Raw genomic sequence first — 576716 nt, 5'->3', positions numbered from 1 at the left:
AATTAATGTTTTCTCAAAAGGCTTGAAATATAATATTTATTTTTACCAACTTTTTTGTGTTTTCAAATTTTCATTTATTTTACATACAGTGGTTCTTTGTTTTGCATGTGATAAATATATATATATATTATTTCAATCGCTGGTGACAAAATTTAATACAGAACTCTACGAAAAATATATTTTGACAATTGCTTAGGGATGGAAAATGATTTTTTGAGAGTATCTAGCAGGAGGTGTATGCTCTGAGGAAATAAGAAAAATAAAATTAAGGAGAGAGAATTCCTAAAAAAGAGAGTAGTAGAAAGAAGGAGAGAGGAAAATGTTAAGTAATAGAGGAAGTCTCACATGAAAGAAGAACTTGCTTGGTGGCTGAAGGACATTTACATGGAGATTTCTTCCTTTTTAAATTCAAACATTTATTAAATGTTTAGGGCAAAGACATTATTCTGGCTATTGAGTCATAAATCCCTCAAAACGCTTATATTTTAGATAAGAGAAAAATAATAAATACAAAATCACGTGAATCAATAAGAATTTCAGACACCAATATTTAAAACATAAGACAGAGAATGATGGATATGGTTGATGTAAAAAGTGAGGCAGTGTAGTTAATGAAGAAAGACAGTCTAAAATGTTTCCACTGCTGCCCTTTTAAAGCACTCTCTCATTCCCCAACTTGTATGTTCTGCTACAAATTCGCATATTTCAAGCAACAGGGATGAGTTACCTGGTTAGGCCCATATTCTTGGGCCTTTTGTCTTACAAAAGAAAAACAAGGACAGGAATTGAGGCTGAAGTAATGATGAGACACAAGTCCTGAAACTGAGAGGAAAGCAATGAACTGCGAACTAGATAGTAGTAAATAAAGGATGACCTCAGTTGGTGTGATACATACACACACACACAAACACACATGCACACACTGTATTATTTTAGTTACTCTTATATCAAGACCACACTCTTCATTTAAGCAGAATTATGACATTGATAATAGTTTCCAATTATCTGACATCTTTTGAAGTATTTTTTACTTTTTTCATATTTACCTAATTTGTCCTATTTTTTAAAAATCTCTTTAGGTTTTATTGGAATTTTCTTATACTCTTAGTCACAAAATATTTTGACTGGTTCAGTCAGGACCTACATGTAACTCAAGTAGACAAACTGAGTTGTCTTTAGAGTGACATATGAAGATTTAGTTTTTTATTTTGAAAAGGTAATTAGAGGTTGCGGGGAGCAAGGCTTACATGAAGGAAAAATATGAAGAGCAGGGACTCTGTCTACTCATTGATGACCAAGATCTGATGGAAACAGGTCCTGAGATAGAGACCCAAGCAATGGTCAGAGTTGCTTTGTCATCTCCAGGGGATCACTTGTAGCCCATTGCTGTTGAAAAAGCCCATGCAATGATCACTGTGAACATCTTACTCCTCTTTGACAATCTAAATAGCTGCAGTTTATAATCATGTAGGGATAGCAACTTTGTCACTACTGTTGGTATTCTCATACAGGAGCTGACAGCTGTAGAAGAAGTGAGACTCTTAAGTGTCTTCGTAACGTTAGAGAGGCAGAAGTGTATTCGGAAAAGAAAGATGGTTCCTGGAAGATACTGCTAAGTGGCTGTAAACAGAGCAATGCTCTGTGGGTATAGGTGAGGCACTCTTTTGGAAACTCCTAGAAATAATAGGAGGACCCTTAAATATGATCTCAACTGTCTGGTAGGCAGTGCTAATTTTGGATGGTAATGAGGGACTCTAAGAATGACCATGCCAGCTGGAACAATACAAGGCAATCTTAATAATCAATAGGAAAACTGTGATTTTTTTTCCCAAAACAATATTAAGTTTTTCACAAAACGTTAACAACTTTATTAACAGTTATAAGATTACAAGGAAATGAAAAAACGTTAAACAAATATGGTTTTAGTATACTCTAAAGTAAAACTTCAGAAACATTACAATGTTTGATTTCTTTGTTAAAAAAAAAAAACTTGTCAAGAGTACTTTGAATAAAGATGGCTTCTTTTGTCACATGAATTACAATACAAGCAAGCATCCTCTCTATGTCTTAGTAAATAGAATTACTCCTTTTAAAATTTGAATCAGCTTCCAACATTTTATTCTGTAGCTTTTATTATCATGAAATATCTCTGAAAGTCCCTCTAATGTGAATTTTTTATCAACATTAGTTCCTTTGGGACATCTTGCCTCATTCTGTTGGTAAATTTGCTTTTGCTACATGCGTCTGCCTGCATATCTACACTAACAACAGTATTTTCAACATTCTTGAAAGCAGCCATTTTTTTTTTTCTGTAACTTCATTTGCATCCTACTTTAGTTTTATTTCCTCCCTTGTCATTTTTCATTTATTTGCTGCACTTCTATCTTTTTGGCCAATGGCCGTTTTCTAGTTACCCACTTTTGTAAATGTCACATCGATTTTTCACTGGGAAAGGAGGCAACACAACTACACACTTTGCTGTCTCAGATACTGTGCACCTGAGTAACAGACACACAGAAACTCATCACTGACAGACTATCAAAGAAGTGACAACTGTTCAGAGATTGTGATGTGCATCTGTTTCTTAGTAATGTGTGGACTGTAAGACTAACAGCAAAGTTTGTGCTTTATGTAATTACCCACAGGTAAGACAAAATGGTAAGTAAACTATGAATTGTGTTGTTGGGGGATTGGTATTTAACTAAACTGCAGTAACTAAAATGAATGCATATTAGAACCATGCAAAGCCAGAACTGCCTGTGTATGAGTGTGTTTGTGTGAACATATTTATCTATTTTTATTTTATGGTTTAAATAATTGACCTTTATTTCTCAGACAAAATATTGTTTTTTATGCTCCCTATTTTCTTCTACATTTAGGGAATTTTCCTCAGTTTTCTCTGTTTTGTGATGAGAATTTTATTTAGAGAATTAAATTTTTTGAAAATGTATATGGTAGACTTTTTTATTATTTCAACTTTTAGATTCAGGGGATACATGTGCAGATTTCCCCCATTAGTATATTGCATGGTGCTGATACAATTAAATATTGAATCATTCCTTACAGGAAACTTACAAGTTACTTCATTTATTTAAAATTATAAAAAGCATTTCACTATTAAATTAAATAGGTATTGTGTTTTTAAAATGAATTCCCAGATAGTTTATAACATGCTATTACTTTGTGGTGACATATTTTACTTTCAGCTTTTCTAACTAGTTATTTCTGATATAGGTAAGGGTAATATTTTTGTCAATGTACTGAACACAGTACAGTAGAATTAATAGATTTTTTTAAACTTTGTTGTTTTTTTTTGTTTTGTTTTGTTTTTTTTGGAGATAGAGTTTTGCTGTTGTTACCCAGGCTGGAGTGCAATGGTGCAATCTCAGATCACTGCAGCCTCCGCCTCTGGGTTCAAGCGATTCTCCTGTCTCAGCCTCCTGAGTAACTGGGATTATGGGCATGAGTCACCATGCCTGGCTAATTTTGTATTTTTAGTAGAGACAGGGTTTCTCCATGTTGGTCAGGCTGGTCTTGAACTCCCAACATCAGGTGATCTGCCCACCTTGGCCTCCCAAAGTGCTGGGATTACAGGTATGAGTCACCATGCCCAGCCTGTTTCTTATTTATCTCAAAATTTTAAAAAATACAGAAATATGTTTTTCTTTTATGTTTCTATAATTATAACTCATAAGTTATAAAATTCAAAATTTATAAATGCATATTTTTCCTATTTTATTGCATTGGCTATGATCTCTAGAATGATATTTTCATGGTCCTAAATTAAGTTTAAAATTTAATATTTTATGATTAAGTTGTTAAGTCATGGTTTCTAGTTGTGGTAAGAAAACTTAGTTTTATTATTAATTTTTAAATAATACAATAAAAATAATACAGTATATCAAATGTAGATACTTTTATCCTTTGTCTCATTAATGTTATATAACTATTTGTGTGGATTTTCTAATATAACTGTCTAAGAATACTGCTTCCCCACAGTATTTTTCAGGAGAAAAAGTTGCAAGTTGGCTCAGGATGCTTCTATTCGATAAGCTCTGTCCCATGTCTATTACAATGGTTTCAGTATGTACTTGATAGGATTCCTTAATTTATAACACAGACTCAGGATTTCCTTTTTTTTTTTTCTTTTTTCTTCTTCTTTTTTCTTTTTTTTTTTGAGACAGAGTCTCTCTCTGTTGCCTGGCTGGAGTGCAGTGGTGTAATCTTGGCCCACTGCAACCTCTGACTCCCTGGTTCAAGTGATCCTCCTGCCTCAGCCTCCCGAGTAGTTGGTATTACAGGCACACACCACCACGCCCAGCTAATTTTTGTATTTTTAGTAGAGACAGGGTTACACCATGTTGGCCAGTATGGTCTCGATCTCCTGACTTCGTGATCCACCCACCTCAGCCTCCCAAAGTGCTGGGATTACAGGCATGAGCCACCACACCCAGCTGCTTGGGATTTCCTTTGTGTGTTCAGAATGTAGTCATCAGAAAGGAGGAATAGAAGTCAGAAAATTTTTTTTCCATAAAACAGTCACAACATCAGAGAGTGGAAGAAAATAATACTAAAAAAACTAAGATAAGAAATGGCCAATACAATTGTTATGGTTTGGCTGTGTGTCTCCACCCAAATCTTATATTGTAGCTCCCATAATTCCACCTGCTGTGAGGGACCCAGTGAGAGATGGTTGAATCATGGGAGTGGATCTTTCCCGTGCTTTTCTAGTGATAGTGAATGGGTCTCATGAGATCTAATGGTTTTAAAAATGGAAGTGTCTCTACACAAGTTCTCTTTGCTTGCTGTCATCCATGTAAAATGTGACTTGCTCCTCCTTTTCTTCTGCCATGATTGTGGGACTTCCCCAGCCATGTGGAACAGTAAGTCCATTAAACCTCTTTCTTTTGTAAATTGCCCAGTCTTGGGTATGTCTTTATTGGCAGTGTGAAAACAGACTAATACAGTGAAATGGTACCAGTAGAGTGGAGTGCTGCTGAAAAGATACCCCAAAATCTGGAGGTTACTTTGGAACTGGGTAACAGGCAAATATTGAAACAGTTTGGAGAGCTCAGAAAAAGGAAAATGTGGTAAAGTTTGGAACTCCCTGGAGACTTGTTGGATGGCTTTGACCAAAATGCTGATAATGATATGGACAATGAAATCCAGGGTGAAGTGGTCTCGATGGAGATAAGGAACTTGTTGGGAACTGTAGCAAAGGTGACTCTTATTATGTTTTAGCAAATACACTGGTGGCATTTTGCCCCACCCTAAAGATTTTTGGAACTTGGAACTTGAGAGAGATGATTTAGGGTATCTAGTGGAAGAAATCTGTAAGCAGCTATGCATTCAAGATTTGACTTGGGTGCTGTTAAAGGCACTCAGTTTCAAAAGGGAAACAGAGCATAAAAATTTGGAAAATTTGCAGCCTGACAATGCAATAGAAAAAAAAAAAAAAACATTTTCTAAGAAGAAATTCAGGCCTGCTGCAGATATTTGCATAATTTACAATGAGCGGAATGTTAATCACCAAGACAGTGGGGAAAATGTCTGCAAGGCATGTCAGAGAGACCTTTGTGGCAACCCCTCCCATCACAGGCCCTGAGACCTAGGAAGAAAAAGTGGTTTCATGGGCCAGGCCCAGGGTCCTCCTGCTGTGTGCAGCCTAGGAACTTAGTTACCTGAATCCCAGTCACTTCAGCTGTGGCTGAAAGCAGCCAACATAGAGCTTGGGTTGTGGCTTCAGAGGTGCAAGCCTCAAGCCTTGCCAACTTCCACGTGGTGTTGAGCCTGTGAGTGCATAGAAGTCAGTAATTGAGGTTTGGAAACCTCCACCTAGATTTCAGAAAATGTGTGGAAATGCCTGGATGCCCATGCAGAAGTTTGCTATAGGGGCAGGGTGCTCATGGAGAAACTCCATGAGGGGGATCAGAGCCCCCACAAAGAGTCCCTAATGGGGCACTGCTCAGTAGAGCTGTGAGAAGCAGGCCACCATCCTCCAGACCCCAGTATGGTACATCCACTGACAGCTTGCACCATGTGCAGGGAAAAGCCGCAGACACCTAGCACTAGCATGTGAAGGCAGCCAAGAGGGAGGCTGTAACCTGCAAAGCCACAGGAGCAGACCTGCCCAAGACCATGGCAACCCACATCTTGCATCAGTGTGACCTGGATGTGAGACCTGGAGTCAAAGGGGAGATCATTTTGGAGCTTTAAGATCTGACTGGCCCACTGGATTTTGGAATTGCCTGGAGCCCCTTCATTTTGGCAAATGTCTCCCATTTGGAATGACTGCATTTACCCAATACCTGTACTCCCAATGTATCTAGGGAGTAACTAACTTGCATTGACTTTACAGGTTTATAGGCAGAAGGGACTTGCCTTGTCTCAGATCAGACTTTGGACTGTGGACTTTTAAGTTAATGCTGAAATGAGTTGAGACTTTGGGGGACTGTTGGGACAGCATGATTGGTTTTGAAATGTGAAGATATGAGATTTGGGAAGGACCAGTGGCAGAATTATATGATTTGGCTCTGTGTCCCCACCCAAATCTCATCCTATAGCTCCCATAATTCCCATATCTTGTGAGAGGGAGCCGGTGGGAGATGACTGAATCATGGGGGCAGGTCTTTCCTGTGCTGTTCTTGTGTTAGCGAATGGGTCTCACGAGAACTGATGGTTTTAAAAACGGGAGTTTCACATGTTCTCTCTTTGCCTGCTGCCATCCACATAAGTGTGACTTGGTCCTCCTTGCCTTCTCCCGTGATGTTGTGGCCTCTCCAGCCATGTGGAACTGTAAGTCCAATAAATCTATTTTTCTTTGTAATTTACCCAGTCCTGGGTATGTCTTAATCAGCAGTGTGAAACAGACTAATACAACAATTATTACCATACATATTGAAAAATGAACTATCTAGAAATAAGAAAAATTGGAATCTAGAAATTTTTGTCATTTATCTTCCTTTCAACACCTTCAAGTCACACTCATGAACATTTTCAAACTGTCTCTATCAATAAGTTTCACATTACATTTTACTTCTACAACCAAAATACTTTTACAATCATCATAGAAAGTACATAGAGTATTCTTTTAGATTTCTTTTCTTACAATTTTGGTCACCTTTTCAACTGTTTTACATGTATATCATTGTAGAATACACATATTAAGGGAAAAATAAGAACAATAAACACTGTTATACATTCTTGTTTTCTGTATACTTCCTTCCTCCTTTCATTTACACGTTATTTCCGAGCCAGTTATATGAAATTTTGGTTCCTTTTAAGAAGTTCCGTAACTGTAACTACACTATTCTACTGAAAGAGATCAAATGAAGAGACTAAGAGGCAGAAATGAAGTCCACACGCAAACAGCCCGGGCGGCGCCCTGACAGCCCGGGCGGTGCCCTGAACCTAGTTAAAGATCGACCCCGGACCTAACCGATTAAGGTTATCTATAGACTCCAGACATTGTAAGGACAAACGTTGTGAAAGTCTCTGTCCTGCTCTAATTACCAGTGTCTGCCACATATCTTAGTCCTGGGCCCAGTACAAACAATCCTCTATTTTGTCCCAACTTCCTGAGCCCCATATGCCTGCCCGACACAAACACATTAAGAAAAACAACACCTGGGAAGCTCCAATAAGGTTACAACCGTTTGTAAAAGCGCAGGAACCCATAAGAAGGCTGCTAAAAGCATAACTTAACATTAACATGTAAACCAATTGTAATGCTGTAGCCTAGAGAAATGCCTTGTTCCTCTGTAACCTGACAAGTCCTGTTTACCTCGAGCTATAAATAGCAAGCGCACGCATTGTTTGGGGCCCTCTTGTATGTTGTAGAACGGAGGGACCAAGTTGGAACTTGCATTAAAGATCCTTGCCGCTTGGCTTTGACTCTGGACTCTGGTGGTCTTCTTCGGGGAATAAACGGTCTGGGCATAACACTACTAAAAATTTCATTTTAACTACCGACACCACTGACTTAACATGAATTCAGTTTTAAAGAAAACATTGTTTTTTTGTTTGTTTGTTGCTTTGTTTTATTTATTTATTTTTTAAAAATCAGGTCTGTTTAATCACTCGTAGCTTCCTAAGTTGGGCTAGTGATTATTCTTATTAATATATTTGCACATTTACGTATATTTTGAGGAAACGTTGAAAACAAGTATGCTATGTAATTCATAGGGTCATATGACAGCTTTAAAATGTCATGTCTTAGATATTGCCATTAAAATTCAATTCAAGTCTTCAAGAGAGTTGACTAAATAAAATGAATTAAACCTAATATGGTTTGCAGATGGCTTGGCATATAGTAAATGCTCAATAAGTGGAAGCATTTATAAATAATTTAGGGTGGGAAATAATACTGTAATTCCCCTGGATATATGAGTTCCTATAATCAGATGCAGTTTACAGTTGTGTTCTTGTCTTCTAAAAATGTTTGAGACTATTTAAAATGTAAAATCTCTTAGTAGACTTGATAGATGTTAAAAGTCATTATAGAAAGTTAAAAAGTAAAATAAATCATATTCTTAATAATACTGAGAAAACTTTGTGGTATTAGTGATTATTCTTTTTCTCTCTCTTGGCTTTAGATATATTTCTACTCAGGTAAATGTATCCCATCCATCCATTCATTCATCCAACTTTTATTAAGTGATGACAATATGATAGTACTTGGTCTAAATGATATGAGCAGGCCTGTCTGAACTTGCCTTTTTTTGGTCAGGAGTATCCTTCAAAATAATTCAATTCTCTCTTACTCTTCATCCATGCCTCTTCCTTCATTCCTTCTTTACTGCAAAAACTTCCCTAGTAAAGAGTAAATATTGATAACCTTATGTATGCCTTCTTTCAGAATATGATCTGTAAACTCTGAATTTGTCCAGCGTGGCTAAATTATAAATTGAGATTTTGTATTTCATAAATTAATTAAATGATGTTGAAATCTTTGTGATTAAAAATCAGTACAGGTAAACGTTTTATTTCAACCTAGTACAAACATTTCTCACTCTCTTTTTCCCTTCCTCCAGCTGTACATGTCCCCTGCAAATGTGCCATTTCTCTTGTTCATTCTATTCATCTTTTATGCTGTTCATGAAAATGTTACATTTTATACCCAGTATTGTTCACACTCTACAAGGTTTTTATCACTTAGATAAAAGCAATCTACTTGATGCACAGCTGGTTTCCAGTATGATCTAATTGCTTTTGTGATATGACTAAGACACCTAATGCCACACAGAGCACTGCTGAGCTTTTTCACATATGTAAATTAAATTACTTGTAGATGAACTTGTTTTATAACATGTGTCTGAAAAGAGTTTCAGTTCATTTAGTCAGATACCTAACATCAAATCCTACTGAAAATGTGCCTGCAATGACTACATATTTTTCATTTTATATCTCATATTCCTGATGTATTTGAGTTTCTTATCACATATCTCTAATCCATAATATTTTAATGAATACAAATGTTTTAAATGTTCATACCAAATTTCATACATTTATCTTCGTGGTTTCTATTTTCCATTCCAATGTACTAATCAAAATTTGTAATCAAAAGAGTTTAACTGAGCTATACTTTCATCTGGCTTCCATAGCTATTTTGTTATTAATGTATGACATATTTAAAGTCCATGAATGTATAATTTGGAAAATTAGCTTTTTGGTTTTAATTTTACATCCCTCCACCATTTTCAAGATATCACATGCTGTCATCTTGCTCTAGATCATGTCTATTTTCACTTTTAAATTTAAAATTTTCAAGTTATACATTTTTATTAAATGACTACATTTTTTTTACATAAGTGAAAATTGTTCAGCTTACAAGGTATTTGGGGGGTAAAAAGAGACACATGGAGTAGCAATAAAATAAAATCATGGCTCTAAAATTTTCACATAATTTCCTTCATCTTTCATTTTAGAAATTGAGGTTTTATTTAAAAAGCATGTTTACTACATCCATGACTTTGTATTATCTTTGTCTAATGAAATATCAGGCAGAAACACGGGTCGGATGGGAACCAGTGGGAAAGGCCATTTTACAGATAAAGTGAAATAGAACTACTGAAAAAGCACTTAGTTCTAATATTTAAAATTAAGAGCCTGCATTGTTAGTGGGAAAAAAAAAAAACACATTTATAGAAGTGTAAAAGCCTTTCTATATAAAACTAGCTTATTTGACCCATATTTAAATGGACATATATTTCACACAATTATTCCATCCTATCAATGCAAGCATATGACATATTTGCTTGTAATTTACAAAAAAGAGGTAACTATAAGAATTGATTATTTTAGCGTAAAATCACTTAATGTAAGTTTTCAAGTTTTAAGAAGTGTAAAAATGTCTGAACTATGTGTAACAATAGAATAAATTAGATACTAATGAGTATTGGAAGCAATCAGATAGTCTAAGTAACTAAAATGGAACTAAAGATAGATCAAGAATATTGGTGAGAAAGATGCACAATTAGAAATTAGGTAAGAACAAACTACCATAGGATACATCAAGTAGAAGTACCAGATGAGAAAGTCCAATAGGGTATAATCACCATTAAAGAGCATAGAATAAATATGTTACATTTCTGCATTCTGAATGTAAAGCAAAGTTTTTGGAAATATTTAATAAATATGCAAAATGTAGTCATGACTGAAAGAATTCAGTCAACACATATTCCAAAATATTTGCTTTATTTTAAAAATCATTTGCCAGGAACGGTGGCTCATGCCTTTAATCCCAGCCCTTTGGGAGGTCAAGGTGGGTGGATCACCTGAGGTCGAGAGTTCAAGACCAGCTTGACCAACATGGAGGAACCCCATCTCTACTAAAAATGCAAAATTAACTGGGCATGGTGGTGCATGCCTGTATTCCCAGCTACTCAGGAAGCTGAGGCAGGAGAATCACTTGAACCTGGGAAGCAGAGGTTGCGGTAAGCCGAGATGGCATCATTTCACTCCAGCCTAGGCAACAAGAGTAAAACTCCATCTCAAATAAATAAATAAAAACAAACAAATAAAAGTGATTCACAAGAGATACATGGGAACCAAAAATTATAGAGAACATACATGAGAATAACAATGTTTAAAATAATCCATATAGATATTGAGATTAAACCATGTTCTAAAAGTAACCCTTTCTGTGTTGAATACAACATGAGACTACTAAAGTAGTTTAAATTTGCGAGAGTGGCATAAATTTCCCATTGTATATCTAGTGATAATCTATGAAAACAGAGAATATGGGTTAAACAAGATAGAGGTAAGTTCAGTGTAATCATAAAGCAATAAAATTATTCATCTATGTAGATACTCTCACCTCTTCTAAAGTCTCTTTTAGGACTGTAAATATATACAACATTATACAGGTAGCATTTCTTTTTAAGTTGTGTTTGTATGTGGTAAATATTTTACAAACTATTTTAATCAGACAGCTGAATGTTTAATTGTCCTCTAGATCAGTCCAGCATTGATCTTAAAAAGAACTGATGATGATTATGATGTGCTAGATTTCTCAGTTTACTATTGGTATGCTTTGGCTGTGTCCTCACCCAAATCTCACCTTGAATTGTAATAATCCCCATGTGTCAAGGGTGGGGCCAAGTGGAAATAACTGGATCGTGGGAGGGTTGGTGTTCTCTGATACTGTTCTTGTGGTAGTGAATAAGTCTCATGAGATCTGATGGTTTTGTAAATGGGCGTTTCCCTGCACAAGCTCTCTTGCCTGCTACTATGTAAGAAGTGCCTTTCTTCTCCTTTGCCTTCAACCATGATTGAGGCCTCCCCAGCCATGTAGAACTGTGAGTCCATTAAACCTCTTTTTCTTTATAAATTGCACAGTCTTGGGTGTGTCTTCATTAGCAGTGTGAGAACTGACTAATACATCTGTTCAATTAAATAATAATAATTTTCATGTTTAATATACATAGATATGAGTGGTTTGTCAGTATAAGCAAGAGAATTTTAAAAGATAAGAGCAATGACTGAATTATTACATACAATATTGCTTCAATTCTGATTCTTAAAGGCAAATAGTATTTTGGTTTATGTATAATACAGTTGTAAGTAAATCCAAAAAGCACTGAATGATGCCCCCACTATAAGCACAGAGTCTTCTAATACATAGCAGACTATAAAAGAAACATCCCAGAGGCCGGGCATGGTGGCTCATGCCTGTAATCCCAGCACTTTGGAAGGCTGAGGCGGGCAGATCACGAGGTCAGGAGATCAAGGCCATCCTGGCTAACATTGTGAAACCCCGTCTCTACTAAAAATACAAAAAGTTAGCTGGGCATGGTGGCAGGTGCCTGTAGTCCCAGCTACTCGGGAGGCTGAGTCAAGAGAATGGCGTGAACCTGGGAGGCAGAGCTTGCAGTGAGCCGAGATCGAACCACTGCACTCCAGTCTGGGCGATAGAGCAAGACTCTGTCTCAAAAAAAAAAAAAAGAAAAGAAAAGAAAAGAAACATCCTAGAATATTAAGGTGTATAAAACCTAGTTGAAGAAGTAACATAAAAGAGACCAGAAACGCCATGGCACAGGATCTATAATTGTATTGAATGTGATGATAGAGATGTGTGTGTGTGTGTGTGTGTGTGTTGGAGAGCTGTCAAAAAAGGCTTCTTAGAATTAGTACTTGAAATGAGTAGCTTTATCAACTGAAGCAGACAATGAAAACTGTAAAGTTCTCCTGGAAAATGAGGCAACAAAAGTAAGGCATTGGGCCATGAAGTAGCTTGGGACGTCTAGGCTAAAAGCAATTTTGTGCTGTTGAAAAAGAAAAGAGAGTCAGTCAAAATGAATTTGAGAAGGCCTGCAGGATCCGACTCTTTTCAAGTGTGGCAGTGTATGCCATTTGAGGAGTGTAGAATTTAGGAAATGGGAAGGTTATGATAAAGTTCAAACAGAGGATAACATGCTTATATTTAATTTTTAGCATCACAATTCTGGAATAAGTATGGAAAAGTGGACTTAGCACTTCTTTTCCAGTATCTGGCAGACTAAGAGTTATCCAAACAACTTTCCCCATTGATACAACTATAGTGTCAAATAAAATATAATAAAAATATAACATTGTTAACAAACAAGAACAATAATTTTGAAAGAGAAAAATGAAGATATCCTAGAGATAAGCAAGTGTTAGTGCCAACTTAAGCCCTAAGTATAGTGTAGTTGCCAAAAAAAAATAGTCTTGCGTTGTTACCTAGGTAATACCAAAGGACAGACGACAGGAGATAAGTATTTAGCTTTCACTTTTGTGTATGATGGAGTAGTTTGAATCTAACTGATCTTCAATTTAATAACAATTACAAAAGCAGAGAAGGGGCACATAGCCACTTGATGACACTGGGGAGCAATTAGGAAATGGAGTTAGGAAACAGAGTGACTGTAATGCTTGAAACAACAGAAACATACAATAGGCTCCACACTGATCCCCATTTGTCCTTGAGGTGACCTTCCAGTTTCTTCCATTCTAGTGACACAAACAGAGATGAGTGGTCTTGTTGGTCTGAGGAGACGACAGTTTGGAATTCACAGGTGCCAGAAGACTTGGAAATCAGAGAGCAAAATCCTGAGGCAACAGGACCAGAAGCTTGACATTTGGAGAATACATTAAATATTTGTATTTAACTTATGCCTAAGAATTAGAGGAAAGTTTTCTCTGGAGTCAACAGAGTGATTAGAGGTAGTTACAACGGAATCCAGCTGTGCTGTTCACCATCAGCAGGTCAGAGGTATTGTTTTCTGTAGACCTTACTTGGACTTTATGGGAAGTTGTCAGGAGGTCATTTAGGAGGGTTTTCTTCCAGAGGAAGTGTTCTCAGCCTAAAGAAGAGAATCACTGGAAGTAAGGTAGTAAAAGAGCATTCCAGAGGCTGTGCATTGTTCTTTAAAACTATAAGAATGTTTCTGACACTAGAGACTAACTTCCAAAAATTGGAAAATATCTCCACATACAAAAAAGACAGGTTTAAATACCCGTGAAGCCTGGAGAACTCCAATATCCAATCACAAGGCAATTGAGGCACTTTCTGTTCCGCACTTTTCCACTCTCGCTACAATTCCCTCTCACTCTGCTTGGACTCTGCCATGTAAGAAGTCTCACTATCCTGTGGCCTCTATGCTGGAGAGGAAACATATAAGCTCCTCAGTTAACTGCCCACCAATATTTAGCCAACAGCCAAGATTAATGGCAAGCTCTACAAGTGAGTCATCTAGGATATGTATCTAGCATAGTGGGCTCTAAAATACTACAGCCTCAGCTACCGTCTGACTACAATGACGGAGATATCAAATACATGAACAGTGCAGGCAAGGCTTCTCCAAATGTGTGACCTATAAAATCATGCACAAAACAGTTTTTTAATCACTAATTTTTTGAGGAAGTTTTGTACATCAGTAGTAATTAGAACAAGAAATCTCTGATCATCTGGATTATTCAGGAAATATTTGCTACCCATTGATGTTAAAGTTAGTCATATGATTCACTCTGGCCAAAGAAAAGACGTGAAATGAACTTGTACATTGGATTTTGCTTTCTTGCATCTCTGACTTTGTAATGAGAAAACAGTTGTGCCCCTTTCGATTGGACCACAGAATTAACACATTAGTAGCAGCAAGGACCCAAGCCCACGCAGACATACAGCCTGAAACACAGCTACCTATTCGATGCAAGTCTGCAGACATTAATAGTAATTCCTTACTGTTTTATTTCAATGAGATTATGTGATTGTTAGGCAGGATTTTTGCAACAATAGTTGACTGGTAACAGAACTCAATCTGAAAACAATATACATGTATTATTTGGAGTGGAGTTAAAAATCAGATGGGGGAAAACTATGGGTCAGTTAAGGTAATGAAGCAATGACGACTTAAAGCTTGTGATTTGGGAGGTTCCTACAAGAATTATAGCTACCTTTAAAAACTTACAACTTCTTCTTTGAAACAAAGGAAAGAAAGCAGTGATTCCAGAAAGCGAGACGGCTTTGAAAGAGGGCTGGGTTTCTAGGATAAAGGTTATAGACTGCGCATGATCACAGGAAACTATTGACACACATTTTAAACTTACCCAGAGAAGATATTACAATTCATGGCAAGCAAAATATACTGGGGACTCTAGCTAGTGACCTCATCTACATTCCGCTAGCTATTACATTTTTCTATCGGAAAGGTACATATTGTTGTAGCTCACAGACATGAAGCCTGATCTCATGTGGACTCTCCAACCTCCTCTTTATCTTAATTAAGGCAAGAAACTCTACTCTTTCCCTACTTTTGTAAGGTCAGAATATAGGCTGCATAACCATATTCTGTAACCAGTAATTGAACACATTTGTGTTATAATTATCCAGCACTAGTTTTAAAACTGACCATTAGACAGTCATAACTGTATTATGTAAGGTCTTTGCTACCATTAACAGATTGTAATTTCGTTCTTTGAAAGGGTAGCTTGATTTTAAGAGTAGTTGTCCTGAGAGAACTATTTTTTTTTTTACTTCTTAAACAAGTCTTGGGATTTTCCTATGCTAAGAAATAACAGATCCTCTCTTAAATGTGAAAGATGGCTTGAATGACCCATTTGTAAATGTTTGTGTTCAACTATAAAATACTTCCATTTGCAAGAGCTCAGACAGTTGCCCCCTGACTAATCAAAACTTAATTGTAGTAAAACTGAATATGCTAATTTTTTATTTTTGCATGTTAATTTTCATAGTAACACTACATAAATACCATGTTTTGACTTTAGGGCCTTTTATACTGACAGGGACTACGAGAGGGTTAATTTGGTTTTGTGAAAATAAGTAGACCTTACCTAATAGGACTTACTCCGGTCTAAAATTTTCTATTACCTAATTTCCTTTTAACCTCATTTATGGGCCTAATTATCAGAAAAAATATACACATAAAAAAATTTAGTGCAGCCTAAATTTAGTGCAGGGGCCTTAAATTATATTTGGATCAATATGAAAAAGCCACAAGAGAAAAAAAGAGATGGCCCTATGATGACAATAAAGATGGTTTCAGTGTGTGTTCATATTTATTATTTTGAAAACTTGGGATCATTTAATTAAGTCACCTTATCTTTTGCCTTAAATTCTTAAAAAGACAGCCATATTAATCTGGCCAAAGAATTACTTTGGAATTTTAAAAGTCTATTGATTTTTTTTCTTCTAAAATCTCTTCAATGAAATCTATCCTTGGAGAATTCTGTAAAAAGGGCAAAAGATGTCTTTGCAGTCTTGGCTCTTTCAGACACTTGGCAGTTTAATGACTCATTGTACTTATAAATGTCTCTGATTAAGCCCTTTTATTTTTATTCTGTAATTTAATTTATAACACTACATTTCACACAAAATTTTCTCATCCCTGCTACCTGATTTACTCACCACTAAGTATCCACTTATGGAGCTGATAGTCTCAAAAACATCAGATATGTTTTCTCTGCTTGGCCTCTGATAATCTTCCATAATACATCTGTTCTTTCAAATGAACAGTGATGTGATTTTTTGCGTATAAGATGTATTTAATATGGTGTGTGAAATCATTTAACTAAAAGTCAAACTTCAGTTGCAGATGCACTGATATTGATAAATATTACTAAAGAATGACAGCAAATATTAAGTGTATCGCTTAATACAACTTTATTTGGATCTTGTAGAGTGATGTAACATTGAATTGACTGTTTGTTTATTGGGGCATTAAAGTTTCCCAAAGTATAGTTTGTTATAGCAGATCAGAAAATGTGCAAATATGATTTTATATGGTATTCTTTTTACTGAGTGTTCAAATATACTGAGTGTGCTTCAAGTTGCAATAGACATGAAATTATGACACAAATTGCCAGACCAAAATATGATTTTCCAAAGAATAGCTATGAGACTTGGTTCGAAGACCAGTCAGTTCACCTATAGCTGAACCCCCTCACCTATTTTGAGAAAATAAAATAATCAAAGAAATTTCACAAATAAGTTTTCTTTGGTGAGGGCTTTTGCTTCACCTTTGAATCGGGTGTATGACTCCTACCTGGAAAATCTAGAGAACAAGGAATGTTTCAGTGGCAGATCCAAGGAATACCATTGCCATGGGATAGTTCTGCACTCTAGCAGTTTTCAGACTGTTACATAAATGTTTCCCAGGGATGAGAGTCTTGCATACTGGGGAGCAGAAGGAAGCTGGAGCTGTGACTCTTTATACCTGGGGACTGAGGAATGGGTCACAAATAATCAGCCACATCAAAAAACTTCAGGGGAGAGGGACCCAGCAGATATCCCTCCTGAAGGCCGGGAAGAGTTCTCTTTAACTATCTGCCAGACCCCAGAAGCTAGAAAGGACCTACAAATGAAGATTACCCCATTACTTTCCCTCTCCTCCCTCCCTCTATGCTGGATGTGATGGAAGACAGAATTGAAGCTGTGGAGAATCCACCTGAAACACAAAATATATTACAAGATTTCCACAATTATCATATTAGTACAAATTCATTTTAATAAATGTCAGGGCTCAGACTTAACTGGAGCTTCAAATCAAATGAATAGTAATTTGCTTTTCATAAGGGTTTTGATTCAACAGCCATTGAGTATTAGCTTTTGAAAAGGAGTACTATGCCTTACATGTTTGTTCTTCCCCTGATTATGCCTAACACGAAATAGATTCACCTTTAAGTGTTTGGTAACTGATCCACTCGTGGAGGCAAAATGTGGTTTAGAATAACTAAACATTCAAAATGGTAAAAGTTCACATTTCTAGTTTATATATATGCTACGAGGGAGGTTATTATTTTCCCCAGATTCAGAAAAGAAAATCAATGCTGAGAAACTTTAGTTTCCCCAAAACACATTTCTGGCAGAGCTAGAAGTGAACATTAGCTCGACTGACTTCAAAGTCTACCCCTTTTCCACCACATTGCATCAGGCATAGTGAGCCAAATTAATTAAATTACAAACCTACATATGCACGAATGTAGCAAATTAGAACAAAATCAAGCTGATCGTATAACATCCAGCTAGGTCCCCTTACAATATCTTTGATAACACACAAAACCAAACACCAATGTCCCTCGGAGCTTACCCATTTCATTGGCTTAAACAAAAGTACGTTTTAATTTGTGTGGTTTGTTACAAAACCAAGAAAATTATGGAACTAATTTGCCTTACAATATTTGTAACAGATAGAATCCATTCATTCACATCTGTATTCACTGATTTATTAAGTATTTGTTAGGTCAGCTATGTGTCCAGTACATAATTCTTTTCTCTAGAATTCAGCTGTGAACAAGATAAAAATCTCTCTTTTCATGTAACTTACATTTTTATGGGAGAGGCAGACAATAATCATAAATAAATAAACAAGCAAATAAGATTTTTAAGTGGAATTCAACTTAATAAAAGTTTTCCATTTAATAGATATTTTCAAAAACAGAAAATCATATTTAAATAAGTTTTAAAGCAGTTTTTTATTATATAAGGGTTAAAAGTGTTGATTCATTGATTATATATATTCGATCTTACTGAGAGAAAAGTACTAAAAGACAGTGCCTTCATATTATTCATGGATACTAACATACTTAATATTCTTAGCAGCAATATCTTAAAAGACCACAAGATGGTGACATTACTCTATACACGCAAATCTTTGACCGAAACGGTATAAACCTTCAGTTTTTCCAAAGTAGAACCTAAAGGTTTTACTATTCTTAAAACAAATATAGGATTTCAAAAGCAACTGTTGCAATTATGTTAAATAATGATTTTCCTATTTATATTTTTTAAAATCTATGAGCTATTTTAAAACAGCACTATGACTAAGTGAATCAACCAGAGATTTGGCAAACATTAAGGTTTCACTCTTAAAATTTGCTACCCGAATTATGGTGGCTTGTCTGTTACATTCACATACAAATTTTTTTCTCATCGTGGATTCGCCTTTTTTTGGACTTCCTTTGGTTGTCCTCGATAACAAATTGTAGAGTGGTTAAGTAGTTAAGTATATATCAAAACAACAAAATATCTTCACATCAAAAGAGATTGTTACATTGATGGTTTCTGTTTATATTAAATTACTTGTTTCAGGATGATATTTATAATTGTCATCAGCTAAGAATTCCAGTTAGAAAAACATTCCAAAATAAATACGTCTCCTCATTACATCGGATGTGTTCTTTTGTCTATTTATTGAATTGTCTGCATCAACTCCACATCCTACTTCACTCCTTACCTTCTCCTCTGAATCACAGAAGAATCCCTTTCTGAGATGGTCCTGCGTCAAAATCTGACAATGGGAGACTCTCAGTTGAGATCTGCAAAGAAAAGAGATAAACCCTTTTTTTGCAAACAAGGGATATGGATAAGTAGCAAATGAGAGGTTTGCAGCAATATCCAAAACAATTTCTGTAAATCATGCATCTCAGTGCTTACAGGCACCTGGGATCTGCAGGTTTTCCCAAGATTGTTCAGGGTAATAACATTTTGTATGGGGGTTCTACAGATTTTGCATTTGAGTGTTGTAGGCAGCTGAAATCATTGCCTGCAATGTAATTTTTATAACCTCTAGCAGCAACTTTTCTGACCTTTACTCCCCAGTCCAGTTCAATGGATGCATAAACCTCTAATTTCCTGTATTACAGCCAAACTTCTTGGAATACATGAAGTGCATCTGCTTTCTGCATTTAAGTCATACTAATATACTACCATAAAATTCCAAAGAAGTAAAATGAGAACAGACCATTTGAAACTGTTTCTATGTTTAAATTACCAAACTTAAGTGCATAAGATGACATAAGAATTTCAGAAGTATAGTTATAATAATAATCACAACCAACCCTTCTGTCAAAAACAAGCAAGGGACACAGATCCATAGTGGCTGTGAATTCCTGTTGGCAGTTCTGCAAGAGAGCTTTTCTGGATGATAAGGAGTGTTCCTTGGACTCTTATGCTTGTTTCCTGGGAGTCGTCTCCCAGTCCTTATTCTTTTTATTTTATTCTCTGGGTATTGTGTTTGTTGTTGTTGTTGTTGCTTTCTCTTCAGCTACATCTGAAAAGCAATGTTTCTTGCAAGTAGACATGTAGGAAATTTAGGCCATTGTACATCTTGAAGAGACACTCTTAATTCAGGCTGGTTGTGCTTTAGCAGTTTAATCCTCTCAAATATTATTGAAATTTTGTCCATTTTATTCATCTAAGTGTTGGAAATGTGCCAAGAGAAACACCCACACTTATTTTCACAACAAGGCTCTGTCTAAAGTTATCAGGCTATCTTGGGTGAGCCAAACTCAGTCATTTTGCTTTGAGCCATTTTCTTCAACTGACACATTTACTGGGATCACATTTATCCATTTAGAGTTTTTAATAAAGGGCATTATGAACACACCTTGAATTGAATTTTGCTTGTAGATTGAAATTTAATCAGTCTTTGTTGCTCAGAGTATTTTTAAATGAATCTTTAACTGTTTAGATATGCAGAGTTGTATCTTTCAGTATTGCAAGATTATCTCTAATAAATTGCATTTTCTAATTATTCGATGCTCAAGTATGAAAATACAGCTAAACTTTTATATTGTCTGGTATCCATAAACTTTGATATACTGTCTTTAATTATAATTATCCTCTTTAGAGTCTACATACAAAGGTATATTGTTTTTATTATTGAATATATTGTTTTGTTTAATACTTACAACTCTGTATTTTTTAATTCCTTTTTTGTCTTATTTTACTGGCCAGCAAACTCAGTACAATAATGAATGAAAATCATGTATTCTTTATTCATTCAATATGTTACAGACAAAACTATCAAAGTGCCAGCATTAGATATGAGGTTGGCAATAGGTTTTCACACAAACATTTTATAAAGAAAGTTTCTCTCTGCTCATAGTTAAAACAAAAAAAAATTGATTGCCCAATATAAACTCAGCTTTCTCATTGATATATTATGCTTTTAAACATTCTATGTTAAAGTAAAATGGGCCTATGATGTTTACTTCTTGAAAAGTCCTTGTCAGGATATTGTATCAAGGTTTTGCTGCTCTCATTAATGAGTTAAAAAGCTGTTCCTCTTTTCCTATTCTATGAAAGTCTTTAAGTTTGATATATTTTTTCCTTAAATGTTCAGTGCAATTCACTGGAAATGTCTTGAAATTTTTGAATTTTTGAAGATCTTACATTATGGTTTCATTCTGTATCAGTTTTTAAATCGAGATTTTCCCCACCTCTTTTTATTTGTTTTGGTAAGTTCTATATTTAAATAAATGCACGTGTTTTATCTAACTTTCCAGATTTATTAACTTATACTTGTTCATAAAATTATGTTTTTTTTTTTTTTTTTTTGGACGGAGTCTCGCTCTGTCGCCCAGGCTGGAGTGCAGTGGCCGGATCTCAGCTCACTGCAAGCTCTGCCTCCCGTGTTTACGCCATTCTCCTGCCTCAGCCTCCCGAGTAGCTGGGACTACAGGCGCCCGCCACCTCGCCTGACTAGTTTTTTGTATTTTTTAGTAGAGACGGGGTTTCACCCTATTAGCCAGGATGGTCTCGATCTCCTGACCTTGTGATCTGCCCATCTCGGCCTCCCAAAGTGCTGGGATTACAGGCTTGAACCACCGTGCCCTGCCACAATTATCTTTATAAATGAACACCCTTTGGTGATGTCTGCTTTTATGCTCTTGATATTAATTTAGAAATGTTTTCTTTCCTCTCTTTTTCCAGATCTAGTGATCTGGAGGCTTATTAAGTCTTAGTGACTTTTTTTGAACCAAATTTTGCCTTATTTGATGTTTACTAGTTTGTGTTGTCTATTTCATTAATTTAATTCATTAATAATTTTATTAATTTTTTTCACTTTTACTAATTTATTCTCTTACCTTTATTATTTTTCTTATTTTGTTTTCTTTGAGTACATTTTGCTGTTCATTTATATTGTTGACCTTCGGGTTTTCCTCTTTTCAAATATTTCTATTTTAGCTATACATTTCTGAAAGAAAGGAGTCAGAGGAGAAAGAGCTGTCAAAAATTAAGTGATGAGCTATGTAATAATGCTAAAGAGGTCAAGTAAGATAGGAAGAACTATTCAATGCACTTGATATTAAAAATTGTTGTGTACTCAGAAATATTTTAATGAGATAACTGATAATTCGATTATTGCTTCATCCATGATTAAATTCACTCCTTTTCTAGCAATCAAGCCTTGGCCCTAGATGGAAAATTCCAAAAGGTTATCAGTGGCCTCATTCAAAGCAAACCCTTGTCTCAGTAATGTTTGTTATCACCATATTTCTACTTTATTTGCACTAAATTGTTTGGCATAGAATTTTGTGGTATAGAAAAGTAAATCAATATAATTTTCTGAGCATTTGGGAATATTCTCAATAAAGCAATTCTAAATATATTCAGACTCTTTAAGTAAAAAATTTTATTTCTATGAATTAAAAATTCAGAATTATCTGTAATATTTTGTTTGGGAATATTTATTGACTATGTTAAATCAAATTTCTAAACATATTAGAGCTTAAAATGCAATAATATCATATTAACAATTAAAATCTAGATGAATATTTAGGTCATATGTAAAAATTTTACAATGATCTGTCTCTGTGATCTGAATGTGTCCTCTAAAATTCATATGTTGAAATTTGATTGCCAATGTAATGCAAATAAGTGAGGCCTTTAGGAGGTCGTTAAATCATGAGGGAAGAGTAATCATGGATGGAATTAAGGATCTTATTGAAAAATGTGAGGAAGTGGGTTTGCTCCCTTTTGCTCTTCTGCCATGCAATGACAGAATGTTCATGTACTTTTGCCCTTTCCAGCCCTTTCAAACTGTATTTCTTACAGTTTGATATTAGGGGGAAAAAATCTTCATTTTCTTATCTCTTGTACATGTTCACAAGACATGTATAAACATATTCATCCCTACCTTGTTGATAATAAAAGTGAGAAAGCAAGAAAAAAACACCAAAATTCTCACAAATAGAACAAAAAATGCTAAAACTTATATACTAAAGTATTTTACAGCTGCAAAAGAATTTTATGCAAACATTTAACAAGTATTTATTGATGTGCTATTGTGTGCTAGGTATTATTCTAAGTGCTGAGGACAATTAACAACACACACAATTTCTGTATTCTTATCATCTATGTTATAGTAAGCGAATATAGAGTATATGAAGAAAAGAATAATCTGTTTATTTTTAAATGATACACAATGTAGAGAAACACTAAAGAATGAACAGAAGTACAGACTATTCTTACAATCTATGTTATGGTAAGGGAATATAGACTATATGAAAAAAATCGATTTTTTTTTTAATGACACACAATGTAGAGAAACAATACAGAATGAAAGAGGTGCAGACTTGTGCAGCAGAAGTAGTGGAGGTGGCTAAATTAGAGTTCAATATTAAACCTTCACATCAATATTGAGTCACAGAAACAAATTACATAAAGTTAAACACGGTCTAATAATATTTATGTAAAATTTTAAGCTTGTGATATTATACATATTTATAGAACATCTATGCAAAGGAAACAGAAATACATTGTAAAAATTTGAAAGCATTTATCAGGTTAGTAAGCACTGGATTCATGAGAGTGGTTACATCTCAGAATAGCAAACTACAGGATTGGGTTTAGTTAAGGAAGACTTCAACTCTATCTGGGGTGTTTAACCTCTCCTCAAACAATATTTGAAGACATGACATAATTATTAGATACTGCTGAGTGAAAGATATTAATATATGAGTGCTTATTACTTTGTCCTCTTTTGTTTCAATATTTCGGTTGTATTTTGTTATAAAATCTTTATTAGCACCATGCTCTAGCTAACTGAACTAACCAGCCAAGCTTATTTTGTAATATAAACTTTAAAAGAACTAAATTTATGTATGCAGGTTTTTGGGTAAGAGTGTGATTAGAAGTTTCTACTTGTTATTATACATTATTTAAAGTTTATACAAAGATATGAATTGTTATTTCATTTGCGATCTCAAATTGATTGAACTAATGAGCTTCAAGGGGAGGTAAAGGGAGAACAGACAGTCCCATATGAACAAATCAGAACATTATAACCATAGTAGCACTAAATACTTGTATAATGCATGCCATGTATGGTGTACTCTTCTCATTTTACTTTTGTTAACCTGTTTAAGTCCCACTGTAGCCTATGAGGTAAATGCTACTCATGTCCCAATTTTACAGGTGAGGTCATGGTAGAGCTGTGTATGTAAAGCACTCACTAAAATTCTCAGGAAACATTAATCGCTAAAGAATGGTCATATTTATTATTGATATTGTCATTGTTGCTGGTGCGCAGATCATGTTTTCTTTAGCACTGATCTTTTGGTGTCGAGGCCCATTAAGGAAAACAAAGAATAATCAGGCTGACAGAATTGTAAAGGAAATATCTTTTTTTTTACCATAAATTCCTGATAGCTCATAAAATATGTAATTTCTTTTGTTTTGATACGTGAAAAGAAAAAAATGTGTTTATCTCTTGATTCTCACTAATACCTTTCCATATGTATCAGCTCCTGTACTACTACAGCCCAGCTCTTTTCCAATCCATTCTCCACACTGCCATCAAGTAGTTTTCTATCCTGTCAATCTCATTAACACTCTTCTTTTTAAAGCCTTGCAATTGCCTACTGGATAAATGTCAAGCACTTTTTCACAGCACACAAAGGTCTCCATGAATTTGTCTCAGAATTTCTCTTCAACTTTATTGTTCATGGATACCCTTTGAAAACTTCTACATCTGACATATCAAAGTCAGAAGTACATTGCTCAAATTTGTAATGCTATTTCATAACTTCCCGCCTTGGCAAATTTTGCTCTCTCTGCCTGAAAGTTATAAACACGTCTTTCTAAACTTAGTTCAAGAGTCTCCCCTGGAAAATCTCAAAAATAGTTAATTTATTTTCTCCATTGTCACATGCTGTATTTTGCATAGAAAAATATTTCGCACTTACAATAGTTTTTACTCAAAATTATTGTCTATCTAAAACAATAATTCAGTTTCCATGTTATGAGAGACTATCATTATCTTTAGGAAAGAGAACATTTATTCTCATAGGTTTAAAAAATGAAAATTTACGGCCGGGCGCAGTGGCTCAAGCCTGTAATCCCAGCACTTTGGGAGGCTGAGACGGGCGGATCATGAGGTCAGGAGATCGAGACCATCCTGGCTAACACGGTGAAACCCCATCTCTACTAAAAATACAAAAAATTAGCCGGGCGAGGTGGCGGGCGGCTGTAGTCCCAGCTGCTGGGGAGGCTGAGGCAGGAGAATGGCGTGAAACCGCGAGGCGGAGCTTGCAGTGAGCTGAGATCCGGCCACTGCACTCCAGCCTGGGCGACAGAGCGAGACTCCGTCTCAAAAAAAAAAAAAAAAAAAGAAAATTTACTTTTCAAGTAAAAGAATGTCAACTTTTGCCTATATTAGGAGAAACAAAAGAGAATGTTTCAAAAAAATTATTGCTTCTCTGGCTTAACATGAGTGAGTGCTATGCACTGGTGATATAAAGATAAATAAGGAAGTCCTTTCCAATATTCTACAGTACGTAGAATGGCATTGAATTGTACTTGCATGTAACTCATGAAAACGCATGCTGTTTTTAGGACCTAACATGCATGTAAATTATGACTCCGCTATATCTTCAAACAACAATAAAACATTAGGCAGTATGCACTTTCAGTCAAGTTAACTGTATGTATATTATACTCCAAGACACTACCATACATGTAACAGTAATGGATAAATTATAAAAAGTTAAAAATTATAAAGATATCATGCAGTCAAAAAACAAAAGAAGTGCAAGACAAGGGTGGGAACTGAGCTCATTATTTTAAGCCATGCAATTCCTTAAATTATTTCTTATGAAACAAAGCCAGATAAAATTGCCATGTTCTTCTGCTATTGAAAATTATATGAAGATGCAAAATTTTCTAGTATCACTGTTGGACAGGAAATTAGAATTGCTAATCTAAGATTTCATTCTGCACTAGAATTCCTAAACAATTGAGTGCAGTCAACCAAAAACTAAAAGATATGCAGAGTTTACAGAAAGTAAAAAGTCCCACTCCACTGAGCCTGAAAGAAAAAATTCCAAAATAAATAATCAAATCTAACAATGAGAATAATGATCAAAAATACTAACACTTGAAAGTTGCATTCATGCTAGATAAAATGAAAGTAACCAAAGTGTTTCAAAAGATAAAAACAGGAACAAATATGTTCCATCTGTAGAAAGCTAAATAAAATAATTGCATCATTAAAGAATCAACTCCAAAAGTGAAACGAGGGCAATTAAAAATGACATAAAAAGTGAATAGAGTGAATATCTAAAAAATCAACATATTATCTCTAGAAGAAAAACATTCAATAGAAGAGACATAAACAAAGTGAAAAAATAAATAAAAGACAATGAGGAATTTTCTTGGTGTGCAGTAATGAGAGACAAGTAACTTTTTAAAATATAAAGGAGCAGCTAAGAGACATAAAGGATAAATTGAGAGTCTTCAACTCTAATAGGAATCCAAGAAGCATGACCGAATGGTAGGACATCATTTAAAGAAACAAAAGCTCAGTGAAATACTTGAGTCTTGAGAGAAAACTTACATTCATCAGAAATTAAAAATAATCAATTATAAATGTAGATGGAGAAGAAAGTCAGATCGCCAAAAAGAAATGAGAGACAATTAGACTCTCAATATATTTATCAGCAATAAAAAATACTGGGAGACAAACGTATGATATCCTTAATGTGCCAAAGAAAAATAACTTTCCACTGAAATTTCTAATTTTGGCCACACTAACATTCAAGAAGACTGATAAAGATATTTTCAGGTATTAAAAAAATGAGAAAATTGATAGTCCCCAAATTCACACGGAAAGACTAATTAAAATATATGCTTGCCCAGGCACTGTGGTTCATGCCTGTAATCTCTGCACTTTGGGAAGCCAAGGTGGGCAGATCATGAGGTCAGGAAATCGAGATCATCCCGGTTAGCAGTGAAGCCTCATCTCTACTAAAAATACAAAAAATCAGCCGACGTGATGGCACGTGTTTATGGTCCCAGCTACTCAGGAGACTGAGGCAGGAGAATCGCTAGAACCCGGGAGGCGGAGGTTGCAGTGAGATGAGATCACGCCACTGCACTCTAGCTTGGGTGACAGAGCAAAACACTGTCTCAAAAAAAAAAAAGAAAAAAGTTTATATACACACACACACACACACACATACACACACACACACACACACACACACATATATATATATGCTTATACAAGAAGAAAACAGCCAAGATAGACAGGAGTAGTCATATGAATATCATGATGTAAAATGGCAAAAGAATTAGTTATTGATTTATGAAACATTGCATAGCTAATCAGAAACTAAAAAATATAAATGATAAAACTAACATTCTAATTAGTACTACTGGGAAGGGAATGGTTCAGAGTTAAAAGACTGATGTTCCTTCTCTTTTTTTTTTTTTTTTTTTTTGAGACAGAGTCTTGCTGTGTCGCCCAGGCTGGAGTGCAGTGGTGCCATCTCGGCTCACTGCAAGCTCCGCCTCTCGGGTTCACACCATTCTCCTGCCTCAGCCTCCCAAGCAGCTGGAACTACAGGCGCCCGCCACCATGCCTGGCTAATATTTTGTATTTTAGTAGAGACGGGGTTTCACTGTGTTAGCCAAGCCAGGATGGTCTCGATCTCCTGACCTCGTGATCTGCTCGCCTCAGCCTCCCAAAGTGCTGGGATTACAGGCGTGAGCCACCGCGCCCAGCCGATATTTCTTGTCTTTTAAAGATGGGAAAGAATAATGTTGCAAGATTTTAAATTGTGTTAAAAAACTTTGTTATACATTCCACACTTAAAGCTAAGTATTGTGATAGATAAATACTCTATCACTTCTAAAACAACAGAAGCATGAGAAAGAGAGTGAGAATACATATTCTGTCCAACCAAATTTATAAAACAAAAGAAAGTGACAAATTTAAAAAATATAACTGGGAAATAAACACAAAATAAGTATGTGTTTGTGTGTATACACACACAAACAAACACAAACAAGTGATATTTATCTATTTAAATAAGAAAATTAAAATAAAACTTCAGGCCTAATCTGAATCAAGACATATGATAAATCTACCTAAACAAGACAATATGGTAAATGTACATCTCACTGAAAAATATTCAGCAAAAAATCCAGAAAAATAATTTTTGAAAGAGTCAATGTAAGAGAATATAACACAGATCAATTTAGAAAATTGACATATTAACCTTAAAATGAGGGTAAATTTAATGTAAAATCAGAGAAGTGAATAGACAGCACATAACAATAAAAAGCGTAATTCAAACATTGTAGTGGGATCACTGGTGCTCACTAGTAGCTGGTGATCCTGTCTTTCTGGATATTGGGGTTTGTACTCCTCCCCTCCTTTACAGTGAGTCACTCCTCTGTGATTAATTCTAATCAAGGAAATGTGACACAAACCATGCAAGGTTCTTTAGCCTGGATCTCTGCTTGTTCTCACAACTTAAAAAAAAAAGTCTGGTGCGGTGGCTCATGACTGTAATTCCAGCACTTTAGGAGCCCAAGGCAGGAGGATGACTTGAACCCAGGGGTTCCAGACCAGCCTAGGTAACAGTGAGACTCTTGTCTCAACAAAAAATACAAAAATGAGTCAAGTATGGTGGCATGCACCTGTTGTCCTAGCCACTCAGAAGGCTGAGTTGGGAGGATTGCTTTAGCCTGGGAATTCCAGGCTGCAGTGAGCAGTAATCACACCACTGCACTCCAGCCCAGGTGAAGGAGCAAGACCTTGTCTCAAAAAAAAAAAAAAGATAACGTTTACCCAAAATCTTCAAAAGTGCAGACAATAGAAACATTGCATAGCGATAGATGTGGAATGCAGCTAAATAATTTTTGGTGAAAATTGTAAAATTGCAAATACATCTATTAATAAAATACGACACCCTGAAAAATGATTAAGTAGTCAACTCAAGAAGCTTGGAAAAGAACAAGAGTAAATCTAAACTTAAAAATGAAAGGAAAACATTTAAAGCAAACAGTATAAATTAATTTAAAAGAGCAGGAGGAAGATAAAAACATTAACACCTGATTTTAAACCTTTGCTAAAATAGAGAAAAAAAGAGTTATGACACATATAAGTTACATTACAAATAGAAAAGAAAAAAATGTACATGTAGTACATATAGAAAGGGGAAAAATTAAGAAAATTATAAGTAGCAGGGGAATTTTGAGTGTTCTCTCCTTTCTTCCTGGACTTGCTTTAGCACTAAATGGCAGAAATAAATATGAGTGATAAAAGGATATTTTATCAGTTCCTTGTGTGAAGTATGTCTAAAAGTATGCAGTATGACTATTATTGCAATCAGTATAGCCCTGATTGTTCAAAGTGTATAAGTTCATTCTCATATACGAGTGCGTAAAACCGTGATGTTTATATACTTACGTGTAAACATTTCTCTCCTGATTATTCGTCTATATATTTGAGAAAATTTTTTTTATTTTTTATTTTTCTGTTTCTTTTGAGGATGGGTTTTAATTTTATAACACCTCAAATCAAATCAAATGGTACATACAAACATAAAATAAAACCAAATGGTCCATACAAATAATTTTTATTGAAAATATTTGTATAGGGCCCGGCGCGGTGGCTCATGCCTGTAATCTCAGCACTTTGGAAGGCTGAGGAGGGGGGATCACAAGGTCAAGAGATCGAGACCATCCTGGCCAACATGGTGAAACCCCATCTCTACTAAAAATACAAAAATTAGCCCAGCATGGTGGCATGCACCTGTAGTCCCAGCTACTCAGGAGGCTGAGACAAGAGAATGCTTGAGCTCAGGAGGCAGAGGTTGCAGTGAGCCAAGATCGCACCACTACACTCCAGCCTGATGACAGAGAAAGCCTCCGTCTCCAAAAAAAAAAAAAAAGAGAGAGAAAACCATTTGAATACTACCTCCTACGTATCTCACAATATTTAAAGCATGGCCAGATACAAAACAGATGTGTTTTCATAAGTGAAAGTTTCATTCTAAGACGTATCACAACACTGAATTAAAGATTGAGAGGACATGTGGAAAATCCCTTTTGTCAAAAATTTTATTTTGTTAATGTTAGCATGCTAAGAGAGGATTAGTAAAAGTAGAATCTAAACTTTAAAACATTCATTTTTCAAAGCTAAATTGGCACTAAATTCAAAACAGTTTAATATATCATATCTTTCTGCTAACATATGAAAAATACGCTACTCTGTGGGCAAACTAGCACTATATGAAGCTTTTCCTCTGTAGTGTTCTACAAGCACTCTAGTAAACAACAAGCGGCCGGGCGCGGTGGCTCAAGCCTGTAATCCCAGCACTTTGGGAGGCCGAGACGGGCGGATCACGAGGTCAGGAGATCGAGACCATCCTGGCGAACACAGTGAAACCCCGTCTCTACTAAAAATACAAAAAACTAGCCGGGCGAGGTGGCGGGCGCCTGTAGTCCCAGCTTCTCGGGAGGCTGAGGCAGGAGAATGGCGTAAACCCGGGAGGCGGAGCTTGCAGTGAGCTGAGATCGGCCACTGCACTCCAGCCTGGGCGACAGAGCGAGACTCCGTCTCAACAAAAAAAAAAAAAAAAAAAAAAAAACAATAAGCTTAAGAAAGTTCCAGCTTCATGCGAGATGAGTACTATGCAAGCCCATAATACGCTATAAACTGAATACGCATCACAGAGTTTAAGTAGTTTAACAGCTAGGCTAGATATTTAAGGCACAACGTGATGCAAGGACAAGCTTCTAGCTTTAGTTATTTATCTTTAACAAGACTGATAACAAGATGATTCAGCCAAGCAAAAAACAATGTAGAAAAAAATGGACCAAAAGAAGATCAGGATTTCAAAATATCAGAGATATATACTTATGAAGAAACCAATATACTCACACTCAAATACATAATGTACAGGAAAAAAGGGTAGCTATCTAAATACGGGAAGAGTAAACCATGATGACAAAGATGCATAGTATCTTTTAATCAATATATAAAATGTTACAGTTGTAAATGTCTTGGTTATTTTCAACTCAATTTAACAAACATTAATAAGGCATTATCTGCCAGGCATTGTGAAATGTACTGGAGGCACATAGATGTGGAATTAGACTGAGGGTAGCAGAAAGCTCCAGTCAAGTAAGGAAGATAGGTAAGTGAACAAATACAATCTGAGTGCATGATGATATCACAGCTGAAATATGTTCACAGAATTATGCAGAATAAAAACAGATTTACTTTACCTAGGACTCAGGAAGACTTCCTAAATAGATGGTATCTGATCTGTGTTCTGAAGGGAAAAGTTTTTGCAAAGACACAGGCAGGTTACAAAGCATGGTGGGGTTAGTGGCCTCAGGCAGAGAGGCATTCCACCTAGTGGGTCACAATTGTTCACGACTCTGTATTACTGTTTTGACCATAACCTTGGGTAAGATATCACCTTACCTGAGCTTTGATCATCTTATCTGTTAAGAGAGGACTGCAATGCTTTTAGGATAGTTTTAAGGTTTAGAAATCATGCATGTAAAAGCACATCATAAAACAATAATTAACAATAAATTAATAATAGCTATAATTCATTAAGTGATTAATATTTTAAAAACTAAAATTAACACTTTTTAAATTTAATCATATATAATTCCAATTACAACCCTGCGATTCAAATTATTATCATCCCCATTACAGAGGTGTAAACTGAGTGTGACTGGAGTGTGATTTGCATATGAAACTCTTGAAATTTCTTTGCTCTTAAGAGAAAATCCCCACCCATCATCCAGCCTGCAAAGCCCTCCATGAACTGCTCTGCCTATCTTCCCAGCCCTTCTCATTTTTGACACTTGAGCCTTACCTGTGAGTGGCCTTTACACATGAGCTTCTCAGTGTACCAAGCTCTTTTATGTCAGATCATCTCACCTACTGTTTCCTCTGCCTGGAATGGTTGCCTCCTCCTCTTCACTTAGCTAGTCACTTTTACTCTTAATTCCAATTTCATACACACTTCCTTCTCCTTGAAGACCAAAACAGATTTATCTATTAAAATAATCTGGGATAAGGTTGGGCACGGTGGTTCAAGCCTGTAATCCCAGCACTTTGGGAGGCTGAGGCGGGTAGATCACCTGGGGTCGGGAGTTCGAGACCAGCCTGACCAATATGGAGAAACCCCGTCTCTACTAAAAATACAAAAATTAGCTGAGTGTGGTGGCACACGCCTGTAATCCCAGCTACTCGGGAGACTAAGGCAGGAGAATCATTTGAATCTAGGAGACAGAGGTTGCAGTGAGCCGGGGTCGTGCCACTGCACTCCAGCCTGGGCAACAAGAGCAAGACTCCATCTCAAAAAAAGAAAGGAAAACAGGCCGGGCGCGGTGGCTCAAGCCTGTAATCCCAGCACTTTGGGAGGCCGAGGCGGGTGGATCACGAGGTCAGGAGATCGAGACCATCCTGGCTAACACGGTGAAACCCCGTCTCTACTAAAAATACAAAAAACTAGCCGGGTGACGTGGCGGGCACCTGTAGTCCCAGCTACTCGGAGGCTGAGGCGGGAGAATGGCGGGAACCCGGGAGGCGAAGCTTGCAGTGAGCCGAGATCAGGCCACTGCACTCCAGCCTGGGCGACAGAGCGAGACTCCTCCTCAAAAAAAAAAAAAAAAAAGAAAGGAAAACAATTTGGGTAATTAATTGTTAAACATTAGCACGATCAGAATCACCTCTGCCATAATTCGATTGGGGAGGAAAATGTTAATCCTATTTTTCACTGTATCTGCAGTATCTAGCACTGTCCTTTGTTCATAGTAGAAGCTCAACAAATATTTGTTAAATAAATGAATAAATGTTTGGAAAGAGCACAGCCATGTCTAACTCCAAAAGTTGCATTCTTAAACCACAAATAATTGATTGCCTGATGCTAGTACTTGGAAGTCATTATTACTGCAATGTTTAAAGTTTGCTTATTGGAAATTTAAAATACTTTCTAGAATATCTGATAGATGAAGTTTTTATTGGCAAAAGCAGACAAGAGAAGGAAAAATGAAGAGAAATGAGTGAGATAGAAAAGTCACCTTCATTTAAATCTGATGACAGCAGAAATGGTCATTTAAAACAGTGCTACCTAGCAGCAGTTGAGACTTTCAGAAATAGAGATGAGGAAAAATATGGTTCAGCAACAAATAAGCAAAAGTTAGAAACATTGGCATGTAGAAGCAGGGTAAGAGGCCTCTAAGAAAATCAGGGTTCCACAATAAAGACAAATCAATAACAAGAGATACCTGTGATATTTGGTATGTGGAGTGGGGGAAAAAGAAGATGAAGAGGTGGCAGAAATAAGCGACTCAGAGTTTCTTGAAGGAGAGGATATATTATTAGACAATGAAACTACATCAGGATCCTTTTCAATAAATTAAGTTACAGAGCCTTCTCTGTGCCCATTTATCTCTCTGTACCTAAAGCTATAAATATACAACAAGTTTATGATATTATATCTTAGCCGTTCAGAAAATGCACATGGATGTATGTGTGTACGTGTGTGTGTATACCTGAATTTTTGAAGCAGATGTTAAATTATACTATTATATGTTGAATAGGTCAAGAAGCCTGAGGCACATATTATATGTTTTTAAAAATTTATATTTAAAATTAAAATAAAAACACTCACGCTCAGAAATTTCAACTGGTATTCAAAAGCCCTTGTCATGTATGTGTAAAACTCAGCTCAGCCTACTGTTGAGAGAGGTTATTGCTAATGTACGTATCCACTTGAGTGAGACATGGGCTGCCAAGATAATCAGTTAAATGTTCTTGTTGGTGTGTTTGTAAGGGTGTTTCTGGATGAGATTAACTTTTGAATAAGTAGACTGGGTAAAGTAAATTACCCTCCCCAGTGTGGGTGGATCTCATTCAATCCACTGGAAGCCTAAATAGAACAAAAGCCATGGTAAGGGGGAATTCCCTCTCTGCCTGATTGGTTTTCATGTCTTCTACACTTGGACTGAAATTACACCATCAGCTCTCCTGGGTCTCCAGCTTGCAGACAGCAGATTGTGCAACTTCTCTGCCTTCATGACTGTGTGAGACAAATCCCTAAAATAAATAACATAAATCTCTTTGTCTAGCTAGCTAGCTGGCTAATCCTATTAGCTCTGTTTCTCTGGAGGACCCTGGCAAATAGAGGAGCCTCATACTTAATAGCTGTGACTTTCCTGAATTCCAGGTAATCTAGAGAGGGCAAAACCACTCTGTCTTAAGGATATCTAGAGATTCTTGAACTTCCAATGCCTACCAACTCCTTGGACCAAGTGAATAAACTTATACTCAGGGTAATGCAAAATACACTCATCCCACTTCTGAAGTCGGTCTCCAGATCGGTCTCCAGATCCTTTTTTCCATTACAGCCAGCATCCTCTAATAAGTTGTGTTATTTTATCAGAGATAGTAGAAAAGCATTGTTTTGATTCTCCCCTCATTATCTATAGAGGCTTTGTCCAGTAGTCTTTCAAATGTTACAAAATTTTTAATGTAATAATTTATAGATTAAGCATTTGCAAATATTTTAGTTATTAAAGTACTCTCCTGCAAGACAAGGAAAGAGAAAGATAAGCCAGCCTAGCTAACCGTAGACATCTACCCGTCATTCTGGTGAGAAAATTCACCTTACATTCAAATCCAAATCCAAAGGTCTTTTATGTAATCCTGGATTTCATATACTGATACTTCATTATAGATTTTTGTTCCTATGTTTTTGAGGAATATTGGTCCGTAGTATTCTTTTCTCATAACGAAACTACCTTTTCAAAACTTATAACTGAAGGAATTATAACAGTGAAAGAGATCAGACCTAACTGACTCCATCTTTCTTTTAACCTTTAAACTGTCCTTGTTCTTTCCTAGCCATAGGCCAAATTAACCTAGGGAAGGAATTTAGTTTATAGTTTGACTCTGAAATAAAATTGATAATAGCACTTTCCCGAAAAGACTCCCTTCTTGCGTTGGGACCAGTCTGCTTTCTTAAGACTAACAAATTATCTATAAGATTAGAATTTATGGTTTAGGGCTCATGCAGCCTCTGGCTGCAAGAGTCTGAACTTCCCCAAATTGCTCCTAGGGATAACATCACTATTGTAAAACCTAAGATCAGTGCTTGAGATATTTTGCAGACCCTGCACTCAATTGATCAGCTGACACCACTCAGACCAGTAATCCGACTCAGCTGGTTCTATGATCCCACCCAGGAAGAGAAGATAGCAAGAAAACCTCACTTCAAGCCCACTATGATTCTGTCTCCAATCTGACCAATCAGAACTTCCCACTTCCCAAATCTCTACCCACCAAATTATCTTTAAAAATTCCAACCCCCAAATGTTCTAGGAGACTGATTTGTGTAGTAATAAAATTCCGGTCTCCTGCACAACTGGCTCTATGTGAATTACTCCTTCTCTATTGCAATTCCCTGTCTTGATACACTGGCTCTGTCTAGGCAGTGGACAAAGTGAACCCATTGGGTGGTTACAACAATGTTTTTATCTAGTTTTGGTAATTAGGTAAGCCTGGCATTATACAATGAGTTAGAAAGGTTCTAATTATCTTCAGTTTATTTAACTCTTTTAAAGGATTCATCAGTGAGACTATCCATGAATGGAGTTTCCTTTGTTCAGTTTTAAACTCAAATTCAATTTCTTTAATCAGTGTAACACTATTCATTGTATGTTTCTTCTTAGTGAGTTTTTTTTAACAGTTTGTGTCTTTTCAAGGAATTGATCTAGTTTAAGCTTTTGAAATTATTGGTATAGAGTTGTTTATAATATTTTCTTATCAATTTGAATTACTGTAATGATTCTTTGTCTTCATTCCTAATAATGGTAATATAAAATCTCTGTATCTCTATTTCTGTCAATCTGGCTACAGATTTACCAATTTTATTAATATTTTTAAAGATGTGGCCAGGCGCAGTGGTCACGCCTGTAATCCCAGCACTTTGGGAAACTGAGGCAGGTGGATCACCTGAGGTCAGGAGTTCGAGACCAGCCTGGCCAACATGATGAAACCCCATCTCTACTAAAAATATAAAAATTAGGCAGGTATGGTGACACACACCTGCAATCCCAGCTATTCGAGGGGCTAAGGCAGGAGTATCACTTGAACCTAGGAGATGGAGCTTGCAGTGAGCCGAGATCATGCCACTGCACTCCAGCCTGGGTGACAGAGTGAGACTCCATCTCAAAATTTAAAAAAAAAGATTTTCTTACTTCTGCTTACTTCAACTTTCACTTGCTTTGCTTATTCCAGTATCTTAAGATAAAAGCTAGATAATTGATTTGAGTCCTTTCTTCTTTTCTTCTAGAAGTATTTTTTGCTATAAATTTTCCTCAAGTCACTGCTTTAACAGAATACTACACGTTTGTATATTGTATTTTCACTCACTTCAGTTAAAAAATGTGTGATTTCCGTTGTGACATTCTAACAAAGGACAAAGTTTGTTGATTATTTCCTAAATATAGACAGTTTTCACGATGTTTTTGTTACTGATTTCCAGTTTAATTTTATCATCATTTGAGCTTATACTTTGTATTATTTTCAAATTACTAAGGATTTTTGTAGCTCATTAAATGGTTTAGTTGGAAGTTGCATGTGTATCTGAAAGGAAGGTATATTCTGCTCCTGCTGGGTGGGGTGTCATTTAAATATCAGCTATGCCACTAGTCAGTCCCGTGAACCAGATCTGTTCTCACTTCAAAGCTACAAGAGAATAAAGGCAAACAAAAGAAAATTCACTTCTACTTGGGTTACTGCTGAAGACGTTAATACTTTTCCATTTTCGGTCAACTCTTATTTCCCTTCAGAGTTCTTAGGCCGTTATTTTTCTTTTGCTGGCATTGCAACACTCTTTTAAACTGTAAAAAATTTAATGAAAGAAAACTAATGGCATTTTAACAATATTTTGTGAATACTAGTTACAAATCAAGCCCTAATGCAGATTACCTCATTTACTCCACATAAAAAAAGTGCCATTATTCACTATTAATTATTTATCCCCATTTTGCAGATAATAATGTGGGTTTTAAACAATTAAATAACTTAACCAAACTCCTTCAGTTAAAATTAAAAAGAATTCAGGATTGAGCATAGGTTACTGCCCAATAATGTCTATCTATATTCTTATTGTTAAAGCAAACTGAAATCTGGCCTGAGAAATCCTCTGTATTTCCATGCATGAGTCCCTATAAACAAGCCATAACACATCTTAGTAGATAGGCAGACTGAAACCCTAATGAAGGAGTATGCTTTGGTAATAACAACTTAGTATCAGCCAACCCTAGCAGACATACTTCAACCACTCACAGGTAGCCGACTGTTTAAGTCATTTTCAAATAAGGCAAATGCCAAGCTGTAACCAATCCAGCAGTTTGTTTACCTCATGCTTGTTTTCTATACATTATTATCCTTGTTCTGTCCATAAATTGGCTTCAACTATGCAATATCCATGGAGTCTCTCTCAAGCTGCTGTGATTCTGGGGACTGCCCAATTCACAAATTATTTTCTTTTTCTGGTTCAATTAAACTCTGTTAGATTTGATTTGTCTAAACTTTTTCTTCAAACAGATCTGGTGTCACAAGCGGGATCCGAGGCAAAATTCCAGCAACCTCCAGGAATGCCAGGTGACCAGAAGAGGTGCCCACAGCACTAGTTATGTTCACTGCTCCTTTGATTGCAACTGGAGGTCATAGATGACATTTCTCTAGGATTCTGACCTTCATTTATTTGTGATCTGAGCTCTGAATTTATTTGAACAATGTTCAGACTGAACTGGGTACAGAATCAAATTACATTTGATAATTAACTGGATGGGATTTAGTTTGAAGCCTTAGGTAAGTACTCTTACTATTGATACTGAGTTTGTCTCAATCCAATGAGTCTGGGACTCCAACTTCTGGGACTTCAGCTAATTTTATATACAAAAATTATGGGCCCAGAATGTGTGCATCATTAGAAAAATGGGTTAACCTTATTAGACAAAACTTAGAATCAAGATAGCCACAATGGAGGACTTTTAATTTGGATAAAATTGTTAATTTTGAGGCATATTAAGAAAAGGAGATCAAAAACCCCCACAAAAACCTTGCAATGTGTTCTTTCATTGGTGTGCAGAGGCCTCTAAAAGACTAAACGAATCAAAACTTTTTCCTTAAAAAATTCTTTGCCAAAAGCAAATGAACTAACCCCAACTGTTCCTTCTCTTTGTCCATTTCTGCCTGCATATTCTGACACCACTGACCTTTTTGCTAAATTATCTTTTCACTCGGAAGATGATGAAAAAAAGAGAAATTAGACAGATACCTAACAAAGTAAGGCCTTCTGATCAGCCAGGCCCATCTGCTGTAACCACTCTCTCTCCATGGTCTAAAACCGAGCTTAGAGCCATTGGAAAGTACTTCCCTGATCCAAGAGGAACTTCTCAAAAATTTCCTAGGAATTTAGGATCCTCATGGTAGGTTATGATCCAGGACTTCCTGACCTTTATCAATTTAATCACTTGATATTGAGGCCTGATAAAGCTTGCAAATGGATGATAGCAGCAGAATGGGATAAACCTGAGGAGGATGTTAAAAACCCCTCCAAAACCTTTTCATGAGAAGGAACAAAAAGAGTTAGAAAAAATGCTAAAATCCTCTTAAATTCAATTTCTAAATTTTCCACAAAAAGTCGATCAGTCCATCATGAAAACAAAAACAGGATGAACCAGTTTCAGATTATAAACTCTGTAGAAACACTGTTAGAAACACTTGTTTGTGAAACATTCTGGGCTCAAAGTTCAGCAAGGAATATTTCCTGCAGGAACAGAAATGGCATTAACTGTTCCATTCATAAGTAGATTCCATTTTGAACTTAGTAATTTAATTAAAAATATAAACTGGGATGAGAAGTTATAGATATGACTAAATTAGTGGCCTTAACTGAACATTTTGAGAGGACTCTAGAGCCAGAAAAAAAACCAAAAGATTAACAAACTTAAATCTCTTTAATTAGAACAGTTACAGGGACTGGGACCAAACAGACCTTCCCATTCTCCTTTTAAATCACAACCAAGACGTCCTAGAACAAGAAATTCTTTGCTCTAAGATGTCTGCTTTATTCGCAAACAACTAGGACAGTGAAAAAGAGATTGTCCCCCTTTAGTAACAGTCCAGCCATAAGCCTCCCTTTAGGCCAAACTGTTTTGCCACTAGAGGAAGCCCAAGAGACCTTTGATTTGATGATAACATTGATGCAGCTCCAAGGGATTCTGTGATAAATTGCTCCCCATTATACCCTTAAATAAACATGGAGAAACAGAGGGTAAAATAAATGGGGAGTCATGTAAAGTCCTGATGGATACTAGAGCTATTCTATCTATAATCAATCCCACTTTAATAGGCCAACAAATTCCTTGGAGTAGAAAGGTCGTTTCTGTGGTAGGCGTTTCAAATCAAATTCAAGAGATTCCAATATCTGAAGTTGGGGCTCTTTTCAGAAAAACACTCCTTTTTACTATGTGAAATCACTCCAGCAAATTTGCTAGGGCAAGACTTACTTTCAAAGCTAAAAGGGCACATAAAATTTTGCTTAGAGGGAGAAAAAATATTAGAGTTTCCTGAGTCTTCTGAACCAGAATTGTTATGCTGTCTACAGGCGAAATTGATAAGAACAAAACTCAGGCTTGCAATACCCTGATCATTCAAAAATACCTGAATCTTCATGGGCCTCTTCTTCAATTGATATAGGAAGAATTAAAGTGTGGAACCTATAAAAGTCCAAATAGACCATTCTACACTTTTGCTTAAATTATCACAATATCCACTAAATCCTGAAGCAATTTAAGAGCTCTCACCAGTCATAGAAGATTTAATTAAACAAGGACTTATAATTTCATGCACCAACCCTTGTAACACTCTGGTCCTACCAGTTAAAAAGCCAAATGGATGAGGTGGGAGATTTGCTCAAAATTTAGGGGCAAGCAATAAAATTGTACTATCAAGATTTTCTGTAGTCCAAAATCCTAATACTCTATTATTTAATGTACCCACGGATGCCAAGTGACTCATGGCAATAGATATTGCTTAGTCTTCTTTAGACTGCTTGTTCATAAAGAGCATCAACACTTGTTTGCCTGCTAGAAAACATCAGCAGTACCCCTGGGCTCTAATGCCACTGGGGTTTACCAAAGCCCCTTCCTATTTTTCATAGGCATTGCATCAGGACTTACTACACTATAGTTTCCTTAAAAATCCTACCCTCATTCAGGAGGTAGGTGACTTCTTGTAATACTCTCCCACTAAAGAGCAGAGTGCTCTGAAATGGACTGTTTGCCTTTCACAGCAACTCTCACATAAAAGTCACAAGGCTTTTATGGAAAAACTTCAGTTTTCAGAGAAAGATCCCACTATTTGGGACATGACTTGACTGCTAAAGGGATTTCCCTCTCACCTAAGAGAGTACAAACTATTCAGTTTTCCTCAACCTGCAACCAAAAGACAACTGAGAGGTTTTCTTGGACTTGCAGGATGTTACAGATTCTTAGTTCCAAATTTTTTCTTAATGGCCTCATCATTGTATGAGTCTACTAAAAATGTTGCACCAGAGGCTTTACTTTGGGAAGACAGTCATGAGCAGACTTTTAGCCAAGTGAAATTGACTTTACAACAGCCTTCAGCTTTATAAATTCCAAATTACACTAAACCTGTTACCTTGTTCATTTATGAACGTAACTGTCAGGCATTAGGAGTTCTTAGTGAAGAACATGGGGAAAAACATAGGCCAATTGCATATTATATCCCAGAATTAGACCCAGTAGCTAAGGCATATCCTAGTTGTTTAAAAGCAGTAGCAGCAGCAGCCAAGCTGTAAAAGCTTCATCTGATCTGGTTTTAGGAAATGAACATAATTTGCAAGTCCTACATGTTGTGGAAAGTCTACTAAATTCCAACAAAACCCAATATTTTTCAGTAAGCAGACTAACATCTTATAAAATACTTCTCCAATTTCCTAGTCTTTGTCTAAAATGTTCAGTACATGTAACCCTCCTACTCTGTTACCTCTGCCTAACAATGATGAAGACCATAATTGTGTAAGGATAGTGTCAGAAATAGTTACTTCTCCTGTTGACTTATGAGATGCTCCATTGGGTAATATTGAATTAACACTTTTTATTCATGGGTTCTATGCCAAAAACTCAGAAGGAAAATATCAGGCAGGGTGTGTTGTTGCCACTTACAATAAATAAATAGGGAATGGAATTCTTCCTCAATTTAAGTCAACTCAACCTACAGAGCATTTTGCCCCCACCCAAGCTTGTCATGTAAGTAAATACAAGTGAGTAAATCTTAATATGGATGGCAGATATGCTTTTGGAGTAATTCACAATTGAGACATAATATGGAAACTATGAGTTTCTCACTTTTAGTGGGACGCCCATCAGAAATGGACTCCAAGTAGATAAACTCATTTTTGCTATCTTGTTACCATAATAGATCACCCTTACTAACATTGAAGCTCATACCTATAGATCTGAACCTATGTTGGTTCAGGGAATGATTTATCACATGTTTATGCTAAATCAGCTAGTGCTTAAATTGTTTGGATATGCAATCTGAATAAACCCCATAAGATTAATACAAGCCAACTCCCTTGCGGTGACCTATTTAATAAGCAGTGCAATGTACCTGATTTGGAAAAACAAAATTTGTATCTTAAAAAATGTAAATTTAATGTTAAGTGCAGGCTCACAGAGGGGCTGGACAGGCCCCGGTTCTTCCTGAGTTTTTGAAGCTTCTGTTCTTAAAAGCTCTGCATTCCACAACTTTTCATTAAACAGACAAAATAATCTAAATTATGAAATAAGTACAGTTTAGGTGATTGTTCCAAAATTGCTAAAATGGTCTATAACAATGTTTGGCTTGTCAAACAACTTCATGTGCTTTTTTTTTTCTTATTTTCTGTTGCTCTAATCCTTTCCTTTTCCCTACAGGAAAGTCCATGGGACCATATGCAATGGATGGCTTTAGCTCAAGATTATGCTCTAACGCAAAACCATTAATTGTTGAGTTAGTGAGTTAATGCCAAAAAATCAAGAAACTTACACTGATGCCAGTGCCTCTCCACATTCCCAATGACAATCACTTTGAAACTCCAAGGGAAGACTAAAAAGCTATCCTTGATATTCTAAACACTACTGCTACTTGCTTTCCTGCATTCACTAAAAACAGCACTCTATTATATTTTAATAATCTGATTATTACCAAATATAGAAAATAAATCCAAGTGATGCCTGCAAAAGGTATGTTGTGCTTCCTGACATCACATACTCAAGATCTGGGAATCATCTATGTGGTTACAATTATTTGCTTGGATTAAATTCAGTTGGGTCTCTTTTGACTAAATGTGGAGATGTATATATATACACACACACATATGCACACTAAATGTGGAGATATATATCTCCACATTTATATATATATGTCTCCACATTTATGTGTATATACACACACACACACATAAATGTGGAGACATACATATATAGAGGAATATATATGTATATAGAGAGGAATATATAAATGTGTGTGTATATATATATCCACATTTAGTGTGCATATACATATGCTCTTACAACCTAACACTTATAGGGAGCCATAGAAAAGTGAATTTCATACCAGCCCTTGTTCAGGAACTATGCAGATTTATGAGCAAACAAATCTAACTGACTCCTGATCAAATGCAACTAGGTGACCCTCTTCTCCAATCTCTGAGGGCCTATATTGGATCTGCAGAAAATCTGCATATTTCATTTTTTACCTCCTCTCTGGTTTGGATCTTGCTATTTGACTTAGCTCACTCCTGCTTTCGAATAGCTTTCCCTGAAAATTCTCATAATGGGCAAGTCTTATGATCAGAAGCCAACACAATCAATAACCAAAATTATCAGTAGCATTGAAATAGACAAAGATGAGCTAGTTTCCACTGGGGAAAGATTCTAAGGAGGTTTCTGGGGGCTTGCTCTTCGAGTAGTGGGGTACCAGTTGTATTCAATTTAAAGCTAATCTATAAATTGAGAAAAATTGGATTTTCAGTGTATTAGTCTGTTTTCATGATGCTAACAAGGACACACCTGAGACTGGGTAATTTATAAAGGAGACAGGTTTAATGGACTCACAGTTCCACATAGCTGGGGAGGCCTCACAACTATGATAGAAGGCAAACGAGGAGCAAAGTCACATCTTACATGGCAGAAGGCAAGAGTGTATGTGCAATGAAACTTCTCTTAATAAAACCATCAGATTTTATAGTGAGATTTATTCACTATCACAAGAACGGTTAATAGTGAATAGTAAGGCTTATTCACTGTCATGAGAACAGCATGAGAAAAGCCCATGATTCAATTACCTCTCACTGGTCCTTCCCATGACACATGGGAATTATGGGAGTCAAACTCCATGATTCAATTACTTCCCACCAGGTCCCTCCCATGACACATGGGAATTATGGGAGTCAAACTCCATGATTCAATTACCTCCCACCAGGTCCCTCCCATGACACATGGGAATTATGGGAGCTACAATTCAAGATGAGATTTGGGTGAGGACACAGCCAAATCATATTGTTCAGCTACTCAAACCTCCTATGGTTTCAGGTGGGTAAAAGCCACTTTCTGAAAGATAGAAAGTAACATATGTGTTCAACAGAAACACTTAAATATCATGCAGCTTTAGATCTTTTTACTCAAGGTAGGAGCCTATGTTTGGCATTTAACAAAACTCAATGTTATACTTCTCTCTCCCCTGATTTTGTTACTACAGAAAACTTAATTATTAATAAAAATGTGGCTGATACTGCTGTTTCCTTAGACACTGCCAACAAACACATTAACGAAACCTCCCAAGAGAAAATAACACATTAAATGTTTACAGGAACAATTAGCATTTGGTTTGCAAACATCCTAAATAATGGATGGCAAGCTTGGGATTTCCAAAGGTTTCTAATCTTTTTATTTATTCTAGTTAGGTCTCCAGGTTATTATGACTTGTGTTACCAGGGTAACAGTTAAAATGGATACCTCTTTAAATTAGACCACGTTACAACCACGGTTCTTAATCTCTATCACACTCCAAATAATGACTATGACCAATTAGACACTAATGCTGTTGAACTGCCTACATTGCCTGAGCTGTGGTTTGTTTAACATGGTTTGGTTCATTTCATAAAAACTCTTGTTAAGAAATACTCCTTTGTATTTTGATGTTATCTTTTTGATAGTCATGATAATAGTCCCTCTTGTGTTCTATAGCCTCTCAAGTCTTAAATGTTTTGTGTGCAGCCATCCGTTGAGAGTTAAATGGTTTCACTTTGACTAGGTCAGCAAGAACAGAAAGAATCATTCAGCTGGTGTTTAGCTGTGACTTGTGAACTCCATGCTGACATCAAAGAGGACTTGTGAACTTCATACTAAGACTACATAACACTTGTGAATTTCATATTGAGACAAAATAAATCATTTACGAAGGTGACGGTGAGTAAAGTCAATGCCTAAAGTTTGGTCAGTCTCTCTAAATCGAGAGGCTGAGCAAAAGGAGTGGATTGTTAAATCAAACTAAAATCTGGCCCAAGAAAGTATTCTTATTCTTGAGTCCTTATGGATGAACTGTAACCTAATTTAGTAGATAGACATACTCCTAACTGAGGAGGATGCTTCTATCCCAGCAGCCATACTCACAGAGAGCCACTGTTCAAACTGTGGTCAAATAAGGCAAATGCTGAGCTATAAACAATCTGGCTGTTTCTGTACCTCACTTCCATTTTCTGTACAACACTATCATTTTTCTGTATATAAATTTGCTCTGACCACATGGCATCCTTGGAGTCTCTTTGAATCTGCTTTGATTCTGGGGGCTACCTGATTCTCAAATCTTATTATGCATTATGTATTTTGCTTAATTAAGCTGTGTTAAATTTAAATTTTAAATTTTAAACTAAATTTAACATTGCCAAATTCACAACCTTTGGAAAGTTACCAGAAATCTTTCACATAACTACTCCTTAACCACTTTCACCTTCATCAGAATATAATCTTAAGCAGATATTCGAGAACAGCTAAAAAGAGTTTTCAAAATTATTTCTAAAAACCAGTTTCTTCTTGAAAATAAGTAGCATATTCCAAGTAAAATCTAATCTATCAATAGCAGTTTTTTTTTTTTTTTTTGAGACGGAGTCTCGCGCTGTCACCCAGGCTGGAGTGCTGTGGCCGGATCTCAGCTCACTGCAAGCTCCGCCTCCCGGGTTCACGCCATTCTCCTGCCTCAGCCTCCCGAGTAGCTGGGACTACAGGCGCCGCCACCTCGCCCGGCTAATTTTTTGTAGTTTTTAGTAGAGACGGGGTTCACCGTGTTAGTCAGGATGGTCTTGATCTCCTGACCTCGTGATCCGCCCGTCTCGGCTCCCAAAGTGCTAGGATTACAGGCTTGAGCCACCGCGCCCGGCCTCTCAATAGCAGTTTTAATATCATGTTCCTTCAAAGATACCTCATTAACTTTTTAAATAGTTAAATGAGGAAACAGTATGGCAACAGTGAAAATTGCATAACTTTAATGAGAGACTCATTAATACAGGCATATATTATCTATCTAAAAGGCTGATGTAAATACCAAATTCATATAAATAAAAATCACTGTCATCATTTAAATGTTCTATAAGTATAATTTTATAAAGGAGTTCTCTCTTTATAAAATAGATGTGTAATACCTCTATTCATGTCCCCTACTCTTTAGATAGCGATTTTGATGTTATATCTAAAATAACAGTTTGCACTTACATTGCATCCTAAGGTGCCATATTTTCTTACTGAATAATATGGCATGTCTAAAAGCTTTAATATTTTTCCTAGTTGAGTATTTTCCTAGTTAGTATTATTTTCTAAAACACTGTTTCTCTATAACAAACATGTTATGCCATAATTGAAGAAATCTGCTATCAACATACCTCAACTTCTAAAATATGACTCCCACTATAAAGATGAAACTCCTTTTGTAAAGTAAGCAATAACCTTTTTATATACTTGCTTTGAAAGTTTGAATTTTTCTAAGATTTTCCTTATTTCAAGAAAAATATTCTCTTTTTTGTGCTCAAATTACTAAAAACATCTATTTTATGCTTTAATTCATATGGGTAGCACACTAGGTAGTTACTTCTAGCATCTGTTTGTTACAAAGCTCAGTGTACCCTTAAGGCATACCCTTCATTAACATTGAACATAAAAAACACTGTTATTAAATTTGGCGGCATGGCTGAGAGCAGTGGCTCACGCCTGTAATCCCAGCACTTTGGGAGACTGAGGTGGGTGGATCATCTGAGGTCAGGAGTTCCAGACCAGCCTGGCCAAAGTGGAGAAATTCTGTCTCTACTAAAAATACAAAAATAAGCTGGGCGTGGTGGCAAGCACCTGTAATCTCAGTTACTTGGGAGGCTGAGGCAGGAGAAATGCTTGAACCTGGAAGGCAGAGGTTGCAGCCGAGATTGTTCCATTGCACTCCAGTCTGGGTGACTGAGCGAGATTCCGTCTCAAAAAAAAAAAAAAAACAAATTGGCCTGCATGAATAATACAGAAATCATGAATTTAAATTATTACTGATATCCAGAGAAAACGGGAATATCTCAGCCTTTAAACAAGAATTCCACTTTATTTCTAGAAAACGAAATTATTAAGTTGTAAATCAGAGCTGTGCCAGGGCACGAAGCTATTCTTGATCTTCAAACAACACTACAGTATTTCAGAAATACTGATTTATGTTGTATCTCCCCTCCAGAGAATCTTAAGTTTACTTCTGCAAGGCAATGAAAACCTTTTAAATGATATGTTTGGCATTTTCTTATTTTATAAACAGGCAGAATAAAATATGTAGCAGGTCCGGAAATACGCACCTGACCTAGCATATGTGAGTAGATGGATTCATGAACTACCATCAAACACTATAATTTAACACAGCTTCAGGGCAAAGCATGCTTTTTAATGATGTTACCTAATTTAAACAATTTTTTTCTCAAACTGCAAATGTTCCTACTATGCTTTTTGCTACTTTGGAACTGGAATTGTACCAGATTCTGTAGTCTGCATGTCTAAAAAAGTCACTGAGGTGTGGAAAATATGACTGTTATAATCATTTTTTATATCATTAACCTTGCCTGTAATGCTATCTTTCTTCCCATTTCTATCAAAATTGAACTAATTGTTCAATGGTTCAATTCACTGTGAGAATATAAAGCATCTGGGGGTTCTTGGGGTCAGGATAACCTGAGTTTTGATTACCTTTTGTCTACATGCTTGCAATGGGGAGAGTATAACCTTCGGCATCTTATTTCGCCTCTCAGAGCCTCAGTTTTCTGAGTTGGAGAGTTAAGCCCCTACTCACCATCATGAGTATGTGTCTAAAGTCTGCAAAACATAAAATCTGTTTTGCTCAGACTCATACAGCCCCAAATATCTGAATCTACTTTTCTTTTATATTTCCACCTCTTAATCATTGATTTGATACAGGAAAGAAGGGGTCCCTTACAACTTCTCAGAGCAGAGTCAATCAGGAAACAAACTTTTATTTGCTTAATCCCTGAATATTTAGGGCCTCTATGTTGCAGTGACTGAAATTAGATTCTTACCAGTATGCTTATATGTTACATAAAAATTATACAGCTGGACAAAGCAAGAGGGAAGCTCACCAAATCAGGTTCCTTCATGTACTCTCCTGTTTCCTCCTATTTCTCTGTCTCTTCCCTTTATCTGTTCTGATTCTCTCTTGCTAAAAACTGACTTATCCCATATGGCTGGAAACAGTCATGGATGATGCCAGAGTTCCATCCTCAGAGTTTCTTAAACTCTTGAAACCCCAGTTGACTTTCTGTTAATTGGAGTTAATAAGAATAATAATATTTATTTAATGAAAAGAAGCAGTACGTAGAGTATCTTGCTTCTTTGGCCTGGAGAAGCTTTTTGTCTAGCAAAACTGTCACATTAAGATAAATTGAAAAATTTGCTATTGACAAAAAAATAAATAAATTCTCTGCCTTATTCTTTCTCAAAAATAAAATCTGGACATTTTTCTTTGAGATTTTAATAACATTGAGTTAAATTAAATGCTGATATTTTAAGATGCTACTCTTATAATTGTCATTACTATATCCTACATTAATACATTAATATTCAATTCAACCCTAAAAATTTTATATACTGCAGTAGTGGAAAACTAAAATATCTACTACTGGAGAACAGAAAAGGTTTGGTTTACTTCTTTTTTTTTTTTTCTTTTTTTTTTTTTTTGAGACGGAGTCTCACTCTGTCGCCCGGACTGGAGTGCAGTGGCCAGATCTCAGCTCACTGCAAGCTCCGCCTCCCGGGTTCCCGCCATTCTCCTGCCTCAGCCTCCCGAGTAGCTGGGACTACAGGCGCCCGCCACCTCGCCCGGCTAGTTTTTGTATTTTTAGTAGAGACGGGGTTTCACCGTGTTAGCCAGGATGGTCTAGATCTCCTGACCTCGTGATCCGCCCGTCTCGGCCTCCCAAAGTGCTGGGATTACAGGCTTGAGCCTCCGCGCCCGGCCAGGTTTGGTTTACTTCTGCAGAAATCACAGTGAGATGTGAAAAGGCCTCAACATCTTTGCATATGAAAGCACAGACAACAGCATATGGTCATTTTATCACCAAACTATTTGATGTAATATTAAATTATCAACTTTGGTATTGTCCTTTTGTTCAGAAAGATTGAATTACACCACTGCACTCCAGCCTGGGCGGCAGAGCGAGACTCCGTCTCAAAAAATAATAATAATAATAATAGTGAAATAAAAAATTTCCTTCTATGTGAGTGCTTCAATCCATCATGGCTCTACACAGCTCTGAATACCTACTGAGAAAGTTGAGCTCAAAAGCACAATGACTTGAAGAAAATATTTAAGTGGTAGTAAATATTCAAGAGAGTCTCCTAAATGACTTAGGTGGAATGAAATAGAAATATGAAAAAGTGTAAAATGTTCTTCAGGCAACCTTGAATACATTAATTTTGTGGGTGGAGAATTAGGCTTACAACATATACATATAGATATGGATGTATATGGATAAGTCATACTCAGAGTTTCTTAAATTCAATTCTCTAAACTTCAGTTGGCTTCCTATTCCTATAGGTTGGTGCAAAAGTATTTGCAGTTTTGGACCATGAATTTTAAATCACTATATAAGAACTAGGTTCAAACACATCTTTACTAATCAAAATAGGAACCATTATAGTCAACACATTTTTGCCAACAACAAGAGTAAACTTGTTTACTCCTGTAGCATAAAAATCCATGCTTTGGGATTTGATGAACTCTTGGAAAGCATTTTCTGCATCCTGCTGGTTGTGGAAGCATTTTCCCTGCAAAAACTTGTTGAGATGCTTGAAGAAGTGATAGTCGGTTGGTGAGAGTTCAGGTGAATATAATGGAAGAGGCAAAACTTTGTAGCCCAATTCATTCAACTTTTGAGGCATTGGTTGTGCACTGTGTGGTTGGGTATTGTGGAGAAGAATTTGGCCCTTTCTATTGACCAATGCCTGCTGCAGACATTGCAGTTTTCAGTGCGTCTCATCAATTTGCTGAGCATACTTCCCAGGTGTAATGATTTCACCTGGATTCAGAAAGCTGTAGTGGATCAGACCAGTAGCAGACCACCAAACAGTGACCATGACCTTTTTTTAGTGCAAGTTTGGCTTTGGGGAGTACTTTGGAACTTCTTCTCAGTTCAACCCCTGAGCTGGTTATCACCGGTTGTATAAAATCCACTTTCTATTGCACATCACAATTCGATCAATAAATGGTTCATTGTTGTTGCAGAGAATAAGAGAAGATGATACTTCCAAACTGCAATTTTTTAAAATTTTTGCTCAGCTCATGAAGCACCCACTTACCGAGCTTTTTTACCTTTCCAATTTGCTTCAAATGCTAAAAGACCACAGAGTGGTCGGCATTGAGTTCTTTGGCAACTTCTCCTGTAGTTGTAAGAGGATCAGCTTTGATGATGAGGAGTGTAGTGGCCAGCCATCAGAAGCTGACTGTGACCAATTGAGAGCAATCATCGAAGCTGATCCTTTTACAACTACAGGAGAAGTTGGCAAAGAACTCAACGTCTATCATTCTCTGGTCTTTTAAATTAAAATCTTATTTTTAATGCTTATTTACTATCTGGGTCTTTTCCAATTAAGAAAGGGTTGTGATATGTTTGTTTCTAAAATTGTGGAATTTTTCTTATCTATAAATGCTCATATCTGATAGTTCAGGATTTCTTGCTTTTTAGGGTTTTACTGAAGTTTTAGGTTACTAACAATGAGAATTTTAGTTAACATGTAATTCTGTATACAAAATATGCCAGAAAGGGTACTGTTATTAGCGAAAAGAAAAATAATTTTGTCTAATTCAGAAATTAGCCAAAAGATAGTTCAAATTGCAGATAAAAAGATTATTTATGAAAGAATGTAGTAAGAAACCATTAAGTAGGAGAGAAAGATGTGGAAAAAGTTTAAATAATAAATTTTTTTTTAAAGCTGACATAAAATTTTAGGCATTTGGCTAATTAACATTTTCATAGTTAAAGCTCTTAGTTTTAATTCAAGTAAAATAAGAAGTATTGTAAAACTAATGCGTTGGCAATTTGGCAATTTTTTAAAAAATATAGTTAAGGCTCTTATTTGGCTCTGTGAATATTTTTTTGTTCCCTGTGCATTTCTAGTAAGCCATCATTTGTTTCATTTATCTGGAATTCCTAAGCTACCTTTCTGAAGCCCACAGGAATTAATGAAGCACACTAGCCTTGAAACCTTAAACTAACTTTCTAGATTTTAAGCTTCTTGATACTTTAAATGTGTCAAGTATGCTCTCATCAACAGAATTTGAGTCATATTTCTCTCTCTCTGCCTACTTTCTCCAACATTTGTAAACTATGGTACACACGTTGCTTCATAATCTGTCAAAAAGAAAACACTGATTCATTCCTTTTAACCCTCATCATGGGTTAAAGAGAACATTGCCAGGAGGCCTTCACTCTTCTAGAAGGACATCATTTTTTAGGTCCTTTTTCAATGGTTTAGAGTAAAAGAAGCAATGAATAGAAATGTATCCTCCGTGATAGGCTCTATAGCAAATTCTACTGTAAAGGCTACAGTTACACAACAAACTTTGAATTCTCTTGTGAAAGTTATGATAGAATTGGCTGAACAGAAGAGTGTTCGTGCAGTTGCTGGCACTTGTGGCCTTTGGAGAAATACATCAAATGAAGATTATAGAAATTCAGTGATAGGGGATTAACAAAGAGACTGCTTACTTAAGTGAGGAAACTCTATCTAGCTCATTCATTGATCTATTTGATTTTAGAAGGTTTGGTTTATGGAGACCTTGGGTAAGGAGACTACTCTGAACGCTTGCTATTATTCTCCCAATAGTCATAATGATAGTCTCCCTAGTGCTCTATATTCTCTCAAGGCTTTAAATGCTTGCATGCAGCCATCTCTAGAAAGTCAAATGTTCTCTCTTCAAATGGAATGACAAGAGCTGAAAGAAATGTGCAACCATGAGGACACCATAACATATAATAACATGCTGAGACTGGAAGCTCAAAATAATGGTAACTGAGAGTGGTGCTAAGGTCCTACATTTTGGTCACACTCTCACCTAAGTAAGAGCCTGAGTAAAAAGGGGGAATTTTTTTAAACTAAATCCTGGGACACCATGGTTTTGGACTAAGCTCATGTACTAGGCCCCAACAGACCAAACCAAACCAAAAATAGAGTTGCTTCTGCTAAGATTTTAAGGAAACACATAAATTCTAGAACAGACCAGGTTTTGTTTTTTCCTCCTGCAAATCTTTATAACAAACATTCCTGAACATAGTATTAGATATGAGTTCTAAATTTCCCTTCAAAGAATCAATATGTCACTATGTTCAGTTCTTTGTCTTCTACTTTTAAACATAACTTCCTCATAAAGCAACCTTTTTTGATCACCTGCTCCACCCTGACTCATTCCAATTACTGGCTCCGCCCTGACTCATTCTGAGCACCTGCTCCACCCTTATCTATTCCACTATGACTCTCGCCAAACCACTCACCCCATCACTCTCTTTAAATTAGCCAATCGAATTAGTTTACCCTGTGCTGTCTAATCCTAGCCAATAGGGGGACACAGCAGCAGGGGCCACATTCGTCCCAGGGATAAGAAGCCCTTCCCCTCCCTTTTCCAAGTGTGTGCTCACCATTGCTCCATCTTTGAGGGTGCACCCTTCTATAGAAGTACATTGCCTTGCTGAGAATTAAAAAGAAAATTTTATATTTGAGTGCTATTTCTTTTGCAGCACCGAAAGTTTATAAGAATTTGGGGGCTCATCCGGGATTACATTTCCCCTCTAGGGGTGGCCTCTGGTTCTCTCTTGAGGAGGCATGTCCCACCTCCTTATGGTGGCCTCAGGGGTGAGAAATCAGGACCCACCCAGTGTGAGGGATAACCCGCGCTCTCAGCAATGCACAAAGAAACTGGCCAGCAACCAAGGGTAAAGGATCCTCAGATACTGCAGCGATGACTCTCTGCACAGACCAAGAAAGGAGAAGCCACGGGAGCCGGTAAAGTACTTCCTTGGTGGCCAAATTCTGAAGAACTGAATGTGTGTGTGTGTGTGTGTGTGTGTGAATGATCACAAACAACCCTGCTTGCGGTGTTGTTCACGTGGATGATGACAAGTCCTACTTCTCGACGGAGGGAATGGATTCTTTCTGCGAGTGAGAAGTGTGCAAAGGACCTTAAGAGAGGGAAAGGGGGGAAACAAGTCAAACTTCCAGGACAGGCAAGGCAAGACACCCCTGGTTTGAGAGGTTGAGCCTTCCAGGGAAGACAAGGCAAGACATCCCGGTTTGAGGGGTTGAACCTCACACAAAACCCCCCTTTCCTTTCTTCTTGGGAGAAGAAAGTATCTCCACTCCTGCTGGTCCCTCCTCTAGGGGAAGGGGAAAGAGAGGGGAAAACAGCAGTGTAAGCAGTTGGCAGAGACGGAAAGATCAGCAGAGAGGAAAGGGAGAGAGAGAGAAAGAGATGGAGTCAAGGAGAGAGAAAGAGAGGCAGAGAGAGAAAGGAAGAGACAGAGACAAAGAGGGAGTCAAAGAGAGACAGGAAGAGAGAGACAGAAAGTCAAACAGAGAAAGAAAGAGAGAGATAGAAGGAGTAAAGAGAAAACAGTGTACCCTATTCCTTTAAAAGCCAGGGTAAATTTAAAACCTATAATTGATCATTAAAGGTCTTCTCCATAACCCTATAACACTCCAATACCACCTTGTTGTCAGTGTAAACAAGGGCAGAGCCTGAGAGCACTGAGGCCACTGACAACCCGTAGCCTTCCTAATAAAAAATCCTTAACCCAGTAACCTGTGGATGATCCAAATACATTGATTCTGTAGCAACAACTGCTTTGCTAACAGAAGAATGAGGCTATTCTGTTTAAAAAAAAAAAAGATGATTCAACATTAACCACTAAAAATTCCCTTAACCCAGCAGGTTTCCTACCAGTGTATCTAAATCTGAATTAACTACTATACAAAGGTCCAAACAGACCTAGGAGGAACTCCCTTCAGGACAGGACGATAGATGGTTCCTCCCAGCTGACTGAGATAAAAAGACAAAGTGGGTATGCAGTAATTGATAGGGAAACTCTTGTAGAAGCAGAGTTAGGAAAATTGCCTAATAATTGTTCTGCTCAAACATGTGAGCTGTTTGCATTCAGTCAAGCCTTAAACTACTTACAGAACCAGGAAGGAACCATCTATACCATTTCTAAGTTAATTTGGACTAAATGAGGTCTTATTAATAGCAAAGAATAATTGAAATCCCAGACTTACAAGGTTTTCAACAAAAGTAAATTTTGCTAAAAGTTAACAGTGTAACATGTATTATCCTAACTTCTAATCTTGTGGCCTTAGGCAGTCTAGTCCACAGACATGAAGGAAGTTCTTTTTAGAGAAGAATGGGGAAAAAAAGTGGGGGGAGGGGAATAATTTATATAAAAAGAATGTTATATGGTAAATTCTTGCCCTAAAACAACTAGTTGTTTAAAGAAAGGGATGTTTGCAACAAGTCAGAAGGTTGAGGCATGTTAAGTCATGAAAAAATTATAAAAGGGAATTTATGCAAGAAATGTTATATAATTTAAAACTAATTAGGCCTCCTGATGGTAAAACTATTGAATAAACAGTTTATGTGCAAGGTGTGGAAGAAAAGTAAAATATACTTTTGGAAAAAGGATTTAAGGAGGCATAAGAATGTGGATTTTTACCTACAATTAAAAGGTTAAAAAATTTTGTTTTAAAGGCTTAAGCAAGCTTTAAAATGTCAATTGTAAATGAAATTCCGTGTCTAAACCCATTGGCTAAAGTTAAAGGGGTGTCATCCAGCTGGGCGGATCACGAGGTCAGGAGATCGAGACCATCCTGGCTAACACGGTGAAACCCCGTCTCTACTAAAAATACAAAAACTAGCCGGGCGAGGTGGCGGGCGCCTGTAGTCCCAGCTGCTCGGGAGGCTGAGGCAGGAGAATGGCGTGAACCCGGGAGGCGGAGCTTGCAGTGAGCTGAGATCTGGCCACTGCACTCCAGTCCGGGCGACAGAGCGAGACTCCGCCTCAAAAAAAAAAAAAAAAAGAGTCTATAAAAATCTTACCTTATGGTCAGACGTTAAATTGGATAAATACGTCTATAAGGTTTTATTAAAATTGAGTTTAACATTAGTAACACGCTAATATAAAGGTGAAATTTAGCTTATTTGGTATAAAAATCATACAAGAAGCATTGTCAAATATAAAATGGTGTTTGGCTTTCTTTGGTATAAAAGCTAATGAAAATAGATGCTAAAGAAAATTTCTCAGTAAGAAGGCACACAGATTAGAAAGTCCACTGCTGATGTCCCCACATTTAAAACAAAAGATCAATTTCTTAGAAATTATATACTTGGTTTATCTTCCACTTTCCTTTCCCTCAAAATTAGAAGTCTTTTGGCACACGTACCAACCCTAGAATTTCCAATAAACCAGCACCAGTCTGAAGATCACGTTCTCATCAAAGGGTAGAAAGAAGACAAATTTGAGCCAGCCTGGGAAGGACCCTACCTTGTGCTGCTAATCACTGAGACTGCTGTATGTACAGCAGAAAGGGGATGGACATCACAGCCAAGTCAAGAAAGTGCTGCCCCTTTCAGAGTCATGGGCCATAGTCCCAAGGGAAAACCTTACCAAACTAAAGCTAAGAAAAATTTAACTCTCTTTCATCTATTCTATTACTCTTTCTTCTTTCCTTGCTCTATTGCTGACCATCTAGTTATTAACATAACCAAGTCAATTTTGCCTCAAACTATTGCATTTGATATTTGCCTTGTTGTACCCTGTGGGGACTTGCCAAGTCAAAGACATTTCTCTGCTTAAGAAAAGTACCTCTGTACCCCCGACTCTCCTCAGACTGGGCATTAGTGAATTGGGACCATTTAATCCAGGAATATTTCAATAAAGATCCCAGTGTCGACCAGGAATCTTGCTGCCCCGATGTAGAGCTTTTATGCCGTAGTTGGTCCAACCTTCTGTGGACCACTAAAGAGCAAGAATGGACTGCCCCAACTGGTTTTTGTCATTTCCTAAAACCATACATTCATTTTACCAGAAAGACAGCCCATCCCCCACAACTCTCAACTAAACCAGTACAATCCTACACAGGTTATTATCACAAAACCTCAAAGTTCTTCCCCTTTTCTAGGCCACTTCCCTTCTTTAAGACGGTTTTATGGTATAGGGGCTGAGGTTTCAGGGACAGACCCTATTGTATTCTTTGAAATGTGTTTATTTGATCCCCTACTGCCTGCACCTTCCTTTAAGCATTCTTCCAAAACCTCTCACAACGGAACAATTGCTTCTCCTCCATCCAATGTTAAGACCAAGATAGCTATCGTAGAAGTTAAAGACTTAAAACAAACTTTGGCAAGTAAGACAGGATACCAAGATGCAAATGCCTGGTTGGAATGGATCAAATATTCCATATACAGGTTAAACAAAAGTAATTGTTATGCTTGTGTTCATGGCAGGCCAGAGGCCCAGATTGTCCCTTTTCCACTAGGGTGGTCCTCCAGTTGACTGGGCGTGGGCTGTATGGTAGCTCTTTTCCAGGATTCTACAGCCTAGAGTAACAAGTCATGCCAAGCTCTCTCTCTGCTATATCTCGAAGTCTGGCACCTTGCGGGTCAGCCCCAGAGGGCCATCCAGCTTCCGTCTCCCAACACTAAGTTCACTTTGTGTCTCCCACAACCAGGAGAAAACTTACTGTTCCTTGGAAACATGAAGGGATGCACTGAGCTTAAGAATTCTCAAGCGCTTATCAATCAGTCAGCCCTTGTTCATTCCTGAGCATATGTGTGGTGGTGTTGTCGTGGACCTTTACTGGACACTCTGCTGAATAACTAGAGTGGCACTTGTGCCTTAGTCCAATTGGCTATCCCTTTCAACCTGGCATTTCATCAACCAGGGGAAGGAAAATAAGACATTGTAAAGCAAGAGAGCCCCTTATGGGTCTTTCGACTCTCACATCTATTTAAATGGAATTGGAGTCCCATGGGTAATACCAGACCAATTTAAAGCCCGAAATCAAATAGCTGCAGAATTTGAGTCAATATTTTGGTGGGTGACAATTAATAAAAATGTAAATTGGATAAACTACATCTACTACAACCAACAGCAATTTATTAACTATACTCGAGATGCTTAGTGTAGTTAATAAATTGCTTTTGGTTGTGGTAGATATATACATGCTGTTAAAGGAATAGCTGAGCAATTAGGGGCTGCTAGCCAGATGACTTGGGAAAATAGGATAGCCTTAGATATGTTATTAGCAGAAAGAGGAGGTGTTTGTGTCATGATTAAAACTCAATGTTGTACCTTCATCCCAAACAACACTGCCTCTGATGGAAGTAAAACAAACACATTGTAAGGTCTGACTGCTCTGTCCAACGAGTTATCCAACAACTCACAGGTAAATGATCCCTTTACAGGATGGCTAGAAAAGTTATTCGGTAAATGGAAAAGTATAATAGCCTCAATTCTTACCACCCTCACAGCCGTAATGGGTGTAATTATTCTTGTCAGGTGCTGTGTCATACCATGCATCCATGGGTTGGTGCAGAGGCTCATAGTGCAGAGGCACTTATTAAAACCTCCCTTAACTATCCTCCATCTTACCTAGAGAAGATTCTTCTTTTGGAAAATCAAGGAGAACAGCTAAGCCAGGACATGTTAAAGAAGTTTGAAGAGAAAGAGCTATAAGGAAAATGCAAGAGGAGAGAATTATTAGATATGAGTTCTAAATTTCTCTACAAAGAATCAACATGTAGTATGTACAATTCTTTGCCGCCTACTTTTAAACTTAACTTCCTCGTAAACCAACCTTTTTCAATCACCTGCTCTACCCTGACTCATTCCGATTACTGGCTCCGCCCTGACTGATTCTGATCACCTGCTCCACCCTTATCTGCTCACCCTGACTCCCGCTAAACCACTCATCCTGTCCCTCTCTTCAAATTAGCCAATTGGAATTAGTTTAGCCTGTGCAGTCTAACCCTAGCCAATATGGGAACAACACAGCAGCAGGGGCCAAGTGCCTCAGGAATAAGAACCCCTTCCCCTCCTTTGTCCAAGTGTGCGCTCACCATTGCTCCATCTGTAAGGGCACATCCTTCTATAGAAGTACATTGCTTTTCTGAGAATTAAAAAGAAAATTTCATATTCAAGTGCGATTTCTTTTGTGAAACCAAAACTTTATAACAATAGGTATGCACCCCTTGAAGTTTCCATTAAATCTTTTAACCAAATTCATTTCCTTTCACCTGGAGACCATCAAGCTTCAGATGATCATGCAACAAAGGTTCTGGCTAGTTTCAAGTGAAAACACCACCCCGGCCTTCAAGAAGTGACCCTGCCTCCACTAAACAGAGCAGGGTGAGAATTCTGTGATACCCAACAGGTTAGCCAGCATGAAGCAGTTACAGAGGAAAGGCCATCGGTCCCACTGCCTCCTGAAAAGATTTATAGGGATTACATCTCTCAGGGGAAAATGAGGTAGGAAAATATGGTCTGGAGACAGGGAATGCAAGGTAGATTAACACTTTAGCTATGACAGGAAATATCCTCTCCATAGGGCATACACTGAATAAATGACTTTGTAACTTTATTTCATCCTCTTCATTTACATAGGGTGTACACCAAGTAACCAATGGAATCCTCTAGAAGGTATTTGTGTAATGTAGCCCTTGAACCCGTATGGTTGGACCTACCCCCACAGTGTGGAGTGTATTTTCATTTTCAATAACTTTCTGCTTTTGTTGCTTCATTCTTTCTTTGCTTTGTGCATTTTGTCCAATTCTTTAAGACACCAAGAACCTGGACACCCTCCACCAGTAACAGTATAACATAACCACATTTATTTAAGAACGTATTCCAATATCAAACGGCAAATTTCAACAATGCAAAAACCGCAATAACTTTTGCACCAACTCCTAATTGGCATTAATAGGAAGATACATATGTATTTCTATAGACCAAGGAAACACGAAAGCTACAAGCAGTTGATTTTATGCCAGATGATACAACATACAGTAAAGAAAGACAGTAAAATGAGAAGAAATAAGATTATAGCAAAAAAGTCTTTGATTTGCATAAGATTTGACTTTTTAAGCCCACCAGTGACATTCTATAACTGTGGTGCAAGATTCTAAATTAATGTCTTTTATCTGAGTCTTTGATTGCACTTGGATTTTCAGTTTCATCTCCGATATAGAAGGAGAATGCAAATTGTAACTGATATCTTTAAAAAAAAGAAGAAAAGAAAAAGAAGAAAGAAGAAAGAAGGACGAAGGAAGAAGAAAGCCAGATAAGCTGAAAATCCATTACTTGGATAAAATAGTAAGTTGAGGTTGCAGGAAAACATTCACACTAAAATCTGGAAGGACAGGTAAATCTAAAGAGACACAACCAAGATGTATGTACATGGAACAGAAGCTGGGATCATAACTTGGTAAAATACTTTCATTGTAATTTTTACAAATTGCTAGACACTGAATGTAGAGTGGAAAAACTTCTGGGAGCTACAGTCTTGGGAGACCTACAAACTTGAGTTCTCACTGTGAAGATCAAAAGAAGGTTTCTGGGCTGGTTCTGTTGGGTGGTGGAGGTTGGGAGGGAGAGGGGCAGGCAATGGTGGGGGAAGAGAAACCACTGTGAAACATGTCCAGAACCTTCTCCATATCAAAGTCTAACTCTATAAGAAAAAGACTTTGCCAGAGCCTTATTCCTCTCACCACTTCTTCTTCTAGCCCTCCTATTTCATCTAAGTTACAGGGAGGTTGGGGGTGGGGGTGTGGCAGTATTAACAGGGGTCAGGGCTTGAAGGGTATACATTGAAAATAATACACATAGGGAAGCAAGTAGGAACAAGGGAAAAGAAAATGGTACCATTGGAAGAATACTTAGAAGGTCACAGCCCAGATACACAGACTCACTAAAACACAGATATATAACCTGAAGATTATAAAATGCAAAGGGAAAAAAGAATGAACAAAACAAAACAGAACATACAAGAAATGTGGGGTGGGACACAACTGTTCATGCCTGTAATCCCAGCACTTCGAGAGTCTGAGACAGGAGAATCACTTGAGGCCAGAAGTTCAATAACAGCCTAGACAATATAGCAAGACCACGTCTCTACAAAAAATATAAATAAATAAAAAATAAATTAGCTCAGCATTGTGGTGCATGCCTGTTGTCTTAGCTACTCTTGAGGCTGAGGAGGGAGGATCTCTTGAGCTCAAGAGTTCAAGGCTGCAGTAAGCTATGATTGTACCACTGCACTCCAGCCTGGGTGACAAAGCGTGATCCTGTCTCAAGAAAAACAAAACAAAACAAACAAATGTGGAACTGTATAAAAAGTTATAAAATAAATCTAATTTAGATACCAGAGGAGAAGAGAAAAAGAGAAAGGAGCAGAGAAAATACTTGAATTCTTATAGTAACAATGGTCAAGAATTTTCAAAAATTAATGACAGACATTAAACACAAATCCACAGAACTCAGAACACAAAACAGGATAAATACTGAACCTAGCCATATAATATTCAAATTGTATAAAACCAGAGAAGAGGAAAAATCTTGACAGAACCCAGTTTGCAGCGGGATGATGAGACGAGTTTCAGATGAGAACTCTTCTGTAATTGTTACACTGTTCCTACAAAGGCACCTTATACTGTTCCTCTATAGGCCTCTCATCTGAAAGCAGGCATGTAAGAAGAGAATAACATGAAGTACTTAAAATATCGAAAAAAAAAATCTAGATTTCAATAAGCAGTAAAGTTGTCTTTTAAAATGAAAGAAAAAATAAATATTTTTTGAAAACAAAAATTGAGGTATTTATCACCAGCAGATGTGCCTTGCAAGCAATGTTCAAAGAAGTTCCTGAGGGAGAAGAAAATAATATAGGTCTGAAATTTGGATCCTCATAAAGAAAGGAAGAGTGTTGGACAAGGAATAAATGAAAAATAAAATCTCTTATTTTTCATATTCTTTATTGACCTAAAATATTACCATTTGCTTAAAGTAATAGTAGTAATGATGAATTGTATGACTATAGTCAATAGATAAGTGAAGCACATGAGAAAAATATCACAAAGAGTGGAATGGTAGAATTGGTAAAACTCTGGTATAAGTAGACACATGGGGCAATATAGTGTTATTTAAAGGTGGACTTATGTTAATTTTAAAAGTATATTGTAAACTCTAGGGAAACCACGAAAAATTCTTAAGTATAATTGACAGAACTAAAAGGAGAAATAGACAAATTTATTACAGTTGGAGTCTTCAAAGTTCCTTTTATCAGTAATAAACAGATCAAACAGACAGAAAATCAGTAGATAGATGGAGACAGAGAAAGAGAAGGGGAGAGAGACAGGGATAATATGCTACAGTGGCTGTACCACTTACTAGCTTTGCTTTAATAGATATGTGATTTCCTATTATCTAAAGTTCAGTCTTGCTTTCATAAAATAGGAATCATAGCAGTACCTAATGATGTGTAGGGTCATCTGAGGGCTAAATAAAATATTCCGGGTAAACTACTTACCAGAGTGCTTGACACATAGTAAATTCTCAATGAAATATAACATCAGTATTCATATAAAAGCATTTTATAAATTTAATCCTAAAAATAAATGTCATTAATAATTGCTAACCTAAAAGCAATTATAACATTTTTCTACTCTCTTTTCAGCTTTATGACATTAGACTATTCAAGTTGCTCTGCTAGGCCCTTTCCCAAGAAGAATTAAAACACATGAGAAGAAAATAAATAAATGAGAAAAAATATGAATAACTAATACCTAAAATAGCTATTTGCCTTTAAGAACATGAAAGAAAAAATTATTTTGAAATAATGTTTTGCTAATATTAGAAAATTTAGAGTACTAATATTAGAAAATTTCCAAATATAACCTTAAAATGAATTAATATGAATTACAAGTAACCTTCAAAATGTATATCTTTGCATCTTATCAGGATAATAAATAAATATTATTTAGAATTTAAGGAAAGTATTTTTCACAGTAATTTATTTATTTATTTATTTTTATTATACTTTAAGTTCTAGGGTACATGTGCATAACGTGCAGGTTTGTTACATATGTATACTTGTGCCATGTTGGTGTGCTGCACCCATCAACTCGTCAGCACGCATCAATTCCTCATTTATATCATGTATAACTCCCCAATGCAATCCTTCCCCTCTCCTCCCTCCCCATGATAAGCCCCAGTGTGTGATGTTCCCCTTCCCGTGTCCAAGTGATCTCATTGTTCAGTTCCCACCTATGAGTGAGAACATGCGGTGTTTGGTTTTCTCTTCTTGTGATAGTTTGCTAAGAATGAGGGTTTCCAGCTGCATCCATGTCCCTACAAAGGATGCAAACTCATGCTTTTTTATGGCTGCATAGTATTCCATGCTGTATATGTGCCACATTTTCTTAATCCAGTCTGTCACAGATGGACATTTGGGTTGATTCCAAGTCTTTGCTATTGTGAATAGTGCCACAATAAACATACGTGTGCATGTGTCTTTGTAGTAGAATAATTTATAATCCTTTGGGTATATACCCAGTAGTGGGATGGCTGGGTCATATGGTACATCTAGTTCTAGATCCTTGAGGAATTGCCATACTGTTTTCCATAATGGTTGAACTAGTTTACAATCCCACCAACAGTGTAAAAGTGTTCCTATTTTCCACATCCTCTCCAACACCTGTTGTTTCCTGACTTCTTAATGATTGCCATTCTAACTGGTGTGAGATGGTATCTCATTGTGGTTTTGATTTGCATTTCTCTGATGGCGAGTGATGATGAGCATTTTTTCATGTGTCTGTTGGCTGTATGAATGTCTTCTTTTGAGAAATGTCTGTTTATATCCTTTCCCCACTTTTTGATGGGGTTGTTTGTTTTTTTCTTGTATATTTGTTTGAGTTCTTGTAGATTCTGGATATTAGCCCTTTGTCAGATGAGTAGGTTGCAAAAATGTTCTCCCATTCTGTAGTTGCCTGTTCACTCTGATGGTAGTTTCTTTTGCTGTGCAGAAGCTCTTTAGTTTAATTCGATCCCATTTGTCAATTTTGGCTTTTGCTGACATTGCTTTTGGTGTTTTAGACATGAAGTCCTTTCCTATGCCTATTTCCTGAATGGTACTACCTAGATTTTGTTCTAGGGTTTTTATGGTATTAGGTCTAACATTTAAGTCTCTAATCCATCTTGAATTAATTTTTGTATAATGAGTAAGGAAAGGATCCAGTTTCAGCTTTCTACTTATGGCTAGCCATTTTTCCATGCACTATTTATTAAATAGGGAATCCTTTCCCCATTTCTTATTTGTCTCAGTTTTGTCAAAGATCAGATGGCTGTAGATGTGTGGTATTATTTCTGAGGACTCTGTTCTCTTCCATTGGTCTATATCTCTGTTTTGGTACCAGTATCATGCTGTTTTGGTTACTGTAGCCTTGTAGTATAGTTTGAAGTCAGGTAGCGTGACGCCTCCAGCTTTGTCCTTTTGACTTAGGATTGTCTTGGCAATGCGGGCTCTTTTTTGGTTCCATATGAACTTTAAAGCAGTTTTTTCCAATTCTGTGAAGAAAGTCATTGGTAGCTTGATGGGGATGGCATTGAATCTATAAATAACCTTGGGCAGTATGGCCATTTTCACGATATTGATTCTTCCTATCCATGAGCATGGTATGTTCTTCCATTTGTTTGTGTCCTCTTTGATTTCACTGAGCAGTGGTTTGTAGTTCTCCTTGAAGAGGTCCTTTACATCCCTTGTAAGTTGGATTCCTAGGTATTTGATTCTCTTTGAAGCAATTGTGAATGGAAGTTCATTCCTGATTTGGCTCTCTGCTTGTCTGTTACTGGTGTATAAGAATGCTTGTGATTTTTGCACATTAATTTTGTATCCTGAGACTTTGCTGAAGTTGCTTATCAGCATAAGGAGATTTTGGGCTGAGACAATGGGATTTTCTAAATATACAATCATGTCATCTGCAAACAGGGACAATTTAACTTCTTCTTTTCCTAACTGAATACCCTTGATTTCTTTCTCTTGCCTGATTGCCATAGCCAGAACTTCCAACACTATGTTGAATAGGAGTGGTGAGAGAGGGCATCCCTGTCTTGTGTCAGTTTTCAAAGGGAATTTTTCCAGTTTTTGCCCATTCAGTATGATATTAGCTGTGGGTTTGTCATAAATAGCTCTTATTATTTTGAGGTATGCTCCATCAATACCGAATTTATTGAGCGTTTTCAGCATAAAGGGCTGTTGAATTTTGTCAAAAGCCTTTTCTGCATCTATTGAGATAATCATGTGGTTCTTGTCTTTGGTTCTGTTTATATGCTGGATTACGTTTATTGATTTGCGAATGTTGAACCAGCCTTGCATCCCAGGGATGAAGCCCACTTGATCATGGTGGATAAGCTTTTTGATGTGCTGCTGAATCCGGTTTGCCAGTATTTTATTGAGGATTTTTGCATCGATGTTCATCAGTGATATTGGTCTAAAATTCTCTTTTTTTGTTGTGTCTCTGCCAGGCTTTGGTATCAGGATGATGTTAGCCTCATAAAATGAGTTAGGGAGGATTCCCTCTTTTTCTATTGATTGGAATAGTTTCAGAAGGAATGGTACCAGCTCCTCCTTGTACCTCTGGTAGAATTCAGCTGTGAATCCATCTGGTCCTGGACTTTTTTTGGTAGGTAGGCTATTAATTGTTGCCTCAATTTCAGAGCCTGCTATTGGTCTATTCAGGGATTCAACTTCTTCCTGGTTTAGTCTTGGAGAGTGTAAGTGTCCAGGAAATTATCCATTTCTTCTAGATTTTCTAGTTGATTTGCGTAGAGGTGTTTATAGTATTCTCTGATGGTAGTTTGTATTTCTGTGGGGTTGGTGGTGATATCCCCTTTATCATTTTTTATTGCGTCTATTTAATTCTCTCTCTTTTCTTCTTTATTAGTCTTGCTAGCGGTCTGTCAATTTTGTTGATCTTTTCAAAAAACCAACTCCTGGATTCATTGATTTTTTGGAGGGTTTTTGTGTCTCTATCTCCTTCAGTTCTGCTCTGATCTTAATTATTTCTTGCCTTCTGCTAGCTTTTGAATGTGTTTGCTCTTGCCTCTCTAGTTCTTTTAATTGTGATGTTAGAGTGTCAATTTTAGATCTTTCCTGCTTTCTCTTGTGGGCATTTAGTGCTATAAATTTCCCTCTACACACTGCTTTAAATGTGTCCCAGAGATTCTGGTATGTTGTATCTTTGTTCTCATTGGTTTCAAAGAACATCTTTATTTCTGCTTTCATTTCGTTATGTACCCAGTAGTCATTCAGGAGCAGGTTGTTCAGTTTCCATGTAGTTGAGCGGTTTTGATTGAGTTTCTTAGTCCTGAGTTCTAGTTTGATTGCACTGTGGTCTGAGAGACAGTTTGTTATCATTTCTGTTATTTTACATTTGCTGAGGAGTGCTTTACTTCCAATTATGTGGCCAATTTTGGAATAAGTGCGATGTGGTGCTGAGAAGAATGTATATTCTGTTGATTTGGGGTGGAGAGTTCTATAGATGTCTATTAGGTCTGCTTGGTGCAGAGATGAGTTCAATTCCTGGATATCCTTGTTAACTTTCTGTCTCGTTGATCTGTGTAATGTTGACAGTGGAGTGTTGAAGTCTCCCATTATTATTGTATGGGAGTCTAAGTCTCTTTGTGAGTCTCTAAGGACTTGCTTTATGAATCTGGGTGCTCCTGTATTGGGTGCATATATATTTAGGATAGTTGGCTCTTCCTGTTGAATTTATCCCTTTACCATTATGTAATGGCCTTCTTTGTCTCTTTTGATCTTTGATGGTTTAAAGTCTATTTTATCAGAGACTAGGATTGCAACCCCTGCTTTTTTTTGTTCTCCATTTGCTTGGTAGATCTTCCTCCATCCCTTTATTTTGAGCCTATGTATGTCTCTGCATGTGAGATGGGTCTCCTGAATACAGCAGACTGATGGGTCTTGACTCTTTATCCAGTTTGCCAGTCTGTGTCTTTTAATTGGAGCATTTTTTCCATTTACGTTTAAGGTTAATATTGTTATGTGTGAACTTGATCCTGCCATTATGATATTAAGTGGTTATTTTGCTCATTAGTTGATGCAGTTTCTTCCTAGCCTCGATGGTCTTTACATTTTGGCATGTTTTTGCAATGGCTGGTACCAGTTGTTCCTTTCCATGTTTAGTGCTTCCTTCAGGGTCTCTTGTAAGGCAGGCCTGGTGGTGACAAAATCTCTAAGCATTTGCTTATCTGTAAAGGATTTTATTTCTCCTTCACTTATGAAGCTTAGTTTGGCTGGATATGAAATTCTGGGTTGAAAATTCTTTTCTTTAGAATGTTGAATATTGGCCCCCACTCTCTTCTGGCTTGTAGAGTTTCTGCCAAGAGATCTGCTGTTAGTCTGATGGGCTTCCCTTTGTGGGTAACCTGACCTTTCTCTCTGGCTGCCCTTAAGATTTTTTCCTTCATTTCAACTTTGGTGAATCTGGCAATTATGTGTCTTGGAGTTGCTCTTCTGGAGGAGTATCTTTGTGGCGTTCTCCGTATTTCCTGAATTTGAATGTTGGCCTGCCCTACTAGGTTGGGGAAGTTCTCCTGAATGATATCCTGAAGAGTGTTTTCCAACTTGGTTCCATTTTCCCCCTCACTTTCAGGCACCCCAATCAGACGTAGATTTGGTCTTTTCACATAATCCCATACTTCTTACAGGCTTTGTTCATTTCTTTTTCTTCTTTTTTCTTTTGGTTTCTCTTCTCGCTTCATTTCATTCATTTGACCCTCAATCGCTGATACTCTTTCTTCCAGTTGATCGAGTCGTTACTGAAGCTTGTGCATTTGTCACGTATTTCTCGTGTCATGGTTTTCATCTCTGTTATTTCGTTTATGACCTTCTCTGCATTAATTAGTCTAGCTGTCAATTCTTCCACTCTTTTTTCAAGATTTTTAGTTTCTTTGCGCTGGGTACGTAATTCCTCTTTTAGCTCTGAGAAGTTTGATGGACTGAAGCCTTCTTCTCTCATCTCGTCAAAGTCATTCTCTGACCAGCTTTGATCCATTGCTGGCGATGGGCTGCGCTCCTATGTAGGGGGAGATGTGCTCTTATTTTTTGAATTTCCAGCTTTTCTGCCCTGCCTTTTCCCCATCTTTGTGGTTTTATGTGTCTCTGGTCTTTGATGATGGTGACGTAGTGATGGGGTTTTGGTATAGGTGTCCTTCCTGTTTGATAGTTTTCCTTCTGACAGTCAGGACCCTCAGCTATAGGTCTGTTGGAGATTGCTTGAGGTCCACTCCAGACTCTGTTTGCCTGGGTATCAGCAGCAGAGGTTGCAGAAGATAGAATATTGCTGAACAGCGAGTGTACCTGTCTGATTCTTACTTTGGAAGCTTCCTCTCAGGGGTGTACTCCACCCTGTGAGGTGTGGGGTGTCAGACTGCCCCTAGTGGGGGATGTTTCCCAGTTAGGCTACTCAGGGGTCAGGGACCCACTCGAGCAGGCAGTCTGTCCGTTCTCAGATCTCAACCTCCATGTTGGGAGATCCACTGCTCTCTTCAAAGCTGTCAGAGTTGTTCCCGTCTGCACAGGCCGCTGCTGCTTCCCCTGTTGTTTTTTAGCTGTGCCCTATCCCCAGAGGTGGAGTCTACAGAGACAGGCAGGTTTCCTTGAGCTGCTGTGAGCTCCACCCAGTTCGAGCTTCCCAGAGGCTTTGTTTACCTACTTAAGCCTCAGCTATGGCAGGCGCCCCTCACCCAGCCTCGCTGCTGCCTTGCTGTTAGATCGCCGCAGACTGCTGTGTTAGCAATGAGGGAGGCTCCGTGGTCATGGGACCCTCCCGGCCAGGTGTGGGATATATTCTCCTGGTGTGCCCATTTGCTTAAAGTGCAGTATTGGGGTGGGAGTTACCCTATTTTCCAGGTGTTGTGTGTCTCAGTTCCCCTGGCTAGGAAAAGGGATTCCCTTCTCCCTTGCGCTTCCCAGGTGAGGCGATGCCTTGCCCTGCTTCAGCTCTCGCTGGTCGGGCTGCAGCAGCTGACCAGCACCGATTGTCCGCCACTCCCTAGTGAGATGACCCTAGTACCTCAGTTGAAAATGCAGAAATCACTGGTCTTCTGTGTCGCTCACGCTGGGAGTTGGAGACTGGAGCTGTTCCTATTCGGCCATCTTGCTCCGCAACCCCCACAATAATTTAAAGAGGAATTTCTGTTGGATTTATTCCTTAAACCCAAAATTTAACTGAAGTGTTTTTGAAAAATTTCTTAACACCATAAATTTTAGCCTAATTAAACCTCTCAAGGGGAAATACAAATAATACTTCAAGGAATATGGTATCTCTTCTTAGCTTGGATATTTATTTTCAGAAGTTTGCTTACAGTATGAAAAGGTAAGACAATGTTATGTGTCAAGCAAATGAACTTATACTTGAACACATTACTTAGAGTTAAAACACAATATATATTATTTAAGCAATTGTAAACTTGTTTCAGTAAAATTTAATGAAGTTTTATTTTAAGATGCCAAAAATATTTAAACCGAATGTTTTTTAATTCTCTGCCTGAAAGTCAGACATATAATAGAAATAATGTAACAAGAAGAAATAAATATCAAATGTCACATTTGAACATTCACTTTGGATTAGTATCGTTCATAAATATATTTTTAAACTCATATAATTAATGAAATTTTCAGGCCGGGCGCGGTGGCTCAAGGCTGTAATCCCAGCACTTTGGGAGGCCGAGACGGGCGGATCACGAGGTCAGGAGATCGAGACCATCCTGGCTAACACGGTGAAACCCCGTCTCTACTAAAAAAATACAAAAAATTAGCCGGGCGAGATGGCGGGCGCCTGTAGTCCCAGCTACTCGGGAGGCTGAGGCGAGAGAATGGCGTAAACCGGGAGGCGGAGCTTGCAGTGAGCTGAGATCTGGCCACTGCACTCCAGCCTGGGCGACAGAGCGAGACTCCGTCTCAAAAAAAAAAAAAAAAAAAAAAAAAAAAAAGAAATTTTCAAAATACATTTATTCTTTATTTTTATACTAAGTCGAGTAATGTACTCTCACAACATAATGTTAACAAAGTAAGTGTATTTTGATAAAGACTACAGTAATCAAAAAATCTATTTTAGTAATGTCTGCAGTGCCTAAAGTTGGTATAAAAATCATTGGTTATTACTGCATCAATATAAGAATTGATAAGTTATATTTATGATCAAGCTGTTAGAAATATATTGACTTAGGTCTTTTTCTCATAAATTCCTAGTAAATGTTCTTAAAAATAGCAAATTCCTTTTAGTTTCTCTAAAATTTAACACTTCAAATTATACATTTGCCTTTCATTTGCTGGCATCATGGTGTATAATTCCTTTTCACTTTCATTTAAAATCCTGACAGCCTCACCAGGATTCTTGCTCAAGATCAGAAATAAAAGGCTTAGAAAATCATTATATTGTCAGAGCCCACACAAAAGGTAAAATGGAGTGAGCTTGTTGTGAATGATGGAAATACCAGTGGGATATTTGTCTATGAACCAGAATTCTCAAAAAGTATCAAATATGATTTGTCCTTCAAAACCATTTTCTCTTTTGAGAGAAAAACAAACCAAATAAAGAGTTAGATAAGTTTGATCTTCACTAGTAAGTTAAAAGAACCCATTTCTATTATCTTCTATTTGAAGAACTATAATAATACAATTGAATAGTTATATTTCTGAATAGACTGAAGGCCATACTTGAAATACGTGTTTCTCTCCAATGACCAATGCTTTGTTTGCTGGGTGAATGTCCTGAAACAAAGTCAAAATAAAATATAACTTTTACAACAAATAGAATTTTTAGAGTTCTATATTGGACACACAAAACCATACATATTAACAAGAATATAACAACAAAATAGTAACTTTTTAGCTTCAAGTGGAATTTTTGAGTAAAAAGTGCATTTTTAAAATTTACTAGATATTATCAAATTATTTACCAAATTGTACCAGTTATACTCCCATTATCACGGTTTAGAAATCTGTGTTTCTCCATAATTCTACCAAAGCTTAATGTTAACAAATATTTTCACTTTTGCCTTTCTAGTGAGTGCAAAATAGTATCATTGCTTTATTTTGCATTTTCCAAATGTTCTAAATAATGATTGAACATTTATTCATAAAAAGTCACTCAGATTTTCTGTTACATATTTTTCTCATTTTTCTATTTTGTTGTTGAGTTTCTCATATTAATTATGAAATATTGTGTACTTGTCCTTTGTCAAATATAGTGTTGTAATTATTTTCCCTTAGTCTGCAGTTTTTCTATTAAGTTTTATTGTATCCTTCAGGAAAACATTTGTTAATATAGCCAAATTATTACAAATATTATTTTAGGATTGGAGACTTTGAGTCTTACTTAAGGAGTGCTTCACTGCCATAATTACATATTTTATTTTAAAATTTTTAAACTTTGTTTTTCTCATATCTCTTTTATTCATCAGAAATTACTTTCAATATGTTCTGCATGAGGTAGAATTTTAATATGTTTTTCCACATGTAAGAGCATTATTTCCTGCCCCATTGAATAATACATTCTTTGTTCACTGATTTGCAATGCTTCCTAATTCATGGGATTGAAGTTCCATTTGTCCATGAGTCTGTTTCTGTAAGTTTCATGAATTAAATTGTTCCAGTTAACCTTTCCCTGTGCCAGTACCAACCTGTGTGAATTGATAGAGCTTTGTAGTAGATCTTGAGAGCAAGAAGCAAATTCCTCCTCGAATTCTGGATATATTTTATCTGCCTCATTCAGTACCATGTTCCAGCTTTCTCCATCCTATTCTATGGTTTTTATACAAACTAATATTGGAATCTTACTTGGTAGACTTAGTTTTAGCATAGTTTTGAATTTACGGAAAAATTGAGCAGATAGTATACATTTCCCATGTACCTTTTTCCCTGCTCACAGTTTCACACATAATTAACATCTTACATTAGTGTGATACGTATGTTATAATGAATGAATATCAATACATCATTATTAACTAAATTCATAGTTTACATTAAGATTAACTTTTTGTGTAGTAAAGCTCTATGGGTCTTGACAAATGCTTAAAGGCATGAGTTCACATGACATTATCATACAGAATAGTTTAAATGTCCTAAAATCCTCTGCTTCGTCTATTCCTCCCTATACCTTTATATCACTAGCAACAATTGATCCTTTACTGTCTGTATAGTCTTGCCTTTTTCAGAATGTCATGTAGCTGGAATCATACAGTAGCCTTTACAGATAGGCTTCTATCATTTAGCAATGTACATTTAAGTTTCATAAATTTTTGGTGGCTTGATAATTTATCTATATAGCTAAAAAATCCATTGTTTGGATGTACCATAGTCTGTTTATCTATTGAAAATTATTTTGGTTGTTTGAAGTTTGGGACAGTTATTAACAAAGGTATTATAAAGACTCTTATGCAGGCTTTGATGTGGATATGTTTTCAACTCAGGTAAATACCTAACAGAATGATTGATGGATCATATGTAAGACTATATATAGCTTTGTAAGAAACTGCCAAACTCTCTTCTAAACGTGGCTGTATAATTTTGCATTCCCATTGACAATGAATGATAATTCATTTTGCTTAACATTTTTTGCCAGCATTGTATATTTTCAGTCTTGCTTTAAAAAAAAAAAAAGATTTTAGCCATTCTAAGGGGTGTTTAGTATTATGGTGTCTCATTGTTATTTTAAATTGCAATTCTCTAATGGCATATGATACTGAGCATTTTTTTTCATATGCTTATATGCCATCTCTGTCTGTTAGATATTTTGTTCATTTTTAATTAAATGGGGTCTTTTCTTGTTGTTGAGTTTTAAGAGTTCTTTGTATATTTTGAATATCACTCACTTATCAGCTATGTGTTTTGCAAATATTTTCTTCCAGTCTCTGGTATATATTTTTATTCTCTTAACAGTGGCTTGTGGAGTAGAATTTTAAAATTTTAATAAAGTTCAACCTACCAAATTTTTCTTCTGTAGATAGTGCTTCTGATATTGTATCTAAAAAGTGATTACCAAATTCAGTCAACCAATACAGGTCACCAAATTCAACCTAATTTTTTTCCATATTATCCTCTAGAAGTTTTATGATGTTATATTTCACATTTAGGTCTATGATCCATTTTGAGTTAAATTTTGTGAAACGTGTAACATCTGGTCTATCTTCACCATTTTATATCTATTCTAGCACTATTTGGTGAAAAGACAGTCTTTCCTCCTTTGACTTGCTTTTACTCCATCAATGATGAGTTTGCTATATTTGGGTACATTTCTTCCTGGGCTCATAATTCTATTCCATTATCTACCTGTATAGTCTTTCATCACTATCACATTGTACTGATTCATACTGATAGCTTTATCCTAAATCTTGGGGTATATTAGTTTTACCACTTTTTTATTGTATTAGCTATTCTGGATCTATAACATTTTCATATAAACTTTAGAGTCAATTTGTCAATATCTATACAATAACTTCTTTGTATTTTAATGAAAGTATAATGACTCTAAAATATAAAGTTGGAAATAACAGGTACTTTAACAATATTGTCTTCCTATCCAAAATATGGAATGCTGTTCCATTTGTTTAGTTCTTTATAAACTTATTTTGTTAGAGTTTTGTTGTTTTTCTCATAGATGTCATGCATATCTGGTTCAAATTACACCTAAGTATTTTAATTTTTTGGTGCTAATATAAAGGATATTGTGTTTTTAGTGTCAAATTCTGTTGTTCCCTGCTGGTATATAGGAAAACGATTGACTTTTGTATATTAACCTTGTATCCTATAATCTTGCTATAGTCACTTACTAGTTCCATGAAGTTTTTGTTGTTGATTCTTTGGCATTTTCTACATAGTATCTGAGAATATAGAAGTTTTATTTATTTCTTTTCAATTGGTATACATTTTCTTTTCTTGTTTTACTGGACTATCTACAATGTTGACTAAGACTGCAGAGAGGGGGTGTCTTGCCTTATCCTAAAGGTGGAAATATTGTTTCCTGCCATTAAGTATGATGTTAACTGTAGACTTTTGTAAATTCTTTTAAAAATCATGGTTCTGAAGTTTCTCTCTATTCCTAGTTTACTTAGAATTTTTATTATACATGTATGTTGGAATTTATCAAACTCTTTTTTGTATCTATTGACATGATTTTTCTTCTTTAGCCTGTCGATATGATACATTTCTTTAGTTGATTTTTGAATGTTGAATATTTTTATACTTGTAATACATGCTGCCTTGTCATGTATAATTATTTTTATACATGTTGGATTTGATCTGCTAATATTTTGTCAAAGATATTTGCACATATGTTCATAAGAGATTGGTCTGTTGTTTTGCTTTCTTTTAACAACACCCTTATTTGGTTTCAGTATTAGGATAATGTTTGCCTCATAGAATAATTTAAAAATTATTCCATCTGCTTCTACTTTCTGGAAGAGTTGCCATGAATGGATATAATCTCTTCTTTAAATGTTTGGTAGAATTTGTCAGTGAAAACTTCTGGGCCTGATACTTTTATATTTATTGAATGTTATTTAAAGTATTCTGCTATAATTTTTTAGATATAGTTTCACATATAGTTTCATATTGACAGATTGTCAGGTATTTACCTATTCTTGCATGCCTAATTAAACTCTACATGATTATAACATGTCACACTATTTGCTAGTATTTTTTCATCTAAGTAAATTAAACTTTTTCTATAGTTATTTTCTTTATTAGCTTGCTATCTAGTTCTGATGTTAGTATTACAGAGCTTCATAAAGTTTGCACTCTACTTTTTCAAATTTTTGAAAAGTTTATATAGAATAGATCTTATCAGTGCTTTGAAACTTTAGACATTTCACAAGTAAGACTGTCTGACTACAGTAACCAAAACAGCATGGTACTGGTAACAAAACAGATATATAAACCAAAGGAACAGAACAGAGACTTCAGAAATAACACCACACATCTACAACCATCAGATCTTTGACAAACCTGACAAAAACAAGCAATGGGGAAAGGATTCCCTATTTAATAAATGATGAGACTAGGCCCCTTCTTTTCACCTTATACAAAAATTAACTCAAGATGGATTAAAGACTTAAAGGTAAAACCTGGAACCATAAAATCCCTAGAAGAAAACCCAGGCAACACCATTCAGGACATAGGCATGGGCAAAGACTTCATGACTAAAACACCAAAAGCAATTGCAACAAAAGCAAAAATTGACAAATGGGATCTAATTCAACTAAAGAACTTCCACATAGCAAAAGAAACTATCATCAGAGTGAACAGGCAACCTACAGAATGGGAGAAAATTTTTGCAATCTATCCATCTGACAAAGGTCTAATATCCAGGATCCACAAGAAACTTAAAACAATTTACAAGAAAAAAACAAACAAACCCATCGAAAAGTGGACAAAGAATGTGAACAGACACATCTCAAAACCACAATGAGATGCCATCTCATGCCAGTTAGAATGGTGATTACTGAAAAGTCAAGAAACAATAGATGCTGGCGAGGCTGTGGAGAAATAGGAACACTTTTACGCTGTTGGTGGGAGTGTAAATTACTTCAACCACTGTGGAAGACACTGTGTTGATACCTCCAGGATCTAGAACCAGAAATACCATTTGACCCAGCAATCCCATTTCTAGGTATATACCCAAAGGATTATAAATCATTCTACTATAAACACACATGCACATGTATGTTTATTGCAGCATTATTTACAATGTCAAAGACTTGGAACTAAGCCAAATGCCCATCAATAATAGACTGGATAAAGAAAATGTGGCACATATACACCATGAAATACTATGTAGTCATTAAAAAGAAGGAGTTCATGTCCTTTACAGGGACATGGATGAAGCTGGAAGCTATCATTCTCTGCTAACTAACACAGGAACAGAAAACCAAATACTACATGTTCTCACTCTTACGTGGGTGATGAACAATGAGAACACATAGACACAGAGAGGGGAATATCACACACCAGGGCCAGTCGTGGGGTGGAGGGTAAGGGGAGGGGGAGCATTAGGACAAATACCTAATGCATGCGGGGCTTAAAACCTAGATGATGGGTTGATAGGTGCAGCACACCACCTTGGAACATGTATAACTATGTAACAAACCTGCAGGTTCTGCACATGTAACCCATAAATTAAAATAATTTTTAAAAAGTTAAAAGTTTTAGTGCATTGGAATTTTAAATCTATTTTTTGAAATAATTTTCATTGTATATATTACTATATGAAATAATTCTTTACATAGAATTTCTCAAATTTATTGACATAAACTTTTTCATCATACATAGATACACACACACACTCTCTTTATTGTGTCTTCAATTATATCTCCTTTTTTGATGTTGTTCCACATATTAATGGATCATCCCATAAAATGGCCTTTTGGCTAAGATCTAGTGTGGCATCTGTTCTCAGCAGTTTAATAAATTTTTTTTGTTATTACTTTATTTTCCTAATCAGCCTTGCTAAAGATTGTTCTATTATACTATCCTTTCTAAAGAATTTATCCCGGGTTTGGATGACCCTCAGGTACACATCATATATTTGTTTTATTATATTACATTTTATTAACCTCTGTTCTTATTATGCCCATTCTTCTATTTTTCTTTGGCTACATTTTTGTTCTTTTAAGTTACCTATATTAGATTCTTAGTTCAAGAAATTTTAATTTGTTCTTGTTGAAAACACAAATGTTAATTATGACTATAAATGTTCCAAAGTTTTGTTATGTGAAATTAATGCACTCATTATCATTTAATTCATTTGTGTGTATGTGTGTGTGTGTGACAGAGTTTCACTCTTGTTGCCCAGGCTGGAGTGCAATGGCAGAATCTAGGCTCACTGCAACATCCCCTCCTGGGTTCAAGTGATTTTCCTACCTCAGCCTCCTGAGTATCTGGGACTATAGGCACCCACCACCACATCCAGCTAATTTTTTTTATTTTTAGTATAGTTGGGGTTTCGCCATAGTTGGCCGGGCTGGTCTTGAACTCCTGACCTCAGGTGATCTACCCACAACCGCCTCCCAAACTGCTGATATTACAGGAATGAACCACCACACCCGGCCCATTTAGTTCTATTTTTCAAATTATATTTACTTTTTTCCCTCAAAAGCCTGACCTTTCTTTTTTAGATAACTGCAAACTTTACAACATATAGTGTTTTCTCACTATATTTGTTATTGGTTCATGTCTCATTTAGCTGCAATATCTCAAGTAATACAGTCTGTAAAATATTTATTTTTGAAATGTCTAGAAACATCGTTGTAAGAGCACACGTTATTTCTTTGTAAAGTATATGTTATTTGTATATAATATCATATATTTTCTATATTAGGCTTCAGATATTTACACATTTCTATTATACAAGCACTGCTCAAATCTTTATTTGTATTCTTGTTTTCTTTATCTCTTGTTTTTTTTTTTTTTTTTTTTTTTTTTTTGAGATGGAGTTTCACTCTTGTTGCCCAAGCTGGAGTGCAATGGTGCCATCTCGGCTCACAGCAACCTCTGCTTCCCGGATTCAAACCATTCTTCTGCCTCAGCCTCCCAAGTAGCTGGAATTACAGGTACCTGCCACCACGACCAACTAATTTTTTGTATTTTTAGTAGAGATGGGGGTTTACCATGTTGGCCAGGCTGGTCTCGAACTCCCAAACTCAGGTGATCTGCCCACCTTGCCCTCCCAAAGTGTTGGAATTACAGACGTGAGCCACCACACCTGGCCTATCTCTTGATTTTTATTAAAAATTTATTAAAATCTCTCCATGACTCTGAAATTAACAATTTATTAATTTTTTCAGATTTGACTTTTAAATATCAAAAGCATGTAATTAGGTATAGTCAAGTTCACAAATGTTATGTCTTTTTTGTAGATTCTTCATTTGACTACTATGTTGTAATCTTTATCATCAATTTTGTCTTATATTAATATTGAAACATTGGAATTTTTGGCAATGCTTCCCCATCCTCCCACTACACAGACTCTTTGGATTTATTTTTCTTGTAATCAGTTATCTTCTTAAACAGTTTTTTTCTGTAAGAGTCTATAAGTCAAAATTCACTTAGTGTTTTGTTACTCACAAATACATCTTTGTTGTTTCCACTCTTGGATGATAGCTTAACTCTCATAAAATACTTGGTTGTCTCTTTCCCCACATGCAGACAATATCATGGTAGAGTATTCTGCCATTCACTGTTAATGAGAAGAAAGTTTTCTATCTAATTATAATTTTTTATAGATAATGTGATTTCTCTGTGATATGTTTTAACATTTTTATTTCACTTTTAGTATTTTACTATTATACTCTCATTTTTTAAGTATGGTTTCATATTTACTTGATTGGCTTGGTACACAAAATTTATTTGCTTTGTGGACGTACAATTCCTTCAATTATACAAGATTATGAATTCTCATCCATTTATGTATTCCTTTTTCTTCTTTTGCTCCTTTTTCTTCTGTAATTTCTCATGTACAGTGTATTTTTGCTCAAAATATTTGCTACTACCTGCTGTGGAAGGATTACTTATGCATCCTGCAATATATCAGGCTTATCTATCCATGTGACTTGCTTTATTCAATGAAATTTGAGTAAGATTGACAAGTGCCACATTCTAACCAGAAGTATTAAAAGTGATGACATGGTTTTATCATGCTTTTTATAGACATAAGATCAATAGTGTCTTACATATGAGTTAGTCTATCAGCTTGGATTGCCGAGCAAGGAAAACATGGACAAACTGATTCTCAATGCACATGTTCCGTGAATGAGAACTCAATGTTTATTATTTTTATTGTGAATATTTCACAATACTTAGGTGTAAATTAGTTAAATCTGACTTGTAAACACCAATGAGACAAATGTTAAAATTTCTCAATCCATCCTCTTTTAAATCTTCCTCTCTGTATATTTTTATCTTTTTTTCTTTAAAGAGTTCCTCATTAACTACTAATCTAATTTTTCAGTGAAAGTCTATATAACAAAGTGATGGCATACTTCAAAGAATTTAATTAAAGATATTTAATGGGTCAGGCATTTATAGAAACACGGAAATGTCTAAGGAAATTATTACGATATGGTGAAACACCCAGTGAAAAGTAATAGCAGGGAGGTCTTACTATCTTAGGCCTGAAGAGACAAGGGAAGGGATTGGTTTATTGGAATCAGTTAGTACTAAAGCTGTGAAAGAAAGAGAAGCCCATCAAAACTATAAGCCTAGTCACAGAGGAATGCAACCATTGCCAGACTCTTAGGAGACAGTGGAAGTACAGAAAAAAATGCCTACTCTTTCTATCCTAATGGCTTCCAATCTACTGCCTAGCTTTCCCTGTGTCTGAACCCAAATCCAAGTGAAACTAAAACTCCAGATTATAGAATCCACAGAATTAATCCCTAAAAGCATAGAATATGAAAAAAAGGCAGATAATTTCTCTAGATTTGGGAGCATAGGGAAATAAATAGTCAGCACATTTTCCAATTTTTCTTATTGACCAAGTCCAATAAAGAAATTATTACATCTATTAACATTTTCATTTAATTTTCTTTTTTATTAGGTGACATTTTAGGTTATAAAGAACAAAAGCTGAATGTGCAGGATTAGACCATTGTTAAAAGGACAGTGGGTAGATGTCCAATTCGGCTATTACAAAATAATTCATGCTTAAATAACGTTTCTGCCAAAACAACTATAAAAGCAATGTAAAATACATAAAACACCCGTTCAAATGCATTGTAGATCAGCCAACACAGTCATAATATGCTCCATATTCATTTTTGATTAGAAATTAAGAGTATTTGCCAATTGTAAGTCTAGGATAACAGAAAATTAACATAAAGCCCCAATCCACCTGTGTTGAAGAAACAGAGATTTGCAATCTAGTATTTCCAAGGGGCTGGAAATGGAGGGAAGGAAACTGCTGAAAACTGAACCCAAAATTTTGCATGAAAATTTTCTTCAGAAAGTTTGAATGCTGAAGATGCCCATAGGAAGGACACACTTCATAAAACAAACTCTACAAACGACAAACACCAGAAAGCAGCAGCTGGGATGCTAAAGACCTGAGCGGAGGGTTTTTTTTTTTAATAGATGTAGAGCTCTGAGAAGACAGAAGTTTGTGTTCATGACCTACCAAGAGACTCTGGTGAAAGCTTAGGCTTTCAGATGAGGTCTTGGAAGGTTTATATTCTGAGAGCAAGGAAAAGCTGAAGTATACTAGCCATAACATAGGCTAAAACCTACTCTTGACAGTAATAATGACAACTTCAATAATAACTGTATGGTCTTAAAATGTTTTCTTATAAACTGTTGCTTGCAAGTAAGAATAAAGTCAGTAGTATCACTGTGGAAAAAATCAGACAACACCTTAAGAGAATAATCTAAACTAATTCAGCAGTGAGAGACAGATGGAAAATATGTGCCTTCAGATGTAATATGCTGTGAAAGATGTAACATCATCAATGCAGTTTTTCAAGCAAGAATGCATCAAGAAAAAAACAAATTGGGAACTTTTATTAATAATGGTTGAAAGAGTTGTATTCTTCAACAATATTGTCACAAAAGGCAAAGTAAAATTGTAGAAATGTTCCATAATTTGAAAAGTTTAAATGTCATGATCACTAACTGGTTTCTCACCCTAGACTGGTACTTGTACTACAGGGAAGACATGACATTATAGAGTGAACTGACAAAATTAGAGTTGAAAGAATAGATTAAATAAAAGTATTATAAATAATGACAATGTACTGCATTTGTTAACTGTACTTTTAATAGGTAATATAATATCTCTATTCATAGGAAATAGACACTGGAGTATTTAGGGACAAAGGGCTATAACATATTTCTACCTTAAATGGTTCAAAAAATATGTATATATTATAGAGACAATGTGTATGCTTTAAATAATAAAATGAAATAAAATATTAACATTAAGTTATACCAAATAGAATACATAAGTGTTCTTTGAAGCATTTTAATTGTTAAACTTTCTTATAAGTTTGAAATCACTTCCAAAAGTTTTTAAAATCAAATAATCTGATCTACAACAGCATTAAGAGGAGAGAAACCATAAGATTGATTAGGTGTAGAAAGGCTTTAGATAAAACTCAGCACCCATTAGAGATAAAAAGTGTCTGCATTCTGGGAGTAGAAGGGATATTGCTTGATCTGAAAAACTGTATTTACCAATCTCTACAGCTTACATCATATTCACAGGTGAACATACACTCCTCCTCTTAGATGAGGAAAAAGACAAGGATAACCACTGTCTCTACTTCTATTGAACTTTTTTTGTTTGTTTTTTTGTTTTTGTTTTTTGAGATGTAGTTTTGCTCTTGTTGCCTAGGCTGGAGTACAATGGCACAATCTTGGCTCATCGCAACATCGATTCCCCAGGTTCAAGCGATTCTCCTGCCTCAGCCTCCCGAGTAGCTGGGATTACAGGCATGCGCCACCATGCCTGGCTAATTTTGTGTTTTTAATAGAGAGGGGGTTTCTCCATGTTGGTCAGGCTGGTCTTGAACTCCCGACCTCAGGTGATCTGCCCGCCTCGACCTCCCAAAGTGCTGGGATTACAGGTGTGAGCCACCACGCCCAGCCTATTTAACATTTTACAAGAAGTCCTAGTTAAGAAAAATAAGAAGAATAGCAATTACACGTAAAGGTTGGTTAAAAAACCAAACCAAACAACAACAAAAAATGGTCCTAGTGCCCAGATCTTATCTTCAAAGGACAGGGTTCTTTGAAGAAATAATTGATTCTAGATCTGTGGAAGGGAAAAGTGAGGCTGCAACATCTTTTTGTCCAAAAATCAAGTGCTCAAAGACTAATAGTATCATGATACACGGAGATAGAAACTGGCTTGAAGTAACCTCCACTCACCAAATTTGGGTCAATTTCAGAACCAAAATGGACAACGAAATCAATGGATAATAACACAATGAATCAAAACAAATACACATGGATGGACAGTGATACTGAAAAGAAGTGTTGTAACCGAGTGAGTTGAGCGAGTTATAGAGAAACGCCACACTCTGAGACGAATACAGTCCTCTATTAGTCAGCCACGGAGAGACGGCTAGCGCTCAAAATTCTCTCCGCCCTGAAGAAGGGGCTAGATTTTCTTTTATGCTTTGGTTTAGAAAGGGGAGAGGGAGAGTCTAGTTAAAACAATCTTACAGAAGTAAAGTAGGCAAAAAGTTAAAAGGATAAATGGTTACAAGGAAGCAAACAGTTACAGGTGCAGGGGCTTTGAATCTATCACAAGGTGATAGACCAGGGGCTTTGGGCGTTATCAACCAGACACAAACGCGGGGGCTCTGGGTGCTATTAACTGGTGGAATTCCTGGGAACTGCGGATATAGCTTGCCACAGTATCTTATCAGTTAATTGCATTCTTGAATGCACTGGGAGTCAGCACAAATTAAGTCCTTGAGGAAGCGGGTGGGTAAGGGGCTGCAAGTCAAGGAGCCAAGATGGAGCCTGTCTGGCTCTCTCAGCTAAGGGAGAGGCAATTCAGGTTAAAACAAGGTAGGGTATCACAGAAGGACGAAAGGAAAAAAATATATGAGGTTGGAGTAAGCATATCCTAAGGAATGATAAAATCAGAAAGTCATTATTTGGCTGGGCACAGTGGCTCACGCCTGTAATCCCAGCACTTTGGGAGGGTGAGGCGGGTGGATCACGAAGTCAGGAGATCAAGACGCTAACACAGTGAAAACCCCTCTCGACTAAAAATACAAAAAATTAGCTGGGCGTGGTGGTGGGAACCTGTAGTCCCAGCTACTCGGGAGGCTGAGGCAGGAGAATGGCGTGAACCCGGGAGGCGGAGCTTGCAGTGAGCCGAGATGGCGCCACTGCACTCCAGCCTGGGCGACAGGGCGAGACTCCGTCTCAAAAAAAGGAAAAAAGTCATTATTTTATATCTGCTAATACAGTTTTAATGATTCAGACAGGGTAATTGATAGAACTTAAAGCCATTGGTGGTGTGTTGGATAAAAAGATATTTACAAGATCTCAGAGTATCATTTACATGTTACTTATTAACTACCAAGGAGAAAACGTCCCTATACAATGAAGAGATCTGGGTGTGACTCCTTGTCTGAAAGATACATGCTGAAGCAATTAGAAGCAAAATGTGTTGATGTCTGCAGCACTTATTTTGAGGAAGTGGGGAATGTAGAGCAGGTGGATAGGACGTTACTGATTGATAAATGTCTATGATGAGTATTCAGGTGCTCATTTTCCTGTTCATTCAACGTTTTGAGCATCCAAAATTTTTCAAAATAAAAGCCAAACGTTTAGAAAGTTAAAAGCAGACCTCTAAAATGATGTATGTTTTTTTCTTTGAAAGCTGATTTCTCAAATAAATTTGACATGGTCCAAACTAATTATCAAAGCATGAATCTTTTTAAGGATATTATTAATTGAAATTAAAAGCTGTGATAGTAACTATTGAAAATGAAGTGACTAGATTATGAGCAGGTTTCTTTTTTCACAGGGTCTGATCCATATTATTTCAAGTGTTTTGCTCTTTTGATTAGAAACATCAAGGTTTTATTTAATTGTATAAATTATGCCCCTTGCTTTAGAAACTAACAAAATAAATGGGAAAAAATTAATTACAAAATTGTCGGAATCAACCGTTGAACAGCAGGATACAAGCATCAAAAAATTAGCATTTTCATCTAATCATTCTAGAGACATCTGCTAATTTCAAATAGAGTCTATACACAGATATTATTTTCAAAGTATTTTTACACAAATTCTTAAATTTATATTAAGCCTTGTAACAATATATGGAATCAGTAAAGATTCTAAGAGAGACAATTGTTACCTCTCAACAAGAAATGAGGAGAGCTATGGCTTATTTACTCTGAATTCATATTCACAAAGAAGGTGGACACTTTGCAAAACAGATGTTATTTGCCTTATTTCTCATGTCTGGGAATGCTTCCAAAGCCTAAGTTATCTCAATTTGCTCAGAAAGAACTCATTTAGTGAAGTCTTGTAAGAATATACTTTTTCCTTCTTATCATTCCATTCTCACAAGCATGAAATAAAAATGCTTTTGTTATACTAAGAAATGTATGCAGTTTTCTGAATGTATTGTGAGGGTAGGGGTTGAATATTCCTGACAATCTCTCAAATATTCCTCTCCCTATTATGTAACCTACAAAAAGAGATTTATCACTTTTTTGTATTCACAATGTCTGGCATTGTATGAGGTTCTTAGTAAACATGTGTTATTAAAAATGAATTATATTCATGAAATATTTTTTCTAATAGGCTGTATCTCCTTTCAAGGTCCTTATGAGCAACATTACTCTCTGATTAAGTCATGATTACTTCAATTTCTCCTTTAACAAAATATATATTGAAAGTATATTGCTTTCTTACATTAGCCTGTCAGATCCTACATTAGCTTATGGATTTACAAAAATTATTAAGACATGGTCCCTGCCCTGTAGGGGATCTTAAATCTAAAAAGTAGAGAAACATGAAAACAGATCTTGGAAACACAATTTAGGGCAATAGAGGAAATATCAGCCAAGAACCATGGGGCCAAAATAATTGGTGAGAATATGTTTGTCCTCATTTCACATGTTAAGCTTCTTTTCCTTTGTATAAGAATTTGTTATTAAGATAAGAGCAGGCAGTCACCTTAAACAGTCACCTTAAACTTAAACACCGTAAAGGTCACCTTTAAAAAATCTTAATATTTAGAGATAAGCTAATATATATTATCAAAGATAAGAAGTAAAGGCTGAGGAAAGTTAATGACAAAATAAGAATCTAGAAAAATGATTACTGCAATTCACTATTGAATAATCTATACTTATTTCAATATCCTAATTTTTTTGTTTCTGTCAAATACAATCTATTCATAGGAATTTCTGTTAAAAAAATGTATTTGACACTTTTGAGTTCCTTGAATTCTTGCATTTGCTTGAAGCTAAATGTTTGTTCATTGTATTTTATCCAGTTATCAAATATTAGTGAGGTCAGGTGTATAGTAGAGGAAAGATCTCTTATCATAAATGCTGTTTAGGACCTCTGAAAATATCAAGTATTTTACTGATCATACAGACCTACCTCTGATATAAGGGGAAGTGTGAATGTCACTTTGACATTTTTTTTTTTTTTTTTGAGATGGAGTCTTGGTTTGTTGCCAGGCTGGAGTGCAGTGACGCATCTCAACTCACTGCAGCCTCCGCCTCCTGGGTTCAAGCGATTCTCCTGCCTTAGCCTCCCGAGTAGCTGAGACTACAGGCACATGCCACTACACCTGGCTAATTTTTGTATTTTTTTAATAGAGACAGGGTTTCGCCATGCTGGCCAGGATGGTCTCGACCTCCTGACCTCGTGATTAGACCACCTCGATTACAGGTGTGAGCCACCGTGCCTGGCCTCACTTTGACATTAACCAGGTACTCAGAAAAGTACATTTAAATGCTTGGGTGAAAAGAAATTCTTTGTGCCAAAATCCTGGGTTGCAAGAGAAAGTCTTGTCATTACAAAACATCAAGACTTTCAGGAAAGAAAATCAATCTCTAGGTGTGCTTTGTTTGTTTGTTTGTTTGTTTTTGTTTTTGTTTGTTTTTTCTTTCTTTTCTTGTCTTAAGGAACGAGGTATCCATAGCTTGCCTGAGGATAATCCTTCACCTGTGTTTGAGATTCACAACCTGCTCTCTCAGGGGTTTTACTCTAATAGTTTCAACTGCCAGTCAAATACCAGTCATTGCCAAACCTACATCTCTAGCTCTGAATTTTTTTCTGGAACCAAGACCCATGCATTCATGTGTCCTATTTGACATTTCTAATTGTATATTCTAAAGTCACCTAAATTCAACATATTAGTTTGAGGAAGAATTTTTAGTTGCAAGAAACACCGCTGACTCTAGGCAATTTAAATGTTCAATAAAATTTTTGAAATGGCTAGGGAACCTAAATTGAAACAAAATAGTTAAGAATAGTTACCAAAACTGTGATGTGAAATTATTTCAGTGAAGGAAACTTTGCCATCAAAACTGAGCAACACTATTGCAGTAAGAAAATGATTTTGCAGTTTCTACCACTATGACTATTACTACTGTTACTGTTACTATTAATACTACCACTTCTGCTGCTGCTATTCCTACTACTCTTAGGAGTAATACTTCTACTACTTGAGAGAAGAAAGAAAAAGAAAGGGATCAGTTCCACTGCTGGTTGCTTGTATTTCCGGCTGTAGAATCAAAGTTCCTTGCCAGAAATTATTGGAGCCAACATCACTTCTCTGTTTCCTAAACTATTTGAAACTAAGAAAATGTCAATTCCAACACCCAAAGTTTAATTCATTATCTCCCCTGCACTTTTCACTCCATTTCCTATTTTTCTAAATGCCATCACCTCGCAGCCACTCAAGCTACAAACTTGAAAACCATCTTTGACTCCTCACATTTCCAGTCTGTACTGGTCTTATATCTTAACCTTTTTAAGAAAAACATCTATCAAATCTAACTTCTTTTTTTTTTTTAATAAGAAAACCCTGTTAGTATTTGAATTCGGGTTCTCAAAATGTTTCATTTTGGTTATTGTCACAATTTAATTAGCTTTCTTCCTGACTCTAGTTATATTCCAGCAATTCATTCCTTACATGAATAGAATACTCTTTTAAAAATAAAAATATTTCTGGCTGGGTGCGGTGGCTCACGCCTGTAATCCCAGCACTTTGGGAGGCCGAGCTGGGCAGATCATAAAGTCAGGAGTTCAAGACCAGCCTGGCCAATATGGTGAAATCCCGTCTCTACTAAAAAAACACAAAAATTAGCCAGGTGTGGTGGTGCACACATGTAGTCTCAGCTTCTCAGGAGGCTGAGACAGGAGAATCGCTTGAACTCCGGAGGCGGAGGTTGCAGTGAGTCAAGACCATGCCATTGCACTCCAGCCTGGGTGACAAGAGTGAAACTCTGTCTCAAAAAAAAAAAAAAATAAGTAAATGAATAAATAAACAAATAAAAATATGTCCTAGTCTGTGACAGGTTATAATCCTTAAGTATCTCTACTAGCCTTACAGATAGAGAGTAAAATAACTAGGAAGTCTCCATTCAAAGCCATTGCCGTCTAGCTTTTACTTGTCTCTCAATCCTGTCACTAACCTAGTTCATGGAAATCACCACCACCAACAATATCACTGTCATTATCATCATCATTACCATTATGGCTTATATTAGTTCAAAGCATATTGGAATTCATACAGTTCTATTATCAACATGTTTTTGCACATGCTCTTCCACTGTTCCCTACTAAGTTTTATTCATCTTTCAAGCCTCATCTTAGATTTTACTTTCTCCAGAAGCCATATCTTAAAGCCAGCTTCCAATTACAAAACTGACTGCATTCGGTATCTTTTATTTCCAGAGCAGCAAGCACTTATTTTTATTTTCCTTTCCATCAGTTTCATGTATACAACCCTATGCCACGAGACTGTTAGCTTCTTGAAAGCTCAAACTGTGTCTTGATGGCCAAGACTCGTGACTTAAGTCTAACATTATTTCTTAATGCTATTGTTTTCAAATCATGATATTCATAGGTCACAGAATGCTTGATGGGCCAAGATGTAAGCAAAATAAGGAATGCCTTATTTTGGGGATGTATTTAGGGGCATGAGGTATTTAGGGGAAACATGCTGTGTAAATTAACTGTTATATAATATAAATATATTTTCATTTTTAAACAAGTTTGGGCATAGTATGAAGTAAATTACAAATTTGTATCTGTCAAACAATAAATGAGAATTTATTTCAATACTGAAGAGTCTGTGCCTATACAGTCTTATGGGGATACACTTCTGTCTGCTGTTGAGGGTTCTACATTGAAAAATTTAGATCATCCACATTGTCATCCCAGATTTTCTTCTCACCTTCTATTCTCCTAAATGGTGCATGTTCTTCTCATGTTCTTATTTTTATTATGCTCAGAAGAGTCTAGGGGTGAGGCAGTCTTCAGAGACTGGTGAAACATGGACTTCTAGAAAACATGAAAGTCCTTAAAGTAAAGCAATGTAATAAACTATAATTAAATACTTTACTTAATCTAATAAATATTCCTTTGAAATCAAAACATTAAAGATTTCTGTGATCCTCTGGAACATGATAGGAAATAAATCACTGTAAAAATGATTTGTAAAAGGCTACAAATTTTAAGATCATCACTGAAAAAGTTCATTTACGTCCTACAATTCTTACAGTTCTTCCACTTGCCCAGGAAGATTATGAAAACAAAGAATAATGGAGGTTACCCAAGGAACTCAGGGGTGCAACTTGACCTAGGTTTCAGACATCCATAATACAACAACTTTGTTAATTTAAGAAAAATCAACATGTTTCCAATTATACTGCTGGGTTTACGAGACAAGATTTTAAAAAACTATTAGATGAGGCCGGGCGCGGTGGCTCAGCCTGTATTCCCAGCACTTGGGGAGTCTGAGGCGGGTGGATCACGAGGTCTGGCAATCGAGACCATCTGGCTAACACAGTGAAACCCTGTCTCTACTAAAAATACAAAAATTTAGCCGGGCGTGGTGGCGGGCGCCTGTAGTCCCAGCTACTGCGGAGGCTGAGGCAGGAGAATGGCATGAACCCGGGAGGCGGAGCTTGCAGTGAGCCCACATCGCGCCACTGCACTCCAGCCTGGGCAACAGAGCGAGACTTCTCAAAACAACAACAACAACAAAAACTCTTAGATGACCTATAGAATATAAAGATTTTTTAAACATTAAATGAATTAAAGAATATCAGTGTTAATCATATTCTGAAATGAGTAGAATTAAGTAAATTCTCTTCCTTGTTTATCCAAAATATTATAGAAGTTATGTCATACAGTTTTTGTCTATTTTGTTCAGTTACTATATTACTTAAAAAACACTCTATTTCAAATCCCTTGGACCCTTTTCTTCTCACCAAATAACTGCAAATACACTCTGAGCTTTGTTTCACTTATTAGAGCTTTAATAACATTGCTCTACTTCATTATTTTTTAAAATTGTCACAGAAATATTTTACAAATAAATATATTCAACAGATATTTGCATTATCCCTCAAATGTATTTGGACTTTAAACAGTGCAATGAAATAATTCTGAATTAAGACTTAGGTAGGTAGTCTGTATTTCATTTGCAACTAGGATAATAATATATTCCTTGGGAAACATGGTTTACAGTGCCTGTGATTTCCTTTCTTGTACAACTAAATTTCATAGAGTTAATAACTGATTCATTTTTCTCTTGCTCAATTTTCTATAAACCTATACCCAAATTCTCTAGCTGCCCGATCATATTCAGTGTAGATCTATCAAATTTATTTCCCCTGAATATTCAAGCTCATCAGATAATTACTAGTTTTATTTTTTCCTATTTAAATCTGGAAAAATTACTCTTAACACCTGCTGCATGTTTGTAATCCTGAGATTTCTCTTTACGGTTCTCTCTTGTTGGACTGCCTGTTCACTATTTCTTATTGTCTTCTTTCTTTGTTTACTTCTTTATTTATATATAGTACCCTTGTAAGTATTTGCATAGGTAGAAGAAAAGTACATATCAAAGTCCTTGAATGTCCACACCTTTATTTTAACATCACATTTGAGTAATCCCTTGTTTGGATCCAGTATTCTAGGTTGCTATAAAGAATTTTGAAAACTTTGTCCATTATCTTTTAGTATGTAAATGTTATTTTTTAAAATACACAACATTTTTTATACTTTCTTAATATAAATTGCTTATTTTTTAAAGCAATTTATCATTAAAGCTTTTATCATGTCCACCATAATCCCTAGTGTTCTAAATATTCACAATTTTCTGGATTAATATAGGTTTTTCTCTAATTCAGATATTTTGTCACATAAAAACCATTTAAAACAAGAATCTCAAGAAGTGATGTAAGCAAGATGGTAGAATTGGAGTTTTCTACCATCATCCTCCCACAGCACAATGATTTTAACAGCTACTCACAGATGAGCATACCTTTGAGGGAGTCCAAGAGTCCAGCAGAGAAGTTCTACCACACCATGGGATCAAAAATATCCAAGAAGAGACACACTGGGGAGGATAAGAAAAATAATTCACTTTATCCATGTCACCTCATCCCAAGGCATCACAGCTCAGTACTGGACAGAGCACCTCTGTCCAGGATTTTTCTTATAAGAGAAAATGAAAACATAGAGAGTGATTGTCCAGCTGTTCTAGCTGTGTGAAGTCCTGCCCAAGAGGCCCACCTCTTTCTAACCACATCCAGAATCCAGAAGAGTGAGGAGATCAGCATAGCTGAATGGCTCGGAGAAGCTGTAAGCAAAGAAAAGAAGCAGAGACTAACAATAATAATGGCTTAAAACTTAACAAAGAGCCATGTAGCCTATTAAATTCTTTGTGGACTCCATCAGGAGGCCTTTCCATGAGCTGCTTGGAACACTTCTCCTGCAGACTCTCCCCAGAAACTGGCCCATAGGTGCCCCTGACACTTTGTGTGCTTCACCCTCTCCTTTGAAGTTAAGTTACTATCAGCTTAAAATAGACTGTTACGACTGTAAGATATCTTATGTAAGCCCCATGGCAACAACAAAACAAAAACTAGGCCGGGCGCGGTGGCTCAAGCCTGTAATCCCAGCATTTTGGGAGGCCGAGATGGGCGGATCACGAGGTCAGGAGATCGAGACCATCCTGGCTAATATGGTGAAACCCCGTCTCTACTAAAAATGCAAAAACTAGCCGGGCGAGGTGGCAGGCGCCTGTAGTCCCAGCTACTCAGGAGGCTGAGGCAGGAGAATGGTGGAAACCTGGGAGGCGGAGCTTGCAGTGAGCTGAGATCTGGCCACTGCACTCCAGTCCGGGCGACAGAGCGAGACTCCGCCTCAAAAAAAAAAAAAAAGTATATTAGATATGCAAAAGATAAATGATAGTGGATCAAAGCATACCATAATAGAAAATCATAAGATCACAAGACAGCAAAAGAGGGGAAAATAAACAAAAGAACAACAGAAGAGACAGAAAACAATTTTTAAATGCCAGTGTAAAATGCTTACTTATCAATAATTATTTTAAATGCAAATAAACTAAATTCTCGTGTCAAAAGACATAGAGTGGCTGAGTGAATGAAGAAAAATCAAGATCCAAAATATGTTGTTTACAAGAGACTAACTTCAGATTTAAGGACACATATAAGGTTATGTGAGATATGAAAAAAATAGCCCAGGTAAATCAAAACCAAAAGAGAGGAAGTTTGGCTACACTTATATCAAACAAAATAGACTGTAAGTCAAAAACTATAAAAAAAGACACGGTCATTATATAGTGATAAGATCGATTCATCAAGAGGATATATTAATTGTGAATATATATATATATGCATCCAACACCATAACACCTAGATATATAAAACAAATATTTACAAATCAGAAGGGGGAATAAATAGCAATATAATGATAACAGGGGAACTTCAATATCCCCATGTTCAACAATGAAAAGATAACACCAATAGAAAATCAACAAGGAAATACTGAATTTGAAATACATTTTAGACCAAATGGACCTAACAGACATATATAGAAAATTCCATCCAACAGAAGCAGAATACATATTCTTCTCAAACTTATGCAACATTCTTCAGGATAGATACGTTAGGTCATAAAAAAGTCATAAAAATTTATGAAGTTTGAATTTATATCAAATAGCTTTTCTGATCACAATGGTATGGAAATAGAAATCAGTAACAGGAAAATAATTTTTAAAATGCACAAATACGTGGAAATTAAACAACACACTTCTGAATAACCAATGTGTCAGAGGAGTCAAAAGAAGAATCAGAAAATATTTTGAGACAAATGAAAATGAAAACACAACATACCAAAACTTATGGGATGCAGTAAAAGCTATTCTAAAGGGAAAGTATGTAGTGACAAATGTCTACATACAGAACAATGAAAGAGCTCTAATAAACAACCTACCTCTATACTTCATAGAACTAGAAAAGGAAAAGCGAAATAGTCCAGGTTAGCAGAAGAAAGAAAATAACAAACATCAGAGCAGGAATAAATGAAAGAGAGGAGACAAGAAAAACAATAGAAAAGACCAACAAAAAAAAAAGTGTTGGATTTTTGAAAAGATAAACAAAATTGATCAATCTTTAACTACACTAAGAAAAAAGTAAGATAACTCAAATAAAATCAAAAATAAGAGAAATTACAACTGATATCACAGAAATGCAAAGAATCATGAGACTACTATTAATAATTAGATACAAAAAATTGGATACGCTAGAAAATATGGATAAATCCCTAGACACATACAACCTACCAAGATTTAATCTTGAAGAAGTAGAAAATCTGAATAGATCAATAACAAGTTAAGAGATTAAACTATCAGTCAACAATCTCCTAACAAAGAAAAGCCCAGGACAAGATGGTTTCACTCACAAATTCTACTAAATGTTTTAAAAAAAAATCAAGACCTGTCCTTCTCAAAATACTTTCAAAAAATTGGAAGAGGAGGGGACATTTTGAAAATAATTTTACTAATCCAACTTTACCCTTATAACAAAGCCAATAAGGATACTGCAATATAAGAAAATTATAGGCCAATATCCCTAATGAACATAGATGCAAAAATCCTCAATAAAATATTAGCAAATTGAATTCAAAAGCACATCAAAAGGGCCATACATCATGAACAAGTGAGATTCATCCCCGGGATTCAAGGATAGTTCAACATATGCAAATCAACAAATGTGATACACAGCATTAACAAAATGAAGGATAAAAACTATGCAATTCTCTCAAACGATAAATAAAAAGCATTTCACAAAATTCAACATCATTTCATGATCAAAACTTTTAACAAATTACAAGTTAAAGATATGTGTACTTCAATGTAATAAAGGCTATATATGACAAGCTCACTGCCAACATTCTACTCAGCAGTGAAAAGCTAAAATCTTTTCCCCTAAGATCCTGAATGTGAAAAGGATGCCTACTCTTTCCACTTTCATTCAGCCTAATACCGGAAGTCCCAGATACAGCAATTAGGCAAAAATAAGAAATGAAATAAAAGACATCCAAATCAGAAAGAAATAATGCAAATTGTCCCTGTTTGCAGATATCATTATCTTATATACAGAAAACCATACAGACTCTACCAGAAAAACTATTAGAACTAATGAAGAAATTTAGTAAAGTTATATTATAGTATACTAAATCAATGTACAAAATTTAGTTGTGTTTCTATGTAGTAACAACAAACTATACAAAAATAAAATTAAGAAAATGTTATTTACATAGCATCAAAAAGAATGAAGAGCTTACGAATAAGTTTAAACATGGAGGTGAAAGAGTTGTACATTAAAAATGATAAGACATTAATGAAGGAAATTGAAGAAAACACACATAAATAGAAAGATATCCTATGTTCATAAATTGGAAGAATTAATACTATTAAAATGCTCATACTGCCCAAAGTTATTTATGGATTCAGTGTGATTTGTATTAAAATTTCAATGGCATTTTTCAAAGAAATAGAAAAAAATCTAACGTTTGTATGGAACCACCAAAGACCCTGAACACCTAAGGCGATATTGACAAATAAGAGCAAAGCTGGATCTTCACATTCTCCTATTTCAAATAATATTACAAAGCTATAGTAATCAACAAAGTATGGTACTGGCATAAAAACAGGCACATAGAGAAATGGAACAGATTACAATGCTCAGAAATAAACTCACACATAAATAGGTAACTATCTTCGATAAAGGCACCAAGAATACCAAATGAGGAATGGATAGTCTCTTTGATAAGTATGTTGGAAAACTGGATGTCCACAAACGGTTTTGGATCCTTATCTTATATTAAATACAGAAAGCAACTCAAATGTTGTAGTTAAGTCTTCAAGAAGACCTAAATATATGAATTAATACCATAAAACTCCTAGAAGAAAATGTAGTGGAAAACCCATGAAATCAGTCATGACAATAAATTTTTTGAATATGCCATCAAAAACAAGTCAACAAAAGCAAAAATAAACAAGTGACCTACATCAAGTTACTATTGGATGAAAACAGCAAAGAAAACAACCAACAAATTGCAAAAGTAACTATGGAATGCAAAACAATTATAAGCCATGCGTCTGATAAGGGATTATATTTCAAATATGTAAAAATTTCATACAACTCAATGACAAAAAAAGCACAATTTTAAAAATGGACAAAAAACCTGAATAGGCATTTTTCTAAAGAAGACGTATAAATGTCTAACAGGTATATGAAAATTTGCTCAGCATAACTAATCAGAGAAACGCAAATCGAACCCAAAAGTAAAAGATAAATGTTGGCAAGGATGTAAAGAAAAGGGATCACTGTACACTACTGGTGAAAAAGTAAACTAATATAGTCATTATGGAGGTCTCGAAAAAATTAAAAATAAAACTACATTATGATTCAGCAATCTCACTACTGAGTATATATCCAATGGAACTAAAATTATGATTTTTCAGAGATATCTGAACTCCCCATGTTCACTGCACCATTATGCACAATAGTCAAGATATGGAATCAACCTAAATGCCCACTGATACGTAAAGCATAAAGAAAATGTGATATATGGACACAATGAAACGCCATTCAGCCCTAAAACAGAAGGAAATAATGCAATTTGCTACAAAATGAATGAACCTGGAGGATATCGTGTCAGACATATAAAAACAAATATTGCATAATCTCACTTATACCTTAAAAATGTAGAATGGTGATTACCAGGGGCTGGGGTTGGGGAAAATACAAAGATCTTAGTCAAAGGGTACAAATTTTCACGTATGTGATGAATAAGTTCATCACATATGAACTTATATGTATGTAAGCATAGTTCATCATGAAATATAACGTGTAACATGTTGACAATGGTTAATAATAATATATTGTATACTTAAAATCCACTAAGAGAATAATTTTAAGTGTTCTCACCACAAAATGTGGGAGTTGACTATGTGATGTGATGAATATGTCAATTAGCTTGATTGTGGTAATCATTTCACAATTTGTACACATAAATACAATTTGTATTTGTCAATTATAATTAAATAAAGCTGGAAGAATTTTTTTAAAAAATATACATACATACCTCCATATGTATGTAATTAAATGAATAATAATAAAGCAGAAATTCATGTTCCTCTTTTTAGGAATTTGTTCATTATTTTAATTCTTGGATAACATTTTCTTTTCATTGTTTTTGTTATCTTTTTCTAAAGTTGTTAAAACCAGAAATTGATCCACTATCTTATATTCTTTTCTTTTTTGAGATGGAGTCGCTCTGTCGCCCAGGCTGGAGTGCAGTGGCTCAATCTCGGCTCACTGCAAGCTCCACCTCCTGGGTTCACGCCATTCTCCTGCCTCAGCCTCCCGAGTAGCTGGGACTACAGGCACCCGCCACCACGCCCAGCTAATTTTTTTGTATTTTTAGTAGAGACGGGGTTTCACCGTGTTAGCCAGGATGGTCTCGATCTCCTGACCTCGTGATCCACCCGCCTCGGCCTCCCAAAGCGCTGGGATTACAGGCATGAGCCAGCGCGCCCGGCCCTCTATCTTATATTCTTGTTTCTCTCTCTCCCTCTGTGTCTCTCCCGTGTGTGTGCCCATGCGCACGCACACGTGCGCACGTGTCTCTGTCTCTCTTTTTTTTTTTTGTTCTACTTTCTTGGAAGTTATCGTTGACATTATCCTTTCAGCTTTCTATTAAATGTTACATTTCTGCTATCACATTTTTATTTCCAAAGCTTTTTTTTTTTTATCTTTTCTTTAATCCATTTCTTGCCAATATTACCCTGCTCTTCTTTGGATGATGCAATATTTTCTCTTATTCATTTGATAGTATCAGTTGGAGACCTTTTGTCTTTGAAGTCTTCTATTTTACATATGTCTCTTCAAAATTTTTTCTTTTCTGAGTTTTTGCATTCCAATCTTATGTTTTTGCTTGTTTTTGTGACATTAATGAATTTCCTTCTGAAACTTGTCTGTGTTTTCATCTTTAAGAGGGATGAAAAGATTGATTGGAGTGTATAAGGAAGGGACATTCCCATGATTGGCCTAGTTTAGAATTGGCAGATGGTGAGAGGAATTTTATGGGGCCACTTTTCCAAGGCAGGTTGAGGATAGATTGTTTTTCAGGACTAGTCAGTTTTTTCAGAGAAGGACACCTCCATTTGCTGTCTGGGAGAGGACAAATAGAAAGGGATTGACATGCATCCAGCTGCCTCTTCTCTGGCAGTAGAAATGTGATTACGGTGTATCTGAGTGCTTGGTGTCTGAGGGTCCAGGAGTATATTCCATTCAATTTCTCCAAAGAAGAAATTTTGTGTCTCTGTGAATTAGGCGAAAGAGAAGCGAAGGGGAGCAAGCGAATGAGTGTTGCACAGGACATAGGTGTCATGGCCCATTTAGAAGAAGTATTCATCAGCTCTGAATTATAATTCTCTGTAAATCTGCTATCACACAAATAACACCTGCTTTTGTAATTATCTCCTCTCTGCTTATACCACATACTTCTTCTCAAAACAGTTTCAGAAAAAAATTATTCTGAATTCTTCTTTCAACATTATCTTTACTTCCTTCACTGATATGCCTTTTCAATTGTCTCCCCTTCTTTTCTATCTAGGTGCAAATAGATTTCACGACAAATGCCACTCACAATGGATTGTAATGGCTGCTTGAAGGGCTAGGTAGAGAGGGGTCGTAAGGCTAATTCCAATTTAATAGAAAACAGTTCTGGGGTTGGTTAGTGATGTTCTCATAGGTCGAGGGAATGACAAGTCTCACAAAAATACTGTGCGTTTGCTGATACTGATCTAAACCGTTCACTCCAGAACACAAACTCTTCTAAGTTTAAATTCTTCCTCATTTTTATAGCCTATTTCTGATGCCGATTTAACAACTTTCTTTATTAAAACATGTAAAGACATGACATTGCCTTATCTGTAAGACACAATCACATTATCTGTAAAATGTGGGAAAATACCTTCCCTACCTATTTTGTAAGTTATTTATGAAAATCAAATGAGATAATATGTTAAAAAGAGGCATCTAAATTTCCACCATCATAAATTATTAATACTTTTGGAAGGTATAGGAAGATAACCATCTTTACTTTTCACAAGGAAGTATCTAGGACAAAGATTTTCATAGAATGGACATACAATAAATGTTGATTGAGTGGAATTGTTTTTTATAACTTGCTCTATAAATCCTTCTCTAATATTTTGACCTGGAGGTGGGGGAGTGTAGGAAGAGAGAGAGCGAGTGTGTTGGAGTGAATATTACTTCACTAGGCTCTAATCAATTAATTTTCATTTTGAAAAGTCACATATAATTGACAATGGTTTTTGGAATTTATCTTCTGCATATAATCTCCTGTTTCCTTGTTGGAAACGAATTGTGTCTGTCCCTATCTAACAAATTACAGAACAAAATGTGCTACACTGTGGACTTGTGATAAATAATAATTAATATTGATGAATTAGCCTGATAAATTATTACCTAACTAGCATCCCACAGGACTATGAAATGTGACTTGTTCTGAAGTCAAAAATAAAGGCTGCTAGTCCATTAATCCCTCTCGCAACACGCTCACATACAGACATCAATTTTATCCATGTTGGGGTAAAATGGTTTTCAAAACCATTAACCTATTTGGCAGCGTTCCACTATGCCATTTGCCAGCATGTATACCTGATTTGTTTTCAAGCTCGGCCTATTCTACCAAGTTGATAGCATTTCTACCAGAACGCTTACCTTAGGGACTTAAGATACAATATTAAAAATGATAAAAACCATATTCCAACTCAGTGTTTCATTGTAAAGCAGAAAGTCACATGCATATTCAAACTAAATATGACTACATTCCTTGATTCTCTCCAGGTCAATTCTGCTCCACTTTCTGCATTTTCAAATCACTCATAATGAATCACACTTTATTCATCCATTCATGCAAGAAAGCTCCTAATCATTCTCACATTTTGCTTCTCCTTGACGACCATATTTAGTCATGTACTGAGCATACTCATTTTTACCTCCCATATGTGTTTGGCACTATTGTTCTCAACCCCACTGTTGCTGACTTCCTTCAGGTCATTATGTAGTTTTAGAAGACAATAGCCATAAACTCTCACCTGTTCTTCTTCTCCATTTCTTCTCTTCAAATGATTGTCAATGCTGCACCAAATTCATCTTTCAAAAACATAGGTAAAATAGGATCATGCTCCTACTTAAAAGCCCCTGACGAATGATCACTGCTCAGAATAAAAATGACACATACTTCATAATCTGGCCCTAATCTATTTTAACAACACCCATATCTCTTTTCCCTTTTCATAAAAAACAATATTCCTGCCATATTAAATATTTCAGCACCTGGGTCTTTTACCCTGTCATTCCTTGGCATGAACAATATTCTTCTCTGTTCACTGTGGAACATATGCTATTAATCCCTCAGAAGCTTCCAACTGGTAGCTGTTGAGCAGACACAGTCTGCAGATGCAACCTGTTTTTTTCAAAAGTACAATCAAAACTAAAATTTTATGCCTTTAGACATGCTTTTACTCTTCAGGGTCCTTAAATCTTTACTATTCCCAAGTACCTATTCTGTCCTGATTCTCACATTCATATTCCCTGTCAAGCTTCAACATGCCTCTGCTTCTTCAATTATATAAAGAGGATAGTCAGTGACCACATAATTTGCCTTAGAACAATGTGTAGCACACAGTAAGGCCAGTGGACATTAGGAATAATGATAATATCATTGTTGTTATGATTAACATAACAATGTATCTTCTTACTGAATAATTTCACATTTTACGTTGACCAACCTTCTCCATTTTCTCAGCACTGTCCTAATTTTAGCACTGAAAGTCCAGCATGCAGAGAAATCCCTCAGTCTCTGGCAAACCAAGAAAGTTGTTCATCCTACTAATATCCTAAACAAGAACAATTATTTTCAGCCTTGGAATCGTTTTGTGCAGTATTCATGCTTCTTTTAGTAGATCTTGTACATTTTTGGTGTTTGTTATCATTTGTCTGTGTGCTCCCCCAAGATCTAATTATTGACTCTGTGTGTGTGTGCACATCCTCGATTCATAAAGTAACAACTTAGTTTTAGAAAAAATATAACTAAATGAACTTCGGAAAAGAATTCAAATGTCAAATCATGAGTCGCTGGTCTGGAAAAATACAGATTTGTTGAAGGCATATTTACTTTTAATAGGAGGGCTTTGGTCAATAATTTGTTGATAGAATAGAGGAAGCAGAAATTTATCTGGGTATATGTTCCTGCTGTTGATATGGATAAGTAAACCTGGATAGATCTATGAGTAGTGTAGCTGTTGCTTGAAATTTAGATTCTAGTTCCCAATATATTCAATTTTCCCTAGATATATGAGCCATACAGAAATTCTTATTCCCTCTGTATCATATATTATTTTCTTTACTCTGAAGAAACTGTTTAACTCTTCAAATGATCTATTCAAATTGTCAGATAATTTTCCATTGCTAATTAAGAAGTGCATTAGTTGCATGGTTAAAAAGATTACTTGGGAAAATATATATCTATGTATTTATAGCTTATAACTGTTAGGGATATGTATTAGTAAATAATAGACTAATCTATAAAACTCAATCTGTCAAAATTTATAAAATTAATGAAATAAAATTATTCTGAAGCTGAGAGACACAACAGTCATCTTTTTCTGCCACACTAGTAGAAGGTAGAAAAAATTTTTCTGTAAGACACAAGCCACAACTTTTTCTGAGGACAAGAAAATACAAGTCAATAGAGGGAGTTCTAGAGATTGACAATTGGGATATAAATCTGAATTACAGCTTACTGGCTATATAAACTTAAGAAAAATTACCTACCATCTCGGTAGCTCAGTTTACTCAGCTGTGAAATCTAGAAATGCCTATCTAGATTTCTGTAAATTAAATAAAATATTTCTTTTTTCTTTTTTCTTTTTTTTTTTTTTTGAGACCGAGTCTCTCTCTGTTGCCCCGGCTGGAGTGCAGTGATGTGATCTCGGCTCACTGCAACTTCCACCTCCCGAGTCCAAGCAATTCTACTGCCTCAGCCTCCCGAGTAGCTGGGACTATGAGCCACCACAACCGGCTAACGTTTGTATTTTTAATAGAGATGGGGTTTCACCACGTGGGCCAGGATGGTCTCGAACTCCTAACCTCATGATCCACCTGTCTCGGCCTCCCAAAGTGCTGGGATTACAGAAGTGAGCCACCGTGCCTGGACTAAATAAAATATTTCTCATTAAGCATTAAGTACCATAAATATCATGCAGCACCATCTTGATGAGTTACAGTAGTTATTACATTTATTTCTTTTGAATTTGTATTTCTAATGGCTGCAGAGACGTTTACATCCAAAAGTCACAAAACGTTCAGTGTTTCTTTCCTTCTATCTGTTTCAAACATCTATCATTACATTGATGACTTATATATTTTCAGATCCAACATGAATAACCACTTTAAATTTTAATTGAACTGTTAGCTTTTTCAAATTTTACTAAGTAGAATGAATTAGATACTAAGGAATAGTGGGGATTGAGAACACTGAGGAATACAAGCCTGTCCAAGGACATTCAAACTTAGTTCTGATTTTGGTTTTGAACTTGTTCCATCTAAAACAAGATAGATGTTTCAAATTGTACTTATTGAAATGGATGGAAATAATAGTGGTAATTGTAATCACATCATTTTTCAGATTAAAATTTATATTTATATTTATAAATGTTGTGGCTTTAGGGTTTTAATAAATTCCATCTTTAGTTTCTCTCCTACATTTACAACTGACTAGAAGATGTACGCATGAGGGAGAGAGATGAAGATCAAGATATAGCTTTCTAGACTGATCCATATAGTTTCCATGTATAGCTACAATGTGCTTAATAATCTCTCATTCCAGAATTTACTTACTCTCCCAAACTGTAGGCCTCATCCTTATACAGACAAAGCCTATCCAAGTCTGGGTTATCATATGACAAGGAAAGCAGATCACATTGTCTGTTCAATACCCACAGGGCACTAAGTTAATAACTCACTTCTATTCCCTTGGCATGAGAGAGTGAGAAAGTGTAAAAATATGAAGGCGTCCCATCCAAGCTTTTCCCTTTAGAAAACAGCATGGAAATTCTCTCACTTTTATGCATATATTAGTGGCGGAAAAGCGCCTGTCCCTAATAACCTCTGTGGTATTATTTGAACATCAGATGATTCAAAAAGGATCTGTGCTTTTTTAGTAATACCAACAAGGTATGATTAAAGGAAATTACTAATCCAACCAAATAGCAATACGATTAATTACTAACAGTAATTGTTATACTATCCTAATTAAGAAACAAAATAAGACAAAAGGAAGGTGACATGAATGATTTAAGGTTTCTAGAATATAAATAATATAAATACTCTGTGCTTACTATTACCTTAAAGAAAGTTCACACATCTTTTAGGTTGTTCAAAAAATAATAGCAGCTAATAGCCCATAATCATATCTTACTATCAGACAAAAATATATAAATTCAAAGCTTGCTGTTTGGGAGGATCTGAAAATGCAGTCCTAAAACTTCTATCATCTTGTCAAAGGGGAAATAGGAAATCAGGGAAAATGGGCGAGAAGAAGGGCTGGTTGTTCTTAAAGACGGATAATGAACACCTTCCTTGTGTGTAGTGTGGGTTTCTCATAAGTGCTGACATAGGAAAACACTCCAGGGATTTGGGGAAATCGGTGATCTAGTAAAATATGGTCTTTAGCTAAAGGTCAAATGAAATTGTACTGGAAACCTTGGGGATACTTTAAAGAGGGAGCTAAAGACAGGGGGCTGCTCATTAGAGCTTGTGCTTAAGTACCAGTTTCACTTTATCAGGGAAATTGTTCATTTGTCTGAAAATGTGACCTCTGTCAGTTTGCCAAGCAGGCTAGGCCCAGGGGTGATCTTAGGCTCACGTGAGCTTGCAGAAGTTAACGCTACCTGGGGACTACTTTCAAAGGACACTGCCAAGGTTAGCAGACTCAAAATCTGACCTTCCTCTTCTTCCTTTCCATTTATATCTGTTTGTAAAGTTCAAATAGTTCCTTTTATTTCCCCAAAAAAGAAAGCGCTTCAAATGCAATAAAATAATAAAAAGATTCCAAAGGGATGCAGCTATAAAAAGAGAAAGTGAAATAGAAATGTTTCATCTAGGAAAGCTGGTTATTTAGGGAAATATAATTCAGATGGCTAGGTAACAATTACCATATTTCTTAACCTAGATTACATTTAGCCTTAAAATTTTATGGCTACTACCTTTTAACCAGAAGCAAGTATTATTGCTAATGGATTAACGAAGGAGGAGAGAAGCTTTTCAATAGAATGCTTGTTATCCGGATAAGCTAATAATTAGAAATTCTTCAAACTGCCCAAATATTTAGACCTTCTTATCACATATCACAATTAATCTGCAACAGAAAAAGGAATTATGGGCCAGATTAAATGGCATGGATATATAATTATGAAAAAAATTGAATTTTAACAATCTGTGTTGAGCACCTATTGCATGCTGAGATTTCTGATGTCACTATATAAAATTATGCTTTTGAATCTATCTACTTGCTTAATATCAGTTCTTTCCTATAACTGTGTATGCTTCCAGAGGGAATGGACTTTGTCTTATTAACTGTTGTCTTACTGACATCTAGAGCAGCACTTAGTATAGTACCTGTTTGTATTATTTCTACATAGTACCTATTTATACTAGTTTACTCTTTCTTTAATGAATAAATACACGTGACACAGATATTAATATACATTATCTCATTCAATCATGTTGAATAAATACACGTGACACAGATATTAATATACATTATCTCATTCAATCATGTTAACAACCATGTGAACTAGCTGTTTGAAAAGTAAAAATGTTGATTTTTATTCTCCTAGTTAATGAGTGATAAAAAATGTAACTGTGACTTCTAATTCTATGGGCTTCTCACTATAAATAGAAAACATTTTTATTTGTAATAGAAAAGGCACTTTTATTTATACTGCTAGCATAGAGCCCTCAACAATTTTCTTAGCATAATTAAAATTACTGTGTGTCAAGCACTTTACTGGGAATTCTGCACACATTAGTTTACATATGAGTGGGAAAAGTAAGACTGAACAGTAAGAAATGTTTAGTATTCTACTACTTTAAACTTGCATACATAGCAATTTCACATGGTTCTATATACTATTAACTCCATTTTCCAGGGAGTTATTGAATGTTACAGATATTCAATAAATTATACAAGGTCCAATACCAGTGAGCAATAAACTTAAGATCAAAATCAGCACTAAATTGCAAATACCATGTTCTTTCATTTGTTTCTCAAATATGATTTTGGCTGTGAAATCCTAGGGGTGCTACAGTCAGGGCTAAACATGGCACAGTATTTTGGATATTCTCTTTCTTTTAAGATGAGCATGGATTTATGTAAAGTAACATGCAAAATGATATGACTACATGTCTATTTAAGGCAACAGAAGGCTTCAGAGACATTTTACACTGTATGGGATCACTCTATCAGGAATACTCTGTGAGGAAACTGTAAGAAGCAGAGTATACTCACTCCTGGAGCTTCCTTCCCTACCATTATTTTAGAGCAAATGCCCATGATGAGTTAGCCATTAAGCAACACAATTGTATAACCTACTGGGAACAAGAAAAAAAAAAAAGTTATTTTCTTTGGGAAAAGAAAAAACTACCTGTTATAAATGTCAATATGCAGTGATTTGCTTCAGATAGGGTAGCCAATGTTAAAGTAAACATTAAAATGTTTTCTAATCGTTGAGAAACGGATATAGATGGATGTGGTATATACTTAGGTAATATGTATTATTTTGGGAGATTAAGAAAGATTTTCTCTGTTTTTAATTGCATTCTATGTGCATTTTTTTCTTTCCCTCTCAAATTGTTTTTAATTGCCAAAAAATATATTTGCTGCATTTCTATTATGTTACACATCATTAAAATGAAAGAGTACTTCTGGAGAACTTTTAGTAATCTAAGAGGTAGTTTTTAATATCTGGTTGTTATTTAGGAATTTATGAAATCTCCAAATACCTTTTGATTTTTCATTTAAACAGTAAATGAAAAAGATTCAGAGACACAAAGTATATAAAAGTTACCCAAGAAGACACTGCTACAGAGAAACGGTGCAGTGACCCAGCTGTTATTTATATAAGTAATTATCTCAACTGATTTTTCAATGAAAAGCGTTGCTTTTCAATTAGAATTCTGAATGACATCATATAAATTATTTAGTGAACTGATTATCAAGATTATAGTCATCACATACTGCTTGCTGAGTAGCTTAATTTTCTTAAAATAACAGATATTCTCTACAGACACACAAAACATCTCTGACTCTTTGACCTCTGGGGTTTTTTATGTTGTTTGGTTTTGGTTTTTGTTTGTTGTCTTAAATTCTTATTTAATAAGCAAAGGATTATGCTGAAGAAAATTAATTTAGATGTAATTATATGTTTAACTGATTCCTCTACTGGTACTCAAATTTCTATTTGCCTCTTATTAAAGCAGTAAGAAAATGTCCACGCAGAAGTAACTATTCACACTAGCACTTCATTGGAATTGTATTAAGAAGTAATAAGGAGGGCAGCAATAGTGTTTGTTTTTAAGTGGATTATAATGTTATATAATGTGACTGAGGATAACTTCTATAATTCTTAATAGGGATAGGCAGATGAGTTTATTTTTTTCCCTTAAGAAGAAAAAAAAAAAATAAAGTCATGATTAGACTAAGATTTGAAAGGAGATAAATAGTACTAAGAAAGACCCAGTGCCTTGCACTACTTCACCAGCTGGAGCTAATTGTATTAGTTATGGTAATAGTGCCCTCCAGAGGAATTTTGCAGGAATTTGAAAGGCGAAGAAGAAACAGGGAAATAAAAGGCTGTGGACGTGATGAACTGAAATACAAGCTTTAAAAAGTAAATTAACATTTTAATTGTATGTAGATATTAATGTATCCTTTTGTTTAAATTTGATGCTAAAAGCTGACACTATATCTATGACTACAAATATCAACAAACATACAGTTTTTAATATTTTAGGCCATCTGTGAATATTTACATATTATATTCTTAATATAATCTGAAATACGTTATCCCTTTAAAAGGATATTTAGCTCGAGAAAACAGTAAAAGACTGAGATTCAAGAATTCAAAACCATGATCTTCTTACTTTTCCTTGTTGGTATTCGTTTGGCAAGTTCTTCCGAGTTTAGTGTAAGTAAATTGTAATTTTTTATTAGTATCCCAGAAATGAGGTAACATTATAAATTGCCATCATCAATTATTAGAAGTAAATTGAGACCTGGCGCAGTGGCTCACGCCTGTAATCCCAGCGCTTTGGGAGGCCGAGGCAGGCGGATTATGAGGTCAGGAGATCAAGACCATGGTGAAACCCCATCTCTACTAAAAAAAAAAACAAAAAAATTAGCCCGGCGTGGTGGCGGGCGCCTGTAGTCTCAGCTACCGGAGGCTGAGGCAAGAGAATGGCATGAACTGGAGAGACGGAGGAGCTTGCAGTGAGCCAAGATCGCGCCACTCACTCCATCCTGAGCGACAGAGCGAGACTCCGTCCCATAAATAAATAAGTAAATTGAATTGGGAAAACCCAAAGCACTAATTATGGATTGCAAGGCAAAATTATTATAGCACCACAAAGCATCAACAGGGTAAAAATAGATAATGAGTACAGGAAAAGGAAAATATGAGGCCTCCTTATCTTTGTCATTTAAATAAACTTTTTTAATTTTAGAGAATGCATAATGACTGTTTCACATGATAATTTATTGTTATTATCATCAAAACTGCTTTTGCTATTTTATCATGCTAGGCACTGAGGCAAATTCTGGGAAAAGGGAATTCATATTTTAATGATTTGATGGATTTTTACCTCACATGCCAGCATGGTTTTCTGCATTTGAAGTCTTGGGGGATAAAGCAGATTGGCAAAAAGCATTTGCCCTCAAGAATTTACTAAAATAACTGTAAAGAGCTGAAACTTTTATCTTCAAATATGATACCAAAGTTTTTCTTAGAGAAGAACCATGTTGGCATGGAAAAATACTTCATTCAGCTGCTTGGTGTAGGGGTGATGGCAAACATGAAAACTGATCATATTTAAGAAGCTCTACATGAGAAAAAGGGAAATTTTTTCTCTTTTTTTGCTCCTTAGAAAGAAAAGGGAAGCCGGGTGCGGTGGCTCCTGCCTGTAATCCCAGCACTTTGGGAGGCAGAGGCGGGTGGATTGCCTGAGCTCGGGAATTGGAAACCAGCCTGGGCAGCATGGTGAAACCCTGTTTCTACGAACAATACAAAAAAAAAAAAAAAAAATTAACTGGGCGTGGTGGCGGGCGCCTGTAGTCCCAGCTACTCGGGAGACTGAGGCAGGAGAATCAGTTGAACCTGGTAGGCAGAAGTTTCAGTGAGCCGAGATTGCGCCACTGCACTCCAGCCGGGCGACAGACGAAAGAAAGAAAGAAAAGAAAGGAAAGAGAAAGAAAGAAGAAAGAAAAAAGAAAGAAAGAAAGAAAGAGAGAGAGAGAGAGAGAGAAAGAAAGAAAGAAAGGAAAGAAGGGAGGGAGGGAGGGAGGGAAGGAAGGAAGGAAGGAAGGAAGGAAGGGGAAGGAAAAGGGGAAGGAAAAGGGGAAGGAAAAGGGGAAGGAAAAGGGGAAGGAAAAGGGGAAGGAAAAGGGGAAGGAAAAGGGGAAGGAAAAGGAAAAGAAAGGAAGGAAGGAAAGAAAAAAAGAAAGAAAGAGAAAGAGAAAGAAAGAAAGAAAGAAAGAAAGAAAAAGAAAGAAAGAAAGAAAGAAAGAGAAAGAAAGAAAGAAAGGAAGAAAGGAAGAAAGACAGAGAGAGAAGGGAAAAAAGATACTGGAAACAAAAGGAACAGAAAAGTGGACTGCCACTGCTACTCCATCAAATGGGGAAGCAGCAGAAATCATCAATGCTGAGGAAGTGCCCAAAGAGCCCCCAGAGGTTGCAGCAATATGAATTCTCCTTCTGATACTAAAATATTATTAAGTAAAGAAATTATTTATTTAATATTTCAGGTGTGAAGATAATAGGTAATTTATATAGCAGATACCAGTGGGTACACTGCCCAAGAATAACAAACATTACCATAATTGCCATATTTGTTTTATATGTATCTTTTATGTAAAAAAAAGACACATTTTGTGTATCTCTTTTATATAAAAATAAATAAATAAATAAATAGTTAGACTGGCACTTTGGGAGGTCAAGGTGGGCGAACTACTTGAGCCCAGGAGTTCAAGACCAGCCTGGGCAACAAAGCAAGACCCTATCTCTACAAAACACTTGCAAAACAGCCGGATGTGGTGGTGCACACATGTAGTCCCAGCAACTCAGGAAGCTGAATGAGGAGGATCACTTAAGCCTGTGGAAGTTGAGGCTGCAGTGAGCTATGATTGTGCCACCACACTCCTGTTTGGGTGACAGAGCATGATCCTATTTGTAAATAATCAATTAAATAAAGTTACAGCAGATTCTCATATTCTTCCCTCATTCTGCTTCCGAGTGGAAACCGCTATTCTGAAGTCAGTGTGTAAATCCCTGTAAATATTTTTTACACTTTGTATATGATTATATTCATATGTACATATGTGTACGTATACGTAACTCAAAAAATTGTGCTTAATGATCAGAATTCATATACTTGTTATACTATGAAGATATTTTACTTTTTCACTCAATATTATTTTCTTATTTTTTTGATATGTAAAGATCTAGTTCATCAATTTGCAGTTGCTCTTTAGTGCCTGATCTTATGAGTAAGCCATGATATATTTATCCCTTATATTGGTATACTGTTAGCCATTTATTGCTTTTTAATGTTACAAATGAATTTCAATGAATCCTTCAATATATCCTCAAACATCTTTGAGAAAGTTGTCCAGGTAGTTATCTAAAACATAATAATTTTACTTTTAGATAACTACCTTGGCAACTTTCTTTTCCATATTAATTATCATACCATCAAAGTATAATGACAGCTATTCCAATTATTATCATTTACTTTTTTCTTGTCATGTATTATTGGCTAGTACCTTCAGTGCAATGTTGAATAGAGATAGTGTTAGTAGTTCTCCTCTTTAATTCATTATGACTGTAATTGTTTTAAATATCTTTGACCAAGAATCATATTTGTTAGGTATTTCTGTTTATATTTTACTGATATTTCTTTCTTTCTAGTTCTGTTAGATAATTTGTATTAGGAGGAGAATGTTCTCATTCATTCTAAGTTTACTAAGACTTTTTATCTTGAATTAGTGTAAAATTTTAACTTTAAAAATATTTCCATATACTGAGAGAGTCATATGCTTTTTTTCTTTGAGTGTTAAAATGTAAAGAAATCTTAATATTTCCAATGGTAAAACATTCTTGGGTTAAAACTTATTATTCCTTATGAGATACTACCTGTTTTCTCTTTGAAATACTATATTTAGGATTTTTGTTTTTATGTTCAAAACTTTAAACTATAATTTTCCTTTGTCTTTGTTTGTTTGTTTTGGCAAACCAAGTTATAATAACCTCACAAAATAATTGGTCAGTTTCCACCATTTTCCACTCTGCATAAGTTTATATGCAATAAAGTATTTGTTCCTTCAATGTTTTGTATAGCTCATAAATGAAATTTTTTTAAAAAACTTCTGCTATATGTTGGAAGCCTTTGATCATGCTGGTTTTCATGATTTTGTTGATTAAATATTCTATATCCTAATCTTTGTTTTCTTTAGCAGTTTTTAAAGGATTGGGTTAAAAACTTCAAAATCTTAAAATATTATTGCATATTTTTAGTGTCTCATTTGAATTACTGTAACTTTTGTTCCATAAATTTTGAGTTTATATTACCAGGTTCATTAAGATTTAGGATAGATATTCCCTTCTGTTGAAAATTTGCTGCATCTCTAGAATATCCATATTTACTAATAATATTCTTTTTGCCTTTGGTTCATTTTTCTGTCATATTAATATAAACATCTCAATTTTCTTTTGATAATAAGTATCACCTGACATACATTTTTATATAAATTCTAAAACTTCTCTTTTAATTTTTCAATATGTTTTCAATATGTTCAATATTTTATATTGTTTACATATCATGTAGTATATTTCTTTACTGTCTATTTTGTCTCCCATTCTGGAAATTGAGTTTCCTGGGGAAAGAAATTTTTATTTGATTCATTGTTTACTAAAAGTGTCTAGAATAATGCTTGGCATATAGAAGATTCTCAAAAGATACCATGAATAAATTTTTCATAATGTATTTCACAAATTGCAAATAACCACAAATATAAATATAGCTTTATATTTTAATTCAAACTCAGGGTCATTTTTTTTTTTAATTTGGAAGGTATTTTATTTGTTATTTGTTATAATTATCAAAAATGTGTACTTATTTCTACATGTTATATGTGCAATATTTGCCATAATTTTTAAAACACTTTTTATCCATTCTTTTTCTTTCTTCTCCCATTTTACCTGATTTATTTTTCTTTCCTTTTCTTCCAGTGTTATTAATGTGTAATAATTTACATACTTATGGGGTACATGTGAATGTTTGTTACTTGCAAAGAATATATAGTGACCAAGTCAGGGGCATAGGTGTATCCATCACCTTGAGTGTTTTGCAGTTTTATGTTGGTATTATTTTAAGACCTCCCTTCTAGTTACTTTGAAATATGCATAATATCATTGCTAAGGATAGTGACCCTAGTCTGCCATCAAACATTTGAACTCATTTCTTCTAACTGTATGTTTCTATCCATAACCAACCTCTCTTCATCCCACATATATCCCCCAAACTTCATACTTCCGTAATCTATTGTTCTATTCTCTATCTCCATGAGATCACATTCTTTAGCTCCCACATGTCAATAAGAATATGTAGCATATGTCTTTCTGTGCCTGGTTTATTTCTTTTAACATAAATGACCTCCACTTCCATACATAATTGCTTCAAGTGACATTTTATTTTTTATGGCTGTGTAGTATTCCATGGTATATACCTATCACATTTTCTTTATGGATTCACTGTGGAATCCATAAACTGATGGAATCAACATATTCACTTATGGACACTTAGAATGATGTCTATATATTTGCTATCGTGAATAGTGATGCAATAAACATGCAACTGCAGGTATCCGTTTGATATACTTATTTCTTTTCCTTTAGATAGATACCTGGTAGTGGAATACTTGGGTCATATGGTAGTCCTATTTTAAGTTTTTTGAGAAATTGTCAACTGTTCCCCACAGTGGTTATACTGATTTACATTCCCACCATCAATATATATAAGGTTCCTTTTTTTCTACATCTTTGCCAGTATCTGTTGTTTTTGTCTTTTTAATAGTAACCATTCTGAGATGATACCTCATTGTGGTTTTGATTTGCATTATTTTTATGTTAGTGATGTTAAGGATTTTTTAATATACCTGTGGCCATTGTATGTCTCCTTCTGAGAAATATCTATTCATGTGCTTTGCCACCCTGTTAATGTGAATATTTGTGTTTTTACTGTTGAGATGTTTGAGTTCCTTATATATTCTGGATATTAGTCCCCTGATGGATGAGTAATTTGAAATTATTTTCTCTCATTTTTTAGGTTGTCTCCTCACTCTGATGATTGTTTCATTTGTTGTACAGAAAATGTTTCATTTGAGATAGTCTCATTTGTCTATTTTTGTTATTATTGCCTGTACTGTTGAGGTATTAGCCAACGTCATTGGTTGTCTAGACCAATCTCCTAAAGCAATTCACCTATATTTTATTCTAGTAGTTTTACAGTTTCTGGTCTTACATTTAAGTTTTTTATTCCATCTTGAGTTGACTTTTTATATAATGAGAGAAATAAGGGTCAATTATCATTCTTCTCTGTATGTGATTATCCAGTTTTTCCAACACCATTTATTGAAGAGGCTGACCTTTCCCCAACATATGTTCTCAGTGGCTTTGTGCAGACAAGTTGGTTGTAAATCCATGGAATTATTTCTGGTTTCTCTATTCTGTTCCACTGGTCTGTATGTCTGTTTTTATGCCAAGACTATGCTGTTTCCATTACCACAGCTTTGTAGCATATTTTGAAATCAGGTAGTGTGATGTCACAACCTTTCTTCTTTTTGCTCAGGATCGCTTTGGCTATTCAGGATCTTTTTTAGTTTCATACAAATTTTAGGATAATTTTTCTGTTTCAGTGAACAATGATGTTTGAATTTTGATAGAAATTGTATTAAATCTGCAAATCGCTTTGAGCAGTATAGTCATTTTAACAATATTCTGATCCATGAACATGAGGTGAATTTCCATTTGTTTGTGTCCTCTTCAATTTCTTTTATCAGTGTTTTGTAGTTTTCCTTGTACAGATCTTACATCACCTTGATTAAATTTATTCCTAGGTTGTTTTTTTTTTCTTTTTTATAGCTTTTGTAAATGGGATTGCCTTCTTGATTTCTTCTGCTGCTAGTTTGTCACTGGTGTATAGAAATGCTACTAATTTTTGTATGTTGATTTTGTATCCTGAAACTTTACTGAATCTTTTTACCAGTTCTAACAATTTTCAAGTGAGAATTTCTGTTTTTTGTAGATATAAGATTATATCATCTGTAAAGAGGGACTATTTGACTTCCGATTTGGATGTCTTTTCTTTTCTTGCCTAATTGCTCTGGCTTAGACTGATAGTACTATGTTGAATAAGAGCGGTGAGAGCAGATACTCTTGTCCTGTTCCAATTCTTAGAGAAAAAGCTTTCAACTTTCCCTCATTCAGTATGATGTTGCCTGTGGGTTTGTCATCTACGGCCATTATTATTTTAAATTATGATTCTTTTATGCCTAGTTTGTTGAGAATTTTTGCTATGAAGAGGTATTGAATTTTCTCAGATGCCTTTTTGCGTGTCTATTGAGATAATCATATGCTAATATTATGTGTCATATTGATTTATTTTTGTGTGTTGAATGAACCTTTTATCCCTAGGATAAATCTCACTTGATTATGATGTATTATATTTTGATATGCTGTTAGAATGGTTCTCTACTATTTTCTTGAGGACTTTTACATCTATGTTTATCAGAAATATTGGCCTATATTTTTCTTTTTTTGCTGTGTTCCTGCTTGGTTTTGTTATCAGGGTAATGCTGGCCTCATTAAATGAGTTGTTTTATAAACTGAATCTGTTTATCAGTTCTAAGAATTTTCAAGCAAAAATTTCTGGTTTTTCTAGATATAAGATTTTATTACCTGTAACAAGGGACTATTTGACTTCCAATTGGTATGCCTTTTCTTTTCTTGCCTAATTGCTCTGGCTTGGACTTACAGTACTATGTTGAATAAGAGTGGTCAGACTGGATACTCTTGTTCCATTTCTTAGAGAAAAGCTTTCAACTTTCCCTCATTCAGTATGAGTATGAGGGTAATGTTGGTCTCATGGAATGAGTTATGGAGAGTTTCTTCCTCTTAAATTTTTTGAAGTAATTTGAGGTAGGTTGGTTTTAGTTCTTCTTTATATATTTGCTGGGATTCCACAGTGAGTCCATTCAGTACTTGGCTTTTCTTTTTTCTTTTTTTTTTTTTTTTATTACTGATTCAATCTAGCTACTTATGGGTCTGTTCAATTGTTCTACTTCTTCCTGATTCAATCTTGTTACATTGTATGTGTTCAGAAATTTATTCATTTCCTCTAGGCTATCTAGTTTGTTAGTATATAGTTGCTCATATAGCTTCTGATGATCCTTTGTATTTCTGTGGTATCAATTATATATAATGTCTCCTTTTACATTTCTGGTTTTGTTTATCTGGGTCTTTTCTCGGTTAGTCTAGTTAGTAGTTAACCAATTTTATTTATCTTTTCAAAGAGCCAACTTATGATTTTATTAATCCTTGTATTTTTTAAGTTTTAATTTTATTTATTTCTGCTTTGATATTTATTATTTCTTTCATTCTGCTAATTTGGGGTTTGGTTTGTTCTTGCTTTTCTAGTTCCTTGAGGTGCGTTGTTAGATTGCTTATTTAAAATGTTTTCTTTAATGTAGATATTTATTGCTATAAACTTCCCTCTTAGCCTGCTTTTGCTGGGTCCCACAAGATATGGTATGCTGTTTTTTTCAGTTTCATTTGCTTCGAAAAAATGTTCTTAATGGTCACTTGGGAATATGTCATTTAATTTCTACATATTTGTATAGTTTCTAAAGTACTTCTTGGGACTGATTTCTAATTTTATTCCATTGTAGTCTGAGAAATTATTTGATATAATTTTGATTTTTTAAAGCTATGTTGAGACTTCTTTGTGGCCAAAAAAAGGGGTCAGTCCTGGAGAATGTTCCATGTGTGGATGAGAAGAATGTGTATTTTGCAGCTGTTAGATAAAATGTTCTGTGAATGTCTGTAAGGTCCATTTGGTAAAAGTCTAGTTTAAGTCTAAATGATTCTTTGTTGATTTTCTGTCTCTGTCTAATGCTAGTAATGGGTTATGAAGTTCCCCATTTCTATTGTATTGTAGTCTCTTTCTTTACATCTACTAATATTTACTTTATGATACAGTTTTGCTGTGTCGCCACCCAAATTTCATTAGAATTGTAGTTCTAATAATCCCCATGTGTCATGAAAGGGACAATTATTAGAATTGTAGTTCTAATAATCCCCGTGTGTCATGAAAGGGACCTGGCAGGAGATAATAGAATCATGGGGGTGGTTTCTTCCATCCTGTTCTTGTGAGAGTGCTCACAAAAATCTCACGGTTTTATAAGGTGCTTTCCCCACTTTTGCTCAGCACTTCTCCTTAGTGCTGCCATGTAAAGAAGGATGTGTTTTTTCCCCATCTGCCATGATTGTAAACTTCCTGAGGTCTCCTCAGCCATGCTGAACTGTGAGTCAATTAAACCTCTTACCTTTATAAATCACCCAGTCTTGAGTATGTCTTTATTAGCAGTATGGAACTGACTAATACACTTTATGAAACTGGATGCTCCAGTTATTGGGTGCATATATATTTAGAATTGTAATATTATCTTCCTGGATTGATGTCTTTATCATTATATAATGATATCCTTTGTCTTTTTAGTGCTTTTACTTTAAAGTTTGTTTTGGCTGATACAAGTTTTATTGCTTTTGGTTTCTGTGTGCATGGGTTATCTTTTTATACCCCTTACATTTTGTCTATATGTATCTATAGGTAGAGTACATTCTGGTAGGTAGCATTTAGTTGGTTCATGTTTTTTAATCCATTCAGCCAGTGTATATCTCTTAAGTTAATAATTTTATTTATTTACATTCAGGGTTATGATTGATATGTGAGGTTTTGTTTCTGTGATGTTATTAATTGTTTTCTGGTTGCTTAGTATATTACCTACTCATTTCTTTTTATCTTATTGATTGTCCTTATGGTTTACTGATTTTCTATGGTAGTACCATGTAAGCCTTTTGTCTTCCTCATTTATGTGTTTGCTTTACCTGTGGTTTCATATTTTCATGTGTTTTCATAATGGTAATAGTTGTTCTTTCACTTACAGATTTAGAACTCCCTTAAGCATTGCTCGTAATTCATACCTAGTGGTGGTAAATTTCCTTATCATCTGTTTATGTGGGAAACACTTTATTTCCCCTCATTTATGAAGGATAATTTTGTTGGATACAAAATCCTTGGGTGGCAGTTAGCAGGGTTTTCTTCTTCTTCTACTTTAAATGTATCCTCCCATTTTCTTCTGGCCTATAAGGTTTCTGCTAAGAAGCCTATTGTTAGTCTAATGAGATCTTCTTTATAGATAACTAGATGCTTTTCTTTTGCTGCTTTTAGAATTTTCTCTTTGTCATTAACTTTAGATAATTTGACTATAACGTGCCATGGAGAAGACCTTTCCACACTGTATCTAGTTTGGGATCACTGGACCGCCTATATCTGGAGATCTAAATTTTTTACTAGACTTGAGAAGTTTTCTTCTATTTTTTAAAAAAGGTTTTCAAACTCATTTATTCTGTCATCACCTTTTGGAAATAGCAATAATTTCTACATTTGGTCACGTTGTGGTATCCCATATATCCAAAAGACTGTTCATTCTTCTTATTTTTTCTTTATTTTTGTCTTACTGGGCTATTTCTTTTTCTTCTTCTTTCTTTTTTTTTTTTAATTATACTTTAAGTTCTGGGATACATGGGCAGAAGATGCAGGTTTGTTACATAGGTAAACATGTGCCATGGTGGTTTGCTGCGCCCATCAACCCAGCATCTGTATTAGGTATTTTTCCTAAGGCTATCCCTCCCCTTAACCCCAAACTCCTAACAGGCCCAGGTGTGTGATGTTCCCTTCCCTGTGTCCATGTGTTCTCATTGTTCAACTCCTACTTATGAGTGAGAACATGCAGTGTTTGGTTTTCTGTTCCAGTGTTAGTGTGATGAGAATGATGGTTTACAGCTTCATCCATGTCCCTGCAAAGAACATGAACTCATTGTTTTTTATGACGGCATAGTATTCCACAGTGTATATGTACCACATTTTCTTTATCTAGTCTTCCATTGATGGGCATTTAGGTTGGTTCCAAGTCTTTGCTGTTGCAAATAGTGCTGCAATAAACAAATGTGTGCATGTGTCATTATAGTAGAATAATTTATAATCTATAATTTCGGTATATACCCAGTAATGGGATTGCTGGGTCAAATGGTATTTCTGTTTCTAGAACCTTGAGGTATTGCCACGCTGTCTTCCACAATGGTTGGACTAATTTACACTCCTACCAACAGTTTAAATGCATTCCTATTTCTTCACATTCCCTCCAGCATCTGTTGTTTCCTGACTTTTTAATGATTGCCATTCTAACTGGCGTGAGATGGTATCTCATCACGGTATTTGAATTTCTCTAACGACCAGTGATGATGAGGCTCTTTTACATGTTTGTTGGCTGTATAAATGTCTTCATTTAAGAAGTGTCTGTTCATATCCTTTGCCCAATTCTATGGGTTTGTTTGTTTTTTTCTTGTAAATTTGTTTAAGATTCTTGTAGATTCTGGATATTAGCCCTTTGTCAGATGGATAGATTGCAAAAATTTTCTTCCATTCTTTAGGTTGCCTGTTTACTCTGATGATAGTTTCTTTTGCTGTGCAGAAGTTCCCATTTGTCAATTTTAGCTTTTGTTGCAATTGCTTTTTTCTTTCTTTCTTTTTTTTTGGTAATGAAGTATTTGCCCATGCCTTTGTCCTGAATGGTATTGCCTCAGTTTTCTTCTAACGTTTCTATGATTTTAGGTCATATGTTTAAGTCTTTAATCCATCTTGAGTTAATTTTTGTATAAGATGTAAGGAAGGGATCCAGTTTCAGTTTTCTACATATGGCTAGCCAGTTTTCCAAACACCATTTATTAAATAGAGAATCTTTTCCCCATTGCTTGTTTTTGTCAGGCTTGTCAAAGATCAGATGGTTGTAGATGTGTGGTGTTGTTTTGGAGGCCTCTGTTCTATTCCATTGGTGTATATATCCTTTTGGTACCAGTACCATGCTGTTTTGGTTACTGTAGCTTTGTAGTATAGTTTGAAGTCAGGTAGCATGATGGCTCCAGCTTTTTTCTTTTTACTCAGGATTGTCTTGGCTATATAGGCTCTTTTTTTGTTCCATATGAAATTTAAAATAGTTTTTTCTAATTCTGTGAAGAAAGTCAATAATAACTTGATGGAAATAGCATTGAATCTATAAATTTACTTTGGGCAGTATAGCCATTTTCATGATATTGATTCTTCCTATCCATGAGCATGAAATGTTTTTCCTGTTGTTGTGTCCTTTCTTACTTCCCTGAGCAGTAATTTGTACTTCTCCTTGAAGAGGTCCTTCACATCCCTTGTAAGTTGTAGTCCTAGGTATTTTATTCTCTTTGTACCCATTGTGAATGGGAGTTCACTCATGATTTGACTCTGTGTTTGTCCATTATTGGTGTATAGGAACGTTTGTGATTTTTGCACATTGATTTTGTATCCTGAGACTTTGCTGAAGTTGCTTATCAGCTTAAGGAGATTTTGGACTGAGACAATGGGGTTTTCTAAATATACAATCATGTCATCTGCAAGCAGAGACAATTTGTCTTCCTCTCTTCCTATTTGAATACCCTTTTATTTCTTTCTCTTACCTGATTGCCCTGGCCAGAACTTCCAATACGATGTTGAATAGGAATGGTGAGAGAGGGCATTTTTGTCTTGTGCTGGTTTTCAAAGGGAATGCTTCCAGCTTTTGCCCATTCAGTATGATAATGACTATGGGTTTGTCATAAATAGCTTTTATTATTTTGAGATATGTTCCATCAATGTCTAGTTTATTGAGTGTTTTTAGCATGACGGGGTGTTGAATTTTATCAAAGGCCTTTTCTGCACCTATTGAGATAATCATATGGTTTTTGTCATTGGTTCTGTTTATATGATAGATTATGTTTATTGATTTGTGTATGTTGAACCAGCCTTGCATTCCAGGGATGAAGCTAACTTGATCATGGTGGATAAGCTTTTTGATATGCTGCTGGATTCGGTTCGCCAGTATTTTATTGAGGGTTTTTGCATCAATATTCATCAGGGATATTGGCCTGAAATTTTCTTTTTTTGTTTTGTCTTTACCAAGTTTTGGTATCAAAATGATGCTGGCCTTATAAAATGAGTTAGGGAGGAGTCCCTCTTTTTCTATTGGAATAGTTTCAGAAGGAATGATACCAGCTCCTCTTTGTATCTCTGGTCAAATTCAGCAGTGAATCCATCTGGCCCTGGGCTTTTATTGTTTGTGGTAGGCTATTAATTACTGCCTCAATTTCAGAAGTTGTTATTGGTCTATTCAGGGATTCAACTTCTTCTCGGTTTAGTTTTGGGAGGTTGTATGTGTCCAGGAATTTATCCATTTCTTTTAGATTTTCTAGTTTATTTGCACAGAGGTGTTTATAGCATTCTCTGATGATAGTTTGTATTTCTGTGGGATCAGTGGTGATATCCCCTTTATCATTTTTTATTGTGTCTATTTGATTCTTCTCTCTTTTTTTCTTTATTAGTCTGGCTAATGGTCTATTTTTTAATCTTTTCAAAAAACCATCTCCTAGATTCATTTATTTTTTGGAGGGTTTTTTGTGTCTCTATTTCCTTCAGTTCTGCTCTGATCTTAGTGATTTCTTGTCTTCTGCTGGCTTTAAATTTGTTTGCTCTTGCTTTTCTCTTCTTCTTCTTTTTTTTTTTTTTGGAAATGGAGTCTCACTCTGTTGCCCAGGCTGCAGTGTAGTGGTGCAGTCTCGGCTCACTGCAACCTCCGCTTCCCGGGTTCATGCCATTCTCCTGCCTCAGCCTCCCGAGTAGCTGGGACTACAGGCACCTGCCACCATGCCCGGCTAATTTTTTGTATTCTTAGTAGAGACAGGGTTTCACTGTGTTAGCCAGAATAGTCTCAGTCCCCTGACCTCGTGATCCACCCACCTCAGCCTCCCAAAGTGCTGGGATTACAGGTGTGAGCCACTATGCCTGGCCTGCTCTTGCTTTTGTAGTTCTTTTAATTGTGATGTTACAGTGTCAATTTTAGATTTTTCCAGCTTTCTCATGTGGGCATTTAGTGCTACAAATTTCCCTCTAAACACCACTTTAGCTGTGTCCCAGAGATTCTAGTATGTTGTGTATTTGTTTTCATTGGTTTCAAAGAACTTATTCATTTCTCCCTTAATGTTGTTATTTACCCAGGAGTCATTCAGGAGCAGGTTGTTTAGTTTCCATGTAGTTGTGCAGTTTTGAGTGGGTTTCTTAATCCTGAGTTCTACTTTGATTGCACTGTGGTATGAGAGACTGTTTGCTATAATTTTTGTTCTTTTACATTAGCTGAGGAGTGTTTAATTCCAATTATATGGTCAATTTTAGAATAAGTGCTATGTAGTGCTTAGAAAAATGTATATTCTGTTGATTATGGTTGGAGAGATCTGTAGATGTCAATTAGATCCACTTGATCCAGAGCCGAGTTCAAGTCGTGAAGGGAACTCAGAGACCAGTGCCGGCGTGGGTCCTCTGTATGCTGAGCGCCGGTCCCCTGGGTCCACTTTTTCTTTCTCTATACTTTGTCTCTGTGTCTCATTTCTTTTCTCAAGTCTCTCGTTCCACCTAACAAGAAACGCCCACAGGTGTGGAGGGGTAGGCCACCCCTTCATCCTTGTTAGTTTTCTGTCTCATTGATCTGTCTAATATTGACAGTGGAGTGTTAAAATCTCCCACTATTACTGTGTGGAAGTCTAAGTCTCTCTGTAGGTCTCTTAGAATTTGCTTTATGAATCTGGGTGCTACTGTATTGGGTGCATATATATTTAGGATAGCTAGCTCTTCTTGTTGCATTGATCCCTTTACCATTATCTAATGCCCTTCTTTGTCCTTTTTAAACTTTGTTGGTTTAAAGTCTGTTTTATCAGAGACTAGGATTGCAACCTCCGCTTTTCTTTTTTTTTTTCTTTCCATTTGCTTGATAAATATTCCTCCATCCCTTTATTTTCACCATATGTGTGTCTTTGCAAGTGAAACGGGTCTCTTGAATACAGCACACTGATTAATCTTGACTCTATCCAATTTGCCAGTCTGTCTCTTTTAATTGGGGCATTTACATTTAAGGTTAATATTGTTATGTGTGAATTTGATCCTGTCATCAAGATGCTAGCTTTTTATTTTGCACATTAGATGATGCAGTTTCTTCATAATGTTGTTGGTCTTTATATGTTGATATGTTTTTGCAGTGGCTGGTACCGGTTGTTGCTTTCCATATTTTGTGCTTCCTTTAGGAACTCTTTCTTTTTTTTTTTCTACTCTTTCAGCCTATTTCTTTCTTTTCTTTAAAAAAAAATTACACTTTAAGTTCTAGGGTACATGTGCACAATGTACAGGTTTGTTACATATGTATATGTGTGCCATGTTTGTGTGTTGCATCCATTAAGTCATCATTTGCATTAGGTGTATCTCCTAATGCTATCCCTCCCCCCACCCCCACCCCACGGCAGGCGTGTGTGATGTTCCCCATCCCGTGTCCAAGTGTTCTCATTGTTCAATTCCCACCTATAAGTGAAAACATTTGGTGTTTGGTTTTTTGTCCTTGTGATAGTTTGCTCAGAATGATGGTTTCCAGCTTCATCCATGTCCCTATGAAGGACATGAGCTTATCCTTTTTTATGGCTGCATAGTATTCCATGGTGTATATGTGCCACATTTTCTTAATCCAGTCTGTCATTGATGGACATTTGGGTTGGTTCCAAGTCTTTGCTATTGTGAATAGTGCCACAATAAACATATGTGTGCATGTGTCTTTATAGCAGCATGATTTATAATCCTTTGGGTATATACCCAGTAATGGGATGGCTGGGTTCTAGATCCTTGAGGAATCACTACACTGTCTTCCACAATGGTTGAACTAGTTTATAGTCCCACCAACAGTGTAAAACTGTTCCTGAAACTGGGATCCCTTACTTCAGGAACTATTTTAAGGCAGGCCTGGTGGTGACAAAATCTCTCAGCATTTGCTTGTCTGTAAAGGATTTTATTACTCCTTCACTTATGAAGCTTAGTTTGGCTGGATATGAAATTCTGGGTTGAAAATTCTTTCCTTTAAGAATGTTGAATGTTGACCCCTACTCTCTTCTGGTTTGTAGGGTTTCTGCAGAGAGATCCGCTGTTACTCTGATGGGCTTCTCTTTGTTGGTACCCTGACCTTTATCTCTGGCTGCCCTTTACATTTTTTCCTTCTGAGGCTAATCTGCTATTTAATCCATTCACTGAGTGCTTATATTTTATTTCAATTATATTTGTAAATATCAAATATAGCTAATTTTGTTCTTTTTTCAATCCTCTTTTTGCAAATATTTGTATTTCTGCCTCATTTCTGTTTTATAGCATTTTGTTCTATCTTACATTTTGTTCTTTTGTGGTAATTTTTATGCCTTCCTTTATAGTTTTACAGGTTTTATACCCACTAGATTTGTTTTATAGTCTCAATCTAGCTCTATTATCTCAAGTTTGGCTTCTCTTTGTTATAACTGATGATTCATACATGGTACTTTTTTCATTGATTTCTGTTATGATCTATTTGTAACTGCAAGTTCCTTTTTAGCAAAATAAAGCTTGTATTTTATTTCCTATACCAAATATAATACAGCCGGGACTTTAAGAAGGTAGTTTTAGAGTAGTATTACTTATTTCCAAGAGTATCTCTGAATGAGGACAACTTTTTTTTTTTAACCTCTTGAACTGGGGATTTTTGCAGGACAGAGACAGGTATTTTTCCATATAACATCACCTGAGGCACAGGCTTAAGGTCTTGATTTCTCAAAGGGAGACATTTTTTCCTCACTTAAATTTACACCAGGATAAAATGTTTATTTTATTTTCTGCTGCAGCTGGAGGTCACAGTAGGTCTAATATTCCTTTATCTTTTGAAAAGCCCTTTGTAGCTTCAAGATTTATTGTAGCAGTCTGTTTTAACTCACATCCCTAAAGTGAACACAGGATCACTTTTGCTCCTAATCCCAGCTTTTGTCCCCTTTCTGTTTGTGCCACAGGGGTTTTCTTATCTTTCATGAGAACACAGATGATTCATCCATATTTTTCAGTGCCTCCACTTGTTTGTAGAGATAAAAGTTTCTGCATCACTTTAAATGGCAATTTTATGGAAAGAGGTTTTGCTGTTAGTTACTATACTAACAATGCTAGATATAAGTGAATTTTAATGGAAAATGGGGAATATGTTCAAACATATACGTGAGTGGACATGGTACAAAATAGAGAAAGCATGGCCAACATCAGTATTTTGAAAGTGCAAATAAACAAAACTATCACCATGGCCAACATCAGTATTTTGAAAGTGGAAATGAACAAGACTATCACCAATATTTACAGACATATTGTAGAGTTTTGTATATCCCCATAAGGCATATGATTGAGAGCGCAAGTCAATCTTCATTACCAAGACTAAGTATAGCTCTCTAAAGTAATTTAAAAATGACTCCAAATGATGGTACTGAATTACTGTGTTATAATAACCTACAAAAGGGAAAATAATGATTCTTATATTGATCTGTGAAAGAGAAAAACACGAATGCAGAAGTTTTAGGAATTCTTTTACATTATAATTCATAGTTAGCAACGGAATATAGTTAACTTGCAAGTCCTAGTACTATATTTCAATGTATTTTAAAAATAATTAAATTGAATTTTCAGTTAAATAAAAGATTGGAAAGTATAGCACACTAATATAATGTAATCCAATTTCTAATTACTATATTGATATAATGTGAGTTACCATATGAATGTAACAGACTCACACTGCACTAACTTTCATGCAACTTCACGCATTTAAAAAAATTGTCAGTAATACCCAACAACACATTTTAACAAAAAATGTGAACTTCATTAATTAAGCTTAGGTAATGTTACAACACTGTATTCCTGTGTGGGCTCTAGGGTAAATCACTCATTTCATTAGTTCTAATGAGGTGCATGTTTATTCATACACACACATTCATCTTATAATTTTTGTGGACTTTATAGATGAGTAAACAGAGATTAAGAGGTTAAAATTTTAAAAAATTTATGAAATTACAAAATAATTCTAGCAAAGCCAAGCTACCTAAGTAGGCCTCCTAACACTAGATAGAAGTTATTTTTATTAGACCAGTAATTCTCAGCGTCCCTGTAAATCTAGGGGTCTCAGACATCCTTTGAGCAAGTCCCTGAGGTCAAAACTACTCTCATAAAAATACAAAATGTTATTTGCCTTTTTCAATTTGTTGATATTTTCACTGATAGTACAAATGCCATTGTGGGTAAAGCTGCTAGCACCAAACATGGACGTGATTCCAGATTTTTCTAGTAGTTACCGTTTTCCTCACTGGCACACAGGAAATTTTTTCTTAAGTCAGTTTCATTAAGAATGAAAGCAGTAAAAATACTTTTTATATGAAGCAGTATAATCATTATCTTTAATAAAATCTCAACCTTTGAATGCATCTTGTTTTAACACACTGTGTAATTACATGGGACTTATACATAAAGTACTTTTGTTACATATCAAAGGATAATGATCGTGTCTAGAAAAAGCTAATGTTCATTGATTTTAATTGAAACTGAACTAACTCCCTTTCCCGGTAACGCTGTCCTCACTTGAAGAAATGACTAGCAGATACTAAGGCTATTGAGACTTGGGTGTGAGGTATTTGGTATTCTCCAAAATGAAATAAGTAACTTTGTTACTCAAGGAAAGCAATTTACTATAATTATTGCCAATAGCAAAATCAAATCCTTGAAGTAAAAATTTGAATTTTGTGAAGCCTGTACCCACCACTCTGAGCTTTATATGTTCCTAATACTTAAAGATTTAGGTCAGCAGTTACATTAACAAATGTGATTTGCTTTTTGATATTGTATAATAAAATGTGTCAACATTTGAAACATTGCATAACTTAATAAATCTGTATTTTCTAAATAAAATATGTTTGATATTACAAAATTACAAAATGAATGAGTAAAATATCCATTGCAAGATGAATTTTAATGTAATAGTTTAGGAAAAGTTTACTAGTACAGTTAGAGCTTCCATATTGCAACTATCATTTGAAAAACTGTCAATTGATGAATTTTGGTGAAATACCATATAACAATATCCATAATCATCTAAAAATACTTACTCTTTTCAACTACATATCTGAGTGATCCTGCATTCAAAACAATATGTTGCAGCAGACTGAATTCAGAAGCAGATATCGGAATCCATTTGTCTATTAAGCCAAACACAAACAAGTTTTGCAAAAATGTGAAAAAACCCTTCTCATTATTATTTTTTAAATAATTATTTGTAAAATTAAGTATATAATTTTTTTTGCCAAGCAATAGTTTATTATCGTTGCTTTAAAATAAAATGTTAAATACATATTTTACATTTTTCTGAATTTTAATTATTAATGTGGCAAATCTTAAGTCTTTTCAGAGCTTTTTATCTATTAGGGTATAAAAGGTGCCCAAGGCCAAAAAGTTTTGGGAAGGGCTGTATAGACTGAACTCCATGCCTTAAGAGGAAAATGAAGTCAATATATTCTTACAGAGAAGAGATACATGTCAAAGCAACAACATACACCTTTCATTCCAACTCTTCTGAGTCATCGGTGGTACTCTTAGATCTTAGGCGGGTAACAGCAAAATAAGGTGAGAATTCCAAATAATAAACTTTCTTTTTTTTTTTTTTTTTTTTTTTTTTTTTTTTTGAGACGGAGTCTTGCTCTTTCGTCCGGGCTGGAGTGCAGTGGCCGGGTCTCAGCTCACTGCAAGCTCCGCCTCCCGGGTTTTACGCCATTCTCCTGCCTCAGCCTCCCAAGTAGCTGGGACTACAGGCGCCCGCCACCTCGCCCGGCTAGTTTTTTGTATTTTTAGTAGAGACGGGGTTTCACCGTGTTAGCCAGGATGGTCTCGATCTCCTGACCTCGTGATCCGCCCGTCTCGGCCTCCCAAAGTGCTGGGATTACAGGCTTGAGCCACCGCGCCCGGCCTCCAAATAATAAACTTTCTAAGATAAATTTATAAAAGCCCTTTTATAGCATTGATCCCTTATCTTAGTTCTTGGAAGTAATGAAATAGGGAAGTTTAAACAACTAAATGAATACTAGTAACAGTTAAGTTGTATGAATTAAGTGTGTCAATAGTAAGTGTTAAAGGAAGAGATTGGAAAAACTGATTTTCCCAGTCACTCAAGGTGCTCAAACCGATCATGGGAACATGTAGTTTTATTTGTGTAGCAACTGATAAGATAAAATCAACAGAGACCAAAACTCCTTTCACAGTGTTATAGTGAATCATTAAACACGAAATGAGCCTCTAACCTTGCCCTGTTGGCATTTCTGCTAGCCAGAGAAATACAACTTAAAGAAGAACATATAAGGTAAGAAATGTAAATGTACACTGTACTATGAAATGTATCCTGAAATGAAGTTTTCAATATTAAGATTGCTTGATTTATGTAATCAGAAATGCCTGAATAATTATAAAATTATTAATTAATAAAGTTTAAATCCTGTAAACAAAGTCTTTCTGTGTGTGTGTGTGTGTGTGTGTGTGTGTGTCTGTCTGTCTGTCTGTCTGTCTGTGTGTGTATTTTAATTTCAATGATAGTTTTCCTGGATAACAAATTGTTGAGAGAATAGAGTAAAGCAAGAATAATTACTACATCTGCAGGTGTTGGGTAAAAATTGTTTCAGATAAGAAAATTTTAAAAGAAAATTACTACAATAATTAAATTGTTGGTGATCTTGGTTGAAAACTCTTCTGTTAGAGATGGCACCATCCCAGAAAGGTTAAATCATATGTTAAAGGTCAGTATCTAACTTCTAACTGGCCCAAAGTACAATTCAAGTTCAAAGAAAACAAGGAAGTAAATTAGAAACTGTAAAAACACAGATAATTATAAACATTTTAATCACAATTAGCATGTATAGTTGAAAAATTATAATTAGTGAGAGTAGACACTAAGCCCTGAAGAAACAAGTGGTGAGAAAATAAAGTGCTTGTTATGGAGCCATCAATTTAGATGTTTTTTGTCTATTAGTTTATGAAACTGGCTTTCATTTTTAATGTGTACTCCCATTTCCTGTAATTCCTCCATTTTCAAATAGAATTTCAAATTCAGAAACTCTAAATGTGACACTAGGCTTCACACTGAATTTGCTACTTTAATAATGTAAATTAGGTTTCTAGAAAATACAACAGAAAAAAAAACACAGAAAACTTTTAAAAATATTTAAAAGGCACTTATAAACTCTAATTTATTGAACATCCTGAGGATGTTTATGTGCTAAGTATTACAACAGACAAAAGAATGCCAAGAAAATTAAGACTGAGTCTCTGCCTTCCAGAACTTATATTCAGTAAGAGAATAAGGGAGAATTAAGCACAAGGTACAGTGTGATAATAACTATGAGAAGAGAGGGTATATTACATGAGTATAGCATAAAAATAGTGATTAAAAATACATTAGTTGTCAAAGTGATCTTGGTAAATTGAAATTGCTGAATTAAGCAAAATAATTTTATTCACTAAAGAAAATGTCAAGAAGAAAAATATATTTTCCCCCAAATTCTATAATCTGTAACAGGATAGAAATCTAACTGCCAGCCACTAAAGGTAATAAAATAACCATCAGCTAATAGCAAAGCCTAAAATAAAAATAAAAATAAAAGAATACTAAGATAATTCCAGTAAAGTGAGCTCTATTCAAACCATTAGTAGAAAATAAATTATAGAATCTAATATGTTAGATGGTTTAATACAGTGGAATCATGGGGGTTCTGGATAAATTGCTTAAAAGGTATAATAAAACAGAAAATTTAGTAAACAAGAACTTTTTCCTTACTTTTGGTAGAATTCTGAGCTTATCTCATACCTGCTTTCTGGGTCTCCAAATTACATTTATCCAGGAGATCCACAAATCCAATCATTTTCTCTCTATTTTACACTATCTCTAAAAGTGATTTACAAGTAAAGTGTTAATCACATCAGGAAAATACTCCAATTTCCAACCATTATTTAATCAGGTATGTCTTAGGCACTGCTGCAATGCTATCAAGTTGCTTCCAGCTGTGAAGAGTAACTAAAGGGAAGAACCCAATCTTGTCCAGGGGACACTTACAATATTTTTATAACAATGAACATTAATTTCAGAAGTAATTCAGAAGCAATATAGAGTTAGCATAGATTACTCATAATATTGGTGGCATCTTAAAAGGAAGAAGGCACAATTTTTGAAAATAAGCTTATTATAAAATATTATTTGTGAAATCAAAGATCGAGGTTAGATTTTTAGCTTTAGAATTCTTTTGCATGGCTCCAACAAGTTCTGTTCCTTCTGAGTCTCAATTTTTCAACTATAAAGAAGATGTATTTTTATTCACCCAATCTGTTTCACAGAATTTTTGTGAAGATCAAATGATAAAGCATGTGAACTGAAAAATACTTTAAGAGATTATGTGGGCATCTGTATTTTAGAAGCCTCAATTGAGGAATTACGGTGAGTCAGAAAAAATAGGAAAACTCGTAATAAAAAATAAACAAGTCGTAGTCTATTTTACATAATTCATGTTTGGGAGCATCTCTTACTCAGAAAAAACGTTCGATTTTTCATGTTTTAGAACCTCTCATTTCCAATGAATTCCAATTTTAACTCAGTCAGCGCTGCATTTTACACATTTTGATGTCAGTGTGATATAATTAAACACTGGGAAAAAACCTACTCCATAGTGAAAGATTTACTTTCTCAATATTTTATCATAAAATTGTTAGATTTCCTTTGAATATTTTTACAGCATTCTGTTACTTCATTTAAAAAATTTGTATTAAAAATTACCCAAGAGTGCTTTGAGAAGGAAAAACAATCTACTATATTCTCACAAGCAGAAATAAGGTCTTCCAGTTTTCAATGTTCCCATCTAAAATTTTTTAAAATTATACATTTTATTAATTATTATAATGTACAATTGGATGCACTGCATATTTAACTTACAATTTTTAAGGTTGCTAGTCTTTATACATTCAAATTTAGTGATAACAGAATTTTCCCTTTATCTAATACAGCATTATTTGCTTAACCATCTCTTTGTGGTTTGGTAAAAAGATTGCTCAAGAATTTTCACTATTACAAATCACTCTGATACTGAAATATTTATTGTAAGTTTTTCCATTTCATTACCATATTTTTTTATTTATAAATTCACAACTTAAGTTTCTAGAGTTGGAGCACCTAACCATTTTATGGACTACCTAGAGCAATCTTACCATTGTCACTAGTCTAATATTGCACAATTTTTTTGCAAAACCTCATTAGTATTGGCTTTCATGATTTTACAATTTTTGGTAGCTTATCAAGAATAAAATATATTGCCCTTTAAAAGAAGTTAAGCTTTTAGCTGAGAAATACATTTTAATTGCAAAGCTTTAGAAGTATGTTTATTTCAATCTGAGCCCTCCATAAGATTCATTGAACTTCTAAGAACAGTACCTTGATCATCTTTTGCAAAATCAACTCATAATGGGCAAAATTGAAGGTCAGAGAAAATCCTTAAATGGACAGTTGGGTGCTTCCAAAGCATGATAGCTGGCTGGCCTCTAGGTGGCTTCACAATGAAGCACAGCTGGTTAAATATACCAACTTTCAGGGTGAAAACTTAACTACATTGCAGACTTAGAAAGCTGATATTTTCAGCCCATCACAAGTGAATCTATTTCTCCTAAGAAAACACACAGTACTTCTGGCTGTAAGTCTGATGTATTATACTGAGTCCAATTAATATATTATGGATTATAATATTAGTGGTGTTTTAAAAGGTAGAAAGCACAATTTTCAAAAATATGCTTATTATAAAATATTATTTTGCAGTCAAAGATCTGGGTTACATTCCCAGATTTATAATCCTTTCTTGGTGGCTCCAAGCAAGTTCCATATTCTCTCTGACTCTCAATTTTTCAGGGGTAAAGAACATGTATTTTCATTCACCCAATCTGTTTACAGAATTTTTGTGAGGATGAATGATAAAGCATGTGAACTGAAAAGTACTTTAAGAGATTATGTGGGCATCTGTGTTTTAGAAGCCTCAAATGGGGAACTATTGTAATTTACCGTTAGCAATATGGCAGTCATTCAGACTGGATTTGTCTCGTGGACAGGTCTAGGAAAACTCCTCACCAGTAGGCTTACCTGGAGACTCATACTATAACCAAATGTTTGCTTGGCAGATTCTGGTGTATAAGAAGAGGAATATTATCATTTAAATATTTAATGGCAAGAGGCTATTATAACAAGAATAATTTATGTTTACATTTGAGATAGTCAATCTTATTTCCCAAACTATATCTCAATGGTCTGATGAAGGAAAATAATATGTTATATAAAACATAATGTGTACTCAATAAATTCTATACATTTTTCTCACTCCAAGACTTCTCCCAGATTTTAATATGTCAGTGTTCACTATTGATATCTAAGAGGAAAATCTCGTGAGTCCCATTTCCTAAATAGAATTTTTGGAGAAGTAGGCAGAACATCTATTAATATCTCTCGGAAATAGAGAACCAGGAAACCCAGGTTTGGATTACGGAATTATAATAATTGAAAGACTCCAGTTTTTTCTCCCAAGATAGATGTGTGAACATCTCCATTTTGACACGCCCAACATCTATCTATAGGAAGAGAAAAACAGGACAATTAGAGTCAGTGATGAAGCAGCTACTTTGTCTGGGGTATATGCCCTGGTGTTTGTTGTCGCGTGCCAGGAAAATTTAGGACAGGGACACACACCAGCAGTTTAGGAGTGGAGGTTTAATCGGCAGAAGAGAAAAGAAAGAGAAAGGGAAACAATTACCTCTACGGAGAGAGGTGTCTCCTAGCAAAATGACCCCCTGGTGGCCAATGCATCGAATTTTACGGTCGGAGGTTTGAGGAGGTGGTGTCTAATTTACATCGGGCTCACGGATTGGTTCCATCAGGTATGATGTTTACATAATACAGGCAAAGGGAAGGTTGGTCACTCCACCCTAATCTTATAATGCAAATGGACTTTCCAGTTGCTCGGCACCATCTTGTCTGCTTCTTACTGTATGTATTCCTGACAAAGGGAAAGGAAGGTGGAGCCGCCATCTTGAATACGTCTAGTCCTTAATTCCTGCCACATTCACGCGAGCAAGCTCCCAGCTTGCTTCTCTGTGTCTGCAGCTCAACTTTACAGGCTGCTGTTTGTTAGAAAACGATTTCGGACTGCTTTTCATTAAAAAGGAAAGCCTTACCAGGACTTCCATACTCTCACTATCTGCCTAAGTAATTTATTAACTCCTGTATCAGTGAGACTCAAATTACTGAATTGTTGAGAAGCAGAAACTACCTGGATTGTAAACCAAGGAAATGGTTCCTGAGAAATACCAACGGCACCTGAGAATGGAGCTGACACAGAGAAAAGCACAGGTGAGACAGGGAGAAAGAAAAACCAGTTTCTGGTGATGGTATTAAATTCTTAGCTCAAGCAGTGTCTCAAGTCAACTGTACCCTTGAATTTTAAATTTCTATAAACCTAGAAATATGTAAATTCTCTCCCTCTCTCCTCCTTCAATCAATTTGCAACTAAAATATGTTTTACCTATTAACATGGGCAGTATTTGGATAGAATTCTTCAGAGGTCGGGCGCGGTGGCTCATGCCTGTAATCCCAGCACTTTGGGAGGCCGAGGCGGGCGGATTACGAGGTCAGAGATGGAGACCATCCTGGCTAACACGGTGAAACCCTGTCTCTACTAAAAAATACAAAAAATTAGCCGGGCGAGGTGGCGGGCGCCTGTAGTCCCAGCTACGCGGGAGACTGAGGCAGGAGAATGACGTAAACTCGGGGCGGAGCCTGCAGTGAGCCCAGATCGTGCCACTGCACTCCAGCCTGGGTGACAGAGTGAGAATCCGTCTCAAAAAAAAAAAAAAAAAAAAAAAGAATTCTTCAACTTTGCATCTGTGGCTGATTTTTATACATTTCTATTACTAACCAATGCTCTTTAAGATAATCATATTTCTTATGTATGTAAAGTCATTTAACTATAGATGTATTTTCTCTGTGCTCTGACCGACTATACATTGTTTTTAGATGTATTACTCAATATAACTTTGTTTTACTGGCATGTGGGTTGTTTTACCCTCTGTACTACTTCCAGGCCTGATAATGAATTAAATGAAAAGGTTCCAAACATCTCCATTTATGCATATTTCTCTGATCCAGTAAGGTACTTTTTTTGTTATTAGGATTCTAGCGCATATTCTGTTTATCCTAAGCACACAAAACAGTATCTGGCACCTAATAGGCTTGAAAGTTGTTGGATTTCTTCTTAGACAATATCATCAATATTTTCTCTTCTTATGGCATTTGCTCTTTTTGGACTGTACGCTGTGCTAGAATATCTGTTATACTTCATTCCCTGCCACCACCCTTACTCAAGAAAAGATGTTTCTAAGGTGACTGATACTTTAAGAAATAAAGTTAATGAAACTGTTAGTGACTGGGATAGCATTATGTTTTTGACCTTTCAAAGGTATTTACTGTTGAATAAAAAGAACTACTTTCAGAAGAATGAATATCTAATGGTGGAATTTAATTGAAGATAGTTTGAGACTATAAACTCTATTTCCAACATAAATTATATTCATAAAGTAACTACATTTTCACTTTTTCTTTAAAAGTGATATTACTTGCTTCTCTTTCTCCCTGACTTCCACTACAAATATTTTCCTTTTCATCCTACTTATGGTTGTCCTAGGCCCTGGTTTAATCCATAAACTATATCTCATAAATTAGATTGAATAGCACTTTAAAGCAAGGTATTGTATAAACAGCTTCCTGGCCAAGTGAGAGATAGAGCCAAGATCAATTAGTAATATCTATCATGGACAGGAGTGACTGTTCACTACTAAATAAATTTGCTCCTCCAGATTTAGCCAAACATTTGTATGATACCATTAATGTTATTTGACCAGTATATATCTACATAGTCATTTAGCAACCAGAATTATAAATTAAACAGAAATTAGAGATTGAAATTCTTCTGGTAACTTTTTTTCATTGAAAAAGTGAAAACTCAGAAACATCTTACATTTCACAAAGCTAAATTTTCAGAAATAAAACTGTCCCTTTTAAACTTTTCTTTACAAACCCATCTTAACTTAAATAAGCTTCCAACTAATAAAGAAATACTAATAGTTCCTTTTAAAAAAAAAAAGCTTTTAATAATATCACAGTGAAAATAATATTTCCTTGAAGGAGGTAAAGGGTGATGCCCTGTACACAAATCTTAACTCTAACTAATTATAAGTTTAGTTCACTCAATGTAAGTAGATTTAGTCAGAAAAAAATCTGATTTTCTCCTGTCTCAAGCAAGCAAAATGTTAAGTTCACTAGTTTAGAAAATATAGGCTGGAACTGCTAATGATTAGCTTGTTCTTATTATGGTGAAAATAGATTTATACATTTTATGTACTATGTCTAGGTAACATAAAATGGCACATATTATGGAAGCAGAACAATTTTATTATTTAGTTGTACCAACAGAAAAAAAAAGTGAAATTGACAGAATTTTATTCCCAGTATAGCAGTGGAAAAACATTTTGATATTATGAATTTGCCATACATTATTGTCCTTTTTCATACTCCCAAAGAGAAAAAACATATTTGATTGAAAATAATAATATATTATTTTCTCATGAGGCATGATTTTTCTCATGTCCTCGTTCTTTTAGCCATAATCACGAGGAGCTTCTTGACATTTAGAGAAGCATTTCATTTCCAGAAGGTGGCGCTGTAGAATAGTTAAAAACGCAGGTTTGCTTTTCCTCAGAAACAAAGCAGATATTCCTTCATGAACATCCAAGTTAACTGCAATTCTGAAAAGAGTATTCAAATTAAATAAATGCCTTACTGCCCTTTCCTTGCTAACATTTTAAACTCAATATTTTCCTATGTCTGTGACCTAATTGTCTAGGCAAACTAGCAGTACAACAATTTAGAAAGTGCAATATTAAAAACAAAATAGGCAAAAATATTAAGGGATATGTTAGAAAAGTAGGCCAGGCTTACATCAGAAATACCAGCTTCTGCTTTGACTTTTAATAAAATTTATCTATAAATGTATTTGAATAACATTTCATGCCATATAATTATATCATACTCAAAATATATGTAAAATCAGAATTCATGTGCAAAATCAGATAATTAACTATAGAAATTAATGGATCTTCTAGTGATTATTTAAAATATTTTTGGCATTATAAAAACCTTAGGCTTTAATAAGCATATGGGAAAACTGAAGAAAGAGCAAAGAAATCAGGAAAGAGAGTAGAATTCCTTAATTCTTGAATTTTCTAGAGTTTTTAGAAATCTTTGCCTAGTAAAACATATGTAGTGTTATATATGTAATAAATTTTGACTACAGTAAATTGATCTGTTTTCTATGCAAAGACAGATGGAGAACATTTGTGATGTTGCCAGAGATTGTATTTATAGCACATTTATTTATTTCTGTAAGCAACAAGAACCTATTCAGTGGTCAAATGAAAACTATTATATTTAGAAGAGAAAAGTCCACTTAAAACTGTCAATTCATAGTTTTTTGGAATAATTGGAAATTTTAGTCATAATCATTTACATACTGGGAGCTATTTTTGTCTATTTGAGTCTTGTTGTTTACCAGTTGTTATATCACACAAACTACAAATGCATCTCTAGTAAAACTCTAAGCATGTGATAACAGTAGACATGACTAGAAATATACTTGAAATTCATCATGTACAATGTATTTAGTGTAGCCTATAGTATCACAAATACATCAATGAGTCTCACTCTTACTTTTATGAAATTATCTTTACAATGCACCATGGTTTAAAATATCTGTTGAAATGGAAGGCATAGATCCATCACTTAAAATTTGATGAGTCATGCTGTTATACTTAATCTGTTTTTCTTGAAATACATAACACAAATATTTGGATTATTAAAAATTAATAATAACCATAGCTTGATTTTTGTTAAATTAAGGCTTTTCTATAGTCTCGATTTACAATGTGTTATAGAAATATGCATACCACAGTCATTTTCAGGATTTGGGAAGATGTCTGCAAATTAAGCCAGTAATTTATCTTAAGAGGAAAGGAATGAAGATGCCAAAATTACATGTGACACTTTGTAATATTCATGTTTCTACTAATACACCATCTCTGAATGCAATAAACTCTACACAAGTATTTTTAAATGTATAAATGACATTTATTCTGTAAATTCTTCTTAAATTAGCTTTTTCCAGAAAAGACATATTCAGAAAGGGAACATTCAGTTAAGAAACTACAGGACATAAATTTTTCCAATATTAATGTTAGAAATTAAGCAGATCAAATATTCCACATCCTATCAATATTTTTACTTCTCAGGCAAATACAGAAATAGGTTATTACAACTCTCTGAGTATAATAACTTATGTACAGGATATAACTGAAACTATAGAACTAATGTGGTGCAAATTCTTGACACAATTTTGCTCAGTGAGCAAGGTTAGTCTATCATCCTACTGTAATCAAGCCCCATATCATCAAATTGACACAACAGTATATTCTCTGTCAGACAAATTACTCTTCACCCAAGACAGCATAATCCAACAAACCTATAAAGATGGAAATAATATATGACAATAATGTGGAGGAGAAAAACTAATATCTTTTCCTCACCTATCACAAGGCTCACAGCTAAGTCACCTATAATAAAATATTAACAAAATGCATATAAATGTATTGAATAAAAGTTTTGTGTGGTGTTGGAGCCTTCAGAAATGAAAACTCAAAGAAATAGACACTTGTGTATTTTATGGTAAATTCAATGAAGAAGTGGCTAGTCATGCAGGAACGTGGTTGAAGGATAAAAGGATATGTATAATCTAATGGTAATAAACTTGGGGGAACTAGCAAGGCTTGTTTGTTCAAATTTGACTCTGTGTCCCTGTGTCTTCAGAAACATATGCATTTCTTTTGTTTGTGTATGAGGAGGGTGCCTCTCCAGAGAAAAGTCTTATGACCTAGTTTGGAAGAAAGGCAGAGAATTCTTTTACAACCTACTTCAGGGGAGAAGGGCAGGAGAAGGTCAGAGAGTAAGTTTCCTGTTTCTGCTCTTTCCTTAAATGCCAAAATGCCATATTTTGGGGTAGCATGTCCTGAAGTCCATTAATATAAATGTCGACAGTGACTGCCTCTGGGAGGAAAGGTAGCACTTGTTTTGGAAGACATATGGGGAAACTTTCCCTGGGATGATGGAAATGTTCCATATCCTGACAAGATTAGACAGGTCTATGCACTTTTCAAAACTCATCAAGCTGTGCTCTTAGATCTATGCATCTCACTGTGTATAAACTGTATCTCAAGAAAAACGATCATATTCAAAGAATAGATTTTTTAAAAAGAACATTCTTAAACGCTGTGCTAAAAAAATTTAGGGGAAAGAAGGAAAATTTATCTCCTTGCTGCATCAGTTTTGTCTCCAGTGGGCAAGAAAATGAATAAAGAAATAAATAATTCAATAAAATAAAAAGCTTATTTGTAACACATATAGTCACAGTAGAAGTAATACAAAACAGATGTGGAAATACAAAAGGCACAGAAACAGGATCAAGACCTATTGACACTCAATTGTTAAAAAAATTGGTGCTTACTATAATCAAGAAGCAAAGGTATGTGAATAAAACACCGATTCTATATTATAGTAGGAGAGTAAAATATGTGTGTGTATATGTATATATATACACACATATTATACAAGTCAGAAAGATATAAATACCTCAAGATTTGTTTAAAGACCAATGCAATTTCAGAAGTACAGGAGAAGCTATTAAAAAGATCTTATCTAAATAACTTAAATCTTAAAAGGTAAAAATAGGCATAAAGGAAACTAGCACAGTGACAGCCACGCTCTGGAGTTGTAGCACAATGAAATCCTTGAAGGACTGTAACTATTTATGTGTTTCCCAAATGTCCACAAAGTAATTCCAGCTTGATCATCACTATCTCTTATGTTCTATATTCTAATTTGTGGCCATGATGGTAACACAGAGTGATTAGTGATAAAACTAGCCAATAACCAATCTGGCGGCTTCAACTAAATTTTTTTTTTTTTTCATTTTAAGACAGCAATTAGCCAAATCTTATCTTCTGCATCTCATTCCTCAGATTGCATGTTTCCATTTTTCTCTCACTCCAGCAACCCTATAAGACATAAAGCAGTGAGTATTTTCTGAGGCTGCTCCACACAGACAAACTTGAGTAAGAAAAAAAAAAAAAAAATGCCTCCTAAGAGCCTAGTGCTTAAAGTCGAGAAACATGAGCAGTTTACTTTAATCGACAGATTTGAGAATAGAAGAATATATGTTTTTCTTATTTTATTTTTAAAGAGTTAGAGGAATTTAAAAACCAATCCTCTGTTTTTGTGTACTTTATATTAGTTGTTGAATATTAACTTTACACTCACTTAATGATCTAAGGCAGATTGCTTTCCATTGTTACTGTTTTGTTTTCCTTTTCAGAATGGAACCCTAGACTTTATGAAATCACCTTTCCAGTGGTCCATCTATGACCATTGTTTCTTGGCTCTTTACCAAACCATGTGGAGAGCTGTAGGGATCTCTAAGATGTGAATCTGTGAAAGAATGTTTATTTAAGTTAATCTAATGATTAGTGGCATTAATATTCAATAGATGACTTCTTTATTTTCATATTCTGTAGGGACAGTTATTTATAAACATACATATTTTATTATAATTTTTAATATCAAGTTTTTGTAATATTTGAAATATTCTCATTTTGGACCTGTACCTAAAAATAGTCAGTTTGGGCTGGGCACGGTGGCTCACACCTGTAATCCCAGCACTTTGGGAGGCCGAGGCAGGTGGATCACAAGGTCAAGAGATTGAGACCATCCTCGCAAACATGGTGAAACCCAGTCTCTACTAAAAATAGAAAAGTTAGCTGGGCGTGGTGGCATGCGCCTGTAGTTCAGCTGCTCGAGAGGCTGAGGCAGGAGAATTGCTTGAACCCGGGAGGCCGAAGTTGGAGTGAGCCAAGATTGTACCATTGAACTCCAGCGTAGGTGACAGAGTGAGACTCCATCTCAAAAAATAAATAAATAAATAAATAAAAAATTAATCTCTTAATTTAAAAAAATTTAATTTTTTACTTAAATATTTTAAGAAAGAAAAAGGGCTGGGCACAGTGGCTCAGACTGGGTGCAGTGGCTCACGCCTGTCATCCCAGCACTTTGGGAGGCCAAAGCGGGTGGATCACCTGAGGTCGCAAGTTTTAGACCAGCCTGACCAACATGGTGAAACCCCATCTGTACTAAAAGTACAGAATTAGCCGGGCATGGTGGTGCATGCCTGTAATCCCAGTTACTCTGGAGGCTGAGGCAGGACAATCACTTGAACCTAGGAAATGGAGGTTGCAGTGAGCTGAGATCGCACCATAGCACTCCAGCCTGGGCAACAAGAGCAAAACTTCGTCTCAAAAAAAATTTAAAAAAAAAAAGGAAAAAAGAGAAATAGTTTCAGTCTATTCTGATTCTATTTTTTATAAGTAAATTTTTAAGAACAATAATTACTTGAATTTATGGCTACTGTAGGAGTTAATACAGTTTTAATCTAATTCTATAACAAAAGTACCCAAAATGCAGCCATGTAAACAAGACAACATTTCTCTCGTTTGTGTTTTTACTTTCTTTCTTTTATATCTAAGATGACAGCGAGAACCTGTAATACAGCTTTGCCATGTTCAGTGCAAGGCTTCCTCACTATCTCCCAACTGGTTGATGGTGTGTGCATTGAGGGCAGGAGAGCAGACAAGAGAGTGCACAGATAATTCTTTTAAGAGCACAACTAGAATAATCAGGCATCGTTCCTCTCCGTATTTCATTAACTACAACCAGTAACTTGCCCACATCTAGTTGAAAGAAAGGCTTGAAAAGATGGCCTTTGGCTGGTTAGCCATCATCAGGAAAGAAGAGGGTAAAGAATACTGGGGAAGAACTTGCAGTCTACCACCCAAATATCCAGGTATACAAGAAGAGCAAAAAGCACAGCTATCTTTTTTCAAGGCAATGATCAAACACCACTGGATAAGATTCCTGAACTTTTCAGCTATGGCAGTGAAATAATTTCCCTGATTATTGAGGAAGAATTATGTTATCTTGGAGGAATTTATTGACCCTTATTACTTATGGTTCCTATTTTCATTTCTCTGTGAGACTATTTGTCCATTACTGCTATAGCGACCATAACAGATTTGCCTGTGACCATCTGATTTATATTCATTGTTTTGGTGTAATGAAAATATTCAGTTGGGCCGGGCGCGGTGGCTCAAGCCTGTAATCCCAGCACTTTGGGAGGCCGAGACAGGCGGATCACGAGGTCAGGAGATTGAGACCATCCTGGCGAACACGGTGAAACCCCGTCTCTACTAAAAAATACAAAAAACTAGCCGGGCGAGGTGGCGGGCGCCTGTAGTCCCAGCTACTCAGGAGACTGAGGCAGGAGAGTGGCGTGAACCCGGGAGGCGGAGCTTGCAGTGAGCTGAGAACCGGCCACTGCACTCAAGCCTGGGCGACAGAGCGAGACTCCGTCTCAAAAAAAAAAAAAGAAAAAAAATAAAAGAAAGAAAATATTCAGTAAATGAATTATCTATTCTAAATATGTATCCATTTTATTCTGAGAAGTATTTAATTACCGTATAGTTTGTAAGAAAGAATTAGAAAATATTCTCTCCTTGGAGCTGCACATTTTTTGTGATGTATATGCTGCAAAACCAGTAGTGGGGCATAGGAGATACCTTAAAAGTCAAACACGGATTGACTTTTGCCGATCAGTGCAATTCTTTCAAAACCTTAGTATGCTTTTGGTCTAGTTGCTTCCATTCAGATCCATAGATGGATTATCCTACCCAAAGACCTAACCCAGACAATGTTGCTATGCATACAGACTATCTTTTTTTATTTACTGGTTTCTTTGCTTAGCACATTCTGCTCTCCTTCAATTTATGGGTGTCTACTTTGAAGCTACCTGAAAATATTAGTTCAGGCAGGAAAGCGTCACTCTTAGCCCAACCTTTGAAACTATAAAGCACTTCAATTAACTGAGAGGTTTTAATGTGAGCACTTGAAGAAGTCAGAGGCCTGTTTACTGCCAGGCCTCCTTTTTTAGAATCACCTCTAGCCTGGGTACATATTGTCACAGAACTTTGCACAAGAATCTTCCTCAGCAGTTCACAGAGGTTACCTGTTCTTTTGGCAAGTAATCTCCCTTTTTAAGGATTGCAAATGACAGTTTTATGAAATACTTTATCATAGACTAATGAGAATTACTAACTTTTTAGCCTGCAATATCTGTGTTCTCACCCACTCTCAATCCTTAGAATAAAGCTTCACTTTTTTATTATGCTAGAGTACAATTCTAGCAACCAAGTCATGTTTCATTTAAGATTAGATGCCATTAAAACACAGAAAGAGACCCTAAAACACAACATTTTATATAAGATAAAAATTTATGTCTCACTAAATATCAAGTGGTAGGTTGCTTGTCGTTGGCAGGACAGGACAACTCTTCCGTTCTCAATATGTGACTTCTGTCTCTGGATTCAGGGAAACAGCCTTTGCCATGCATGACACAACTATCGGAAAGAGGGAAAGGTTCCAGAATATTGTATGCTCTAATCTTTAGGGACAAAGCCTGAAGTACCAAATATGTTCTGTTTAAATTCCATTGTCTAGAGCTTAGACACATGGTCCTACCTCTCAAAAGGGAGGCTGAAAAAGGAAGTCTTAAGTTGGATGGCATGTGACCACTTGAAACTATTGTGGAAACGGGTTAAGAAAAGATACGGGATGACAACTCTCGGTTTGATGCAATACTGTTATTCAGAAACAAATCTAAATATTTAAGGCAGGAAAGATTCATTTAACACAAAGAATAAACTACTTTTTGCAATGATGATAGGAAGAGCCACAGTTGTGGGCTCTAGGCTGGAACACGGCACAGGAGAACTGACACACCCAGGGACTGAGATCACCACTGGAACTATTGCAAATGAACAATCCTCTATAAAAGCAATCTCAAAATTAGAAAGCCGGGAATCAGCTGTCACCACCACTTTTGCCACAGCTGCCTCTCAACACCAAGGGAAGTGAAGAATAGACACTGCAATATTGCTTTGAAAAACAAGTCCTTCCTTGCCAGTAGATGAAAGGGAAAGAAAGAAAGAAAAAGAAAGCAAAGGAAGGAAGGAAAGAAAGAAGAAAGAAGAGAAAGGAGAAAGGAAGGTGAAAGGAAGGAAGGAAGGAAGGAAGGAAGAAGGAGGGAAAGAAAGAAGAAAGTAAAGAGGAAAGAAAGAAAGAAAGAGAAAGAAAAGAGGAAGGTGGAAGGAAGGAGGGAGGGAGAGAGGGAGGGAAAGAAAGAAAAGAGAAAGAAGAAAAGGGGAGAAAGAAAGAAAAAGAAAGAAAGAAACTCCTTGCTCATACCTTTTACCTTGTACAAATACAACTTCGTGGTAGAACTAACTCTTCTCCTGACTCTCGACTGCAAAGGCATACGGGGAGTGTCATTTTTAGCTTTTCAGAATCTAGAGTCAGGCATGTCCACTTGGCAGAGGGTTGAAACATCCACCTCTGCTCCTGCTGAACAATGGGCACCACAGAAAAGCATATATTATTAAAGCATTATTTTTGTCTAAATGAATAATGAAAACAACAGATGATTGTTCAATCTACTCTATTATCTTGGATATATGGTGTACAACATGATATTTTGACATATACATTGTGGAGTGGCTACATAAAGCTAATTACTATATACATTTCTTCCCATACTTACCATTTTTTTGTAGTGAGAACACTTAAAATCTGTCTTACAAATTTTCAAGTATACAATACATTGTTATTAACCATAATGACTGTGTTGTACAACTGACCTCTTGAACTCAGTTCTCCTGTCTAACTGAAATTTTGTATCTTTTGACCAACATCTCCCCAATCTCCCTACCACAGCTTCTGGTGACCACCATTTTACTCTCTGCTCCTATTAACATTTTTAGATTTCACACATAAGTAAGATTATGTAGTATTTCTTTTTCTGTCTAGCTTACTTTACTCAAATAATGCCCTCCAGATCATCCATGTTGTCGCAAATGTCAGGATTTCCTTCTTTTTATTAAGGGTGGAAGAGGATTCTATTATATATATGTACTAATTCTACTTATAGAGTAATAGATGAATCTTTCATCTATGTTGATTCTCTGACAATGAATATCCACTTAAAATAAAATGATTGGTTCAAGTTTAATACAAAATGTTGAGTCTCAGGTTGTATAAGGTTTAGAAATATCAGTATAATATTTTGTTTATGCTAGACATTAAACAAATAGTATTTTGGAATGTCTAAAAGCTCTATCTTTATAAAGAATTTCATATTCTATTGATTCATTTTTTTTCCCTCTTAGGCTAAAGTGAATGAATAAGCAATTTACTTTTTAATAGAACAGCAATGCAGCTAGCACTTAATTTCTAAATAACTTGATCGAAACATTTTCCTTTCTCTGGCAGTGTCCTATATTTGAAATAGAAATATTCAAGTAGTTGAATTATTATCTGCATCTGCCTTCATTTGTTTTTCACCCAGCTGCTAACTAGGTTCAGGTCACTCTACTAAACAACAGAGTGGGAAATTGCTCTTGTAAGCTTCATAATAGCAGAAACCTTATGGGTCTTTTCCACCACATTATAACCAGTACTAGGCAGCTGCTAAGTACCCAGTAGATACTCTAGCAGAACTTTTGACTTAAAAAGTGAGATTCTAGGCCTGGCGTGGTGGCTCACGCCTGTAATCCCAGCAGTTTGGGAGGCTGAGGTGGGCGGATTATGAGGTCAGGAGATGGAGACCATTCTGGCTAACAGGGTGAAACCCCGTCTCTACTAAAAATGCAAAAAGATTAGCCGGGCGTGGTGGCGGGTGCCTGTACTCCCAGCTACTCGGAAGGCTGAAGCAGGAGAATGGCATGAACCCAGGAGGTGGAGCTTGCAGTGAGCCAAGATCGGCCACTGCACTCCAGCCTGGACGACAGAGTGAGACTCCGTCTCAAAAAAAAAAAAAAAAGTGAGATCCTGCTTTGAAATGGGTATATACGAATAACATTAAAAAGAGAATGAGATGGAAAATGTGGAGCATATATGAAATATGCAGGTAGCCAGCTTCGGAGTCTGGGTCACAACTCTTTATATTAAACTTTAAAGACAACTCTGCTAAGTTCTACCTACTGGCCGAGTGAGTTTTGAAAAATGTTTCCCAGGTTTTGAGCAAGACTACAGGCTGATGAGTAAGGATGCTTGTAGAACTCATCTTGTAGTGTGTGTTCTGAAAATTGAGGAATTTTGAACAAAGAAATTACATTAGTTTAGAGTGGGGGGAAATAAGCCTATTTGGAAAAAAATAGAAGGTTATATATAATTTGACATTGATTTCTTAATGTCACAAGCAGGAAAGTTTTAGAAGGCTGTTCACCATGACACTTAAAACTTTGCATCTCACAATAAAATGCATAAACAAAATAACCTGATTAATATTAACACAGTAGATAGGAAATCAAATAAACTTGCACTGTAAAGATTGATTTTTAAATAAAATTTGCTTTTCATTGTTGAAGCCTGATCATTATGTCTTAAATACTTTACCTAAAACATGGAGTAGACTACTACCGGGTAAAACAGAGGCTTTGTATGTTTAAATTTTAGACGTAAGACATAGCCATGAAAAAAGTAAATTTTAGAAAAAGCATAGTTGTTTCTGGATTTCACTTTTAATTGAAAGTTCTACTAAAATAGGTAAGCATACATGTTAAACAAGGAAAGATAAAATATTGAAGAACATATTTTCAAAGGAAACAAAGTACAAGGTACATTTTTGTACCCTTTCTTGTTAATGAATAATGACTATCAAACTGTTCTAACCTTAATCTTTCAGTTTTATCAAGATTAGATTGTTCCTTTTCAACCCAGTCCAGCTCTCATAAGTCCTCCTGTAAAATGGATGAGCCTACTTTAATGTGTGGTAAGAGATTTGTAGATCCAAAATGTTTCAATTTTTGAAAGGACTATTTTTCTTAAATAGTGGCTCATTTTAGGAATTAATTTAAAGAGATTTTTAAGGGTTTAGCATAAATGTATTTGGAAAAAAACACTACATGTAAAGCTATTTTTAAAGTCATCTATCTTCTCAGAGTTCCAAAGCTAAGAATTGCAGCTCAGGTTATTATTAAAATATAAAGTATGATTGTTTTCCTGTGTGGCATCACCCTCCACTTCTAGGTCAAGCTCCCATTGTTCTGTAACCTCTCACACCTTTGTAGTTTAGAACAGAAGGGGTACAAGGGTCGGGAGATGGTGTTGTACGATTGTGAACCTTCAATACTGTAAATATCTTTCCATGAGTAGCCCTGAAAGTGATATAATTTGCAACTTTCTCTTCTCTACCCTTCCATGTAAGAAATCATTCTTACATAAAACTAATATAAATCTAAAAAGAAGAAAAAAACAGCAACAACAAAAGGTTCCTACGACATATTTTGGAAACAAGAGTAATCCAATTTATTTGTATTTCCTAAAATTTTCTCCCAGTAAAGCAGGCCTGCTTCTGGCGGATCCTGTTTTACCTGGATTTAATTATATAATTTCTTGTATTGTCTCAGAGTCTCCACACATTGTTCAATTTCAAGAGCAGTACACCAAAACAATAAACTACCTAATCGACTTGCTAATCTTATAAATATTGTTTTATTTTGCTGTTTCTTTTCAAATGTTATTAGATTAAAAATATTTAAATTGAAATTTACTATGCGTCCTAAGGTTAAACAAAAAATGAATATCTTTCTAAATTAGAAAAAAATTGAACTTATTAAATTCTAACTAAATAAAGAAAATACCTCGATAGTTGAAACTCACAGAATGGCTAGAGTCCCTTTTTCAAGGGCTCACCTCTGCTCCTGCAAATTGAGACCACTGGTTTCACCACATCCAACCACCTCCATATTTAAATATATAATAACCTTAGCTGTACTTTGAGGGGAAATATGCTGACCTTACACATTTTTAAAAAAATATATTTTCGTTTGTATATTGCTGATCAGTATGTTTGGCCTGAATTCTGTTTAGCACAGAAAAGCTAATTTATTGTTAGGTTTTTGGCTTACATCCTCTATTCGTCAGTACAAACCTTTTTTTTTTTTTTTCCATATAACCCTTCAGGGTTTGATGAAAAATAGATTTCCAAACATGCCCAACCTGCCAAACAGGAATAAAAGCTTCCAGTGGAAGCATCGCGTTCCCTTGAAATAGAAGTGTTTTAGCTTGTGTGAGCGTATTTGACTCTTGAAAAGAAATGAGACCGTGTTTCATTTCAGGAAGATATATGCGTCAGGTAAGAAACTAAAACAAATAAACTTCCTATACTTAGCTACATAGCATGAGATTTCGATTCAAATATATCATTGAGGCAAAATAGCTCTTTAATTATACTGTGATACAAAAATGGTAGATGAATTTAAAATCAGAGCGAGTTTGTGCCGTATTTTGAAACAGAGATATCTGGCTTGTAAATATTCCCCCAAATCTACAACTAGAAGATTTATCTTTCCTGAATAAACTATTCTTTCTCTCTTTTCCCCTCTCCCTCTGCCTTTTTCTTTCTCTCTCTCTCCAGCTAGCTGACACCACAGATTGCATTTGATATCATACCATTTCATCGGCACCTTGAGCTAATTATTTCATTCATGTCTGCTGGTAGATTTTTCTTAGTGTACACTTTTAGTGTCTTGAAGCTCGTGCCACTAGCCTGTAGATGTCATCCCCATGGTGGCTCCCAGAGGAAATTCTTGTTAAATGGAAGGTGGAATTGCTTAACATATGGGATCCAAACTAGCAGCAACTCCTGCTGGAGAGAAGCTCTGTTCTATTTCCATTTCCTCCCTCAGTGCTGGGCTCCGTCTCTCTGCTGTCTGCCTCCCTCTTTATTGGTAGCTCCCTGAGACCAATGTGAACCTATTGTGTGTCCCAGTTGCTCCCTTATGTTCTTGTCTGATGAACAATTCTATTTCTGAAGCTTGGGATTAAGTTAGAGATAAGATACACCCCATTCTTTCAAAGTAATCATCATGTATAACTTGTACATAGTGATCACCTTTTTAAATGTATTAGCTAATGTAATTTTTGCATATTGGGAAACAGACTGAGAGCGAGGTTAAAGAACACATACCACTCATGTTGTTAATAATATTATTAAGAGCTTGGATTTTAATCAAGGTTTTCTTATTCCAACTCAAGGGCTCTTTCCCTGACATGTTATTTATTCTCCACGCATATCTATCTGCCATCTAAACCAGGTAAAAAGCAAGTTTGTGAATTGAGCATAAGAAAATAGCTTGTGTGACCATGTGTGAGCTGGCCAAAAAAAAACCAAAAAGAAAAAAACAAAAAAAACACGACAACTTCTACCTTCTATAGAAAGGGTTCATAGTAAGTAGGTGAGTCTTCACTGATTCATTGAATAAACAAGATCCTGTGATGCCATTGTGAACCCCAAGGCTATGGTTTCACTTTTTCTTCTGCCAGGCTGGAGTCATTTTAGTCGTGAGGAAGCTCTCTTCAAGGAAGCAAAACATGGTACAATTCTCTTAGAGCTTAGGAAGAAAACATGATGAAGTAATCATTTTCAATCTAGAAAAGCATCGTATTATATTTCTAACTAAATTATTGCTATTTTCCAAATGTATGATCTGATGAAATGGTATACAGATAATCATAGCAAAAGAAAAAAAGAATGATTAAATTATTTAGGCATAAATCCATGTTAACCATTATGAGCTCTTAGCAATAGACCTTTTATGACAAAACTCATGCATTTTAAATTATTATGATTTATTTTTCTGTTGGCTAAAATATTTTCAAGAGTTTTTCAGCTGTAAAGTAAGAGTGATGTGTATCTTTGAATTTCTTATGCAAAAATATGTATTTTTCTTGGCAACCTTATTTTTTATCTCAAAGTTTTTCTAATTTTATTGTGGTTTTTCACTGTGCAAGTTATTTAAAAATGTTTTTTAAGTTTAAAAACATGAGTTCTGTAACTTATCTTATTTTTACTGATTTTGACTGCATTGGGGACAGAGAAAACAGTCTGTACAATACTGACTTTGAATTATATTAAAATTAGCCAAATACATGATCAATTTTCATAAGCCATCTTGTCCTTAGAAAGGTGTAAATTCCAGTACTGGGTATAGTATCTTATATATGTTCATTTAATTAAGCTTGTTAATTGTATATTTTTGACTGATCACTCTACAAATGATGTGAGATTACTATTTCTTCCATTATAAATGTGGCTATAGCAGTTTCTCCTTGTAGCAATACAAACTGTTGCCATTTAGATTTCAAATGAATTATTTTTAAGTGTAAATCTGTGATATGCACCTGGTGAACTGAATCTTTACCTCATAAAGTGTTATTCTTTACCTTCTGAATTATTTTTTCCAATAGGTCTGTTTTGTCTTTTTAATGTAATGACATCAGTTTTTTGTTGTTGTTGATATTATTACAAATTGTGATACCTTTTTTCATCTTTTTAATTTTAAGCAGTCATTATCCTTATCCTTCAATTTCTGGTATATCTGTAACAGATCTCATTTGGCTTTTTTTCTTAATAAAAGGTAACAATCTATAGATTTTATATGACATAACCAATTTACATTTATGTGTTTCTGATATATACCTGTTCATTCCTTCCTCTTAGAGAACATTTATAGTTGTGCTTCAACTGAAGATAGGACAAGGCAATTGTCTGACTTCAGCTGATTGAAACCAGTGCCACCCTTTTCTCATCTTCTCTTCTCACTTAGGAACTTCTTCCAACTTGCTTGATGTTTGTTGTATTGTTATTGTTTTCATTCTTCTCTTTCTACCAGTAGAAAATATACCCTGTATTATCTGAATATACATTTATTATCTAAAAATTTAATATGCATTCTTCAAAAATCAAAATTTATATCTGTACTTTCTCAATATAAAAATTTTTAAAGTTGGATTGCTCGACCCCCACTTATATAGCATTATAGTCTAGTATTTAATTATATCTTACTTATTTTGCTTTCCAGATTAGAAATTGTTGTTATTGTTTATATAGTCAACATTCAGAATTAGCCACATATTTACTATCATGTTCACTCACCTCCCCTTCTGGTATTTTCAGACCTTCCCTGGGATAATTTTCCTTCCACTCTTAAGCACATTCTTTAAAAATTTCCATTAATGGTAATGTTCTAGAGATAAACAGGTTATGAGAACACATTTTTACTTTGTTCTGCTTTTCGAAATGCAGTTTTGTTGAGTATTGGCTTATATTCGTCATCTTTTTTCTTCCCCCGAGATCACATTGGCTTCCTCCTTTGTTGTGATATTTTTTCTTAGGTCCCATTATGATTACTTTCTTGTTACTGTGCATCTTTGAGTAGGAGTCATTTTTTTTTCTGGAGACAGCTATTTTTTGGAATATTGCATTTGAGAACAAAAGAAGAAAATCAGCTGTGTGAGCAGACAGGCTGAATTCAGATCTATTATTTCTGAACACTTTCTCATCAACACTCAGCCTTGTGAGAAAACTCTCTGGGCGTGGGGAGAAAAACCATCTACCTGGCTCACAGTGCACAGTGTCTTCTGCAGACTGAGATCAGCGTCACCACTCTTTTCTCTTCTGTCTTACCAGACTAATTACAGCTGTAAAAGTCTGCATGGAACATATGAACACTTGCTCATTCAGCAAGCCTTTTCCTCAATGATTTTGAGAATTCTCTTTCTTAGAGTCTTCATAACATTCTCATCTCATAGTACTGAAATAATTTTATAAGCATCAGCTTGATTATTTCATGGTTATGAGCATTTCTATATTTTTGCATATACACATATATAGCTATTTATTCAAACTCCAAGGAGAAAAGCCTTCTCCAGAATAATTAGTGGCAAATTTTTCTTTAATCTGTACTTTGGCCACTTGGGCTCTGGTTAAATCCCCTTCTCAAATATGTCCTTGATACTTGGTTTCTGATGTGAGAAAATTATTTTTTACATTTTAAGTATGTTCATTTATGCTTCATCATTTAAGAAAGTATGAATAAATCCAAAATTAAATGCAAAACAAATGTTTTTGTATGATTTATTGATAAAAGGATTCAATCTTTAGCAGATGGAAAAGGTAAACATATAAATATAAAGTTAATATTAGTTAATAAATTGAGCTGGTTATAAAATTCCAGAAGTTTCCATTAATTCATCTTAAAATACACACTTTTATCTGCTTCGTAAATGCCTATATATATTATAATTTACGTAAAAATTTCAATAAAATGGTCTTGATGCTTTTAGCCTACAGTTTTCTGTTACTAATATTGCCTTTCTTGCTTCATTTTGCATGTCGCTCTGTGTGTGTTTGTGTAGGTGTGTATGTTGGAGTAATATATTTGGCAATGCTTTTAACTTTGCTTTATTTTTTTTATGTGTTTCTGTTACAAAAACTATGCAATAGGCCGGGCACAGTGGCTCATGCCTGTAATCCTAGCACTTTGGGAGGCTGAGGTGTCCATATCACCTGAGGCCAGGAGTTCGAGATCAGCCTGGCCAACATGATGAAACCCTGTCTCTACTAAAAATATAAAAATTAGGCAGTTATGGTGGCAGGTGCCTGTAATTCCAGCTACTCGGGAGGCTGAGGCAGAAGAATCGCTTGAACCCAGGAAGCGGAGGTTGCAGTGAGCCGGATCGTGCCATTTTACTCCAACCTGGGGAACAAGAGTGAGACTTCATCAAAAAAAACAAAACAAAACAAAACAGAAACACTATGCAATAGAAAATTTATATTTGCATAATGTTCTTAATCCTATTAACTGCTTATATTTATCATCATTAGATGTCAGTGATCCTAGAGGGCCTGTTCTCTTTGCTATTCTTAAAACTACTTTTTATTTCCTATAAAAATAAAAAAAGCTACTTTTAATTTCCTATATTTCTGCTGAATATAATGTAAATGTTATCACATTTTGATTCCTCTAGTGTTTTGGAAAATACGGACGGTATTTTTCTCCACCTAGTAGGTCTATAATACTTAATAACTCTATAGACACAAACAAATATATATGAACTTTTTAAAAAAATTGATAGAAACAGAACAGCATATTTTATCCCCTTTCCTCTAGTAAGACAGAAAATTTACCATGCCTTTCAGTTTTAGCTGAAATATAATCTAAGACTCTTCATCTTGCTCATTAATATGGAGTAAATTTTGAAATTATTAAATTATATTTGCAATCATTATTTAGACCTAGTCAATGTTGACTGATTTTTAAAGAGTTACTATTAGTTCCCTCTTACTGAGTTCTTACTTTGATTAAAAATTTGTGGCCTGATGCACGTTACTCATTAGAAGTGCACAAAGGTTTGTGAGCACTTACATATGTTCGAATATGTTTTAGCTGCTCTTACATACAAAACACAAACTGAATTCTTGGTATAGAACATATTTACCTTTAGAACTATGTAGACATAGTTCCATTATCTTAAGGCAGTTTGTCTTTAAAAGTAAACTGTATGTCCAGATGGATTTTTCTTTCTCCTCCTCCTTTTTCTTCCTTCTCTCTTCCTCTCTCCCTCCCTCCCTTCTTCCTCCTCCTCCTCATTCTCTTCTTTTTCTTCATTTTTTTCATGTTGAGTAAATGCTTCATTTTGAAATTATCACAGTATACATATATTTTCTGGTTATGTAGATATGTGCCATATACATATGCAGATGTGATATGCATATTCAAGGTTTTCTTTTTTTGCCATCTTCAATGTTGGTTGTTTCTACTTTTTCTGATTTATTTTTAGGATTTCCATAATATAGTGATAGTTCTCCTTTCTATGAATGTTACAATTGTAGTATCACTTCTTATACATTTCTATCACTTGTTCCTCTTATTCTGTATTCATAGTATTTCTCAATTTTTATTTCAAAATTTAGTTTTCTGATGTATAAATTCTGCTTTAAGGAATATTTTAAATATGTGACTGAATTTTCAGGTTCTTCACATCTCAGTATCTCATTAAGCTCCATTTTATTGACATCTGCCTCTTATTCAATTTCTTTTTTTCATTTTGTTTTGCTACTTTTTAATTTTATAGAGTATTTAATAGAACACATGATTTCTTAATTTTATAAATCACATATAACTGTTTTTATAATAATTACTTCGTTATACATAGCATTTATTTTTCAGAAGTAAGATCTTTTATATCTTGATAAGCATTCACTTTATTTCTTATTTCTTATAGTATATTCCCACATCTATATTAACACATTTTTCCCAAGTACTCATCCTTTGAATTCTCTCCATTGATGACTCATAAATAACGTCTGCAGCTTATCTTGCCTGGTTCCTCTCATTATTGACCTGTTAGAGCATGTTTCTCAGATTTTCAACTAAAGGGATGGTAAATATGAACAGACTTCATCTGATTTCTGGTCACTAGCAGTCACTTAATTTCTCTAAATTCTGGACTTCATCTATATTGCTTTCATTGTCTGATTGACTATTTTGAGAAGGTATACATATCTAGGTAATTCTAGTCAATATGTAGTCCTTCTTTTGCCAGTAGTGAACTGTTTTTGTACTTTCTCATGGCATTTTTTGTATCCCAAATATTCATCCCCCATTCCTACGTGATGCACGTCACCATAGATGCGACATTTTGCATTAATGCAAATTTTAGTCTTAGAAAGCATGTAGAAAGCTAAGTGGCCATGTGGCCCTCCTTGCTACTGAAAGGTGTTGCTGTGCAACAGAGCAACCTTTTTAGAGTGGTGGAGGGAATTGATCAGACCCTGTATCTCTCAATCCAGCAGTAGCAGGAAAATGAACCATCTTTTTACCATTTTTTTCAGGCTGGCATATTTATTCTCCTCCAGATACTAAGCAAGTGCCAACCAGTACGTGTGGATGTTTTCCTTCCATTTCTGTTTAATCCATTTTGACTGACATATGATAAAAATTTAGTTGACTGAATGCATGTCAGTCTTTGTGGTTGGTAATGCTATTCTACCAATGAATTTTTTGTTTGCTTATTCAATTCATAAAATATTTGCTTAATTTTTTGAAATATGTTACCAGCCAGATACCGTTCTATAGCAAGTCAACTGTATTGGCGTTAAGTGTCTTGATTATTATTATTATTATTATTATTCTAAGATTAGAGGTATCATTAAGGATATTATTTCCTAAAACCACAGTCTATTTTACCAGCTTTTAATTTTATAATTTGTAACCTTTTTCAGGTTGTTGCAAAGTTTTCTGAATTTTTCTACCTATCTGTTCTTTCACTCAGCCTTCCCATACTAATTCATTTAACTCTTATACTACATTGATTTTTACATGAATTCCCACTGTTGTGTTTCCTATGCAGTGAATCATATGACATAATTCAGATACTTGTTTTAAATAGTGAAAATAAAATATGGTTATTCAAACAGTGCATATTAGCCATATTTTAAAAAGTAATTTTATGTGGTATATATCATTGTGTGTGCTGTGTTCTCAGAAGCATTAAAAAGTACCAGTATATTCACCTTATTATTGGTTTTACCTACATTTACCTTTCCAAAAAAATTCTAGCTCTTTCTCTAAATCATATTCATATCAAATATATCATTCACCATAACAATAACTTTGTCGAAGATTCAGTCGAAACTTAGATTTCTTTCTTTCTTTTTTTTTAAACAGAGTCTCACTCTATCACCCAGGCTGGAGTGCAGTGGTGCATATCGGTGCCCCAACCTCCACCTCCCGGGCTTAAACAATTCTCATGCCTCAGCCTCCCAAGTATCTGGGATTATAGCCGTGCATCACCACGCCTGGCAATTTTTTTTTTATTTTTTAGGAGAGATGGGGTTTTGCCATTTTGACCAGGCTGGTCTTGAACTCCTGGCCTCAAGTCTATCCTCCTGCCTCAGCCTCCCAAAGTGCTGGTATTACAGGTGTGAGCCACTGTGCCAGCTGAAACTTAGATTTCTTAAGAACCTATATCCTCATGCTAACAATTATGTTAGTATTAGACATCATTAAGTAGTTTTTCATATTTTTGATATTTTGAATAATCAATTCACCTATAAATTTTATTTTTTTGGTGAAAAACATCCACATGTTTCTAGCCACTAGAACAGCAATAGATACATCGGGGTATGTGTAGTTTATCTCCCGTCTCCTGCATCTGGCAGAGGGCAGTAAAGAAGCATTACCTCCCCTAAGTTTTCCTCATCCATACAAGTCTTCTCAAACCATGTCCTGGAAAGTGACTACCATGTACTGGAAAGTGACTACCATGTAATGAGATTTCATTTAAGAGCTATAACTATTTACCACTTTGGTTTCAGAACAATATTAGTTCTCCAAAGAAGAAACTATGATGGAATTATTTGTTTCTGCTACTTACTTACATTCACAGTGAAATATTCATAAAAACCTTTTGCATGAGTGGAAAATTTTGCTGCATTACATTGGTAACTAACAATAACACACAAAATGGAAATAAAGATGACAATATACATTCTTTTATTATTATCAGTTAAAATGCATAGAAGCAGTTAAATAAAACAGACAAAATTAATGGATTAAGGGATACATCCAAATAGCAATTATAAAATGATGTGGCTACTATTTGTCAGACACTGATAAGTTACTTTTTACTGATAAGTTACTTTTTTTTTTTTTTTGAGATGGCATCTCGCTCTGTTGCCCAGGCTGGAGTGCAGTGGCGGGATCTTAGCTCACTGCAACCTTCACTTCCCGGGTTCAAGCAGTTCTCCTGCCTCAGCCTCCCATGTAGCTGGGATTATAGGTGTGAGCCACCATGCCCTTCTAATTTTTGTATTTTTAGTGAAGATGGGGTATCACCACGTTGGCCAGGCTGGTCTCAAACTCCCAACCTCAGGTGATGCACCCACCTCTGCCTCCCAAAGTGTTGGAATTACAGGCATGAGCCACTGAGCATGGCCCAACAAGTTTTTGTTAAATAATAGTTATTAACACTATGGAAGGTAGTTATTAATATCTTTATTTTTATTAATAATGAATTTGAGATGTTAGAAATGTTTATTAATTTATCCAAAGATTAATTTATCATGCAGCTATTAATGAAGAGTAAAGATGAAACTCTCTTGAGCACATTTTTTTTTCTCATTAACCCCTGTTACCTTTGACTAAATGGTGCTGAAATTCTGCTGTAGTTTTGTAGAATTATGTTGAGCTTAGGGAATAACATTAAATGTGGCCCAAGGACTACTATTGTTTTCAAGGAAAATCTGCAGTGGCTTAGTTCCCAAGTGAGGTAAAACTTATGAGTTAAACCAATCCCAATGGTTTTGGACCAGTATTCTATAAAATGTAGGCTAGCTCTACAATGATCTATAGTTTTACTCTAATTCTAGACAATTTAAAATAACAGAAAACAGTCTATTGTGGGTACTTTATGGTTAAAAGATATGATGCTTTCTAAATATAAATCCCCTTAAGGGATAGTTTCATATTCCAAAAATGTAACTTTGACATGCCTGAAGTTGTTTACTAACATACCAACTCCTTTTATTATTATATTATATACATTTTAAAAGGCATTTAAATTAAAAATATAATTTTAAGAACTGCATCCGAAATGATTAGCATTTTTTTCCCATAAAAGCAAGAAGAGCGACAGAATCTCAATTTGAGAAATACAAAGTAGGACACATTCTTTCACTTGAGATTTAATCTATGCAAGATGTTTTGCTGATTTTTTTTAGGCTTCCTTTACACTCTTTTTGTAAGGAAGACTTGGCTCTCCCTTAGGACTCTGTTCTTTTGCAACACTCTAGTGGAAGCTCTTCCTTGTCCCATGCCTCACATACCAAGGAATAGGAGACAGGCCCACATTCTTCTAAATGACTGTTGACTACCAGGCCACTCCTTTTCAACACAGTATAAAATTCCACTCCTTGCAGTCCCCAGACATCCTTCTCTACTGCCCCATGTCTCTTCTACTTGCTGACCTCCTCTGACCTTGTTCCTCCACATCTGTTAGAGACTTTTCTGCTAGTTACACTTGGCTCAGCATTTTCATTTCACACACTAACTCCAGCCTTCCCAGAGAACTTCAAAGCCATTCAATCATGATTTTTCTAAATAAGGTCATTTATTCCTTTTAGTAATAAAATACTCATGTTTTTCCCTAGGCCCCTGGCAAACAAAATAAGAGACTGCATTTCCAGCCTTCCTGTTGTTATACATTTAGGGCCTATGAGATGTGAGAAGAAGTGATATCTGCAGTTCTCAATCAGGTCCTTAAAAGGAAGCAGCTTGCTTTTCACTTATTTTCCTCTTACCAGGACCACAGGTGGACAAAGTGAGATGGCAGTGGCTTATTATTTTTCTCCTACCTCTCAGACTATTCTGTACTTTTCTTGTTGGGGTCCATCCATCATTATATACCGATTGTCTCTTATACTGAGATTTTATTCTCGTATTGATATCTCTTCTTAATCTCTTAACCTTCTTTAAAAGAGGCTTATGGAATAAACTATAAGATATGTCACCTCAATTCAAGACCCACATGTAACAACTGCTTATTCAGCATCTTCATGTAGATTTTGTACAAGTCCTTCAGTTTCATACATCCAATGAATCATGCTACCTAATACTTTTTAAATTGATGATATTTGCAACTACACAAAATAAAGGCACAGCTTAATGTGCTATTAGAAATTGAACAACCTTGTAATCACCTCCCATGTCTAGAAATTTCCTAATGTCCAGAAAGCCCTGCTTACTCTCCCAAACACAATGCCCTTTCTCTCCCCAAGGGTAAACACTCTTCTGACATCACTTCTGTACTTTTCTATATAATTTCTTTAAGCAAGTGTTCATTCCTAAATTGCATGGCTTTATTTTCCCTTATTTTGGAGAGCAGGTATTTTAAAGTATTTTTTAATTAATGTATTTCTGCTCCATTAATTTTTTTCTAGAAATTTACTTGTTAAAGAAACCAAATTATTTTTTCTGTACAGATTTCCACCTGATTTAGTTTAACATGTCTCTGCCCTCTATATTTCCTGGGCATTGGTAATTAAATCTAGAGGCTTAATCAAATATATTCAAGTTAGAATTTTTGGCAAGATTTCTTCATGGTAGTTTTGAATTCTTTATCAGGAAGCACAAAACACCTGGCTGCCTCTCTTTTTGTGATATTAGCAGTCACCAATGCTTGATGCCTAGTTTTTATAATTCATTAGTTGCTGTAAAATATTGATAATGCAATTTCGTCACTTTCTTCATTTATTTATTTCTTTTCTACAAAGAGAAACTTTGCCTCATCTATTACTTATTTATCCAGTGACAGCTTTATTTTAGCTATGACAAAATAAATGTTTGATTGTTTACTTTATTAACCCTGCATTGTACAAAGACAATTAATTCATTGTGCATGAATGTGTGTCATGTGAATTCATGGATATAAACATATTTGAGGCCAGTAAGAGCCTCTCTGAGTTAGCTCCCAGGTTCTATTGAAGTACCCTCGTAGTCTTTGTGTCTTTCTTACTCACTAGAGTCACAGGACATCCCAGCTCATCGTATACATTATCTGCCCAAACCTGAAGTCAACTGGTCCACCAAGCAACCTTGCTTTCTTTTAGTAGGTAATGATGTTTGAGTGCCACAATCTGAATGTGAGGAATGCTCATTGTACTGAAATGAACATTACTTCTAGGCCTTCCAAGGAACGAAGTTATAAGAAATGACACACACAAACACACACACACAAACACACAGAGAGAGAGAGAGACAGAGAGAGACTCTGGGGATGCTAGAATTACTCATTTTTAAAATCCAGCATTACACACAAAATATTATTAGGATAAAAATTCTAATACAGTCACCTTTATGATTAATAAAAAGTTTTCTTAAAAATGCATACATGATTTTCATGTCCTCCACCTTTTATTAAAGTTGAACTGTGTCTATGTTGTCAGTTCACATAGCCATATTAAACTGTCTTCAATATGTCCCTTGTCTGTCTGAGGTCTCTAAGAGAACATGTTATATATTTAATTCTCACCAACAGTCTTTATGTTGATATATCTCTGTCATTTTGAGTGTCTGAAGCTTATTCTCCAGTATTTATTAATAAAAGTCCATAAGAACAATATTTCCTGAGTTCCTGCATGTTTCCTCAGTTCCGGAGCCATGACAGCTTGAGAAGCTTTAATTTTGAAGTCAGTTTATGTCCTTGGTTCAGTTTTCTTTTCTTGAATATCTAAAATATATCATATTATTTGCTTCTGTCACAAGGTGTTGCTGCCAAAAAGTCTGGTGACAATTTTCCTTCCCATAAGAATGTAAGACCATTTTGGTCTTTTTCACTGCTGTGACTCATGACCTAATACTTCGTAACAAAGTGCCTTCTCATGTCTTCACCAGTCTTCATTCACTTCATCTTTTTCCTTTTATATTGCACATCTTTTTAATCCTATTTATTTATTTTTGAGATAGAGTTTTGCTCTTGTTGCCCAGGCCGGAGTGCAGTGACGTGATCTCCATTCACTGCAACCTCTGCCTTCCAGTGTCAAGCAATTACCCTGCCTCAGCCTCCCAAGTAGCTGGGATTACAGGCGTGCACCACCACACCCTGCTAATTTTTTTGTGTTTTTAATAGGGACAGGGTTTCACCATGTTGGCCAGGCTGGCCTCAAACTCCTGACCTCGTGATCCGCCCACCTCGGCCTCCCAAAGTGCTGGGATTACAGTCGTGAGCCACCACGCCTGGCTTATCTTCTATTTTTCTTACTCCTGTCTTCTTATTTTTGACTTGACTGCCAAATTGATATCCTCTGTATGGAAACCAATTTAAGAACCTCCTCTTCCTCTTCTCAATCTGTCAGAAAAACTACTTCCTTCAAGTTAGCTTAGGAATCTTCTATTCTTGAAATCTTACCCCACTCACTTTGACACACTGAAATCTTCTTTTCCTAATGACATTGCTTACAGTTTTAATGTAAAAAAATTCTCTGAGCAGCAAATAAATTATTGAAAATAATTTTCCAATCCTCTCATTCATTACTAAGTGAACACTCAGTCAAACAAGATTTAAACAGAGGAAGGGGATCTGCATATTTGTTGCAGTAGACAAAGCAAACAGCAGCCACATCTTCTTATCAGTAAACGTTCTCATTGTCCTGGAATTCTCTTCAGGTTAGATTTGTCTGACAATAATTGAATCATTGTTTCTTCCTCAAATGCCACTAGGTTGCACTCATGCAGCCCCCATAGCCAGTGTCATATTTGAAGGGCTATCAGGATTCAGTCTGTGGGTTTCCTTCACTCTCCATGTCTTTCCCTGAAGCAAGCTTTATTCCCACAAATCATTTACCCCAAAGTTGTTATGTGAAAATAGGAGGCTACCTTTTTATTGTCTTATTACTCCTAAGACACACTCAGAGGCATTGAATGAATTACTGATTCAACTGCTTTATTATATTTATGGTTGAAAGTTTAACAATGCTTAGGAATCAAAACATTCTTGAAATCAGGTCTAATGTCCTGCACAAAATCATATTTGACATATTGCACATTCTAAACAAAAACATACCCAACATGCAAACCTCAGATATGTTCTTCATGAATTTTATTTTTGCTTTTTCCAAGGCAAAAAAAGCTTAATAATATTCTATATAAAATCCTACAAATAAATGGAGACTGTGTCTATTAAAGTGATTCCTATATTGTACAATAATAGAAATTTGTGTCTATGACCTACTTGAAAGCCAGAGCTGTATTTTATATTTTTTGTATTCATTTTTGTATTCCAAGTGCTCTGTACAGTGCTTGACATATATACTTAAAAACATCTACTGAATAAACAAATGTGCAAATGAGTAATAGGTGTGTGAATAAATAAATGTATTCTTTCAAGTCAGTATCTCTCAAAAATGAGAATAAATGACAGCTTTGAATTTTCCATATGCAAGAATCTTTAGGCAGTTTAATGGGAAGTGAAGCTTCTATCAGATTGTATGTGAATAAGAAAACATCAATTGTTCGCATAAAAGGGCAGCTAATCAAGACTGTAAAGATGAATGTTTTTCCCAAGCAACTCTTGTCTTCACTTAAATAAAAATAGTATCAGAGCTTACGTAAATAATAAAATGTTTACCTTATCACTCAATTCCAAATTAGAAATGAAAAAAGTGAGATAATGTAAGTAATAAAAGATAAATCTATCTATCTATCTATCTATCTATCTATCTATCTATCTATCTGTCTATCTATCTGGTTATTGTCTTCTCTATACACCAAATTGAACTGAGAAAGGTCAGATTTATGTCTTGCTAAAATATGATTTTCTGTGTGTGTGTCTGTGTAATACATACACTTGGTTCAGCAAGTGAGGAGATACTTGGGAATTTGTTGAGCAGATGAAGAGAGACTTGGGAATTTCAGAATATCCTTCCAGCTCAGAGCCCTCTCAGTAACCAGGTCAGCAGCCATAGTTATAGACTTCCCTTCCACCTCACTAAAAATACAGGTGGTTTAGTTCATTAAACATTGACACATCCTGTCTTGGCACAATCTCTATCTCCCATGACATTTATGTAAATTAAAACACTGGTGAATTTTATATTCCTAAAATTTGTTATCTGAAATAAAGATCATTTTTATTTAATCCCATAATTTATTTCTTCCACACTTCTCTCATCTTCCTCCTGTAGATATTCTTAGTAATGTGGGCAGGACTTTTGGATCAAGAACAAACATTCTCAGAAAGGTTCCTTTTTTGCTGTTCTTTTGTAAAATAAACATTTTTGTTCCTATTCTGAACATTAGAGTTATTTGAATGACACTTACACCTTTGTAGATTTAAAAAATAGAAGCAGCTGGCAGAGGCTGTCCTTTTCTTGATAGGTGCCGAAATTTTGTCTGTACTTTCTCTTTGATGCCAGATAAGTAATTAATTAATCCTCAAGAGAAACTGACCTCTTGCATGTTGAACTGAATACAAGGTTATAAGCAATTATGGTACACTAAGGAGTTGTCAATAATACCACCTTTCAAATATCACTGTTTGAATTGAGCTGAACTTTACAACCAATAATAGAGAGCTGTTTTTTTGTGTGGTCTTCTATACTTATTCTAGTCTCTGATTTTCCAGTTAATTTAGGAAATACCTTTCAGTTTATATATTGTATTTCTTTTCTATTGCTGCTGTAACAAATTATCACAAACTTTGTGGCTTAAAGCAACCCATTTATTACGTTTCGGTTCTGTAAGTCAGAAGTCCAACATGGGTCCCATTGTGCTAAGATCAAGATTTCATCAGGGCTGTATTCCTTCCTGGAGGCTCCAAGGGAGAGATCCCTTGACCATTCCAGCTTCTAGAGATGTCTTATGTTCCTAGCCATGTGGCCCCTTTCTTCATCTTAAAAGCCAGCAAAGTGGATTCAGTCCTCATATCACAGCAGTCTGATCTCTTCTCTCCTTCTCCCATTTTAAGGATCTTGGTGATTACACTGGGTCCAGTCAGATAATCTTTCCATTTTATGGTCAGCTAATTAGGAAACTTAATTTCATCTGCAGCCTTAAATCCTCTTTGCCAGGTAACTTACCATGGTCACAGGTTCCAGGGATCAAAACATGGGAATATTTGAGGGGACACAGTTTTGTCTATGAAATACATTTTCTATAGTTCTGCAGACTTACTTAAATCAGGGACTCTTAGACATGCCTTCTCAAATAGGTCACAGTTGCTCTTAAACTACATGTGTAGTCTGTTTCAAAGTCGAAGTGTATGACATTTAATTATTTTATATATTACTTCATAATGCAAAATGCAAACGTTTATTGGCTGGAACTAAATAACATTTTTGTTTATTTATAAACTAAGAAATATTGTAGCTTCTAGAATATGATGGTAAAAAGAAGATTGAAAATTATTAGAAATTTCTTAAAACAACCAAATTTAATATTAAGAAATGGATCTGGAAGAGGTTGTGTTTTTATTACATTTTCAGTATGAAAAGATATTTCTCATTCTCCTTTATCTCATGATAATGAAATTTTTTCAGACAGGCTTCTAACCCATTTCAAGCTTGCTGTGAGAAGTACTTGAAAAAAAAATGTTGTTATTAATAAAAATTAAAAAGTTTTTAACCCTTTTTAGTGGAGATAGTTGAGTTGAGTGAATACTCTGTTTCAGGGCCAAAATCCAGGCATGCTCTACATGTTATACTAGTATGTCATGTTCAACCGTGTCCCTCCTTTAATCCCTGTTTATAATAAATCTGTGAACATAAACTCAAACCTTAGGTAAGTTAATACACTTTTTTGTTCCTCCGTTTCTTTGCTCAGTGGTCGTAATAATATTATATATCTGACAGATTGAAGTGAGAAATGAACATGTTAAAACATATAAATATCTACATATATAAAGCATTAGCACAGAGTAGGTGCTCAAAAACTGTTAGGTATCATTAACAATAACAAGATGGTCCAGCCTAAAGGAGTCTTTAATTGCAGCATCAGACCACTGATACCTTATTTAAAGACCTTCCTGTGACTCCATAAAATTAAAAAAACTCAAGGTTTTGAAAAAATCAAAAATTGTAAAAGTCACTTTAATGTAGCTACATTTACCATAATAAACTACAAGGAACAAGTCAAGCTAAGAAAGAGCAGAACAGAATATTAAGTGTTGTTGTCAAAATTAAAGTCACAGCTGCTGACAAATTCTGAGTTCCATGACAGATGGTTGAAGGAGTACAATTTGCTCCAATGAAACATAGCTTATGCTAGAAACATCAAGAGAAAAATTGCCATTCCTGAAACGGGCGTTTCAGGTAGATAATGATATAGCTATGTGACTCATGAATTCTTATAACAGCTTTAAATAATATTTTGAGATTCATTTTCTGGTTAACACTTTATTATATACACCATTTGCATACATCTCTTGAAAATCGTTCCCAAATTTATCAGTTAGTTCAATTACTTTACTGAATATATAAAGTATAATAAATCTAATTCATTTATTTCTTAGGTGATTATGATTTTCAAAAAAATTTAAATGCCAGTATAATAAACATCAAATTGCATTGCAAAAAAGATTGATAAAGAAATGTTTGATAGTCATTACCAGAATTATCCTTTAAAAATTGTTTTTGTCTTTACCACATGCACACATAATTGTCAAGATACTTAATAAATCCATCAAAGTGAAGCAAATACTTCACAATTTCATTTTTCTCCTAACTGTGGTTTTTAAAAATTTGTTAAATAATATGGTCAAGAAAAGAGCATCTATTCTGAGTGAAGCAATGGACGAGACACTGAGTTATAAGTAAGAAAAACCAATAACAAATGTGGTCTGCTGATCTAATGGAAAGGTGAAATGGTACATATGTAATTACAGGTGTAATTATTAGTCCCAATGAGAAGTGTAAACTGTAGAAAATATACAGTAGTTTTACCTTCCCAGGGCATTCAGAAGGTTTCTTTGAAGAAGTAATATTTCAATTAAATCCTAAATAATGAAAAAGAATTAGCAAGGCAAGAAGTAGGATGAGTGTCCAGGATAACACCCTGGAAAATGTCAGTTATCAAAAATGAAGTCCTTTTGAGGAGCCAAAAGGCCAGGATGATGAAAAGGAGAGAATGAAACCGAGTAGCATAAGATGAACCTAGAGAGTGTGCAGTGTCACGTATCATTAAGGAACTTCCAAGTCAACTGAGGAATTAATAAACGTTATCCTGAGATAATAGGGAACCACTGAAAAACTATAACCAGTGGAGATATTTGGTTAATGTCTTAAATAAAACATACATAATTGGATTACTGTATAGGGCACAAAAATGAATTGCAGAAAATGGAAAAGGAGTCCCAGAGTCAATACAATATTTCAAGTGAAAATATGAAAGCTTTAAATGAGGACTATGGTAGTGATAGAGAGGGGAAGACAGATTCAAGATGTATTTCTGTAGTACACCCTACAAGGACTGGTGGATTATTGGATATAGAAGAAGAAAGATGAGGAAGAATTCAAAGGTGAAACTCTGGTTTTTGGTTTGAGCAACTGCGTGAATAATTGTGTCTTTTTTTGCCCCATAGAACACTGTAATAAGAGCAGATTCTTGGGTGAATTATGATTAGTTTTGGACTTTCATTTGGAGACTTAAACGATATCCAGATGGAGCTATTGATTAAGTAATAAGAAGAGTGGCCAAGGTTAAAGTCATTGACAAATGGATGGGATGGTAATTTAAACCACAGGAGGTATGAAATAATTTACAATAAAAGAATAATAGGGAAGAAAAAAAGCTCTGACAAGGATATGATGGAAAATGTATAATAGGAAAAAACAGAAACAAAAAAAAACATGGAAAGACTCAGAAAGTTCAGTGTCATGAAAAGCCAAAGTAAGAAAGCCAGAAATTACAAGTATGGTGAATGGTATCAAATTCTGTGAAAAGATAAATTCAAAAAGGACTGAAAACTGTCTTTTGAATTTACTAACGTAAAGTCAATTGATGAACTTAATGTTAGTAGTTTTAGGGAAGTATAAAAGGCTTTGCAATTATTTAGAGTTTTTGGGGAAAAGGAAAAAGTCTAGCTAACCATATTAAGGTGATTTGTTGTGGTGGATAGAAAAGAGTTAAAACTATGTCTATGGATGGGGTAATTGCTGGTCAAGAAGAGACTGTTAAGCTAATAAGAAAGAGACTTTATAGCATGCCAGCATGCTTACAGATTTCCCTCTGTACTCAAATGATAAGTGGATATTTAATAGAAAAAGGGGAATATTGACTTTGAATAGATTCATGAAACTTTCATTATAATTGAGGTGAGGTGAACTTATTTTTCTATCACAGGAGTTTTGTCAGTCTATCCAGTCAATACTTTCCTTTCAGACTCATAATGTTGTAAGACCTGATAGAGTTTTATAAAAAGTACTTAAGGAATTATTTCACTTGCTAAAAAAAAAGCCCACAAAACACTTGTTTATTGTTATTTATCCTATATCTATCTTACAAGCTCTTTTCTTTCAAATTAAATACTTTTTCTTTCATTTTATGCTTTTTCTAGGAAAATTTCTATCTTCTTTTGTATTATCAAGGAGATATTTGGAGCAGAGTCAACCCTCTCAGTTACATAAAATAAAAAATGGCATATTCTTGGCAAACAGATCCAAATCCCAATGAATCACATGAAAAGCAGTATGAACACCAAGAATTTCTCTTTGTAAATCAACCCCATTCTTCTAGCCAAGTCAGTCTGGGTTTTGATCAGATAGTAGATGAGATCAGTGGCAAAATTCCACACAACGAGAGTGAAATTGATGAAAACACCTTTTTTGTGCCTGTTGCACCAAAATGGGACTCAAAAGGGCATTCATTAAACGAAGCACACCAAATATCCTTGAATGAATTCACTTCTAAAAGCCGTGAACTCTCCTGGCATCAAGTTAGAAAAGCACCAGCAATTGGTTTTAGTCCTTCTGTGTTACCAAAACCTCAAAATATGAATAAAGAATGCCCCTGGGGAAGCCCCATCGGAAAACATCATGGTGCTGATGATTCCAGATTCAATATTTTAGCTCCATCATTGACAAGTTTGGATAAAATTGATCTACAGAAAGAATTAGAAAATGAAAACCATAACTACCATATAGGATTTGAAAGCAGCATTCCTCCTACAAACTCGTCCTTCTCAACTGATTTCATGCCCAAAGAAGAGAATAAAAGGAGTGGACATGTGAACATTGTGGAACCCTCTTTGATGCTTTTGAAAGGCTCTCTTCAACCCGGGATGGGGGAAAGTACATGGCAGAAGAACGTAGAGGTATGTATAATACATGTCAATCTACAAATATGAATCTGAAAGAATCATTCAATAATGTATTATGTTAATTTGGTGATGAAGGTAACTAACCTTAAATAGGGAAATCTATTCATATTACTTTTGAAAAAATATTTTCACAAATGATGTGTTCTTGTATTAAAGATTTTTTTTCTGAGAAAAAGGGAAATAAATTTTTTAAAATATCATCTATAAGGTTCCAGTTCCAGTTTCATCAAAACTATTATAAAATTTTCTTTAGTTTTAATTATGGTACTTTCATTTCATTGATAAAAATAGCAGAGTTGAAGGTTTAACTGATAATATTTTCTATTTTTTGTTTAGTGCACATACGCAAACACAAATATGTTTCATTACGTTTATATTTTAAGTCACATTGTAATGATTTGGAACTTTATATTATTATTGGTAGGAAAAAATGTCCCTTTACTCAGAGTCTCCTAATTTATACGATTAGCAGGCAACTTCTATCGAGATCATTCCAAGGGTAGGAAATTAAGTATTCATTGTGTGACTCATCTTAATGCTTTTATCACTAACTTTCCAATCATTTTAGTAACCAGAGCTTTTTTCTGCATTTGAAGACTTCTCTGTTTCTCTGCTTGAGTCTAGACACAAGTAAAATCAGAAGTAAATAATATTTATTTCTGATTTAAAAAAGAAGAAACATTATTGCAGCTGTAGTTTCCTGGGTGAGGCAGACGGGTTCTTTATTTAATACAACAACTATTTTTAAAATCCTTAAAATATATTGTGATATGCTATCCAGAATAATGCAAAGAAGAAAAGATATGATGCCTGAATTCAGGAATAGCATATTGCTCATGTTAACTTGCAAACAAATAATGGCAACATAGTAAAATAACAGGTGGAGTAAGTGCATAGGAAAAGAAACATCTAATTCTACTTCATTTGAATTCACTTGCAAAAGAGGTAGCACCTCAAAATATCTAAATTCAAATTCAGTGAATCTTGGCAAGGCTGTCTAGTTCTGATCATAATAGTGTAATAACTACTAAACTTTCCCTACTCTTAAAAACAACTATACAGTTAGACGAAATAAATGAAGCAGTTGCTTGAAGGTGTTGAATAGGCAGTACAGAACATAAATCCTTGAGAAAAGTGAGCCCTGTGATCATCTCAGTCTATGCCTGAGGGCAATTTCATGCTGCTGCGCAGGCTGGTGGAGCCCAATCTGAGCAGCAGTATCACTGACTGCGAAGGCACAGCCTGCAGTTCCAAGTTGCAGAAGCAGCAATGATTTGACAAGCAGAGTGCTAAAGAAGAGGTAGCTGTGAAATGGGTATGGGTCAGAGGTATAGAGAGGACTTACTGCTTGGCCAATATTAGGATATGCTTGCAAGGCTTAGTAGATAATGTCAGCTTTTGACTGAGAATTGGATGGCATTGTGTTAATTACACAGGCTTGAAATTACAAGGCAGAAATTTGGGCCAAATTAGAGAAGAGACTGAGATGAGCACTTCAGGCATTCAAATGAAGCTACAAAGCCATGTCTTAAGAGTAAAACTCATGCTCTAAAATGAATGCTGTATCAACCAAAATAGATGTGGCCTAACAACAACCAAAAGTCAGAATAATAAGGCAAATAAGACAAGAAGGATTTTAACTGCCTGCCAATGGAAAAAAAATTAATGATGATTCATAATGAGCCATCTACAATATTCAACATAAAATTAAAAATGCATAGATATGTAAAGAAGCAAGGAATTTTGGCTCTCACTCAAGAAAATAACTCTATCAGTCAAAAGAACCTCTGAGATAATCCAGATGTTGGAATTAACAGATGGGGACTTTAAATTGGTTATTAAAAGTATGTTCAAGTAGATAAAGTAAAGATGTTCATAATGGCTAGCCCAATGATGATCTCAGCAGGAAATTAGAAACATCAAGAAACAAATACACAAAAACAAAGGCCAAGTCCAGTGCTGGAAACAAAATATATGCAATAAAAAAGTTACTCGATGTGCTTAACAACAGATAGGAAAGAACAGGTGAAAAATAATAATTTTAAAGCAAAATAGTAGAAATTATCCAAACTGAAGTAGAGAAAACACAGGGATCATATAAATATGAGCAAGGGTTCAGAGACTTATGAGACAAGAAGCATAATATGTGGACAACTGGAATGCTAACAAGAGGAAAGAAAAATAGGGAGCAAAATTAATTTGAAGAAATAATGGTCAGGAAATTATTCAAATTTGATAGAAAATATCAAATTACAGATCTAAGAAGCTCACCACAACCCAAAGAATAAATAGAATAAATGCAAAGACAGCCACATATAGACATTTATACTCAAACATCTAAAAATTAAACGAGAAAATTATGGAAGGGGGCAAAAAGGGAAGAAAAGATTTTACACAGTAGGACAACAATGTGAATAAAAGGAAACTTCTCACTCGAAACAATGGAAGCCAGAGACAATAGAATGACATTTTTAAATCTTTGAAAGAAAATAAAACATACTTCATATCCACTGAGTATATATTTCAAATCCAAAAACAAAATAAAGACATTACCATAAACAAATGTTGAAAGAAATTAGTCAGCTAGCAGACAAATGAGAGTGCCAAATTAAATACTTCCGGTACAAGGAAAATGGACACCAGATGGAATCTAGGAAGGAGTGAAGAATAATAGAAATAGTAGTTGAATAATACAAATGACTACTTTAAATTTTTTGAAAGGCAATGTACTAAAGCAATACAATAGCATACTATTATAGGATTTATTGTGTATGTGGATAAAAGCTATTTGACAGTAATAACATAATGGGTGGAAGGGGGTTAAATGTTATTTTGCTATGTAAATTCATACATGTTAAATGCAATGGTACAGTAGTAACTCCAAGTAAACTGAGATATGTTAAGAGTGTATATTGTAATTCCTAGAGCTAGTATCATGAATTATTAAAAAAAAAAAAAGAAGAAAATCTAAAAATGCAGCAGAAGAATAAAATAAAATAAACATGTCAGGAGAAATAGAACAGAATAAAATAGAAAAGACAAATAGAAACAAATATAAATAAGACAGTCTTAAATCTAACAACTTCCATAAATATACTAAATGTAAATAGAATAAACATTCCAAACAAAAGGCAGGAATTGACAAATGAGATTAAAAACAGGAAGGACTCAATTACTGTCTACGAGGGACATAAGAAACAAAGGCAGAGATAGATTGAAAGTAAAAGAAACAAAAAGACTTAACATTCAATCAGGAAAAAATGCTTGCATGATAATTAATATCAAAAATATTATTTCAGGGCTGAGAAAAAAGGGATCATTTTGTAATGCTAAAATGGTCAATCAGGAAGAGATAATAAATTGAAATGTGTACATATCTAATAACAGAGTTTTAAAATGCATAAGACAAGAATGGTTTCTTTAATCCTACATGCTCTCTCTGACCAAGTTATTCATTCATATATTCCCAAGCTATTCATGTATATATTCCCAAGAAATGAAGCATGCATTCACATATTTACTTGTATATGAGCATTAATAGTTTTCTTTACAATACCAGAAAGCTAAAACCAACCCAGAGGTTCATTAATAGGAAGATGACTAAACGAATTGTGGAACAGTCACACAATGGAATACTACTAATCAGCAATAACAATGATAAACTACTGATATGTGTGATAGCAGAAATAATTTTAAAATATGTGTATCATTACCAAGAAGCTGCAAATAAAATACCGCATATACCTTATTTATGGTGATAGAAATCTGAATAACAGTAGTTACCAAATAGATATGCAGATTTATATAAAAAAGATATGGGGACATTTTCTAAAATGAAAGAAATGTTCTATATTGTCATTGGGTTATTGATAGCACAGTTTTATGCCTTCTACAAAACTCAAATTATATACTTAAGATCTATGTATTTTTCTATATGTAAATATTACTTCAATTTTTAAAAATCTAAAAAAAAATTTAAAAATGACATCTGAATGAAACTTCAAGACAGGATAAAACTGTAGAATTATTTAATATTTTCTCTTCACCAAATTATATTAATTTAGTAGTTTTTATTTTAAGTCAATAGGTTGTTCCATTCAGCTAGTGGAAGTACCTCAAGGCAGTAATACCAGTCTGGCCTCTTTTTGCAACAAAGTAAAAAAGTGAGTATTGGTATTTCATTAAACTTTGAAATTTTTGTGCCTAAATAAATTTGTGTATTTTGACATCACTGAACTGATTAATTTAGCATATAATAGTCAAAGTCCTGTAATTTCAGAACACACACACACACACAAATTTTTGACAAATTAGTTCATTAATCAACTTCTGTTAATGTTTTTGTTGTTTATAGTCAAATAGATGTTTTTCTCTTAAAAATTTGGTTAAAGTTAAATGTTTTATAAATTCAGACATGCACTTGTTTGTTGGTAGTTTGGTTTGCAATGAATTTTGTTGTTGTTGTTTAATGATATAAGTGACTAACACCTCTGGCTAACCCCCAAATTAACATAAATTTATCCTCCCTTCCTGGGGCAGTCTATATAGAATCATTATAGTTCAATCTTATCTTGAGTGGATTGGCAGAATATTGAATAAATGCGTGTATGTTAATTCATTGAGAAATGAATTTGATCACTAGCAGATATTCCAAAAAAATCACTGGTATTTTGTTAATCTAAAGATGAATTTATGATATAAACATAGACACCTTTTTTAAGGCCAATTTCTTATTAGCAATTAAAATTTATATAGTTCTACCTCTTCTATTGCTAAGGTTTCTGAAAGTTTTGAAAAACTAATGCATTCGACCAGTCATGGTGGCTCACGTACGTGTAATCCCAGAACTTTGGGAGGCCAAGACAGGTGGATCACTGGAGGCCAGGAGTTCAAGACCAGCCTGGCCAAAGTGGTGAGACCCTGTCTCTGCCAAAAATATAAAAGAAAAAAAAAATTACCAGGTGTGATGGCGTGCACCTGTAACACCAGATACTTGGGAGGCTGAGTCAGGACAACCACTTGAACCCGGGATGTGGAGCTTGCAGTGAGCTGTCACATCATTGCACGCCAGCCTGGGTGACAGAGTGAGACCCTGTCTCAAAAAAGAGAAATAAAAGGCAGGGCATGGTGGCTCATGCCTATAATCCCAGCACTTTGGGAGGCCCAGGTGGGTGGATCACTTGAAGTCAGGAGTTTGAGACCAGCCTGGCCAACGTGGTGAAACTTCGTCTCTACTAAAAATACAAAAATTAGCCAGGCGTGGTGACAGGAGCCTGTAATCCCAGCTACTCAGGAGGCTGAGGCAGGGGAATCACTTGAACCTGGGAGGTGGAGGTTGCAGTGAGCTGAGATCGCGCCATTGTACTCTAGCCTGGGCGACAAGAGGGAAACTCCGTATCAAAAAAAAAGCTAAGGCATTCATATTTTAATTCTTTGGTTTTAACTCAGTTTTGGCTGTTGTCTGAAATACAATAACTATACAGTTTTATAAGCTTTCACTTTCTACCAAATGATTATTTGAAATTAAATGTTTGAATCATTTATTTAGTCATTAATTTAAAGTCTATTTCATTGTAAATAACTAGCTCATGCATGGGAGATACTCATATTTAAAATAAACAAGTAAACAAAAAAGCAAGGTCCCTGCCTCATAAAACCTATAACCATGAGAAGGATTGAAAGGCTTACACACAAAAATACAAAACATTCACCTCAAATTTGCAAAAACAAATCACCTCAAGTTCAAGGAAATGTTCAATCTTTAATTAACTTCTTGCTCTAGTTTAAGGGAAACTAATTCGAAATAGTACTTAGGATTCCTAAATTAGGATCTTTAATGTTATCAATATTTATTCTTTCAGGAATAAGCTACTCGCTGTCACAATATGATAAGTGTAGCTATAAACTTGCTACTTTACTTCTAAAATATAGTTAACTTTTACTTTACCTTCTAAGCATGGCAAAGAACTGTCTTAATACTTTAAGATCACTCTTCTGAATAACTCTACTCACAGACCACATTATTAGCTCCTCCAGCAACTCTCTTTTTTAAAACACAATTTCATACTCTTACATGAAATATTTTTGTGGATGCAGTAGTGACATCAGAATACCTTATGTGATGATTTTCCAATGACTTATAGTGTACTTTCCAAGCTCTTTAATATAACTTTTCTAAATAGTTTATTTCATAAGAGTCATGAAAACTAAAATATACACCAAACAATAACTTTACAGTAGTGAAAAGAAGCCATAAGTTATATTCACACACTCTTTCCTTGTTTTCAATAATTTGTTTGTTGGCAAATATTTATAAAATGATTAAATGTATACATGCATAATTATTTTGTACACAACAGGATATTTACTCAAAAATAAGTATGTCTGAGGACCTACTATGTGGCAAGCACCCTTAATTCAAAAGAAGATCAAATGGAATTTGAGAGCTGTTTCAAAAGAGGGTCTCCAAAACTTTGATTTCTCATTGTAACATACTTTAAAGCCACATCTTTCAAATAAAAATGCCATATTCTTGTAACAAATATGATAACATGCCACAGCATATGAAAGAAGTTTCTGGCCCATGGTAGATGCTCAGCAAAGGTTTAGGAGAGAATGAATCATGAATTTGTGTTTTAAATTTAATTTCTTAAAATGGTAGAAACTGAAATCATGGACGCATTGAGAAGTGTCTTATTATATGGTAAATGCAATTCATAAGGCTCCTCAATCCCTAACTGGACTCTAGACCTTAATGGTAGAGTATAAAAATGAAGAGTGGCCCGTGTCCTCATTCTGAGCAGTGGCTCTCAAACTGCAGTTCCAGAGCAGCAACAGCAGCAGCTTACTTGGGAAATTGTTAGTAGGACAAGTCTGGGAGACCCTCCGCAGATCTACTGAATCAGAAACTAAGGGATGGGATCCAGAACACAAGTGGATATGGATGCACGCCAGGCCATTGGATGAATGTGTATTTCCTTACTCATTTGCCAGGCCCCTCATGGAGAAGATGTTTCTAGAGAATAAAGCATTGGTGCTCCACAAATAGCTATAAGGTTTGTGCAAAATTAACTGCAGTTTCTGCAATTTAGGAAGAGAATCATGAAGTTTAGATGTCAGCATAGTTAACATAAAAAAAAAACAAGACTTCATATTCACCCTCAGAAACATTTTAAATAGCTACTTGAAAATATCTTCATGTTATATTCTACATGTGGGCATAAAACATTGATCACAGAGAATCAAGCTATGGTAACATATAATGACATTATACTTTACATGTGTATATTGCTTTACAATCTGTAAATCTTTTATATATCTTTTCTATTGTAATAGAAAACCTTTGATGTAGATACTAACATCTACCTCAGTAAACCTTTGAGGTAGATATTAATATCATCACTTGTGCAAAAAAACTAGTCAAATAACTTGCCTCTGGCCATAATGTTACTAAATGAAAGTGCCAGGATCCAAAGTCAAGGTTTCTGGCTCCAAGAGTAAACTGTTTTTGCAATTCTTTGACTCATTTATATGTAATTGTTCAGAATATAAGAATTACTTTTAGGCTCTAATATTTGTGTAAAATTCAAGTAGTTGTGTAGTATCTAAAAATTTTAAAGAAAATGGAGAGACAAGAATAGTATTTACAAACTTGACAAGAACAAGAGAATTTATTTGCCAAAATTTCTAAATCAAAACAAGTGACTTGCAGCTTGACAAAATTAGGCGTGAAAGAAATCTAAGAGGAAGAACTCTGGCATTAAAAGCAATGTAAATGAAGCAAGTAATAATATTCAGAGTGAATCCTCACGTTTCATGTTATGACAATGAATTCTTAATTATTTCAAATGAGATGCTCCTGGGAAAGCCTAAGGAACAGTCTTTTACACTTGTTTTTGGTATAATTGCAATGTCTACCAATCTGGACTAGCTAGATGCACTGCACCACAAATCAATTACTGATTCCTTTCATGTTTTAAGTCTTATAGCAAAACATTACATGAAGTTTCTTATGATTATATTGTGAGCAATATGTTTTAAACTGTGTCTTGTAGGTCTTGTCCTAAGTATTTTTCTTAACATATATTTTTCAGAATCAGAGAAAGATATCATGCAGCTGACATTAATTTCAATTCTGGGAAGATCTGGAGCGCTACTACAGCATTTCCATATCAGCTCTTTTCTAAGACCAAGTTTAATATACATATTTTTATTGATAACTCAACACAGCCTCTTCATTTTATGCCATGTGGTAAGCAACTTTGCAAATAAGTCTACAAATCTCTACAAAGCTGGTACTGGCTACGTAGCCTTGAATTCAAAGTCTGAAATGATTTAAAAATAATATTAGCTACTGTTTTTCCCTGAAGTGAAATAAGAAGAAAACATCAGGGAGCCTTTTGTTAATATTTAAGGGAGGAAAGCAGAACTATTTTCTTCAAGAAGTATCTTCACATAGCTCACCCCACAATATTTTATCTTCCTGCTATAAAATGCTTAATAGCAAGTACAGCAGGTTTTTAATATATTAAAAAAATGAATTTCAAAAAGATTCTAGATAAAGCTGGTATTAAAGTAAAAATGGCTGCTTCTATCTAGTAGGAACAAATATTTCCTTGAAATATAAATAAATTGTGAGGTAGAATAGACATTGTTACACAGAATCTCTATTTCCATAATGAGGAATCTAGTAGCATGGTGTAACATACCTCCATCAGAATTAGCAAACCTATTGATTCAGTTTCTGGGAAGAAATCCAGGAATTTATATTTTATCAAATTTGCCTAAGGATTTTTACTTTTCTAAAGTTTTAGAATATCTGTAAAGTTCTTTAGTACCTTACTTCATTGTTATAGTCCACTATTTTGCAAAACAGTATTAGCTCTTTAAACATTTAGATTGCTATTAAGTGAGTTTCTACATATTAACAGGAAACTATTTCCTGACACATAATGATCCATTAAATATATTATTTTATTTATTAAGTACTGTTATTATTGTGCTTCTTTCTTACTCTATTCAAGGTTCTGAGCTAATGCAGATGACTGCAAACATAGCAGTATTATATTGGTATATTAGTCAAGACCCTCTTGGTTTGAAATGAAAAGAAACCAATTCCTGCTAGCTTAACCAAAAAAAAAAAAAAAAAAAAATGTTTTTAAAGAATATAGGGGCTGGTCACAATGGTTCATGCCTATAATCCCATCACTTTGGGAGGGCGAGGCAGGTGGATCCTCTGGGGTCGGGAGTTCAAGATCAGCCTGACCAACATGGAGAAGCCCTGTCTCTACTAAAAATACAAAAACTTCGCCAGGCGTGCTGGCACATGCATGTAATCTCAGCTACTAGGGGAGCTGAGGCAGGAGAATCGCTTGAACCCGGGAGGTGGAGGTTGTGGTGAGCCGAGATCGCACCATTGTACTCCAGCCTGGGCAACAAGAGCGAAACTTAATTTAAAAAAAAAAAAAATATATATATATATATATACACACACACACACATATATACATATATGGATTTATTATAGAATTCAAGTGTATAAATTTCAGCAGACAATTAGGAATATATGAAAAACAAATAGCCAAGCAGCCCAAAATTCCTGTATGCATCTTATTTCATTTCATATAATTGCTTCTCATATGTCTCTCACTCTCTGGTCACTCATATCCTTTGCTTATCCAAAACAAGTGGGAAGCCAAGCTACTAGGCTAGCTATCTACAGACAGTTCTGTATCTCTATGGGATCCAACTCCCAGTTCCTAAAAGCCAGATTCTGATTATTCAGCCAAGATCAATGGTGCTGCACTTTGATCCAGTCAGAAGGACCAAAGGTTGGGTCATGTTGTCTTCAGTTGCTGGCCACTATTAAATAGCATGTTCATGTAAGAGCTTAAAAGGGGAGATTATGGTATGTGAACATGAGAAGACAAATGACTTTACCCTATAGCATGTCTACATTTTGAGTTCTAAAGAAAAAGGTGGAGAGAGAGAAAGAGCAGATATTCATTAAAGTTTCTACAATATAGCTGTTCAAGATAGAACCTGGAGTAATTACTACATGACAAAGGAATAAGAACCAACGGTGGCTTTGGAGTCTGACTGATCTTGTTTAGAGTCTAGAGAACAACCAATTGTGGAGACTTGGAGTCATTAAGGGCACAGACCTTGGAGTAAACCGATATTGTTTAAGTGTGATACTTAACACTAACTGTGTATTCTCTACAAATTTGCATAGCTTTCCTGAAAATCCGTCAATTCATCTTTGAAACTTGGGATATAATACCTATGTAAAAGGTACAATAATCAAGAAATTACGTGTAAAGAACTTAATAGAGTAATTGCTTAGTAAAATATAGCTATTATTAATATTAATACTAACATTATATTCCAGAGTGAATATAACCTGCATAACACTTTTACATTTACTGACCATATTTGTCTATTTTTTTTTATGATAACTTCGCACCAGATTCTTGAGAAAAATAAATCATGCTATTATAAACCCTATTTAACAGATGAGGAAACTAGGTCAAAAAAGCAAAATAACTTATTCACATAGATCAACTAAAAAATGAAAAGTCTATATTATTTCCATGTCTCAGTGACAGAACATTGATAAGAACATCTCAATCATCACAGAATTGTCTTAATGTCATGGCATGAATATGAATATTAACTAGTATAAATGCCCTGAAAATATTCCAGTTAATTCAGAATCCTTTTATCATGCTGATACCCTAAGAAGGAGCAATACATCTCACTTAGGTTGAAAAATGGAAAGAATAAAGCACCCCCTGGAACTTTTGCCTGGCTATACTCAAGTTCCTGAGTGTATTTCCGAAGTCCCTAAGGGAAACTGCAGTAGATTTTGATGCAGAACTGCAGTGTACCAAGGGCTTTAACATGAGAAACACAATACCTAGCTTTGTTATATTACATGAATACCGAACTGATTGAAGGAATTGCAATCAACATTTTCCCCAAATATCTTTAAATCTAACCAAACTGATAAGTGAGATGAATCTCAGTTTAATTCCCCTTGATGAAGCTAGACAGTTACAATCCTTCGTACTGTGTTGGTCATATTTTGTGCTCAAAAACTTTTCTTAGTCAGTATGATACACTTTTATTGACTTTTATTATTATTCTTTGCCTTTAGCTAACTATCTCGTCAAAGATCTAATTGCAGAAATTCTGCATTTTTGTACAAATGACCAGTTACTGCCCAAAGATCATATTCTAAATGTATGTGGCTCTGAAGAATTTTTACAAAAGTAAGTATTTTATACAATTTTGATTATGTTATAATCTATAAATATTAAGTTACCACTTGTTTTGGTTTTGTTTTAAACAGACGTTATGCAGACATTATAGTCTTATAATCAGCATAATTACATCAATTTTACCCCCTTTGCAGTCAATTTGAAATTTTCTAAATCATATTAACAGTCTTATTCTTGACTTTATTTTGTTTTATGACTATTTATGAAAACAAATATTTAAATGACCTGTGACTAGGGTGACCAACCATTCCAGGTTGCTTAGAATTGAGGTAGCTCTCAGGATGTGGGAATTTCAGCTTTGAAACCAGTAAAGTCCCAAACTAGGACACGTTGCTCATCCTACCTGTAATAAAGCTTATTAGAACTGATCACAGCTTTTGAGAAATGTCTGTTCATATCCTTTCCCCACTTTTTGATGGGGTTGTTTGTTTTTTTTTTTCTTGTATATTTGTTTGAGTTCTTTGTAGATTCTGGATATTAGCCCTTTGTCAGATGAGTAGGTTGCAAAAATTTTCTCCCATTCTGAAAAGAAGACATCCATACAGCCAACAGACACATGAAAAAATGCTCATCATTACTCGCCATCAGAGAAATGCAAATCAAAACCACAATGAGATACCATCTCACATCAGTTAGAATGGCAATCATTAAGAAGTCAGGAAACAACAGATGTTGGAGAGGATGTGGAGAAATAGGAACACTTTTACACTGTTGGTGGGATTGTCAACTAGTTCAACCATTATGGAAAACAGTATGGCGATTCCTCAAGGATCTAGAACTAGATGTACCATATGACCCAGCCATCCCACTACTGGGTATATACCCAAAGAATTATAAATTACTCTACTACAAAGACACATGCACACGTATGTTTATTGCGGCACTATTCACAATAGCAAAGACTTGGAATCAACCCAAATGTCCATCTGTGACAGACTGGATTAAGAAAATGTGGCACATATACACCATGGAATACTATGCAGCCATCAAAAAGGATGAGTTTGCGTCCTTTGTAGGGACATGGATGCAGCTGGAAACCATCATTCTTAGCAAACTATCACAAGAACAGAAAACCAAACACCGCATGTTCTCACTTATAGGTGGGAACTGAACAATGAGATCACTTGGACTCGGGAAGGGGAACATCACACACTGGGGCCTATCAGGGGGAGGGGGGAGGAGGGAGGGATTGCATTGGGGAGTTATACATGATATAAACGTTATGCACATGTACCCTAGAACTTAAAGTATAATAAAAAAAAATAAATAAATAAAGTGAGGACTTAAAGCCTAAAAAAAAAAAAAAAGAACTGATCACAGCTAAGTAAATAAATTCTTTGGTGATAAGTACTTTTTTGGTTATAATAATACTTGTATGTTGATTAAATACTGATTTTTTAAAATCACAGGGGCCTTAAGTATAAGCATTATAACTTACTTTTTATAGAAGAGTTAGTTCTAAAACACCATTTCTTTGTTGAGGCAGCTCATTAAAAACAATTGGAAAAGTCTGTTCTCATGTATATCAACTTCAAATACTTATTTGATATAAAAATCATCTTTTAGTTTACCAAAATAACTATTTGCCTGAAATTCCTACAGACCAGCCTTGAGCAGATAATATAGCTTTAAGAAAACAAATATTTCTCTGCTGGTATTGTATAGTTATTCTAAACAGTAAAGTATTAAACACTAAAATGTTTAATACAGTAGATTCCTATTTATATATCCCCTTTGCATCTCTACAAGTATCTAAAGATTGAAAACCATCTCATGGAATTAAAAACGTATTTCTTTTGAAATTCTCATTGTCATTGTCATTGTTCCATCATGAATGTGCTTGAAATTATCTTTTGGGAAGTTTGATAAATTTGATGACATTCTTATTAGTAAATCCAGTTGTTTATTGTGTAATGTTAACAGTGAATGTCTTTTAAGACTAATGATTTTCTTTATTGTGGGAAAATAATATTTTATTATTTTAATAACAAAATATATTAAAATATTTCAATAACATTTTTATAATTATTATTTTATAATAATGATACGTTAAAAAAATAAATATTTATATGAAATTACATATATTTTGTTGCACTAAGTTCACAGATATTCCCTTTTCCTTTTTTATTTGAACTTATTAACACACTTAGTCACTGGTCTGCCACCTTCTCCCAGCATACGATTTTGACAGTAAATCCAATGAGCACAGGAAAGTATTTTAGCAAATTTAACCTTATATTGATTACTCATTAAAACTCATCTTTTGAATGTGCAGTTTTCCACATGTACATCTGGACTTTTCTTGGTGCCAAAACGTTAGATCCAAAGAGCAAAACATTGTCAAATATTTGCATTAAGTTTTAGCAGTAGGAAATATCATCCAGAAAGCAATTGTATTAAAGAGATAGAAATCTGGAAAAGTATAATGTGGAGAAAATGTACATACCTTGATTTAACCACTGTTTTAAATAGGTAAGTTATTCATAAATAGATGGCTCAATATTTAACTGATAAATATACATTTTAATGTTTTCATAGTCATTTAATCATATTAAAATTTCTTTAATTGGGTTTTATTAAGATAGAAAAGTTACCAAATGTTAATGTATGTTAAATATAGTCATTTATTCCCTAATGGACATTGAAACATTTGTGTATATCAAGGATTTGCATATTATTGAAGAGTAATAGCCTACTTGTATTGATAGAACTTAATGTGCAGAATATTTATTACTGTTTTTTCTAGTATATAAAGGAATATATATTAATCATTCAAATATTACTTTTAGTATATTCCTATGTAATTTGTCTAACATATATGTCCTTAAAGACTTGGAAATCTGTTCATAAAGTTCTTTATACAGAGAACACAGGTAGCATGTAATAAGTTAACAGTGCAATAAGTAAAAATTTAGACTCTAAAACTTACAGAATTATACTTCCTTTGAAGTATTCGGCTGGGGAAAGTGCTAATTTTCTGATAATACTTCAAAATAATGGTCAAATAGATCATGAAACATATAACTACAAACATAGCAGGGTTATATCGGTGTATTAGTTAAGACCCTATATTTCTCAGGGTTAGTGAGGTAATACATTAAAATCCTGAAAAGGGGGAAATGTAAATAAATATGACTATGAACCCAGATAATGCATATAGAAGTTTCACAATTATTCTGATATTAACACAGTGTTCTCAAACTTTAAAGTGTCACCTGAGGATCTTGTTAGAAAAAGAATTCTGATTTCAGTTGGTCTGGGTGAGGCCTGAGGCTCTTCATTTCTAACAAGCATCTGCTGATATCTATGCTGCTGGTCTACAGTCCACATTTCAAGTACTGATATATTAGAAGTCAAGAATAATGACTTAAGAACTTAGACTCTCCAAAAATTATCCTCTTTTCCAGAACAGTACATGGTATAAAAACTAGATCTAATCAACAAATTAATAAAGATGTTTATACCTTATAACATTGGAAAATTAAGAAAGATAATTTTCCTAGCAAATCAAAATTTCCTTTTTCATTTATCAATGATCACCACTATGCTTCTGCCTCTTCTGCTCCCCCAATGACCCTTTCTCACACTCTCATACCAGTCAGTCCAACCTCCTCAACCTCAGTTTCCCTTATCTACACATACTTTTCCTGTCACTTCTATGCCTACTCTGTCTCATGTCCCTGTTCTTGAAACTTCCATACAGTGCTTATTATGCCACAACAAACAAACAAGTAGATTAGAGGCATGGGCTTATCTGGTTGCCCTGGAACCTCCTAATGCTCAAGGGGTACAAGTGCTTTGATATGCGCCACTCAGTCTTAGCTTTTTAAAAGAATTCAAGGATGCTTGTACTCAGTATGGTCCTATTTCTCCATATGTTAAGATGGTATTACAGACTCTTTGTACTGAGGTCATTTTGCTTCCTTTAGACTGGGACCTTTTGGCAAAAGCTGTTCTAACTCCATCTCAGCATTTACAGTTCCATACCTGGTGGTCAGAGGAGGCCCGTCTGCAGGTTCAGCTAAATCAGGCTGATGTCATTCTAATTACTCAGGCTCAGCTCACATGCTCTGATAATTACTCTGATACTCCTGCCCAATTAGGTTTTGATGCTCTTGCCACAGAACAAGTAACAAAGGTGTGTATGAGAGCTTGGGATAAATTAGGCACCCCAGGTCAAGCTCCTGTGTCTTTTACTACTGTTAAACAGGGTCACAATGAATTGTGTCCTGATTTTGTGGCTAAATTACAAGATGCTGTTCAAAAATCTGTCTCTGATGAGCATGCTCAGGGTATTCTCCTTCATATGTTAACTTTTGAGAATGAGAACCATGAGTGTAAGACAGCCATGCGTTCCATCCAACGACAAAATGTACCTGATCATGAGGTGTTGCCTGCATATATTAAAGCTTGTGAAGGCATTGGATAGGAGACCCACAAAGCGATTATGTGGCACAGGCCATGAAGGACGGCAATCATACTGACTCGACTGATTCTTTTCTTAGAGCCTCCTTTAATTGCAGTCAACTTGGTCATACTCAAAAAAATCGCACTGTTAAAAAGTTAAAAGTGGACTAGCCGGCTCAAAAACACAGCCAAATGCTCCTGTTACTGTTTGCCCGCGTTGTCATAAAGGTAAACTTTGGGCAAGTACTTGCTGCTGTAAGTATGATATAGATGGAAATCTCTTGCCACAGAGCCAAGGAAACAGGAAGCGGGGCCAGTTCCAGGCCCCAGTATCAAATGGGACACCTCAGACTCAGACCAATGTTGAGTTTCCACTTCAAGCTGCCCCAACGCAGCCCCCAGCACAAACAAATTTACCTACAGCCAACACAGACAGGTCCCAGCCTCCTCTTCTATCTCAGTACAATGCTTGTCTACCTCCACAGTGAGGGGTGGGGCGGTCCATCTCTGTAGTACCATTCCTCTAAATTTTCTGCCTAATTCTTTGCCTTTAAATATAACTACTATTTTTGCAACTTATTTAACATTTATTTTAATTTAGTATCATAAAACCTTTTCTCTCGTTTAAAATATCCCATGACTCACTCATTCTTATTCTCCTTTCATTTTCTTGCTCTCTCTCACTTTCTTACTCTCACTCTCCCTGTCTGATTTTAAATAATACACTATATAATGAACACAGAGCAAATTAAAGAATCAGAACAGAAACTATCAATTTTGTCATAGGTTCATGGAAGCTTAATACAAAATTGTTAGCAGTATGAGAAATAACAGGAAAAAAAGAAATCATCTGTTTCATTAAAAAAAATTAAAAATTTTAATCATGTTCCTGTTCTTCAACTCCCGATTTCATTACCATGGAGAAAGGAGTCCATACTCTTATGCAATAGCTTGATCCCAGTCAGTTTTTCCAGTGAGCTCAAGGACGAGAACTATATATTTTCTTTCCCATTGAATGTAGCACAAATATGAGGTCCTAGAAAATGAAACTACTATTTCCTAGACTGTCCCTGCATCTCTCTTTTTTACAGAGTAACAATTGCACCTTCACCTATACTTGTAACCATCTCACATGAGTTTTTTCTTCATAAATACATTGATAATGCATGAAGTATAATGCTTCATAATTTTATCTCTTATTATTCTCTAGCCAAATATTTACTAGGAGTGCAGGTATTTGTTTCTCCATCCTAACCAAAAAACCACTCCTGTGATTTTCTTTTTTCTCTACAGCTGTGGTTTCTTTTTATGACTTATTTTCTTATTGATACACTGTAAATATTCATGAGGTACATGTGATATTTGAATATCTACATAGAATGTATAATGATCAAGTCAAGATATTTAGAATATCCACCACCTCAAACATTTATCATTTCTTTGTAGAAGGGGGTCACTCATATGTGGGAACTAAAAATGGTTATCTCATGGAGTTAGAGTGTAGAATTATAGTAATGAGGCTGGGAAGGGTGTGGGATGGGGAGAGGATGAAGAGAGGAGGGTTAATACATGTAAACATATAGTTAGATAGAATGAATCAGTTCCAGTATTTGGGAGCACAGTAGTTTGACTACAGTTAACAACTATTATTGTATATTCAAAAAAGCTAGAAGAGAAGATTTTGGCTTGTTTTTACTTAACATAATGACCTCTAGTTCCATCCATGTTGCTGCAATTGACAGCTTTCTTTTTTAAATAATTGAAGAGTATTCCATTGTGTATATATACCACATTTTCTTTATTTATTCATTCATTGATGAATACTTAGGTTGATTCCATATCTTGGCTAATGTGAATCATATTTCAACAAACATGGAGGTGCAGGTATCCCTTTGGTATACTAATTTCCTTTCTTTTGAATAAATACCCATTAGTAGGATTCCTGAATTGCATGGTAGTTTATTTTAGTCTTTTGCGAAACCTCCATCCTATTTTCCATAATGGTTGTAGTAATTTACATTCCCACCAACAGTGTATAAGAGCTCCCTTTTCTCTACATCCTTGCCAGCATTGATTAGAATGATCTTCCTATCTACTTGACAGTCTTGTTTTTCTCTCTGGGACTAGTAGAGACGATGCATTCCTTTTATTAGAGTACAAAAATAGTTTTACAAAATTAAATTCTTTTAATTAAAATTCTAAAATAATCCTTTTCAAAAAACTTCTATTTTTTTAAAAAAAAGTTCTAACTAATCTCATGACAATTTATATTAATTTGTTCTTTTCTTTGAGATGGAGTCTTCACTCTGTCACCCAGGCTGGAGTGCAGTGGCACAATCTCGTCTCACTGAAACCTCTGCCTCCTGGGTTCAAGCAATTCTCCTGCCTCAGCCTTCTGAGTAGCTGGGACAACATGTGCGTGCCATCATGCCCGGCTAATTTTTGTATTTTTGGTAGAGATGACGTTTCACCATGTTGGCCAGGCTGTTCTCAAATACCTGACCTCTATTGATCCACCCACCTCGGCCTCCCAAAGTGCTGGGATTGCGGGAGTGAGCTACCGCGCCCGACCCAAGTTATATTAATTTGTTCATTAAACATTTGATTATAAATTGAAATTGTCTTGTACTCAGAGTAAAAATAAAACTATTAATTACCAGTGAGAGAAAGACTAAGTCATAATACATACAGTTTGAAGTAATAGATTATACTCATTAGCAATAAAACTGCATTGTATATATTGCTGGGGAAGAAGAGTCTTTTTTCTTCTCAGTGAAATTAACGATTTCACTTAGCAAACTTGAACAAATTGATTACTTCCAGCAAATTTGTTACAGCCTAAGACTTAAAATATTAAAATTCATTCCAACTTTTAAGACTTACTTTGAGCAAAGAAAGAGATAAAGTGCATTTCTCTTTTACATAACTCTACTCCTCCACTTATAAAATCACAGAACCTTGTGGGAGGATAGAAAGGAACATATCATAACTTTGAGCTATCTCACACACAGTAAAAAAGTGTGTTCTGTTAATATATCATTCAATAAGAGTTTCTTGAATGACTTTAATTTCTTTTTTAATCTCCTTCATAGTGCTTTACCTAATATTCTATAATTAACTTTGGTTTACCTCTGCAGTAAATAGCTAATGACCACAAAAATAACACACCATACAACTTGCATTTGGTTTTAATTCAATAACTCTGTGCTAGAACAAATGTCCTCATATGTAGATATATACCTTCACTTGAGAGTGAAATCCCAAAGAAAGACCTTGTGCTAAGTAAAGTTTATTATTATTAAAAGCTACTTGTAAAAATGATAGCATATTTCAGCCCCAAGTTTTTTAAAAAGCTGAATTGCACAAGCATCATCAACTAATAAACTTGGTCAAAGGAATCTCAAAGCTGTTGCATGAGTGTTCCAAGAAGATATGGCAAATTACATGTGAATGTAGGTACATAATTTAATATTATTGTAGATATATAATACCAAAATGTAGCTGTCACATTATTTTTGTTACCCAAAAGCACTGTCTAGTTTTAGAAGCTAAGAATTATTAAATCTTCCCAATTTTGAATTAATAAAAGTTTAAATGACCCAATTCTCTGTTTTTCTTAAATAAAATAAAGTGATTAAAGAACTTTTGAATTACATATTACTTCAAATTAGCTGAAATCACATTAATAAGACAAAACATTGCTCATGTATTGTTTTTTATTTGTAAAGTCTGTAGTAGGATATTTCTCTGCTGGAGATTTTGTGGGCAAAAACAATAATAAAACTTTAGGATAGAATGAAATCTGCATATTTGATCTCCTGGTATAATGACTATGTCATAAATTTCGCATACCATACCCCCCACAAAAAGAGCTCCTTGGGACTTAGTGTATGTTTTTTGTGAAAGATACAAAGTGACAGTTTCACCACTGTTACTTTTTTTTACTGACTTTCTTAGTAACTTCATTTATATAGTTATGTTACTACTTGTCTTTTGTGACTGCTGTAACTTAGTAGGGAGAGCATTGCAAACTTGAGAGTTGTTGTAAAACTTTTCTCCAGATTAAAAAAAAAAATAACTTGGTGGCTGGGCCGGGGAAATGGCGGCTTCAGGAGAGAGTCGGACTTCGGGCAGCGGAGGCAGCACCGAGGAAGCCTTTATGACCTTCTACAGTGAGGTGAAACACATAGAGAAGAGAGACTCGGTTCTAACATCGAAAAATCGGATTGAAAGACTGACCCTCCTGGTGCCTCTTACTTCAATTTGAACCCATTTGGGGTTCTTCAGATAGATTCTGAAGTTACAGATGAGGAAACAAAAAAGAGGTTTCGGCAGTTATCCATCTTGGTGCATCCTGACAAAAATCAAGATGATGCTGACAGAGCACAAAAGGCTTTTGAAGCTGTGGACAACGCTTACAAGTTGCTACTGCATCAGGAGCAAAAGAAGAGGGCCCTGGATGTCATTCAGGCAGGAAAAGAATACGTGGAACACGCTGTGAAAGAGCGAAAAAAACAATGAAAGAAGGAAGGAAAACCTGCAATTGTAGAGGAGGATGATCCTGAACTGTTCAAACAAGCTGTATATGAACAGACAATGAAACTCTGCTGAGCTGGAAATTAAAAGGAAAGAGAGAGAAGGCAAAAAGATGCATGAAAGGAAACGACAAAGCGAAGAAGAGATTGAAGCTCAAGAAAAAGCCAAACGGGAAAGAGAGTGGCAGAAAAACTTTGAGGAAAATCGAGATGGTCGTGTGGACAGCTGGCGAAACTTCCAAGCCAATACAAAGGAGAAGAAAGAGAAGAAAAATCGGACCTTCCTGAAACCACCAAAAGTAAAAATGTAGCAGCCTGAGTGACCAGCTGGGGTCACAGGCACAGAACCTTCCCCCTGCTATCTCCCTTCCTGCTTCGAAGGACTCATTCTCTCCTCCCACTTCCACCCCAACATAGAGTAGAATTTGCTTTTTAGTCCATTTTGTTTTCAATGCAATTTAATATTGATCAGAGTAATTCTTTTGTACATTGAAATGAGGGGCTTGGTTTAAAAAACGACCTTCCCCTCTCCCTGCCCCTAGAACAACCAGGATTAGAAGGTGCCTCCATTGGTGCTGCCTTCTCTTCCCACAGCCTGTAACTCAGTGTTTTGTACTTCACTGAATTGTGATGGTTAGAAACTTCGTGGATAGTTTGTGGAAATCATCCGATTTAACATATTGCTTAAAATGGTGTTGCTGTGACTTCAGAGACAAGCCTGGAAGGGGCACCTTAGGAAGCCCCTTCACTTCAGTTGCTCGCTTCTGGGTGTGCTCCCTTCGAAGGCCCAGATGAGACAGGGAACACTTGTGGGTACACAGAGCGGCATCTGATGCCCTGATGCTCTATGGTGTTTGGCATGTGCCCTCGTCTACTGACCGATCAGCGTGGCATGAAGCCCACGCCACCCAAACCTTTCACTTTCCAAAGATCTAGCCGTCCTCCACCCAGTACCATGTCCTATCCTGTCTGCATTTGTTAGTGGTAATATTCTTTATGTATAATAAATTTTTATACCCCCCCAAAATAATAAATTCTTTGCAGAATGTTCAATTTTTTGAATTTTAAGAAATGCATATATACTATATGTATGAAGAAAAATAACCATATTTGAGTGAGGAGGCATGAGGGATAGTTGCCTTTTCATAGACTTGTGGGAAGTCTTAAGAAAAATAGTGCATTTGAGTATAAAGTTTCAGATCTCCTTGGTCCAAATCCCTCTTGAGTATTAGCTGCTGGTATCAATTTATGTCCCATACAGGATTTTTGTTCAAAAGCTTGACTCTTCTCTACTAACCACCTCATGCCTAAAAGCCCTAGTTTTAGGACTGAACCTATTCTTATCTCTCCAAGTCATAAAGTTTGACTTTTCCTATTCATAGCTCTCCCGAAGGCAAAATAACAATAAACTCAGGAGCTCTGGTTTAGTGAAACAACATATTGATCTTTGTCTATGCTGAGTCAGCTCCAAATACCACTTTGAGCACAAAATACATGGCTATTTTATTAGTTGCAAAGACCAGTTTACTCAAATTAAGGATATGGCAGATTTAACAATGTAGAAATTTTCAAGGGACACATACCAAATGTGTGTACATGTGCCAAATGTATGCACATACACATAGCTATCTGAAAAATATGCTGAGTAGTACTATAATACTAATATTATTTTAATATTTTGTTATATTCACCTTACATTCCTGACTTAGTTATCCCAAAGATTTTAAGTCCAGCTTAGTTACTGAGTTTTCTTAAATACCTTCAGAAGCTGTCAGCAATCCTTGTTTTCAATATTTACAAAATCAAATCGAAATAGTTTATTTTCTATACATGAGTTTAATATTTCACAATACACCTCTGTGACTACTTCTTGCATGTAAGAATAAAGAACATCTTAGCTTAATTCAAATTATATAAAATAAGGGTAGGTATTTATTCCAACAAAAGAGCATCGCTTTCAAATGTGGGTTTACAAGGAGCGGCTAGGGCAATGAGAATCAATATTCATAGTTTGAATGTTATTTAGGATGCTTTCTTGCTCATAAGACAAATTTGAGTACTTACTATTTTTTGGTGTTAAGATCATTAATCTCTCTTTACATAAACATATTTCCTCAGAAATACTCTAAAATAACATGAGCTATTTAGGAATAGGAAATAAGGGTAATTATGTGCAAGAATTCAGCCTCTCAGTGTTCATTTTAAATGACAAGTATACTCATAATAATTCCTAAGATAGTAACCAGCAGATAGATGGAATCAAATATGTGTAGAGAGAATAAATAATTAATATACAGAAAGTTTGATTTCCTAGGATATGGGAAGAAAAAGCCTAAACTTTTTATTGTATCATAGACATTCAGTTCGTTTAACAACCGAAGCTTCATAGATGATTATTAAATAAAACATAGGTAGTGCTCGTATTTGGCTTGTAACCAGATTGAGAAAAACACCTGGTGTGTACAACCTCAAATGAATAATTCCTGTGCTCATACTATAAGCATTGTAATTCCCAATATGGCCTGTTCTTAGAGCGCAACCCTTTTCTCCACATTACCCACCTTAGGGTCCATGCCTTTCATTTCTCTTTCTCTTGGTATGGTAACTTTTCTTCTTATCTTTTCTGATATCTAGAATTCTCCAACAAAAATTCATTTTTTATTTCACTTATTAAATTCCCACCCTTCTTTCGATTCTTTTTTGCTTTTTCTCTCTTTTCTTTTTCATTTTCTCTAGATAGCACCATTCGACAAAATTATCATATAGGCCACTTAAGAGTTTTAAATTTTCTACTAGACACAATGAAAAAATATATACAAAGAAACAGGTGGAAATAAATTTTAATAGTATAGTTTCTTTAACTCAATGTACCTCAAATATTATCATTTTAACGTGTAATCAAAATAAAATCATTGAGATGTTTCACATTATTTAATATGACAAGTCTTGAAAATCTAGTGTGTATTTTATGCTTATAGCATTTCTTAATTAAAAGTCGCCTCATTGCAAGTGATTAGTAGCTGCTTGTATTCACTAACCACTATACTAGACAGGATAGCTCTAGATCGTTAAACACAAACTGATCAAAATTGTGGTCTTGCCACATACAGTGGTAAAAGGAGTAGTTCACAGCTCTTAAAAAGTGTGATGGAAACTCTATGTCCTTTAAACAACAGCAGAGATTTAATCTTAACTGATAATTCTAGTACAACATTATTTTATGAAAATAATTTGACCTAGAATTCTAGAACTAACAATAAGCCAGCATTCAAGGACAATGTAAAAATAGACATTTTCAGAAATAAAAACATTTTACGTCCATAAATTATCTCTCTAAAAATTATTTAAAGATGTACTTCAGCAAAATAAACAATGAAGCCCTATGGAATACAGATCAATGGTTAACATAATTACTTAAAAAGTTCTAAAATATAGTTAAAAAAAAAAAGAAAGATATTAGTAGAGGCTCCTTTATCTATCTCTGCTTGCTTCACTTGCTGGATTAACATTCTTTATGTCCTTTGCAAAACAGAATGATTAAGGCCCATAATTCATTGTTTGTTCTAGAAGAGTAGCTATCAAACATTTTGGTCTCAGAATCCTTTGAGTACCCCAAAAAGAATTTTTGTGGACTTTGTCTATCAATATTTACCATGTTGGAAATTATAATTGAGAAATTTTTTAAGTACACATTTATTATTTGGATTAAAAATAATGATAAACTTATATGTAAATACACATAAAATATTTTTATTATAGATACTATATATTGCAAAACAAAAATAATTTGCGAGGAATGTAGCATTGTTATGTGTTTAGAAATCTTTTAAATGTCTGGTTTAATTAAGACCATTGACTGCTTTTCCCTTCAGTCTGTTGCACTATCATGATTGAGTGGATTTAACAAAATTAATATTTTTTACCATTTTATCTAGGATATTTTTAAGTGACACTGATTTTTATTTCCTACAAGTGCATGTACACCCGGGAAGTGTCTCTTGTAGCTCCAGGGTTTTGTAGACAACACTTGGAGAACTGCTTCTCTAGCATAATAGTTTACTGTAAAGTATATTATGCCCATGCACTTTTGCTTCTGTAAGTTGAGTTGTAAATGTACCTAGAGTCAGTTGTGTTTATTCCTGAACATTTTTATGCCAGTTCTATTGTTATTTTATTTAGGTAAGCAAATGAAGTATTTACAGAGTGATGAAATATGAGTGAACAAAGAAAGTCAGTGTTTCTATGAAAATTGAGTTAAAAATTTTAAAAGATAATTAATAAAGGAGAGCCATTAAAATCTATTGTTGCTGAATTCAATGTAGAGGAAACAACTTAAACTAGAAAAATAACTATAAAAATCTAAAGTGATTTTCCATTCAAGTTGTTCTTTGACTCTAAGATATTGCTCCACATTTAAGAAAGTAGAATAGGCAATTAAAGATAATTATTTATAGATTTGTTTTATATCAGAAAGATGACACAAAATTGTTATCAACTGACCCTTCATCCAATAGCAAAGACTTGATGCTAATATCAGAACTTTGGCTAGTGAGAGGCTATTTAGTTATGTTTAGTTTAAAAATAAACTATTTTTAAGATATGTGTCTTCTTTATAATTCCCAGCTTTAACTTTTTTGATCAATGAATCTATTACTTTTTATATTTCATCAAGTAAGTGATAAAAGAATCTGGAACTAATATTTGAAGTGATCTCTACTTGAGCAGTTGTAAGGTTCTAAGAGAGAACTGAATTGATGTCATATTAAGCTCTAAATTTTATTTCCGAGTATCTGTCACATAGTAATTAAATTGAGATTACCGTAGAAAAGCTTTAAGATATGTTTCATTTTCTTTAAAAAAGGCAACCACCAGAAAGTAAAAATATGTTTATGAATCTCAAGCCTCTAAAGATAAATAGAGAAAGAAGAGACTCAAAAATGGCTCAAATAATTCCAACACATGAAGGGAAATAATTCTAAAAGAAAAAATATAGTTAATATAAACCTAAAGTAATATAGCAGAGGGCATTACTATGTCTTGGATAGCTGAGACTTTTCTGATTAAAAGTCAAAGTCCCAAAAATGAATTAAAAGGAGTTTATAGACTAGAGACATGACTAAAATAAGATTCTCTCATTTATAACAGAAATATGTGTGTTGCCTATTTATTTCAGCCTACAAAGAAAGTGTAATAAGCTCTTGGTAATTATTTTTCCAGAAAAGGGGAAAGGGAAGAATTTTTCTTATCTCTTTTATTTTGTAGAGTTGAGTACAATTTGGATGTATCCCATGAGAATATATTCCTATAATATAATCTGAAAAAAAATTATAGAGAAAAAACACTTTTTCAACATCTGTTATTAACCCAAATCTAATAATTATGGTGCCAGACTCCATCATACACACACACATACAGACACACAAACACACGAGGACATACACAATGAAGCAAAGGTAAGGAAAGAGCTAAGACCTAGTTTTTGAAAGCAGTAAAACTGGCAGATGTAGCAAATAAAAATACAGGCTATTCAGTTGTATTTCAAAGTCATAGATATTTTTAGTATATGTTTCATGTATTATATTATGCATAGTTATATTAAAGGTATATATATACATATATATATACACACACACCTTTAGTATAAATATGTATCAAATACTACATGAAATATATACTAAAAACATTCATTGTTTCTCTGTAATTTGTATATACTAGATGTATTAGTAAGTGTTCTCTAGAGGGACAGAACTAATAGGACAGATGTATATATAAAGGGGAGTTTATTAAGGTGTATTGACTCACATTGTCACAAGGGGAGATCTCACAATAGGCCATCTGCAAGCTAAAGAGCAAGAAAGCCAGTCCGAGTCCCAAAACCTCAAAAGTAGGGAAGCTGACAATGTGGCCTTCAGTCTGTGGATGAAAATCCAAGAGTCTCAAAACTGAAGTACTTGAAATCTGACGTTTGAGAGCAGGAAGCATCCAGCATGGCAGAAAGATGTAGTCTGGGAGGCTAAACCAGTCTAGTCCTTCCACGTTCCTCTGCCTGCTTTTAATCTAGCCATTCTGGCAGTTTAGATCGTGCCCATCCAGATTAAGGATGAGTCTGCCTTGACCAATCTACAGACTCAAATGTTAATCTCCTTTGGCTACACCCTCACAGACACACCCAGGAACAATACTTTGCATCCTTCAATCCAATCAAGTTGACACTCAATATTAACCATCACACTAGACATCCAGTATATTATCTGGCAATTCTAGGAAAAAGTACACACACAGGTGGATGAAATAAAGAAAGTCAGTTTTAAGTAAGCACACAGTAGCCATACATGAGGCTAAAGTCATTGCACTGGTGTCAGAGTGCAGAATCAAGACTTCAACATACAGAGAAAAGGAATCTTTGAAAGCACTACTCTTAAGTCACTTCCCATAGCAGGAATAGGAAAACAGAGCTCTTAGCATGGAGTTGAGTAGAGGGAGATGAAAGGACAGGAACTTCAGTACATATGATAGATTGTGAGGATGGCCCTTGAAGCAGACCTTTGGGAAGGAGGAAGGGGAAATCGGCAGTTCCAAGAACAAGTGAAGAAAAGCAGGGGTCATGCCCTTTGTCTAGATTGGTCATGTAAACAACTCAGGGAACAGTGTAAGAGCCCTATGGATATCCCAGGGACAAGAATCTAGGTTAGACTAACAGTTGGGATAGGAATAGGCATTGAACGTATGTCATGAACACACTAACATTCACCATTTTGGCTAGTAGATAGGTAGGTACTAAGTTTTTTTAAGAATTAAAAACAACATGTTAAAATAGAAACATTTTAAAAGAATTTACTATATAGTATAGTACATTCTATATAATTATTCTACATAATAATTCTATATATTTTTGTTAATTCATTTTGCAGATTAATGGTCTATTTGTCTGGCATTGTTGGAAACAAGTTATCCCAAATATTTACTGAATTTTCCATATAAGTAAAATTAACATCTTAAGGACTACAAGTATCTCATATACTTTTTTTTCCTCCTGAAATCCTTCATATGTTTAAGGTCCTTTGAACAATGTGCATTAACATAACTCATCCTTTTCTCAATGACTAAGAGTCACCAGAGATATCAAAATTTAAAGCTGTAAAAGGGACTTATATAGTAGAAGCCCTTCATTTCACAAAATAATCAAATTGTGTTTATAAGCAATATGTTGCAAAATAGTAATTCATTGTGCTCTTCAGTTAATTTGTGCTTGGTAAATATTTATAGGAAAAAAAGAAAGAGAAAGGAATGGAGACAAAGAAATATAATAATGCCAGTAGAAATCTCTGAAATAGGTATAATTTTTTTGTTTATTCTGCTTGTCAACCCTTTGATGTAGACATTACTATTCCAACTCTACAAGAGAAAATACTGAGTTTCAGATAGTTTTAGTTTAATTGGCCTTCTTAAGGTCATCGAGCTCGTAAATCTGTCTCTAAAGCTCGTGACATTTTCACCACATCCCATTGCTTTGAGATAAGGTCCCCACACAGACATAATGGCATCAGTTAGACCACCCAGAAGCATGCTGTCATCAGCTTTGAACTCTGAGATGGCTGGGTAAAACTAACTTAGAATACGCAAAGTATTATTTAAAATTTATTGTGATAATTCTAAAGGTGTCTAATCATTTAATCATTTTCTAACTTATTAATGCACATAAAAATAATTTCACTATTCATCTATATCTATATATTTGTATTTCCTCTCATATTATTCATTTATACACAAAACATATAATGCATATATATTCACAACACACACACACACACGCACACACACACACACACACACACTCAGCTTACTTTTACCAAACTAAGTTCTAAAAATAAAAGAAAATGAAGTCAGAGAGGAAAACACATATTTGGGGATATTATGGGAGGATATGATTGTGTTCATTTTTTCTCTTTCAGCGATCACTCTTTGGGGAGCCACAAAATGTTTCAAAAAGATAAATCTGTTATTCAACTCCACCTGCAGAAAAGTAGGGAAGCTCCAGGAAAGCTATCTCGAAAGGTAAGACTTTCTTATCTTTGGTTTCAACTAGCAAATTGACTGTTTTAAGGACAGTATTTCTAATTTTTGAACTATTGCCAATTTGGAATTATATAGCTTAATTAATACATGTTTATTTAAATATGTTCACTGAAAAATGATGAAATATCTTATATAAATATAAATACCTGTTAATGATTTGAACTGATGCAATAACATGAACTCATTATTGCAATCTTAGTGTTATGGACTGAATGTTTGTGTCCCCCCAAAATTCATAAGTTGAGGCCCCAGGTGATAGTATTAGGAAGTGGGGTCTTTAGGAGGTATTTAGTTTTAGATGAAGTCATAAAAGCAGAGTCCTTATGATGAGGTGGTAAGTGCCCTTATAAAAAGAGTTTAGAGCGCTCTCTCTGTCTTTCTCTTTCTCTCTCCTCCTCCCTCTCTATCACTCTCTCCTTCTCTTTCTTCTCACTATGTTAGGACACAGCAAGAAGGAAGCTGTCTGCACACAGGAAAAGGGCCCTGACCCTGATTATAAACTTTGCAGCCTATAGAATGAAGAGAAATAAATGTATGTTGTTTAAGCCACCTGGTCTCTGGTATTTTGTTATAGCAGCCCAGTCTGACTAATACACTGAGTATAACAAATCTATTGGTTTCTTTCCAAAATCATTTGTGAGACACTTATTAAGGTTATCATATTTATACTTTTCACATATCTTCTTAGAAGTAAATGAAATAGAAAATGTAATGGGGAATCACTAAAAGCAGAAAAATAACTTGTTTTCTGTGAAGACTGTTTATGTCAACACAGCTTAAATTAGCACAGATAAACTTTCATAATATATATAATAAAGCTACCTAGAAAAGGATGACTATGCTTTAATGATACAGTTTCATGCTGTTAGATGTGAATTTTACTCCCTGTGTCATGTTGTGAGTTACTTCCAATTCAAATTACACAGTATGCAGTGAACTTTGATATTATGGCAGTTTTTGTCTGTAGAATCTTAAATTACTTACTTTAAGCAAAAATCCTCTCACCCTGTCATTTATATTAGTTAACAGATTTCCAGTGGATGATTTCTTTTTTTTCTAGTATGAAGTGTTTCATCATAAGAAAATTTCAGGTAGTACATTAGGTTGCAATATATCTACATGGAAAATAACATAATGAGGCCAAAAGAGAGTTGTTTAGAAATATTTTTTGGATCTTGTGTTCAACTTAGCTGCTGTTGACAGCTCCAAGGCTATACATCTGAAATCTCCAGGAAAACACATTATAAAATGCAAGTGACCCCGTCAGTTTTAAACTTAAGATTCTTCAAATTGCCCTCAATGTTGAGAAAAAATGCTGAAATCATCATATTTCATTGGAGCATGGGGGAAAAAGATAAAATATATGATTCTAATTTGGATGCTGCTAAAATAATAACTTATTGATAGTAATTAACAAATCACTAACATTTCAGACTCATGTAAATTAAGGTCTGTTTAAAAACTCATGTAACTCTATTATTCTGATACAAGGCATACATTTAATGTCTGAGACTTTAACATTTCTATCACATTTAATCCTTTCAATAATTCTATAAGGTAAACACTATTAAAAATAAGGAAACTGTATCACAGGGAGGAATCAAGACTTTCCCAAGATTAAAATCATGAAATTGATGGGCAGAGAAGGATAGGTTTGAGTACAGTCAGTGAGTCTTCAGAGCCCATGCATTCCTACCCACTTATATGGGAAATATGCTCAGAATTTGCAATATATTCTTAAAGGTTTTGGATGTGTGTTTCAGGTCAAAATTCTAGCTTTATGCAGCCACGTGTGCGTGTGTGTGTGTGTGTGTGTGTAATTTTTTTTCTACAGCTAATATCCATGTAGCTCAAAGTCTGGGGCATGACAGGTGATTAATAACTAACCATATTATGTATATATTAGGTACCAATTGATGTTCTTAGTGCTTTAAATGAATTAATTGATAGTAGCCCAAGAGCAAAGAATAAATACAACTATTTTTCTATCTTATAAAAATAAAAGAACTGAAAAGTTAAGAGATTATTTAAATCATCCAAAGTCTCACAGCTGGTAAATAAGGGTGATGAGATCAGAGCAAAAGTAATCTGCCTACAGATCACACTATTTGATAATGTTGACCAGTGCAGTTATATAGTGCAACTGACTCTGTCAATATTAAACTTAAGATTCTTCAAATTACCCTCAATGTTGAGGAAAAAAAAAATGAGATAATCATATTGCTGTCATCATCATTGTTATCATGTCCAGGGACAAGCATATTGTTATCTCTGGGTATATAATGTGTAGCTCTCATCAGAAATGCCTGTTTTTCAATATGCCATTTGGATCACAGTGGGAATTAAGTTACGTGGTTCTTTTTGATGCTTCACGATTCAACTTACAAGCTTGTCCATCCTATAATAAATATCACCAATTTTTGGATAATTCAACAACTCATGGGTAAAAAGTATAAATGCTTTTTCTTATCCACAACTTTTGCTAATATTGATGCTGTTGTTTAAAATGGATAATACTTGAACCCGGGAGGCGGAGGTTGCAGTGACCCGCGATTGTGCCACTGCACTCCAGCCTGGGTGACAGAGCTAGACTCTGTCTCAAAATAATAATAATAATAATAATAATAATAATATGGATAATACACCTGATGGCAAATGTATTTGTATATTTGTATATCCTCCATTCATGCAATAAGTATTTGCTATGTAACTGCTGTCTATTAGGCCCTATACTAATGTGTAGTTAGAGTAGTGAGCAATATCAATAGGATCTCAGCCCTCAGGGGTTCAGGGGATGCAAATGGCACCGATTTCCAATGAAAAAGCAATGGTAACTTCCATGCAGAATGTGAAAAAGGCATTCTGTATCTCCATCTCTGTAAGTCTTGATTTTTTTTTTTTTTTTGAGATGGGGTCTCGCTCTGTTGCCCAGGCTGGAGTGCAGTGGCATGATGTTGGCTCACTGCAACCTTTGCCTCTTGGGTTCAAGCAATTCTCCTGCCTCAGCTTCCTGAGTAGCTGGGATTACAGGCACATGCCACTATGCCCGGCTAATTTTTGTATTTTTAGTAGAGACGGGTTTCACCATGTTGATTAGGCTAGTCTCAAACTCCTGACCTCGTGATCCACCTGCCTCAGTCCCACAAAGTGCTGCGATTACAGGAGTAAGCCACCGCACCTGGTCCAAGTCTTGATTCTTTCAGGATTTTTTTTTTTTTTTTTGCATTGCATTTCAAGGGAGAAGATTATTATATTTTATTAAAACTTTAAGGATTTACATCCAGGAACTGGCATAAGTACTTTATACAGTATATACAACCTAATAACAATTGATTAATTTAACAAATAAAACTTGTCACATGCCATTCATAGTACTTGCCTTTTCTAGAATGTAGAGTTCACATCCTAGTTGAGAGACAGACAATAAACAAATGTATACAGTGAAGTCATGTAGAGGTATGTGCTCTGAAAGAATATATAGCCAGCTCTGAAAATTGAGAGCAGCACCTAATGCGGATGAATAAGAGGGGCTAGTGATGGTACTTGCTTTTCTGTCTAAATCCTGGAGCACACAGGCCTAGCTCTGATCTTTAGAAATGAGGAATATGGGCCAGGTGTGGTGGCTCAAGCCTGTAATCCCAGCACTTTGGGAGGCTGAGACGGGCGGATCACGAGGTCAGAAGATTGAGACCATCCTGGCTAACACGGTGAAACCCCATCTCTACTAAAAAATACAAAAAACTAGCCGGGCGTGGTGGCGGGCGCCTGTAGTCCCAGCTACTCGGGAGGCTGAGGCAGGAGAATGGCGTAAACCCGGAAGGCGGAGCTTGCAGTGAGCTGAGATTGCGCCACTGCACTCCAGCCTGGGCGACAGAGCGAGACTCCATCTCAAAAAAAAAAAAAAAAAAAAGAAATGAGGAATATGAAATTTGCTCATTTAGCCTTCTATAAAAAAGCAAAAATTCTGGTTTCATATTGCTCAATTTCACATGTTCACTTTTAGGCAAATTGTTAAATTCTCTGTACCTGAATTTCTTCATCTAAAAATGTGAATAATGATAGTTCTTACCTAATGTGGTTATTATGAGAACTCAATTGAGAAATATTATCAGGGGAAATAAAATATCGGGGAAATCCCACCCCCTAATATTAAACATGGGTTCTTTTCTATTTCCCTAAGTGTTGGCTGATCTGAGAAATCAAGGGAAAGAGTACCAAAGAGAGAGATTTTAAAGCTGGGTTTCCGGGGGAAACATCACATGTTGGCTGGTTCCGTGATGCTCCCTGAGCCGTAAAACCAGCAAGTTTTTATTAGCGATTTTCAAAAGAGGAGGGAGTGTACAAATAGGGTGTGGGTCACAGAGGTCACATGCTTCACAAGGTAATGAAATATCACAAAGCAAATGGAGGCAGGGCGAGATCACAGGACCACAGGAAGGGCCTAATTAAAATTGCTAATGAAGTTTCGGGCACGCATTGTCATTGATAACATCTTTTTTTTTTTTTTTTTTTTTTTTTTTTTTTTTTTTTTTGAGACGGAGTCTCGCTCTGTCGCCGGGCTGGAGTGCAGTGGCCGGATCTCAGCTCACTGCAAGCTCCGCCTCCGGGTTTACGCCATTCTCCTGCCTCAGCCTCCCGAGTAGCTGGGACTACAGGCGCCCGCCACCTCGCCCGGCTAGTTTTTGTATTTTTAGTAGAGACGGGGTTTCACCGTGTTAGGCAGGATGGTCTTGATCTCCTGACCTCGTGATCCGCCCGTCTCGGCCTCCCAAAGTGCTGGGATTACAGGCTTGAGCCACCGCGCCCGGCGTCATTGATAACATCTTATCAGGAGACAGGGTTTGAGAGCAGACAACCAGTCTGATCAAAATTTATTAGGCAGGAATTTCCTCATCCTAATAAGCCTGGGAGTGCTACAGGAGACCAGGGCTTATTTCATCCCTTCATCTCTGACCATAAAAGACAGCAGCCCCCAAAGCAGCCATTTCAGAGGCCTACCCTCAGGGGCCATTCTCTTTCTCAGGGATGTTCCTTGCTGAGAAAAAAAATTCAGCGATATTTCGCCTATTTACTTTTGAAAGAAGAGAAATATGGCTCTGTTCCGCCCGGCTCACCAGCAGTCAGCGTTTAAGGTTATCTCCCTTGTTCCCTGAACATTGCTGTTATCCTGTTCTTTTTCCAAGGTGTCCAGATTTCATATTGTTCAAACACACATGCTCTACAAACAATTTGTGCAGTTAACGCAATCATCACAGGGTCCTGAGGTGACGTACATCCTCCTCAGCTTAGGAAGGTGATGGGATTAAGAGATTAAAGACAGACATAGGATATCACAAGGGTATTGATTGGAGAAGTGATAAGTGTCTATGAAATCTTCACAATTTATGTTCAGAGATTGCAGTAAAGACAGGCGGGGGCCTAATAAATGTCCATGAAATCTTCACAATGTATGTTCTTCTGCCACGGCTTCAGCTGGTCCCTCCATTTGGGGTCCCTGGCTTCCCACAACAAAATATAAACAAAGAGCTTAAGTCAGTGCCTGCACCTAGTATGACTACCTAAGTATTAGCTATTGATGTCATAAAATTGGATGTTTCACTGTGTGCTATTTTGGTCCTTTACAATTAAAAATTCTAAAACATTATTAATGTTAATTTGCATTAAAACATTTAGAAATTTACTTATGATATTGCAAATATTGAGAGAGATGGACATTTTTGTGTTATGTCAAAATAGTATATATACTGCAGTATCATGACTTTTGTTGATATATCAACAATTTTAATAAATCACAATTTTTCTTATAAGCTTTCATACCCATAAGCCAGATAAATTTTAGTCTTAATTGAAATTTCTGTATGTAATAAGAAAATAAAAATAAACTGATAATTGGTTTGATTTTGAGGTAAGTTTTATAAAATTTTCTTTCTAAGACATGTATGATTTATTGATTAACTTAATATAACTGAAACAGTTTTATCAACTTGTGTCTCGTCTTCATTATTTGAATTGCCCTGTTTAAAATTTTCTGAATTGCCCTATTTAAAATAAGTAACCCTTGATTTGTATTTTTAATTTTATGTATACATCATAAGGAGATAGCAAATGTTCTCTCAGTTTTATTTTTTATAGTAGTGTCAAAATTCTCTGTAATTTTCAGGATTTCAGCTGTAAGTAAAACATTTATGAACAATTATAATTGTTCTAATAAAACTGTAAAATTGTATTGATAGTATTCTTTTTCACATAATACTAGGAATATGACTATCATCATTATATTAAGTTTGTTGATACCATTGCCTTGCAGTAGCTCCTTTAGAGCTTTCTAATTGTGCAAAGCTCAGTTCATCTTAGATAATATTTTTATTTTAAACTTGATAATATTATACTGAAATAGAATAATTTAATCCACATTTCAAGAGAACAAGAAAGTTCTTCTTAAAAAAAAAAAGCAGGCCAGGAGCAGTGACTTAGGCCTCTAATCCTAGCACTTTGGGAGGCCAAGGCGGGCAGATCACCTGAGGTCAGAAGTTCGAGACCACCCTGATCAACATAGTGAAACCCCATCTTTACAAAAAATAGCTGGACCTGGTGTTGCACATCTATAATCCCAGCTACTCAGGATGTTGAGGCACAAGAATTGCTTGAACTCTGGAGGCGGAGGTTGCAGTGAGCTGAGATCACACCATGGCACTCTGGCCTGAGTGACAGTAAGACTCCATCTCGAAAAATAAATAAATAAATAAATAATAAAAAGCAGGTTGATGATCTTTAGAAATCATCCAAGGTTTCAAAATTTTAAAGCTGCTACCTTGATTAGCTATGAAAAACTTAATATTTTTAAATTTGTTTCCTTTTTTATCTATCTCAAATTTGATCACAAGTATTGCCAACATTGTAGATATTAATCATAAAATCAAGATTTTCTTATAGCTCAGGGGAACATTCACAGAACATTTACAGGAATAGATTTTTGCATGAGAAAAAAGAATTTTTAACTTTTTCCTTTTTCCTTAAGGCCAAGGTGTGGCTTCAGCTTTAGGGAAAAGTTAAATGCACACTATCTTTCATGGACCATTACAGGAATTTTCCTCCAGGTTTTGTTTTTCTTCAAGATCTGTTAATAATTTAACCAAAAAATGTTTCCAATACATGTACCTTATGAAGTTATTTTTCCTCCATCCTATGGAGGTATTTAAATTTAAAAAAATTTCTAGTAAAAGGTACTAAGACAAATACCGAAAATATTTCTGGAAACCAAATAAATTGGTTTTTAAATGAATATGATTATGCTTTCCTAGAAATATGTAAATAAGTATATTCTTTATATTCTTGCTTTGATTTTAACTTCTAAAAGAAGGCAAGTGCCAAATATTACAGTTCAAATCTTACTTTTTTATTTTTACTCTGTTTTTCACTTTCTGTTTTCCCTCTTCTTTTACTATGCTTTTCATGACTACAGTTTAGCTTTCTCTGTCGCAGAAAAAAGTTGTCTTGTCACTATCACACTTTTTATTTTAGCTGTCCCAGTGACTCTATATGTAAATTTCTAGAAAGTTAGACTCACATCTTCGTTTCTCAGCCATTCTACATAGTGTTTCTTTTTCACAACATGTAGTCAAAATATTGTTTTATAACAGTGACCTTATTCTTTCCATCTAACTTAGCTTTCTTCTTCCTCTTCACAAAACAAACCAATATAAAAATTAATTTACCTTTGACATTGGGCCATATAAAGGTTTTCCTTCTGATGTTTACTGTCCGAATCTCTAATAGTCAGTTTTAAAAATAGACTGTGTTTATTGACACACAAGATTACATACACCCCAGGCATTAAGGGACTCACTCAGATCTCAACCTTAATGCCACTGTGTGGCGAAATAGTGCAATTATGATAAGACATACTGCATTCTCTGCCTACTTGCAAAGGGTTTTCATGAATGCCCTGTTTCAGGAGAACTAGTCAAGAAGTTAAGGTATGAGTGTGTGTGTGTGTGTGTGTGTGTGTGTTGTGTGCACACACATACAGGCCATAGGCATGATATTTTAAGATGAGTAGTTCATGCTTATATAGGAAGAAAACAAAAGGCCAACTAACTCCTAGAATTTATACCTACCAGTAATTGTCATTAACTAGCATAATTTAGTGCTCATGAAACGGAAAGCTCTCTTACACTGACATTTTGGCAGCAAGATGTGGTGAAGCTGAAAAATGAAGGAGTTGATTATGTGTCTGCTCGCCCATCTGGCAAAATGTCAGGTTTTACACTGCCATGGCACGCATGGCCTAAATATGAAAAAAAAAAAAAAAGTTCATGTATGTGGGAGAAGTGGTGCCTAAAAATCTGCCTTCCTACTTAGTAGGATAATTTAGTGTTTGACCTTGGTGATGCCATGATGTTTTTCAACTGTCTTTTAGGCTTATTCTTAACCAAAGCTAAGCTTTCTGCTTTACTTTTGAAAAGGCTTATATAGTAAAGGAGAGTCTTGTAAGGTCTTTAAGACAAAATATACACGTGATGAATGAGGGTTATCAAAATAAGTGAATCAAATGGCAGCAGGAAGTTACGGACCTATTTTTATCTGGTACTCATTTCTATTCACTCTATAAATATTAATATATTCTGCTGTCTACAGCATGAAGAGGACCACAGTCAGTTTCATCTGAACCAACTTCTAGAATTTATGCATATTTGGAAAGTATCCAGGTAAGACATTTTATATTTGTTGCAAGATTACTTTCTGATTGAGTTCTCAAATATCAAATCTCAATATTTTTCAGTTGATTGTAAAAACTGTCCTTTCACTGGGACTGAGGAAGCTAATGTTCTTTTAATAGGCACATTCTGTTAATAATTATCCATTCTTCAAAGTTATTCAGATATATTTAAAGAGCTGCTAACACTTTGCAGAACATTCTAACGTCCATTTAAAAAAATCTCTGCTGCTGGTTATTACATTTTCAAGGACTTGTTTTCCCGATTCATTTTGTGACTTTGGGTTTGCATATGTCACTTGAGCTCTTTGTAAAACAATTTTAATACTTTGAAGGTAACCATCTCCTACTTAATTTGTTTCTGAAACTCCCTGAAAATAAATGGTATATCATAAATAGAGGAGTGTAAATTCAAATAGGAAAACTGGAGTGAAAACAAGTGAACATATCCTACTTCATTCTTATATCTAAATGTATGCATGTATTATTTGGAAGAACAGACTTATCAGGTAGGTAAACTGGGAGTTTGGGTATATCTACAATTAAGGCTGTTGTGAGCTGAACCAGGAGAAAATGTAGTGTGGGAGATACAGGTCATACATCTCTAAAGTAAAGCCTGATATAACATATCAGCTAAATTTACAATAGCAAAGACATGGGATCAACCCATATGCCCATCAGTGATTGACTGGATAAAGAAATGGCACATATACACCATGGAATACTATGCAGCCATACAAAGGAATGAGATCATGTCTCTTGCAGGACATAGATGGAGGTAGAGGCCATTATCCTCAACAAACTAACGCAGAAACAGAAAACAAAACACCACACATTCTCACTTATAAGTGGGAGCTGAACAATGAGAACACATGTACACATGGAGGGGAATGACACACACTGGGGCCCATCAGAGTTGTTGGGGAGGGAGAGCATCAGGATAAATAGCTAATGCATGCAGGGCTCAATACCTAGGTGATGGGTTGATAGGTGCAGCAAACCACCATTGCACATGTTTACCTATGTAACAAACCTGCAGGTCCTGCACACGTTTCCTGGAACTTAAAATAAAATAAAATTGGCCAGGTGCAGTGGCTCATGCCTGTAATCCCAGCACTTTAGGAGGCCTAGGTGGGCGGATCACAAGGTCAGGAGTTCAAGACGAGCCTGGCCAACATAGTGAAACCTAACTCTACTAAAAATACAAAAATCAGCCAGGCATGGTGGCATGTGTTGTAGTCTCAGCTACTCGGGAGGCTGAGGCAGGAGAATCACTTGAACCCAGGATGTGGAGGTTGCAGTGAGCTAAGATCATGCCACTGTACTCCAGCTTGGGCAACAGAGTGAGACCTCATCTCAAAAAACAAATTGATTAATTAATTTAAAAAATAATAAAATAAAATTAAGTTTAAAACATGAATACAAATATGAGCTAAAATTGGTTTTAGTGACTCTGTTGGGTAATGATTTTGTGAAGTTATTATATATTTACATATATTATCTCATCTAATTCTTTCTAAAACTCTATGATAATGCATATTATCCTGTTTCAAAACTAAAGAAACTGAAGTTCTGAGAGGCTAAATAACTCTCCTAAGGCCATTCTGGTCATCAGTGGCAGGGCTACAATCAGGTCTGCCTGAAATATACAAAGGATATTTTCTTTCATTAAACTATTGTGTTTTTCCATGTGCCCTTCTCTGCCACCCTTCTCCCTAAAAATACCCATCTTCACTCCATAAAATCATAGAATGACTAAGACTAGAAAGGACTTTAGACATAATCTAACACAAATTTTCGTTTTATAGGTAATTACAGGATTCCACCATAGATTTCTGTTGTATAACATATAAACAAGGTCTGTAGTTTCCTTTTTCCAAAATAAATCTACCCGGGGGTGGGGGAAAGAGAGAGAAAGGCAGAGAAACAGACATACACCTCAAATATGAGAAGTTTTTCAAAAAGCAGGAAATCCTTGGGACACAAAGGACTATTTTGAAAGGGTTGGTGGAGGGTTGTTGCACCTTTTACGTCACTACTACCTGGGGGACAGAGAGGCAAGCAAAGGCTGTGAGAAGACAGTGAGAGAAGGAGGCTTTCATTCTGTTTTTGTCTTACCCCTGCCATAGCCTGCCCCCTAGCAGACATTGGATGGCCAGTGTGCAGTTGCAGGAGTCCAGAGGGTTAATGCAGGGCAAAGCAAAGTTCTGCTGTAGCAAGGAGTAGAGGAAACATGCCTGGGACAGCCTAGCTTCAGACTTTACGCCTCCACCCCTCCCTCCAATCCCAGGGCAGTGGATTACAGTCTGGGGTGATACCATCTCCCAGCGCTATTTCTTCTGTGGTAAGGAAACTAAAAACAGAAGTTCAAAAACTTGGCAACCGTCACACAAATATTTAATCCCATAGCCATGACTAAAACCAAGTATCTAACTCTCAGTCAGTGCTTATTCCACTTCCATCATGTTCTGACCCTTCCCCCCTTATCTTTCTCAAAGGGTATCTAACACAGAGACATTCTCAGCCTTATAAAGGCCACTGTAGAACTTTACTTTTGGGGTTACAACACTTCCCTGCCTGCCCTCCTCAGAACACCGTATTGGGTCATCAAAAAAATAAAGCACTGGATGGCAAGGGCTTTGATTTCAGCCCTTCTCTTTTATGACTCAACTTCCTCTTAGAAGTTGAGCAAATCACTCACCTTCACTAGTTCCTAGTAGTCTTTTCTATAAAATAGATACAATATCCAAAAACAAAGTGCTGAAGTGAGTGCATTCTTGGTGATACTAGTAGTTTCAGGTTTTATATAAAACACTGCCATTGCCCAAATCTTTAGTTATTATTTTCCTCCCCTTTCATTGACTTTTACATATTCTGTGCATTTTGTCTTTGAACTGACAGAGGGACTCCAACTAAAGTGATAATGTAAAAAAAATGAGAATGCAGCTACTGTAAAAATAATGGTGTATTTTTTCATGTTGCGTTTCTGAGTTGTGTGACTTATGATTCAATTTAAGTCAGGAGTTTTCAAGACAAATAAGAAGGTAAAGTCAATAATGTTTGGGAAAATAATTTTTGAACAGCGAAGCTCAGAAGAATTTCTGCTCAAATTGCATGGCTTCTCCCTAAGCATAGATAAAGCTGGAGCAGTAAGAGAAGCTTAGGAAAGAAAAATGCAGAGGTTTGGTGTCAGAGACAACCCCATATATTATAAATATAAGCCATTAATTCCAAATGCAATTATCTACAAGATTTTGCATACTTAATATTTCTTGATGTTAATATATGCCATTATCTGCTTATGAATCCCTTTGCAACTTACAGTTTGAATTAAGGTAGTTTTATATAATGATCAGCCTTTGAGAGGTTTGGTTAATTTATCATGAATTCTTTGGAGTTCTAAGACTTTCAAATATGTTTGTAGTCTATCAAGTTATACAAACTTTATGAGGCACCATTCTGGGATGTTTTTAAAATTATGTCAACAATAATCCTTTTTATACCATGCCTACGATAGTATCATGGGCAAAACAGAATTTGTGTGATAAATGTTTGTGCTAAAGATAATGTAAGTTTTCCCACCCAATTTTAAACAAAGTTTCTATTTTTTATTTTCCAGACAATGTCTCTTAACAGTCATCAAAAAATATGACTTCCACCTGAAATATCTATTGAAAACCCAGGTATTGATTTTTGTTACTTTCACCATCAATTCAGTAAGCATTTTTAAAGCACCTACTACTTTTCTAAAACTGCAAATTTTGAAGATGACAAAAATGAATAAATCAGAGGATCTACACTTGAAAGGCTTTCATTTCAACCTGGAAAAATAGACGAGTAGAAAGGCATATGCAGTAAAGTGCTACAGCCGCTGAGGAAAGACTGTATGTATACAAGATGCATAAGAAAGAATGGTCAGTTTTTTCCATTTGAGCCGAATGTTGACAAATGAGTACTGCATGTGTCTCCCAGCCAGAGAGGGGCATTGTGAAGGAAGGTGGGGAGTAGAGAAAACTTTCAGCAAAGAACAACATAAACAGAGGCACTTTGGGAGGCAGAGGCACGCAGATCACGAGGTCAAGAGAACCAGACCATCCTGGCCAACATGGTGAAACCCCGTCTCTACTAAAAATGCAAAAATTAGACGGGCATGGTAGTGGGTGCCTGTAATCCCAGCTACTTGGGAGGCTGAGGCAGGAGAATCACTTGAACCCAGGAGGTGGAGGTTGCAGTGAGCCGAGATAGGGCCATTGCACTCCAGCCTGATGATAGAGCGAGACTCAGTCTCAAAAAAAAAAAAGAGAGAGAGAGAGATCGAGAGAGAGAGAGAGAAAAGAGTCAGGAGCCAGCCTGGTGTGATTAGGAAATTATGACATTTGAAATGGCTGTTCAAATGTTAGAGGCTGGAAAAAAATCAGATGAAAGAAGCAGACAGGGGCCAAATTATGTAGGATCTTATGGACCTTTTATGGCCAATTTTATGATTTTCTACTTTGCCCGCTTATGACATGGAGCCATTAGGTAGAGTAGTAGAATGACTGATGAATGATTAGAAGGACATTTCATTAGCACAAAAAGATGATGAGGGCATGGACAAACACTCTACTATAGGGATGATATGAGGGGACAGATTCATAAGAAGTGAAAATGTGCAATTTATATAATTTGGTGACATTCTATGTGCCGAGAATAACTCAGAATTCCCTGGCTGCTTACTGACTCCGTGGAGACATCCATTCACTATAATAGTGAAGAGAGAAGGTAGCATGGCAGAGGAGTGATGAACTCAGTACAAGGCTGTGGCAATTTGGTCACCTATTGGGCACTGAAGCTGTGATCTCCATTAGGCAGATTATTTCTTACAGCTTCTTCTTCCAGGGAAGGTTTAGCCTTCCACAGATAAAACATCATATTATTACAGAATATTGTGAGTCAGGGAACATTTTTTAAACAAGTAATTTCTTTCTTTCTGTTAAATAATTGATTCCTGATATAAATAAAAGGGTACATATCTCAGATAATAACTATTTGTAATATCAATAACATTAAATATATCTGAAAATAATAAATTCTACTTATTGATATAGATATTGAAATCATATGTGACTTCCACATGAATATCTAAAGACATGGAGATTACAAATACAAGACTTATGTTTCTCCGTAAAGTATAATCCTCTCACCCTAATTCTATTTTTCCTACTCCAGCCTGGTCTGAGTCTGTAAGTTTAAAATGTGGAATGTGAAAAGAATCCACAATTAGCTTGTTTTAAGTCTCATAAAATGTTATGGTTACTACCTCTAATTCAGCCTTGTGAGAGTCATTCTTTCTCATGTAGAATGTGAGACTTACCAGGTTACCAGGATATATTAAGATTTAATTCCTAGAGTATTTTTGTCTCTTTACTATGTGTAGATATACTTTTGAGGTTATGGTAACCTACTCATGAATGAATTTTAGTTATCTAAATGTCTCAGCACTGCTCTCATTTCATAGATGTCTTTTTTCACACACAAATTATTGATAATTTATAACAGTTCTTAATTTCCAAATTCAGAAGCTTGATCTTATTACTTACGTATGAAGCCTCCTATATTTCTAGTTTGAAAGAAACGATCGACTATTGTAAATTTTTCTAATATGACCTAAAAGTTGGCAAAATACCAAATAAATACTGTCTTTCCATTATCATTGGCAAATAGCAATCATCACTCACAGCTAAATTATTTTATAAATAGGTCACAGTGTATGCGATTTTCCAGATGAACTCAATCAAAACAATGAGCTCTTTAAATGAGATTTTTGCCTATGAAGCATCAATAGTAAGTATCTTAGAAATGAGGGCAGACTATGATATTATCAGTTCACAATTTTGTGCTTTCTGTTTATTTGACAAGTACATTAAATAGCATGTCATCCTGTCCAAAACAGTGTCAATTGGAAAAACAATGTTTTTTTCATATCCCCCAAACTTGGATTATGACACATGATTTGAAAAAATAACAAGCATGCAGCTGAATAGGTCAGACATGAATATTATTGAATAATATGAATAAAGTACCAAATATTTTCTTTCCTCACAATTCTTATTTCAACATATTTTAGATGATACCCATTTTAGGCCAGGCATTCTGGTTATTATGTCAGATGGCTAGTTTTGTATGTGATTTACAAAGAGCTTTTTCACTAGACATTTTTTCCTCTCTTCTGTTCCATTAAAACCCTGAACTATAGAGAATATTTTTGAATTCATTCTGTATTCTTAATTTCATAGAAATTGAATAATATGAATCCAATAAGAATTTCAGAAAAATCAAGAATGGAAAAAAGAGAATCTCCCCCTGCCCAAAGGGTATTACTGAATGCTTACTTCATGTGAATTATGAAACTGTTTACTCACTGAAACCAAGAGAAATGGGAGTTCAAACCATACTCTGAAGTTGCCGATGATCTAGTTGGAGAGACAGCCTGTCCACATAAATAATATACATAATGGTGTCTACACAGAGCAAAGCAATATAAAACCAAATTGTAGCCTTGGAGAAAGAATCAACTTCTGATTTAAAATCACTTCTTCCTAGTAGTCTCTAATATGTTGTCTCCAAAATCTTTATTAAAATGCCAGTCAGGATCATGGTAGGAAATCCCTACCATGAATGACAAATTTACACTAGAATCTAGTAATTGTTGAATTTATTGTAAATTATATGGACCAGGGTTGAGGAAAATCAATTGATGTTTCAAAACTTGGTTTAGCTTCATGAAACATCTATCTAGTCAGAAAATAACTGAGAACCCCTAAGTCCTTCTCCATCTAGCCCATGACTCAGAGGCTATACCAAGTAGACAACCAGGAGAATATGACATCTCTAGTGTTCAGGTTTAAGTAACTCAGTGAGGAGGGCAAAATAATACTTATTTCATACTTGCTCAAGACCAAAATCTAACTGTATTCATCTAGAGAGAGAAAGAAAATTTCATATATGAGTAGAAAGAAAGAGGACACATAGGGATTTTATATTTAGCTTGTTTTAAACTGAAGCTCTCTTGGTTACAAGCAAATCTATTGTTAGATTTTCAGAAGTTCCAATTTCAAGCATAATTTAAGCCTAATTGTAGTCTAAGACAAAATTTAGGAGCAGAGATTCCAAAGTCAGATAAATGTATAAGTCAACCCTCCACCACTACGGAAGTTTTGTATTCAACCTTCCTCAGATTTATATGATTCATCGCTAGAGTGAGGATAATAAATATAATATAGTGATGTTTTAAATAATTAATGAAACAATGGATATAATGTTCTTAGTATAATATAGTGATGGAAGATAAAATGTTTTTAAGAAAAGATAAGTACCCATGTTGCTTTATTGTTATTATTGCTACCGTTTCTATCACTATCACTCAAGTAGAGGATTGTATAGGATCCAGAAGAAAATTTTCACAAAGTTGATTTGCATTCAGAATAGAACATAAGAAAAGGTGAGAAATGAGCAAAAAAGTGTAATAAAATCAGATAAAATTGATAGGTAACAAGGAGCAGTTGCAAGGTTGCAAAAGAAGTCAAGGAAATAAAGGCAATAAAATCAGAGCACAGGAAAATGAAGCACAATTGCAGAATTGTAACTAACCTTAGCAGAAATAAAGCATAGATTGAAACTACTAAAAGTCAAAGCTATCACGTATAGAACACTCTCAGACTTCGAGAAGTATAAAAAAATTAAAAGTAGATTCTCAAAGTAGAAGATAATCACTAGCCAACATAATTTGGGTTGCTAGTGAGATGAAGAACACTAGAGTGTTTTGTGCGAAGGAATAACATGATATGACATTCTACTGGTGATTTATGTGGTAAATTATATAATACATTAAGAACACACAATTAAAGAATAATAATAGAAAAGCACTCTTATTAAACAATAAGTTAAGGAACAAAATATTTTTGATATCATACCACCTGTTTGCCACTTCACGTCTCCTCTCCTCTATGTAAAAGGTCCTATTTGATGAAAAGTATTTTGTAGCTTTTCTTTATCATTTCATCACCAAAGTTTATATCCACTAGCAAGATAAGACGTTGATTTTCTTTCTGAGGTCTCCATGAATGGAATCAAACTATATGCACGTTTTGAGCCCTGTATCTTTCACTCAGTATTATTTGTGAGATTTATTCACCTTGTTCCATATGGTTGTTATTAGTTCATTTTCATTGTTGTATAATATTCCATTAAAAGACTGGACCTCAATTTATTTATCTCTCCTACTTGTTGGTGTATATTTGAAATAATATCAAGAGGTTTTCTAGAGCACTTACCTAGGGACATAGATTTACAAGGCAATACCAAACACTTTTCTAATAATATTTTACCCATTTCACAATATATGAGAGTTCCTGTTCTCCATTTTCCCGCCAACCTATAGTATAGTCCAAATTATAAATGTTTGCCAACATTAGGTATATGTAATGCTATCTTTGTATCAACTTTAATTTTTCTGACTCAAAAATTCATACTAAACTCATAAAATTCATGAGTGTTTAACCTTTTTAAAAAATGTAGTATTCAACTGCCTTCTTTTATAACTTACCTGTTCAAACTTCTGCTGACATTTCCACATTTCTGTAGATTTTTCAAATAGGTTTATGGGAGTTCTTTATATATTTACCCTTCCTTCAGTTATGTGTATCGTAAATGTCTTCTGCCATTTAGGGACTTTTCACTTTAATTATAATGTCTTATTTTATTAAGTCACTTTTCTTAAAGTTTGATTTATGTAAAATAAAATGCACCCATGTTAAGTGGGCAGTTTGACTAGTTTTCAAAATGTACATAATTATGTAACAACTGGAATGAAGACACAAGGTATTTCCATTACAAGAAAAAATGCCCAACTGCCTGTTTACAGTAAATCCCTCTCATCCCAGATTTCACACACCAAAAATTTATTTGCTCTCAATTTGGTTTTCTTTTGCCTTTACTTGACTTTTATATAAATGGAATCATATATACAATGTAAGAATTCTTGTGGCTCTACATCCTCACCAGTACCTGTTATTGTCAGTGTTTTAATTTTAGCCATTCTAGTGACTATGTGGCAATATTTCCTTCCGTTTCTAATCTGTATTCCCTCAATGGCTGATGATGCTGAATTCCTTTTCATGGAATTACTGCTCATTTATATATTTTCTGCTATCAGGTGCCTGTTCAAATCTTTTGCCTATTTTTAAAGCTGAACTATATATTCTCTTGTTATCAAATTGTAAGGGTCCAGAACGTTACCTGGATATCAATTAAAGGCCAGAGACAAGGAACCGTAAACTCTCTCCTGCACATGACTAACCACAATTGTAATCATTCTAATATGTTCCAGAATAAAGTTCATTGTGAGGTGTAGGACATATGTATTGAAAACATTGTCTCCCTGTCTGTGACTGGTTGTTTGTTTATTCGCTTGCTTGTTTATTTCATTTACATGCCATTCAGAAAGCAGAAGCTTTTAATTTTGGTGAAGTCCAGGTTTATTTTTACTTTACAGTTTATGCTTTCTTATCATATTTAATAAAGATTTGCTACAGAAGTTTGCATACTATATTTTTCAATACTATTTTTAGTTTTAGCTGTTCATTAATTCTATGATCCATTTCAAGTTACAGTTCTAGTTCTAGACTCCCTATTCTGTTTCATAAATCTATATGTCTATCCTACTACCAGTCAACATTGCCTTAATTACCATATGCTCATGGAAAGTCTTGGTATCAGGCAATATAAGTTCTCCAAAATCATTCTTGTTAAAAAAATTTTGGCTATTCTAAGTACTTTGCTACAATTGCATTGAATATATAGATTGATGTAAGGAAAATTGGTATTTTAAAAAATTATATTTTCTAATTCATGAGAGTTCAATTTAATCTGATCTATTTCTTCATCTACACAGTTTTCTTAAATCACTCAGCAATGCTTTATAATTTAGCATAGAGATTATGCATAGTTTATTAAAGTTATTTCATGTTCTTGTCTAATATTTTAAATAATACTTTTATATTATTTTCCAGTTGTTTGTTACTAATACATGGGAATAAAACTGACTTTCATATATTGACCTTATATACTATGTCTTCTTGAAATCACTTTTTATATCTAAGAATTATTTTTTGGATTCCTTAGGATTTCTACATATACAGTCATGTCATCTGTGAAATAATTTTATTTTTTCCTCTTTAGTCTACAGCCCTCTTATTTTTTTACTTGCTTTATTATTAATACTTGTTGAGTCTCCAATAGGATTTTACTAGAAGTAAAATCGCCGCCTTGTTATTTTGAGGGAGAACGTTACAGTCTTTTATCATTAAATGTAAAGTTACTTGGAGGTTATGTTGTAATATAAAAAGTTATCTTTTATTGGGTTGAAAAAGCTTCTTTCTATATCTGGTTTACTAAGAGCTTATATCTTGAATGGATTATGAGTTTTACTGAATGCTTTTTGTGCATATGTACAAATGCACATATGGCTTTTCTCTTTTATTCTTTTCAAATTTTAAAAATCTTTTTATTACTAGTATAATTATACTTACTAAGAATTTATAATCTGTTTCATATATTTCTAACTTGAATTAACTAATATTTTCTTAAGGATATTTGCATCTATATTTATGAGGGACATCAGTTTTTGTTTTTATTTTCATATAATATTGTTAGATTTTGGTATAAAAGTAATGCTGGCCTTGTAAAATATTAGATAAGCTATTACTATCCGTGCTTACAGTGGAGCCTGTGGTACCATGACATTTCCCTCCGTGTAGGATCCTGCTTCATCTTCAGCTTCTGACAGCTCCTGCTTGTCTGTGCCAAAGAGAAGGTCTCTCTAAACACTGTTGTCTCTCTCCCAGTGGTACTCCACCCTTGCTTATTTATTACTCAGTGCTAGACCTATTTTGGCAGTGGGGACAAGGGGAGTTCTGTGTTGTAACGAACCAATCACAGCCTTAGGCAGACTCTGTGTACTTGAGTCTCAGGACTAGGACTCTTGGAGCATTCCTGTCCCTCCTCCACATGGCGGTCAAACTCTGCCTTGTATCTGCAGTTAGTCATTCGCAGCAAACGAGAGTTTATTGCTCCTTGTCCCTGACCTCTAATTGGCATCCAGGTAAGATCTTGAACCCAAGACAAGTTTCCTGGCCTTTCGCCGGAAACAAAGTCCTTTTCCTTCTACCCTTCCTTCAACAGCAAAGGAGCTTCTCATCTATGTCCTACTTCTCTCCCAGAGACAAGACTGTTTTGCTTTTTACTTCTCCAGAAGCAAGGGGTTTTTGCCTGGGCTCAGGGAAACACAGGGTTTGCTGCTCCTCCCACTGCAGCTTAGAGTTTTGCTTCTTATGCAAAAAGGATCCACAGAAGTGGACAGAGCCCCATAACTGTCTCCCAGAAACAGCTGGTTACCTACACACCTGCACCACAGACTATGACTTCAGTTTCCTGCATGGCCTTCAGTATTTTCCCCAAAAAACTGGTAGGCGTCCTTGGAAAAAAGCTTGCAGGAGATTGTAAACTCACCATGTGTCTTGGGCTTCCTGGTATTCCAAACTGACATGCTAACTCACACCTGGCCTTTAAAAAATCTGTTAAATTTTAGCTAATTTCTTCCTACTCATGTGTATGGTGACCATCTCTTTCTCCTGTGGTCTGCCAAAGTTTGAACATTTTGTGTGCCCCAACTCTCTTTGGAGCAGTTTTCAGTGTGTAGTTTGGTTTACTTGGTCACTTTGTGACCTCAAATATCAGCGGGGTTCAGAAGAAGTTATAATTTTGTATATTATCTGGATTTTTTCTTTTCTTTCTTTTTTTTTTTTGAGGCGGAGTCTCGCTCTGTCGCCCGGACTGGAGTGCAGTGGCCGGATCTCAGCTCACTGCAAGCTCCGCCTCCCGGGTTTACGCCATTCTCCTGCCTCAGCCTCCCGAGTAGCTGGGACTACAGGCGCCCGCCACCTCGCCCGGCTAGTTTTTGTATTTTTAGTAGAGACGGGGTTTCACCGTGTTAGCCAGGATGGTCTCGATCTCCTGACCTCGTGATCCGCCCGTCTCGGCCTCCCAAAGTGCTGGGATTACAGGCTTGAGCCACCGCGCCCGGCCTATCTGGATTTTTTCATTGTTGCAGAGAGATCAATGTTCTATATTTTCATTTGTTTGTTTGTTTATTACACTTTAAGTTCTGGGATACATGTGCAGGAAGTGCAGGTTTGTTACATAGGTATACATGTGGCATGTGGCTGCACCCATCAACCCATCACCTACATTAGGTATTTCTCCTAATGCTCTGCCTCCCCTTGCTCCCCACCTCCCGACAGGCCTGATGTGTGATCTTCCCCTCCCTGTGTCCATGTGTGCTTATTGTTCAACTCCTACTTACGAGTGAGAACATGAGGTGTTAGGTTTTCTGTTCCTGTGTTAGTTTGCTAAATAAGAATGATGGTTTCCAGCTTCGTCCATGTCCCTACAAGGGACATGAACTCATCTTTTTTTGTATTTTAAGCCAAGTTGCATTTCAAAGCTGTTTTTAATCTTTAAGGAAAAAATAATTCATATTGGCACTAACTACTGAACCTGGAATGAAAAGCATTCTAAATTCTCAATTTGTTTCCAAACTCATTAATTGAATTTGATAATTTTCAGTATGTCTAATATAAATAGAAACTAATTAAAGTTTGTATAAAATTAGGAGATGGTACGCTGTTACATGGCTGTTTAAATGCATACTGCTTTGGTCTCCATCACAGCTGAATAAGAGATGGGAATAATCAACCACTTATGACGTTTTGTTTGGTTTTCCAGAAAGATGCAGGGGAGAAAAGATTGTTACCCATCTTTTCAAATGTTCAAAATATTTTTCAAGTATGCTTAATGAATTCTAAAGTGTTAGCATATGGTTCCTTCAAGGTTCAGGAAACATCCAATATTTCCAAAGATACGCTTGGAATGTACTACATAAAATAACATCATAACGTTGTTTTCGGGTTTTCATTAATCCAAAGAAGTTAGAAAGAATTTAGAGGCAGTCTAGTTAAATCCCATGCAATGCAAAAATCTTCTCTAAATATCCCTGATTGCTCATATACCTGAATCTGGAGCACCTTTCTACTCAAAAGGCAGCCTACACAGTTTTTGGACAAATAATTTTAAGAAAAACTAGAGAGTCAAAAGAACCTCTCTAGGTTTGCAACCATTTGTTCTCATTTATCATTTTAGAGCTACTTACAATAAATCTAATCCTCTTTTTACCTGAAAGACCATCAAATACTTGAAATGGTTATAATGTTTTATTTTTTTTCTTTTTTGCCAAGCTAAAATTTTGTAATACTATCAACTACCTTCACATTGATGTCTATTAAGCTATATAGTCTTCTGGCTTATGTCCCCCCACACTGCGTGCTCCATCTGTGACCCAAACTTTCTCCTCCATCATCAAAATAATAAAAGTTCTGAAATGTTACGCACCCAGTGTTCAACTTTTTTTTCTGTATCTATATTCTCTCTCAGGATAATCATATTCAAATTTCTGTCTGTGTATTGCCTCTATGAAAATGTTGCCCAAGTCTACCTTTGTTATTTCTTGAAATAGGGTGCTTACCCTACTGCATTTTGTATCTGTAGGGGATCTCATAATGCGAATTAGCCATCATAGGGTTTGTAAGTTTTAAACTGATATTCCCCTCGTACTCTGGTGTGTGTGTGCATGCATTTGTGTATATATATATATGTGTATTTGGGAAAAAACTCTGTAGGTTGGTATAGAAAAGTGTTTCTATACAATGATTGTGCATTTACTTCTGCTTGGGTCCAAAAATGTCACAATAGTCTAGTGTAATGTTTAACATAAATTCCTACTATGGTAGTCCAAGTTAATATTCTGGAGACACACAGAGCACAGACTAGAGTTCAGTTTCTCAGATAATCATTTTCCTTACTCAAGGACTGAGTAGAGAGAGGCTTTGTCAAAAGTGTTTCTGATCAGTAGAAATAGTTTTTCTTCTCCCATCTTTTACAGGTGGCTGCTATCCAATGTTTGAGAACTATTTGAGGATCTTAGCTCCAGTCCTGCCCGTTCCCCTACTTTCACCAAGTGATTTAGTCCTAAGATTTCAGCACGTTTCCCAGTGTTAGCAATAAACACCAATCTTACAGCTGAGGATCTACATCTAGTCTGATATTTCCTCCAGGCCATTGCAGCATCACTGTTGGAGTTACTGCTCAGGCTTGAAGTTCCCTCTAAATGTCTGCAACCCTAAGATTTATCCTACCTTTCTTATAGTTTGTTTAATGTTTATACACACACCATGTGGTGTGTGTATGTGTGTGTGGTGTAGTGTGTCTATATTTTCTCAGTCCACCAGTTGCTAGAGATAGAACTCCATTGCATTTCCTCTGGGAAGCTCAAAGCCTATGTATCAAAAAATACTCACATCATGATTCTACCAAAAATCTTCATTTTGTCTGTGTTTCTGCCATAATGAATAGCACCTGTATTCTTGGTTTCCAAAATTTGGAAATGAAATTTTGGAATCATCTTAAATCCAACCTTTCTGTTGGTTCTCATATCCAATTAATCACCAACTCAATTTTTACAATTGCAATATTTTGCTTCACATATTCTAGCAATCTCAGTTATGCATGAATATAATGATTATCTTCAGAATGTGAATATTAAATCAGATAAGTGGATCACGTAAGAAGTAGTGCAAGACTGGAGTAATAGATTGACTAAATCAGCTACCAGCCACCTAGTGACCCAAGTCAACCTGGTATTTAGTAATGTTTATGAATTTTCACAAACTCATGTATCGCACATATTTACTTAGAACAGAGGAATGAAAAAAATAAACATAGAACCTAATATGACTTTTCAGATTTTTATGATTTTCTAATTTCTATTCTATTAATTATCTGTGCATATACAGTGTCTTATTTCTCTTATAAACTGAAAGATTGGTGTGAATGAATAAAATTAACTAGTTAAACATTAAAATTTAGCCCTCATTATCTGCCAGGCACTATATTTCATATTTTATCTAATTTAATCTTTACAGAAACTTAATTATTATTCTCACTTCACAGAAGAGGGAGCCTAGGGACAAGAAAGTTAAATACTCTGATGATGGCCACAGGTAGAAAGGGGCAGAACCAGGATGTAAACAAACAGATCTTGACTTCAGAGCTGACAGTATTGTGTATGATGCTCTTCTGAGTGAATACTGTATTAACAGTATATTAATAGTAAGGTTGTTGTCCTTTGGTAATTTTCAAGTTATCAAGTACATTCTCAAATCTAGTATCCAAACTAAACTCCAGTTTGGATAATATACATTGAAAATGTAGTGGAACTCACTTTCTAGTTATGCAGAGTATGTGTCTTTTGATTCAATTTAATAATGAACTGGATCTGGTAGGCACATCACAATATTGACTTATATTGAGTTAACACATAAGTGAAATAAATGATTTTTTCCATTTGAATGACTCATAAATTTTTCTTCTCCATGTTATTATTGGGTAAATATATTTTTTAATCCATGAAAGACTTAAAATAGATCTCAACTAAATTGTATCTTTTTACTTTTAGCTCATTAATAAAATCTGTAGACAATTGTTGGAATCCTCATTTTGTCTTTTGTAGTATTAATTAGTTATTCTTCAGGTTTTTGTCATTGGTTTCAGGATTTGTAAAATTACATATCAGAGATACTGGCAACAAATTTAAAAGTGCATGTTATTTTTCCACAAAAGAAGCAAAGTATTATCCCATTAATATAAAACTTGCATTGTGTCTTTGTATTGACACTTTGTTAAGAAAATGTAAGGGGAATTAAAATCTTTTTATGCTGTGAACACATATCTTTGTATGCAAATAAAAGGAAGAACTCTGTTCCATCTCTTCTTAAAATAAGCTGTTGTAATTTTCCATTGGAATGACGGTGGTGCTGGTGACAAAACTGATGTTTTTTGAGAAAACACAATTGTTAATGATAAAGACAAAGAACATAAAAACATTGTAGAGTGAAACGTGATTCACACAGAATCAAAGAAAAGAGAGATTTCTCACTATAGTTAATGGCAAAACATGGAAAAGAATAAGGTCAAAACAGAGACGGTTTTTTAAAAATAAATGCTTGTTTAAGAACATGTGCAAATCTGAGATATAGAAGGGCTAATGAAAAATTCTTAGAATGGTGACCATAAAATCGCTATCTATCTTAAGGCCAGCCTGCATTGTTGATTTGAAGAATTTGTCTTTGCTATAGGCATATTGGGCCATTTTTGTGTTGCTATAAAGAAATACCTGAGTCTGGGTAATTTATAAAGAAAAGAGGTTGAATTGGCTCACAGTTCTGCAGACAATACAAGAAGTGTGGTGCCAGCATCGCCTTCTGGTGAGGGCCTCAGGAAGCTTTGCAATCATAGCAGAAGGTGAAGGGGATGCAGGTGTCTAACCTGGTGAGAGCTGGAGCAGAGGGAGGTGGGATGTGCTGCACAATTTTAAACAACCAGATTTTGTGAGAACTCGCTCACTATTGCAAGGACAGCACCAAGCCATTCAAGAGGGATCCACCCCCATGACCCAATGCCTCCCATCAGACCTCACTTCCAACATTGGGGCTTATATTTCAATATGAGATTCAGAGACGACAGACATCCAAACTGTATCAGTAGATTGTATTTGTCATCAGCGATTGTTTTGAAAAATCAGTCACTTCAAGGATGTGCAATCAGATGATTATCAAACACCTCAACACCACAACTGGCTGTCCAGAGTTTGTTCTGAACCCTGTGAATCTGATTTTCTAGTAAGTTTGCCCAACTATACCCTGATTCCAAACAATAGGTGTATTTTGAAACTCTCCTAGGGTTGACCATCATTACTTTGTTTTCATAGTGTTTTGTGGAAACCACAGACTTTGTCTAAGGCTGAGTTTCCCTGCTTTCCCCACACTTCTTCCTCCCTCTCTCTCTCTTTTCCTCTCCCTCTTCCTTACCCTTCCTCTCCTTCTACCTCTCTCTCTCATTTTGTTTCAAGTAATGTTAAATTAGAGCTAAGTTAGTAAGTTAGTGTTAAGTCAGTTCTAATTTTGAACATTTGCTCAGTGAAAATTAAAGCCCAGTTACAGGGTAACCAGAGTCTTGAGAACTTTCTTTTTATGTGAAAGCAAACAATCATATTTTATTCCACTTGCTCCTCAAGGAAAAGAAGAAGTTTGAGAATAAATTGATGTTCCCTCATTTATTTCAATAGATTGTAAGATGTGAATCTTGGTTATCTACAGGAAAACGTGGATAATATTATTGAACAAGTTAAAAAAATATGCAGTGTTCTAGGTTGTGTGGAAACCAAACAAATTACAGATGCAGTAAATGAACTAAGTCTAATTCTTCAGAGAAAAGCAGAGGTAAGTATATTCATTTATTACACAGTAGTTTTAAACCTGAGTTCAATATTTAATTAAGGAGAGTGAAATACTTTTTACTAACAACTGTATTTCTGTGTGTATGTTTGAGTCTGTGTGATTGTGTGTGTATCTGTGTGTGTGTGTGTGTGTGTGTGTGTGTGTGCTGCCAAACAGTATATTTCAATTGTTTGGGAGTGTTGGCAGCTTGAGTCTATTATGCCAAATAGATTTGATTAAACTATAAGGACATTGATTACACCTTTGAAGTTTGTAACCACCTTATAACTTCAGGTGGTACTGAAATCAATCCTATAATCCTACCTAAATGAACGTAATTATATAACATTCACATATACGTGTTTGTATAGATTGTTAATGGTTCTCACGTATACGAGTGTATACAGGCATAAGTGTCATGTTTGTATGGATAAGCACATTTATAAAAAAGAAAAGATCCATTTTTGTGCTATCTTTTGCGAATTTTGCAGTGCACACTGCTTCCATGATTCCTGTGTGACTTTCTCTGCATCCCACATTGTGGTTTGGTGGGCTTAAAAAATGGACATTATGTGATTTTCTTTTGAATTCTAAGAAATCTGATGTAGACCTGTAAGTGATTATTTTCCAAGAAAAACATTAGGACATCTGGTTACAATAAATTCATTTATCTTATTATTAATTTAGCAGATGATAAAGCAGAAAGATACGGTGATAATAATAACTAGTATTTGCTAGTCCATTGTAATATATAACATAGTTTGACATATGCATTACCTTATTGAATTTAATTTTTATTTTATCTCAATTTATGTTCATAGCAATGTCATAAAGTTGGCATTTTAATGTTCATTTCACTATTAAAACTCAACGCTTACAGTGTGTGTGTACGGAGAATTAATAAGTGGCAAAATACAGATTTGAACCTAGGCCCCTATACACGTTACAGTGCATGTGAAACTTTCTAAGATAGAGTGAATACATATAATCTCTATCTGCACGGTAGACAACAAGAAAGATTCTACTACTTTTGAATATGCCAGTCTTGGAATTTTCAAAAGATTGATTTACAATGTAGATAATCGTATTACTACATAGAAATAATCATGCTTACTGCTTATTGTTTCAAATAGATAAGTGGGTATGAAAATTCAGTAGTTTCTTAATGATGGGCTTTCTAGATCTTATTTAATCCAAAGTTTTGTGTGATTAGACAGTAAAAAAATGAATATAGAAATTTAAATACGTTCTTTATATGAACAATGATGATTTTGATGACTCATGGAGGTACACCACAAACATATTTTAAAGGTAAACATTGCTGAAAAGCTAAAAATGCAAAGCATTAAATAAATCAAAATTTAAATAATGTAATCAATAAATCCAGCAATTCAATATCGAAGACAGATTTGTGTTTATTTCCCTAAATTTTTCTTAAAAAGGAAACACCTTCTCTTTTACTTTCCAATTATAGAAGGAAACTGAGTAACTATGTAGTCTCCAAAACTGTTTTTGTATGTAGCTCTTAAGACCTAGGGCCTTTACAAGTAACAACAAGGTAAAACAATCTGATTTGATCACATATAGTATAATCATATTTTTCTATTCTGCATCAGAGTAAAAAAAATATACTGGAGCAGGGGCGTTCAATCTTTCGGCTTCCCTGGGCCACATTGCAAAAATTGTCTTGGGCCACATGTAAAATACACTAACACTAACAATAGCTGATAGGCTTTAAAAAAAAATCTCATAATGTTTTAAGGAAGTTTACATATTTGTAATATTTGTGTTGGGCCACATTCAGTGTCATCCTGGGCTGCATGTGGCCCACAGGCCGCGGGTTGGACAAACTTGTACTAGCGTCTTAAAAAGCATTTCACCAGTATGTTTCAAAAATAACTATTTTGATGAACTTAAAAACTTGGGAATTACATGATGCTGAAAAGGAGCTTTCTAATTGGTGATGTTAAGTCAGTATAACAAGGTAGTGAGAATTAACTTTGAACAGGCGGGTATTTCTCTTAAATTGTCACATTTTAGAAACATTACAAGCTCCCAAAGCTGATAAAATACATGAGATAAGATAATGCAAATATGAATTGGATTTAAGATCTACCAGTTTCTGTATAAACATCCTGTGGAAAATTAATTCACTTTTTGGAGTTTTAATTTTCCTCATGTTTAAAACAGAAAAATAAAACAGAATTTGCAGGGTTCTTCTAAGTATGGGAAATAATGTTAATAAAGGGCCCTGATGACAGTGTAGCTTAAATGAGATCATTGTTGTTACTGGAGGTATTAAGGATGGTGCTGCTGCTAGTTCTGGAGAATCTTTCCCACAAGGCCAATACGAAGGCTTTAATTCACACAAGCACCAGGAAGGTTGGCCCCTGTCATCTCATGGCCATCGATTACAACCAGCCTCCTGACAAATATGAACCATTGCCAGAGGAAGAGACCAGATGTGTGGATGTGGACACATCTTCCCATTTGTTAAGACTATTTTATTATTATTCTACTTTTATGTCCAGCTCTTGGTGAATTGGTGGACAAACAACTGATCAAACAATGAGGAAAATATAGTCTTAGGATGAAGCATTTTGAATGATGTTAGAGTATTGCTGGTTATAAAAAGTTTTATCTTCAAAACACTCATTTTCTGAAACTCCCTAAAAGAACAAAAATGACAATTTTTCAGAAATATCAAACTTAATATTTGAAGTTAAAAGAATTTTTCACAAAGGAATTGGGTATTTCATTGGAAAGCCATAAACAATTATCATACTCAAGAAAAACTCACCTTCACATTTCACTTTCCTTATGTACTAGTATAAACACAAAATTTTGTGTGATTTTTCTTTGAAACTTTTAAACTTGTAATATCTATTTATTCTATATTTTGATAAGACTACAATGATTTTCATGCAGAGAAATTAAGAAAGGAGTTAACAATCAGGAGTTTTATTTAATATATGTCAATAGATAAAATAGTTAAATATTCTGTAAAAATGGATCCTACTTATTTTGAGCAGACTGTTGAAAGCTCATTTATTCTACATCAGTTGCATTCATACTTTTGTTCATCTCTTTTTCCATCCCATTTGAATCGTGAGCCCACCTATGTAAGAATATGGGCACACATATTAAGCACATTTTACAGACTTTGTGCAGTAACCAGCTACGGTTAACAATGCCAAAGCAGTCTATCCACCCACCATGAAGTTGAGACTAAAGAAATGACAAATACAGGCCTTCTGCCAACAAACTGAAATTCGAGAAGCTTTTCTTTTTCTTGGCTGCATTTTTGGTCAACATACAAAGGACTATTTCCTGCCATACAGGGAAGTCATTAGGAGTGTATTAAATGTAAGCTTTGGCAAGATGAAGAATTATATGGCAAACATACTTGTACTCTATTTTATTCTCTGATCCAGCACTGGAAACAATTTGCATCCTTCAAATTATATTCCAGAACTCACATAATTTAATTTCCATTAAATGCTTACATAATAGGTGAACCACAAAGTGAAAATATGGTCTTTCACATCATGGTGTAGGTGGATGTCATGGTGATTTTCTAATGCAAGTCTATATTTCTGAATAAATTGAATTCTAGTTAAATCAGGCTAACATTTTTAATAATCTCACCCACATGGATAGGGTGGAAATCTCATATGTAGTTGTTAAGACTAGCAACTGATACTATACTCCAATTAAATATTTTACCTAATAGAAATGCTTCTGAAAAGGGTCATGCGAATGATGCTTCTAATTAAAAAGTTACATATAAATGTAATGACATTTTAAACATGATCGAAATGTTCGCTCTCTAAAAGAATACTGTAACAAATTTTTTGTTATGGAAAAACAATTATTCTCTAATTTATTTGTTTGAGAAATCTGGTTTTTAACTAATTGTATTTCCTTAAATGAAAGACTTGAAATTTTATATTTTTATTTTCACTTTTTTTAAAATTTTGAGTTTATAAATTTAAAATGTTTTATTGGCAATTAAAATGGATCTTATTAACAATTGTATTTCCTTTTGGGCTGAAACCATTTTTTAGGATGTTTATAAATCAACTTATACAGTTTTCATGATAGTTCAGTTACAACCAGCAAATCCTAAGCCACCAAAGTAATTCTAGGTTTCTAACAAGGATAAAAATAAGTAAATAAGGAAGGGCAGCACACTAATGGACATGAACCTAAAGAATAATGAAAATGGAAACAAAAAAAAAACAGGATTTCGGATTGTATTTTTTATTTAGGATATGACTCAATATATTTTATTTTTTCAAGTGTTTGACTATCAGAGTTTTAAAATTTTCCTAAGAAGGAGCAAAGAAAGAAAACTATTTAGTGAATCTATACTGATTTTATACACTTCAATTCAGTCTTCTTTTAGGTGCTGTCCAAAGCTTGCTGAATAACTGCTAGGAATAAGAGCTGGACACGGCATACAGAGAGAATTAGACATGCACGTTTATCAAAAGATTAGTCACTGTTAGATAAGGGGAATTGAGCTTAGACAATCTATCGTGGTAATTTCTCTTTTAAAAAAGTACCTACGTTGCTTATTACAATATTTAGAAAGTTTTTATTTCATCATACAATTTAAATTTATTCTGTTTAATAAGCAAATTGATATATGATGCCAAGAAATATTTTGTTGTTTTATCATGACAAGAAAATTATAATGTTTAGATTTTGGATGTTACCTTTTGATTATTTTGTGAATTTGTTGTGTGAATAACAAGTATAATTTTACATTTCTTTCAGAATTTTTATCAAAGTTCAGAGACTTCAGCAAAAGGTAAAACATACATGTACTCAAGTATTTTGAAATAAAGAAAAGAAAAAAATAAGTTATAGAATCCAAAATAATTTTTTTATCCAAATACTGTGGTAACACACAACACACACGCACACACACACACACACACACACACACACAGCCTTATGAGGAGAAAGATGCTTTTCTAAAATTCTTTTTATTAATGGAAGTGTTTATTCTGCAAGGGAATAAAAATCCACACTCTGTAAACTTTTAGCCTGATATTTTTTAAATAATGAGAAAAGTCTACAAAAAGATGTATAAATATTAAAATGCTGAAAATATCTTATAACCATTACAAGACATTGAGAATTTTACCATTTACCTAATTATATTTTGATGTAAGAAAAATTAGAAAAGTAGTAGATGTCTGTCTGCAAGGTCACCCACTTCAAATTTAAATTCCAGCTCTATATGAAAGACCAAGCTAATATAACAGGTAGGAGGATTTGGTTCTGGAATAATTAGTGTTTACAGAGGCTCTGAATCTATAAAATTGCAAGCCACGGGAGGACTTTGCCTCTATAGGAAACAGTAGGTGTGAGATTGCGTGGGATAGAGCAGAGTCTGACTTTTGGAATCAGGCAGAACTGGTTTTGAATTTCAACTCTCCCAACTCAAATCTCATCTGGTTTTGAATCAAAGATTCTACTTTCAGAGTCGGTGATTCTAGATTAAACTCTTTGATCTTGTTATCCTAATATGCATAAACAATGTAATAGGATTTAATGTGCAGGGTCTGGTCAGGATCATTCTTGGTTGTAGATGGTATTTGGCACAGGAATACTCTGAGTATCTGCAAGAAAACTGTCTGCCCCTCAGATGTTCAACTAACACACTTGGATTCAGAAAAATCCACTGGAAAGCAAATGAAAACCTCACCTGTCCTCCACACCCTTAACTGTTTCAGTAGTCATGTACAAAAGTATATCCTCTCAACTCTAATTCCCACCACTCAAAAGAAGACATTTAATTATGTTTGAGGAACTCCCCCATCTCACATCAAAAAGGAAAATAGGGTGGGAGAGGGTATAAAGAAACTTGTGCAAGTACAAAAACCCCTATTCTAGGTGTTCATAAAACTCCAGAACACAATAGAGGGAAGGAAGGAATGGTCACTCCCTGACAGTATTACTAGCAGAATCTCAGTGGTCGAACATGAAGTGATCAAGCTGGAGGTGTGTCTGTATGAAACTGATTCTCCTTTTCTATCAGGAATGTTGTAATGAGGTCTCCTCCCCCATATTCCTCCAGGGACTGGAATATGAGATCCCACAAAACTGTGCAGAAATGTTCCTGGAGACTTATATCCTATCATAAATCATGACAGGTTTTAATTGAGTCTAAATTGCACATAGATTGTCCTTGCCTCTTTATTTCATGGCACTGTAACTCTTTTCTAGAGTAAAATTAGGTGCAATAAACTCTTTTCCCGCCATATTTCACTACCAAGCCCTGTGTCTTGGGTGCTTAATACGATTCCATGATGTTATTGGAAATGTAGTCTCATCCAGAGTTCAGGAAGTAAAACATAATGCATCAGCATACATCTCTATGCAAACTTAAAGTAGCAAATTATATCCAAGAACCATGTTTCTGCACACAAAGCAAAAAGTAGAGTTTGAGTGATTAACCAAATGACTAAGTTTCCCCAAAAATATATGCTAGAGCTTAAATTAATACATTTATGATTTGTTTTAGATGTGTGTTCATTTGCACAATGTTGGGAATTCTTGAAAAGAAGTTCGTGCTTCCTGCTTCAGGATACCAAGAGTACAATTTGGAGACAGAGAAACAAGATGTTTCTATATATTTATAATTCTCTGCCTCCTGCTGTTCAGGAGAATCTCTGTTCATTGGCCTCCAGAGTTTGATGTGGCCTCTTTTAAGACTATTTTTACACTGCTTTACTCTTCTGCTTCATTAATTGCTACTGCTGACTTCTCAGAGATTTAATTACAGGTTTTCTTTTTCCTCTGCTTGTCCCCCCAGGCAGTTTCAACAGAGGGCACAATTTAAGAAATATAACAAATAAGGAAAGTTAATCTACCTTATATATTTTGTACAAATTTATGAATAACTAAGTGAAAAACAGCATATGTTAAACAACAACAAAAATATTTAATTATAGACAGAGCTACTCAGGCACAGACCGGATGTGGGAAGAAGCTCGGTGTCAAGCTGGCCACTTTCCTGAAGTATCCAACTGCCTGTGTGCTGGAATACTGTAGATTGTCAAAGGAAATATCTAGCTCTGTACTATTTTCATTTCCAAACAATTAGAAGCAAAAGGCAATTCATGTTTTTTTAACTTATAAATTGTTATTTCTGGAGTTTTCACTTAATTTTTTTTTTACTTAAGTTTACTTTGGGTAACTGAAACTGTGGAAAGCAAAAGTACTGTTAAGACTGAACTACTATATAGGGAATTGCATGTTTTAAAAACTTATAAATAATCGCGTGTGTTTGAATAAACAACTTTATTGACTAACAGCATATGGATTCATATCACAGCAGATTAAAAAAAACACACAAACAATTTCTGATGATGTGCTTACTTGTTCTCATTATCTACTTAGCTGCCAGAGAAAAACTATTAGCCCCTATACGTAGTAATTTTTCTTCTTTCGTGACAAATCACTTTTAGGAATAACCAGTGACTCCTTTTAAATAACTAATGGCAAAACTCAAGGAAGGCTTTGATTTTGAAGAGATACAGTAAACATCATAAATCTTTCATTTCAAGCTAGTTTTAAATCCTAGCCATGTACTATTTTCATTCTGTTTTTATATCAGCGCATTGTATATGATTAGTGTTCAGTTAATGGTAAACATGATAGCATCATCAAATTCATTATGATTAATTCTTTAGATAGAATTTGTTTGACGTACTTATAAGTCATGTAGAAAAAATATTCCTTGTCTGAAAATTAATTTTAAACAATCACAAATCTGAAAAAAAAATTGCAAATTACCGTTGATCAGAATGTAATGAAAAGGCCATGCTTCGAAGATTTCTGCAGCTGAAGATCAGAAAGCTTATTGATAAATAATCTACTAGCAACTAAGCCAGGTTGCATTCAGAGGTACAGATAGTTAATTGCCTTCAGTTGGTAAAGGGTCACTTTAATTAAATTTATTTAAATTGTATTATAAGAAATTTCAAAGCTTTAATTGATGGCCTATGATAAATATGGCCCTTGTTAGTGACTTGATCTCTACCTCTTCTTTTCTAGGCTTGATAGAGAAGATAACAACTGAACTATCCACATCCATCTACCAGCTCATCAATGTCTATTGTAACAGCTTTTATGCAGATTTTCAGCCTGTAAATGTACCCAGATGCATTTCCTATCTAAATCCCGGGCTTCCTTCCCACCTCAGCTTCACAGTGTATGCCGCACACAACATTCCAGAAACCTGGGTGCACAGGTGAGTGGTGGTGAGTTTTTCACAAAAGGGTTGCAATTTGTCATGTTCTTACATGCAGAAACAAAAATGTCATAAAATTTTGGAATTAATCAGCATAGGTTTATCCATATTCTTAAAATCACATTTTACATGTTTAGATTCAAAATAAATATTTAATTTTCTTTCTTCTTCCATTTTCCATATTTAAACAATTGCCGTTACCAATATATCATTGTGGAAATAGAAAATACTCATTCTATTTAGTGGCTGCTCTAAAATTTTCTTTTTCATGTTTGGGTTTAAATGGCTAATGTCAGTTAAGAAAACATAGTAAGACAAAAACACATACACATACAGAGAGATGGACAGTCCTCAAAAATAGAAAAAAAAAAATCACTCTGATCCTCACCAGGTTTCAGTGGTATTTTGCAAGAATTGTACCTTGATAAAATGAGAATTAGCCAATAATTATTTGCGTTTCAATAGAAATGAATGACAATTACGCATGGAATATCACCAGATTTTAAGTTGACTCTACTATGTAGTATTTTCTTAAATAACATAATTACAGTAATATAGAGATAATTAATTAAAGTTGATAAACTATAATTTGGTAATGGAGTTATTATACTTACTGCATTTAGCATCTCAAGGAAAAACTGAAATAAATAATTTCAGTATAGATTCAATTTTTGGCCGGAAACAGTGGCTCACACCTGTAATCCTAGCACTTTGGGAGGCCAAGGCGGGTGAATCACTTGAGGTCAGAAGTTCAAAACCAGACTGGACAACATGGTGAAACCCTGTCTATACTAAAAATACAAAAAATTAGTGGGGCATGGTGGCACACACCTGTAATCCCAGCTACTCGGGAGGCTGAGGCAGTAGAATCACTTGAAATCAGGAAGCAGAGGTTGCAGTGTGCAGTGAGCCGAGATAGTGCCACTGCACTCCAGCCTGGGGGACAGAGTGAGACTCTGTCTCAAAAAAAAAAGCAAAAGAAGATTCAATTTTTATCTTGATCTGTATTTTTTAAAAATAATCTTCATAGAGGAAATTTTACCTGTGTATACAAAAAAACACTATCTATGCACATATTTGTTTGGAATCCATGAAGTAATATTTCTATTCTTTTTCCTTTTTTAATTTTATGAAAATGTTTAAAGGGCTGATGTATAGTAAAATAAATTATTACTCTAATTAATGTTTTCTTTTAATTTTCTAACCATCAATAAATACTCCTTAGTTTGAATTCCCATGGAAAATTTCTATAGCCAGATAAATACAGATAAAGCTATATGTATAGGGCTTGCATTTATATATGTGTGTCTATATGTAGATAGACAAGGATAAATATATATATAAATATATACATAGGTGTGTAAATGCAAAATGTAAAATATATACATATGTGTGTAAATATACATATGTGTACAAATGTAAAATGCATATGAATATAAAAAAGTGTGCATTTATGCATGTATGTGTGTTTGTGTATGAATGATCTAACTAACTCTCCTTTTTCTGTCTCTGTATAGTACCTATGTGCGAGTAAAAATAGAACACTTTTTAATATTGTTATATGCAGGTAGATGTTTACATATATACATATAATTATAAATATAAAATAATGCTTTTCTGCAAATGTTCCTGTAATCAATAAGTAACTTAGGGCTCTGATGAAGGAAACAAAATCATCTCAGCCATTCATTACTGGAACAAACTATAAAGGGCTGGACACAGGGGAAAATATGAAGCTATTCCTCTCTTAAGGAATCCATGGACCAGTCAAAATTCTTTGGGAAGAGGCTGTGGTATGATGTCTTATCTCATGACAAATTACATCTTTATTGTAGATTTTCTTAGGGACCTAGTATATAAGTTATCTATTAATACATAACAAATTACCCCAAAACTTAGCAGTTTAGCACAACAAACTTTGATGAGTTCACATTCTGAGGCTCAAGAATCTGGGAAGCAGTTTTGCTGGGTGGATCTGGCTTAAGGTTTCCCATGAGTTGCAGTCACACTGTTGACTGAGACCACAGTCATCTCAAGCTCACTGGGGCTGAAGAATCTACTTCTAAGGTGGTATTGATGTGGTTATTGGAAGATCTCAGTTCCCCATGGTGTATAGGTGTGGGACCCTCAATTCCTTGCTACTCAGTTTTCAACAAATGTCCTCAGGCCATAGAGTTGGCTTCTCCCAGAGCAGATGATCCAAGGAATGAGAGGGAGTCCATGAGCAAAGGAACTCCAGAGACAGAAGGGACAATCTTTATAATCTAATATTGGAAGTGGTATACCACTACTTCTGCCATATTGTACCCTGTGGGGAAGCATGATACAAGGGTTCAAATACCAGGAGGCAGAATCACTGGGGGCTTTCTTGGAGGCAAGACACCTGGGAAGAAACTAGGCCAGAGGTATCTCCAAAAGCATATGCACTGACAAACTGAGGGGGTAAAATAACAAAGTGATAGCTTTCTAGATGGCTTTAGTCAAAATGACTGTAATTAATGTCAGCAACTGAAAGTAATTTGTTAAAGTACAAACTTAAGGTACAATACTCTACAATAAAAAATAGTGAAACATTCACCATCAAATCTGAGTATTTGAAACTGAATTATCATCTACTCCATAGATGCCTTCAAGGAACACCCCACTCAAGCTATCAAAGACAAATGAGAATGTATCTTACTTAGAATAATTTGATTAAACAAATTCTTTCCTTGATTCATTACAGTGATTAAGAACTCATTCATATTTATTCTAAATTTCTCATTATAGAGAATAGAAATTTAATTACTTAACTTTATCCTCTCTACAGATCGAAAGTGCCTTTATCTCACTCAAAGGTGAGATAAATTTATTGTTTTGTGTATATATTTCATGATGCTCATTATCTTAATAATAGCATATTATTAGTTCTCCCCCATGTCACCTTTTACAATGTCCATGTGACCATGCACATTTGTATGTAAGACTATGGTTTTTAAAACTCTAGTACCCAAAACATGTCCTGGCATGCAATAGGCACTCGACAAAGTTTTGTTAAAAATGTTTGAATAAAATCCCTTGAATAGAGAAATGAGTCATACTTGGTGTGTGAAAGTTATGTAAGTCTCGAGAGCAGGAATACTTAGTACATGCCATGGTTATTACTGAGGGCAAAAATATAAGCTGAGCTGAAAACTATAAAGAAGCAATGCCCATAAAGGAAGGTAGACCAGGAGATATTCCAAGGAAGCCAAGAAAATATTACAATAGAGGTACAAAGCTAAGTGCCTGAGGTCAAGAGGGCCAGCATCAGTGAAAGTGAGTCCAGAGCGATTAGTGGCAGTGTAAGAGTGCTTGACTAGACAATTGTTAAAATGATTGTTAGTAATGATTAATAAGAGTACAGCAGAATCATATTGTTATATGAGGAGATCATTAAAAAGTCAGTAAACACTATTTTTAAAAATCCCTTAAGTCACTCATAAAGTATGGTATCATTACTTGATAAAAGTATGGTATCATTACTTGATAAATAGAATGCAAAAATAATTATGAAAAAAGCATAATGTGTACAGTAATCCATATTATGTAAAAAGCATATCTATGCAAAAATGATTGACACTACTTTCAATTATGAGATACTGTGTGCACAGGGGCAAGCTGAGATTCTTTCTCATCAAGAGGATGCCCTTTTTATGGGGAAGATTCAAATGGCATATAGAGGTTTCTTGTCCCATAACCTTTGCCATTAAAAGGTACATGTGTACAGTTTATGTCTTCCATTCAGGTCACTAAAGTCTAATCTATAAACTTGGCTTATCGTATTAGCACATTAAGGAATGTGTGGGAAACAGGCACAATCTTTCAATATAAATACTGATGCATATACCAACCAAACATTGGCATATAGACCAACATAATGGACTGTGAACCAAGAGCATCATTAAATATAAAGTCCTGACATGATATTGAAATATTCAATTCACCAGAAAGATGTAACAAAGTAATAACATTGACAGAAATCCAAAGAGAGTTTGATGGGGCTAATATGATAGTGGAGGATACCAATATTCCTCTCTCAGGAATTAATAAATTAATGAGAAATTAGGAAGAATATAGGAGTGAGCCAATATAATTAACAAGCTTGACCCAATAAATATATATTGTATTTACAGAAAATGATTGGGAAATACAAATTCTTCTCAAGCACATATAGAATATTTATTTTAGTGACTAAATGTTAAATAGTAGGCAAATTTCAAATAACCTATATAATAAAGATCTCATCCACTTTCTGAAATGCAATTTAGGAAACAGTAACAAAAGATAAATATATTCATAAATTTAATTATGTACTTTTAATTTTATTAACCAAGGAGTTTAGGAAACATTATAACTTAAAGGTAATAAAAATATATAATAAAACATGGAATGTGGTCAAAGTTATACTTAAAGTGAAAAATATAGCCTCACATTCATAAATTAGAAATAAAAGACTAAAAATTAATGTGGCAATCATGTCACCATTTCCTCTATGCCATATTGCTTTGTTTTGTTCAGCTTATAAAAATCAAGGATAATAAAGAGGAAGAAAAATCTTCTACCAGCATTCTGGTAGAAGAACAACAAACAAGTCCTAGATCCTCTGATTCATCCTCATAATAGTACTTACTATTAACTGAGCACATTCTATGAGTTTTGCACTGGGAAAAATACTTTACCTGCATTACAGTTGTCCCTTGTTATCTACAAGGGATTCGTGCCAGGACCCCTGGAGATAACAAATGTCACAGATGCTGAAGCTCCTTACATAAAATGGCACAGTATTTGTATACAGCACATGCACATCATCCTGTATACTTTAAATCATCTATAGATTACTTATAATACTTAGTGCAATGTAAACTATGTGAATATACTCATGCATAGCTTATGACTTGGGGAATTATGTTCTGAGAAATGTGTTGTGAGGCAATATCATGTTATAACCACCTGCAGTCTTGAGGACAGTAACATACTGTACAGGTTTGTAGCCTTTGAGCAATAGGCTATCCCATATACCCTAGATGTGTAGTAGGCTGAGCCATCTAGGTTTGTGTAAGTACACTCTGGGATGTTCATATAACAATGAAATCACCTAATGATGCATTTCTCACAACATGTCCCTTTGTTTTATTTTTATTGTCATTCCAAAAATATTTTTGACCTGTGGTTGGTTGAATCTGTGAATGCATAACCTAGGGATACAGAGGACCAGCTCTGTTTTATTTAATCCTCACACCAGTGACACAAGAGCACTATCATACCCATTTTGCAGATGAAGAAATTACAGTTCTAGAACTAATCTACGAGAACTCCAGATGTCCTCTTTCTACTCTAAAGTCCCTTCTGTTTACCACAGCACAATTGAGTGTACTTCAGTATACTTTATCCTTAACTGGTTACTAGAGTTGATACTGAAACAGGATGGTTCCCATGACCATTTTACAGGACTCATGAAGGGGTTGGCTTGTTGAGTCAGCCTACAGCTCTCAACCCCTCATGGGAGAGGGGAACATGCAGGTGAGTGGGTGCAGGGGCCAGGACAAGTGCTTCTGGGTGCCGGCAGGAGTAGAACTCTGTGTAGCCCCATGGCAGTGTCTAGGAGGGGTACTCAAAATCCCTGGAGCCCCAGAAGGCATCTGTTACAATGCTCTTTTGGCTTTGCCATCCGCAGATGACTTAAGTGTTTAACAGCTCAGTGTGACAGCCCTCTGCATCCTGAGATCTTGTTCGGCATCCAGGAAGAATCAGGTCATATGAACAAATCGAAGATGGTAAATGCAGAAGATTTTATTGCTAATGAAAGTGGGTCTCAGCAGGATGGAAAGCTAGAAAGGGGATGGACTGGGGAGGTGGTCTTCTTCTGGAGTTCAACCATCCCCGGCCAAACTCTTCTCTGAGGTCCTGCCATCAAGCCACCCCTCTGAAGTCAAGCTGCATCTTGCTGATGTCAGACTGCTGCTTCTCTTCTTACTTTCTCTGCCATTCTGCTGCTCGGCCACTCTGCCACTCCACTGCTCGGCTGCTTTGCCACCCCTCTGCCAATGGAGCCTGGGGTTTTTATGGGTATAGGATGGTGGGTGGGATGGGCTAAAAAGCAACATTCAAGTAGGAAAACAGGAATGCATGTTCTCACTTTGGGCCACAGGTCCAGGTGTGAGGGCTTCACCAGGGACCCTACCCTTTTCAGCCTGGTATTTTCCTGCCTTCTGTCCACGTCACTTTCCCTCTCTGAAGAGGCACATCTTAGTGCCATTAGAATATGAAAGATGACCAATCTTAGCGACTTCTTGCTGACAGGGGGCATTGTTTTTGGGGAAAACGGCAGTCAGCTTCCTCCCTAAGGTCTACCTAAGGGTCCCTGACAAAAGGGAGCCGTTGTCCAAGACTCCAGTTGCCTGACCGTTCAGAGTTTGATGGCCTCTAGGCAAACAAGAAAAAAAAAAAAAAACTTTTACAAGGTTAAGTATGCATGAGTCAAATATGTGTATTATACAAGGAAAGGATCTAGTGCCAAAGATTACAGAAATAAGAAATGAAATATGCTGACAACATTGTACCCCAAGCTGTTTCACTTTAGTGAAAGAAATTAAACCTTGTGTGAGAGCAGTTAAACTTTATAAGAGAGATAACTATTCTTGCCACATCTGTAGCAGTCAACAGGTGTACCTTGAGAATTCTGGGGTTTGTAGGCTTGCATGGTAGCCATTAAAACTTCTGCCTCTTTCTTGTGTCCCCCCATCTCTATTGTAAAAACTGAGTTGGCCACTTTCAGGACGTCCTCTAAAGTACTCTCGGTTCCCAGGGCCTGTTTCTGCAGCTTCCTCCTTATATCAGAGGCTTCCTGAGTATAATAAATGTATCCTTTATGGTTAGTTTTCCCTCACCAGAATCAGAAGATGGAGATGTGTGCTTTACCAAAGTCTCTCTTAGAGCCTTTCCAGAAAGGTAGTGGGATTCTCATCAAATCCCTGGTCTACCATAAATAGCTTGATATAGTTGAGAGGCTTGGTGCAAGTCCTACCTAAATCTTCCATTATGCACACCTGAAAGTGTCTCTTCTTCCATTCTCCCATCTCATCATTGAGATCCATTCCAGGGTCATCCATTGGTACTGCACCTCTTTCATTTGGATAAAGTTTGGCACCTTCCCTGATCATATATGTGATACAAAGCTCATAACCAAATCACTGTCACTTGCAGAACAGTCTGCTTCTCACTGTTAGTCAGGGTTTGATTTAAAAGTAACACACTGCCTTCTAGGAGAGTTCAAGTACTTGGGTTAAATTCTGGAAAGCCTCTATATATCTGTCAGAATCATCTGAAAACTTGCCAAGATCTCCCTTAGTTTGCCTTAATTCCTGGAGGTAGAAGGGAACCTGGACCTTACTGGGGCCAAATTCAACAGGCATTTGTTGGAGGGGCACAAGTGAGACTGGGGCTTGTCAAGGGTGAGTATTTCTAGGAGGGGGCAAGCAGGAGAGAGGATGGGGAGAACCCGGAGGAGCAGGGCTGAAGGGAGCTGGCTCCCCTGCCAGAGGTGCCTCTGGGATTTGTTTCTTTAGTTCCCTGAGATTGCCCCTTGCAGCGTCTCCTGAGATGGCCAATAGGAGGGGTGGATCAATTCCACACTGTTGGCAAAGGTCTGGATTGCCCTGCAAGGAAAAGAAAGCCTGTGCATATGGGGTCTCAGACAATTTGTCCTTGCATTTACAGAAAAGTTCCAACTGCCGGATGGTATCAAAATGAATTGTTCCTTCCTGAGACCAAGCCAGTCCTCATAATTTGACCAAACCTTTGTGCAAATGGCTAATAGGCATTTTTTCCTCCAGATTCTGAGGGTCAAAGAGTCCCAGTGATTCAGGATGCACTCCAGAAGAGTATAAACTCATAATGGCGAAGACAGTTGGTTACCCATTCTGAAAGACAAGGAAATAGGCATCCCTCATTTCCCTTCCTTATTTCAGCAAAAACTCGGATGTGAGGAAGGGAAGCAGGCATTGCCCCTTTCTCTTCTGTCTTCTTATCCTCAAGTCCTGGTGACCTTAGGTGGATACCACCCACAGGTGCCATTGTAGCCTGCACCCATGAAGCAGGGAGGTCCTAGAGAATAGGAATTATCCGTATTCACTTATGCCCATGCCTCCATTCCCCCTATTGTCAGCAACCTTTGGGTTTCCCGGTCCTTATCTGTGCCATGGAGCATGGCCTCCTGCCATGACATGGAGGCTTAATTAGCAGGAATTGGTCCTGCCCATTTACATCGTGCCTGTCTCCTTGCTTGGATCCCTCAGATCTTCTTTTCCTTCCTAGGGCCTCAACCTGAAGTTTGGAATCAAGTTGGGGACAAAAAGGTATCTCAGGGTCCATTTAGATTAAGTCTCAAATGGGTCCTGCCAAATTTGCTGTTATCAGCCAGCAGGGCTCACTCTTCTGTTGCCTCCCTATTGTAAGCAGGTGCTGAGGTAAGAAAACAAACCTCTCACTTGGAAAAGAAAAAAGAACAAAAACAGTTTAAAGGGCAAGGGGGGGTGGTCCAGGGAAAGAACCTCTTGCTCTCTACAAATAGGTTCCTTTAATCATAGTATGCCTCCCCCAGTTCCAACCGGGCTGAACTCCTTGGCCAGGGGAGGAAAGAGTCTATGGGCTTGTGGCAGGAGGGGACGGCCTGCAGAGAGCACTGGCCAGCCGACTGCATGGGGTCCCTGGCCCCAAAGACTACCCTAGGGCCTGGGCAGCATGCACAGCTGATGCCCACCACGCACTTGGCTATTGGGCCCAGCACATGCATGCTACGGACATGCCCAGGCACCCAAGCCTGGAGGGCAGGGGATGAGAAGGGAACCGCCATTCATCTGCCCATCCCATTCACACATGTGTGGCCACTGGGGTTTGGGGTCACACCTCTAAGAACATACGGAAATCGTATTGTTCTGAGTTGCACATCTGATGGCTGGACCAAACGTACATTCTGCCTAGTATCATTGCTGCAGTTTGTAGTAGAACCCTTAACATTATAAAAGAAGAGCTAGGAGCCATTTCAAACCATAAAAGAAGGAAGGAAAGATATCAAAAGAGAACTTTGAGGGTCTTGGCTGATGCCTTGACAGACACTTGGGGAACAGGTCCAGTCTTGTGGCCTTCTGGCAATACTGAGGAGTGGCCTTGGCAAGAGGCCTTCGGTTTCCCCAGGACTTTATTCTAGTCCTACATGACAACTAGACCTCCATGAAAGGAAACAGAGCCAACATTCCTTTTTCTACCCAACATTTCCTCTTTCCTACCCAAAAGAAAGAGAGAGATGGCAGGGCTGCATCCTATCCCCTGCAACCAGCATAGCTCAGAGGAAAGTCTGAGGACAAGGAGAGACAAATCCACATTTTGCTTACCCTTCTGAAGTATCCTGGGCAAGCCCCCAGATGAAACAGGACAGTTCCCTTGATCCCTTCACAAGATTCATGAAAGGGATGGCTCATTACTTCATCCATAGCTCTCAGTGCCTCACAGGAAGGGGAGCATGCCAGTGATTAGGTGTAGGAGCCAGAATAAGTGCTTCTGGGTGCTGACAGGAATAGAACTTCATGTAGCCCCATGGCAGCATCTGGGGGGTACCTGCAATCCCTGGCACCCCAGAGGGCATGTGTTACAGTACACTTTTAGCTTTGCCATCCACAGACAGCTTAAGTGTTTAATAGCTCAGTGTGACAGCCCTCTGTACCCTGAGCTCTTGTTTGGTGTCCAGGAAGAATCAGGTCACACGAACAAATTGAAGATGGTAAATGTGGGGGATTTCACTGTCAATGAAGTGGCTCTCAGTGAGATGGAGAGCTGGAAAGGGGATGGAGGGGGAAGGTGGTCTTGCCCTGGAGTTTGGCCGTCCGTGGCGGAAATCTTCTGAAAGGTCCTGCTGTCAAGCCACCCCTCTGAAGTCAAGCTACTTCTTGCTGACCTCAGGCTGCTTTTTCTCTTCTTTCTGCTTCCCCTCTGTCAGTGGAGCCTGCGGTATTTATGGTTATAGGATAGGGGGTGGGGTGGGCCAAAAAGTAACATTCGAGTGGGAAAACAGGAAGGCATTTTCTCACTTTGGGCCTCAGGTCCAGGCTTGAGGGCGAGGCTTTGCCAGTGACCCCACCCTTTTCTGACTAGTATTTCCCTGCCTCCTGTCTGTATCACTACTCTTTCATTCTGATTATCACATTAAATTGTTAGGCAATGGTACATATAAAAGATCAAGATATAACAGCTATAAAAACTAAAAAAAGATACCACAAAATGTTAAGAACATTTTGTTTTAGAAGACCTGTTTGCTTTTTAGATATTATGTGGGAAAATTTGCTACTTGCAGAGAATTTCTATTATATATATACACATATGTATATAATATTTTAAATTAATGTTGGTTTTACTTATTAAGATTTTTTACAAGATTTTATAGTTTTGTCAGGAGGGGTGTGTGTGTGTGTGTGTGTGTGTGTGTGTGTTTAATGTTGGAAAGCTCATCAGATATTGTGTGCAAACATCTTTTACATTTAAGTTAAAAATATTCAAACATAGTATGTACTTTCTAGAACTGCTATGAAATATTAGGACTATTGTTAGTTATCCTATGAGTTCATTAAATGTTTAAAAATCTAATGCATATAAATTCTCCTTCAATTTAAAATTGCAAAGTGAATAAGTATTGTTAGAAACTTTGGCTCCAATACCAAATTTCACATTAGAAGTTTATACAAAAATCTAGTCCTAAATAATTTGTGTTTACCAGAACATTAGCATATTGTTTCTTCTTTTTCAACCTTTTAAAAATTGTGGTAAAAATATAGAAAATGAAATCTACCCTACTAAAAAAGTTTAATTAATTGTAAAGTACAGTATGTTAACTACATGTGCATTGTTGTATGGGAGATTTGTAGATCTTTTTCATCTTGCATGGCTAAAATTCTGTACCCATTACTCCTCTACCCCTTCCTTTTCTATCCCCAAGTGCCTGGTAACCAACATTCTACTTTTCACTTTCATGAAGTGGTATATTCAGTATTTGTCTCTCTGTGATTGGCTTATTTCATTTATCTATCCTTTTCTATCCCCAAGTCCCTGGTAACCAACATTCTACTTTTTGCTTTCATGAAGTGGTATATTTAGTATTTGTCTTTCTGTGATTGGCTTATTTCATTTAGCATAATGTCCTTAATATTCATCCATGTTGTATTATGACAGGATTTTCTTCTTTGTCAAGATTGAATACTATATCATTGTATGTATATACCATGTTCTCTTTATTCACCCATTGGTGGACATTTAGATTCTTTCTACATCGTGGCTACTATGAACAATGTTGAAATGAACATGGGAGTTCAGATAGCTCTTCAAGATCTTAATTCAGTTCTTTTGGATAAATACCCAGAAGTAGGATTGCTGGATTATATGGTAGTTCTATTTTTAATATTCTGTATTCCATTTTTTTCTGCTCTCATATTTATTATGTCTTTTCTTCTGCTAACTTTAGGCTTAGTTTCTTTACCAAACTAACATTCGCCAGTTCTGCTTACCAGAAGTGGTCCACTAGGCACTTGTATCCACACTTGACTTTACGCCAGCAAGCTGGGATTCTTACCTATTTAAAATGTAAGAATAATTTGAGATCATTTTTACCCCAAGATGTCTAATAATTTATGATCATCACATTGGATAGGGCATCTTAACTCAGCATTTGGTTCATCTCACAGCAGCAGTGCTGACCATGAATGTATCAAGGAAAACAGGTTAAAAATCTGACTCTCAGGACCACTTAACTAGAAAGAGACCAAATTCTGAAATGGTGTCATACCTTCCTGCCACTGAAGCAGTCAGGCAAAAAGACAAGAAAAAACTTAATCCAGTTAAGAAGAATGCCAGGAAAAAAAGTTAACCGAAAAAAAATTCCTATCCTCAGCTGGTCAGCATCATCAAAATCATGCCGTGCCACAAAATCCTCATCTCTTTCAGGAACCAAAGAAATAGCTTCAGCCTTGATTCTCATGACTTGATTATAAATTGGTAATGTTTACAACCACATTGTAAAATGGGGGCTTTGGAAAATGAGACTCATCATTGTAGTCAAATACACCATACTCTCTGCAGAGTTGATGCCATGAGGTGGAGGAAGCTCCCCTGAAGCCTTCTCAGGTTCCTCAGGCTCTTCCTCATTCTATAAATGTTGGTACTTGCTGCTGCAGACCACCTCAACTGCCACTGGTGCCACTAATGCCAACTCCATGGTGCAGCAGGCTACAGGGAAGGTAGGGTGAGTGAGCAAGCTGAACAGGTGCAGGAGCTGCAGCCTGGGAGTGCTGAAAGGCTGGAGGCAAAAGGTCTCAGGTGGATCTCAATGGCAGCCACTGCACCTGGGCAGGATACTCTCCTCAAGCTGTAAGCACTGCCAATTCTGAGATGTTTTGTAATTGCCCTTTTGATTTCTTCTTTGAACCGTTGGTTTTGCCGGAGTGTGTTGTTTAATTTCCACCTATTTGTGAATTTGCCAGATTTCTTTCTGCTATTGATTTTGAATTTCATTCTCCTGTGGTCAGAAAAGCTAGCTGATATTATTTCAGTTTTCTTAAATTTGTTGAGATTTGTTTTGTGACCTAATATGTCATCTAGCCTGGAGGGTGTTTCCTGTTTGCTTCAGAAGAACATGTATTCTGCTCCTGCTGAGTAGAATGTTCTGTATATATCTGTTAGGTCCATTTGGTCTATAGTGTTGTTCTAATCCTCTGTTCTTACCTTCTATCTGGATGTTCTACTTATTAAAAGTGGGTTATGATGTCTAGTATTATTGTATTGCTGTCTATTCCTTCAACTCTGTCAATGCATTATATGTTGGGTGTTCTGATATTGCTTTATATATTGGGTGTTCTGATGTTGGGTGCGGATATATTTAAAATTCTTGTATCTTCCTGGTCAATTTACCTTTTTGTCATTATGTAATCTCCTCCTTTTTTTCTTGTTACAGTTTTTTACTTACACTTGACTTTCATGGTGTAAGCATAGCCACCACTGCTCCCCTTGTTTACTATTTGCATAGAATAGCTATTTTTATCCTTTCATTTTTGACCTATTTGTGTCCTTAAATCTAAATTGAGGCTTTTGTGAGTAGCATCTAGTTGGATCTTATATACTTTTTGTCCATTTAGCCATGCTGTTGGTTAAATGGATAATGTCTTTTGATTGGGAAATTTAATCTATTTGCTTTTAAAGTAATTGACAGTAAAGGACTTATACTATTACCACTTTGTCAATTGTTTTCTGTCTTGTAGCTTCTTTGTCTTTGCCTCTCTGGGCTGTGTTTTTTGGTATTCATAGAGTTCATAGATTTTTTTTTTTTTTTTTTTTTTTTTGGTAATGACTTGCTTGGATTTTTTTGGTAGTGACATGTTTTGATTTTTTTCTTGTTTATTGTTTGTGTATCTTCCACAGGTTTCATTTTGTGTTCACCGTGAGTCTAATACAAAATATCTTATATTTATAACAACCTTCTTTAAGCTGTTAACTTAAATTCAATCATATACGAAAACTCTGTGCTTCTATTTCTCCTCCCACCACATTTTATGTTATTGATGTTACAAATTACATCTTTTTATATTACATCTCCATTAATATATTGTTGTAGCTATATTTGTACTTTTATCTTTTAAATGCTATACCAGAGTTAAAAGTAATTTATTTAGCACCATTACAGTATTGCGTATTTGTCTATATGTTTACCTTTACCAGTGAGTTTTATACTTTTAGATGCTTTTGTGTTTCTCTATAGCATTGTTTCACTTCAATTTGAAGGACAGTGTTTAGCATTTCTTATAAAGTAGGCCTTGTAGTGAGGAACTCCCTCAGCTTTTATCCATCTCATAAAGTATTTCTCTTTCATCATTTTTGAAGGATGATTTTATCAAATATAGTATTCTTTAATGACAGTTTTGTTTTTCTTTCAGCATATTGAATATATTATTTCTCTCCCTTCTGGCTTACAAAGTTTCTTCTGTAAAATACACTAATAATCTTATGAATGTTCTCTTATACATGATTAGTCACTTTCTCTAGCGGCTTGTGAAATTGTCTTTTTTCTTTGACTTTTTATAATTTGATTCTAATATGTCCCTGTGGGGTCTTTTTGGGGTTCTTTTTGGGGTTCTTCATAGTTGGCATCCAGTGGGCTTCCTGAATCTGGATATTCATTTTCTTCCCCAAATTTAGGAAGTTTTTGACCACTACATTTTCAAAGGAGCTTTCCTCCCTCTTTTTTTTTTCTTTTTTCTCTTTCTGAAAATCCCATAATGATACATTGATGTATTGGCCTGCTTGATGGTGCCCATTATTCCCTTTGGCTTTCTTCAGTTCATTGTGGGGTTTTTGTTGTTGTTGTTGTTGTTGTTGTTGTTTTCATTTTTGGCTTCCCTGGTTGGATAATTTCAAATAACCTGTCTTCAAGTTCACTGATTATCTCCTTTGCTTTATGAAGCCTACCTCAGAATCTCTTTAGTACATTTTTCAACTCAGTTATTGTATCCTTTAGCTCCAAAATTTCTATTTGCTTATTTTTATAATATTTTCTATATCTTTGCTGGTATTCTCATTTTATTCATCCGTAATTTTCATTGAGTATCTTTATGATGGTTATTTTGAATTATTTGTCATGTAATTTATATATCTTTATTTTCTTAGAATTGGTTTGTTTTGTTCCTTTGTTTCTTTGGCTAGGTCATGATTCCCTGTTTCTCTGTGTGCCTTATTACCTTGTGTTGGGATCTGTGCATTTGAAAAAACAGCTAACTCTCTCAGTCTTTATGGTCTGGCTTCACACTGAAAAAAAAAAAAAAAAAGGCTTCAAAAATAAGCCTGGCTAGAGATTCTGGGTGCCTTCCAAACTTTTTATATGAGTGCATCTTCACTCTGCTTATACTTATAAATTCGCAATTAGAGGGATTTTGCTGGTTTATGTCTCATGGAGCTCATGTTTTCTTGCTTTTTCTGGTGTCTGTCTCTGGTACTGCAGGTTCTCTGGAATTTCTATGAGGTGATCAGATTCTTTTGTTGTCAGGAGTGTGCTTCTAAAGCATGCTGCATCCCGTCAGTGCTTCTAGTTGGATAAGACAGAAACCAGTCCCTCAGGCAAACTCTTTAAAAGCTGGAGTGTTGGACATATGCTCCTTTATTCCCCATCATTTTCCCTGACCAGGGAGAGGCTGACAAGGTATATAGGCTTTGTCCACTGTAACATAGGACATCTGGAACAATAAGAAGCCGCCCAACTTTTTTTTGTTCTCAACATTCTCCAGGCCTCTAGGGTATGCAGGGTCCTGTCAGTGCTCCAAGACAGACAAGACAGAAACTAGTTCTTCTGATAGTAGCCCCAAAACTGGAATGATGGACATACGAATCAACTCTTTTCCTACCCAAGGAGAAGCCATAAATTGCAGTTTTTAAAAAAATCATTCTATGCTGAGTTATGGAGAGAAGCAATAGCAAATACGTGCTAGTAAAAACCATCATCTTTGTTTTCAGTGATCCCTAAACTGGTGACATTTCCTGTCAGCATTTATATCCAGGAAAGACAAAAGCTAGTTCCTTGGGTAGCCTTGATGGTACTAAGTCTAAGTGTTAGATGTATGTTCCCATGTTCTCTTTCCCTCCTTGATGGGAAGCCAGAAGTTGAGAGTTTCTTTCTGATCATGCCACCCTGTGCCAGGGAAGAGGCTCTGGTAAGTGATTGCCACAAATTTTTCTACTAACTTTGACGTGGCTGGTTTTGAATTCACCTGGGGTACAGGAGCCTTTTAACTGGTTTCTGGTTTTCTTACAAAAGGAATCAGTCAGCATATTGTTGAATTTTGCTCTCCATGAATAAAGGAAGGTCTTACGGCCTCCTATTCCACAGTCTTGTTGACATACCCAGCATAAATTCTTAAAGCAATTTTTAAAGCATGCTTTATGCAAGCAAACATCACTTTATCATTTGACTTTTGACTACAAAAATAATTGACCCATATAGAAAGCTAGTTTCTTTAAACTGCTAAGCATATTGAATTGATGTTGTTTCTTTTTAGCTACAAGGCATTTTCTTTTACCTGTTGGCTTACATATGCTGGAAAGAAGCTGTGCCAAGTGAGAAACTACAGAAATATTCCAGTCAAGAAGTTATTTTTTTTCTTGGTCAATTGGAATGAAACGTAAGTTTAATCTTTACTCTGTCTGGATTATTTATCTACTAAAGGTCAGCTTTTCCCCCCTTTTTAAAAAAAGCAAAGGATGTGATTAAATAATATGCTGCCAGTTGATTTGATTCAGTGGTATGATAAATATGCTAGGGATAATAGATAACTGACTGTTCAATTCAACAGATTAAAAGTCCATTTAGAAACCTAGACAAGTGTCCAATTCACATTATTGAACTGAGAAAAAAGGAAAATTGAAAAAAGAAGAAGACTTATTAATCATTCACACAGTGTGCATATCAGGAATATGCTCTCTTTGAGGCAGGAGTGGAGGGAGTCCAGGTATAACAAAGAAAAGATAGCCCTCCTGATAATGTGGGTAATCTCCATTTTCTCAATTTTTTCACATACACTGAAGTACAAATTTACTTAAACCATCAAGTTTTTTGACAATAAACATCTATCTATATGTAAGCTTAATTTGGGGTGACTGACTCCCACTTCCTTCTTCTGTAAAGACTTGTTAAATCAAGAAGATAAAGTACCTTCCTAACATTATCACTGTCTTTCTCCACTTTTTTGCTCTCTGCACCCAACTTAAGCCCTCCCTTTACTCAGATCCCCAGACGGCTCATCAGCCTCATTCACAGCTTTTCCATGGTTACTGCTGCATTTCCTCACTACTCTGCCAGTCATTTCCCTGCAGTCTCTATTGCTTCACTCAGATCAATATTCTTCTCACCTCAAGCAGAAGAAAATTCCCGAGCCTACTTCCCCTCAGCTCTTTCAGATGATCTGGCTTTCTTAGAAGATAATTTGACTCCCAGTATGATGCTTTTCCATTAATAAATACGTGTCAGAATTTGTAGAAGAGGATGATGTTAGATCACACCATCTATTCTACTCTTACTCTTACCACAATCAACGGAGACTGTATCCTGAAACATGGCATGTGACCTTCAATTCTCGCATACTTCATGGCCCCTCCCATTCCAAACTAAATCTGCCTTCTTATAGGACCATGACAATCTCTATCTCCCCTTTTTGGGTAAGGTTCTTTATTCCTTTGACGAAAGACCTGACATTCAATAATAATATCCCTTTTTCTTTCATAGAATCAACTCTGCTTGTAAAATTTTTCAGTAGCTCTCCAATTCTTAAAAGGCAAAGTAAAAATCATTTAGCAAAGCACACGAGGCCTTTTGTGGTGTGGCCCCTACCTATATCTATATCTTTACCGCTAGAATTAATCCCATTTCCCGTTCTTGCTATCCACCAGTCATTGGCATCTTATCTACTTACCCTAACTATCCCTTTACTGTCCACCAGTCATTTTTTGCATCTGATCTACTTACCCTAACTATGAACTGAGAAGTCAGGCCTCTGCCAGAGATCCTCCATGTGTCAGGAACACAGTGTTACACTCACCCATCTGGGAAACACGTAATTATCTTTCAGGATGCATCTTTTACCGCCTATATAAACCCTTCCTGTATCATTGGGCAAAATTGTCCCTCTTTTCTTCCCTTGCTTGGTGTAACCTGTAAATTTATCTTATGGTACCTACTGTTTGTGTAGATTTATGTATGCTCCTACCAAATGATAGAAAGATTGGTTTTTTTTAAAAAAAAATTTAGTTGCCAGCAGCTAAAACAGCACTAGACAAAGAGTCCCATAAGTGTTATTGGGCAAATCAATAAATTTTGTATAAAGTGACTCCTTTAAAAAGTTATTAACCAAGCCAGGTGCGGCAGCTCATGCCTATAATCCCAACACTTTGGGAGGCTGAGGCGGATGGATTACTTGAGATCAGAAGTTTGAAACCAGTCTGGCCAACATGGTGAAACTTCATCTGTACTAAAAATATAAAAATTAGCTGGGCATGATGGCTCACACTTGTAATCCTAACCACATGGGAGGCTAAGGTAGGAGACTTGCTTGAACCCAGGAGGCAGAGGTGGCAGTGAGCCGAAATCACTCCACCCTGGGCTACAGAACAAGTCTTAAAAAAAAAAAAAAAAAAAAAAACCGTTAATCTGCTCAATCCCTAAAATTATTCTTCTGATTTAATTAAAAGTAATTTCTGGTTGTTTTAAAACATCAGATTTATTTTCAACTCACACACTTATGCCGTCATATAGATAAGATAAAAATCTAATTCTAAACTCAATTTCAAAGAAAACATTTTGAATGCTAGTTCTGACACTTACTGATTAACTTGGACCAGTTCCCACAAACAGAAAGTGTCAGAGCTAGCATTTAGACCCACTGTGACTCCTAAGCTGATGGTTTCACTGTGACTTACATACTTTTTCTTACAACATATAAAATCTTGACAAGAGTATTTACATCCCATGAATAGTATTGAAGTTTTAAGTTAAGAAATAAAATAATAACAACCTCTATTCTACTCCATCTTCCTGCCAGCAGCTACCCCATTTCTTTTCTCTACTTTGTAGTGATGCCTTCCGAATAACTATCTATATTCACTTTATTCAAGTTTTTTTTTCTCTGCTCTATAACATACTCCAATCAGGCTTTCATCACCTCTACTCCACTGAAATTGTCACCAGTAAACTTCTTGGCTGAATCCAATGTTTGTTTCTCAATCCTCATCTTACACAACCTATCAGAAGCTTTTGGCACTGTTGATCTCACCCTCCATCTTAAAATTTGCTTTCCACATGGCTGACTCTTACCTTACTGGCCATTTGTTCTCCATGTCCTTTTCTTCTCCCAGACTGATTCTGATCTTAGCCCTTAACTCTCTTCTCTGTTGTATGCATCATTATTCCCTCACTTTTCTCTTATAGTTGTATACCTTTAAATACAATTTAAATGCCAACAGCTCCCAAATTTATATCACCAACCCAGGCATCAGTCACCAACTCCACACTTACAGAATCAATATATCCTAAACTAAATTTCTGATCTTACATTTCAAACCACTCCAACCATGGATGGCCACTCTGGATGATCAATTCTAATTCTGGTTGTTTAGATCAAAATCCTTAGCCTGAATCTCATTTCAGACTTTAATGGCTCTCTTCTCAAAACATATCCAGAATATGTTCTCATCACCTTCAATGGTCTAAACAACCATCATCTCTCCTCTCTAAACCACAAGAGCTTTATAATGGTCACCCTACTTCTCTTACACCTTCATAGTTCTTGCACAACAGCTAAAGTCATCTCTTTAAAATATCAGTTCTTGCACAACAGCTAAAGTCATCTCTTTAAAATATCAGTCAAGGCATGCCATTCTTCTGTCTAAAAATCCTGAACTAGCTCCCCATTTCACTCAGTGAAAAGTACTTGCAATGGTCTACTGTTTAGTGTTTTCATTTTGTTTCAGTATTAATAGGAGAGTTCTAAACAATGTAACTTTCAGCCAGGTGCAGTGGCTCACTCCTGTGATCCCAGCACTTTGGGAGGTGGATCATTTGAGGTCAGGAGTTCGAGACCAGCGTGGCCAACATGGTGAAACCCCGTCTCTACTAAAAATACAAAAATTAGGGCTGGGCGCGGTGGCTCAAGCCTGTAATGCCAGCACTTTGGGAGGCCGAGACGGGCGGATCATGAGGTCAGGAGATCGAGACCATCCTGGCTAACACGGTGAAACCCTGTCTCTACTAAAAATACAAAAACTAGCCGGGCGAGGTGGCGGGCGCCTGTAGTCCCAGCTACTAGGGAGGCTGAGGCAGAAGAATGGCGTAAACCCAGGAGGCGGATCTTGCAGTGAGCTGAGATCCGGCCACTGCACTCCAGTCCGGGCGACAGAGCGAGACTCCGCCTCAAGAAAAAAAAAAAAAAAATACAAAAATTAGCCAGGCGTGGTGGCCTGCACCTGTAATCCCAGCTACTTGGGAGGTCAAGGGAGGAGAATTGCTTGAACACCGGAGGCAGGGGTTGCAATGAGCCGAGATCGCACCACTGCACTCCAGCCTGAGCAACAAAGTGAGATTCTGTCTCAAAAAATAAAAATAAATAAATAAATAAATAAAATAAATAAATAAATAAAAGTGTAGCTTTCAAAATCTCTCATGTTTCACTCTCAGAAGCTTACTCTGGTTTTAGCAAAACTATTTCATATACAATAAAACGATTTTAAGAAAAATTGTAATGATTGCTCATTCTTAAATGTAGTGAGGCAAAACATGTGGTCAAAACTTGAGATTGACACCTGTTCCTTGGTTTAAAAAAAAAAATCTGTTTCCACTTACTGATTGTCTCTTTTTTTTTCTTTTTTGTCTGAAAGTTTATTCCTTTCATTTTTAAGTAGCCGTACAAAAGTTAAAAAAAATTTCAGTGAAGGTGAGATTATTCTGGCTTTAAAAATTCATAGGTATTAAAGAATGAATAAATAACTACTTGGGTAGCACTTATTCTTATCCTAAAGGAATTTATTTTTATTAATAAAAATGACAGAATGGAGATTGGCAGTAACTATCCACTGTAACTTATGTAATTTCTTTCATTCTTGTTATATTAAAAATAAACTCACAAGTGAAGTTATACATGAAGAAGCCAGACTTAATGGGAAAAAAAGGAACATTCTAGATCATGTGAGAAATAAAGTGAAATTACAGTTTTCATCCTAGCACAGAAATATGAAAGCTGAATAAAAAGTCAATTATAGGTGAAAGAAAGAACATTAAAGAAATTGCTGTGCATTCCACAGGATCATCAGCGTTTTGTGTCAAGTTTCACAGCTTCTTTTAAGCTGAGAAATATGTCCATATTACCTTAAATGAATATGACAAGTATAAAAGAATTTGAAAGAAAAGAAAGAGAGCACTTTTAGTTTTGGATACCTAAACATGTAGGTATCCAATTTAATATTTTAATCTAAAATTTGACAATCTTAACCATAGAAGATTCTTCTCACTCTAATCTTTTATTTTTCTCCATTAAGTCTGGATAGACTTATGTATTTATCAGTTCTCACACTGTCATAAAGATACTAGAAAAGACTGGGTAATTTTTTTTTTGTTTTGAGATGGAATTTCACTCTTGTTGCCCAGGCTAGACTGCAATGGCGTGATCTCAGCTCACTGCAACCTCTGCCTCACAGGTTCAAGTAACTCTCCTGTCTCAACCTCCCGAGTAGCTGGGATTACAGGCATGCGCCACCATGCCTCGGTAATTTTGTATTTTTAGTAGAGACAGGGTTTCTCTATGTTGGTCAGGCTGGTCTCGAACTCCCTACCTCAAGTGATCTGCCTGTCTTGGTGGGAGTGCTGGGATTACAGACATGAGCCACCGCCCCTGGCTGAGAGTGAATAATTTATAAAGGACAGATGTTTACTTGACTCACAGTTACGCATGGCTGGGGAGGCCTCAGGAAACTTAAAATCATGGCAGAAGGGATAGGAGAAGAAAGTACCTTCTTCACCAGGTGGCAAGAAAAGAGAGAAAGCAGGAGAAACTGCCACTGAGAAAACCATCAGATCTCTAAGAACTCACTCACTATCATGAGAACAACATGGGGGAAACCGCTCCTGTGATCCAATCACCTCCCCCCAGGTCCCTCTCTCAACACCTGGAGATTACAATTCAAGATGAGATTTGGGTGGGGACACAAAGCCAAATCATATCAACTTACATTTCATCTGTCTACAAGGAATGTGTTTTTTACAAACCAGTGTACTAAATGCACAATGGCTGATATAAATTATTATAATACTGATTGAATAAATGAATATAATGCTGGTATACAACCTACAATTTGCCATATATTGTGTTATATAATAGCAGTTCCATTTTGTGAAAAAGGAAAAGTAAGACTTAGAAAGGTTAAATGCATTACTTGGAAAGATTAAATGCATCTTAGTCAATAAGGTCATTTTTTGAGCGTAGACATATCCAAATCTAAACTTGGACCCATCATCTCCACAGACAGTTCATGTATTGGCATCTCACAATTATCATTAACTCAATAACATCATACCCTAAACTGTACTAATTATTCCCATCCCAATTTCCTCTTTCTTCTATGTTCCCTATCAGTTAAAAATATCTGTTGTAGGTGCTGGAGAGGATGTGGAGAAATAGGAGCACTTGTACACTGTTGGTGGGACTGTAAACTAGTTCAACCATTGTGGAAGGCAGTGTGGCGATTCAGCAAGGATCTAAAACTAGAAATACCATTTGACCTAGCCATCCCATTGCTGGGTATATACCCAAAGGATTATAAATCATGCTGCTATAAAGACACATGCACACGTATGTTTGTTGAGGCACTATTCACAATAGCAAAGACTTGGAACTAACCCAAATATCCATCAATGATAGACTGGATTAAGAAAATGTGGAACTCGACTGCTCTGGGGGATTCGTGAGCGGTAAGAAGCTGCGCCGCAGCGCGGTGAGGTACCTCTGATGAAATTATGACCAGGTGGGCCCGAGTTAGTACCACATGTAACAAGAGACCCTTGCCTGCAACATCATGGGAGGACATGAAGAAGGGATCCTTTGAGGGAACAAGCCAAAACCTACCAAAGCGTAAACAACGTGAAGCTAATAGGCTATCCCTCAAAAATGATGCACCCCAAGCAAAACATAAAAGAACAAAAAGAAAAAGGAGTACTTAAATGAAGATGTGAATGGATTCATAGAATAACTAAGACAGAATTCACAGATGGTTCACAATGGGCAAATTGTAGCAACAGACAGTGAGGAAGTAAGGGAAGAAATTGCAGTTGTTTTAAAGAAAGACAGTCGACGGGAAGGAAGAAGATCAAAAAGACAAGCGGCAAAGAAAAGTGCAATGGTGTGTTTCCATTGTAGAAAACCTGGTCATGGAATTGCAGATTGCCCTGCCGCCCTTGAAAATCAAGACATGGGCACTGGGATATGTTACAGGTGTGGGTCCACAGAGCACGAAATAACCAAGTGTAAGGCTAAGGTAGACCCGGCTCTTGGCGAATTTCCTTTTGCAGAATGTTTTGTTTGTGGAGAAATGGGGCACCTGTTTAGATCTTGTCCAAATAATCCCAAAGGACTCGATGCTGATGGTGGCAGCTGCAAGCTTTGTGACTCTGTGGAACATTTAAAGAAAGATTGCCCTGAAAGTCAGAATTCAGAGCGAATGGTCACAGTTGGTTGTCCCGTCCAGCGGGATCGTTAACACAGACCTTGGAGGAGGGGGTGGGAATTTAGAGAGACAAGAGACACAAGAAATGGAGACAAGACAGTATCCTGATCAAGTCTTGTTTAATGGCGGCAGTGCAATGCCTTATATAGGCTGGCAGGGAAGAGGAAGTGGGGCAGAGCAGGCATGGAGGAGAATAATGAGAGATGTCACCAGGCGCATGCTCGGTAGACTTAGTCTTTACCTGGCGCGGGAAGTTATCTACCCGTGCGCGGGAAGAGTTCGCGCGCACGGGAAAAGTTGATGATGAAGAACCAGGAAGTGCGCCATCTTGTCTCTGCAATGCGGAGCTTAAGCAACAGAGGCCGCGGCAATTTCCGGGCCTCACGGCTCCGGACAGTTGGTCGCTGGGCAAAGGGAATGAGTGCAGACTATGAAGAAATTTTGGATGCACCTAAACTGCAAAAACCCAAAACAAAAATACCTAACGTTGTTAATTTTTAACAACTAGCACTATCGTTAGTTACCAACTCATCCTTACTTTCTAAACCAGGCCCACGTCACGAGTTAGAGTTGAGCTCCCTTGTAGCCAGGACTGTACTGTAGATACCAGTATGATCTGGGTGTGATGGAAAACAATTTTGTTTGTTCTGTCCATCAAATTGTACTTCTACCACTGTTCAGAGAAAATTGAAGAATAAGATGATTAAATGAATTCTCTAAAAGAACGCATTTTAAGAGACAGAACTTAGGCATAACCAAGTAGTTGTATACCTGATTGTAACAATCATCTTTTATAAAAGCAAAATTATGCATACATGCAAAACACCCCTAAACAAAGGGTACAAATTAATTTTTGGTTATATCGTTTTCTTGGCTCAAAGTATCAGTTTATTATTATAATAGAAACTTATAAGTTGCTAGAAAGTCTATATTTTTTAAATATGGAATAAAAATGCATTTCTATTGTGGAAAAAAAAAAAAAAATGTGGCACATATACACCATGGAATACTATGCAGTCATTAAAAAGGATGAGTTCATGTCCTTTATAGGGACATGCATGAAGCTGTAAACCATCATTCTGAGCAAACTATCGCAAGGACAAAAAACCAAACACCGCCTGTTCTCACTCATAGGTGGGAACTCAACAATGAGAACACTTGGACACAGGGTGGGGAACATCACACACTGGGGCCTGTCATAGGGTGGGGGCCAGGGGGAGGGATAGCGTTAGGGGATATACCTAATGTAAATGACGAGTTAATGGGTGCAGCACACCAACATGGCACGTGTATACATATGTAACAAATCTACACGTTGTGCACATGTACCCTAGAACTTAAAGTATAATAATAATATAAAAAAAGAACTTATGAACACACAGAAGGAAAGAACAGACACTGGGATCTACTTGAGGGGGGATGGTGGGAAGAGGGAGAGGAGCAGAAAAGATAGCTATTGAATACTGGGTTTAATGCTTGGATGATGGAATAATATGTACAACAAACACCATGGCATGTGTTTACCTATGTAACAAAACTTCATAGATACCCCCAACCTAAAATAAAAGCTAAAAAAAGAAATTCTGGAAATAAAAATATAAAAATAAAAAAAAAACAAAATATCTGTTGTAATCTAGAAACTAGAATTCATCTTTAATTCTTTATTGTCTTATTTCACTGGTATGCCAACAGTCAGACATTAGTTATGCTTTTTACTTCTAAAGTAGCTCTTCTGTCTTTCATCCTGCTCGCTGCTCTATGACCACACTGGATCTGGATTTGATTATCTCAGTGGACACCATGAGAAGGAGAGAGAGATGTACTTCCTCAAATTCAATTATGATCATTGACTTAACTTCTCCTTATCCCCAAGGTTGGATGCTGTACAGGCACTGAAAAAAAGGAGTCATCAATGTTTGATTTGAAACCCAGGGTAAAAACTGCTCCCTAGTCTCCAGATTAGAAAGCCAATTCCTAGTGCGAGAAGATGCTTAATATTATCTGAGGCCTCAGCTGGGTGAACTTCAGTCAGCACCTTTCAGTTGGACAATAGGCTTTGGTCATCATTGGTACTCTAATAATCACCTACTGCTCAAACAATTTAACATCAAAGTTCAACCAAGAATGACAAGGCCAGTAGATTCTGTGTATTTCCCTCACACCTCATGGCCATCAGGTATCATTCCATAAAGCTGCTCAGTCACTCTTCAAGTCTTTCCTCTTTATCCTTCCCATTCATCAGTGATTTATCTCCCATGACTCTGGCCCTGTCTGCCAAACTTTTTTCCAATTTTCTCATTCCTCTTTAGCATTCTCACCTACTAGTAAACATATCTCCCCATCTCAGCTCCTAGAAGAAAAACATTTCTTTCATCTCTTGATCTCCTGAGAAAATTAAAAGAAACAAATTTCTTTCATCTCCTGATTATATAATTCTATACAATTCAGATGACTCCAGCAAAGAATGAAAGGTACATGTCTCCCTGCCCCTATTAGGGATGTCAGATCACAATCTCAACTTTCTGTCAAAAGCCCCTTCTCAAACAATCATGCCACCTATGTATACCTCACCCACTTTTATAGTAGTATTTATGACCTTCTGGACACTTCCTTATATATATTGATGCCTTCAACCCAAACTTGAGTTTTTCTCACTGTCAAAAATTCTGTGTCTATCCTTAGCCAATTGTATTTGCTAGTATCTATGATCCATCCAGTATCTGAGTTCAGAGAGTCTTGTCCTTATCATATCCAGAGATTGTATATGTGTTACATTTCAGTGGCCATCCCACAAATTCCTAGGACCTCATCATGATCCAGAATGGTCCACATTTAAAATGGCAAAAAACTCTCTATACTTTGGCTCTTTCAAATATTTCTTTTTGACTTTAGGGAAAAGTTCAAATTCTTTTGCCTGGCATGTAGAGCTCTTATGCATTCTGGCAACCACTTGTCTTTCTAATTACATTCTCCATAATTTCCCCTATCACCTTGACTTCATCTTTTGTTCTAGCCACAATGAACCATTCACCATTTTTCAGACACACCTAGTCGTTCATCCATATATGCCCCTGTCTGTGCTTTCTCCTCTTTCTGGAATATTCTTTTCCAAATCTCCACCTCATTATAGCTAACTTAATCTTTCAGAATCATTTTGAGTTATTTCCTGCCACCTCCAACTCCCTAACACAGTGTCTTTCTAAGTCTGTTTTTCATCTGTGCTTGCAACAGATTAAGAATAAATGTTCAAGTTATTGTAACTTTTAAAAATATACTTACATGTCAACATGATCAGGAATAAGTTTCATCAGTTAACAAAAGCTCACTATTCTACATATTTCTGTTGAATTTTCATGTTTACAAGATTAAACAAAAAATTTCAAGAGGCAGCCTCAATTCAAATAGTTAAATATCTTTGTCCCAGACCACTACATTATAAGAACATTTTCATTAAAATATCAGTACAATTGGGTAGGTAATGCTACTTCTTTCTTTTGTTCTTAGGATCAATTTTCCCCTTGAAATAAAGTCACTTCCAAGGGAATCCATGCTCACTGTAAAACTGTTTGGGATTGCCTGTGCAACCAACAATGCAAATTTACTGGCGTGGACTTGTCTTCCACTGTTTCCAAAAGAGTAAGTGTATCAATTGTGAGTAATAAGCCTATCATTTCAATAAAACATTCTTAGAAGTAAATATTTTGGAGTATATGGCATAATGAGGAAATCAAGACATTTTATTCTAAAATGGACATAGTTCAATATAAATCATGACTGCTGAAAGCAGAATTGAAAAGTAAAATTGTAGAAATGGCTTTCAAAACAGGACTCACGCTGAACTTGTCAGCGGGGTCATTTATAATGAAAAGGTATTGGCATGACCAGTCTCAATTACTTTTTCTTTTCTGACCAACTGATTTCTTTGGAATTAGTAATTCAAAATGATTTGGATTAATACTGTCATTTAGAAAGAATGTAAGTCATGGAATTCCAGCTAAAGTAAAATTATACAAGGTAACTGGCTTACTGACCTTTTCTTGTCAAGAAGAAATACTTAGTAACTTTAAGGTGATATTTTTCAGAAAGCTAGTTCAATTATAAGTTCAGATATTCTCTCAGAACTAACGATCATTGCAAAATGAAGCGTTGATTTAACCATAAATCTTGGAAAATATTAATATTCAGAATACTTGATAAAATCAATTACATGATGTTCTATGGTATTAAGGAAAAAATATTTTTTAAAAATCAACCATTTTTCACATGGCTAGTCTTGCTTCAGAATCAAATGATAAAATTCAGGACTTTCAAAAAATCAGCACATATATTGTAATGTTAATATTTTTATAACATATGTTTTTCCCTCTGCTGTTCTAGAAAGATATGGTGATACAAATTTTTTTAAAGTTATTAATTTTTATTTCCCAGACCTAATCAATATAAAAAATTATTATCAGCAACCATAATAGATGTTTCAAATCTTCTTTGTTGGATTAATTCTGATGTAAGCTCTCTCTCTGTGTGTGTGTGTGTGTGTGTTACTCTGTTATTTGTTTTCATGCTTTAGCCCATTTCTATACCATTGTTCCTTGAGGACAGGGAATGTATTTATCTTTGTCATATCTATCATCTAACGTAGCACCTCATATAAATAAGCAATCAGGACAGGTTTGTTTACTAAATTGAATTGAGGGGAAAAAACAGTCCCTATAGAGGAGATAAAGAATGAAATAAGATTTCAAGGTCTATAAGAAGCAGTTTATCCCTAAAAGCAATACCTACTGCTGTTAGCAGACATCTCAAAGATATGATTTGTATGCTAAGAACTTTATTTTCTTTCTCACTAGGAACAGCTATACAAGTGTCCTTCCTTCTCTTGAGTGAGTTTCCTTAAAGTTTCACCTGCAGTATTTGTAAGATCTACCATTTTTTGTAGAATATTTCTAGCTAGTCACTGAAAAAACAAAAAAAGGTTAAGTTCATTTTACTCTCACATCATGTAACACACTACTTGCACATAGCAATCAATAAACACTAAACATACAAGAATTTAGGAATATTTTTGTCTTTAAAACTAATCTTCAAGGCATTTTTCCAGATGGTTATGATAGTAAAAATACCACTTCCATGTTGTTTTGTCAAATGTCACTTACCATTGGTAAGCATGTTATAGGTGAGTGCTCATAGAAGATGAACATTTGTGAGAGATGGCATCTGGGACTGATCCTAGGTGGCATTTGTTTTAAGGGGATATGTCAAAATTATAGATAATGTGACATCAAAAAACACAACTCACTTCAACAATTACTCAATAAGGATTTCTAAATATTTTTTGAAAATGCCCTGTTTCTCCTGAAAATCAGAAAATCTGCTTTTCTCCTGTGGTAGACAATTTAAGGAAATACAGATATTTTTAAGAAACCAGAAATACGTCACATGGGGCAATTGAGAGGCTGCAAAGACTCCACTTTGCTCATTGCTTCAAGTTACAAAGATTCTAACTCAATTTATTTGATGCAGATATTTCCAGATCACAGCAAATTGGTGACTTAATTTCATTTCTTTTGATGGGGTAATCCCTGCTCATAAACATTTGGTATTGAATCTGTCTTTTATTACAGTTCAAATTGCCCATAGCTAGCCATGTGGAACTATAATGAGTGCTTACGTCATTATTTTTTCCAACACATTTATCAACTGAAAAGACGCAGAATTAAAGGTTTCCTATCTCTTTGTGGTTTCCAGAAGTGGATTTCAGAAAATCCAATGGTGATTAAACTCAGATAAATCAGTTAGGGCTGCATCAACAAAGTCTGAAAATAAAAATAAACCTCTACAGTTTCAAGCATGCGAACTTGTCTTCAATTCTATTTTTAAAAGTCTCAAATCCAAAGGTAAATTTGGCCCACAGAAGTTTTATAATTCTGTTTTTTGCAGAAAAGGCTTCCACTGCATCTACATTTGTAATGTCGCCACAATGTAGTGAGAAAGTGTTATCCTCACCTCAGCAATTTCCATGAGCTTCCTCCCCTATTCAAGTTCGAAATTAATAGTATCATAGTTACTTAGCATTTCTAAACTGTGGTAAGCTACTTCAGCACAGAGATTCTCAACCCAATTAAACAATAGAATTTTCTGAGGAGATTTAAAAATAAACCCAAAGCCCAAGCATGCCCAAAGATTCTAATTTAATTGGTCTGTGCCTGGCCTGAGCACCAGTATTTTCAAAGCTCCCAAGGTGAGTTTAAAACCTTGAAAAATTAGGATGTTTTTCATAAGTTCAAAAAAGGTCTAAAATAAATCTTAATCTCAAAACAATTAGATTAGTTAGAAAATTTCCTGAGTAGCCAACCCTGACTCTACTGTATCAAATCGTTTCAGTTATATCTTCAAAATCATAACAACAACAACAAAAAACTGTGGATGAGAATTTCTTATTGTTTTTCTCTCCTATCCAGAAGACCGTCAGTTAGTCCAAATATGTCATTTACAGATGAAGAACTCTATGATGAAGGAAGATTTAAAAACTGGCAGTTGGTCACCAGACTACTTAGAATAGAACAAGAACTAGAATGCAGGTCTGAGGTTTAACTACCTTAAGCCACCTCCCTTCCTGCTCTTAGGTGCCATGTCTTACTCCATGAACACTCTGTAAACACTTCACTACCCTACAAGAGGGATATAATTTAGACATTGTCCCCTCTAAATCTCATATTGAATTATGGTCCTCAGTGTTGGAGGTGGGTCCTGGTGGTAGGTGTTTTGGTCATAGGAGCAGATCTCATGACTTGGTCCTGTCCTCGAGATATTGACTAGGTAATCACAAGATCTCGTTGTTTGGAAGTATGCGGCACCTCCTCCCATCTGCTCTCACCATGTGAGACACCTGCTCCTCCTTTGCCTTCTACCATGATTATAAGCTTCTGGAGGCCTCCCCAGAAGTGCAGCAGATGCCAGCACCATGCTTCCTGTAAAGCCTAGAGAACTGTGAGCCAATTAAACCTCTTTTTTAAATTGCCCAGTCTGAGGCATTTCCTTACAGCAATGCAAGAATGGCCTAACCCAGAAAATTGGTACCAGAGTAGGGTATTGCTATAAAGATATCTGTGGTTGTGGTATTAGAACTGGGTAACAGGCAGAGGTTGAAAGAGTTTGGACCACTCAGAAGACATGAAGATGAGAGAAAGTTTGGGATTTCTGAGAGACTAGTTAAATACTTGTGGCCAAAATGCTGATAATGATATAGACTCTGTAAAGGCTGACAAGGTCTCAAATGGCAATAAGGAACTTATTGGGAGCTGAAGCAAAGGTCACTCTTGTTATGCCTTAGCAAAGAATTTGGTTGCATTGTGTTCATGCCCTAAGACTCTGTGGAAGTTTGAACTTAAGAATGATGATTTAGGGTATCTGACAAGATAAATTTCTAAGCAGTAAACCATCCAAGGTGTGGCCTGGCTGCTCCTAACAGCCTCATCTCAGATTCAGGAATGAAGAAATGACTTAAAATTGGAATTTGTACTTAAAAGGGAAGTAGAGTATAAAAGTTTGGAAAATTTGCTGCTTGATCATGTGGCAGAGAAAGAAAAAGCATTATCAGGAGAGAAGTTGAAATGGACTTGTAGCAACCACTTGTTAGACATATTTGTGTGACTGAAAAAGAGCCAGGTGCCAATAGCCAAGAAAATGTGAAAAATGTCTTGAAGGCATTTCAGAGATATTCCAGGCAGTACCTCCCATCACAAGACCTGAGGCCTAGGAGGAAAGAATGGTTTCTGGGGCTAGGCCCAGGACCTTGCCCTGTGCAGCATCAGGACACTGCTCCCCACACCCAGGTTGCTCTGGCTCCAGCCTCAAATCAAAGGGGCCCAGGTACCGCTTGGGCCACCACTTTATAAGGTGCAAGCTATAATCCTTGGCAGCTTCCACAACGTGTTAAGACTGCAAGCACACAGAGTACAAGAGTGAAGGAAGCTTGGCAACCTCCAGCTAGATTTCAGAGAATATATTGGAAAGCCTGGGTGCCCAGGCAAAAGCCTGCTACAGGGGCAGATCCCTCACAGAGAACCTCTAATAAAAAAGTACAGAGGAGAAATATGGGGTTGGATTCCTCACAGAGTCTTTACTGGGGCACGGCATAGTGGAGATGTGGGAAGTGGGCCACTGTTCTCCAGACTCTGAAATGGTAGAGCCATCAGCAGCTTACAAACTCAGCATAGAAAAGCCACAGAGGCAGAGCTGACCAAGGTCTTGGGAGCCCACCATTGTATCAGTGTGCTTGGGATGCAGGATATGGAGTCAAGGGTTATTTTGAAGCATTAAGATTTGATGACTGCCCTGCTGGGTTTCAGACTTCCATGGGACCTGTAACTCCTTTCTTTTGGCCAATTTCTCCCTTTTGGAATGACAATGTTTACCCAATTTCTGTACCCCCGTTTTATCTTGGAAGTAAGTAACTTGTTTTGATTTTATGGACTCATAAGTGGAAAGAACTAATTTTCAGATGAGACTTTGGACTTGGACTTCAGACATTTTAGTTAATGCTAAAATGAGTTAAGACTTTGGGTGACTTTTGAGAAGGCATGATTTTATTTTAGAATGTGAGAAGGACATGAGATTTGAGGAATCAGGGACAGAATAATATAGTTTGGATGTTGTTTCCTCCAAATCTTGTGTTGAATTGCAGTTTCCAGTGTTGGAGGTAGGACATGGTGAGAGATGTTTGGATAATGGAGATGGGTCCTTCATGGCTTGTGGCTGTCCTTGAGATAGTGAGTGGGTACTTGCGAGATGTGGCTGTTTGGCAGTGTGTGGCACATCTTCAAAGCTTGCTCCTGCTCTCACCATGTGAGACACCTGCTCACTCTTTGCCTTCCACCATGATTGGGAGCTTCCTAAGGCCTCCCCAAAAGCTGAGCAGATGCCAGCACCTTGCTTCCTGTAAAGCCTACAGAATCAGGCTTTTCTTTATAAATTATTCAATCTCAGGAATTTATTTCTAGTGACACAAGAAGAGCCTAACACAACAGGATTCCAGCTCAGTCTTGCCTGGGCTCTACTCTTGCACATGAAACCTATCAGACATAATAAAGTCAGCCACCCAAAGAATTTTATAACATCAGGTCTTTTGGTCCTGCCAGCTACAGATTCTTTGGCTCCAGGATGCCAGCAATGGGCACATAGAATACTATGGCTAAAATTGATAATTGTTTTATTTAAACACCTTACCTTACTGTTTGAGGAAATGGGGCCCAAAGAGGGTAAACCAGCCCATCTGTTCTCCTGGTGTCACAAATTTTGTGTTGGCTTTTCTAGTCAGTGAATTTCTATGATATATTTAAATTGAAAATATTCTTAAGGATACTTCAGAACAAATATTTTGAAATACTTTGTTTAGCAGTGTAGTCCTTCTTCTAATGGCATCATATTAAAAAGTCTCAAAGTATAAGAGTGATTCCATGGATGTGTTTTGTTAGGAGAATTTACAAACCTATAGCCCAGCCTAACTGATATCTTTCCATCTTTCTGAAGTTCACCCTCAACTACCAGCAGAACCTCAAAGCTCTATGTAAACTTTGAAGACCATTGATTTTGTCCAAAAAGCTCAAAAAAGGTAATAAAGGGAAGGTAATAAAGACAGGCTCCAGATGTCCTGACACAAAATCTGGTGTTCTTTCTATTATATGAAACTCTCTTTTTGTGTCTCCTGCCTTTGAAATGTTTAATTTAACTAACATAGTAAGTGTTTTCATAGGAGTAAAACTTTAAAAAATGGCCAGTGGTCCCCATTTGCCCGGTCATATAAGTTTTCATTTTTATCTTCTTTCTGAAAACTAACAACACACTTAGATGTATCTTTTCACATTTCAATTTCACATCTCATTTTCTTCATCTTCCTTATATTCTCTATTTAAAGAAGTCCATAGAAATGTATTCCCTCCATTATGCTTGTAATATACAAAAATATTTTTAGGCCAACTTTATTGTCAAAAAGTAAATTAACTAATTAACTAATATCCAAAAAGATTTTTAGTCAAATTTTGTTATCAAAAAGCAAATTAACTAATATTAAACACATGAAGAACCTCCAAAATAGCGCCAAACATTTATTTCCTTTTCCCCTTGAATGACTTTAAGTTAAATATTATGTATTTATATATATATGACTTTAAGTTATAAATATTATATATATATATATGGCTTCAAGATAAATATTGTATTAGCCTTTTTGAGATGGAATTTCACTCTCATTGCCAAGGCTGGACTGCAATGGCATGATCTCGGCTCACCACAACCTCCGCCTCCCAGGATCAAGCAATTCTCCTGCCTCAGCCTCCCAAGTAGCTGGGATAACAGACATGCATTTGTTAATACATTGCCCCATACACACACCTATGTCAAATGTTCTGACTTCATTCTGCCACATGTGCCTCGGGGTTAAAGCCATGGTGACTGTTAATACATCCAAGACTCCATCCAGGGACAGTAATTACCATCAAATTCTTGAGAACCCTCATCCTCTTTCAAGACCAGCTTAGATCACTCAGATTTTTGGAGTATAGCATAGCCAAGACATAAAAATATAGTAAGGATGCAAATATAACACATTCCACAACTTAGGTGTGAATAAATAATGCAACTCATGTATCACACACTTCCTCATGAGCTCCCACCCTGTAACTAATGAGAAGAAACAAAGTTTCATCTATGATTAAATATTAGTTCAGTAACTTTAACTAGTCCTTTTAGAAATATGCAGTCTCTTTTGGATAAAAATGCTGGGTCACTCAGATAAATTTCTTATACCCTGGCTCTCTTCCTAAGAGGGGGAAAGGATGTATAAGAAAAGGAGAAAACAAAAAACATAAAAACACATCCTTTGCCCTGGTGACTTCCGATATCCAAATGAAAGTCCCTTTTTAAGCTGACGGATGCTTGTTATAGCTGAAGTCTCCAGCTCATGACTGGGGCTCCCCCAGCTTGGCCAGGGTTTCCTGGAAAGCCCTGGGTGACTCAGGCTCTCACAGGCACCATAGACCCTCCTGAGGTTTGCCAACGACTCCCAGTTGGCCCCAGGTTGGATGGTCCTATCAGATGCCCTTATTACAGAAGCCCTTATTCCCACCAGGGAAACTCTGGAAACTCTCCCTCTTGAAAATCTTTAGATATTTCCAGATCCCATCTCAACTACACAGAAAGCAAAGAAGGCCCAGAAAAGCTAAACTCACGAGTTCCTCCTGCTTATTAATCACGGACACCACGTTTAATGGCCATGCCACAAGCAGTGCAGAACCACTCAAGAGGTGATTGCCTTCCAGGTTCTGAAACAGGGAGTGAGAAGAGGAGCTCCTCTGCCTTCAGCATTATGTTTTGCTCACTGATCTCACACTTCTCCCCACCTGCTTGCCAAAGCAGAGGAGAGGCAAACTGGGACACCTGTGTCCGCCATGCTTACTCGACTACTTCTTTCTCTGCCTTCTACTACTCATCCTCCCAAACTCCCAGGAAGTGATGGGCTTTTCTTTTGTCATGTTCTCTTGTCCAATATGGCACCTCCTCCTCCTTCCTCACCTCTGTTGACTCTTTCCCATGCACAGAAACATTTTCTGTAAATGCTGTGGAGAACAATATGACCTCCAAGTTTCGTGTTGGACAAGCTTCTTCCTCCTCTTGCATTCTGCCTAACACTAATGCAAAACTTTTCCCAGGCAGTTGGGGATTTGGCCATTTGGAGTGAAGGTCACATGCTCTGAAAGGCAAAGGTGAAAACTACAATAATAATTTTCTAATCTTTACCTCTATTAAACTAATCCATATCTTACTAATACTGGACCCCCGATACTGTTATACTAAGACAGATTTTTTTCAGGTAAGGGAGGGATGGAACAAAGAAACAAAGAAGACTCAAAATTCATCCTGCTAGAAGAATATTCTTAAGTCATATAAAACATCTGCCCATATTTTAATAAAGCACATTATACTCCTCTAGGCAGATATGTGCTGACAATATCTTTAAATAGAGAAAATAATAAAAGAAGCAGTCTTCAGAAAGCTAAAGGTCTAAAGAAAGCTTTATTTGTTGAATGTTTTGCATAAGATATGTTAAATAGCAAGATGGAATTGTATATTGCTTTTAGAAAAGCTCACTTGAGGCATTAAAGTTCTTTATAAACTTAAATTTAATTTTGTTGACTTTCAGTTTTGCACTTTCAATTTGGCATATTAAAATCCAAGACTGTTTTCCATGATCATTGGAACATTTTACTGATATTCTGATTCATATACACAGCCAGGTACAAATTCTTTTTTAATTCACACAAGGATCTATGGATTTGGATGTTACTGAAGCTGTTAAAACCAACCACGAACTCTTCCCTGTTTAAAGCCTTCCCTGTATGCGCTCTCATTTACTATGGTAATTTACCACTGATTTTTAAACATTTAGAATATGAATAATCTTTCTATTTATGCGTAAGGAAGCGTTTCCTCCGTGAAGCCCTGCAACTATTTTTATTCTGCAGAGCATATGCTATGCTAATTTAAATCTTTTTTTCTATAAATTTAGAACTTACATCTTTAAAGATTCCCAGGGGATTTAGTCACTCCATGGAGCAAAATATGTTCTGAAGAGTTGACATCTGTATTGATTTAAGGCAGTTGTAACTCCAATAATATAAATCTGAAATTCTTAGTCCCACCTTATAATCACCATTGATGGCAATTAAAAATAAACGCTACCCATTAGAAACCACTGTGGGTAAATAATTTTCTCATGTGGAAAATAAATGTAGGCATTTATGAAAATAGCCAAGCATGTGGTATATCAGAAATGAACTGTTAATCAGTGTCTGGGCTGGTGGACTATCTCATTTCTTTTCTAGCGACTGAATAAAGACCCTCTAAGAGCGGATTATGTTTATATTCCAAAAGAAAACATTTACAGATAATTATAACTTCCCTCATGAAGTGACTCCTGTCTGTCTGTATGTGTTGTCTTTTGCAGAAAATCCATTCTCGGGTCTATGCTATTCAGCATGACATTACAGGGTGAGCCTCCCATAGAAATGATAGCACCAGGAGTGTGGGATGTAAGTCAGCCATCCCCAGTGACCCTGCAGGTAAGTGACAGGCTACAAGATTAAAGTACACATGGCAAGTATTGGTTGATAAGTAGTTTGCTGTCAATTATAGAAACAATTTCTTCCAGGATCACACATTTTAATAGTCTCCTCTACCTCCAGCCTTCTGGGATTTGTGAAACCTCTACTGCTTTTATTTTATCTATAGTACTCTCAAAGCACTTTTCTCCCAGCTTGTATAATGGCAGTTTCAAACCACGCTTCATCCAACAAGGTCATGTTGGAGAACTATGGAGTGTTGCCGTTAGTATGCTCACTATGGGCATTCATTTTCTATTGTCTAAAAACAGTCATTGGTATGTATTATTAACTTGGTATCCTACTCACACCTGCCTCTGCTTTGTGTCATATTTCTTTAAAATCTCTTCTGTTATATGTTTCTAAAATGACTAGCAATTAACTGAGTAGCAGGAAAAAAAACTGCAAACTAATTATCCTTTGTTTTTCTTAAAGTCTCTCCACTCTGTGTGATTTGTGATCATAAAAGAAAGGTGATAAATTACTTCAGGCTTTCGTCCTTAGTGCTGACAGCTCCTTATGGGTTCCTAATTGTAGTTCATCAGATTGGTTGGAAATGTGAGGCATGCAGTCTCATATAGAGAAATGCATGGAATATGAACTTTTCATCTGTATAGGAAAAATTAGAAAATATTCTCTGGGCAGCATCCTCTAGAACAGAGATTTTCAGCCTTACCAGTATTGACATTTTGGACAAGAAAATTATTTGTTGTGGGGGCTGTTCTGTGTATTTCAGGATGTTTAGCATCATCCCTGGCTTCTTTCCACTAGATGCCTGAGGGACTTTCTCAGTTCTGGCAATCAAAGAGTGTCTCCAGATATTGTCAAATGTGCTTTGAGAAAAGGATTTCCTTAGCTGACATCACTGCTCTGGAAGAAGTTAGTAGAGTCTCTCGGCTCTTAAGTTTCCAGGCTTGTGGTGAGGGGTTTGGGACATAGAGTGGAGAAAGATGCGTAGAAAAATATTTAACATGGAAAGGAAAAATTAATGCTAATAAAAATATGGCATCACATTCTTGTGGAGGAAGATTCGACCAGATGACACCTAAAGATCCACTTCTAGTCTGTGGACGTGCTAAAAAAGAATGCTTATTCAGATTAGGTCTTGGCACAACATCATACACACTCCACACATGATATCTTATCAGTTAGTACTTGTTCTGTTTTAAAAGAACAAAAAGATAAGTATATCCATGAATAAAGAGGAGGGACTCATCACAAACCCGGTAAACATATTCTACTAATGGAGAAAAATAGCAAAATGCTAGAGGTTCAATTCAATCACATTTGATTCATGTTTCATATATGACTACTATGCTTCAAATATTGTGGTAAACACTGTTACAAAAATGAGCGAATACGTAAGACTAAGCCAGGAATTCAAGGAATGCAAAATCCAGCTGGAGAGACAGACTTTCACAACTCACACTGATGTAATGTGACAGATAGGATAGCCATTGTAGGGACACTAAGAGAGCGAGAATTGCAATGAATATTTCTGAGGGAAAGTAAAGAAATGTAAAAAGTCTGGGGACAGACACCCAGAGGACATGACATTTGAATGCCCTTTATAGAATGAATAAATTCTCACTAACGAGTTTCAGTGGGAAGGATTATCCAGTCATAAAGGAAAGCACAATGCAAACACACAGATTCAGAAAAGAGTTGGCAGTTTTAAAATATGGCAAGTTAGTTAAGATTAAAGAATAAATTATGTGAGGAACAGTGGTAAAAAAGTGGAAAACAGTGGTAAAAAAGTGAAAAACCTTCTCTACCTTAGGTAGAGAAGACTACACATACTAGATTGTGTACCAAGTTTGGACATGATTATCTGGGCAGTAAGTCATAAAAAGTAGTTCTAGCAATGTTGTAGAAACTGCCTTAAAAAACAAGAAGATCGGATATGTGAACACTTGCTTTTGTTTTGCTTTGGGTTTTTGTGTGTGTGTTATTGGTGGTGGTTGTTGTTGTTTCTTGTTTTTTGTTGTTGTTGTTGTTGTTGTTGTTTTTGTTTTATTATGTTTTGTTGACACAGGGGCTCACTCTGTCATCCAGGCTGGAGTGCAGTGGAATAACCATAGCTCACTGCAGCCTCCACCTCCTGGGTTCCAATTATTCTGTCATCTTAGCCTTTCAAGTAGCTGGAACCACAAGTGCATGCCACCACACCCTGTTATTTTTTTCTTATTTACTTATTTTTGTAGAGATGGGAGTCTCACTATGTTGCTCATGCTGGTCTTGAACTCCTGACCTCAGGCAATCCTCCTGCCTCAGCATACCAAAGTGTTGGGATTACAGACATGAGCCACTGCACCCAGCCTGGACTAAAATATTAGAAAAATATTTTAATCATCTAAGTTAAGGATCATAGGACCAAAAACTAAGAAAAAAAAAAAAAACAATTAAATGGTAGATTTTGGAAACTTTTTTTAAACAGAAAGGGGTGCAACTATATGAAGGAAATATATAGGGAAACACAAACAGAAAATTGAATTCCTGAGTTCATAGTAATATCTTCAGTTTTAAGAATGAACGCAGAGAAGGCCAGGGGCGGTGGCTCAAGCCTGTAATCCCAGCACTTTGGGAGGCCGAGGCGGGCGGATCACGAGGTCAGGAGATCGAGACCATCCTGGCTAACACTGTGAAACCCCATCTCTACTAAAAATACAAAAACGAGCCGGGCGAGGTGGCGGGCGCCTGTAGTCCCAGCTACTCGGGAGGCTGAGGCAGGAGAATGGCGTGAACCCGGGAGGCGGAGCTTGCAGTGAGCTGAGATCCGGCCACTGCACTCCAGTCCGGGAGACAGAGCGAGACTCTGCCTCAAAAAAAAAAAAAAAAAAAAAAAAAAAAAAAGAATGAACACAGAGAAAGGATAGACAGTCTTCAACAGGGTAATATGATGAACTCAGTTTCAAATACCTTGCATTTTATATAGACCTATAGGGAGCCTAAGTGTAGATATAAGTGATCTTCCTTTAGGAGGACAAATGCATTTTCCATCAAACTATTTCTTGACAGGTCCAAACCACCTCGGCTTAATGAAAATTTTCAAGTATGACCATTGTCAGAGTTTTGTGGGTATAAATTCATGATTTCAAGGTTCTCTGGGGCAGAGAAGAGTGATGGTGGTAGAAGAAGGAAAAGAAAATCTATCAGATGAGACTATCCTTGATACTTCTCAGGATGAGGTGAATAGTTCCTTTATGAACACAGATTTTGGCAAGTGGAATCTGAAGGAAAACTTCAAATATTCAATAGGGGCACAGATTTCCAGGTAAAGATCTGGATCCATAACATAATTCATCTTAAAAATAAGTGGAAGAGTGGCATGTAAATCATTCCACAGTATGCAAAAGTTAAACCATCTCATTTTTACAAAATAATTTCAGATTGTGTAGATACATAAAAGCCTCTCAGCATGATTTTATTTATTTATTTTTTTTTTTTTTTTGAGACGGACTCTAGCTCTGTCGCCCAGGCTGGAGTGCAGTGGCGCGATCTTGGCTCACTGCAAGCTCCGCCTCCTGGGTTTACGCCATTCTCCTGCCTCAGCCTCCCGAGTAGCTGGGACTACAGGCGCCCGCCATCTCGCCCGGCTAGTTTTTTGTATTTTTTAGTAGAGACGGGGTTTCACCGTGTAGACCAGGATGGTCTCGATCTCCTGACCTCGTGATCCGCCCGTCTCGGCCTCACAAAGTGCTGGGATTACAGGCTTGAGCCACCGCGCCCGGCCTCAGCATGATTTTAATTGGTGATGCAATATATAAAATAAGAGTTATTAAGGTAGTAAAGACAAAACCTTTAAGACTATCAATTTAATTGAATAGTCAGCTAAATTTAGAGCAGAATCTTTCAACCTAAAGATTATGAGATGATGAAATTACAACCAAGTTCTGCATCCAGTATTTCGTTAAGTTAGTGTGAGTCTCGGGGAAATACATTTGGCTGAGAGTTAGAAAATCTGGATTCCAGTCTTTCTTTTACAGAAAACTTTATGACCTTGAATAAGTCACCTAACCTATTTTATCCTTGCATAATGAAAAGATTATACCAAGCCTACCTGACTTCACTTTTCTGATTGTCCTGATTAGACAGTGGTTACTGCCATGCTGCAGCCACTCCGGTATGAAAAGGGATGTGATATGACACACATGTGATCGCTTTCAGTCAATACTTTTTTCAGGTCCTATGGTTGATTGAGGTACCAACCGGAAGCAGTGGACAGAGTAAAATAGATTTTAGTTCAGAAATGGAGGCAGATGATACATAAGTTATTGCTTGACTCACTTAGCCTGGATCTCCCTCAACTTCCTGCCTCTCCCTGAATGCAATGTAGTGGAACAGCTCTGTCACATATTCAAGCACTAAATGCAGAGCTGTTTCATAGGAATTCATGCAGTTCTTGTTCTAGTCTATGTTTCTTTATTATTATTATTTTTTGGAAACAAAGTCTCACTCTGTCACCCAGGCTGGAGTGCAGTGGCATGAACTCGGCTCACTGCAACCTCCTCCTCCTGGGCTCAACCAATTCTCCTGCCTCAGCCTCCCGAGTAGCTGGGATTACAGGTGCATGCCACCATGCCCAGCTAATTTTTGTAACTTAGTAGAAACGGTATTTCACCATATTGGCCAGGTTGGTTTTGAACTCCTGACCTCAGGTAGTCCACCGCATCTCGACCTCCCAAAGTGCCGGGATCTGTGTTTCTCTACTTCCTCACCTCCCCGTTTGTATCTAAAATCACTGTATTCTGGCTTGCCACCACTCTTAACTGTGGTTAGGTACCTGCTAATTCCTAGGTGCCAAATCCAGTGGTGGTTTTCAGTCCTCATCAGGCTAGCCCTCCCTCTGCTCTTCTTGGCACTGTCTGTCTCTTCCCCGTAACTGAACTCCCTCCTCTTCTTCACAGAGATTGAACTTTCTCCCCCCTCCTTCCACAGAACTGAACCCCCTCCTCCTCTGACTTTGGTGTTACTGCCCTCGGTTATCTCCTTCCACTGTTCTCTGGTCATCCTTTGTCTCCTTCCCAGGCTCTCACCAAGGACAATTCTCAAAGGTTCAGTCTGCAGCCCGCTGCCCTGCACAGTGCACATATTCTCCCTGGATGCTCTCATTCATTTATTTTCTTTAAAAAAAAACAGCTCTCTTGAGATATAATTCATATACCATACTATCCTCCCATTTAAAGTGTGCAATTCAGTAGTTTTTAGTATTTTCACAGATACACGCAACTATCACCGCAGTCAATTTCAGATCATTTTCATCACATCAAAAAAGAAATCCCATATCCCTTAGCTCTCACCTTTATTCCCCCAATCCTAAGCAACCATTAATCTTCTTTCTGTCTCTATCAATTTGACTATTTGGGGCATTTCATGTAAATGGAATCATACAATCTGTGATCTTATTTGTGGCCAGCTTCTGTCACTTAGCATAATATTTTAAAGGGCATCCAGGTGGTAGCTCCGATGGGGAGTCATTCCTTTTTCTACATTACATATACATTTTTATACAATAATACTACATTATTGTAATAGGTACATATGAATATACCATCTTTTATTTATTTATTTATCAGTCAATGTACATTTGGATTCTTTCCACTATTTAGCTATTAAGAATATTGCTGTTATGAACACGTATGGACATGTTTTTGTGTGAACATGTTTTCATCTTTCTTGAATACATGCTGAGCCATGGAATTACTGGGTCTCCTACATTTCTAAGGTTCTTGTCTCAATATCTATGTAAGTGTACTTCTGAGTCTGTATCTCTAGTTCAGACTTCTTCACACCTCAAGTTTCAGACAAATATAGCTGCATACTTGCTGAAACTTCCACCTGGATATTCTATTGGCAGCTTCAAATGAAACATGCCCCAAACGGAGCTCACTTCCTCTCCAAAATTACTTTCACCCTCTGAATTCTTTATGTCTGTTCATGCCCCACATACACCTACCTGTTTTTCTTGCCTCCTTCCTTCTTTCTTTCTACTCATATCCAGTCCATACTACATCCTGCCAATTTATCTTCTATATTTTTATTGCCTGTCCTCTCAATTCCTCACCTCATCTGCTGGTTTCCTTGGCTTTAGTTTTGTCATTCTCTAATCCAAAATTTATGGAGTCACAAGGGTGATCCTTCTAAAACTTAAGTCTGAATCTGCCAGTTCCCTGCTTAGACTCATCAATAACTCAGCGCTACCCAGAGGATTAAGGCCAACCTCTGTAGCATGACCCCTCTTCCATTGCTTCTCTTGCCAGTCCCTGTTTGACACTTCAAGCTTCAACAACTTTGAAAATGTTGTCATTTCTGACATGCACTGTCCTGCTTTCACCTTATGTAAATTTATGAATACTGTTCCCTGTCTATAATGTGCCCTCTCCCCTTCACTCTCCATTGTCCACCTGTCCTCTGACTCTGTGTAAATGAGATTCATCTTTTTCCATCCATGGACCCTCTAGAAATCTCTCCCTTACCCCCTCCACTCTTCTCACACCAAGCAGAGATAAGTGCCCTTCTTCTATGTTCACGTAATACCCAATAGCATTTTTATCAACACATTTACCACATCATATTCCTTTCCACTAACTGAGTGATCTCTGATGGCATTGAAGGTATTATATCATGAACATCTAACACAGTAGTTGGAATAATTTATTTGTTAAATTAATGATATGTATCCATATTTCTGATAACTACAAAAACACCGCCCACAGGTATGTCCCAATTTAGCCCTTTGGTCCACTTATCTGAACCTGAATACCAAAATGTTTAGCTCTTCCTTTTAGCTAAGCGAGACGTCTCCTTAAACCACAGATCTTATTCACTCATTCAAAATGTTTTACTTTATCTAACATTTTAGTACATGCTTATCTTCCATTATCGTCAGTGTTAGGAAGAAGCACCAGTCTTATCATTGATACAGAGTTTTTAGAACACGTTATATTTTGATTTCTAATGTAACAGAGATCCTTTTTTTTTCTCACTCCAAAACCACCATATGGATCCCTCTTTTACAACTCCTTTTTTCAGATTCACCACAATTGCCACCCAGTTAGCAGTTATCCTTCCTTCCTCTGAACTGCAATAGAACTCAGGGTCTAACATGCGTATGTCTTTTCTTGTCTTTTCTTTTCTTTTCTTTTCTTTTTTTTTTTTGTGAGGCAGTGTCTCACTCCGTCACCCCAGCTGGAGTGCAGTGGCACGTGATCTCAGCTCATTGCAACCTCCAGCTCCATGGTTCAAGCAATTCTGTCTCGTGCCTCAGCCTCCCAAGTAGCTGGAATTACAGGCATACGCCACCTTACGTGGCTACTTTATATTTTTAATAGACACAGGGTTTCACCATGTTGGCCAGGCTGGTCTCGAACTGCTGACCTCAAGTGATCTGTCTGCCTCAGTCTCCAAAAGTCCTGGGATTACAGGCATGAGACACCACGGCCAGCACGTGTGTCTTCTAATACCAGCCCACACACAGTTAAAGTGGAAGTTCTTGGAATAATCTGACAGAATCATGGGAACCCAAAATTGGCCCAGGGGCACCTTATGGCTATGGTTGTGGGGCATGGACACTGGGGACATTCACAGCAGCTCCCTTAAGCAGTGCCAAGTCATGAAGTCATAATAGAAATCACGGTGGCCTAGTGTGAATGACAAAGGATGAGCAGAAGAAATGAAGCAAGATGAATCATTGGAACACAAGAAGTTGATATCCAAATGTGTAAGGAGGTGTAAATTAGAAGGGAGCATTACCAGGTTTGAATATCTTCCTCTATCCCCCCAAAAAACCCATATTGTTGTTGTTGTTGTTAAAATCAGGAGTGTATCCTCAAGGCTTAGCCAGGAATGTGAAAAATAGATGTCATGACGCATGCGATGCTGACATTTGAGTACATCTCCTGGAGCATTCCTTTAAAAAGAAATTTGAGACCAAGGCCAGGCTTGGTCAGCCACAGCCATAGAAGGAGAAAGAACAGAGTCGAATGTTTGTCAGTACTGAAAGCACAATAATAAAGCACAGCTTTGGGGTGCTATGTATTTATTATTCTCTATTTTAATTGTTAATGTGTGTGCCTTTTCTCCTCAATTAAACTTTAAGTTATCAGAAAATAATAGATATTACTTAAATCTTCCATAATGTATGGTGCCTAAAAGTGTTCTAAAGCAAATGCATTAAAGCATAGTTTTGGGGAAGTTTTCTCTTATAAAGAGTACAGAAGGCAACTAGGAAAAATTCCAATATTTTCTATAGCAACACAAGAATCAGTAGCTATTTAGCCTCATAATTCATGAAAAAAATGCAATTTGATAAAAGATTTCACTCACGTATCAGAAATAAAAATTGTTTCCTAAGTGAAATATATACAAATAGTTTATTACAGGTTTGTACACAGGAGTTATTTTGTATGCTCATCTACTCTTCTCAGTTTTCTCATCCACCATGCCATTTACTTAGTATCAACATAAAATTGTACTAACTCATCAAGAGCTATTTAAAAATGTTTGTCCATATAAAAAGTAGCATGTAACTTGCTCATACTGGATGCCCTTCCCTCTAAGGTACCAAAGTTCATCTTTCAAGATCAATCTTTGTCAAGAGGCAAACTTTGTTGTAATGTTTCAGTTAAGCTGATCTTGTACTTGTTTCTTTTATCATGGTGGAGTAATTGATACACTGTAACGCAGATTATATCAAACACAAAAATTATAACAAATGCTAGAGGCTATAGAATGAAATTACTAAAACTTTTTCAAATAAATAAGCGCTCAAATATATTAGACTGTATTTCAAACTGAAACTCATACCATCTGCTTTGTAAGGTTCCTCACTTTTCTCTGAGATTCCAACCTAACATAATTCAGCAGAAAAAAAATAATGTCTGTGGGATTTCTATTATTAAAATGAAAAAAAAAAAAAAAAAAAACCAGTATGTGTGATAACCTTAAGCAAACCTATGGAGCCCTAAAATATCCAGCTTATTTACATAGTCTGGAACTATCTTTTTGTTAACTGTAATTTTATTTACTAGAATCAGATTCTGAATCACTGAAACATGGTTTAATGGTAAGTAGATTGAGCCAGGAAAAAAAGGAGGCCAGATTCTGGAACTGTCTATAAATCTGAACTACAGAACCAAAGCAGAAATATTCTATTTGACTTTTTACTAACACAACAGTTCTTTATCAAAGAAGAGCTCACTCCTGTGTACAAAATGATTCCCAGACTTGCAGATTTCATGAACTAGAGATCAATATAGATTAACTCTATTTTCTCAAGCGGGTTACTTGAAAAAAGCATAATTACCAATGTTAAATTTCATCATTTCATAAGGAGACATTTTAACACCGAAATGTAAAAAGGATATAATGTCAGCATTAACAAAAAATGTAACATATTAATCTTTATGGAGAGACCATATATTATTATTTCTCTTATTTTCCCTCAGACAACATTACAGGTGACCCATCTATACCATTTGTATAAATAATTGGCTAAATACCTTGTATATTTAGATCCTAAGTCCAACCTCTAATAATTATTTTAGAAATTATTTTAAAATTATAAATAGCACAGAAAAAATAGAAGTTGTTCCATTCTTTAGTTTCTATAAATCTAAGATAAGAGTATTAAATCAATAATGTATTTTGAGACACCTTCAACACATATCAAATCATTTTATTTCTTTCAGATTGATTTTCCAGCTACTGGGTGGGAGTATGTGAAACCTGATTCTGAAGAAAATGGAAGTAATCTTGAAGAGCCACCAAAGGAGTGTTTAAAACATATTGCCAGACTTTCACAGAAACAGACTCCCTTACTGTAAGTGACCTAGGTCTTGTAAGTGAATTTTGCCTGTTGTTTATGATTTCCTCAATCATTCTTGAAGCATTATATCTTCAAAGAGTGAGCCTTCCTTCCTACATAACTCATTTCATTTCCTAATGTCATGCTTGTTGGATGGTTAATTAATATTTATGACGTAAATAAGTAATTCTGTGTGCTTTTAACAATTTGTTTCCTGTGGTCTTAAGGAAAAGTAAAAAGTTTGGAAATTATTCAGCTCAAAATAACAAAGCAGAGAGTGATCAGATGTATATCAGCACATAGCAGTGATAGACCATCTTTCAACCTTCCTTCCAGGAGGTAGAAAGTTGTTTTAGTCAACAGGGAAAAGCAACATTTAATTAAGGCAGATTTTAAAAAGAGCAGTAAAGAAATAAGTCTTGTTTTAATAGCACAAAATTAGTGACTAAGGAGTACTTTGTAAAACGATAATTCTTTGAATAGAACCAAAATCCTGGGAAGAACTATTAGGGAATTAGTGGCATTTGTACTCGTTACCTGGCAAAATGCATGTCACAGCTGATTATGCTCATTAATAACATACCAAAGGCATCGGACTAAGAAAGTCTCTCTCTCTCTCTCTCTCTCTCTCTCTGTGTGTGTGTGTGTGTGGTGTGTGTGTGCATGTGTGTGTGTGAGAGAGAGAAAAGATATATAACGTGATAACAGACTTTACTCCAAGAGTGAAAATTAATGTAAAGGTTTTGAACAAGGGAATTACGTGAGCAGAAGAATCTTGAGTGATCCCTTTGACCACAAGTTGCAGAATAGATTGGAGTGGATGTGACAGTAGAAGCAAGCAGCACAGCAAGGAAGGGAATGTCACAGTTTAGGCAATGTCACAGTTTAGGCAAGAGATCATGATGGCTAGAACTAAGATGATAGCAGTGGATATTAATAGAAGTGGCTAGATTTGGGAGACATATTTTGGCAGTTGAGAAGACATAACTTGGTGATTAATTAGAATTTTAGCGTAAGTCCATTAAGGAATTGAAGAGTCAAGGTTAAGTCAATAGAGAGTCCAAAATTTTGAGTTGATCAACTTGGCAGATGGTAGAGTCATTTTCGGGAGGAGGAATCAGCTTGGACCATTCCATACTAGGGCAGTGAGTGTGATCAGTTTTCTTTTGAGTATTCTTGCTACTTTCCTACTCTCTAATTTCAATATTTATTACTGTTTTCTCATTCACTTCAAGCCAGGAACATCAAACTCCTTTTTAAACTTCAAATGTGCTGGTCCTGCTCTCGTCTCAAGGCCTTTTTATTTGATATTCCCTCTGCCTGAAAAACTGTTTCCTAAGTTCTTCGCATTACTAAATTATCTCATCCTTTAGGCTTTCACTTAAATGTCACCTCAAAAAGTCCTTCTTTGACCACTCTATGTAATGAAGCCTTGTGTCCTTCACTCTCTATCACATTACCTTTTATGTTATCACACTTAACACTAGCTATTATCCTGCTCACTCATGTGTTTCGCTCTTCTTCCTCTCAATGATTTGCAAGAACTGGAAAAAGCAAAGAACCCACCTTTCTTGTTTATCACTATATTTCTAGTGCTATACACTGATAACAATGTGTGTGAAATAAGTAGATTATAAGGACCGAATTGACTTTGCATAGTTTCTGGTATAAAAAGTTGCCTTAAGAACTGAAGATGACAGAAAATTCTCATAGTCTTCATGACATATATGTTGACAATCCATTGTCATACTAGACTACTGTCATCTTAACTAGATGAAGCTTCTTTTTCTGTCTTACTTGAAAATGTAAAACCGTGTGTTCAACAAGTGTGCCACAAATAAGAGGCTAGCATATTTATACTTAGGTTTTTAATATGAAAAAGATACCTTGAAATTTTAAATATATTCAAACAAAAAGAGGTCAAAACCAACAAATAATAATCATGGTAACTGCCTTTAAATATCAGAGGTTTGTGTTTTTAGATTAACCCCAGTGAATTCTAATTGTTTTATATTTCAGTTTCTATTTAAGCTAATAACACTCATAAAACAAGCAACATTTTCCTCTGTTTCACCCACTCAAATACAATTATTAATGTTCAGCATGGTGCAGTTTTATTCTGGACTGTGAAAACAGATGGAGAACAGCCTTCAATGTGGTGAAACTTGTGTTAGAATCAGATTAACCTCAGTTTCCCAGTGCCACATTTTATCATTTAGTTGATGCCTTAATTATTCCTTCTTTAAAACTGACCAAAAGTAATCACAGTGAGGAAGTTCAGACTCAGTGGAACTCATGAAAATATGCCTGTGATATTTGTAAAAAATAAAAATTGAAAAAAAAAAATTCTTGATGTCAACCAAAAAATGCTTCCGAATCTAAACACCCCAGAATGAAATATGTAACCGTATATGTTCTAAAATAGATTAGTGCTTCTACTTCTACCGTGAAGAATACCTAGTGCAAGACCAATCCCCTGACTGACAGAACTATGATGAGAGAAAGATACGAAGCAACTGTTTTCATAAATTAAACAGAGAGGACTTTAGGTAAGCCTTGGGATTAAAGTGGCTTTCAGCCTGGAGTCACTTTCTATACGTGGGTCCTCCCACATGACTTGGGAAGGTAGAATATAAGAAGAGAATGCAGCTCCTGCTGACATATTTTTAAAAAGGCAGAATTTAGAGTTCAGTGATGCTAAGGCAGCTGGCATCTTCAGAGCATCATACCGCAGGACGAGAGCTACAGAAATCTGTATTGGAGTCTTCTTAAATATTTAGTTGAGTGCTAAACTACTCATGAGCAGGTGGAAACTTTACAGGGCTTACAAGAGAACTACTTCAGGGAGATATAAAATAAATGTGATTTGAGAAGCCACACAATGCTGGAAGACATAGAAATTCTGATCAATAAGAATGGAGAAAGCGTACAGACCATCCCTTACATTTAATAAAAAAACCAAAATCATGCATATTAGGATTAAGTCCATTCTAGCCCTAGATTAAAGACTGTAGTAGGCTCAACCTAACAAATAATAAAAACCAGTCTCAAAAAAATTGAGCTGATCTTCCAGTAATTGAACTGTCTACTAAAAAAAATGAGATTCAACGCCTGAAAAATAGCAGAATGCTGACTCTGAATAATGTACTATTCTAAATGTCTAGCATATGATCAATAATTGAGAAAACTATTGGAAAATGTCTAGTATACAATCAGTAACTAGGAAAATAATTAGAAAGAATCAGGAAAATATAAAAATAGCCTGGGGAGAGGAAGTTGTAAATAGAAACAGATCCGAAGAGTTTTAAATTAGCAAATAATGATTTCAATACAGCTATTATAAAGATATTTAATGATTTTTTAAAAGATGTATATGAATGAAAAAATGAATCGTACTAAAAAAATGGAATTTAAGAACTGAAAACACAATACCTAAAATATTTGTTTAAAAAATCAGTAAATGGGCTTAATAGATTGCAAAATGCAAGAAAAAAAGAACAGTGAGCTTGAAGACAGGGCAATAGGAATTACCCCCATGTTAAGGTACAAAAAGAAAATAAACCTTGAAAATAATGAGAGCACCTTGTGACCTGAGGGACAATATTAAACAATATGTGTGCATTGGACACACCAAAAAGGAGAAAGATACTGAGGCAAAAAATAATTAAGGAGATGGCCAAATTTTACAAATTTGATTTTTTTGTAAAAATTAACCTACACATATAAGAAGTAAAAGTCTTAGTAACCTCTAAGCAAATACATACTCTCTCTCTTCCGTCCTTCCTTTTTCTTTCTTTCTTTCTTTCTTTCTTTTTTTCTTTCTTTCTCTTTTTCTTTCTTTCTTTCTTTCTTTCTTTCTTTTTTTCTTTCTTTCTCTCTCTCTTTCTCTTTCTTTCTCTCTCTCTCTTACTTTCTTTCTTCTTTCTTTCCTTCTTTCTTTCTCTCTCTTTCTTTTGTTTCTCTCACACACACACTCTAAATACATTATAGAGAAATTGCTGAAATTTCTTTTTTCTTGATTTCCTTTCTCTTTCTTTTCTTTCTTTCTTTCCTTCTTTCTCTCTCTTCCTTTTCTTTCTTTCTTTCTCTCTCTCACACACTCCCTAGATACATTATAGAGAAATAAAATGAAAAATAAGATAAATATAGAAATTTAGAAACATCAGAGAAAATAAACAACTTCCATATAGAGAAACAACTATAATATTAATATTATAATATTCTATTAAAACACTAAATACAGGCTTCTCATCAAAAAACAAAAAAAAAAACAAAAGGCAGTAGAATACTATCTTTGTGTGTTAAAGATGAAAACAACTTTTTCAAATTAGAACTCTATACACAGTAAAATTGTATTTCTTAAAATTAAGGCCAAATGAAGATATTTTCAACCAAATGAAGCTGAGTTAGTTTATTATCAGTTCATACGTACTATACAAAATAATAAAATAAGTACTTCAAGCTGGAAGAAAATGATACTAGATGGAAACTCAAATCTATAAGAAGAAATGAAAAATACCCCAAAATAGGTAAATAAATAAAAAATAGTTTCATTTACACATGTATTAATTTATTTTAAAAGTGATTAAAGAAAAATGAATCACAATGTACTCTGAGTTTATAATATATAAAAAATAAAATTTATAATAACTTCAGTAAGAATGAAAATGGAAAATGGAAGTAAACTGTTCCAAGTTTTTTATATTACATGTAAGGATGCATAATGTTAATTCATGATTGACTGTAATATGCTTAAACAAAGATATTTTAATCTCTAGGAAAACCATACCCCTTAAATTTTAAGAGTATATTTAAAAGCCAAGGAGAAGATAAAAATGAAATATAACAGAAAAAAATCTAAAAGGAAACATAAAAAAGAAAAAAGGGGACTAAGAAATGGTTTGGACAAAGAAAAAAAACACCTCACAGAAACAAATAGCAATACAGTGAGCCATTGGTATGATTAGGTGACCATATCAACATGATATTAAATGTAAACACACTAAGAACTCAAATAAAAAAGCAGAAGTTGTCAGCCTACATCAAAAAAGCAATATATGACTGTATTCTGTTTACAGGAATATGTTTTGTATATAAGCAATTAGATTAAAAGTAAAAGAATATTTACCAGGAAAATCATATCACCTTGCAAAATCTAGAAAAAAAGTAATAAAGTTCAATACCCATTCATGTTAAAACTAGAAATAAAATGAAACTTTCTCAACCTTGAAAAGTGATCTATGAAAAGTTTATATAGTATCACGTTAAATCATGTAAGAATGAATCCTTTCTCCTAAGGTTGGAAACAAAGCCACAATGTCTGCTTCAAACATTTATCTTTAATCTTGTATGGGAAATCCTAGCCAGCACACTATGTGAAAAAAAAAAATTAAGGTAAAAATTGAAAAATCTGACTATTTTCACACAGCATGATTATGTAACGGTCATAACACTTAAGATAAATGTACAAGATCTAATTGTGTTCCAGTAAAAATATATATGAAATAAATTCTGTTTTGGAATTGTATTTACTACATCAAAATTTTATTTACTAAAATTTTACTAATTTTTACTAAAATTTAGTAAATTAATAAAATTTTATTTACTGAAAAGTGTAAAACTTTGCTAAGGAAAATTAAGGAAAATCTAAATAAATGAAAAATATACTGCATTTATTGATTGAAAGATTCCTATGGTTAAGATGATAATTCTCTCGAAACTCATCTGTAAATAAAATATAATCCCAATGAAAATCTCAGCAGATTTTTGTAGAAATTGAAAAGTTGACTTCAGTATTTATGTGGAATGCAAAAAACCTAGAATAGTCAAAGCAATCATGAAAAAAGAACAAAGTCTGACTTCATAACGTGTGTGGATTTATGTACTATAAATTTACAGCAATTAAGCTAGTGTGATATAGCTTAAGGATAGGCAAATAGGTCAATGGAATAGAATTCGGTGTAGATAGAATAGAAAGCCAGAGACCCATTTGTAGGTTCAATGTATTTTTGACAATGCCACCCATGCCATAAATGAAAAAAGTACTTTCAGCAAGTAAAATATTGCTTCCAGAATACTTGAGGAAAAAAACCACAAGAATGAATGTTAACATAGCCAATGTTAAACAAATAGAGAAAGTAATAACTATTTAAAAAGTTCTGAATTGGACATCATCAAAATGTAAAACTATTCATGAAAAGCCCCCGTTAAGGAAATCTATAGGCAAGCCACATTCTGAGAAAAAATATGTGCAAACATTTATATGACAAACTCTTTGTATCCAGAGTTTGGATCTAAAGAAATCATGCAAATGAATCTAAACAAACAAGTAGGGAAAAGACATGAGAAGAGAGCTCCAACAAAAGATATAAGAAAATAGCATATGAAAAATTGCTTAGACCCCGAGTAAATATAAATTAGAAGCACAACAAGATACCACTATACACCCATTAGAATGGATAACATAAAGACAGACAAAATCAAGAGTTTGCAAGAATTTGGTACAAATGGAACTATCATACTCTGCAAGCAATAATGTAAAATTTTACAATTACTTCGGAAAACAGTTTCACAATTTTTTATAAAGATAAATACCTAACACATAACCACGTCCTTCCTCTCATAGATGTTTCCTAGGAGAAATGAAAAATACATTCATATAAAAACTTGTACACAAATGATCACAGCACTTTTATTCATAATACCCCCCAAAAGGAAGCAACCCAAATGTCCATCAAACAGGAGAGTGAATAAGTAAATGATGGCACAGTTACACAAAGGAATAATATTCATTAATTAAAAGGAATTAACTATTGACAAACTCAACCGATATGGATGATTTCAAAAACATTATATAATGGAGTGAAAGAAGCCATAAATAAAAATATATTTACTCTATGATTCCATTTATATGAAGTTCTAAAAGGTTTATATTTATCGAGAGAGAAAGAAATGATACCAGTGCTTGCCTCTGATGACATGAAAAAAACTGTTTTATATCTTGATATGAGTGTGGTTGTTATCTGGTATATGCATTTGTAATAATTTATTGAACTGAATCTGTGGCATGTCCTTGAATGTGAATTTGCTTTAACAAAAGGAGCTTAAAAAAAAAGAAAGAAAGCATTGTTCAGTATTGGGGAAAAAAATTTAATCTGAGCAAATATGTTTTAGTAATTTTACTATGGATATTTTTTCTTCTGTGGCTTTTTCAGAGGAAAAGGTGGTAGCAAAATATAAGAAAAGGAACCTAAACGCACCTTCAAAATCACCTATAATCCAATCTTTTCTTTTTACAGATGAGGAAAATTTTAACATGAATTATAGAGAAACATAGACTTTTAAAAGATTTTTATATGTTTCATTAGCTTTCTTGGGAGTTTCAGCAGATTCAAGCTCAGTGTCAGTCTGGAGGAGAGAGTGCTCAAAAGCCATTGTCGTGCGAGGGAAGCTGTCCTCCAATTGAACTGTGGTCCTGAATGCTTCCACTGGAGTGTGAGCAAAACATGATAAATTGTCAGCAAGTCAAGGCCCTAGTCCTAGATTTAGATCTTTTATTTCAGACTACTCTCCAGGGGGAAATACTTGAGCATATAAGAAACTAGCATCACTGACATTTTCACGCCAAACTTCCCATGAACTCTGAACATTTAAAGACATAATCCAGGGATGAATTGAGATCTTTGTTTTTGAAGTTAACAACAGCAAAGATTTCTGAACTCTGATAAAACTTACTTTGAGATGAAGAAATATCATTACTAAAATATGCCATTTTTTTCATAGGCCCACTTGGATCTCAGTTAATTTGTAAAAAATAAAAAAAGAAAGTAAATGGTTGATTACCTTTGTTCTAAATAGGATGTGTCACAGGATTCAGATAAACTTGGTTTTCCCTAGGGGAGAGAGATTTTGCCAAACAAAATGACGTATTAAAAAACAAAACAAAACAAAACACACAAATAAGAGTGAACAAAAATAAATGTGAGTTATCTGAATTGATTTGAGAGTTATCTGAATTGATTTTTTCTTTTTCAAAATAATAATACAAAAGAATAAATTTAGTGGAAAATAAACTGATGAAATAACCTATGAAGCTATCCCAGGAAGGTGAAAGACGTTTTTAAAAGTAAACTAAAATAAAATTCAAAGAAGTACAGTAAGGTTTGGTACTGCATATTTATAGCAACATTTGTTAGTGCAGCAAACTCCACTAAATTACTGTTTCCAATCTGGTTTTTCAGACTCTCTGAAGAAAAGAAAAGATATTTGTGGTTTTATCGCTTCTACTGCAATAATGAAAACTGCTCCCTTCCTTTAGTCCTGGGTAGTGCCCCTGGATGGGATGAAAGGACTGTTTCAGAAATGCATACCATTTTGAGAAGATGGACATTTTCTCAACCTTTAGAGGCTCTTGGGCTTTTGACTTCCAGGTAAGAATTGCATAACAAGCATGATATTACTGACTGAGAAGAACTTGCTTGAAGAGAAATATAGAACCATATAATTAATTCAATAGCTATTCTGTTTGTTCTCAATTTTGATAGTTATGGATATTAATTTTAGATAAATGTAAGCTATGAATATAAATTTTAAACAACTCTAAGTTATAATCATGTCTTCTGCCCTAAGCTTGTGGTATAATAAATGGTAGAAGTTTCTTAAATGAGGAGTCTAGTTCTTACAGAAATAATTTATAATTAAACAGGGAATAATAAAAATTCCTACTTCTTCTCTCAGACTAAAAGCATCTTTAAAAATTAGGATCATTTTTTGTACTATTAAAATATGCAAAGTTTAGCAAAATGCCTGTGTAAAGTAGGTGTACAATTAATATGATAATGACGATGATAGGAATAAAAGAAAAAAATATATTCTTTGCATGTCCTTGAGATCTTCACTCAGAATCAAATGCATGGAGCACCAGGAAAGGGCTAATGATGTCTTCTTGTTAAAGAGAAACTTGTAGGAATAACTGTGGTAGCTGGCTCTGGTCCAGAAGAAACAAGTCTTCCTTGACTTCCCTTTTATATTCAAAGCCAAGAAAAGATACTTTAAGTCTGTCCTGATAGCATCAGCTCACTGATGACATGAAGAAAGTCTGCAATCTCTTGAGCCAGGCAAAAAATTGTGAAACCCAGCTCTATTCTGAAGCCATTCTCAAGAACCCGAGAGGAGGAGAAAGGTGGGAAAGGGAGTTAGTTACATGAAGAACTTTCTTCATGTGACCTAAATTGACTTTGAAAGATTTATTTACTAATTTGTGTCCTTCAGAAAACTTCTGAGGTGGGTAAAGGGGAGAGTGGGTTTTTCGAGCTTCTCAGTCACTGAATCTCGAAATTTACATACTATCTTTGTGCTCCTCACTTTGAAGATTTGATTAGTTTTATGGCTTCTTCCATTAACTGATGTGTGCTTAGATGCCTACCTCTTTCTTTGTATATATAATGGAATATATATATATATATATTTGCTTCTATTATTGAGCTTGCAACTTTTTTCTTTTATAAAGTTTCTTGTGTGGGGTCTTTTCTGACCTCGCCATGTAGAATTGATCACTCCTGGACTAGTACAGTGCTCTATTACTTTATACACTGCATTTTATGGTAACGTGTTTATATGCAACATGTAAAATGTGTATATTTTCACTCCCATCTGACTCAGAGCCACTCAAGGCAAAACAGATCGTCTCAATGTTTCTGTTTCCTGAAGGCTTAGCATTACCTAGGACATATTAATTCCTCAGTATTGAACCAATCACTTTTTAGATACATTATTATTATTTGTACAGTAGTTTAACATTTAAATTATAAGCAATTTGAGGACACTATCATTACTATTCATCTCCTACATGACTTTGTACAGTTGCATTAGCTAATAAAATAATTATATGGTAATTAACAATGGATTGGTTTCATTGGGATATTCATAATTCATCATGCTAGTGTTTAAATATCCTTTTGGAAAAAAGGTCTCATTTCCAACATAATCCTAACCCCTTTTTCTGGTTTAGATGTAAGAACAGCTAAAATCTGTAAAATTATTATGCTAAACTCTAGCTGGTTTTTGCTGAAGTTAGACTTGGGCTATTAGCACAATTATTATTTTGTCATTCTTTTTTTTTTTTTTTTTTTTTTTGAGACGGAGTCTCGTGCTGTCACCCAGGCTGGAGTGCTGTGGCCGATCTCAGCTCACTGCAAGCTCCGCCTCCCGGTTCACGCCATTCTCCTGCCTCAGCCTCCCGAGTAGCTGGGACTACAGGCGCCGCCACCTCGCCCGGCTAGTTTTTTGTAGTTTTTAGTAGAGACGGGGTTTCACCGTGTTAGTCAGGATGGTCTCGATCTCCTGACCTCGTGATCCGCCCGTCTCGGCCTCCCAAAGTGCTGGGATTACAGGCTTGAGCCACCGCGCCCGGCCTATTTTGTCATTCTTGAACTGATTAACTAATGGGGAGTTCATTCAAAATGTGACAGTTACAACTGACAGAATAAGAGAAAATAAACATCTGACAAGGAAATTTTATTCAAAACATATAAAGACTCTTAAGACTCAAAAGCAGAAAGATAAATAACCCAATTGTAAAATGGGCAAAGGATCTGAATGGGCATTTCTCCAAAGAAAATATACAAATGCCTAACATTTACATGAAAACATGCTTAATATCATTAACCATTAAGGAAATACAAATGAAAATCACCTAACACCTAAGATAGCATACTCACTAGGACTGGCTATAATCAAAAAATACAAAAAGGACAAAAAATAAAAAGTGTTGTTGAGGATATAGAGACAATGGAAACCTCATTTATCTCTGGTGGGAATGCAAAATCATGTAGCCGATTGGAAAACAGTGTGGCAGTTTCTTAAGTGTTAAATCCAGAGTTACTATATGATCCAACAATCTTACTATTAAGTATATACCCAAGATAAATTTAAAAATATGCCCACTAAAAAACTCATGCACACATATTTATAACAGCATTGTTCACAATATCCAAAATGTAGAAACAATCCAAATATCCACCAACTAATCAATAGCTATGTAAAATGTGATCTACCCATACAAGATTAATATTATTTGATAATAAAAAGGAATGAATAGTGATATATGCTACAATCTGGATGAACCTTGACAGCATTATGCTAAGTGGAAGAAGCCAGTTACAGAAGACCACATATGGTATGATTTCGTTTGTATGAAATGTGCAGAATAGGGAAAGCTGTAGAGACATAAAGTAAATTAGCAGTAACTCAGAGCTAGGGCAGGTTGGGAGAAAATGGAGAATGACTGCTAACATGTATGAGGTTTCCTTTTGTGGTTATAATTGATATAATTGTTGCACAAATCTGGAAACGTGCTAAAAACATTGAATTTTGCACTTTAAATGGGGTGGATTGTAAGGTATTTCAATAATATCTCGGTAAAGGTGTTTAAAATTTTTGAGAAAATAATTGTGAAGGTAATATCTATGAATCTCTATAATATCTTTAAAGAATAATTTTCTAGAAAGATAACTTTCTAAAGTTTAAAGTTCATGGAATATTTTAATAGAATGAAGATTGTAATACTGCTCTGTTTATTCACTTATAAAATAAGAGGATTAGCTGGATGAACGTCAGTATTTTCTGATCCCTGTTAACTAAGCAGAATTATGCTTCATGAGTCTTCTTTATCTAAACAGATCTTCAAAATCTATTTGGCTTGTTCAATGTTTTACGTGTCCAGATAAAATTTTTACTTAGTGCACCTTACTACTATCTCATATTAACCTCCATAATAACCCTATGATGGAAATACTATTATTATTCCCATTTCACCTATGAGGAAACTGAGGCCTATACAGGTTACGTTGCCCCAAGTGCCCTGTAAGTTGAAAACCTGGGAGTCAAATCCAGGTATTCATGAGAGCTTATAATCTGAACGATTCTGCTTAAAGCCTTCCTGCATAAACATGCTAGGCTATTTACATATGAAATATCTTGGCTATCCTAAACAGTTTTTTAAAATTGTAAGTAGGAGCACTTAGCTATCTCGGTCATGCGTGGATGTTTCTACTTCACTGTGTAGTTTCTTTTTTTTCCTGAATAATCAGATTTTTAGAGGTTATGGGGACTGATTTTAAAGTAGAGGGTGTTTATTAAACTTCATTCAGGGAACTTAGTAGAATCCTGATTTATTTACACACTGGAAAGTTTCTTATCATGCACCAGATAAGTTCAATGAAAAGGTTGGAGTATTTCCATTGTACTCATCCTCCCACTTCCACTCTCAGTTTTACTGAACTATTAAAAAGCTTGAGGACAAGCTGTTTCCAGAAATGAAACTTTCAACTCCTCTAAATTAAAAAGCTGACTTTTCTGAGAACAAACAGTATGTGCTTATTAAGTGAGCTGTCAGAGTGAGTTCTTGAGAGATCTATATTTTTCCTCCTTTGAACAATCTATTTTTTAAATGGTTTAACCTCTTGAGGACTGGTGTGCTCCATTTCCAGTTTGGAGAGTTTAATATTGCTATTTACTTAATCTGTCCAAAGGTTCACCAGATCCTTTTAGTTTATTTTTAGCAAGAGACATGATGAAATTTAATTTGCCTAGGATGGGCCATACGGTGTTAATATTTCTACTACTGAGTGCCAGCAGAGAGCTCCCTGGGTACTGATAACTTCCATTAGAGAAGGCGGTGCTGTCAGGAAAACAGAGAAGGGCTAAGGGCTAAGGTCTGTGGTTCTTGGCAGATGGTAGCTATTTTCCTGAACCCTGATGCACAGGCACAACTATTCAGCTGCTAATAACAAGCAAAAAATACCTAAGGAATTAAAAGTCAGTTCAAGGAAAGTATTCATTTAAAAATAGCAACTTTGAATTGGCATCAGAGGATTACATCAGAAGCTTAAATAAAAAATTTGACAAGGTACGAGAACTTGCCATCCCACATGATGTAAAATTATTGTTTTGCAAGAAGAAAAGCAATATTTAACAGACAGTGCCTTAGCTTCCAAAATTAGGTTCCTTGGAAAAATATTTCCAAAATATTTTTTTCTCCAAACCATTGTATTCTTTATTGTACATTTAATTTATACTGAGGCCATTGTTTACTAACATTGTAAATAGAAAGAATGGAATATGGCATAGGGAGGCAGTTAAAACTCCCACTTTTGACTGCATAATTAAATTATGAATAATGGTGTATCTTTTCCATTTATTTATTGAACAAAAATATGTGTACAGACAAATCGGTAGGCACTGAATCAAAGAGGTAGAGGAATAAGCCATAGTGACTGTCTCTAAACAAGGTACAATTTATAGGGAGAGACTCAAGCTAGAGGTCACCACGCAATGTGCTCTATACTATCACCAAAGTAAGTATTAAGTGCTCTACGAGCCCAGAGGAGAGAGAGGAAAATTCTTTAAGACAAAGTAAGGAGAAGTTCACAAAGAAATTGGATTCTGACTTGAAATAGTCATAGGAATTTTCTGAGTGGGGAATCGGGGAAATGACATTCCAAGAAGGAGGACTAGTGTGTGCATGGTTATAGAGGTTCAGAAAACAGTGAGTCATTTTATATAACATTAGAAGAGAATTATATCAGGAAACAAAGTTGAAAAGGGTAGTTCAATTTAGATTGTTTCGGGCCTGGTGAGCCAGGTAGGTACTATGAACTTGTTATGGCAGACCATGGAATTTTGTTAAGAACAGGAGTCATAAAATCAGATTTATGGTATATGTGCATAAATCTGGGATCAGTGTAAAGAACAGATTGAAAAAAGAAGAAAATGAGAGAAAGAATCTTAGATAGATAATAGATATTGAAATAATCCATTTGAAAAATGGTCTGGGACTGAACTAAGAAGTCTAACTATGCAGTAGGAACCCACAAAGCAGATTTGAGAGACATTTCAGAGGAAATTGAAAAAGAGAGAAGAAATAAGGAAGACTTCAAGCTTACAGACCTGAGAAACTTGATAGGTAATTGCATCATTCACCAAGACAAGAGTTTTACATGAAAGAGCAAATTGTGTGTGTTGAACGTTGGAAAGTTCTATTCTGGATATGTCACATTTTTAAAAACCCATGGGACACACAGAAGATGCCTGGTATGCGGTTGTGTATACAGGTCTGAATCTTTGCAGAGAAATCAAAACTTGAAAAACAATGTGAGAGTTGTTGGTTTTCAGGCAGTAGTTGAAGCTACGGAAATAGAGGATGTGTAACAGCTACTGTGTGTAGCTATAGAGAGGAAGTACAGCAAGAGGACAGAGATGGAACTCTGGAGAACACCAACTTTTGTTGTTGTTGTTGTTGAGAGGGAGTCTTGCTCTGTCTCCCAGGTTAGGGTGCAGTGGCGCGATCTCGGCTCACTGCAACCTCTGCTTCCCTGGGAGAACAGCAACATTTTAAGGGCAGTGCAAGCAAGAAAAACCAGGAAAATAAAACGAAAATAAGCTGACCAAAAGGTTGCAGGAGATCCAGAAAAGGGTGGTATCTTAGAACTCTTGAAAAAGATTTTTGAAGGCTTTAAAGAAGTATTAAATAGAATTAGGTCTAAAAAAAGGTCAATGAATTTGGAAATCAGGTAGTCACTGATGATATCAATGAGAGCAGTTTTTTAAATTTAGTTTTAATTGACATAATAATTGTATACATTTAGGTGGTACAATGTAATCTTTTGATCTATATATACATTGTAGAAAGATTAAATAAAGCTAATTAACAAAGTCATCATCTCACAAACTTATTTTTGTGTTTAGAATGTTAAAAATGTGTTTTTAGTAATTTCAAAATATATGATACATTGTTATTGACTCTGGTCTCCATTCAGTGCAATAGATCACAGAAACTTACTCTTCCAAGCTAATGAGACTTTGTACCCTTTGACCACAATCTCCTCTCTTTCCATTTCTCCTCTCCCCAAAGCCTCTCGTAACCACGTTTCTGCCCTGTTTTTATAACATTGATCTTTTAAGATTCCACATGTAAGTGAGATTTTTAAAATATTTGTGTTTCTGTGCCTGGCTTTTTATACTTAGCATAATGTCCTCCAGATTCATTCATGCTGTCATAAATAACAGAACTTCCTTCTTTTAAAGGATGAACGGTATTACATTGTGTGTATATACCACCGTGTCGTTATCCATTCATCCTTTAGTGGACACTAAGTTTGCTTCTATATCTTGGCTATTGTAAATAATGATTAAATGAATATGGGGCACAGATACCTCTTTGACATATTAATTTTACTTCATTTGTATATATATTCAGAAATGAGATTACTGGGTCATATTTTAATAGTGAAGTTAGATTCCATACTTCAAGTTCCTGAAAAGGAATAGGAGAGATATAAATGGTGCCTCTTGGAATAGAATTGACAATAAAGGCAAAAAGATAGCTAAAGTTGGAAGTGATCAGAAAAATATGTTTGATGTTTGGGGTTTGTATCCCTTTTTAAAATAAAAGAGCTTCCAGCATGCTTACAAGGTGAAAGGAAGGATATTTGAAGGGAAGATCAGAAAAGAGATGGATAGGTGAAGTAGCAAAAGGGGATGACACTAACAGCCAACAGCCTGGAACAAAAGTGCAAGCAAGAATTTTATCCAAGGACAAGAGTGTAACTTCTTCCTATCAAGTGAGAGGGAAGGAAAAATATGAATACAATTATAGATAAGTGTGGATATAGAAGAGAAAAATGTGGAAATGTCAGTATTCCCTATCAAGGAAGAGTGAAGGTGAGAATGAGGAAGGTGGAGTTATATAAACACAAAGATACATATTTTGTCTTTGTATGCTTTTGGAGTTTCTTGAGTTATTTCCAGATTTCACAGTTGGTAACATAAGCTTTGAAATCAGACCTATCTGGTTCTGCCAGTTATTCCTTGAATGACCTTGGAAAAGTTTATTTAACTTTAAAACAAAGAGTGATATTATGTACCTCCTAGGGTTCTTGTCTGGAACAAATAAGGTAAGGTACCTATGAGAGCATTCAATCAATGCTACCAAACATTCTTATCATCATCAATCCTTCATTATAATTACATTTTAAAGAGAATTTGAGCTTTCAGATTTTTTCTTTGCCAAATGTTAAGTATAAATAAATTCATGAGAAATATTTAATTTCTATTAAACATAAATGACTTAAATACACTTGTCGAAACTTACATGATAAAAAGTTAGCATCTTAATAATATTTTATAATCGAAGGGCATAATTTACAAAACACTTTATAATATATGACTTGAAATACAGAAAAATCCCCTTAATATTAGTCCCAACATCTATTTCCCCCATTTTACTGATCTCCATTTTACAGATGAAGACATTGAAACCCATTTGTTTATTCATGTATTCAATACATGTGTATTGATGGCCTACTCACCTTAGGCACTTTGCTAGGGCCTGAAACTAGCAAATAGAAACATGATCTTTATTCATGGTCTTGCGATTTTCTGGAGGTAGATAATAGGCCATCACCAAATTATGAGTATAAAACAACAGTTTTTATCACAACTTTGAATAAAAGCTACATAATCCTATGATAACATACAACAAAAGAACCAAACCTTTCTTCAAAGGGGAAAAGTCTTCCCTAAGGAAGTTATATTCGAGCTCAAATCTAAAGGATAAGTGGGAATGAACTGACAAAAGGGAAAGAGTAAGAGAATGAGTTTCTGCGAAGAAGAACTTAAATATGACTAAGTCTTGAGAGAGGAACTGCACATAGGAAACTGGAAGAGAGACAGTGTAGCTGAAGTCCAGGGGAGGAGTGTATGATTTAAGATGAACTGACATTTGAAGGTCAAACTAGAAGACCATGTTGAGGACTTCTAAAGCAGGACCAAGTTAGACAAATTGGCCTTTATACTAGTAGCAACAGTAAAGCATAAATGATTCTAAGTAACAGAATATTTTGAACAGATTTGCATCTCTTAAAGATCACTCTGGTTTCAGAGTGAAGCACAGATTTGGTGAGGAAAGCAAAAATAAATGAGCTTCCATGAACTCTTTACCCACGACTACGTCCTGAATGGTATTGTCTAAGTTTTCTTCTAGGGATTTTATGGTTTTAGGTCTTATGTTTAAGTCTTTAATCTATGTTGAGTTAATTTTTGTATAAGGTATAAAGAAGGGATCCAGTTTTAGCTTTCTGGTTATGGCTAGCCAGTTTTCCCAACACCATTTATTAAATAATAGGGAATCCTTTCCCATTGCTTGTTTGTGTCAGGTTTGTCAAAGATCAGATGGTTGTAGATGTGTGGCGTTATTTCTGAGGCCTCTGTTCTGTTTTTTATATCTGCTTTGGTACCAGTACCATGCTGTTTTTGTTATGGTAGGCTTGTAGTATAGTTTGAAGTCAGGTAGCATGATGCCTCCAACTTTGTTGTTTTTGCTTAGGATTGTCTTTAACAAATGCCAAAATAGACAAATGGGATCTAATTAAACTAAAGAGCTTCTGCACATCAAAAGAAACTATCATCAGAGTGAACAGGCAACCTACAGAATGGGAGAAAATTTTTGCAATTATCCATGTGACAAAGGGCTAATATCCAGAATTTACAAAGAACTTAAACAAATTTAAAGAGAAAAGCAAACAGCCCCATCAAAATGTAGGCAAAGGATATGAACAGAGACTTCCCAAAAGAAGACATTTATGCAGCCAACAAACATATAAAAAAAGCTCATCATCACTTGTCATTAGAGAAATGCAAATCAAAACCACAGTGAGATACCATCTCATGCCAGTTAGAATGGCAATCATTAAAATGTCAGGAAACAACACATGCTGGAGAGGATTTGGAGAAATAGGAATGCATTTATACTGTTGGCGGGAGTGTAAATTAGTTCGACCTTTGTGGAAGACAATGTGGCAATTCCTCAAGGATCTAGAACTAGAAATACCATTTGACCCAGAAATCATTTACTGGGTATATACCAAAGGCTTATAAATCATTCTACTATAAAGACACATGCACATGTATGTTTATTGCAGCACTGCTCACAATAGCAAAGACTTGGAACCAACCCAAATGCCCATCAATGATAGACTAGATAAAGAAAATGAGGCACATATACACCATGGAATACTATGCAGCCATAAAAAAGGATGAGTTCATGTCCTTTGCAGGGATATGGATGAAGCTGGAAATCATCATTCTCAGCAAACTAATATGAGAATAGAAAACCAAACCCCACGTGTTCTCACTCTAAGTGGGGGCTGAATAATGAGAACACATGGACGCAGGGAGGGGAACATCACACACCAGGGCCGATTGGGGAGTGTAGGGGTAGGGGAGAGAGAGCATTAGGAGAAATACCTAATGTAGATGACGGGTTAATGGATGCAGCAAACCACCATGGCATGCGTATACCTATGTAACAAACTTGCCTGTTCTGCACATGTACCCCAGAACTTAAAGTATAATTTTAAAAAAAATTTTAATAAATAAATAAATAAATAAAAATAAGCTTCCTGTTAGGAAGCAATGGAAGTAGTTCAGGTGTCAGAGAATGGCAGTCATCCTAGGAAGGTAGCAGAAATGATGTAATTAAATGAACAGAATGAGAAAATGGAAGTGAAAACGGCAGAATTGAATGGGGAGGGGCTGTGAAAAACAGATGTTTCAAGGATGTATTAGTCTGTTCTCACATTGCTATAAAGAAATGCCTGAGACTGACTAATTTATAAAGAAAAGGGGTTTAATTGTCTCATGGTTTTGTAGGCTATACAGGAACCATGACTGGGGAGGCCTCAGGAAACTTACAGCCATGGTGGAAGACAAAGGGGAAGCAGGCACACCTTCACATGGCTGGGCAGGAGGAAAAGAGACGGGGAGAGGTGCCACACACTTTAAACAACCATGTCTCATTAGAACTCTATCACTAGAACAGCACCAAAGGGGGAAATCTGCCCCCATGAGTGAATCATCTCCCACAAGGCCCCACCTCCAACACTGGGGATTACAGTTCAGCATGAGATTTGGGTGGGGACACAAATCCAAACCATATCAAGGCTCAGTTCTATGTTTCTCTCTTATGTAAGTAGGTCATAATAGAAACATTCACCAACATGGGGCACACTAGCTGACAAGCAAATTTTAGAAGAGTCTTATTGTTCAGGCCAGGCACAGTGGCTCACGCCTGTAATCCCAAAACTTTGGGAGGCCGAGGTGAGGTTGGCAGATCATCTGAGATCAGGAGTTTGAGACTAGCCTGGCCAACATGGTGAAACCCTGCCTCTACTAAAAATACAAACATTAGCCAGGCATGGTGGCACAGGCCTGTAGCCCCAGCTACTCAGGAGACTGAGGCAGGAGAACCACTTGGACCCAGGAGGTGGAGGTTGCAGTGAGCCAAGATTGTGCCACTGCACTCCAGCCTGGTGACAGAGTGAGAGTCCATCTCAAAAATAAATAAATAAATAAATAATTTTAAAAAAGATTATTGTTCAGATTAGGATTCGTTGGCTTTGAGGTGTTTTGAAATGATTGCATTTACAGATTTGGTTGTTCAAAAAATCTGAACTAGAGACTCCAGTTTGTTTTCTAATCATCCACAGAAGGATGTGAATTAAATGAAGGATATAGATGAATTTGCTTAGAGAGAGGGAACATAAGGTAGTAAAAGAACAGCCTTGATGTTTAAACTCAAAATTTCTATCCTTTTCAGTGCATCATGTTACTTTTACATATAATGTTTAGTGCATCCGAACATAATATCTACATGGTGCTTTCAATACACTACTGGCTTTATGACAGTGACTTTTTAAGACTAGCTACATGTAAAATCAACGTGTAATTATATAAGAGGAGTGAAATCAAGAACTATTCTTTAATTGTAAATAGTCATTTTAATTCACTAATACAATGACCATCTAGTTAACTCCCAATTTCTATACTCAAGTCCATATACTATCCATCAGGAAATATATCTGTATTGTTCCATGTCTCCTTGGGTCTGAGATTCATTATTATTCCCTTTAGATTATGACTGGGCCAATGCCCTAGTCCAATTACACAGATCACACTACTTACTATTAAATATCTTTATTGATCCATTTAGAATGCAATAAAATAAATAATATACCCAAGATAATCTTGTGATTTTTACGTAAGTACATATAAAAATATCCAGTCAAAAAAATGAAAGGTCTGTGCTGGGGGTGCTGCAGAAAATCTACTGGCCTAGTGTTTTGGATATTTGGATGACATTTCAGTGCCACAAACATGGTTTTGGGAAAACTGCTTATACTCTGAGTTTGAGTTTTTTCATCTGTATAAGGAGATTAAACTAGGTCTCAAGTTTCTTTGGGTTCTAATATTCTGTAACCATATAAAAATCCTTGAAAGAGCATGAATTATTCAGTAGATAGACATTTACAATCATCTTTAAAAATCCTATTCACCACTTTGCCTAGAAAAAAAAAATTCTTCTGTCACATCTGATCATTTTTAGTACTAGAAAAATAGCAGAGATATTCATATTGACATTTTTCTTCCAAGCTGATGCTGAGTGTGTCATCAGATTCAAAATCTGTTGGAGAAACAGTTCTGTACTTCTGATGATTTTCTAATTCTAACCTGACATTGGGGCTTTTAGCTGTGAATAGCCTCACGGCATATTCTGCATGAATTCTTGCTGTGTATTCTGAAGTCTGACATTTCCATTACACTTAAATTTGATCTCAGATTTCTTTGCTTTTCAGTTTACTCAAAGTTGCTTTTTTTAAAGGTCGACATTTGTTACATCGCATTTGGCTTTCACCCATCACTTCAAAAGTTCTTTGAGTAAGATATTTTCCCTATATCCTTTTCAAACTAAAAAAAGAGGGGAGAAAATTTTAAAAATGAATAGAACTGTTTTTTTTACTGTCAAATAGAAGAACTTGAAAAATATATTATTCTGTTGAAATTTTATATCATGACTCCACTGGCCCTATAGACATTTACCTAAATCCTCTGGATATTCCTACAGTACTCTGAGATGAGAGGAACTTGAATGTTTGAGAAAAGAGAAGAGTAATGACGATTCCCAAGTCTGAATGCTGGTCAGATGACTTCACAGATAATTTGAGTCCAGAGAAAACACAGGCTGAGAAACAGACCGCAAGGGCTAATTCCTTAACTTATGGCCACATAATGATGACCCATGCCAAACTGTGCTGTGTACTGAGAGGTTCTAAAAGTGAGGTCTGAAATCCCCAAAATGCTTACAGGGGTGTTACAAGTCTAAAATTATTTCCATAATAATTCTAAGATGCTATTTTCCTTTGTCACACTCATTTGCTCATGAGTGTAGAGAGGAGTTTTCCAGGGGCCACGTGATTTAAAATAAGGCAACAGATTTAACGTGGAAGCAGTAAGATAATCCAGCTCTCTTCCGTTAAGGCACACGTTAGAGAGACTTGCAAAAATGTAAAACAATATTACTAATCTCACCAAATATTCTTTGTTTTGGAAATATTCTTTTCAGGAATATATTATTTATGTTAACATAAAATGGGTTTATTAATGTGATTGTAAATGAATTAATAAATATTTCTTAAATGTCCTGAATTTATTTCTAATATAATTATTGATAGATATCATTCACATAAGCCAAAACTCTTTGAAGTCTTCAATAATTTTTAAGAATGTAAAAATGTTCTAACACCCAGCATTAGAAAACCACTGTTGTACAACAAATCCTAACCACTGGTCACTTCTTATTTCCACCTTGAGCTGGAGAGTTACCTGAGCACTTAGTGCTCTTCCTTCCCTGCACATGTAAGCATTACCATTTCATCTTAATCCTTTGCTTGGCCCTCCATTTTGTGTTTACCCTACATTGTTGGCAAGATAGAGAGTTGCTATTTCACCGAAGTTCCTTTGAAAATAATCATGACGTTGCTTTAATTATACCTTTTCCACCTTCCGAATTTTTAGCCACGTGTCTTTGATTCTTTTTATTAACCCTTACAATCTTAGTCTTCATGGAGTATTTTTTCCTTTGTCTCTCAATATCTTCGTTGGACAATGGCCCATGTTCAAGTGTAGGTAATTTCTTAATGGTTATTGTACAGAGTTATATTTATCTTAGCGATGAGATCTTATCCTTTAACAGATTCCAGAAACTCAATTGTTAGCTCCACTTGGAGGCCAGCTAAATCCTGAACAGAAAGACAGAGTGATTTGTGTTTCCTCCCTATTAAGACACATTTGGGAAAGTAAATTAAGCAACATAAAGTGTTTAGGTGAACACTTGCAGAATAATGAATAACCTTAAAGAATTGATTATTGTACACAAACTCTTGTTAAGCCTAATTTTAAGAAATATTTTTCCTAATAAATGAAAATTTCTTTTGCTTTACATGATCTCCTTCCCAAGAAACAATGAAATTTTACTGACCTTTATCTTTTTTATATCTCAAACCAGATCTCCATTTATTACATTGTAATAATCTATTTTATGATTGATTATAAGGAAGTTTCTTATAAACATAATTAAGTTCCTAGTTGACATCAGCCCGATGAATCTTCTGGCAGTATTTTGTTTCTCTCCAACACTCAAAGTGTAATATCCATTTCAATAGTAATTAGTACTTCCAAGTTTAACAGAATTGCTAAACAGTGTCTCCTGGTGTGGCATGCAGGAATTATATGTGTATTTTTCAAGCAAATCAAATAAAGCAGGATAACCTGGCTTGTGGGAAATTCAAAACAGGTTGCAGTTCTTCTATTACATATGACATTTCAGTCTGTAAATATCACACCAAAGTCAGAGAAATAATGGGTAGCCCTCACCTCATTGAGGATCAAGTTACTAAGCATGAAATGCCAACAACTATATCTCAAAAGAGTGTTTAAATAATTTCAGATAATATCACAGAAAAGAAATGCCAGGATTTGTGGAACATATTTGTCCATTGATCTATACCTGAGTTCAGGGGCCCTGAAAAGGTATCAAATTAAGCATAAATTCTCCAGAGGTATCTTAGGTTAGAAGAAAATTCTAAGTCAACTAAAAAGTAGAATGCTTGTTCTTTCACACAACAATGTATACTCTAAAAAGGGCATATGATTTGAAGCTTTTTTCTAGTGTTAGTCATGAGTTTGTAATTATTCATATATATTCATTAACTAGTTGGACAAGCTTTACTTTTAAAAAGTATTATTCACTTTCTTAGTAATTAATAAAATTTTCTTATAGAAAATTTGAAAAACTTTTTAAAACTTAGCTTAAAAAGGAAAATTAAAGTAATCTATGACACTTCCATTCAGATATTTGGTATTAATATTTTGGTCCTTCCCATCCTTTTGTTAATCATATTGAGAAACATGTACATATTTTTAAAATGGTAATATACTACAAAAAATGTCTCTTAGTATTTTTATTTCATTAAACTTTTTTTACTATTTTTAAGGAATGCATATATTCCATCACATAGTTAGATCATATTTAACTATTAATTTTTAGACATTTAAATTATTCCCAATTTTGTTTGCATACCCATATCTTCACACACATCACTCATCATATTCTTAAAATAAATTCCCAAAAGGTAAATAGATAGATCAAAAAAATAAGCACGCTTAAAAGTTTTTTTTTGTATTTGTTTTCATTCCTGTTGACCTATATTGCCAACAAGTGTGAAAAAGGCCATGTTCCAGGAACGTCAGGAGTACTACTGGCATCATTTTCAATGTGGCCAACACTTCCCAAAATAGTCAGATGCAAGCTATGTTCGGATATGCTTTAATGTCAAGTTAGGCCTTAGTCACATCTCAGAATGTCATGTGGTTAGTTTTATAGCTATTTCTCTTTCAGTTTCTTCTTGAACTTCAAGCAGTAGTAATGAATAAACAGAGACATCTCTTTCCATTAAAGTGCAAAAAAATTATTCCCAGCATTTGCATATATTGATACAAATACACAGTTTTCCTTTTTGACTGTACTGCATAGGTACTGTATTACTAATTTTTTGTTCTCCTGTTTTTGAAAAAAAACAAATGCAGGCATATCTTACTTTATTGTGCTCTACTTTACTGTAATTCACAGATAGTGTGTTTTTACAACTGAAGATTTGCGGCTTCCTTGAGTCAAGAAAATTTATTGGTGAGGTTTTTCCAGCAGCGTGTACTTATTTTGTGTAACTATGTCCCTTTTTGGAAATTCTCACAATATTTCAAGTATTATTGTCATTATTATATCTGTTATGGTGATCTGTGATCAGCGATTGTTGATGTTACTATCGCAATTGTTTTGAGGCACCACAAGATGCACCCACCGTACAGAATGAACGCAATCCATTAATGCTGAATGTGGTCTGAGTCGTCCACCTTCTAGCTGCTGCCTGTCTCTCTCCCTCTCCTTGGGCCTCCCTATTCCCTGAGACCCTACAATATTGAAACTAGGCCAGTTAATAACCCTACAATGGCCTCTAAGTATTCAAATGAAAGGAAGAGTTATATGCCTTCCACTTGAAATCAAAAGCTTAAAACGATTAAGCATAGTGTGAAAGGCATGTTGAAAGCTGAGATAGGCCAAAAGCTAGGCTTCTTGTGCAGAACAGTGAATCAAATTGTGAATGCAAAGGAAAAGTTCTTGAAGGAAATTAGAAGTGCTATTCCAGTGAAGACAGAACTGATATGAAAGTGAAACAGTCTTATTGCTGCAAGGGACAAAGTTGGAGTGATTTGGATAAAAGATCAAATCTCACAACATTCTCTGAAACCAAAGCCTAATCCAGAGAAAGGCCCTAACTCTCTTCAATTTCATGAAGGTTAAGAGAGATTAGGAAACTGCAAAAGAAAAGTTTGAAGCTAGCAGAGTTGGTTCATGAGGTTTAAGGAAAAAAGCTGGGCGGGTACAGTGGCTCATGCCTGTAATCCCAGCACTTTAGGAGGCCGAGGCAGGTGGATCATGAGGTCAGGAGTTCAAGACCAGATGACCAAGATGGTGAAACCCCATCTCTACTAAAAAAACAAAAATTAGCCAGGCATGGTGGTGGGTGCCTAAAATCCCAGCTACTCAGGAGGCTGAGGCAGGAGAATCACTTGAACCTGGGAGGCAGAGGTTGCAGTGAGCTGAGATTGCAGCACTGCACTCTAGCCTGGGCAACAGAGCAAGACTCCATCTCAAAAGGAATAAAGCAAGCAAGGAAGAAAAAAAAAAGCCATATTTGTAACGTAAAGGTGAACCAGAAAGTGCTGATGTAGAAGCTGCGCAAGTTATCCATAAGATCCAGCTAAGGTCATTGAAGAATGTGTCTACACTAAACAACAGATTTTCAATGTAGATCAAACAGTCTTCTACTGGAAAAAGATGCCATCTAGGACTTTCATAGCTAGGGAAGATAAGTCAATGCTGGGCTTCAAGGCTTCAAAAGATAAGCTGACTCTCTTGTTAGGGCTATGCAGCTGGTGATTTTAAATTGAAGCCAATGCTCATTTAGTATTTCAAAAATCCTGGGGCACTTCAGAATTCGGCAAAAATGACTCTGCCTGTACTGTATAAATAGAACGACCAAGCCTGGATGACAGCACATCTGTTTACAGCATAGTTTTCTGAATAAGTTAGCCCACTGTTGAAACTTACTGCTCAGAGAAAAAGATTCCTTTCAAAATATTACTACTCATTGACAATGCACCCAGTTACTCAAGAGCTCTGATGGTGATGTATAAGGAGGTTAATGTTGTTTTCATGCCTGCTAACACAACGTCCACTCTGCAACCCATGGATCAAGGAGTCATTTTGACTTTCAAGTCTTATTATTTAAGAAGTGTTTCATAAGGCTACAACTGCTGTAGACAATGATTCCTTGGATGGATCTGGGTAAATTGGAAAACTTCTGGAAAGGATTCACCATTCTAGATATAATTAAGAACATTGGTGATTCATGGGAAGAAGTCAAAGTATCAACATTAACAGGAGTTTCAAGAAGTAGATCCTAATCCTCATAGATGACAGTAAGGGGTTCAGGTCTTCAGCGGAGGAAGTAACTGTAGATGTGGTAGAACTTATAAGTGAACTAGAATTAGAAGTGGAACCTGAAGACGTGACAGAATTGCTGCAATCTCATGACAAATTTGAAGAGATGAGGAGTTGCTTCTTATGGATGAGCAAAAAAAAACTGGTTTCTTGAGATTTACTCCTGGTGAAGATGCTGTGAACATTGTTGACATGATAACAAAGGATTTAGAATACTATGTAAACCTAGTTGATAAAGCAGTGGTAGGGCTTGAAAAAATTGACTTTGATTTTGAAAGAAGTTCTACTGTTGATAAAATGCTATCAAACAGCATCACATACTACAGAAAAATCTTTCATGAAAGAGAGTCAATCGATGCAAGCTTCAGTGTTGTCTTTATTTTAAGAAATTGTCACAACCACCCCAACCTTCAGCAACCACCATCCTGTTCAGTCACAGACGTCAACATGGAGGGAACACCCTCCACCAGCAAAAAGATTAGAACTTGCTTAGTTGATTGTTAGCATTTCTTAGCAACCAAGTCTTTTTTATAAATGTTTTTAATTTAATGATTTGTTTAGACATAATGCTATTACACATTTAGTAGACTACAGTATGGTATAAACAGAACTTTTACATACACTGAAAAAAACAAACAAAAAAATGCAACTGGCTTTATTGTGATATTCATTTTATTGCAGTAGTTTGGAACCAAACCTGCAATATCTCTGAGGTATGCCTGTACATCCCTCTCTTTCATTGCCTTCAGATTTGTTTTTCTCCTATGCTTTTGACTGAGAGAAAAAAAGATCTGGAATTTATATGAGTGGTATTTATAAAATTAAACCTATCACAACCAATGAAAACTATCTCAAAACACAGAAGGAAATAAAATTGACTTTATAGTAGGATTTTTGTAATTATTATCATCATGATCAATACATTTTTATTCTTTGCAACCATATATGGAGTAAGTTGCTAAATCCTAGCAATAAAAAAGAAAATATCGAACAATCCTCATCTTCAGTTGAATTAGTCGGTAGTTGAGGAATGAGGACACATATGTAAAAGGATAAATTCTAATACACACTGTCATATCTTTAGTAGGAGTCAACCAGTCAATATCCTTGGCATTCAGAGAAGTAACTACTACAGACTAACAGAGGCACCTTCAAGGGAATTTGATCTACATTTTGAAGGAGGACTAGAACTTAAAGAACTAAGGGAGGGTTTTCCAGCAGATGCTACAGTGTGTACAAAAGTGAAAAGGCACATGCATTTTCAGAGTAGAAGTAATATATCAACAAGCCAGACTGGTTCAGTGAATAATATGGTAGAAGAAAAATCTAGAGTGTTTTGCTAGCCTTGAATATTTAGATTGCAGTGTGTGCTAAAGGGAGGTTTATTGGACATAGAAAATCATTTAATGTTTTATGAGAAGTGAACTTACTTTAGAGGATTTGATAAGGTGTTGTTACTAAAAATGTTAGTATAGCATGAGGTAATTATGGCCTAGACTAGATAGCAACAGAAGAAATTAAAAGCAAGCATTAAAGGCTAGAGTCATTAGGATAGAAAAGTCAACAGAACTCGGCAACTGATTAGATGTAAAGATAAGAGAATACTAAGAATTCCACAAACTTTTATTCAACTGTGCTTGGGCTAGGGAATCATAAATAAATGAGCCTGTCCTCAATGATGTATATAATATACAATTTTATAGAGAAGGGAGTTATCAACTCCACAGGGTGTTAAAATATTGCTGGAACAGCTTCACAGGTAAATTGTTGCTTGAGCTTGGAGTTCATGGATGAATAGAATTCCATCAGATGGGAAAGGTGAAAAAAGTAACAAACAGGGGCAAAATATTACCTCTAACATTTTAAGTCTATGTAATTGAAGAAAGGTGATAACACAGACTACAGTGAGGAAGTGTGGTAGTAAAGATGTTTTAGGTGTAATGACAATGAGTTCAGGTTCAACAGTCTTCTAAGAAATATGTAGAATGCCTACAAATCTGAAGACATTGGGAACACATCTATGAACAAAACAGATAAAAAGTCACTGCTTTTCTGGAGTTTGCATTCTAGTGGAAATAAATCTATAGTTAAAGGTATAATGTTCACCAAAGAGCTTTGTTTTGTTGCAATGTTCCTTTTTTATTTCTTCTTTGTCATTTCTATCAATAAGGTAAAATAGTCACACAGGGACGCATGGGCAACTGCTAGCTAACTTAACAAGTCATCACTTAGATAACAAAACTTACCTAGTAAACTGTTCCCTCCAAGACTTCAAACTGTCCTTACACTGACCTTGATGTCTACAAGCTTCAGACAAATGGCCCAGTAATTGAGAGCAATCAATTAGAGTCAATCACATTTAGTTAGGAGAAGCTAAAGTCTTAATGGACTAAAACAAGCTGACCTGCTTGTAGCTTTGCATTTTAATTGTACTCGTTCTGTCCTCCACCTGTGCATGACGTTATGCTGAGATCTTCTGACCTTTGCAATACTTCACCAAATGTGTCTGGACCACAGTTCTCACTAGGTCTCGTTGCTAGAATGCTCAAATGGAGAAAAATACTGGAAATGTACTTGCAGGTCAGAAATAAGTGTTTTGACTGACTAACCTTATAGGTAAAATTCTTGTTTCAATGAAAATGCTCAGTTTAATGAAGAAAAAATACGTAATTTGCTTAGCATTCCATTTGAAGTTGCCATCCAAGACAGCTGAGTTGTGTGATACCATTGTTTACTTGACTGGATGGTGGCATAGTTCCCAATTTACCCTTCAGTAATCTGATATGCTGAGAAAACACTGGCCATTAAAGACTTTACAGTTTTCTAACCTCCTACTGGAAGCCAGTCTTCAGAGGCCTCACCTGACTGTACAGCATTCAGTTAGTTGTCTACAAAAGCAATTTCAAGTTTGTTTTTTATTTATTTGTAAATAAATTACTATAAGCGATTCCTTCATATTTTACATTATGCTTGTTAATTTTTTTCTGAAAAATTGTTTCTTTAAAATTAATTCTTCTTATCCAAGCCCTAGTAATATCTAATCATGTCAAAACAATATGGAGCCAAAATTATTTCCAAGCAGAAACTTTGAGATAATTGAATCTGTTTCTTCTGATGGAGCAAGATGACAATTTGAGGAATCCATTTGAGGATAAATTGTCTTTGGAACAGGATTTCAAATGCTAAATAACTTCACAAATTTATTTCAATAAAAAATATTTATTAAGTACCTAATGGCTGCTAAATCTTACAACAGGCAAATGCCATCCAAAAATGAGTAAGGCACAGTTACCCTCAAGAACTTCACAGTCTAGTAAGATTTAGCCATATTAAATTATTTTTGTTTATTTATTGTAAAGAACTTTAGATTTCTGGTTTTTGTTAAAATCAGGCTAAGACTGGTTAAAACTATTAGATCCCATTTTTAATCATATAACCGATCTCCAGTTGGTAATAACTTATTTATCAAATGCTTGACTAAATAAGCAAAGATTTTTGTACTACTTTAGAAAAGATTTTAGATTATCCATGATCTACATTTTGTAGATAAGAAAGCTGGCAGGAATCAAACTTAAAATCACATTTCCAAAGTCTAGTTGAAAGGATTTCCAGGCCGGGCACGGTGGCTCAAGCCTGTAATCCCAGCACTTTGGGAGGCCGAGACGGGCGGATCACGAGGTCAGGAGATCGAGACCATCCTGGCTAACACGGTGAAACCCCGTCTCTACTAAAAAAAAATACAAAAAATTAGCCGGGCGAGATGACGGGCACCTGTAGTCCCAGCTACTCGGGAGGCTGAGGCGAGAGAATGGCGTAAACCTGGGAGGCGGAGCTTGCAGTGAGCTGAGATCCGGCCACTGCACTCCAGCCTGGGCGACAGAGCGAGACTCCGTCTCAAAAAAAAAAAAAAAAAAGAAGGATTTCCTACTGCAGTCCACATGAGAGTATGTAATATGGAAAAATAATAATTATTTGGCGCTAATATTACCTTAATCGATTGTGGGATAATTGTTTTACCTTATACATTGGGGATAGAATTCATTCTCTGTTCTCCCTGACATGTCTTATGCATTATTCCTTACCATTAACAGCTTAATGGATATATTTACTGTGTATTAGTTTTCCAGATCAAGAAATTCGTAAAGTGGCAGTTCAACAATTAGACACCCTCTTGAATGATGAACTACTGGAATATCTCCCACAGCTAGTTCAGGTAAGAACAGCAGAGTTGCTAAGGAAACCCAGAGTTTTAACTAATTATTCTCTAAAAGGTTCCCAGTGAATCAACAATAGACTATTTAGAAGTGATATTGCAGTTTGGCCACCCAAGGGACTAAATGATGTCAACATGGGTAAGGAAGACATTCTCTATCTGAAACTGTTACAATTACAAAAAAGGTACGTTAATTCCAAAAAAGAAAATTTTTAAAAAATGATTTCATTTATTAATTAGAACATGAAAACATAGACATGCTTGTGATAAAAATTTACAAATATGTGTATATAAAATGATAAAAATTACCAAATAAATGTTATATAGAAAATAATCATTTGCTAGGCAACTTCTCATAATTTATGAGTTTCTTGCACTTCTTTAGAGGCTTATAATATTGATCATAAATTTTATCATAGTGATTTCTAATAGCCAAATTTTGTCACCAAATAGTACATTTTAGTAACATCAAATATCACAATGTTGGAGTAATTTTATAAAATAATATAATGTTATCTAGTAATGTGTAAGCAAAGACTGATTTAGTCTGAATATGATGAAATATAAACAATTAAATTACACATTCCACACATGACCATGTAAGTAACAGAATATCTAATCTATAGAAGGTAAGTTGTTTTCGGTTTTTTCAGGATGACTATATGTTGAGAGCTAAATAGATCTAAACTTGTGGCCTTTTATGCTTTGTTTTGTTTTTAATACAGCTTTTTTTTTATCTGAAAGGTCAAGTTGTTACAGCTAGTTTGAGTATCAGTTGCCTCAGGTTTTGAAAAGTGACTGGAAACAGGTAGAATGAGCCTATATTAATAAATTTTAGTCGAGTATGACTTTGCATAGATATTACGCATTTCTCTGAACGTCTCCTTAAGAGAGAGAGCTGGTTTAGAAATAGCTGTACCATAGAGTACAATCCAATCTTTCTTGAAAATAAGGGTTAATGTAACTTACAAGTTCACCGTTCATCTCATGACTCAAGGGTATGGCAACATGCTATTTCTAGCCCAATTCAGGAGAGTATGTTTTCACAAAAGTTTGTAGACATTAAACTCATTTGAAAGTCTCTATCTGAGTAAGTACACTTGGCATCAGGAATGTCATTGAGGCCCATATTCCCACACATCCAAATTTATAAGAAGGGGTGCACACAATCTAACACAGCAAATACACAGAAGGCAAAATTAAAGTTTCAACTATGTTATGATTAAAAAGGAAGGATATAAAATGTCCTGAGATGGAAAGAAATCCATAGTGTGACTAGAAAATTTAAAAGAAAAGGAAGAATTTCAAAACGTTCATTGTCCTTAGACTTCTATACTCTACCTTGAATTTCAAACTTTCCAACACATAAAAAATCCTAACCTGTTTATTGTTTTCTGGAATCATGCTATTTTGTTATGTATTATCATGTTGGAATTATGCAGTCTATATTAAAGCTGTAAGAAAGGACTCTAAGGCTATAACAAAACAGAAGACACAGTTCATAGCTAACAGTCAAATAAGACCCAGACCCAGAGGTTACTGCAAACCACTTCAGATAATATGGTGTTCACCAGAAAATTTGTCTACATTCTAGATGGTCAGGCAGGATTTGGGGGGAAATTGTATCAGTGGACAGAGTAAAGCAGGAAGCTTGGAAGTGAGGTGTAACAAATAGTTATTGGGTTCAGGAAGAAATAATGGGGCAGACATCTAAAAAGGCAAGCAGGTAAGTAATTCTGAAACATACCTCCTGCTCATATGCTCATATAATATGCTCACTATTAGGGCATAAATAAAACCTATGACCTAGCCAGCCCAGCATTAGCACGTAAGTGAGAAAGGGCCATGGCTACAGTTTAAGACAGCACACACTATTGTCCTTCTACATTCAGACGGCATCAGGAGTTTATGCAGATTTGCTGAACTCATCTTCAGCACGCTCACACCTTAGGAATTTATAAACTTTCTCATTCTTGAGGATGGCTAGCATATTGAGGTGTTTCTTCAAGTGTATATATGACTGGATATTGTACTCATTTTTTCCTGCTGTCTGTACTGTGGTATAAAGCCTGGCTTAGACTCTTAAACTGTGTGTGTGTGTGTGTGTGTGTGTGTGTGTGTGTGTGTGTCTAAGAGAGAGAGACTTAAATGGTTTATCAAACAACTAAAGATAGAAGCTTTGTCTCTCAAGCAGGAATGGGCATTTTTATGAGAACCTGGTTTTCATTTTCATATATTCAGATTCCTGGATGATGATAGCAGCTCAGCTACAGATTGCTGTCAGTGAAGTCCCTGCAGAGGACAGGTGAAGCCCTAAATTAGGGCTTCACCTAATTTAGGTGAAGGATAGCGGGGGCTGCCATTGTTACCTGTGTTTTCTACCCGGTTGGGTATCCTAAAAAACTTAAGAGTTGTTCACAGTGGAGATGAAAGAAAGGATTTGGGACTGAGTTATGGTAGTAATAGTTTTGAACTTTTAAGCAAAACTTCAAGGCGTGGAGGTTAATAATGATACACCAGTTGATGATTTCTGTTAAGGCTTTGAATGTGCATTAATTTCATCTCCAAATAGGAAGAAATATCTATGGCTTAATAATATTGTGTTTAATAATCCAGGACTTTTTGTGTCAGTATTCTCCCCCAGCACATGGTTGAACTCTACCAACTCCTGCCCTTATTTCTTACCCATAACAAGGAAAGGAAGCAAGACTACACAAATGCAAATGGTGTAATGTATGTGTGTTTTGTTATTAGTCATACACCGACTCATAAAACCATTGAATGTGTTATTAGCATTTTGTTAAAATGTGCATGCTGTTTTATCTAGTCTTTTCTCAAGCCTCTGAAGTCCCTCTGCTATAATTTTGTTACTGACAAGTAAAGTAATTGTGTCTCTTACTTCAGGCTGTCAAGTTTGAATGGAACCTTGAGAGTCCTTTAGTGCAACTTCTACTCCACCGCTCCTTGCAAAGCATCCAGGTTGCCCATCGTCTTTACTGGTAAGATTACCTAAAACAGGCAAGGATGCCTTTTTAATTGCCAACTTCTCTATGGGGCAGCTTTAGAGGAAGCAGAAGATTTCTTTACCTTATAATTGATACAGACCGTAAAATTCAGGCAGTTTTGAGTCTTTGTCAATGTTTTTTTTTAAGAGGATAATTTGCAATCATTTTCAAAATCTACCAGTTGGACAGTTGCTACTGTTAATCAGGAAGTTAAATCCAAACAGAATTTCAAATCTGAATGATACTTTTCTTGTAGCTTTAAATGACAAGTACAATTTGTATATCTACTCCTTGAAGATTTTAATATAAAATCTAGTTATGAGACTGAATGTTTTTGGAAGAACATGTGGTATAAAATACTTTCTGTGCAATGTTAGTTATAAACCATAAAATCCAAAGGCTAATGTATACTCATTTTGTTGAATATTTCTAGAGCACTAAACTTTTCCTAAAGCATAAATTTGAAATATCATTAGTGAAGAAATAAGACTGATTTATGAGATGCAAGAATTTCTGTAGCAACACCTGAGGATATTGCCATTTCAGTTTCCCCATAGTTTCTGCCAGAACTTAGCTTCTGTACATCCACCCCACTATTTCTTCACATACCAAATTAAGATTATCAAAAGATGCTATTCCTGAGAAGGCTTGTCAGTTGGACAGTTGCTAGTGGAGACTAATGAATGCTAAAGGTGAAGTGGAAGAAGTTCAAGGACCTGGAGTAGCTTGTGAATTTCCAATCATCAGTCAAGTTTGGGTATATGACTAGAGCAGCTGTATCACATTCTCTACAACACAAGGATATATGGAAGGGTATTATACCTACCATTTCCTTTACTTTAAATATCTTTAATGTTGCCATTCTCCAATTCCATATGGCATGTCCAACATTCAGGGTGCCTATAGTATGATTGGAAATGGGTCCTGATGAATATGAAGAGACGGAAGAGAAAGATGAGGGGGGGAGGAGAAAAAAAGATGATGATGATGATGATGATGATGATGATTCAGCAGATATGGATGAATCAGAAGAAGATGAGGAGAAAGACAGAGTAGAGTATTTGATGTTCCCATTCGTAGATGCTGCTGCTCGTGCCTTTTTTAGCAAGCCTTCTTCTGATGGAAGCACTGGGATGATTCTAGTCTGCTAAATAGATTTCTCAATATTGTAAATAACTACATTATTCTCAGCATATAGCAAGAAAACCAGAATGAAATATTGTTCCAGGTCCTGGGTTCTGTGTGACATTACATTAGGAACTGGATTGTTTTGGTTAGTTTTGTGTTTTTGAAGTAAAGAAGGAAATGGATTGCTTTTTTTCTCTAGCTAAGGGACAGACATTTCTTTCTTTCTTTCTTTCTTTCTTTTTTTTTTTTTTGAGTCGGAGTCTCACTTTGTCATTAGGCTGGAGTACAGTGGTGCAATCTCGGCTCACTGCAACCTCCAACTCCCTGGTTCAAGCGATTCTCCTGCCTCAGCCTCCCAAGTAGCTGGGACTACAGGCACGTGCCGCCACGCCCAACTAATTTTTGTATTTTTAGTAGAGACGGGGTTTCACCATGTTGGCCAGGATTGTCTTGATCTCTTGACCTCGTGATCTGCCTGCCTCAGCCTCCCACTCACACTTTACAGGAGTGAGACACTGAGCCCAGCTGACATTTCTTTCTTTTAAATAATTTTTTCTTATAAACATAGACAAATTGAGAGGGAATTGTTTTGAATAAGGATTTAAAGTGTAGCAGAAATGCCGACACCAGGGTAGATAGATACCGTGTGACTGAATGAGTCTGTGAAAAGATTTCTTGAAGTTGAGAGTAATCTATAAATGAAACAAAATTTGTAATTAGGCCAATCCATTTAGTGATTTCTTATATTTTGTACTCACAGAGAGCTAATTGGCTAAATAACTTGAATGCTAGTAGTTTGTCCTTTCTTACACAATGTATCCTTGAATTTAAAGTCTTTATCATCAAGACCTTGACTTTGAATTTTTCATCACTACAACCTTGAATTTAATTTCAAGTCTTCAACATGATGACCTTGAAGTTAAAGTCTTCAACACTATGACCTTTATCATATTATTCATAGAGGCATCATTTTGAAATGTAGTATGTAAAAGTATTTATGGGTTGTTTATTAACAAAATAATTCTTCACAATGTCTCATGTGGTTTAAAATTGCTATTTCTGTTTTGTTTCTCCATTATACACTTGACTATCTAACTTTGTGATAAGTGACATGAATTTTGTGTTAGGATTAAGTATGTTTTCCTGAAACACTGTTTTTTTGTGTGTGATTATATAATTCAGAGTTAAGAATAAAATCCTTCTAATGTTAAAAACTCACATATTAAAAACAAATTTTGGTTCCAATCCTGTTTTTTAAAAAAACAATTTCTCCTATCATCACTTACACTTGATCCTATTGAACATAATGTTCTTTGCATGCTGTTCTTCCTACTTTTCTTTGTATTATTAACCTTGTTGATTCAATTTTAATTTCATAGGACAAAGTTTTAGCAATTATAAGTTTCAATGACCTAAGGATAAAATTAGATCTATGTTTTACTCTCATGAGTATATGACAGGCATCATTTAGTTGCTTGATTGATAGTTAAGACCACTAAATAACAGGAAAACAGCAAGTCAATATCATTTGGAGTGTCATATTTTTCTGCTTCAAGAAATGTTACTCATAATGAAATCACTCTTCTCATGAAAATCACTCAAGAAGTCATAGCAAAGAAGAGACACAAGGAACTTGGTCAGATACTGTTTGATGCTTGTTTTCATTTTAAATGCCTAATTTAAAAACCAGAACAATTCCTCTAGCATGTTACTATAATAAAACGTGAAATACATTGACTGACATGAGGCCCTCCCATGAATAGACTCTTATTAAAGCTCTGAATGAAGCCTTATTTTCTTCAGTTTTTCACAAAGCTACTTTGGTGCAAAGGAAAGTTAAGTGGATACACTTTGTGGTGTTCTGCTGTCATATTAAATGTAGAACTCCATTAAACTCAATGTTTAATTCCCTTAAAACTTTACTGTTTTTTACATGCATTATTAAAATGTAGGCATATTTAAAAAGTAACATAGCCAGAAAACAATTTTTATTTTAATATCTGAACAAAAATATAAAAGCATATAAAGTATAAAATATAAAAAAGACAATGTTTTAGGTGGGCACGGTGGCTCACGCCTGTAATCCCAGCACTTTGGGAGGCCAAGGTGGGTGGATCATTTGAGGTCAGGAGTTTAAGACCAGTCTGGCAAACATGGTGAAACCCCATCTCTACTAAAAATACAAAAATTAGCTGGGCCTGGTGGCGGCCTGTAATCTCAGCTACTCGGGAGGCTGAGGCAGGAGAATTGATGGAACCCGGGAGACAGAGGTTGCAGTGAACCGAGATCATGCCATTTCACTCTAGCCTGGGCTGACAACGGCAAGACTCTGTCTTAAAAAAAAAAAAAAAAAAGATGTATTCTAATTGACTAATGATTGTTAAAATACTTGCACCACCTCAGTAAGTTCTTCATCTGCTAAAGTTGTATGAAAAGTGATCATTTGGAAGGCAACAATGGGTGCACACAAAGTGGTAAGTCAATGCCATATTTGCAAATCCATGTAAATACAAATACATCATTGTTTCCAAAAAGGTTGGAAGGGAAGCTTTTTTGTGTATAATTCTCATCCTTACGAAAAAAAGTCAAGCCCATTTTTCCTATCAGTGATTCAAGAAGAAACTAAGAAGGAATAGAAAATAATATAAATTATAAATGGACTGTTTGTTTTGAGAGCTTTGTTTGTAAGAATATGAAAAAAGAGAAGAACAAGGAAGGAGTTTTCTTTAACTTTTAAGTTCAGGGGCACACGTGTAGGTTTGTTACATAGGTAAACATGTGTCATGGGGGTTTATTGTGCAGATTATTTCATCACCCAGGTATTAAGCCTATTACCTACTAGTTATTGTTCCTGATCCTCTAAGGGAGAAGTTTTAAAAAATGCCTACAACCCCTTAAAACAAATAAAGATTAAGAATCAGGCAACATGCACTAAGCATAAAATAATATTAATTGTATTTAAAATATATCAGAGTCAAAAAAATAGCTCAAACCTAGCATCATATTTAGGGAGTGATTGCTTCCGTGCAAAATGTTTGTGATAAAACTTTAAAGATGCAGCTCGCATCTCACAATTCATGAAAAAAAAAATACTCAAAATATCTTTCCTTAAAAAGAATGCCTTATTTATGTTTTAAAAAACTGGAAACCCATCAATCATGAGTTTAATGAGATTTTTTTCACGTGGATGAATTACTGCTTCCTAAGATTCACCATATTCAACACTGAACTAAATATCCTGTCTTGCTCACCCAGGTCTTGAAGTCTTCCTTGTTTCTCACTAACATGACCAATTGTTCACCAAGCCCTATAACTCTATGTATCCTCAACAGCACTCCCTGGTCCACAGCTTCCACCTGCCACTATCACTGATCAGAAAGTTGCCTCACCAGATATTGAGCTATGAATAAGTAAAATTGGAATGAAAACCATCTTGACTACTTGGCATCACTGTGGATAGCCTTTCTGAGAGGAGAAATTGACTTAGGCTCACAGTGAGTCTCTTCCACTGGAAGAGTGAATGTAGGATGAATAGCCCCTATCTTCCAAGGCAAGTGAGTTAACTAGAAGCTTTGTGTTGGAATGTAAAAGCTTTACCTCACAGTTTGCATCCTAAAAGTGGCTATAAATGGGAACCATAACATTTGGAGCTTATGCCCAGGAGGCCCCTCCTCCATTGTGTAATAATTAATTACAAAAGCTTAAATGTGGTGCCCCTTTCTGTTTGGAATAGGAAACACTTTAACCACCAGTGAAGTATTGAGTTGAGTGGTGGCCCCAAGGAAGATATGTCTGCAGCCTAACCTCAGAAACCTGTGACTTGTGAATGTGACCTTATGGAGAAAAAGGGTCTTTGACGATAGATTTAAATTAACGATCTTGAGATTAGATCCCCCTGGATCATCAGGGTGAGCCCTGAATCCAACGCCAAGTGACTTAATGAGAGGCAGAAGAGGAGAAGACACACACAGAGAGAAGGTCCTGAAAAGGGAGGCATTGACTGGACTGATGCAACCCCAAGCCAAGGAATGCCTATAGCTACCATAAGCTGGAAGAGGCAAGGAAAGTTCCCCCCTGGAGCCTTGGGAGAGAGCACAGCCTTGCTTTCACTCTGATTTTGGACTCTGGGCCTCCAGAACTGTGAGAATACATTTCTATTATCACCAGTTTGTGTTAACTTGTTACGGCAGCCACAGGAAAATAATATAACAGACTTTATGAAGGCTCTGAGTCAATTGCCTGGGATGTCACATCATCCAGGAAGCTTTCCCTGATCCTCTCCCAGCCACCACCTGGGAATGAGTATTGCTTCCACATCATGTCCCACCGCATACTGTTCACGACTCTGCCGGACATCATATCACACTCCCTTGATACCCCTGCTGCCCTGTCCCCTCCCCCTCTTAGTCCACAGAGTAGCTCAAGACAGCAATCATGTCACACTTGTCCATGTACCAATCCAGCACAGTGTCTGAAACTCAGTAGATACCCAAAAAATGTTTTAAAAATTATGAATCCACAGAAATGTCTGTAAGGCCATCCATATTTTCACACACATTACTGGAAATTCCATGGTACTCAGGGAATATGAAATCAGGCACTGTCAAAGGCACCTCTACCTGGCTGTGCGCCTCTACCTGGCTGCTGCACCCACTCCCGTCTGCTGCAGTGACGGCTAACTGAATACAGCCCCTTCTCTGCAGAATGAGCCTGTGATTCCATAGCCCCCTGGCCTGCGAAGTGGGAAAATCTCTAAGATATAAATTACATTCCAGAGCCTCCCCATAAATCAGGTCAAGGTTAGACTTGACCTGAAATCTCATCCTTGTTAATTCCTTTCTCTTCCGTATAATTCTGCTATTACTCCCTCACAGGATTTTTCCTGAAGAGCACTCCTTCAGTAAATCCCAAACAGTGAAATTCTGTCTCATGCCCTGTTCCAGAGAACCTGACTTACAATACGTATTTCTTATGGAAGATAAAGAATTCAAATATGTGTTTTTAGAAATTGGAGCACCAGTATGCTATGGGTTATGTCGTAGGTAGAACAGCAGTATTGCAGTCTTTCCCACTCCTCCTACCAAGTCTGATTGAACAAACTCCAAGAGAGAACCAATTGGAATGAAAAACTCTCCTGTAGGAAGCCATTTTATAACACAACTCCTTTATAAAGTGTCACTTAAGGCACATAATGCAAAAATCTCTTCAAAGTGTTCCTTTCAAAGTATGGGAATAACCTGAGATGAGGCTCCCATTTGCAAGCCCTATAAGTGTAAGGATCTTTTGTTCTGCTTTATTCACTGATATATCACACGTACCTAGAACAGTACTTGGCACTTTATAGACATTCAATAATTTACTATTCAACATATGAATAGGATTAAGTTTCCTGGACCCAGCTGTGCACATGCATACTTATGTCAATAGGGGGCGGAGGAGAGCTGCTTCAGAGGTCAACTAAGAGCTAGCCTGGCTAAAGCAATTCCAGGAGACTGACCTGATCAGAAACGAGGCAATGGAGGGGGGCCGGGTGCGGTGGCTCAGGCCTATAATCCCAGCACTTCGGGAGACCGAGACGGTCGGACAGAGCGAGACTCCGTCTCAAAAAAAAAGAAAGAAAGAAAAAAGAAACGAGGCAATGGATATCACTAGTGAAACCAAAACTGAAGAGGAGGGAGAATGTGAGCGGAAGTCCAGGACTCACCAAGTCAGGAGTTAGGGCCTAAGAACAAGTTGATGGAGCAGCATCTTCTGTACCAGTTGAGAAAACCACGAAATGAATTAAGCTAATGTTGTCTCTGGTACAGGGTATTAAATGACCATATCCTGTGACTTTAATATGCTATCCATAAAACTGAGATGATCCAAAAATCTGTCCATTTATTTTTTTAAAACAATCCTCCCTACACTTTTTTAATCTAAAATTTTGGGGCAATTTCTCAAGTCACAGATGACTTAAAGCAAAAAGATGTGGAAATTTGGTATCACGTGATTCGAAGTCACAGTTGTCTCTCTCACCCCCTCTCCAAAATACGTATCCCCTAATGCCTGAAATTATCTCATTTACACGTCACTCCTTGAGGTTAAGTATTGCTCTCTTCCAGCAGTTCTCTTCTAATATGAATATATATATATATATATATATATATCTGAATCTAATGCTTATAGGAATTAGTTTATCATTTATTCATTAATGTGACAAACATTTGCACACTGTTGAACTATTAATGATAAAACAAAGGATGATCCTTGCCTTAAAGAAGCTCAAGAGCAAACATATTAGCATCCAGGCAGGAGGAAAGAGCCCACTGGCCACGTGGCAGGGACAGAGTAGAGAGAGGAAGCTCAACAAATTTTGTCCACTTTACAGTTTTGCCTATGACCTGTTCCAAATAAAAGCAGAGAGGCAAGGCCGGACATCCAGTGAATAAAAAGTCTGTGTGCTCCCATTCTGTCAGTTTTAAATACTGATAAAGGCTTACAAATGAATACACAAAGGAGGTAAATGCTCTCTTTTTCTGCTTTGATGTCTGGAACACTCCCCGAAGCAAGGGGAAAGAGCTGTATTTCAGGGAAGTCTTGCAGAGCAATAGAGCACAGATGATACAGAATCGATAGGGGGCTTTAAAGCCTCAGCCCTTTACCTCTGAGAATCATTATTTTGCAACTAATTTATCTTTTTACCTTTACAATGTAATAAATAATGAATTATTGCTTCATTTTTTGTAAGGGAAAGATATGTCTCACTGACTTTTAATATTGATCTGCTGTAATCATCTTTCCACCCTGTTGTTCTCATAAATGTATACACAGGATAGAATCCCTACTTTCAGCAACTTGCTTAAACCAAAAGTAACTATTCTCTATCCCAACCAACCTGAAGAAAAAGAGGCAGAGAGTGGTAACAAGGTTTCCTTTGTACACAATAATCTGTAAAATCCATCAGCATAGTTTTCCAGTTAAGGCATAATACAGGAACAGTTGTTTTTGTTTGTTCTATTTCTATTTTATGCAATAGAGGTTTTATGTAGTTCCTTTAATAAAAAGATTTTTAAAATACCATACAATCTTTAAATTAATGTGGTGTCATTTAAGCCCTATTACTGTTATTAAATACTTATGAAAATAGAATCTTATACAAACTTCTACCACAAATCAAAGCAAAAGCCAAGAAAAGAGCTGCAATGTCAATGTATCACTGGTTTTAAGGGAGGAGACCACCCCTCATATTGTCTTATGCCCAATTTCTGCCTCCAAAGAAAGAAGAAGTAAAAACTAAAAGGCAGAAATGAAATCCACAGGCAGACAGCCTGGCGCCGTGCCCTGGGCCTGGTAGTTAAAGATCGACCCCTGACCTAACCGCTTATGTTATCTATAGATTCCAGGCATTGTATGGAAAAGCATTGTAAAAATCCCTGTCCTGTCCTGTTCGATTCTGATTACTGGTGCATGCAGCCCTCAGTCATATATCCCCTGCTTGCTCAATCGATCACGACCCTCTTATGTGGACTCCCTAAAAGTTATGAGCCCTTAAAAGGGACAGGAGTAGCTCACTTGGGGAGCTCGGCTCTTGAGACAGGAGTCTTGCCAATGCTCCCGGCCTAATAAACCCCTTCCTTCTTTAACTCGGTGTCTGAGGAGTTTTGTCTGCAGCTTGTCCTGCTACAGTTTAAATCATTTTTCCCTCAAAATCTTCTATTTTGTTAAGAAAAAGTGAAGAGTTATGGAAATGAGCATTATGTATATACATAATGATCTCAAATGTTGAAACTTGGACCCACCCAGGCCTTTGGGAACTGAGCTTCCTAATCCACTGTCCAGCAATTTTTCATTACAATAACCACATCCAATTACATCATTACTTCCTTAGATAGTAATCTGGTTTCCCTATAATAATGTTAGTCCCCTACTGTTATAGTTTATACTAGGGATTTGGGTTAAGTCCTTGAAAAGCAGTATTATAGTGTTTAATTATTTGTTGTTTCTCAATCATACCGACTTTGCTCTAGCCAACAAAAAATATGGTTGACAAAAAGGCATTCTGTTTAGAAATTATTCTTGTTTTCTAATAATATTTGAATTTGGCATCCAAAAGGAATACACTAACAGATACTCATAGAGTTACAGTATTTTGAAGTCAAATGGAACTTGAAGGATCATCTGCTATCCCAGAAAGGGATCTCAACATGTTAAGTGATTTTTCCAATGACAATCATCTAGCTGATTAAAGAATTGAAATTAAAATATGTTTATGATATCTCATGCTGAATTCATATTTCTTTCTAATTCAACATCTACTTTCAAAAAGTGTAATTTGAAGAATTCATGAAATGTTTGTTTTTTCTATCAACAATTAGGAACTCATTCAAGTACTGAAGATGTAACTTCTTTTTTAACTTAAGAGCAAAACTGAAAAGAAAATGGTGTTGCAAATTGAGATATTTAAAAGCTCAAAATTGTTGCCCTTAGTTGTTGGCATGACTCACAAGTGCTGTCAATTGTAAATGTTAATGAGTAGTTATATATGATAAGCCCACTAACATTGTATCCTTGAAGGAGCTTTGAAGTAGATAGTAGATTGTTTCCAGAATCTTTCTTTTATAGTGTCTAATTGACATTTAAAATATTAAGTGTGGCTGGGCGTGGTGGCTTACGCCTATAATCCCAGCACTTTGGGAGGCCAAGCTGGGTGGATTATGAGGTCAGGGATTCAAGACTAGCCTGAGCAACATGCTGAAACCCCGTCTCTACTAAAAATACAAAAATTAGTCAGGCGTGGTGGAAGGTGCCTGTAATCCTAGCTACTTGGGAGACTGAGGCAGGAGGATTGCTTGAACCCAGGAGGCAGAGGTTGCAGTGAGCTGAGATCATGCCACTGTACTCTAGCCTGGGTGACAGAGCTGGATTCCATCTCGAAAAAAATAAAAATAAAAATAAAACATTAAGTGTGCTCTTTTAGTTTTACTATTAAACCATGAGTGATGATAACAATAACTGAGTAATCTACTTAGTAGACTCACTTTGTACTCATTTTTCAGCACCTATTTCATAAAACCAAGACTTTCTCAGTTTTCTCAAAAATACTATTTAATTAAGCAACTACCAATTATGCTAATACAATTAAGTCACCCATTTCATCAAGTTAAATGAGTTAGAAAATAAATCCCTCTAGGATGGGAAAGAACATGACAATAATAAAATGTAGGAAAATGAGTCTTTGGTTTCTGTGCAACTAAAAATACACAGTAAGCAGTAGGGTACAGGCCTGAAGGACAGGGAAAAAGATCTGAGATGGTGACAGAAAACTGAATGTCATCAGCTCGTTGATGGAACTTACTCAGAATCCTTTCATCTCATGGCTCAGTCATTCCCTATCCTCATCCATCAGTACTGCAATAACAGAATATCTGAGAAATAAACAACAGAAATTATTTATCTTAGTTCTGGAGGCTGAAAAATCCAAGATTAAGACGCTGGCAGGTTTGGTGTCTGGTAAGAGCCCAGTCTCTGCTTCCAATATCGCTTCCAATATTGCACCTTGAACACTGCATCTTCCAGAGGAAAGGACTGTTGTTCCTCATGTTGTAGAAGAGTGAAGAAAAGCAAACCCACTTTTGCAAGACTTTTTTATAATGGCATGAACCAATTCATGAATGAATGGATCCTGAACATCTTCCATTAGACCCCTACCTCTCAGTACTGTTGCATTGGGGATTAAGTTTCCAGCTCATGAATTTTTAAAGGGAACACATTGAAACCATCACATCACCTAAATTTGGAACTCTCAAATATATTCCCTGACCCAAATAAGATAGAATCATAGCGTATAATCATAGAATCATAGCATCATGTTGGAGATACTTGTAGATGCTTCTAGCAGACATCACTTTTGTCTATATTCCATAGGCCAGAAGTCAGTAATAATGCCCCACCTAACTGCAAGGTGGCAAAGAAAAGTTGTCCATGTATGTATATATACAGAAGCAAAATGAAGTTTAATTTGGTAAACCCATAGCAGTTTCTGCCATACAGGTAAAAGAGCATCGATTATTCAAGAAATCTGTCCATAAAGTGGTAGAGGAAGAGAACATGAAAGAAAACCAGAATTAACCTTAACAGACCAAAAAAGGACTACTAGCAAGCTATTCCAGTAAGAATCATTTTAATAGACATCCTCTAAAAATGTCTTTAGCTTTTGTCCAAAAATTTTACAAATAATTCCAAGATATTTAACCTATGGGTATATTTTATAACCAATTTTTTTTTCTGGAGGGCTTATTATTAAGATGTTTATGTAACTATGGTATATGACTGGCATCTCAGCTCAAGAAGTTCAAAATTGAATTCAATATTCCTCCCCTCTACTCTTTCAATTCTTTCACCCACCATTCCCAAACTTTTAAAAATACAAAATGCCCTAGTTTACAGCCATTACTAAGATACTCAACACAGAAAATCTAGAAGACATTATTCTTACCCAATAATCTCTATTTACTTATTTCTTAAGTCTTCATTCTTTTTTTTCTCATTAATTTGTCTTTAATTTGCCCTTTCCTTTCTACTTCATAGCTAGCACCTTTGGTATCATCTACTTGGAGTATCACTACTGCTTCCAGGCTGTTTTCCTTCACTTTTGTTCTTGCCTATCCCCAGTCCATCCATCCTCCACACTGCTCTCAGAATAATCTACACATGTAACAACTTGATCCAAACTCGTAAAGTAGGCTCCAAGTCATGGGTAACCTCCAGCTGGTTAGCATAATTTCTTAATTCCAGTTTCCTCTTATGACAGAGTTTAGAATTACACTATGAGATCCATGTTAAGAGAGAATGAATTTTCTCTCTTAACATGACTTAGCAATGGAGCTTCATAGTTTCCACTTTGCCTATCTCCCATCCCATCTCGTAAGCCTTTCTACATCCAAATATGATCTTTTTTATTATTATTATTCTCAAGTAGTTACTCAAATTCTCAAATCTTTCATGCCCTGATGACTTTGCACACAGTTTTCCAACTTCTTGAAATGCAGTTGTGCCCTTGTCTCTCTATATAGAATCCTTTAGGACTCAGCTCAAGATTTTATCCTCTTTAAAGATGTCTCTGACCTTGGCTCCCTTGTACACATCTACAATACAGTTCTTAACGTATTTCATACTTTACTTCACCATTTCCCTTCTTTCACTTGAAGATACTTCTTCACTTGAAGATACTTAGAGCTGCACGTAACAAAAACAAAAACAAAATCTTGATTCAACTGGTTTGCAATGATATGAAGAATTAATTATTTTATCTCACATAACAAGAAGCTCTTCGGTGGAGTGGTTCCAAAATTTATTATTGCAGTGGCTCACTGATTATGTCATAATCAAATTTCTTTCCATCTTTCTGCTGTGCCATCCTCAGCGCATTGACTTGTCCTTAGTCTACTTCACATCATTGTTACAAGAAGATTAACATGGTGGGTCTCACATCCATACGTGATTCCATGCAGCAAGAGTAAAGGGAATGTCTCTTCCTCACTTAGAAAATTTTTCCATAAACCCCAAAGCTGAGTTAACTTCTCATATTATTTGCCAGAATTGGGTCCCTTATCATGAACCCATCGCATGACCAGATGGCAGTCTGATGACTCAGCTTACATGATTGGTTTAGCATATTCAGAATTTATATCTAAATTGGTCATCTTCCTTTAAGGTTTTTGATATCTGAATAAAAGCAGATTCTTTTTGCAGACATGAAGGGGAGAGTAGATTTGGTATAGACAAACCCTATGTTTCTCCTCTGCACTGTAAGGACAAAACTTAACCATCCATCCTTAACATAGAACATTGCACACAGTATACAATTCATTCAATACCTATCAAATGAATAAAAATAATCACACCACATCATACATATGTATGGCCTACAGGTTAATTTACCTTGAATACTATCCTTAAAACAGCAGGCAATCAGAACAAGTCATATTACAAAAGATGTATTTTTCTCATTTAAAAAAAATGGACTGTCTAGGTCTCTGGAATTGGGTGAAGTTGAGTTAAATGACTTACAGAATAATCTGACGTTCTGAATAAAGGTTTTTGAAACAATATCAAGTGTTACATTGATCCCGTTCATAGTGTGAGTTGTTTTATACTGATTGAAAAATGATGTTTATTAAACCTTGATTGAAAATGTAAGACTGCATCCGGTTATTTGGCAAAAACAAAGTGTTTTCTGGGGATGCCTTGCTAAGCAACCACTTACCATCTTTTAAAATACAATTTTCTACATTGAGAGTCTCTATGAGTGTTGGAGAATTACTAAATAGTTTCTGATTTTTTCTGACTTCTCTATTCTCCACTTTCATTTTGTTTTCCGGGGCCGTGAAGGTTCAGAGTTCTTCGTATTTTGTATTAGTTAATGGATAAGGCTTTTATTTTCAGGCTCCATCTTAATTTTTTGTATCTTTGTTCATGAAAAGATTGCTCCTTGAAAATGTTGAATGGGAATTTTTGTTGCTTTTCTTCTAATTCAATTTTACGCTTCATTTGTACACAATTAATATTTATAAGTAAATGACAGTTACTTTCTTGTTTCTTGTCTAAAGAACTTCATATGTGTGGCTTTTATTGTAACAAAACCAAGACTTGGATATTTCAATCAAATACTTGTTACATTTAATAATTTAGATTTCTTGTACTTGCTTTGGTATGGATGATTTATTTTTGACCAATGAAAAATGAACAGCTTCCACAGATAGTGACTTGTCTTCAGACTTGACAGTCAACCTGATACACTAACCACTCTTGACAGAATGTCAGATAATTGGGTTATCTTGCTTGGGTTTAGTTATCTGAAGTTGTTAAAGGGAAGAACCCTAATGTACATGTCACTTTCCTTTTTAAATTGGGCACTGGGCACATATGTTTCTGAGAGAGCTGTAAATGTCATTAATTTACCAAAATGGTGAAACTTCTGTTTTCTTCCAACTAAAATTTATGATTATTTTAAAAGAAGATGCTGCTCAGTAAACTGTTGACATAAATTGATTGATGATGATGAAAATCACACAAGACAGTCTAGATAATCCATTACTAGATATTGTAGGGACAGCTGCCTAAGTAGACTGGTAGACTTCAGTGAACAGAAGCAAGAAACTGCCTAGGAAGCATATTGAGGAAAGAGAGTTTTATGTTAGTGATTCACTCTTTAATTCAAGTATCTATTCTCCCAGTTTTTGTTGACTGCCTACTATGCACATAATATATAGCTCTTGTGGAGGAGATAGAAAATGTAAACAAGTTATAATAAACATGGATTAAGCAATGTATTTTTTTTAAGTCTTCTAGCTATTTCAGGCAGCTACCACAAACACTAGAGTCATTTTCCCAACCCTTTTGTCTCAATAAATTAATTTTAAACATTTTATTTAGTGATTTTCAAGTCTTCCTTGACTAGATTGTAAACCTGAATTCAATGTATTTATCAACAATTATTTATTCTTGGACATAATTCTGCCAAGTGTCTACAGACCCCTTTCCAGGATCAAGAAATTTCAAGAACAGAATTGGTGATCAGACAATGACTTGGATAATCTTCTGGAAATTTTTACTATTCTTTCTCTGCTATAAAGAAAGGAATACTAAGGTTTAAGGTTAAACAATAGACTCTAGTGTGGCTCTGACTGAGAGAGTGTTGCTAAGAATTCTAATCATCTAACTTTTCTGCTTTGACTACTCCTTCTTGTCATGACAAGATTGTCTTATGGTAGACATAGTATAGTTAATGCTAGATGCTATGGTAGTCATTTCAAATATTACTTCATTAATTGACAACAATTCTTTAGTCTCCATTTCTCTGAAAAATATTAATACTCAGAAAGGCTAGGTATACAGAGCTACTAAGAAGAAGAGCTAACATCTAATCCTGTGCCTTATACATTAGTACCCATCAATCTACTTATGTATTATGAAAGCTATAAAAATAACAATAAAAGATAGAATAATGTAATAAAGGGAGAACAAGATTTGGAGAAAAACATACTTGAAGAAAAATTTCAACTCAGGCCTCTCCTAAGCTGGGTGGTCCTTGAAAAATTATTCAGCCTCCCTGATCATCAATTTTATTACCTATACAAGAAATACAATTGTGCTTAACACATTTATTATTAAACATATATATTATATATAATATGTATATGTATTTATACCTTCAAGAGTATGTTTTTGGAGTCATTTAGAAAGGATAAGAAGTATCGCCAAAGTTTCAGTTCCCAAAGTTATATCACAGATTACTAATTACATGGAATTTGGATCTCAGATTCCTAACATTTGACTCCTGACTCCTACCATTGCATTGCTCTTCTTGTCTTATCCTAACTGCACATTTAAAATTTAAGTTTAATAATAGAGTTTGAGGCCAGGTGCAGTGGCTCATACCTGTAATCCTAGCACTTTGGGAGGCTGAGGCGGGCGGATCACAAAGGAGATCAAGACCACAGTGAAACCTCATCTCTACTAAAAACACAAAAAATTAGCCGGATGTGGTGGTGGGTGCCTGTAGTCCCAGCTACTCGGGAGGCTGAGGCAGGAGAATGGGGTGAACCCGGGAGGCGGAGCTTGCAGTGAGCTGAGATTGTGCCACTGCACTCCAGCCTGGGCGACAGAGCAAGATTCCATCTCAAAATAACAATAATAATAATAATAATAGAGTTTGAAATGAGTAAACAGAGTAATAGAAAAATCACTGTATAAACAAACTAGTTTCTGGACCTGTTGAGAAAAGTTTTTGAAACATTCTAAGTGTCAAAACAAGTTGGAAATATATATGTCATTTAGTGTCAGAGAAATTTAACATACAGAGAAATCTAGCAAAATTCACAGATCGCCAGTTGATACACATTTATGCATTTCAACAGCCAACACGTATTTCACTCACATCCCTCATCTGTCTGCTAGTATAATACAGATCAAGAAAGTACAAGTAAAAGTCTTCATCAATTTCTTAGTTCTTTTAAAGGGTTATTTAATGTATTAACCCTATTACGTTGACTTTACTATTCACGCTAAAATAGAGTTGAGTGTTAGAAACTCCACCTCTGACTTCTTCAGGTTCATCAGACCACTCCACAATTTGACTTGCTTTCCCACCAACTTTCTGAGCCACTCATGTATGTATCTGGGGTAATTTCTGTTATCACTCTCTGTATATAACAAATCACTTGTGAAATGTCTTATGAATCAATACCCTTTCTTTATCTGACATCATTTCCTTACTGCTAGTGCTATATTTTTTTACTTTGTCTTCCTAATTCAAGTCTCTATCCATACCGTGTCATTCTCCATATTGCTTTAAAACTAAACAATGATTTTGCAATGTCTGTAGTACAAAGATCAAATTTATTAATCACACACCATGTATAATGATTCACGGGACACATTTTATTTTATTATTAACTGATTCCAAAGCAATGAGTTTGTGTTTTACATATGAAAATATTGTTATCCTCTTTAACTCATAAAGTAATAGTTAATAGTTTAGGATCTACCTCACTGTACCTGAATACCAACCTGTTTCTACTATTTATTAGGTGTCTCACTTTAAGTAAGATACTTAATTTTTATAAGACTCATTTTTCTCAGGCATTAAAAATTAGAATAATAATATTTACTTTCAGAAGGTTGTCGTAAGAATTAATGCAGTATGGGATCACAGTGTTGGACAGCCGTGTGAATTCAACCAGGAGTCATGCAGGCTTATATCTGTAAGAGTTATGAGAGTTATAATCCTGTCCCATAGAAAGAACTTGTTCACCCAAAAAAACAAAATTTATTGAGCACCTTCCATGAGTTAAGCCATATTGTAGTCTTCAGGGATACAGCAATGAACAAAAGAGACAAAAAACCCAGTCCTTCCTTATGTAGCTTTTAAGAGAAATAAAACCCATACTTGTAAGGCATTGATAAGTACGAGGGAGAAAAATAAAACAAATAGGAAACATAAAAAGTATAAGGGTCCGGAAGCTGCAATTTTGAGCTGGGGAAGCAAGAAAAGGCCTTATTAAAAAGGTGACATTTGAAAAAGACCTCAGTGAAGTGAGAGAGTGAACCACCTATGTATCTGAAGAAAGAGGATGCCAGGAAGAAGTAACAGCATGTGCAAAGGCATTAAGGTGTCTATTAGGGTGCTGGGAAGACAACAATGGGACCAAGGTGGCTGGGTTAACTTGAATGAGGGGAAGACTAGTAGTAGATGCGGTTACAGGGGGAAAGAGTAAGGGTAGGGGCAGGTTATATAAAAATTTCTAGGCATTATTAGAATATTAGCTTTAATCCAAATGATTAGAAGGCTCTGAGAAGATGAAAGGCATAATATGGCTTATATTATCAAGAGATCAATTTTGACCTATTAAAGTGTGAAGTAACTATTGAACATCATCATCTGGGCTAGAACTAAAACTGAGAAAATTATCAACATATGGGTAAGGTTTAAAGCCATATTAACAGAGACGGTCATAGGAGAATGATACAAATAGAAAAGAAAAGAAGTCCAAATATTTAGTGGTAATGTCAATATTTTAAAAATCAAAGAGATAAAGTAGAACCAAAAAAGAAAACTGAAGAGAAGCAGTCAGAGATATAAAAGATAAACCAAGTGAACATGGAATTCTATAACACTATATAAAGCATCAAAAGAGAGATGTGAACACCTGTGTCAAATGCTACTGGTAGGTCAAGTAAAATTGAGATCTGATTAGCACCATAGAGGTCATTGGAGGTCATCCAAAAAGCACTTTCAATTGAGTAGAGGTAAAACCTGATGGGAATATATTCAAGAGTGAAAAGGAGAGCTATCAAAAATGATTATTTTAGGAGTTTTGCTAGGGAAGGGAAGAGAGAAATGTGGTAATGGCTGAAGAGGGACATGGTATATGAAAAGAGTTTTTCTTCTTTGCTTTTAGAATTGGAAAAATTGATTTTTAAATATACTGGTGAGGTGAGAAAAATCAAATAGGGCAACATCGATGGACAAAAGAAGGAGTTTCTGGTGCAAAATCCTTGAGTAATGATAGGGTGTGATATCTGTGGCACAGGAAGATTGGTACACGAAGTCCATACATAGTAAGAGGAGAAAATGAAGAGTGGATTGGAACAGGTGGGTGGGTGCATGTGGTGGTAGTTGCCTGTAGAGTGAAGGAAGCAAAGTCATCTTTTCATGACTGTGTCTGGACCTCTCTATTTTCGGTATGCAACAAACTAAAAATCACTTAAAGTAATAGAGAAGTCTAAGATTTCCTAATGAGACAACAAAGGACAAACCAGCAAAGCAGATGATAAAAAGATAAAAGTAGGAGTACAATGTGCTATAGACAGAAGTGCATCCTGGAGACTCAAGTGTCAAGTGCAGCATTGTGGATCATTCTATTTAAACTTCTTATTTAACTCTTCTTGAAGCTTTGTTTTCTTTTAATTCCCCACTTCTATCTGTATGTTTTTCTTATTCAAATGAAGCTATAAAAATATGAAACTTTAAAAATAAAATTCTAATTCAGTAGTGAGGCTGAATACTAGTTTCTATCAAGGGGATGAAAATATTGACCAATATTAGCAGCATTTATAATCTGTACTATAGTAATGTAGGAGTATGCAACTAGAATTTAACATACAATATATTTTGCATAAATGATATTTAAATGAAAGATATATTGATATGAATAATCACTATACCTGTTCTTTAACTGACAGTATTAACCCCAAAACTATGAGAAATAACTCTATTAACCTCACCCAGACAGTGAATGTCCTCACTGATTGTGGAATACCGTAAAATATGCACTGGACCAATTTCACAAACATAAATGTTATTGTCTGTCCTCAAAATGTTTACATTCTTTCTTAAAAGAATAAGAAAAATATAAATAAGCAATCAAATCTGAAAAGAACATTTATAAAGTAATATTGCAACAATGGTATGATAATGACAATAGCCCTCAAGGAAAGAAAAATAAAAATATATTTTGATTTGGGTGAGATTAGTTGAGATGAATTCTTAGAAGAGGAGTTTTGAAACAGCGTTTTGAGGAGATGATAGATAAGAGTAAAGTGAAAAGATTCCAAGAACGATCTTGTACAAATACAGAGAGGCTGAAAGGAGAAAGGAGTAGCCACACTATGTTTCTAAAGCAGGACTTATAAGGATAAATGTGAGAAAGAGTTCCAGTTATAACGTTATAATTCTTCAGATATTAACAACATTTATAATTGACTAAAATATTTAAGAGTACACCTTTTAAAATGATTAGAAAACTATTCATCTTTTTGTGCATACATTTTTATATAGACTTGAGTTAGATCTGAATCATTCAGTCTACAAGTTCCTCTGTATGGTCCATAGCCTACTTTTTACTTTTTTTTTTTTTATTATTATTATTTTTTTCTGAGACGGATTCTCACTCTCCTGGCCCAGGCTGGAGTGCAATGGTGCAATCTCGGCTCACTGCAATCTCCATCTCCCAGATTCAGGCAATTCTCCTGCCTCAGCCTCCCAAGTAGCTGGGATTACAGGCACCTGCCACCATGCCTGGCTAAGTTTTTGTATTTTTAGTAGAGACAGTTTCCCCATTTTAGCCAGTTTGGTCTCAAACTCCTGACCTCAGGTGATCCACCTGCCTCAGCCTCCCAAAGGACTGGGGTTACAGGCATGACCAGCATGCCCAGCCTAATATCCTACTTTTTATTCCAGAATGATTACCTGGAACCTAAACTGATCTTACAAATTAAGAAATAGAATTAGCATTCAGAAAGCAAAAGAGTACCTACTCTGTACATGGTGCTGTCTGTATGTGTGCTTGTGAGTGTATGTATGTGTGTATATTTATGTATACGTAATTTTTCATAAGTAATAAAAATCAGTAATTTATTCAATTTTGAGACTTTCATTCAATGTAATGTGAATGTATTGTACTTTTATTTCATAGTCTATTATGGCTTTTAAAAGTTTTTTCATTTTACAGCACATAGGAAATGAAAAAACACTTCTTTTGTTGTATCTTTGTTTACAGGAACTTCTGAAAAGTAAAATGTGTACCCTTTTATTTCTGTAATCACTGAAAAATCCTTCTATATGTATCAGAAGAAATGTTATTAAAAAGTGAAAATTTTGGTTAAAGAAACAAAGAGAACAATTGAATGGGACCGAATGAACAGAGAATTATTTCATGGTAAAAGTGATACCATGTTAATAAGAAAATGGACAATTGCTAAATCAAAATGAATAACTACTAAAGTCTATCTCTGATCTCTTACCATTCACTAATTTTAATAATTGTTGTATATGCCATCTCTAATCATTTAGACATTAGAAAGATTCTCTAGAAACTGAATTGCCAAAATATTTATAGAAAGCATCTCAGAGTGTAATGACCTTCTCGTTGACACCCAATAATTATTAACACAGTTTCCACTTCAACATTCCCAATTCATAAAGCATTATATAACTATACAAATACTCCAGGCCTGACTCATGCTGTCATGTGTGTTGAGTATATTTCATCTGGCAAGAAACTAATATTGGCTTTCTTCTTGTCCATCAGAGAGTGCCAAGGCACTATTCTATTACAAAATAAATATATAAACAAATCAATGAATATTAAAATTCCCATTCCAGTAAAATCTATACACCTATTGTCCTCCAAACACACTATAAGCCATCTCCCCTCTAGAATGTTATGTTTGGCATTCAGTGCCTCTTCCTGGAATGGCCACCTCTGTCCTTACCTCCTGGGGCTTTAGTAGTCTTATCAGTAGTGTGAAGTCTCACTTGAACAACTCAATCTTGAGAATTTCCAAGTCTGCTGAAATTCTGTATCATATTTTGTCTTTATCAATTGTTTGGTATTTATGTTTTTAGTCTTACATGTATGTTTGCATCTTACAAATTCTTACACTTAGCCTAATGTATTTAGTAAATACTTACCAGTATTTTTATTGAGTTGGAGCTGCAAAATCTGGCAGATCACAAACTCAGTGGTGGTTTTGACCTTTCCTTGCTGAATAATCTAAAATTCCCTGAACTTCAGTTTCCATAGTGTAGAATGTGGATAATAGTAACTATTAGGATATACTTACTATTATCCTAATAGTAGCTATATCCAATTAATAAATGGTGGTGGTGCTGTTGCTGCTGATGACAATGACAAATAACAATATCAACAATTACTATTTTTTTCTTTCATTCTTTTCCTTCAGTGTGCTTAAACTGATTTGACCTTTTATCTAACATAACCTGGATACTTTTATTTATTCTTTGTATTGAAAATATTTCTGAGTCCCTTTGTTTCAACCAAACCCAAAGAATCCATTCAAGTTATGTCCTAAGTTTGATATGTTCATATGCATTCTCTATCACAGTGGATGTTTTTGTATAATTTTAGTACAATTATGTTCATTTTTTGTCCTTACCCATAATTAAAACTATGTGATACTTGCTAAAATAGAACACTACCAAATAATATTAATGAAGACTGCCAAATAATATTAATGAAGCAGAATAGAAAGACCAGAAATATTCCTTATTATATTCAAGAATTTCTATTTTTTCAAAAAATTTAAGTCAATGGAGGCAAGATCAATTATTTAATAAATGGTGTTTGGATGGCCAGCTGAGGGGAAAAAAAATGGGTCCAAAGCTAGCACAAACCACTAGAATGTAACAGATATTCAAAAATTAGAAGAGAGAAAGAGAAAAAGAGAAACAATGAAAATATCAAAAGAAAAAAAGATCAGAGACTTTTTTATATTAGGAAAATACTTTTTAATAAATCAGTTTTGCATATCAAATCTTTTTAGTGGTGAGGAACTAATTTCTTTAATTAACACAGAACCCCTACAGACCCATAAAAATGGTTGAAGAATATAAGCAAATAATTCCATTAAAAATATATACTGTGTATGGTTCTTAAACACAAGAATTAGTATTCAACTTGAATTATAAAATATAATCACATACTGCTTTCACCTATCAGATTGGCAAAAATTAAAAGAAAAAAATTGGTGGCAGCCTACTAGTGAAAATGTGGGGAAACAGAATTGCAAATTGAAGATGGAAGTTTAATTGTTAAAATGTTATGAATGTTTGTTTATCAGTTATCTTTTACATTTTAAAATACATGTATTTCCACAAAGCAATTTTGCTTTTAAATACTAATTACAGATTTACTAAGATAGGTGCAAAATGATGTATATATGATAATATTCATGGTAATTTTGGTTGTAAAAAAATGAAAACAAATACTCATCAATGTAGCATTGGTAAAAATATTTTGTTATACTCATCCAAATAAAATCTTATTTACTTTAGAAAGCACTCTACATGCTAACTGTAAACCATCCCAAGATGTATTATTACATTTCAAAAGCAATATGCAGTCTGTGTGTATAATATTCTACTATTCATGTAAAAGAAATATTTATTACTTACCTTGGGTGCAATTGCATAGAACATCTCTGAATGGATACAAAAGAAACTAGGTACAATGTTTTTAACGAGGGGAAAATGGGCACAGAGAGAGGAGGACGGGAGACTTAATTTTCATTGTCGTCTCATTTGCATCTTTCAGATTTTGTAACCTAGATACATTGCCTATTTAAAAGAGTAAGAAAAGTAGATAATTTTTGAAAACCCTATAATTAGCCATGTTTTGAGAGCAACAGCAACAGACTGTATAATCTCCCCATATCTTTTTATATAAACACAGAATTTAGACCCTGCCAATCTGCCACTTAATTATTTTAATCATATGGAAGGGAAGGAACTTAAGATGATCTTGCCAGATGTCTTCTGTTTGCCTCTTAAGACCCACTCCACAGTTTCCCTGCCCCTGCCCTGGAGGTTAGCCTCCATGGACAATGTCCGGAGTCTCTCTTGCCCCTGGCTTTTGTTTAGATAAGCCAATTGGCAGTCCCAGCAGGAGATTATAGGAAAAAAAGAGAGTTCAGAGTAGGTATTCTCTGCCTCCCTATCTGTGGGACTCTCCTTCAGTTGACTGTGTCTTCCCTTCTCTTTTCATGGCCGTTGACTCATTCCTGAAGTCCCGCACCTCAGGCCTGAGTGTTAACAGTATCACCCTATGTACCCAATGTACCACCTATAATTTGTACCACCAATGTACAACGTATACCATGTGATTTTTCTCCCTGCAACCTTTTTTGACAGTCCCATTAAACCTTCCTCAAGTTGTCTGCATAGTGATTATTTTCTGTTTAGACCCTGTTACAGTGGAGGAAGTAGCTATTGTTGTTGTTGTTTTGCTGTAATTAGTATAGGAATGAATAAAAGTGAATATTTAATCATTGGCATGAACCATGTACAAAAGCATAGTTAGGTGTTTTAACTTCAAGAGAATATGTATGCCAAAATAGAGTCTTTATTCAAAATGAAGGGCACTCTGTTTTGTCTACTTCTGTATATATACAGTCTACTGGTTTCAAAGGTCTTTTTCTTTCACTTTTTTCTTCTTTTAAATTTGATTGCTAGGAATCTTACTATTTAATGGCACACGTACTATAAAACAGAGAGTAGAAAAGAGCCCAGTGAAATTCTTTTATTTAGAAGAGATGAAAATATATTGATATTTCCTTCTAGGTGGTGGTGATCTTACAGTTCTGTTTCTTCCCACTGCTCTATGCTACTTCACCTTTGTTCAAAGGTTGAATACAGATATTGAACTAACTATTGTAATAACTTCCTCGTTATTAATATAAGGGTACTCATGGTACCCCTGGATTTGGTTCCTGTGTAGGATGATCACGTTTTACTCAGGGTCACGTGATATTATGAACCACGCATGGCAATTCCACAACATGCAGCAATTGGCAGTGACCCTTTTTGCTTGTGCCCAGTCAGGTAGATTTGTGTTATTTTGAATGGCAGAATCACTACAAGACTTTTTAATAAATAGGAAGTAACCATGACAGATTTTTGTCCAGACAGATGTTCAGTGGTTATCTTGTGACAGAATACTCAAACAAGTTGTCAAACTTAAGAATGATTTGTGCATTTTCTCTTTGAAATAAAAATTTCAAATTTGCAGCCTTTCTTGTGATGTCTGGTGAGTTGCCACTTGGCGTATATCCTATTAACACACAGACACACGCACTTCATGTCAGGTGCCCCTTCAAGATAAAGGTAATTTTTCACAGTAATGGAAAAGCAAATGTTATTTGTTTTAAAAATGCTACAAGGGAGTATTCTGAAAATGTTATGTTTGTTTGGATATGTTTTCATAACTACCTGGATTTGTTAACAAAAAATATGTAAAAGCTGAAAAAAGTCTTTTATCTGTGTGCTTTTAAAACTTGGAGACAAAATTTTCTATTCTGTCATAAAATCTTCCAAATAATGAATTTGTAAGTATAAAGGTGCAACAGCTTCCACTAGCATGTAAGGACAACTGATAGCTATTGAATAATATTGAACTGTTAAGCAAAATTGTTTAAAATATTTGCTTAACTGTTGGATGGTATTATTCAAAAGTATTAGCATTGAGAACGCATCAATAACATTAATGCAGATTACGGGGGATTTCCTCCAATTAGGTCTCTGCATCTTTGTGATGGCTTCTTCCTGGCAATGAAGCTAAGGAAATCAAATATTGGAATGAGACCTCAGTAGTGTAAAATGTAAACTAAGGTCCTAAAATATAATGGAAAATATTCAATAACATAATTCTCACTAAGTAGTATTAATTAATAATAATTGTTAGAGAAAAAAGTGCTTTTTTGATTAAAACATACAATAAGATTATTTTTGAAGAGTTTTTCCTCTCTCTTATTCTTTTAAATTTGATTTCAGTTTGTGTATGTTTTGTAATGGAATATATTAGTATGAAAGAATATACTTATAATTCATTTGTTTTTATATATGTTTAATATACACACAATGATGTTTTAATATACATAGTGAAATGATTACTACAGTCAAGCAAATTAACATGTTAATCATCTCACATAGTTACAGTCCATTTTGGGATAAGAGCACTTAAAATCTACGTGTTTAAAATGATCAATATACAATACAGTGTTATTAACTATAGTCCTCATGTTGTACATTAGATTTCTAGACTTATGCATCATATACAACTGCATCTCTGTTCCCTTTGACCTACATCGCCCCATTTCTTCTCCCTGTCCACATCCCACAACCACCATGTTAGGTATTGGACTTTCTTTTAGATCCCACATAAAAGTAAAATTGGGCAGTATTTTTCTTTCTGTGTCTGGCTTATTTCATGTAATGTCCTTTTAAGTTTATTCATGTTGTAGAAATGGCAAGATTTCTTTTTATAAGGCTGAATAATATTTTATATAATTATATATATAATGAAATATTGTTACAAATTGAAAACATCTTATATTGAAACACATTGTATATATATATTATACACACACAGATATATAATTGTGGTGGATATACATATATCCACCACAATTTATTTATCCATCCTCCCCAACCATTGATGGACACTTAAGTTGTTTTTGTTTCTTGGCTATTATGAATAAGGCTGCAATGAATGTGAGACTGCAGATATCTCTACCAGGGGCTGACTTTATTTATTTCTGGGTACATACCTAGAAGAGGGATTGCTGGATCATATGGTAGTTCTATTTTTAGTTTTTTAAGAAAGTTCCTTACTGTTTTCCATAATGGTTGTACCAATTTAAATTTCCACTAACAGTGTATTGAGTCCTCTTGGTGCCATTGTTTAAAGTTAGTTTGACCATATATGCTTGCATTTATCTCTGGGCTCACTATTCTGTTCCATTGGTCTATGTCTCTGCTTTCATGTCAGTACCATACTGCTTTGATTATTATAACTTTGTTTGCATGTAACTCTTTTTTATTTTTATTTTTATTTTTTTTTATTTTACTTTAACTTCTGGGATACATGTGCTGAATATGCAGGTTTGTTACATAGGTATACATGTGCCATGGTAGCTTGCTGCACCTATCAACCCATCATCTAGGTTTCAAGCCCCCACATACATTAGGTATTTGTCCTAATGCTCTCCCTCCCCTTTCCCCCCACCCCACAAAAGGCCCCAGTGTGTGATGTTCCCCTCCCTGTGTCCACATGTTCTCATTGTTCAACTCCCACTTATGAGTGAAGACATGTGGTGTTTGGTCTTCTGTTGCTGTGTTTGCTGAGAATGATGGTTTCCAGCTTCATCCATGTCCCTTCAAAGGACATGAACTCATTCTTTTTTATGACTGCATAGTATTCCATGGTGTGTATGTATGCCACATTGTTTTTATCCAGTTTATCATTGATGGGCATTTGGGTTGGTTCCAAGTTTTTGCTATTGTAAATAGTCCTGCAATAAACATACATGTGCATGTGTCTTTATAGCAAAATGATTTGTATTCCTTTGGGTATATACCCAGTAATGATGTTTCTGGTCTTACATCCTTGAGGAATTGCCACACTGTCTTCCATAATGGTTGAACTAATTTACACTCCACCGACAGTGTAAAAGCATTTCTGTTTCTCCATATCCTCACCAGTATCTGCTGTTTTCTTACCTTTAATGATCGCCATTCTGACTGGCATGAGATGGTATCTCATGTGGTTTTGATTTGCATTTCTCTAATAACAAGTGATGAGCTTTATTTCATATGTTTGTTGGCTGCATAAATGGCTTCTTTTGAGAAGTGTCTGTTCATATCCTTTGCCCACTTTTTGATAGGGTTGTTTATTTTTATTTTTATCTTTATTTTTGAGATGGAGTTTTGCTATTGTTGCCCGGACTGCAATGCAATGGTACAATCTTGGGTCACCCGCAACCTCCACCCTCTGGGTTCAGGTGATTCTCCTGCCTCAGCCTCCCGAGTAGCTAGGATTATAGGCATGTGCCACCATGCCTGGCTAATTTTGTATTTTTAGTAGAGATGAGGTTTCTCCACGTTGGCCAGGCTGGTCTTGAACTCCCAACCTCAGGTGATCCACCCGCCTCAGCCTCCCCAAGTGCTGCGATCACAGGCATGAGCCACCAGTTCTGCCTGTTGTTTGCTTTTTTCTTGTAAATTTGTTTAAGTTCCTTGTAGATTCTGGATATTAGACCTTCATCAGATGGGTAGATTGCAAAAATTTTCTCCCCTTCTGTACATTTCCTGCTCACTCTGATGATAGTTTATTTTGCTGTGCAGAATCTTTAATTGGATCCAATTTGTCAATGTTGGCTTTTGTTGCAATTGCTTTTGGTGTTTTAGTCATGAAGTCTTTGCCCATACCTATGTTCCTGAGTGCTATTGTTTAGGTTTTGCTCCAGGGTTTTTATGGTTTTAGATTTTATGTTTAAGTCTTTAATCCATCTTAAGTTAATTTTTGTATAAGATGTAAGAAAGGGATCCAGTTTCAGTTTTCTACATATGGCTAGCCGGTTTTCTCAACACCATTTATTAAATAGGGAATCCTTTCCCCATTGCTTGTTTTTGTCAGGTTTGTCAAAGATCAGATGGTTGTAGACATGTGGTGTTATTTCTGAGGCCATTGTTCTGTTCCATTGGTCTATATATCTGTTTTGATACCAGTACCATGCTCTTTTGTTTACTGTATCCTTGTAGTATAGTTTGAAGTCAGGTAGCGTGATGCCTCCAGCTTTGTTCTTTTTGCTTAGGATTGTCGTGGCTATATGGACTCTTTTTTGGTTCCATGTGAAATTTAAAGTAGTTTTTTCTAATTCTGTTAAGAAAGTCAATGGTAGCTTGATGGGAATAACATTGAATCTACAAATTACTTTGCGCAGCATGGCCATTTTCACGATATTGATTTTTCCTATCCATGAGCATGGAATTTTTTTTCCATCTGTTTGTGTCCTCTCTTATTTCCCTGAACAGTGGTTTGTAGTTCTCCTTAAAGAGGTCCTTCACATCCCTTGTAAGTTATATTCCTACGTATTTTGTTTTCTTTGTAGCAATTGCGAGTGAGAGTTCACTCATGATTTGGCTCTATGCTTGTCTATTATTGGTGTGTAGGAGTGCTTGCAATTTTTGCAAATACATTTTGAATCCTGAGACTTTGCTGAAGTTGCTTATCAGCTTAAGTTTTTGGGCTCAGACAATGGGGTTTTCTAAATATAATCATGTCATCTGCAAACAGAGACAATTTGACTTCCTCTCTTCCTATCTGAATATCATTTATTTCTTTCTCTTGCCTGATTGCCCTGGCCACAACTACCAATACTGTGTTGAATAGGAGTGGTGAGAGAGAGCATCCTTGTCTTGTGCTGGTTTTCAAAAGAAATACTTCCAGCTTTTGCCCATTCAGTATGATATTGGCTATGGGTTTGTCATAAATAGCTCTTATTAGTTTGAGATATATACCTGGTTTATTGAGAGTTTTTAGCACAGAGGGGTGTTGAATTTTTTTTGAAAGCCTTTTCTGTGCCTATTGAGATAATCATGTGGTTTTTTGTCATTGGCTCTGTTTATGTGATGGATTATGTTGATTGATTTGCATATGTTGAACCAGCCTTGCATCCCAGGGATGAAGCCAACTTGATTATAGTGGATAAGCTTTTTGATATGCTGCTAGATTTGGTTTGCCTGTATCTTCCTGAGGATTTTTGCATCGACTTTCATCAGGGATATTGGCCTGAAGTTTTCTTTTTTTGTTGTGTCTCTGCCAGGTTTTGGTATCAGGATGATGCTGGCCTCATAAAATGAGTTAGGGAGGAGTCCCTCTTTTTCTATTGTTTGGAATCGTTTCAGAAGGAATGGAACCAGCTCCTCTTTGTACCTCTTGTAGAATTTGGCTGTGAATCTGTCTGGTCCCGGGCTTTTTCTGGTTGGTAGGTTATTAATTACTACCTCAGTTTTAGACTTGTTATTGGTCTATTCAGAAATTCTACTTCTTCCTGGTTTAGTCTTGGGAGGGTGTATGTGTCCAGGAATTTGCCCATTTCTTCTAGATTTTCTAGTTTATTTGCATATAGGTGTTTACAGTATTCTCTGGTGGTAGTTTATATTTCTGTGGGATCAGTGGTGATATCCCCTTTATCATTTTTTATTGTTCCTATTTGATTCTTCCCTCTTTTCTTCTTTATTAATCTGGCTAGCAGTCTATCTATTTTGTTAATCTTTTAAAAAAAAAACAGATCCATTGATTTTTTTTTGGAGGGTTTCTTGTGTCTCTATCTCCTTCAGTTCTGATCTAATCTTAATTAATTCTTGTCTTATGCTAGCTTTTGAATTTGTTTGCTCTTGCTTCTCTACTTCCTTTAATTTGATATTAAGGTGTTGATTTTAGATCTTTCACACTTTCTGATGTGGGCATTCAGTGCTGTAAATTTCCCTCTAAAGACTGCTTTATCTGTGTCTCAGAGATTCTGGTACATTGTGTCTTTTTCTCATTGGTTTCAAAGAACTTTGTTATTTCTACTTTAATTTTGTTATTTATCCAGGAGTCATTCAGGAGTAGGTTGCTCAGTTTCCATGTAGTTGTCCAGTTTTGACTGAATTTCTTAATCCTGAGTTCTAGTTTGATTGCACTGTGGTCTGAGAGACTGTTTGTTATGATTTCCATTCTTTTGCATTTGCTGAGGAGTGTTTTACTTCCAATTATGTGGTCTATTTTAGAATAAGTGTGATGTGGTGCTGAGAAGAATGTATATTCTGTTCATTTGGGGTGGAGAGTTCTGTAGATGTCTATTAAGTTTGCTTGGTCCAGAGCTGAGTTCAAGTCCTAAATATTCTTATTAATTTTCTGTCTCATTTATCTGTCTAATATTGACAGTGAGGTATTAAAGTCTCCCACTATTAGAGTCTAAGTCTCTTTGTAGATCTCTAAGAACTTGTTTTATTATTCTGGGTGCTCCTGTATTGGGTGCATATATATTTAGGACAGTTAGCTCTTCTTATTGCATTGTTTCCTTTACCATTGTGTAATGCCCTTCTTTGTCATTTTTGGTCTTTGTTGGTTTAAAGTCTGTTTATCAGAGACTGGGATTGCAACTCCTGCTTTATTTTTGGTTTTCATTTGCTTGGTAAATATTCCTCCCTCCCTTTATTTTGTATGCATGTAACTCTTGAATGAATATAAACATCTGAGAGGTGTTCAACAATTTTTCCTCTTAGGAGTATGTGATGAAAAGTTTTGGTGACCTGTGCTTTTAATAATTGACTTTCAGATCCTGAGGGGAGGGGTTAGGCTTCAGGTTCAACATAAAAGTTAAATGGAACACTCGTGTCTTGAGGTTACTGTCAGTACTAAACACATTGTAAAGCACCTTAGGAATTCTTTCACAGGTGTTCTGAATAGTAATTTTTAAACAACAAAAAGAGACCCTCTGTCAGTTTTGTTTTATTCTTTTCAATTAAAAGTGAGAAAGTAATTTTCTATAAAAAACAAAAAGTATGCAAGTGAACACAGCTCAATTAGCTTTTAAATGTAAATTTTAATTAGCGTTCTGACTCAGGGCCTAATTTGAATGTTGTCAGTTATCTGTGGTTTAGACTATTCCATGCCAAAATTTACTCTTGTTTGTTAGGAAGAGCCAAAAGTTGGCTTAATTCCACCCCTCTGCTTAGCATTTTATTAATGTAAAGCTTCTTGTTGTTTTAAGTGCTGCATAAATGCCTTTGTACACCTATCTGATATATGTCTTCTTTTCAAAGCAGAGCTTTTCTACTAGCTTCTTTTAACTAGTAGAAATTAGTAATATGCATTCATCTGCTTCTTTAGTTAATTCAGCAGTTATTTAATGAATGCCTACTATGTGTTAAGCTCTGTCCCGTGCCTTAAGATACAACAGTAAACAAAATAGAAATCTCAACACTCTAATGGAGTTTACATCCTAATGGAGGAAACAAATAATAAGCAAGATAAATAAATAAGGGGCATAAAATGTTCTCTCATGAAAAATCAATACAAGGACCTATGATGGGAGGAGGCAGTGCAATTTTAGATAAAGCACCTGGGGAAGAACTATTTGAAAAGCACTGGAGTAAAGATATTTGAGGGAGTCAGCCGTGAAGATATTGGGTGAGGAGCTTTCTCTGCTGAGAAAACAGTGAGTTCAAAGGTATTAGAGTGTGCTTAGCAATGCAGGGAAGTATGAAAAGCCAGCGTAGTCATGTGAGGTATACACAGGGAAAGGAAACAGATCATGCAGGGTCCTATGGTTTTTGTAAGGTGGCTGAGTATCTGAATGAGAATGCAATCCATTAGCAGGATCACTTTGCCTGCTGTTTTGAGAATAGCATTAAGGAGACAAAGGCAAAAGCAGAAAAGTCGCACATTCTTAAGAGTTATTGCAATCGTCAGCTGAGAAATTTTATTGTATTAGCTGAAGGTGGTACCAGATGTAGTCAGATTCTATTCTACTACTGAATTTTAGAATTCAGAAAATTTTAGAAATTTCTGTTCTTAATTTGAAGATAGAACTGACAGAATTTATTGACGAATTGGATGTGAGATATATTCATCATCTAGTGCTGCATAACTAAGTTTTATTCACTTAAGAAACACATATTTATTATTTCACTATTTCTGTAGGTCAGGAATTCAGGTACCCCTTAGTTGAGTTCTCTACCTCAGGGTTTTTCTCTCGAGAGTCTGTAATCAAGGTGTCAACCTGGGATCTACCCTCATCTCAAGATTCAACTGGAGAAAGATTTGCTTCCAAGCTCACTCAAGTGATTGCTGGCAGCACTTAATTCCTTGCCAGGAGGCCCACTTCATCAAAGCAAACATGTAAGAATAGCTAAAGAAAATACCAGCAAGACCAAAGTCAGAGCCTTTTACAACCTAATCACAGAAGATCACTCTATCAGCTTTGTCATAATATACTAGCTAGGAAGAAATCACTAGGTCCAGCCCACACTGAGACAAGAGTTTTACACAAAGACATGAACACCAGTAGGTGGGATCACTGGGAGCTACATCAGAAGATACCTCAGGGGGTTGAGAAGGGGAGGTGGGTGGCGGTTGATGAAGAAGAGTCAAGAATGACTCTCATGTAAATAACAATACGTAGGATTATTTTACTTGATAAACTCTCCTTTGGTGTTTAAAATTTTATTTTCTCCCTTGAATTGCAGAATTTTAATGGCTATAAATTGTAAGTTCCAAATCTTTGTCTTAGATCATTTGAGCTGCTATAACAAACATACCATAAACTAAGTGGCTTATGAAAAATAGGAATTCATTTCTATCAGTTCTGAAGGCTACAAAGTCCAAGATCAAGGTACCAGCAGATTCAGTATCTGGTGAGGGCTTGCTTCCTGCTTCACAGACAGCTGTCTTCTCACTGTTTTCTCACATGGCCAAAGGGATACAGGAGCTTTCTGGGATTTCCTTTATAAGGACACAAATCCCAGTAATGAGATCTCCACCTTCATGACCTAATCACATCCCAAAAGCTCCACCTCCTAATATCATCACATTAGTGGTTAGGATTTCAGTGTATGAATTTTTAGAGGAACACAAACATTCAGTTGATAGCATTCATTATATCCTTTAAAGAAAAAAAAAGACTGTCTGCCTCCACTCATAATCTGTCAATGACATTTACCTTATGCCAGTTCTACTTGTTTTCTTTACCATTCTGGAGTTCCCAGAAGTTATTCAGTCCCAGCACTGTGTATTAAGAATTCAAATGTGCCCCTTGTTGCCTTATGGCAATTGTTTATTTGTTAGTTTACTGAGCGATTTAAAGTTTAGGAATGAATAAAGTTTTTAAAATATTAAATATTTTGGACAAATGTCCAAGGCCATGAAGCAAGATCATTCGTCTGGGGTCAATACCTGAGGTTTGTTGTCTCATGACAAGGAAATTAAGGACGCAGACACACAAGTGAGTTTAAGAGCAGAGGTTTAATAGGCAAGAGAAAGAGAAAAGCTCCCTCTCCTGCAGAAAGAGAGGGGCTCCCAGGTGGGTCTCCCAGTTTCGTGGTGAAATGCACAGGGGGTTTTGCAGACGAGCTTGTGGAGATGGTGTCTAATTTACACAGGGCACAAGAGATTGTTCAGACTAGGTGTGCCGATTGCATAGTGCAAAGAAGCTAGCCACCCCACCCTCATCTTTTATTATTCAGATGGGTCCCCTACCTGGCCAGCACCATGTTGCCTGTTCCTTTACTGTACACCTGGTTGGCAAAGAAAAAGGAAGATGGAGCCTCCAGGTTGAACATGCATGGCCCCCCGTTAACCTTTTCCTATTGGCACAGTTGTCGGCATTCACCTGTGCAAGCTTCCAGCTTGCTTATCTACATCTGCAGCTTGATTTTACAAGCTGCTCTTTGTTAGAAAAGAAATAATTTGGGGGCTGCTTTTTGTTAAAAGAGAACCTTACCAAGGACTCTCTTACTCTCACCAACTGCTTAAATAAATTCTTTTTAGCTTCTGTATCATTTATACTACTGGTAAATGGCAGAGCTGGGTTGACAGTCCATTCTTTTTATATAAAAGTTTTCAGTTTTTGAGAACTTTGTAATCTTGAGGGACAAAACCAATTATCTTGAAACCATCAGAAAAAATGGTGACTTTCAAAGCATTATAATGTGAAATAGAAGTACAATGGAAACATAGAAAAAGGAACAATAAGGGTAGACTGGAATAGAGAAACTGGCTGCGAAGAGACAAGACCAAACTGGAGCCATAGATAATGGATAGAAGGAAGATACACAGATTATACTGTATTATGTAGTTTGTGCATAGGAAATTATTGAATACATATAAATATAAAATTGATGTTCATAGAGAATAGTTAAGTGCTTTCCTTTGATTCTGCAAAGTCATATATTACCCCTCTCTTTCTTTCTGAATTTCCTTTTGGATGGCAATTGAGGAAGTAAGAAATGAAAACACATCCAGTGTACTAATAGTTTAACAATCATTCTTCAGTGTCTTTTGGCCATCAGAAAATAATACTGTCTTGTAGACAACCAAAAATATAGCCCATTCTTCAGTGCCCCCTGCTGTGGCCTCAGTTCTGTATGAGCCCTTTTCTGCCTGTCCTAACCACATCATTGATTTTGGAATATGTGTGTATGTTCTTACCACTCCGAAAATTTCCTTTGGGCTTTGTGTTGCAGTTTTCCATCAAGTACACACTCCCCTCTCTCTCTGTTTGTAATCATCTGTGCTGATTCTGAAACTGTTCAATCTATAAAATAAGAATGAGGTGCACTGATTTTTTTTTTTTTAATGAAAGGCCACATCTTTTATTCTAGACTCTGTTTCAATCAGAATGAATCCAGTGATCGCCATAGTAGAGTTAGCTGCCTATTCTTACAGTTGTCAATATGAACAAAGATAACATGGACTGTGCATGAATCTAGAGTTAGGGTAATTACTTTTATAATAACTAAAACCTAATCAAACACTTCGTATTATTTAATTAGAATCTAAATATGTAAATAAGTGACGATAGTTTTTTTAAGTCAAGATATAGAAAATTCTACACTTCTTTTATAACCTTCTTTCTTTAATTAATATTAAAGAAACTAATTAACATTAATTAATTTATTAATGTTAACAATTATTTTACATCAATGTTCAAAAATGAAATTTAAACTTCTTAAGTTTTATGGATTAATCTTCCCTGTTCTTATTTACTACCTTCATCTTATCCACCATAAGCTAGGTGAGTTTTATAGACAGAAAGGTATGAAGAAATGATAGGGACAGGCCAGTAGGTCTTCCAATTGCTTTTCCTTTCCAAGAGTGGATTAAGCATTTTAATATATTATGTATTCTAAGGGATGAAATAAATGTTAGTGTGAAGCAATAATTTTCTGGGCATATTGTATTATTTAGAGCAAAAGATATTCCCGTATCTCAAAGAACTTGCTTATATGGTGAGCCATGGGTTAAAACAAGAAGAAAAAGTAGATTGCATGGTTAGTCTTGCTTAGAACTGTGCCTAGTAACTTGTAGATGCTCGTTGTATATATTACATGAATGTTGGATGAATTTTTCAAATAGCTCAGTGGCCTAAATGCTAAGTAGAGGTAGTGGGCACAATTCTAAGATGGCCTTCAGTGACCCTTCTCCTAGCCAGATCCCCTGCCCTACAATGTGGGAAGAAGCTGAATATGATGAGTATCACTCTTGTGATTGTGTTACATTATATGGCAAAGGACAGATGACACTGAGTTGGCCCAACTAATCATTAGAGCCCTTGAGCCCTTATAAGCAAAGACTTGCCTCCAGGGGGCAGGAAATGAAGTGAAAGAGATTCAAAGTTCAAGCAGAGTTTGATGCAAGGGGATGCTCTGTGGCTGACTTTGAAAATGTTAGGGGTCATGCAGCAAGAATGACATGGCTGAAAGTTGCTGAAAGTGGCCCCTGGTTGATAGCCAGTTTAGGAAAAAAAAAAAAAAAAGGAAGAGGGGAGGGGGTGGACTCTCCTTACAACCACCAGGAACTGAATTCTCCCAACCATCTGAACAAGCATAGAAGTGAGTATTTTCCCAGAGCCTGGACAATACTTGGATTTTAGCCTTATGATACCCTGAGCAGAGCACCGGCCATACCATTCCTGGACTTCTGACTTACAGAACTGTGAGTCAATAAGCGGCCATTGTTATAAGCCACTAAAGAAGACTGTCAGCACCCACTCTCATTAAAATCTAAAAGAACCCCGAGGAAAGAGAGATTTAAGAAGTTTATCACCTGGAAATCCTAAGTTAAAATTTTTTAGATATGTAACTATTCCTCAGACAACCCCCAAATATTATAATTTACCAATTCATAAATAATTGCATATAGAAGAGCAAGCATTTGAAGAGCAAGTCAGTTCACGGCAAGTTGTTTTAGCCACTTAACCTAAGTCTAAGGCATTTAGAAAAAGTGAAAGAGACTAACCTACATGAAAAACCAGTTAATAAACTAGCCTAGGTTAGGAAACAATTAATGATTTTGGTTGTAAACGTCCCTCACTACAACGGATTTCTCAAATAAATGTTCATGGGAAAGGGTGAAAGATTCTTTCTACTGCTTATGCATCAATCCCTGCGAATGAGTAGACAGCTTTATATTATGTAGTTGGCATCTTTCCCTGTTAGAAACAACTAAATTCAAATTCCACTATTTGGATTATATATTGGAAATGCACTAGTTACAGCGAAATTTATATCTAATCTGTTGCATGCTTAACCTATGCCTAAATTGAATGAACACTTTAATGAAATAGACTCAATATGAACCAAGTCTGTGATATACAGAGAATCACTGTTATTATACTACATCAAATGCTATACTAAAGCTCTCTGAAACTAAGACCAGAGTCTAGCTGTGTCATCCATACTAGAGTGCAGTGGCCTGATCTCGGCTCACTGCAACCTCTGCCTCATGGGTTCAAGTGATTCTCCTGCCTCAGCCTCCCGAGTAACTGAGATTACAGGCACCTGCCAACACGCCTGTCTAATTTTCGTATTTTTAGTAGAGACGGGGTTTCACTTTGTTGACCAGGCTGTTCTCAAGCTCCTGACCTCAATATGCCTGCCGCAGCCTCCCAAAGTGCTGGGATTACAGGCATGAGCCATCGCACCCAGCCCTTCTTTTTTCTTAATGACTTTTTTCTACATGTTATATTTATTAAGGCAGAGTTGACATCGTGTTTAAGAATAATAACCCTGGACTGAGGTAAATGCAAATTTGAATCTGACACTTAGAAGTTGTATGATTATGAAAATGTTTCTAAACCTCTCTGAGACTCAGTTACTTAATATGCAAAAAAGTATGTTTAAAAATATTGTTTTGTAGGTTTTAATTAAGACTAATTGTCTGGGCACGGTAACTCACTCCTGTAATCTCAGCACTTTGGGAGGCTGAGGAGGACGGATCACGAGGTCAGGAGTTTGAGAACAGCCTGGTCAATATGGTGAAACTGTGGCTCTACCAAAAATACAAAAAAATTAGCCAGGCGTGGTGGCGCACACCTGTAATCCCAGCTACTCAGAAGGCTGAGACAGGAGAATCGCTTGCACCTGGAAGGCAGAGGTTGCAGTGAGCCGAGATGGTGCCACTGCACTCCAGCCTGGGTGACAGAGCAAGACTGTCTCAAAAAAGAAGTAAATAAATAAAATATAAATAAAAAAGATTAATTGAGATGATATATATATAGCACTTAGCACACTGCCTAGAATAATTAAATCACTCAATACATCTTATCTATTTTTTATTGTTGCTATATGAAAATTAGAAAATGCAGATTAGCACAGGTATCAAATAAAGTATTTGATAGTCCCTGTTGAGAGAGGCAGTAATATCGCCTAGGGGTTAGGCATGCAGATCTACATTGATCTACATTGCCAAATTACCTTTTATTAAGGTTGTAAGGATTTACACTTCCATTAACAATAAATTAGAGCGGCTGTTTCCTGTATCCCCACCCACATCTGTATTCTGACTTGGTTTGTTAATAGTGTCTAATTGTTGAGATAATTGAATTACCAATGAGGTTGGGTATCATTTTCTATTAGCTTTTCTTTAGTATTTCTTAATTTTTGAATGGTTTATTGTTTTAAGATGGTTGTTGTACCATTTGCACTCCAAAGAATTCCATTTCTCAGTAAGGCCCAACAGTAATTGTATCCATTTATCATTGCTGCGGTAACAAATTATTGCCAGCTTAGTTCCAGAGATCAGAGCCCAAAAACTGGGTTTCATGATCTCAAATCAAGGTGTCAGCAGGAATGCATCCCTTCGAGAGGATATGGAAGAGCATCTCTTGCCTTGTTGCTCTGGTCTGAATGCTTGTGTCTCCCCAAAATTTATATGTTGAAACCTAATCACCAATGTCCTGGTATTAGGAATTGGGGCCTTTGGAAGGTGATTAGACTGTAAGGACAGAGCCCTCCTAAATAGGATTAGTTGCTTTATAAAAGAAGCTCCAGAAAGCTAAATAGCCCTCTCTACTATGTGAGGACACAGCTAAAAGATGCCATCTGTGAACCAGAAGCAGGCCAGACACAGAATCTGCTGGCACCTTGACCTTGGACTCCACAGACTCCAGAACTGTGAAAAACAAATTTCTGTTGTTTATAAGCTACCCAGCGTGTGGTATTTTGTTATAGCAGCCTGAGTGAACTAAGGCACTTGCCTCTTCCAGCTTCAAGAGACTGCCCACATTCCTTGGCTCCTGTCCTTCCAGCAATGGCATCACTCTGACCTCTGCTTCTGTTGTCACATTTCCTTCTCTTCCTTCTGACCCATCTGCCTCCCTCTTATAAGGATGCTTGTGATGACATTGGGCCCACCCAGGAAAATCTTCCCATCTCAAAATCTCAAAATCTTTACTTAGTCACATCTACAAGTTTCCTTTATCATGTAAGGAATATATGGACAGGTCCAAGAATTAGAATGCAGACATTAGGAGTGGAGGAGCAGGGGCATTATTCAGTTTACCATAGAAAGTCACTTTCATTTCTTCCTTGTGTAGCCTTTACTTTAATCCACAGTATGTTAGCTAATGCTTACAAATGGCTGAAGAAATTTAATTCCAATATTAAAGTATAAAGGGTCTACAAAATATTGGCTTTTCACAGATCCTACGCAGAATAAAAAACAACCCTTTTACAAAAGATACACCTAATCCACTTAAGAGCACAATACAAAAAAAAAAAAATGTGGTTTTCCCTTAAGGGTATTACATGCATATTGTATCTGACATTATGATAAACCAGAGTGAAATCAAGTAAGCAGTCCATTTCTCTCTCATTCCCTCTGTTTGCATTATCTTGACTATCTTAGTTCAGGCGCTTTTTTGTAGATTATTGATAGAAGGTAAGTCAAAAAGCGTGGATGACTGAAATCTGGGCCAGTGCCCATGGGAAAGCTAAAGGAAACCACTGCATTTTTGTTTTGCTGTTGTTAGGCTGCAAGAGAATCTAAACGTTAGGGCCAAGTTTAAAAGAGAGGAAGCTTTGAATGTGGTCTCTATGGTTTTATTCCAAGTAATGTCAGTTTTTTGGCAAGTTGAATTTCTGACTCAGGAATTTCTTCTCGCTGATTAAATTGGCCTCATTTCAACACATAATATTGGCTGCTTCCTAAAGATTAACTTGCTTACCAACAATATAATCTATTCTCTTAATTACTAGAAAAATTAAATTATCCAGCATTGCATTCTTTTCAATGGTTTGCAAACAAACATTTTTTTTTTTAAATAAATGCTGTAATTTACAAAATTCTCTTTTCACATAGCATCATTCTTTGTAAAAGAATACCATAGCCTTTCTTGGATATACTTAAAAATAGAATTTTTCTATAAATCATGGGATAATTCGGTAATTAATAATAAGGATATATTTGATTTTGTCTCCATTATTAATAGTCACTATCATCAGCATTAATTACTGTGATCTGATTCTGATTTCTGTTATTCTTTCAGAGTCATAAGATTTGCTTTAGTTATTCATTGTCATGGTATATCCTACATGCCAAAATTTTATGACATATAGAATGGGCCATTTCACTATTTGATTTTCATGCATACTTATAGTAGAACTTAACAATTTTAGTAACATATCTAATAGAAATTATATAAGGCAGCAAGAAACTAAAGCATTACCTCCCTTTGACAACGAGTAGCTCAGCAGCTGAATAAAATTCTGAAAATATAAATTGTTAGACTCCTCTCTGCCATAAAGAAATCTTTCACCTTTAATGCCTCAATCCAGGTTTTCCCTCCCATAGACAAACTTAGCATAAGCAACATGAGGATTCCTGTTAAACATTTACACAAGAGGAATAATACTTCCTAATTAATCACCAGTGGACTGCATCAGTGATTTTATGATGGGCGTGTTTCTAATGCAGGTGTTCATAATTTGAATGGAATTTAATGAGCACGGGTAGTTTATCAGCGTTTATTCTCTGGTGCAAACCAAGGCAATTAAGACAGCTTTGTGTTCATGTAATCACACAGCATAGAATGGGAGATATGGGAGAGACATCATATGTCTTCATGACCTAGACTCACATTTTACAAATGAGGAAACTGGGGTCCAGAGAGGCTTGAAGACTTCCTGCTCCAAACCCCTTTGTATTATCCATAAATGAGTTTGTTGATGGCCTTAGAGCTGGTAATAGCCAGATCTACGAAGATGAGACAGGCCCTTCACTCCTCCGTTCTGCTCTTGGTCTCGCTTCCTCCCAGATATTCAGCGTCCTTTCCTCTTCTTCACATCTCAGCCTATCAAAGCCCTGATCTCAGACCATTATGCTTTACTGTGTACTGAATTCCATTATTACCTTCCCCAGAATGATTTGTACTAACAAATCATTCCATAAATTGTGGATTTGTGGAGTGAAAAATTGTCTGACTTTAGTGAATGAATGAAATTTGAAAAGGGGCTGTCTTAAGTGTAAAGCTGGTCTCATATGCCCTTAAGTACTGCTATTTTAAAAGCCCAAGATCAACGCTAGCAGGTTTAGTGTCTGGTGAGCACCTGTTCCTCATAGATGGTACCTTGTATGTGTCCTCATGTGTTGGAAAGAGAAAACAGGCTCTCTCAAATCTCTTTTATAAGGGCACAAATCCCATTCATGAGTTAGGAGGCCTCATGACATAATCCCTTTCCAAAGTCCCCACTCTTAACGCAATTGCATTAAACATTAGGTTTCAGCACATGAATTTGGGGGAAATAACAATATTCAGACTGTAGCAATAGGTCTAAATTGTAAATGACAATACAACAAACAGCTATGAATTCACTAGCAAGTTTAAGAGGCATCAAAACATGAATTTTGACAACTCCTATATGACCTATGTCAATCATATTCATTTAATCTTTCTTGTCAGAAGAAGAAATGACTTTTATGTTAATTATTTCAATTCATTTTTTTGTATGACCTTATCAGTAATGTTTACACCCTTACAAAAATATATTATTTAGTTTTATGTGTTTTTAACCATACATAAATAGAACTGTATATGTCTTCTGCAAATTTTGTGTGGGCAAAATTATCTTGAAATTCACGCATGTTTTTGTTTGTAAATTCTAGTTTGTTAATTTTCACTAGCTTATAGTACTCTGTGGTATAAATGTATCACACTTTATCTCTTCTACTTTGGATGCCATGAATATTGTGAGTACTGATATTTTTGGATTTATTTCTATCATTGTATTTTGTCTTTTCTAATTACCTTCATTTTCTGTTTCTTTACTCTTTCCTTTGTTATCTTATTTTAAAGGATTTTTTATTCCATTTCCCCCTTGACTAGTGATACTTGTAAACTCTATGTAATCTACGAAAGCACTATGTTAGAAATTGTAACTTCGACACTTAATTTATCAGAATCTAAGACTGAAAAATAAGAAACTTTCTTCATCTGTTCATTCATTCAAAGAATTGTTACAGCCCTTTGAACACCTCATTCAAAAAACATACGAAACCTTTCAGAAGTTCCTATTGGAACTACACTCTGTGAAAACTTCCTTCTTAGTGAATTTAGCATACTTTGTTTGTGTTTCCATCTTAGTGACATTTAGTACAATCCAAACAACTTGCTTCCTAATTTATATGCTATTGGTGTTAGGTGTTAGAGTTCTATTTTATTGTATGTTTAGTTTAACAAATATGTTGTTAGTAACTGTTTATTTAGTAAATATTTATAGGTTTTGTTTTCTTTGTCCATCATTTCTTCTTGCATCTTAGTCTTTTCATCTACAATCACTGTCTTTCTACCTGAAGAGGCTTCTTAGTGGAAGGGTGCTGTTGCAAACTCTGGTCCTTTTTATTTTCTAAAATAACTTTAGTTCATATTCATTTTTGAAAGATATATTTGCTGAATATACAACTCTAGGTTCACAGTTGTTTCCTTTCAGTAATTTGGAGATATTCTATGATCTTTTGACTTCAACTGTTGCTGTTGAGAAATCATTCATCATTCTACTGATTTCTTTTTAGATACTCTTCTGGCCATTTTTAAGACCTCTTTGTGTCTAGATGTGTTTGGATATCAACTTTTTTTATTTATTCTGCATAGAATTTGGGCTTTTGGACTTTGAAGATAAGTGTTTTTCATTAACATTCTAAAGTTCTGAAAATTTCTCAACTTTTATTGCTTTGGACACTGTCTCTTTCATTATTTCCCTGTTCTCCTTCTGGAATCCAATTAGACATGTATTAGATCTACTCGCTGTATTTTACCTGTCTTTTTTATTGTTATTCTACATCCTTCTTTTTTTTATCTTCCTCTACTAGATTTTATATATATATATATATTTCTCCCCCTAAGATGGAGTCTCTCTCTAACACTCAGGCTGGAACGCAGTGACGCGATCTCAGCTCACTGCAACCTCCGCCTCCCAGGTTTACGCCATTCTCCTGCCTCAGCCTCCCGAGTAGCTGGGACTGCAGGTGAACACCCACCATGCCCAGCTAATTTTTTGTACTTTTAGTAGAGACGGAGTTTCACCGTGGTAGCCAGGACGATCTCGATCTCTTGACCTTGTGATCTGCCCGTCTCGGCCTCCCAAAGTGCTAGGATTACAGGCATAAGCCAGGACACTGGTCAATTCTAGATAATTTTTTTAAAAATTTTATTCCTGTTAATTCTCTCCTCAGCTATTTTTAATATTCTACTGTGTGTATATGTGTATTTATGTGTGTATATATTTGCATGCATGTATATGTTATACACAGAGCAAGAGATAGTTTTAAATTTGTTTTAATTATGCATTTTCTTACTGAAAGTTATTTTTATTATTTATTCTGTTACTAAAGTGTCTTGCTGTTATTCATCTTTTTTATTCCCCCTTAGTTCTATAAAAAGTTATTTAAACATATTAGTTACCACTGTTTTCTTATGTATGTCTGATAATTCCAACAGCTCAAGTTTTTATGGATCTAATTCTTTTAATTTTGTTGCTACCAACTCTGATTTATAGGGCAAACTGGAATAGTGTTCTCAACATTATCACTTTCTATCTTGAAATACTCAAATTTCTGCTTTCAACTCAGAACACCTTCAGACTTTGTATCAAAGTGTTGATTTTCAAACTTCCTTACTCGTAGAACCCTTTTTAAAGGGAAGTTTTACACCACACAACAATATATAAATGTTAAAGTTAATTTTATTCATATAATTGCTTTACATAAGTTTAAGTTTATAACATTTGTTACACATTTAATCAGATAAGTCTATTTTAAAGAATATTTTTAGTGAGTGCCTTCGAAAAGCTTAAACATTTGTCAGATGGCATGATGACTAGATGGATGGATGATTTATTTAGAGAAGCTTGAAAGGTTCAATAAATAGCACATAGGGAAAAAGTCAATAGCAAACCACTTTACTTTAGCACAAACAGGAGAAAGCCCTCTTAAGATGACTCTAAGGTCAGATAATCACCATTACCCTTCTCTAACCTTCATCTGTTGCTAACAACTAATTCAATCACACACAAAGTAATAACATTTGACACAAATAGAATTAATAACTTCTTTTTTCACTTTGAACGTTTCTAATTTAGTATAACTAATATGAAAATGCAATAGTGCATTTCTTAAAAACAAAACATAATCAACAGGACTCTTAATTTTCACCTTAATTGTTATTTTTATTGAGCTCACTTTTGGAATATACCATTTTTTAGAAGAACAAATTCTAAATAACTTTACTATTGTCATTCATAGTGTATTAGGCTTGAAATGCTCAATGATAGGAAGCCATACACAAATAATTTGATACTGTTCATGGAACAGCCTCATTAATTCAATCAAACAAGTTAGAACTATCTCAGTTTGCTCAAAGCTGGCAAATCAATATTAAGTATTACAGACACAGCTTCAGAGAATTGATTCTACTCCTCCTACTCTTAGAATCATTCCAGGTATAGGTGTATTATTCTGGAAAGAAACCCAACACACAAAATGTTAACCTCCAAAACCACAAAGCAAGCATGCAAAGGGTAATATTTCGTTTCAAATTTTATCTACAGTTGGTGTCCTTGTTGGTACTTGGAATACTCTCCTCAACCAGAACATTTAAAAGAGTTTGTTTTACAAAATTCTATTTACAGATTTTTTTTTTTCAGAAACTTTTCAACTGTGAAAAGCAAAGTAGACCTGAATCAAGAACCAATGTAAGACAAGATTTACCTGACAAGGATCTTGGTTAACATTTCACTTATGATAAATTTAGTCCTTCCCTGGGAATCCCCAGAAATATGCTCCTCATGTTAGGTAGGGAGATAGACATTAGCAGCTGGGAAGGGGTAAGAGAAGAGAGCAGAAAAGCCGTCTCTAAAACTGCACCTGGCCCACCTAAGTTCAGCTCTGGAACCACCCTAACTCCACCCTAACAGAAGGAGTTTTTGGTGGAGTCTGTATCCAGCACATCCTATAGAAAGAGAAACTAGAGCACAAGTGGAAATCCCCCAAAGTAGCGCATGCCCAGTAACCACCTAAAGCTCTATCTTGGTTCATGATACCATTATTATAATAAAATTTACATGTGGTTTTGCTCCCCTGAGTGGACATTTTTTAAAACAAATTATAGATAAAAATATGCACAGTTTAGTTTTAGCTGCATAATCGTAAACTGCCAATCAAATGACATCATCCTGTCACTCAAACACAGCTTAAACCTCAACTGCTCCCCAGAAACCCCATAAAAGCACCTCGAGTTTTGTAAAGAGGTGCTGATTTCACTTCACAGAAATAAGCCCACTCTTCTTCTGAGAGTATATTTCTATGCTTCAATTAACTTTGCTTTAAGCTTGCATTCTGGGGTTAGTCTGCAATTTTTTTTTTTTTTTTTTTCTGAGACGAGTCTCGCTCTGTGGTCCAGGCTGGAGTGCAGTGGTGCGATCTTGGCTCACTGCAAGCTCTGCCTTCCGGGTTCACGCCATTTCCCTGCTTCTGCCTCCCGAGTAGCTGGGACTACAGGCACCCACCACCATGCCCGGCTAATTTTTTGTATTTTTAGTAGAGATGGGGTTTCATTGTGTTAGCCAGGATGGTCTCGATCTCCTGACCTCGTGATCCGCCTGCCTCAGCCTCCCAAAGTGCTGGGATTACAGGCATGAGCCACCGCGCCCGGCCTAGTCTGCAATTTTTTTGTTTACTCGCAAGAACTGAGATTTCTGGTCCAGAGCTCCAACTCTGTTCATCTCCTAGGGTTAAATATCCATTTCCAAGGCAGAATTCCTACTAACACATCACAAGATCAGATGTTCTGGTGGCCATCCTCTTGCAAGGACTTTACTTTTAACTATTCCTGACATACTCTTCTCACCACCTCACAACTGCTAAGTATTCTTCCTTCTTGCTTTCAGAATTCTTGCCTTCAGAATCATCTTCAAATTCATTGACTGATACTTTAAATGCTTAAGAAGATATTCTTGAATATCCTTATATTCTATTATTCAGTTGATCTGACTGACACAGTTTCTTAAACTCAGTTTAAGATCATTATTTGTAAAGCTACAGGGAATAACTAGTTACCGTGACTTGTCCCTTTATTGACTCTAACTACCACATTGTGATTCATTGTTGTATCTCATGATTTTTGAGCAGTAATATTCTGTGATTAAAAAATAATTTCCAGCCATTTATGATTCAAAATTGGTTGCTCAAGGAATGAATTTCATAAAAAAATAATGACTGTAAGTGCTTCTGTGAATTACTTTTTTAAAAAAATATTTTAATCCGATCCTTATTGCTGTGAAGAAGAGACTACAGGAAGAAGCATGTGCTTAATGACCAGAAAATGAGTCAATCCATTGATGTGAAACTGAGCAGCTTAATATTTTTGGTTAATGGTGAGTAATGCACAAAACAAGCCAATGACTAAAATATATCATAGGGAGAAGAAAAAGACCAACATGATTTTTTTCCTCTGAAATTATAGCATCAGAATTCATCTTTGCAGCAAAAGGGTCTCTAGAAAGTGTTACATACATTCCTTGATCATATACCCAGATTGCTTCAATCAGCTAATTAGACAAAGCCTTTATATAGTATTTTCAATCTTTATTTCCAAATCAGAGTTAAATTTGCTTCCTACATCAGTGTGACTGGCAGCTCCTCTGTCACCCTCAATCTCTAAACTATCGCTTCTAATTTGGAGTTGCCTGAGAGACCCATTTCTGAAAAGGAGGCTCTTACCTACAAAGCAGTTTATAGCTTCTTTGATTTCAGGGCAACAAAGCTTTCAACTCTGCATAAAATGGAAATGATTATTTCTTACGGGAAAGAAAGGAGTGAACTCCTGCTGGGGGGAAAATGTTTTCTTGGAAATACTTTTATAAACTTGGTAATTAATAAAATTGCTTATTTAAAACTATCACCTTTTCAAAGACATACTGAATATGCTCAAATTATCCTATACTTGTAATCACTTTTCAAATTGTGGTTGAAGTTTATTTAAACTATTAAATATATTACTCTGACTTTTGTCCTATGGATGCTTATCTTAGCCCCTTTGAATATTTTCTAATAACTAATTTCCCCAAGTTTCTTCCACTCCTCAAATTACTCTTTCTCTCTCCCCTCCACGTCTCTTCCCTTCCACATTTGGTTTCTTATATTAACTTTTGATATTTCATTTTATTTTTCTCTACAAAAGATGAATGTATGCTTAATTCACCTATAAAGTCTCTCTTTAAAAAAAAAAAAAAAAGCTTATTACACCCACTGGTTACTATAATACCAGATATCAGCACCTCTTATTACCTAGCTATCTTCACGAATTGTTTAAAACTTGTCAAGTGTGGTAAAAGAAAATGTAGCCACCTGCTACTCTTTTTTTTTTTTTTTTCCATTTGGGTTTTACGACTTTCTGACACGTGGCATTACCAGCTTTGTCACAGGCTTTAGAGTCATATCTAAAGTTTACCCGAGAGTTAAAGTTCAATATACTTTATTTCTTTATCACATTAGCTATTATATCTCCTCTTTTACTCCACACATCGTTCTGCTTGTGACTACAGTGGGTGGTAGACTGCCAATTTAAGGCATAGTGTGATGTGGACTGCCAATTTAAGGCATAGTGTGGTGTAGACTGCCAATTTAAGGCATAATATAGTAAACAATTTGGAAGATATTATTTATGATAATATTATCATGAGTGAAGGTATGTAGCTGGCAAAGAAGCAGTTACATTTATAACTGATCTAGATCTAGACCAGCATTTGAGTTGAGTTAGTCAAGGCCAACCAGAATATTTTTCAAGGCTGCCCGTTAGCAGAAAAAGTATTCAAGTCAGGACACAAGTTCAAGGTAGGAAGATGCAGAGTCCAGGGTCTCTACTACTTGGTCAGAGAGCTTTCAGTTAGAGACTTGCTAATAACTTAGAGATGCATATCCCAAACATGTCTTCCATGAAACCACAGCCCTGTGCGTTTAGGGCTTAGTGGTCAAGTAAACCTGCAAATGCTTTGTTCCAAACATAGAAAGTCGTGGTGCACTTTAAAATGTGAAGATGCTGAAAACTCCTGTGCTTTAGAACAATTCAGTTTTTGTAGCTTTTCTCAAACCTATTTGACCTGTTGACTTTCTTTGAAGGAATACTCTTTGGAAACTAGAGCCTAGGATGTATGCTTACCACCTCGTCTCTCAGCTTCATAACTGGTCCTCATGTTCTGTAAGCCACACGGTTCATTCCTCAAAGAATCCCTTGCAACTGTTCCTTCCTTCTAGCCACCACCCATGTTCATGTCAGTCCTTCTCAGCATATCAACAGAAGAAAGGAAAGATGGACATAGCTCACATCAACAAGAGAATGTATAGTTTCAAAAATCAAAATTAAATATGATAATGTTTTACTTATCGTCAAAATAATTTACTTTATTTCAAACTTTCCAAAAGAATTAAAGGGCATGAGATTAATTTTATATGTCTAAAGATAGAATAGATTTTAAAAAGTTAAAAAACATTAACTTAAACCTTTATGATGCCCTAAGCATTGAATCAGATTTACTCTAAACTATTTTTCTACCCTCCAATGTACCATAGTCACCCTCAGCAATGCAATTATGTGAAAAGAAACAAATGAAAATACGTGTCCTCATTTTGACCAGCTTTCTGGTATGCCATGAAGATGCCAGGGGAAGCAAAGCAATGCTCCAGAAGGACCAGTTGCCTTACCTCAGACAAGACAATTACAGCTATGGACCTTAGTCTTCTCATGTACAAAATGGGCACTCAGGATTAGAGGAATCTCAACCTACATGAATTCAACATCTCCTCCCTACTCAAAAATCTTGAATGTATATACTGCTCTCCCTGGTGCTACCTATAGAACAAATCTACCATTTGGCTTAGGTATTTAAGACCTTCCAAATCTATTACAAATCTATCTTTTTAAACTTTCACTAATCCTCATCGTTAACTTTCTGCTGTTGTTCACTTTTTCAGGTAACTGTTGCCTGAGTAATTCTTGCTTGTTCCTATCACAAAGCCTTTGCTTATGACAGTCTTATCTCTGGAAACTTCCTTGCTATTTATTTCTTTTCCAACACCTATCCATCCATATCTTATTTTTTTAGGATTCAATTCACAGAGCTCATTCCCCTGTGACCTTTCTACAATTATTCTGAACGATGGTAATTTCTTCCTAATTAATTTTCTGTATCAAAAAAATTATACTATTATTTGATCCTTGTAAGATCTTGTGTATTTAAGTATATTTTATTTCTTCCAATTAAGTTGTGTGAGTGCCTCTGGGGCTAGAAATTCTTAGGCTTCAATGGCTTTCTCATAATGCCTAGTAACATGTTACCCATAGTCAATAATCAATATTTATTAATCTTTGGATATTAATTGTGAATGGTCTATAGATTCATAATAGACTCCATTTATATCAAATTAGATACTGCATTACAAAAATCAGAACAGACGGGGGGGCGGAGCAAGATGGCCAAATAGAAATAGCTCCAGTCTCCAGCTCCCAGCGCAAGCGACACAGAAGACCAGTGATTTCTGCATTTTCAACTGAGGTACCAGGTTTATCTCACTAGGGAGTGCCGGACAATCGGTGCTGGTCAGCTGCTGCAGCCCAAACAGCGAGAGCTGAAGCAGGGTGAGGCATTGCCTCACCTGGGAAGCGCAAGGGGGAAGGGAATCCCTTTTCCTAGCCAAGGGAACTGAGACACACAACACCTGGAAAATCGGGTAACTCCCACCCTAATACTGCGCTTTACCAAGGGTCTTAGCAAAGGGCACACCAGGAGATTATATCCCACACCTGGCCGGGAGGGTCCCATGCCCATGGAGCCTCCCTCATTGCTAGGACAGCAGTCTGTGATCTAACTGCAAGGCAGCAGTGAGGCTGGGAGGGGGCGCCCACCATTGCTGAGGCTTAAGTAGGTAAACAAAGCCTCTTGGAAGGTCCAACTGAGTGGAGCCCACAGAAGCTCAAAGAGGCCTGCCTGTCTGTGTAGACTCCACCTCTGGGGACAGGGCATAGCTAAACAAACAAAAAAAGCAGCAGAAACCTCTGCAGGCACAAACGACCCTGTCTGACAGCTTTGAAGAGAGCAGTGGATCTCCCAACATGGAGGTTGAGATCTGAGAACAGACAGGCTGCCTGCTCGAGTGGGTCCCTGACCCCTGAGTAGCCTAACTGGGAGACATCCCCCACTAGGGGCAGACAGACACCCCACACCTCACACAACGGGGTACACCTCTGAGACGAAGCTTCCAAAGCAAGAATCAGACAGGTACACTCGCTGTTCAGCAAAATTCTATCTTCTGCAGCCTCTGCTGCTGATACCCAGGCAAACAGGGTCTGGAGTGGACCTCAAGCAATCTCCAACAGACCTACAGTTGAGGGTCCAGACTGTTAGAAGGAAAACTAACAAACAAGAAGGACACCCACACCAAAACCCCATCAGTACGTCACCATCAAAGACCAGAGACAGATAAAACCACAAAGATGGGGAAAAAGCAGGGCAGAAAAGCTGGAAATTCAAAGAATAAGAGCGCATCTCCCCCTCCAAAGGAATGCAGCTCATCGCCAGCAACAGATCAAAGCTGGATGGACAATGACTTTGACAAGTTCAGAGAAGCAGGCTTCACTCCATCAAACTTCTCAGAGCTAAAGGAGGAATTACGTACCCAGCGCAAAGAAACTAAAAATCTTGAAAAAAGAATGGAAGAATGGATAACTAGAATAATCAATGCAATGCAGAGAAGGCCATAAAAGAACTGACAGAGATAAAAACCACGACACGAGAAATACGTGACAAATGCACAAGCTTCAGTAACCGACTTGATCAACTGGAAGAAAGAGTATCAGCGACTGAGGATCAAATGAATGAAATGAAGTGAGAAGAGAAGTCTAAAGAAAGAAGAGGAACAAGAAATGAACAAAGCCTTCAAGAAGTATGGGATTATGTGAAAAGACCAAATCTACGTCTGATTGGGGTGCCTGAAAGTGAAGGGGAAAATGCAACCAAGTTGGAAAACACTCTGCAGGATATCATCCAGGAGAACTTCCCCAACCTAGTAAGGCAGGCCAACATTCAAATTCAGGAAATACAGAAAATGCCACAAAGATACTCCTCCAGAAGAGCAACTCCAAGACACATAATAGTCAGATTCACCAAAGTTGAAATGAAGGAAAAAATCTTAAGGGCAGCCAGAGAGAAAGGTCGGGTTACCCACAAAGGGAAGCCCATCAGACTGACAGCAGATCTCTCGGCAGAAACTCTACAAGCCAGAAGAGAGTGGGGGCCAATATTCAACATTCTTAAAGAAAAGAATTTTCAACCCAGAATTTCATACCCAGCCAAACTAAGTTTCATAAGTGAAGGAGAAATAAAATCCTTTACAGATAAGCAAATGCTTAGAGATTTTGTCACCACCAGGCCTAACTTACAAGAGACACTGAAGGAAGCACTCAACATGGAAAGGTACAACCACTACCAGCCATTGCAAAAACATGCCAAAATGTAAAGACTATCAAGGCTAGGAAGAAACTGCATCAACTAAGGAGCAAAATAACCAGTTAATATCATAATGACAGGATCACGTTCACACATAACAATATTAACCTTAAATGTAAATGGACTAAATGCTCCAATTAAAAGACACAGACTGGCAAACTGGAAAAAGAGTCAAGACCCGTCAGTTTGCTGTATTCAGGAGACCCATCTCACATGCAGAGACACATGTAGGCTCAAAATAAAGGGATGGAGGAAGATCCACCAAGCAAACGGAAAACAAAAAAAAAGCAGGGGTTACAATCCTAGTGTCTGATAAAACAGACTTTAAACCATCAAAGATCAAAAGAGACAAGGCCATTATATAATGGTAAAGGGATCAATTCAACAGAAAGAGCTAACTATTCTAAATATATATGCACCCAATACAGGAGCACCCAGATTCATAAAGCAAGTCCTTAGAGACCTACAAAGAGACTTAGACTCCCATACAATAATAATAGGAGACTTCAATAACCCACTGTCAACATTAGACAGATCAATGAGACAGAAAGTTAACAAGGATATCCAGGAATTGAACTCATCTCTGCACCAAGCAGACCTAAAAGACATCTACAGAACTCTCCACCCCAAATCAACAGAATATACATTCTTCTCAGCACCACATCGCACTTATACCAAAATTGACCACATAATTGGAAGTAAAGCACTCCTCAGCAAATGTACAAGAACAGAAATTATAATAAACTGTCTCTCAGACCACAGTGCAATCAAACTGGAACTCAGGACTAAGAAACTCAATCAAAACTGCTCAACTACATGGAAACTGAACAACCTGCTCCTGAATGACTACTGGGTACATAATGAAATGAAGGCAGAAATAAAGATGTTCTTTGAAACCAATGAGAACAAAGATACAACATACCAGAATCTCTGGGACACATTTAAAGCAGTGTGTAGAGGGAAATTTATAGCACTAAATGCCCACAAGAGAAAGCAGGAAAGATCTAAAATTGACACTCTAACATCACAATTAAAAGAACTAGAGAAACAAGAGCAAACACATTCAAAAGCTAGCAGAAGGCAAGAAATAACTAAGATCAGAGCAGAACTGAAGAAGACAGAGACACAAAAACCCTCCAAAAAATCAATGAATCCAGGAGTTGGTTTTTTGAAAAGATCAACAAAATTGATAGACCGCTAACAAGACTAATAAAGAAGAAAAGAGAGAAGAATCAAATAGATGCAATAAAAAATGATAAAGGGGATATCACCACTGACCCCACAGAAATACAAACTACTATCAGAGAATACTATAAACACCTCTACGCAAATCAACTAGAAAATCTAGAAGAAATGGATAATTTCCTGGACACTTACACTCTTCCAAGACTAAATCAGGAAGAAGTTGAATCCCTGAATAGACCAATAGCAGGCTCTGAAATTGAGGCAACAATTAATAGCCTACCAACCAAAAAAAGTCCAGGACCAGATGGATTCACAGCTGAATTCTACCAGAGGTACAAGGAGGAGCTGGTACCATTCCTTCTGAAACTATTCCAATCAATAGAAAAAGAAGGAATCCTCCCTAACTCACTTTATGAGGCCAACATCATCCTGATACCAAAGCTTGGCAGAGACACAACAAAAAAAGAGAATTTTAGACCAATATCCCTGATAAACATCGATGCAAAAATCCTCAATAAAATACTGGCAAACAGAATCCAGTAGCACATCAAAAAGCTTATCCACCATGATCAAGTGGCTTCATCCCTGGGATGCAAGGCTGGTTCAGCATACACAAATCAATAAACGTGATCCAGCATATAAACAGAACCAAAGACAAAAATCACATGATTATCTCAATAGATGCAGAAAAGACCTTTGACAAAATTCAACAGCCCTTCATGCTAAAAACTCTCAATAAATCGGTATTAATGGAACATATCTCAAAATAATAAAAGCTATTTATGACAAACCCACAGCCTTTATCATACTGAATGGGCAGAAACTGGAAGCATTCCCTTTGAAAATCGGCACAAGACAGGGATGCCCTCTCTCACCACTCCTATTCAACACAGTGTTGGAAGTTCTGGCTAGGGCAATCAAGCAAGAGAAAGAAATAAAGGGTATTCAGTTAGGAAAAGAAGAAGTCAAATTATCCCTGTTTGCAGATGACATGATTGTATATTTAGAAAACCCCATCATCTCAGCCCAAAATCTCCTTAAGCTGATAAGCAACTTCAGCAAAGTCTCAGGATACAAAATTAATGTGCAAAAATCACAAGCATTCTTATACACCAGTAACAGACAAACAGAGAGCCAAATCATGAAAGAACTTCCATTCACAATTGCTTCAAAGAGAATAAAATACCTAGGAATCCAACTTACAAGGGATGTGAAGGACCTCTTCAAGGAGAACTACAAACCACTGCTCAGTGAAATAAAAAAGGACACAAACAAATGGAAGAACATACCATCCTCATGGATAGAAAGAATCAATACCATGAAAATGACCATACTGCCCAAGGTAATTTATAGATTCAATGCCATCCCCATCAAGCTACCAATGACTTTCTTCACAGAATTGGAAAAAACTGCTTTAAAGTTCATATGGAACCAAAAAAGAGCCCGCATTGCCAAGACAATCCTAAACCAAAAGAACAAAGCTGGAGGCATCACGCTACCTGACTTCAAACTATACTACAATGCTACAGTAACCAAAACAGCGTGGTACTGGTACCTAAACAGAGATATAGACCAATGGAACAGAACAGAGCCCTCAGAAATAATGCCACACATCTACAGCCATCTGATCTTTGACAATCCTGAGAAAAACAAGAAATGGGGAAATGATTCCCTATTTAATAAATGGTGCTGGGAATATTGGCTAGCCATAAGTAGAAAGCTGAAACTGGATCCTTTCCTTACTCCTTATACGAAAATTAATTCAAGATGGATTAGAGACTTAAATGTTAGACCTAATACCATACCAGAAAACCTAGGTAATACCATTCAGGTCATAGGCATGGGAAAGGACTTCATGTCTAAAACACCAAAAGCAACGGCAACAAAAGCTAGAATTGACAAATGGGATCTAATTAAACTAAAGAGCTTCTGCACAGCAAAAGAAACTATCATCAGAGTGAACAGGCAACCTACAGAATGGGAGAAAATTTTTGCAATCTACTCATCTGACAAAGGGCTAATATCCAGAACCACAAAGAACTCAAACAAATTTTCAAGAAAAAAAACAACCCCATCAAAAAGTGGGCAAGTGTTATGAACAGACATTTCTCAAAAGAAGACATGTGTACAGCCAACAGACACATGAAAAAATGCTCATCATCACTGGCCATCAGAGAAATGCATATCAAAACCACCATGAGATACCATCTCACGCCAGTTAGAATGGCAATCATTAAAAAGTCAGGAAACAACAGGTGCTGGAGAGGATGTGGAGAAATAGGAACACTTTTACACTGTTGGTGGGATTGTAAACTAGTTCAACCATTATGGAAAATAGTATGGCGATTCCTCAAGGATCTGGAATTAGAAGTACCATATGACCCAGCCATCCTATTACTGGGTATATATCCAAAGGATTATGAATCATGCTGCTATAAAGACACATGCACACGTGTGTTTATTGCGGCACTATTCACAATAGCAAAGACTTGGAATCAACCCAAATGTCCATCAGTGACATACTGGATTAAGAAAATGTGGCACATATACACCATGGAATACTATGCAGCCATAAAAAAGGATGAGTTCGTGTCCTTTGTAGGGACATAGTTGAAACTGGAAACCATCATTCTTACCAAACTATCACAAGGACAGATAACCAAACACTGCATGTTCTCACTCATAGGTGGGAACTGAACAATGAGATCACTTGGACTCGGGAAGGGGAACATCACACACTGGGGCCTATTATGGGGAGGGGGGAGGGGGGAAGGATTGCATTCTGAGTTTTACCTGATGTAAATGACGAGTTGATGGGTGCTGACGAGTTGATGGGTGCAGCACACCAACATGACACAAGTATACATATATAACAAACCTGCACGTTATGCACATGTACCCTAGAACTTAAAGTATAATAATAATAATAATAAAAGAAGATAATGCAAAAAATAAAAATAAAAATAAAAAATCAGAATGGACTACTCTTAGTAGGCTGTAAGAAATTTGGTTCTATTATTTTAAACTACTACACTGAACTTTCTCAGTCACCTAACTTGTCCAAAATAGAAACTAAATTCGATTTCTTTGTATCTTCAAATTTGAAAGGACTTTCTGCTTTTCTTGATTCAAAAATATGTTCAAATATATAAAATTAGGAAAAGAAGAAACAGATTAAGCAGCAATTCAGTTAATTCAAGAAGTGATTATAATGATACATTTATAATTCTTTCACTTTTGCTTAACATATCTTTATGTTAAAATCATCACATCTTAGAAAGAAAACATCTATAAATATTTTATTAGTATTTTCTGGACTCTGGATTTGTGTCCAAAGACATTCTTTAACTGTCTGTACTTACGAGCTCCCTAAAGGTCCTGTCCCAATCATGTAATATCACATTTTTAACTTGTCTGCCTATTCATTTTTGTATGTTTGCTGTCTCCCACTCACTACTCCCAACTGTAATGTAAGCTCTGTGACCACATGAGCTCTGGTCGTCACGATCACCCTTATGATTAGCAGAATCTTAGTCACTTCCCTGTATCATCAGGGTTTGTGTAGGCATTTAGTATTATGCACATTCATTGAATAAATACATAAAATACTTGCCTGAACTAGAGCAAATAATTTTTTCTCTCTTGGCTTCAATTGTTGCCCCTCTAAAATTAGAAAAGTCTATCTATTCCAATTTATTATTATTATTATTATTATTTGGAGACAGAGTCTCACTCTGTCACCCAGGCTGGAGTATAGTGGCGTGATCTCGGCTCACCGCAACCTCCGCCTCCTAGGTTCAAGCGATTCTCCCACCTCAGCTTCCTGAGTACCATGTGGGCCAGGCTGGTCACAAACTCCCGACCTCTGGTGACCCACCCGCCTCACCCTCCAAAAGTACTAGGATTACAGGCACGAGCCATCGCACGCAGCCTATTTCAGTTTTTTAAAAATGTGTTTCTCCAAATCACAAGGTTCTTTAGAGCTCTCTCAGAGTGTGAAACGGGAAACCAAAACAAGCAGCAGTCTAGGCTGCCTACTGCCCTCTCAGTAGGGCAAATCATTTTTTATCTGATTTTTTCCTGTGGGTGCATGGTGAGGAAGGAAGATGGTTCTAAGTAAGATTTTGCTTTAAAAATGTGTCCTGCTTTTACGATGTTTTAAAGAAACTTCTAAACTACATTATTTCCATAAATCTGTCCAGAGTCCAGGTCTGATTTACAGATGATGTTCGTAGGTTTGTTTTTGTTATTGTTGTTGTTTAATTTCACATGCTTGGAAAAACACTGCAAGAAATAATTATCCTGTTTGATACTGTACAAACTTTAACCTGGAAGTGATAGCACATGTGTCTTATCAAAAGACAAAAATGCCCTTTGTATCTGGACCAGTCTGTGGACCTTTTATACGGTACCGAAGTACCCGTTGTTGATTTCCGCCTGGTGCTCAGGTCTGCTACTTCTTTGCCTGCTTGCCCAATTCAGATCAAATATTGAAACAACCACCCCAGTGATAAGGATCAAGTAGAAATAATGTATCTGGAGCAGCTATTCGGTACTTGTCGAGAAACTAAGAAAAATGCTCAGCTATCTTTGATCTTAGTAAGAGTAACCTTGCAGTAGAGTGCCTGCTGAATTCATCCTATTTCTGTTCTTACAGTGGCGACTTGACTTCAATTACTGCTATTGTTATGATTATTATGCACTTATTCTCATTTTTATTACAGTCGTTGTTTCACTGATGCTTTTGACAATGACATGAAACTAACTGAAGGTACAGGACTTGAATATCCTTGAAACCAGTTTTGTCTTAAACAATTGAGAAAGTGCTCTCCCATTTTTCTTAATTGTTTTTGTCAAACTGAGCATGTGGGCTAAATAGTATAAAATAAGTAATACTTTTAATTTAGCAGGTATTTGGATTGAGGAAAGTTGAAGTTTTTCATTGGGTTTCATATTTGCCAAATATATTTCAAAAATATTTGGCAAAACATTTTTGGTAAAATGAGTCACACACCAAAAATATTTATGAAATCTGGAACAATCTGAGCTAGTATTCAAACTGCCTATTTTTGTGAATACCAAGAACAACAACTATTATCACTGAGCAGATATTAATATCACACATTCATTAGGTACTGTTCTAAATTACATCATTTAATTATCACAGCAAACTTGTCAATTGAGTATCATTAGGTACTATTGAGACTCAGAGAAGTTAAGTCAGAGACCAAAAGTCACACAGCCTTTAAGTGGTCCAACCATGTTTCCAACCCAGATATAGCCAACTCCTTAGCCTGTTCTTTGCCTATATTTCAAGGCCTTAAAACTGATACTAGAATTTTTTAATCGACACAGACATTACCAGTCCAAGAAAGAGAAACAGAACTGGTAGTGAGACATCCTGAAGCAGAATTTACCATGTAAAAACAGGAGACTTTCTCTTGCTGAATTCCCTGTCTATTTATACCATTCCAGAATTCTTGGGAAAGAAAACAAGCGAAATTCATCAAAAATGTACCATCTCATTACTCTATTTTCCCAATTTGTGAAAATAAAAAATCATTACAAAGTAATTAGAAAAGCACTACAATAAGCCAGTTAATTTCTTCTGTTGCTAATTGAAATCAAGAAAACAAGAAAAAAAAAAGTAAAGCATAAAAATAAGAAGATGAGTTAACCATTATTGAATTTGTCCAACATAAAATACTAACATAGAGGAAAATACTATTTTAGGAACAGTATTAGAATCCTTCTAAAGATAGAGCATGTAAATATTTGATTCATAATTCAAATGAATGATTTTTAAATTCTGGTTGAGTTAATGCCATTTTCTAAGAAATGTGAACAGTAAATACTTGTTCTTTTTTTCTGGTCAGAAACAAAGAAAATTGCTAATCAATTAATTCCAAAGCAATTTCAGTTATCTGCCCTTTAAGCACGATCATCCAACCTCTACTGATGATTTCAGAGACAAAGAAGAGTCTCATTAAAGCAAAGCTCTTAAAACTTTTCTTAAAAGATAATTATGAAGGGAGACTCTCATAAGAACACAAGAACCTAATGGTCCAATGTGAAAAGACTTTTTTCTAAAGAGGAGCAAAAATGAAAATAACAATAGGAATAAAAGCCACCCATAGATTGTTATAGGCTATTTTAACTTTGGTAGATATTGCCACCTTTTTGGGTTATTGCTATAATTGCTTATATCTTAAATAAGACTGGGTTTTAGAGTCTGACTTTTTTTTGCACCAACATTGTTAGTAGCAGTCAATCTAAACTTCTTACAACAGGCTTTTGAAAATTCTTTAGAGATAAATGCTTGAATTACTTAACTAAATAGAATCTCTCTCTCTCAATCTCACCCCCACACCCAACACACACACACACACAAACACAGACACACACACACACACACACCATTTTTTTTCTTACATTTATAATTTATTCCCCCTGAGATGAAAAATATCCAATTCTAAAATGACATGGCTTATCATATAGAAAAGTACTTTGTGGGATGATTCTTAGCTAATGCAACTTTACCAATGATGGGTGTTCAACAACTAAGTTAACTTAGTTATGCAATTATTTTTAAACAGTAATAATTCCACCAAATTTTTCCCCTTGATCTGAATCCTTAAATCACGATATGATAGAGAAACTCTAGTATTCTCTTGGAGTCTTTCAAAATTCTCAAATATAAATTAATTTTAGTCAGTTTGTAATTAATGTCTACATTAATAAATAGATTTTAAGTATATGCATGTATGTGTAATATGCAAATTCTTCGGAGATTAAAGGAAATAGCATGTGAAAATGTAATTTCTTAGGATTCTATAATTCCCAAGCTATTACTAGGTTAGTTGGGGCTCATATTCCAAAATTTTAATCAATAAATAAAAGAAATTTTAGGAAGATGGGATTTATTTATTTAGCAGTATTTAATTCATTTATTCAAGAAATATTAACAGCCGACTCTGTCACAAGGAGAAACTATTGAGCCACAAGGGTGTAAAGCTACAATCCTGTCCTGAAAGAATTTTAAGTCTAGTAGGAGAAAGACGTTTTAAAAAAATTAAAACACAATTTTTAAAAAACACAAAATAACTGTTAATAAGAACAATGAATAGAGGAAAGTACTTCACCCTACAGGGGTGGATAATGCGTACCTGCCCAAGCCTGAAATCTAAGGAAGCTTTTTTTAGAAAATGTGCTAAGTTGAACATTAAAAGGTACACAGATGTTGTATGGATGCATCATTTCAGACACAGAGGATGGGGGAAGGCAAAAGCATTATAGCTTGAGAAAGCTGAGAAGATTCAAGTTACCAAAGGTAGTACTTTATGTTTGGGGTGGAAGAACATGATGGGAAATAAGAGACAAGACTTAAAGACCCGAGAGAGACAAATGATGAAGTGCTCTATTTGTTATACTAAGGATTTTCTATTTTATCCCGAAGGCTAGGTTATTTTAATCCCTAGAATTAGATTTCATTAGACTAAGTAAAAACGGAAGGGAGGCTGGGAAAAAATTCACAGGTAACGGGAAAACTGAGTACCAGAAATGAAGGCCTCAGTTAAAATCTGTCAGCAAGGACAGAAAGAAGAAACTCGATGTGAGAGCTATTTTGAAGGTAAACATAATAGGACATGGTAGAAAACTTGATGTTGGGGACGAAGGTGAGAGAAGTGCCAAGGATAACGGCCTCATTTTTAGTTAGGGCGATGGAAGGCTAGCCATCCTATTCATGGAGATAAGTAATTCAGGTGAAGAAGCAGGTATTGGGGAGAATGATGATGAAATCAGACATGTTAAGGTTAAAATGCCTTAGGAAAATTTAAGTGTGCTATTTTATAAATAGATGAACATAGCCTGAATTGAAAAAAAAAAAAAAAGAGTTCTAAGTTGGAAACTGTATCAGTCTGCTAGGGTTTCCTAGAATACCACAGATTGGGTGACTGAAACAACAGAAATGTATTTTCTCACAGTTCTGGAAGCTGGAATTTCAAGATCAAGGTGCCAGCAAGCTTGCTTTCTGGTGAGGCCTCTCTTTCCTGGCTTGTAGACAGACACCTTCTCCTTGCGTCCTCACGTGGCCTTTCTCTGTGCGCGTGTGCTCTCCTGCTCTCTCCCAGTGCTCATGAGGACACCAGCCCTATGGGATTAGGTCCCCAATCTTATGACCTCATTTAACCTTAATTACCTTCTTAAAGGCCTTGTCTCTACATTCAGTCACCTTGAGAGTTAGGGCTTTGGCATATGAGTTTTGGGAGAGGACATAATTCAGTCCAAAACAAAAGCATTGATTAAATGACAGGACAGACATGATTATCACATTTTACAAATGGAAAGGCTGGGGTTGGAACTATTAAATTGCTTGCGCAGTTACAGAGAGAACATTTGAAATGAAGTGATAGAGTGGACAGGACAAGTATCCCTGCCTATTAGGTACAACCTGAACAACAATAGCAACAACAGCATAACACAAGTCAACAGAAAATTAGCACAAGGATAAGTAAATTACACAACATAAGTCAACAGAAAATTAGCCAAGTAGGTTGTGGAGGCCTCATAGAACAACACTAATTTCTTACTGAGTTTCCAAAATGAATGGGATTAAATGGTGCCAGCCAATTTCAGGGAACAAGTTCTCTCATGACAATGAACGAGAATGTTGCAGACATTTTCTCAGGACATCAAACAAAACTCCAGATCTTATGGATAATGTCCCAGGGAACCTTTAATACCTTTACAGAATGAGCCTCACTGTTTGTAACTCTGAAGAATGAAGGGAGAAGCACCTGCCCCAGCTGTGATTTGAAGCTGAGGTTCCAGGAAAACTAGGTATTTCAAAGCCAGCTTCGGCTTGCACCTATAAACCTGCCTCTCCGGCTGTGTTCAAACACATGAATTGTTCACTGTGCAATATGATGATCATCCAGCTTTCACCAGAGGGCTGTGCAAGAACAAAAGGCTCAGGGGTAAAGGAGAATTTTATTATTAGTTTGCTATTCTTATGAAACATTCATATAGCAAAGGAATTGCCTTGCTGTTAAAAGAAATTTTGTTAAGGAAACTTTATGAAAAAGATGCTTACATTGCTTTTAAAGTAACTATACAGGTATTTAGAAGAAAAAATAGAATTTTATTTAAAAAAGAACTGGGTTGGGCACTGAGTTCAGAACCACATTTTCAAAGAGTAAGGAAAACTGTAGACACCTATTGAACTAACTTAAAATTCCATGAGCATGGATTCCAGCATTAATTATATGTCCAGCAAAATGTATTTTATTACGGCATATGTGCTGATGTTACAGACTTCCCGTTTCTTTTCTGCTACATTTTGAGTTATTTTGAGCCCCAGGCCCAATTAAAATGGGTAGTTCAAGCACATCTGTTGAATGTGCACAGTTCATCAGGATTCTTAGGTTTCCAAATGCAATCAGGGTGTTACTTTCAATGCAGCCTCTTCTCCCATCTACTCTCCCAATGCCACCCGCTGCCATTTGTCTAAATAAACCAAGGAAGCCAGACCCTTTGAAGCTGTGATGTTGGTTCCACTTTCTCAAGTGAAGAAGGGGTGGAGGAGAAGTGAGTCAGGTGTATGATTTGCATCATCAGAACAGATTCCACAATTCTATTATTTTTGTAGGCTGTGTAAGGGACAGAAAAGTATCCCTGCTTATCAGTATTTCACACAAAGTTACATTTAAGGCTGGGCAAGGTGACTCATGCCTGAAATCCTAACACTTTGAGAGGCCAAGGCCAGATCGCTTGAGCCCAAGAGTTCCACACCAGCCTGGGCAACATAGGGAGACCCTACCTCTACAAAAAATTTAAAAATTAGCCAGACACGGTGGTGCATGCCTGTGGTCCCAGTTACTCAGGAGGTTGAGGTGGGAGGTTCAGTTGAGCCTGTGAAGTAAAGGCTGCAGTTAGCCATGATCACACCAGTGTACTCCAGTCTGGGTAACAGAGTGAGCTCCTGTCTCAAAAAAATACATATATATATATATACACAAACACACACACACATACATATACATAAGCACATATACATATATTATACATATATATAAATATATCAGTGTATGTATGTATAAAATACACACACACACACACACACACACATACATACATATAAAGTTGGAATGAAGCCTTTGGAAAGAAAGAAGGCAACCTGGAGAACATGAGACTTCTGAGTGTTAGGAACCAGGAAGCAAGAGAAAAAGAAGAAAGAAAAACAGGGCAGGAAGGTGGCAGAAGATAATTCCTAGATTGCATGAGTCTCGGGCTAACCCCTCAGCTGGTATCCATGTTAAGACATCAGGAGGTGGCACAGCACAAGGCTGAAGAGCAAGGGCTGTGGAGTCAGACACGCTTGGATCCGAATCCCCATTCCACTGGGTGGGTGACTTTCGGCAATTTACTCTACCTCCATGAATCACTATATCCTCATCTGTGAGAAGGAAGAAATCAGATGACCTGGAGCTGAGGTAAGGAGTGACTAAAACAGCTATGCAACATGCTCGGAAACACCTGGCACAGAGTAAATGCTTGATAATTTCATAAAAGAATAAAATTACAGAGCCTGGGAACTGGAAGGCAGCTTACTAAACCTCACCAATGCCAACATTTGACAGAGGAGGAAGGTGAAGAACCAAAGCATGCAGGTTCTTGCCAGAGTTGGTGAAAGTATAAAACAGTCTTTCAAATCATGTTTCAATGGATTTTAGAACACAGAATATGGTGCTTTGCAAGGAGCCCTGAGTTGTCCAGAATGCTGGGCTCTTGTCATAGGTCTTTGGCCAAGTTTCTCTATCACTCAGTGTCCTCACCTAATAAATGTAAGGGTGGGAGAAATTACCTCAAAGTATTGTTCAGCTCCATGCTCTTGTAATATTCTTCCACTGAGAATATGAGTAAAATTACACTCAGGGAATGTGTTCAGCTGGAGTGGGAAGGACAAGGACTATTTGGAAGCTCAGGATGCCACAGAAGAGAGCAGAACAAGGTGGAGATTTTGACAAAGGAAAAGTGGCTGGAGGTAAGGCTTTCTTGGGGATCAGGAAAGGAGAAAACCAGAATGAACAAAAATGGAGGTGGGATACAGAAGGGCCTCATAGATAGCTGTGTCTTCCAAAGTGTGCCCAGGGCTAAAATGCCACCTGTTTCTTCTGTTTATATAATTAACAAGCATATATGCAGGGTAGTGGTGGAGGGAGAGGGGGGTTACTAGTAAGCTATTCACAGCAGAGTGCTTAATTTAGAAAAATGATAAATTAACTTTACACTAAAGCAGTAAGTGTATTTTGTAATGCAAAGAGGACAGTCCCTTCTCTTAAACCCCATTATTTGATAAATTTAACATGTGAACATGTCACATGTTAACATGTGAGTAGGCTGGAACATGTGACCATATGTTACATGTTAACATATGAGTAGGCTGGAAGGAGTTTTATGTATTTACATGTAGGCTTGAGGTAGGAGGCAAGACTTAACTCCAGCGGTGGGGCTCAGACGTTGGACCAAGTTGAGGACTAGCTAAAACAAGAATGGGGCAGAAGAAGCTTTCTGTAATTGTGTGTGCCATGTCAATTTGCCATTGCCATGACAACACCCAAATGTTACTGTTCCTTTCCATGGCAACAACCCAATGGCCTGAATGTGACCATACCACTTCTAAAAATTTCTGCAAAATTCACCCCTTAATTTGCGTATAGTTAAAAGTGGATATAAATACGACTGCAAAACTGCCTCTGAGCTGCTACTCTGGGCTCACTGCCTACGAGTAGCCCTGCTCTGCAAGGAGCAATACCTCTGCTGTTGCTCTACATTGCTGCTTCAATAAAAGTTGCTAACACCTCTGGGTCACCCTTGAATTTTTTTTTTTTTTTTTTTTTTTGAGACGGAGTCTCACTCTATCACCAGACTGGAGTGCAGTGGCACAATCTCGGCTCACTGCAACCTCTGTCTCCCAGGCTCAAGCAATTCTCCTGCCTCAGCCTCCTGAGTAGCTTGGACTACAGGCACCCACCACCACGTCCAGCTAATTTTTTATGTGTTTTTAATAGAGACAGGGTTTCACCATATTGGCCAGGATGGTCTCAATCTCTTGAGCTCATGATCAGCCCACCTCAGCCTCCCAAAGTGCTGGGTTTACAGGCATGAGCCACTGCACCTGGCCTGACTTCTTCCCTGCGTGAAGCCAAGATCCCTGCCAGATTAAACCCCAATTTGGGGGCTCACCTATCCTGCATCAGGCTCCTGGGTTGACCATGTTTTTCTGTGAGATGAATGCAAGAGCTCTGATTTCTTATTACAGATGTAGGAAACTTCAGGGAAACTTACCTGCTCAACATAGTTTTTTCCCTCCATAGCTACCAGCTGACCCTGAGTGCAACACTGCTGTGTAACAGTACTCCTCATTGTAGATGTTTGCACAAACAGATACCATCTATGACTAATTTTAAGCTTATCATTAAATATGTGACTGACCATAACTGTTAAGGATTTTACTTAAATATTATGACAAACAACTAATTATGATATAAATATATACCTATATACTCATATATATGCAGTGTTAATAACCTATTGCTAAAGACACAAGTTTTTTTTTTAATACAATTCATTGCTTAGCCATGCTCATCCACAAATGAAACCAAACAAAACAAGCCCTGATCTGGAGCAGTAAGTGGTGGCGAGGGAATAAAGAGAGGCAAAGAGAATGATCTCAGCCTAATTCTCAAGAGTTTTGGGTCAAGGTTCCCCAAAATCCTACTGCCCCAGAATAAGATCCCCCTTATTCTGCATCTTAGGGTTTTCTCACCTGAAATGCAATCAGGACATTTCCTGAAGCTGCACTTCTTTCTGACTCTTAGGTTTTTAACTGTCTCAGCTAGTTTTTATTAAACTGATTGAGTACAGTAGGTCTCAAAACTTTTAACGATTTTAAAAATACTACCTTTTCCCTTTCACATTCCCTAATTAAAACCAGGCTAGATTCTATAGTTTCCTTGTATATACTTTTAGACAAAAAAACTTCAACCCATCTTGTCCAATTTAAAACTTCATTTTCTCCTCTAACTTGACAGATACCTCACCCACCCCATCCACCTCCCAGCCTCGCACCCCTAGACTCCAATACTAGCCAAGATCTAGCTTAGGAATAGAAGATATGATCTATTATTTCACTCTTCTTCTCTTTCTCTGCTGGCTGTACCTTTTCTTAGCTATGAGTGGGAGGAAAAGAGAAAGAGAAAAGTGACCCTCACACTTGATAGGGCAAGCGATTGCAGTCCCCTGTCTGTGAGCTCAGATCCTCCACCAAGGCCCCCTGTGGCTTCATGGTCAAAGCTGGCTACCTTGGGGTTACCACGAGTGAGTTCTTTGGGAAGCCTTGGAGAACCTCCCCACCAGGAGATTTAGCTCTGGCTCAACCTCTACCTATACAAAGAGTGGATCACATATAATTACCTTTTATGAGTTTATTTAAACCTTGAGTAACATCCACCCCACAAACCCCTGTTTTGTCAAACTGCAGGGGTGCAGGAATGCAGGTTGCTCCTTTGCCACGCCTTTTCTCCATCCTGGTCTTGCTTTTTCTTCATGTTCACAGAAGCCTAGGGAAAATCAACAAACTCTCTTTCAGAGCAGAAGTCTAAACTGGGGTAACAGTCTCTTACTGCATACACTCAAATCACTATAAATGGCTCAATTTGAGCTTCCTTCCCCACTGGACTTGGAAAGGTTAAGTGGACATTGTGGACTCACTCTATTCCTCACTGGGCTAATGACTCATGACTCTCAAACACCCTCACCTGTAAATATATGGAGGAGATAATGCTTGTTGTACCATAGCCATTTTATCCATTTCCTAATAAGTCTTGAAGAGTTATCTGACCCCCAATTGGTTTTTCGTTTACTTGTTTTTGTCTCCTTGTTGTCAATTTTTGCCACCCTTTTGAAATATAGGGTAACTATTATCTCTTCACTCTTAGGTCTTGGTAGCCAACTCCAGGGCAACAAGGGAAAGTAACACTCAATATGCTAACACAGATGCTTCCTCATCCAAAGCCACTGGCCCCTTTTCAGCCATTTCAGTCCTCAGATATTACCATTAGGGTAGAGCTGAAGTTTTTAGTTCCCAAGAACAGCCACATGTACTGTCTCCTTCACTGTCCTCAGCCATCAGACCCTTTGTTTTGCCCTGTGTTATGTAAGCCCTAAAAAAGTTTGTGTTTGCCCCTTATTACTACAACATTTTCACTCAGAGAGCATCTCCTATCAGATACTCAGACATTTGGCTAGACAAAGCAACAGATGGTACATAGGCCTATTCACACTTTTAAATGAGTCAAGAAGTATGTTAGCAACAATAAAATAACAATAAAATTTTAGCAATGTCACAGAATATACATGTCCAAATAAGCTGGATCAAATCATTTTTGGAATACCTTTTGGGACTTTTTATGATCCATGAAAAAAGACATGTTAATTACTTTTACAGTTTTTTGATCTGAAATATTGTACTCAAATTGACTATTCATCAATTCACCAGACTTGGCTCCAGGTGACTTTTGTTTATTTTCAGTAATTAGATTTGCCCCAAAATATCCTCAGGGATACCCCCCGAGAATGTTTAAAAAATGTGCTTTCCATTCTAAAGGCAACTCAAACAAACAAGTGGAAAAAGAAAAGAAAGACAAAGAAAGTTGGCATATTCATTAGTTTTTACCATAGCAACAAACAGCCCCACAGTTTCAGTGGCTTATGGCAACAAAGTTTATTTCTCATTCATGTAGGACTCAGGCTGCAGACTTGCTGTCGTCCTGCTTGGCTCCACCTGACTCTGTGCATCAATGCTCAGCTTGGCTCCACATTGTCTTCTCATTCCAGGACTAAAGGAACAGCCCCTTACTGGGACATGCTGTTCTCCCGGAAGAAAGCAGAAGCAAAATTAAACCAAACCGGAGGCCAGACCAAATCACAATAGCCCATGTAAAGCGTCTCCGTGGTCATGAGTATAGATTGCATCCAGTCACATTCTGTTGACCAAAGCGAATCACATGACCAACCTGACACGGGATAAAGAAGTATATTCTACCTACAAGAAGGTACCGGAAGTCACATGACAAAAAGTCTAGATGTATAATCTTCTACAGAGGAGAAAATCATGGAACTGGGAACAATAATGAAATCTACCACACAGTGTGGGAACAGTGGGAACATCATGAGTATATAACATTCCAAAGAGACTGCTTTGGAAATTATCAGAATGATTAACCTCATAAATTATGGTAGGGGTATAAACCAAGTCAGCTTCATGCCTTATGGGCTCCTGTCATAAATTTAAGTGTTCTAAAAATATATACAACATCTCGGGTATTGTTTTAATCATTTTCTAAACTCGTTTCCTTTGTGAATAGTTTTATATTTGAGTTGTTACGAAGTAGTTTATTGATAAACATATATTGCAGAAAACTGATTGGAATGTGCATATCTGCAGACTTGCCCCATATAATGTTCTTTATATGCAAAATTCAAGTAGTGCTGCTATTTCTGAAAGAGCAAATCAATATTCTAAAAATGGGCTAGTCAGAAAAAATTATCGTTGCAAGGATTGTATAACGTATCAAGTTCCTCAGTTGAGGAAAATACTAAATAAATCTCTTAGCCACTGAGAGGTAAAATAAAGTTGCTAATGCTAAATAGGCATGCTTTTCATTTCTTAGCCACACTATTAAAATCTTAAAATTAACAACTATATTTTAGGTATTGAATTGTAGTCTTTATTTGTCCCAGAGTCCTAAATACACTTGAAAAACTCATATTCTGGAATCCACCTGTGCTCACTAAAAATCAGTCTCCCGATCCACATACCTCAGCCCAAACAAAGTAGCAAAATATACAAGATGAAATGGGAAGGGGAAGCCCTGGAGTGATCTGAAATCACTCATCTCTATCGTGTAGCTCAATTCTTTTCTGTTACTGGATGTTGTTTCCCCTCTTGACCCACAGAAAATACACAAGTGAGTAAAATTCTAGGACAGTCCCTGAGATGGGCAATATCCTGCTGTTGAAAACTAAAATTAAGGCCTGGATTGAAGGAGTTTATGAGGCAAAGAGGGCTGGGATGGTGTGATTACTCTGTTCTGTCCTGCTGGTAGACTGATGGAATATGAACTATTTGTACTTTTCCTGTGGCTCTAGCAAGTCCCTCATCATGTGACCAGAAGCAACTACATGCATGAAGAAATGTAGAAAAGTTCTAATTTTCAAGAAAATCTCCATTCTTTGCTAGCTGAGGTTGCTGACTATCTCTGTATCTCTGAGTCCACTATAATTCACTTCACTTAAATACCTCCGTGACATCCTATAAAAAATTTGCTCAGTCACCTGGGTTATGTTTCTTTCCCTCTTCCTTACTGCCTACCACACTTAATACTGTCAAAATCTTCTTTAATCATCTAGATTTTATGCATTCATCCTCATTTTAATGTTGTCATAACTTACACTTTATAAAGCATTAAGGTATGTATACAAAATAATACCAAATTGAATCACAGCTGGATATTGCAGACATTAGGGTAAACAGGTCTCTGGCATTTTAAGATTTACTTCACAGTTTGTGCAAAATCACATTGCCTGCATCTTAAAAGCCCAGTCTTTTAATAGCAAGTCTTACTTGATACTTCTCGGTCCCTTGACCTTAAACTTTTTATTTTTAAACATTTTTGGCATAAGCAATATTGCCTCTCCCAGGTTACAGCATCTTTTGAAAAGGATTTCTGTAATCCTTAAAAAAGAGTGGCCAGCTATTTTCTACAATCTTATAGACAGAGGCAATAGATAAAAACTACAATATTTAGGATTTACTGCTTCCTTATAGTGAAAGTCACTGACACAGAACTGAGTAACCTTCCAACCAAAACTTCATAGTTCAACCTTTTCCGTAGTGTTTAAAATTAAGGGGCATGTTAATTTCTCTTGTCATTTCAAGTTTCTGTGCCCGAAAATACAGGAATAGAACAATTGGCCTCTCGTGTTCATCTCCAGCACTCTATGATTTCAATTCTGCAGTGTACAAAAACAAACTCTTTACACGTCGAGTAAAAAGTCATGGATCTTGAACCACATCTCACCAGGAGAACATGTAATCTTGGCAGGGATGCAGGGTTTGAATGAGGTATACTCTCCAAGGAAAATAATCACAACTGAATACACCGAGTTTTCTCAGCTTTTATGTTTTTTAGGATGTGGTCACTCTCCCCTGCTCAGTTTTCGGATGTGACTCTCCCCTGCTTGGTTTTATTTTGAGCAAGGAATCAAACTGAGTTTTTCCTCCTTGAACCAGAGAGAAGCAAATACATTGCTCATAAGAGAACAAGTTCATTTCAATAGAATAAGGAATAAGAGTATTATATGTACAAATTACCTAAACAATTCTGACAATCCCTATAACCCCAACCCTAAAATATATTATTTCTTTAATTATTTTGGTAAAAAATTGTTGATTTTGTCTGTGCAAAATAACTATTCTTTTTATCATGTATGTAGCAGTTGGATAGTCATAGAGTTATATTTATGTACTAGATCAGTTTAAAAATACTTTTAAAAAGTACTCTTTTTTTTTTTTAAGTATTTTTAAACTGATCTAGTACACACTAGAATTAAGAGGACTGAAAGGAAAAAAGATGTGTTGTGAATTGAAATGAAGAAAAGCAGATCTCTTATTGATTCTTCACTCTTGGAATCTCATTAACTATCAGATGGAACTTGATGACTGTCAATGAATAAACAACATTTTCTCCATTCTAGGCTATTAAACTGCCCAAAGCCACCAAATACAGATTAGTTTGAAATGTGAAATGCACTTATTGTTCCGGCTGGAGGTGGTTAAAAAATCAGCTTTAGATACAAGAATTTTTTTCTCTCTCTTTCCTTCAGGCTGCTAAAGGATGCAGAAAATGAAGCTTATTTTAAAAGCTGGTATCAGAAGCTACTAGCTGCTCTCCAATTCTGTGCAGGTAAAGCTTTGAGTGATGAGTTTTCCAAGGAGCAGAAACTTATCAAAATTCTGGGAGATATTGGGGAAAAAGTCAAGTCTGCCAATGACCATCAAAGACAGGTTTGTTGAAATATTAATCTTCAGGTAGTAATTCTTTTAACTTTGGTTTACATTAAGTTTTAATTTCATTGTTTACAAAGCAAATTCCTTGACTAAGATACTTAAATCAATTACTTTAGTCAAGTTTTTTGAGATATTAATCTTCAGGTAGTAATTTTTTTAACTTTGGTTTAAATTAAGTTTTAATTTCATTGTTTACAAAGCAAATTCCTTGACTACACTTAGATGTAAGATACTTAAATCAATTACTTTAGTCAAGTTTTTTGTTTTCCCCACCTACTATTCTTAAGTTAATGATAATGTCAATCACCAGGACATGGTTTTTTGGCCTAAATAGCCATGTGACACACAAACAGAACCTGAAAAGAAAAGACCAACTTTAAAGGCAGTTTGACTAAACAAGCCTGATAAAGTAATCGCGTCAATATGGCGACACAATTCAGATTCATGGAGAAATACATGAGGAGATGTTTTAGGGCACTTTTGTTGTTGTTGCTCAGCAAAGAACATTTTTCACGCAACAAATAAGATGAATTAAATGAAATAAATCAATGGCCTTAAGAATAGTAATACTTTTTATACTAAGATCTATCGATACTAGTCAAAATATGTGCCTCCTTCTCAGTGCTTATAATAATGGACCTGGCTATTATTTTTCTTGGAAGAATATTTGCTACTTTTAATTATCTGCATCACTAGTTCCCTATACTGATATACACCATTAAGTAATTTCTCTCAAGTTCAACATTCTAGATGCAGGGAGAGAGTGGACATTCATTCATTGTATTAAGAATATTATTCAATAATAATTAACTACCTACTATAGACTAGGGGTTAAGGATAGAAAGATGACCAAAACATGAGTTTTGTCCTCAAAGGAACTCAGTTTCTCTCCACTTATAATCTAAAATCAACAAGAATTTTCAACAAAATGATATAAAAATAGTAGTAGGCAAAGTGTCCCAGAATTCTTTCTCAGCCCAGGATTTTTCTTGCTGGAAGTCTCTTCGTTTAGTAGAAGTGCCAGAAACTATGCTACTTCACCTTCCTGGGAGAAAATGGAAAATAAAAAAGCAAAAGTTTGGAATTTATTCTTCAGTGGGAGGTATATAAACTCCAGTACACAGTGGAGCCTTAAGGCATATAACAAGATAAGCAATGCAAAAAAAAAAAAAAAAAAAAAAGTTCTATGATTTTTTAAATGTTACTATAAGTTCTTTAATTATTTTCTAATGGTAGACAAAAAGTTGATGGCAAGTTAAATAAACTGATTTAAAATTTACAGAAGTTTGTGTGAAGGTTTGGTCTTTATCTCTTATGTTTTAAAATCCCTCACATGTTTAAGATATACATTATAGTTAAACAATTCTGGAACTTTTTTTGATCATTTGCTTCAAGTACCAGAGTGATACTGACATTATTCACTCAGGTAAATATATTTATCTTGCCTTGACTGGCTGCTTTTGTGATAACATCTCTTTACATAGGAAAACAAGAAGAGGAAAAGGAAGAGGTGGGAGAGGCATTTATAATTTCTCACAATTTAAGAAATAATAACTTCTCACAATTTAAGTTACTAATAGCTATTTTTCTACTTTAAAAAGCACTAATTAAGCATAACTATATGAACTGGGAAGAAATTTTACTTAAATGAAGGGAGCATAGATTCCTCTCCATGATATCCAGCAGGCAAACCCAAGTATAGATGAAGCAAAGGAGAACAACCACACACATAGGGCTGTAATGCAATTTTTGTCTTTCCACTTTGCTCTTCTGGATTCTGGGAGCTGTGGATTCTATTATTTGCCAATAAGCCAGGAGTAAAAGCCAAGAAACTCTTGAGCTGAGTGAACATTATTAATATGATATCCTTGTCTTCTGCATTGGGCTCAAAAAGTTTCTTTTTTAATTTTCAATTTTAAAATGCACAAAATAAAATTTCTACCGTAGTTACCTCATGCTAGTAAATAGTAAGTCTTTCTAATACTCTAACTACTTTTTTATATCCATTAACTCTGTATCCCCCTGCCTCCTGCTGCACTGACGACCTTTCTCAGCCTCTAGTAACCATCCTCCTACTCTCTGTCTCCATGAGTTCAATTGTTTTAAATTTAAACTATCACAGAGAAGTGAGGACATGTGATATTTGTCTTTCTGTGTCTGGCTTATGTCACATAACATAATGACCTCCAGTTCCATCCATGTTGTTGCAAATGACAGGATCTCATTCTTTTTTATGGTTGGATAGTACTCCATTGTGTATATGTGAAAGTGGACTAAAAGAAGCTTTGCTTGTTTTGTGATGAATTGTTATTATTTCCTATCTCTTTTGTCATAGGATGCACAATTTAAAGGTGTTGTTTGTGATATCTGACCTGCCATGAGTATAGTGGAGTGTAGGAGGGAGGAAATATCAGAAATATACTCATTGACGTCCAGTAAACTATTTGTTCCTGCGTATTATTATTTCTGACAGCATTACGCAATTGATTTTTGTCATTATTGTTACTATTGTACGTAATTTTTTTGTAAAATGCACTATTAACTATTGAGTGTAATTTTGAGAGTCACAAACTCAGATTTCAGAAAATTATCAGAAAAGGATCATGTTAATAATTACATAAAGCAGGGTTGGCTACGCAGGTCAAGTCCAACCTTTTACGTTTTGTTTAAACAGTACAGTGCTTTGACTGTTTTTTATTTTTAGTTGAATTTGAGGTCTTTTAGAAAGGGCATGCATGCTTTAGTTTCCCATTTCTCCAACATGCCCTATTGTCTTTAGCCCATTGTCTTCTCATGCCTGAATACATCACCTGCCTGACCCCAAAGTCATCCAAGTGTGCAACACTGAATTCAGGAATTCATTTAATCAATAGAAGAAAATTATAACTTGAAGGAAAAGTCAAGTTCTTTACATTTTCTTAAATCCTTTTTCTAATGATTTTTCACAGGAGGTACTGAAGAAAGAAATTGGCAGACTAGAAGAGTTCTTTCAAGATGTAAATACTTGTCATCTTCCTCTGAACCCTGCCCTGTGTATAAAAGGGATTGATCATGATGTAAGTCAACTTATTCCTCAGATCAATTGAATATTTCTGTTTTGTATAGTTTAGTTCACTGTATGTGTTTGAAATGGCAAAAAGAATTCATAAGCTGACATTGCAGTTATTTTAAGGAAAAAGTAATTGAATCCATTTACATTGTGTTTTCCCTTTGATACACTACGACCAGTTGGGATCACATTGGCCTTATCACATGGTTTGTTTATTTGGAAACAAACTATCCATCAGTTCAGTGAAAAAGAAAATAGAGGAACATAGAGGAACATATCACTGGGTTAATTTCTTGACTCATGATTGATTTGGTGACCCTGTGCAGGCTGGGTATAATTTCGTGGTTTATTTAGACTATGTGCATAACCATACCTAGTACATGAACGTTAATCATTAACTACAACATTTCTATTTTGATTCAATTTAAAATTCATTGATTCTAATATGTCAGTGTATCATACAGTCTGTGATTTTACTCACGCCTGGAAAGCCCATCTTGACATTGTCAGACTCACAACTTCCTAAGCCTTCTCTTCCTAATCCTCTGTCATATGGTACCTCTTCAGTCACCCTTCTCTGACTTAGAATCATTCTCCCTTGTTCCTGATAAGTTTTATTATCTTCCTTCTCAAAAGCCCAAGAGTACAAAAACACTAACAGAGAAAATTGTGAATATGTTCGATTTAAAAGTGAAGAGGTTCAGCTATCATGCATGGACAATAAATGTTACTTAACCGAAGTCATAAGACAGTCAAGAAAACAAACCCAATAATTAGATGAAAAATTAGACCATTATTACCGTGAATGTAAAATGTTTTGCTAAAAACTTGATACCATCATCTTTATCACTTTGCCACAAGTAAGACTCGCTGCAAATTTTTTGATACATTTCATAAATATATTTTGAAACATAACAAAATAAGGCTTCAAATTCCTTAAACTGAGATATGTCTGTCTGGGCTGAAATCCAAATCGTTACTAATTTTCAAAAAATTGCCCAACTTTTTCATCGTCAGCGGCATTCTTGACTAATGCTGAGCATATGTAGGAACTCAGCATTTCAAGGACACTGTACCTTAATGTAGAAAGAACAACAGGGATCACTGAGTCCTTGTGTTTTTTTTGTTTTTTGTTTGTTTATTTGTTTGTTTGTTTTTGCTTTTGCTTTATTGGCTTGTTGTTTTAAAGGAGAAGAGTGTTTTTGTTTTTTTGTTTTTTTCACTTAAAGTTACATATAAGTTTGGCATGTGCAGGTGTACCTGCTGGGCCAGGGGTCAGCTGCCCAGGAGTCACCAACCCTAGTAATGCAGGTGGGACCACACTCCTTCCCTACAGCACCGTACAGTTAGCTGTACTCTTCCTGCAGAAACTGTCCCAAGTAGAGCCACCCTCTGGTTCCATTTGCTCTGACTAGCTATGCCTGGCACAGGGTTGGGCACCTATGGGTACGACAATGAACAGGACAGACATGGTCAGGTGGCAGCATCTTGGGAAACATTTTAACCTATCCTCCAGTCCCATTGAACAAAGAAATGAGAAATCTTACAGTTGAAATAAGTATGGAAAAACTCTCTGTTTCAACAGAAACCTTATCAACTACTGGAGAATCCACACTGGGGAGAATCCTTATAAGCATGATGAATATGGCAAGGCCTTCATTCAAAGTAAATGTCTTATTTGACATCAGAGGGTCATATAAAAACTTATTTAAATGGAAGCAGTTTGGAGAAACCATCTATCAGAGCTCTTAATTTGTTGACTATGACAAAATTCATACCTTTTGAATGCAGTGTGACAAGGCATTTGGTCTGAGTTAATGTCTTATTCTGTGTCAGAATTCACACATGCCAAAAGCCCTATAAATATAAGCATGGAAATCTGTAGTCAAAACTCATGCCTCATTATACACCAGAGAATTCACACTGTGAGAAACCCTACAAATATAATGGATATGAGAAGATATTCAGTTATAGTGCCAGTCTTGTGGTACATCAGAGAACCCATTGTGGGGAGAAATCTTATAAATGCAATGATAGTGTGAAAGCTGTTATATGATTGTGTGAGCCATTATAGCTCACAAGTGATCGTGCACCAGAGAGTTCACATTGGAAAGGAGCCCTATGAATGGAGAGAGCAGGGGAAAGCCTTTAATCAGCTTCTGTCACCGTCAGTCAACCACACTGGGGAGAAGCACTCAGGTCTGGTTCAATACGTTTCTTAAAGCGTGGCTCTCAAAGGCAACGAGCAGGGGGCTCAGGTCTGAGCTAAACTGTCTTTATAAGACAAATTCTCAACCTTTGCCTTCCACCCCTACCCACAAACCATTAATCACAATGAGCCATTCCCTATTTTCTTTTAAATCACTAAAGGATGGACCAAGTGGGAGAGTGGGAAGAACTGAATGCAATTCTTCCCCACTACTTAGGGAAAGCAAGGACCAGATATTTCATTTACTTAATGGCTTCTTTTTCAACTAATTTTTAGATCTCTGTCATTGATGTGTGCTTCTCAAGGACAGAGATCATATCTTCCTTTCTTCCAGCTTTTCTATCTTATTATACCATCTCCATAAAATCCTCCTCTAAGACTCTGACTAATTCTTATGTCTATGGGCATTCCAATCTACTTTGTAACTATCACTCTAATCTAATATCTTATCATTTGCCTTTTTCTATCTAGAAAACCCTTGTTTCTGCCTATTTGCTAATCTATGTCCCTCACAATCTTCAAGATCTAGTTAACCTCTGAAAATTTTTTTCTTAAAATGTGATTTCATTCAATGATGATAAACTGCCTTGTGAATTATTTTCAACTTCATGTGTGTGCATTTATATATGTACATATATGCATGTATATACGTATATATATAAATGCAATGATTGAAAGCTGTTAGGTTTGATGTGTGTGTGTATATATATACACATATATATACATATATATAAAACCAAATTTAACAGGCTTTGTGAGGGTAGATATAGTGTTTCTTTTTTAGCATATAATGTGCATACTAGTTGTTGAATACATATTTTTGACAATTACTCAAATATTTACTGCATGAAAACCAAGATGTGAAGCAATAAAAGCAGAATATCTCCGGGTGATAGTTACAAAGATAGGCTAAGCCTTGCCTTTAGCCTCCCTGAACTTGGGATAACTCAAAGAGATCCCCGCAAATTCCATGAGCAGAATTTAAAAACCACTGATCTGTACTCATTTCTTGCCTAATAGAGAATTTGCTAATTCAATACCATGATATATGGTCACGTGATCCCTAATTAACTGACTTTTGCAACAGAATTTTACTGCTTAACAAGCATCCTCACCCATAAAACTATAAAACATCTATTTTTATTTATAGGTAAAACATCTGTGTTTATCTATAAAATATCTACTTCTTAACTGACCTATCAACACAAATATAACCCAATTTCTAACTAAACAAACCCTTGCTTACTGAATCAATTTGAATTTTCAAATTGAAAATAGGAAATATCTATTTTAAATCTCTTAAACTCCTGCTTATGATTCAGTAAGCAAGGGTTTGTGTTTAGTTAAGATATTGGGTTAGATTTGTGTTGATAGGTCAGTTAAGAAATAGATATTTTCTCTCAGCTTCTACTAATTTCAGACTTCTTGCAGATAACATTGTTCAAGCTGATCTTTCAACATACATTGATGTCATATTTTACTAAGTTGATAAATCGAAAGCATCAAGTCTTTTTCCTTTATTTATATTAAGTCTTCAATGTCATCATGAACTCTCTAATAGTCTAAAGACATACAGCTTTTCAATGCTCAGTTGTAAAAAAATAAAAGGAAAACAGGCAACAAGGAAAGTAGAGTGAAAAGTAGTCAACATCACAAAGCCAAAAATGCAAACGGAATGTGTAATTACAGGAAATGAGAAGACAAAATCTATGTTGTACTGTTATTTACAAAAACAAGAAAATGTTCATTAGCTAAAAGATAAAGAAAAATGTAAGGATTTTTCAAAGTAACTGATTAGTGTCAGGCACTGTAAAAGGTATTTCATATCCATTAGTTCATGTATCTATCACAAACATGTATGAGGGAGGGGTTACTACCTCCACTTTACAGCAAATGAGTTATAAAGCTTAGATTTGAACCCAAGTCTTTCTTAACTCTCTATTTTTCCTTAAAGTATTCTGCAAGGTAGACATAATGGAAAGGAAATAAAGTTTTTAAAATAAAATTTTAACTTTTATTTACTGACTAGCTAGCATAAGCCAATATTCATACACTGCTTAGTTCATTTAAACCTCAAACATATCACTACTGTTCATTGAGGAAAAAATGTAGTTGAAGATTTGTAATCTGTGAAAAAGCTAGCTTCTTGGTTTCAAAGTAAAGGCTCCAGTTGATAGACTACATTTTTAAAAATATGTATGTTTCTGTGTTCCAAAGTATAACAATTATTCATATGTGCTACATTTGTTCATACAACAAAGTCTGCAAGAGGGTATGATTTTGGGGAAAAGCTTTGTTGTTTGGGTGTTAGGGGTTGATTTATTTTGCTCACTAGTTTTCCCTTTTTCTTTCCCTATAGGCATGTTCATATTTTACATCTAATGCTTTGCCATTGAAGATTACTTTCATCAATGTTAATCCAATGGGCAAAAACATCAGCCTTATTTTTAAGGTATGCTAGTGGTCTTAAAACATGAATTGATTCCATAGACAGAACTATCGATGTATTACTCACAAAAAGAAATTGTTGTAGCTATTTTCCTCTAGCAATAACACATAAGTTTTTCAATTATTTTAGAGTCTGCCTTTTTACGGGATTGTATGTAGTATGTGCCAAACTTCAACTGGCAATAAATCAGACATTACTGACTCATGGCCAGGGAGCCTTCATTGCAAAACCCAAGAGAATATATTTCAATAAATGAAGTGATATGATTGCTTTTAAGTGGCACAGAAAGTTGAATGTGTGGTGAGCCCCAGGAGGAAAGTTTTATGTTGGTCTAGATACTAAATTGGGATCAAAATTAACAGGAATTGAAATGACATAAGTTAATTTAACATTAAATTCTTGCCTGCTAACACTTGTTGATTTTAGTAGTTTGAGTTTTTTTTTTCTTTTTAAATAAAAAAGTAAATATGGGTCCTTTCAGTCTTCATCATTAATCCCATTGGAAAAACAGAGAAAAGGTAGTAACAGGTTTATAAGCACGTAGGAAAGAGGGAACAGAAAGGGAGATAAAGGCAAAAAGAAAGAATATGCCAGTCTTCCAGTTTATTTGGCCAATTATTCCGCCAAGCCATGCAACAAGGTCTCAGAGTGAATTTTTGGTGAATTTTCACTGTCTATTTTGGAGAATAATGAGTTGTGTGCCCATACTTTTGCTTTGTCCTGTCACCTCAAGAGTTAGTGGTCCCAAAACACTGTACTTTTGATGAAGGGGAAAAAAGAAAACACAAAATCTTATCTTGGGAGGATTTTCTGTGTATAATTTAGAAACTGTTTTCAAAACCAAAATTCTTATTTGTTTAAAAGGATAGAACTATCCTTCCCCTTTGAACGTATGCAATCTCCTTAACCAATACATGACTATCACCACTTTATCATTTCTTATTATTATCGGAAATTATTTTCTCTGAAAACCTTTTAACTATCTTTAAAATAATTTGAGAAATCACTGATTTAAAGTCTAATCAATCATATGGATGCTATTTATATTCCTAATCAAGAAGCTCTTGGTATTCTAACTGCATATCGGTGCATAAATTTATGACATAGCAAATAATGTTTCACTTAGAAAGAGTTCTCTCTTGGCTAAGTTTGAAATTTGAATAAACATTCATCCAGCCTGTCTTTGCCAGACTTTGAATCTGAGACATCGCACGTGGATAATAAATTGAAAATTATTATCAAGGAACAGCATTCCAAGCAGCACCTCTAATTTGATGGTTGAAGCTTCTGTAATTATCTAAAGGGAAGTTCTCATTTAAAAACATTTTTTATCAGAAACACAAGGTACTTTTAGTGCTAATAAAACCATTAAAACCACTCTATGTCAGGATAGAAACATATCCAAGGAAAAAAGTGACATGTACTATATTTGACTGCTTTTAATGGAATTCAAGGAAAAACCCAGGGTCTATCATTTTGTTTTTAACAGGCTGGAGATGATCTTCGTCAGGATATGCTTGTTCTGCAGATTATTCAAGTGATGGACAACATTTGGCTGCAAGAAGGCTTAGATATGCAAATGATCATTTATCGATGTCTATCCACAGGAAAAGACCAAGGTCAGTATAGATTAGAAAGTGCATTGGCTCACATTATTTATTTCACACATTCACTGGTGGTAGGCTACAAAACTTTCTCCAGCTTTCGTTTCAAACTACAAGTTTGAAAATCCAAAGAACTGTACACATTCTTCTTCTTTAAAAAGAATTATTTTCAAAAATGATAAGCCGACAGAATTTATATAAAGCATAATATGCTTTTAGGTATTAATTAGGACCTTCACAATCCAAATGTTAACTGTGATTTTCTTTTAGGTGTCTTTTAGAGTTAGTTTCATTAATAACTTACTGTTATTTTTCTCATTTTGTAATATAAAGCCTACTCATTTTTAAAAGAATACAATTGTTACTTATTAACACAAAATACACATGTTCAAGTGCTGAAAGGAATTCTGGAAATTCTAAACACATTGTAAACCTTAATTTAATTTCTAAAAGACTTTTGAGTAGATAAAGTATCAACAGTCAATGTTGGTCACACATGTAAATGTTGGACGTATGTCAGCATTTATTTTCCTTTATAAAAGGCAAGAAATCAATATGAAAATATAATTATACTTATGCACATTTTCAATGAAAATAATGTCAACAGACCACCCAAATTATCACTAAAACATCAGAGGTAGAAGTTGCACTTAATTACAATAATGCCAAACTAAGGAAACGACAATATTTAAGATATCTTATACTTTTTTTTACATATAACCATTGCCACTTAGAATTTTATTAAATTAATTGGTGTGAATTATAGCAGATACATGTGCATAAACAAAGGGATGAAATCATAGAACTGGAGAGGGGATCTAGACCATGTAGTCATTTTTTTCTTTTTTTTAATTCAAGCAGAGCTACAATTTAAACCTGTCATCACAAGAGAACTGTCATGCCATGGATCCTCACTTCCTGAAGTCCCACCAGCAGGCTCAATACCCCAGTCAACACTTGAGATTTTAGATGCTCAGTATGAAAACACCTCCAAATTCACTTGCCACTTAATACCTTACAATGACTGCATTACAAGTCATACTAGCCAATTAATTTGATTCTGATAACAGAGCTCCTACTTCCATGCCAAGTGTCCCACTCTAAATACTTTCTAAATCTCTAGTTACTACAACAGTCATTTATCCTTGCTACCATGAGATTGTTATTCCTTGCATTTTACCCTACTTTTTCTCACATAAGTGACCTAATGCTTTCCTGTCCTAAAATGCTGAAATAGAATAATGCTACATAATCCAAGCTGAGATATTTGATGTTACATGAATCACCTTTTCTCCAGAAATTGAATAGATTACTGATCCCAGTGGAATTTTTAAATTTTATCTCATTTCTATTTATAATTATAGAATGTAACCAAGGCTGAATCTTTTAGTTAATAAAATAATTCAGCAGAAATAACTATAAACTCATCCAAAGTTGCAGGTGTCACAAGACAAAGAAGTTATTTTTCTCCTCTGTCTACCAACAACAACCTCTAATAGCTGTAAGATTTCAGAGGGCACTATAATGACAAAATAATTCTTCAAGAAAAATAGAGATCATTAAAACAAATGTCATTTTTAGAAGATTAGGTTGCATTTTTAATCAGGTTCCAAGGCTTATTGAATACCTACTTTCCTCAAGAAATGTCACAACTTTAGATGGGAAATGCATGCTAAAATGAGCTAAATAGAGTTGTGCCCTTGATGAGAGTAAACTCCAGTTTCCATAACTTTATCAACATTATTGTTGAGTATCATTCTCATGGTCACTTTGTATGTAATGTCCTAGGAGTTCTGGGAGAAATTTTCAGGGCAAATAAAAGTTCTTCAGGATTTATTTTATCATTGGTTCTTCAACTTTGATGAACATAAAAATTACATAGGGGGATGGGAAGAGTAGATGCAACCTACCCCCAACCAAGTGCACTAAATCAGACTTCCCTGGAGGTGGAGGAGGGGCTCAAAGGTTGATTGCAAAAAGATGCTCAGATGTTTCTTATGCACCCTTGTCTGAAAGACACCACCTCGTATAACACCACCTTGAGTAATTTTATCCCTAAGAGCCTTGCTACTTGAAGTGTGAACCACAGACCCACAGCAATGACATCACCTAGGAACTTGGTAGAAATGCAGAATCTCAGGCCGCACCCCTGCCATACTCAATTAGAACATTTTAACAAAATCCCCAAATGTATTTGTCCATTTTCACACTGCTATAAAGAAATACCCGGACTGGATAATTAATAAAGGAAAGAGGTTTAATTGGCTCACAGTTCCACATGGCTGGGAGGCCTCAGGAAACTTACATTCATGGCGGAAGGTGAAGCGGAAGCAAGGGCCTTCTTCACAAGGCAGCAGGAAAAAAAGGGGGAGAAGGGGGGAACTGCTAAACACTAATAAAACCATCAAATCTTGTGAGAACTCACTCACTATCATGAGAACAGCGTGGGGGAAAACTGCCCTCATAATCCGGTCCCCTCCCACCAGGTCCCTCCCTCCACATGTGGGGATTACGGGTATTATAATTTGAGATGAGATTTGACTGGGGACTCAGAGCTAAACCATACCACCAAGTTATCTGTATGTGCATTAAAATTTGAGAAATGCTGCATTAAAGGACTATAAGAATGAAACCACACATATTACTCTATGTGCACAGAATTATGTTTGAAGAATTTAAATAGTGTATGATATACACTAGCTTAAAATGCATAAAATGTAATTTATGATTTCAATTAATGAGCAGAATTTAGCCATCATGATTGCTATAAATTAGGTACAAGGTTTTCTGGATAGTCAGTAATTCAAGGCTTGTGATCAGTGGCTTGGGATTTAGCAAGCATTAACTCCCTAAAGATCAACGTAGTTGGAAAAGTAATTGACATTGCTGCAGCAAAGTATCTAAAAAGGTGCAGTCATCTAAGTCCTAATTTTGGGCATGGTCAAAGGTAAGATGGCATTGAAACACTCAGCAACCACATAGAAAGTGACTTCCTTTAGGAAGTATTAAATAGAGGAACTGGAAAAATGAGGAGGGAAATTTTCAGGATTAAAAAGCATCACCTACTGACATTAAATGTTTTAAACCTACTATCTCCCTTGACACACATGAGAAAACCTGGGCAACAGCTGAATGCTGTTAGGGGAGAAGGGAGAAGTGTCATGATACTATGGATATTCCCAGGACTTGTCTCTGGGATGTGAAGTTTCCTTCTGATCCACAAATGTAGATGGCCAATGATCACAACAGGACTATCAGATGTTAAGAAAAATTAAGGCTGCAAACTAGCTGCAAGTGACCAAATTCAGCACAGATAAGTCTTTTGTTTATCACCACCATAATCTATTTTAATGTTGTTTAATTTAAATGTTTTTAAGGTAGATCGTTAAATGGTCATTTTAAAAAACTCAACCATCTCTCTGTCCTTATAGTTATATTTGTGTCCCTGGTCTTTCTGGGAATTTGAGTTTGCAACTCTTGCAATTGTCGAGACTATGGAAATCAGAAACTCTAGACTTTATTTTAATGACTTGTAATACATTGCACGTTGTTTTGTAGACATTATCCCTGAGAGAGTTTTAAGTACTGGATCTACATTGCTGTTCTGTACAGTATAAAAATCAGAAGGTTTGCAAATATTTACATTCCAATAACCTTAGGGGCACAATGAAAAAAAAAAGCCTTGATGGATACATGGCCAGCAGAGCAAAGTTCCTATTTAAGTTCAATCAATATATGATCCCTTTTAAAAAAATTACTATTGTAGTTTCTCTTTAATATTGACTGAGAAGGAAGGAGCAGGTAGCTCTCTATATGTTCACTGCTGAGTTATTCTGTTCACTCCCGGAAATGTAACATTTAACCGTGAAGCTTTTTTTAACCTGAACATTGATTTTTATAATATATATGCAATGTTTGTTATGGAGAATGTATTTGGCTCCCTTAAGTTGTAAATATGTTTGTTATCCAAGCTTAAATGTCCTCCCTTAAACTGTAAATGAGTGTACCAGCCATGTGATAATTAATTAACTACTCTGTTGACTCAGTGGGGTCTCCATTCATCATCAAGATTGGCTTGCTACCATAGCTCTAGAAAAAATATTAAAGCTGCTTCTGTTAAATCTGATCCAAACACAAGTAGCCTCATTGTTCTCCAGGATTTTAGGAAGAATTAGAAAGAGATGCATCTAGATAAGCCTCCTCCAGAAAAGAAGGTTTGGAAAGGAAAGGGGTAACCCAGTAGTGCTAGAAGCTATTGTTGTATTTCCTAAGGCTCCCTCATCCTGTGATGAAGGAATTGTCTCTGTAACCTTTTTTTCTGTCTACCAGGATTGGTGCAGATGGTACCTGATGCTGTGACCCTAGCAAAGATTCATCGCCATTCTGGGCTGATAGGACCATTGAAAGAAGACACAATTAAAAAGTGGTTCAGTCAGCATAACCACTTAAAGGCAGATTATGAAAAGGTTTGTCCTGCTGCAGATCATTTTAAATAATGTACTTAAATAAGAATATGCTCTGGTTCATTAGATATTCTGATTTGTAGAAAAGTAAATTAAGTGCATTTTGAGTTCTACGTCAATCATTGGCCCAGTAATAATGACCCAGCTTAAATGATGTATTAACTACATAAAAGTTTCTGTATTTTATTTAGTTTCTGGGTGAAAATCCTGGTCATCAATAAAGATTTTTTTTTTTTGCTCAGAGGCCATCCTGACATCAGTCTCACAATAGAAACAATACCCCTTGAAGTTACCTCCTTTAATCTCCAATTTCTATAAATATCCCTTCTTTTCTTTGCAATACATTTCTTCTGCTGTTCTCTACTTTTTCATCTCCCATTTTCTTAATGGTTTGCAAAATGCAAAATAGAGTTTACGTATATCATAATTTTACAAAATGTACCATTTTATTTGACCGCAAACATTTTTTCTCAACGTTTACTTCATTCTGGTATCTGGCTTGCAGTGTACAGTTGTGCAGGTTCTGCCCTATATTAGGGATCTTGGCTAAGGAGATGAGTGTGGCTAGAACCAGGCCTTGTTCCACTTGCCAAGCTATGATCTAGTATAGCTGGGTCCACCCAGAGGCATGAGCACCTAAATGCTAATTCATGCAAAAATGCACCATTAGATTTGGTGGGTGCTATCCTGTGCACTGAAATCCCCTTATTTTGAGAAATTCCTCAGACCTGGGTAAGCTGGGATGTTTGGTCACCCTACCTATGATAAAAAGGCCATGATAAAAAAGACCCCAGAGTTCATCTATTCCACACTTCCATAATATTTCGTTGGAGCAAAATACAAGCTTTACAGACCAAATAATAAATAATTAGATAAAATTACCTTGAAATCTATGTTTTAGCTGTTCCCAAAATTATAACTTCAGTTTTGCATTAATCCTTGTGGTTATGTTGTTTGAGATGTTTCCAAATACATCGCTCTTCACAACCACCATATGAAGGACATATTTTATTATTTTCACTTTCTAAGTGAAGAACATTTGGATTGACAAATTAAGGGACTTGCTTAGGCATGTGGAAGACCTGGAACTGAGGCACCCTAGCATGCAGCCTGGTGACCTAGCCTTCACTGCATCAAGACAGCCCCTCCATGCTAGGAGACCATAACCTTGTCCCAACCAGTCATTCATGGTTACACCACCAAGTTGATGAAATGATGTATACCCAGGAGACCATTTTGGAAACAAAGTGTATTTTTGGAAAGAAACCTCTGTTCATTAGAGAAACATAAGCACAGATTGACTTAATGATAATCTGCTTCCATTCACACAGGCATTCACACATTCATATATGTACTATACCAAACAGCTTTGGACATCAACTACGTTGATGACCTATTTGTAAAAATATACATGAAATGTTACACATTTCTCAGTATAGCTTTCTCTGTATGCCAAAATTTCAAATATTCAACAACTGATATCTTAAAAGTCCTCTGGGAATAGGCAATATTGGGCCGTATTGTTCCTCCTTCTTTTACTTTGAAAAAAAATCACTCAATATTGTATATTTGAGGTATCAAAAGATCACACTAGGAAACCTCTCTAGTGAACCATGAAAATAAACTGCATCTGAATGAAGGTGATATTTTCCCCATTTCAATGCAAACATTTATCTATTAGACTAAAGAACATATTATTCATATTATATTCATATTCATATTATTCTGTAGCAGATCAAGAGTCAGCTGCTTAACTGTACCCTTCTGTCCACTGAGACGTAGAAATTTGTCCTGATTATGTAATTTTGCTTTTTATCATTTACTTTTTATGATTACCTCTGATGCTAATGCATTTGCTCATTTTTGTTGTTATTTTTGTATGATTGTTTTTCAATGGATTAGGCCTTAAGGAACTTTTTCTACTCCTGTGCTGGCTGGTGTGTGGTAACATTCATCCTGGGAGTATGTGACCGGCACAATGATAATATCATGCTGACAAAGTCGGGCCACATGTTTCATATAGACTTTGGAAAATTCCTAGGTCATGCACAAACATTTGGAAGGATAAAAAGGTCAGTGCACAAATGTTTATTACAGTAATTAAGCAATGTCCTAAGCAATATGTATAACATGTAATTGCATAGAAGCCCTGCTGATGACTTGCTCCCATCTCTCAAATCCCCCAAGGTAATATAAACATGATAATATATCTAATAAGATTGAAGAAAAGCTTTAAAGTAGATTTTTAATGCAACAAATTTGATTTCCTCAAATTGGTAGTAGACTAAACTGGTCTTTCCCCATGAGAAGCAACTAATCCTGTTTTAGTCTGAGTCGTCTGAAATAATATTTTTTGTTTCCTTATGAACCTTGAATGGACAATGAAGTATGAATTGATGATCTCAAAGCATCCGATATATTGCTCATAGCAAATCACCACTGGTCTATACATATTAATACTAGCTTACTTCCCACACTGAACTAACTAGCCTTCCATCATTCCACAGATATTTAGGGAATACCTACTATTCAAGGATACAACAGTAAACAAGACAGATACAAACCCTTTCCAGTAGGGGTGACAGACATTAAACAAGTTTACAAGCAAAGAAATGACACAAGAAAATGGGAAGTTATTTTAGAAAAGTAAAGCAGAGAAATGGAATAGAAAGTAACTGGAGTAGGGATACTATTTTAAAGAGGCATCTCAGAAGACATGACAGAGAGCTGTGTCCCTATGACCACCTCATGGAGATCCATGAGAAGTGTATTCCAGGAAGAAAGGATAGCACATATAATAGCAGTGAGAACAGAAATAAGCATGGCATGTTCCAGCGACAAGAAGACCTGCAGTCTGGAGATGGGGTGGAGGGGGCAGGCAGTAGGAGGTAAGGGTGAAGAGTTTGGTGGAGGCCCAATCAGGTAGGGCACAGAGGGCATATAGAGTGTGGCTTTTATATTTAAGCTCAGGAGAAACTTTTCGATTTCAGTGGTTTTCGAAAGCTTTCTTTTAACACCTTGTGTAATGGAGACCAGTGAAGAGACTACTGCAATAAAGTGAGACCAGTAAAGGCAGAATTAGTAAAAACGGACAGATTCAGAATATATTTTGAAGACAGAGTCACAGGATCTGCTAACTGATTGGACGTTGGCTGTGATTAATGAACTGGGGGAGAGGCGCAGAAGGTCAGAGAAGAAAAGAAAACATTCAAGGATGATGCCTAGATTGTTTTATCTTAGCAAATGACTAAATAATTATATTATTTACTGAAATAAGGAATACTGATAGATGAATAGGTTTTGTTTCATTTTATTTGAGCTGAAAGTAAAGAAATCAGAGATTGAACACTAAAAGTCTTTAAAACCATATTTCATATTAAGGTAGAAATAGGATCAAACCATTCCAAAGATTCATTAGTCGCTTTTGCCTGAGAACAGCCCCTCAATATAAGAAATAATATTTCTTACAAGATAATGTGTTTGAATTTATACCAGATGGCCATAACCTGGCATTAAAAAGGCATCATAAACTACATGATATATACAAATGGATTATTTTACTTTTTGTTACTTTCAATACATTGCTTTCTTTAATAAATAGCCTCAAAAAATTCACCACATACTCATTCACTTCTTTTTCTTTTTTTCTTTTTCTTTCTTTCTTTCTTTTTTTTTTTTTTTTTTTTTGAGATGGAGTCTTACTCTGTCACCCAAGCTACAGTGCAGTGGCACGATCTTGGCTCATTGCAACCTCCACCTCCTGGGTTGAAGCGATTCTCCTGACTCAGTCTCCCAAATAGCTGGGACTACAGGAGTGAGCCACCATGCCTGGCTAATTTTTGTATTTTTAGTAGAGACGGGGTTTCACCATGTTGGCCAGGCTGGTCTCGAACTCCTGGCCTCAAGTGATCCTCCTGCCTCGGCCTCCCAAACTGCAGAGATTAGAGGCATGAGCCACTGTGCCCAGCCTTCATTCACTTCTTAAATGTCCACTGGGAATGGTCTGTGTGCCAAGGACTGTGATAAACATTGGAGATACAAAGACAATTAATATGCATTTACCATGTCAGTTAGGGATACTCTTTCAAGTACTGCAAATACACATAAATGATTATTATAAAATGTTATAAGGGCAGAGATAGAGAAATGTACAGACCATGAGAGCGTCATAGAGGAGAGATACCTAGCTTATGAGGGACAAATGTCAATTAATATACATGAGTGTCTATAAAATTTATTCATGTAACACTTTTTTCCTGAACTCCACCTTTTTCTTAAAAAATTCAAAGATTCAGTTCGGACTTTTAACTTTTGATGTATTGTACACTGGCAATTTGGGGTACCCTTATTCATTTATTCCTCTGGCTTCTGTATTGTTCATGTGAGTGGTTTAAAATGAAAAAAAGGTATTTCAGCTCTACAGAAAAAGTTCCAGTTGGGAGACATAAAAAAGTAAAGAAAAGATTATTAAAACAGTGTGGTAAGTTCACATACCAGACTCTGTAGAGAAGATCAAGTTCCGGCCGGGCGCGGTGGCTCAAGCCTGTAATCCCAGCACTTTGGGAGGCCGAGACGGGCGGATCACGAGGTCAGGAGATCGAGACCATCCTGGCTAACACGGTGAAACCCCGTCTCTACTAAAAAATACAAAAAAACTAGCCGGGCGAGGTGGCGGGCGCCTGTAGTCCCAGCTACTCCGGAGGCTGAGGCAGGAGAATAGCGTGAACCCGGGAGACGGAGCTTGCAGTGAGCTGAGATCCGGCCACTGCACTCCAGCCTGGGCGACAGAGCAAGACTCCGTCTCAAAAAAAAAAAAAAAAAAAAAAAAAAAGATCAAGTTCCAGTTTGGTTGCTTGTTGACGCTAGAGCAGCTACTGCCACTTCTAGAGTGTGGCAATTTTAAACCTTTCTTAGGCAGCATCATAGGTAAATTTAAAATGTGCCCAGCATACAGCCACAGTCATAATTGGTTCTTAATATTTTCTGCTGAATTAAGCAGCCAATAAAACAGTCATCAGCCGTTCAATAACTACTGATTGGATGAATGAAAATGAATTTGCCACTGTCTTCCTTTGAGAATATTAGTTATTAACCACCAGCTGAGGAGGCCAACTGCAGCTCCATGATCCATATGGATTATTATTTCCAAGATTTTATATCCATTGGTGGCTCCCATAAGGCTCATCAGCAGTATCTCCTTGGATTACTTTCTCAATGCTGATACTTTTTCCCTGAGTTTGTTTAATGTTAAAACTGAACTGTACCTATTACACTATCTTTTGAATTGTAGGAAGCACCTAACATTTCTCTTCCTAAGCTCTTTCAGTTGTTTCTGGAATTCACTGAATGTTGTTTTGTAGGACAGTTAACTTCTTCCATCCTAAGTTCATTGATTATTCTTATTGATTTTTAGGTACACAAAAGTCCTTTTACAAGTCTTATAGGTCCTATAAGTAGGACCTTTGTATTCCCCTAGGATAAATGAACATTCTTATTTGTCCCACATTTATTACATTATGGACCCTGTTTTTAGAGAGAAACCTAGCCCATGCCTAGTTTCTGTACATATACTCAGATGTATTAACCCACTTATGCCAGAGGTTGCAAAATTTTTTTGTGAAAAATCAGACCTTGGCAATGACCTTGAGCAGTAGGATATAAATAACTCCCACAAGCTTAGCGTTCCAGGAATGGAACACTAGGCATAAATGGGTTTAATAACAGCACCCCCCCATAATATACAAAACCAGATTTATAAATCATTACCTAGGACTGTCATAGCATCCCATACTCTGACAAGATCATATAATGCTCCAATACCAACCAACAGTAACCCTAGGTCATAGTCTTTAATGTAAAATGCTGCACCCACTGGAAGCATAGAGTTTATATGTACAGATACATGTGTTTCTCCTTTTGTCTATTTCTTAAAAACATGGAAGGGAAAAGCATTTGTATAACTTTTTATGGTTTACACAATATTATTATTATTGCTTTTTTATTTATTTTTATTTATTTGTTTATTTATTTATCTATTTGTTTGTTTTGAGATAGTGTCTCTCTCTGTCACCTAGGCTGGAGTACAATGGCACAATCTCGGCTCACTGCAATCTCCACCTCCCTGGTTCAAGCAATTCCCCTGCCTCAGCCTCCCGAGTAGCTGTAATTACATGCCACCATACCCAGCTGATTTTTTTGTAATTTTAGTAAAGACAGGGTTTCACCATGTTGGTCAGACTGTTCTCAAACTCCTGACCTCAGGCAATTCACCTGCCTTGGCCTCTCAAAGTGCTGGGATTACAGGTGTGAGCCACCGCGCCTGGCTACAAAATATTATTAACATATATTAACTAATTCATTGTGTATGAACTAACACAGCAAAGAGGTGATATTCTTATAAGAAGGATTTTGAGGAAAAAAACTGATTTCTCACTGGGCTGCTATCCTTTTATACTCATGCTTATATCACCATTCCAGAACATCTCACACTAAGCATCTGTGTTACTCTGTTTAGAGTATGTTACAGACATTGAGCTTTCCTGGTTCTTGAGTTAAATTGAGTCAGCCAAGCCACTCTGTCATTTGGAATCTATGCCCAGGTGTCCCTGAACTATTCCTCTGAATTCAGTTTTCCAGGAATCTGGAATTTCTGTTTCAATGCTCAGACCAACTCTGAAGCTCCCCAAAATTTTCAAACTTCTAAGAGAGAAAAAAAAAATCTTAGTTATGATTATGAAGGATTTCACATCCTGCATATAAACAAACAATCCCTTGTTATTGACTTTAGTTGTGAGACTAGACAAAGAGATTTTATACTATCAGATTAAATCAAAGAACAACTGAGGTGTTACTTAATGATTCTGGGGAAAATTTGACTAACATTTATAGTGGAAGCAATGAGGAATTTTTCCAGTTCTCTGAAACTAATTGGTTTTTCTTTTCAACTATTGCCTAATTATTATCTTCTTTTTGGAGGGATAGGGTCTCACTCTGTCGCTAAGGCTGGAGTGCAGTGGCACAATCATGGCTCACTGCAACCTTTACCTCCCTGGACTCAGGCGATCCTCCCACCTCAACTTCCCAAGTAGCTGGGACCAGAGGCATGCACCACCATACCTGGCTAACTTTTTTATTGTTTTGTAGAGATAGGGTCTCATCATGTTGCCCAGGCTGGTCTTCAACTCCTAGGCTCAAGCAATTTGGACCTCAGCCCAAAATGCTGGAATTGTAGGCATGTGCCACAGTGCATGACCTATCTTCATTTTTAAATTTTCTTTCACCAAGATACAAATTAAAGTGATTAACAAATTATGCATGCACAATTTTGCACTCAATTCCACTATAACAATGATTTCTACAGAGTAATTTTTCATTACATAAAAGATTTCACTGTAGCAATAAATTCAAAATTTCAACTCAATAATTTCTTGATAATTACATGCTCTTATAAAGCAGGATAAATTGAGAAAAGCATTTATTGCTGATGTTTGTTGCTCTCCTAACTCTGTATTTCATACTTTTATTTTTTAGACTAGACTGTGTTTTCATATTCTATAAGGCCTTTTGCTTTGCTAATGCTAGCCTTGCATTAAGTGTTTTTTGTAGCTTTCTTTCTAGATAATTTTAAAGGGTAATATGACCAGTGCTTAAGGTCAGGTACGCTAGAGACAGACTATGTGTTTTTGTTTTGTTTTTATTTATTTTTATTTTTGAAAAATATTATTTATGTTATTTATGATTGATCATAATTGTATGTGTTTATGGGATGCCATGTGATGAAATCAGACTAGTTAACATATCCACCACCTTGCTTACCTATCACTTTTTTATGGTGAGACATTTGAAATTTACTCTGTTATTTTTAAATTTATAATAAATTACTATTGACTATAGTCAGCTGATGGACAATAGATCTAAAAGTCTATTCCTACTGTCTATCTGAAACTTTATACCCTTTGATCAACAGCTCCTCATTCCCCCCAACTCCTCGCTCCCTAAGACTCTGATAATCACCATTCTACTCTTACGAATCAAACTTTGTTAGATTTTGCATGTATGTGAGATCATGTGATTTTTTTGTGATTGGCTTATTTCACTTAGCATTATGCTCTCTGGATTCATTCATGTTGTCATAAATGACAGAATTTCCCCCCATTAAAACTACGTAGTATTTCATTGTGTGTACGTACTACATTTTCTTTATCTCTTCATCCATTGATGGACATTTATTTGTTCCCATATCTTGGCTATTGTGAACAATACTGCAAAGAATATGAGAGCGAAGACATTCTTGCAACATATTGATTTCCATTCTTTTGAATACATACCCAGAAGCAAGCTTACTCGCTCATACAGTAGTTCTATTTTTAGTTTCTAGAGGAAACTGCATACTGTCTTCCATAATTGCTGTACTAATTTATATTCCACAAACATTGCATAATTTCCCTTTTCTCCAAATCACTCCAATACTTAATCTTTCATGTTTTTGATAAACCCATTCTAACACATGTGAGGTGGTTTTTCAGTGTGGCTTTAATCGCATTTCCTTGATAATTAGTGATGCTTAGCGGTTTATGTACTTATTGGCCATTTATATGTCTTCTTTTGAGAAATGTCTGTTTAGGTTCTTTGCTTATTTTTTATTTTTATTTTTATTTTTTTTTTTTTGAGATGGAGTCTCACTCTGTCGCCCAGGCTGGAGTGCAGTGGCTTGATCTCGGCTCACTGCAAGCTCCACCTCCCGCGTTCATGCCATGCTCCTGCCTCAGCCTCCCGAGTAGCTGGGACTACAGGCGCCCGCCACCACGCCCGGCCAGTTTTTTTTTTTTGTATTTTTTAGTAGAGACGGAGTTTCACCATGTTAGCCAGGATGGTCTCGATCTCCTGACCTTGTGATCCGCCCGTCTCGGCCTCCCTAAGTGCTGGGATTACAGGCTTGAGCCACCGCGCCCGGCCTCTTTGCTTATTTTTTAAACAGTTTATTTGTTTTCTTGTTATTAAGTTACTTGAGTATTTCTTAAATATTTTTGATATCAACCCATTATCAGACAAATGGTTTGCAAACATTTTCTCCCATTCTATGGGCCATCTCTTCAGTTTGCTAATTGTTTCATTTACTGAGTGGAAGTGTTTTAGTTTGATGCCTTCCATTTGTCTACTTTTGCTTTTGTTGCATTTGCTTTTGGGGTCTTATCAAAAAAAAAATTTCTAAGACCAATGTCATGGAGATTTCCCCTTATGTTTTCTTCTAGCAGTTTTATAGTTTCAAGTCTTATATTTAAGTATTTTCTCCATTTTGAGCTATTTTTTTGTGGGTGATGTAAGCTAAGGTCCTAATTTTATTCTTCATGTGAATATCCAGTTTATCAAACACAATTTATTGAAAGACTGTCTTCTTCCCATCATGTGTTCTTGGCACCTTTGTCAAAAACAAGTTGACCATAAATGCATGGGTTTATTTCTCGGTTTTCTATCTTGTTCCCCTGTTCAATGTGTCTATTTTTATGCCAGGACCATGCTGTTTTGATTACAATCACTTTATAATATGTCTTGAAGTTGGGTAGTATGATTTCTCTAGCTTTGTTCTTTTTGCTCAAGATTATTTTGGCTGCTTGGGATCTTTTGTGGTTACATAATAAGGATTGTTTGTCCATTTGTGTGAAAAAAAATGACATCAGAGTTTTATAGGAATTGCACTGAATCTGTAGATTGCTTTGGGTAATATGGAAATTTAAAAAATATTAATTCTTCCAATCCATGAACACAGAAAATCTTTTCATTTAAGTTTTTTCAATTGCTTTCATCCGTGTTTTACAGTATTCACTATACACGTCCTTTACCTCCTTGGTTAAATTTTCACCTAAGTATTTGATTTTTTGTTGCCACTGGAAACGGGATTTTCTTATTTTTTTTCCAGATAATTCATTATTAATATATAGAAATGCTACTGATTTTTGTATGTTTGTTTTGTGTCTTAAAACTTTACTGAATTCCTTTATCAGTTCTAACAGTTCTTTAGTGGAGTCTTTAGGATTTTCTACATATATATCATGTCATCAGCAAATAGAAACAATTTCACTTTTTCCTTTTCTATTAGGATGCCTTTGATTTTCTTTTTGTCTTACCTAACTGCTCTGGTGAGGACTTCCAGTACTATGCTGAAACGAAGTGGTAAGAATGGACATCCTTGTTCTGTCTCTTATCTTAGAGGAAAAGCTTTCAACTTTTCACCATTGAGAATAAAGTTAGCTATGGGTTTGTCATATATGGCCTTTATTGTCCTGAGGTACATATCCTTTATACCTAAACTGTTGAGAGTTTTATCATGAAGGTATGTTACATTTTGTCACATGATTTTTCTGCATCCAGTGAGATGATGACGTTATTTTTATCCTTCATTTTGTAAATTTAGTGTATCACATTTATTAATTTAGGTATGTTGAACCATCCTGGAATCCCAGGGTAAATCCCTCTTGACCGTGGTGAATGATTCTTTTAATTTGTTCTGGAATTCAGCATTCTAATAATATTTTCTTGAGTATTTTTGCATCTATGTTAATTAGAAATATTGGCCTATAATTTTCTTTTCTTGTAGTATGCTTTTCTGGGTTTGATATCAAGATAAAGCTAGTCTCATAAAATGAGTTTGAAAGAATTTCTTCTATTTCAATTTTGTAGAAGAGTTTGAAAAGAATTAGTATTAGTTTTGGGGTTTTTTTGTTTGTTCAATGTTTGATAGAATTCTGGAGTAAAGCTGTCCAGTTGTGGGCTTTTCTTTGATGAGAGACTTTTTATTACTGATCCAATCTCCTTACTCCTTATTGAGCTATTCAGATTTTCTCTTTCTTTCTGATTCAGTCTTGGTAGGTTATATGTGTTTGGGAATTTATCTAATTCTTTGAGGTTATCCGATTTTTTGGCATGTAATTGCTCATCCCATTTTTTAATGATCCTTTCTATTTCGGTGGTATCACTTATAATGTCTCCTCTTTCACTTTTGATTCATTTCTTTGAATAGTCTTTTTTTCCTAGTCTAGTAAACAGTTTCTATTACCGTCTTGTAAACAGTTTGTATTACAAAATACAAACTGTCTAGTAAATGGTTTGTATTTTGTATTTTGTCTATCTTTTCAAAAAAATGACTGTGATTTTTTTCTATTGTTTTTTAGTACTTATTTCATTAATTTCTGCTCTGGTCTTTGTTACCTCCTTTCATTTGCCAGCTTTGAACTCTTAAAGTAGTTCTTCTGTCTTTAGATTTTTGAGGTGTTTTATTACATTGTTTATTTGTGATTTTTCTTCTGTTTTGACATAGACATTTATTGCTATGAATTTCCCACTTGGAATTGCTTTTGCTGCATGCAATACGCTTTAGTCTGTTTTGCTTTTATTTTTGTCTCCAGGTATTTTTTATATTTTCTGTGACCCATTGGTTGTTTATGAGCATGTTGTTTGATTTCCACATATTTGAGTATTTTTCGAATTTCTCCAGTAGTTGATTTCTAGTTTTACAGCATTGTGATCCAAAAACATACTTAATATAATTTCAATCACCTTGAATTTGTTACGTTTTCTTTTGTGACCTTACACGATCTATCCTGGAGAATGTTTCATATGCACCTGAGAAGAATGGGTATCCTGCTGCTATTGGATGGAATGTTTTGTATATGTTGTTAGGTCTAGTTGGTCTAAAGTATAATCTACGTCCAATATTTCCTTTTTTTTTTTTTTTTTTTTTTGAGACGGAGTCTCGCTCTGTCGCCCAGGCTGGAGTGCAGTGGCCGGATCTCAGCTCACTGCAAGCTCCGCCTCCCGGGTTCACGCCATTCTCCTGCCTCAGCCTCAATATTTCTTTATTGATTTTATTTCAATCCCTGAACATACGATCCTTATACTGTTTTGTTTTCTTTGAATTCTTTCTTTAATGCTTAATAGTTTTTATTGCAGAGATCTTTCACCTCCTTGGTTAAATTTATATCTATTTTACTTTTTTGTAGCCATTGTAAAAGAGATTGCCTTTTTGATGTCTTTTTCAGGTAGTTCTCTACTGATGTATAGAATTGCTACTAATCTCGTGTGTTGATAGTGTGTCCTGCAACTTCATTGAATTCGTTTATTTGTTCTGGCAAATTCTTTGCGAGATCTTTGGTATTTCTATATACATGATCATGTCATCTGCAAACACGGACAATTTGACTTCCTGCTTTCCTATTTGAATATTCTTTATTTCGTTCTCTTGCCAAATTGCTATGAGTAGGACTTCCAATACTATGTTGAATAAAAGTGGTTACAGCGGGCATCCTTGTCTTCTTGTTCCAGATCTTAGAGGAATAATTTTAACTTTTCCTCATTTCTTATGATGTTAGCTGTGGGTTTGTCACATACTGACTTTATAATGTTGACGTATTTTCCTTTTATGCCTAATTTGTTGAGAGTTGTTATCGTGAAAGATGTTAAATTTTATCAAATACTTTTTCTATAACTCTTGAAGCAATTATATGATTTGTGTCCTTGATTCTGTTAATGTGATGCATCACACCTATTTATTTGCAGTTGAATCATCCTTGCATCCTGGTATAAATCCCACTTGATCATGGTGACTGATCTTTTTAACGTGTTGTTGAATTGGTTTGCTAGTAATTTGTTGGGGATTTTTGCTTCTATTCTCATCAGACCTGTGGTTTTCTTTTTTGTTGTGTGCTTCTCTGATATTGGTGCTAGTGTAATGCTGGCCTCATAAAATAAGTTTGGAATGATTCTTAGTTTTTTCTTTTTTTTTTTCTTTTTGGAAGCGTTTGGTAAGAATTTGTATTAGTTTTTTTTTTTCAAATACCAGAATTCAGCAGTAAAACCATCAGGCTCTGGGCTTTTCTTTGATGGGAGAGTCTTTATTACTACTTCAGTCTTGTTACTCATGATTAGTTTGTTCAGGTTTTCTATTTCTTCATGATTTAATCTTGGCATGTTGTGTGTATCCAGTAATTTACCTATTTCTGCTGGATTTTCCAGTTTGTTGGCATATAATTGCCCATAATAGTCTCTTCTGAGCCTTTGTATTTCTATTAGTTGTAATGGCCCTTTTTAAAATCTTTGATTTTATTTGTCTTTTCTCTTTTTTCTTAGTCTCGCTAAATGTTCATTAATTTTATTTATTTTTTTAAAGAACCAACTATATTTGTCATTGAACTTGTGGATTTGTTTTAATTTCTCATTTATTTCTGTTCCGATCTTTGTTGTTTTTTTCCTTCCACTAATTTGAGGTTTCATTTGTTCCTGTTTTTCTAGTTCCATGAGGTATAACATTAGGTTTTTTAAAAATATATTTCTATTTTGTTGATGTATGCATTTATTGATATCAATTTCCCTCATAGAACTGCTTTTGCTATATCCCACAGATTCTAGTATGTTGTGTTTCCATTTCCACTTGCCTCAAGGATTTTTTAAATTTTCTATTTAATTATTTACTCAAAAAATGTTTAGTCTTTATACTAAATACATATATGGCTTGCCCACCATAATTATAGTATTACATTATTCTGACTTTGTCTGTCTACTTACTTTTATCAGTGATTTTAATACATTCAGGTGTTTTCTTGTTACAGGTTAGCATTCTTTTCATTCAGAATGAACAACTCCCTTTAGCATTTCATGTAAGACCTGGTGTTAATGAATTCCCTCAGTTTTCATTTTTCTAGAAAAGTCTTTTATCTCTTCATGATGTTTTAAGAATAGCTTTGCTACAGAATGGGAGAAAATTTTTGCAACCTACTCATCTGACAAAGGGCTAATATCCAGAATCTACAAAGAACTCAAACAAATATACAAGAAAAAAAACAAACAACCCCATCAAAAAGTGGGGAAAGGATATGAACAGACATTTCTCAAAAGAAGACATCCATACAGCCAACAGACACATGAAAAAATGCTCGTCATCACTCGCCATCAGAGAAATGCAAATCAAAACTACAATGAGATACCATCTCACACCAGTTAGAATGGCAATCATTAAGAAGTCAGGAAACAACAGGTGTTGGAGAGGATGTGGAGAAATAGGAACACTTTTACACTGTTGGTGGGATTGTAAACTAGTTCAACCATTATGGAAAACAGTATGGCGTTTCCTCAAGGATCTAGAACTAGATGTACCATATGACCCAGCCATCCCACTACTGGGTATATACCCAAAGAATTATAAATTACTCTACTACAAAGACACATGCACACGTATGTTTATTGCGGCACTATTCACAATAGCAAAGACTTGGAATCAACCCAAATGTCCATCTGTGACAGACTGGATTAAGAAAATGTGGCACATATACACCATGGAATATTATGCAGCCATAAAAAAGGATGAGTTTGCATCCTTTGTAGGGACATGGATGCAGCTGGAAACCATCATTCTTAGCAAACTATCACAAGAAGAGAAAACCAAACACCACATGTTCTCACTCATAGGTGGGAACTGAACAATGAGATCACTTGGACTCGGGAAGGGGAACATCACACACTGGGGCCTATCATGGGGAGGGGGGAGGAGGGAGGGATTGCATGGGGGAGTTATACATGATATAAACGTCATGCACATGTACCCTAGAACTTAAAGTATAATAAAAAAAAAAAAAAAAAAAAAAAAAAAAAAAAGAATAGCTTTGCTGAATACTGTATTATTGACTGACTTTTTTTTTTTTTCATCAGCATTTTGAATATGTTATCCTGCTTTCCCTGCCCTGCAGGGTTTCTGCCATGAAACCCACTGAAAGTTGGATTGAGGCTCGCTAAAAATGTGTTCCTTTTCTCTTGCTGCTTTCAGCATTCTTTCTTTGTCTTTAAATTTTGATAATTTGATTATAATGTGTCTTGGGGAATTTCTCCCTATATTTAAACTATACCTAGTTTAAATTTGATTGGTGACCTCTGGGTTTCCTCTACCTGAACAATGCCATAGATTTGGAAAATTTTCAGACATTATATCCGTAAATATGATTCCTAGGCCTTTTTCTCTCTCCTCCTTTTTGGGAATTATTATTATGTGGAGGTTAGTTTGCTTGATGGTGTCCCATAATTCCCACGGGCCCTTTTCACTCTTTTTTTCTTTTTGCTTCTCTGATTGGGTAATTTCATGTATTTGGTCTTGAAGCTCACTGACTTTTGTGTGATCAAGTCTGTTTTTTATATTTTCTGATGAGTTTTTCAGTGCAGTTATTATGCTTTTTTCTTTCCTATTTGGTTTTTTATTAATTGTTCCTCTGTCTTTGTCAAATTTTTAAATTTTATTTCTGGATGGTTTTCCAAATTTTATATGTATATTTTAAACATTTTCCTTGTTTTTTGCTGAATTCCTTTAAGAAGATTATTCTGAATTCTTTATCAAACATTTTATAGAACTTCAATTTTTCTGTGTCCCTTACTGGAACTTTGTTGATGTTGTTTTTCTATTTTTTTTTGCTTTTCCTTTCTTTTTTTTTTTTTTGACACTGTCAACTATCCGTAAGTTTTCATAATCCTTGCATATTTTCATTGATGCTCACACATTTGAGGAGTTGGCCATGTCTTCTAGCTTTTGCAGGTGATCTTTGGTGGTTTGGTATTTAACATTAGAACATAATCATTTGTCTGCCATTGCTTTCCATTCTGGGGAAGACTTATCATGAGTACCAGAAATAAAATACTGCGCAAGACCTAACTTGCTGCCTCGCCATTGTTTCTCAGTCTGGGGAACACTTACAATGAGCACCAAAATACTTAAGCCACAGCAGAAATTAAATATGATATTGATTCTTCCTATCCATGAGGATGGGATGTTTTTCCATTTGTTTGTGTCTTCTTTTATTTCCTTGAGCAATAGTTTGTAGTTTTCCTTGAAAAGGTCCTTCACATCCCTTGTTAACTGTATTCCTAGGTATTTCATTCTCTTTGTAGTAATTGTGAATGGGAGTTCATTCATGATTTGAGTCTCTGTTTGTCTATTGTTGATGTATAGGAGTGCTTGTGATTTTTGCATATTGATTTTGTATCCTGAGACTTTGCTGAAGTTGCTTATCAGCTTAAGGAGTTTTGTGGCTAAGACAATAGGGTTTTTTAAATATAGAATCATGTCGCCTGCAAACAGAGACAATTTGACTTCCTCTCTTCCTATTTGAATACGTTTTATTTCTTTCTCTTGCCTGATTGCCCTGGCCAGAACTTCCAATACTATGTTGAATAGGAGTGGTGAAAGAGGGCATCCTTATCTTGTGCCGGTTTCCAAAGGAATGCCTCCAGCTTTCACCCATTCAGTATGATATTGGGTGTGGGTCTGTCATAAATAGCTTATTATTTTGAGATATGTTCCATCAATACCAAGTTTATTGGGAGTTTTTAACATGAACGGATGTTGAATTTTATCAAAGACCTTTTCTCCATCTATTGAGATAACCATGTGGTTTTTGTCATTTGTTCTGTTTATATGATGGATTACGCTTATTACTTTGTGTATGTTGAACCAGCCTTGCACCCCAGAGGTGAAGCCGTCTTGACTGTGGTGGATAAGCTTTTTGATGTGCGGCTGGATTTGGTTTGCCAATATTTTATTGAGGAGTTTCGCAATGATGTTCATCAGGGATACTGGCCTGAAGTTTTCTTTTTTTGTTGTGTCTCTGCCAGGTTTTGGTATCAGGATGATGCTGACCTCAGCCAACGAGTTAAGGAGGAGTCCCACCTTCTCAATTGTTTGGAATAGTTTCAGAAGGAATGGTACCATCTCCTCTTTGTACCTCTGGTAGAATTTGGCTGTGGATCTGTCTGGTCCTGGGCTTTTTTTGGTTGGTAGGCTATTAATTACTGCCTCAATTGCTGAGCTTGTTCTTGGTATATTGAGGGATTTGACTTCTTCTTGGTTTAGTATTGAGAGAGTGTATGTGTCCAGGAATTTATCTATTTCCTCTAAATTTTCTAGTTTATTTGCATAGAGGTGTTCATAGTATTCTGTGATGGTAGTTTGTATTTCTATGGGGTCAGTGTTGATACCCCGTTTATCACTTTTTATTGTGTCTATTTGATTCTTCTCTCTTTTCTTCTTTATTATTCTAAATAGCTGTCTATCTATTTTGTTAATTTTTTCAAAACGCAAGCTCCTGGATTCATTTTTTGGAGGTTTTTTGTGTCTCTATCACCTTTAATTCTGCTCTTATCTTAGTTAATTCTTGTCTTCTGCTTGCTTTTTGATTAGTTTGCTCTTGCTTCTCTACCACTTTGAATTGTGATGTGAGAGTGTTGATGTGAGATATTTCCAACTTTCTGATGTGGACATTTAGTGCTATAAATTTCCCTCTTAACACTGCTTTAGCTGTTTCCCAGAGATTCTGATACGTTGTCTCTCTGTTCTCATTGGTTTCAAAGAACTTCTTGATTTCTGCCTTAATTTCACTATTTACCCAGGAGTCATTCAGGAGCAGGTTGCTCAATTTCTATGTTATTGTGTGGTTCTGAGTGAGTTTCTTAATCCTGAGTTGTAATTTGATTGCAATGTGGTCTGAGAGACTGTGTGTTATGATTTCAATTCTTTTGTATTTGCTGAGGAGTGTTTTCCTTCCAATTACATGGTCAATTTTAGAATTAAGTGCCATGTGGCACTGAGAAGAATGTGTATCCTGTTGACTTGGGGTGGAGAGTTCTGTAGATGTCTATTAGAGCTGAGTTCAAATCCTGAATATCTTTGTTAATTTTCTGTCTCCTTGATCTGTTTAGTATGAACAGTGGGGTGTTAAAGTATCCCACTATTATTGTGTGGGAGTCTCAGTCTCTTTGTAGGTCTCTAAGAACTTGTTTTATGAATCTGGGTGCTCCTGTACTGGGTGCATATATATTTAGGATAGTTAGCTCTTCTTGTTGAATTGATCCCTTTACCATTATGTAATGACCTTCTTTGTCTTTTTTTTTATCTTTGTTGCTTTAAAGTCTGTTTTGTCAGAGACTAGGATTGCAACCCTGCTTTCTTTTGCTTTCCATTTACTTGGTAAATTTACCTCTACCCCTTTATTTTGAGCCTATATGTGTATTTGTATGTGAGATGAGTCTCCTGAATTCAGCACACTGATTGGTCTTGACTCTATCCAATTTGTCAGTATGTGTCTTTTAACTGGGGCATTTAGCCCATTTACATTTAAGGTTAATATTGTTATGTTTGAATTAAATCCTGTCATCATGATACTATCTGGTTATTTTGCACATTAGTTGCTGCAGTTTCTTCATAGTGTCATTAGTCTTTATATTTTGGTGTGTTTTTGCAGTGGCTGATACTGGTTTTTCCTTTCCAGATTTAATGCTTCCTTCAGGAGCTCCTGCAAGGCAGGCCTGGTGGTGATGAAATTCCTCAGCATTTACTTGTCTAGAAAGGATATTATTTATCCTTCACTTATGAAGTTTAGTTTGGCTGCATATGAAATTCTGGGTTGAACATACTTTTCTTTAAGAATGTTAAATATTGGCCACCCCTCTCTTCTGTCTTGTAGGGCTTCTGCTGAGAAGTCTGCTGTTAGTCTGATGGGCTTACCTTTGTAGGTGACTTGGACTTCCTTTCTGGTTGCCCTTAACATTTTTTCCTTCATTTCAACCTTGGAGAATCTGATGATTATATATCTTGGGATTGATCTTCTCAGAGATTTTCTTAGTGGTGTTCTCTGAATTTCCCAAATTTGAATGTTGGCCTGCCTTGCTAGGTTGGGAAATTTCTCCTGGATAATATCCTGAAGTGTGTTTTCCAACTTAGTTCCATTCTCTGAGTCTCTTTCAGCTACTCCAATCAATCATAGCTTCAGTCTTTTTACATAGTCCCATATTTCTTGGAGGTTTTGTTCATTTCTTTTCATTTTTTTTCTCTAATCTTATCTGCCTGCCTTTCAGCAAGATGGTCTTCAAACTGTGATATCCTTTCTTCCACTTGGTCAATTGGGCCATTGATACTTGTGTATGCTTCAGGAAGTTCTTGTGCTGTATTTTTCAGCTCCATCAGGTCATTTATGTTCCTCTCTAAACTGGTTATTTTAGTTAGCACCTCCTGTAACCTTTTATCAAGGTTTTTAGCTTCTTGGCATTGGGTTAGAATATGCTCCTCTAATTCAGCATAGCTTGTTATTACCCATCTTCTGAAGCCTACTTCTGTCAATTTTTCCATCTCATCCTCTGTTCAGTTCTGTGCCCTTGCTGGAGAGGTGTTGCAATCATTTGTAGGAGGCGAGGCACTCTCTCACAAACTCTTTGTGAGCTTGTCTAGTTTCAATCTTTGACTCTGCTGACCCTTGGTTGGGGTTTTTGTGGGGACCTTTTTTGTTGATGCTGTTGTTGCTTTCTGTTTGTTTGTTTTTCTTTTAATGGTCAGGTTCCTCTTCTGTAGGGCTGCTGCAGTTTGCTGGGTGTTCACTTCAGGCTGTATTCATCTGGTAACTCCCACGTGCGGAGATGTCACTCAAGAAGGCTGGAGAACAGCAAAGGTGGGGGCTCCCCTGCCCCATGTGGCTCTTTTCCTTCCTCTCTGTGGGTCACGTCAGCTGCCTAGTCAGTTCTGATGACAGAACCTGGATACTTTAATTGCCAGTGCAGGATTCGCACACGGTTATGGTCCTTTTCAATGGAAGCCACTGATAGCTGCTGCTTCTAGTTGGCCATCTTGGCCTTGCCCCTAATTTGTATCTCTTAACAATTGACGTTAGCAGTTGTTTTTAATAGCTTTTTCTTCTGACTCTCTAAAACTGCTTTACACACTACCCTAAGAGTGTTAGAGAATTCTGAGTATGGATATGCATCACTTATACTATTGAGCCTTTTTTTCTCACTTTCATTTGTTTTTTGTTATTAATTAGCAGACTTTTATTTTAGCTTAAATAACTCCCGTTAGCAATTCCTGTAAAGCAGGGCTAGTGGTGATGAACTCCGTTAGCTTTTGTTTTAATTTTTTCCCTCATTTCTGAAGGACAACTTTGCCAGGTAAAGTATTCTTGTTGGCAGGTTTTGTTTTTTTTTCCTCTTCAGCAATTTGAATATATCATCCTATTCTCTCTTGGCCTGCAGGGTCTCTGCTGCAAAATCTGTTTAAAGTCATATTTGTGGTCCATTGAATGTGATATCTTCTTCATATGTTGTTGATTTTAGTATTTTTTCCTTACCTTTGATTTTTGATAATTGGAGTGTGACGTCTTGGGGATTTCCTCTTTGAGTTGAATTTAATTGATGGCCTCTGAATTTTCTGTATCTGAATGTTGTCATCTTTCCTCAGATTTGAGAAATTCTTCATCATTATTTTATTAAATATGCTTTCTAGGCCCTTTTCTCTCTCCTCTCCTTTAGGAAATCCTACTATTTGAAGGTTAGTTTACTTGATAGTGTCTCTTAATTCTCATAAACTTTCTTAATTCTTTTTCATTCTGTTTTTCTTTTTGTTTCTCTGACTGGATAATTTCAAATGTCCTGTCTTTGTGCTCACTGTTTTTTTTCTTCTGCTTGATCATGTCTACTGTTGAAGCTTTCTAATAACTTTTTCAGTTCAGTTACTGTATTCTTTATCTCTAGAATTTTTATTTGGGTTTTTGATACTGCTTCTATTCCTTTATAAGATGTATTCTTTTATTTTCCATATTTCATTTTTCTACCTGAATTTTCTTTTAGTACCTTGAACTGCTTTAAGAGGAGTATTCTGAATATTTTATCAGACATTTCATAGTACTCCATTTCTTCATGGTCTATTACTGGCATTTTATTAGTTTCCTTTGGCAGTGTCATATTTCCATGATTTTTGATAATCCTTGTGTCCTTATATTGGTGCCTGCATATGTGAGGACATCATCACCTCTTCCTGTCTTTGTTTGTGTTTTCTGATGGTGATAGAGCTTTACTATTTAGTATAACCTGGAATTCTGGCTGGGCCAGCTGGTAGCAACGTTGGTAGGATCACTGCTCTGCAGCTGAAGTCTTGCAGGGCCAAATACTTCATTTATAGGTAATTACTGATCTGTAGGTACCTCCTAGCATGGGGAAGACAACAAGAGCACTGGGCTCAGTTGGATTACCTGTTCATTTCTAGGGTTGGGTAGGTCCAAATGCTCCCTCCATGAGTAACTGCTAATCTGCACTTGCCTCCAAGTCTGGGAAAGACTTAATGCAAGCATTGAAATTAGGTGGATCACCTCTTCATGGCCAGAGTTTGTCAGGGCCAGATGCTCTGTGAATAATCACTGATCTGCAGTTCCTACCCTGTATGGGGAAAACTAAATTTGAGTACTGAAACTTAAGGGATTACCTCTCCACTGGTAGGATTGAGCAAGTTTGGATGCTCTCTCCATGGGCAATCACTGATCTACAATTGCCTGTCAACCCTGTGAAGACTTATGAGAGCATCTGGGTTGTGTGGGGAAGCTGGCTAAGGATTGGACCATGAAATATCCATGAACTGTATTTTCTCCATTATAATGTTGTTGCTAGTCTCTCTGATATGGCACCTCCAATGGCCAGATAAAGAACAACCCCCACAATCTGTGTGCTGGTAGCTGTGAGCCCCACTCCCGTTCTTTTTTTCTAAATGAGCCCAGGTGGTTTAACCCTATTGGTACTCCCAGCATTTCCTTTGAGACAAGACAGGAGTGAGCCTCCTGCAAAGTGTCCCAGAAAAGTGGGAAAACTGAATGCCTGCCTCCAACTCACATTTGTCTCCGTAGAAACTGTGGGTCCAGGGAAATTATCTGTGGATGATGCTATGCTAGCTTGAAGGTGGGGTGACACAATCAAAGAGAACCATTTCTTTTACTATATAATCATAGCCCTTCTTGATTCTGCAGTCCAAAGGGTGTCTCAACTTCACTCTCAAGTTTTAGGATATTCAGGGTGGTATTCTCGCCTGTGGATAGTTGCTAATTGAATTTCTGGGTATGGGGGTAGTGAGGCCACAGAAATCTTTGTCACTTTGTTGATGTCACTCTTCCAATGTGTTATTTTAATCCTGTATTAGTATATGCTAATGGTGTGACCTTAAACTAGTGGCTTCTTTGTGTCTCAGTTTTCTTTTCTTTTTTTTTCTTTTGAGCTGGAGTTCCAACCTTGTCAACCAGGTGGAAGTGCAATGTTGCAATCTTGATTCACTGCAACCTCCACCTCCCAGTTTCAAGTGACTCTCCTGCCTCAGCCTCCCAAGTAGCTGGGATTACAGGCACCCACCACCACGCCCGGTTAATTTTTTTTTTTTTTTTTTTTGTATTTTTAGTAGAGATAGGATTTTGCCATGTTGGCCAGGCTGGTCTCAGACTCCTAACCTCAGGTGATCCACTCGACTTGGTCTCCAAAGTGCTAGGATTACAGGCATGAGCCACCCGTCCGTCCTGTGCCTCAGTTTTCTTGTTTATAAAACAGATTTTTTTTGAAGATTAAATGAATTGATAACAGTAAAATTCTTAGAAGAGTATTCAGCACTAAGTGAGGGCTTTATACAAGTTTGTTGCAATTAATGTAAGTGTTCCAAATGAAGTGATGAGAAATTAGTTACATCTCTGGGTAATTATTTTTTCTTTTGTTTAAAATTAAGTATATTTTTGCTGTTTTTTAAAAATCTGTATATTGGGCTGGACCTGGTGGCTCATGCCTGTAATCCCAGCACTTTGGGAGGCCAAGGCAGGCAGATCACCTGAGGTCAGAAGTTTGAGACCAGCCTGGTCAACATGATAAAACCCCATCTCTACTAAAAATACAAAAAATTAGCTGAGCGTGGTGAAGGGCCCCTGTAATCCCAGCTACTTGGGAGGCTGAGGCAGGAGAATCACTTGAATCTGGGAGACAGAGGTTGCAGTGATCCAAGATTGCACCACTGTACTCCAACCTGGGCAACAAGAGCAAAACCCCATCTCAAAAAAAAAAAAAAAAAAATCTGTATATTGAAGTTCATAAATTGAACTACTAGTCCTTTAAGTTCTCTGAGTTTGAGGCTTGTTGACTGACAGACTGGATCACACTTTTTGTCAGGTTTAGATTGGGAGGTATTTCATCAAGTTATCCTTCACTTCTAATGCAATTTCAGATACAAGCAGATGTATGCTGAACCTGGCCCACACTGTCTTGCAAGAACCTATTGTGTGTACTTCTTCTCAATTCTATATTTAATGGCATCATATTGATAGCCTAAAATCAGCCATAATGGGAGTATTTACTCCACATAAAATTGGCAAATGCCACAAATCAGAGCTTTTTTCCTAAGGAAACAACGTAAGCCAGCTATTAAATATTCATCACTGCATAATAGGACATAAATCCACTTTAAAGAGATAGAAAATGATTCCAGAACTCAGCAAAATAAAAATCAACCTCTGTTCTTTTCCTATTGAAATATTTACACCCAGATGATCAAACTATCATGTATCAGTCTTATCACAACATTGTTGAAACCCTTTATAAGTTTTATCCCAATAGACAACAAATTACCTACTCTAATTAATCTCAGCATTTTCATCCCAATACTATTCACAAAAATTCCCTGTGTCTATAATCGTTTTGATATTATTTTCAATAGTTAATTAACTACCACTGATTTTTTAAAAAAATAATTTAATTTCTAATTTGAGTATTACAGTATTTATATTCTAAATCTTCTCAGTTTAAAACTATCTTTTAACAAAAAACTCTCTTAACAGATTAAAGGAATAATTGTGTCTTACTCCAATCATTCTCATTCAGTACAATATTCATAGTGATCCAAATGATAGGTAATAATAATCTCCTGCATGCTTTAATTCTTCTTTTCAAAGAAAACTACTATCTTAGTTTTCTTTGAAATTAGATGATTCTCATTGGTCTGTTATTCATGATTGCTTTCTCAGAAATACGGTGGTTTCTTTTTACTCACAGCAGACCTTTGTATCATCTGAGTTTTCTAGAAAGGAAAAATACTTTCCAATATCTCTCCAACTGTGAGTGTTTTAAGAATATCTTTGTGTCCTAAGCACCAAGCATAGAGCAGAGGTTCAATTTCAGTTGATTGAAGGGTCATTCAAAAAATGTCTTCACATTTACTTTCCTTGACCCAGGAACCTGAGAGGGTACAATTTTTCTAAATATAAATTTATTAAGAACGTGCTATATTTTGTAACCTTAACTGGAAATTTACCAAGGGTTTTTTGTGTGTTTGTTTGTTTTGGTTTGGTTTGGTTTTTAACCTGATGGTTACTCTTCGTGTGAGAGTCTGAGGATGAAGTCTTCCGCCAGTCGCAAAGCCAATCCTAGGCAGACTACACCTCGCATTTAAATAATGCTTTGGACGTAATAAATCACTCTCACTTACACGGACCATCCCAGGAAACAAAGTTTGTTTTATCAATCTCATCTTCTCACTATTACTTCTCCCTCTTTGACTTTACCTCATCATTCTACTGTTTTATTGCCGGATTTCTTTTGAATAGCTCCCTTATATCAACCCCTGATTTCAAGTAAAAACAGTTTCTCTGATAAGAAAAATAAATTTTCCCCAAAGAGAGACTTTGTAGGTTTCCAGATGAAAAGAGTAAAGGATGACTGAGAAGGGGAAAATGTTTGTGAGAAAGATGCAATAAAAGAACAAAGGAAGGATCCACTGACATGGTATAAGGATTCTGCTTCTCGCACTTAGTAAGCCAATACCCCATTGTGAACAAAGCAAGCATAAGATGGAAGGCATCAATGCTGATTCCTTAGCTGGTCTAAGGTACAATGTGCTTGCCAATATAAGGATCTCATAGCGTTGACTCTAAATTTAGTTTTAGACTAAATTTGTAGAATAATACAAATGTCTCCTAAACATAAGCTTAGTATAAGAACTTTATCTAGTATCCAACTAAAGAAATAGTGCCCTGCTTCTGTTGCTGGGGGAAACAACTATGGGGTTGAATTTAGTAAGAGATAATATGTACATTCAATGCCTCATGCCTGTATTTTGATCATGCACATGGTAACTCTATGGGTTATTTAAATGTTTTTACAGGTAACTTAGGTTGTTCTTGATTTTCACCTTCAACCTGATTTTAGAACCTAATGTGTATTTAAAATTCAATTTTCACCCAAGAGTTATAGCATTGTTAATGTTTTCCTCATATCCAGACTAGACTACTTCTGTTTCAAGTGTACACTGGAATTCCATGTGAAACATAGCTGTGCTCTTTCCTCAAAGAGCTCTTTCCTCTAAACTCAACCTCAAAGAAATAAAAGTGGGCAGTTGAAGGATCTAATCAGCCTCTTCTTGTCCTCATGAAATCCTGATCTACTATGAATTCAGACACAATATGTTATACTTAGGAAAGGAGACTTGATAATTTTGAAGAAATAGTTGTTTTAACCACCCTTATCAAATAAGAGATGATGTATTTGAGCCTGAGAGGAACCAGAGTTAGTATCTAAAGTTATTAATCTATTGATGATCGGGGACTTCCGGGGGTCTAATTTAGGACATATATTGCATTTACAAGAGACTGAACCAGGAAAAAAAATTGTTTTACACTTAAAAGACTAACTAAGGCTGTCCTTAGTTAATAATTGCAGAGAGCTTGGAGATCTCACAGGGTGTTAAATGTTCTTTCCATAATAGCACATGCACTCTCATGTTCTCATTATATTGCACATATGAGGTTTTCTGTGTTGCTTAATTATCTAATGTTCTATCCTATCCAATGGAGATTCCAAATTTGCCTTCTCAATTAACTCATGGATATTAGACAAGAGACTTGTGTTCTTTCTGCTGAACAGAAAAATGTGCTCTCTGAAATGTAGGTCATTTGTGATATCAGGAACAGTATAAGCTTAAACGTTCCCCAATGTGCTTTGTAGTCATTATTTCTATTCCCATTTACTATTATAGGAGTCTACAACTCTTAGAAATCTTTAAACAATATACATTAATGTTATTATATTTCCTAGGAATAAAAATAGTTGAAATTCAAAGAATTAATACAACTAATGTTAATAATAAAAACAAAATGTGCCTTATTATTAAGTCCCACGTTTCGGTTTGGGGTACAAATACATTATTCAAACATTCAAGTCTTTCAGTTTGGGATTTAAGCTTGTATACTTTTATTTACTGACTTTATCAGTTGCTCAAATAAAATACTGGATAAACTAAACTATAAAAGGAAGAAATGTCTATGTTCATAGAGTCCAGCAGACTAATTCTACTATCATGAATTATTGATAGAGTTCTATCTTTTCATTCCACTTTCCATATCTCCATAGCCCCTGCCTCTATCATGAATATCAAACATGTAGTTCTTCTCAAATTGCTCTGGATTTGATGCAGCTTGTCACTGGCCTGGCACAAAGCAAGTACCCTGTAGCGTGGTGCTGCGTCATCAAGTGAAGAAGATCCGATTATAAAGGAAATGGTCAAAAATACCCTTTAAAGTCTCATAGGTACTTGCTATGCACTAACTTCATTAATTCTTACAGAAACTCTTTGAGGTAGATACTGTTATTTTCTCTATTTCACAAATAAAGAACTAAGACAGAGAGAAGTCTTAACTGTTAAAATCTGTCCAAAGTTGTAGGTAATAAGTAGATGGTAGAATCTTTGGAAGATGCCATGATATTCCCATTTCTCAATAATCCCAACACAGCCTATGCTTTCTCCAGCATTGGGATAGATGACTGTTTCTTTAGGTAGCATCTTGCATTTATGACCCTGATGTATATTAAATTCACAATTTTAAAAATTACAATTAAATGTCATGAAAGGTGGTTGCACTGCAAGAGGCATGCAAAAACTAAGCCCAAGTATGAAAGTATCAGGATCACTTTCTCATTGTTGGGCATTTTCTCTTTGAGTGAAAAAGCAGGCAGAATTGTTTACTTTCTTTTAAGATTTTTCTTACTTTTTTTTTTTAATCTAGTAGGTACAGTTAAGCTCATATAAGTTAAACATTTAGGATATTTTACTCTAATTTCAGAGCCTATCAGAGTCTATCCTATTGAGATTAGTATGTCTGAAGACCAGCCTGAACTGTTGGGAAGAAACCCAGTGTATTATCTAGATGGCATAATTCACATTTGAGGAAATTGCTTCTATGAATTATTTTGTTTTTAAATAGCTTATGTATGTAACACTTGAAAATCAAACATCATTCATTTTTTGAGTATATATGTATTTGTTTAAAGAATAATTCAATAAATAAAAGGCTGATAATGTTAAGGATATCGCTCCTCAGCTATTTCAGAGTTCATTCATTACAACTGGCATCCTTGTCCATTTCTTTAATATTGTGTTTTAAAATACGGCCATTTCCACTGCAAGGGCTGGTGCTATTGGAAAGATTTCAAGAGGAAGTGTAATATGAACAGGATTTTAAAGAAAAGATTGGACTTAAATTTGTGGAAAAGGTAGGGGAAAGACAGCCTATAGCAGAACATATTATGAACAGAAATGTGGAAGCAGAAGATAACCAAGCGCCATAACCCACCCATCTGCTGTCTCTGTGCTATACACAGCAGCCCAGGGCTCTCAGATCACATGACAGAGCAAACACGTGTCACTAGTTTAAAATGGGGCACCCTCATGGCCCAGCAATGGCACATTTCTGTAGCCATCCCACTATTTCACTGTCTACAACAATTGTCACCCTAACCTCTCAAGCATAAACCTCAGGTCACTCCTGCCAACTCCCTGCTTTAAACAGATGACCATATCTACTTTCTTGAGAAAAATAAAACCATCAGAACAGAGTCTACTTTTCTACCAATAAAAAAAACTCACACACTCTTCTTCCTTTCTATTATAATAGAAGACCAGTTTTTCCCTTCTAAAGTAAGTCCTTCCATCTGTGCTTTGAAGCCATTCCCCTCCCACCTTCTGATAAACATTATACTATCAATAGTTCATTTTTTTTTTTTGCATATTTATCCTCTCCCTCTCAAATAATATTTATAAATAAGCTTGTCTCTCCAACGTTTAAATAACCTTGCCTCAAAATCTCCAGGCTTCATGCCATTTTTCTCGCCTTCACAAATTTCCTGGAGGAGTTGTCTATAAACTCTTGATCTCCATTCCTTACCTCCCATTCAATCCATAACCACTTGATCTGGTTTTATTCTTCATTACTTGATCAACAATGACCTGATATGGTTTGGCTCCATGTCCCCACCCAAATCTCATGTTGAATTGTAATCCCTAATGTTACGGGAGGGACCTGGAGGGAGGTGATTAGAACATGTGGGAAGATTTAACCCTTGCTGTGCTAGTGATAGGCAGTGAATTCCCATGAGATCTGGTTTTTTAAAAATGTGTAGCACTTCCCCTTCATATGCTCCCCCACGTGAAGATTGTGCCTGCTTCCCCTCACCTTCCGCCACGATTGTAGTTTCCTGAGGTCTCCCCAGCCATGCCTCCTGTACAGCCTATGTAACTGTGAGTCAATTAAACCTCTTTTCTCCATACATTTCCCAGTCTCAGGTATGTCTTTATAGCAGTGTGAGAATGGAATAATACACCTTCAGAATACTAGACCTAAAAATACTTGTTCATCATTTTATTTGATTTACCTGCAAATTTCAACAATGTTAACTATTCCTTCCTCAAAGTATCTTCTTCACATGCCTTATGTAATGTATCATCACCCTCTAGTTTTTCTCCCTTTCTTGATATCTAATTCAAAATTGTTTCCTTCTACCAAGTTACCAAAAGATCAATTTCCCAAGATTCGTTTTAGTGCTTTTCTCATCTCACTCTACAGTTTCCACCAAACTGGTGTCATCTATATTAACTATGTCAAGACTTCTATCAATATCTATATCCAAATAACTCACAATATTTTGAAGATACTTTTTATTTTGAGATAATTGAAGATCCACATGCAGTTGTAAGAAATAATACAAAGAGATTCCATAAATCCTTTACCAGTTTCCTCCAATGGTAACATCTTACAGAATTACGGTACAGTTCTTGTAACCAGGATACTGATATCAATACATTCAAAATACAGAACAATTTCATCCTCCAGGATTTTTTGGGCTGCCTTTTTGTAGCCACATTCACTTCCCTCTCACCTTCTTCCCCATTCCATTCTTATCCCCTGACCATCACTAATCTGTTCTCCATTCCTATATTTTTGTCATTTCAAGTGTGTTATATAAATAGAACCATGCAGTATGCAATTTTTATTGATTGGCTCTTTTCACACAGAATAATTCTCTGAAGATTAATTCAAGCTGTTGTGCTTTCAAAGTTATGTTATTTTATTGACAAATAATGTTTCTTAATATGTATGTACCATATATTGTTTAACCATTGACCCATTGAAGGACATCTCAGTTGTTTCCTTTTTCTGGCTATTAAGAATAAAGCTACTGCAAGCAATTCATTTGTAAGTCTCTGTGAACAGATATTTCTCTGAGATAAACATCCAAAAGTATAATTGCTGGGTTGTATGGTAGTTGTATGTTGTTGTTGTTTTTAAGAAACTGCCAAGTGATTTTCCAGAGTGACTGTACCACTTTACATTTTCACCAGTAATGTGTGAGTAATCCAGTTTCTCCACATCTTTGCCAGCGTTTGGTATTGTTTCATTATTTTTTTATCTAGCCATTTTGATAGGTGGGTAGTGACATCTCATTGTGGGTTTAAGTTGCATTTTCCTAGTAATGCTGAACATCCTTTTATATGTTTATTTACCATCTGCAAGTCATCTTCTGTGAAACATCTCTTTATGTCTTTTACTCATTTTCTAATTATATTATTTGATTTTTATGGTTAAATTTTGAGAATTTTTAAAATATATACTCCAGATACTGGCACTTTGCTGGCTATGTGGTTGGCAAATATTACCTTCTAGTCTGTAGTTTGTCTTTTCATCTCATTATTTTTCACAAAGCAGACATGTTGAAATTTTAAAATTCTTTGCATAGCCCTAAATCTCAAAGAGTTTCTTCTATTTTTTTTTCTAAAAGTTGTATAATTTATATTTAAGTCTGTGAATCGTTGTAAGGTAATTTTTGTATTAAGTATGAGTTTTGGGTCAAAGTTTATATTTTTACATATGGGTGTCTAATTGTTCCAGTATCATCGGTTCAAAAGGCTAACCCGTCTTCATTGAATTACTTTTACAACTTTATAAAAAATCAGTTGGGCATGTATTTGTGTGGGTCTATTTCTATATTATTTATTCTGTTCCATTAGCCTATGTGTATTCTTCCACCAGTACCAATTTTCTTACTGAGCTCTCTCTGACAGTACCCTAGTGGGGGACATCACAGTCTGGTAGGAGTGGGAGTCTTGGCTGCCTGCCTTGCCCTTGGCTGGTGTAGAGGAGAAGTGGTGTCACAGTGTCTTCCCTGATATTTGGCTGGAGTAGAGGGGTTACAGTCTAAAATTTGCTGGGTTTTTTGTTGTTGTTGTTGTTTGTTTGTTTTTGACTGCCCCTTTAAAGTAGGCTTTTCTTTGGGGTTTTTTAGATCACCTACTTTAGCAGCATGTATTTCATGCCTAGAATATATGAGGTACAAAAGAAAACCCAGAAAAGTCACCTCCATGCTGTTACTTGAGTCCTGACATCCCTAGGTAGTCTGTCTTCTTTATGCCTGTCAGAGTCACCTTATGTTTGCTTTGTACATAATTTCCAGAGTTCTTAATATACTCAGTGGGAGGAACAAGGAAAAATGAGCCTACTTCATCTTCCCAGAATCAGAAGTTTCACTCACAAAATTTTACCTCCAACCTAAATCTTTTTCTTCATGGTCCAGAAATGAGTATCCTCATTTTAATCTGCATTTGTATGTCTCAAAGTTACCTCAAATATAACTTAAGCTCAAGGCTGAGCCACCTCCGAATGTTGCACTGCAGTCTTCCTGCTACACAAGGGAAAAAGTTAAAGTTCTTCTTGGCACCTCTTCTCCTTCCCATTCTAATTATCATGAAACCCAATTGATTTTTTTTCTCTGAAATATGCTTTAAGTCTTCCCCCTTCTCTGTTATCTGTATGCCACAACTCTAATCTAAGCTATTATCATATCTGGTCAAAATTTTTTGCAAAAGTCTCTTGTCTGATCTGCTCATATACACCCTCCCTGTTCCAAACCCTTCTCTGTATTGTGGAGTAATCTTTTCAAAACATTATTGTTCTTATTTAATAAATTGATATTGCTTTTAGAACAATTGATTTTTAAAAATCTTTCACCTCACTTACGAGCCTTGCACAAATCTATTATAGAAGCTCAGTATTTGTCGATAAATAACTGTAGTGTATATCTCCCTGATTAGACTCAATTCACCTAATATACAGAAACATACCCTAAAACTCTATGTTTCTTCAGTTCAGTGGTGATCTGCAAATGCTTAATAATGATGATCTTGGTATTCTAATGACTATACAAGGAGATTTTATATACAGTATGGCTAGAAGGAAAACACGTGAAAGTAATAAACAGCAAACTATTAATTGTCCTGATATTTCTTTTTTTTCTTTCTTTCTTTCTTTTTTTTTTTTTTTTTTTTTTTTTGAGACAGAGCCTTGCTTTGTCTCCCAGACTGGAGTGCAGTGGCACAATCTCAGCTCACTGCAACCTCCGCCTCCCAGGTTCAAGCAATTCTTGTGCCTCAGCCTCTCGAGTAGCTGGGATTACAGGTGTGTGCCACTGTGCCCAGATAATTTTTGTATTTTTTGTAGAGATAGGGTTTCACCATGTTGCTCAGACTGGCCTCGAGCTCCTGGCCTCAGGTAATCCACCCCCCTCAGCCTCCCAAAATGCTGGGATTACAGGTGTGAGCCACCATGCCCAGCCTCTTGCTATTTCTTATATTAAGTGAATTTATTTGTCTGCTTAATAATTATCTGTAATATAAATGTTCTTACATTTCTAAGTATATATACATTTTTAAACCACCAACTCACTTCTCACCCCTATTGGAAATCTGTAAAATATTCAGTCTCTGCATTTAAAAAATAATAATAACTTCAGGGAAAAATGGTCATAAGTTAATGAAAATATTAACTTTGACAATAAAAATGACAGAATCATTACAAATATGTTTGTACTTATGACCTTCCCAAATAAATGTCAAAGTGTCACAAGCTCTTCTCTATATGAGCTATGTTTATTTATTGTTGTATTCATTGCATGTAAGAGAATAACGTCAAAATATTGTTTCCGATGTTAAGACTATATAAAAGGAAGGTGGGCTACTTCCTCTGCTCTTGAAAATCATACGGGTCATTTGGATTAAAAAAAAAGAGAGAGAGACTTCTTACTCTGACAAGGGTTGGGTTAATTGGAGAAGACTTGTAAGACAAGATTTTTGGTCCTGACCTCTAAATCGGTTTTAGAACATCAGGTGAGAAAGAGAGAGATTAAAAAAAAAGAAAAGAAAAAGAAAAAGAAAGAAAGAAACTAGTAGTTACAATATGAGTAAAAGATACGGAAGCAAGAACGGGGGGACTTGGGTAAGCAAAGGTAAAACCATTAATCTAGAAAAAACACAAGATAGGATAGTCACAACAAGAAATAGCTATAACTTATTTATATAGCTATAAATAAGAGATTTTCAATATATAATTCAAAATGTAATCACGGTACAGACCATGAGAGATCAAATAGTTTAGAATATTCCCTTTTGTCACAACCAATTTATACCTCAGATGTATAAGTAATGCTTAAATTTCAGAGATAAACTGCAACACATTAATTCTATAATGTAGGAATAGGTTTACATTTCAGTGCACTGATAAATTACATCCTAACTGAAGTTTCTACATCTTATAGGAATAGATGGGATTTTTTTGCACATGTGAGGTTTCTTTTCATTTATACACAAGTTTAAGGTAATTCTGAGATTTAAAAAAAAAATGCTCAGAAGCGAGTCATGAAAATCATTCAGAAAAGATACAGCATTTTATTTTGTTGGATCCACTGAAAATTTAGACTATGATAATGTTTAAACACAACTGAAATTTGTTTCTTTAATATCACTTTATATTTTGTTTAATTTGTATATGTTTCTCTTGTGTATTTAACTTTCTGTTATGGTGTTTCCGTATCTGATTTCTAATAATGGTGACCATGGGCAAAGGAAGTGTGTTATCTCATGAACTTGAGCATAACTACAGAAACCTTCCAAGATAAATTAATTTGGTCCACCATAATTCTCCTTATGGAAAAGAGAAAAGTATATTCATCATATTAGTACAAAAAGTTTCAGGAAGGTATAAAAATTAATACTCTTCTAAAAGTATTTCCAAAGTTCTACTCAATATAGTAAACACTGCATAGACAGTGGAAAAACTATTAGAAAACTATTACATATAAAATTAAAATTTTTTCTGATTATGAAAATCTATGATATTACTAAAACTCTACTAAAATGATGGCAATAGTGATGAATGAGTGAGTGATATATAAAAAATGCTATCAAATTCAATGATCCACTTATGGGTTTATGTAGCAAGAGAGGTTACATGGAGTAACACAGAGTACATTAAACCTTGGAATAAGGATGAGATTTTACTGATAGATTTTTGAAGAGACAATGAAATTTAGTGATAACAAGGTTCAGCTATAAGGACACTTGGCTGTTTGCAGACAATACTATTTAAAATTCGGTGAGTGCTTACTACATGCTAGGCTATGTTCTAAACACTTGCATGTGCTATGCCCCATTTGATTCTCTCAACAAGATCAAGAGTCAAGTGCTCTCATCTCCATTTTACAAAGAAGGAGATTGCAGCATGGAGAGAATAAGTCACCCAGAGTCATAGAACTACTATAGTAAGTGGTGGAGCCATGATTTGAAACCTGGTTAACAAGCCCACAGTCTGTGCCTCTGCAGGAGCCTCTCTCTAGTGTGAGCAATTCACAAATGTGCCACCCTCCCTATATGTCAGTTATTTATGTACATGTACATTTCCTAAGTTAATCGTCACAGCAATTCCAAGAGTTAGGTGGTTTAGAGGTGAAGAATCGAGACATAGCAGGACCAGAATTAGAACCTATGCTATATCTTATCTCATGTTTTCAATATCTCTTCTTCCAGCTTGGCTAAAGTCAAGAACTTATTAAATAATTCATAGAACATAGGTTGGATAAGTCAATGAAGGCCAAATAAAAAAGGATTTTGAACCAGAATTTTAAAATTTAGACATGATACTTTAGACATAGTCCTCAGTGTATGTATGTGCTCAATAAATTCTGTTGAAGAAATAAACAGAAGTGAAGGTACTGGTATTCTAGCCTTTCCTCCAGGCATTGTGGTAGCATGGATTACAAAATACATTTTCTAAATAAAATAATCATAGTTAAAAACTAGGGTGTTTGTTTTCTTTTATACATTTTGCCTGCAATTAGACTCCACTGTCCCAAACCTGCCACAAATTGGTGAAGTTATAGCTTTCTGATATAAATATCCGTACTACTGAAAGGTTTCATTAACTGTCAGATTAGTGAAATTTTTCACTCCATTGTATTTTTACTAAAGTAGCTAAGCATAGCAACAAAAAGAAAACAACTATGTTTTATTATTTAAAAACATAAGAGTTTCCTTCAATAATCCATGAATTTTTAAAATGCTACTTGGTCTAACCCTTCACCAAATTGGTGTTAAATTGGCCTAAGGTATCAAAACTCTATGTTCTTATTCAATGAGTGATAATTCCTCAAACAGGGATGTTTCCAGTCCTCTCTCTGCTATTCTCTGTTAGAATTGCTAATACTTCATCTCAGGCCTATCCATATCTTAAATGACATGATTAAAAAAAAAAAACTAACAAAGGTAGAGGACGTGGGACCATCTTCTCTCTGGTCTTTTGTTTTCTTATTTTTCCATCCTTAGACTACAGTGGTCAGTATGACTTACATAATAACATGGTCTACTCATATTCTTCCTTTCTGATCAGCAGTTTTACTGGGTCTAGTGTGAAATAAAATATAGCTACCTTTTTTCCCTTTCACTAAGCAGATGCCAGTGAATTAGTAACATCTGCTTTTTACTTAGCTTTTACCAGAAACTTTTTTCCTAAAGGGTCATCATTTAAGGCAATTTTTTTAATACTATAAGGTTAAACACATCTGTTTGATCATATCAAAATTTAGCAGAAAATGTATTTTTTATAGACTCCATAAATATCACCTTCACTCTGAATTGGTCTTTATGATACTTTTAATGAATAGTATTCCCCTCCACATGTAATTTAGAATTAAACATTTCAGACAATATAGTTGACATTGTAAAATATCTTATCCTTTTCTCGCTATTGCAGCCCAGTTATTCAAAGCCTACAATTATGCAGTTTCTCAAGCTGTCTCACAATGAAGGAAATGTATCTATTATAGTAGAGAAAAAAAAAAAACAAGAAAATTCAAATGAAAATAAGTCGTTATAACTGCTGATTTAACCTGACAAACCATTTCTCTTCCTTTGAATGATTGCTACTGTTTTTGGTTTATAGGGACCGAGCTCCTTTCATTTTTACTTCAGAGATGGAATACTTTATTACAGAGGGTGGGAAAAACCCACAGCATTTCCAAGATTTTGTGGAACTTTGCTGTCGTGCTTATAATATTATCAGAAAGCACAGCCAACTGCTCTTGAACCTGCTAGAAATGGTAAGTCCCTTGGGAAAGAAAAAAACAAAAATAATAAGCTTCATTTATGCCTCTGCTTCAGTAGTCTATTTTTACTAATGGCTTGGAGTTCCCCAAGGAGCTATTCAGAAGAAAAAGGAATGAGCAAACTAAGAGTACCATTGTACAGCTTATAAACATATTCCTGAATAATTTAATGTATTCATTCATAGTTATTGTCTCAAACATTCCTATTCATATCAATATTGATGCATGTAGGGGTTATCCCACTATATTTTGACTAATGTTCAAGGACAGTCATTTTAAAAATAATGCTTTCAGTCATATTGGGCACTAGGATCTTTCAAAAATGCCTTATATATATTATCTCACTTATGTATCATGACAACCTAATGTAGAGCGGGCAAGAATTGTCCCTGGCTCTCCATTCCAAACTCCACCTTTGATCACTTGCCAATTTCCCACATTAAGAAACTGAGGGTCAGAATTGGAAAGTGAGTTGCTAGCGACTCAACTTTTAGTGGTATGCATTAGATGTACTGAGTCATCGTCCTACACACTCTCTTGTGACCAGCAGGGGAAAATTTAAGGTTTTATTCCACTGTCCAATTTAAAGAGATGGAGACCAGATATGTAGCATGAAGGAAGAAAAATCTGATAGAAATATCTTCTAGGAGAGGGATATAGTGACTCCTCTAGGCATGTACATACACACTAGGGATTGCAGCAAACTGTACGTGGGAAACATACATTTGGTCTATCAGCATGGGATTTGGAATCTATGAAAAACAACTGATTTAGAACTTCCAGATGACAATAATTCTACCACATGTTGTTAAGGGTACAAACGTGGCAGGCAGACCTTTCTGGGTTTCAATCCTAGTTTGGCATTTTACTGGCTACATTCTTCAGGACATATTACTTAACCCCCAAAAGACTGTTTCCTTATCTATTAAATGAAGATAACAACATCTACCTTGTAGAGTTAATGAATAAATGACCTAACAGTGAATTCTTTGCATGACCTAGGCACTGTGCTAAGTGCTGTATGTGTATTAATTGTTTTAAATTGCTTTGTGTGTATTAATTGATTTAAAATTCATAATAACCCTAACAGATCATTAACAAAAAGCACTTAGCACAGTGCTTGCCATTTAGTAGACTTCAGTTCATTTATGTTCTTATACTAGATCCTTGTTAATTTATAAGAACACTGTCCAATGTAATATCCTCTAGTCACATGTTTGTTTATATTCAAATTAATTTTTATTAAACAAAATTTAAAACTCCATTCTTCAGTTTCACTGATCACATTTCAAGTACTCAGCAGCCACGTTTGGCTAGTGGTAGCATATTGGTCAGCACAGATAGGAAACTTCCATCACCACAGAAAAGTTCATTGGTTAGTACAGAACAAACGTTAACTTTGTTGCAAGGAAGATTTGATTTGGATTATTGTTTTACCTTTCAAACAACATATTCACCTTACTTCTCTCCACCTTGCCTTGAAAGATAAGTATCTCTAAAAATATTATAAACATGTCCTTCATATGCAAATATACTGGTTTCTTCTCGTGTAAAGTGGATATATAAAGTTCTACGCATCTCCAAAATCTACAGGTTGGCTTTTCAGTAATAGCCAAGGATTCTTATTGGTAAATCTGCATTCTAGCTCCCAATTCTATTAGGCCATTTTGCAAGTATGAAATGACTAAGGTTTATAATGTGACTGTACCACAAACAAACAAAAAAAACCCACAAGGATTAAGTCTGTGATTCTGACCCCATTTAAATAATAAATATCCAGGTAGAATCAAGCTCATGAATTCATGAGCTCTTGTTTACCATAGGCTAGAAACTGCAAGGATACATTAACATATGATGAAACCCAGAGTCTTAAAATTTTCAGTTTAATGAGAAAGACAAAATTAATTTACATAAAAAACCGAGGTGTGGCCGGGCATGGGATTATGGGTTCATGCCTGTAATCCTAGCACTTTGGGAGGCCAAGGTGGGTGGATCACGAGGTCAGGAGATCCAGACCATCCTGGCTAACAGGGTGAAACCCCATCTCTACTAAAAATACAAAAAATTAGCCAGGTGTGGTAGCAGGCGCCTGAAGTCCCAGCTACTCAGGAGGCTGAGGCAGGAGAATGGCGTGAACCCGGGAGGCGGAGCTGGCAGTGAGTCCAGATCATGCCACTGCACTCCAGCCTGGGAGTCCAGAGCAAGACTCCATCTCAAAAAAATAATGATAATAATAACCGAGGTGTCCAGCATTTCTAAATGCCTATAATGATATAAATAACTACATATGAGGAGTAGTACCAAATTTTAACAACTGCTTTAACCCGCTCCAGATATTTCAAAAATAAATCCAAAACAGAAAAGCACAAATATAGGTTATGCTGTTTCTCAGGTGACACTAAAATTATACTGATGAAAACTGAGCATGTTAAAATAATGTGAAAGAACAGCTCTGTGGAAAAAAAATAGATTCAGAAAGCTATCAGTGGGCTTTTTTTTCTCTTGTTTAATAAACTTTTCTATATACCTTAACAAAGCATTCAGCATTGAGTCATGATATATTAAACAATCGCCAAAGAGAATATATAGTGATATTTTATTTAAAAGAAGTAGCCATATGGTATTTTATTCATAAGTATTGAAATAATTTATCATTAATCAGTTGTTGAAAATTTCTGGAATATAGTATATCCAAAAAAAAACTTCTATGCTCTAATTATTCAGCTCCTTTAGGCTAAGGAAGAAAATTTGGCAGTGGAAGGCACTAATCCAGAGTAAACATATAATCTTAGATTTAGGCTCTCACAGAAATTGAAATAGAGATCAGAAGCAATGTGGACCAATTAAACTAATGCATAAATACATGTAAAACAGCACCGTGTTATTACCTCAGTTTCTGTTCATTTACCTCTCAACTCTCTTCTCAATTTTGTATCTTATGAGACTCTATAGATCATCAAAGCATTTAGTGAAGGTTTCAGGACCACACTTTCTCTGGTATAGCTTCTTATAAAATAAAACCAAGTTTAAATTTGTGAAAGACTATTTTCAACTTATGTATGTAATCTATTCGTTAATTCTGTCTCAACCTGACTCTTTTATGTTAAATTCTTTAAAAAGAATTCAGTCTACTTACCATGACCCAGTTACAACTTGAGAAATACTTGACATGAGTTATAAATTCTATCTTGTGCGAATGATCAGTCCCCAGGATTATGGGCCACAAGCATTTCGTGGGTCCACTACAGAGTTAATGGCTCATCCTTGGTAAAGAGCAGCATGCCTCCAGATATCCATATTGCTTTTTATTTACTCCTGAGAAAAGCAGGGAAAAAAGTAATCCATGAAATTCCCATCTTGCTTAAAAGTAACATCTGTAGGAGACCCAAGAGTGTTGCCGGCTGAGTTCACGAAAATAAAAGCCTGTGTTTCATCAGCTTTTCTCTCATTAAAAAATCAATATCAGCTATTATGGAAGGCTTCCAGAGAACACAGAGACCATTTGCCCAGTTTAAAATGTTTATCACACCCATTATTATATCAGATATTTCCCATCAGAAATCTTTCTAACTTCTCTATGTGATGGGGAAGAGTGTCTGCTTTTCTAAGCATAACTGTTAAAATAGATTTGGACTTCGTAGGAAGAGAACAGAAGTAAAGACTTCAAACATGTTCCTGACCTTTAAAAAGGGAGATATCTATTCATTACCTGTATCTGTTCACTTCCTGTTCTAGTTTCACTTTCCCTTTGCTATTGCCCCAGTTAAAGTTATTACCCATGCAGTCTGGAGTGGGAGGCACCTGAACCATGTGGCTGGGGATCAGAGAAGAGACATAGCTGAGTGCACCCGGCTAAGAGGCCATCCTTACTCTGTGATACACAGAGTCAACACTCAAAGTCTCCTCTCCAAGGAACAGAACACATTAATAAGGCAAACTTGGCACATGTTACCTTTAGTCAGATACATGGTGGGGAGAGAACTATTATAGGTTCATCTGGTATGAGGCAGTCTGTACTTGGCAGCTAGTGTGTGACATGTGTGGGTTATGTGTGTGGGTGTTGGCAAGGGAACGAGTAAGTATAGGGTCCACTTTCCAGAGAAATGTTTGATAGAGTTCTAACCAAGCAGGTGTGAACTCGGGGTATCCAGAGAAACTGGAATGCAATTCAGACCTTACAGAAGCAGCCTGTCCTTAGAAAATAGTTATGGTATGATAAAGAAGAAATCTGCCTCAAGGAGCACACAGAAGTCTCTATACCTCTTAGTACAGAACTAGTAAGATAAAACCTAATCTAGATTCTAGTGACTATCGGGAATTTGCCTTCCTATGGTTGAGTTTGTTAAGTTTAGTAGTCAGCATTAAATTTGCTAATTGTATGTTTTCATTGCTTAATAGCATCAAGTATTTTTTTCTCTCTTATTTTAAACTTTTATTTTAGATTCGGGGTACCTGTGAAGGTTTATTATATAGGTAAACTTCTGTCACAGGGATTTGATGTGCAGATTATTTCATCCCAATAGTGATCTTTCCTGCTCCTCACCCTCCTCCTACCCTCGACCCTCAAGTAGAACCCAGTGCCTGTTGTTTCCATCTTTGTGTTCATGAGTTCTCACCATTTAGCACCCACTTATAAGTGAGAATATGCAGTATATGGTTTTCTGTTCCTGCATTAGTTTGCTAAGGATAATAGCCTCCAGCTCCATCCACGTTCCAGCAAAAGACATGATCTCATTTTTTGTAAGGCTTCATAGTATTCTATGGTGTATATGTGCCCCATTTTCTTTATCCAGTCTGTCACTGATGGACATTTAGGTTGATTCCATGCCTTTGCTATTGTAAATACTGCTGCAGTGAACATTTGTGTGCATGTGTCTTTACAGTAGAATGATATACCCAGCAATGAGATTGCTGTGTCTAACGGTAGTTCTGCTTTTAGCTCTTTGAGGAATCACCACACTGCTTTTCACAATGGTTGAACTAATTTATACTCCAGCCAACAGTGTATAAGTGTTCCCTTTTCTCCGCAGCCTCGCCAGCATCTGTTATTTTCTGACTTTTTACTAATAGCCATTCTGACTGGTGTGAGATGCTATCTTATTGTGGTTTTGATTTGCATTTCTCTAGTGATCAGTGATATTGAGATTTTTTTCATATGCTTCTTGACCACATGTATGCCTTCTTTAGAGAAGTGTCTGTTCAAGTCCTTTGCCCACTTTTTAATGGGTTTTTTTGTTTTTCTCTTGTAAATGTGTTTACGTTTCTTATAGATGCGGGATATTAGACCTTTGTCAGATGCATAGTTTGCAAATATTTTCTCTCATTCTATAGGTTGCCTGTTTACTCTGTTGATAGTTTCTTTTGCTGTGCAGAAGCTCTTATGTTTAATTAGATCCCACCTGCCAATTTTTGCTCTCATTGTGATTGCTTTTGGTGTCTTCATCATGAAATCTTTGCCTATTCCTATGTCCAGGATGGTATTGCCTAGGTTGTCTTCCAGATTTTTATAGCTTTGGGTTTTACATTTAAGTCTTTAATCCATCTTGAGTTGATTTTTTAATATGGTGTAAGGAAGGGGTCCAGCTTCAATCTTGTGCATATGGCTAGCCAGTTATCCCAACAGCATTTATTGAATCAGGAGTCCTTTCCACACTGCTTGTTTTTGTCAGCTTAGTCAAAGATCAGATGGTTATAATTGTGCAACCTTATTTCTGGCCTCTGTTTTGTTTCATTGGTCTGTGTGCCTATTTTTGTACCAGTACCATGCTGTTTTGGTTACTGTAGCCTGAATCATGTATTTTTTTTATTCATTTATTCATGCATTCATTATAGCAGACATTTATTAAAATCTACCTATTTTCAAAGCACCATCCTGGGCAATGTACATAATTCAACATTAAATACAAATCCAGTTCCTGTTCTCAAAGAACTTAAGATCTAACGTGATAAACATACATATGAACAAAACACAGTAAAAGCTAGGAAGCAATAAGTACTGTGAAAGAAGTAGAACCAAGATATGATTGTACAAAGAAAGCAGTCATTAAATCTCATCACGAGGATCAGTGATGCTTCAAAGAGGAAGCTGAGCCTTGAAAAAGAATCTCAGTAGACAAGAAAAGAGAGAAAAGGCAATTCCAGCTGAGAGAAAAATGTATGTATGGAGGTTTAATGAACATGGGCATGACGTGTAGTAAATGAAGGTAACCAAGTGTGCCCAGTCTGTGCTACAGATGGAAATCTCTGTAGAAGATGAGGCTGGAGTGATAGGTTATAGTGTGATTAAAGACATTTGTGACCAGAATGAGGATTTTAGACTTTAGTACCTAGACACTTGACAAACTAGAAGTTTGTATGCTTATAATGAAGAAGTACCATTATCTACCTGGGATCTTAGGCAGATAACAGAGTTTATGTAATTAAAGAGATAAGGATTGGAGAACAAGATAAAAGTTATTCAAGATATCTAGGCAAATGAAGATGAGGGGCTGAATTAGGACAATGCTAATTACAATGAAAAAGGGGAATGAATACAAGAGACTGCTGAGGAGTGTTTTTAATGAATGAAGTAATTGATTGTAGGAACCAGGAAAAAGAGAATCAAAGAAGATATGAATTTCTTGTTAGTTGGGCAGTGGTGGCAGTGTAAATGAAACAGAAAAAAAGAAGGAAAAGTTTATGTGAGAAGAGAATTTGCTGTAATTTAGATGTCATGAGTTTAAGATGCTAATAGATCATCCAGGAGGAGAGACAGTTGACAACTCTCCAGGACTCCCTCATCCATCTCCTTGGTTTCAATTATCATTTATATGCTAATGACGGTCAAATCTGTATTACAGCGTGTGTTTTGGGCCCCTCACAGCCCTCTCAATATGTCCAATCAAGCTCCCAGTTTTCTGAATTCTACTTTCTACATTTATTTAAAATCCAATGACTGATCTTCATTCCGAACCAGTCTCCTAATCTAGCCTCTTACTGGGCCTCATTTTAGTCCGTTTTCCATACATAACCACAATGATTTTTCAAGACACAATTAAATCTCTTACTCTCATGTTAAAACACTTAAAGAGCTTTCTTGGTTTTTTTGTACTTTAGGATAGAGTACAAAATCCTTAATGTTGCCAGAATGTCTTATCCTACTTGCCTTTCATTTCCATCTCTTGCTGCTCACCCACGTAATACTCAGTTCCAGAAAGCCAGCCTAGATTTCCTTCTGCAGACACATTAAAGACATCTTGCTTTCCTTTGTACATCTCACTTTCCCATATATGCTGCTTCCTCAGCCTGGGTGGGAATGGTGGGAAAAAAGAATAGTTTTTATACCATCCTTTTTCTCATTTGAACTTCATCAAGTTAATCACTATTTCACCCATTTTCCAAAACCATATTCTTACTTTACCCTTTGTTTTAAGGATCGACAGTATTATTCTTAACTTCTTACTGTAAGAGGGCCTTTGTTCCAGAGCAGTAAATAATTTATCATCTTAGTCACAGAGGTACTGATAACAGTCTTCTTTTTTTTTTGTTTTGCAAAGTTCAAATTTAGTTTAGAAAGTTCTATTATTTTCTAAAAAACATTGTCTACAACTAAAGAGATTATAAGTCCTTCAGTCTACACCATAATATAAACAAAATATCTTCCTGAAAATTAGCAGGAAAATACCTTATACAATTTATCCTTAATTATTTATTGACTTAGTAAATATAATCACCACTTAAGTAGGGAAAATTGTATTCTTTTAGTGAGAATCATGGAGTCATAAAACAATATAGGATTAAGAACCGGAGGGGTGAGTTTTATACTCTATGTTTGAACATCATTTGACCCGGACATATCACTTACAGTTTTCTGGAGATTAAGCTTTTCTTCTCTAAAATGAGTATTATTAGATAATTTTTGTGTAATATTTTATAATGTATAAAGCTCTTTCTCATTTTGCATCTATTTTAAAAATGAGAAAATGAAGACTCAAAGAGGTTAAGGAACTTCCTCAAAATCACACAGATTTTTTTTTTTTTTTTTTTTTTTTTTTTTGAGACGGAGTCTCGCTCTGTCACCCAGGCTGGAGTGCAGTGGCCGGATCTCAGCTCACTGCAAGCTCCGCCTCCCGGGTTCATGCCATTCTCCTGCCTCAGCCTCCCGAGTAGCTGGGACTACAGGCGCCGCCACGTCGCCCGGCTAGTTTTTTGTATTTTTTTAGTAGAGACGGGGTTTCACCGTGTTAGCCAGGATGGTCTCGATCTCCTGACCTCGTGATCCGCCCATCTCGGCCTCCCAAAGTGCTGGGATTACAGGCTTGAGCCACCGCGCCCGGCCAATCACACAGATTTTAAATGATAGGTCCACAAATTCTGACATGGGAATAATAGTATCATGTTTATTTCACTGGTTGATGATGAGAATAAAACTGAATTATTAATCTACAAGAATTTTCCAATGATAGTGGTTCTTTTATTATAGTTGTTATTGCTGTTGTCTCTGCTACTTAATAGGAGAGGTTAAAAAGCATGAACTTACGTGCATTCATGTATATAAACTGAGAGACATTGCCATGCAAACTTGGGCCTAGATGTCTCTGGGTAGAATTAATCAAGTAAGCTTGACTGTGTCTGCATTTATTCTGTCTTCTTTTTGCTTTGTTCTTGTTGTGGTTAAGATGCTATATGCAGGACTGCCTGAGCTAAGTGGAATTCAAGACCTGAAATATGTGTATAATAATCTTCGTCCGCAAGACACAGACCTGGAAGCAACAAGTCATTTTACCAAGTAAGATCAGCTATGAATGTGTGAGCATGGATGAATGAATGTAAGCAGACACATGTTCCACAATGGAGATGATTTCAGGTTGACCAGTCATCGGTACGAAGCTGTCGTTTCTAGAACAAGCTTGTGTTGCCTTTTCCAAAGAGCAGAAAGGAAGCAATGTGAATGTCTAGCACAAGGCCTTAGTCAGTGTTTCTGCAGCATGTCATTGTTTGCTAACCAGCCTCTTCATCTAACAGATTGCTCAATAAGAGGTCATTAAAAAGAGCAAGATCCTCTGACATAAATAAATTGGTTGTTCTACTTGAAATATGTCCAGAAAAACAATTTGGTAAAAGAGATTTGTGATGAGATATGTATTCACTACTTTCATCTATAAGACAATACACATATTGGGATATTTGGTCAAAGACCTGTGACTCTGTTCTACCTTTAATCTATTTTTTATTAAACAAGTCTAGCAAAACACTAATGTATATTAAGGTAAGAATCTGGGCAGAATATGATGAATATCAATTAGACCCCAAATCTAGTCAAAAGGGCAGTACGTTTTATAAGATCCTTTTGAATTTTCATTTTTAAATAGATATATAATTCCTGGCAAATTTTAGGTGCTCAATAAATGTTAGCAGTTATTATTTTCCTACAAACAGTAGAGAAAAGCTGCATTCTTTCTTTCCTGTAACCTCTTAATTGTGGCCTTGAGTCTAATTTTTAATTGTTCTAATATTTCCACTAGAAATTTACAAACAGAGATTATATTCTTTCAAGTGGAATGTATGCTTTAAAGAAAATCATGATTATAATAAAACCTTGTCCAGGTTTTACTTTTTCTCTCATCCTTCCAGAATATACAGCAAGAAATTGTTTCTCATTCCAATGGTGGCTTCATGGGGATGTCTTACATGCCTGGGGAATTACTCTTGGCTCAGGGATTTCTGTTTCATGAACTTGAATGCGTACGCTGCCCTTGTTGTTGAAAAGAGGCAATGTGGCTGGGCGCGGTGGCTCAGGCCTGTAATCCCGGCACTTTGGGAGGCTGAGACGGGCAGATCATGAGGTCAGGAGATCGAGACCATCCTGGCTAACACGGTGAAATCCCGTCTCTACTAAGAAATACAAAAAAAAAATTAGCCAGATGTGGTGGCAGGCACCTGTAGTCCCAGTTACCTGGGAGGCTGAGGCAGGACAATGGCGTGAACAGCGGCGGGGGGGGGGGGGGGAGGCGGAGCTTGCAGTGAGCTGAGATCCCACCACTGCACTCCAACCTGGGCGACAGAGCGAGACTCTGTCTCAAAAAAAAGAAAAGAAGCAATGTGACAGAATCACAAAATATTACAGCTAGAAGAGCCTTTATAGTTTATTTATTCTGACAATAGACATTCAAGTGAGAAAAACTGAGATCAGTAATAAATTAAGTGCTGTAGCTTACTATTAGTCCCTCCTGAAATAGGCAAAGCCATATATGTATTTGGATGAAAAAAGTTCTTTCAGGTCCTGGCCAAAAGAAAAATGTAAATAGGCTTTATTCATCTGCCAGAGTTCCATCTCTTCCTATCCCTCTACTTCTTGGGACACACTGAGATCTGTAAAGAGCATGACTTGGATATCAGTGATCTTTCCTATGGTGACTCATCTCCCCTTCCCGTTCAAGAGGACATGAACTAATGTGGGAAGTAGATCTGAAGCTAGAACCTCATGGCGGTGAGGCAGACCTTGTGATCCTGCCTGTATACCTCGGCCAGGACAATCTTCCCACTTACCAATGTTATGTGGTATGTTCTGTTAATTAAACTTCTTCTTACTTCCTAGGACCTTATAATCTGATTGTCTTTGCCAAGGTTTATCCAACCACCTGCCCCTGCCTCCATTATTCCACATGAATCCTTTTCTGGGTAGGCCATTCTCTCCATGTACATTCATTCCTGCTTTGTCTGTTTAACTCACATTGCTAACCTCACTAGAAATGCTCCAATGGAATCATAAAATTTCTGGAATACAGGAAGATTCTGATCTAACTTTTAATCCCACCCATCCCTTGATATTCTGGACAGCTAGTACCTCGTCCATGAAACCTTATCTGATCATTCCAGTACTCCCCAATCTTTTCTTCTATAATTCTCCTGAACATGCCATCTTTTGCGTTGTCCTTAATTTATTACTGAACTACATACTGTTTTGTTTATCACTTTAATTAATATATTGATGAGTTACATCAATTTCTCCCAAGTAAAGCACGGAATGTATTCCCACTTCTAAGAATATCTGAATGTGAAACAAGCCCTATTTAACAGAAAATACAATTTAAACATCAAATATCAAGTATATAAGAAGCATATAATAACTACAACTTAATGCAGTGCTTCTTGTGTGTCAAGTCCTGTTCTAAGTGCTTTTCTTACAGTAATGTATTTAATTGTCATAACAATCCTTTGAGGTATTAATATCTTTATCTACATTTTTATACTAGTGAATTGAGACCCCAGGGAAGTTAAATAATTTACCAGAGAACATTCTCTATGCTCAAAATCACCTCTTCCATATGTGGGCTCTCAGGAATGTGCTGCTTTGTATTTCAGACCACAGTCTTCTCAAGGTTTTTCAAAGCCTGCATTGGCTGAAGTTTGACAAAGATATATTCTTCACCCTTTCTCAGGCACTAATCCTCTTATCCGGAATACCTCAGGCATCAGCAGAGAACAGAAGTTCCTTCCTGGAACTGTTATCTCTATGCTACCACCAGGAGTCCCCTGGGTGTTTGGTTCCAGATCTGCTTTGCAACCTTGAGAGACCCCTAACCGGTTCTTGGCTGCTGACTGCCTGGAAGGTACCTTCCTTCCTTTTCCTTTTGGGGCCCATTCCACAATGCCATGAGCCTCTCTCTACTTTTCTTCTCAGAGAAATATCCCATGAGGCTCACTATCCCCTAACTTCCAAGAGCCCATCTCAGTCATATTTTTTAATCTAAAAGTCTCAATTGCATACCTTTATTTTTAGATATGATTTAATGTGCAAGTAGCATATCTGTTCAATTTCTCTCTGTTTCTTGCTCAGCATATATACATCAAGCACTGAGGATCTTTTCTATCACACATCCCATCTAGCACTACGAACAATCTCTTACAGAGAGGCCAGCAGCCTCCGTTAATTGTAACTGTAACTATCATTTGAAAATGTTTCCTGAGATCTATCATTTGTACATTATACATTTCTGAAACAAATTATGCATTATGTCTTTTGAAAAGCCTTAAACAATGAATAGAGTGAATTTATGAAAGTAGCCGGGATAATTGAAAACAACTTTAATGAAACTCTAAATAACAGGATACCCATGATTCAAATAACAGTCAGAAATTATGTAGACTTGTTCCAAGATGGCTGAACAGGAACAGCTCCAGTCTACAGCTCCCAGCATGAGAGACGCAGCAGACGGGTGATTTCTGCATTTCCAACGGAGGTACCAGGTTCATCTCACTGGGGCTTGTCAGTCAGTGGGTGCAGGACAGTGGGTGCGGCTCACCAAGCAACAGCCGAAGCAGGGTGAGACATCACCTCACCCGGGAAGCGCAAGGGGACAGGGAATTCCCTTTCCTAGCCAAGGGAAGCTGTGACAGATGGCACCTGGAAAATCAGGTCACTCCCACCCTAATACTGCGCTTTTCCAGCAGTCTTAGCATACAGCACACCAGGAGATTATATCCTGCACCTGGCCCGGAGGGTCCCATGCACACGGAGCCTCGTTCACCGCTAGCACAGCAGTATGAGATGGAACTGCAAGGTGGCAGTGAGGCTGGGGGAGGGACAACCAACATTGCTGAGGCTTGAGTAGGTAAACAAAGCGGCTGGCTGGGAAGCTCAAACTGGGTGGAGCCCACCACAGCTGAAGGAGGCCTGCCTGCATCTGTAGACTCCACCTCTTGGGGCAGGACATAGCTGAACAAAAGGCAGCAGAAACTTCTGCAGACTTAAATGTCCCTGTCTGACAGCTTTGAAGAGAGTAGTGGTTCTCCCAGCATGGGGTTTGAGATTTGAGAATGGACAGACTGCCTCCTCAAGTGGGTCCCTGACCCCCGAGTAGCCTAACTGGGAGGCACCTCCCAGTAGGTGCTGACTGACACCTCACATGGTCGGGTACCCCTCTGAGACGAAGCTTCCAGAGGAAAAATCAGACAGCAACATTTGCTGATCTGCCATATTAGCTGATCTGTAGACTCCGCTGCTGATACCCAGGCAAACAGGGTCTGGAGTGGACCTCCAGCAAACTCCAACAGATCTGCAGCTGAGGGTCCTGACTGTTAGGAGGAAAACTAACCAACAGAAAGGATATCCCCAACAAAACCCCATCTGAACGTCACCATCATCAAAGACCAAAGGTAGATAAAACCACCAAGATGGGGAGAAACCAGAGCAGAAAAGCTGAAAATTCTAAAAATCAGAGCACCTTTTCTCCTCCAAAGGAAAGCAGCTCCTCGCCAGCAACAGAACAAAGCTGGATGGAGAATGACTTTGACGAGTTGAGAGAAGAAGGCTTCAGACGATCAAACTTCTCCGAGCTAAAGGATGGTGTTTGAACCCATCCATCGCAAAGAAGCTAAAACCCTTGAAAAAAGATTAAGTGAATGGCTAACCAGAATAACCAGTGTAGAGAAGTCCTTAAACGACCTGGTGGAGCTGAAAATCATGGCACAAGAACTATGTGACACATGCACAAACTTCAGTAGACAATTTGATCAACTGGAAGAAAGCATATCAGTGATTGAAGATCAAATGAATGAAATGAAGTGAGAAGAGAAGTTTAGAGAAAAAAGAATAAAAAGAAATGAACAAATCCTCCAAGAAATATGGGACTATGTGAAAAGATCAAATCTACATCTGATTGATGTACCTGAAAATGACAGGGAGAAGACAACCAAGTTGGAAAACACTCTTCAGGATATTATCCAGGAGAACTTCCCCAACCTAGCAACACAGGCCAACATTCAAATTCAGGAAATGCAGAGAACACCACAAAGATACTCCTCGAGAAGAGCAACTCCAAGACACATAATAGTCAGATTCACCAAAGTTGAAATGAAGGAAAAGATGTTAAGGGCAGCCAGAGAGAAAGGTCGGGTTACACACAAAGGGAAGCCCATCAGACTAACAGCAAATCTCTTGGCAGAAACTCTACAAGCCAGAAGAGAGTGGGGGCCAATATTCAACATTCTTAAAGAAAAGAATTTTCAACCCAGAATTTCATATCCAGCCAAACTAAGCTTCATAAGTGACAGAGAAATAAAATCCTTTACAGACAAGCAAATGCTGAGAGATTTTGTCATCACCAGGCCTGCCTTATAAGAGCTCCTGAAGGAAGCACTAAACATGGAAAGGAACAACTGGTACCAGCCACTGCAAAAACATGCCAAACTGTAAAGACCATCGATGCTAGGAAGAAACTACATCAACTAATGAGCAAAATAACCAGCTAACATCATAATGACTGGATCAAATTCACACATAATAATATTAACCTTAAATGTAAATGCATTAAATGCTCCAATTAAAAGACACAGGCTGACAAATTGGATAGTCAAGACCCATCGATGTGCTGTATTCAGGAGACCAAACTCACGTGCGGAGACACACATAGGCTCAACATAAAGGGATGGAGGAAGATCTACTAAGCAAATGGAAAACAAAAAAAGGCAGGGGTTGCAATCCTAGTCTCTGATAAAACAGACTTTAAACCAACAAAGATCAAAAGAGACAAAGCCATTACATAATGGTAAAGGGATCAATTCAACAAGAAGAGCTAACTATCTTAAATACATATGCACCCAATATGGGAGCACCCAGATTCATAAAGCAAGTCCTCAGAGCCCTACAAAGAGACTTAGACTCCCACACAATAATAATGGGAGACTTTAACACCCCACTGTCAACATTAGACAGATCAACGAGACAGAAAGTTAACAAGGATATCCAGGAATTGAACTCAGCTCTGCACTAAGTGAACCTAATAGACATCTACAGAACTCTCCACCCCAAGTCAACAGAATATACATTCTTCTCAGCACCACATCACACTTATTCCAAATTTGACCACATAGTTGGAAGTAAAGCACTCCTCAGCAAATGTAAAAGAACAGAAATTATAACAAACTGTCTCTCAGACCACAGTGCAATCAAACTAGAACTCAGGATTAAGAAACTCAATCAAAACTGCTCAACTACATGGAAACTGAACAACCTGCTCCTGAATGACTACTGGGTACATAACAAAATGAAGGCAGAAATAAAGATGTTCTTTGAAACCAATGAGAACAAGGACACAACATACCAGGATCTCTGGGACACATTTAAAGCAGTGTGTAGAGGGAAATTTATAGCACTAAATGCCCACAAGAGAAAGCAGGAAACATCTAAAACTGACACCCTAACATCACAATTAAAAGAACTAGAGAAGCAAGAGCAAACATATTCAAAAGCTAGGAGGAGGCAAGAAATAACTAAGATCAGAGCAGAACTGAAGACGATAGAGACACAAAAAACCCTTCAAGAAATCAATGAATCCAGGAATTAGTTTTTTGAAAAGATCAACAAAATTGATAGACCACTAGCAAGACTAATAAAGAAGAAAAGAGAGAAGAATCAAATAGATGTAATTAAAAAATGGTAAAGGGGATATCACCACCGATCCCACAGAAATACAAACTACCATCAGAGAATACTATAAGCACCTCTATGCAAAAAAACTAAAAAACCTAGAAGAAATGGATAAATTCCTAGACACATACACCCACCCAAGACTAAATCAGGAGGAAGTTGAATCCCTGAATAGACCAATAACAGGCTCTGAAATTGAGGCAATAGTTAATAGCCTACCAACCAAAAAAAGTCCAGGACCAGACAGATTCACAGCCAAATTCTACCACAGGTACAAGGAGGAACTGGTACCATTCCTTCTGAAACTATTCCAATTGATAGAAAAAGAAGGAATCCTCCCTAACTCATTTTTATAAGGCCAGCATCATCCTGATACCAAAGCCTGGCAGAGACACAATAAAAAAAGAGAATTTTAGACCAATATCCCTGATAAACATTGATGCACAAATCCTCAATAAAATACTAGCAAACTGAATCCAGCAGCACATCAAAAAGCTTATACACCATGATCAAGTGGGTTTCATCCCTGGGATGCAAGGCTGGTTCAACATATACAAATCAATAAATGTAATCCATCATGTAAACAGAACCAAAGACAAAAACCACATGATTATCTCAATAGATGCAGAAAAGGCCTTTGACAAAATTCAACAGCCTTTCATGCTAAAAATTCTCAATAAATTAGGTATTGATGGGATGTATCTCAAAATAATAAGAGCTATTTATGACAAACCCATAGCCAATATCATACTGAATGGGCAAAAACTGGAAGCATTCCCTTTGAAAACTGGCACAAGACAGGGATGCCCTCTCTCACCACTCTTATTCAACATACTGTTGGAAGTTCTGGTCAGGGCAATCAGGCAGGAGAAAGAAATCAAGGGTATTCAATTAGGAAAAGAGGAAGTCAAATTGTCCATGTTTGCAGATGACATGATTGTATATTTAGAAAACCCCATTGTCTCAGCCCAAAATCTTCTTAAGCTGATAAGCAACTTCAGCAAAGTCTCAGGATACAAAATCAATGTGCAAAAATCACAAGCATTCTTATACACCAATAACAGACAAACAGAGAGCCAAATCATGAGTGAACTCCCATTCGTGATTGCTTCAAGGAGATTAAAATACCTAGGAATCCAACTTACAAGGGATGTGAAGGACCTCTTCAAGGAGAACTACAAACCACTGCTCAGCGAAATAAAAGAGGACACAAACAAATGGAAGAACATACCATGCTCATGGATAGGAAGAATCAATATTGTGAAAATGGCCATACTGCCCAAGGTAATTTATAGATTCAATGCCATCCCCATCAAGCTACCAATGACTTTCTTCACAGAGTTGGAGAAAACTGCTTTAAAGTTCATATGGATCCAAAAAAGAGCCTGCATTGCCAAGACAATCCTAAGTCAAAAGAACAAAGCTGGAGGCATCACACTACCTGACTTCAAACTATACTACAAGGCTACAGTAACCAAAACAGCATGATACTGGTACCAAAACAGAGATAGAGACCAATGGAACAGAACAGAGTCCTCAGAAATAATACCACACATCTACAGCCATCTGATCTTTGATAAACCTGAGAAAAACAAGAAATGGGGAAAGGATTTCCTATTTAATAAATAGTGCTTGGAAAACTGGCTTGCCATATGTAGAAAGCTGAAACTGGATCCCTTCCATATGCCTTATACAAAAATTAATTCAAGATGGATTAAAAAGACTTAAATGTTAGACCTAAAACTATAAAAATCCTAGAAGAAAACCTAGGCAATACCATTCAGGCCATAGGCATGGGCAAGGGCTTCATGTCTAAAACACCAAAAGCAATGGCAGCAAAAGCCAAAATTGACAAATGGGATCTAATTAAACTAAAGAGCTTCTGCACATCAAAAGAAACTACAGGCAACCTACAGAATGGCAGAAAATGTTTGCAGTCTACCCGTCTGACAAAGTGCTAATACCCAGAATCTATAAAGAACTTAAACAAATTTACAAGAAAAAATCAAACAACCCCATCAAAAAGTGGGCAAAAGATATGAACAGACACTTCTCAAAAGAAGACATTTATGCAGCCAACAGACACATGAGAAAATGCTCATCATCACTGGCCATCAGAGAAATGCAAACCAAAACCACAATGAGATACCATCTCACACCAATTTGAATGGCGATCATTAGAAAGTAAGGAAACAATAGGTGCTGGAGAGGATGTGGAGAAATAGCAACACTTTTACACTGTTGGTGGGACTGTAAACTAGTTCAACCATTGTGGAAGACAGTGTGGTGATTCCTCAAGGATCTAGAACTAGAAATACCATTTGACCCAGCCATCCCATTACTGTGTATATACCCAAAGGATTATAAATCATGCTGCTATAAAGACACACGCACACGTATGTTTACTGCAGCACTATTCACAATAGCAAAGACTTGGAACCAACCCAAATGTCCATCAATGATGGACTGGATTAAGAAAATGTGGCACAGATACACCATGGAATACTATGCAGTCATAAAAAATGATGAGTTCATGTCCTTTCTAGGGACATGGATGAAGCTGGAAACCATCATTCTGAGCAAACTATCGCAAGGACAGAAAACCAAACACTGCATGTTCTCACTCATAGGTGGGAATTGAACAATGAGAACACTTGGACACAGGGTGGGGAACATCACACACTGGGGCCTGTTGTGGGGTCGGAGGAGGGGGGAGGGATAGCATCAGGAGCTGTACCTAATGTAAATGATGAGTTAATGGGTGGAGCACACCAACATGGCACATGTATACATATGTAACAAACCTGCATGTTGTGCACATGTACCCTAGAACTTCAAGTATAGTAATAAAAAAAATAGTTCACAGTCTAGTGAAAGAGACAGATATGTTCATATATGGCTATAAGTGCTAAAATCACAATAAAAATAAAATAATAATAATAAATAACAAAAAATGTAGACTTGTTTACTTTGTGTAAATAATATTGTTATTTTGTGCTGTGTTCTCTGACATCACATGGATTTTAAAACTTGAGACTAAATGCAGACCTCATTGCACATCATTCACTAAAAAAAAAGAAAGTTTTGTCATAGATCCATCATTGGTGTCTTGGTGCTTCAATGAGTGGCACTAATTCATAGATAGATAATTGATAAAAGTATATTATATACATTTAATATGAGCCCCTCTACATTTAAACTCCTTGTTCTTTTTATTTCTTTGTTCTGATAGGCTAAAAGCATTTTATGCCATTGTGTATTGGGATACAACTACTAAGTTACAGACAAAAGACAAGAAAATCCCCTCTCCCTTCTCCACCAGGCTCACAGATTGGGATCAAGAGCCAAGATCGAGCCATCTGAGACATAACATGTGCGGCTACTTTAAGTGTCCTGGTCCTAACCACAGTATTAGCACTAAGAGGCTGCCCCTCTTGACCCTATTTGAGACTTGAAAGAAATAAACAGCTTTTTCCTGCTTCTGTACTCTATTTAGGAACAACTCAAGATTTTACCTTACTCCTGGACATATCCATTCTAGGTCAGGAGCTGATCCTAAGAGTTTCAGGGGATGATGCATACTGTGTAGCATTAAAAATTCTGTACAATTAATGGTATTTAGAGGGAAAATGGAAAGTAAAATTGGTTTGCTGGCCACAGATGCTTTTCACATCATCATCAACTACTCTCTGTTTACCTCACTCTCTTCCACTCCCCTTACAGCTGAGTGCTGTTGAATAGAATCAAGAAAGTGTCATGACTCAGTCCCCTGCAAATTGATACTCTCATGTAATATCTTTGCAGAGCTCACTGCTAGGCAACAAAGGCAGCCATCCATTAAAATGCTGTCCAAAATGGTTATTTCAGAAATTTCAATCACTCTCAAACCTCGGGTTAGCTGTCCTCATAAAGACCTAACTTACTTCACAGACCAGACTGGGGTCATTAAGCATAAACTTCCCTGCCTACCTCCCCTCCCACATACAGATAGTACTTTTCATTCTATCCATTTTCTTCTCCAAGAGAGTGAGAGGACATTTTTCACGTATGCTCAGATATTCCACTTGGCCTGCCATATACATTCTCATTTAGTAAGTATATGATCTCTCCTTCAGCTAAAACTGAAGCCAGCTTGAAGCAAAACAAAACCCCACACTTCAAAAAACAAAAACCAAAACAAAACTAAAAGACAATTTGTTTGCATTCATGAGCTACTTTGACAGCAAAGAATCCTGTCTGGTAGCCTTAGATTGAAGGCTCTACATGGAGTCAAACTGTAAACTAACAAATCCCAGAAACTAATAGGGCCTGGCTAGTTTCTAGTGGAAACACACAGGCCTTCTACTGTTTACCTCTGCTTAGCATATGCTATTGTTCCCTGCCCAGTGCCCAGTATTCTCCAGTGTAAATTCCAGAGAGAGACAAACTCTGACTTAACTAGTTGCCTTTGTCCTTACTGGGCAAGTTCCTTCATGCGAAGCCAGAGTAGATTTCATCACCCAGTCTTGTTCCTATCATAGGTCACCCCTTCACAGAAAAATAGCCTAGAGCTTCTTCTGTGAACTTCGAGCTGTGAGAGAAGTCTTAGGAGGGGCCATTAGGCAGAACGGGCACAGTGACCGTCCAACAAGTACAGCATTGAAACCACTGGAAATGTGGATGGCATCCAGAGAGTGCACCTGGCCTCCACATCATAGACACAGGATACAGAGTCCCTGCACCACTGAGGGTTTGCAGACTCAATTCTAGAAATTCTTTGTTCCCCTCATTCCTTATTTATTTCTCATGACTAGGGTGTGAGACAAGACTCTTGATGCACAAATGTCTTAAAACAGAGTTCAATGATTTTATATCTTGTTTCTCTTCAAAACTGAAAAATAGCACATGGGATGGAAATGCAAATCCTTGTGTGCTCTTATCATTAAATTTTTTTTTTTTTTTACTACAATGCAAACTGTGGTTATAACTCCACAAATAAGAGCCAATGTTTTCCTTTGTCTTAGCTTAACAATTGATACCTACAGAAATAAACACTAGCAAGGGGAGATGGGAACACAGAACCAAGAGAAAATAAAAATCAAGAAGTCCAGCTTTTCCTAAATAAAAAAGCAGATTCAAAGGAAAATGTAAATTAAAACAAGTAGAATTTCTCCTCTCATTGTGAAAGTCTCCCATTATTTTTAGTTATAATAACAAACCTGAACTAAATTAACTTTATAACCTATTTTTAACTGCAGATATAACAACTTATAATATCTGTACTTCCTAAGTTGCATGGCCCCGTCACAGTCATTATGATATTTGATAGTGTGGTTGCTGTTCTAAATTTCAGCAGTAGGGGAAATGCTGTTTTTGAATTATATAAATTAAACTGAGAATTTGCGTAAATTGCCTAAATTCTAAGTCAGGACACACCTTCGCTATTAAGCTTTGAAAAAAGATCGTAAACTCTTCAGGAGACTATCAGTCTAAAGGTTAAAAGCATTTGCAAAGTTTAATGTACCCACCAAGAGTACCAAAAATCATTAGTGAAAAAAGCTGAATAGTCCAGATGGCGCTGTTTCTCAGCAGCCGGTTTATGCACAACAGCACTCTGTATCTGTTAATCCCCACTGGTATTTCTGACCCTATGCATTGCATACAATTACTATATACCAGTGATTTAACAAGCAATTAGGCTACAATCGTTTACTATTTTAAAACATATTTTTTTACATTTTAAAGATTTTTATAACCTTAACTATAGCACCATTTATCACTATTGATTTTTCTTTACTGTTGCATGTTAAGATTTATTTTTTTGCTTTCCATACAACTTCCTTTTACTATCATTAATAAAATAAATGGCTTTGGGAGTGGGACTTGAAAACTGGAATATCATTTCACTGGCATATCACTTTATTCATAGTAAGACTAACCCGTCAACCCTTCCCTGGTTCCTTGATTCAGTTTGGTCTGATTTGGTCAATTTTATAAGGCATCTATCTAAAAAGTTAAAAAAAATTATCCACTCCCAGTCAAGTCCACAGAGCCTGAAACTCTTGTTTGAATGCAGCTTGGTGCCTTACATTTACGTAAGACTAGCTGAACTTGTAGCATGAATTCTGAAGACTTGAAACCTCAACTTGGAAAACAACAAAGACCTTTAAGTTTGTTAAAGTATTTAAGCCAATATCTAAACTGTAAAGCAGGAAAAAGGGGATGGGGAAGAAGAAAGAAAATAAGAAAATAAACGCTAAAGCTGCTGCTTCTTCTAATCTTTATCTAATCTCTCTGTTGTAGGAGTTCAAGAGAGCACCACAAGTCAGTTTCCTTTGAGCAATAAATTTGTGCATTCATTTTCTCTTGTATCCCTCTTTGTATACTTTGCTACCTTTTAGACTCATATGCATTTATTTCTTTACTTATTGGTAGTACATTTTCTGAAATAATATTTGCATAATACTATTTCATTTCCAAAGACTTCTCCTATTTTATCTTATTTGATCCTATCAATGATCCTGGGAAATAGCATGGTTTAGTAATCAATTATGTTTTATAGATACAGCAATTGAGTCTCCTGAAGTCATTCAACAATGACTTTCTTGAGATGACTGGCATGAGTCATCAACTACATTTTATAGATGCAACAGTTGAATCTCCTGAAATTGTTCAACAACGGCTTTCTTGAGATCATGGGTAGACCTAGTGAGTACAGATTAGAACAAGATTTATTCCTTGCATAATGAGTGCTCTTCCCAGGATACAACTATGCCAAATCATATGGAAAAAAGTTCTGCATATGGAACTCTTAATGTCCTGACTGTCAGAAAAATATAAATGTTCTTTAACTTTAGTGTCTTCAGATTAGTTGAAAGACCATCATAAGAAAAACATCTATAGGCTTATAGCTAGGTTTCTCAAATTGGTATACCATGCTATCAAAGCCCCAAGGATTAACATGACATATCCTTTTAGTATCTTATTTTGTTTAAAGGATTAGAACATAAACTTTAAAGTTTGAAGTCAATTGTGTACATACACATTGCATACATGTGCAATCAAAATCATCATGTGCTCTTTTTTCCATGTGTGCAATTTTGAATTGTTAATAATAAAAGTACATAGAAATGAATCATTTTATCATGTACCTAGAATACATTGGCAATGATTGTCACTGAGCTCATTTAGGAATAGTAAAGCTTTTTGCTTAAAAAAATATGTGTTTGAATATTTAGTGCAGTATAAATTTGTAGTAAAATAGGAATTATCCGATAGCATACTTCATAAGCTTAAGTAAGAGAAAACACTGGTCTTATATTTCAGAGATTACAAATTCAGTGCCGAACTACTATTTTTCTTTATGCAATAAAAGAAACTGTGACAAAATTGTATTAATTCACTGTTCCCCTTGAATGATTAAGAGTGACTTGTAAAGCTGGACACTCAATCAGTAACTTCAATACAAAAAACAAAGTAATGTGTTTCTTGCACATGCCCGAATACTGCAATGAAATGAAGTTTGAGATTTAGATGAAGAAATTTGTTCATGATGGGTGAGTCAATTGCAACTCTTCCTGTATTTTTATATTATAAACTTACAGTATCAGTGGTAACATAAAGAACGTTCTCATGCAAATTCCTTCACAGAAGCCTTCTGAGAAATATTTTCCTGTGACTGTTAAAGAGACTGACCAATGAAACAGTTATTCTATCCTACTGCCAAATATATGAACAATTTAAACTGTAAATCGAAATATGTTCTTGTAGAAATCTCCATCAGGTGTTGCCTAAGAACCTTCGTTCAACTGGCAATGGCGTCGTAGTCATCTCTTCTCAAGGCTTAGTCTGATGTCGCTCATAAGGCAGCGAAAAATATTTGCCATTTGTAGTCACATATCAACATAAATGTGAATTTAAAAACATTATATTTAATTTGAGAGAAAATAATCTGCCTAGATGCTGAACCTGACCCAGAGGATCAGAGCTCTGGATTCAACTCAGTTTTCTGAGACTGATAGACTCAATTGCCCATTCACACACACAGTGCTAGGAAACCTGTTAGAGGCAATTGTTTCTGATGATAAGCAATTAAAATATTTAGTTTATATAAAAAGAACATATATTATGAAGTAGAATACAATGTGTAGACATTTTTTAAGACAGGACCTAAGGCTTAAGAAATTTTACACTTATTTTAGGTCCCTTTAGACTATGTTCCTTGGCAGCTAGAAATACGTTACTTTTTTTTTTTTAAGCATTATTTCTATGTAAAAACCAAAGGATCATTGTCTTAGTACCTTTGTTCCACCTGAGAATTCCACAAGTTATTGGCTTATTTTTCTCTGAAAGACAAAATTGAATTATTGTTTGCTTTTTAAAATCCACAGTGAGAGCAGAGACTAAAGAATCAGATAAACATGAGTAGAATTCTTCAGTTACTACTTCTTAGATGATGTCACCTTTGGTATACATTTAACTTCTGCTCGTCATTTTCTTATCTATTGCTGAAATAATTTGACTGCTCTTCTCTAAGGATGAAAAGATTAACATGAAGCATTTAGTGTAGTACCTGCCAAGGGATACATACTTCCTGAGGGCAGAAATCTGGTTTCTCTTCTTCACCTCCCAGCACACAGAATAGTGCCTAGCAAGGTAGGGTTAAAAGTGTTTATCAAGACTGCTTGTAGGCTTCCTTTAGGAAACTTAAGAGCTAAAATCCTCCCAGCTGCTGCTTTATTCCTGTAATATAAGGATAATCCAAAGCATAATCCTGCTAATGCTGCCATTAAACAAAATAAATCAGGGAGCTATTACTTGGATAAATTAGATCCTCACAGAGGCCTGAAACCTACTACACTCAGAGCCCCAGTCCCAAGTCCAATCATAGTTAACAGCAGTGTTGTGTCTGACCCGTTAAGTCTGACACCTGAGACATAAGAGATGGATTTGAGTGAAAGTCTGCCCCCAAACCATGGGCTGACCAGAAAGTCTCACCCTTCATCTTCAGCCTTCTTACATCCTAACTGTTGGGTAATGTAAGAATAAGGTATGGGCAAAGTTGAGATTTTGTGAGGGTGAATTCATCAAAACTTAAAATTTATGATTCACAAAATTTAAAACTGATATCTTCATGAGAAGTGAGTACATGCTATCACCCTAAAGCTTTTCACTCCAGCACATAAAATGTGATCAGTAAATATTTGTTGGATCAATGTTCAATGAATGAATGAATGGTAGAGTCTCCATAAATCATGATTAGTATTATACTCCTACTATTATTATTATCCTCATGTCTTTAAACTGCTGATGAAGAAATAAATTAATGTTTTGTACTGCCCTGTGTACCTGTAAATTCGTAAGTGCCAACAACATCTTTAGAAATGGTGAAAACTGGGGAGATGAATGATGGGATCAGAGTCATATTTTAACTTTCTTAGCAAGTATTGGCCTAAATTGATGTATAATAGTGGAAAAATTTGGAATTTGTTCAAAAAAGTTTAAGACCAGAACAAGATAAATGGTCCTGAATTTTTATGAAATTAAAGGGAAAATTATTAAACATAATTGAAGTACATTTGTAACATTGAGGACATGGCAGATTAGTTGTAAAGAAGACATTGCATGATCACTTTGATAGATGCCAACCCAGAAAAGTCATACTGGATTACATTCAACATCCATTCCTCCTGGAAAATTTTAGTACACTCAGAATAGATCCAAGCTTAGATAAGCATCATACTTTCAAAAGTTAAAAATTATAAGCATTCTCATTAATGGTGGGGAAAAGATAGTATCTTCTATATTGATAATAAAGCTCTCTAATTAAACTTTGTTATGCAGTTTTTTTTTTTCAGGTGAATAATTCAATAATTAATACAATCCCAGAGAATTAGCACACACACATACAAACAAATCAAAATAACAAGAATTTAGTAAAATAAGTTGTTACAAAGTAAACATTTAAGACTCAGTACTTTAAAAATTAAAAAGAAAACATATGATCACCTAAATAGATACAGAAAATGTAGTTAATAAAATGTAGAACCATTCATTTAGGAAAAAAATAGAAATAGAAAAGAGTATCATTAACATATAGCTAAAAACCTACAGAAAACATTACGCTTAACAGTAAACATTGAAAGATTTTCCTTTGTAATCAGGAGCACACCAACAATGCTTGCTATCACCACTTCCATTTAATATTGAAGTAGAAGTTTCTTAGCAGTGCAGAGTGACCAAAACAACCACTACCGTTATTTGCAGGTTATATGACTGTGGTATATACAAATTTCAAAAGAATGTACATATGTTGTTCGAATTAATAAGAGTTAAAAATCTACTCATATATTATTGAATATTAATTAAAAGTTAGTAAAAGATAGCATTTATGTCATATAAAATATGCCAAACCAAAGAATAACTCCAACAAAAAATATGCAAGACCAAACTAAATAGAACCATATACCATATTCATGAACTGAATGTCTTTTTTTTTTTTTTGAGGTGGAGTCTTGCTCTGTCGCCCGGACTGGAGTGCAGTGGCCAGATCTCAGCTCACTGCAAGCTCCGCCTCCCGGGTTTACGCCATTCTCCTGCCTCAGCCTCCCGAGTAGCTGGGACTACAGGCGCCCGCCACCTCGCCCGGCTAGTTTTTTGTATTTTTAGTAGAGACGGGGTTTCACCGTGTTAGCCAGGATGGTCTCGATCTCCTGACCTCGTGATCCACCCGTCTCGGCCTCCCAAAGTGCTGGGATTACAGGCTTGAGCCACCGAGCCCGGCCGAACTGAATGTCTTAATACTGTAGAGATGTTAATATTTTCCAAATTGATTCGTAATTTACATACAGTACCATTCAAAATCCTCACCTATTTGTTTTGTGTGCGGGTGAACTTGATAAGCTAATTCTAAAATATATTTAGGAAGTCAAACGGCCTAGAATAGTGAAGAACCCCCTAAAGAAAATGAGGTAAAATAATTAGTGAGATGAGCACTTTTCAGTGGGCATCCTATTTAAAATTGTAGTACTATTATCTACCCCTATATTTCCTCTCCCTATTTCCTATTTTCTTTTATAATGCATATTACTTTACCAAATTACATATTTTACTTGATTAATTACTATCAGAATTTCACATTATACAAACTCTAAAAGAGCAAAAAACTTCCGTCTCTTTTGTTCATTGCTAAATCCCATCACTAGAATAGTACCTAGCATGTAATAGGAATAAGGACAATGTGTGTGTCTGTGTGTTTGCATGTCTGTATGTTTGCATGTCTGTGTGTTTGCACAAATACATAGAGAAAGTTCAAAAAAGAATGATGTCAAACTGCTTACAGTGGTTATTTCTGGGGAGGAGCACTGGCCTCCCGTGGAGAAAAGAAAAAGGGAACCTTTCACATTTTACTTTATATTTTCCTGTGTTGCTTGAATTATATATGCTAAAATGACAAGTTTTTAAATGTCTCTAAATCTCTTACATACAACAGGCAAATCAACCAGGATAGCAAAATCCAAAAGCTTGTACAACATTTATGACAAAACTAGGTAACAAGGTATACCCAAGAACCGTATAATAAAAGCAGGTGGAGGCAAACCATTAAGTTACAAGATTTGTGTGGTATAAGCATTTGGACAGAAGGAAGCTAAGGGAAACCACAGGTACTCTGGCTGACCTGAGAGCAGTACTCCAAAAGAGTCAACAGGTACTTGTTGGAAGCTGAGCAGGCTAATTTGAGAAAAGCCGTTGAGATTGGAAGTACTTCTTGCACACTCTATTTCACAGGCAAGGGTGAGGGTTCTGTGGCAAATATAAAAAGATTAGGCAGTCTATGAATTCTCAAATTTAACTGGGGCTTTCTTCCATGAAGAAGTCTCTCTCACACTGAAGATAAACTGTTGAACATATAATACAAATTGTGTGGACAAGCGATAATATTAGCAAAGGGAAAATCAAAGTCCAGAAAGTTGGAGGGAGGGGATCAAAGGAGAAATATCTCAGAATATATTATATGAAATTATATATATATATACTTTTTTGAGACAGAGTTTTGCTCTTGTTGCATAGGCTGGAGTGCAGTGGCACAATCTCGGCTCACTGCAACCTCCGCCTCCCAGATTCAAGCAATTCTCCTGCCTCAGTCTCACAAGTAGCTGAGATTACAGGCATCTGCCACCATATCTAGCTAATTTTTTGTATTTTTAGTAGAGACGGTGTTTCACTAGTCTCAACCTCCTGACCTCAGGTGATCCACCCGCCTTGGCCTCCCAAAGTGCTGGGATTACAGGCATGAGCCACTGCGCCTGGCCAAAATCATTTTTTTTAAATCACTATGTGACAGCAACAGAAAAGGAAGCCCTAGACCCTAAAAAATCTTTTACTTCTTCCTGAAAGTTCAGGAATATTCATTTTATATAAAAATGAACAAGAAAAATGACTATGGTTGAAAGTCATACAGAATTATAACAAGAAAAAGAGAAATAAGAAGCAAAATAATATCCTTACAAAAAATGTGAGCCAGAAAGACATGCCAACCAAAAGGATAAACTGTATCCTTATATTTAATTGAGATAAAAGAAATTAAGAAAATGATAAGTATATGAAGGAACAATGTAGACCACAATTAGGAAACCTCAGCAAGGAAGTGATTGAAACCAAGAAAGAATTAGAAATAAAAGAAAACATGATTTTACAAACAATAAGCTAGAAGAGACATAGGAATGAACAAACACAACACACAATGCCTCAAGAGAGAAGGTAAAAACAGAGAGCACTTTTAAAATAAAAAAGAAATAAAGAAAGGCAATGAAGATCCAATGTACATATAATAGTACTCCCTGAAGAAAAGAAAACCAAATAATATATAAAACTATATCAAAACTAAATAGTATATTTAGTATTTTAACAAATACTAAGACTATAACTTAAGAAAAAAATTTCAAAAGTGAAAGAATTTGAAATTACATATTGACAGGCCACATTGCATATTCAAAAAAATGACCCAGAAAAACCAATACAGAAGCATGTTTTAGAAAAACTACAGAACTTTGCGGAAAGAGAAACTTCCTTTAAGCATGTAGGCAGGAAGACTAACTCACTTATATGGGAAATAATTTACTATGTCATCAGAGTTTTGAATAGTAATCCTTTGTTCCAGAAGAAAATAGAATAGCTTTATGGCACTTAAAAAGAAAATGTGAGCTAATGATGTCATATCCAGGCAAACTAACTTTCAAGTATAAAGGCCACAGACCAGCTGTTGTCAGCTTACAAGAATTCGGAAACTTATTTCCTTGAGCACTTCTTGAAGAATTTACTGGAACATGAGTTTCAGATAATCAAAGTAACTGGAGAGACGTGGGCATAAGAACTGGTAGAGTTTATAATTAAGTGAAGGTTATAAGAGAAACTGAAAAGTGTGTTTAGTATACACACTATACAATACAGTTCAATTATACTATACAATTGTAGGTCAACAAAAAATGGAGGTGGGTTTAGACAGGCATCTGGGCACATGCCTGTAATCCTAGCTACTCAGGAAGCTGAGGAGGGAGGATCCTTTGAGCCTAGGATTCAGACTCTGCAGTGAGCTACTATCTCACCACTGTAGTCCAGACTGGGTGACAGAGTAAGACTCTATCTCTGAAAAAAAAAAAAAAAAAAGGAAGTGGGGGCTAGGAAGCACAAATTAAAAGTAGAATAAGCATACTGTTTGCTTTACGGTATTAACTGAGATTAAAAGGGTAATATTACAAGTCAGATACTGGAGAAAATGGAACAAACAGTATGAAAAAAGAAGCTATTAGCTGATTTCAATATTGCTCTCAATAGAGAATGAATTAAAAATAACAAAAAAAGAAGAGGTAAAGGAAAATATAGAAATATATTATTATGCCATTAGAATGCAAACTTTCTTAAATACAAAAACAAAACCTTTAAAAAGCAGAAACAACAAAAAAACACCAAAAACAAAGGAAAACAAATCAAAGAATGAAAAATATTTTATATAAAATACTTGTCTGTTAAATATAGGACTTAAGTATGCTGCTTTTTTTAAAGAAAAACATAAAAATATACAAAAATAAAATTTAAATTAAAAATTAAACAATGAAAGTTGAGCCATAAGTGTTAAAACAGTTTAAATATAAGGGAAGGGAAAGAATAGAGTAGGAAGTATGGGAATAGCTACTAGGCTTCTTTGAATTTACATTACTTAACTTCTGGAATTTAGTAAATATTTTAAATAATTATAAGCTGGAATTAAATTTTTTAAAAATTCCCCCAAATAACAAAATCCTTTTTTTTTTTTTTTTTTGAGGCAGAGTCTCGCTCTATTGCCCAGACTGGAGTGCAGTGGCGCAATCTCGGCTCACTGCAAGCTCCGCCTCCCAGGCTCACCCCATTCTCCTGCCTCAGCCTCCCAAGCAGCTGGAACTACAGGCGCCCACCACCATGCCTGGCTAATTTTTTTGTATTTTTAGTAGAGACGGGTTTCACCACGTTAGCCAGGATGGTCTCAATCTCCTGACCTCGTGATCCACCCACCTCAGCCTCCCAAAGTGCTGGGATTGCAGGCGTGAGCCACCGCCCCCTGGCCACAACAAAATCTTAAAATGTGGTCATACAATATAGCAACTACAGTTTTATATTTCATCACAAGAGTTTCTTGTATATTTATCTGCTAACAACTCCAGACGTGAACTTGAAATTTATACAAATAACATTTAATAGTTGGGCTCCAAATAAACACACATGGTTCTTGGCTTTTTCCCCTCACACTGACAAACACGAAGAAACAGATCATAACTGAAATGAGTAGATGCAGAGGAGTGTTACTCACCATCTTTTCTTTTACATTTCTCTAGGAAAATAAAGGAAAGTCTGGAGTGTTTCCCTGTTAAATTGAATAACTTGATCCACACACTTGCACAAATGTCAGCCATAAGCCCTGCCAAATCTACTTCACAGACTCTTCCTCAGGAATCCTGTTTGCTGAGTACAACTAGGTTGATTCAAACAGCAACAATTTTAGGGTTCAGCAAGAAATCCAGTAATGTAAGTTTAAAGTCTGTCATCTTGACTTAAGTATCACTTGACTTTATCTCAGACTTCCCTTCACTATCCTACACAGCCTTTCTTATAGCATCATTTTTTTACTATGCAAATGAAAAATTATTTACAATTTAAGCAGAAGTGTCATTAAGAGGATGTTCCAGGAAAAATCGTAACAACAAGAGCTATGAGTAGAGAACCATCAAAGAGAACAATTCCTGCCCTGTGGTAGAGTATAAATCAATAACTGATTAAAATGTCCACAAGAACAGCAAAAATTAGACAATCTCTTCCTAGCACATATGATTACGATACTCTTAGATATTATTTATAGGTAATTTTGCCTTTACAAAATGCATCTCCTAGCTTTTATGATAATGTTTTGCAGAAAGGTTCTTCCTTTGTTTGGTTTACATAAAATAGGGTTTTAGAATGTATCACAGGCTGATATTGCCATCTTTTGATTTCTCTCTATTTACTTTCTGCAGCTGTATCTGATCCAGGTGACACACAGCAACAACGAAACAAGCCTGATAGAAAAATCATTTGACCAGTTTTCAAAACTTCACAGCCAACTTCAGAAGCAGTTTGCATCATTGACTCTCCCAGAGTAAGGCACTGTCCTTTTACATTGTTTTGCCTTCAGTATTTGTCCTTGAGCAAAAAGAAAAATTATGGTTATGAGATTTTCTATTTGTGAGCAACACAGTATTCTGACTCCAATGCCGTTGAATCCATCCCAGCAGAGTCTGAATTGCTCTCAGAGTGAAGAATCTTTTGTCTCATAAAACAGAACAAGATTTGCAATTTTCTTTTTACTTCCAGTCATTGATTTTGTAGATAGACAATTTCAAAAGTCACTTCGTTTTTCTTCGCTTATTGGGAAAATGGTCTCATTTGCCTGTTTTTAATTTAATCCTCTTAGTTATTTTTTATAAAAATACAATTGAAATTGAAATTGCAGAAGAAAATTGGATATGTTTACTTTTTCAACAAATAACTGTAATATAAAGCCTATATATATAGGCTTATTAATATACATATTTAATTATATATAATTATATATGCTTATTAAATATATATATTTAATTTTAATACCAGAAAAATGTAAACATATTTATATCAATTAGTATATTACTAACTCATTTTGTTGCCATTAATTTTTAACTTTGAAATTATTAACTTGCATTATCTAAATTGAATTTGTTATTTTGTTCATTATGAAGCCATCTTGAAAATCATTATTTTCATTTAAGTTATAATGGAAAAATGTTAACCATAAGCAAACTAAAAATATCATAAAAATAACTTCTGTTCAAATAACTCTTCAAAAATTCATTACTTAGAAGCAGTCAAATTTTGATCATAGACTTCAGTCTATAAAAAAGATGTACCTTGATTTTAAAAATGTGAGCTTTCCAGAAATTATGATATTGCATTTATGTTAATCAGATGTTTTATCTACAGTGAGATTTTTGTTAAGTAAATGGTCCTTTTATGATGTAATTGTTTATACTTTACCTGGCATACTTTATACATGTGGATTTTTACTTGGCTTTCAGGATTTAGTCACCTTCCAAAATATAAATATAAGCAAAGTTAGTGCATAGGGAAATATTACACAATATTAAAAATTGAGTAGTTCACATTCATGAAAAAAACTGTACTGGCATATATAACAGGGATTTTTGAAATGCAGATACTTTAAGCATCAGGAAGTCAAGAAATTAAGAGCATACTCAAGAGACTGAGAGGGAGATAAAGTCATTCTGGAAACTTTTAGAAGTAACATCAAGTTTTAGAATTATCAAAAAATCTGATAGAATAACAGAAAAAAAAGAGACAGCGGCAAAAAAACTCAGTGTTTGGCTGCAAATACCACATTCAACATCAATGTTTGCTGTGATAAGCCTACTAATTAATAATTGAGAAGAGTAAGCTCATCTTTGTTTAACGGCTATCCTTTTTCAGTTTCAAAAATGTCTCTGGTCTACACTGTACCTCACCCATACACATCAGTATAACTTGTAAAACTTTAAAAATTCTAATAATCTATCTCAATTGGCCTCTTTTCAGTTTTCGGCTTTTTTAGGATTCTGCTTTGCTCATTACTGCTGCCTGGAGCTTCTTACATTGATTTTCAAACTGTGTAAGCAACCTGTGGAGGCAAGGAACATTTTGTTCCATGTTCCCTGAACACTGTTTGCATGCTGACACTCTCAAAGGGGCCCAGGCTTACAGTGATGCACATAAATGAAGGATGAAGATTCTCTACGACTTCTAAATTTACTGAGAGAAGCCCTATGAGAGTTACGTAAATGTCATCTAGAAGGCATGATCAGAAAGTCAGAGTCATGAAGAATGAAATTCTAATCAGTTCATACCATGTAACAGTGGACTTCAAATCAGCTATTTGTGTTTCTGGGTAACTTCCAAGGGTACACGACATGAAAATATTCCTTACAATTAATAATCTTTTTTAGAAAATTAATATGCTTGGCGAGAGTTGACTTTCTTCTCCCAACCATCCAACATTTTATTTTGGTACACTGATCAGGTTATAGAAACTTCTGGGGACCAGACAGAAGGGCAAATCAAACTGTTGGTGTTGGTATTGAGCAAATGAATTACTCTAATAATCAAATATCAAATCAAATCTTTGTCAGATGTTTTCTAACCTTTGTTGTGAATGAAATTGAGGAAGGATCTGATGATACTGTCAGACAAAAGATCATAAAAAGTAATTTTCAATAACTGCTATATTTAACTTATAACTCGAAGAAGTTTCAATTAAACGACAGTATTATAGAAGCATTCCTCAACTTTCACGTACTTATTTATATGTAAGATGTTTTAGGACATATATCTATAAAAATATTAACAAAGTAGCAGAATTGATGTAGACTTCTGTTTTATTCTACCAACAAGGAAAATTCACAGACAGATAAATTAATACTTAAAACCAGCCTAATCTCTCATTTATCAAATTCATTTCTCTGAAAAAAATACTATACATATATAGATATATAGAATATAGATCTATCTATCTTCTATGCTATATGCTTGATTGTATACTGGTACTAATTTTCATGATTAAATTTGGATAAAAAATTTTAAAGACTTAAGTCTTAGAGTCTGCAAGAGACTTTAAAAAATAAAATGTTCATTGTTTAGATATACAAGCATAGAGTTTTGGACTTTCCTGACATTTCCAACAGGAATCAGTGGAGTGGCATGAAATTATCACATACATCTGCGTCTTTGCTGACTGTCCTTTATTATCCTCCATGTTCATTTCCCCTCCAAGCATGGTAGCCAAGCCGTGGTTCCTACCAAAGAAGCAGAAGTGTGGATGAGGCAGCAGTATGATTGGAGTCAGAGGAGGCTGCTAGGTAGTTCCTAAAAAGGTATATATAGACAGCAAGATATGTTACCAAATGTGACCCATTACTGGTCATCCCACCTAATAATTGGTCTTAATCAAGTTCAAGCCATCAAGATGAATCATCAGATTGTACAAAGGAAATTCTGCAAGTAGTCAGACTCTTGGGGAAAGTGTTAACTATTTTCTAGAAGGCTAAGAGCAGATGGAAGCATATGTCACTTGCTAAAATGCTTAATTTAGTTAGTATAATGATGTCTCTAGTGAACCCAGAAGCAACAATATAATCTGAACCTTTTGAAAAATTTTGAACTGTTAACTTCAGACAGTCTTTTTTTAAGACCCCACATATGTTTAAAAGATAAAATGTGTGGTCTGCCATTAATATAGTAAAAAGGGACATATAAATTGATTTAATATGTCAAATTAAATTAAGTTAGCATTAATATTAATGACCATTAATATGGCATGAATGACCACAGCCATATTAATAAAACTCCCAGGATTAATCACATAGACTATGACTTTTTCATATGTTTTCTTTGGCCCTTCCATCTGATACAGCTGTAACTTTGTGAACAATCTGGAGATGAAAAGGCCAGTTTTCAAGCTAGTGAAGATAACTTTTTTTCTCTCTTAAAACAGGTTTCCTCATTGGTGGCACCTACCTTTTACAAATTCAGATCACAAAAGATTCGGAGATCTAAATCATTACATGGAACAGATATTAAATGGATCATATGAAGTTACAAATGTATGTTACAATTTATTTTTCTATTTTTACATAAAACGTCAACTATTTATATGTTATTAATTCATATATATATGAACTAATATATATATATAGGTGGTTTATGCCTGTAATCCCAGTACTTTGGGAGGTCAAGGTGGGAAGATTGCTTGAAGCCAGGAGTTTAAGTCAATCCTGGGCAACAAAACGAGACCTCATCTCTACAAAAAATTTTTCAAATTATCCAGGCATGGTGACACATGCCTGTAATCCCAGCTACTCGGGAGGCTGAGGCAGAAGAATCATTTGAGCCCAGGACTTGGAAGCTGCAGTGACCTATAACGGTGCCACTGCACTGCAGCCTGCGTGACAGACACAGATTCCATCTCTAATAATAATAATATTTTATGATAACATTCTTTGGGTTCATTCATTCAATGAATATGTATGCCTGATTTGCATAAAATACATGAACTGAGAACTGTGGAGCAGCAAAACAAGTATAGAACCTTGACTTCAAATAACTTCAATGAAGTAATATGTGATAAATGGACTGTCAGTGCCGTGAAGTGCTCTAGAGTTTTAGAAGAGTAAGAATCATTCCTGATGCAACAATAAAGTTTCAAGGAGAAGAGAGCATCTGAGTCGAGCCTTTAACACGGAATAGGATTTAACAGAGGTGGCCTGGGGAAATGTCTCAACAGTATAAGAAAAATTATGAGTGAGAAAAAACAAAAAGAAATCGTATTTTTAAAATTTAAATCTGTTGCTGCTGTGACAAGTTACCACAGGTTTGGTGGCTTAAAACAGTACACATCAATTTTCTTTCAGTTCTGGAATTCAGAAGTCTGAAAAACAGGTTTTATGGGATTAAAATCAAAATGTTGGTGGGCTTGTTGTGGAACCTTTTCAATTTCTAGAGGCTGGTTGTGTTCCTTGGCTTGTGGCTCTGTTCCAGCAACACAGTGGCACACTCTGACCTCTGATCGTGTCATCACATCTGCTTTGGCTCAAATTCTGACCCTCCTGCCTCCCTCTCAGAAGCGCTTTTACAATTACATTGTGTCCATCTGGGCAACTTAGGATAATCTCACCATTTCGGGATTCCTAATGTAATTCTATCTGCAAAGTCTCTTTTGCCGTGTAAGGTAACATATTCAGAGTTTCCAGGGATTAGGACATGAACATCTTTTGGTAGAAGGTATTATTCTGCCTCTCATGGGGATCTAAGAAAAAGTGCAAGGACACAGTTCTGATGGATCTCAGCTTTCTTGTGATGTAAGAGTTTGGACGCCAAGCCCAAGTTGTTAGAAACTAAAACTAAGCCTTGAACTTATTAGTCAGTGTTCTCCAGAGAAACTGAACCAACAAAACTGTGGTGTGTGTGTGTGTGTGTGTGTGTGTGTGTGTGTCAGAGAGAGAGAGAGAGAGAGAGAACAAATTTGTTTAATTGGCTTACATGATTGTGGAGGTGCAAATCCAAAATCTGTAGGGTAGGCTGGCAGGCTGGAGATCAGAGAAGATTACTTACCATCTGAGTCCCAAGGCATTCTGCTCAGAGTTCAGTCTTGGTTCTGTTCAAGTATTCAATTGACTGGATGAGGCCTACCCATATTATGAAGAGTAATATGCTTCACCCAAACTCTGCCAATTTCAATATGGGTCTCATCCAATAAAACACCTTCACAGAAACATCCACAATGATGTTTAACTAAACATACCGACACTGTGACCCAGCCAAGCTGACACAAAATTAACCATCACAAGAGTCGTGAGGAACTGAAAACACCGTGAAGCACGATGCCCCTCACCACTTTGGTAGATCTTGGCCCTCCTTACTAGACTAGCACATTGTTCTTTTATTTTTTGTTTTCACTTTCAAATTGTAAAATGTAAACACACATTCAGAAAAAAATCCACAAAAGAAAATTAAACAGTTCAAGGATAAATTATAAGAACATCTAACCATGCAATAATTTCAAAACATGTCTGAAAATTGTTTTCCACCCTCCCATCAAGAGGAGGCAGATTGTGTCCCAACCTCTTGATCCCAAGAGGGCTTCTGTCATTTGCTCATCAAATAGAATATGGTGGAAGTGACCCTTTATGACTTCCAAGATAGGTTAGAAAATGCCATGCACCTTCTAACAATTTATTTTGTAATGGTCACTGCAGGAGCCTTCAGTTGCCATCTTTCAAGCTGACCTACCCTGAGTCTGCCAGGTAGAGAAACCAAAAAGATTAAATACAAAGAGACATGTCTAAGGAACAGCAACTGATCCAGTCCTCAGCTAGGACTCCATCCCCAACCACCAAATGATCACAGTCTCATCAGAGACCCCAAGCAAAACACCCTGAGCCCTGTCAAACACCTGAACTAAGAGATAATGATAGAATGATTGGTTTTAAGCCAACAATGCAGTGATAGCCCATTTCCAAGATTCATGGATTTTTATTGTTGCATAATATTTTATTATATGAATATATTATAATTCATCTGTAGATACTGCTCTACATAGACTTTTGGAATATTTCCAGTTTGGGGCTATTACAAACCATAATGTTATGAACATTCTTTCACATGCATGACTCAGTATCCACGTGTTGTTCCTATACCCAGAAATAGAATTTCCAGATTGTAGGATATGCTTATTTCAACCTTATAATGGTCAGTTTGTTCTCTCCTTTGCAATAAATACATTTTCCAATTTTCTATTCTTGGTATTGTTAATCTTTTAAATTGGGGCCATTCTGGTTGGGGTGCATCTCATTGAACTCTTAGCTTGCATTTTCCTGTTACTTGAACACTTTTGGATATGTTTTTTGGTCATTCGGATATCCTCTTTCGTGAAGTGCCAGTTCACGTCTCTTTACCATTTTTCTATTTAGTTAACATTCGTTTATTGATTCATTTCTTGGTTGAAATTGTTGGAAGGTATATTTCTTCATATATTCTGGATAGAAGTTCTTTATTATTTAAACAGATTGAAAAAATTTTCTCCTACTCTGTACCTTGTCCCTTTGCTCTCTCTATCATGTCTCCTGATGAACAGAAATGCTTAATTTTAATGAAGTGAAATGTATCAGTATTTTCCCAGTAAGAACATACCCTACCTCAATGTCATAAATGTGTGAATCTTTTGGGGTGATCCATGATCAACGGCTCTTCTCCTTTATTCAGGTTTACAATGTGCCTTTCATGTAATACCTCCTCATCCATAAATAAAAACATGCACTTTTTTTTTTTTTGAGACAGAGTTTTGCTCATCACCCACACTGGAGTGCAATGGTGTGATCTCAGCTCACGGCAACCTCTGCCTCCTAGGTTCAAGCAATTCTCCCGCCTCAGCCTCCCCAGTAGCTGGGATTACAGGCGTCCACGACCACACCCAGCCTATTTTTGTATTTTTAGTAGAGACGGGGTTTCGCCATGTTAGCCAGGCTGATCTTGAACTCCTGACCTCAGGTGATCTGCCTGCCTCGGCCTCCCAAAGTGCTGGGATTACAGGCGTGAGCCACTGTGCCCAGCCTGAGATGCACACTTTATTAACACACACACTCAAACAGCAGGTAAAGAACAAGAGAGAGAGGGCAAGGAACCTGTGGACCAAAGCCTTTATTGCAGTGTAGGGCATTATCCAAGCAGATTTCCCACAGGGAGTTCTAATTAGAGGTTTTAGAGCAAGCAGGCGCAGGTTCTATAGAGGTGCACGGTGACTGAAAGTAGTCATTGTAGCATATCTATGCAATACAAGCAGTGTGTGGGTATGAGTGGAGTGAGTCAAGAAGGTTATATCTATCTGACCAATAGAGAGATGGTCACCAGGAAGTAGTTGTATAAGAAATATCTGGACTGACCACATCAAGGAGCCCGAAGGCAAAGAACTGAAAACTATCAAAGATGACTAAGACTTTCTTCTAGGATTTGAAAGTGCAACTTATATTTAAAATAAATGCCAAGGCAATGAAAAATTATAGAGATTCACTACAGATGGCTGCTTAACTTTACTTTCAAGCTATCTAACTTACACATTTACAATTTGAATCCCTTCTTCCAGTAAAGGTTTGACTGCACCCTGCAAATCTCTCTATATAATATTATATATATAAATTTGATATACAAGACCATATTTTCTTTCTTATTCTTTCAAAATATTTATAAACTTTTTATTGTGATTTCTCTTAAGGCCATGGATTTTTAAGAAATATTTTTTAATTTTTTCAAATATATTTAGCCTTTTTATTCTTGTTATTTTATTTCTAGCTTAAGTATGTCAGAGAACACACCTATAGTTTCAATTTTTTCTAAATTTTGCGATGTTTTATGGTCCTAAATATGGTCAACTGCAGTAAAAATTCCATGTGTGCTTTAGAAGAATGCACCCCGTAGTTGTGAGAGCAGTGTTCTACACTTCTATATTAGTGCAAATTGTTATCTTGACTGATTTTTGTTTGTTTGTACCAGTAGAGGTTTTTAGAAATATCCACTATATTAATATATCTAACTACTTCTCATTATCTTGCTGTTAATTTTTGCTTTGTATGTATTGTTATTAGGATCACTTACATGGAGAATTATTATATTTTCCCATTACATTGAAATTTTCACTAATGTTCTTGTGTCTGTCCTATCTCTAACAATGCCTTTTGTCTGAAAAATCTTTCTTCTGCATTACTAATATAGCCAGGCCAGCTTTATTTTGGCTAGTGTCTGCATGACACAACTTTTTCCATTGCTTTACTTTCATCATTTCATATTTTTCCATTTCAATGATCACTCTTATAATGAACACACAGATGGGTTTTCTTCTAAATCTAGTAACATAATTTTCATCTTTTACTTATACTGCTTAATTATTTACATTTGCTACTGTCATCGATATATATGTGTGTGCATGTGTCTATGCGTATAAGTTATACTCAATCTATCACTTAAATGCTTTCTCTCTTTTCTTCCATTCTTTTTTTGAATTTAGTATTTATTTTTCCATTTTGTCCTATATAGCCTCAGGAGTTATAAACTCTTTTACTGTTAGGAATTACCATAGACATTAAAGTATGTGTCTTTGACTTATTTAAGTCTAATATAGATTAGAATTTTTAGGAATTTCCCAATGATACAAGGTCCTTAGAGACCTGTGCCTATTTAACCCACTTGTGTCTTATATGCTTTACAGATAATGTATATCTATATCTGTATCTAAAAACTTAAGAAGTAGTTATTATTTTTAATTCATATAATCAACATTTGTTTAGTCTTTTATTCTTGAGAAATATTTTTGCTGACAATACTATTTTAATAGCAATTATATAAAATATAATTATATATAGCTATAGATATAGTTTTTATAATATAAAGCCTTATATATAGCTTTATATATAAATATATACATATAATAAAGCTTTATATCATTAAACATAAAATTTATATAATAAAGCTTTATATAGGTAGCTATATCAAAATGCCTGCTGATATATATAAATACAATCTGCTGATACATATCTGCTTTTGTTTTTTTGCACTTTTACTGTAGTCTGCTCAGATGTAATGTTGTTACCTTTATCATGCTTGAGCCTCAGAGCTTCTCGAATTTGTGCTATGATGTCTTTCATCAGTTTTGGAAAGTTTTCAGACATTATGACTTCAAATATTGCTTGTACCATTTCTTCTCTTTTTCTAGGACTGTAATAACATATATGTTAAACCTCTTCACTATATCCTTTATGCCTCCTACTCTTACTCCTGTATTTTTTAATCATTTTGTCTCCTCATGCATCATTCTGAGTAGCTTCATCTGACATAACTTCTGGGTTATTAATTCTCTTTTATCTGTGTTTAATATGTTATTAAACTCATTCTTTGAGTTCTTAATTTCAAATATTATGTTTTTCAGTTTTATTTTTTCCATTTTTATGTGAGTTCCCCATTTTTACTGAAAATCTCAGCCTTTTGTATATATCTTTGCAAACAGTAAGTATAGTTATTTTTAAATCTTTCTTAAAACTCCACTATTGCAAATCACTGCATGTATGATTCTAATGTGTAATGTTTCTACTGATTTTCAATCATGTAGTCTTGTTCACTTGTAAGTTTAGTTATTTTCTTTTTTATTGTGGCCAGATTTTTTTTTTTTTTATATTTTAAGTTCTAGGGTACATGTGCATAACGTGCAGGTTTGTTACATATGTATACTTGTGCCATGTTGGTGTACTGCACCCATCAACTCGTCAGCACCCATCAATTCGTCATTTATATCAGGTATAACTCCCAATGCAATCCCTCCCCCCTCCCCCCTCCCCATGATAGGCCCCGGTGTGTGATGTTCCCCTTCCCGAGTCCAAGTGATGTCATTGTTCAATTCCCACCTATGAGTGAGAACATGTGGTGTTTGGTTTTCTGTTCTTGTGATAGTTTGCTAAGAATGATGGTTTCCAGCTGCATCCATGTCCCTACAAAGGACACAAACTCATCCTTTTTTATGGCTGCATAATATTCCATGGTGTATATGTGTGTGGCCAGATATTATACTGCAATATCCTTTGCAGAAATAATTTACCAACTAGGTTACTATTATCGTAGTGTGGAAAATAATTAAATATAGGAACATTAACAATCTAAAATTGCCAAAATTCAATTGCAGCAATTCAGATTATTCGAAACTGAAATACCTTTGTGAGGGCCTCTTTCTGGTTCATCCTTATTCCTCAGATATAGCCATCTGGGGTCCAGACCCAAGGAGAGGCAGATTCACCAGCAGCCTACCTGGCAGTCCTGGATTCAATTTCCTTTCCTCCTGTGTCTGCAAAGTGGTCAAAAGTGCTGCTTAACTTCTCAGCCTCTCAACTGCTCCCACTTGTGTGAGTAAATACCCACAACAGAGAAGCAGTGCCAAATCCTGGACTCACATTCCTGAATCTGTGTCTTCCTTCCAGATCCTACCCTGGAAATTTTTCACTATCTTGTTGGCTCTCTAACACTTTCCAGCAAAGTTTAAAAAACAAATGTCTAGCTGTTTGAATTATTCTCATTAGGATATTTGGACAAAATGGCTTAACCTACTATCACCAGAAAATGGAGTCTAAAACTGCAACCATCACCCAAGCTACCCTTGGTTTTAAGAGATGTCTGCCATTTTGCTTCCCCATCTCTTTCTTGTGCTCTACTGCAACCATTCTCTCATAGGTTACTACTCTAGGGTCTCAGTCTGTGGTCACTTCCCATCCCAAAAAGTATTTAAGAATTTCTTGTCGGGCTGTTTCCTGCTACCCACCAGTGGCTCTGAGAATAGCCTAGAAAATTGAAGGGAAATGCCAAACCCTAATTCTGTCCCATCTCACATGTGGATCTAAAAAGGCTTTTAAGATCACACAAACACACACATACTAAATATATGCACAGAGCATACAATTTCCGAATGCTAAAAGGAGCTCTAATTTTCTTTATTATTAGGTTCTCATATCACCATCCTGTAGGAAGGACGGATCTTATTTGAAATGAATGCTACATTTCATAGGGAGGCACCAAACTAACAGAATATTCTAGAGTTCTTGGATAGACACAGGATCTTTTAGTGATTTATCTGAAACATTACCCTTAAAAGTAAAGAGTACATGGCCTTTTGGATTTTTTGCCTTTTGATGTAAGAGTGAAGAACACTTATAGAATATTTTTAGCTAGTCCACAGATCTTGATAACTTTAATGTCACCCATGAGAACCCATTTCTAATATTAATGTGACTAGTCAATAAGCCACCATTTTTATAAAGGAAAACTCATCTTTAACATTCAGTTTGCCAATTACTAAAATGCCTATTATCAAGTTCTGAGTGAATAACAGAAGCACATGTACTGACTGCATTCTAGATGGGATTCTTGATTAGAATACTAAGAACCCCCTCCTTTTTTCCCTCCCCATACCACTGCCCCAGTTGTGCATCTTTTGATTAGGACATTAACAGGTCATTTCTAGACTTGACTCTGCCGTCTTGATTAAATGCCAGCAGCACTTGGGTTATATATATGTTATACATATATACACACACACATATAACATATATGTATATGTTAAGAAACATATATAATATCATGTTGCACATGTGGAAATATTTCAAAGTAAATTACAGGCATTGTAACAGTAGGAAAACAGCTAACCCCATAACCAGAACTTACTAAAGGGCCAAAGAGCTCTATTTTTTTCTCAGCTGTCAGTTCAACAACCTTTCTTCTCCACTTGGATCTTGGGAAAGCTTTTAGATGAAATTACATCTCAAGTCATGGTTTACATTTCTTTTGTTACATGCTCTACAATAGATTGAATCAGTACATATAAAAAAACTCACTGAAATTTAAACAAATATCAATGCATATATACAAAATAGCCTCCTAACTGTAAAATAGACTCACTGATTCAGTATGTTGGCTTATTGCTGTGCCTCCTAGTTGAGTAATATTGTGGTTTCATGATAAATAGATGTATTTAAAGAAGAAAATCCTAGGTCATAGGGATCCTAAGCACTGTTAGAGAAAACCTGAGTTGTCAACAAGGACTGCATTAGATGGCATATAGTCAGGAGCAAGAAGAGATGAAACTTTTAGATCCCTGTCAGCAGTTACTAAGAAAACAAGTGGTTCTCCAATTACAATTCCTATATGGTGCTGGGAATCTCACCTTGAAACTTATATAAGAATGTTAAATATTGGCCCTACCTAGATCTACTAAATCAGAAACTCAAGGGGTGGGACCCAGCAATCTTTGTTTTTAACAAGTCCTTCAGAAGATCTCAATACATGGCAGTATTTGAGAACCATTGTCTCAGACAATGAGTATCTTTCCATTTATTTTTCCGTTTAAATATGTTCAGTCATTTGTCCTCCAATATAGTAGGTACTCAAGTATTCTATTATATTATTGATTCTTAGCAAATTTTGATACAAGAACATTGCGCTGCAATATTGTTTCAAGGCTGGTAGACTCTCATCTCATAGCATCTGGAGATGCTATGTTGTGTCCAAGGACGACTGCTGGAGCACTTAAGCAGGTGTATTCAACTAATTCCAAGTGAGGTAGAGAAGACATCCCAGATGGTACGGCATTTAAGATGATATTAAAGGGCAAGTAGCAGTTGGTAACTAGAAATCGGGAAAAGTCATGCTAGGCAAAGATAACTGCAAAAACAAAACATTATGGTTATACGCTTTCTCCTGTTTAGAAACTTAAAGAACAAAATGACTATATTCATCTCTATTTTTACCCCATGTCTAGCACTAATACTAACTCTTATCAATGTTTACTGTTTTTGAATGAGTAAATGAATACGAAAATCATTAGCACATATTAGCCTATAAAACTTCTGCTGCTATTGAAAACCTAAGGGACTGAAAGATTGCATCTGAGAAGTATTTAGCCATGGTCTCTAAACTTGTTTATGCTGATATCAAGTTTTTATTTTTTAAAAAATCTCATGCTTCCAAAATATATAACTCATTTAAATATGTTTTATACATAAACTACTGTACAAATAGTGACACACATTTTAAAACTTGTAGAAAGTGAAAAATTTAGAAAAAGAAATGTGAATGTTATTACAAAATAAACATTTGCTGGGCGCGGTGGCTCACGCCTGTAATCCCAGCACTTTGGGAGGCCGAGATGGGCGGATCACGAGGTTAGGAGATCGAGACCATCCTGGCCAACACGGTGAAACCCTGTCTCTACTAAAAATACAAAAAATTAGCCGGGCGTGGTGGTAGGCACCTGTAGTCCCAGCTACTTGGGAGGCTGAGGCAGGAGAATGGCATGAACCCGGAAGGCGGAGCTTGCAGTGAGCTGAGATCCGGCCACTGCACTCCAGCCTGGGTGACACAGCTAGACTCCATCTCAAAAAAAAAAAAAAAACCATTCATAGTACTTTTAATATTTTCCTTCACTTCAATGCATAATCCCACATGAATGTCATGACAGAGACCTCTGGCATTGTAGAGCATGATCTTTGGAATCCTCTTTACTGCCAGCTCTGGAGTAGGCTGCACTGGTTGCCAATGCCATGTACAGAAACATTGCCTGGCCATGGGCAGAAAGGATGAATGGTAGTAGCACACCAAGTCATGACTGTGCCCTCCAGAAAGATCACTCAGATTATACAAATCACATTTGTAATGTATCTATTATGAGCAAAGGGAAAGAAATGAACAGTATCTGCTCACTCACTGTGAAGATAGAGTAGTGTAATAGGGAAACTGAGAGTATAATAATGTCAGTAGTAGGAGGAAACAAAGAAGTAAAATAAAATAATGCTTGAAAACATTGTTAACAAAACAACAAGAAAGCAAGATATTATATTCTAAATATAAAATTCTCAATATTGCATTCTCAATATAAAATGATATAACATGTTTTAGTATATTTGCCTTTCTGTCTCAGTCCATGGGGAATAAATTATGACTGAGGCTTCCATCCTACAGAATCAAGGAAACTTAATTCATCCCATTGGTTTTCAAGTGGTTTTTGCATGTTAAAGAAGCACATAGAATGCTGACATCTTAATGTCCCTCACTGATGCTGAAGGTCACGTCTGTTCATTTATACTGTAGTCAAGGGCTATGGATATGGCAGTATCTGTAAAGGAAAGTGCTGAGGGAATAGTGGATGGATTGTTATTTTTGCATGCTGAGGGCTGTCTTACTGATTATACTAAAGCTGTTTGGAGACAATACCTGTCCAGCAACTGCTGAAATTGTCAGGTTTGGGCTATGTAAGCTGAGGCCAGTAAGTGCAAAGTAAAAAGGCGTCTGATTTCTGGGACTGGTGTGAAGAAGGTGAATATTGGAAGCAGCAGACTTTCAGTAGGAAACTCCTAAATGTATCTGCTATGAAATCTCACAGGATGGGTTAAGATAGAAATATTAGCAGAAGCCTGTCATGAGAGCAGAAGGCAAAGAAGCCAGGCATGCACAGGCAGAGAAGGTTTTTTGTAAATGTGTAGTTTAGCACAGCAAGGCTTAATGAATATTGTTGCCCATCATACTCATCGCTGCATGGGGACGTAAGACCAAAACCACCAAACATAGCTTGCAGTTTTCATCACATCCACATTTGCAAATGTGCTAATTAAAGTACTTCCCTAGAGACCCCAAGGAGAGATGTTTTTATCTTGTTTTGTGTCTCTTTTAATCTCCATTGGTCAGTATTTACGGAAAGCAAGGCTAAAGAAATTCCAGGCACTACATTGTTTTTATATTAAATTGAATTCAAATCTAATGAGAGAAGGTATGTACATCATCAAACAGGAAATACTGTTGTGAAATCACATAGCCTAAAAATACTCCAAGTGAGAATATTTCAGCCATCTTCTAACACTGGAGTCTCAAGGAGGTGAATCCTGTCTTGTTTCAAAATAGTCTCAAACTAAAAGAAGCTAAAATTATAGATGTAATACCTTCTCCCAAGGTATCATCCTGGTAATTAACTCAGTTGATTTTGCACAATGAATATTTAGGGTACCATACCTTCCTGAGATGTATAATCTACATCTCAATTATGATTTGCCCTTTCTGGACTACAAAATAAATAAAGTAGTGCTATATTAATAGATGCCAAATCATCAAAAAGTAAATGTGGACACTGAGGAGCCTCGGCATATTAGCTGCCACATTGTAAATCACTGTCTTAGTCATTCAACAAATGTTTATTGATAGCCTACATTTTATACTCTCTGGCCAGGGGTGCCAAAATAGTACCTGGTAACCAATTGTTTTATAATAAACTGGGAAGATTTTAAAAGGAATGTTCAGAGCCCCATCCTTAAACATGCTGGTTCTAAAGGTAGAAGGTGCTATATTAGGTATCTGTCTTGTATTTCAATAATTCTAGTGATTCAGATGCACAACCAGGTCTGGGAAACTCTACCCCAGAAAGTAGGAAGCTGAATCAGACACAATGCTGCCATAAGAAGCCTGCAGTCTTTGTCTATATTCTCTCTATGTTGATAAGCACCAGTGGCCTCATAAAGACTTTTATAACTTCACACATTGGGTTTTTTTTTTCACTCCCGTATTCCAAAGGAATTTTACAGTACTTGGGATAATATTCATTATATGAGTTATATTGTGATAGAACAGTAATGACGTCATCAGATGTTGCTCAGCATTAATAAGCAGTGTGACCTGACTAATCACTCATGCTCTCTGTGATGCATAATGTAGTCAGATTTTAATTATCTGCAAGTAGGTTAGTCCTCATAAAAGCATTACGCATCTCCATATGTTTACGGACACTTGCCTAAGTCAGTTTGTTTATATTCAGGAAATAAAAACATAATTTTAAGATTAAATGAAACACTATTGGCCTAAAGATCATATAAATAATTCCAAACCAAATCCTGTTATTTCCAGATTTTTAAAATGTTGTTTTACTGATACAGCTCCCTTTCTTCATATGTATTAACATAGTTATTTACATAAACATTAGAATTTATTTAGTCTATGTGCCATAAATATTTTTACTATTTTAAGTGATATGAACTGCTTAGAAGATGTTTTCATGCATTCACAAATTTTCTTTTCTCTTGTTAATAAAACAAGAGATTTAACTTGAATCTATACTATTTATGCTGAATACTTCTGTAATAGAATAATCTGCATCTCTGATTCTAGAAATTTTCTCCTCAAATATTTTTCACATTTTATAGTTGATTGTCTTATGACAACATAGGAAAAGTAAAGATAATTCTATTTACTTCTACACTAAAACACACCCCAATTTTAGTTATATGATATATTTATTTATAACAATTATAAAATTATTTTATATCACTACATAACTTTGTAAAGACTTTAAATTTTTACTGACACTATATGTAACACTCTTGATTAAGAACTTTAAGTTGGTTGCAGACAAGAAATTGGAGAGATTAAAAATAATGCAATATGTACTTTACTCTCATTGAGTTTACAATACTGTAATAAATACAGACATGAATATAAATAATATATGACAGTGAGTGGAAAAATGGAAGAAAAGGAAGTAGAAAATATAGCTTTAACATGAAATCGTATCACCTTAACTTGCTAATATCAAATATTATTATGTGCCCTTCTAGTATCATTCTTAATTGCAAGCAGTCTTACTTTTGTCAAGGGAATGAGATAAAGAGACTGCTTTAAATTCCAGAATTGGTTAATTCAGATGGGCAAGAGGTCTCTGGGGATTTGTTCTAAAGATACAAGAGCAGCCCAGGTGGAGGGATGCCTATAAATCTCTGAGATCTCTCTGTTTTTCTGTTTCTCTGTCTGTCTCTCTCATACACACACATGCACACAACTGACAAAAGAAAATGGACCATCCCAATACCTTTTCTAATGGAGGTGATCAGTTTAGATATCCTTGTTCTATATCTACCCGACTTATTTTTTAGCTTCACTCTTTTCCTCAAAATGGATTTAAACTTTTTTTCTTTCAGTGTTTGTAGTTCATTCAAGTTCATCCTTGTAGTGCTAACAAGAATTCCTTTTGCTTCTTTAAATTTTACTCTGTTTTGGTGGAATTGTGTTGTGGACTAAATAAGATCTTTATAAAGAGTAATAGAAACGGCCGGGCATGGTGGCTCATGCCTGTAATCCCAGCACTTTGGGAAGCTGAGGTGGGTGGATCGTGAGGTCAAGAAATCGAGACCATCCTGGCCAACGTGGTGAAATCCCGTCTCTACTAAAAATACAAAAATTAGCCAGGCATGGTGGCATGCACCTGTAGTCCCAGCTACTCTGGAGGCTGAGGCAGGAGAATTGCTCGAATCTGCGAGGTGGCAGTTGCAGTGAGCCGAGATCATGCCACTGCACTCCAGCCTGGCAATACAGTGAGACTCCATCTCAAAAAAAAAAAAAAAAGAGTAATAGAAATAAGTAATAAAAGTAATAGCAAGTGATAGCAGTACCTAAATAAATGTGCACCCATATTTGAGGTTAGCTGAGATATTCAAACAGCTGTTGTTTTTTAAATTTTTAAAGCCATATTCACTGTGAACTTGAGCTCTTCTCAGTATTGTTGTTCATTACCAGAAGTTCCCTAAAATAAGAAATTGATATTACTTAAGTTTTAAGCAGTGTTATTTTTTTAAAGCAGAAATCAAATGTCAAAATAAATCCAAATGGATAAATCCTATCTTAATAGTGAGCATATGTTTCTTGTTCCCTGCTTGCTAAACCCAGATGTTAATTACTACATTTGTCACTACATTGCTCTTTTCTTATTTGGAGCTAGCTGAGATTATGTTGCACGCAGGATAAATGTCATATGTGTACCATCAGTAAAGCCAAGATTACTTTACACAGTCTACTAAAATGCTGATGACATTTTAAACTGGAAATGTAAAGGATTCTTTAGAAGTTCACTATTTTTCATAGTGTCATTCTTCCATGTGACTCTAATATGAATATAGTGGGTTGAACTACATTAAAGACTGTACATTCTGACATGCTGCTTTATTTTAAAAAAAGCAATAAAATAAAATTACTGTTCAACTTTGATTTAAAACTCTTATGGGAATTCATTTTTAGATTCACATTTTTACAGCACTTCATTGTGTTTGAGAAAGATAGATTTAGCTTATTGTTTTAACTCACTAAAACTAAATCTTGCAGCCAATTCTAGATGTTGGCTGAACAGTTAATAAATGGGAATGCTTAATGTGCTATTTTTAAAGAAAGAAAAAATTGATCTCACTGTTATATTACATTACTTCTGGCCTTTGCAAGTACTTTAACTCTGCAGTCTTTGATAACGAGAATATGTTCAGATGACATAGGAAAAGCACTTAGGTTTTAGGTAACTTTGAATTGACCAACTCTCTCAAAAAATCAATCGTATTAAATTGTAAATGACTTAACATAATTGGCAAACAGAGTATTAGTAAGAACTCTGAACTTAAACTATAAACTGATGCAGATTTTAATTTAAAATTATTCAATTGGGTTTCAAATTTGTTCTTTATTGATTGCATTGTTAAATTTAAAAGCACATTATTAGACATTGAAAATCCTATATTAGATAAACATATCTACTCTAACTGTGAAAAAAATACACACATATATATATATACACACACAAAACCTCATAGAGCATTTCATTTAGCTTATCGCATTTACCTGAGTCATTGATATCAAAGGACAGTAACTTTAGATCCTCTAAGAAAAATCCCAAACGTTTATTTATTTATTCACCAAATATGCAACACTCTACATAGGAGAAGTGTTCCAAATATCTAACAACTCTTAGCGCACAAGCACTGACCTAGTCAGGATGATTGTCAACCACTAATGTGCCTTTATGGCCTGACAAGCTTGCATTGGCTGAACATTTACTGTGATGGCAAAAACTTGGGAATGGAGAGTGGGGCAAGTAGGAGTTTGAATCTAAACCCACTGCATTTGAGTTGCCCATAAGGCTTCCAGAGATGTCAAGTGGGAAGGTGGATTCATATATCTCGAGTTTAGCTGGGAAGTTAGGCTGGAAATATTCATAATGCAGTTGTCAGCAAATAATTGATTATCAAAGACATGAGACATTTTGATGCTCAGGAGAACAGCAAAACCTAATCCATAAGAATCACAATAAAATAATACAGGAGCTGACAGATAAAATAGATGTATTTTTAAAACCCTAATAGATCTGATAAAGCAGAAAAACATGCTAAAGTATTTTATAATGCAATTACAAATATTAACAGCAGATTAGGCCAAGCTGGGGAAAGAATTTTGGAACTTCAAGACTGGCTCTCTGAAATAAGAGGGTTGGACAAAAATAAAGAGAAAAAGAATGAAAAGAAATGAACAAAACCTCTGAGACATATGGAATCATGTAAGGAAGTCAAATCTATGAATTATTGATATCCCTGAAAGGAACGGGGAGAAAGCAAACAACTTGGAAATATATTTCTGAATATCATCAATTGAAAACTTCCCCAACATTGCTAGAGAGGAAAACAGTAAAACTCAGTAAATATAGAGGTTTTACTATAGAGATTCTACAGAAGATGATCATCCAAGACACATAATCATCAGATTTTCCAAGATTGAAATGAAAGAAAAAATATTAAAGGGAGCTAGAGAGAAAGGGAAGGTCACCTACAAAGAGAACACCATCAGGCTAACAGTGGACCTCTCAGCAAAAAATCTATAAGCCAGAAGAGGCTGGGGGCCTGTATTCAACATTCTTAAAGAAAAAAAAATCTTCAACCAAGAATTTTATATCTAACCAAATTAAGCTTTCTCAGTGAAGGAGAAATAAGATCCTTTACAAATAAGCAAATGCTGATGGAGTCCGTTACCACCAGACCTGCCTTACAAGAGATCTTGAAAGGAGCACTAAATATAGAAAGGAAGCATTATTATCAGATGATACAGAAACACACTTAAGTACACAGACCAGTGACACTCTAAAGCAAACACACAAACAAGCTGGCATGATAACCAGCTAATAACTCAATGACAGGATTAAATCTACATGTAATAAAACTAAACTTGAATGTAAATGGACTAAATACCCATTTACATTACACACAGTGCGATTTACATATAAAAAGCACAGAGTGGTCTACTGGATAGAAAAGCAAAACCCAATGGTATGCTATCTTTAAGAGTCCCATCTCACACACAGTGACACCAAAAGACTCAAAATAAAGGGATGGAAGAAAATCTACCAAGCAAATGGAAATCAGAAGAAAAGCAAGAGTTGTAATCCTAATTTCCAACAAAATAGACTTTAAACCAACAAAGATTTAAAAAAACAAAAAAAAAGGCATTACATAATGGTAAAGCATTCAATTCAACAAGGAGACCTAACTATCCAAAATATATATGCAGCCAACACAGGAACACCCAGATTCATAAAGCAAGTTCTTAGAGACCTACACAGAGACTTAGACTCCCACACAATAATAGTGTGAGACTTCCACTGACAGTACTAGACAGATCATTGAGGCAGAAAATTAACAAAGATGTTGAGGACCTGAATTCAACATTGGACCAAATGGATCGAACAGACCTCTATGGAATTCTCCACCTGAAAACGACAGAACATACATTTTTCTAATTGCCACATGGCACATACTCTAAAATCAATCACACAGTCAGACAGAAAGCAAGGCTCAGCAAATTCAAAATAACTAGAATTATACCAAACACATTCTCAGACCACAGCAAAATAAAAATAGAAATCAAGGCTAAAAATATTGCTTAAAACTATGCAATTACATGGAAGTTAAACAACTTACTCCTGAATGGCTTTGGGGTATACAATGAAATTAAGGCAGAAATCAAGAAGTTCTTTGAAACTAATAAGAACAAAGATACAGCATACTAGAATTTTGGGGACACAGCTAAAGCAGTATTAAGAGGGAAATTTATTGCACTAAACACCCACATCAAAAAGTTAGAAAGATCTCAAAGTAACAACCTAACATCACAACTAAAAGAACTAGGGATTCAAGAGCAAACCAACCCCAAAGCTAGCATAAGAGTAACCAGATAAGAAATAACCAAATAATAAGAAATAACCAAAATCAGAGCTTAACTGAAGGAGATCAAGACACAAAAAAAACTCAATCAATCAATTAATCTAGGAGTTAATTTTTTGAAAAAATTAGTAAGATATATAGGCCATTAGCTAGACTAACAAAGAAGAAAAGAGAGAAGATCCAAATGAACACAATTAGAAATGACAAAAGGGACATTACCATTGACCTCACAAAAATACACCCAACCATCAGAGACTTACTTATGAGCACCTCTGTGCACACAAATTAGAAAACCTGAAATGGATGGATAAATTCCTGCACACACACACACCATCCCAACACTGAACCAGGAAGAAATTAGTTCCCTAAACAGGCCAATGATGAGCTCTGAAATTGAATCAGTAATAAATAGCCTAGTAACCAAAAAAAGGCCAGGATCAGACAGATTCATAGATGAATTTATCAGATGTATAAAGAAGAGCTGTACAATTACTACTGAAACTATTTTAGAGGAGGGATTTTTCCCCAATTCATTCCATGAGGCCAGCATCATCCTGATACCAAAGCCTGGCAGAGACACAACAGATAAAGAAAACTTCAGGCCAATATAACATTGATTCAAAGATTCTCAACTAAATATTTGCAAATCAAATCAGAAGGATATAAAAAAGCTAATTCACCACAATGAAGTAGGCTTCATCCCTGGGATGAAAGGTTGGGTCAACATATGCAAGTCAATAAATGTAATTCATCACATAAACAGAACTAAAGACAAAAGCCACATGACTATCCCAATACATGCAGAAAAAGGCATTTGACAAAATTCAACATCACTTTAGTTTAAAAACTCTCAATAAACTAGATACTGAAGGAACCTATCTCAAAATAATAGATGCCATCTATAACAAACCCACAGCCAACATCATACTGAATGGGCAAAAGCTGGAAGCATTCCCCTTGAAAATCAGCACAAGATAAGGATGTCCTCCCTCATCACTCCTATTCAACATAGTATTGGAAGTCCTGGTCAGAGCTGTTGGGCAAGAGAAAGAAATAAAATCATCCAAATAGGAAGATAGGAAGTCAAGCCATCTCTGTTTGCAAATGACATTATACTATATATCAAAAACCCCATTGTCTCAGCCCAAAAGCTCCTTAAGCTGATAGACAACTTCAGCAAAGTTTTGGGAAACAAATCAACATACAGAAAGGAGTAGCATTCCTATACACCAACAAAGTCAAGCCAACAGCCAAATCAAGAATGAAATCCCCTAAGAATGAAATCCCTTTCATAATTGCCATAAAATGAATAAAATACCTAGGAATACAACTAACTAGAGAGGTGAATGATCTCTAAAATGAGAATTACAAAACATTGCCCAAAGAAATCAAAGATGATACAAACAAATGGGAAAAACATTCCATGCTCATGGATGGAAAAATTAATATCATTAAAATGGCCATACTGCCCAAAACAATTTGCAGAGTCAATGCTATTCCTATCAAGCTACCAATGACATTCTTCACAGAACTGGAAAAAAACTATTTTAAAATTCATGTGAAACCAAAAACCAGCAACAACAAAAAAACAAAACAAAAACGCCTGAATAGCCAACCCAATCCTAAGCAAAAAACAAAACTGGAGGCATCATGTTACCTAACTTCAAAACTATACTACAGGGAGACAGTAATTAAAACAGCATGGTACTGATAAAAAAAAAAAAAAAAAAAGACATATATATCAGTAGAACAGAATAACGAGCCCAGAAATAAGGCTGCACACCTATAGCCAACCGTTTTTTTTTGACAAACCTGACAAAAGCAATGGGGAAAGCACTGCCTATTCAATATATGCTGTTGAGATAACTGGCTCACCATATGCAGAAGATTGAAACTGGACACCTTCTTTATGCCACATACAAAACCCGCTCGAGATGGAATAAAGACTTACATATAAAACCTAACACTATAAAAACCCTAGAAGACAACCTAGACAATACTGTTCTGAACACAGGAACAGGCAAAGATTTCATGATGAAGGCACCAAAATCAATCACACCAAAAGGAAAAATTGAAAAATGGAATCTAATTAAACTTAAGAGCTTCTACACAGCAAAAGAAATAATTAACAGAGTAAACAGAAAACCTACTGAATGAGCGAAAATACTTGCAAACTATGCATCTGACAAAGGTCTAATATCCACATCTATAAGAAACTTAAATTTACAAGAAAATAAAACAACCCCATTAAAATGTGGGCAAAGGGCATGAACAGACACTTTTCAAAAAAGACATACATGTAGCCAAGAAGCATAGGAAAAATCCCTCATATCACTGATCATTACATAAATGCAAATCAAAACCAATGAGATACCTACCATCTTACACCAGTCAGAATAGCTATTATTAAAAAGTCAAAAAATAACAGGTGCTAGAGAGGTTATGGAGAAAAAGAAATGCTTATACGCTGTTGGTGGGAGTGTAAATTAGTCCAAGCATTGTGGAAAGCAGTATGGTGATTCCTCTAGGAGCTAGAAACAGAACTACCACTTGACCTAGCAATCCCATTACTGGATATATACCCAAAGAAATAGAAATCATTCTACCATAAAGACACATACACCTGTAGGCTTATTGCAACACTATTTACAATAGCAAAGAAAAGGAATCAACCCAAATACCCTCAATGGCAGATTGGATAAAGAAAATGTGATACATATACACCATGTAATACTATGCAGCCATAAAAAAGAGCAAGATCATGTCCTTTGCAGGAACATGGATGGAGCTGGAGACCACTATTCTTAGCAAACTAATGCAGGAACAGAAAACCAAATACCATATGTTCTCATTTATAAGTGGGAGCTAAATTATGGGAACACATGAACACAAAGACAGGAACAACAGACACTGGAGTCTACTTGAGGGTGGAGGTTAGGAGGAAAGAGAGGATCAGAAAAAATAACTACAGGGAACCCATATATAACAAACCTGCACGTGTACCCCTGAACTTAAAAGTTTTTTTTTTTTTTTTTTTTTTTTTTGAGACGGAGTCTTGCTCTGTCGCCCAGGCTGGAGTGCAGTGGCCGGATCTCAGCTCACTGCAAGCTCCGCCTCCCAGGTTTATGCCATTCTCCGGCCTCAGCCTCCCGAGTAGCTGGGACTACAGGCGCCACCACCTCGCCCGGCTAGTTTTTTGTATTTTTAGTAGAGACGGGGTTTCACCGTGTAGCCAGGATGGTCTTGATCTCCTGACCTCGTGATCCGCCCGTCTTGGCCTCCCAAAGTGCTGGGATTACAGGCTTGAGCCACCGCGCCCGGCCCAAAAGTTTTTTTTATAAAAAGAAAGAAGATTAAAGTTGTAATCAGGAGATCTATTTATGGATCTATTAATAAATTAGATAGAATTTTAAAATTAAAAAAAGAAAAAGAAAAACAGTTTGATGGGAATCTTAGGAACAAAACCTTGATTAGAATTGCTTAAGGGAGAATGTAAAGAGAGGAATTTGAGATAGAAAGCAGAAAACCATCCTTGCAGAAGCTTTGCTCTAAAGATGAAAGAGTGTGCAGAGAAATATAGGTCAAATTTTTTCTTTATTAAAATAAATTACAGCATCTTTATGAATTCCAGTGACCTAAGATGAGTAGGCAAATGCAGTAACAGGAGGTAGAAGGCAGTGTAGTCAGTAGACACGCTATTCAAATCTGGGCTTTTTTTTTTGAGACGGAGCCTCCCTCTGTGGTCCAGGCTGGAGTGCAGTGACGTGATCTTGGCTCACTGCAAGCTCCGCCTCCCGGGTTCACGCCATTCTCCTGCCTCAGCCTCCGGAGTAGCTGGGACTACAGGTGCCCGCCACCACGCCCCGCTAATTTTTTGTATTTTCAGTAGAGACGAGATTTCACCATGTTAGTCAGGATGGTCTCGATCTCCTGACCTCGTGATCCACCCGCCTCAGACTCCCAAAGTGCTGGGATTACAGGCGTGAGCCACCACGCCTGGCCAAATCTGGGCATTTTTATGAAGGAAGAAAAAAATAGAGGTTACAAGAGCAAGGAAATGCAAAGAGGATGCCTACCCCACCTTCTTCTGGGACAGGATTATTAAGAAAATGAGAGGGACCACAGATACCATTTCAGAGACTTAAAGGGGAAGAGGAATGGAACGCTCAGAGAATACAATGTGTTTAGCACATAAGGAATTTTGCCCATGGCATTCTCCAAGGCTTATCGCTGTCTTTTCTTTTTTCCACAATGCTCCATTTTCATCTTTCCTAAAACAAACATGATTGTAATGCTTTTCTAGTCTTAAGCTAGAAGAGGAATGTGCTCTAGGTCCCCTACAAAGTTCTCTCTTGCTCCCTCCTGCCTGTCCCCCATCGACACTCTTCACTTCTATAGTCCATTTTCAGTGGTCACATAAGTGAACCTGGACTTATTAACTACACGGTCCCAGTTTTGTTTTTACTGATTCTCTCTGGTATCCAACTTTCTCATTTATAGAATAGAGTAGTTCAATTCAGAGGTTTTTTATTTTAACCTGGGAAACTACAACCACTTGAGGAATTAAGCAGAAAAGAAACATTCTTCATAATGTGAGAATCCTCTAGGTATTTCAGGACACTTAGGATAAGTGACCTTGCCCATTAATTTCTAGCTGTATCCTCCAGTCCTTGACACAACCAAAAGTATGGCCACATACTTTCCAAATACCTCATATTCTAGGGTTGATAGATATAATACGGGTTACTCAGTTAAATTTGAATTTTCCATAAACCATAAAGTTTTCAGTAAAAGTATGTCCAAAATATTGTATGGGCACCCTCTGTTTTTATTACTCTAGTTGGTAACCCTACATATGGGGAACCCTCCTGCATACATTATAGACTATGTGAAAAAGACCCCTTAGAGTTGTGCAGTGTCCAACCTACACTACTAAATGTGGCAACACTGTTTGGAGGTCAATACCGTGGAGAACACTGGTGTAGGTTATTAATGAGAGCAACCGTAGCACTGATATTTCTATAGATCTTCAGACTATCTATTGGTAGTGCAATATGCTAAAAAGCTGTGGGATGCATATATATAAGCAAAGTCAAGTCTGAGAAAATTTAAAAGTTGATCATTTTGAGATCCGGTAATATTACTTTTTGTACCTTCTTTATCTCTTTTATTGATTTATCCCTCTCTTGACTCTGGATCTTGTTTGTTTATTCCCAGGAGAGAAAATAACCTTGTTACAATAAGAAGTTAGTATTTAGTCAACCACACCCAGAATTATAAATGAGGACTTGAAGGATATGACAGTGCAAACACAAGGGAATAATTAGCTAGTAGTGACATTTCAGACACTAATTGGAAAGATTTCTTGCCTACTATTGAAGTTTAATAACCATTGGATGAAGAGGTCAAAATGTCACCAAAGAAGAGTAATTGACTAGTTGTCAAAAGGCCAAAGAGGGTCAAATTTCCTTAAACAGATTCTGCAGTCTGAGGTTTGATTTTATGCTTTCAAAATAAAAAATCTTGACTCGGTCATCTCCTTGAATATGAGTCCATTTCTTAAAAGTAGACTTCTATTAAACAAGTTCACAAGAGATCAATTCACAGATGAAAACTGGCAACTGACTAATTTACAATGATACATAGTAGAAAATTGGTGACTAATTTACAATGATGCATAAACTGCTATGCAGATAAGAATATCTGCATTTGAAACTGATGCATTCTACATTTGAAGACAGACATCAGTTTGTTTCTGTTAACTAGTATTTATTGAAATAAACACTGTTTTATTGAAGAGAAGCATAAGTGAATAAGTCACAATCTCTGCACTTGTATTTTACTAAGATTAACAAGAATAGAGAGAAGAGAACATGACAAACCCTGGGCAAATGGGTGGATAGGGGCAGAAAAGAAAGAGAAAGGAGAATGTAGGAAGACAAAAAGGTGACAGACCATGACACATTTGAGAAAGTAAACATAATTCAGCAAAGGTAAGCTTGAAGCACCAGATGAGAAAGGGTGAGAGAAGAACATAGGGAAACAAGGAAGATCCCACTCAAGACCAGCCTTACAAGCTTTGTTCAGCAGTTGGTCTGTTTCTTAAGAGTAATGCAGAATCACTACAAGTTTTAAGCATTTAATGATTAGATTTTCATTTTGAAAGATCTGTTGAGCAATTGTGTAGAGAATGGATTGGATTAAAGGGTAGCAAGATCAGTATTAAGGACCCAAGACAAGCATCAAGGCTATAACATAGATGAGAATTGATGATGTTGGAACTAGATGATATTAGTATACCTGGAAGGAGAAGATGGATAGGTGAGATATTAAGCAGGTACAATCCACAGAGTTTAGCAATTAATTTCAGGTATGGGTTGAGGAGAACAGAGAATCTGAGTAGGTACACTCTATTTTGAGCACGGACATAAGAGAAGAAGCAAATCGAGGTGAAGGAAAGGAAAAAGTATTTAGTGGCATACTTTTGTGGTTTGATTTGTCCTTAGAAGAGTCAAGTGAACCAATAAAAAGATATTTTGAGATAGAGGGCTTAGGTTTAGGAGACAAATCTGGAATAAATGTTTAGATTTATGCATCGTTATAGATGTCACCAAAGATCATAATATCACCCAGAAAGGATACATTAGAGTAATAAAAGAGATGAGCCTAGAAGTTAGAAACACTTAAACTTAAATCATAAGCAAAAGGAAAAGGAGTCCACAAAAGAGTCTCAGAAGTGATGGCAAGACTAAGGGAAGACAGTCACTTGGGAGAACCTGTAATATAAAAGCAAAGCAAAGATGGAATTCACTAAAAATGGAATAGCTATATCGTGACAAAGGAAATTCCGATTGGTTTTGTAATATATGTTTGTATTTTTTTTAAGAGAGGGGTTGTGAGAGAAGATAATTAGAGCATTTTTCAGAGGACATTTAGTGGCAGAAACCTGAATGTAGTTGATCATAAAGTGAGTAGAAATTGAAGAAGTAGAAACAGTGTGAGTGCAGACAACTCTTCCCATAGGTTTATTTGCATCAGGGAAGAGAAAAATAACACACAATTTGCAAGGGGCATTAATGACAAAACTTGATTTATGTGTGAGTATACTTTGGGTGGTTTGACTCACCTGTTTGTTGGTTTTTAAAATGGACAGAATTGACCATATTTTATGTTAATGAGGAAAAAGGGAAGAAGGGTGAAGTAGCTAAAATATAGATGGGAATCTTCTACAAGGTTCCTGAGGAGGAACTAATAGAATCCAAGACACAGATAAAGGGCTCAGCATTAGATGGTTTGCCAGGACTGCCATAACAAACTACTAAAAATTGGATGGCTTAAACAACAGGATATTATTGTTTCACAGTTCTGGAAGCTAAAAGTCTGAAATAAAGATGTCTGCAGGGTTGGTTCCTTCTGATGGCTATGAGGAAAGAATCTATTCCAGGTCTCTCTCCTTGGCTTGTAGATGGCTTCTTCCTATGTCTCTTCACCTTGTCTTCCTTCTATGAGTGTGCCCAAATTTCCTCTTTTTATAAAGACACCAGTCAATTGGAGTAGGGGCCTACTCTACTCCAGTATTACCCCATCCTAATTTAACTCATTGCATCAACAATGACCTTATTTCCAAATAAGATCATGTCCTGGAGTACCGGGTATGAGAACTTTAAGATATGAATTTGGGAGGGGGAAATAATTTAACTATAACAGATGGAAAGACATATATTTTTTTTTTCCATTGTAAGAGGATGGAAAGCTGTGTGTCTGTAGATTTTATGGCAGGAAGTGTAGGAATCTCTATCTGCCTTTTATTTTCTTTGAAGTAGAGATAGTCGTTAGCAGAGGAGTCAGAGTTGGAAGTTAAAGTCTCCTGGGGAAGAGTAGAAACAGCCATCGGACAGAGTGAGAGAAAAGAACAGGGAGGCTGTAGGGCAGCTTTGACAGCTACTATGGTATCAGCCTATGAAAGGTAGTCCAAGGAAATAATCAATTTTTCTTTGGTGCCCTTTAGATAATAATATAAGATCTCATGGAGAGGGCTACTTTTGGCCATATAATAGCTTACAACAAAATGTGTGCCAGTTTTACTAAGGAAAAGCTATTCCCAGCAGTTAGCCATTCATTTGGAGATCAGGTTAAATGTCAATTTGTTTGTGATTATCCCTATTTAAAAGAGAAACATGCTTCTCTGTACATAGTAAAATTATATATAACTAGAATTTTTATTAAAGTAATAATCTGTTTTCTCCACTTAATTGTGTTCTAAAGAGAGAGAACACCTTATGCATCTTTCTGTCTTGAAATATCCCCTGACATTCCTTAGTGCTCTGAGTGTAGTCAGTACTCAGCGAGTATTCCTAGAATTGAACCTTGAGTAGTAATTATTACTCACTAAGAGAGCATCTGTGTCCCACTCAGAGTAATTTTTCTCAGAAAGGCCATCCAAGGATACACCTTGTTTTCAAAAATTGAGATGTGAAATGCATGCATATTTGTAAAATTCAAGAATGTGGACATTTATGATGAGGTCCAAGAGCAGAGCACACTTGAACCTCTTGAAGAAATAGAAAGTAATCTGATCTCCAATCACACAAAAGTTTAGTTTAACTTAATGGTAAAATGATAGCGTTGACCTAATAAACCTTTCTAATATACTTTCTATTTGTGGAATCTACAACAGGTATCTATTTTAAAATGATATACATGGCAATTGTATGTAATAATGAATAAGAGTAACAAATATAAGAAATGAAGAAATATTATGTTTCATTTTGTTTTTCAGAGTGATTGTGTACTTAGCTTTTTCCTCTCTGAGGCTGTGCAACAAACAGTTGAAGAATCATCACTTGTGTACCTAGGTAAGTAAATTTGTCATTATATTATGTGCAGTGATTTTCAGTATAATTGGACAAAAAGATATCACAACTATTTTTTTCAATTTTTAAATTAAAATCTCTTTTTAAGAGTAAGCCTTTAACACTCTTTTGTAACCATTTCCATAGCATAAACTTTAATAATCCAGATTTTGAAAAAATAAAACATGAGGTTGTAGAATTCTCATAAAAAATTGTAGAATTCTAGAGGTGTGGGGCTTTGATGAAAGGTTGACTCTATTCTGTCACTAAAGTCTCTTAAGAAAATTGTTTCTCTGTGTTTCAAGAAATTAAATTGCAGACTACTGTCAAATCTTTTTTATTTTGATTATAATATTATTTCTTTGAAAGGTATTTTGAAATACATTTGCACACATTAAAAATTTAGCATTATTAGTGCAAAAACTAAAATGGTTGAGAACTTTTTTTTACTTTCTTACATCATAGAATATTCAAGATTTGTTTCAGTGGTGATGAGTGACAAAGATTTGATTCTCAATACATTTAGATTATAGGCTGTGTATTAAATATATTATCTTAAACCAACAGAACTCATATTTCCTAGCACAATATGCAAACTATTACAACAAGCAAGGATTAGCAGAAAGTTATTCCTTCTTGTGCTAATCAAATTATTTTCTTTTTCACGTTTTTGAATTCTTAATTCTTTTGTCACAGAACATTAGCTGGTTCTAAGCAAGAAGCACAATACTTATTTGAAGCACTATTCCTGTCTGTTGAAAATAAGTGTATGTTGTTAAATGATTACATGGTGAAATCATTTGAGTATTTTAAAATGTTGGTTTACCTAGGAAAACATTAAGCAAAAAACTCAGATTTCACCATTTTACTACCTCTGCCAGTTAATTAAGAGGGCGGATTCCAGATACCTGTGTATCTAGGCACATGACTTAGAAAAATAATGGCGATATTTAACTCTAAATCTGGGAGATACTAATACTCTTTGCCTTTACTCACTAACTAAACATGCCTTGGGAGAACAATTGAGGAATTTAAGGAATTTATCTTGTTCAAATGCCAATTCAATCATCTCTCTTCTCTACTTAAACCTTCTCTTTGGCTTCTGATTGCCCTTAGGCAAGGCCAGCTGTATCCACTTGTGACCTGCACGGTCACACAGGGCAGGGTGCTGAGAAAGTTCTTGCACTTGGTTTAATACTCTGCTGCCACTGTCTTGAAATTCTTAATAAGTTTTGAAAAAGCATCCCCACATTTTTATTTTGCACTAGGCCCCACCAATTATGTAGCTGGTCTTGGCCTTTGGATAAACATCAAAACTCTCATCATGGCATTCCAGCAGAATATGGTCTTTGCTATACACTCCTAGAATGTTACTTCTTCAAAACACTTATTGCCGTGATAATTCTCGCTTGTGTGTTTATTTGTAGACTAGAAATCCACTGGGGATAATCCATGTCCATATGGTTCGCCATTGTATCCCTGGGGTCATGTACAGTGTCTGGGCTACTATAGTTGTTCAATAAATAATTACTGAATAAACGATTGATGGCAAAAAGAACAATTATGGAGGACACCTTGATATTCTCTATCAAGATAGCGTGGCATTTGTAAAATAATTTTCGATTTTGGTTTTTCCTCTCTTGTCCTTATCAGAATGATGCTATTCCTCCTAAACTGATTACTTCATGTGTAAATGTCCTGGCACAAGAAATTCAAAGCCTCCCAACCACTAAAATAATCTTAACGTTATCACTTGGAATAAAAAAATCTACAAATTATTACACTAAATATTATGGATACCAGACTCAACAAAGCAGTAACCAAAAAAGTTGCTGGATTTTATTTTAAGTGTGACATGATCCTATATATTCTCCGAAAATTAATATAGCCCACATACCAAATAATACCTCCACAAAAAATAAAATAAAATTATCTACTCACATCTACTACATAGCTTTGACACACAGAAGATAGATATTTGTCAAGGTATGGAAATAATAACATAGGTAATGGAGTAGAACATGATCAAACCCAGCAATTGTCAGGGTTAAGAGGATGAGTTAATGAGCATGATTAAGCACCATTAATAATTACAAATGATTGCAAACAGAGGCTTTCAATCATTACCTCATATCACTACCTCCCATTTGAGATGTTAATTTAAAAGAGAACTTGAGGCCATGCCGTTTACATGGCAGGGTCTCACTAGTTAATGGTTTAGCTACTTGCTCTGGCAGAGCCCAGATCAATTATCCATGGGTTGAAGTATGGTACTCAGGTTTTCAATTAAAATGTTAATGATGTGAAAGGCCAAGCAGTGTAAGAATAGAACTATTTAAAAATAAATATTTGTGTTAAGTTGTTTCTGAAACATTCAGTTGAAAGCTTTGAAATAGTAGCCATTTTGCTATGTTGTATGACCTCATGTTTTTAATTAGAACAATATTTTAGACTTTTGCATGTCTCTGATCTGGGAAGGAAAAGATTAAAAAATGATGACTTAGAGGGCTTTCTCTAATTACCTCATCTCTAACATCTGGGCGTGAAGGATATAACTAAAATCTAAGAAATCAAGCAATAAAAAAATCTATATCTGTGTTAGGGAAACACCAAAAAAACCAAGAAAAATCACAACATTGAACATAATTGGGTGATAGATGAAATAAAGTGAGAAAGATTGTGCACACTAATTTCACCTTTATCTTTACTCACTTAGGAAATAAGTATTGTCAAAAGAAATAAAAAGTCTAACGCTATTTTAAAAAGTCTAACGCTATTAAATAACGCTATTAAATAAAAAACTCTGCTAAAACAAACGTAGCAACTTTTTTAGGTATCATAAATACGTGAAAATAAAAGCAAATTACTTAGCAAAAGACTTCCTTTAAAAATCATAAAAATAATAATATAAAGCATTAAGACAAACCTAAGAGAAAACTAATCTATTATATTAATAAGTATAAATGGGCTTAACTCATCTATTAAGGAAGTTCTTTTTTCAAACTGGAATAAAAATGCAAATTATAACTCTGTGAAAACACACCTAAAACAAAGTGATTGTAAAAGGTTGAAAATTAAAATATAGCCATGGGTATATTAGGCAAAGCAGAGAAAATTCAATCAGAGGTCACAATCTTGATGAAGAAAAGGAGGAATTTAGGCTAAAAAGCATTGAATTAAATAAGAGATAGAATTTTATAATGAGTACAATTCTCAATAAAGATAGGCACAGTTATGACTACATAGCAAATGATATGACAGCCACATATATAAAGCAGAAATTATTGAACACCAAGAAGAAACACACGAAAACACACTAGTAGTAGGATAATCTAATTCACGTCTTGATTTATGAAAGCCCAAATGGAAAAAACTAAGTAGAGTTATAGAAAAATAAAGTAGTTAATAAGTCAAATTTTTATCCTGAAAAAAATGTATCTTCTCTTCAAATGCCTATGAAAGTTTATAAAATAGATGATATATTTGACTACAGAAAAGCTCAATAAAGTCCAAAAAGTAAAAATAATGTAGTTGAAATTCTTTAATCATTTTATCACTTTAACGAAGTGAAAATGTAATGGAAATTTTCAGAAAACTAGAAGACATTTAGGTTTAGGAATTTAAAAAAAAATCTTTTGAACAACTGGTAGATCAAAAGGATTACAAAAAAAATTTGCTAAATTTCTAAAGACTAGCGATAGGGAAATACTACATCTCAGAAACCATGAAAGATAAAACTATGCTCAGAGGAAAATTGGAGTAAGAGTCACAAACCAAACGAAACAAACAAAAAAAGGATAAAGATAAAAGTAGATTTCAATTAGTTAGAACAAAGAAAAGAGTGGAACAAATTAGAAGTAAAAAGTAAACAATAAAATAAATAAGTCACTATCTAACCTAATCAAAAATGGGGAGTAATACAAGTACACAAATATTAAAACAAAAGGAAATGCAAGAATTAACCATAGAAAGATGAAATTAAACAATAGTAACAGACTACCTGTTCAATTCCAGAAAATAAATTTGTAAATCCGTCTGAAATTGATAATTTTCTAGGAAAACAAAATATACTTGGCCCAGAGAAGATGATTCTAACAAGATTAAGTTTGATCAAATAAATACAATATAATGCTTCAAAATGCAAGCAAAACTTTTATAGTTTTAAAAAAGTACCAAGTTCAGATGATTTCCAGAGGAATTCTACCAAACTCTTTAAAAGCAGATAACTTTACTGTTACTTAAACACTTCCAGAGCAGAGAAAAAGAAAGAAAATTTTCCATATTACTTTTATGATGCACAAAAAAGTATTTATACCAGTAGCTTCTAGGATTACAAGGGTGGCAAATAAGAAATCACAGATCAATCTCACTTATGAATATCAATGAAAAATTCTAAATACAGTATTAGCCAAAATAATCCATCAGCACACTAAAGGAATATAATTCACCATGACAGAAATGCAAGAACAGTTCAATATTAGTACTATACATAATATATAATACATATTATCATATTGATGTATTTAAGGATAAAAATCACATGGTCACCTCTGTAGACCCTGAAAAGGCATTTGATAAAATTGAGTGAGCTTTCTTAATAAAACAACCAATAAAATAAAAATTAAAAAAATAAAATCCTGTCATTTGTGGTAACTTGGATGGAACCGGAGGACATTGTGTTAAGTGAAATAAGCCAGGAGCAGAAAGTTAAACACCATATATTTTCACTCATATGTGGAAGCTTAAAAACATTGATCTCAAAGGAGTAAAAAGTAGAAAAGAGGATACTAGAGGATGAGAAGGGTGGGGGTAAAGGAGAGATGGAGAGAGATTTTTTTTTAAAGAATACAAAATAACAGCTAGATAGGTGGAATAAGATCTAGCGTTCTATACCACGTAGGATGTAGGGTGACTATAGTTAACGATAATATGTTAACGATGAATCTGTAAATTACTTTGGGCAGTACAGCCATTTTAATGATATTGATACTTCGAGTCTGTGGGCATGGAATTTTTTTTCATTCAAATTACCAATGTCATTTTTCACAGAATTTGAAAAAACTATTCTAAAATTCGTACGGAACAACAACAAAAGCCCAAATAGCAAAGCAAAAAGAACAAAGTCAGAGGCATCACATTACCTGACTTTCAACTATACTAGACATTAGAGAGCCGGGCTGAGGGAAATACAGGGGTAGAGGAAGCAGCAGAAAGCCCTGTGAGTTCGCTGGGTCCCCAAGCAGCCATTCCTGCCTGGCACCACAGGGATCTATCAGTGGGGTGGCCAGAGGAGGGGGTAAAACTGCACAGGGAGAAAGAATTCTCTAGCTGAACTTTGTAACAATTTGAATGGGGCTAGAAGCCTCCTGGCCAGAACTCAGGGGAGGGTATGAATCCGGCTTGCAGACTTCACAGGCAGGGGAAGAACTAAAGCCCTTTTCTTTTGCAACAGGGAGGTGGAAAACTTTGGGCAAGTTTTCAAGCGTGATTCACCTCACTCGAGGCTGTTGTGGGGGACACGGTGGGAGTGAGACTGGCCCTTCAGTTTGTGTGGGAGCTGGGTGAGGCCTGTGACTGCTGGCTTTCCCCCACTTCCCTGACAACCTGCATGACTTAGCAGAGGCAGCTATAATCCTCCTAGGCACACAACTCCAGTGACCTGGGACCTCACCCCCACTCCCCACAGCAGTCACAGCAAGACCAGTCCAAGGAGAGTCTGAGCTCAGACACACCTAGCCCCGCCCCCACCTGATGGTCCCTGCCTTCCCACCCTTGTAGTGGGCAACAAAGGACATATACTCTTGGGAGTTCTAGGACCCTGCCCACTGCTGGTCCCCCTCCAGGCTACTAGAGCTGATGCTTTCTGGAAAGCACCACCTCCTGGCAGGAGGCCATCGGCACAAGAGCATTAAACCACCAAAGCTAAGGACCCCCACAGAGTCTATTGCACCCTCTGCCACCTCAACAAAACAGATGCTGGTATCCATGGCTGAGAGACCCACAGATGGTACAAATCAAAGGACTCTGTGCAGACAACCCCCAGTACCAGCCCAAAGCCAGGTAGGCTCGCTGGGTGGATAAACCCAGAAGAGAGACAACAATCACCACAGCTGGGCTCACAGGAAGCTACATCCACAGGAAAAGGGGGAGAGTACTACATCAAGGAACACCCCGTGGGACAAAAAATCTGAACAACATCCTTCAGTCCTAGACTTTCCCTCTGACAGAGACTACCCAAATGAGAAGGAACCAGAAAACCAACCCTGGTAATATGACAAAACAAGGCTCATTAACACCCACCAAAAATCACACTAGTTCACCAGCAGTGGATCCAAACCAAGAGGAAATCCCGGATTTACCTGAAAAAGTATTCAAGAGGTTAGTTATTAAGCTAATCAGGGAAAGTCCAGAGAAAGGCAAAGGCCAATGCAAAGAGATCCAAAATATGTTTTAAGAAGTGAAGGGAAAAATATTCAAGGAAATAGATAGCTTAAAAAAATAAAATATTCAGGAAAATTTGGACACACTTTTAGAAATGCAAAATGCTCTGGAAATTCTCAGAAATATAATTGAACAAGTAGAAGAAAGAAATTCAGAGCTTGAAAACAAGGCCTTTGAATTAACTTAGTCTAACAAAGACAAAGAAAAAAAGTAAGAAAATATGAACAAAGCCTCCAAGAAGTTTGGAATAGTGTTAAATGACCAAACCTAAGAATAGTCAGTGTTCCTTAGAAAGAAGACATTTCTAAAAGCTTGGAAAACATATCGGGGGGAATAATCAAGCAAAACTTCCCCAGCCTTGCTAGAGTCCTAGCCATGCAAATAGAAGAAGCACTAAGAACACCTGGGAATTCCTGGCAAAAAGTTCTTCTCCTACGCACATTGTCGTCAGGTTATCCAAATTAAGACAAAGGAAAGAATGTTAAGACCTGTGAGACAGAAGCACCCGTTAACCTATAAAGGAAAAGCTATCAGATTAACAGCAGATTTCTCAGGAAAAACCCTACAAGCCAGAAAGCATTTGGGCCCTATATTTAGCCTCCTAAAACAAAACAATTATCAGCCAAGAGTTTTATATCCAGTGAAACTAAGCATCATTTATGAAGGAAAGATACAGTCTTTTTCAGACAAACAAATGCTGAGAGAATTCACCATTACCAAACCACTACTACAAGAACTGCTAAAAAGAGCTCCAAATCTTGAAACAAATCCTGGAAACACATCAAAAAGAATATCTTTAAAGCATACATCACACAGGACCTATAAAACAAAAATGCAAGTTAAAAAGCTAAACAAAGCAAAACAAACAAAAAACAAAAGTAAACAGGCAACAAAGAGCATGATGAATGCAACGGTACCTCATATTTCAATGCCAACATTGAAGGTAAATGGCCTAAATGCTCCACTTAAAAGATACAGAACCACAGAATGCATAAGAACTCACCAACCAACTATCTGCTGCCTTCAGGAGACTCACCTAACACATAAGCACTCATATAAACTTAGAATAAATAGGTAGAAAAAGGCATTTCATGCAAATGTACACCAAAAGTGAACAGGGTTAGCTATTCTTATATCAGACAAAACAAACTTTAAAGCAACAGCAGTTAAAAGAAACAAAATGGTAAAAGGCATTGTCCAACAGGAAACTATCACAAACCTAAACATATATGCACCTAACACTGGAGCTCCCAAAGTTATAAAACAGTTACTAGTAGACCTAAAAAATGAGATAGACAGCAACACAATAATAGTAGGGGACTTCAATACTCCACTGACAGCACTAGACAGGTCATCAAGACAGAAAGTCAACAGAGAAACAATGAATTTTAACTATACCTTGGAGCAAATGGACGTAACAGATATATCTAGAACATTTCATCTAGCAACCACAGAATACACATTCCATTCAACAGTGCATGGAACTTTCTCCAAGATAGACCATATGATAGGCCATAAAATAAGCCTCAATAAATTTAAGAAAATTGAAATTATATCAAACATTCTCTCAAACTATAATGGAGTAAAACTGAAAATCAACTCCAAAAGGAATCTTCAAAACCACACAAATACATGGAAATTTAAAAACCTGTTCCTGAATGAGTATTGAGTCAAAAACGAAACCAAGATGGAAATTTGAAAATTCTTTGAACTGAATGACAATAATGACACAACCTATCAAAACCTCTGGGATACAGTTAAGGCTGTGCTAAGAGGAAAGTTCACAGCCCGCCTACATCAAAAAGTCTGAAACAGCACAGAGACAATCTAAGGTCACACCTCAAGGAACTAGAGAAACAAGAACAAACCAAACCCAAACCCAGCAGAAGAGAGGAAATAACCAAGATCAGAGCAGAATTAAATGAAATTGAAACAAAAAAAAATACAAAAGATGAATGAAACAAAAAGCTGGTTCTTTGGAAATATAAATAAAATTGATGGACTATTAGCAAGATTAACCAAGAAAAGAAAGAAAATCCAAATAACTTCACAGAGAAATGAAACAGGAGATATTACAATAGACACCACTGAAAAAAAGATCATTCAATGGTATTATTAACACCTATACACACATAAACTAGAAAACCTAGATGACATGGATAAATTCCTGGAAAAATACAACCCTTGTAGCTTAAATCAGGAATAATTAGATACCCTGAACAGAACAATAATAAACAGTGAGATTAAAATGGTAGTTAATAAATTACTGACGGCCGGGCGCGGTGGCTCAAGCCTGTAGTCCCAGCACTTTGGGAGGCCGAGGCGGGCGGATCACGAGGTCAGGAGATCGAGACCCTCCTGGCTAACACGGTGAAACCCCGTCTCTACTAAAAAATACAAAAAACTAGCCGGGCGCAGTGGCGGGCGCCTGTAGTCCCAGCTACTCGGAGGCTGAGGCGGGAGAATGGCGGGAACCCGGGAGGCGGAGCTTGCAGTGAGCCCAGATCGCGCCACTGCACTCCAGCCTGGGCGACACAGCGAGACTCCGTCTCAAAAAAAAAAAATAAAAAAAAAAATAAATTACTGACAAAAAAGTCCAGGACCAGATGGATTCACAGCAGAATTCTACCAGACATTCAAAGAAGAATTGGTACCAATCCTTTTGACACTATTCCACAAGACAGAGAAAGAAAGACCCCTCCCTAATTCATTATATGAAGCCAGCATCATGCTAATACCAAAGCCAGGAAAGGACATCACCAAAAAAGGAAACTGCAGACCAATATCCTTGATGAACGTAAATGCTAAAATCCTTAACTAAATACTACCTAACCAAATCCAACAACATATCAAAAAGATAATCCACCATGATCAAGTGGGTTTCATACCAGGGATGCAGGGATGGTTTAATATATGCAAGTCAATAAATGTGGTACACCACATAAACAGAATTAAATACAAAATCACATTACCATTCCAATGGATGCAGAAAAAGTATTCAACAAAATCTAGCATGGCTTTATGTGTAAAACCCTCAGCAGGCCAGGCACGGTGGCTCACGCCTGTAATCCCAGCACTTTGGGAGGCTGAGGCAGATGGATCATGAGGTCAGGAGATTGAGACCATGCTGGCTAACATGGTGAAACTCCATCTCTATTAAAACTACAAAAAAATTAGCTGGGCCTGGTGGTAGGTGCCTGTAGTCCCAGCTACTTGGGAAGCTGAGGCAGGAGAATGGTGTGAACCCAGGAAGTGGAGCTTGCAGTAAGCCAAGATTGCACCACTGCACTTCAGCCTGGGCAAAAGAGTGAGACTCTGTCTCAAAAAAAAAAAAGAAAAAAAAAACCTCAGCAAAATCAGCATTAAGGGACACAATGTAACAAAATCCATCTACGACAAACTCATACTGAATGGGGAAAAGTTAAAAGCATTTCCTTTGAGAATTGGAACAAGAAAAGGATGCCCACTCTCACCTCTCCTCTTCAACATTGTACTGGAAGTCCTCGCTTCAGCAATCAGAAAAGCGAAAGAAATAAAGGGCATCCAAATCAGTAAAGAGAAAACAAATTGTCCCTCTTTGCTGATGATATGATCGTTTACCTTGAAAACCCTAAAGACTCCTCCAGAAAGCTCCTAGAACTGATAAAAGAATTCAACAAAGTTTCCAGATACAAGATTAGAGTACACAAATCAATAACTCTTCTATACACCAACAGTGACCAAGCAGAGAATCAAATAAAGAACTCAATTTCTTTTACAATAGCTGCAAAAGATAAAAATAAATAAAGTACTTAGGAATATACCTAACAAAGGAGTCGAAAGACCTCTACAAGGAAAACTACAAAGCACTGCTGAAATAAATCATAGATTACACAAACAAATGGAAACACATCCCATGCTCATGGGTGCGTAGAATCAATATTGCGAAAATGAGCATACTGCCAAAAGCAATCTACAAGTTCAACACAACCCCTATCAAAATACCACCATCATTCCTCACAGAATTAGAAAAACACAATTCTAAAATTCATATGGAACCAAAAAAGAGCCTGCATAGCCAAAGCAAGACTAGGCAAAAAGAACAAATCTGGAGGCATCACACTACCTGATTTCAAACTATACTATAAGGCCGTAGTCACCCAAACAGCATGGTACTGGTATAAAAATAGGCATATAGACCAATGGAACAGAACAGAGAACCCAGAAATAAACCCAAATACTTACAGCCAACTGATCTTCGACAAAGCAAACAAAAACATAAAGTGGGAAAGGACATCCTTTCAACAAATGGTGCTGGAATAATTGGCTAACCACATGTAGGAGATTGAAACTGGATCCTCATCTCTTACCTTATACAAAAATCAACTCAAGATGGATTAAGGACTTAAACTTAAGACCTGAAACTAAATAAAAATTCTAGAAGATAACATTGGAAAAACCCTTCTAGACATTGGGTTAGGCAACAATTTCATGTAATAAAAACAAAGATAAATAGCTGGGACCTAATTAAACGAAAGCATCTTTCTACAGTAAAAGGAACGGTCAGCAGAGTAAACAGACAACCCACAGAGTGAGAGAAAATCTTCACAGTCTATACATCTGACAGAGGGCTAATATCCAGAATCTACAATGAACTCAAACAAATTAGTAAGAAAAAAACAAACAATTCTATCAAAAAGTAGGCTAAGGTCATGAATAGACAATTCTCAAAAGAAGATATATACAAATGGCCAACAAACATATGAAAAAATGCTCACTGTCCCTAATGATCAGGAAAATGCAAATCAAAACCACAATGCAATACCACCTTACTCCGGCAAGAATGGCCGTAATAAAAAAATCAAAAACCAGTAGATGTTGGCATGGGTGTGGCAATCAGGGAATACTTCTACACTGCTAGTGGGAATGTAAACTAGGGAAATACAGTTGCACACCTATAGTCATCTGATCTTCCATAGAACCAAAAAAACAAGCAAGGGGGAAAGGACTTCCTGTTCAATAAATGGTTGTTATATACATATATAAAATGCACATTTCATATCGTAAATTTATGTCTATATGTAACATATAATTGATATCTATATATCAATTTTGTATTTGATACTTTGTTGAAATCTCATATTTATGATAGACATATTATCCTCTTAGGTAGGAAAATTCAACATCATAAAGACATATATTTCCAATTAATTTTGAAATGTAATAAAATTTAAAAAAAATATTAGCAGGTTTTCTTCCAAGTAGATAGCCTAATTCTACAGCTCATAAACAAAGAAAAGAAAGAAAAAATAGAAAAGCTTAGTAAAAACAGAGCAATGAGTGAAGACAAGGCCCACTAGATATCAAAACATATCATAAAACCTCAATAATTAAAACAGTGCTGTGTCAGTGCATAAATAGATGAATAAATGCAATGTAATAGGATTTTCAAAAATACCTGTATGGCCAAATACAGTCAGGAGTTTAGTATGTGACCAAAACCGTAAGGGAAAATTCAAAAAATGGTGTTGGGATACTATACTTCATACTATATACCAGAATAAGTAACAAATGGAGGAAGTATTTTAAATATAAGTAATGAAATCACACATGTGACAATGAAAACAGAAAAACTCCTTTATAATCTTGAAATGAATTACTGTAGCTGTGACTCCAAAATCCAGAAGCCATAACAGCCCTGCATGCCATAAAGCACCATAGCAAACTCAATAAAATAAAAAGGTAAATGACAAAATGGGTGAAATTTTTGCAATTCATTACAGACAAGGGATTTGTTATCTAACACCTAACTATCATGTAGAATATGATAAGAAAAAGATATACAACCAAATAAAAAATTGAGTAAATAGTATAAAAAGATAACCCACAAAAAAGAAAATACAAATGACTCTTAACCAAGTGAAAGATACTCAACCTCACTCAGATAAATGCAAATTTAAATTACACTGACACCATTTTTTTCTAATCAGATTGGCAAAACCCCAAAAATTTAATTAACAAGCTTGGTTATAAATCAGCAGGCACTCATACACTGCTGGTAATAATGCAAATTGTTAGAACCTCCATGGAAGGCAGCTGGCAATATTCATCAAAACTACAAATGCTAATACTCTGACCTGCAATCCTGATATTGGAAGTTTATCTTGTGATATTTGTGCATAGGTACAGAATGATGCAGGTACAAAATGATTCACGCAATATGAAATATTAATAGCTGCAAAACATTGGAAACAATCCACCTACCCATGAATTAGCAACTAGTATTTTCATATAATGGAATACTAAGAACCTATATTTTAAAAAATAAAGATATGTATTACTGATAGGAAAATATCTCCAAGATATATGTGGAGAATGATGAATACACTATGCTTATTAAAAACAGTGAAATAGAATTACTTATCTATATTTGCAAATATGAAGCAACTCCCCCCAAAAATGTATCCCTCTGGAGAGATATATTGGAAACTAGTAAAATAATGATGGGAGAACTGGGTGGATAGATGTTAGGAAGACTTTTTATGTGTACTTAAAATTTTTTTCATATGAATGTATCATCTGAAAACAGTGAAAACTTGAGATACCATTTTCTAATGCCAATGGACATATTTTGCCTAATAAGCAATGTATTAGCTGCTGTAGTACCATGCATCAAGCATCTCAACACAATCATCCTTAAAATCAAAAATATTTTAACAGTTCTTGGAGTTACTATAAATGGTTAATCTAAGCATAGTTGAATTCCTCAGACTAACTTGAAGCAGAAGACCAACATATCCTAGCGTCCTCTTGAACTTATTAAGCTATTCACAAATGTCCCTCTTGAGTTCATTTAAGCTGTTTTTCTTATGTTGTCACCTGGCTTATAAACCAGGCACTTATAAACACAGACTTTGGAGCTCACTTAAACCTGTACCATTTATTGTCTCTATGACTTTGGATCAAGTGCCTGAGTTTCCTCAAGTGTAAAATGGAGATAATACAAATTTCATAGATTTGCTATGATGATTGAATGGGTTACTCTACATAAAGCTCTTAGCCTGGCACACAGTCAAAGCTACAGAAATATTAAGCGTCTCTACTCCTACTACAACATTGACTACTGAGTGTCAATTCCTAGTGGTGTGAATTTTCACTGGGTTCTGAGCTCTGGCATGTTTTGATGGATACTTTAGTTACTAATCTTGCACAAGAGGTCGAGGGGGAAATATCTTCAGTCAGTTCAAGTGGCAATTGTACTTTTACTATTTAGGCAGTCAATCACAAATTTATGCTAATTTTCTACCTTCGAATTAAAACTTCTCTGATTAAATACATTGGATGTCTACTTAACAATTCTTCTACTCTGTAATTCAAATATAATGTTAATTGTGCCTCAAAACGTCATCAGCATTTTTAGCACCTTTATACCAAACATCTTTTTATTATGAAATGCAATTTACTTCAGTCTTACTCAGAATTAACTCATACTATCTCTAACTCACATCTCCCAGTTATTGTAATCAAGATATTATAAGTGATTTTTATTATATTACCATTTCAATGGTAAAAAATCATCCTTTTCAATGTCAGAAATCCATATTATTAACAATAAAATTAATATCACCTCATATAATGTATAAATTACTCAAATAAATGTAGAAAGCTTTGAAAAGTTATATATTTAAAGATTATACTGATCAGGTATAACTGCACTGCTCAGGTATAATTTTCAAATATTAGGGAAGATTAGAAAGTTAGGATTGACTATCTGATGACCATTGACAAATTCTTTGTTATTAATAAATTGGTCTCTAAATTCCCCCAGATAACATACAACCAGAGATTATAAGGGAAATATTAGTAAAACTATAAATTATGTTTAATCCTTGGGCAGTAAACAATAAATTTTTAATTTAAAAAACTAAAATTCTCATTTTAATGATGTTGCGATACAACTCAAAAGAAAAATTAAGGTTACTGTTGTTATTATATAAATGTTTAATGTGCACATTATGGAGTAAGCATTGGCTTATGCCCCTTGGGGATATAGGGGTAAAAAGTAAGCCCTGAGATAGATTGTAATCGCCTAAACTAATTGAGACACATAAAATAATTACAATGTAAATATTCCATGATAAGGGCTGTGCTAGGAGAGTTCAAGGAGAGATGACCACACAAACTATTTTGCATTTTAATTAAGCTTTGAAGAAAAGTAGAAGTTCAATAGACAAAAATGGTTAACAAGATCATTTTAATTACAAGGAATAATATGAGAAACTACCAGAAAGAAATAGTAGAGCCTGTTTGTAGAACTAAACATATGAATGAAAGTACAGAATAAAAGTGGGAAATAAAACAGTAATGAGAAGTTATAATACAAGGCTGACAAATTTAGACCTTTTTTATAAGCAATGGAAATCTGTGAAAGGCATTTTGATCAAAAATAATTTTATGAAATTTATTGTCTGAAACTTACATTGGTAATTGTATACAAATAGATTTGGATTCTGTGCAGGGAGTGGGAGGAGTGAGAGAATATCCTAGTAGTTTAGACAAAACATTTATATGAGTTTGAATTAGGTGCTATGGGATGAGAAAAAAGAGATTAGTACAAATTAACCACTTACTATGTCACAACTTTTGAATTTTATCAGTTAATCATCTCAACCACCCATCTCAAAAAGTAACTATTATTTCCATTTTATATAAAATTGATTAATTTAGTTATGATGACAAAGTCATGAATAGTAGTGCTGGGCCTTGAACCTCAGGTTCACTGATTTCTAAAGGCCACACTTTTAATCTCTGTGACCTCTAATACTTCAAGCTCATTATAATGAATGCTAAGGAGAAAATTGGAACCAAAAATGACACTGAGGTTTTAAGCTTAAGTTGTTGAGAAAATAATGGTATCAATCAAAACAAAATATGAAATATTAGAGGAAGAGTTAAAGATTAGACACAAATCCCATCTCTATCTAATCAACTCCACCTCCTGAAGAGCATTAAGATTCTTCAACATTATCTGAAGAATGTTTATTCTACTTATTATTTATTAGTCCTGTTTTAGTTTTTAAATGTTTGATTGCCCCTGTGCTGAGCTCTTTCCAACTGAACTCACTGAAATTCTACTCTTTTATCAGGTGAGAAGTTTCCAGACAAGAAGCCTAAGGTGCAGTTAGTCATATCCTACGAGGATGTGAAGCTGACCATACTAGTGAAACACATGAAAAACATTGTAAGTTTATTATGTATAATAAGAAACAAGTAAGACTACATTCAGAAGTCACTTACCTCCTTTGGGCAATTAGTGTCAACATTAGTTAGAGGAATGGGTATCTCGGCCAAGTTTAAGTAAGGAACAATGAGCCAATTACAATATTTTTGCCTCAGGATGACTGTGATCCTTGGGGTAAAGACTAAAATACTCCACAAGGAAAGTCCTAGAATGAACGTTAAACTTCATTCAAAATGTCAGGAAAAAACTAGGGAAAAGGCTCTGAAATAACCGGATTAGCTGGAGGATCGAAGGGTAAAAGAAAAAAGGCTGGGTCCCAATAATTTCCAACTATCTCAACATGCTGAACTTGGTGGAGAATTCACTCCATCTCTTTTCATCACGCCAGTACCTTCCCTGAAACCAAGAACTCTTAGGGTTCTCTCCCAAACTCCCATTGTACATTGACTTTATAGCATCATACAGTTATCATATTGTGATGTAATTCCTTATGCGTGTTTCCTTCTCCTCAAAAAATAATAGTGTTTTGAGAGCGGAAACCCCATCTTTGTTTCCGTGTCCCTATCCCAGAACCTAAAATAAAATCTGTAGTTAGCCTCCAAAGAAAACTGAAAGTTCCACTCTCTATTACATGCCACTTAAGGATGGCACAAGTCAGAGGCATTGATGGTAACTGGACCATATCATTAAGAAAGAGAGGAAGCTTTCTGTGTCACAGGGTAAGTGACTAATGACCTGAGTTGGGGTGTAGCAAACATAGAAGGAAAACACTAAACCTCACCAACTATTTTAATCTTCCTTGAGCCTAGACAAAACTGGTTCTCCATATGGTAAAAACTTCCCAGGAGACTATGTCAGATGTGGAGAAAGTCAGTAACACAATTTTTGCTCTCTTCTTTGTGCATATAAATCTCTGAGGATGCCTTGGGAAGATCTAAAAGAGCAAACTCTTCTCCATATGACAGGCATCCATATTAAAACAATATTAAAACATATTAAAACCATAAATACTTGTTTGTTGAACAAATAATTGGCATAATTTGAAGAGAATACATTCATTACAAATTCATTATTATTCAGACATCCAAGAATGCTTGTTTGTAAACCTCTGGTGCTCGCTATCAGCAATTTTTGTAGTATCTGGGCAAATATTTTAACATTTTCTGCAAATCTTTTACTAATGAAAACAATTATTTTCCATTGTTTTTCACTAGATAATTACTTTAAATGAGAATAGCAGTTTTTTAAGAAACTCTTACATTGCAAAATGAAGATTCAGTTCAACATTATTTATGGCTCCATGCATGTTGATGGATTTTAAGCAACTATATAAACATATATGATAAAACAATACAATATTAAGAAATATTGTTAATCAAATTAACAAAACTTATATATGTATTTCATATATGAAAATAAGCCTTGAACACAGTCCTCTTAGAAATGACAAATTTATTCCAGTAATGTTATCATTGCTCAAAACATTTTAGAGCATGCCTGATGAAATTGCTTTTAGACTGGGCATGTAAACCAAACAGTAAACTTGGTGATATTACTCAATGGTCACTCCTGATTTTTGATCAAAAGCGATATTAACCAACCTGGTCACCCATTTCATTCACCAGATGAATCACCAAATTACTTTTGACAGTTTTCAAAAATGCATTTTACACTCAGATGAAATTACAGTACCAATGAAGATCTTCAAAATCAATGTGATGCAAGCATGAAGCAGGGATAGGAGGAGTGAATGGGAAAGAGCAAGAGTTTAAGATTGAGAGTTTAAAATTGAGATCAAGTTATAGGTAAATAGAAAATGACCACATGACCCTAAAAATAGTGGAAAAACACTTAGGGCCATGAGAACCTCTCCATTACCAATGCTCTCAAAAAGAGCTATTAATGATGTAGTAATATTTGCTTCAGTCTGCCTTCTCAGTTTACTTACTAGTTCCTCTCTTCTCTAATCTCTTAACATTGAAAGGTTTTATTTTAGTGCCCTAAAATTCAATCCTAGACCTCTCCTCTTTTTCTACCTCTAGCCTCATGGCTTTAAACATTACTTACTTGTTTTTCTTTTCCAAATCTACAATTCCAGCTTGGAACTCTCATCTGAAATCCAGAGTTGTATGTACAACTGACTATCAACAACCCTAGTATAAATGTAATAGGTGTCTCAGACTCAATATGCACCAAACTTCTCATGACTGCCCCTCTAAACCTACATCATTTGGCACCTTTTTCATCTCAGTAAATAGCACCTTCGTTCTCTAGTTACTCAGGTTAAAACCTTAGAGTCATTTTGACTCCTCTCCTTCCCCAAAAGCTACATCCATTTTACCAGCAAATTCTGTTACTCTGCTTTCAAAATAAATCCAGAACACATCAACTTTCTCCTCCACTGCTTCCATTTTTGGTTCAAGTCACCAGCATCTCTTACTTGAATTACTGCTGCAGTTTCTTAACAGTTGTCTCTGCTTCTGTCCTTCTTTATAATCTCTTTTTAATCTAGCAGCCAGAATGTTCCTTTGAGAATAGAAGTCAGATCCTGTCATTCCTCCCTTCATATCCCTTTGGGGAAGGAGTCTCCTATAACTTGTAACGAAAGTCAAGGTACTTGTTAATGACCTGTGAGACCCTATCAATGTGCTCTCTTGACCTCTTAACCTCATCTCCTACCACAGACTCCCTCAGTCACTCCACGCCAGCCTCAATGTCTTCTTTGCTGTTCCTTGAATATGGCAGGCTTGTTGCTGCCCCAGGACTTTCGTATCTGCTACTCCATTTACCTAGAATGCTCTTCACAAGTTCATTGATCAATATTCTCCATGGCTCAATCTCACATGTCCTGAATGCTTGTATTTTACTGACACCTTTTCAGTAAAGTCCTATCTGATTCCCAAATGTAAAACTGCAACACTGCTCCCCTTTGTTGTCACTTTCAATATTTCTTTTCTACTTTATTTTCTTTCCTCCCCTGTGCCATTGCTATAACCTAAGGTGTATAGAATAGGGCCAAGAATATAGTAGGTGCTCAGTAAAGCCTTGGTTAAATAAAAGAATGTCAACTTACTTCTCATGTGAACAACTAAGAATTAGGATGTTTTCATCTTCCAAAAATCATCACAGCAAAGTTATGCATTGCATTTTCTACAGCTTCCTTTAAATGATTATTTTGTTTCTTCTGCTTAAAACAACTTTCTACTATAAATGACATAAACATCCATCTATAAATTCTCAACATATTTTATTTGCTAATTTCAAGTTTTAGCTAATTGTTATTTATTTGTCAATCCTTTAGTATGTTCACATACCAAAATAATAGACTAAAATTGGACTTGATTTTATATTAATGTTAAAATGAATTATTATGCCTAGAGTTCTGTTATGTTTAATATTAAGTTTGATAAAAAGTATTGTTTATCTTTTATTAAATCTATGAAGCTTTGCTCTGAGAGTTACTTTCCTCCTGTGAGATCACAAGCTAAAATAAAATTGCTAAAATTCTTTCCCTTTCAAAGCATCACAATATGATTCACTCTAGCAAACAGAGACTGATGAAGTAGTGCAAGTATTTAAAAGCTTGTCCACGGCCGGGCGCGGTGGCTCACACCTGTAATCCCAGCACTTTGGGAGGCCAAGGCGGGTGGATCATGAGGTCAGGAGATCGAGACCATCCTGGCTACCACTGTGAAACCTCGTCTCTACTAAAAATACAAAAAAGTAGCTGGGCGTGGTGGCATGTGCCTGTAGTTCCAGCTGCTGGGGAGGCTGAGGCAGGAGAATGGCGTGAATCCGGGAGGCAGAACTTGTAGTGAGCTGAGATCGTGCCACTGCACTCCAGCCTGGGCGACAGAGCAAGACTCAGTCTCAAAAAAAAAAAAAAGCTTGGCTACGGTTGTTTAAAACACTTGACAAAGAAACATAAAAAACAGTTAGATTTGAAATATTTTTAAAAACGCTCTGTAGCACTTTTCCATGTATCCTTCCTTAAAATGCTGTCTTCCATTGACTTCTACAACGTCTCTCCATGCATTTTCTGCTGACTTCATGGATTTTTTTTTCTAGTCTGTGTAGTTTCTATTCACATTCCAGAAGGTGCTAAATATAACCAATAGGATGAAACTCTCTTCTGATATTGAATCTACCCACACATTCTCAGGCTCTTAAAACAAGGAGCAAGAAATGTCAGGAATGATAGAAGACAACTCAAATGTGGTACCATTCAATCCTTTCATAAGACACAAGATGGGAAAAATAGTTTCGATATGAAAATTAACACGAGAGAGAGAAGTAGAGTCAAACACAAGAACCCGCATACACACTAAAACTGTATTACTTTTAATTTTTTATTTAAACTCTTCTTTTACATTTTTAATGTGCCTGAGTGTAACCTGGGGGTTCTTGTTTTTAAAATACATTTTTCTAGGTGCCACTCCTAGTAATTTTGATTCTGTAAGTATAGATTGGGCTGTCTGCATCTGCGCAATACAGGCATCTCTTGTTCCCATGGCTTCCTCTACCGTCTCTTTCATTTCTAGACTTGTTTTCGTCTCTCCTGCTGCAGAATATGAGCATTCCAGAAGGCTCTCTGGTGCAAATGGTTCATAGACCTCTTTGAAAAAATAACAAAGTGGCTAGTACCCTAATGTCACAAATGGCAGTCTACACACAATGTGGTGAGCTCGGTACGTGGCACCAAGTAAATTGTGGTGCCTTTGAAGTAGAACAGAGACAACACTTAGACTTGGTAAGGATAACAGTTGAGGGTTGTGAAAATAAAGCACAGACTATGGCAATGTTTGACATGTAAAAACATCAATGTTCTGCATATCCTTCTAAAATTAGCTTGGCTGGGTCCCCGATAGTCTTAATTTTTTGTTGTTTTTAAAATCTCGATACTTAAAGGAAATTTGTCTTTGTTTCAACCTAGATGCACTTCAACCTAAATAAATGTCAGTTCTTAATATTAAGGATGATTTCCGAATGACAATTATCTTATCAAATGCATTTTCTTTCATCCATGAATAAAAATTGTTCTTCCAGAGTTGGCCCATTTTGACATTGATCTACCATTTCAAAGAATAAGATACAAAGCAAAGGATAGTGAAGAGTACCTGTCCAAATCTGGATAGTCTATTGTGTTTCATGACTTTTTTTGCCAAAGAAACACTGACCCTCAAAGAGAGAAGAGAACAGCCTAGAAACTACACAGACTAGAAAAAAAATCCATGAAGTCAGCAGAAAATGCATTATTTTTTTAAATGAAATAAACCATTAATTGTTCTAAAATCTGTTATCACTGACCTCTTTCTAATAGCCAACAAACACCTTTAACCAGCCCTTCCTTTTTGAACATTTGGTTACCAGCTTTTTCATGAAACTTCACTGGACATTGGCACCAAGCAAACTGTGTCTGCACATTCTCTAAACCATCTGGACAGCACTGTTTCTGAGGCTTCCTTGGCTCTTGTAAATTTAAGATAGATGGATGTGTAGTGGTTTAATAAATGTTGGCTTTACCCTTGCTCTTAAATGTGAAGATTTTCCGGTATTCGGGGTTTTAACTTTTGAAACTAATTTCCTAAGAAATTTTATCCAGTCTTGAAACTTCAAAGATAATATGAATTACTACTAAATTTATATCTTTACATTCAATCTTTCTCTGACCTTCATTTACATATTTCCAACTGCCCAATATCTTGCCATCTCTTTAAACCAAACAGTTATACAATATGGTCCTCTGCTTACCAACAAAACCATCTTTCATTCTGAATTACGTATTTCTATAAATTGTTGCACCATCATCAAGTAATTCTTGATCAAAACTTCTCTATAATTAATTTTCTTTTCTTTTATTATTTCAATACTTTTTAGGGAACGGGTGCTTTTTGGCTGCATAGAAAAGTTCCTTAGTGTTGATTTCTGAGATTTTGGTGCTCTCATCACCCAAGCAGTGTACACTGTACCCAACGTGTAGTCTTTTATTTCTCACACACTTCCCACCCTTCCCCCTAAGTCCCTAAAGTTCATTATATCATTCTTATTCCTTTGCATCTTCATAGCTTAGCTCTCACCTATACATGAGAACATAAAATGTTTAGTTTTCCATTCCTGAGTTGCTTCACTTAGAATAATGATCTCCAGCTCCATGTAGGTTTCTGCCAGTGCCATTATTTCATTCATTTTTATGGCTGAGTAGCATTCCATGGTGTGTGTGTATATATATATATCATGGTGGTATTACTCAATGGTCACACCCAAATGTGATATATATTTTTTAGGTAAATATATATATCACATTTTTTTCACTTGTTGGTTGATGGGCATCTAGGCTGGTTCCATATTTTTGCAATTGCAAATTGTTCTGCAATAAACATACATGTGCAAGTGTCTTTCATATAATGACTTCTTTTCCTCTGGGTAGATGCCCAGTAGTGAGATTGCTGGATGAAATGGTAGTTCTACTTTTTTTCTATATTTCAATTGATTCTTTTTTTTTTTTTTTTTGAGACGGACTCTCGCTCTGCTGCCCAGGCTGGAGTGCAGTGGCGCCATCTAGGCTCACTGCAAGCTCCTCCCGGGTCCATGCCATTCTGCCTCAGCCTCCAGAATAGCTGGGACTACAGGCGCCCAGCACCACGCCTGGCTAAATTTTTGTATTTTTAGTAGTGACGGGGTTTCACCGTGTTAGCCAGGATGGTTTTGATCTCCTGACCTCGTGATCCGCCCGCCTCCGCCTCCCAAAGTGCTGGGATTACAGGCGTAAGCCACTCGGCCCAGCCTCAATTCCTTCTTTTACCCATATATATAATCATCAACAAATCGTTTTAGTTTCTTTTAGATTACTTTTATTATTCTCAAAATCCTATTCAACATTCTCTATTGATTCATCTATGGGTTACTTTGATTGGCTGCTATAGTATTCCTTTCCTTGTTTTCTTCTCTTAATTCTCTCCTGCACAAAACATTCTAAGACTGCATTTTACTATATCAATAAAAAATGTTAACAGAGTCTCTGTAAATTTGATATTTCTTAGCTTAAAACCTTATAGTACTATACAATCTAGCTGTAACCTACCTCTAATATTCACCTCTCAACACAAAATTTGTTTTCTATCTAGATGGATCATTCATTGTTAACTAAGCACATACCACTCATTCTATCTGACTAGGTCATATATCTATTTACCGTCTATTTACTTTTACATCCAGTGTAATCTTCTAGGCTTAGGTCAAATCACTCACCCTCCCTGAAGTTCCTGGGTCACTCCCGTTCCTAGTGACCTTTCTCTTTGGAAACTTTACTCTATATACCATCTATTTGATATTCACTGCCTTATCTCAGCCCTTCAAATTTGTATTATCTTAATTTATCCTGCAGTTTCAATTGTATTGAGAATTCGCTTAGTATGAAAAGCTATGGAAAATGTATTTTGAATACAGTGGTTAGCACAAAACTATGCCCTTAACACACAGTTATTAAATAAGCGAATGTTTGTTTAAGTGTACATCATGTGAAAAATATCCACAATCCAGAGAAGTTTGAGCTATATTTATAAATCAATAGCTTTTATCTGTGAATTCAGCTACCTATAATACTTGACACTAAACTAAGGATGGTCAAGTGTCAAATATTTGATCTTAACATCCGTCTCACTTAAAAATAAAGTGAATTCTTGTTGAGGGCTCTTTTTTTTTAATGTTCAAAAACCCTGAACACTTTCCTTCTCTCCAGATGGCATAGCCATCAATGGATAGGTCACCACATGACTAAAATTTCATTTATTCTCTCTCTGTTCTTTTCTGACAGGCTTGTACCCTAATCTCTGCCCTTTCTCCAGATCTCCCTCAATTTTACATTCTGACCTAAAAAAGTTCTAACCTACAAAAGAAGCAATAAAGAACTTTAAAGATTGATGAACAAGTACAGACTTAAAGAGAATAGCAGAAAGCTGAAAGTGTATGTTTTATAAAATTGTTTTAAAAGAGTCATTTCGTTAGAGCTATATTTTGAATATGCAAAAAATATAAAATGGATTAAATAATTTCCAGAGATTTAAAAAATTTTATTTTTATCCAGTAGTTAAAATACCTTTATTAAGAGCAAATATTAAAATGTAAATGCTGGGAGTCATGCAATTCCTGAGTTAAAACTCTAATCTAAGGCAGATAGGCCTTCATTTTGCCAAAAACATTCAAGTCCTTTTATCTCATCCATTTAGCTTACTGAGTGGCAGAATCTTCTTTCTCCTGCTTTATGCATTCTGTTTTCCTTCAGGGGAGATTTTTGCTATCTGAGGAAGCAGTCTACCTGTACTGACCACCTATTTCAGTTATTTGTCCTTCTAAAAATTTGTAAGTGTGCATACAGAGAGATTACCTCAAAAAAATGTCACGTATCATTCAACTCATTGGAATCCTGCAAATAAACACGTGATACATTCCTTCCTTGCTGTGTGACTTATATATGAACTATAGACTCTCTGACTTTTCCAGGTTTTTTGTCTTCAGTTTCACTTGCTTTCTATGAATATTATGAAAAGCTATTTTTCCTATACAATGTATGCCAAGAACTGTCACTTTTATATACGTTTCACCAAAAGAGAGAAAATTTTGTTCGCATAGTCACAAAATAGTAAACTGAAATTCAGCAAGTTTAAATATTTTTCCAAGATCTCATAACTAAGGGCTGAGATCTAAAGCCTTCACAATTATGAGCCCTTGTTTTTGATTCTAGATTGTATTATAGCATTAGCAGTCTATTTTTCTACTATGTACCTCTAGGCTATACGTGTTCCTGCCAGACACTGCCCAGAAAGACTCTTCAAATGTTTGCCTGGCTCATTAAAAACAATTTCCAGCCAGAGACCTGAGCATCTTCTTCTGTATCCATGAAATATCCCCAAGGATAGTGGCTACATTGTCCTTGGCACACCCTCTATAGTGGAGGCATTACCTAGCTAAATGAAAGAGGATAAAGAGCAAAAGACACTAGGTGTAATATGAAACCTTTGATGGGTTGATTATAATAGGCTCTTATATATGTGCTGAGAATTAAAATTAGCTCTTCCGGTTGTGGCATGTGGCATAAGACCACCACAATGCATCCCTCCTACTGATTACAACTATAATTTATGAAAATATATTTTTAAAACTATATAAGACACCTTAAAAATATACAAAAGGAGACAAATTTTGAAAGGAAATCAGAAGTTGGATATTTTACCCACATAAGGACGTTTTCTCTCTTTTTTTTTTTTCTTTGTTAACTTATGTGCCTGTAGAGCTGTGCCCTGAGGGTGGACCCTAGTTGCAGAGAAGCAAGATGGTAGTGGCAGCTCTGACAGCAAAATCTCCAACAGAAACTGTGTTTCTGACTGAAAGAACCAAGAAACGTGGCCTGTGTTTGCCAGAGACTGTAAGAAAATCCCTGATAAAAGACAGAAGGGTATGCACTAACCCTGTGTATAAATCTACACAATTCTCAGCCTAATTCCTTAGCTGCTATTGAGCAGGACAGACTTATATGAGAACAAAAAAGCCTTTGCAAATTGAACTGAGATTTGAACACCTGAAAACAAAAGTTAGAACAGAATTTATATTCCTAATATAACTAGGTTGATTGCTGACTTAAAAACATCAACTTTCTCCAGAAGATTAAACAGCACAGAGTTTCCACAACATAACATTAAAAATATCCACAATACAACTCAAAATTGCTTATATAATACCCAGGAAAATGTGAACAATCCTCAGTTGAAAAGACGATAGATACACTCTGAAATGATCCAGATTTTGGAGCTATTGGGCAACATTTTAAAGCAGCTATAATAACTATCCTCCATGATGTAAGAAAAAAACATACTTGAAATTAATGAAGTGTTAGGAATTCTTGGCAAGAAATAAAAATGACAAAACAAATGTACATTTAAAGACTGAAAAATAAAATACCTAAAATGACAAGTCTTGCTGGATGGACTCAAGAGAAGAATGAAGATGACAGTGAACTTGAAGATAGACTCATAGAAATTATCCAAGCTAAAGAACATAGAGGAAAAAAGATTGAAATAAAAGAGAAGAGAAGATTGGGAGTCTGCTGGAAAATATTCTAAAGATCTTACATTTGTGCCTTTGGAATCCAAGAAAGACAGAAGAAAAAGATTGGGGCAGAAAAATATTTGAAGAATTGATAGCCAGAAACTTAGTGAAAGACATAAATTTAATTATATTTTATATTATTTAATTATATATTACACATTGTAATAAAACTGCTGAAAACCAAAGACAATCTAAAAATATCTTGCAACAGCTAGGGAAAAACAACATATGCTATATGGAGGAACAATGAAATAATGTAGTCTAGAGACTATGGAGAAACAGCAGAAGGTAGAAGACAGTGGAATGTCTTTAAAATGTTGGGAAAAAAGGAAAGAACTGTCAGCTTGGAATTCTGTTGCCAGAGAAAATATCCTCAGCAGCAAAGGAGAAAGAAATGCATATTCTAGTAAACAAAACAAAACAAAACAAAACAAAACCCAAAAAACAAAGAATTTGCCCCAAGCAGACAAACTCTACAAACAAACGAAAAAAAGCTAAAGATTTTAATCTCATTCTAGTTTTTTAAGACGGAAGCCAAGGCCAATTTGAGATGTTTCATCTTTTATAACATAGGTAATTAGTGTTATAATTTTTTTCTGAGTAATGCTTTAGCTGTATCCCCAAAATTTTGGGATGGTGTATTTTTATTTTCTTTCAGTTTATGATTCTTCTAATTTCCCTTCTGATTTTTTCTTTGTTTTTGGGTTATTCAGACACATGCTGTTTCATTTTCAAGTATTTGGAAAATTTCCAGAGATGTATCTGTTATTAATACCTATCATGATGACCAATATTTCATCATGGTCAAAGAACAAACTTTGTATGATTTTAATTGTTTAAAATATATTGAAACTTGTTCTATGTCCCAGGCATGACACATATTGGTAAATATCCCATGTCCAGTTGAGCAGGATATGTGTTCTCCTGTCGTTAAATGGAGGGTTCTGTGAAAGTCAATTAGGTCACATTGATTATGTTATTCAAGTCTCTTATAGCCTTACTAATTCTCTGTATACTAATTCTATGAATTATTAAGAGAAAGGTATTAAAATCTCTCTAATCTCTCTAATTTTTAATTTGTATAATGTTGCATACACATGTAAGATTTGTCCTCATGATTTATTAGCCCTGTCATCATTATAAAATGAATATCTTTGTTTCTGGTAGTATTTTTTACTCTCAAAAATACTTTTTCAGGTAGTTATATAGATAATTCAGCTTTCTTTTGATTACTATTGGCATGGTATAGTTTTTCTATTCTTTTATTCTTAACCTATTTGTGTCTTTACATTTAAAGTGGATTTCTTTTTTTTTTTTTTTTTTTTTTTATTATACTTTAAGTTCTAGGGTACATGTGCATGATGTTTATATCATGTATAACTCCCCAAAGCAATCCCTCCCTCCTTCCCCCTCCCCATGATAGGCCCCAGTGTGTGATGTTCCCCTTCCCGAGTCCAAGTGATCTCATTGTTCAGTTCCCACCTATGAGTGAGAACATGCGGTGTTTGGTTTCTCTTCTTGTGATAGTTTGCTAAGAATGATGGTTTCCAGCTGCATCCATGTCCCTACAAAGGACGCAAACTCATCCTTTTTGATGGCTGCATAGTATTCCATGGTGTATATGTGCCACATTTTCTTAATCCAGTCTGTCACAGATGGACATTTGGGTTGATTCCAAGTCTTTGCTATTGTGAATAGTGCCGCAATAAACATACGTGTGCATGTGTCTTTGTAGTAGAGTAATTTATAATCCTTTGGGTATATACCCAGTAGTGGGATGGCTGGGTCATATGGTACATCTAGTTCTAGATCCTTGAGGAATCGCCATACTGTTTTCCATAATGGTTGAACTAGTTTACAATCCCACCAACAGTGTAAAAGTGTTCCTATTTCTCCACATCCTCTCCAACATCTATTGTTTCCTGACTTCTTAATGATTGCCATTCTAACTGGTGTGAGATGGTATCTCATTGTGGTTTTGATTTGCATTTCTCTGATGGCGAGTGATGACGAGCATTTTTTCATGTGTCTGTTGGCTGTATGGATGTCTTCTTTTGAGAAATGTCTGTTCATATCCTTTCCCCACTTTTTGATGGGGTTGTTTGTTTTTTTCTTGTATATTTGTTTGAGTTCTTTGTAGATTCTGGATATTAGCCCTTTGTCAGATGAGTAGGTTGCAAAAATTTTCTCCCATTCTGTAGGTTGCCTGTTCACTCTGATGGTAGTTTCTTTTGCTGTGCAAAAGCTCTTTAGTTTAATGAGATCCCATTTGTCAATTTTGGCTTTTGCTGCCGTTGCTTTTGGTGTTTTAGACATGAAGTCCTTGCCCATGCCTATGTCCTGAATGGTACTACCTAGATTTTCTTCTAGGGTTTTTATGGTATTAGGTCTAACATTTAAGTCTCTAATCCATCTTGAATTAATTTTCGTATAAGGGGTAAGGAAAGGATCCAGTTTCAGCTTTCTACTTGTGGCTAGCCAATTTTCCCAGCACCATTTATTAAATAGGGAATCCTTTCCCCATTTCTTGTTTTTGTCAGGTTTGTCAAAGATCAGATGGCTGTAGATGTGTGGTATTATTTCTGAGGACTCTGTTCTGTTCCACTGGTCTATTTCTCTGTTGTGGTACCAGTACCATGCTGTTTTGGTTACTGTAGCCTTGTAGTATAGTTTGAAGTCAGGTAGCGTGACGCCTCCAGCTTTGTCCTTTTGACCTAGGATTGTCTTGGCAATGCGGGCTCTTTTTTGGTTCCATATGAACTTTAAAGCAGTTTTTTCCAATTCTGTGAAGAAACTCATTGGTAGCTTGATGGGGATGGCATTGAATCTATAAATCACCTTGGGCAGTATGGCCATTTTCACGATATTGATTCTTCCTATCCATGAGCATGGTATGTGCTTCCATTTGTTTGTGTCCTCTTGATTTCACTGAGCAGTGGTTTGTAGTTCTCCTTGAAGAGGTCCTTTACATCCCTTGTAAGCTGGATTCCTAGGTATTTTATTCTCTTTGAAGCAATTGTGAATGGAAGTTCATTCCTGATTTGGCTCTCTGCTTGTCTGTTACTGGTGTATAAGAATGCTTGTGATTTTTGCACATTAATTTTGTATCCTGAGACTTTGCTGAAGTTGCTTATCAGCTTAAGGAGATTTTGGGCTGAGACAATGGGGTTTTCTAAATATACAATCATGTCATCTGCAAACAGGGACAATTTGACTTCTTCTTTTCCTAACTGGATACCCTTGATTTCTTTCTCTTGCCTGATTGCCCTAGCCAGAACTTCCAACACTATGTTGAATAGGAGTGGTGAGAGAGGGCATCCCTGTCTTGTGCCAGTTTTCAAAGGGAATTTTTCCAGTTTTTGCCCATTCAGTATGATATTAGCTGTGGGTTTGTCGTAAATAGCTCTTATTATTTTGAGGTACGTTCCATCAATACCGAATTTATTGAGCGTTTTTAGCATAAAGTGCTGTTGAATTTTGTCAAAAGCCTTTTCTGCATCTATTGAGATAATCATGTGGTTCTTGTCTTTGGTTCTGTTTATATGCTGGATTATGTTTATTGATTTGCGAATGTTGAACCAGCCTTGCATCCCAGGGATGAAGCCCACTTGATCATGGTGGATAAGCTTTTTGATGTGCTGCTGAATCCGTTTGCCAGTATTTTATTGAGAATTTTTGCATCGATGTTCATCAGGATATTGGTCTAAAATTCTCTTTTTTTGTTGTGTCTCTGCCAGGCTTTGGTATCAGGATGATGTTGGCCTCATAAAATGAGTTAGGGAGGATTCCCTCTTTTTCTATTGATTGGAATAGTTTCAGAAGGAATGGTACCAGCTCCTCCTTGTACCTCTGGTAGAATTCAGCTGTGAATCCATCTGGTCCTGGACTTTTTTTCGTGGGTAGGCTATTAATTGTTGCCTCAATTTCAGAGCCTGTTATTGGTCTATTCAGGGATTCAACTTCTTCCTGGTTCAGTCTTGGGAGAGTGTAAGTGTCCAGGAAATTATCCATTTCTTCTAGATTTTCTAGTCGATTTGCGTAGAGGCATTTATAGTATTCTCTGATGGTTGTTTGTATTTCTGTGGGGTTGGTGTTGATATCCCCTTTATCATTTTTTATTGCGTCTATTTGATTCCTCTCTCTTTTCTTCTTTATTAGTCTTGCTAGCGGTCTGTCAATTTTGTTGATCTTTTCAAAAAACCAACTCCTGGATTCATTGATTTTTTGGAGGGTTTTTTGTGTCTCTATCTCCTTCAGTTCTGCTCTGATCTTAGTTATTTCTTGCCTTCTGCTAGCTTTTGAATGTGTTTGCTCTTGCCTCTCTAGTTCTTTTAATTGTGATGTTAAGTGTCAATTTTAGATCTTTCCTGCTTTCTCTTGTGGGCATTTAGTGCTATAAATTTCCCTCTACACACTGCTTTAAATGTGTCCCAGAGATTCTGGTATGTTGTATCTTTGTTCTCATTGGTTTCAAAGAACATCTTTATTTCTGCTTTCATTTCGTTATGTACCCAGTAGTCATTCAGGAGCAGGTTATTCAGTTTCCATGTAGTTGAGCGGTTTTGATTGAGTTTCTTAGTCCTGAGTTCTAGTTTGATTGCACTGTGGTCTGAGAGACAGTTTGTTATAATTTCTGTTCTTGTACATTTGCTGAGGAGTGCTTTACTTCCAATTATGTGGTCAATTTTGGAATAAGTGCGATGTGGTGCTGAGAAGAATGTATATTCTGTTGATTTGGGGTGGAGAGTTCTATAGATGTCTATTAGGTCCGCTTGGTGCAGAGATGAGTTCAATTCCTGGATATCCTTGTTAACTTTCTGTCTCGTTGATCTGTCTAATGTTGACAGTGGAGTGTTGAAATCTCCCATTATTATTGTATGGGAGTCTAAGTCTCTTTGTAGGTCTCTAAGGACTTGCTTTATGAATCTGGGTGCTCCTGTATTGGGTGCATATATATTTAGGAGAGTTAGCTCTTCCTGTTGAATTGATCCCTTTACCATTATGTAATGGCCTTCTTTGTCTCTTTTGATCTTTGATGGTTTAAAGTCTGTTTTATCAGAGACTAGGATTGCAACCCCTGCTTTTTTTTGTTCTCCATTTGCTTGGTAGATCTTCTCCATCCCTTTATTTTGAGCCTATGTATGTCTCTGCATGTGAGATGGGTCTCCTGAATACAGCAGACTGATGGGTCTTGACTCTTTATCCAGTTTGCCAGTCTGTGTCTTTTCATTGGAGCATTTAGTCCATTTACATTTAAGGTTAATATTGTTATGTGTGAACTTGATCCTGTCATTATGATATTAACTGGTTATTTTGCTCATTAGTTGATGCAGTTTCTTCCTAGCCTCGATGGTCTTTACATTTTGGCATGTTTTTGCAATGGCTGGTACCGGTTGTTCCTTTCCATGTTTAGGGCTTCCTTCAGGGTCTCTTGTAAGGCAGGCCTGGTGGTGACAAAATCTCTAAGCATTTGCTTATCTGTAAAGGATTTTATTTCTCCTTCACTGATGAAACTTAGTTTGGCTGGATATGAAATTCTGGGTTGAAAATTCTTTTCTTTAAGAACGTTGAATATTGGCCCCCACTCTCTTCTGGCTTGTAGAGTTTCTGCCGAGAGATCTGCTGTTAGTCTGATGGGCTTCCCTTTGTGGGTAACCCGACCTTTCTCTCTGGCTGCCCTTAAGATTTTTTCCTTCATTTCAACTTTGGTGAATCTGGCAATTATGTGTCTTGGAGTTGCTCTTCTGGAGGAGTATCTTTGTGGCGTTCTCTGTATTTCCTGAATTTGAATGTTGGCCTGCCCTACTAGGTTGGGGAAGTTCTCCTGGATGATATCCTGAAGAGTGTTTTCCAACTTGGTTCCATTTTCCCCCTCACTTTCAGGCACCCCAATCAGACGTAGATTTGGTCTTTTTACATAATCCCATACTTCTTGCAGGCTTTGTTCATTTCTTTTTCTTCTTTTTTCTTTTGGTTTCTCTTCTCGCTTCATTTCATTCATTTGATCCTCAATCGCTGATACTCTTTCTTCCAGTTGATCGAGTCGGTTACTGAAGCTTGTGCATTTGTCACGTATTTCTCGTGTCATGGTTTTCATCTCTGTCATTTCGTTTATGATCTTCTCTGCATTAATTAGTCTAGCTGTCAATTCTTCCACTTTTTTTTCAAGATTTTTAGTTTCTTTGCACTGGGTACGTAATTCCTCCTTTAGCTCTGAGAGGTTTGATGGACTGAAGCCTTCTTCTCTCATCTCGTCAAAGTCATTCTCTGACCAGCTTTGATCCGTTGCTGGCGATGGACTGCGCTCCTTTGCAGGGGACGATGCGCTCTTATTTTTTGAATTTCCAGCTTTTCTGCCCTGCTTTTTCCCCATCTTTGTGGTTTTATCTGTCTCTGGTCTTTGATGATGGTGACGTACTGATGGGGTTTTGGTGTAGGTGTCCTTCCTGTTTGATAGTTTTCCGTCTGACAGTCAGAAGGACTGTCTGTTGGTCTGTTGGAGATTGCTTGAGGTCCACTCCAGACCCTGTTTGCCTGGGTATCAGCAGCAGAGGTTGCCAAAGATAGAATATTGCTGAGCAGCGAGTGTACCTGTCTGATTCTTCCTTTGGAAGTTTCCTCTCAGGGATGACTCCACCCTGTGAGGTGTGGGGTGTCAGACTGCCCCTAGTGGGGGATGTCTCCCAGCTAGGCTACTCAGGGGTCAGGGACCCACCTGAGCAGGCAGTCTGTCCGTTCTCGGATCTCAACCTCCGCGTTGGGAGATCCACGGCTCTCCCCAAAGCTGTCAGACAGAGTCGTTCGCCTCTGCACCGCCCCCGCTGCTTTCCCTATTGGACCTCAGCTGTGGGCTGTCCCCAGAGGTGGAGTCTACAGAGACAGGCAGGTTTCCTTGAGCTGCTGTGAGCTCCACCCAGTTCGAGCTTCCCAGCGGCTTTGTTTACCTACTTAAGCCTCAGCAATGGCGGGCGCCCCTCCCCCAGCCTCGCTGCTGCCTTGCGTATAGATCGCCGCAGACGGCTGTGTTAGCAGTGAGGGAGGCTCCGTGGGCGTGGGACCCTCCCGGCCAGGTGTGGGATATATTCTCCTGGTGTGCCTGTTTCCTTAAAGCGCAGTATTGGGGTGGGAGTTACGCGATTTTCCAGGTGTTATGTGTCTCAGTTCCCCTGGCTAGGAAAAGGGATTTCCTTCCCCCTTGCGCTTCCAGGTGAGGCGATGCCTCGCCCTGCTTCAGCTCACGCTGGTCAGGCTGCAGCAGCTGACCAGCACCGATTGTCCGGCACTCCCTAGAGAGATGACCCCAGTACCTCAGTTGAAAATGCAGAAATCACCGGTCTTCTGTGTTACTCGCGCTGGGAGTTGGAGACTGGAGCTGTTCCTATTCGGCCATCTTGCTCCGCCCCCCTAAAGTGGATTTCTTGTACGTATGACAGAGAGATAAATGATTAGATAGATAGGTAGATAACCATATTGTAGGGTGCAGCTAGTAATCTCTGGCATATAAACGTACTGAACCTATACTCATCCATAACTCTTTAAAGTTTCCCAAGTGCTATTGCTAAGCCAACTTTTTTTTAAATTCTGAATTTGCAGAGTGAGTTTTCTACACCCAAAAGAAGAAACTGACTATCATTTTTAACCTTGTTGGATACAGTTCATCATTCCAATCCCTCTTAATCCTGGTTATTTAATCCAGCATATTCACCTTATTGATACATTCACTCTGAGGTTGTTGACACGTTCACATCGCATCCATATATATGTCTTTAAACCATGATAAAACTGTTTAGTGGTACAGTATAAAGATAAGTATCTAAGGTATATAGGTAGAAAATGCTTATATTTTATCTCTAAATTAATAGTTTCTTCTTTTTCAATCCATATTCTTCCTGTAGTAAGAAAAATATATGAATTTAATCCAGTATTTTATATGTTCCGTACAGTTTCTCAATAATCACTAACAATGGATAGTTCATCTTCTCTAATTTGTACAATTTTTTTCAGCACCTAGGAATAGAGGCTGAGGATCAGGATATTTGGAATCATTTAAGGCAGTTCAAAGCAATTTGAAAAAAAAAAAGTTTAATTGCTGATTAGCTCATAAACAACTCATCAGCATTTGGTATTTAGTACATTCTAAAAAATAAATGAAGCTTAAAACCTTACTTCTTACATGTTATTAAAATAGAGAAATAGAAAAACTTGACCAATTTCATAAGACATTGCAGTGACAAAATCTGGGATCTAATTAGAATTCTGTATTTTTAGAAGAAATTTAGTTTATATGTATTGAGTTAGAAAAAGAATTATATCTACTAGACTGTGACTTCTGTCCAGTTGATAACTTTGTCAAGTCAAAGATTAAATATGTATAACATGTTTTTTATATATATATGTTATTTACATATATGTACATGCATATATACAGATATACAGATATATAACAAGATTATTATACCAGTGAGTTTGTTATTTCTTTGAAGGCAGAAGCTATTTTGATGTCCTTTTTGTGCTCTCTTACAATCATGCAAAGTGCTAGACACATGGTGGTTAGATTTTTAAATTTATTTTTTAAAAATTATTGAAAATCACCTGTTTATCATAAGATTCTTGTTACTAGCTTAAATCGATGTGAAATGAAGTAGGAGACCATCCTAATTTAATTCATAAAGACCTGAAATTATTCCACTTTTATATTAACCAATACACACACAATTGGAAAGAGTCTACCATTTATTTTTTATTGGATATTGACAAATTATAGTTTTGTATATACATATGGGGGACATAAATACAAAAGTGATATTATGATTTTGTAATACAATGTGGAATGATTAAATTAATTTAATTAACATGTCACCTCAAATATTTAACATATTGTGATTAAAACATTAGAGATTTGCTCTTAGTGATACTGAAATGTACAGTACTCAATTATTAGTGACATTCAGCTTGCTATGCTATTGATCTCAAAAAAAACCCATATTTCTCTTGTCTAGGCTTTGTAACTTTGACTAGCATTTCCCTATTTCCCACTCTTCTAGCCTTTGTTAACTGCCATTCTACTCTCGGTTTCTATGAGTTCAATTGTTTTAGATTCCACATATAAGTGAGAACATGCAGTGTCTGTCTTCCTGTGTTTGGCTTATTTTACTTAGCATAATATTCTCCAGTTCTATTCATGTTATTGTGAGTGACAGAATTTCTTTTCTTTTAAGGCATAGTAATATTCCATTGTACACAAACACATTTTCTTTATCCATTCGTTACTTGATGGACACTTAGGTTGATTTCATAATATAGCTATTGTGAATAGTGCTGCAATAAATGTGAGAGTGCAAAAATCTTTTCAACATACTGATTTCAAATCTTTCATGTAAATGCCCAGATGTGGGGTTGCTGGTTTATATGGCAATCTTGTTTTCAGTTTCTGAGGAACTTCCATACTGTTTTTTAAAATGGTTGTACTAATTTATATTCCCACTAACAGTGACAAGTGTTCCCTTTTCTCCACATTCTTGTCAATAATTGTCTTTTGCCTTTTTGATAATAGCTATTCTAACAGGTGTAAGGTGATAGCTCCTTCTGATTTTAATGCATCTGCCTAATAGTTAGTGATGTTGAGCATTTTTTTCATGTATCTGTTAGTCATTTGTAGGTCTTCTTTGGAAGTATGTCTACTTGAGTTTCTGGACCCACTTCTTAATTGAATTGTTTTCTTTCTATAGAGTTGAATTCCTCATATAATTTGGATATTCATTCCTTATCAGACATATGGCTTGCAAATATTTTTTCCATTCTATAGCTTGTCACTTTGCGTTGTTTATTGTTTCTTTTGCTATGCAAAAGAAACAATTTTCATTTTGTTGTAATCTTATTTGTCTATCTTTGCATTTGTTGTCTGTGCTTTGGGATCAAATCTAAAAAATCATTGCCCAGACCAATGTCATGTAGATTTATCTCTGACATTTATTCTCATAGTTTTACAGTTTAAGGTCTTACATTTAAGACTTTAATTCATTTTGAGTTGATTTTTATGTATGGTGTGAGATAAGGGTTCAATTTTATTCTTTTGCATATGAATACCCAGTTTTTCCAACACCATTAATTAAAGAGGCTGTCCTTTTCTCATTGTATATTATTGTCACTCTTGTTGATCAATTGACCATGTTCCTGGGCTCTCTAATCTGTTCCATTGGGCTGATATGTTTATTTGTATGCCAGTACTAGCTGTTTAATTACTATCATTTTGTTGTATAGTTTGGAATCGGGTAGTGTGATGCCTCAGGGTTTGTTCTTTTTGCTCATGATGGCCTTGGCTATTTGGAGTTTTTTGTGGTTCTGTATGAATTTTAGGATTCCTTTTTTTCTATATCTATGAGAAATGAATTTGGAATTCTGATAGGGTTTGTACTGAATCTGTAGATCACTTTTGGGAAATATGGGCATTTTAAAAATATTAATCATTCCATTCCCTGAATACAGGCTATCTTTCCATGTATTTGTGTTTTCTTCCATTTTTTTCCATTAACATTTTATATTTTTCAATGTACAGGTCTTTTGCCTCCTTTGTTACATTTGTTCCTAAATATTTTTTGTAGCTATTGCAAATGGAATTATTCTCTTGATATCCTTTTTGGAAAGTTCACTGTTAGTCCAGAGAATTGCTACTGATTTTTGTATGTTGATTTTGTATCCTGCAAATTCGCTGAATTCATTGATCAGTTCTAACAGTTTTTTGGTGGTGTCTTTTGAGTTTTCTATATATAAAATCATGCAATCTGCAAACAAAGATGATTTAGCTTCTTCTTTTCCGGTTTGGATGACTTTTATTTCTTTCTCCTTTGTAATTGCTCAGGGTAGAAAATCTAGTGCTATATTGAATAGAAGTGGTTGGAATAGGCATCCTTGTCCTGTTCTAGATCTTAGAGGAAACGTTTTCAAGTTTTCCCCATTAAGTATGATGTTAGCTATGGGTTTGTCATATAGGGCCTTAATTGTGCTGAGATGCATTCTTTCCATGCCAAATTTCTTGAAAGTTTTTATCATAACAGAATGTTGAATTTAATTAAATGCTGCTTTTTTCTAGTGAGATGATTACATGATTTTGATCCTTCATTCTGTTAATGCAATGTATCACATTAACTGATTTGCATATGTCAAATCATCCTTGCATCTCAGGAATAAATCCCACTTGCTCATGGTCAATGATCCTTCAAATGTGTTGCTGAATTTGATTTGCTAGCATTTTGTTGAGGATTTTCATGTCTATGAATATGTTTGTGAAGACTGTTGGCCTGTAGTTTTCTTTTCTTGTGATCTTCTTGTCTCCCTGTATTTTAAGAGTAATGCTGGTCTTATAAAAGGTGTTTGGAAGTATTTCTTCCTTTTCAGTATTTTTTAGCAAAGTTTGCAGCGAATTGGTATTATTTCTTCATTAAATATTTGATAGAATACAGCAGTGAAGGCATCAGGTCCTGGGCTTTTTTTTTGAGGAGAGACTTTTTATTACTGCTTCAGTCTCTTCTCTCATTAATGATCTATTCAGATTTTCTATTTCTTCATGATTCAGTCTTCATAAATATATGTGTCTAAGAATTAATCCATTTCTTTTAGATTATCCAGTGTTTTGGCATACAATTGTCCATAATAGTCTCTTATGATGTTTTGTATTCTTTTGGTGCCAGTTGTAATAGAACTTATTTAATTTCTGACTTTAATTTGAGTCCTCTTTTTTTCTCCTGCTTAGTTTAACTACAAATTTGTTGATTTTGTTTATCTTTTTAAAAGTCAGACTCTGAGTTTTGTTGATCTTTGTATTTTTTTTGTAATCTCATTTATTTCTGCTCTGTTCTTCATTATTTCTTTTCTTCTGCTAACATTGGGCTTAGTTTGTTCTGCTTTTTCTATTTCCTTTAAGCATAACATTAAGTTGTTTATTTGCAAGTTTTGTTCTTATTTGATACTGACATTTATTGTTACAAACTTTCTTTTTAGACCTGTTTTTGCTCTATCTCACGTTTTGTTATGTTTTCATTTTTCCGTGTCTCAAGGTATTTTTTAATTTCCCTTTTAATTTCTTCATTGACCCATTGGCCATTCAGGGGCATGTTGTTTACTTTCTATTTATTTGTTAATTTTTTAAAATTCCTTCTGTTATTGATTTCTACTCACATATCATTGTGGTTAGAAAAGGTACTTGCTGTGATTTCAATCTTCCTAATTTTTCTAAGACTTTTATTATGGCTTAACATATGATCTATCCTGAACAATATTCTGTGTGTGCTTAACAGAAAACTTTATTATGTTGCTGTTGGATGAAATGTTCCAGATACGTCCGTTGTTTCCTTTTGGTCTAAAGTGTTGTTCAAATTCAGTGTTTCCTTATTAATTTTCTGTATGGATGATCTGTCCACTATTGAAAGTGATATATCGAAGTTCCCTACCATTATTGTATTGAAAGCAATCTATCCCTTCAGATCCTTTAATATTTGCTTTTTACATGTAGCTCCTCCACTGTTGGGAGCATATATATTTAAAATTACTATGTCCTCTTGGTGAATTGACCCTTTTACCATTATACAATGTCTTTCTTTGTCTCTTTTTGTAGTTTTTTTTATTTAAAGTTTATTTTGTCTGATATAAGTATTGCTACCCTTGCTCTTTTTTCATTTCAGTTTTCACAGGCTTGTTTTTCATCCCTTCACTGTTAGCCTGTGTGTCCTTAAAAGTGAAGTGAACTTCTTGTAGACAGCATATAGTTGGATCTTGTATTTTTTTTGTCCATTACCTCACTTTGTATCTTTTATTAAAGAATTTAATCCATTTACATTCAAAGTAACTATTGACAGGTAAAGACTTACTAGTACCATTTTGTTAATAACTGTATTTTTTTTATTTATGTGTAGATGCTTGGTTTTTTTTCTTCCTCTGTTGCTGTCTTTCTTTCTGGTTTGATGGTTTTCTGCAGTAGCATGTTTTGAATATTTTTATTTGTGTTTTGTGCATTTTCTATAGATTTTTTTCTCCCTGGTTACCCTGATGCTTACAAATAGTATCTTTCACTTACAACAGTCTACTTCAAGCCAATAACAATGTAACTTTAATTGCATACAACAGCTCTGTACTTTTCTCCTCACACACCATTTTATGTTTTTTATGGCTGAATGTATATTATTTTGTAATATGTATTCCTTGACAGTTTATTTTAGCTATAGTTCTTGTTAATAATTTTGTCTTTTAACCCTTGTGCCTGGGATAATATTACTTTACACACTATCATTATAGTCTTTGAGTATTCTGAATGTTGTTCGGTATTATTTAAACCATTGGATTTCGTGCTTTCATAAGTTTGATGTTATTGGTTAACAAATTTTTCTTGCAGTTTAAAGAACTCCCTTTAGTAATTTCTGTAATGCAAGCCTAGTGGTGATTAATTCCCATAGCATGGTTTGTCTGGGAAAGTTTTTATTTCCTCCTCATTTTTGAAAGACAGGTTTTCTGAGTAAAATAGTCTCAGTTGGTAGGCTTTTTCATCTTTCAGCACTTCTACTATATCATCCCACTCTCTCCTGGACTGAAGGGTTTCTGCTGAGAAGTTTGCTGGTAGTTGTATTGGGACTCCTTTGGTTGCTCTCAGAATTTTTTTTTTTTTTTTGATTTTTAATAGTTTGATTCTTATATGTTGTGTTTAATTCTGAATTTGATTGGAGATTTCTGTGGTTCCTATATCCAGATGTTAGTTTTTTCCCTCATGTTAGGGAACTTATCATCCATTATTTCTTTAAATATGCTTTACCACCCTTGTATTCCTCCTCTCTGTATTTAATTCCTGTTACTCATGGCTTGGGTCTCTTGATGGTGTACCAACATTCCCATAAATTTTCCTTCTTCTTTTTGTTTTTCTTTTTGCTCCTCTGCTTGGATAATTTCAAATGTTCTGTCTTCAAGCTCACTGATTCTTCAGTGTGATTTAGCTGGCTGTTGAAACTTTCTATTGCATTTTTCAGTTCAGTCATTATATTCTTCTCTATGATTTCTTTTTGGGGTTTTAAAATCATTTCTATTTCTTTCTCAAACTTCCTGTTTTGTTCATGTACTGTTTTCCAAATTTTATTTTTTGCCCATATATTCTTGGAGTTCATTGAATTATCTGACAGAATTATTCTGAATTATTTTTCTGTCATTTCATAGATATCCCTTTCTTTGGACATCATTGTTGGAGCTTTCTTGGTTTCTTTTTGAGATGCCATGATTCCCTGAGTTTTTGTAATCCTGTGTCCTTGCATTGGTCTTTGTGCATTTGTGGAGGCAGCCACCTTTTACGGCCTTTACAAGTGTTCTTTGACAGTGATAGACCTCTACTTAGTCTAGCCTGTGTTTCTGGATGGGTCAGCTGGTAGTAACCTGGGGCAGGCAGAGCTTGCTTTCAGGTTCTCTAGGTGGTTGGGCTGCTACCTTTGCTTTGAATTTCTGTGGGGGAACTGGCTAGGTTCTGCTATATGGCAAGACCACTGGCTGAGTTCTACAGTCAGAATAAACTTCTGGATGGGCACTGCAATCACCTCCTATTAGGCCAGACCATAGGGCTTGTTTTTTGGCCAGAAGATGATATTATTTGAGTTCAGCCCTGGGAAAGAATTGGAGGAGGGGCATTTAGATTGAGTGGATTGGGATGAATGGACCAACTTCTATGCTTGGCAGAAACACATGGTTGAGAGGGCTGGGTATCTTGGTGGACAGGAGGCAGGACTAGATTGGAGCTCTAACTCCACTGGACAAAGCAGCATATGAAGGCTTGCATCATGAATTTTTGCTCCAGAATGACTGCAGGAATAAATCATGAAACCCAAGAGGACCCACAGACCCTCTGAAGGAAGCAGATTGCCCCTGCAAGGACCGAGGACACACCCCAAATACATGGCTAAGAGACATAGAGATGGTTCACATCACAGAACTCTGCAGACAACCCCCAGTACCAGCCCAGAGCCTGGTAGACTTGATGGGTGGCTAGATCCAGAAGATAGATCACAATCACTACAGCTCAGTTCTCAGGAAGTCACATCCATAGGAAAAAGGGGAGAGTACTATATCAAGGAAATACGCCATGCAACAAAAGAATCTCAACAACAGCCTTCGGCCCTACACCTTTCCTCTGACAAAGCCTATCCAAATAAGAAGGAACCAGGAAACCAACTCTGGTGCTGTGACAAAACAAGGTTCTTTAACACTCCCCAAAAGTCACACTAGTTCACCAGTAATGGATCCAAACCAAGAAGAAATCCCTGATTTAACCGAAAAGGAATTCAGGAGGTGAGTTATTAAGCTAATCAGGGAGGCACCAGAGAAAGGCAAAGCGCAACGTAAGGAAATCAAAACAATGCTACAAGAAGTGAAGGGAGAAATATTCAATGAAATAGATAGCATAAATAAAAAATAATCAAAACTTCAGTAAACAATAAACACATTTATAGAAATGCAAAATGCTCTGGAAAGTCTCAGCAATAGAATTGAACAAGTAAAAGAAAGAAATTCAGAGCTTGAAAACAAGGTCTTTTAATTTTAAACCGGTCCAACAAAGATAAAGAAAAAAGAATATGAAAATAGGAACAAAGCCTCCAAGAAGTCTGGTGTTCCATTAAATGACCAAACCTAAGAATAATTGGTGTTCCCAAGGAAGAAGATAAATCTAAAAGTTTGGAAAACATATTTGGAGGAATAATCGAGGAAAATTTCCCTGGTCTTGCTAGAGACCTAGACATCCAAATACAAGAAGCACAAAGAACACCTGGGAAATTCATCGCAAAAAGATCATTGCCTACGCACATTGTCATCAGGTTATCTAAAGTTAAGACAAAGAAAAGAATCTTAAGAGCTATGAGACAAAAGCACCAGGCAACCCATAAAGGAAAACCTATCAGACTAACAGCAGATTTCTCAGCAGAAACCCTACAAACTAGAAAGGACTGGGGCCCTATCCTCAGCCCCCTCAAACAAAACAATTATCAACCAAGAATTTTGTATCCAGTGGAACTAAGCTTCATATATGAAGGAAAGATACCAACAAACAAATGCTGAGAGAATCAAGCCACCACTACAAGAACTGCTAAAAGGAGCTCTAAATCATGAAACAAATCCTGCAAACACATCAAAACAGAACCTCTTGAAAGCATAAATCTCACTGGACCTATAAAACAAAAATGCAGTTTAATAAACAAAGCCAAAAACAAAAAACCAAGGTATACAGGCAACTAATAGCACAATGAATAGAGTGGTACCTCATCTCTCAATACTAACATTGAATGTAAACAGCCTAAATGCTCCACTTAAAAGATACAGAATTGCAGAATGAGTAAGAATTCACCAACTAACTATCTGTTGCCTTCAAGAGACTCACTTAACACATAAAGACTCACATAAACTTAAGGTAAAGGTGTGGGAAAGGACATTTCATGCAAATGGACACCAAAAGTGAGCAGGGTGAGCTATTCTTATATCAGACAAAGCAAACTTTAAAGCAACAGCGGTTAAAGGAGACAAAGAGGGAGATCTATAATGATAAAAGTCCTTGTCCAACAGGAAACTCTCACAACCCTGAACGTACATACACCTAACACTGGAGTTCCCAAAGTTATAAAGCAATTACTGATAGACCTAAGAAATGAGGTCTAGACAGCAACACAATAATAGTGGGGGACTTCAATACTCTACTGACACCACTAGACAGGTCATCAAGACAGAAATTCAACAGAGGACCAATGGATTTAAAGTATACTCTGGAATAAACAGACTTAGCGTAATATACACAGAACATTCCATCCAACAACCACAGAATATACATTCTATTCAACAGCACATGAAACTTTCTCCAAGGTAGACCATATGACAGGCCATAAAATGAGCCTCAATAAATTTAAGAGAATTGAAATTATATCAAGCACTCTCTCAAACCACAGTGGAATAAAACTGGAAGTCAACTCCAAAAGGAAACTTCAAAACCAAGCAAATATGTGGAAATTAAATAACCTACTCCTGAATGATCATAGAGGCAAAAAGGAAATCAAGATGAAAATTTAAAAATTCTTTGAACTAAACAACAATTGTGGGACAACTTATCAAAAACCTCTGGGATACAGTAAAGGCAGTGCTAAGAGGAAAGTTCATAGCCCTAAACATCTACATCATAAAGTCTGAAACAGACAATCTAAGATCACACCTCAAGGAACTAGAGAAACAAGAACAAACCAAACCCAAACCCACCAGAAAAAAAGAAATAACTAAGATCAGAGCAGAACTAAATGAAATTGAAACCAACAAAAAACAATACGAAAGATAAATGAAACAAAAAGCTAGTTCTTTGAAAATATAAATAAAATTAATAGGCCATTAGCAAGATTAACCAAGAAAAGAAGAGAGAACATCCAAATGAGCTCAATAAGAAACAAAACGGGAGATATTACAACTGACACTACAGAAATACAAAAGATCATTCAAGGCTACTATGAACATCTTTATACACATAAACTAGAAAACCTGGAAGAGATGAATAAATTCTTGGGAACATACAACCCTCCTAGCCTAAATCAGGAAGATTTATAATCCCTGAACAGACCAATTACAAGCAACAAGCTTGAAATAATAATTTAAAAATTACCAACATAAAAAAAAAAAACCCAGGATCAGATGGATTCACAGCAGAATTCTACCAGACATTCAAAGAAGAATTGGTACCAATCCTACTGACATTATTCCACAAGATAGCAAAAGAGGGAACCCTCCCTAAATCATTCTATGAAGCCAGTTTCACCCTAAAACCAAAACCAGGAAAAGACACAACCAAAAAAGAAAACTACAGACCAATATTTCCAATGAACATACATGCTAAAGTTATTAACAAAATACTAGCTAACTGCATCCAACAGCATATCAAAAAGATAATCCACCATTATCAAGTGGGTATACTCTTAAAATGACCCCCCTAGGTCTCTGGTTCTGTCAGGGTTTTAAAATCCTACCTGAATCCTAAGGCTCGCACAAAGAGACTTTTGCCTGTGGATGGGTGCAGAATTCTTGTTGTAAGGAGATATAAGTGGCTGACCTCCTATTCTGCCGCATCTTACTGATATCACTCCTCAGCCATTATTCATTCTACCATTTAACTGAGGCACACAACAGAGCATATCGCAAGTGCTTTTATTATACACTATTGTTTTATAAACAGACCCTTTTCATGATAGCTAGCCAGAATTTAAAAATGGCAATGTGACAGGCACATAGATGAGAAAATGCTTTTATATTATGTTGTTTTGTTTCTGGTATAGACCTCAGGTTTTGATAGTTCTATCATATTTTAATCATCATCAGTGGATTTCCACTAAAGCTTATATTATCCTATGATTGGAAACATTTAAGCTAAAGAAAATATGAAAAATTCTCATAAATTATTCATTGAAAAGATAATAACCTATTAAATACAATTAAGCCTTAGATTAATCTACAGAAGTTTCCAATGTGTCTGATATTTTTAAACCACATCTGTATCTTCATCACATTCCTGGTAAAACTTGATCTAGAAGTGCTCTTTCTTTCTTTGTCTTTCTTTGTAGTGAATCAATATAGGATAGTGGTTAGGAACATAGGTTTTTATGGAAAAACCTCCTCAATAAACTGAGGCCAATAATCCTGGCCTCAGGGTTATTTTAATAGAGTTCTTTAAATATAGTAAATAGTCATTATGTGATAGCTATTATTATTGTTGTTATTATTACAATGAACGCAAAATAAATATTTTCCTCATATACACATATGAAAATACTGAAGAGTTGCCAGCATGCCCCATAATGTTAGATGCTTCCACTTACTTTATAAACAGTTTAAAATGTGCTTTGTTTTTGTACTAACGTGCTACTGCTTTTTTTTTCTGTTTTGATATGTTAACCACATTTTAAAAACACTTTTAATTTGTTGGTGATAAGAACAGTAGTAGCATTGAAAGCCATTTGAAATGCTATATGCAATCTAGGACAAGAAATAAAGGCAGAAGATTGGCATATTTAATTATTCATATACTTAAAACAATACCATTTAGAGGTCAACATTGTGAACAAATAATTACTAATATGCATCATACATTTTAAGTTTTGCAAACTGAAATAATAACTAAGCTAAGAATCCCCTGTATTCCTCTCTTCAGTTGAGAAAGAAGTATCCTCACTAGTGAATTCTAAGAAGATCCTAAGGTCTTCATTTCCAATCTTTCCAAGTAGTGGGGCACCTTTTTAAACTCGGAGAAAGAAAATTACCTATCAAGTGTCACTGAAATCTTTTTAATATCTTATAATTTATCTGGGCACAGTTGCATGGTAGTTCCAGCTACTTGGGAGGCTGAGGCAGGAGGATTTTTTGAGCCAGAGAGCTGGAAGCCAGTTGAGGCTTGTAGTGAGACCCTGTCTCTGAAAAAAAAAAATCTGATAATTTAAGAAATATAAAATAATTTTTAAAACCACTATAAATGTAGCAGTGCTTTTAAAATATTAAAATTGTGGCAACAACAACATCTACATATATTTAACAAAATAATAGCACACGTGAATGAAGCATACTAATTCCCTCTGTGGAGAATGTTTGGTGTTAATATGGATCCAGCCCCCGGCCCTAACCATGGGTCACCATACGATACCTCTCCAATAAATTTTGAATAACTTACTCAATATCACCAGAGCAAAGGAAGGTGCTGATTTCCTTTTGTTTCTTCCTTGTACTCCACAACAGAGAGGCAAGAGGGGGAGAACTTGCACATATACGAGAGAGGGCACAGGAATACAGCACAAAAAACGTAACTTTAGCTCACAGTCTCTGTCTATAAGGTCCCTAAGAAATGGTGAGGTCATCATCAGCTCCTGGGAGATTTTAAGAACTTCTTGTGCTCACTGCCTAGATTTTCAAGGAGTTAAGGTGGAGAAACCTAGAGAGGTGATGAGGAATATCACAGAGGAGTAAACAAGGCTCCAAGGAAGGAATACAATTAGAGATGAAGTCTCTAAGAGAAAGTGAGGAGGGTGGTGACTAAAGATTCATTCTGAGACTAAGTTTGAATAATGATGTTACAAATAAAGTCTGCAGGGGATAAAGAAGGGTAGTTGGCATGTAATTGCCTAATGTTGTCTCAGAGATAGGATAAGGCCAAAAGTTTAGAAGTGGAGCATTGAGACAAGCAGACTTTGACACGATTACTCCTGATTAGCCACAAAATCCAAATGATGTGCAGGAGAAAGTCACTTCTATCAGAGACATGCCTTCAGATGGCTAGCTGTTCAGGGTAAACACCTAGGATAAACCCAAGATATTTTCACTTTACCCTGTGATACACATTTTATTCCTTGGTATTACAATAAGAAATGTTGCAGTAAATAAGAGAAACTACTTCAGTGAAATATTTGTTTTTATATTGCATTACAAATGATGATTCAACAAGTAACTCTGAAGTACTTTCAAAGAGCTAAATAGTATTAATACATCTCTCATTCACTCAGTCATTTAATAACATTTCGTATCCACCCTCTACCAAGCACTGTGTTAAGGAGAGGATTTGCTATAAAAGAAAGGAATATTATGAGGGAAGGCATGACTATGAAAGTAAAGAATAAGATGAAGGGGGCCAGGTGCAGTGGCTCATGCCTGTAATCCCAGCACTTTGGGAGGCTGAGGCCCGCGGATCACTTGAGGTCAGGAATTTGACACCAACCTGGCCAACATGGTGAAACCCTGTCCCCACTAAAAATGCAATAAATTAGCCAGGCATAGTGACTCATGCCTGTAGTTTCAGCTACTCAGGAGGCTGATGCAGGAGAATCATTCAAACCTGGGAGACGGAGGTTGCAGTCCAAGACCGTGCCACGGCACTCCAGCCTGGGTAACACAGCGAGACTTTGTCTCAAAAACAAAATAAGCAAAAACAAAGAAGTAAAATGAAAGGAAGCCTGGTTTCAAGCAAAAATTTTTAAATTTTAATTGAAGATTCAGAAATATATTGACAGCTTAGAAAGAAGGATCTAGGATGGGGTTAGGGTAGTAGGGTAGTGAATAACCAATGGAGCAAAGCCCCAAGGGAATGTGGAGTCAAGGAATAAGTGGAACAAAACATAGACCTTCCCTTTAAATAATTTTATATCTCGTAAGGAAGATGACATACATATAAAACTATTTTTAAAACATTGAGAAATTATATTTTAACAGCAAATCTAGAATATATAAAATTCACAGTTGGTATGAGCAAAAAGAATTAAAGTTAGATGACTTCATATTACCTTCTGAGCACAGTAATATTATTAGCTGGAACTGTAAAAGAAAAGAGGACTGCTACTTTATTTCAACCTACCGTGAGTAAGGGAGTCCTCTAGATGACATAAGGAAACTTCTCATTGTTTAGATTGAGGGTCAGACTAAGAATTCTGTATCTCTAACCCTAATCATTCTTCAGGGGAGTGTTAAGTCTTTATGAAGGTCTGAAATGCAGCCAGAGTTTAAAAAAAAAATTGCAGGGTAAGACATTTAGACAAGTAGAGGTTATTTAATCATTTTAAAGTAAAATTTAATTTGCATAATCATAAGGGCAAAGGATGAAATGAGAAGTATTGATGAGGAGACAGCTAGTGATTTCTTTGATAAATTATTTGAGACCTTTAAGGAAGAGGATATGATGCTAGTAAGAAGAAAAACAAGTTAGTGTTGATAAGACAGCAACATTGGGGGGAAGAGAAGTTTCTCTTAAAGATTGGAAAAATCAATGTCTGTGTTTAAAGCTTTTAAAGGACAAACTAAGCCTACTGCTTACATCTAATGTACCCCCAACTTCGACTAAAACCTGTGCTGTTCTGTCATTCTAAAAACTTCACAATATTCACGGACCTCGTCAGGCACTAATAACTTGGAAATAGAAGCCCCAACCTTGAGTGTTACTTAATGCTGGGGAAAGGCTCTATACAAATGGATTTTCTTCTTCTGTAATGTGGAGTTTATTCTTCATACAGTGGGGAATCTTTGAATGTTTAGAGAAGGAAAGGGACATGATCAAAACAATCTTATGGGAAGAGTCAATACACCAGTGGTATACAGAATGATGGAAGGAAAAGGGTGGGAAATTAGAAAATTAAAAATTATTAAAATCCAGTTATAATAAGTCAGGGAATAAAGATACGCGGTGGCAGATGAACCAAAGCAAAAAAGAAGTGTTCGATCTTGGTACATAGTGAATTTGAAAATCAAGGATGAGGGGGGCACCAGGAAAACTGAGTAGCAGTACTAACAAAGTCTAATTTGTTGGGAAAATCTGTTTTGGAACAGTGAGGAGGAGTAGAATATAGATTCAGGTTGAAGTTTATTGAGTGTAAGAATGCTAAGAAGACATCCAGATGGAAATATTCACAGATCTCTAGGTTGGGATCCTAGGGATCAGCTAGAGATTCTTATTTGGGAGTCATCTACATCAGTGTTCCCCATTGGGGTCAGTTTTGTATCCTGGGTGACATTTAACGATGTTTGAGTACATTTTCAGTTGTCACGACTGGGAGGATGATGGTACTGGCGTCTAGTAGATAGAGGCCAGAGATACTGTGAAAACATCCTACAATGCACAGAATAGCCCCCTGCAACAAAGAATTAAAAGAATTATCTGTCCCAAAGGGTCAGTAGTGCCAAGATTGAAAAACCCTGCTCTACACAAATGTCATAATACATTGGAGATACCTTATCCAATCAGTGCCTACAGTATATTCATGTTTAATTCCTAGGAAATAAAAATAATATCAATGTTTATTCAGTCTTATGCTTAAGCATTGTCCTCACATTACATGGTATATTATTTAATCTTTAAAATCCTATGAGATAGGCATTATTTTTATCCTCATTTAGCAGATGAGGAAACATCCACTGAAAAGTTAAGATACCTGCTGTATTAGGATTCACCAGAAAAACAGAACCAATAATAAGTATAGATATGGATACAAATAGAGATATAGAAAACAGATATGGATACAGACATAGTCATAAGCATCAATATAGACATAAAGAGATTGATCATGAAGAATTGGCTTATGGACGTATGGAGATGGAACAGTCTCACTATCAGCTGTCCACAAACTGAAGATCCACGAAAACTGGTGGTGTAGATCCAGTCAAAATCTGAAGGACTAAGAACCAGGAGTACAAATGGTGTAAGTCCCAGAGGACAGAAGAGACTGATGTCCCAGCTGAAACAGGAAGAAAGAACAAATTATCTTTTTCTCACTTTTTTATTCTATTCAGGCTTTGATGCATTAGATAATGCCCACCTGCCCTGGGGATGACAATCTACTTTACTGAGTCTCTGGATTCAAATGCTGATCTCTTTTGGAAACCTCCTCACAGACAAACCCTGTGTTTAAACTTACATCTGAAATAATATTTAACCTGATATCTGGGCATCCTGTGAACGAGTCGAGTTGACACATTAACCATCACAAGTTCACTCCTTGTCAACTTGCCACTCATATATATCTCCTTAACAGTACTTACTCTCCAAATAAAGACAATGATGTCATAATTCTGCCAAACACGATACAGCTCTGCTCCATACAACCAAAAACATGCTAATGCCATCCTCAGAAAAGGAGGTAAAGTCCTTGAGTGATGTTTACTCTTCTCCTTGATATTCCATAGTTTATATACTATGATGTAAAATTAATAATGCTTAAATATTATGATACTAATATAAAGTATGATGTAATAACATAAAAATACATAAACCCATGTTACATGATAAGAGAATAAAAGAGGAAAGAAAGCAAAGATATTTGCTATACATACATACTAAGTGTTCATTACAAAATAAGGAGTAAATACTCATGATACCTAAAATATTCATTTCTATAACTGGTCACATTTTCGTAGTTGGTATTTATAACTACCTACTTCCATCCTTTATTCTATTTGCCTTCAACATATACCTCTGCTGGTCATGTTTCTTTATCTGGTGGGGTAACCCAAACCTTCATGATGGGTCTGGGCCATTAGTGATCCTGCCCGGAGTGGGTCATTGTAGTATTCTGTTGACTGTAATTGCAGGGCATGGTAATACTAAGAGTTGCCCTAAGTGATTGCCTGTACTCCAGAAGTACTCTTCCTTAATTCCATTGTGGAGTAGTAGTCCAATTTGCCCTTGTTAGTCAGGATCAATCACTCTAGCCAGACTGTAACTCCCTTTTGGTTACAGGTGGTTCAGAGGCATGCGGAGCTCAGAGTGGCTGAATAGAAGTCTTAACATTCAATTCAATGCAATCGTTGTTGTGCCTCCCAGTGGAAACATTCCTCTCTGTTTTTATGATTTGGTTTAGAGGAACTAAGATCTCTAGGCTGGTAGAGTATAAGGGTTTAGGAACAGGAAACAAAAATTTTCTTGTTATTCACTGGGCATAATAGTGTGTAGTGCCATTCCCATTTCCACCCCTTTATTCCTGTATCTGTGAATCTTGGCTATCAGAGAACTAGCACCATATATTGGATGCTGGTTCAGAGCATACACAGCCTTTTGGAGAATCTTGCTGCAGCCTGGCAAGGTATCGCCACCTAGCTTGAACTGTAACTGAGTCTTCAAAGGCCATTTCATCATTCTGTAGAGGGCAGATACTTCAGGAGGGAGGGGGAACATAGTGAGACCGGTGACGTCCATGAACATGGGACCATTGCCATGCTCTTTTTGCTGTGATGTGAGTCCCATAATCATAAACAATGAGGTCCAGTGGTGGGGATCATGTTGATAATATCCCTTTAAGATAAAGGATAAGTTGTTGCAGCTGGCTTCTCCTACAGCCAAGAAAGAGGCACAATGCCTAGTGGGCCTATGGGATTTTGGAGGCAACATACTCCTCATGTGAAATACTGTGATGGATAAGGCATTCTACAAGTCCATGTACAGTAGTTCTGACAGAAACTGCACAAGGAAGGCAAATCTGTCTTCACAGTATTTATTCCAGTAAGAAGAAACACCACTTTTTCATGATGGAAGCAGTCCAATGTAATCAACCTGCCATCAGATAGCTTACCGGCATGCGGAATGATGCCATCTCAGGAAATGAGTGTCAATCTCTGCTGTTGACATTTTGGGCACTCAGCAGTGGCTGTAGCTGGGTCAGCCTTGATGAATAAAAGTCCCTGTTGCTGAGCTCAGACAAAACCTCCACCCCTACCACCACAACCACTTTATTCATGAACCCACTGGGCAACGACTGGGGTGACAGGGGAAAGAGGCTAATGAGTATCCACAGAATGGCTCATCTTATCCACTTGATTATTAGAATTCTCTGATGAGGTCACCCTTCAGAGAGCATTCACATGGGACATGAATATCTTAACATTTTTGCCCATTTAGAGAGACCTATCCACATGCTTCCACCCCAATCTTCTTGTCACCAATTTTCCAATCACATTCTTTCTAAGCCCCTGATCACCCAGCCAAACCACTGGCTGTAATCCATGGATCACTACATAATTACATAACTGGCCATTTCTCCTTCCAAGCAAAGTGAACAAGCAGGTGCACTGCTTGAAATTCTGCCCACTGGGAGGATTTTCCTTCACCACTGTCTTTTAGGGACGTCCTAGAAAGGAGCTGTAATGTTAAAGCTGTCCACTTTCAGAAGGTGCCTGTATATCATGCAGAACTATCTGTAAACCAGGCCTCATCTTTCTTTCTCTTCCTGTCAACTAACCACAGGGAACTCTTCATGAGGCCATGGGTGCAGGTTGGAAGAAAGAGGTCAGTGCAGCAGCAATGAAAACCATGGGCACTTAGGCAACTTTCATGTAACTGATTGTGCCACGCCATCAAGGCCAGTTCAGGCTTGATTATGCATATACCAATTTCATTTGATGATAGAGTATTGTGATGCACACCCAGCTTTATGGCTTCATGAGTGAGATGACATCCAATTTGTGATGGGCAACTCAGGGCACATGGCGACATGGTGGCCCACGGTTGAGCATTCAGTCACCACTAAGACCTAGTAGCAGGTCAAGAGCTATTACTCAAAAGGAGACAGGTTATCTGCATAAGATGGCAGGTCTTTGCTCCAAAATCTTAAGGGCCTGTGGTGAAATTAACCATAAGGACTTGCCAAAGGCTTCAAACGTCATCTTTTCTGCCACTGACACTTTAAGCAGCATTAGATCTACTGGATCATGTAACCCATGTGGCAAAGCAGCTTGCACAGCAGCTTGGACCTGTTGCAGAACCTTCTCTTCTTCTGAGTCCCACTCAAAACAAGCAGCCTTTCCAATCACTCAGCAAACGGACCAAGCTAACACACCCAAATGAGGAGTATGTTGTCTCCAAAATCCCATAGGCCCACTAGGCATTGTGCCTCTTTCTTGGTTGTAGGAGAAGCCAGCTGCAACAACTTATCCTTTATCTTAAAAGGGATATGTCAACATGCTCCACACCACTGGACCTCTAAAAATTTCACTGAGATAGAAGTCCTCTGAAGTTTAGTCAGCTTTACTTTCCACCCTCTGACATGCAAAAGTCTTACAAATAAGTCTATAGTTAGCATAATGTCATCAATGTAATGGACCAGTGTGTTATCATGTGAACTAAATTATGACATAGAGCTGGAGAGTTGATGTACCTCTGATGTAGGACAGTGAAGGTGACTTACTGGTCTTATCAGCTGAAAGCAAACTGCTTCTGGTGGTCTTTGTTTTTGTTTGTTTTGTTTTGTTTTGGAGACGGAATTTCGCTCTTGTTGCCCAGGCTGGAGTGCAATGGCATATCTCGGCTCACCGCAACCTCCGCCTCCTGGGTTCAAGTGATTCTCCTGTCTCAGCCCCCAAGCAGCTGGGATTACAGGCATGTGCCACCACGTCCAGCTAATTTTTTATTTTTGGTAGAGATGGGGTTTCTCCATGTTGGTCAGGCTGGTCTCAAACTCCCGACCTCAGGTGATCCCCCCCCACCTCGGCCTCCCAAAGTGCTGGGATTACAAGCATGAGTCACTGCACCCCTGGTGGTCTTTGTTAACAGGTATTGATACAAATAGCATTTGCCAGGTCAATAGCTGCATACCAGGTATCAGGAGATGTGTTAATTTGTGTAAGCAGTGAAACCACATCTAGTATAGCAGTTGCAATTGGAGTTATCACTTGATTAAGCTGATGATAATCCACTCTCATTCTCCAAGATTCATCCGTATAGCCAAATAGGCAAATTGAGTGGGGATGTGGTGGGACTGACCCCCAACCCCTGTGTCTTTCAAGTCCTTGATAGTTGTACCAATTTCTGAAATCCCCCCAGTGACATGGCTTTGGTTTATTATTTTCCTACATAGAGGCAACACTAGTGACTCCCACTTCACCTTTTTCACCATAATAGCCCTCACGTCACAGGTCAGGAAACCAATGTGAGGACTCTGCTAGCTGCTATGTCTATTCCAATTATGCCTTTCAGAATTGAAGGAGTAACCATAGGATGGGTTTGAGAACCCACAGGGCTCACTGTGAGACAGACACGAGCTAAAATTCTGTTGATCACCTGACCTCTATAAGCCCCCTACTCTGAGTGGTGGTCCACAGTGACATTTTGAGTCTCTTGAATTCAGTGTCAGTTCAGAGCCAGTGTCCAGTGGTTCCCAAAAGATCTGATTATATCTTTTCCCCTAGTGCACAGTCACCCTGGTAAAAACCCATAGGTCCCTTTGGATAAAGACTAAGTATAAATTTTGGATAGTATTCAAGAGTCCTTCCTCAAGGGGACCCAGTGTGTCCTTCATTCAAGGGTTTCTGGATCTGTAAGCTGACTCAAGTCTAGGAATTAATTGAGAGACCGCGACTGTCTGTTTTTATGATTCAGATAAGATTTTATTCACTTGACCTAGATTTTTTTTTCTTACAAAAAATCAAATAAGAATTTGTAGTCTTCCTATTGATTTCACTTCAAGGAACATATAAAAGCTAGCCTACGTCATGGGTCTGCAGGAATCAGACTGTGCTGATAGCTGCTTTGACCCTGAGGTCTGCTATGGTAACCACATTCACCCTGACCTTGGTAGTTTAGCAAGGCAGCTTGGCCCCTGCCACACTGGGGTTTGATTACCCCCTTTGCATTTAGGTTTCCCAATTCGATGACTGCAGTTCCTACTGTGAGGCTTGGCCTACAGAGAAGAGTGATCACAGAGCTTTTCAAGGATGCTGGGCCTCTCCTCACAAATTTATTTCTCACAGTGTTGTTGAAAATTGTGTCTTCTACTTACTCTCAGTGTGGGTGAGTAGTTATTATATGACGGATCCACTCTCCCTATGCTTTTAATCCTTTCCACTACATTAAATCAAGGCAAGTCCAACCTGTCCACCTTTTGGTCCGTGTGTCAGCCAACCCAACACACTGTTAGAACCCTTTCTGATTCCCCAAGCTTCAACATTAAATGAAGAATCTCTGCTTAGTGAGCCCGGAACAACAAAAAAATTTAACTTAATACAACTTTATGTTCTTTTTACCATTGTTTCACACCCTTAGTATCCATTCCTACACTTGTTACCCAGATTTCTGTCTGTATGAATTAGAAAACTCAAATAATTCTTTTGGAGTGTAGCACACATCTTCCTGGGTCATACTTTGAACCTCAACTTTAGGGGCCAGCTGGGATTTTAGTTTGGTTATAGGGCTAGAAGCAGAGAGAGATGAGAGATGGGGTAGAGGTAAAGGGGTTCTCAGGAGAATTAAAATTGTCTTGCATAGCCTCAGAGGAGGCTATCTCTATTTGTTCAGACAGTGCAGAACTGATCCTCCCAGAGGGTGGAGATGAAGTAGAGAAGAAGATACCACTGGGGACAAGGAGGCCACTTCCACTAGAAAAGAAGACTCATCAGAATTTAGGAGCTCCATGTCCCAAACTTGATCAGCGACTTTCTATACAACCCCCATCCCAACTTACAGAATCTCATCAATGCTTCACTTTAACAGTAGACACTTTGTGAAGCTTGGAGTTCAACTTGCATTGTAATTAAACCAGTGTCAAGCTGAGATTCTGCATTCAATGTTAAGCAATCTCAGCCCTACAGTACAGGAGATAAGGGTCTCCTTCAGGGCACACACAGAAGTTTTAGGTCATTTATGCAGTACTTGAGCCACATAACACCCTTACAAACAAACCTAGAAATAATGTTTAACCAGCTCTCTGGGCATCCCATAATCCAGCCATATTGACACACAAAATTAACGATCACACCTGCCTAAAGCCACAAAGCTGGCAAATTTGGGGGCCCGGATTTGTAATCAGAAATTCCATTTCCAGAAACACGTTTTACCCACTAAGTTGCAATATCTAGGGATTATAGGCAGGATATCCTCAAGTTCCAAGACAGATAAGACAGAGAGTTAAACAGAGCAGAAACACTTTTACCACTTCATCCTTCTCACCAAAAAAAAAATCAACTCCCAAATATTAATAGCAACTTCTTTCTGTGTCACTGAAGATTTCATTATACCATTGATAGATTTCAGTGCTTCCCCTCCTGGGGGAGGATATCAAATGGCAGAGGTATACCTTGAGCTCCACTAAAGTACCAGTCCTCATTCTTAACATTGACAGATGAGTGTGTCCAGATATATTTTATCTTATTTGTTAATAACTATAATAAAAACCCAAACTCCCAATGATATAATTTTTAATATGTCATTTAGAACTGAATAAAATTTAGTCCTGTAATAATATATATCATATTTTTATGCTTTACTATATGCTTTTTTGAGTTCTGAAGAAAGATGCGAAATTAAAGCTAATGGAGCTGGTTGTGGGGGTGCACTGGCTTTTTACATGTGAACATCTCTGTATTTCAGAGCATTAAAATATATTTCTTTAAAATTAGAGTTAATAGAATTAGTAAACAAACCAAGCACTTAATTCCTCAAGTTTTATTTTTAAATCATCTACTTTAAATATAAATTATACAAATATTTCTTATTTTATAAAACTAGACATTCAGAGTTTTAGTACCATTTACAGTTGGTCAAGATCACAAAGGTAAAATCCATTTTTTTCAAGTATAGATGGTTTCCAGATTTTTGAAACAGGGGAGTCATTCTTCAAATGATCTATTTAGAAATTAACATATTCATAACAGATTTGAAGGCAAGATGGAAAAGGTGGAGACAAGTTCTGAAGCCAGAATGGGGAGCTGAGGAGGAGAGAGTTTAAGGAAGAACTGGGGAGTGGACGTCCGGAGATCCACCCATTTAGCCATGCTATTCAGACAACTTCTTAGGCAACTTTTGGAGCACCATAGACCACAATGTAAAAGGGATTATCCAACATAGTCTAGTGTAATTTAGATCATAAAATTATTACCATTTTTAAATCTTGTAAGTATATTAAAGTTATAGCTCTAATTAATATTTTAATTATATTTTATTTTAAAATGTGATGTTATATAATATACATATACATATTATTAAATGTTACATCTCATTTTATATATTGAATTTGAATTTTTTAATTTTCAAAAGTGGTGTACAGCATCCTGAGGCACTTACATTTTTGTCTCTGCTTGTGGCTAATATTTATCTCTTGACCATATCTGTCAAAATGAAAATTTAGATTTTACAGCAAAAAATTAAAGTAAATTATATGTACTGGACTTTAAATACAGTTCTCTGACACAACACTTAAGATGGCCAGCTTTACTCTTTTAAACTGTAGTTTGGAATTATCTTTGAGCATTGATGAATTTCTTTTGATTTTCTCTTATTTTCAGATCAACAAAGTGACTGTAATAAATCCTGATCCTGCCTTTGGTCTGGATATTTAGTAGCTCTGTATTTGTTTTCTTTGATAGCAACATGCATTAATATTTATAACCATTTTCCTTTGCAGCATCTCCCAGATGGCTCTGTGCCCAGTGCACATGTTGAATTTTATCTTTTACCATATCCCAGTGAAGTTCGTAGGAGGAAAACAAAATCTGTTCCAAAATGTACAGACCCCACTTACAATGAAATTGTAAGTATGAGTCATCTTTTGTCCAGTCATTTTGTATTTTTCTTACCATTTTTCAGCTTAACAACCAAATATGGAAAATTTGCAGTAATTGGCAGCATTATTTCATGAAGGAAAGATATTTTCCGAAATAGTAGCAGTATGCTTATCACTCTTCTAGATGCTATGGGCACTGGAAAATACAGATTCTGCTTTCAAAGCTCTTATAAACCAATTTGCAAGTTGTGGCTAACCTCCAGCAAGAGCCAAGACTTGTTTTGCATATTAACATTATTCCTGACTTCATCTTATTTTCTCTAACCTTATTCTCCTTTACCTGATTTTCCTTACCTAATAATTTCATCATATATTACCTTGGGTATATCAGTAAATCTCATAAAATCCCTTTTGAGAAAGTAAAAAATAAATACAAAATACAAATGGAAGTTAATGTATATTATAAATAGCTCTCTAATTTATTTGTAATGTGCAATTTGAACATTTAATTCTCTAACGTCTTTCTAAGGCAAGCTCCTACATTTATTCTCTTGATTCCATCCTTTCCCATCTCCTCTGCACCTTGCTCAGCTCCTTATTTGTGTTCCTTTTCTTATGGCTTTCTCATCCACAGGATCCTCCATTCAGAAATATTAAAAAACAAAAACAGAAAACTCCCCAACTCAGGCTTGCAAAGCAAATTTTCTTTCCCTCCCTATCACCTCCAAACTTTTCCAGAATTAACCCACATGACCTGCTTTCCTTTCATCTCTCCCTTTCACCCTTGAATGCTTTGCAATGTGGATTCTGACCTTTATTGATAGGAGTCTATTGATGCCCCTTGAATAAAGTACTAACTGCCAAATCCAAAGAGCCCTCCGGCTCTCATGCCTGGATCAGTTATACAACAGCACTACTGTCCACACCCCCATTCCTGAAATCTCCCTTTCACTTTTTGAGTTGTAACTTTTCTTAATTCTCTTCCGTTTTCGCTACCTACTTTCTCATTTTCGTTCATTGTTATTCTTTCTCTTAAAATATTATTGTTTGCTGAAGTTACATGATCCACCTTCATCTCCTCTTCCTGTATATACTCCCACAATTATCTTGAGGATCCACAAAGTTTTATCTATCACCTATAGGTAAGTTGCATCTGAATGGACTCCTAAAACCCTGGTTTCTGTCTCAAGCTTTTTTTTTTTTTGAGATGGAGTGCCTCACTCTGTGTCAAGCAGGCTGGAGTGTAGTGGCACAATCTCAGCTCACCACAACCTCCACTTCCCAGGTTCAAGCAATTCTCCTGTTTCAGCCACCCAAGTAGCTGGGATTACAAGCTCCCACCACCACATCCGGCTAATTTTTGTATTTTTAGCAGAGATGAGGTTTGCCATGTTGGTCAGGCTGGTCTCAAACTCCTGACCTCAGGTGATCCGCCCGCCTCAGCCTCCCAGAATGCTGGGATTACAGGCGTGAGCCACCACACCCAGCCTCTCTCACACTTCTACCTGATTACTGGAGAGCTCCATCTGAATGTCTCATAGGCACTTTTAGATCAGGTTTTCCTGCATTCATTCTTTCTTTTATAGATGGTATCTTTGCTGTCAAAACTAAGAAACTCTTTGCCTAGCACTGAGTCTCAAAGATTTTCTCTTACATTTTTTTCTAAAAGTTGTACAGTTTTACATTTTACATTTAAGTACATTATCCATTTTGAGTTAAATTTTTAATAGAATGTGATGTTTAAGTCAAGGCTCTTTATTTCCCCACTGTGGATACCAATTATTCCAGCACTATTTGTTGAAAAGGTAATTTTTCCTCCACTGAATTTCTTTTGTACCTTTGTCAAAAATTAGTGGGAATATTTGTGTTCTTATACTCTTTTTGTTGCCCCATACTTAGCCATATTTTCAGATCACACCCGACAGCTTGTCATTCCCTGAATGGACTTTAGGATTTTGTGATAAAACTCATGCCACCATTCACCTCTCTCTGCTCTTCTCTGCCTGCTTTGAGACTGATCTCAGATGTGAACTCTGTGAACACTGTCACCTCGTGGACTTACACCACATTTTTAATCCTTTCTTCAGTCCTACACAGTTTTTCCTCTAGTATATCATAAACTTCTCCAGGGCGGGATAAATGTCTTATCCTTTTTAATATTTTTAACACTTAGTTACCTCTAAAAAGATGTGTAATAAATATTCGGGGCAGTTTTATATGTGACACTTTGTGTGGTGTGTGTGTGTGTGTAAAATGCAAATACATGTATATACTGCATATAGAGAGAGAAAGAGATTCTCTAAACTAGTAAGGAAAATTATTTTGACACTATTATGTGTCATGATGTCAACAGTGAGAAGTGTACACTTCCCAGCAATGTATCACTGTTTCTTTTCATACTTTTTGAGTACAAGTCTCCATGCCTCACTATCAAGAAACTTCTCAGACCCTGTGCGAGGCGTGAGCATTTTCAGTATAAGAAAACATGTAATAACAAGAAACCACTAACAATTCAGAATAATTTAAATATAAACTTGTGTTTTATTTCAAGCTTTAGGTATTATAAGAAAACAGCAGTAAATATATATTCGTGGAAGATTATTTTATAATTCTTGGTGTGCACATAACTTTTCTGAGGGCTTGCAATAATCTAGGTCCTCACACATCCATACTCCACTGATTAAAAATCACTACAAATCTTTCTCAATTGATCTATACTTGTCGCATGAATAGACACTTTATATTTTGGACACATTTTAAATTGCTTCAAAAACCATTGCCCATGCATAGCCAATTCCGATCAGACCATAATCCAATCAAGCAGAAATTTGAAGTAGTGTATGCATAAGTGACAATTTTAGTAGTGCAGGCATTAGGACAGTAAGAGGTTTCTACATCATATAAACAATTCTAGCAGCGAAGCTGGTTGAATTCTAAGAGCCAAAGGGAAAAAAGGCCACAATGGCTAATTTAATTTTTTTCACTCTGTGTCTGTATCAACACAACAAGAATATTTATAAGAAATGCAAAGAAGCACACTAGATTTTAACTCTGATTTTACTTTCTCTTGCCCTCAGTAGTGATGTAGGACCCCATCTTTGTGTCGAACTCCTCAGTCTCTTGTGTGCAACCTCAAGAACACCTTACTAGATGTCTTTACCAATAAACCCAGTGCTTATTAGAGAGCCCAGTGAGTTATCACAGGGCATCTACCTTGTTTTAAACTTTTCCTCCGCTTCCGCCACCTCACCGAGTACTGCTGCATCAACCACTCACCACAGCTGGGATTTCTCAAACTGTAAAAGCCGTGTGCTGTTCTGTGAAGTGGGAGAGGATGACCTCACTCTCCTCTTTATATAAATCTCTTAGAGGAGTACAAAGAAGATATTACATTGCATACCAATGTCTTACAAAGCCTTTTGTGAAAATAGTTCTTTTTATTTTTATTCCTATCCTCCTTTCTCTTTAATATCCAGAGATGAGAAAGGCTGGGTCGGGGACACAGACAAGTGACAGAGTCTCCACCCTTCACATACTGAGGCTTTCATGTAGGGCCAAGCTTGTCTATTTGACCCTTTGCAGAGTGAGCCCCATTAGGCTTCATCAGCAGTCTCCCTGAAAACCCCTGTCATTTACAAATCCCAGTGATAGGCACGGCTGGTCTCAAGATGGGGCTGGGGCTGGGGGTGTGAGTGCTCAGGGAACTGCCATACAGCTTGAAGAAGCAGAGCTGAGATTCTGGGCTCCAAAGTCTCTTTCCACGCCATTACTTTTGCCATCTTGTTAAAAACCATCATTTTTCTCACAATTCATTAGAAATACAGAATTTCTACCCTATGACAAAATTACATGCTTATAATCAATATATTTTGTATATTGTAATCTTTTCTTATATATTATTCTGTTGTAAGGTATAAAGGGAAAATTAGAAAGAGCAGAACAGGAATGTTCTATGCATTTTACATGCCTTAAAATATCCTGCAGAATATACAGTGATTACTTAGCACAATGCCAAGTCTATGGCACACTCAGTAAGCTATAGTTATTGTTATCTGTGTTATAATTTTATTGCTACTTCAACGTGATGAAAATTGTATTTGTAAGTGAAGACAATGTGACCCAGAAGCCACACAACTATATATCAAGCCCAGAACTGCCTGATTCCAAAGCTCATGGTTACCGCACTACACTATGCTGTGTTATTCCTACCTGTCTCCACCCACAGAGTACTCCTCTTCTCACTTTTGAACTCTTTCTTTCATTATCCTGCCTCCTCTACTACTTCCCACAAGCACTAGCGACACTTCAGTTCCTATCTTGTTCTCATTTCAATCATGAAAATACACGTTAGAATTATTTACTAGACCCTTGTGTCAACTAATGTTCAGTACATTCTTGGAATGTTCCGTATATGGTAATAGATATGAATTACCTTAAGTGCTTTCTATTAGACATACTAATTCCAAACCCACACATTTAGTTATTTGTCAGAAGGTAGTAAAGACTTAGCTCATGCCTACAGGTAAAAATTATTAGAAAGAGAAATTAAAAGAGCTATTTATTTTTGGTTCTGAGTATGTACCAGAATCATTTTTTTTTTTTGGTTCTGAATATGCAGAATATATATTAAATCCTTTGACGAAAGGTCTCAAAGAATATAATCGTCTCTGTACTTCGCTAACATTAGCCACTAATTATTCTTTTTTTTTTTTTTTTTTTTTTTTTTGAGGCAGAGTCTCGCTCTGTCGCCCGGACTGGAGTGCAGTGGCCGGATCTCAGCTCACTGCAAGCTCCGTCTCCCAGGTTTACGCCATTCTCCTGCCTCAGCCTCCCGAGTAGCTGGGACTACAGGCGCCCGCCACCTCGCCCGGCTAGTTTTTTGTATTTTTTAGTAGAGACGGGATTTCACCGTGTTAGCCAGGATGGTCTCGATCTCCTCACCTCGTGATCCGCCCATCTCGGCCTCCCAAAGTGCTGGGATTACAGGCTTGAGCCACCGCGCCCGGCCCACTAATTATTCTTTGCTCAGTTAAAAAGAGTACTTACTATTTAACAACATTATGGATGAGCCAAAGCGATTAGAATAAATATTTATCATCTATAATGTGCAATGATTACATGTTTATAAAACTTCAGTCACTTTTAAGAAAGTAACATTTTTTTTTTTTTTTTTTTTTTTGAGGCGGAGTCTCGCTCTGTCGCCCGGACTGGAGTGCAGTGGCCGGATCTCAGCTCACTGCAAGCTCTGCCTCCCGGGTTTTTACACCATTCTCCTGCCTCAGCCTCCCGAGTAGCTGGGACTACAGACGCCCGCCACCTCGCCCGGCTAGTTTTTGTATTTTTTAGTAGAGACGGGGTTTCACTGTGTTAGCCAGGATGGTCTCGATCTCCTGACCTCGTGATCCGCCCGTCTCGGCCTCCCAAAGTGCTGGGATTACAGGCTTGAGCCACCGCGCCCGGCCTAAAGTAACATTTCTTAATATTTCTTAATAAAACCGAGGGAAAAAAATAATTAAAAACTTTGGAATTTAAAATAAATAAAGTAATAAAAAACTTTGAAAGTTCAAATGTTTGTATTTTAACCAGGAAAGCAATTAATTCCTAAAGTCACTTCTTGAAGCTTTTAGCTTGCTAAATACCTGGGAGACTCAATTCTGTCTGGAAGGGTTTTCTCCAGTCAATTGATGCAAAATATTAAGAAACAACTGTTCCTTTTTGTGTATTTGATGGATCTTTTTCAGCTATAATTTATTGGTGTCTAATATGTTCCAGGCTTTGTAGCAAGCCTTATATTCATTATCTCATTTCTTCCTCCCTATAATGCTAAAAGGTAAGGATTATCATCGTTATGCAAATGAGAAAACACACAGTTGACAACAGGTTCATGAAAATATAAATTATTGATATGTTTTTTAAAAACTTACAATTTATGACTTATTCATACAATTCACAGAGTCCTTAGCCAGATTTCCCCATTTTTCTGCATCATGTACAGTCACACTTTGAGGGTTCCTTTCTCTGTCTTCTCTGTAAAATAAGAGAGGAGTTCATCAGCTGAACATGATGCAGGAAGAAAAATGGAGAATAGTTCAGACAGTTCAAAATAGCCACTTAGAGAAAAGGAAAAGGAGTTTACTCTGAAGTCCTGGAAAGATTTCCAGGCAGCATTGGGTGTCCAGTTGTTAAAAAACATGAATTACAGTGGTTAGGATTCTGAGATTTTTTTTTTTGAGACGGAGTCTCGCTCTGTCGCCCAGGCTGGAGTGCAGTGGCAGGATCTGAGCTCACTGCAAGCTCCGCCTCCCGGGTTCACGCCATTCTCCTGCCTCAGCCTCCCGAGTAACTGGGACTACAGGCGCCCGCCACATCGCCCGGCTAGTTTTTTTGTATTTTTTTAGTAGGGACGGGGTTTCACCGTGTTAGCCAAGATGGTCTCGATCTCCTGACCTCGTGATCCACCCGTCTCGGCCTCCCAAAGTGCTGGGATTACAGGCTTGAGCCACCGCGCCCGGCCAAGGCAACACTTAAAATCCTTTATTATCCCAGGAAAACTCAATAGGTGAAATGGAATAATGTGAATGAGCAACACTAGAAAACTAAACCATAATCTCCTGTATGGAATGAGAGTAGAGGTAGCCAAGAACACACACATGGATCAGGGTAGATGGCATTCGCATATCAGATTGTATCTCATGCCCTTTGATTGAACTTATTTACTTGTTAAGTGAATCATTATTCAGAGCCACTAGCAGATTGATCTGGAACTGAATTTCACTGATAATGTAATGAAAGGTAGGCCTATGCTGTGCAAAGTACTGGGAAACTGAATCTATGCCCACAGGGGAGGCCGCCCAGTGAACTCAGAGGGCTGCCCTCTGAAGTCGTCTCCTCTGCTTCTTTTTGGCATATATTGAGAAAGTTTCTATCTTGTGACTTGCCTGTAAAAAGCAAGCAGATTTGTAGCAGTATATGAAATTCCTTTTCTAAATGTGTTCTAAGACATTTCCCTGGTAACCATGCCAGCTTTCCACTCAGTTCTCTCCTCCTTTCATGATAAATAACTAATTTCTTTGCAGTAATATACCTTTACGTTGCTTTACCACTGCGAGTTGCCGATGGACGTGTAACTTACTTCCTGGACGTTATGAAAGGACAGCTGAACAGATCCCTTTTGAAAAAAAAAAAGTCACAAAAAAAGAACAAGACTTGAAACTGTATATAAAGCATAATTACAAGTCAGATTCTGAATCAGTGATTATATATAGAAAACAAAAAGAACATCAAAATGTTAACTGTAATTATCTCCCAATGGTGAAAATTCCAATTATTTTCTTCCTTTTTGGTATTTTTTGTTTGTTGGTTTCATACAGATTTTATTTAATGAACGTGTATTTTCATAATTTAAAAATTAGCAATTTTGAATAAATAAAAGTAACCATAGTATTACTTCTGCACATGTACAAGAAAATATCATTGTGCCGCATTTAAGTAGCAAAGGGAAATCATAGAAATTGGTCTGTTTTATGGTCACAAAGATGGGAAGCATAAAGACTGGGGATTCCAAAAGAGGGAAGAAGGAAGAAGGAGAACAACAGTGGAAAAACTACCTGATGGGGTCTATGTTCACTACTTGGGTAACATGATCATTAGAAGCCCAAACCACAGCATCACGCAATATACCCCTGGTACAAACCTGCATGTCTATTCCCCTAAATCTAAAATTGAAAACAAAAATTGGTCTGTTTTTCCTTAGTAACCTTCAACACAGAAGAATGATGTTCTTTCTTTATTTTTATGAATGCATAATAGCTGTACATATTTACAGGATATAAAAGGTGAATAATATTTAAATTTCTTCCTAGAGAGTAATTTACCATCTTTCTAAATATAGAGTGGGCAATTCTTAGTAGAATCAGTAAATTCTAAGATTCTTACAAAAATAGCCTGTCATTAAACTATGTTATGTTAGCAGAACCTTTAGCTTTTCAGAATAAAAGTTAGAAATAAAAGAGTCTGACATTAACCTATCTGTGCCAGGGTACAAGATATTAGCAGCTAATTTTTTTTTTATTAAAAGCAATACTCAAAAAAGAGATGTATTTAAGCATTTCTGAATTATATTTTCATTGTTTTCTCCCTTTTTAGGTAGTATATGATGAAGTCACAGAGCTCCAAGGACATGTCTTAATGCTTATTGTGAAGAGTAAAACTGTATTTGTGGGAGCAATTAACATCCGACTCTGTAGTGTCCCACTCAATGAAGAAAAATGGTACCCATTAGGAAACAGTATAATTTGACCATTGCTATGAACATCTGCATTATTCATTAACTACTTGTATTTTTTTTCACTTCTGGGCCTCTGAATCTCATAAGTAAGGCATCTTTGTTGTGAAAGATAGCACAGGGTATTAAGGACACCAAAAAAATCAGAATTAGTCTTTTGTGTTGTTTATTTTCTACCTGTGCTTTCACTGTTTTTTTCATAATCTTTTCTCCTTTAGTGGAGTACTGATTGCATGAAATTTGATGTGTAAAATAATAAAAGACCTTCATTAAATGATTTTAATATATTTTCAATTAAACATAGGTTTACATTTGTTTTAATTGTGTGCCTACAGTTAAAAACAGTATTTCTAATGTATTTTATAAGAAATACAATCATATAAATAAACCTCATCAATTAATTCACGATCTAGGTATACCTGTAATCAATTTTTAAAATTTAAATTATATATACCTATATACCTACTCATAATCTTACTTATTGAGGGAATTGGTATATTTCAGCAGAATGCTGTATTATTTTCTATCAGAAAACAAAAACATAAATCCTGAAATCCTTAAATTCAATTGTTGGCAAAAACTTCTTTGTAGTTTTTCACCCTCTTCACCACCAATCAATTCATTGTCACTGGATTTCTCCCACCCAGAGGCATGATTTAAACTTGGTTATGCCTGGACTCCAAGATCTGAAACTCTGAAACTCTCCCTTCTGATCAAATTTCTTATCTATGCACATTATTTTCCTTACTTCTCAACCTACTTTCATAGTCACCATTACCATGGCAAACTATCCCACAGATTTCCACCTGCACAGTGGGTAAAATTTAATGCACTATGCCACATTCTTTAAAACAATCAAAAAAAGTTTTTAATCTTGCTATTCAAATTACTGAAAAAATTTAAATCCCTGCTTATTCAATGTTTTCCTGTGTATGAGTGAAATAAAAAACTAAGCTTTTTCCCATCACCTCCTATATATCATATGAGCATGTAAATGTATTCATTGAAAATTATTTGAGTGTGTGATATGAGCTAATATGGGCTCATTTGAAATGCATGATCACGCAAGTCAAGTGAGCCCTTAATTCTGTATGTTCTTAGTCCATTACTCTCCCTTTCTGCTGGACGATTATACACCCTTCTCTCTGCTGAAACCTCAGCATCTCCTCCCTTAATCCTCACTCTCAGCTGATGGCATTGTTTCCTACATCACTTAAAAATTAGAATCAGTCAAAAGAAACTGTCACAGACTTTCATGACTGCATCTACCCAGGTAAGCAAATTCCATGTTCCGCCTTTATGCTTATCACCAGAGAAGAGCTACCCATGCTCCTATCCCAAACCAGTCTCCCAACTTGTACATTTGACCCCATCTCCTCTGAACTACTTCAAAACATTGCTACTGAAATCCTCTTCTACTCAAAGCATCATTTCTGTACTGTCTACTGGATAATTCTGGACAGCATGCAACCATGATGTTATGTCTTCCATCATAAAATTAAAACTTTCTCGTTACCCTGCTTCCCTGCCAAATGCTGACCCATTGCCCTGCTCCTCTTTGCAGCAAAACTCTTCAAAACGGTTGTCTTTACTGCCTCTGGTTTCTTGCCTCCAATTTTCTCTTAGAGCTATTGTAAGCAAGTATTTGCTCCCACCATTTCAATGAAATTACTTTAGTCAAGATCACTACTGACCTCCAGTTAGCTAAATCCAAAGGTTATTTTTCAGAACAATTCTAATTTACTTGTCAACAGTATTGGATACAATGAGTAAGTCTATCTTCCTGGATATATTTTCTTCATTTGACTTCCAATACCCTACATCGTCTTGTGCTTCCTTTTAGTTATAGTTTAGTTTAGCTTCGTTTCCTTTTTGTCTCTCCTTCTTAGTCTTCTGTGTGGGAGCATGCTCCTCTCCACCACTTCCAGTGCTGGAGTTTCCCAGGGCTCACCATTTGCTCCCCTTTCCCATCAAGCTTAACTCCTTTAATGATCTCATCTACTCTCAAGGCTTTAAATATCATCTGAACACTGATGAGGATTCCCAGTTTTATAACTCCAACCCAGAATACCTCCCAGATTCCAGAGATGAGTAACAAATTACCAACTTAATATCTCCCTTGAATTGCTAATAAATATCCCAAACTCAGTATCTCCAGCAGTACACAGGGATCAGGGAAAATATTAGGGCTCTTTTCCCCCAGACCTGTTTCCCCTCCTAGTTGATGTCAAACCCATCGTTCAGTTGTTAAGAGCAAAAAACTTGAAGCTAACCCAAATTTCTCTCTATATGTGTGTGTGTGTGTGTATATACACACACATTTTTTAAGAGAATTACTTAGGATTTTTTTTTAATCCTTGCCCTTCAAATTACTGAAAAAATGTAAACTCTTGCTAATTAAATGTTTTCCTGTGTATGAAAAAAATTAAGCTATTTTGTATGTTCATTTACATAACCATATAAACACATAAAAGTCTATACATGTATTAACTGAGAAATGTGAGTGCCTGATATGAGAGCTGATATGGGCTCATTTGAAATACATGAAATATGTGATATTTACATAACTGGAATATAAATATATGTGTGCATGTGTGTGTGTGTGTGTGTGTATGTGTATATATATATATATGTATATATATATATATATATATGTGTATATATATATATATGTGTGTATATTCCAGTCCATCAGGAAGTCCTGTTGGCTCCACCTTCAGAATATTTCCCAAATCCAATCACCAACCACTTATCACTCTCCACCGGAAAATACTCTGGTCCAACTTACTGCTCTCATCCTTGGCCTGGATTATATAATTGCCTTCTAAACAGTTTCCTCCTCTCTATGCTTACTCTGCCCCTTATAGTCTATTCTCAACACAGCAACAGGAATGGTTAGATCATTCTTCGGTTCAAAACTCTGCAGGGGCTTCTAATCTCAGAGTAAAAGCCCAAGCCTTTAAAAGAAACCTAAAAGGCCCTATGTGAGCTGACCTCCCATCCTCATCCCTCTGATTTTAACTCTTATTATATCCTCCTATGCTTATAACATTCAATCAACACTGGCCTCCTTTCTGTCTCCTGGACACTCCAGGCACACTTCATCCCTGGGACCTTTGATCAGGCAACTCCTTCTTCCCAAAATGTGCCTTTGTGCCCTGTATCCATTTTCCTAGCTCCCTTACCTCTCTCAAATCCTGCTCAGATGTCTCCATCTCTGCCGGGCCTACCTTGAACACCCTATGTGAGATGTTGCAAGCTATCCTGTCCCTGGAAACACATCAGATCTTTCCTACTCTGCACCACTTGTATCTTATGCACTTATCACCTTTGAACATTTTATATAATTTACTTATGTATTTTGCTTATCATTTATGTTTTGTCTCCCTTCACTAGGCAATTAGCCATAAGACTATCAAGAAGTTTAGTTCACTGACAGTATAGACTTAGATCCAGGCAAGAGAAGTTCTTGCCCTGATGTCCTCACCATAAAGAACCTTGCCTTCTCTAGTTGTGAATCAGCAACACCCAAAGCCCTCATTCTAGACCACAGTCTAGGTACCTAAGGACCCTGGAACTTCCTGCCTGAACAGCCTTTGAAGGCCTTTTCTCTAGATCCATTCATCTGAAGTCAGACTCACCACCAATGGGAGCAATGCCTGGGCTCCAAGGATAACCAAGGCAAGGCTCCTTGCAGGGTATATGAATGTCACTGGAATGTGCCAGTTGATTGTTCACAGACATGTGCTTGAGGTGACCACAGGGCAGGACGGAGCCAGGGGCAGGAATAAATAGCAGGACATGAAGGAGGTTGAGGATAAGGACCAGCTCTTTTCATTCCATCATAACTCAGCAGGGATCTCTAAGGTATCTCAAAAAAATCTCTCAAGGATCTCAAAAAGCTCATCCCTCCAGGTGTTTAAAAAAAGTATATTTATTATTGGAGGAGAATAAAACATATTTGCTTTGTTAGTTTGTTAGTTTTATGTGTAACTTTTAAACGTAGGCAGATGATATGTGAGTATTACGGACTAAATCATGTAGTCCCCAAAAGTGATATGTTGAAGTCCTAACCCCAGGTACCTCAGAATGTGAACTTATTTGGGAAAAAGAAAAAAAGGTTACTAAAGATGTAATTAGTTAAGATGAGGTCATATGGAGTAAGGTGGCCCCTAATTCACCAGTCACATATAAGTATATGACTGATATACTTATGAAAGGGAGAAATGTGGTCACAGATCTACACAGAAGGAAAATGTCATATAAACATGAAGGTGGAGATTAGAGTGATGTATCTACAAGTCAAGGAATGCTAAAGACTGCCAGAAAACCACCGCGAACTGGGAAAGAGGCATGGCAGAGATTCTCCCTCACAGCCCTCAAAAGGAGCCAACCATTGATCTTGGACTTACAACCTCCAAAGCTGTGGGAGAAAAATATTGTTTAAGCCGCTTGGTGCATGATATTTTGTGACAGCAGTCCTAGCTAGCTAATATATTGAGTCATCATCTGTTGTGTTGTCCCAGCCCCACAAACACTTGGCACAATGTTTTTTAAAATGTGTGAATTATCACCTAGACAAATGATTAAATGGCACAGCAGTAGAAGAAAAGCAAGGTCCCAGTCTTCACTCACATTCAACAATGTTGCAAAGTTCCTTTAGGCTTTATATATTTATATTTTATTTGTTCCCTACTAGAAACCTCATGAGGTAGGAAAGAAAGAATTACTATGTCTCTAGAGAGTAATAACATTGAATTGTCTCATAGCAACATATCTTTCTACTCAAGTGAAATCTTACATTGAATATATATATGTTCAGAATGTACATATTCTGTCTCACACACAGAGAGAGAGAAAGAAGGAGACTGATTTTAGGCTAAGTGGGGATGAGGGAGCTGGAAGCTTAGGACACACAGTCACCCCCTCAAAGCCCTACCTGTCATTCTCATCCTTAAAGTCTCCTGGAAGCTTCTGCAAAAACTAAGACATCTCAAAAAGCACAGGTTAGAAAGAAATGAGGTTCTAGATCATTGCCTGGCTACTAATATAATAAAACAAAGTGGTTGTAGTAGCAGAAACCCATTTCCAGCATTGGCAGCATGGTTTGAGTCAGGAGTTCATTCTCAGAGGAAATGGATTATTGAGAAGCCAGCATTAGTCACATCTTACCCAAGCCAAAAGTGAAGATTTGATAGTATGCAGGAAAAATTCCAGCCACAAAAGCATTTTTTCAGCAACTTGAACTCTCATGATGTAACACAAATATTACAAATTTATGTATATATTATTTCCTAGCACAAAATCTTGAATACTCTCAATGCAATGGGCTTCTTGGCCAAGTCTCACCTGCTGGACCTGATATTTGAACAGTGACTGAATTCATAATGTGTTGCAAGCTCTAGTAAGGTTGTAGCTTAAAATTCTTAACTCCAGACACAGGTATGCCTGACTACTACCTAAACTTCACCAAATTATGTTCCTCTGTATGTGTGCATGCTATTTTGAAGTGGCTTTAGTGTGACAGAGTACTGGAGGAGACAAAACTAAACGAGTTCAAGTGGTGTGTTTATATACCTCAGTCACCTCAACCACATGGTGTTAAGTAGACTGTGAGTTTAATAATTAATGGAAAGACACTCATTATTAGAGTTCAGAGATTCAAACTACAGCTGCAATTATAGGAGGGAAGTGGATTTTATTAATGTTTAAGGCAAAATATAGGAACTCTTTATATAAAGAGAAAATGCCCTCTTCCTAGGCTGAGGTTCAGAAATAAGTGACTGAGATTATTGCACGCCCCAAAATTGAGAAAGCAATTTAAAGGACTATGCCTGTTAGCCTTCTGGCTCCATGATTCCAATTTACCCCAAGAATCAAGAAATAACTTGAATAGCTTAAAACAGAGCCTCATTTTCTGATAGTTTCTTACTATCAGAGCAACGGTAGTGGAAGAAGGAAAATAAAACAGAACGTGTCAAACTGAGTAGTCATGAGAAAGATACTGCCTTAAAAGAAATATTGGGATCTCAAAACATAGACTGGGCAGGTATGAAGGGGAAATGAAATGCTAAGAGCCGGAAAAGAGAACTATAAAGTTAAAAAGGTAATATACTCAAGTCCAACTTCTCTTGAAGAAGGTAATAGAAAAGAGCAATGCATTTTAGTTGTTGCCATTTCCCAAATAAAGACCAGTCATAAGAAAATCTATCAGATAAAAAAAGGAAAAGTCTTGGAGAGCAGATATAATGATGTCCTGGAAAGACTTAGAATGACACTTGTTTTTTAAAATTCCTCTTAATGTATCAGCATTTTTGTAAGAACAATCAAATCACCTTTTCCTTCAAAACTGGGATAGATCTTTCAAGTGGTTAAGAAAATTTGGTGAGACTTCAGCCCGAAATCCCAGAAAGATCGGTATAAAGGATGAAAAGTCATCTGTGTCAACTGCAAAGGAACAAAATTATTGCCACAGGGTTCCCTGAGGAAAAATATTTGGAAAATTTGTGGAACTGTTATTCTAGATAAAAGTAAAGCAAAGAGAGGACTTATTAAAAGGGAATCAGACAAGATGATTCCAGTTGCATACTTGGTCTGGATCAGCTCTCGATCTGATAAGATTATCTTTTACATGGAACTTTCCTTCTCATAAGGATCAAGCTAATCAAGACTTGTTTGAATAATTGATAAGTGGCAAACATCGAACTCGCTGACTTCATGTCTCTTAATGTGTGACATTCTCAAGATAAAATTTTGAGAATGGAAAGTTGGAAAAACAAATGTTTTGGTCAGAGAGTGAAGGGAAAGGAAAAAGAAAAAAGACACTTAGTTCTGGGAAACAATGTTATCCCTATGTGAAATCAAGAAGTAAACAGACCCATATAAGAGGCTGAATAAAAAGTTATAAACCCAGCCGAACCAGTCTTAAAAGTAGACAGAAACAATAAAAGAAAAAAAAAACCAGAGACTTTTGATATTTCTTGTTGTGAAAAAGACCATAACAGTAAAATACTGTTAAAGACTCATGAAATTTAAAAACTAAGAAGAGAAAGTGTTTTGGAGATCCCAGGGTGAAAACATTAATCACCATTAGACTCTAATGTATCAGAAACATCAACTGCAGCTTCAGGTAAAGAACCTGCTTCCAATGGTACTCCAGTTGAAGGAAAAAAATATTCCCAAAGATACAGGAGCCAACTGAAAGAGTTCCCAATGGCCAAAGCTGGGACCAGTTGGATAAGTAACATTAAATTATAGCCTAAAGTATAAAATAGTTATCCATGAATCCACACTGCTATAAACGAATAAACAAATAAGTAGGGAGAAAGAAACAAAATCCATGCAGTATTCCAAATTATTTATAGAGATGTTGCACTTGATAAAAGGTAGAACATAGCTACCCATTCCTTACGTATGAGCTATGCATAGTGACTTCATCCTGAAGAGTATAGTATGGAAAAGGGGATTGAGGGATTAACTCTATAGTAGAGAAACCTGACAAATTCTGCCTCAGGCAGGTAATGAAGGTCAATATCAACAGTGGAAGTCATGTTGACAGTATGTACCCTTGACAAGATTTGATGAAAGTGGCACTTTACCTCTGAGGTTTTCCTCCCAAAAACTCATAGCCCCAACCTTATCATGAAAAAAAAAAAAAAATCAGAATTGACAAATCCCAATTGACAACATTCTACCAGATACTTGACTAGTACTCCTGAAAACCGTCAACATCATCAAAAGCAAAGAATGCCTGAGAAACTGTCATAGCCAAGAGGAGTTTCAGGAGACATGACTACTCTATGCAATGTGGTACCCTGGAAGGGATCCTGAAACAGAAAAACAAAGTAAATTTGAATTAGGTAAAAAGTAAGTAAATTTTAATTAAAATGGACTTTAGCTAATAACAATATATCAATATTGGTTCATCAGTTGTGACAAATTCTAATATGAGTTGTTAATACTAGTAAAAGAGAGTGACATCAGCAAAAATGGTGAAGTAGGGAAGTGTAAAATTCTATTCTTCCACAAAAACAGCAAATGTGCTGGGCACAGTGGCTCACACTTGTAATCCCAGCACTTTGTGAAGTTGAGGAGGAAGCATCATTTGAGCTCAGGAGTTTGAGACCAGCCTGGGCAATGTAGCAAGACTCTGTCTGTACCAAAAAAGCATTAAAAAAAAAATTAGCCAGGTGGCTGGGTGCAGTGGGTCATGCCTGTAATCCCAGCACTTTGGGAGACTGAGGCAAGTGGATCACGAGGTCAGGAGTTCAAGACCAGCCAGGCCAAGGTGGGGAAACCGCGTCTTCACTAAAAATACAAAAAGTAGCCAGGCATGGTGGCAGGCACCTGTAATCCCAGCTACTTGGAAGGCTGAGGCAGAGAAGTGCTTGAACCCAGGAGACGGAGGTTGCAGTGAGATGAGAGCACACCACTGCACTCCAGCCTGGGTGACAGAGTGATACTCTGTCCTGAAAAAATTAAAATAACCAGGCATGTCCTTCAGAAAGACCTGATGAAATATTTACTAGGCAAAGAGTTTAAAACAATTGGTAGTCAAAGAAGTAAAGGAAGATGTAAAGAATATCAAGAAAACAAAGTATAAACAAAATTAAAAGATCAATAAAGATATAGACAACCTAAATGAAGCCAAAATGAAATTCTGTAGCTGAAAAGTACAACTGAAGGCAAAAATTCACTAGAATTGAAGGGTATATATATGAGCAGTCAGAAGAATTGGTGAACGATTCTTGAAGACAGAACAATGGAAATTACTGAATCTGGGGAATAGCAATAAAGATTTAAGAAAAGTGAGCAGAGCCTAACAAACCTGTAGGATATAGAAAGCAGACCAACATATCCATTGTAAGAGTTCTACAAGAAGAGAAAGAGGCAAAGGGATTACTTGAAGAAATAGTACCCCAAATGTTTCCAAATGTGATGAGATGCAAGAATATAAACATCCAAGAAGTTGAATGAACTCCAAATGAGATAACTGAAAAAGACCCATATCAAGACACATTATAATCCTACTGCCAAAACTAAAAAAAAAAAAAAAAAAAAAAAAAGGGAGAGAGAGAGAGAGAATCTTGAAAGCAGCAAGACAAAAGTGACACATCATATAAAAAGGATCTTTCATAGGATTATATATTCAAAGTGTTAAAAGAAAAACAACTGTCAACCATGAATCCTATACTAGCAAAACTGTCCTTCATAAATGAGGGATAAACAAGAATATGAAACAATGTTGAACATTGTTAATCAGAAAAATTCAAACCAAAACCACGATGAGAGACCATCTTACACCAGTCAGAATGCCTATTATTAAGAAGTCAAAAAACAACAGATGCTGGTGAGACTGTGGAGAAAAGGGAATGCTTATACACTACTGGTGGGAATGAAATTAGGTCAGCCATTGTGGAAATCCGTTTGGTGATTTCTCAAAAAACTTAAAACAGAACTACCATTGACCCAGCAATCCCATTACTGGGTACACAACCAAAAGAATATAAATTGTTTTACCTTCGCAGAAATATTCACAATAGCAAAGACAATAGGAATCAACCCAGGTGCCCATCAACGGTAGTACTGGATTTTTTTAAATGAAGTACACATACACCATGAAATACTACACATCCATAAAAAAAGAACAAGATCATATCATTTGCAGAAACATGACTGGCGCTGGGGGCCATTATCCCTTTATACGAAGTGAACCAATGCAGAAATAGAAAACCAATACTGCGTGTTCTCCCATATAAGTAGGAGCTAAATCTTGAGTACACATGGACACACAAAAGAGAACAATGGACACTGGGACTACTTGAAGATGGAAAGTGCAAGGAGGGTGAAGATTGAAAAACTACCCATTGTAGTTAAGTAGTTATGCTATGCTACCTGGATAGCATAGACACTATGCTCATCACCTGGCTGATGAAAGAATCTGTACGTCAAACCCCTGCAATATGCAACTTACCTATGTAGCAAACCTGAACGTGTACCTCTAAACCTGAAAGAAAGGTTTTTAAGGACAATTTTTTAAAAACACAAAATTGAAGGAGAAATTAAGAAATTGATAAATGAGGGAGAAATAAATTTTGTTTATCCCAGATAAACAAAAGCTGAGGAAATGTATGATCCTAGATCTACCCTGCAGGGAATACTAAAGGTAACCTCACACTTTGAGATGCATTACACAGTTTAAAAAAAAAAAAAAGGGACTTTGTGAAGAAGTAAAGGTCCACAGTAAAGGTAAATACATGGACAATGATAAAAATTTGTATTACTGTAACTTTGGTCTGTAGCTACACATTTTGTTTTCCATATAATTTAAGATATTAATGCATTAAAAGTAATTATTAGTTTATATATTTGAACCCCCAATGTGGAAAGATGTAATTTTGGAACATCAATAACTGAAAAATGAGGTCTGGGCTGTAAAGGAGCAGAATTTCATATGTTATTGGAGTTAAGCTGTTATAAAATCAAATTCGAGAGTTATAACTTTAGCATGTTAAATGTAATTCCCATGGTAACCAAACAGAAAATGCATATAGAATAAAATCCAAAGGAAATGAGAAAATACTTAAAACATTTAACTACAAAAAAATCAACTAAACACAAAAAGACAGTAATGCAAAGATAAAAATGAGGACTATAAAAGCTGTAAGGCATGTAGAAAACAAATAGAAAACTGACAGAAGTGCCTCCACATCAGAAATTACTTTAAATATAAGGGGATTAAACTCTCTCCAGTCAAAAGACATAGAATGAAAACTACCTCAGCATAATAAAAGCCGTATGTGAAAAACCCACAATGAATATTATACTCAATGTTGAAAGACTGAAAGCTTTTCTTCTAAGATCAGGAACAAGGCAAGGGTAAACAAGTTAATCACTTTTATTTAGTACTGGATATTCTATCCAGAGCAGTTAGGAAAGAAAAGGAAATAAAATACACCCAAATTTGAAAAGAAGAGGCAATAGTATCTTTGTTCACAGATAGTACGATCTTGTTTTTAGAAAACCTTAATGAGTCCAAAAAAACTGTTAGAATTAATTAGTTTAGTAATTTTTCCTAAACAACACAGTAAATAACTATTTACATAACATTTATGTTGCATCAAGTATAAGTAATGTAAAGATGATTTAAACTGCATAGGAGGGTACTGCATAGGTTATATGCAAATACTATGCTATTTTATATGGGAGATTTGAACTTCTGTGGATTTTTATATCCATGGGAGGTCCTGGAAACAATCCCACATTGATACCAAAGGATGACTATGTAAAAGTTAACTTAAAATATATCCAGTACCTAAGCATAACAGCAAAAACTGTAAAACTCTTAGAAAAAAAAATAGGACAAAAGCTTCATGATGTTGGATTTGGCAATGATTTCTTAGACATGACACCAAAGACACAAACAACAAAAGAAAAAAGAAAGAAATTGAACTTCATGAAAATTGGAAAATGTTGTACATCTGAAAACACTATCAACAGAGCAAAAAGGCAATATACAAAATGGAAGAAAATATTTGCAAATCATATATCTTATAAGAAATTAATATCCAGAATACATAGAAAATTCCTAAAACACAACAACCAATAGCCAAACAACCTGGTTTAAGTGATGGGCTAAGGACTTGAATAGACATTTCTCCAAAGAAGATATACAAATGGCTAGTAAGCACATAAAAACATGCTCAACATCACTAATCACTGAAAATGCAAATCAAAGCTACAATGATATAGCACTCACACTCATTAGGATGGCTACTATCAAAAACCAAACCAAACAAAAAAAACACCAGAAAATAACAAGCGTTGGTCAGGATGTGGAAGAATTGGAGCCCTTGTGTACTGTTGGTAGGAACATAAAATGGTACGGCCGCTGTGGAACACAGTTTGGTGGTTCCTCGAAAAATTAAACATAGAATTACCATATAATCCTACAATTCCACTTCTGAACATATACCTAAAAAAATTGAAAGCAGGCTTCTGAAAATATATTTGTACATCCATGTTTATAGCAGCATTATTCTCAATAGCTTACAGAGCAACCCAAACATCCACTGTTACATAAATGGATAAGGAAACTGTAGTTTATACATACTGTGGAATATTGTTCAGCATTGAAAGGGAAGGAAATTCTGGCATATGCTACGACTTGGATGAACTTTGGGGGCATTATGCTAAATGAAATAAGAAAATCACAAAAAGACAAAGTATGATTCTATTTATATGACATACTTAAAGTGTTCAAAATCATGGAGACAATGAGTAGAATAGTGGTTGCCAGGGAATGGTGGAAGGGGTAATTGAGGAGTTATCATTTAAAGGGTATATAGAGTTTCAGTTTTGCAACATGGAAAGAGTTCTGGAGATGGATATTAGTGATAGTTGTAGAATGTGAATGTATTTAATACCACTGAACTGCAACTCTAAAAATGGCTAAAATAGCATATTTTATATTATTTGTATTTCACCACAAGAAAAACAAATCGAGGAAAAGTCATTGGTAATGTATTTTAGGTTTGTAATTTCTCTATTTTGTGTGTATTATTTAAAAGATAATCATATGAAACAATAATTATTGCCGGGCGCAGTGGCTCACGCCTATAATTCCAGCACTTGGGAGGCCAAGGCAGGCAGATCACCTGAGGTCGGGAGTTCGAGAGCAGCCTGACCAACATAGTGAAACCCCGTGTCTACTGAAAATACAAAAATTAGCCTAGCGGGCCAGACACAGTGACTCACGCCTGTAATCCCAGTACTTTGGGGGGCCGAGGCGGGTGGATCACCTGAGGTCAGGAGATCGAGACCATCCTGGCCAACATGGTGAAACCCCTTCCCTAGTAAAACACAAAAAATTAGCCAGGCATAGTGGCACACGCCTGTAATCCCAGCTACTCCGGAGACTGAGGCAGGGGAATGGCTTGAACCTGGGAGGCAGAGGTTGCAGTGAGCCGAGATCACACCATTGCACTCCAGCCTGGGCGACAGAGCTAGACTTCATCTCAGAAAAACACTAGCCGGGCCTAAGGGTGCATGCCTGTAATCCCAGTCCCAGCTACTTGGAAGGTTGAGGCAGGAGAATCACTTGAACCCGGGAGGTGGAGGTTGCAGTAATCCAAGATGGCCCCATTGCACTCCAGCCTGGGCAACAAGAGCGAAACTCCATCTCGAAAAAAAAAAAAACCACACACACACACACACACACACACAATAATTATGTGTTGATAAGCATACAGGGTATAAAGATGTCATTTATGACAATAACAGCATAAAAAAGAGGTATGGAGCTATATGTGACCAAAGTCTTTGTATACTTTTAAATGTTAATTTAAACTAGATTATTATAAATTAAGATGTTAATGGTAATCTGCAGATAAACCATTAAGAAAATAACTAAAAAGTGTATATGAAAACAAATGAAAGAGAAATCAAAAGTTACACTAGAAAATATCTACCACAAAAGAAAAAATTACAGAGAAATTGATAATTAAAAGATATTGCCTATAGAAAACAAAGAGAAAATTGGCAAAAATATTTTTATATCTTTAATTTCATTAAATATAAGTGGATTAGGCTCTTCAATTACAGGGAGTATTTGGCAAAATGCATTAAGAAGCATGATCCAATTATATACTGTCTACAAGACACTGCTTGTGTCTACAAGACACAAATATGTTGAAAATAGAAAAACACATTTATGCAAATGTCTCAAAAAGAGCTGGGGTGGCTATACTAATTTTTAAAATGAACTTTAAGGTGATTGTTACAAGAGACAAAGAAAGACATTATATAATATAAAAGTATCACTCTATTAAGAAGATATAACAATTATATAAATGGGAAAACCCCAAAATATGTGAAGCAAAAACTGACAGAATTGAAGAAAGAAATAGATAGTTCAGCAACATTTGGAGATTTTAATACCCAACTTTCAATAGGAAATAGTACTAGACAAAAGACAAACAGAGAAATAGAATACTTGAACAACACTATAAACCAACTAAAACTACAAAGATACATAGAACACATCACTCAACAATAGCAGAATACAAGTTCTTCATAAGTGGACATGAAACATTCTCCAGGATAGACCACATATTAGGTCACAGATAATAGTCTCAACTGGTTATGTGGTATATGGAAACTTCATTTATTATTTTTGCAATTGTCCTATAAACCTAAAACTGTTAAGTAAAAGGTTATTTTTAAACATTCTCCAGGAGGCAGGTTTCAGGGTCTTAACCACAATTCCTTAGCAAAAAGCAGAGAAAGTAGTAATCATGGCCTAGAACTAAAAATACCCTTTCTCAATAATGGTGTAGGCGCTATCATCAGACAGAGTGCATCCTCAATGCATCATAGTGGTGGGGAGTTGCCAGAAACACTAAGCTTAAGTGGAGAATGAAAATAAAAGCATTTCACTACATTGAAAGGGATCCCAAATAAGGTCTCATGATGAGAGTTGCCACCATTATAAACTTGTAAGCTTTGAATGAAGGCAGGAATAGTTCAAATACATAAGTGAATGTACTACTTCTTAGAGCTATGACAGTGTATGACCACCACTTAGAGATATGTGTAATATCTTAATTAAACCCTTGGTGGGAGAAACCTCCTACCAAGAAGTTAACAGTCATCAACTTTTAACTGTTATAACCTAATGGGCACCTGGTGGGGCTAAAATCAAGATTACCTGTATGTATCTGCTCTTATTCAGGTCTCCTGAGTCAATATTACAGTCTTTGACAACACTAAGTACTATGTTTTGAGAATATAATTTTACTAAAATAACTGCTCTATAAGCTAGAGTGTGGCTTGTTTTTGAAACATATTTAAGACTTTTTTTCTTCTACTTTTACTTGAGTTCCTTTCTTAGTGATCCTTCGTGTCACCAATTTTCTGTAGTAGGAAAGGGGAAAGGAATTAGCGTTTATTGAAGACCTAATTTCTATAAGGCATTGTGCTAATGCTTTACCCACAGCATTTCATTTAGTTATCATAGAAGTCTATGAAATAAGCAATAGTATTTCTATTTTTAAAAGAAAATGAAACTCTATAAAGAAATGTCCTTAAGCCTGGCAGTCAAACCCAGCTCTGGCTTGACTTCAAACTCTGTGTCATTTCCACCACATCGTTCTGCCTTCTTAAGAGGAGAGATTCTGCCTGTTTCTAGCAGATTCTCTTCCCAGTGAACAGAACAAGGTGGAGAGCGAGATGGGGAGCAGGGGAAAACTTTGGATCCTGAGGAGGAGCAACAACAACAATAAAAAAAGGCAAAAGATTTTTACCTAAGGTCTACCTTTAGGACACTACCTAATATAATCAGATTTCTGATATTGTCAAAGTTCGTCTCCACTTAGCATAATTATACTAAAAGAGTCTCTGTCTCTTTCTCAGCCCCAACTTGTATTATCTTAACCTCTCTGTCTCATAGGGACTAGCAAGCAGTGAAATTTTAAAAGAAAAAAGGTCCAGTCATATTTTCAATAACATCCTCTACAGAATATCACAGTAAGCCCATTATTTCTTAGGAAGAAACACACATCAAATTTTCATTAAATATTTACATGAACCTTTCCTACTGCTAATAATTCTTTGGAAAGTTAGAGAAACTAAGAACACATCTTTGCCACTTTACCAGTTTACTAATTCCCTTTTGAGATGACTAAGAGAAAATGTGTAAAAGGAAAACCTTGCTCATCCATCAGAAACCAAGTGTAAACCAACCTACACACATGGAGCACCAAGACGAGACAAGGACTGCGGGGATCACTCACCTGCCTGCCGTCTACCACAACTGAAGTGCCAGGACTGCAACCCTAGTGTCCTTTGCCTTCTTCAAGGAGATCATGCCTGCTGGACCATCATCTTCTGCCACACCGAAGAGAGGACCAACACCCTGGGGAAGCCCACAGATCATAGCACAACTCATCTCTCTAGAGCAAAGTGGTGTTCACGTCAGGCCAACTTACCTCCAGCCCATAAAGGAAAAGACCATTTATCACTCTCTGGGTAGAAGTGCTCACAGCCCAAAGTTACATTTATTGCTTGGGAGTGCTGCCTGCTGATACTGACCTCAGGCCTGCCCAGCTCTGACACATATCTACTCATTCATCAGAATACACGAGTGCAGAAGAAGTTCACACCAGACAAAAATTCTGATTGATCTTTTTAGACTTTCAATTGTAAATGTCAGCAGAGACGAATAAATTATTAGATATATAAGAAAAAATCGTGAATAAGAGATTGAGAGAAGCTCCAGATGTGTAATTAATTTCCCCCGCTGAGGCCGGGCGCGGTGGCTCAAGCCTGTAATCCCAGCACTTTGGGAGGCCGAGACAGGCAGATCACGAGGTCAGGAGATCGAGACCATCCTGGCTAACACGGTGAAACCCCGTCTCTACTAAAAAATACAAAAAAAAAAAAAAAAAACTAGCCGGGCGAGGTGGCGGGCGCCTGTAGTCCCAGCTACTCGGGAGGCTGAGGCAGGAGAATGGTGTAAACCCGGAGGCGGAGCTTGCAGTGAGCTGAGATCCGGCCACTGCACTCCAGCCTGGGCGATAGAGCGAGACTCCGTCTCAAAAAAAAAAAAAAAATTTCCCCCGCTGAGCAAAAGCTAATGCAGAAAATAATAATAATAATAATAGCTAATATCTATGTGACACTCTTGTCTCTGTTCTGCATTTTCATGGTACTGTTCCAAATTCTTTATAAACAATAGTTAATTTAATCCTTGTAACAATGATTATTTTCTTGTTTCCTCTGACAGGAAATGAAAGCACACACACAAAAGAAGTTGAGTAATTTTTTCCAAGGTCCCACAGCTAGTAGGTAGCAAAGGACATGAAGTCAGGCAATCAAGTGTCAGAATCCACTCTCTTAACCACTGAACTATATTCTCTTTCCATTGTATGTGTGGTCACTTGTATTTTTACTATGTAGCAGGCACTGCAGTAAACATTATTTCATTTAACCTTTCTAATAAATTGGTGTGTGGTAAGAATAATTATACTCACTTTAAAAAACCTAATTCATATTATCAGTGAGATTCTAAAAGATACTGTCTTAATGCGAACTGCTTTAACAAAAATATCATAGACTGGGTGGCTTAAACACAGAAATGTATTTCTCATGGTTTTAGAGACTGGAAAGTCCAAGCCAGCAGATTCAGAGGGTCCCTATTCCTGGCTTGCAGACAGTTGCCTTTGCAGCTGTATCCTCACACGGCAGAGACGGCAGAGAGAGGAAGCTCTGGTGCCTCTTCCTTTTTCTTTTTCTTTTTTTTTTTTTTTTTGAGACGGATTCTCTCTCTGTCGCCCAGGCTGGAGTCCAGTGGCGTAATCTCGGCTCACTGCAACCTCTGCCTCCCAGGGTTCAAGTGATTCTCCTGCCTCAGCCTCCTGAGTAGATGAGAGTACAGGTGTGTGCCACCACGTCCGGCTAATTTTTGTATTTTTTGTTGGTTTGTTTAGCAGAGACAGGGTTTCACCATGTTGCTCAGGCTGGTCTCAAACTCCTGACTTCATGATCTGCCCACCTGGGCCTCCCAAAGTGCTGGGATTACAGATGTGAGCCAACGCACCTGGCCCTCTTTATCTTCTTATAAGGGCATTAGTTCTATCATGGTGGCTCAGTCCTTATGTCTTAATTTAAACCTAATTACCTCCCAAAGATCCTACCTCCTACTACCATCCCATTGGGGGTTACGGCTTCAAAATATGAATTTGGAAATGTTTGGAGAGGACACAAACATTCAGTTCACAACAGATATCAAGTCATTAGATAGAAGAAGTATGCTGCCTTGAACCAAGATCAATATAAAAATGAAGTACTTTAGGAAATCACTTTTTTCAGAAGAGCTGTTTTATCAGATTGCTGCATTTCTCCACAATTGCAGAAGTTACACACATAGGGCACGCACACACAATATCAGGAAGCACACTGCCAAAAACCACATTATTGATTTAGACATTCCAATTGTCTGTATCACAGAGAACTAGAACATAGATATTGTCTAATTCAACAACCTGCTTTTTAAAGGGGAGCAAACAAACCGTGAGAGTTGAAGGGCCTACCCAAGACAGCTTCAACTACCCAAGGTGTATTGGATAACTTCAACACAGTTCTTAACCTCTTTAATCTTATTGTCTTCATCTGCAAAATCTCCAGGGATTGCTATGAGGGTTAAATTCGTTGCTGCATATGAAGCAGTTAGGATAATGCTTGGAATATGGTAAGTGGGTAATACATGTCTCTATTACTATTATCATTATTGTTATTGCTATTATCAATCTCATGATAAGTGGTAGACACAGCTCTTCAGTGTTCTTTTTACATTATCATCCTGAACTATTTTAGATGCACTTTTCTCACCAATTCCGGAATAACCAATGTTTATATTGTCATGAAACATTCTTTCAAATGAGCTCCTTTACTTGATCAAATCAGTTAGGAAGCTTTCAATTGGGAAAATTATTTAAGAAAACACAGTTTCAGCCGGGCACAGTGGCTCACATCTGTAATCCCAGCAATTTGGGAGGCTGAGGCGGGCAGATCACGAGGTCAGGAGTTAGAGACCAGCCTGGCCAACATGATGAAAACCCATCTCTACTAAAGTACAAAAATTAGCCCGGTGTGATGGCATGCACCTGTAATCCCAGCTACTTGGGAGGCTGAGGCAGGAGAATTGCTTGAGCTTGGGAGGCAGAGGTGACAGTGAGCCGAGATTGGGCCATTGCACTCCAGCCTGGGCAATAGGGTGAGACTCCATCTAAAAAACAGAAAAAGAAAAAGCGGCATCTAGTTCCACTTATTATGAGGATCAAACTAAATAGCATATGTAAAAACATTTCATAAACTGCTATGCACCATTAAAGATACTGGGATTTTTCTTTTTTTAATTGGACTGAATCCACAATAGAGTGAGGACAGTTGGGAAGAAATAGACACATGTCAGAAAAAGAATATGAGAGCCTGGCCCCTTTGTGTAATAAGGGACTGCGTGTGACTGCGTTAGCATAATGCAGAAAACCTGAACCTAAGAAGATCACACGTGAGACCAGCACTCCAGAGCTACAGCATTCACTATGGAGGCACCACTCATGTGTGGCTACTCAATTAAAAATGAAACAAAACTACAAATTTGATTTCTCTGGTGTACTAGGCACATCACAAGTGGTGAGGAGGCACATGTGGCTAGTGGCTACCCTACTGGATATAAAAACATATCATTATTGCAGACAATTTATGGAAAGGAAAGGCTCCAGAAAAATGATGAAGGAAAGGAGGATTTGAATTTTTTCCAAAATGCAAAAATACTGTCTTAGTTCATCCAAGCCACTATAACAGAAATACTATCATCCATGAAGTGGCTACAAACAATAGAAATTGATTTCTCACAGTTCTGGAGCCTGAGAGGTTTAAGATCAAAGCGCCCGCAAATTCAGTGTCTGGTGAAGGTTCATCTCCCATATATAGCACCTTTTCACGCCATCTTGACTTCGTGGAGTGGGCATATAAGTGCCCTAGGGCTCTTCTATAAGGACACAAATCCCATATATGTAAGGGCTTCACCCTCATGACAGAGTCAGCCACCAAAGTCCCCACCTACTAATACCATTATTTTGAGCATTAGACTTCAGCATATGAATTTTGTGGGGACGCATTCAGATCATAGCAAAGACAAACGAATTTAAAGAGGTTATTTTATTTTGCAGTGGATCATGATTTATGGCTTTATAGTTTCTGACATTTCTCAGTTTTGCAGAATTAGCTAATATTACTTCAGAAAAGTGTTCTGTTGTTACTGTTTTTAATGAGAAAGTACAACTGTCTTATTGGAACCTCATCCTCAGCACCTCTATTACTCAGTCATCATTGCTCATCTAGAAGAAACCTCTCCTGAATTAAGAAAAGGGAAAAGCTTTTAATTGATTGTTTACTTTTACTCATTATGTTATGTGCTCATTTAATGTGTGATCTCTGATTATATAAGTTTCAAGATAGAGTCTGGAATTAAAGTCAAATGACTGGAAAAAAATGGTATAAATCTAGATTAAAACAGCTATATAAAAATAAATTCATGTTATTTAATATACTCTTAACATTCCATATGCTGAAGGCTGATTTCTACTCCCATTACTCATCACATTTGAATGAATATGAGAAAATCAGAACATGTAGTTTCATTCTTTGACCTTTTCTTTACTGACATTGAGTTTCTTATTGACCAGAACCCAGAAGGGTAGCAAGTCACGTTGAGGAACATGACCACCCCAAGGTGACCTCACTGGGAGGGAAATTGAGGAATAGATGCCTTGAACTCTTCCCTCCCTTCAATCTCCTGGTGGGCTTCTCCCCACGGCCTAACGTAACAGGATCAAGAGGGCATAGAAACGCTTTGTGTAGTCCATTCAGGTCTACTACTCAGGCAGAGGGCAAGGTGAGCAGGATGGAGGGTAGGTCTAGAGGAGCTAAGAGCAAATGTCTGGCTCCGGTTAGAATAACCAAGAACAGCTTTCAGGAAGAAGTGAGATGTGAAGGCTAAATTGTGCACAGATTGGTACATGACACAAAAGATGGCACAAATTAAAATACAGAAATGTTTGCCAAAGTGGTACATAGAAGAGAATTAAAAAGCAGACTAATTTAGCTGACGCAGAAAAGTTCTAAAAATTAGTTCCAAAAGGTATGAAGAAGACAGGCTTAAGGAATAGGGGAATTTATTCATGTTTTTAATGGTTACATTGATTCATATACTGCCCCTCATAAAGGGTACGGGAAAGGATCCTTTTTAAAACAAATTTTAAAAATCTGTTCTTAGGCTATCCCCACTGTAATCCCTACAATATAATTTCAAATTTCACATTTGAAATAGTATATAAGTTATTGAAATGAAAATGTGATATATATGTCCCCACTGAGAAAATACTAGAATAGAAAAATTTGTTGTTATATGAAAATATCATAAACAGAGACATTTCACCAAGATATACTTTTTACATCCATTATGGAATTCTAAAACTATTAGGATTTGATGGCAAGGAAAAGCCAAAAATGAACAAATGAACAAGGCTAGAGAAGCCTTGTGATATCCACAATCCTTTCTCTCACCACAAAGAAAAGATTGCCTGTTCTACTAGTTATCTATTGTTATGTAACAATTTACTCCGAAACTTTGCAGCTTAAAAGAATACACATTAATTATCTCATAGTTTCTGTATGTCAGAAATCCAGGCACAGGTACTGGGCCCTCTGATTCACTGTCTTTCACAAGGCTGCAAAGGGGCTGCAGTCTTATCTGAGGCCTCATCAGGGGAAGGATCCATGGCTACACTTTTTCAGTAGCTATTGGAAGCAGTTAGCTCCTCAGAAACTGTTAGACTCAGGGCCTCAGTTCCTCACTGGCTGTTCCACAGAAGCTGCCCTGAGCTCTTTGCCACATGGCCCTCTTTAACATGGCAGCTAGGTTCATCATAGTGTGCAAGCCAAGAAAACAATAGCCTACTAGCAAGATGGCAGTCACAATCAGAAGTGACATCATCTCAGTGTTGCTGTATTCTATTGTATAAAAGCAGGTTATTTAAAGGCAGTGGATTACACAAAGCTGTGAGTATCAAGAAGTGAAGACCACTGGTAGATATCTTAGAGGCTGTCTACCACAGCTATGAAGAATAAAATCAAAAGACAAAGAATATTAGAGGGAAAAGCATATAGAAACACATGGATTCAAATACTTTCAGAACTACATTTTAAATGCTTTTCAATTCATTGCACCTTTTAAATATAAGCCACATATATTAAATTCAAACAATAGCTTAATAATAATGACGTTTAGAGAAGCTAAAGGATTTCTCTCATTTCCTGAACTTATTCTCTAAACTAATACCTTCATACTACCCTCTGGTAACTATGTAAAATTTTGTTTGTTTGTTTCACATCTCTGCAATAGAATGTGAGATTTATGAGAGTAGGAAGCATGTTGGTTTTGTTTACCACTTAATCCTCAGCTGCTATGCCTGGCACATTATATTTTCTCACTCTGTGAATTTTTTGGACAAATAAATAAATTGAGCATATACATGAATTTCCGCCTAAGCCCAGAATTTTAATTCTCTCCAATCAATATTTAATCTAACATTTTCAGTCTGCCAACCATTATTCTTGATAGAGTAAATCTTCTACATTTTCTTGCTCTCATGCATTGTAGTAGATGAAACATGGTCACAATTTTTTTGCAACTACTCCCATTAACAGGCAAAGCATAACGTTCCACTGCTTGAAGCTAGGCTGGTCTTTTGTTTGCTCTAACACGAAAGAATGAAAGTAATGTTGTATGACTTCTGTAATGAGCTGAAAGTGGTATTGTATGACTTCCATGCTTAAGCCTCAACACACATTGCAGCCTCTGCTCTTGCCTGCTTAGAATGCTTCCACCAGCCTGTGAAGAACCCTGGGATGAAAGGTAACCTGGAGACAGAGAGAAGACTAGCTGACCGAGCTATGTTAGCATTCAACTGAGGCTCCAGTCATGTAAGTGAAGCCATCTTGGAATATCCAGCCTCAGCCAACTCTCTAGATCAGCACTTTCCAACAGAATTGTCTGTAATGAGGGCAAAGGTCTATAACCACCCTATTCAATATGATAGCTACTAGCCACAGATGGCTATTGAGCACTGGAAACATGACGAATAATGTGGCTAGAGAATGAAATTTTAAATTGCATTTAATTTTAATTTTTTAAATATAAATAGTCAAATTGGACAGAGCTGGTCTAGATGGCTACAGTCACATGAGTAAACTCTCCTCCTCCCCCTCCCACCTGGTAAAACCAGCAAATCAGCTTAGTCCAGCCAAATTGTAGTCTTGTAAACAAATCAATGGCTGTTTCAAGCCACTGTGTTTTGGGGAAAGTTTTATGACCATTATAGAGGTCTAGGTACATTGAAACTATACCAACAGATCTTCGCATGGATGCAGATAAAAGAAAATATTGATACACTGCTGGTGGGAATGTAAATTAGTACAACCTCTATGGAAAAAAGTATGGGTATTTCTCACAGAACTAAAAGCAGAACAACCATTCAACTCTGCAATTCCACCACTAGCTATCCACCCAAAGGAAAAGAAATCATTATATCAAACATATACTAGCCTCTGTACGTTTGTCACTGTACTATTCATAATAGCAAAGTCATGGAACCAAGCTAAGTGTTCATCAATGGTTGACTGGATAATGAAAATGTGATATAGACACATGGAATACTACATAACCATGAAAAAGAATAAAATTATGTCTTTTGCAGCAACATGGATGGAGCTAGAGGCCATTGTTCTAAGTGAAATAACTCAGAAGAATCAAATACCACATGTTCTCACTTATAAGAGGGAGCTAAACAGTAAATACAAAAGGATAGGGAAATAATAGACACTAGGGTCTCAAAAAGGGAAGGGTGGCAGGGGGGTGAGGTTTGAAATTCTACTTTTGGGGTACAATGTTAACTATTAGAATGACAGCCACATGAGAAACCCAAACCCCACCATTATATATCCATGTAACAAACCTGCACGTATACCTTCTGAATCTATTAAAAAAAAAAAAAACTTTTTGAAAGAAAGGAAAAAAGTTGGCCGGGCGTGGTGGCTCAAGCGTGTAATCCCAGCACTTTGGGAGGCCGAGACGGGTGGATCATGAGGTCAGGAGATCGAGACCATCCTGGCTAACGGGGTGAAACCCCGTCTCTCCTAAAAAAAATACAAAAAATTAGGCGGGCGTGGTGGCGAGCGCCTGTAGTTCCAGCTACTCGGGAGGCTGAGGCAGGAGAATGGCGTGAACCCGGGAGGCGGAGCTTGCGGTGAGCTGAGATAGCGCCCCTGCACTCCAGTCTGGGCGACAGAGCGAGACTCCGTCTCAAAAAAAAAAAAAAAGAAAGAAAGGAAAAAAGTTACACCATCAACACGAGTCAATAGACCTGTGTCTTTCTCATTCTTCCTGCTTTGCCTGGGTATCCTTAGAAGCTGCCATCTTGGGACCATGAGGCAAAAGACAGCTAGAAAATGGACCCAAAACTGAATACATGGAACTGAAAAAACAAGAGAAAGAAACCAGGTCCTAATCATGTTGTTTGACCTTCGGGTCAAGCCTCTTTTGAAGCCAGATTTACCTGTTCTCTTTAGCAATACGAGCTAGTAATGTCTATATTTGCTTAAACCACCAAGCCAGATTCACTGTGCTTTGTAACTGAAAGAATCCAATATAATGCATGTCCCACAGTCAGCTTTTTTGCAGATGTCCATTTAGCAACCTGAGCATCGATCTCAATATATCAACCCCTTGCTTCTTCAGTGAAAATGTCTGCATTTGCCTTGGTAGTATCCCATTGAGTGCTCTCAACCACCTGAGGACCCTGTTTTCTCCTATTATCATTTATATATATGGTAGTTATGTTCTTTTTATAGTTCAGTATCCCATTGAGTGCTCTCAACCACCTGAGGACCCTGTTTTCTCATATTATCATTTATATATATGGTAGTTATGTTCTTTTTATAGTTCAGTGTCTAAGAAAAGAGTGTATTTCTGACTCTGATGTCAACTACAAAGAATAATCAGTTTAGTAAGATTAAAGTAGAAAAACAAGCAGGACTATAGTATAAATGCAATGAATTATTACTAACTTGCCTGCCCACTAACTATTCCTGATATCTTACCTTTCTCTCTTCAGCAAAGTCCTAAAAGGTGATAGATGTTAGAGAAACTAGAAGGTCAAAAGGGAAAGATTATGCTAGGAAGAGGTCTAAAATGGAAACACACATTTAAGATTGATCACAGCCATGTAAAATAATAATAACAGGAAGATCTATGCGTTAATCATTTGTATAAAACTTCAGATTCCCAAAGATTGTAAAAGCAAAACTGTTTTTCTTATTTCCCCAAACATCTGGTTCAAAACACTTTGTTGCTTGTTGAACAGATATTTGTCATAAGTCACCATGAACAACATAAAGATGAATGAGAGTGATTCTTTCCCAAAAGGAAAATAAAAGGTACCAGGGAAGAAAGCTCTGTCTCTCCAGAAAGTCTGATGTAGAAAAGGGGAGTCTGTATCAGGGCTTTGGCTGAACACAAGATACTGTCATATCCCAACAGTAGATCCTGGTCAGGCTGCTTGCTACAACATGATGAACAAATATGTGAGCACTTTAAATCCAGAGAGCGAAATCTAAACTGGCATATGAATTGAGGAAAGATGGTGAGCAAGACAGTTTCTAGAAAGCTAAACCAGGCACACAACATAGGCTGAATCAGCACTGTGCAATCAAACCGGCAATGAATAGAGGCAAGGCTAGTTGTTTTCAATCCTGACCACTGATTAGAAGAGTGGTTCTCAAATTTGAGCGTGCATCTGAATCACACAGAGCGCTGGTTAGAAGGCAGACTGCTTGGCCACAACTTCTGAGTTTCCAATTCAGGAGGTCTGGGGTGGAGCCTGTAAATTTTCATTTCTTAAAATGTCCCCTGATGCTGTTGTCACTGGCCTGAGGATCTAATGCAGTGCTTTAAGAGCACTGGTTTAGAATAGCCTAAAGAGTTTTCAAAAATCACAATGCTCAAGCAGAATGCCACAGCAATTTTGTCAGAATCTCTTAAAAAGGAGCAAAGACATCAGTATTTTTTAAATGTTCTATATGATTCCAGTGTTCAGATAAGGTTAACAACAACCGGTCTACATTTAAAGCAAAAACAATTATTTGTGTTTTCTAAACATGTAGATAGATCTAAAAAAAAAAAAAAAAGCATAAATCTATCCTTTCATTTTGGTTTTAAAATTGTACTTTAATAATTTGTCATAAAATGTGATATTTATGTGTGAGCATGTGTATCCATATGCATGTGTTCTTGTGTGTGTGGTAAGTGTGCACAAATGTATTTCAGTCAAGAGAGTATGCCAATTCACATAAAGAATATGAGAAATATAACTCTCATTGGTTAAATGAATGACATTGTAGATATATGGATTTGCAATAAACGTTATGCAAACAACTCCATGCAAGTTTCTAGCCAGCTCAGCTGTCCACAGAGTCTAGAGCAGTGCTGTACACCTCACATTCATTCAATTCTCTGCCCCCGACTTAAGGAGGCTTCTATCACTTGATCCAATTAGAGGTCTGGCTAATACTGCTGTTAGAACACATATCGTCACATCAGAGCCAAATAAACTTTTTATGCATCATTGAAACAAGTTACTGGTCAGCATGCTCAATAGAAAGCCAGAATTATGATACTTTTATTTTCAGGATTTGAATTTCTTCAACTTTTTTGAGATACAGTTGAAGTTCACAAAGCTTCACGTTTGAAGTATACAATTTGATTTGTTTTGACATAGACATACCCCTTTTCACCCATCATGATAATGGAGATAAACATTTCCATTAGTGCCAAAAATTTCTTGTGGCTTCTTTTAATCCATCCCTCTTCCCACCCCTAACCTCATTCACTGATTTTCTTTCT

General features: G+C 36.0%; 1 protein-coding gene and 2 pseudogenes across 2 annotated transcripts; all 3 read left to right on the top strand.

The window, feature by feature from the left end:
• Positions 1 to 142389: 142389 nt before the first annotated feature.
• On the top strand, positions 142390 to 550600 carry PIK3C2G (phosphatidylinositol-4-phosphate 3-kinase catalytic subunit type 2 gamma). Its single transcript, XM_033222744.1, has 33 exons — positions 142390 to 142910; positions 161669 to 162424; positions 166511 to 166593; positions 170524 to 170681; positions 173589 to 173703; positions 190607 to 190709; positions 199368 to 199438; positions 203066 to 203129; positions 216753 to 216875; positions 221655 to 221688; positions 224946 to 225141; positions 241242 to 241364; positions 251950 to 252081; positions 261446 to 261560; positions 271289 to 271419; positions 279645 to 279833; positions 301478 to 301571; positions 304476 to 304570; positions 374721 to 374901; positions 377853 to 377960; positions 382522 to 382614; positions 384101 to 384230; positions 388545 to 388681; positions 390581 to 390750; positions 424078 to 424234; positions 432898 to 433007; positions 454496 to 454685; positions 455171 to 455292; positions 458710 to 458818; positions 485082 to 485157; positions 500721 to 500815; positions 541813 to 541938; positions 550057 to 550600. Exons 2-33 carry the CDS (start codon positions 161747 to 161749, stop codon positions 550207 to 550209), a joined length of 4461 nt encoding a protein of 1486 aa, XP_033078635.1. The 5' UTR covers positions 142390 to 142910; positions 161669 to 161746; the 3' UTR covers positions 550210 to 550600.
• On the top strand, positions 182192 to 183217 carry LOC117090432 (annotated as a pseudogene). Its single transcript, XR_004440003.1, has one exon. The product of XR_004440003.1 is annotated as a dnaJ homolog subfamily C member 8-like (transcript).
• Positions 247666 to 248961, top strand: LOC117090431 (annotated as a pseudogene).
• Positions 550601 to 576716: the final 26116 nt, after the last annotated feature.

Source organism: Trachypithecus francoisi, unplaced genomic scaffold, assembly GCF_009764315.1.
Source record: "Trachypithecus francoisi isolate TF-2019V2 unplaced genomic scaffold, Tfra_2.0 Lachesis_group11, whole genome shotgun sequence".
NCBI classification, from domain to species: domain Eukaryota; kingdom Metazoa; phylum Chordata; class Mammalia; order Primates; family Cercopithecidae; genus Trachypithecus; species Trachypithecus francoisi.
This window is presented reverse-complemented; position numbering and strand designations above follow the sequence as displayed.

Bases quoted from the DNA above. Each gene is read 5' to 3' on its own strand.
- PIK3C2G (XM_033222744.1), top strand. From the start codon at position 161,747: ATGGCATATTCTTGGCAAACAGATCCAAATCCCAATGAATCACATGAA. The intron at 390,751-424,077 runs GTCAGTGCACAA...TTTGGTTTATAG, and splicing joins ACATTTGGAAGGATAAAAAG to GGACCGAGCTCCTTTCATTT. The intron at 433,008-454,495 runs GTAAGATCAGCT...ACATTTCTCTAG, and splicing joins GCAACAAGTCATTTTACCAA to GAAAATAAAGGAAAGTCTGG.